Consider the following 450941-nt stretch of genomic DNA (forward strand, 5'->3'; position numbering starts at 1 on the left):
AGGGGGAGATAGAGGGGCAGGGACCCGGGACCCGACGCAAAGAGCCCAGGACTTGATCTTCCTCCAGGAAGAAGGAGGAAGTCTGGGAAATGTTTAGAGGTCGCTCCGAGTGGGACCGGCCCTGGGAGCAGGAGCAAATCTAGAAGGGAGACACGTGCACACAGACACGCGAGACAGGCGCACCCCTGCTGAGTCGGGGGTAGGGGCGCTGGGCCCCCAGCACCAGGCAGGAACGTCTGCGTTGGCATCCCCGCAGGCCGGGGAGGGTGCAGGCCACACGACCACAGAGTCCACAGTTCCGCGGTGAAGTGGACTTGCGAGCCGGGAGCGCAGTTCTCCGCAGAGCGGCCTCTGTGCTCAGGCGCCGGCTGCAGCCGCGACGCTCCTGCGCCCCCTGCTGTCCCATCCCGGCGGCGCAGCCCGGCCCGATTTGCCGTCCGCGGCGGGGGTGGGGTCGCGGGAGTCAGAGGCGGAAGGGGTCAGCTGGGCCAGCTCCCTGCCTGGACCAACCCGCTTCCTAACCTCCCTTTGCGATGAGGTCGGCTGGGGCGGTGGGACGTGTCTGGACTGGAGAGTGCTCTTGAGTCTCTGCTGGCCTTTGCCAGCTAGCTCCTTACTGCATGACCTTGGTCAGATCCCCACCTCGGGTTCCGGGCTTCAGTTTTCCCCTTTCCTTCACCAGAACGCCAGGAGAGTGGACCCCACAGCGGTGTGAAGGCGGTCGGAGTTCCCTGACAGCCCTCGCTGTGGTCTGACTCCAATCCTTGCCACTGCACTGCGGTCCCCTCTCCCTGCAGCTCCCCCTTACCCGCTACCCCCAAACCCCAGCCCTCTCGGAGGGTGACTCAGGGAGCCCCCAGCTTCCCAGCTTCCCAGCTCCCCACCGCACTGGGCTGATTCATCTGGGCCCTTTCTCCCTGGGGAACAACTTCCTCAAGGTTGAGTCATTGAACCCAGCCCTGGACACAGTCCAGGCACCTGGCACACGGGCTGGGCAGAGTCCTGGCTGTGCCACCAGCTCAGGGGGAGAGCCTCCATGCCAAGAACTGTCCCGCCTTTCTTTCTGAGGTCCCACTCAGGACCTGTGTCTCCCCTGCCTGCATACCTTCAGTGACCCCCAACCATCAGCGCAATAAAGCCCAAGCCCTCAGCCGGACCGGCAAACTCTCTGGAACTTCGCCCCAACTTATTTTCCCAGTTTTGACTTTCTCACTGCTGTTCCTTAAATGTATGCTTCTTGCTCTCCTCAGATGGATGATGGGCTCATTCTCACCTCCAGGCCTTTTCCCAGCCGCCCCAGCCCCGATGCCCTCCAGATGCTTTCAGCCTGCTTATCTTTCAGGAGCCAGAAGCCCGCCTCCTCCAGGAGGCCTTCCCTGGGTGCTTCGTCCTTTGGGTCCCCCTCCTGCTTCTTTCCTAGGAATCACGTCTGGGAGCCGGGGGTGGGGGGAAATGGGAACATCTCTGTCACCAAACGATCCAGGACAAATCAGTGTATTTTACTGCATCTCCAGACTGGGGGCAATTAGTCCTGCTTATCGATGCTGTAGAAAACAGCATGGGCTTTCCTTCTCTTTTTTGCTCTGGAGAGTCCAGGCAGGACACAGGGATGGGGGGCAGGGGGGTCTCTTACAGCCACGGGCCAGAGCTCTTTGTTCTTCGGGAGAGGACATCTCAGACCCCCTAGTCAAGAGCCAACCCTGGCCTGGCACAGCTCCCTTCTCTTGGGCTTTGGCATTTGCGGGGCACTTCCTCTGTGCCTCACAGTTCATCTGCTCAGCAACAGTACAAGGTAGGATCTATTCATTCGCCACATTTTACAGATAAGGAAAACTGAGGCCCAGAGACGAAGTAACTTGCCTACAGGCACACAGCTCGTAAGTAGAAGGGCCAGAATTCAAACCCAGGCCATCTGGCTCCAACCTGTGCTTTCAACTGATCCCCCGGCTCTTGAGGAAAGGCATGGGCGAAAGCCCCGTTTCCCACCTCTCCTTGTGTCCCCAAGGATGCAGTCAGGGTCACACAGCCTCGGTCCCTGAGCGCCCTGTCCATCTCTGCCATGAGGAAACCCACTTGGGGGTGGCTGGCCCAGCCCCCCCACCTCCGCCACGTCTTTTCATCTCCCCACACCAAGCTGCCCCGTGGCCCAGCTAACTCAGACTGGGTGTTTCAGGAAAAGGTGACTCAGCTGAGAGTCTGTCAACCTGGGTACCGGGCCACTCGACCTCGGGCCCTGTCCCTTGTTCCCAATACTGACGCCTCTGCGAGCCACTTCCTCACCCGGGACTAGTGGCAGATCTGCTTGCTCGTCATCCCTCTGCTTAAGAGCATGGCATCAGCAGACCCTCCAATAGGCCTCAAATCTGCTCCTGTCCCCTCCACCCGGTGGCCTGCTTCCGAGAGCCTGCGTGTGTCGCTGACGCGCACCTGTCCAGTGGCCTCTGACCATGGCCGGACTCCCAGAAGCCCAGGTCTGGACATGCAGGGTGACCTCAGGCAAGGCTCTGGCCTTGCGAAGCTTGGCCTGGTTCTCTCTGAGGACTCAGGCAGCTCAGGGGGAGAGAGGCGGGATCCAGGCCAGCCTGGCCAGGCAGAAGGCAGCTCTCCGGGGCAGGCAGGCCTGTCCGGGCATGTCAGGCCCACGGACTGTGAACAAGGGCCAGAGCCCAACATGGGGGCGGGGGGGGGAGCAGCTCCCAGGAGGCAAGCGTGTGACTTGAGGCAGAGCCCACAGACTAGAGAGGGCTCTACCGTCCGAGGGGCCCTGCCCGGGGACAATCCAAGAAGCATCCTGGAGGAAGCTGACATCTCCGCGGCTTCTGCGTGTAGCTGGAGCCTGTGCTCAGTGCTTCAGCCCCGCCAGAGACGGCGCAGTGCGAGGTCCTTAGGTAGCCCTGGGGTGGGCGGGTGTGTAAGGCCCGCACAGGGTCTGTGAGCGTGGCGTGGGCAAAAGCAGGCGAGAGATGAGTACACATTGGTAAGTTTATATCTTTGTAAGGAGGTGTGGTGTTCCTGGGGCAGAGCTAGCCTGGTGCGTGTGTACTGATGTGTGTGTATCTACAAGAATGTGTGTGTGTGTGTGTGTGTGCAGACAGGCATGGGTGCACAGGTATGTGTGCGCACAGGTATCCAAGCATGGCTCATAGATGCATTCATGGGCATGTGTCTGTGCAAATGCATGCGTCTGCTTGCCCTCAAATTCACCTCACGTCCCAGGTCAGCTCTGCGTCAGCTGGCGGTGGCCCTGGATGCAGGGGTGGCCCTTATTGCAGGCAGGGGCTGGGGACAAGGTTGAGGTGGGCTCTGAGTGGAGGGGACCTCCTCGCAGGGCCCCGGCTGCAGCTCTGAGTGGGAGAGAGCCCAGGCTGAGGGACTTCAGGCCCAGGGGATGGGGGTGCGGGGGGTGCGGGGGCTCAGACATCACCCTGTGATTTGGTGCACATTCGCCCCGTGCGCAGCAGCGGGCCAGCTCCATGACCCGAGAGAGGGAGGGGCACCTGGAAGCTTCCACTCAGAACTAGTCTAGGACCTGCCGGTCACCGCAGACCTAAGGTCCAGGGAACACGGGCCTCGGCACATCCTGGTATCTGCTCCTATCGTTTGCACACCCTAGAGCCTCTGCCACACGAGGCCGCCCAGGCCCCACACGATCATACACACACTCACTGTCTTTCCACAGATCCTCATCACACTCCCATCACACCTACACACACTCCCGTGCACAGACACACATCCCTGTATACACGCTCACACGGCTCCTACACACGGCACCCTGGTGGGCACCCCGGCCGTCTGCCCCCTTCGGGGACCACTGCACCTCCTTCCCCCCGGGCTCATACCTGCTGGGGTGCCCTTTTCTTCACTCAGGTCTGACCCTGCCTCGCCCACACCCCACTCATTCCCCACGGATAAGGTTGGAGTCTGGTCCTGGCTTTCATGGCCCTTAACTCATCCTCCACCGTCCTTTCTTCTGCCACGCCCACATCCTGCCTTCTGGCCACACCCCCTCACCCCTCACCCCTCCATCCAGCCCTTCCCGGCACTCCTGAACTTTTTTTTTTTTTTTTGGTCTTTTAAGGGCCGCACCCACAGCCTATGGAGGTTCCCAGGCTAGGGGTTGAATTAGAGCTAAAACTGCCAGCCTACACCAGAGCCACAGCAACACTAGATCCGAGCCTCATCTGCGACCTACACCACAGCTCACGGCAACGCAGGATCCTTAACCCACTGAGCAAGGCCAGGGATCAAACCTGTGTCCTCATGGATATGAGTCAGGTTCTTAACCTGCTGAGCCACGACGGCAACTCCCCTTCGGCACTTGTGCCAGGCACTGTCGGCTCCAGGGTACAGGACTCTTTTTCTGTTTTGCTCATTGCTGTGACCCCAGGACCTAGAACAAGGCTTGACCCATGGGAATTGCTCAAAAACACATCTATGGACTGTAGGACTCAGGACGTTTCTCCCAGCCTGGTCTGCCCCTCATGCAGGACTTGCGAAATGGTGTTTGTTTCCTGGGGCACCTCCCCCATCGGTGCCCATGCTCAGCCGCGAAGAAACCGGGTCTGATTCAGCTCTGCGTGTCCATGACCAGCACGGGCCGGGCACACAGAGCAGGAATGGAGGATGGATGGGGCGGGGGAGGCAGGGCCCAGGGCAAGGTGACCTGCTTAAGGAGGCAAGGGGATATCTGCCAGGGACAGCCACTGGGGCCAGTCACACCAAGCCCCGCTTTCCTGGAGAAGCAGCTTCCTGACCACCTTCGCCCACCTTTCTGAAGTCACCCTGACTGGCAGTCCAGCTTGCCCGCTCCTGGGAATGGGGAGCTCCTTTTCTTAGCAGCCAACCCCTTCCTGTGTGGGTGGCTCTGCGGGATGCTGACTCCTCCCACAGCCGCTGACTCCTCCCACAGCCGCTGACTCCTCCCACAGCACCTTCCTGTCAAATCCTGCTCATCCTGAGCCATGATTCCCATGGAAACCAGACCGGGAAGGAAGAGGAGCAAAAGGAGAGGCAGATCCCAGCTTTCTCAACGGCTCCACCAACCTTTCCAGCTTTGGACAGAGGTGGGAAAAAGAGCTCTTGGCTCTCAGCCTGTCCCAGGCTACCACAGGCAGGTGGGTTCAAGGTGCGCCCGCTTCCCCAGCCCCAACCATGATGCCCAGGAACCAGGGGCAGTGCAGGGAGAGTGCGGCGCTGAGTAACTCTTCGGCAGACCCCACCTCCTCACCGATCCGGCTCCTTCTCTCACCCCCCAGCCCCACCCAGCCCACTCCCATCTGCGGGGCCCGGAGGGTCCCACGAAGATGCTTCCTCCTGAGCCCTGTGGGGTGGGCCGAGGCCAACAGGTCTTCAGCCAAAGGTGGCTGCCCAAGTCCCACCCAGCCCCACCTGGACAGCTGCAGCCCACGAGCTGCCCAGCTTTCCCTCACCAGCCATTCCTGGGCTGGCCCTGCTCCAGAGGTGCCTCGGGCTGCCATCGGTCCCTGAGCCCACGCCGAGGCTGCTCAGAGCTGAGCCCGTGAGGATGCCAGGGCACAAGGAGTTCTAAGCAGCAGGGAGCCAAGGCCCTGTGCTCCAAAAACGCCCTGTGAGCTCAGTCACTGTCACAGAGGGAGCCCCAGTCCGTGGCTTGCGGATTCCAAGAACTCCCAGAGCTTTTGTGATCTAAGAAAATCAGACCCTCTATTATAACAGCCCATTATTAGAAGAGTCTGCGCTTTGCACAGTCTGTGAATGTGAGAGCCTGGAGTCCTGAGAAGGTAGGAACCCAGGATTCTAACACTCTATGACTCTAACCGCCTGAAATGCCAGGATTCCAGCGCCAGGGTTTGCATAGGCCCCCTGGGCCCGGTGGTCTGTGGACCGCGTCTCTGAATTCTCCGTGAGGAGGGGGCCCAGCGAGCCTCTGCACACACCAGGGGCCTTCCAGCCTGCACCTTCCCCTCACACCACTGTCCCTGCCTAGGCTCCCAGCACCCTCCTCTCTGCTAATTAAACCTGAGACTGTTCTAAAGGGGCAGGGAGCACAATGGCATCAGGGGCTACCTTCGAAGTGCCAGCCCCCGCTCCCACCCTGGGCAATTCTCTCATTTAATCCTCATGACATTATAAGCCCAAGTTTACAGTGGATAAAACTGAGGTCCCGGGACCTGAGGTCATTTGTTTAAATGACACAGCTAGAAATAGCAGAACCCCTCGCAACCCCAAGCCTCCCAGAAGCAGGTGGACTCCTCAGAAGAGCCCAGGGAGAGGGCAGGTGTCGCTCCGCAGCTCCAGGGTCACACTGGAGCAGCTCCCCGCCCCCTGCCGGGGCCCCCCAAGCTCTGGAAGGCCGAGACCACGGTCCCTCTTCTCACACCTCTCTAAGCTGGAGGCAGCCCAGAGTCGGCCACGTCACCTGTCCTGATTGATCGAAAGGCGCTCGATCTGCAAAGACTCCATGTAGGACCGGGAGTCGCGGCGTTTTGTTTCTAGGCACCCGTCGCTATGGAAGCCAGGTGCTGCCAGCCCATGGCCTAGCGACGAGGCCTGCATGCGTCGCATCGTGGGGCGGAGGGCAACTGTCAGGGGCTTCCGAGGCAGGCGGCAGGAGAGAGGGAGGGTGGACCACCCCGTTCTCCAGCGTGTTGGGCTGGACGCGGGGCTGGGATTGAAAGGGGAGGAGGGGAGGCAGAGGGAGCGGGACCAGCCAGGCCCCGAGAGACACAGACCCCGAGACAAGGGCAGAGAGAGACTTGCAGAGACAGACAAAGGGACAGAGATCGTGAAAGGCAGAGACACCATCTGAGAGATGGAGAGGTGGGAGGGTGGGAGGGCCGAGACTCAGACCACAGAGTCAGACAACAGGCAGGGAGGGACTGACTCCCAGACCGGCCCAGCTCCTGGGGGGCCGGGGCGTGCCAGAGAGCAGGAGGAAGCCGCCTGGCAATGACAGAGATGGATGGAAGTATGACAGGCGGAGATAAGCCCAAGGCAGGAGGCACTACAGAGCCAGAAAATAAAGGAAGAGAGAACTAGGGATAGAGGGGTGGCGGGTGGGGGGGGGGGGGCAGGCGGACGGTAGGCAGCGCAGACAGCGGCTGGGGCCAGACGGTGGCACTATGAGGACAAGGGTACCGAGATCACAGGGGTCCTGGGCTGGCCCCTCCGTCTGGGCCTGCCCACCCATGGCATGGGTGTTGCCAGCCTTGTACCACCATCCCAACACCCAGCCTGTCCCCTAGAGAGAGGGGGACAGAATCTAGACAGAGGCATCTGGGCACAGACCCCCAGCAAAGCGGCTGGTCAGAGAGGTTCCATGTCGCTTACCGCCCCCCCACCCCCGAGACACAGGTTTTTCCCAAGCTCCTACAGCGGGGCAGCGTCTGGAACACTGAGCAGCCTGGCCCTTGGGGCAGGGAAGTAGCAGGCCCTTGACGGGTGACATCGCATTTAATCCTCTCTGTAACCTGTTACAGATGAGAAGACAGAGGTGCCTGAAAGGGACTTGCCCTATAACACCACCGGCCAGCAGGTGCCAGAACCAGGACTTGAACCCAGGTCTCCTGGGGCCAGTGCACGTTGGAGGGCCTGGTGGAGGCCCCTCTGTTGGAGTGGAGGCAGCTGCTCCAGGACCTGAACAGGCGACCCAGACCTGTTCCCAGAAGGAAGGTGGGAGGGTCCTGCTCTGGCCACCACTCCTCCAACACAGCTGTCCCCCTCCACGTGTCAGAAGGATGACATGGCTTGGCTAGACCCTGTCACCTGTCAGATACTAATCTCTCTCTCAGGGATAATTGTTCCTGCAATTATTAAATTATTAACAGTGTCAGCGGCACCTGCCAGTCACTCTGGGAGCTCGTGTGCCCTCAGAGGCACCTCGTCCACCCCCACCACCCTCACCCTCTCCAGACTCCCGACGGAGGAACGGCACAGACTACGCACCCACCGAACACCCCGAGGCAGGAAGCACGTTGCGAGTGTTATCTCATTAAACCGTCCACAGAGGTCTCTGAAGGCTCCCCGCCTCCTGCAGCACCTGCACCCTCTGTGCCTGCCTGCCCCCCTCCTAGCAGCCCTCCCCCCAGGGTCAGCCTCTGGGGCAGGGTAGCTACACAGCAGTGGGTGCGTACAGGTGTCTAGAGCTGGCAGTTTGGGTGGGGGGACCTGCAGGGGCGGGGGGGGGGGCAGAGAGCAGAGGAAAGTTGTAGGGTCAGCAGGCTGAAGGTGAGAGGGAGGGGACGGGAGAGTGGGGGAGGGGCGGGTAGGGGACCACAGGCAGGGGACGCCAGCTTCACTGCACAGGCACACGGCCCTCAGGCTGAACCTGGGCTGCAGCCCGAAGATCGCCCCTTGGTGCCCCAGTCCCCTGGGCCCAAGTTCCAGGAAGGCAGTGTGGCAGAGATGATCAATGGACAGCCTCCCAGCCTCCCCTTCCTCCTGCCTAGAGGCTGCCTCCTCCACGCAGCCTCCCCGGCTGATCAGTGTCACTGTCACGGTGAGAGTCTGGGGCAGCCTGTGGACAATAAACAGTGACTCCTTATCTCTTCCTCAGCCCAGTCCTCTCCCTGCCCCTCAGGAACCCGGGCCAGGTTGACCGGCCGTGCAAGGCCCAGCGTGGAGGCTGCTGTTCGTTCACACATGTGTACATGTTCTCGTGTGTATGTGTGTGTGTGTGCGTGTGTGTGTGTGTGCGTGCATGCATAAGGAAGTCAGTAGACCTGAGGATTTGCACAAAAGTGAGCCATACAACCTGGGTTCAAATCCCAGCTCCTCTATTTTCTGGGTATGTGACCCCGTGCACGTTCCCTAGCCTCTCTGAGCCTCAGTTTCCTTATCTGTACAGCGGGATTACCAACAGCATCCAACTAACAGAATGAATGAGATTGCGTATGCAGAGCTCTGGCGCAGGGCTTGGTGTACAGAGTTTTTTGATACATGAAAGGTTTTAGTATTGTGAGTGCATGCGTGTGCATGTGTGTGTGTGCATGTGTGTGCATGCGTAGGTTCCCTTGGAAGCTCTGGAGGGGTTTCTGGTGCTCTGGCAAGGGGGTGTGAGCTGCTCCACAAACTCTGGCTCCCCCAGGCTGCAGCCACACTCTCAGTTCAGAAAAGGGGGACCTGCCCGAATCCCACCTGTGCTGGGTGAAGCTGTGTGGGAGAGATGGATGGCTTGGCGGCCACCAGGCAGGACTGGTGATTAGGAGGCTAACAGCCCAGCATCCGGGAAAGAATGGGAGAGAGGCTGAGCCATGGGGCCATCCATCAAAGCTGGCAGGCCCAGCAACACTGCACAGCGGGCTGGAGAGAAGCAGAGGACCGCGTGGAGGTGGGGAGGGGAGGCGAGCTGGAGGCCAGGCAGCCAGGCCCAGCCTAGGGCCAACCTGCTTTCATCCCTCTCACTTTGGGACCACGATGTCTTCATCAGAACCATGGGCCTAAATGCCTCCCTCTGTTCAGGTAAGTTCCCGCCTCAGCAAGCTCAATCAGGCGCCAGGGCCAGGAAGACAGAGGGGTCCTTACCGCCTATACCCGTTCCCAACTCAGCCAAAGATCTCTGAGGGTGCAGAGCAGGGGGTATTGCACTGGGTCGGGGCTGGGAGCCCAGAGACCCAAGTTTGGTTTTGGCCAGGGATCAGATCCAGCAAGTGATCCTTAACCTACTGTGCCAGGCTGGGGATCGAACCTGCATCCTGGCACTGCAGAGATACCACCGATCCCACAGCAGCACAGCGGGAACTCCCCCAAAGACCCAAGTTAGAAGCCATTTCTGACCTGAATCCTTCCCTGAATACCCTCCCCCATGTCCCCTCCCCCACACAACCAATCCATCCCAGGCTGGAAAGGCCATAGGCACAGCCCTTTCTTATGCAAATTTCATTCCAACGGAGGGCAAAGTCACCCAAGGTCCCTCCCTACCCTCTGGAGGCCGCGGTTACCTGGACAAATTCTGGCCAGTGAGTCTGGGGCGCGAGGCCTTAGCTGGAGTCTAATGGGACCCCAGCAGAGTCCACAGTCTCAGGCTGTCTCTGAAGACCTCCTTGGGTTTAATCAAGTCACTTTCCTTTGCTGAGTCTCAGTTTTCCCATCCCTAAAATTAAACAAGCAGCAACGACGCAATTCTTTGGGAGCTCCCCTTCCTGTGGGACAAACTGCAGGCTTCTCACTGGGTCTAGCCCCTCCCTGCCCTTCCCAGCTCTGCTCCTCCTGGTTCCCCACCGTGGAGCCCCCACGCAGGCTGTTCTGGACTTTTGGCAAATCCCTCGCCCATCTTCGCATTCCGCCTCTGGACTCATGCCTCGTGGGTCCAGTTCACCTCTGGACCCCTGCCTCTCTTCTGGAGAAATCTCCTCCTCGCTCAACGGAGCCAAAGGCATCACCTGCTCTGCAAAGCCATTTGCACAGCTCCTCTGCAACCTGGACCAGGAGGTGTCTATATCCCCATCTCATTCTGAGATCCTACGTGAGGGCCAGGCTGGGCTGGGGAGGGTGGGCTGCTCGGGGTCTGCCCCAGAGGTAGGGCTTAGAGACACTGGATGGAGGGAGGGCGGAAGGAAAGAAAAGAAAGAGGAGAAGAAAGGAAAGAGGGAGAGAAACAACGGTCCCCAAGGTCCCCTCGGAGCTAACAATCAGAATGAACCCCAGCCCGCCACGGACGGAGCCCCACGCCCGGTCCTGCCCATCCCCCACTCCCCTTTGGCCCCTGTCACACACACCAGCACAAAAGCCCAGAGCCGAAGGGGTCTCTGGCCTCTGCCGCCGCCACACTCTGACTGGAAGCTAAGAACGTGCCCGGTCGTCATAGCGATGCTGCCACGCTGTCATCACTAATTCATCGCCTGAGCCCTGGGAGGTCAGCGAGGTGTGAGAAGAACTGGACAGAACTGGTCAGAGAGGCTGCTGGGGGCAGGGGTTTTGGGGCTGTGGCCCTGGGGGAGGGTCAGGGGTTAAACCACCACCCCAGGTCCAGCTGTGGCCTTCCCTCAGGCTTCTGATGCCCTGGTAGGAAGCAGGAGCCCAGACTCGCCCCCACTGCGGCCTGTGCACCCACTGTGTGTCCATCTCAGCCCCGCCGGGGGGGGGGGAGGGCAGGGTCAGCGAAGGCCAGGACAGGAAGCCCAAGCCCACTAACGGGGGTCGCGGCTGTCCATGGTTCTGATCCCTCCCACGCCTTCCCTGCGAGTCGGGCTTGTTTCCATGGGAGGGTTCCTGTTCCTCAGCCTGGGCAGAGAAAGGCCAGACTCCACCTGCGATGCCCCCTGTGCTCCTCTCACCTGGTTCCTTTACTCGCAAAACCTCGAAACACGGAACCCAATGGAGCCGGGGAATGGAAATGAGACTAAAATATATTCACTCAACTAGCAGTTACTGAACAGCGACTCTGAGTGGCCCTGTGGATGGAGCTTGGGTGGCAATAGCAAGCCAAGCAGACCTAACTCCCGCCCTTTTGGAGATCTGGGTCCTGTAAAGTCGGGGCCGTGGTCTGCTTTAGGTGTCAGATGAACCCACCTGCTCCTTACAACATATATGAGGGTGGATATTATTAGGTCCAGTTTACAGTAAAGGAGACTGGCGCTTAGGGCGATAAAGGAACTGCCTAAGGCCTCACAGCTGGCACCAGTCTGATCCCAAGTCTTGGTCTTGTTCCCTTCCTGGGCAGAGAGACCACAGACACAGTCCCTGCCCTCAAAGAGTTCATAGTCTAGTTTATCTGTCCAGGTCCCCAGGAATCGTCACTAGGAGATGTGCCTTGAATCTGATCTGAACCCCTCCTGCAGCAGCTCTGTCTCAGCCCCTCTCTGCTGGGACCTCAGCGGCCGAGGATCAGCTTTCATCTGGGTGCCTGCTGACACCTGGGGTGTTCCCAGGCCTCTCTCCACCCCCACCTTGCACGGAGGCCTCCCGCCACAGGAGGGAGTGAGGTATGTGCTCTAAAAATACCTTAATCCCTCCCTGCTCGCGCTCTAATTAAGCTGAGTGAGTCACTACTTTAAGTAATTTATTGCTAGTTACATAATTGCTTTAATATTTGGTTCCCAAACCGGGGAACAAAAGAGCCCCTCTTCCTTTGGGGGAACTGCTGGTCCCCAGAGGGGTTTATGGCCCCTGGCTGGGGACATAAGAAGCAGAGCCATGTTGAGCCAGAGCCCCAGCTCCGTCTGGACCAACACGTGGCCATTTCCACCTGGACCCCGGGGCACACCTGACCTGAGGCCAGTGGGTCTGGGGGACAGCAACGGTCTTCCTCTGTTGCCACTTTGGCAATTTCTGAGGCCAGCACTCCCAGCAGACCCAGCCCTCGGACCCTGAGCCTACTCTCCGGAGCCTCCAGCCTGAGCCTCCCTTTCCTTCCCTGGCCTCATTGCCTCTGCCAGTCCACAGCAGTCAAAGCTCAGAGAGGGCAAGCCGTTCCTTGGTGTCACCCAGCATGTCAGAGGCAGCGCCCCCTATGTTCCTCAGCTCGAGGAAAACCCAGCACCTGTCACAGCCCTGTAAGAAGTCACCCACCCCCACAATGCAGAGGGCACAGGTGAAACTTGAGGGGATGATAAAAAAAATATTCTTTTCTCGATTGAAATGGTGGCTAGATGACTGTATAGATTTATCAGAATTCACCAAATCATACACCTTGAATTGGTGATTTTATTGTACGTAAATTATACCTCAATAAAATGGGTGTAAAAAATAAAAATAAAATTTGGGTGTTCCCTTGCAGCACCATGGGTTAAAGATCTGATGTTTTGCAGAGGCTCAGGTCACCGCTGTGGCGCAGGTTCCATCCCCGGCCCAGTAACTTCCACATGCCACAGGCACGGCCAAAAAAAATAAATAAATAAAATTTGTAGGTAAAAATAAAAATGCAAAAAGTCACCCTCCCCCACCTGCCCACTTTCTGGACCCTCAGGGCACAAGAGTCGGGCAGAATGAGCAGCCCTGCAGAAACTGAGGCGGGAGGCGCCAAGAACCAGCTAGAGAGAGCACATAGTAGGTGCTCACACCTCGGATGTCGGTTTCCCTCAGCTCCAATTAGCAAGGGATCACTGGACACCTCCTGGGTGCACTGGCCTCGACCTCAGTAGTGCTCCCCCTGCTCTCACGCCCCCGCAGCGCAGCCGCAGCCGCAGCCCCGGGATGAAGCCGAACTGCGGCGCCACGCGCACCCCAGGCTTTGTCGCAGTTAATTCTCCCCGCAGCCCAGTGAGGCGGGCTCTGTTCTTCTTGCTCCCTTTCACAGAGGAGGGGACAAAGGTGGCAGAGCTCACACAGGCCCCGCAGCCAAGGAGTCGGGGAGCCGAGAGCGGAACGTGGAGGCGGCCCCCAAGGCTTGGGCTCATGATCGCGGGCATCTTCCACCTCCCTTCCCCACACCAAGTGGCACAGGTTAGGAAGCCGCGCAAGGAGGGCGTGCCTCTGACCCCAGGCCTTCAATCACGAGGTTCTCCCTAGGCAAATAGGGGCAGAACACATGCACGCGCGCACGCACGGGCACACACACTCACGCACACGCACGCACAGGAGGGCCAGTGATCCCGGAGAGGTGGCGCGAGGCCGAGCTGGCCTGGGGAAGGAGGCAACAGACCCGGCAGAAACCCAGAGGAAATCAGACCGGGTCTGAAAACCTGAGGCAGAGGGCATCCAGCGAAATGCCGGCTCAGGCCCCGAGGAGCCAGCGCCCTCACTGCTAGTCCTGACCCATTCCCCTCACAATCTGTCTCTGCCTTGTTTCTGGCCCCCAGTGCCCACTCAGAACCACCTCACTGGGCACAGGCAAAAAGCCCGCAGCCCCCAACCCGTGAAGAAAACCATGGAGGATGCCATATGGCCTCTGAGCTTGGGGAGTGTGGAAGGGCTGCCAAGACCTGAAGAATGACAGCAGTTAGCCAGGGAGGGGAGGGGGCATCGGGGAAGGGCGTTCCAGGCAAAAGGAACAGCATGTGCAGGAGCTCAGAGGAGAGGTGGAGAAGCGAAGACAGCTGGATCTGCCTACCTGAGGGTATTCTGTGTTGAGTGTGGGTGTTTCTCGGTGGGTGCCATCCAGCCCGTGCTGAATCTGACGAGTCGTACATCTGCATTAGAGCCCTGGGTCATTCGCAAGGGCGCCGCGGGTCACTCTGTTTCTTTGGTGTTTAGGTCAATTTTTTTTTTACTAGGGACACATCTGCAGCATATGGAGGTTCCCAGGAGAGGGTTCGAATTGGAGTTACAGCTGCCGGCCTACACCACAGCCACAGCCTCTCCGGATCCGAGCCACGTCTGCGACCTATACCACAGCTCATGGCCATGCCGGGTCCCTGACCCACTGAGCGAGGCCAGGGCTCGAACCTGCATCCTCATGGATCCTAGTCGGATTCGTTTCTGCTGTGCCACGACGGGAACTCTCTCCTAGGCCAGTTTTTAAATTCATCCTGTGTCTGTTTCTTGGTGTCTGTCGATGTCCGCTGACCCCTCCACGTCTGTGGGTCTCCCCATGTCTGTGGGCTGCGGTCTGCTTCTTGGTGTGTTGGCTTCTGGGTCTGTTTTTCTCTTTTTGTGGGTTTGTCTCCCCGTTTGTGGAGCTGTGTGTTTGTGGCCGGGCATTTCGTCCTGGAGCAGAGGCCTCAGGCCGGGGCGGGCGCGAGAGCACCTGATGATGGTCAAGCACTTAGTGGGGCGGGGGTTGCCCTGCAGATACTAATTACCGCTGATCATGAGTCAGCGGCCTGAGGCCCAGCAGAGGCTGGAAGTGAGTCCCCGCTGGCACAGGGCACTCGGATGAGCTGGCGGGGCCGAGGCCCCAGCCACCCCCAGCTCACTGATTCATCTCCCAGGAAGGCCCAAGGCCCAGGCTCTAAACGGCCAGGAGGACGGAGCTCGAACTCCAAGAGGAGGACTTCTGTTGGACTTGGCAGTGGACAGGCCATACTTGTCCTTAAGAGAGGAAGCAGCAGTGACACAGCTTTGCTCTTGGGGACCACGGTCTGAGGGGGTGGCTTGTGGGTGCCATAGATGGGTGCTCGGGGGCGGGAGGGGGAGTAGACTCCCGAGGCAGAATGAGGCAGGGACGAATGCCCTTGGAGAGGGACCTAGAGTCGTCACACATCCCTGCAGAGGTGGGCAGACACCGGAATTCAGGCCACAGCTCGGGCAGGTGGGCTGAGGGCTGGGGACGTCCACGCAACTCGCACGTCTTCAGCCGCCCCTGAAGCAACCTTCTGGCCTCTCATTTGGGTCTCCACGGCAACCTCCTCGCTGACCCCTCTAACTCACCCTCCGCTGGAGCTCCCTAAACCCCAATGTGACCATGGCCTGAGCAACATTCTTCAGCAGCCCCCAGGCTGCCCAGCCAGGGAGCAGGGCGGTCACAGCAGGAAGTAGCTCCAGCCCAGCAGCAGGTGACAAGGTGCACCACCAGGCCTCAGTGGACGTGACAAAGTGGGTGTTCAGAGGCCGGGCCTGGCTTCTGGCTCCAGCTCTGAGGCCTATCGGCTGTGTGACCTAGAGCAAGTGGGCACCCTCTCTGGACTTCAGTTTCCCATCCTCTCTTTGTCCCTCCAAACCTCCACCCTTTCCGGCCGTGCTCTGTGCCCCAGCTTTGCCAGCTTCCCTGGCCCCCAGCTTCCAATCCGGTTCTGCCAGTGAGGACAGGAGAGCAGAGTGAGAAGTCAGGTGGCTCAGGACACCTGTACCCTCACCTACCCCACCTCCCCCCCGACAGCCTCTGTAGGGCAGCCCTCATCCAGGAGCCTGGCTTGGATCTGAAGCCCTCTCCTTGCCCCTTGGGCCTCCTGGATGCCAGTCCTAATTACCTCCACATGCCCTGCTGCTTCCTTTAATCCTGCCCCACCTCCGTAATTGATTCACCAAACTGCCTTCAATTAAACCACTTGTGTCATCTGTTTCCCCACTGCAAAAAAACCGGCTAGCTCCTTGAAGGGCAGTGAAATGATTAAAGGAAGGGACTTTAAACACACCCTGGGCCCCCAGGTTCTGCATCCATGGGGTCAACCAACCACGGATTGGACATACTTACAAAAAAAAAAAATTTTCCAGAAAGTTCCAAAAAGCAAAACTTGAACTTGCCCCTTGCAGGCAACCATGTACATAGCATTCGTATTGTATTTAAACTACTTACATGGCATTTACATTACCTTAGGTATCATAAATAATCTAGAGATGATTTAATGCCTACAGGAGGAGGTACACAGGTTATACGCAAATATTGTGCCATTTTCTATAAGAGACTTGAGCATTATCCTAGGAGTCTGGTATCCACAGAGGGTCCTGGAATCGCTCTCCCACCAGGATACTGAAGGACAACGGTATTCGGGGCTCTCTGGAAACGTTAGTTCTGTCCGTCTAGCCCCCAAACCCCACCCCCCTTAAAGTTTTAAGATCGCTCTGGCTTTGCTTTGTTTCATGTGCTTTTTAGGGCAGCACATGTGGCCTATGGAAGTTCCCAGGCTAGGGGTCGAATCCGAGCTACTGCTGCCAGCCAACACCACAGCCACAGCAACGCGGGATCCGAGCCTCGTCTCCAGCCTACCACAGCTCATGGCAAGGCTGGATCCTTTAACCCACTGAGCAAGGCCAGGGATTGAACCTGCGTCCTCAGGGTTTGTAACCACTGAGCCACAACGGGAACTCCAAGACAGCTCTGGTTTTGGAAGGATGCGATACTGGGCTGCCTGCTTCTCTCCTCTGCTCTCCTCCTGCCCAGCCTCCAGGAAGCCTCTGCCTCTGCCCCACCCAGAGCCACCATCTGAGCCTTCAGCCAGGGGCCTCCCAACCCTAGATCTCCCAGGACTGCACCTGCTGTTGGCTCCCTCCCACCAGTGTCCTCACACCTAGCCCCCTGCCTCCAACCCCAAATCTCCAGGAAGACACATTTCTGTCTAGATCCCCCAAGGAAGGGGAGCTCTCCCTGCTTCCAGCTGGACAATCTAACATCTCACCTTTGGCTGCCCAGGCCACCAGGGGAGGCGCCCTGGGGCTCGAGCCCCCCCATACTGCGTGGGCGGGGGCATAGCCTCCCCTCCACCGGCAGCTAAAGCTTGCGGGAACTTCAGGGAGTTTGCTGGGGCAGGAGTCGCATCCGCTGCCACGGCCACCTCTAACCACGCCCCTGCTCATGCCCTCCCACCGCAGGGACAGGAAGCCCCTCCCTCCTTCCCTTTGGAACTGCCCCGCCCCCTCACCCTGAGCCAAGCTGGGCCTCCAGGAGCCCCCCCACCCAAATCCCAGCGCTACCCCAGTATTAAGAGCCCTAGGAGAGGCTGCAGGGAAAGCCTTGACTGGCAGAACAGGAGAACGTAAACAAGCATCGACTACAAAGATGAGGCATGGAGGCTTCTAGAAGAGGCCCCTCCCCTGTTCCCACCCCACTGCTGGACAAGCGACAGACTTCCCCGATTCCCGATCCTGGAGGAGGCTCACAGCAGGCGTAAGCTCTGGCAGGAACTTCAAAGTCCGCCTCTGAGGCCTGGGAGGAGTGGAGACGCCAGGGTGCAGGACGCGGCCTCAGGCCACAGACTTGGATCCCACTCTGAGCTCCCCGCCTGCTCTAGAGGCTGGAGGAAGGGAGGGAGGACGTCCAGGCCAGACACACCTCTCTCTGCTCCAAGCCCTGCCATCCGGCCGCCCCGATCCTGCTGTGTAGCCTTGGGTTAATCACTCCCTCTCTCTGGGCTTCAGTATTTGCATCTATATAACAAGAAGACTGGGCTGGGAGTCCCTGAACCTCTCTAGTGGGGTACAGGTGTGGCCATGAAGAGTTCCCAGGGAGAACGGAAGCTAGGCATCTCTCCATCTCTCAGCCATGTCAAGCATCTCAACCTGATGGCCCAGGATCCCGGCAATTCCCACCCGAGCCTAAACACAAAGATAACCTATACCTTCTGGGTCCACCAACCAGGAGCGGGCCAGAGTCTCCTGGGGGAAGCCCAGCCCCGCACAGGACAGCAGCTTCAGCCTGAGTCCACGTACATCTTTTCACTCTCTTCAGGCAGGTGGGACCCAGGAAAGAAAGTGCTGAGTAGCCAGACCTCGGGCGTGGCCTTGCCTTCGCACATGCCCCCTCCCCACGCGCTCCTGCTGGGACAGGGACACCCACGTACACAGACAGACGGATCCACTCACAGCTTTGCAGAAGGATGTGCACAGCACTCCACACACAGAAGCCGCACATACACACAGGTGACCAGGCACCAATAAACTGGCACGAGAATGGACAGTCACGTGTTCACATCTGTGACTATGTCCACACTTTCATACAAACATTGACTCACACCCTCTCAGTCCCATTTACACACTTGTCCGACTGACTGGACGTTCGCATTCCCACACATGCAGCCTCAGACACCAAGAAACCAACCAATCTCACCCCCATCTCCGTGTCAAGGAAAGCACGATCCAGTAGAAATCCAGACGCCGACTAAATACTAAATACATCAGTCTAAGTACTTTCCAGAGCTAAGCCCGCCCCAGAACCGAGAGGAAAGAATTTCTTATCTTCAGGCTTAACCTCTCCAGTGTGTCTGTCCCTGCCGGGTGGGGTCTCGCCTCTCCCTTTAGCCTTTCTCCCTTTGCCATTGCAGCAAGGCGCTCCCGCCTGCAGCCCAGCAAGAGGAGAACGGTGGGCGGCCCTCCCCGCACCTTCACCTCTGCTCCTCCTCCTCCAGCCTCCGCAAACCTAAGATCCGGGCTGGAATGGACCGTGTGCGACAGCGACCCCTGCTGGAGGCAGGTGGCGTTACAGCACAGCTTTATGGCGGTCCCCAGGCCGAGGTGGAGCGGCGCAGGGAGGAAGGGAGAGGGAGAAGAGGAAGGCGGAGAGGACCAAGAAGAGGTTGAGAAGTGCGGCGGCGGAGGAGGAGCAAGATTCTGGCAGCACCAAGAATAGAGTTCAGGAGTTCCCATTGCAGTGCAGCAGAAAGGAATCTGACTAGGAACCATGAGGTTGTGGGTTCAATCCCTGGCCTCGCTCAGTGGGTTAAGGATCTGGCGTTGCCGTGAGCTGTGGTGTAGGTGGCAGACGCGGCTCAGATCCCGTGTTGCTGTGGCTGTGGTGTAGGCCGGCAGCTACGGCTCCAATCAGACCCCTAGTCTGGGAACCTCCATATGCTGCGGATGCGGCCCTGAAAGACCAACAAACAAAATAAAACAAAGCAAAACCAAATGGAGTTCAGAAGCCTCAAGCTGTCTTGGGTTTCTTCTCTCCGATCCAGTCAGCCCAGGCTGCAAGATCAATCCCCCCAAAGCCCAACTCGAATCACACTCTGCCTCTGCTCAAAACCCTTGGGCCACAGCAGGAAGGCCAAGCTCAGCCTGGAGTCAGATTTCTGGGGCTGGTCAGTCCACCTCTTAGCCTCACGTGCCAAGGAGCCCAGCCCTCGCTGTCTGTCCTTTGAGCCAGGGCTCGTTCGCCTGCTCCTCTGCTGAGATGTCTAGTTGTCCATAGCTTGCCTGTCCTTCGAGGTCTGCCCTTGCCATCTGGGACAAAACCCCATGGAAAGGGTAGGAGCTTTGGGGGCAGATGGACCGGGGCTCCACGTATGGCCTGAGCACCTCTGGGCAAGTTATTTCCCCGATCAGATCCTCTATCTCTTCATCCAGAAGACAGCAATCTCTTGGGTGTGTGGTGAGGATTAAATGAGATCAGAGATGTGGAAGCAGTGCTCTGGAAGCTGTCAACTTCTGTGTGAATGTGTGAAGAGTCATAATTACGGCTTAATCCTTTTATCCCTGCACCCACCTGCACCCACCAACACATGGGAGGGGGTGAGCGATGCCCAAGGGAAGGGACGGAGGCTGCCTCCCCAGGGCCTGCCCCGGGCAGCCCTCGGCAGGCAGCAGGGTGAGGATTTGGCTCCACGGAGGGAGCACAAAGTGTACTCACTGCAAATTCACAACTACAACTCCCAGAATGACTCACAGGCGGCCATGGGCGTGGCCACAGGCTGAAGCCCTCAGCTGGTCCCTTCCTCCATCGCGTTCCCTGGGGATTCGGCTCAGCCGAGACCAGACGGAGACCGGCAGCCTAGGGAGGTGGTCCCAAGTCTCTGAGACCCCGTGTCCCCTCCCACGGAGCCCCCACCCTTCTCACCAGTCCCACCACCACGGTTCTGTCTGAGTCCGCCTTGTCTCTCCCACACGATGACAGCTTCTGGGCACACTAGCTCTGGTCTCTCCCGCTCTGGCCCCCCACTGAATCTTTCTAAAAGAGTAGGTGAGTGTGGGTGGCTCATGATGGCAGCAGCGAACCTTTATGAGCACCTGCTGCATGCCTGGCACTCAGCACTCTCCTTCCAGATACTTCCCAGTCATCGTGCCAGAAAAGTATTATTATTCCCGCTCCACTATTCACATGGGGTCCAGAGAAATTGAGTTGCCCAGGACCACTCAGCTACAGAGCAAAGTTGCTGAAACTGAACTTACATCTGTCTGCCACCTTCTCTATTCTGCGTTCAGAGCCTTCTCTACACCCAGAGTAGCCATCCACAGAGTGAGAGCCTAGCAGCCCCAGGGTTCTCATATCCCAGCAACTATTCGGTTGGGAAGTCCTCCCAGTTGTCTGACTTAAATCCTTTCAGCTGCACCAAGCCCCGGTTGCCTCCTCTTTTTCAGGGAAGGCAGTGAGGAGGGTGACTTCGGGGACTTAAAAGAAGTGGGTCACCTCCCTGGAGATGTGGCCTTTCCCAGAGAGGGGCAGCTGAACAATGGGAGATAAACGTGTTGAAAACATCCCTGTTACTAAATATATCTTCCCGAGAGGATGAGGGTGCCGACAGGGAGCCCATGGCCCCCACCCTGGAGGCCGCAATCTTGTGGCTCAGACAAGCCAGAGTGCTCAGAGCAGCAGACAAGGCAGCTCCGGCTGGGGCTGGCCGTCCGGGGGCTGGGGCAGAGGCGGGTGGGAGGCCAGTCTGGAAGCGGGTGACTCTCCTCCAGCCAAAGCTGCCAAGCCCAAGCTGGCCTATTTGCATATTACTTTGCATTCATTTGCATGCCACTTTCTGGAAGGGGCCCATCTTCTTCGGCCGCTGCTTCTCCCTTATTCCCAGGGTCTCTGTTTGTTCCCTGAACACCCCACTCTCCGGCCAGGAGGAGACCCTCAGCAGGCCCTGCTGGGGGCACTGGGAGAGACCAAGAAGGAGCACCAGGCATGCCACCTGTCAAGGCTTCCCTCTCCTTGCTCCTCTCCCGCCTGTCTCTGTCCCGTCCTTCCTCTGCCCTTGAACTTCATGCTTGGCCACCCGGAACCCCTGGGCTCCTCACTGAACAAAGCCGTGCTGCGCTCACCTCAAGGCCTTTGTGGTCCCTCTTCCTGGCCAGTCTTTACCGGGGCTTCCCTCTGAGCAGCGAGCACTGGCTGTCCCTGTCCCCACAGGATGGCCCTGCTTGCTGGGTGGCAATCCATTGAATGGCTGCTGAAGGGAGGACGGAACCCTGATCCCCCCCCTGCTGAGCCCCTCCAGTCCCCTCTCCCTGGATGGCATCCATCACCTGCAGGAGGGAGGGCTCAAGGGTGCCCCGGCCTTCTACTCCCCCTCATGCCCAGAGCCCGCTCTTGTGAAGCCAGATTCCACAGCCCCTCTGCGCTGCTGGAAGTTCTCCTCGCTGTCTATCCTCTCTCCCTATCTCCTTAATCCGGCCGTGCCCGCTGCTGCTTCTTTTCTTTCTTTCTTTTTCTTTTTTTTTGCTTTTCAGGGCCGCACCTGCAGCATGTGGAAGTTCCCAGGCGCTAGGGGTCAAATCGGAGCTGCAGCTGCCGGCCTACACCACAGCCATAACGCCAGATCCAAAGCCGTATCTGTGACCTACACCACAGCTCACGGCAACGCCGGATCCCTGACCCACTGAATGAGGCCAGGGATCAAACCTGCAACCCCATGGATGCCTGCTTCTTTATCATCACTTTGCTGAGGGCTCAGGGACAGCCCCATGTGACTTTACCACCTGTAGTTGGAGTAAAGGCTGCTCTCTCTCCCCATGCTCTGTGCAGAGGGTGTTCAGGTGTCCACAGAACCTCCTGGACCACTATGTCCCAGCCTGGCCCCACTTAGGCAGAAGGATGGTGACTCAGGGTGAAGAAATGACACCAGGCTGGGCAGCCTGGGGTGGCCCAGCCCTACCAGGGAAGGGCTGCCCAAGAGGGATGGGATGAGAATCCCGTTCCTGGGGCCTGGAAGCAGGGCCGGGGAGGCCCGCGGGCAAGCTGAAGAGAGGAAAGAAGCAACTGCTAGAAAGAAGGTGGTCCAGATGCTATCATGTCCCCTCCCCCTCAGAGGCTGCCCTGAGCCTGGGTACCCAGCCCTGTGCTGGGAGTCGGGTGGGGGAGGACAGGCCGATGGCTCTTGCCTTTGAGGAACTGCTTGGCTGGCTGGGTAAGAAGCTTGCACACAGGGACATGCAGGGGGAGGCAGGGGGAGGGCTGAGCCAGGACTGCATTTTTTTTTTTTTTTTGGCTGAATTGGCAGCATGTGGAAGTTCCCAGGCCAGGAATTGAACCTGCACCACAGCAGCGACCCAAGCCACTGCAGTGGCAACACCAGATCCTTAACCGGCTGTGCCCCAGGAGAATTCCTGGGGCTGCGTGACTGATCCTGTGCTGTCAGGGAGAGGGACTTCAGGGCAGGTCTTGGGCTCAGAGGGAGAGGGGAATCAAGGAGGGCTTCCTAGTGGAGGCTTCCTATTCAGAAGCCCTTCCCCAGCTCCCTAATTCTACAAGGACAAGTTCAAGCCCTTTACCAGCCCCTGAGCCTGGGGCTTGAGACCCTACAGAATGTGGTCGCTTCCGCCCCTCTTCCTCTTCTCAACTTCCTGCTCGCTCCTGCCACCAACCCAGACTCTTTCTGTCCTGTGCACACACACTGCATTTTCGCACGTCTCCCCACATCTACAGGCCGTTTCCGGTGCCCCTTCCCTGCCCGGGCAACTCCTGGCCATCCTTCAAGATCCAGCTCGAATGTCTCCCTCAGCAGCCCTGGCTTGGTGGGGGGCCCCCTTGAATCCCACAGTTCCCCTCTGCCCAGCCCTGTTCACTGCGGGGCTGTCGATTCTCCTTCTGCCTCCCTCATCAGACTGGGCGCTCCCTGAGGGCAAGGGCTGGGGCCGAGTCCTCTCCGTGTGCTCAGAGGCCAGCCCAGGGGGCACCAAGCAGGCCCTGGGGGACCTCTGTTGCGTAAAGGATGGAATAAATGAATGGCTGGGTGCTAGAACAAAGCTTGCTGAGCAGGCAGATTGCAGAGGCTGAAGCGGCAGAAGCCTGAGGTGTGCAGGCCGGACCGACAGCAGCCCGGCGGAGGGGAGACTCCCAGGCCATTAAGACTGAAGAGGGGTATTATCGGAGTTCTGCCTCCCCCATTTGGCTAGATCCCAGCCAAGCCATCAGGACTCCCCAGGGACCAGAGGCTGGCGTGGGAAGCAGGAAGAGTGGCAGGGGGAGCTGGGAGTTGCAGGAGCTACAGGCAGTTAACCCTCACGGAGCCTGCCCAGCTCAGGCAGCAAGAGGTCCCGCACAGGCCCGAGGGGGAAGGGGACTGAGGCTCAGATCTGGTGAAGAGCTTCAGCCCCAGCCTCACAGCCAGAGGGGTGACAAAGCCACAGCCTTGGTTTCCCTGTCTGGGAAGAGATGGCTCCCGATCTCCGACCCCCTGCACCTGGGCCGGAGACCCTCCAGGGGTCCCTCCACCACCTGCCCTGCCTTCCAAGAGTTTTAGCTTTCAGACATCCGGACCGTCTGATGTCTCAGCACCGCACCCCCAGCTCCAGTCCCAGCCCGAGCCACCTCCGTGCTCTCTTCATAAAGGCCCCGGTCTCCTCTGGCCCTTGGCCCACTTGGGCCCGGGCCTCACTGATGTCCCCCTCCCTTGGTCTGGCCTCCACACTAGCCCCCGGGCCCCCGCCCCTCCCTTCCAGTTCAACCTTGACAGTACCATTGAGGCAACTGTCTAAATCTCACATCTGATTATGTCTCCGCATTGAGCAAAACCTTCCCGAACTCTCCGGGGCCCTCGGGATAAAGCCCAAGAGGCCTGGAGGTCAAGTCCTGCCAGATGTGGTTCCCACTTAGCCCTCCAGCCTCCTCACAGCTCCAGGCACGTGCCAGTCCCAACCCAGGGCCTTTGCTTATGCTGCGCCCCCCTCCCCCCGCCCACCTGTTAGCTGGATCCTGGTCTTTGCTGCTTAATTCTTTTCAAGCTATTTTATGCTAGGAAGCTTGGGAGGCCCCAGAACAGAGCCAGCATTGCCGATTTCTTTTGTGCATCTCCCCACAGGGTGCAGGATGAATTGGCATGGGCTCATGGAGGTGGGCACACACTTAGCCACCCCCACCCTGCCTCTGTGGGCCACAGTATCCCAGCTGGGTCCTCGACCACCAGGGGAAGGAAACCGCCACCCACACGCACTCAGATGAACACGCGCCTACAGACACACACACACACCAGCCACACAAGCGCCAAGATACATACTCATGCACACCAGCACCGTGACCACACACCCATAACACTGGCGCTAACACAGACACCCACGTGGGACACACACACTCCTTCACACAAACGCTCGTGTAGACTCTCAGAGTCCCACCACGAGGCTCACACACCCTAATAAGCTGCTTGCACATCCAACCACCAAGGACCCCAGAAGTCTACACCTCACACGTGCACGCACACACATACACACCCTCTCACAGCCTGGCACAGACCTGTGTCGCCACCGACTTGGAGATGTATGTCACTCAGCTGCCACCTTAGCAGCCCTCAGACAATGGAAAGGCACCTCCACAGACCCCTCCACTCACTGCACAAGCAGCCTCCTGCACACGGGTGCTCACGAGCCTGGTGCACAGGGGACCCCATTCCAACCAATCCTATTCCCAGCTCTCTCTGGGACAGAGGCTCTGGGGACAAAGTTGCCTAAATCGGAGTCTCTGAATCCCAATCCCCAGTCCATGAAGGGCAGTTGCCCCAGACCCTTTCCTGCTCCAAGTCCACTCTTATTCATAATTCATGCCCTCTCTCCCTCTCTCCCTCTCTCTCTCACACACACACCCCCAGGGCCCTGGACATCATCCCTCTCCAGGGTCCTGAATCTATCAGACTCCAGAGCGTCTTGGAACACTGCCTGCACCCTCCCAAGCCACCTCCCTCCCCCCTTAACTCCCCCTCCCCAGCCCCGAAGGGATGGTTTAGGTTTATTACCAACGCCTCCCCAGGCACCAGCATCTTCAGTGGGACCCCAGCCCCAACACGCCTTAGGTGATGTCAGCACCCCCACCAGACACAGAGACCCCCCCCCCCCATACTACAGCCCAGTAACCAGGCGCCTAGGAGCAGAATTGATCCTCCCACGTGGCTCAGCTCCACACTAACCCCAGCTCCTCGGAGGGACTCCCGGGGGACCCTGTCCACGGCACCTCCTGCAGCTACTCACCCAGACCCCAACCCCTCGATAGTACTCACGGCTCAGCCGGTCTCGCTGCCGGGTACTGCTGGCTCCTGCAGAGGATGGAGTGGCCGCATGCCTGCCCCATCGCTCCTCATCATCTGCCTCCCCAGCCAGACTAAAGTGGCACCTCGCCCTGTCCACCCTGCCCGGGGTTCCAGGCAGGGCGCCTGGCCCAGCAGGCACGGGGACCCGAGCAGCGGCCTGTCCTCGACTCAGTCTGGACTTAACACCCCAATCAATCCACCAGCTCTGCAACCCCGGCTGCTCCCGCTTCTCCCGCTACCAATGCCTCTGCCGCTAGGCTGGCTCTGGGAGGAGGCTGGAGCAGGTCTGATAATGCAGAAGGGGGAGGGAGGAGGGAGGAGGAACAGAGAGGCCCAGACAGAGAGGGAGGGGTGGGGAGAGACTCTGGCTGGGAGAGAGCAAAAGACTCACACACAGAGGGAGAGACTAGAGGGAGAAACAGACAGAGACAGGAAGGGAGAGAAACGCACAAGGAGAGGAGAGAGGGATCAGGGCCCCGCAGAGATCGAGATGGAAATACAAAGAGATCAGAGAGGCGCAGGGAACCACACACAGAGGAACAAAGACAGGAAAGAAAAAGGAGGAAAAAAAGCAAAGATGGAAATGGAGGGGGTGAGGGAGAGGAAGAGAGGAACAGTCGGAGGAGCCCAGACGGTGTGAGGATGGGGGGCTTTGAGGGGTTTGCAAGGCTCTTGGGCTGGAGGGGACCTGGGGATGAGGGGCAGGTGGGCAGAACCCAGACCCTCAGAGAGGCGCTCAGGGAAGGGGACCCTGTGCCCCGCTCAAGCACGGAGGGGCCAGGCCTCCCAGCAGATCTAGCTCCTCTGGGCCCCCTTACCGGGGTCTGTATCATGAGCCAGGGCGGAGCCCCAGCATGGAGCTGGGCATGCATGAGGCTCTGGGGGGGGGGTGTCAAAGTCTCATCACGGGGCTCTGCTTAGCAGGACACTGCAGGAGCTGATGCTTGAGCACGGACTTCTGCTAGGCGATGTGGGCGCCCAGGTCACTGCACGCCCCACGAGGCTTCACGGTTCACAGGCTATCAGCTTGGAGGAGTGCCTGCGGCACCTCTGCCCTGTCCCTAAGGGCAGATGGGCTCCTGACCCCAATGAATAGGGGCGTTTTAGGCAAAGAGACAGGTAGGAAGCTCTTTCAACAGAGCTCCTGTTGGACAGAGACAAAGCTCCACACTTTGAGGCAGGAGATGAGGGTTCAAGTCTTGGTTCCACCACTAACTTATTCATTCATTCATTCACAAACACCTAGCACTGGCCAACGTCATCAGATATGACTCGGACTGTTCCTTGCCTCGGAGAAGCAACCGGGCATGGGTGGGGGGGACTTGCTGTGTGACAAAGGGAAGCGGGGGTCTTTGGTGCCCAAGGGAGCCCCTGATCCAGGGGAGCATTTCCAGAAGAGAGGATGTCAGCTGGGCTTTCAAAGGCGAGGAGGACCCAGGACAAAGGGGGTGATTCCAGGCTAGGGGAGCTAGCGGACCCCTCACCAGGAACCCCACCTCTCGGAGCTGTCAGGGGAGTAAGCCCTGCCACACACACCAAGCTCTAGGCAAAAGCCCATGAGAAAAGCCCACGAGGTCAAGTGGACACCTGGCCTGCGCATGGGCACAGGGTGCAGGATGGGCAGGAAACCGGGCTCGGGCAGGAGGCCTGCCACGTTGAGTGCTAGAGGAAGCAGTTGTTGGCGAAGCGTTAGCAAAGAAAACGTGAGGGAGACTTTTGCTCCCCACTGTGGCCCCAGAAGGTAGAATTTTAGATCTTTGGAAGCTCTGGGCAAACTGTTTCCTCAGCCTGAACCAGCCCAGGGACCCGGGGGCTCCAAAAGCCAGTCTGGGTCTCTCATAGCTCCCCTCATGCCCTAAGGAGCCTGGGGTGAGTCAGAGGAGGTCAAAGGAGGGTGCCTTCTGGGCGGGGAGGCCTCACGTGGCCCTCAGCCCCCTGTCTGCTCTCCTGTCTGGAGAGGGTCAGGGGGCCTCGGCTTCAGAAGCCTCCTGGGAACACGTGCAGCAAGTCAGGTGGCCGGGAGGGTGGTGTCCCCATCCCACCGGCCCAGCAGCTTCCACCGCTGTCCCAGAAGTAAGGGGTCTGCAGGAAGGAGGTGCAAGATGCGAGAATCTGTGAATTTCAGGACTTAGGGCCAGGCAGGTGGGAGTTCAAATCCCAGCTGCCATGTGCCCAGGGGAAGTTATTTAACCTCTCTGAACTTCGATTTAGTCTTCTTATCCGCAAAATGAGGTTGCAAACTCTAAGCTCAAAGAGTTGTGAGGTTTGGGGACCATCTGTCAAGTTTCCAGTAAAGAGCGTACCCCTCCCCTCCCCTCCCCTCCAGGGGTGGAATTGATGTGGCTGAGAAACAACCCTGAATGCTGGGGTAGGGGCTCCTACCGGGCACTGCCGGGTGAGCGGAGGTGCGGGGGGGCGGGGGGAGGCCTGAGGCTTCCCACGCCTGCTCTTCCCTCCTCCACCTCGAACCAGCCTGCAAGAGCAGCCGGGGCAGGAACTAAAGGCCCCGTGCGGTTGCAGCGAAGCTCCGCCCACCGCGGGCCCCGCCCCCCGGCCGCTCTCCAGGGTGCTGATCAGCGCCGGCCACGGTCGCACTCCCCGGCCTGAGGCCCCGCAGGCGTCAGCAGACACTGCTTTTTGCGAGTTGGGGATCTGGAGGAAGATGGGAGAAAGCAGGATGCTCCTGGGCGGGCCAAGCGGCTGCTCGAGGCGATGGGAGGATGCGGCCTCGGCGACCCAGCCTCGGCCCTGCACCCACAGCCTCGCGAGGACTGCAGGCTCCACAGGCTCCAGCTACCTCCTGGTCGCAAGAGAAGGCGGCTTCTTTCGGTGCCCTCCCCGCTGTTTCCCTCCTGCCTTCCCAGCTGCCCCTCCTCTGTCTTGCTCACTGGTTCTTGCTATTTTCACCCCCTCAACAGAGGTGCTCCTCACTGGAGCACCGGACCGGTCTCCCCTCATTCTCTACTCCCCGCCCCCCACGCCTTCCCCCCAACACACCGGCTCTGAGCGCCCCCCCCCCCCCCCGTGGTCTCCCTGCAGCTCCAGATGTCCAGTTCGGGCGGCCTCCTGAACAGGTTCTCTGGAAACATCCCACAGGACCCTCACACTCACATACCCAACATTCAGCACATCTTTCGTCTCCACAAAAGCATCAGCAAACATCCCATCCCTGGTCTGAAAAGTGCAAAGTTGCTTCGCCTCTTTGCTCCCCTTCCCTTCCTGTGTCGAATCTGTCACGAAGGCCTGTCAATTGGCCCTCTGTAATTTCCTCACCTCTGCCCACTCTCTCCTCGCCCCAATTTACTGCCCCTCTTCTGGCCATTCTCCAGGCCCTACCCCAACTCGACCCCTTTATTCCAACTCCATCTTGCACCCAGCACTGATTTTCTCAGACATCTAGCTGGTCGTGTAACTCCTCCTCGAGGCCTCTACACGGCTCCCAGGACTCTCAGGGTCAAGGCCAAGCTCCCCGGCCTGGCACGAGGTCTCTCGTGGTTGACCCTGGCCGACCACTCCGTCCTCAGCTCCAGGTGGAGCAGGTGGTCCCTGCGCACATGGCCAGCCTCGCCTCCTCGACTTGGTACAGTCTGTCCCTCCCCAGGCTGCTTCCGTCTCCGCTTCCTTTCTCTGCCCATCGCAAATCCGGGCCCCCGTCTCCCTGGGCCAGTTCATCACACACCTGCCCCTGCGCACGGGGAACAAGGTAGGCGGGGCGGGAGTGCCGCTGGATTCTGGGTGGACCAGGCCTTGCTGCCTCTCCCCCTGTGACTTGCCACCTGTCCCCCCATCCCATCCCCATGCTCAAGTTCATCCCCTTTTTCCTGCCAGATCACATCCTCCTCAAGAACAGGCCAGAGTCCTATTCCCCTCAGACCCAGGCCGCAGCCTCACCAGGTACAGGTGAGAGGTGCTGACGGAGGGGTGGAAGGAGACACGGTGAGCGGGGCAGAGGGTGCCCTTCGGAGCCCAGCCCAGAACACACAGGGACAAGTCCTCGCTAAGAGGCTGCCGGTGGTGTGGGGGCCTCTCTTCTGCTCCGTGGGAGTTTGCCTCCCCTCCAGGGAAGACTGAGGCTGCGGAGCTTGAGACAGCCCTCCCTCCCCAGGGGAAGGCCGGTAATTGGCGGAACATGGATTTCACGGAGGCTTGGCCTGAAAAGCCCCGAGTGACTCCCTCTGGCTGGGTGCCAGGATGTCTGCATCTGGGTCCCTGCGACAAGAGCCCAGGAGGGAGTGGGGGGCCTCTGAGGGAAACATCTCACAGGGCTTCTCCACCTCCTCCTCAGCCAAAGCTGCCACCTGTGGCTCCAAGGACGATGGCCAGAGGAGCGCCATGTCCTTGGCAAGGGCCTGGCCTAGTCCCCTTCATCTCCGTACTAAGCACAGGCCCCACCACAACGGCGGTGACAAGGCCTTTGCTGACAAAGGAACAAAAGGCCACCATGGCCTCCAGAACGGCTCCTTCTACACCTCAGGGAGGTGGCCTTGGGGACACAGAACTGGGGGCTGACCTCAGGTGGGGAGAGCAAGCTTCCCACTCGTGCGGAACAAGGGGACGAGGCGCTGGAAGAGGCAACAGGTTCAGGGAGGGGAACAGGTGAAAAGGGGCAGAAAGAGGCCCAGGTCACACAGTGAATTAAGGGCAGGGCTGGGCTTAGGACCAAGGCCTCCTGGTCACCGTGCCACGGGACTGGCTCCTCCTGTAACCTCCCTCCTGCTCCTCTCCTCTGGCTGCACCAAGGGCTGGGCGGGAAGGCTGGGGATGTAGCTTGTGACCCTGGGAAGGGACCCCCTAAATGTGTCTAGGTCAGAGCAGAAGCGACCCGGTGTTCATACTCTGGGGAAGGTTTCACTCCCTCAGGGCCCTGGCCCAGCTCCCTCGTCTCCACCACCTCCAATCCAGCACACCCAGATCCTCCTGCCTGGAGGCCCTGAACCACCCACTCAGCCCTAATCCACCTCTTCCCCCTTAGCTTCTTGCACCTGAGGGGTGGGGGGAAGGGGGTGACTCAGTGGGATAAAGGCAGCTGCTATATTTGAATGATTACATAAGCTAGGAGGGAGCAGCTGCAACGTGACTCCACCAGGGTCCAGAGAGAAGCCGAGTCTGGGTCCAGGAGGCAGGGTCCCCTCCCTCGTCCCCAGGCTCCACTTTGGGTCTAGACAGGACTCTAAAAGGCCCCGGGGACTGCCAGCTGGTTCCTGCCTTGCTGGATGGCAGGGGAGGCCTTCCCCAGGGCGAACCGTGCTAGGAAGGCTCTGCGGCCCCTCCATCCCTTAGACAATCCGCCTCCTGTCTTCTAGATGTCCTGCAGCCTGATCTACACCGGGCCCCAGGAACATGCTCCAGGACAGACAGAACTGGAAACACAACTTGTCAGTGGTTTGGGAAAGAGTGCCTGCTGGGGAGGGCCCCGGGCACGACGCCGTGGCTGGCCCGCACCAGCCAGGGAGGACCTGTTCCGGTCCCAGCTCTCCCCCCTCACCAGGCATCTGACATGGGTAAGCCTGCGCCTCGGTGTCTTCACCTAGAAACTGAGAACAGAAAGCATCTTCCTCACAGGCTTTGCTCTAAGGACTAAAGGCCGTGACACGTGCAGAGCCTTAGGCCAGGAGGAGGTGCGGGTGCTTCCTAAGGGCCTATCAGCAGCCGCACTTCATCCTCGTTGCGGCCACCCCTAAGGACTGGCAGAGTCCCAGGCGGCTGGAGGGCAGCTGGGCCGACCCCCTTCGCCCCGTGACCACTGAGCTGGGTGGGAGCGGGGAGCAGTGAACAGAGGCCTCAGAGTCAAGCTTGTCTGGAAGTGCTGGGTCCCCTGGGCAAGCCTCTGCCCCCTCTCCGGTGCTCAGTCCACTTAATGAGCCCTCAGGGTCCCCCAGCTCTGGAGTGCATTTGCCAGAAGGTGTCCCCCCACTGGGACCAGGGACTTGTGGCCCTGGACCCTGCAGTGCAAGTGGAGCTGGTCGGGATGGGGTGATCTGGGGGTGGCGTGAGCTGGAGGTGGGCATGGCAGCCAGTGCCGGGCACCAGCACAAGGCCACCTCCTCCGGCCTCTTGGCAGCTCCTCCTAGGGAGCTCTGGGGGCCCCAGAGGAGGCTGTGCCCACCTGGGCTGTGTTGCCATGACACTGGTCTCCATGGTGTTAGGCACACAGCGCTCCCCTCATCTGGGAGGCGGGACTGGAACCACAGGAGCTGAGGAGGCTCAGGCCCTCTGGCCCCCCGGCTCGTCCCTCTGCCTCCATCAGCATCTGTCAGGTCTCCGGGCAGGGAGGAAGGACAGCTTCCAACTCGGAGGGTCCAAAGAGTGGCACCGGAGGACCCCGGGTGACTGAGGTGGAGGGAGAGGCACAGGAACACAGAGAGGAGCGGGGGCGCCGCTGGGGAGACGCAGGAGAGGAAGGGCGGGTGCTGGGGAAGGACCCACGGGAAGAGCTTCCAGGCTGACAAGTGGTGGGAGGCACCGTCCCGCCCATCTCTCAGGTCGCAGGGTTTTGAGGGGGGTGGTGGTGGGAGGACAGAGGGGAGGAGGCGGGGGAGGAGTTGGAAGGAGGACAATTTTCCTAGAGAGCTTTGCGTGGGGGCGCTCAGCCACGTGCTGTGTGCATGTGCGCCTATGCGTGTGTGTGTGTGTGTGTGGAAGTTCAGGAGGAGGTGTGCAGGCGCCACGTGTGTGTGTGCAGGGCACAAGTGTGTGTGGCATGTGTGTGCCTGTGCCTCTGTGTCTCCAGGGTGATAAATACAGCAGTAGGAGCCGTAACCAGGGCAGAAAAAATACGGAAATTTCCACAGGCTGAGAGTGGCCCAGGAGAGGGGGACACACTAGGATTGAGCCAGCCTGGGTTCACCAGGGTCCCTGACATCCAGCCCAGGACTGGATGCAAGTGACCAGGGCGCGCGTGTGCGCGCGAGTGTGCACACACACACACCCCCTAAGTGCACACAGGACATACGATGGAAGAGCAATCCAGAAGAGCTTCCTGAAGGAGGTGTCACATTGGAGGGGAGATGGGGAGGTTCATGCCAGCTGTACTTAGACGTATATGCCAGCCTGCCAGCCAGTCACCCCCAGATCAAAGTCTGGGTCTCTCAGAGCTGGCTGCGGAGACCCCAACACCAGAGGCATATGGGGCACTGGCCCTGGAACGACCGTGGGGCAGGAAGCTCCAGCCACAAGAGGGTGTTCACCTCGGGGCCACACTGCTTGCCTGTGGCTCTGACCAAGCAGGACCCTGGGGGCCTTCCCAGTGCGGGCCCCCGCCTCGTCCTCTGCTTTAGTTCGCGCTGAAGTCCCTGCCGGCAGGGTCAGCCGCGCATTGCCCGAGACCATTTACAAACATGCCCCCCCCCCGCCACCAAATGGAAGATGGCAACTCTGCCACGACCACGGGCCTCTCGGAACCTAAGGACCGACAGGGTTAACTCCTGGGGCGCCGCCCCGTCCCCTTGCCATCAACCCCCCAGAGACTGTACCGCGGGACCCTGGGCACCCCAATCTGCCCCTACCCTAGTGTGTTCCCCTCTCCCGGGCCACCCTCAGCCTGCGCGCTCACTCAGCTGCCACCCCTCCCTCATCTGGCTTTTACAGATGCTTTAGGATTTGGGTGCAGGGAATTCGGGTTGGGGGCAGGGGTCCCGCGGGTAACCCTTTCTCCGCCCCCAGCTCCAATGTCTGGGTCTGTGTGGCCTCTCTGTGCGTCGGACGCACGGATTTGCACTAACACCCGATGGTGTCCTTCTCAACCCCGTGTGCACGGTCCTCCAAGGCTCACCTCCTCCCGGGAGCCGCTCCTGGACAATCCCCCACCAGACGGGCTCCTCCTTCCCCGACGCTGAGTGAGCACACAGTAGGGGTTTAAGACACGCTTCCTGAGTGAAAACAGATGGGGCTCTGGAGGCCGCCACGGCTCCCAGGCACGTCTGGGGGGGGGGGGGTGCTACTGAGGACAGCGCTGGGCGCTTCCCGCTCACTAGCTCATCTCACCCTCCCAACTGCAGCTACTGCTACTGTCACCAAAGGACTCAAAAGAACACTGAAGATCAGAGACCTCGGGAACTCGGCCACAGCTACAGGCTACACGGAGTGTCAGCAGCCGCCTGGCTGGCATCCACACCCATGCTTGCCCAAAACAACCTGCGCGGGGAGGGGGCTTGGCAGCCACGCGAACACAGGGTCAGGAAACAAGGCCTCGGCTCCACTCCCTGGGCTCAAGGAGAAACGGGAGGAGGACGTGGGGCCCACCCTCCTCTCCCCTGCCCCATCGACTTCTCATGGAGCCCAGGGGTCTCCCGAGGCCCAGAGGCCCTGGCTGGAGGGCTGCCGAGGAGTCTACAGGGTGGGCAGGAGGAGCAGGAGACAGACATCCCACCCCGCCTCCCGGCCCAGCCCCCGCTGCCCCCAGCCAGCCTCCTCTCCACCCACAGAGCCTTTGACCCCGAGCTCTGACAGCCTTCGCCCCTAGGGCTCCCCCGGGTCCCCTGCCATTAGGCCCAGCCCTGGGGGGAACCCTTGAAGCCCTGTCTACCTCCCCCAACACTTCAGCCTGTTCTCATCCCAACCTGCACCCCTCCTTACCAAGGGCGCCTGGCGAGGCTTCCAGTCTTCAGGGCCAGCTCAGGGGCACCTCCTCCTCCAGGAAGGCTCCCCCCCTCCAAGAGCTGCTCCCCACACCTGCGCAGGGCCAGCTCCAGGCTCCTCATCCACCACGCTCAACCCAACCTCAAATAATATGTGAACAAACCACCCAAGGTCTCAAGAGGCCCTGCATCTAGAAATTCTCAGAACCAAGATCAGCAGAGCCCCCTGCCACGATCCACGCGTTGCTGACGTCACTGCCGTGATTCACTATGGTTGAGGCTCCAAAGGCTCCTGCTGGGATGTCCTCCCCGCTCCCCAGGAAAAGCACTCTAAGCTGTCATTAACTCTTGATGGTTCAGACCCCTCCTCAGGGACAAACGGGGCCACGTATAAGAAGAGACAACGGACATGGAATCAGGAAGGGAGTAGAGAAGGAGAAACACCCCCACCCAAAGTGGGGCAGTGGAAATGGACTTTGACCCTGACTCAGGAAAGCTGTGTGACCTCAGGCAAGTCGCTTCCCTTCTCTGGGCCTAACTTTCTTCCTCTGCTAGGAGACAGTGCATGGAGCACACAGACACTAACCTGCAATGGCCTTTCCTCCCTCCTCTGGGCTCTCAGAGCCCAGGAGTCCAAAGCGCTTCCCGCACTGCGCTGCCTTCCACCATATCACCAGGCTTGGGGTCAAAGGCAGGGCCAGGTCCCACCTCACACGCCCAGAGAGCAACCTCAGGGCCAGGACGCCACAATGGGGCCCTCAGAACCTGTTCTAGGACCAGCAATGTTGTCTGTGGCTGCCCCCTGGTGGCCTGATGCAGTCACTGCAGCCCGTCCCTGAGCTGGGGCAAGCGACCCCTGGCAGCCTAGAGCCTCCACTCTCACCCATCCTCTCTGGGCCTTGGCAGTCACCTCAGACCCAGGGAAGAATTCCAGCCCCTGAGCACTCAGACAAGGGTCTTGTGGTGGCTGCTGGAGGTGGAATGATCAGCCTGGCCTGGAGCAGCCCACCCAGGGCAGGACAAAGGTGGGACACTCAAGGGGCTCAGTCCCAGCCTGTGAGGCCAGCCGGAGAGCCCACTCCAGCCTGGCACCTACCTCCCTGGCGGGGACAAGGAACCCAGAGCCCAGGCCCCCAAGAGCTGTGCCAACACCCGGGCGTCCCCACTGAGCTGGATCAACCAACCGGAGGTCAGAAGCCATGGGGCCCATCCCCCGCCCCCCTGGCTAAGGCCGGGAGGGGAGCCCCTGGAGAGAGGCTGGGGATGAGGCTCCAGGCAGAGGCAGGAACGCGGTGTCTGGCACCTTCCCAGGGAATCCCAAATCCATCTCCGCGCAGCTCGTCATCTCCCCCACATGCCAGGGCCTCTTCTTGGAGGAGGTGGCCGTGTGAGGAGAGGCAGGGCCCACCTCTGATGGGCGCGCACAGGGGCCAAGGGTAACCTGCGGTCCTTCTCCCCAGTTCAACAAAGCTCCCTGGACTCTGTGACCTCGTGTCTCGAGAGGGGCTGATGATGGCTACCCGGGGTCACTCACAGGCCACCCAGCCCTGGCTCAGAATCAGACTGCAGCAGGGAGAGGGCCCTGTCCCAGCTGGGGTCTGTCCTGGCCAGAGTCAGGACCAGAAGCACAGTGAGGGTGGCGTGGAGCCAGGCCGGGGTTCTGCCTACGCCAGGGCGGAAGCGGGGGGCACAGGGCCCTCACCTCTGGGCCTCCTGTCCCCTTCTTATCCTGGGACATCTGAAACCCCAACCAAGCACAGGGCTCAGGCCCAGGGGATAAAATATACAGGTATATTTATATTATCAAAAGGTCCCCAAAGTGGGGAAGGGGCACCGGGCAGCCTGGGCCCTCCCGGTAAAGCCCAGACCAGAAAGGGGCCTGAAGGCCCCCCAGTCCAGTTCTCGGCCAAGAGCTCCCGTCCCACCCCAGCTGAGCGATCCTTCAGAGCACCCACACTTGGCTGTTCTGGAGTTTGTGGCAAAGGGGTGGGCTCCCTTCCAGCGGGGGCCCCGGGGCCTCAAGCTCTGAAAGGATGGCATTTGTCCAGAGTTCTGACCCCCTGACCTCAGGGTAGGTGACCCTGGCGGGCGGCGGGGGGTAGGGGTGCAGGTCAGGCCAGCAGGGCTGAGCTCCCACCTGCTGGGAAGAGGTTAAGGGACTCCTTGGCAGGCAGACCCTGCTGCCTGCCCCCCACGTCCCGGCCAGGGAATCCCATGCCCAGTCAGGATGTGGGGTGCAGGGTTGCAGCTTCCTCATGCATCCCCTGCTGGCTCACACCAGGCATGCAGGGCATGAGGGTGTCTGCCCGGAAGGCTTCGTGGTGGTGGCGGCGGCGGTGGTGGTGGTGGTGGCAGCGGCGACAGAGTCCCACCTGTGCTCAGACGTTTCGGAGGAGCTGCGGGAAGGCACAGAAGCCCAGATCCCATGAGCACTTGGCGAAGACCCCTGGGGAGCAGGGGCTAGGGAGCAGGAGAGAGGGGCACCCCTGACCCAGGCGAACCGAAGGGGTCTAACGGGACGCTCGCTGAGGATGGAGGGATGGGGCGGGGGGGCGGGGAGCCTGTCCCGGGACGCAGAGCCACTCACGGAAAGGGGGTCGGCGGCAAAGGCGGCCACACTCCGGCGCATCTCGTTCTCACTGCCGCGCAGCGGGATCAGTGATACACTGCCCAGCCGGACCTCGGGCACCGCCCGGGACACGCGAGAGGGCTCCGAGGGCCACACCAGGCCGTCGTGCTGCGGAGCAGGGGAGAAGGGGGCGCTGGGGCCTGGGCTCGGCTTCCGCTGGCCCAGACGTGCGGCTCCAGATCCACCCACCCTTCCCAGAAACGCCTCCGGCCGGGGTCCAAGGTGACACCCTCAGCTTTGATCCCCCACACAAGCCAGCCAGCTGTGTTCCTCAACAGCTCTCATCTCCGGCCACAAACACACCAATCCCAGGCCCTGCGCCAAGCAGGCGGTTCCAGGGGACCAAGTCTGCCTTCTCTGGCCAGGAACCCAGAGACTACAGGACTACAGCATCCTCTGCCCAGTTTCCCTCCAGACCCCGAGTCCCAGGAAGCTCGGGCCGAAAAGAACTCAGCCCAGGGCCCTCGTACAGTTTTACCTCCCTTCTCCCTAAACAATTCTGAGCTCTCATCTTAAAACAAAACCTCTGCTCAGAGTCCAACCCAGGCCTCTGGCCCTGCTCTGGCTTCAAGTCCTCCCCAGCGCGTTCCCACTGCCCCCAGCACGCAGCCCTGCACACCGCTCTCGCTTCGCTCAAAACTCTCCTGTAAAACTGCCGACGAGGTCAAAGTCAGCTTTCTTCGTGGCCTTCAAGATGGAGATTCTGCTCCCAACTCCCCCTCCGGCGCCAGCTTCCAGCACGGCCTGGCTTCTTCTCCCTCCTGGCCTCTCGGCTGTGTGTGAACCCGGCCCTCTGCCTGGAGGCCGCCCCTCTCCCGCTGGTCTCCAAAGACTCGGCTTCCACCAAACCCTCTCCCTGCCACCCTCCCACCCCACCCACCACCTCCGCGAGGCAGGGCCCTGGCTTCCTGCTGCCAGCACTGGGCTCCGAAGGCCCTCTGTGTGTCTGGCATGCCTGGCTCGGGGCTCGGCCAGAGCAGGTACCAGAAAAGGTTTACAAGAGAATAAGCAAATACAATAATTAAGAACAACTCAAAATCCTGAAGCAACTGGGGGCCTGACTAGGGAACAAACACGGCCATTCTTGGTGATGGAGGCTTCCCCGGACCCACCCCACACCCTGCAGCCCGCGCCTGGTACCTGCATGAAGAGGAAGGTGGCGAACCACTCCCGGAGCTCCATCTGCGTCTCGCAGCACAGGTACCTGCGGGGGGGCGGGGGGGGGGGCACAGGTCTGGACGCCGCCAGGGTCCAGCTGAGTGGGGACACCCTGCCCGGCTCCCCAGCCCACAGCCGCGGGGCAGAGCACAGATCGGGACAGGGAGGGGACCCAGTCAGGGGGGCCGTGCGCCCATCTCTCCTGGGCCTGGGGCTCCTGCTCACCACTGTTGTTTCTCGTGTTTCTCTGTCTCATGTACCACGGTGAAGCCCCAGCTGCAGAGAACGGGCAGGTGGAGTTACTTGACAGCCTGCAGAGGCCTCAGAGCCCAGAAGCCTGGCCCGGAGCCAGGGCAGAGTTCAGGGCCTTCTGCAGGCACAGCACATCCCAGCCGCTGCCAGTCTCCCAGGCCCTTGGCGCCCCCACCCCCCAGCCCCGACCCACCCCAGGCTGCCCTAGTGCCCCAGGGACAAGCGGCATGGGCGGGGGAGGCAGTGTCAGGAACCCAAGTCCAGTGACTGCAATTAGCCACACTAATAGTGGCCAAGCCTCACTCTTCAATGTTTAGAACACACAACCCTGTCGACTACACTGCAATTAAAAAAAGAAGAAACACGCACAGAGCCAGCCTGTGGAACAGGCACGGCACTGTCTTCCCCATCCTGCGGATGTGGGACGTGCGGCCCAGAAAGGTCCCAGAGTTAGTCAGTGACTAAGTGGATTTCCATCCAGGCCAGTCGTGCTCAAATATGAGCAAGCCTCAGAGTTCCCTGGGTGGCCTGGGACAGCACACCCTCCCCCGAACCCTCGATTCAGCAGGTCTGGGGCAGCGCCCGAGAACCTGGGTTGCTAAGCCCTTCCAGGTGATGCGGATGCTGTGGTCTGGGAGACACCACGGAACCGACCGGTCAAGGTCACAGCCCTCAGCCGTGCCGCCTCCACCAGCTCCGAGCTCCGCAGGCCCATCTCCTCGCCCCTGCTCACCAGGTGGGTGGCCGGAGTTTCTTCTTCACCCCCAGGTAGACTTTGAGACTCCGGACGGGCCACTCCTTCTCAGGCCGGTGACTCTGGGTGGGGGCGGGCAGAGGGAGCGGGTTCAGTCAGGGGGGCCCTGGGGCAGGTCTCCCCTGCGGGTGGCTCTCTCCCCACCCCCTCTGCAGCCCAGCCCAGCGGCCCTCCTCCAGGAAGCCTTCCTGTCAAAGCCCCCCCTCCCCGCGGCAGCGTCAGACAGTCAACCCCCGGTCCCCGAGGCAGCTGACGTCCCGAACAGTGATTCCAGGCCCTCGCTGCTGCCCTGCCCTTGAGAGCTGACTCAGGGCACCGGCTGGTCCAGACCGTCTGTGGCGGGACAGGTCTGCGCACTGCACGTCGTCCTCGGACCCCAAACTGCACAGGCGTGTGCGAGCTGAGAGCCCCGGTTGGCGGCGCGAGGCTATTTATCTCAGGCTGTTTCCTCCTCGCCCCTCCCTGCCTCGCGGAGGCTCCAGGGTTGACTGTGTGAACAGAAGGCTTGTGGGGTGAGCAGTTACTGGCTCTTTGGTTCCACAAAGTGAAGGCCAATGACTGAGGCTGAAGCAGGACGGCCAGTCGGTAGACCACAGGAAGAACTTCCCGATGGTCCAGGCCGGAGAGCGAGACCGATGTGCTGGGGAGGGCACCAGGTCACTGACGTGTTCACCGCTGGTCCCCGCCTCTGCATATGGGTCTGGGCTTGGAAGGAGCAGGCTGGCTCAGAGGCAGGGGGATGGGAGCAACGACTTCCAGGGAAGAGGCTGGTTGGAGGTCAAGCTAATGAGCCTTCCTCCTGCTCTGGGAGCCATTTGCTCAAAGCCCTGCCCCCACCAGGCACTCCTGGTGCCAGAGGGGCACCAGGGTGGATGGCGGGGGAGGGGGATTCACTTGCAACCGAAACTGGGGGTCAAAGATTGAGCCACCTCCACTCTGTTCCCCACCATTGCTCCCAGCCACCCCCAGGCATGGCTCTCAGCAGGGACGAAGAGGGGACCAGGGGACCAGGGGACGTGGAGGAGAGATGGACTTTCGGGAATCGGTGGCCCTCCCTGTGAGGTCGAAGAAGGATGGGCCGCCAAGGGATCAGTGGAGACCTCAGTGCTGTCACGGGGGGTGTGGTTTGTAGGGGGCTTACTGGGACCCCCCACCCTGCTTTCTCCCCTAATGACCCAGCCCGTGATGGGGGAGCCCCACGTCTCCTGCACATAGCACCTGATCTGACAATGGCCAAGTGCCCCAAACGGCCAGGAACAAGCTGGGCTTCAGGCACAGGATGATCAGGGCTGCAGGCAGGGAGGAAACTGGATGGTGGTTTGGGAGAGGAGGCTGATATGGGGGAATGCGGAGTGGGGAGAAGACGACAAAGAAGACGCCTACATGCAGTCAGGGCAGATGCAAGGCTGAGCGCACCGGAGAAATCAGACTGCGGGCTGGAAGAAACTCGGCAGCGGGACTGGGGAGACTTGAAAAAGAGGCCATAAAAGTCAGGCCGCAGGCCTGGAGAACATCCAGCACTGGGCGGGAGAGGAGGAAAGATGTGGGGGAAACGGCTACAGGTGGGGAAGGAATCAGGCTGAAGGAATGAAAATCAGGCTGCAGGCTAGGAAGAAATCAGGCTGCGGGCATGAGGGGAAGAGAACTGAAGCAAGGCGTAAAGGGAATCCAGCGTGGGCAGAGCCGGGGGGCTGCAGTCGGGGTGTGGAGAGGACGCGGGAATTAACGGGGTCAACCAGGTTGTGGCTCCTTGTGGATCCGGAAAAATAACACGTGCCTCGGCTTCCTTGGGTGCCAGTGTGCCTGGCACACGTGCTGCAGGCATGTGACCTGAGCATGGCCGAGGCAGGAGGCCGGGGAGCTGGCGGGGCAAGGGGAGCACCATCCAGTGTCCCTTCAGTTCTGATCAGACAGCTCGTGTTTCCAGCAGCTCTGAGGCATGAGCTCACTGGCAGAGAACCAAGCTCAGTTCCTGATGCTCAAAGACCTTTGCTGGAACCAAGAGCTTTCTAGAGCGTGCCTTTCCCAGGTGCCTCAGGACTCCTAACAATGGGAGGCCCCAGCAGGGGGCTTGGGTGACCCTCAGCTGTCAGAACTGTCCCAGTTTCAAGTCTTCTTTCCCACTGCTCCATAAGCCAACAAATGCCATGACTACTAGCCACGACACACCTTCCTGGGGCTCCTGCGAGACCAAGAGCAGCCGCCCAGCCCTGGAGAGCACGGCGCAGCCCTGCGCTGATCAGCCTTCGCTGCCGAGGCCTTCATTCCCTGATTCCCACCTCAAGGAATAAAAAGCTGGAGCTGTGAGGCTAACGTCCTCGGGGTCTGAATCCCAGGCTACCTCCCGGATGGCCCTGGGCCCTCCCGAGGCCCGCGCTCTCACCTGCGGCCTGGAGCAATGCCCCTTCTCACAGCACCACCGCACCACCTGGGCTGGATAAACACTAGCTCGGCCCCCCTTTTTAGCTCTCGTGGCATCTCCTCCTCCACACGAAAGGACCAAGGCTGCTTCTCCCGGTGCCTCAGCCCCGCTCCCACCTCTCTGCCCACACTGACCTTCTTATTCTGCTCCACTGGGCTAAGTAGCCCTAGCAGAAAGGGGCCAAGGAAGTAATATCCCAGGACCAAGGGGGGCTGCCTGGAGGAGGGGACAGGCCCAGAAGTAAGGACGTGATCACAGGAAGTGGCAGAAGAGAGAAGAGGAGGCACTGCCCACGAGGGTCAGCAGGAGCACAGGCTGCATGAATAGAGGTAAGATGTGCAGAGAGAGGGAGGTGAGGGTTCTGCTCTGCTCCCTCCATGTCAGCCAGACCTGTCCAGATGGCCTGGGGAGACCGAACGGGTAGGAAGGGCTGGAGACACTAGTGGGGGCCAGTGTGGGAGCCCAGGCTCAACCCCTGGGCTTGGAGACCTGTTTCTGCGGCCTGTCTCTGCAGAACACCTGTACTCTGGCTTCCAAGGCAGCGCTGGGACCCGCAGGGGTATCATGGGAGGCAGGTCTCCGCGGGTCCCTAGCAAGGCCTTTCTCCCAGGCAAGAGCATCATTCCAGGGATAGGGCAGCCCCCAGGGAGGAGACAGTGAGCTCCCCTCCCCAGCGGTGTGCGAACAAAGACCAGAGAGCAGCTAGGGAGGCTGAGAGGCTGAGCGGGAACTCCTAGCACAGATGGGGAACGTGCCACTCGCCTGCCGTGGCCTCGCTCCGGCATTTCAGGAAAAGGGCAGTAGCAAGGCATTCTGACAGCCCTAGAAGCAGTGGCAGGAGATGAAGACCAGAGCTCTAATTTGAGCCCAGGAGCCTCCACTAACTGGCTCCACGGCCTCGCACTGAGTCCTCTGGAAAAGCCTCGAGCATCACACCGATGGGGGCCCCTACCTTGGGGGAAGGACTCTGGGGCAGGGTTGGGGATGGAGAGCAGGAGCCTAAGCCACAAGCCCCAGGGTGGAGGCCAGTGCTGATGGCAAGAGGCCAGGAAGCCATGCCTGGAGATGGCCAGAAGCTCTGGCTGGGTCCCCACACTCCCGCCAGGCTCACTCGGCCCCCAGGCGGTGTAAGGCAGCTGGCAGCTGGCCCACAGCTACTCACGGTCTCAGGGGCCCCGCTCCACGGCCTCTGGCTCTGTTTGATAGAGGATCAGGGTTAAGGAAGAAGCAGGCCCAGTTCAGAGCTAGAACAGCGTGTGGGGTGCACGATGGCACGTGGCATGTGTGCGCGAGAGACTAAGCGAGGGCAGTGGGGGAGGTGCTGGGAAGGACACGGAGTCCGGTCTGGGAGGACGCCTGGCATGTGGTCGGAGTGGGCCGAGGGGCATGGCCTATGTAACGACAATGCATGCGTGGGCCACGCCTTGGGGCTGTCACCATGTGCCATGTTCTTGTGGATGCTGTGGACCGGGCACAGGTGAGACAGAAGCACACACATCGGGTACCTGGATACAGTGGCATCCAGGTACCAGGACCTACTGGGGGGGGCTCCAGGCCAAAGCGGAGTGAGCCCCCAGAGCCACAGCAGGAAGGTCCGAGGGTCCAGAGCTCTCTCCCAGTGCAGAGCCATCCCAAGACCCCGTGCCAGGGACGCTCCCATGAGGCCTGGGGGGATGCTTGAGCGTGGCTGCCCGTCACGGGGCAGGACCCAGGGATCACGTACCCGGACCTCCTTGTAGAGCCGCAGGCAGCTGCTGTTGAGGATGAAGTAGCGATCGTGGAAGCCGCCTGAGGGCAGGCCTAGGCCCAGGAGGCTGCGGTCCTCGCGGAACTTCATCATGCCGTGCTTGGTCTCGCCCACGTGGCTGGCTGGGGGAGGAGAGGGGTGGGCACAGGCTGCACTACCCCTGCCCACAGACTGACACCCAGGGCGGGGTCCCAGGACACTGCTCCACCCTCTGAAGAGGCCTGCCCGCCCGGTGCCCTCTGCCTGAGCTGCTCCTGCCCAGCGCCACCAGGTCCCCTGTGCCCGCTCCAGATGGAGGGACCCCACCAGCCTGCCCAGCCCTGTGGGGGGGATCGCACCTACCCAGGTAGAGCAGCATGGCCTCCATGGACTGGTGCTTCTTCACCACCAGGTAGCTGTCTGTGCCCAGCCCGTGCAGGATGGGCAGCACCTTCTCCGCAAAGTGCAGGGGGCGCTCTGGGGAGAGGTCACACCTGCTGTCAGTCACCAGGACCACATGGCCTGAGGCCACTGAGGGCTGGCCCAAGGGCACCCCTCATCTAGTGCCCAGTGGCACCGCCTGCTCCCTCTGCCTCCAAGAGGACGTCACATCACGGCCGCGACCGCCCCCACGCCCAAGCTTCAGGCCTCACACATCGGCCAGGACCAACCTGCTCTGACCCAACACGTCCAAAACCAAGCCCATGAGCTTCCCTGGGGGCCTCAGGGAGAAGAGCACCCCTGCCAGGCCGGGGGGGCGGAAACAAGCCCTCCTCCCTCTCACGTGTCCAATCTCTGCTTCTGTCGTCTCCCTGCAGCCACCTGGGCCCTGAGATCCTCTTTGTCTTGAGCCAACCCTGCGGCCCAGCCGCAGCCTGCCGCGGGGCGCTCACCCCTCCACGGGTCTCTCCAGCAGCAGCGAGCCTTTCCAACTCCCAAGCACTAACCCTTCAGCGGCCGCCTCTGCCTCTGTCTCCAGCTCCCCCAACCCCGGGCCAAACCCTCACTGCCCTCAGCTCAAGCTCCTTGAAAGGAGGGTGTCCTTGGCCACCGCAGGGCTTTTGCCCATGTTGTTCCCACCGCGCGGCAGGACTTTCCCCGCCGCTTCACCAGGCAACTGCTACTGGTCCTGGACCTTCTAGTCCGAGGACTCCAAGCCAGAGACCCCGTTACAAGCTCGAGCAGCGCCGTGGTGGCCCTGTCCCTCGCGGCAGGTAACCTGGCTGGAGTTGAGCGTTTATCAGCGAGATCACGGGGTCGGCGTCTTGACTGCACCCGGCACCAAGCCCCGCGAGGGCAGGGACTGTGTGTCCGGCTCCCCAGCTCAGGGCCTGGCACTCTACGAATGACAGTCAAACAAATGAACGGACACCTCCCAGCCCCCACTGCCACTGCCCTTCATCCTAAAATGTCTCTATCACTCCCTTGGGCACCGCAACACCATCACAACCACCCTACCTACACCACCACCCACCCACTCCTCTTGCAAGCTCATCATCACCCACAGCCCCCTTCGCCTCCAGCGCCGGCACCCACAATCCCGTTATCACCGGCATCACCCCCCCGGCAAGCAACACCATCCTCACGGACACCCAGAAAGCGTCAGGGCCGACCCCATCTACCCCCTCACAGTCCTTCCCGTTAGCCACATTACAGCTGCCACCTAAAAGCCCTGCCAGCACGCTGTCATCACCATCACTGAGGTCAGTGTGACAGCAACATCCGTCACTCCAAACCCCCCTTACCACCACTGTGGCCACACTGTGGTGTAGAGGCAGACAGACAGGCCGCCCTTCCCTGCACCAAGCCTGCTGGTCACCCACCTGCCTCCTCCCTCTCATTGACCTCGAAGCAGGTCCAGTAGTCCTTCTCCCTGATGCCCACATTCCTGCGATCCAAGATCTCCAGTGTGAGCTCCTCAGCTGTCATGGATGCTGGGATCTGTGGAGATGGAGGAAGAGGACATCAGCCTACCCCACGCTGGCCCGGCTGTGCCACAACCTTGCCCTGTGACCCAGGGGCTGTGCCCACCCCTCTCGGGGTCTGCTGGCATCCTGGGACGACGCGGGATGTCTCTGAGCAGCACTGATGAGCTGGGTGGGGAGATGAGAGACAGGCCAAGGCACCGGCCTGATTCAGGTCCCACACTGGGACTCCCCTTGGGACAAGAGCCAAGCTCCCCGGTTGTCATCTGAGCCTGTGCGCAGCCCAGCTGGGTTCTCCTGGCCCCTGGGCTTCTAGATCCCCAACCCCCACCTTGACATGTTGCTCTGCCTCCGCCTTCTTCTCTTCCAGGTACACCGTGCAAATGAAGTCACCAGCGTGCTGTGGGGAGAAAGGGCTTAGCAAGAGGCCTGGGGGCGCGGGCGCAGGCCCAGGCAGCTGGTCTGAGTCCCCTACCCCAGGCCCTGTCCTGTACCTGGGTCCCACTGGCCGTGCCAGCCACACGCATCTTCACGATGGCAGTGATCTCGTCCCGCTGCTTCCTTAGCTCCTCCTCGTCCACCTGGGGAGGGGAAGGGACAGGGACAGACGGTCACTGCCACCCAGGAGGCTCAGCGCTGCCCTCCACCGCCCGCGGCCGGGGACGCACACTGAACACCACCACGTAGCGGCTGATGAGGTCTTCCACCACACGGCCAGCCTTGTAGTCCTGCCCGTCTGTCTGGAAGAGCGTGGGCCCGAACACAATAGCCAGGTTGTGCGTGTTCATCTGGTTCGTGTCGGAGAAGCACTGGACACTGGACAGGGAAGGACGGGAGCCCAGAGTGAGGACTCCAGCCCTGAACTCCCCCTGTCCCGCCCTGTTCCTGACGGGCCCACGAATGGCCTTGGAGTGAAGCCAAGGTAGGTCCTGGTGAGAGAGGACCGCTAACTAAGGGAAGAGGGGACAGTCTTTTTGGCCACATCCTGGGGCCTGGGGAGAAGCAGGGCTGGGAAGCTGAGCGAGCTGGCCTCTGGCTGCGACCTCCTCTATTCTCTCAGCCTCCAGCAGGGAGCTGGGGGACAAAGCATCCCAGGCCAGGGCACTCATAAGTCAGCACTCGGTTCCCAGCCTGCTGGGTCCCAGGGGAGAGCAGTCACCAGGGTGGGAGTAGAACAGCGCCCCCGGCCAGTGCTGCCGCTCCTCACCAGTACAGGTGGCTGATCAGGGCCTTCACGGTGGCCCGGTTGACTGGGGGCAGGCGCGCCAGCAGCTCTCGGTACCTGGCGATCTTCTCCTCCTCATCCTCAATCTCTGGTTGCGGGGGAGATAGAACAGGTCAGGAACCCTCTGTAACCGCCTCCCTGTCCCACCCCTCTGCCTATCATCCTAGGTGACAGCGCCCCCTGCCCCTCCAGGTCAAATCGGGCTGGGTAACAGCAGAGACAAAGAATGCTCCAACTCCAAGGGACCCGGGGCTCTGTCTAGAGTGACAATGGGCATGAAAAGAGGTGACGGAAGGGGCTGGAGCCCAGCGCTGGGGCACGCCCAGTCCACGTGCACGACGGGGAGGCGAGGGGAACCGAGCTCGGCGTAGACAAGGCAGCAGCACCGGCCGGGGGCTCAGGCTGGGTCCCGGCCGCAGGGGCCCACCTGAGGCCTCCAGCCAGGAGAGGCGCTGGACTCGAGTGAAGAGCCCATCAGGCAGGTCTCGCAGGAAGCGCTTGAGCGCGGAGGAGACGTCGTCCACGTGCTGCTCGCCCTCCTTGAGGCGCACAGATCGAGCGTCCTGCCGCAGGCTCTCCAGCAGCCGCTGCGTCTTCGAGGTCTGCCCGCACTTGCGGTAGATGCCCTCGGAAGTCAGGCCTGGAGAGGGGCGGGGCTGAGCCGGGCTGGGGGCGGGGCCAAAAGTGAGGGGCTGAGGGCATTGGTCAAGGGCGGGCCTCGCGAGGCTCTGAGCTCCTGGGAGGGCGAGGTTAAGGGGTCTCTGGGCGGGGCGGGGCGGGGCCTTGCCAGGGGGGCGGGGCTCACCGCACTGGGTGATGTAGTCCACACAGCGGTACACAATCACCGGGATATCCGAGTCTCCGAGTTGCTGTTCCGACAGCGTGTCCCCTGAGCTGGCTGCTGCTTTCTGGATGGCGCCCAGCCAGCCTGTGAAGTCCAGCCGCCGCTCTCCCTGGATGTACAGCGTCCTGGGCGGGAGACGGCCCGTCACTTGGGAGCCTACCCCTGCCCCGGCCGTCCCAGCCCGACAGCCACAGGCTTCTCTGAGCCCCTCAGGGAGGCCAGGGCTCACCTCCTTCGCTCCACCAGCACCAGCACCTGGTTCTCGCTGTCCCCTTGGACGGCTGTGGAGGAGCAAAGCTGAGGTGAGGCTTTGCTGATGGTCCCCAACTGCCCCCCTCCTGAGGCGATCTGGGCCCACACACCCCTGGGACCCAGCCGCCGACTCATGGAGTGGCTGAGATGCACCCCAAGGACAGGGGAGGACATGAGAGGGCAGGCTGGCTCGAGTTCAGGCTTCTGGGGAGGGGCTGGGGACCCGGGGGGGGCCCAGGAGAGGGTGCCCTGGAGGTTGGGGGCCCAGGTCCGGGTCCACGCACAAAGCTCCTGCAGTTTCCGAAGTTGCAGTGGCTCCTCACAGGGCCCCTCTGGGAAGACAGCGTGGAGCTCAGAGCCAGTGAGGGAGAACCAGCCTTCCTGGGCCCGTTGCAGGCTCAGGCCAGCTTTGTAGGGTAGGCGCCCAAGCCTCTCGAAATCCCGGGCCAGCAGATCCTCAGCCAGGGGAGGCACGAACGCCTGGTGGGGAGGTGGCCGGGGAGACTGCGTCAGCCAAGGGCACTGATCACAGGATGCCCAGCTCTTTGGCTAGTGGGCATGTACCCATTTCCCACCCAGCTACCTACCCTCTCCCCTACCCTGGGCAGAACCAGCACAGTGAACTAATTCAGGTATCAGGCCCCACTTGATACCCACTCAGCTATGCCTGGCTCTGGCACACCTTCCCACACACCATTAGGGATGTCTCTCCTCTGGAGCCCCCTGGCACCACAGCATCCTTGCGCTGTTGTAGCACCAATTACAGTTTTTGCTCTTTGGACCCCATCTGTCTGTCTACCAGCACGGGAGACACTGAGGAGCTGGGACCAAACTGCTTCGTCTGGGTCCCCAGGGCTCTGTGGACTGACCATCAGGAGGCTCACGGGTGAGGATCAGTGAACAAGAGGCTAAGAATCAGGGGCTCTCATGCGCAGGAACCCTAGACAGCGCCTGCTTAGCCGCTGGGCAGAGGTCTCTCCTCTGCAGCCTCCCCGCCTCCTTCCTCCGGGACAAGTTCACTCCCCTGGAGGCAGCACTGTCCATCCTGGGATGGCTCTGCCGTTTATTATTAAACATGTATTGAGACAGGAGCCCTGACGCCCCGCCCCCCCCCCCCCCCGGCCAGGGGGCTGCAGACCACGCTGGGCCCTTGCCCTGTGTCTGCTCCTTCCATGCAGCCCCCATTCCATGAGGTAGGAGGGCTGGGGTACACGGGATTGGCCAGGCCCGCCTACCCTTGGTCCTGTCAGACTCCTCCCACGCCTGCCCGCTCACCAGGGCCCACCTTAGCAATGCACTTGACCCATTCACGAGCCAGCTCCGCGTTCTCCAGCCCAAACAGGTACAGCCGCTCTCCCTCCGTGTACACCTCGAAGGTGTGCTCAAAACTGTAGACACGCAGGTCGGGGTTCAGGCCCAGCCCTGGCCCACCCCCACCTCACTGCCCTCGTGACTGCCCTGCCCCTGGCCCCCAAGAGGTGGGGGCAAAGTCTTTGGCTAGGAACTCAGGTGACCTGGTCCAGCCCATGCACAGCCCCAGCTTGCTGTGCGACCCTGGGGAGGGCCTGTCTCTCTCTGGGCCTATTTCCCCGTCTCCCCAGTGGCGGGCTGGACCTTCCATCAGTAACAGTCTACAATGCTGCCCAGGGGTGCTCACCCATGGGTGTCGGGAGGGGGCACTGCCAGACACACAATCTCGCTGGCCCGGATCTCCCCGTTGGGAGTCACTGCCCGCTCATTCTCATAGTAGCTCAGGACCCCGTCGCTAAGGACACACCAGCGTCGGCTGAACTCTGGGGAGAAGGTGGGCAAGGGAACCATGAGGGAGCCCTCCACCCTCATCTGAACTTGACCTCTGCATCCTCCCCGGGCCCCCGCTCCCACCTGACCCATGTCCCTTCATCCTAACTCACAAGCTCCCCCAAATCCGTCCTCCTCCCTGTAGCCCCAGGAGCCGGTCCAGCCCACCCCCCACTGGAACTGCCGCAGCCGCCCCCGCCCGCCCCTCCAGCTGCCTCTGGACACCTAGACACATGCACGGCCCCTGCTCTTGCTGTCCCGTTCCCTTCGCCCACACTCTCCGTCCTTCAAGGGCAGCCCCCCTGTGCCCCCGCCCCTGCCAGCAGGACCCACTGCTCTCTGCTCTACTTTCTCCTATAACGGCTCTGAGGAGACTGACCCCATAAAGGAACAGAAACGGGCACGTGGATCAGGAAAGCAGGAGAAAGAACACACTGAAAAGGCCATGCAGGCTCGCCTGGTTCACAGCACTGAGCATCGCTTTGGCTCAGAGCTTCCTGGCTCCCAGGGCAAAAAGGATGACTCAGGCAGTTATATAAATGACATTACTGGGCAGAGGGAGGCAGACTCGAGGCAGTGCCCCAGGGGCACCGAGGTGGCGAACAGCACAGAGTTCCAAAGAAATCTGTTTGGGGGCCGGAGGGCTTCATCCAGCGGTGCTGAGGGATGCAGTGAGCAACGGCCTCGACAGCGCTCTCACAGCAGACTCCGTCGCATCCTGTCTACAGGGATACGACATCTGCCCTGGAGGGCAGTGTGGCCCAGAGCCTGCCTCTCAGGCTGGGCTCCCTCTAGGAGCGCCAGCCTGGCCTCCGGCACTCCTCGTCCTGCAGACATGCGCAAGGGCCCACTGCGTGCCAGGCATGGTTCCAGGTGCTGGCGGCTACAGTGGTGGCCAAGAGAAGCTAATATTCTAGTGGGGCACAGAGAATCAAGAACTAGGCCCACAAGCCGTCCAGCTGCTGTCAGATAAGAAGTGTGACAGCAGAGAGAAAGGAGGGAAAGGACTGCTGCTTCGGCTGGGGATGAGGTCTCTGAGGAGTGACATTTAAACAGAGAGAAGAGGAGTTCCCGTCGTGGCGCAGTGGTTAACGAATCCGACTAGGAACCATGAGGTTGCAGGTTCGGTCCCTGCCCTTGCTCAGTGGGTTAACGATCCGGCGTTGCCGTAAGCTGTGGTGTAGGTTGCGGACGCGGCTTGGATCCCGCGTTGCTGTGGCTCTGGCGTAGGCCGGTGGCTACAGCTCCGATTCGACCCCTAGCCTGGGAACCTCCATATGCTGCGGGAGTGGCCCAAGAAATAGCAACAACAACAACAACAACAACAACAAAAAAGACAAAAGACAAAAAAAATAATAATAATAAACAGAGAGAAGAAAGGGACTAACCATGCGCATGTGTGGGGAAAAGCGTTTGGGGCACAGGGAACAGCAAGTGCAAAGGGCTTGGCAGGAGGAATACGCATGTGCGAGAAAGAGGAAGGCGGCCAGTCAAGCTGGAGCAGAGTGAGCGAGGGGACAGGAGGCAGAGAGGTGACAGGGCCAGATGTGGTGCTGCAGATTGCGCTGCTCAGAGACGAGCAAACAGCAGGCCGAGGTGAGAGAAGGATGGAGATTTAGGCTTAGTCCTCAAGCTTCCTAAGCATCCACAGCCTCCCAGGACTGCACACCCAGCACAGGGCCCACAGCTGGCACGTGCTCGCCGAAGCCTTCCTTGGCCTAAAGGAAACTCTGCCAGTGACCTGCTCTCCAGTGCCATGCCCCACTCCTGCCCCAATCAGCCCACTTATTAAGCACCTACTGTGTACCCGAGACCACAGCCAGGAAGCCCAGCAGGGTGACTCTGCCACAGGGCACCTGGCACCCTCGTGGGTCCCCCAGCCTGGCCAGCTCTGGCTTCTTTGGCCCTGCCGCCAGGCCAGAACGCCATGGCCAGGGCAGGGTCCGGCCTGGCACCCACCTTCCCGGGCCCGGCGGTCCTGCAGCGGCTTGCCAGCTGAAGCGGTCTTGTAGAGGAAGCCACTGTGGCTCACGGTTGGCAGGACAACTGAGTAGTGCTTTTCCAGGGGTTTCATTGAATCCAGCCGAGGTACCTCTTTGGGGGGAAGGAGAAAGAGTGGCTGGTCACACTCGCCATCCAAGGGTGTCCTCCTCACCCTCCCCAGGGTGGGTATTTAAGCTGGCAATCAAGTCATCAGCCCCCGCTCCCCAGCCCAGCTCCCTGACTAGCACCCTGGGGTCTTACTGCCACATTCAGGACTTTGTCTAGGCCCTTCTCCACCTTGCCCCACTTGCACAAATTCCATCCCACTCACAAGGCCCGGCTCCAGGACCTCTCCGTCCAGGGAGCTTCCCTGACTCCCCAGCCCGGCTCTTCCTGTGGGAGGCACGGGGCCAGCACACGAGAATGAGGGGGGCCTCGAGCAAACCCACTAACCATCCCCAGAGGGAGCTTGTCTCAGACAACACAAAGCCTAAGGAAGCGGCCTGGCTCCAGCCCTGCTCCCAGCGGCCCCAAAGTCCAGGCCAGCCGGGTGGTCTCCTGTGCCTGCCCAGCCACCTGGGCTCTCCCCAGCCCAGTCCCCGCCCCATCCGTGGCCCCGCGCCCAGAGCCCTGGCCGCCGAGCTCCACCCTGGGGCCTGGGAGGTGGCCGCAGTGGCCAGCGCTGGGCTGTGACCAGCGGTGCTCACCCCCACTGCCCCACCTCAAGCCTGGGAGCCAAATGGGACCCAACCCGTCTGTGACAGAGCCCCTTCCAGACAGGGCGGCAGACAGGGCGGTGGAGGTAGGTGCCCCGCATAAGGGGAGATGCGGCACCACCCCCAAAGCCACAGACACACTCTGCACTTGCACGAACCCCGAGGCTCTCGACACCCCCCGGTGCAAGGAAGCAGAGCCGCAGCAGCTCAGAGACGGACAGACGCTGGCACACGGACGCCGTCCTGAGGGCCCACCCCGCGGGTCAGGGAGGGAACCAGAAACACACAGAGAGACACACAGAGGGACACACACGAAGGGGAAGCCAGAGGCACAAAGGTACACTGACGTGCAAACCCGAAACACACCCAAAGTCACACACACGGTGGCACCAGGGTCCCTTGAGGAGCTGCAGTTACAGCTCGAGGGCAGTCAGTCAGACAGATGTCACAGGGTGACACGCAGGCCCTGGCACCCCGCGACCACCCTCCCCTCCAAAGAGCCAGACCCCGGCCGCAGGGCGGCCGCTCCAAGTACATGTGCAGCCACTCACCCGTGGTTCGGTTGTTCCGAAGGAATTCCATCTGCAGGGTCTGTCCCGCCTGCTCAGCCAGAGCCAGGGGCGTGGGGGCCCCAGGGTCCCCTGAGAAGCAGTTGACTGCAGCCCCACAGCCCAGGAGCGCCTGGGTCTCAGCCAGGTCTGAGGTGGTGACTGCGGCACACAGGGCCTGAGGGGCAGGGAGGGGGTCAGCCCGAGGGGGGGGGGGCTGGGGACGAAGGAGTTCCCAGGTGGGGGCCACCCGAGAGAGAGAAGAGGGAGGAAGAAGGACAGAGGAGGAGAGAGGGGCCGAGGGAGCGAGGGGCGGGGGCTGCCGCGGAGCCGTGCGGACAGCCCCGACGGCCAGCCAGCCGCCAAGCCCGGCTCCAGAGGACCTCGGCTCCCTCTGCCGTGTGCAAGGGCAGAGGGGGTGCTGCAGCTCATTCCTCCCACATCTGAATTCCTCACCGCCTGCCCAGCCCTCCCAGCCAATAGGAGCGGCCGCCCCTCCTGGCTGGCGGGCTAGACTGGGCTGGGCTGGGGGCTGGACGCCTGGGTTCTTGGGAGGTGGAGGCCTGGATCCCACTGGGCTTCTAGCTGGACTGAGCCTGACTGGGTGCGGCTGCTTGGGGGAAGGGCCGAAGGTCGACCAGAGGTCATAAGTGGCATGCCCCTGCCGTGGAGCAGGCCGCCTCCCACTCGGGCCAGCCTAGACTGGGGACAGAGCTTGGCTCCCAGCCGCTCAGGGCCTGGGGCCCATGGGGGCCTCATCTCGAGTGGGGTGTGGAAGGGGGTGGGCTGGAGCAGCCAGCTGTTTTTCATGAGCCTGACAGGAAATAGCATCCCCATCAAGTTCCCTCCTTTTGGCAGGATTCAGAAGAGCAGGACGGGGTGTGGAGACAGAGGAATCAAGAGGAGAGGGAGGCAGACAGATGCTGGGGACGTGGCTTAGGCCCAGGGGTCAGGCCTGGCTCCTCCTTGCTTTGTCCCAACTGTCCCCTGGCTTAGACAGGGCCCACAGGCCCACTCATTGCTCTGAGCCAGTGGGAAAGATGGGCTGAGACAGAGACGGGGGGGGGGGGGGGAGGGGGGGCGGCAGGAAGGAAAGGGGGGTTTCAAGGGGCCTCACAGGCCCAACGCCCTCACCTTGTCCAGTTCCTCCTGGTTGCCAAAAAGCGGGTGGTAGCGGCGGTACTTGCCCTCTCTGTATTTGGCCTCTAGGTGGCACCGCCGGGCACTGGGGCTGCTGCTGGGCTGCAGGGCCTCACTGGGGGGCACGTTGGCTGCCCAGAAGCGGTTCCCAGCAGCGTTGCCCAGCTGTAAGAAGAGCTGTGGGTGTGGGCAAGAGGTCAGAAGGGCAACCTATGGCCGGGGGCCCATGCCGGGCAAAATGCTGGTTTTGAGGTTGGCAGGCTGGGGGCACCTGGCCACTCTCCCACTGGAGAAGCTCAGGGACAGCCTGGCCTGCTGTGGCCCTGGAGCTCCCCGACCAGCTCTGGGCCTGAGCCCAGTTCCTCAGCTCAGCGACAGACAGGAGGCAGACAATCTGACAGGTGGAGGTCCCAGGCCTGCTGCCCGGTTGGGGCCTTGCTAGTTCCCCACCCAGCCCCACATCTGGACTCTGCATTCCTGAGACTATCACAGTTGGGGGGCTGGGGGCGGGGCTAGCCCACGGGGTGTGCAGGATTTGGAAAACATCTTCCGTCCCTGACATTCCCCCCTGGGCTCTGAGGCAGAGGGTGAGGGCACACGGACCCGGCATCGAGGGAACTAGTTGGTCCTTTCATTCTGCTGATCCCTGTTCGGCAGGCATTTCCCAGGCCCTCTACCTTGCCTGTTTGCCAGGTCGGGGGTGGGGTGCTGGGGTCAGCGCAGGGGACAAAGCGGAAACAGTGCCAGCTGCACGGACCCACCTGTGACTTTGGGCAAGTCCTTTTCTCCCCCTGGGCCTCAATGTCCTCATTGGCAACCTGGGGATTCTAACCCGAACTCACAGGGGATGTGATACCAAGTTGCTCTGGAGTCTGCAGCTTGGCGGGGGCTGTGTGGTAGGGCCCGGCCAGCCTCCTGATGCGGGTTCTCCCCTGTAACTCCTACACCCTGGGTGGTTGGTACTTGGGCAGCCCAAGTGCACAGGCACAAAGGGACATGTGTGAGTGCCCCCCAAAGAGACAAACTGATACGCCGGCGCACGTGAGCACAGGTAAAGTGACATAAACATGGCAGGTTTTGTAGGACGCAATCTGTGTGGCATATTCTTTTTCATCTGCTTTTTTTTGGGGGGGGGGCACGCCTGCAGAGTGAGGAAGTTCCTGGGCCAGGGACTGACCCCATGTGGCAGCAGCGACTCAAGCCGCTGCAGTGACAATGCCAAATCCTTAACTGGCTGTGCCACAAAAGAACCCCTCTTCTTCTTTTTTTTTTTTTTTTTGGCAACCCTTGAAAATTGTAAAAACATTCTTAGCTCAACGGCCAGTTTGCTGACTTTGCCAAAAATGGACTTTTCCACAATCCCACCCACTAGAGGATCCCGAGGGTCTAGCTCCAGGGCGCTGGGGTTGGTGAGGGGCAGCAGCGCAAGAGGCAGACCCCAAGTACAGCTGGCTCCCCACCTCGATGAGCACTTCCGTCCACACCTTCCTGTCCATCTTCAGGCTCCGCACCTTGGAGACGCCAGCGCCGAGGCCGCGGTGCGCGCCTGCAGGCAGAGGGCCAGGACGTGGGGTCATAAGGGTGCCCAGGGGGGCAGACAGGGAGAGACCACAGGCAGGACCCCGGGGCTGGGCCGGCAGCTCCAGAATCCAGGCACAGACCCTGCCCTGGGCACAAAACTGAGCCCTGGACTCATCACCTGGGCTCCTGCATCAGCTTCCCAGCAAGGTCCCTACAGCTCTGCCGGGCCCTCTGCAGGCCACTCGCCACACCGTCTGGCCGGAGTGACTGATCTCTTGAAGTACAAACCCCAGCTCTGGACCCTGTCAGGGCTCGGCAGAATGAGAGCCAGATTCCTTACCCGCTTCTCCTCCAGCCTCACCTCCTGCCTCTCCCCTCCCCCTTCCCCCATCCACTCGGAGGCCCGCGTGCCTCCCTCTTCTCAAGGGCCCGCTGGTTCCTGCCTCAGGGCCTTTGCACGAGCTGCTCTTTCTGCCCAGACGGGCTCCCCAGGGTTGGCTCCGTCCTGACCTTCAGATCTCAGCTGACCTGTCACATGCTCAGAGAGGGCTTCTCCGAAAACACATTCTCTACCTGGCCCTTGTCATGAGCGGACACTTCGACTGGTTTGGGCATGTGTTTTCTGCCTCTCCCCACTAGAATGTAAGCTGCCCAAGGGCAGGAATGTCGACGGTTTCAGGGTCTAGTCTTGGCTCCTAGAACAAAGCCTGGCACGTGGCGAGCACAGACTAAACCCCAGTGAAATGAAAGGGGGGATGGGGAGCTGGGGCTGGAAGGCTGCAGACTTGCTCAGCTCCAGATCCCGCAAAGGACCCTGCAGCAGGGAGGGCCTGGAGCTGCCTGGCTCTGGCTTCGGCCAGAGTCTGAAGCCCAAATCTGACAGCGTCCCTCCCAACTCTGCCTCCCACGCCCCTCCGATGAATCACCAGCGCCTCCCTCTGCGTGCAAAGCCCTGCCTGACCTGGCCTCCTTGCGCTCCCTGAGGTGACAGAGGCGCTGGACGCCCACAGGCCTGAGTTCAAATCCAGACTCACTTACTTACCAGGTGACCCTGAGGAGCCATTTTCCCTCTCTGTGCCTCGGGGTCCCGACTCGTGACAAATTGAACCCCTGCCTTGCAGGTTACTCATGGTGGGAAACGCTTGGTGCCCAGGCACAGCTTCATAAACGATGCTGTTACTGCCTTTCCCCCGTCCCTGCAGGCAGCCAGGCGGCCCATCTTCCAGCACCCCGGCCCCGCGCCCACGCACCTGCGCAGCGCTTGCAGATGACGACGCAGAGGTTGATGGAGGCCCAGTCGGGCTGGGCCGCCTCGCAGTCAGCACAGAATCTGTTGGGGGCCACGGCCCAGATGCGCTCAGCCACCTCTGAGGTAGACAGGGCCTCCGCAATGGCTCCCTGCATGGCCTCCAGCCACTGCTCCTTCTCCAGCTCTGAGTCGGCCGAGAAGCTGGGGACACAGGAGTGGGATGGGGGACTGGTGGGCAAGGGCTCAGGGGGACTTGGGAGCAGCAAGGGGGGTGGGCCACAGCATGGAAGAGAGAAGAACCAGGCAGGTGAGCTCATGGGCAGAAGAGGGAGGCGCCCAGGGTCTGTGGGGAGGGTGGGCATGGTCTAAGGTGAGGACACCCCAATCCTGAGAGACGTGGGAATGGGGGGGGGTCTGGGAGGGGGCAGAAGAGACTCTGTGCCCACCAGGGAGTAGATAAGGTTGCTGGAAAGCAATGATACCTGAGCTAAGACTTGAGAGATGAGCAAGGCTTAGCCTTGTGAAGCGCGAGAAGGGTGTTCTACTAGACAGAGGGAACAGCATGTGCAAAAGGACAGGATGGCACACAGGGCATTCCAGGGCCTGCAGGAGGGATGGGTGTACAGGCAGAAAAGAAGCTGGGAGACAGAGAGGGGCAAGCTTGTGTCAGGCAGAGGAGGGCGAAGTGCACCCAGAGGACAACAGAGAAGCAGCAGAGGGTTTCAGGGGGGTGGAGTGGGGGTACAGAGATGTTATCCCCCCGGGTCTTTCCTTCCCTGCTGCCACCAAGTCGTATAAGCGCATTCAAGATTCAGCTCCAGGAGTTCCCACTGTGGCGCAGCAGAAATGAATCCAACTAGCATCCATGAGGAGGCAGGTTTGATCCCTGCCTCCCTCAGTGGGTTAAGGATCCAGCGTTGCCATGAGCTGTGGTGTAGTTTGCAGATGCTGCTTGGATCCTGCATTGCTGTGGCTGTGGTGTAGGCAGAAGAGCCATAGCTCTGATTCGACCCATAGCCTAGGAACTTCCATATGCCGCAGGTTCGGCCCTAGAAAGCAGGGGCGCGGGGGAAGGATTCAGATCCACCCATAACCCACTGCCATGGCCAAGGAAGGCACTGCTGCTGGAGACATAAAGGATGTTGATACTGCTTTCCGGGAGGTGCTGAAGAATATGCCCTCTGGCACGAAGGCCTAGCATTTATGCCACACCTGCCGAGGCCTTAGCCAAGCGCTATGCCTCTGTGCGCTTGCATCCACATACGTCAGGCTGGTGGACACCAAATCAACCTAATTAAAACTGATGACCACGAGGAACTAGGGAATTGGGCAGGTATCTGTAAAACCTACAAGGAAGGGAAACTCCAAGGAGTTCCCATTGTGGCTCAGCAGGTTAAGAACCTGACTAGTTTCCATGAGAATGCAGGTCTGATCCCTGGCCTTGCTCAGTGGCTGAAGGATCCAGCATTGCCACAAGCTGTGGCACAGGCCACAGATGTGGCTCAGATCTAACACTGCTGTGGCTGTGGTGCAGGCCGGCAGCTGTAGCTCTGATCTGACCCCTAGCCTGGGAACCTCCATTTGCCACAGGTGCGGCCCTAAAAAGCAAAAAAAAAAAAAAGAAAAAGAAAAAAAAAATCAAGTTCCACACATTAGATATGTGCAGTTAATTACCTCCCAAATATACCACAATAAAACTGTTAAAAAATAATTTTTTTTTTTTGGTCTTTTTAGGGCCACACCTGTGGCATATGGAAGTTCCCAGACTAGGGGTCAAAGCAGAGCTACAGCTGTCGGCCTACACCACAGCTCACGGCAACGCCAGATCCTTGCCCCACTGAGTGAGGCCAGGGATCGAATCCACGACCTCATGGTTCCTAGTTGGATTCGTTTCCACTGTGCCACGAGGGGAACTCCCAAAAAAATAAAAATAATTTTAAAAAAAGAAGGAAAATTCCAGAAAGTGGTTGGTCGAGGTTGGGTGGCAGTTAAAAGACGGCAAAGAATCTTAAGCCAGAGACGTCCGTCAAAGATTACTTCAGGCGTTCCCGTCATGGCGCAGCGGAAACCAATCCGACTAGTATCCATGAGGACACCGGTTCGATCCCTGGCCTTGCTCAGTGGGTTAAGGATCCGGTGTTGCCTTGAGCTGTGGTGTAGGCCGGCAGCTGCAGCTCCGATTGGACCCTTAGACTGGGAACCTCCATATGCCACGGGTGCGACCCTAAAAAGACAAACACACACACGCACACAGACACACACACACAAACATTACTTTGAATGCAAGAAATAACAAATAAAATCTTGGCTTTCAACGAAAAGGAAAAAAAAGCCTCCTCTGGTGATCACAGAGAGCCAAAGAGTGAGGAGGCAGGCGCCAGGCCAGAGGCCCCACAAGTGAGGGGCCAGACAGAGGTGAGTGATGGAGGCAAGACGGGGAGAGGCGCGTGTGTGATGGGCTTGCACGGGGGTGGCGAGGTCTCTGGGGGGAGATGGGGCCTGGGAGGCACAGCGAGCGGGGGGGAAACGGCCGCAGAGCTGTTCGGCGTACGGGTTGAGAGCTCAGGGGGAGACCCCGCTGGAAGCGGCACTCTGCGCAAAGGACCAGGAGGTGATGGTGGGGGGTGACGAGGCCACCCCGTCAGATGACAGCTCTACAGAGACCGCCGGGATCTGACGCACAGACAGCAACGTGAGGCACAGAGAGGCCAAGAGACTTGCCCGGCGCACCAGGCATCAGTGACCCGGTGATGGACTCCCAGTGTTACGGACTGAATCGTGTCCCCCCAAAAAGTCATAGGTTGAAGCCCCCAAGCCTAGCGCGAGTGCACTTGGAAAGGCAGCTATTAGGGAGGGAACTGAGGTTAAGTGACATCCTAAGGCCAGGGACCCAAGACGGGCTGGTTTTTCTTTCTTTCTTTCTTTCTTTTTTTTTTGAAGTTTTATTTATTTATTTACTTTCATTTATTTTTTTTTTTTTATGGTTTCTTTATAAAGAAAGGAAAGGACACCACAGCTTGCTCTCTGCACCTGCACAGGCATGTGAGGACACGGTGAGGAGGCGGCCGTCTACAAGCCAGGAAGAGAGGCCTCATCTGAACGAAGCTCGACGGCCCGACCTTGGACTTGCAGCCCTCAGAGCCGTGAGAAATAAACCTGTTGTTTAAGACCCCGAGTCTGTGGCATTCGGTCAGGGCAGACGAGCCGACTGATACACCCGATTTGAACCCAGGCATGGCACAGGGCTCAGAGGTGGCGGCCGAAGGCCTGGGAGTGGACAAGTCTGTCCAGGGAGGGGACAGAGGACAGAGGACACCAAGATGGCAGAGTCTTGAGGCTCAGGGTGGAGTACCCAGGACGCGCAGGAGACCGGGGGTGAAGAGAAGCCTTTGATCTCCAGCGACTCTGAGTGGCAGACAAGCACCTGGGAGGTAGCAGGGTGGGCAGCAGGGTTCAGCAGGGCAAGCGGGTAGTGCCAAAAGGCCGTGTGGGAGCAGCGTGGCCGGGAAGGAAGGACAGTGGTGGAAGGGGCAGCTTCCCACGCAAGCAAGAAGGAGAAGCTTGGAGGGAGGGAGGGCGCCGTTAGCCGGGGAGGGGCTCACCTGAAGATGCGGTAGGGGGTGGTGAGGTCGAAGCTGCGCCGGTCCGCTGCCTCCTTCACGTTGCCCACACTCATGTCGATGAAAGTGATGCCGATGCCCAGGTGGTACTCCTGGCAGGTGGGTGAGAGGGATGAGGCCAAGGCCTGGGGGGTGGAGCTCAAGGCCCGAGGAGGGAGATGGTACTTTAGGGATTAGAAAGTGCCCAGGGGAGTTCCCGTCGTGGCGCAGTGGTTAACGAATCCGACTAGGAACCATGAGGTTGCGGGTTCGGTCCCTGCCCTTGCTCAGTGGGTTAGCGATCCGGTGTTGCCGTGAGCTGTGGTGTAGGTTGCAGACGCGGCTCGGATCCTGCATTGCTGTGGCTCTGGCGTAGGCTGGCAGCTACAGCTCCGATTAGACCCCTAGCCTGGGAACCTCCATATGCCGTGGGAGCGGCCCAAGACAGACAAAAAAAAAAAAAAAGAAAGTGCCCAGGAAGGAGATAAGGCAGGGCTCAGGAATCTGGCGTGGCTACATGGACCTCAGATGAGAGGCTATGCAGCAGTAAATAGGGGTGACAGGAGCCAGGTGGTGACAAGAGGCTAATGCCTAGGGACCAGGCAGGAGAGGGGATCAGAACTAGAGGCAGGAATGGGGGCAGGCAAAGGGCTGGGTCGGGGAAGGGGGGAAGAGAAAGGGCGGGGCTGCGGGACCAGGTGGGCAGCGAGTGGAGTGCAAGGATCAGATGGGCAGAGGAGAGGTTTAGCGGCCTGCTCAACCAGTCACACCTCCAGGTTCTTGTAAAGCTGCACTTTGTCCCCAACCACGGCCACATAGAGTTTATTCTTGAAGCCACGTAGCTCCAGGCTGCCCGCGCGGTCAGGGGGCTCTGAGCCTCCAACACCCAATGGATAAGCACTGGACAGTCGGGCCCGGGCACGCTGCTCGGCCACCGCCTGCTGCAGAGCCTGTATCCACTCCTTCCGCTCGGCTGTGGGCAAAGGGCAAAGGGAGAAGCTGGAGCTCAGCCTGGCAGGGAGCCTCCTAAGGGTTCCCCGTGCCACCTCCTCAGGCAACACCTCCACCAGAAAACCCGCCCGGACCAGCCCGCCCTTCTCGGACTCTCCAAGTTCTCTGACTTGGACAAGATCAGGCTGCAATCCCAGCTGGGCCTCCGGGCAGGGCAGGGCACCGGGCCTGTCTGAGCCTGCTTCCCCCGTAAGCAGGGACGCGTGCTTCTGCGAACTCCCTGGCGTCTCAAGCCCAGAGCCAGTCGGCGGGGGGGAGGGGGGGGCCTCCCGCCTCTCTGGGCCGATGGGGGGAGCAAAGGGGCCCCGGCCCTCCTCCCCAACTCCTCAGGCCGAACGCCAGCCTTCTCCCCACCGTCACTCTCTGCCCGGAAGGCGAAGGTCCGGTTGTTGGTGATCACTTCGAACTTCTGGTCCCCAATGGCAGCCACTCGGGAGATGCAGGCCACGGGGACAAAGCGCTTCGAGTAGGCATCCTGGATGAGAGAGGGGAGCCGTGCTGTGGGGCTGGGGCCCATCTCCCGGTGTCAGTGACAGCCTCTACGCTGACCAAGGCCCCGGCTGGCCTGCGGGCCTGGAGGACACAGTTCGAGGAGTCGGATGGGACGGGTGGGGACTCATCTAGGCAGGGACTTCGCCTGGGTCCCGTGTCGGGGTTGCGAACACGGGCCTCACCTTGTTGCTATCGAAGTACTGCAGGTAACTGGCGTCCAGCCTCACCCATCGCTTCTGATAGATGTAAGATCTGGAGAGGCAGAAGGACCACAGAGCACAGGCCTGGGGATTAGGGAGAGGGGCTGGGCCACCCTAGTCCCCTCTGGCAGCCACACGCAAAGTTAGGAACAGCCGAGCCCCAGAAAGGATCCCAAATGGCCCCCGAGATGACCGACTTCACCTGCAACAAGAGCGACTGAAATCAGACGCCAAGCAGGAGGTCCCAGTTTTACAGGCAATAGAATCCCCCACACGGGTCAGGTGGGGACGATGGGAGCTGCAGACTGCCTGGAGGGAGAGCTGCTCCAATAACCTCGTGCCCTCTGGCCGCCTCCCGCGGTACCAGCATGCTAGAGCCCGCCCCGCGCAGAGCACCCAACAGGCCTCGCTCACCCCTGCGGGGGGTTCTTGTCCAGCCAGCCAGCCTTGATGACTGGTGGGACGGGGCTGGGGTCCTGGCTCACGGGCGGCCCGTCCATGGGGGGAGGCGGGAGCTCAGGGGTCAGGAGGCTGCCGGACAGGGCTGAGCTCAGGCTGCTGGTGTGCCATCCACCACTGCGGGGAGACGAGAGGGAGTGCGGCGGCCGGGAGACGGAGCGGCTGGGCCGGGCGTCGGGGGGAGGGTGGCCGCGGGAGGACCCCCGAGGGGGTGGACACTCACTTGGGGACGCCCTCATAGGCGTGGTCGTCCTCGTCTTCATCCCCGGGATCGTCCCCGGACAGTTCCTCCCCCTCGCTCAGCAGACTGGCCACACGCACGGCCCGTGGGACTTGGCTCGCTGGGCGCTCCTCCTGCCCCCCCAGACCCGCTCAGTGTCAGGCTCCCCTTCAAGGCCCAGATCACACACACACACACACACACACACACACACACACCCCGAGGGGCTGCCACACCCCCGCTGTTTGCTCTGTCCCGGACCCCCACTTATGCTTCCTCACGGTCCCTTTGCCGGCAGGCTGCACAGGGACCCGGGGAGACGGGGTCACACGGACAGAGAAAATCAGGGCAGGCACGGGCCCAGGTCAGAGACAAAGTCAGAAAGATGAAGGGACCCAGAAAGACGCGTGACACTCAGAGAGAGGGTGACGTGGGGCCACAGAAAGTGAAACAGAAACAGACGGACAAACACGCCAAGTCAGATGTGCTTCGAACACCAAGGGAGAGAGCACCCAGATGCAGCTGAGACCGGAGCTGCAGCCCAGATCAGAGCCCCCAGCACCCCCGGGGCCCTGGGTGGCAAGACGGTGAGGAGGAGCAGACGCCCCGGGGACCGGGATGCCCGCTCGCTAACCGGGGGTCCCCAGGACACAAAAGGCAGCTGGGCGGCCCGCCCTCCACGCCCGACAGGCATACGGCCCAAACCCACTGCCTGCCCCACCTTCTTGGTCATCACGGCAGCTGGGGCCCCCGGCCCCTCCTCAGGGACCTCATCGTAGTCAGAGTCGTCTGGGGAAAGAGAGGGTGGGGGAGACTCAGAGGCGAGGAAGCCGGCCTCCCCCCACCAGACTAAGACACACGCCCACCCCCACCCTGGCCTGGCTTTCAAAAACAGCACAAGAGACAGGAAGTGCTATTTATACTCCCAGGCCCTCGCAGGACAGCACTAGGGGGCGGCCAAGGCTGGGCCGGGCCACCACAGGAAGGCCTGACTAGGCAGCAAGCTTGGGGGGCGCGGGTCAGGGCAGGGACTGTGTTTAAAAAGCTAAAGAGAGCAACAAGAATCCAGACTCGAGAAGGGAGTTCCCGTCGTGGTGCAGCGGACACGAATCCGACTGGTAACCATGAGGTTGCGGGTTCGATCCCTGGCCTCACTCAGTGGATCCTGTGTTGCTGTGGCTGTGGCGTAGGTTGGCAGCTGCAGCTCCAATTGGACCCCCTGCCTGGGAACCTCCACATGCTGTGGGTGCGGCCCTAAAAAGCAACAACAAAAAAAAGAAAGAAAGAAAGAAAAACAATCAAGACTCAAGAAAAGCAGACAGGAGTTCCCATTGTGGTGCAGCGGAAACGAATCTGATTAGGAACCATGAGGTTGCAGGTTCATTTCCTGGCTTTGCTCAGTGGGTTAAGGATCCTGCATTGCTGTGGCTGTGGTGTAAGCCGGCAGCAACAGCTCCGATTAGACCCCAGCCTGAGAACCTCCATATGCTGCGAATGTAGCTTTAACCCGACAAAAAAAGAAAAAGAAAAAGAAAAAGAAAAAAAAAGAAAAGAAAAGAAAGAAAATTGGACAATCCAAGGAATGGAAACCCCCCCCAACCCTGGAAAACAGTCCCGGACTTTAAGCCACAGCAACTCAGGAAGTCAGCCCTCTGCCTGCACCTGCCCGCCAGGAGCTCAGATGGGAGGATGCTGAGGATGAAGGGGAGGATGCTCACCTGTCCGTGGCCACACTGGGTGGGTGGGTGGCAGGACCCTTGCATCCTAGCAGACCCCTCCAGCCTGATCCCAGGCCACCCACCCAGATCCCTAGGCTTTGCTACGGCACTCACCAAACTCTGGGAGCGGGCGCAGAGGCTTTGGGGGGATCGCTGGGGGGCTGGGAGGTGGAGTCGGGGGCTGGGGAGGTCCCCGGGGGAAGACGGCCGGAGGCTCCTCAGGCCCTGGCTGGGGAGGCGAGGATGCTGGAGGTGACAGCAACTCCTTCTCCTTGGTGGGGAGGCTGGGAACAGACCAAAAGTTGGACATCAGGCTCAGGTCAGCTGAGTCACTGGGCCAGTGACACTGTGTGGCAGAGCCAAGACTCAAACCCCCCAGCTCACCTGAGCTGCAGCAAAGCTCCTTGGTCCCAGAGCCTCAGATAGCTCTCGTCCACACTGCCCACCTTGCCTCACCCCCTGCCTCTGACCCTCCGAGCTCCCCAAAGCCTAAAGGAAGTCGGTTTTACGAGCAGGCCCTGCCCTGCTGGACAGGGTCCGGACAGAGCTCAAGCTTTAGCACATGTACCCACGGGGTGTCCACTCGAAGAGGGATGAGACCAGGCTGGGGTGGGGGCGGCCTGCGAACGGCTGGGGTGGGACTGAAACGGGCATGGAGGCCAAGGGCACAGACCAGAGCCTCGGAAACCAAGGCCCCGGGGTGTGGGGCTCTGCCTCGAGACCATCTTCTCTCTCGTCTCGGATGCCAACCCTCCCCGGTGCCCTCAGACCCCTCAAACTGGCCTGAACCCACCACACACCTCATCTCTGCCCTCCCTTCCCCGGGAAGCTGTCCCAGACCCCGGGGCCAGGCTCCGCGCCCTCTGGGCTCCCACAGCCACCGTGCTCCTGGCCGACTGTCTTGGCATAAAGCGCACCGCTCCCTGCAGGCTGAGCGTCTCCCAGAGGACCTGGCTGTCGGGCCCTTGAGTCTGAATCTTGCCTCAGTCTTCATTCCCGTGTGTCCCCGGGTGAGAACCCAGCCTCTCTGAGCCCCAGGTTCCCCTTCTGTAACAGAGGGACTATGAAAACGCTGTGGCAGGGTGGTCAGAGGCTAACCAAGACAGGGCGTGCCACGTGCCACACGCAGGAGGCAGAGACCACCAGCTGGAGCAAGAGCCTGAGCCCCAGAGGCCTGGCCCTGGCCACTGTCTCTGCCCACGTCCGACAGGGCCAAGGAGCATCATGAGAGCGGGTCGGGGGGCAACTTTCCGCACGGATTATTTCAGCCTTGTCTACTGCCCAGGGGCTCCTGGCAGTGACTTGAGAGGGCACCTCCCACACTGGCCAGGAAGACGGGGGACGCCCCAGGGCGCCGGGCCTCTGCTCCTGCTCTTGGCTCCTCCAGGAACACCCCACTCCCTGGTCTCCCACAAGACGTCACCTTGTCCTTTAATGTCTTACTCGAGGGCCGCTTCTCTGAGGGTCCTGACCCCTCCTCCTGCTCCCCCAGGCCCTGCCCATGTCATCCTCTGTGAAAACGCCAGATGAATGAGGAACTCCCGTCGTGGCGCAGCGGAAATGAATCTAACTAGGATCCATGAGGAGTCGGGTTCGATCCCTGGCCTCGCTCAGTGGGTTAAGGATCCAGCGTTGCCGTGAGCTGTGGTGTAGGCCGGCGGCTACAGCTCCGATTGGACCCCTAGCCTGGGAACCTCCATGTGCTGCGGGTGCAGCCATAAAAAGACAAAAAAAACAAAAACAAAAACAAAACAAAACAAAAAAACAAAAAAAAACAAAAACACCCAAGAAAGCCTTCAGTTGGCGTTCCTGTCGTAGCTCAGTGGTTAAGGAATCCGACTAGGAACCACAAGGTTCCAGGTTCGATCCCTGGCCTTGCTCAGTGGGTTAAGGATCTACTGTTGCCATGAGTTGTGGTGTAGGTCGCAGACGTGGCTCGGATCCTGTGTTGCTGTGGCTGTGGTATAGGCCAGCAGCTACAGCTCCGATTAGACCCCTAGCCTGGGAAACTCCATATGCCGAGGGAGCGGCCCTAGAAAAGGCAAAAGGACAAAAAAAAAAAAAAAAAAAGCCTTCAGCTGAATGAGTCCAAGGAACTTTTACTTCAGTATCTCCCTGCTTGGCTCCAGGTACTGTGCCAGTGTCTAAACCAGGCCCTGAACCCTGACTCCACAGGACAGGTGGCCGCTTCCACATCAGCCTGGACCCCATCCCTTCCTCTCCGTGGGTAAAGGATGAACAAACCTTGGCGTTCCGTCGTGGCTCACTGGGTTAAGAAGCCTGCGTTGTCGCTGCTGTGCCTCTGGTTACAGCTGTGGCGTGGGTTCAATCCCTGGCCTGGGAACTCCCGTACGCCCTAGGCACAGCCAAAATAAAAAAGAGTGAACGAAATCGTTTCCCCCAGGAACCTGCTCCAGGTAGTGTGCTGGTCCATCAGCCGCATTTCTAGGCAACACGGCCTTTGGCAAAAGGAGCCTGAGTGCAGAACTGCACCTGGCCTGGGAGAGAGTGTGAGCCGGGGAGGAGCCGGGCTCCCGGCAGCCCAGTGCGGAGCTCAGCCCGTGCAGGGACCTGCAACCGCACCGTGCAGCCATCACAGGACATACTGGTGCCTTGCGGCAAGAGGTCTCCAAGCCGGGGGGGGCCCCCAGGCTTGTCCGCTCTGAGTCTCAGGCGCCCAGCCCACAGAGAATGGCTCCGGGACAGCTGCGTGGACAGTGGCATCAACTGCTACGAGGACCCCACAGAGAAAGATCTGCTGCTGTCCTGGTGGCCAGCGGCTCCCTCTCTATGCTTCTCGGGGACTGGGAGGCCACATGGGCCTGTGGCAAGAGTTTAGCTAGACCTAAGAAGGCTCCCGTCCGGGCCCTGTCCCAGGCGGTCTCCAGACTTGACCCTGAGTCTCTTGAGGGCAGGAGCAGCCTGGCGCTTGACTCTCTGTGCCCACTGCCCAGTAAGGCCTGGCTGGGTCAGCAATGGAGCCTGTCAGAGGCGAGCAGACACAATAGGTGGGTGGGAGGTAAAGTGGGTGGGAGGACAGGTGGGTGGGTGGGTGGGTGGACAGGTTCGCCATCAGGGTGGGGAGGGAGGCACACGAAAGGCTGAGTGAGCACCCGCATGCCCAAGGGCACGACCTGGGGTATCAAGTACAAGGTCCTTGGAGACTCTGTGACAAGAACGCAGTCTATGACACGCAGCCTCCCAGACTCCAAGAGGAAGTGGCCCTTCCTCAGGGCTGGGCCTGTGATCAGCTGAGAGCAGAGCTCCAAGCTGTCGGGCCAGGACCAGTCAGAGTGGCTCAGGGGAGGCGGGGACAGGCCCTTCCAAAGCCAAGCTGGCCCGGCTCCGGCCTCCCCAGGACTGAGGGCCAGTGCCGAGGCGAAGGTGGTGGCAAGAGAGAAACTTCTCAGGGCACGCGGCATCGGCCCCCACCTCTGGACGCCAGCCCCCCACCCGCGCACCAGGCCTGGCTCCCCAGCACGTGGGTTCCCTAAGGCAAGGGCCACACCCTCCTTCCTCACCACCCAGCGTCCAGCAGGGATTAATGAATAAATGAAGACGTGGATTAATGAATTCTTTGTTGGTTTTTTTAGGGCTACACCTGCGGCATATGGAAGTTCCTGGGCCAGGGGTCAAACTGGAGCTGCAGCTGTCAGCTTACACCACAGCCATAGCCACGGCCACAGACATGTGGGATCTGAGCCACCTCTGCGACCTACCACACAGCTTGCAACAAGGCCAGATCCTTAACCCACTGAGCGAGGCCAGGGATTGAACCTGCAACCTCACAGAGACAACGTCGGGTCCTTAACCTGCTGAGCCACAACAGGACCTTCAGGATTAATTAATTCTTATTAATTACATGTGTGTGTGTTTTCCCAGCTGGCTTCTGAGCCCTTGCTATGGATTCATCCATCTACTCATCACAAGAACTCTGTAAGGTGTGGTTTACTGCCATACCCACTTTACAGATGAGCAAACCGAGGCAGCAACCCAAAGCAGTTTGTCCTTGATCCCACAGCTAGGATCTGCATCCGGGAAGTCCAGCACCACAGCTGCAAGCTCAACCACCAGAGGCAGACACGGTCACAGTGGGGATCTGAGGGCTTCTCTGAGGCCCCCTCCTCACACTGACCACCCAACTCAGCTAGGCAGCTCTAGAGTGGGTGTTGCGACCAAGAGGAAATACGGTCACAGCCCTGATGGCCATGTGACCACGGTAAGAAAGGAGAGGGGAACAGATGCTGAGGGCTTCTATCCCAGCAAGTCCCTCGCAGGAAAGAACTATGTGCCAAGAAGGCGGGAGCAAGAGCCCCCGCTGCCTGGCCCTGTGGACCTCCCAACTTCATTCCAGACACCTCCTCCAGGAAGCCTCCCAGCTGATCTCTCCCTGCCTACCCCTGGGGACCAGGGCCATGCTGAGTCAGGGCCGAGCCCGGGAAAGGAGAAGTGGTATCAGAAGTGCACAGATGAGGGAAAATCCCGGAAAGGAGCAGTGCCCACAGAGTGCCCCCTCCGCCCCCAGCCACAGTCTGGGCCACTCAGTGCCTGTACCCCTTAGAGCAGCCCCAGCTGTGATCCGCAGTTGAAGCCCATCTCTCCTATGCCCAGGTGGCACGCAGACCCATCCGCTCTCCCCACTCTGCCCATGGCGGGGCTGGGCACTCCTGGGCAGGGACCGGCCCAGCTGGCAAACACACAGCCAACCTTAGCCTGGGATGTGTGGGACGTGGGAGAGTCCCCAGCCAGAGCGGGTAAGAGCAGGGTGACCGTATAACTAATCATACAAACCAGAACATTTCTGAGCATTAACAGAGGCCCTACCGGAGTTCCCGTCATGGCGCAGTGGTTAACAAATCCGACTAGGAACCATGAGGTTGCGGGTTCGAACCCTGGCCTTGCTCAGTGGGTTAAGGATCCGGCGTTGCCGTGAGCTGTGGTGTAGGTCGCAGATGCGGCTTGGATCCCATGTTGCTGTGGCTCTGGCGTAGGCCGGCAGCTACAGCTCCGAATAGACCCCTAGCCTGGGAAGCCCCACATACCGCGAGAGCGGCCCAAGAAATGGCAAAAAGACAAAAAAAACAAAAAAACCCCAAAAAACCAGAAGCCCTATTAATAACTATGTCAGGGCAACAGGGGTAAACAGGGCCTGTCCTGGGCAAAATGAGATGCGTGGTCAATGCAGGTAAAGACAGAGCTTTGGAGCCAGGTGGACGTGGGCTTCCACCCCGGCTGGACCACTCGTCAGGCCGTGTCTTTAGAAAGTGGGTCACTTCACCCCTGAGCCTCAGTTCCCCTCCCATCTGCTCCTATGCTTTCTGATCATGCAGGAAAGAGAGCCACTGCCATGTGTCACTGGCACAATTTTCTCACCTTGGCTATGGCTGAAGGGGTCCAAGGCCCCACAAGCTGGGCCGGGAACCTGCTTCAAAGCCTCCTCCTCCAGGGTGGCCCCTGCCTCCCTCTTCATAGCTTTCTGTCTGCATCGACCACCGTAAGAGCAGATGGGCTGGGCTGCAGAGGGAGGCAGCCTGAATATCTCAGGCTGGCCTTGAACTCATCCCCCACTCACGCTCCAGCCAGCCTTGACTGAGCTGCATTCCATAAATGCATCCGTCTGGGCTTCGGCATATGCTGTTCCTTCCACCAGGAACACAGTTCCCTGTCTGGCCCCCTCCTACTCCTCCTTCCAAAGGTCCGAACGGAACATGTTCTCGCTCCACCCTGTGCTGCCCTCGGGCCCTAGGCCCTTCCGATCACTGGCCGTAGCTGTATCTGTCAATGTTTGTATCACTGAACTGCCCACAGAGAACCAAGGCTCCAAGCCCACACCCCATCCAGGGGTCAGGACGCTCCCCCTAAAGGGGCACACAACCTTGGAGGGACCCAGCCCCGTCCAGCCCAGACGTTCACCAGCAGGCAGGGGTGGGTGGAGGTCAGACTGTGATTTGCACACACCTGCCCCCAAACTCTCCCAGCTGCCCACTTCCTGGTCCCACGCCGGGCCGGGGCCTCGGCCCTGTGCCCCATGCTTCCTCCACCGCTGCCTCCGCCCTTCCTTCTCCATCACAAGAGCCAAGGGTCAGCTCCTCCTCCAGCACCTTCCCGGTTCTGTTCTATTTACTTCTGCTCAAGCCACAGCAGAGAAAGCCCTTCCTGGGGTATCCCTTGCTCAGATGCCTGTGGTGCCTGTGGTTTCTCTCTCAACTTCTGCAAACGCTGCGAGTCCCCTCGGGCCACTCCATCTCCAGGCCACCGACTCACCCAACACAGAGGGGGCTGTGGCGAGTGTGTATTTAATGAGTGAATGAGCACCACCCCACCCACTCACGGATCCCTGGGTCAGCAGCTCCCCAGCCCTTCATGGAGCAGCACCCGATGAACGCGGTGTCCACTCTCACAACCACGGCTTCACCCAGCGCTCCGCACCTCTCCCTGGAGCAACAGAGCTACCGGAGCATCAACTCCCCTGCGCTCAGGACACGCCTCCTCTTCCAGGAAGTCCCCTCAGCTGCTCCCTCCTCTAAACCCACAGAGCTGGGCGCCCTGCTGTGGTGGGCAGGAGAGGGCTGAGGGCCAGGGCTCCCATGGTAGCTCTTCATGCTTCCCAGGCCTGTGCTCACCCCTCAGGGAGCGCACGATGGTACGGGCCCCTCTCCCCCAAGCCGTGGCTGGTCTGGCAGCAGGAGAAGTGGGTGCCCACTGGGCCCTATGAAAAGATGAGCGGAGGGCAGAGGGCAGGGCCAGGACACAAATGGGACCTGGTTAGAGAAATCTCTGTCCCCAGTGGCCCAAGCACAGGGTTACTGAGTTCAGCAGGGATGAGAGCAACCGGGGGGAGGGGAGGCCAGCTCAGCCCCCCAGTGACACAGGCGCCACCCCCACATGACCAGAGCTGGAAGGAGGGGCAGAAAGATGCCCACTAAGTGTCAACCCACGGCAGGTCTCCCTACCACCTGGATGGGGCGAGGGCAAAGGGGCTCAGATTGGAGCTGCCCAGAGTCACGGCACCCTTGACCCTGGCCCTGGGGGAGGTCATGGAGGACTCCTCCGTGGGTGCGGCGAGCCAGACCCAAGATCAGCACCGCTTCCCGGAGGGCAGAGACTCTGCAGAGGAGCAGCCAGAGCAGCCCAGGGAACAGGCCCCGGGGCTCCCCCCAGACTAGGAGGGGGGCTTGGAGGGGGACAGAGGGAGACCCGGAGAGCCAGGGCAGATGGAGGGCAGAGGGAGGGGAGGAAAGGAAAGGGCAGGAGGAAAACCAGAAAACGGAGAGAGAGTGAAGGAAGAGAGAAAACTCTCAGTGTGAAAACGGGAGGGGCAGGGCCACCACAGAAGCCCGGGGTCAGCCTGCTGGGAAGGGAGGGGAGGGGAGGGGAGGACAGGACAGGAGAGGGACGGATGGATTCCTGCCCTCCCAGGCCTGCAAGAGGAGCCTCCCCCGGCTCCAGGCTGGCAGCCCAGCCCAGGGCAGCCCCTCGCTCACCTTCAGACGCCTGCTGGGTCCTGGGCCCGAGGGCCCCGGAGGCTCCGGCCAGCGGGCCCAGCGGGCACCCCGGAGTGCTGTGTGCCAGCCTGCGTCCGACCTGCGCCGGGCCCGCAGCCCCCGGGCCCGTGCCCTGCGGCGTCTGCGTCCGGCACGGCTCGGTGCGCCCGCGCCTTGGGTCAGGGTCTGAGGTCACTTGTCGGAGTGTGAGTTTCTGTGTGTCACTGCGGCCCGTCCGGGGGGTGGGGAGCGTGTGTACGTGTGCGCCTGTGTCCGCGTCCAGCTCGGCTCTCGTCCGGCTTCCTGCTCCCCGCCTCCCCCGCCCCTGCGGCCCGGCCAACACCAACACACACACACACACACACACACTTCCTGAAAACTGGGCGAGACGGAGACAAGCCACCCAGAATCCCCCGGGGCAACGCTTCCTCTCCGCCCCCAGCCCCCGCCCCGCTGCAGGCTACAGCGGGCGACGAGCCACCCCAGGGCATCCAGCAGGGCCTTATGGGGTGGACACCCCCCCCACATCGCCTCCCGCCACTAACAAGGAGGTGCGGGGAGGAGGGAGCCTCTCTGCAGGGAGCAGCTCTGCCTCGGCCACAAGTGAGCAGCTTTAGGAGGACCAGGGACGGGCTGGGCTGCGGGGCAGCCGAACGCACAGGTGGGAGGCCCTGCAGTGTGACTCCGGCTGGCAGTGCCCCCCGCCCCGGGCACACGCTCCCTCTTCCTGAGGTATCTCCAGGCACGCAGGTATCAGAGGAGGAAACAGGGGCCCAGAGCAGCCTCGCAGGGACTCCGCAGAGTGACCCGGAACCGAGGTTGGACGTGACCCTCTGTCACTCTCAGGGAGGCAGGCTGAGAGGGTTGCCAGCTATGCCGGAGTAGACGGCCCCCAGCCAGGGGGCAGAGTCTGAACGTGGGCGTCCCCCATGCAGGACTGTGTGACTCCGATCAAGTTTCTCAGCATCTCTGGACTTGGCAGCTCGTCCCCTATTAAATGACGGTGGGGGTGCAGACTCTTTGGGGGTGAAGTGGGGTCCTCCCAGGCCAGGCAGAATAACGAGCCGGGTTCTGAGAGCCTGGCCCAGCCAAGGCGGCGGGAGGGGACCCGATCCCTGTCATTTTCTGCCTACCTCCCTTGAAGGTCTCTCCCTCCCTGAGATGTCTAGAGCGACACAGGCTGGGAGGTGAGGAGGGGTCTGGGGTGTCCTGTGCCCTACTGCCCAGGGGGCAGCATGTGCCGAGGGCACTCTCCAGGTGCTAAGGCTGCACGGACAGCGCTGGCGCTCAGTACCTGGCAGGACAGAAGCCCACGCAGGCCTCATTGACTTAGTCACATTCTGAGTGCCGGTGTCACAGCGGGCACAGCCTCAGACGGCAGGGATTCAGCAGTAAACCAGACTGACAAGGATCTGGGCCCCAAGGGAGCTGACCTTCCAGAGCGCTCAGCCTCCGGGCAGCACACGCACACAGCACACTCACACACCAGCGCGTCCTCCGTATCCAAATGACACACAGGCCAATTCATGCACACACACTCACACGCACTCACACACATGCATGCACACACATGCACACACACGCACACACATACATGAACATATACTGACGTGCACACACACAAAAATGCATGCACGTGCTCACATGCACACACACATGTATACACTCACATGCACAGAACTCACATGCACTCACACCCATGTGTACATGTATTCTCACACATTCACACTAGTGCACACACTCACATGTGTGTATATACATGCACACACATACATACAATCACACATATACAACTCATGCACACGCATGCTCATACATTCACGCACTCATGCAATGCTCATATGCACACGCACTCACACATATACATGTATACACATGCACACGCACTCACACATATACATGTGTACACACTTGTGCACACGCAAGCACACGTGTGCGTGTACACACTCATGCACACACACACGAGTGCACACTCACACAATATACACGTGTGCGCACACATACATGCATGCACACGTGTGCACACACATACATGCATGCACACGCACACGCATGCACCCACACATATACATGCATGCACACGCTCATGAATATGCACGTTGCCATCCCCACAGCACCAGTACATATGGGCGTATGTGTGCACACAGGCCCCAAAAAGTTCACATACACTCCAGCAAGTCACCCACTGAAATCACAGAGATCCCTCCCCACATCACGTATCAGGAGTGTACACAGCCTGCCTTAAACCATGTGCAGAGGCGGAAACCCACGCTACTACCTGACGGATGCACACCTGCAGGTGCATACACACAAGCTAGCCAGTCACGTGGAGTCACTACCTCACAAGTACCAGGTGCACACACAGCAGATAATCCCAAATTCTGCCGGCAGCCCATTGATGGGCCAGAGCCAAGCAGAAACGCTCCCTCAGTCACTACACGAGCTGGTTTAAGAGGCCCTAAGATTGAGAGAAAGACCCCATCACTAGAGGGTGTGGGCGAGGACAGGAAGGTCATGTCAGGGGACCCCGCAAGGGGGGGCAGAAGCGGGCCAGGCTGAGCATCTTCCACTCTGACCACAGGGACTGGGGTCACAGAAGGGGCTGCGAGGGGACCGGGCAGCCAGCCAGGCTCCACCCTGGCCCCTACCCACCCAGCTTTCCCGAGTTAGATACATGAGGCTCTCTCTGCCCTTCATTTGTCTACTCTGGGCTTTAAAGGCTTGGCACACCCTGGGAGCTGGGATGCTGGGCCTGCAGAGCAATCCCAAAGGCCAGAGACCCCAGGAGACACAGGAGGCCACACGTGGCAGCTCACCTCCCACGTACCCTCGGAATGGCCCCAACTTGTGTGGAATAACTGCCTGCAGTTCTCTCAGCATGGAAGTAATTCTGGATCCTCTAAGCTACGAGGGGCCAGACTCCTGACCATGGGAGCCTGGCCCCCCCAGATGCTGGCTAAGTTCAGACTGAGGATCTGAGAGTGGGGCCTGGCACCCTGCGGTGTAGACAGGACACTTGCTCTGCCCGGAAGTTCTCCTAAACTCAGTTATTACTACAAGGAGGACACCTGATGGGGAAACAGGCCCAGAGGGGCAGCTCCTAATCACAGGTGCACAGCTAGCTGGGCCTGCCCGGGTACCCTGCCTCCTAAGCAGAAACCCAGGCCTCCACTCCTCAGCCGGGGGCTTTGCTTCCTGGGCCTTCAGGAGCTTCCTATGGATAGAGCCCTGCCTCCTGCCCTTGTTCACCCACTCCCAAACCAAGAGACAGGCAGGCGGACAGACAGACAGACCCCCCCCCACACACATCCTAACGACGGAGTTAAAGGAAAAAGAAATTACTCCTGCATGCAGAAGAGTGGCCACTAGAGGGTGCAATGGCACCAGGAAACTCCAATCTGGGCTACAAACCAGGCTCCCAGGGGACCCCAGCACAGCTTCTACCGGTGTGAACCCATGAAAGGCACAACAAACCCTCTTTACGCTTCTGTCAATCAAACCTCGAAACACCACAGTCCTGGCTTGGCCTTGAAGGACCCTTAATGCCCCTCTCTGGGTGGAGAAAACCTCCCAGACCCTCTGCACGGGGGCTCCCCGAGCATGTGCTTGGCTTGGATTAAGCCAGTGTTCACCTCCCTTCTCCGAGTCCTCGTTTCTCTGCTTGAAAACGGGACATAAATGCCCCCGAAGACTTGAGCAGGGATAGAACAAGATCATGTAAGCAAAGCACCCCTCACGGAGCCCAACAAAAACAAGGACCGGGAGCCCTCTGCACACACCCCTTCTTCCTCCAGGCAGTCTTCCCAGATTAGGCTGACGTGGCCTAAGAGCTGCAATAAAGCTCCATTACGCTTCTCAATACACACTCGGCCACAACTGGAGAGGTGTTCCCGAGCTGGGCACCCCATCAAATGCCAGAAAGGGAGGGCACAAGTGAGGGGTTCACATGGATCATGCTCAGAAGTAGGAAACTCCAGAAAACGAGGGGTGCCAGGAGCAGGCTCGGGAGACAGCAGTTCTGGGGACGAGGGAAGGCGAGTAGGATGTGGCCTGAGAAACGTCTCTAGGGCCAGGTGCCCTCTGGCGGGAGCCGCGTGAAAGGGAACGCACAAGCACAGGTGCCAGGCGCGGGGCAGTTGCTGCGTCCCCCCAGATGAGCTCTTCATTCTAGATGCTCCATTTCCGCCACGTGCTACCTCCCAACTCCAGAACGTACTCCCAGAATCTCACACTCGCCAGGCCCCAAACTGAACTGCAGACGTCCCCCCAAATGCCCTCTGTCCTGGGTCCCAGATCAGGGACGCCCCCACTGTCCACACGAGGCGGGAACCTGGATGTCACAGGCCTCCCAGTGCCCTCTCTGCTCATGCCCAGGCTGTCCCAGGTCCTGCCCTCCTAGGGCCAGCCTCTCATTCCATCCACCTACTTCTTTGCCGTCTCACCTGCACAGCCTGGGTGGCCCTCCCACGTGGCCCTGTGCCCTCTCTGCTCTCCCAGCCTCCTCACCCATCCATCTCGCCAGCAGCCAGTGCTCAGCCTGCACCTGCTCGCTCTCCTGAAAACCTCCCTGGCTGCCCACCTGGCCTTCACCGCAGGTCCCGGGAGCACCAGCCACAAGCCTCACCCTCGCTCACCCATCAGTTCAGCCACACTGTCTGCTCAGGGCACCATAGATCGGTGCTTTTCACCTCTGAGCTTTGCACATGCTGTTCCCTCTGCCAAGGAGCCTTCCTTACCCAGCGCCCAAGGCCACAAACTCCCTCTGGCCCTCGAGATCCTCTGCCCACATGCCTCCTGCCCTGCACGACATCCACTCACCTCACCAGCGGGCGGGGGGGCCCGGTGCGGGGGGGCACAGGGGGCACACTCTGCTCTGGCAAATGCCGCTTGGCGGGCAGCGGGGGCAGCACGGGGTCTGGAGCAGCTGCAGACAGGGTGGAGAAGCAGGCGGGCGGGAGGCAGCTCCTCCGGGGTGGGATGGGAGGCGCGGTGGGTAGCCCCTCATCCTCTCCAGCCGTGGGCAGGGGCTCCGGGGGAGCGGCGGGCACAGGCAGCGAGCGGAAGACGTGACGTTTCATGGGCACGGGCCGAGGGGCGGGGCGGGGTGCAGGGGCCGGGGGCGTGTGGGCACGGAGCAGGCCAGCCAGGATGCGGCGGCGGTGGCCAGGGAGCAGCACGCCCATGTCCACCAGGCGGGCATCGCTGAGGCCCTGGCACTCCGTGGCCCACACCAGTCCGTGCTGCTCGAAGAGCCTGGCGTACTGCTCCAGGTGCAGGGCCCGCAGCCACTCGGCCACCGACAGGGCCGCGTCCCCGGCCTCTGCCATGGCTCCTGCCAGCAGAGACCGGCCAGCAGGGCTCCACCCAGACCTGGAGTAGACAGATGGACACAGGTCAGAGGTCTGGTTGACCAGGTAGAGGTCCCCAATCCACAAGGCTCCAGGGCTCTCCCGGGCCGTGGGTAAGCTCTGAGTTTCGGCTTCCCCCACCCCCTGACCCCGGCTGCCAGGTACTGCCAGGTCTCAGCCCTCAGGCTTCTCCCACTGCCACCCCCCCCTGTGGGCTCCTAGCATCTAGCTCCTCTAGGAAGCCCTCCAAGACCACCCTAAGCCCCATCCACAGCTTCGGCCGCGGCCATGTCTGTACACGCAGCCTCTCCAGCCCTCTGTAAGCCCCAGGCCAGGTCCCAGTTCCTCCTGAGGTGCCTGTTCCCAGCAGAGGGTGAGGCCAAGCAGCTGTCCAGTGCAGGTGGGATCAAGGGACACCACTACTGGTCCCCCTGCAGGCCCCGTCTGTGGGGTGGGCCTTACCCCACCTCCACAACCCCAGAGGAAGCAGGATACTGCAGGAGGTGAGCCAGCCCAGCACCACGCAGCCTCCAGGGCCCTGGTTCTGGGAGAAAGCCCTCTCACCTCCGAGGAGGGACATGGCAGAACGTACAGGAAAAGCCATTTGTTCTTCTGAGGAGTTCCCTTCGTAGCTCATCAGAAATGAATCTGACTAGTATCCATTAGGACACAACTTTGATCCCTGGCCTCACTCAGTAGGTTAAGGATCCGGAGTTGCCGTGAGCTGTGGCGTAGGCCGGCAGGTGCAGCTCCGATTTGACCCCTAGCCTGGGAACTTCCATGTGCCACAGGTGCGGCCCTAAAAAGCAAAAAAGAAATTGTTCCTCTGAAATAGCCTTGCACCAGGCAATGGGGACTACTCAGCTCCCACACCAATGCTCAAGAACTACTGGCCTGGCAAGAATCAAGAAACAGATGATGCAACGTAGTGATTAACAGATCAAAAGGAAGTTATCTGTTCATCTCCACAGATACTAAACAGGAATACGAAACTCAATATCCAGCATACTTAAACAAAAATTTTAGTAAAATAGAAATAGACTGATACTTCCTTAACTGAAAACCAGCACCCTGCTGAATGGCACAGCTACAGAAAAACTTCTATCATCACCCACCATTATCACTCATACTGCTCCGCAAGTTCTAGACAACAAAAATAAACCATCGGTATACAAACTGGGAAAGAACAGATAAACTATCTACTATTTAACAAAAATATGAGTTTTCAGTTGGTAAACGCAAGAAGCTCAGCTGAGAAACTACTACAAACAATCAAAGAATTCAGTAGGATAGCTGGGTTCAAAATTAACATAATAGGAAGCTCCCGTCGTGGCACAGTGGTTAACAGACCCGACCAGGAACCACGAAGTTGTGGGTTCGATCCGTGGCCTTGCTCAGTGGGTTAAGGATCTGGCGTTGCCGTGAGCTGTGGCGTAGGTCGCAGACGCAGCTCGGATCCCGCGTTGCTGTGGCTGTGGTGTAGGCTGGCGGCTTTAGCTCTGATTCGACCCCTAGCCTGGGAACCTCCATGTGCTGCGGGCGTGGCCCTAAAAAGAAGAAAAAATAAATTAAAAAAATTAAAACTACCAAGAATAAACTGAATTAGATATGCACAGGATGTAAGGAGAGAAATGCGGAATGTTATTAAGGGGCAAAGAGAAGAGCTGGGCGGATAGAAAGACAAAATATGCTAGGTGGGGAACATGACGAAGATACTGATTCTAAGGTGCTTTGTGAGGAGGCGCTATCCTGCTCAGCACACACACAGAAACCTTTTGAGTTGGGGAGCTAGGTAAGCCGATGTGAACATTCATGCGGAAAGACCAACAAAGCGGGAAGAGCCAGGAAAATTCTGGAAATGGGGGGTAGGGGACAGGAAGGGTCAAGTGAGAATGAGACACCACATATGAACACAGAAAGCCGTGCCAATTAGGAGGGTAGGTGACCAGCCCTTGAGCAGACAGGCCAATTAAGCAGAACAGAGAGCGCAAAACAGACCTAAGTGCATTTAAGAATTTAGTGTTCGGCAGAAGTAACATCTCAAACTCGTGAGGAAAAGATAGATTTTTAATCACATCGCTGGGACAGCTGTGGTGCAATCTACAAAGCGGACACCTACACCTTCCAACAGGATAAATTACAGATGGAGCAAAAATCTCGTGATCATTAATAAAACCATGGAAGGATTTTAAACATCCTTGTCTCAGAGATGCAAAAGCCTTTTGGAAATGATACACATCCAGAAGGATAAAGGAAAGAGTAAAATACTCAGCTACCTACAAATCAAACATTCTTGCATGATTGAAAAAAAAGAAAAAAAAGGCACCATAGGCAAAGCCAAGAGATAACTGACCAACTAAACTAGGGGATGCTACTCATACCCCAAGCATAGGGCTAATTTTCCTCAAGCACCTGGAAATAAAAAACAGACCCCTAATCTAACAGAAAAAAGGGCAAACATGAACAGAGACATGCACAGAAAAAAAGCAGACAGGGTTCTCAGACACTTGAAAAGGAACTTCACCTCCCTACGGGTGGGGCCCTCCCCTCCCTGGGGGGCAGTGGCCCTGGGAAAGGCACGGCTGGGCTGCGACAGCTCTGGCTTTGAAAACCCCTGCGCTTCTGCACCCTTTGATCCAGCCACCCTCGGGCACTTGCCCTGCCCAACTGGCTCCCAACGATGTACAATAACAAAAAGGCTGGAAAGAACGCAAATATCCGTACACCAGGGAATGGCCAACACTGTAGTCATACAGGAGAACACCGAGCCACAAAAAATGAGGAAACTCCTGCCGAATTGCTGTGGGCTGACCTCCAAGGTGTGTTGCTATATGACTGAAGGAAAATGAGGAAACGCCGTTAAAAAAAGGAAACTCTTGGGGAGTTCCCGTCATGGCGCAGTGGTTAACAAATCCGACTAGGAATCATGAGGTTGCAGGTTCGATCCCTGGCCTTGCTCAGTGGGTTAAGGATCTGGCATTGCCCTGAGCTGTGGGGTAGGTCGCAGATGTGGCTCGGATCCCTCGTTGCTGTGGCTCTGGTGTAGGCCAGTGGCTGTAGCTCCGATTCGACCCCTAGCCTGGGAAGCTCCATATGCCGCGGGAGCAGCCCAAGAAATGGCAAAAAGACAAAAAAAAAAAAAAGGAAACTCTTTACATGTTGATGACAGATGAGCTCCCACATGCGTTAAGCGATTTTAAAAAGGTACAAAACAGGAGTTCCCATCGTGGTGCAGTGGTTAACGAATCCGACTAGGAACCATGACGTTGCGGGTTTGATCCCTGCCCTTGCTCAGTGGGTTAACAATCTGGCGTTGCCGTGAGCTGCGGTGTAGGTTGCAGACGCGGCTCGGATCCCTCGCTGCTGTGGCTCTGGCGTAGGCCAGCGGCTACAGCTCCAATTAGACCCCTAGCCTGGGAACCTCCATATGCCGCAGGAGCGGCCCAAGAAATGGCAAAAAGACAAAAAATAAATAAAATAAATAAAATAAAAATAAAAGTACAAAACAGTCTATAAAACATTCTGCTTTTTACATGGAAGCAAACAAACCCAAACGGGAAAGGACAGGTCAGTATGTGTCCACTGCTAAATGCATGATAGCGCTGAAAAGGTCCCCAGGAGGCAGGTGCCAAGCAAAACTGAGGGCTGAGGGGGCAGGAGGGGACAGGGCAGGGCTGGACTCCCTAAGTAAGGCCTGCATTCACCCCAATTCGGAAGCCCTCTTTCAGGAAAAGAATACACTAGTGTCTCACCTATTTTCCAGTGCATATAAATACTGAATCATTAGTACACCTGAAACCAATGTAATGTGATATGTCAATGACATCTCAATGCTTAAAATTGTTTAAATTAAAAAAAAATCTTACTTTTGTAAAAATTTACAAAGACACATGACCACGTAAAAAACAAACAGAACACATGACCAGGTGCACACACTGCCCAGGTCCCGCCTGGACTCCGACAGCCTCCTTGGAAACCCACCTCCAGGTACAGGTGAACTTTTCATGCTACAACTTTTTCTACCACCCAAAATGTGAACCATGTGAATTTTCCTGAAAGATTCCTGTAGTTCCTGTCATAGCACAGCGGAAACAAATCTGACTAGGAACCATGAGGTTGTGGGTTCGATCCCTGGCCTTGCTCAGTGGGTTAAGGATCCAGCTTTGCTGTGAGCTGTGGTGTAGGTCGCAGACGTGGCTCACATTCCGCGTTGCTGTGGCTCTGGTGGAGGCCAACAGCTACAGCTCCGACTTGACCCCTAGCCTGGGAACCTCCATATGTCGAGGGTGTGGCCCTAAAAAGACAAAAAGAGAAAATAAAATTACCCACAGATCGTCTCCACAGTTCATATTAAATGATATTAAAGATTTATTGTTGGGTGGGAAAGCCAGGTGCAGACCAGTGTTTTATTATTAAGCATCCGGAGTAGCGAAAACGAAAACGTAGATGTACACACACAGACACACACGCACACACACACACCGCGCGACACTCGGGTGCGCGGTGAGAAACTGGCTCTGGGCAGAAGACCCCCAGCAGGGAGGACAAGAGGGGGCGGGCGGCCTCTCACATTCTCTCCTCTGAACCTCTTTTCAATTTTGTTTATTAGAGTTGATTTACAATGTTCTGTCAATTTCTGCTGAACAGCCAGGCCACCCAGACATACACACACACTCGCCTGTCCTCACATTATCCTCCATCACGAGTGATTAGATAGAGTTCCCTGTGCTCTACAGCAGTGTATCTTTTTAATTTTACACTATTTTCAAAAAAAAATACAACTTAAAAGAGAACATGCTCATCTGGGAGTGAGAACGGACGGGAACTCGCCCTGCGGTGAGGACGTCAAGGAAGCTGGGACCCCCGCCAGCCGGCAGGTGCCTGCCCCCCCCCCCTCCTCCAGCCCCCCCCCAACCCCAGGCTCTTCGCCAGGTCAACGTCAGTTTTCAAAAGGGAAAATGGGACCTAAACGCTCACCTCCCTGAAGCCTCCTCCACCTCAGGGTCAGGGCTTAGCCTGCCCCGCCCCGCCCGCTCCGGCTTCCCTCCCGGCTTCCCTCCCTCCCGACTCACCGGCTGCCGGCTGCCGCGCACGGCGCTGCCCCGGGACGCGGGGGGGGGGGGGGTCCTCCCAGCGGCGGCTACTCGGAGCGGCTCCTCATCTCGGCCTGAGGTGGCAGCTGCAGGAGCAGAGGCGAAGGAGAAAGTCCATGAGGCCAGGCCGCAGGGAGCAGCCGGAGGCCCGGAGGGGAGGGCAGAAAGAGGAAGGGGGGGAGGGGAAGGGGACGGGGAGGGGAGGGGAGGGGGGAGGAGGGAGGAAAGGAAGGGAAGGGAGGGCCGGCCTAAAGAGGATGGGAGGAAAGGGGAGCGCGGCGGCCACGCTGGGGAAGGGGGCCCAGGACGCCCACCCCCTGGCCCTCCCCAGGCCCCGTGGCCAGGAAGCTCAACTGCCCCAAGGAGGGGGCGGGGAGGGGGCGGACGCAGCTCCACCAGGAAGGCAGAGCCTGTCAGCAAGGGCCGCGGGACCCTGGGGAGACCCAGGGGGACAGGGCCCTCTCTCCTAGGTAGAAAAGTGACAGGACACTGTAAACCAGCTCTGATGGAAAAAAATAAAAAGTCATTTAAAAAGTAAACAAAATAAAAAAAAATGTAATAGGACAATGTAAATAGTCTTCCCTAAAGCACTTAACTTATTTAGTTCTAAGTAAGCTTATGAGGGTCGTACTTCGCACTCTAAGATAGAGAAACCGAGCCCCAGAGAAGTTCAGTAATTTGCCCCAAGTCACAGAACTGGGAAGGGGCGATTTGAATACGGTCTAGACCTGGTTTGTCCCACACCGGCACCAGCAGCAGCCACACATGGCTACGGAACACTCCAGCATCTCTAGCCTGGGAACCTCCAAATGCCGCAGGTGCTCTATACAGCACACACTGGATTTTGAAGACTTAGTACCAAAAACAAGAATATAAAGTAGCTCGGTAAAATTTTCTACTTAGTACATAATGAAATCACAGTGTTTTGGACGTTTGGATTAAATACATTTTTAAAATTAATTTCACCTGGTCCTTATTAATGTGACTACGAGAAAATTTAAAATCACACTTGTGGCTCAAATTACATTTCTCCTGGACGGTGCAGCTCCAGACCCTTCAGCACTCTGCTCACTGCCTCTCGAAAGTGACAACCAGGCTGTGAGGGAGCAGGTGCTCCAGGCCTGGCCCTGTTGCGAGGATTCAACGTGATGAATGAAAGGTGCTTGAGGAAAACTAGCCCTATGCTTGGGGTATGAGTAGCATCCCCTAGCTTAGTTGGCCAGTTATCTCTTGGCTTGGATGAGGGTCCCTAGGGCGCTGCTGGAATGACCACGACTGGGAAACAGGAAACCACCTCTGTCCCTGAGAGGGGTTCAGTCCCCCCCCGCCCCCCGCCCGGGGCCTCTCTCAAGTTCCTATTCCTGCACTAGAACCATTAGAGCAAGGGCAGACTCAGGAGGTCTCCCTGACACCCCTCTAGGACAGTCTCACTCAGGGCTTTAGAAACATGAGCCAGACCTCAGACCTGAATCTGAGCCTTCCAGGAATCTCGGGCTAGAGGATATCAGATACCACCCGGCCGGTGAAAACAGCCCACTGGCCCTCACCAGGCTGGCAGTCAGGGAAGGCGCCCTGGAGGAGGCAGCTCATTGGAAAAAGAAGTTTGGAGCCATGCCCTGCTGAGCCACGCAGGCGAAGAAAACATCTAGCAACACTGAACCTCTTTATTTAAATTTTTTATTTTATTTTTTTGAGGGCCACACCTGCAGCATTTGGAGGTTCCCAGGCTAGGGGTGGAATCCGAGCTGTAGCTGCCAGCCTACACCACAGCCACAGCAACACAGAATCCGAGCCTCGTCTGTGACCTACACCACAGCTCATGGCAGTGCTGGATCCTTAACCCACTGAGCAAGGCCAGGGATCGAACCCATGCCCTCATGAATACAAGTCGGGTTCATTAACCAGTGAGCCATGATGGGAACGCCTCAATTTTTGATAGTTTGTTTATCTTGGATTTTTTTTTCATTAATTTTGATTTAAAAAAATATTTCCTGAAGTACCCAATGTGGCTCAGTGGGTTAAGAACCCAACATAGTGTCCACGAGGATGTGGGTTCAATCCCTGGCCTCCCTCAGTGGGTTAAGGATCCGGCATTGCTATGCGCTGTGGTGTAGGCGGCAGATGTGGCCATGGCTGTGGCCGTGGCTGGCAGCTGCAGTTTCAATTTGACCCCTAGCCTGGGAACTTCCATATGCCATAGATGCAGTTGTAAAAAGAAAAAAGAAAAAGAAAAAAAAAATCCTAAAAATATTCTTTCCCTCGATGACTAAGCTTGTGGTCGCCCTCTGCGCCCCTCCGAGTCTGATTAAGTCTGTATAAGCCAGTGCCTCCCCCGCTTGCTCCTTCCCAAGCCCGGTTTGGAGGCTTCAGCCCTTTGGCTGCTATGACACATCACTGAGCCTTCGCCCCCAGGGAAGCAGGGACCAGCAGAGGAGAGTGTCATCCTGTTGCGACAGAACGGCCACAAGGCCACAAGTTGGAGGTTCCCCGCCCCGCTACGGCAAAGGCTCAGCTGGGGCTTCCACCGGCTGCCCTGCCTCTCCTGTCTTGCTCCGGCGCGGCTCTGCTGGGCCAGCCATGGGCCCGACCCTGGTTCAAAGCCCTTCCACGGTCTCCAGCGTCCCCAGGTCCAGCTCCTCGGCCCATCCTTTGACCTGCTCCAGCCGTGCCGTTTGCACATGAAGAAACCAGCCCACAGGGAGGAAGTGACTTGCCCAAGCTGTCGGGACATGCCCCAAGCTCTGGTCACTGTTCACACCAGGTACCAGTTGGACACATGACAGTCCCCAAACTGCCTCCTGACAATGAATAAGTGACCCACATCCTCCCGCCTCCAGAGAGTCTGATTCCCAGCAGCCTCCTCCAGAAAGTCCTCACTGACTGCCACCCCCTCCGGTTCCTAGGCCTCCAAGGCGAAGCCATGCTCAGCGCTGCTTCTCTTCTGATCCTGGTTGTTCTAGGTTGTCCCATTCTTGGGGGTCCATCTCCATCCAACCTCCAAACTGGCCTGGTGTATCCCGAGTGTCTGTACCCCTTCTTGTCCCCCCCTGCCCTCCATAGCAGGGCCTAGGACCGGACTGGACTGGGCTCCCAAGGGCACTCAGTCCAGGCGTAAGCAATCTCTAGTCCTTGCCAGCCAGTCCTTCTTCAGGTCTGACCTGAGTCCCTCTTGCTGGAGCAAAGCTTTCGCCTTGCTGTCCTTTACCATTCCGACCCCGAAGGGCAGTTTAAATCTCATCACCCCTCCCTGTCCCAGCCCAGGCTCTCTGTCACACCACCCCTGCCCACGAATGACCAGGGACACCAATTCTGCGGGTCCAGCAGGAAGGTGGCCTGAGCTTTAGCTGAGGCTGGGCACACTCCCTACATTTCCTACAAACCCACCAGGGGCCCGGCCCCCGCCAGGCTTCCGCCTTCACCTGTGTGGTCCCCACCGCAGCCCTAGGCCTGGGATCTTTACCCTGTTCCCGGGAGGGCGCGGCAGGAGGAACTCGCCAGGTACTTGCTAGAGCCAACAGGGCCCTCGGAGGACGCGGCTGTCTGTCTGGCAGAGGAGTGAGGCTTCCGGAGGACACTCTCTCGAGCTGGGCCTTGAAGGATGAGCAGGATGTCACACTTCCAAGTAGAGGGAGCTAACTGAGCACGTGAGCCCCGGGGATGGGACAGGACCTAGAGATCGAGTTCCGTGGGCCAGGAACAGGGAAGGTGAAAGGACAGGCGTGACACCCAGGTGAGCTCAGCATCGGCCCTCCGGTGCCCACGTGGGTGTGAGCCACCTCTGCATCTGATTTGCATGAATGAGTCAGGCCTGGAAGGAGTAGCCCGGAAGGTCGCTGCCTCTGGAGAGTCCCCGCGGCCGGCCGGGCCCCTTCCCCCGCTGCAGCTGGAGCCCCTCTGCACAGAGCCCGGCTCTGCGCTCAAGGGAGGGCCCAGCGGCAGGGGAGCAGGAGGGAGGAGGGCAGGCCCAGGGCAGCAGCCCACCCCAGGCCGGCCGGCCGGGGACCCCAGAGACCAGACCTCAGCCCAGCTCTCAGAGCGCCCCACACAGCAACCAAGAGCAGTTCCGGGCCAGCTTCGGCCAGGCCGGGTCTCCTAACCACACCCCGGCGGCACCCCCAACGCACCCTCACACGGCCTCCAGGGACGCAGCCCCCGCCCCACCCAGCCAGCAGCCCCCAGCACACCCACGGCCTCGGGCCCACACTCGCTGCCAACAGCCTGACTGTGTAGGGCTGCCCACCAGCCCTGCCCCCTCGGCGCCCATCACCAGGTCATACCTGCGGGCAGGGCCACCCTGGTCCGGCGCCCGGCTGGAGGTTCTCTCAGGACTCTGTTGGCGCAATCAACACAGCTCGGGGACACTTCCCTTAGATATGAGGAACTGGGTGGGGGCTGGGCTCCCAGCACAGAGGGTGCAGAAGTGCCCCCCCCCCCGGCCCCCCCGCCAGAGATCAGCTCCCTCCAGCCCCGCCAGGCAGCGGACGAACCCCTGGACCAAGAAGCCCCTTTTCTGGTTCTCGGGGACTGGTGGCCATGGCATATGGAGGGAGGCCCACTGGGGTCTCCTGCCCTAATCCAGCCCCTGAGCTCTGCCCTGGCGCGTACCCAGGCTCCAGACTTCCACCCCATCCCACTGGGATGTGGCCTCTCCTCTGGAGTCCCAGGACTGGTGAGGGCTGACAAGGAGCAGACTTCAGGACAGTGAGGGCTGGGTCAGGGCCCCAGGGCTTGGGTGGGTTTCTTTGTCTGTTTTTGTTTCTTTTGTCTTTTTAGGGCCACACCTGTGGCACATGGAAGTTGCCAGGCTAGGGAGCTACAGCTGCCCGCCTACACCACAGTCACAGCCACAGCAAAGCGGGATCCGATCCACACCTGCAACCTACACCACACTCATGGCAACGCTGGATCCTTAACCCCCTGAGCAAGGCCAGGGATTGAACCCACATCCTCACAGATACTAACTGGGTTTGTTTCTGCTGCACCACAACGGGAACTCCCGGGCTTGGGTGTTTACAAGGTTGCCTCAGCCATCTGGTGGGGAGCTGGGCACCAGTGGCTCCAGGCCAGAACTCATTCCCCCGGGATGCCAGGCAAGTCCAGGGTCCAGTCCTGGCTCCATCACTTCTGGCCTGAAGCCCTCGGCAAGTCACGTGACATCCCGAGCCTCAGTTTCCCTGCCCAAAGCAGAGCTGTGACACATCACCATGTGTGTACAAGAAGCTACTCACATCTGCTCACACCTCTGCTGCTGAGACAGACACTTCCTGTTCTCAGCCCCAAGGCTTTGCTGGGCCTGTCCCCAGGGGCTCTTGGTGTTGGCCCCGTAGCCAGGCTCTAGCCTGGACCCCCCCTCAGCACCCTGGAATTCTCGGTTTCACAGATACCAATGACTCCCATGGCCCACCTCCAGCCATGTCCCCCTGCACGGCTCCAGCCAGATACCCACTGCCCCAGACCTCCTCCAGCCCACACTGGGTGCAGCCACGCAGTCTCCTGGGGAAAGCAGGGCTGCCACCAACCAGTTTGGGGCCACTGAGAAAATTAGAAAAAATGCCTCTTGGAGTTCCTGCTGTTAAAGGATCTGGTGTTGCCACAGCTGTGGCCTAGGTTGCAGCTGTGGCTCAGATTTAATCCCTGGCCTGGGAATTTCCATATGCTGTGGATGTGACCATTTAAAAAAAAAGAGGAGTTCCTGTTGTGGCACAGTGGTTAACGAATCTGATTAGGAACCACAAGGTTGCAGGTTCGAACCCGGTTAAGGATCCGGCATTGCCGTGAGCCGTGGTGTAGGTTGAAGACGCAGCTCAGATCCCACGTTGCTGTGGCTCTGGCGAAGGCTGGAGGCTACAGCTCCGATTAGACCCCTAGCTTGGGAACCTCCATGTGTCATGGGAGTGGCCCAAGAAAAAGCAAAAAGACTAAAGAAAGAAAGAAAAGAAAAGAAAAGAAAGAAATGGCTCTTACATCAGGAGCCCCGCAACAGGGCACGAAGCTCAGCAAAGAGGGGAGGTTGGGTTTCAGTGCTGTCTCCCAGCTCTCCCTGCCCCCAACCAGGTACCCTTGGGCAGTGCACAACACACACAACTGTACCCAGTGGGCCAGGTGAGAGGCAGGCTGTTTTAACAACCTCCCTAGGGCAGCACCCTCAGCATCAACCTAATAAAATGTAAAACTAGTTTTATCAATGATCAAGGGACATTAAAGACTAAGGGACAGTGGACATCCCTGACCTCAATTTCAGGCCCAGCCCTAACTCCCACCCCAAGCCTGAAAGACCATCACTTTCTGCAGCCTCCGTGCCGACACTGTTTGAAGGTTTTGGAGTTGCATGTCGCCTTCATAATCAGAAGGGAAAAATCACAAAGTATTTTAAGTCTCTTAGAATCAAGTCCCAGTTTGTCCCCCCGAACCATCACTATAAAGTCGCTTTATGATTTTAAACACAGCACACAGAGTCTGTGGTGAAGAAAAGGACGACTTCCTGGGCCGCTGGACAGCCGAGCCCCAGACTCACCCCCCCCCACTGTCTTCTCCTCCGCAGTCTCTCAATAACATCCCCCCAACCCCAGCCCAGGGATCCAGGGGCCAGTAACAGACTGGAGCCCATGGACTTCCACATGCGAGTTGACTGAGGTCCACGACCAACACGAGACTCCGGGTCCCCCAGTGGTTTGTCCCTTAGATGGCATCTGACCCCACCCTAGCCCTGCCGCTCACCCACGCCCCCCACCCCACCCACCTCACCCCAGAGCCCCTCAGGCCCAAGCCCCTCCCCACCCAGGAGAGGGTCGGATAGGAGGGAGGGTGGGTGTTAAGTGAGACTCACAAGAAACGGAGCCGAAAGTCACAAGGTTTGGTTTTCAGGTCCAAAAGTCTGTGACAGGCTAAGCCCCTAGGCCCTCCCAGGACCCCCACCCCTTCCCCCAACTGCCTCCCCAGCCCACCCTGCTAGACCCCTGGGCCCTCCTCCCAGCCTCCTGCCCTTTCCCCCACCCTCAGCCGAGAGCCCTCCACCTGCTCCTCTAACCCCCCTCCTGCGCCCCCAGCCCCGCAAAACCCAACCCCGCAGCCACCCTCCCTACCCCTCACCCCCCTTCACTCTTCGGGCTCCAGCTCACCTGGAAGGTGGCCCGGCCAGCCCCCTCTCACCACGAGCCCCTCAACCACAGACACCGCCTCCTGGGCTGGGGAAGCGCCAGGCAGCACCTCCTCCACCAGGACGACCCTCCCCCGTGACCACTGCCCCGTCGGGGGCGGGGCTCTTATCCTCGTCCAGGAGCCGAAACAGGACGGAGCCCGACCCAGCACGGGAGGCTGGGGCGCACAGGGCGGAATCCCCGGCAGCAGGCGAGGACAGGAACCGGGTCGTGCAAGACCCTCACCCCCCACCGGGGGGGGGGGGCTGAGGACAGCCCGAGCCCTGCGTGGGTCCCGCCTCTCGAGGCAGCCGGGCACCTGCCCACCGTTCCCCAAAACCAGCTGCCCCGGAGCACAGGGACCTGAGCCCGCCCTCCCCCGGGGCCGGTGGCCCCTGCGAGGGAGAAGCCAGAAGATGAGCGGGGGGGCCCCAGCGCCCCAGCGGCTGGCACCTGAAAGAGGAAGCTCCTGCGCCAAGATGACGACATGGGCGGGGCTGGTAGGGGCGAGATAACAGGTTAGCCCCTGGCCTCCAGCCTCCAGCTCCCGTGGAGCCTCTTGGACTCCATAATCAGACAGCAGAGGGGAAGCTCTCCCGCTCACTCACAGGGAACATTCCAACCCCTTATCTGATCCGAGCATCCCAGCTCAAAGCAACACAAGGTCATGGTTGCAGAGCACTTAACCATCTACCAGGTGCTGTGTGAAACAAGCATGGGGTTGTTTCATAGAGGCCTCATGACAATCTAGAAAAGGGAGGGTTTGGGCCCAACTTTACAGATGAGGAAAAAACTGAGCCTCAGAGAGGTGAAGTAATTTGCCTGAGATCACACAGAAGCCCCTCCTTCCACTTCATCGCCTCAGAAGGGACAGGGAGCCAGGGTCGGGGAGGTCAGGCGGGACAAGGACAGGGACAGGGAGGACGGGTGCCGGCCGAGAAGGGCCTGAAAGGCCGTGCTAAGACTCTCAATCTTGCTGTCGGGACGGTGGGAAGCAGCAGCAAAGGGCAGCAGGTGCTGAGGGAATGGAGCCCGGGGCCGCAGGCAGGCAGGCAGCCAGGGGTCCTCCTGCTGTGCGACCTGGGCATCCACCCAACTTCCGAGTCTCAGTTTCATCATCTGTACAAAGGGGTTTGGACGGCCCCACCTGGCAGGCTTGTGGGGAATGAATGTCTGCCTTCAAACCAGATCCCAACTCGGCTACTTCGCACACCCAGGGACTTCCCACCTCCCTCAGAGCCAAAGCCGAAGCCAGCGAAGGCCAGGCCTGTGTAGACTGTCTCTGTGGTGCTGGGATGTCAACTCACTCCAACCCACTGGGCGTGCTCCCTCTTCAGGGCTGGGAGCTCCCTCCACCAGACACCTGCAGGAGTCCCTCCCCGACTTTTTCAGCAGGTTACGAACCCAACCAGTATCCATGAGGACGAGGGTTTGGTCTCTGGCCTCACTCAGTGGGTTAAGAATCCGGCATTGCCCTGGCTGTGGTGTAGGCTGGCAGCTAAAGCTCTGACCCCTGGCCTGGGAACCTCCATGTGCTGCAGGTGCAGCCCTAAAAAGCCAAAAAAAAAAAAAAAAGGAGAGCCTTCCATGCCCACCACGCTGCCTAAAAACGCAACCTCGCCACCCTGTGTCATTTTTCACCACCGCCCCCCAGCCATTTCTCGTGGACAGTTTATAATTTATTTGTTCTCGGTCAGTCTCCTCAGCTGGGGGAAGGGGCGCCATCTCACTTGCGGCTCCTTCCCCAGTGGAGTGTCCGTCCACTGGGGACAGATAAGAAACATCTGCAGAAGCCTGGCTGCCCCGGGTCAGCAGCTCAGGACAGGGGCTGCCACCTGGCTTAGGGTCAGGGACGGCTGGGCAGGCAGGTGGCAAGGTTCAGCTCTGGGACTCCTTGGCCCCATCCGTGGCTGGGCTGCCCCTGCCGCTTCACCCTGCTGGGGGCCTCACTGCACGGGAGTCCTGACTCTCAGACCCCTAAAGCCTCCCCGCGGCAGGTCAGAAGCACCCCAGTCACCCAGGAGCTTCTACGACCAGCTCCCCTCTCCCCGGCCTGCCCATCCCTTCCACGGCTCCCCCTCCCCGCTACTCAGCGGGGGCTGGAAGGGCTGCACCCTCATCTCCGGGCTCATTCCCTCCACTCTCGCTGCTGGACGCTTGACCTCCAGGACTTTGCTCAGCTTGTTCCCTCTGCCTAGAAACGTCTTTCTCGACCTTACCCTTCAAGGTCAAGTGTCACCTGCTCCAGGCAGCAGTCTCGACGCCCATGGTCACAGCCTAGGTCATACCGGGATGTCACTATCTGTGACTGTGTCACATACACACATCTTCTCTCGCACGCCCCAGCCTTGGCTGGGTGTCCCCTGAAGTCAGGACTGAGGTCTGATTCCCCCGCCTCCCCAGCTACCAGCCAGACGTTGGCAGACAGTGAAAATAATCTACTGATAGAATGAAATCTCCTAATTTTTTCTTTTTTTGTTTTTCTAGGGCCGCACCCACAGCTTATGGACGTTTCCAGACTAGGGGTCCAATTGGAGCTGCAGCTGCCAGCCTACACCACAGCCATGGCCACGCAGGATCCAAGCTACTACATCTGTGACCTACGCTGCAGCTCATGGCAACGCCAGATCCTTAATCCACTGAGTGAGGCCAGGGATCAAACCCACATCCTCATGGATACTAGTTGGGTTCTTAAGCTGATGAGCCATAAGGGGAACTCCTGAGATCCCCCAATTTTATATGCAGAGAGCAAGGAGTGATCACTGCTCAAAGTGTGGCTAGAACCTGGCCTCCAGCCCCCCGCCCCGACCAGGCGCCTCCCATTCTGCTCACACCCGCCCTTCAAGTTCAAGGGTCACCTCCTGCCTGCCAGATCCCAGCTCTCCACAGCCCTGAGCACCTGCTCCTTAAGCATGTAGGAACCTCCTAATCCAAACCTCCCCACTTCCAGAAGGGGAAAGTGAGCCCCAGAAAGGGACAATGGCCTAACCAGGGCCACATAAGTCTGAGCACCCATCCCCTTCTAGCCTTTTCCTTGGAAGAGCTGGGAGGGGGAGGGGGGACCTCAGAGATGCTGGAATAAGCCGGTTTCCAGGTGCGCTATGCTGACCCTGCGCTGAGAAATGTGCGTTTTTCAGGCCACGTGCAGTAGGGGTGAGGGTTCTGGTTCATGTCCTGGAACAGAACCACTAGAACTGCCGGACCTTCCCTGGATCTTTGGCCTCCTGAGACTCAGTGTGCCCATCTTGAGAACTCGGAAGGACAGGGGATGGGGTTCCAGTCGTGGCACAGCAGCAAATGAACCTGACTAGTATCCATGAGGACGCGGGTTCGATCCCTGGCCTCGCTCAGTGGGTTAAGGATCCGGCATTGCCGAGAGCTGTGGTGTAGGTCACAGATGCGGCTTGGATCTGGTGTTGCTGTGGCTGTGGTATAGGCCAGCGGCTACAGCTCCGATTCAACTCCTAGCCCGGGAACCTCCATATGCCACGAGTTCAGCCCTAAAAAGACAAATTAATTAATTAACTAATTAATGAAGAAGGAGAGGGGAGGAGAGACGAGGAACAGCCCAGGGCGAGGGGGGAGGTGGGACTTTAGCAAGAGAGACCCCACCCCAAAGCTGTCCTGCTGTCACCTGGCAAAGCTCAGCCCCCAGCCCTGCCCTCAGGCAGGCCCTTCCTCCCCACCAGGCCAGGGCAGCCCCTGGGAACAAATTGTCACATCTTACTGCAGAGCCACACTCAAGTGGGTAAAAGCCTCCCCAGCTCACACATCAAGGGTGCAGCGCCAGCGCCTCCTACCCCAACCCCCTGGACAGCAAATGCTGCTCACACGCACACACAGGCAAAAGCGCGGGTTCTCCAAGGGTGGTCAGGGCCTAAGTGCACACGCGTGTGCAGCCAGAAACATGCACGATGCCCCCGAGGGACGAGGGCTGGCCCAGCCCGCAAGTCTGCCAGCAGGAGGGCTCCTCCCCCAGGGGAAGAAGCAGCGCCGGTCCCCATGGGGCAGCTCCCAGGCCCGTGCCATGGCCCTGTGAGGGCAGCTCCTGTGCCCACAGACCCACATGGGCACCGGATGGAGCTGGGGGGACCTCTGTGAGTTACTCGAAGGCCCTCAGCCTCAGCCCAGGCTCCCTGCCCCCCAAGGAGAGTCAGGGCCTCCCCCTGGGCTCCCGGCCTAGGTCTCTGGCCACCACCCCGTCAGGGTCCTTGAGCCTGGCTCTAATGCTCCAGGGCTGGACCTGGGCCTGCAGAGCCACAGGCCATGCGGCCCGGGGAGGACCTGGTTTGCCCAGCAAGGCGGCCCAGAGTTTGCTCTGTGACCCAGGCCGCCACCAGCCTCCCCGGGGCTCCTCCACATGTCAGTATCCAGGAGGCCGCCCCCGCCTCCCCCTCCCCACCCCCGCCTCCCCCTCCCCACCCAGATGCCAGGCTCTCCTGCTACCCACCCAGTCCTTTCCAGGACCCGGCTCTCAGATTCCTTAAAAGGTGTGTGTCAGCTGGTGTGTCAGCGGGGAGCGGTGGGTGCAAGGAACAGGTACAGCCTGGAAGCCAGCTGGGCCACTGTCCCCCAAGCAGCCCTGACAAACTCTCCAGGCCTTGTCTGTCTGGCCAGGGTGTGACACAGGACTCGGCCTCAACCCAGGACCCCCTCGGCCCAATTCCAGACTTGGCAGGCTCCTGGAACCTAGAATTTTGGAAATTTGGAAGCTGGGGACTGTTAGCACTAAAACCCTAGACTCCTTGATCCCCGCTGCCTAGAATCTCAGACTCCGCATCCTAAAATCTCACTGCCCAATGGGGGAGCAGGGGCAGGGGTTGCGGAGAAGTCCTCAGCCCCCACCACCCCGTGGCACCCTCACCTGCCCTGTGTGGCTGGTTCCCATCCTGATCTGTTCACACCTGGGGGCCTGGATGTGCCAGGAGCCACTGCCTCCTGCTCCCTCCATGAAGCTCCAGGGAAGCTGAGTCCCTGAGCAGCTCAAGGCCTCTCACTGAACCAGGGCCAGGCTCCCAACTCCAAGGCTGATTACAGGCAGCACCCTGGTCCCAGCAGGGGGCGGGGGGAGAAGAGGTGCCCAGAGGAGACCCAGGCCCCGGGAGAAAGGGAGGCTCAGCTACCGCTCCCCCGTCCTAGGCCCTGACACCCAGAAGGAGGCAGGACTCAGCCAGGCTTCCCCAGGAGCCCGGGGCAGCTGAGATTCCAGTGTGACCCCGCGGCTCCCTGCCTGGGAATGGGGACAGAGGAGGGGCTATGGGAGGTCCCCGTCCTCCTCTCTCGCCCCCCTGCCTTCACAAGCTTCTGTTCTCACGACAATAAGGACAATGAGGAGAAGGAAGATTCTGCCACATTTCTCGCTCCCGGGTGGAGCTGGGGGTGCTCTCTGACCCCTGGATCTGCCTCTGGGCCCCACTGGCCATGAACCTCGCACCCTCGACCACGAAGGTCAGCCCCTCAGCTCCGGGCCCACGCTCCCCAGGCATGTCCACTGGGTCCCCAACACCCAGCTGGACCAGACGGCAGCCACCCTGAGAGGAAGCAGGTCCTTGGTTTGGTCAGAGAGAAAGACGGATTCTGTGACAAGGCAGGTGGGCAGTGTCTGAAGGAAGCTCAGGCTTGCGAGCCAGGAGGCCCTGCCAGGCCCGACGGGGAGGAAGGGTAGGGGCCTCAGAGCCCCCACCTGGGGCTCAGGCCAAGTGCGGCTTCTTCTCAGCTGCAAGACTCCGTCAAGTCACTCAGCCTCTACTGCCCTCAGTCTGCCCATCTGTAAATGGGGTCTGGGAGATGCACGGTACTCAACAAAGCCTAGAGTGGACAGGACTGGACAAGAGCAGTGAGCAACCTCCAGGAGCCGCTCATCCCCGGGCTGGACCCCTGGGGGCTAGGAGCCAGTCTGGCTGCAAGCAGGATGCCTTTGCAGGCACCCCATCCCCATAGCGGGTCACCAGCAATGTCACCTACTCAGGTGGCCCTCTAGTCCCTGCCTGTCACCCCGACTGGGAGTTCCTAGGGTAAGACAGGATTTGGCTCTTGTCTGCCTGCAGTGACCCCCCAGGGCTCAAGGTTCTCCCCGTGAAGCTGTAGAAATCCAGACTCCCAGCTCTTCTAGATAACAACGGAGCTCAGGGCAATCACGTCACTTCTCTAGGCCTCGGTTTCTTCATCTGTGAAATGGGAACAGTCCCTACCCCACAGGATGACTGTTGAGGACGGAATGAACTTAGTACATAAAATGCTTAGCACAGTGCTTGGCGCACGGTAAGCCTCCAAGAAACAGCAGCTAATGCTGCTGTTGTTACTGTGAGATAATAACTCTGGGATTGAATTCCTCCCCATCGCCCCCAGTGACTCTGACTGTCCCAACAGTCTGGGACAGGTGTCCTGTCTATGGGGCAGAATTTGTTCTCCCTCCTGAGCTATGTTCCAAAGGATGAGACATTACTAGATGCAAACTCTTGCCTGTGGGGTGGATAAGCCCTGAGATCCTGCTGCACAGCCCGGGGAGCTCTATCTAGGCACGTGTGACGGGACAGGATGGAGGATAATGTGAGAAAAAGAATGTGTGTATCCACGCACGGCTGGGTCCCTCTGCTGTACAGAGAAAGTGACACGACACTGTACGCCGATAACGGAAAGCCTGACGATCATTAAAAACTAACTAAGCAAAACGGGAAAACACCCGCGAAGGCTGTTCCATAGGAGGGCCACGTGGAAGACGAACGATGCACTGTTCACCCCCCAGCACCCAGGCCACTGAACGGGGCCACCCCCAGAGCTGGCGGGAATGCGTGGGTCTGGGGGCCTGACGGGGCGGGGCTCGGTGGACGGGGGTCCTCTCCGACCGGCCGGAGGGTGTGGGTGTGCGGCAGGGGCAGGCCCCGGCTCTAGGGGCGTGCCCCTGCCAGGGACCCCTGAGGGCCTCCCCACCGTCTCCTGCCATTCAGACCCTTGGTTCAGACCCCCTTCCTGGAACACGCCACGCCGCTCCCTGCAGTGCGACAGAGGGACAGAGTGCAGCCGGACTGGGCACAGAGGAGGGGGTGACGGGGGCCACCCAGGGGACTGACTCCGCTCCAAAGGAAGGCCCGGGGCTGCCTGGCTGGGGTCACGCTCTGCTCAAGGCTGCCTCGGTCACCAAGGGGACAGCCCCTCACTGAGTGGGACCCTGGACTGAGCTCAAGGGATGACATCGGGCTGGAAATGAGGCCAAAGGAGGCACACAGACACCAGGTTCTGGCCCTGCTCTGATACTGATGTGCTGCGATCCCGGGCAAGTTACTTAACCTCTCTGTGCCTCGGTCTCCTTATCTGCAGAATGGTCCCGAACCTCCAGGCTCGCTGGGAGCGCGAGAGTGGCTGACCTGCGTGATCCTTGCGTCAGCCCCCACGGGGCTGCGTGCACGCTCGCCGGCATCGTCCCCACTCGCGCTGTTCCCTGGCTCTTTCTGCAGCCGTTCTATGTCCCCGAAGAGGGACCCTTGTCGCGTGGAATGATGTCAAGTTAAAAAGCAACAAACGTGCGGTGTCCAATCAAGGCCAGCTCCCTCTCTTTCCTCTCCTCTCCCCAGGGGGTCCCAGGCCAAGAGCCGAGTCAGTTCTAACCCCCACGGGGCCTTGCTGTGGGGTCCTGGTCTGATCTCTGGCCCCGGCCTCAGTCTCCCCACCTGTGAAAAAAGCTTCTGGGCCAAGCGGTCTCTGACGGGCCAAGGCCATGTGTGCTCCAGCCTCCTTCCCTCCCACCTCACGTCCTCCTCTTCCCTCCATTTCCAACTCGTGTCCTACTGCACCCCCTCCTGCTGCGACAGAACCCTTGGGAGCCTAAAGTGGGGTGGAGGGCACAGCTACTGGGCAAGGGGTACCAGCCTTCAAGGAGCCCAGGGCCCAGCCCAGGACCCCAAGGGTTAAGATGCAGAGTGAAGGGCGGAGGGGGGGAGCAGGGTCAGCGCTGGACAGACGGGCCTGCAGCCCAGGGCCTGCCTCCCCTCCCCCCAGCCTGGGAACAGAGGCCACTTGTTTGGGCATCAGCCGGCTGGCTTTGAGCTTGGCCAGAGGGAGAGGGCCCCCGGAGAGTGGAGGGGACTCCCCTCTCTCCAGCGAGCGTCGCAGGGCTTCGTACTAGGCTAGTCCACTGCTAGCCCCTAGGACTCTCAAAGACCCTGACCCCCTGAAGTGACCCCCTTTCCTTCTTTCAAACACACTGCCGGGGAAGGATTTAGATTCCCGAAAGGCCCAGTTCTTGCTCCAGCAGTCTCTCTTCGGAGCATGGGACCAGGGCTTATCACCAAACCCCACGGACTGGGAAACGGAGAAGTTTGGGGACTTGCAGAGTCACATAGTGTTTGGTGGCTGCACGGGACTGTCCCAGGTCCCAGTCACCCCTGTGGCTCTGCAGTCCCCTTCCCTACCAAGCTCCAAGGAGGCCCTTCCTCGCCACTACACAGGAACTGAAAGACTAGGCAGGAGGCAATAAGCAGCTCGCCTCCAAGTCCCAAAGGACACAGAAGGTTGGGGGAGGACAAGCACCCTGCACAAAGGGCTGAGGCTGGAGGTACGGCAGGGCTGGAGTCTGGGAGATGGTGGGGGGTGAGGCTGGGGCTGCTGCGGAGGCCTGAGCGCTCCAGTGAAGCCTGGAGGCAATCTGAGCCTTGGTGGCCTCTGCTCGCTTCCACCTCACAGTTGTTAGGAGCCTGGCCCAGCTCCAATGAGCAAGTGGCGAGTGGGGAGACAGGAGCCCCAGACCAGGGTCTGGATACTGCTCAACAAGCCTTGGGTCTGGGGGATTGGTTCTCTCTACATCCCACCCCTGCAACCCACTGCAGCCACCTGCCATGCCTCAGACACACCACCCAAGTTCCTGCTTCGCATAAGCTCTGCCCTCCTCTTGTGAATTACCACTTAACTGCCAAGGCCCACTGGAGTCATCGCCTCCTCCCTGAGCTTCCAAGGGCTGATTTCATCCCTGGGCCTGTCTACACCTGTTTTCTGACTCTTTGGGGCTCCTTTTACCCTGTAATGAGCTTTCTAGGCAGTCTCTGCTGGCCTGGACACTCTGCTCTCCCAGGACAGGTATCCTGGGTGCCTCTCTCTGGACCTCGTTGCCGGCTGAGGTCAAATCCCTGCGAACGTCCACAAATCTGTCCCACCCTGGAGCCCTCCCCCCACCAAGCCTGGATCAGGGAAGGCTCCGGGACAGGAGCTCTGGGGGTGGGAGATGCCTAAGCCAGATGCCCACCAAAACTCCCGAGCACTAACACACAGCCCTGGAGATCTGAGCGCAAACACCCACCCCATGCCTCCAGGCTGCACTCCAAGTCTGCTCTCTCCAGTCCCAATAACCCACTCCCTGTGTCTTGACCCCATTCAGTGAACACACACCTTCTTTTTCCAGCAACTGGGCCAGGTAGGAGCTCAGGGGAGGCCATGCCCCATTTACCGGTGGGGAGCTGAGGCGCAGAGACCGGAAGTACTCTGCTCAAGATCACTGAAGCCGCAGGTCCAGCGCATAAGGTCATACGACCGTGCAGATCTGTTAGGGTGCCCGCGGTCAACGAGGTGGGAGCCTGTATCTCACAGATAAGAAAACCTAGGCGCCCCGAGGGCTCCCGATTCTGGGAGCTAAGGGCTGGAAGCCCCTAGTTCCGACGGCTCGCCCTCCTCCCTGCGGTCTCTGGCCCGACCGCGCGTCCTCAGGAGGCGCCCCCATCCCCACCGCCAGTCAGAACAGACGACGTGACCGAGCGAGACGCCCGCGGAAGTAGGCGCCGAGCGCAGAGTGGCCGCGCCGCCTCGGCGTTCCCGTCTGCGGAATGGGGAAACTCCGCGGCCACACCTGGCCCAGGGTGGCGGGCGGGAGGCCCCCACCGCCGCACTGACCTGTTCTGAGCGAAGACTCCAGGGGGGGAACCCGGGGTCCCGGCGCCACCACCGACTCCCGGTGCCGTAGCCGAGTCTCGGCGGCAGGCCGGGCGCGCCCACCCCGCCGGGCGCTTCCGCCAGCCCCACGTGACGCCCCGGGGAGGGGAGGGCGGGGAAGGGGCAGGGCCCCGGGCGGCCACGCCCCCTCCCGGCCACGCCCGGACGCGCTCCCTGCGGACGCGCTCGGCTGTGCGTCTCATCTGTTTCTCTCGCGGCTCACTGGACCGTCCGTCTCCTGAGGCTCAGGTCTCCCTCCAGCGCCCCCGCCCGCTCAGGCTCCATCTCTTCCTGAGTCTCTCGGCCTCTTGCCATCCCTCTGCCGGTGACTCTGCCCCTGGTAAGGGGCGGTCGGAGGCTGGAAGATCAAGGTCCTGACCTCCTCCTCCAGGAAGTCCTTCCCGACTTCATTCTTTGAAGATATCCTACTTTTGCCCACATCTTTCAGAGGCAGGGTGGTCGGGGCGGTGCCAGTAGAGGGCCCAAGGATCCCTTGGTTAAAGGCTGCAGCCAGAGGTCCTGGCACTCAGGCACCCTCCCTGGCCTAGAGAATGGGAGGTTGGCACCCATCCTGCCAGCACACACACGGATGGAGCCTGGGGTTTGGCAGGCATTCCTGAGTCCTGGGTCCATGGCTAAGATTGGGAGTCATTAATTTGGGCACTTACTTACTACATGTCAAACCAAGCTGGGCAACTTATTCCTTTTATCTGGATATGCCTGAAGATAAAAATCATCACCTGGGTTTTGGCAATAAGGGTCTAGGAAGCTCCAGGCCTTGCCCGAAGTTACAAAGCCAGTACTGGGTACCCTGGCCAAGTCTTGGCGGGGTATAGAATCTCTTGCCCACTCCTACTGGACATTCGTCTTGCCCCTGTAGGAAAAGGTGGACCCCGAGCACCTCCTGACAAGGCAAAGGTAAGTCACTTCCCGGGAGAGGAGGGTGGGGCTGGATCTTGGGGAGAACTTCCAGCTCCAAGTCCCCATGGGGTACAAAACCACTGTAGAGGGTGGAGCACAGGGCCCTCCTCCCCACCTGATTGCAGGAATAACCTTCAGGCAGCAGAGGGCACTTGGGGCCACAGAGAGCAGGAAAACCCCAGACATCCCTCTAGACTCCAAAGCCTAGACAGCAGAGCAGCAGGTGGAACACAGGACAGGGGGCTGGCACCTAACCACTGGCAAAGGGCAGGAGGCCCCACCCTTTCTATTAACTCAGGCCTGAGGTCTTCTAAATGAGCTAAGGAGGGCTCAAATCACAGGGCCTGGTCCCTCCACTGGAGTCTGATGACACCTCAACCCTCAAACTCTCTCTAGAACATGCTGCACCAACCAAAGCTCTTAGGCCCACAGCCCTGTGGTCTGAGACTGAGGGGCCTCTCCCCCTCCTTCTGTCACAACTGAAGGACGTCAGACCCCGGTTCCATAGTGTGGACCGAGAGGGCGTTAGGCTGAAGGTCTTACAGGAGAACCCCACTCTCTGACCCTGGGCCTCTGGGCAGACCTGCCCCTTTACTCAAAGCAGAAAAGGCAGCCAGATAGCCTGGAGTGACTGGCAGAATGCACACTCGAGGTCAGGTGGATGGATGAGGAGTGAACCAATGAGTAGAGGCAAGGAGAACCAACACAGCACAGACAGGAGAGGGTGACAAGCACCACCCAGGCCACCTCCAGCTACATACGGGAGATGAGAGGTCCCTAAAGGAGCAAAGGCGAGTGATGAGTAGTAAAATGAATAAAAGGAACTGCAGAACAGCAGGGTCAAGGGCACCGGCCTTGAGCACGTGAGAAGCAGGCACGGCGATGAGCCGGCTGAGGCTGTGGGATCGTTTATTGGGGCCGTGTCCAGCCGGGCCGCAGCGCCAGCCTGGGCCCAAACCCAGCGTCCCCGGGAGGCGCGGGGGAGGGGGGGGAGAAAGCGCGGGAGGAATCCGCCGCCCCGGGCTTCGCCCCGTCGTGTCTCGGTCCCTGCCGTGGTGCCCCGCTCAGGTGAGCGATGTGTCGTCATCACTGCCCTCGCCGCCCGCGCCGCCCGCGCGCTCCTCTCGGCTCTCTGCCACGGCGCTCTCGTCGATGTTCTCCAGCGAGTCCGCGTGCTGCACCGACAACTCCGACAGCGCCAGGCTGGGCAACGGGCTCTGCTCCGGGTGCAGCCATGGCTTGAAGTGCGGCTGATGCTTCTGCTTCCACTCCGGGTACTTGACGCACGCCTTGTACATCTTCTTCATGGCCTGCGGACCCGCCGCACCGCCGAGTCAGGGGTGAGCTGGGCGCAAGGTTAAGTCTTCGCCGCGTCCCCTCCCGCGCTCTGCAGCCGCTCTGGCCCGGCCGCCCTGGAGCCTGACTCCGCCCCTCAGCCCTAGCCCCGCCCCCGGCTCCGTCCCCCGTCACGGAACCCTCTCCCCCAACCTCCGTACCCCAAAGGCCCAAGGCCACTCACCTTGGGAGCCAGGAACTGAGAAGATTTATTCACCACCCACTTGGGTAAGGAGCCTGTGAGGACAGGGACAGGGAGTAAGGAGAAAAGGGAAGAAGCCGCCTCAGGGACACAGCCCCCTCCCTCCAGCCTGGGGCTTCCAGAGGGACACCCCCTTCTCCAGGGAGGGGGAAGGGGAGCGAGGTGAGGCAAGTCCTGTAAGCCTTTCTCTCTTTTTTTTTTTTTTTTTTTTAAGAGCAGCACCCGCAGCCTATGGAGGTTCCCAGACTAAGGGTCTAATCAGAACTACAGCTACCGCCACAACCACAGCAACTCAGGATCCGAGCCGCATCTGCGACCTACACCACAGCTCTCGGCAACGCCGGATCCTTAACCTACTGAGCAAGGCCAGGAATCGAACCCGCAACCTCATGGTTCCTAGTCGGATTCGTTTCCACTGCACCACCACGGGAACTCCGCCTTTCTCGTCTTCACTCCCTCTTTCTACCTCAGGTTCGGGAGAACAAATCCTCTGTTATACCCCCAGCCCCAGCCCCAGCCCCAGCCCCAGCCCCAGCCCCAGGCTGCTCGGCCACCTCCCTCTGCTGAGCCCCTGAGGGCTGCATGGAAGAAAACCACAGGGTCCTAGGTGACCACAGGCAGCACAGGGGTTGAAATCCCCGCCAGTGGAGCTCCCGCCTGCCGCCTCCCCTCCACCCGCGCTGGCCTCCCCCTCGCACCTCTAACCCCCTTACCTTGAAGGGCCCTGATGCTCTCTCTTGCTCTGACTGTCCTTCCACAGCCCCCGGCCCAGGAAGCCCAGCTGCTGCATAGGCCTCTCACTTGAGCACCCTAGCCTGGCCTGACCTGGCATCAATGGTCCAGTTCTCCCCTGGTCTCACTGCCAAGTGTCCGCTCTGCCTCTGGCACCCAACACTCAGTGAGGCAGTGGGAAGCTCTGGGCCCGGGCCGGTGGCTCTTGGGGGTGCTGGGGGCCTGCCCACGCACAGATGCGCAGGCTCACCTCCTCTCATCCTCATCCATTCCCTCACTCACTCCACATTCACTCAGTGGTGCCCACCCTGGACCGGCCCAGGGACTGAGAGAGGAACTCACTGTCCGGGGGGGCCCAAGAGTGTGCCAGGGGGACCCAGGGGCAGGGAGCCAGCAACTCCTCTGGGTGTCAGGGGCAGAAGAGGTGACAGCTGAAGCAGCCCTGGAGGGAGGAGTGAGGGAGGAGGGGAAGGCTGCCTCGACAGGCGTGAGCTGCGGGGAGAGACTGGAAAACCCGGGGCCGGGGGCCGGACTGCACTCTGAGGGCAATGGAAAGTCGCAAAAGAATTTTAAGCAGAAGAGAGTCACAGGGAAATAAACTTTTTGGGAAAAATCCCTCTGGTAGCTGTGCGGCCAGACAACGTGGCTGAGTACAGAGAAAACAACAGATTCAGGAGATATTTAGGAGGAAGAATCATTGCGAACCAGCGATGAGATCGGGGAGCTGAGAAGAGGAGCCCCAGACACCCCCCAGGGTCTTGGCATGGGTGACCGGAGGGTGATGGAGGAGGAGATTTAGGAGGAAGGCTGAGTTAGCAACAGGGACAGTGAGTTCAGAGCTGGATACAGGGAGCCTCAGGTCCTAAGAGACATCTTGAGGGACACGGCCAGGAAGCCAGTGGCCACAGGGATCTGGATCTCAGCATAGAGGCCCATGGTCACCTGGTCACAGAAGCCTCGGGAGTGGCTGGGCCCTCCCAAGGGAAAGAGGACTGGGGCCTGGAAAACCCAAGCCTCCAGGAAGGGGGCCAATAAGTCAGAGGGGGAACAGCCAGTGAGTAGGGGGCAAGTCAGAGCAGGGAGGGGCCAGGAGTCCGGGAAGAGAGCTCTGCCAGCATCCGTGGAGGGCGACTACCACCGCGGCCCTTGCTTTTCAAACCATTGTAAAGCCTCAAACTTTGGTTCAAAGGATGTTTTGGGTGCAAATGCCCCCAAATGCAAAACACCTCCTAACAGAGACCCTTCTGGATCCCACTGGATCAGCAGATCAAGCCCCATCCCCTGAGGTAAAGGGAAGGACCCTGATGGGCTTCCAGGGCCAAGCCCTCACCTTTGGGGTCCACCTGGGCCAGGTAGGTGATGACGCAGCTCTTGGGCCCCGTGCTCTGGATGAGGTAGCCCGTCTGGATGGACACAGCTCGGACCAAGTCTTTCCGAGGCGGGTATTTCTGGGGATGGAAGGCACAGGGAGGTGAGACTCAGGTGTAGGAAAGGAGATGTCTTTGTGAGTACACCACGCACACACACACAGGCACACGCACACACACACACACCGCCTTGCCCTGCAGCCACCTGCACCTGCCTGTCCTGCCTGGCGCGGACATCAAGGGCGGGCTGGAGGACCCTGCCTCTCGCCTCTTGGTCCCCCCTTTCCCTCCAGCCCCCACCGGAGCACTGATGGCCCACACTGCGCTCCCCTCGTCTGCTTGAAAGCCCCCGCAGGGACACAGGAGCCATTCTTCTCACTGCACAGGAAGGAAGCTGAGGGCCTGCGGGCTTCAGGCCTGGCCTGAAGTCACGGAGAAGTCTTGGTAGCAGCCAGAGTCCACTCCTCGGGCTCGGTCCCTGGCCCTGCCCACCCAGCAGGGATGGTGGGGTGACTCACAGGATGTTTGACTGAGTAGTTCATGATGATGTAATCAGTGCCCATGGGGAGCCAGGAGCGGAGGGTGATGACGTCACGGTTCTTCAGGGGCTTTGGACACCTCCCTGTGGAGGGCGAGGGACAGTTCAGCCAGACCGCCGGCCTGCCAGCCTGCAAGGGCGGGCGTGACGGAGCCCAGGGACATAGGGATGCCCGGCTAACTGCCAGCTCCCCCGATCCAAACAGATACCTGCCCCCACCCCGCAGACCTAGTTTCTGGAACTGGGAAAGAACCCTCTGTGCTCCTAACTCCAGCCAGCCCTTCCTCACCTTGCTGGCCTGACCTGTGTGTAGACGTGAACATCGGTGTGTGAGCAGTGGTGTTACTGTGTGTACGTGAAATACGTGGCTGAGCACATGCCTCTGTGTGCCTGTGTGTTTGTGTGGAACGTGTGTACGTGAACTTGGGAATGCGTATGCCTTTGCGAGTCTACCTGCACGTGTGCCCAAATGTCTGGGAGCGGAGAGGGTGTCAGGGAGGGCGGCCCTACAGCTCTGCCCTGGGGCCTCTGAGCAGCCTGGCCCTGGGGGGGCCACAAGGAGGGGAGATGGGAGGCGGAGGCCGGCGCGGAGGCCCGGGTGCAGGTGGACGTGCTTGCGCCTGCTCACAGGAGTAATAGCCCACGTCAGCGTTGACTGTCAAGCGGGCAATGTCGAAAGTCTCAATGACGTTGCTGTCCCACTTCTTCCGGTATTCAATGTCGTGGAGGACGTCGTAGAGCGTCTCCGCTGGCACATCGCGACACTCCATCCGGCACTGCGGACAGACAGGCGGGTTGTCAGAGCCCTGCTCAGGGGGCAGGAGGGCAGACAGGCAGAGGGGGAGGAAGAGGAGGACCGGGAGGCACGGCTGCTTCTGAAGCCAGTGGAGGCTCGCCTCTGGTCATGGGTCCTGTCCGGGCCTCCCAGGGCCACCTGTCCCAGCAGACGGCCTCCAGAGACCATCTCCCCAGCTCAGCCCCTGCCGAACCGCCCCATTCCTCCCACTCTCCTCCTCTGGGAAGTCTTCCTGAACTACCCAGCCAGGCTTCTGGACTCCCATACACCGAGTCTCCTTATCTGTGCCCTCCAGGCCCCTGAATTTCAGGGGCAGAGGTTCACAGTTGATTCAGCACACAGGCTGGGATGAGTATATGGTAAATGAAGTGGAAGCATGAATGAACAACCAGATGCCTAAACGGATGATTTCCTTGTTTCTTTGCTCCATGGTACTTACCACCTGGCCGGACCATTTGTCCTCTCCACCGCCCCCCCGCCGCCATTCAACAAACATCTTTGGATTTCTTACTATTTACTAGCCTTGTTCTCAAACAGCTTTCCATCTAGGGGAGAAAAGAGCCTAGGAAACATTTTTTTTTGAAAAATTTAGCCCCCACAATAACTCTGTCCGACAAGAAATCCAAGGAGAAACTGAAGGCTCAGAGAGGTTAAGGAACTTGCCTAGGATCACCCAGCTGGTAAGAAGCAGAGCTGGGGTTTAACCTAGATCATATGTCCGGAAAGCAAGTAAAATAGAACCAGATTTGCACTCAGCTAGATGAAAGAGTCCGTATCTTTGTTCTGCGAATGTTTTCACCCGAGAGCCCAAACCCCGGGATCAAGTTCCCCTCAGCAAATGGACAAGTTTTTATTGTGTAATTTAAAAAAGTTTCCCAGAATTGGGTGTTCAGATGGTGCCAAGAGAACCACACACACCACTTTCTACTAAAAAGGAAATATGTGCAACTCTGTGAGGGGGGTTCCCGTCACCGTCCTCCCAAACTTGGGTTGGGCCTTGGCACCACTGGCGGTGATGAGAGGGCCCAGGAAGGACATGTCACACCACCTACTGGGCATGCTAGGCCCCAGTGAACTCGTCAAGCCCTAAATGTGCTTCGCTTTACAGAAAATGCAAAGGACAGAGGAACAAGTTAAGTGTCACCACAGTACAAGACGAAGCCAGATGGTGACAATCTTTTTTTTTTTTTTTTTTCCCCTCTCTTTAGGGCCCCACCCAGGGGTCCAATTGGAGCTGTAGCTGCCAGCCCATACCACAGCCACAGCAATATGGGATCCAAGACACGCCTGTGACCTACACCACAGCTCACGGCCACACTGGATCCTTAACCCACTGAGTGAGGCCAGGGAGGGAACCTGCACGTCCTCATGGATACTGGTCAGATTCATTTCCACTGAGCCCCGGCAGGAACTCCCTGAGGAGACATTCTGCAGGGCTACTGGTCAAGTCTCTTCTACTGGTCAGTGTCATAGGAAGGGGCTGGACTGGGCTAAACTGAAACGTACAGGACAAATAACCAGATAGAGAGTGTGGCCCCGAGTTGCATCCTGGCTTGGACACAATAGCTATAGTGACATATTTGGGACAAGTGGAGAAATGTGACTATGATCTGGGTATTAATTAAATGTGCTAAAAATTTACTGGAACACCATGATGGAGCCTGCTGCCTGAGGAAAAGCAGGTTACAGAATGGAATGCATGATGTCATCTCCTCCGGGGTCGGGGTGAGGAACACACGCTCGGAAAAAGCCCGGGAAGCGCGACAGCCAAGGTGTGAATGCCGACGATGCCTATCGACGACCATATGATGGCTGCTTTCCTTTTGCCGTCTGTATTTTTAATTATCTAAAATATATAGTACGTTTCTGCAATAACGAAAAGCATTTAAATAAAAGGATCCACAGAGACACTGAGACACGATCACCAGCTGCCAGGTACCAACCTACGCGCTTGCTGCACACTGCTGCGTTTTATTACTACAGCAACATATGAGCCCTGATGTATTAGTCCCATTTCATTTAAAAAATGGGAGTTCCCATCGTGGCTCAGTGGTTAACAAACCTGACTACTATCCATGAGGACGTGGGTTCGACCCCTGGCCTTGCTCAATGGGTTAAGGATCCAGCGTTGCCGTGAGCTGTGGTGCAGGTCACAGATGCGGCTTGGATCCTGCATGGCTGTGGCTCTGGCATAAGCTGGCAGCTGCAGCTCTGATGCAGCCTCTAGCCTGGGAACCTTCATATGCCACGGATGCGGCCCTAAAAAGACCAAAAAAAAAAAAACCCTGAAGTTTAAGGACAGCTCCAGCCTGCATACTCATAGCGGTCATCCTCCCTGTCCTGTTTGCTTTTCTGCTCCACAAGGGGGTATGACTGGACCCAGTCATTGAACCAGCTCCAGCTCTGTGTAGAGCACAGAAGAGTCAGAGAGAGAAATAAGGCCAGTCCTCCAGAGGCGTCCAGTTGAGGAAGGAGACCAACTTGGAAGTGGGGAGGCACCCACACTGCCCAGGAGGTCAGCTCTGGGGGGGTGGGGCAGGTGGGGGCCAGTCCTCCTGGAGAAGTTCCCTCGGGACAGCAGGCACGGGCAAGGGGCCCAGGCAGAGAGAACCATGTAGCCTGGAGGAAAAGCTGGAGGAGCTCCATCTGCTCCAGCCCCGAAGGCCGGACACTCGCCAGTCTGCTTCCAGGTCTTGGAGAAACGCGTGATTCCTGGGGCTGGGGCACCGTGTAGAGGAGCCCAGAACATCTTCCTGTGCCAGAAAGTAAGGATGGACAGACTCACAGAACGATAGAGACCTTGCCCAGCAGACACAGGAGCCAGAGTCAAGGGCTCCCGCTGGTTCCATGGCCATCGGGGCTCCATCCGGCTTTCCCAGAGGCCATCCCGGTTTAGCACAGAAAGTCCCCATCTGAGGAAACCCCTCAGCCCTGGGCAAATTAGGACAACTGGTCCCCTACCAGGGGCTAAAGCTGGGCCAACCCATGTATTAAAATAAATAATGGTAGTAATAGATGCTATTCCACAGAATAGGAAACCAAAGTATACACGTGTATGAATAAATTAAAAACTGAAGGTTTAATGAGGACTAGGGTATTTGCATAATTTCAAAATACCTTGGCATCAAGTCAGTAACTTCACACTACCTGGAGGATACGTCCTTTATCAAGTGATCAAAGTGAATGTCATCAGTGAGGGGACAGCTTACAACTGGATATTTATTGCCTGATAGGATGCAATGAAAAGAACACAGGCACCACTCATGTGACATTTCGTCAAAGACGCATGACCTAAATCTAATCATAAGGAATAAGAGTCCCCAAATGAAGGACTTTCCCGAATCTCTGGTCTCTAAGAATCAGGGTGATGAAAGTTAAGGAAAGATCCAGGAACTACATCAGACTGAAAGAGACCAATGAAACCTGCGTGCATGAAGGAACGAGGGGCGTAAACAAAGCAATGAGAGAGGTGGGAGGGGAAGGCAGCGGAGGCCAGATCTGGCATCACCAGGAGCATTCGGACAACCTGCCACGGACTAGCCATGAGGAGGGCCAGGTGCTGCACCTGACTTTCGACACATACGCTCACCTTTCACCCCAGCTTACGAGCTGGATCACTGCTGTGCTGCAAAATAGAAAGCTGAAGCTCAGGAGAGGAAACCACCTCCCCAAGTCATGCAGCCAGGAAGCAGCAGAGCTTCAAAACCAGAGCTTCCTATACTCAACCACCAAGAAGCATTCAAGTGCGGCGTCTGAGGAAACCAGAACGCCTCCAAAGCCAAGTTTGGAAGCCGGTTTGCCTTTGCAAGTCCTCAAATGTGTTATCCCAGACAGTGAGTGTATGGAGGGGAAGTGACCACAGAAGCAGGCTTTGTAGGTGAGACTCTCACCTGGGCACGCCTCTTCCTAGGGCGGGTCTCAGTGCCAGGCCTCACTGCACCCACGGCTGGGTACACACTGCCCAGACTGCCCTTCTCCCCCTGGGCTTCTGTGGCTTCAGGACCGCAGCCTCCCTCTGAGACAGCTGGCAGTGGGAGGGCCTTGCGCTGAGTTAAGCATAAACCCCGCCTGAGATTTTATCTTTAAGAGGGAGACTTCAAAGGCTTCCCAAGCTCCCGGCACCTCTTGGGGAGGAGGGCCAGCTGTGAGGCCTGGGGGAAGGTGAAAACCCGGGCTGTGGCAGTGCTGCTGCAGGGAAGAAAACTGAGTGGTGCCGGTGGCCAGTCCTGCCTGGCTGGGGCCCTGGCTCTGGGCCCAGCTCTTTCCGCAGCCCCCGGGAGGCAGCAGGGCTGCGCCAAGAGGGGTAAATTACATCCAGCATTGTTCCTGTGCACGGCAGCAGCCGCCACACGGGCAAGGTAATTCTAAGAGGCTTCTGGAGGGACGGGGCGGGGGCGGGGGGAGTCACCAGCGAGCACCTGGTGGGCGGGCTGTGGCCGGAACCCACAGCACGCTGGGTAAATCAGTCACTTTGTGAGCACCTAGGAGCCAGAGGCCAGGCCGCACCACGGCTGCTCAGCCAGGGAGCAAGCTATGCTTGGCTGCAAAACCCGAAAGGCCTGGTTTACAGCAGGAAGTCTGACATGCAGTCATTTTACAGCTGAGAAAACTGAGACCCAGAGGGAGCAGTGACACCAGAGAAATGAGACTGTGTCCCCTACACTGTACTCGTTCCAAACCCCATGACGTAGAGAACTGGGCTGCCCAGACCTCCGCGGGGCCCTGCATGGAGGGGACTAGACAGGCAAGGAAGGCCCTTAGGGAGATTCCTGCAGGCGCCTGAGTCCAGCAACCCCAGGTTGCAACCCCAGCTTCTCCCACAGGCACAGGTTTAACCCGCCCAAGTCCTGGTTTCTTCACGTAAAAAATGAAGCTAATAAAAGCACCTATGTCATGGTGACGCTATGATTAAATTAAATGAGATAATGTTGCCCCATGCCTGGCAAGTAGTACATACCCCCCAAACAGTGGCTGGCTGGTATTATTACTCAGCAGGCTCCCTCAGGGCCAGAACCAGGTCACGTGTGCATGCGCCCCCTTATAGTCTGAGTCCGAGGCACCACTCTTTCCTCCGTCCGTCCAGTCACCACTTTCTGGAATCTACCATGTGCCAGGCCTGCAACTGGGCAGCAGGGACTGGGAGGTGAAGCAGACCTGGGCCCTGCCCAAGGAGGCTCCACGGGGTGGATGGTGGGAGAGATGGGGGCACAAAATGAGAATGAGCTGGGGAGAGTGGGGGGGCGGGGGTGGGGGGCGGGAGGGTGGTAATGGGAGCTGTGGGATCAGCGGGCAACTGAGCCTGAAAGGAGCTGAGCTGCTACAGGGGACAGAGGGCATGTCGGGCAGAGAGACTGGTGGGTGCAAAGGCCTGGAGGCTTAAATAAATAAGTACAGGGCAGGGTCCAGTGCCCCAGCAGCGTCTCGCTCTACGGCCTCCCTCCCCTCCGCTGCTCTGTGCTTCTCTGGGGCACCTCCCCAGCGCTCAGCATTAGAGAAAGAGGAATCTCCACAGGAGGTGAGAAGAGGGGCTGCACCATCTCCCAGGATCCAGGGAGATGGCTGGCCTGAGACGGGAAAAGAAGTCAGGTCATGTCCACGGGCTGTTGTGTGGCCTGGAGGGCCAATGGCCAGGGCAGTAACAAGCAAACTGAGACACAGACAGAAGGATCCAAGTCTTGCCTATGCACCCCAAGACCTCACACAACAGCTCTCCCACACCCTTGCCTGTGGGATGTGCGGGGCACACGGATTACCTCAAAGCCCTGGAGACTCAGGAGACACTCTCTTTCACCACCACTGCTCAGGCAGCGCCGGGGAAACCGAGCCCCAGAGAGGGGTAAGGGGTCCCTTTGGGCTACAAAACATCCCTCAATCTGTGCTAACTTCTTTTTTTGGTTTGCCTTTTGTCTTGTTAGGGCTGCACCCATGGCATATGGAGGTTCCCAGGCTAGGGGTCAAATCAGAGCTGCAGCTACCAGCCTACACCACAGCCACAGCAACGCAGGATCCTTAACCCACTGGGCGAGGCCAGGGATCGAACCCACATCCCCATGGATCCTAGTGGGATTTGTTTCCGCTGTGCCACGACGGGAACTCCAGTGCTAACTTCTCACCATACTGCATTTTAGCAGTTTTGTTAACAGTTAAATAAATCACCCTTGCCCAGAAGAACCACAGTAAAAACAGACCAGGGATGAGGTACTAGCTGTGAAATCAATCAGAGCCCCGAACAACAGCTACAACCTCAAAAACCATGACCATGTGCTCCAAACTACTAATTCATCATCCCACAAAGGAGACAGCAGCACCTGGACCATAGACCCACAGGGGCTGAAATTTAGGTCAAACCACCGCTGCCAGCTGCCAAGGGCACCCAGACACCACCTGTGCAGACACTGTCTCTTACCTTCCCAACACCCTGATGGGTATCAGCACCCCCATTTTACAGATGCATAAAGTGAAGCCCAGAGAGGTACAATGATTGACTAAGGCCACATGGCTAACAGTGATGGATGGTCAGGCTAACAGAACCTGGGTGCGCCTGACCCCAAAGTGTCGGGACTTTCTGCCCCCCTCATTAAGGGGCAGGACTGGCCCAGCTAAAACACACACCAGACACACTGGCAACTGGAAATTGCCTTGGTTAATTGATGGTTATCACGCAGCACTCACTGGATTCAGGAGGGCCTGCTGACCCGGGAGGTGAAGCTCAGAGATCTTCCTGACTCCAACCTTGGGCCTCGCTGGGCTCAAAGGCAAGGCTGTGCTTTTCCAAAGCCCAGCACTGGAGCTCTGCACCTAAAAGCCCCCTCTGAGAAGCCTTGGGCCATCTCATTGCCACCAGGCTGGCTGGACCCCCTAGGCTCAGGCTCTCGGCAGTCCCAAGCTGTCAGGCCAGATAGGCCTCTGCCCTGCCACATCCTGTCTCTGCGGCCTTGTCCTGGGCAAAGGACTTCAGCTCCGAGTCCCAGTACCTTCATCTGTCAAACAGGGACAATCCTGGCTTCAGAGTGGAGCTGTGAGGATTAAATGAGACTTGTACATAAAGCTTCCGGCAGCAGCTGCCCTTTGTCCAGCCCCAGGCCCCAAAAGCTTTCCCTGATTGCTCAGGCCCTGCCAGGGGGGCCCTCTCCTGCCAATACCGAAGGGCAGGATATGCGGGGGCAAGGAACAAAGTTGAAACCCACAGAAATGCCCCAGCTCCTGCCACAGGGTGGCGGGACAGGGAGAGGAGGTGGCCCTCCCTCTTAGACCAGGGCCCTACACACGCCCACCCTCACGACCCACAGCCAGACACCGCCCTCCCCCTCAGTCCGGGCACTGCGAGATGCAGAGACTGCCCAGGGCACACGGTACAGGAGAGGCTCAGCTCCAGCGGCCCCTCTGCCCTGTCTGCTCCAGGTCCCCCCCCAGCACCCCCTGCTTGCTGGTTTCAGGCCCTCCACCGCCCCTCCCAAAGGCCCCAGAAGGCCAGCATCAAGCCAAGAGGCCCTTGCCTCTGAGTTTCTGGAGCCTCCAGAATGGAGACCCCTAATACCTTCCCCCATGTTCCCCCATGCAGATCTCAAGAGCAGCTCCAAGGTTACTGACCTGGATCAGGGGAAGCGGGGGGAAGGGGGGGGGGTGGGCATGCAGGAGGAGAAAGGTGGGATAAGTCCTGCTTTTCCAGGACCTCTCCCCTGGCTGGCGCCCTTGCTGTCCTGTCCTTTTACTTCAGCCTGGCTGTGCCCTGCCTGGGCAGCCTACCCTGTCCCTAAATTCTGCAGGTTGGTCTGGGAGGCTACTCCTCCACCCCGTGCCCCGCTTCATCAGGACACACTGCGATGCACCTTTTCATCTTGGCCCCTTGTTCATCTTGGTGTCGCCAGTGCCTGGCAGAGTTTAGTAAAGAACTGTTGCCAAAATGAAGGAGAGACAGGTGAGCCACCAAGAGGCCGTGCTCGGCCGTGGCTGGTGGCCTTCAGTGCTTTGTGGAGGTCAGAAGGAAGGGTGGTTGTGAAAACCTCCTGGATGGCACTCTCTCCCCAGGGCACTGGAGGCTGATGATTCTCCCATCATCCTCTCATAAAATGGGGTGTGAGGCGGGGAGGGGGCCAGAGACAGGTTCGGGGGAGATTCTGGGACTTGCTGTAAGATCTTCAATAGTTCTGATAAAGAAAAGGAAATTAAAGCTGTACTGAAATATCAATTTATACTTAGTAAATTTGCAAAAATAAATACTCTCTGCTTGTGAGGATATGATAAAACTATTAGCCAGTTAGTGACAGCAAAAACAAACTGGTTTCACTATTTTGAAAAGCAATTTGGCAAATATTTTTAAAATCTTAAAAACATATCTTTCAACTCAGTTCCTGAAAACCCAGGGCCAGAAATCTATACTCAAGGAAAAAAAAAATACAAAAATGAGAGGAAAAAAAAAGTCTTGTTACAATATTCACCACTCTGTTATTGCATCTGTAACTAGCAAAATACATTCGAGGACAACCTGGAACACCACAAAGAGCAGGACCTGGTTGGGTTAGAACGATACATCACCTTGAAGGCTGCCGCCCAGCGATAAAGGACTTTGGGCTCCCACGGCAGGTGCAGGGCCCCCCCAGAACCCAGAGCAGGACTGGCAGGGAGCAGCTGCAGGAAATGTTGGGGAATTAATAACTCTGTAGCAATATGAGAAATGTCTACAGATGCAATGTTGTATGAACAAAAGAGGACACAAACTTGTATCCGTGCCATGGTCTAAATTGTGTATAAATTATCCACACCCTTGAATGAGAGCTGGAAGGAACCAAGGAAAGGTTTTACTCAGGAATCGAGGCTCTGAGTGATTTGTTTATCATTTTGGAATTCCTGTTACTCTTCGTACAGTAGAGTTTATATAAGACAAAGAAATCAAACTGTGGTTTCCCCTAGGTTAAGAGTGTTGTCCAGAGCCCCCCCGTCCTCCTTTCCTGGACCTGGAAGTCTGGACTCAGCTGAGATGAGCTTGAGGCCACCCAGGCTGAGGCTGAGTTCCCTCGGAAATACTTCGTGTGGTCTGGACATGCTGCTGGGGGAGCTGGAGCGCTCACCCCTGGCCAGGGCACAGGCATAAAAAACCCTCGGGGGTCAGAGCAGGGACAGAGGGAACATAAGGACACAGGTACAGGGAGGGGTCCTACAGGATGAGTGGAAGAGCAGGCGGTACCCAGATGTCGGGAGGGAAGGGCGTCCTGGCAGAGGTGCTGGCCTGAGCCTGGGACTGGAAAGCCTGGACGGGCTGGGGGAAGGCGAGGGCTCCTGTGGTTCCAGAGGTAAGCGAGTGCACAGGATGGGAGCAGACGGAGCTGTCCCTTGGGTACCTCAGACTCTTCATGCATCCACCCACGGCAAACGTTACCAGGGCGCCAGCTCTGTGCCAGTCTCTGTGCTACGGTCCTTGCCAATTCCTCTCATTCCATCCTCTCAATTTCCTGGGAAGAGGGATTTCTGCCCATTTGTAAATGGTGGCCGAGAAGAGGAAATTAAGAACCATGGTGGAACCGGGTGACCAGCAGTCCACCCCTGAGGCTGTTGCCTAAGAACCAGGCTCTGCTCTGTCCCAGGCGGGCCAGTGCGTGGCCAGATAAGGACGCCCTGGGGGCTCCATGCGAGACACTGCGGCTGTTGGGGCAGCTCCTCCTGGAGAAGGGGGGGGCTGGAAGGACACAGAGAGCAGGTGGCTGTGGGCCCATCGCCGGGTCTCCTTCCCTGACCTTTGGGCTCAGAGTTTTCACCTGCCAAACGACTAGACCAGCCCTGTGGCCCTCCTCTCCACTGAGGAGAAGGGGACCCTCAACCCATCTTCTCTCCAAAGGTGGCCCCCGAGGCTGGTGCTGGGTGGACATACTGCCATGTCTCCCCCAGAGTCTGCTCAGCCGGCCAGGCTCTGCTGCTGCTCCTCCCCTGGGGCTGCGTGACTCGGCCTCTCCCGCCTCTGCCCCCGCCTCCTGCAGCCTCTCTGGACCCTGAGCCCACCCCTCAGGCCTCAGCTCTGCAGCTCTGACCTCTCAGAGGCTGACCTCCTGGTCCGGAGCTCCTGCCACTCTGCTCCAGCCCCAGGGGAGGCAGGGGAGCCAGACAGAGGGCGGAGAGCTGAGAAAGAGAGCAAAGAGCGGGTGGGCCTGCAGGAGGAGAAAGGGGGTCGGGGGTCGGGAAGGCCACGAACAAGCTGAGGCCCAGGGCTGACACACAGATCTGCTTCTGCGTTCCCAGGACTTTAGGGACTGCCAGTGGCCTGAGGCCCCCAAAACTCTCTAGGAAGCGCCAGACAGCATCTTTTTTTTTTTAATTTTTAAAATTTTTTTTATTTTTAGGGCCACACCTGTGACATACAGAAGTTCCCAGGCCAGGGACTGAATCTGAGTCACAGCCTCGACCTATGCTGCAGCAGCAGCAACACCAGATCCTCTAACCCACTGCAAGGGGCCAGGGATCGAATCTGCACTACCACGGCAACCCAAGTGCTACAGTCTCATTCTTAACCCACTGCACCCCAGTGGGAACTCCGAGACTGCATCTTCAACAGCCTCCTGGCATCACCCACTGGACGGCCCACAGGCTCCCACTCACCATGTCCATTACAGTGGTATAATCCACCCCCAAGGCCCACCCGGCTCCATGCCTCCTGTGCCTGGAGCCTGGGATTCCACTCAGCCATCACCTTCCCCCTTGCTCCTCTTTGCCAGCTCCAGGCAGGCCTCACTGTCATTGCTCGCAGGGCTGCAGCTTCCACATCATCCTGGGTGTCCTGGGTTCCAGGCCAATCTGTCACCTGCAGCAGGGAGCTTTCTAAAACCTAGTGATACTGAAACTGCCCAACTCGAAAGCCTCTGCTGCCTCTCTCTGCGTTCAGGATCAAATCCTAACTCCAAAACATCCTCCCTGGAGTTCCTACTGTGGCTCATGGGGTTAAGAATCTGACTGCAGCGACTTGGGTCACTGCGGAAGCAGAGGTTTCATCGCCAGCCTGTCACAGTGGGTTAAAGGATTTGGTGTTGCTGCAGCTGCAGCGTAGGTCACAGATGTGGCTCAGATTCAATCTCTGGCCCAGGAACATTCAGACGCCTGGGGTGTGGCCATAAAAAAGAAAAAACCCCAAATCCTCCCTACTCTGGTTCTGCCGCCAGCCCTTCCTCACCCTTAGTCCACTCACCCCAAGATCTTCTCAGCCTGCCACCTGACTCCCGCTGGGCTCCCAGTGTGTCCCACTCAAGACACGTTGTCCCCCACCATGCTGTCAGCCACTGGCCTCCCTCGGCCTGAGTCCACGTGAAGGGCTGTCACCACCTCCATCAGTCTCCCCTCCAGGCCTTAAGAGCAGGGCCTGGGCTGATCCATCGCCAGGTCACTGCTCCAGCACAGTGGCTGGCATAGAGGGTGGGAGGCATGAGAAAAGGTTCGTCCAACAAATAACCAGGACGGGGAAAAAAAGGAGGAAAAGGGACAAGTAGTGACAAACGGGCTGAGGCGGTAACCATCAGAGACAGGGCGGGAAAACACCCCCTGAGGAGACTCCGGGACCCAGGGACAGGCCCAGAGGCAAAGGCAGGGGCTGGAGGGAAGCAGAGGAGCCAGAGCTGAGCGCCAGGCAGGGGAGACAGCTGAGGAGACAGAATTGGATCAGAGACAACTCTGCTGCAGTGAGGGGGTGTGACTCACACGCAGAGTAATGCCAGACACAGAAACACACACAGAGTCTCACACTCAGAGGCACAGACACACAACCTTAGACACGTGTACACACACACACACACACACACACACACATTCAATACAGGACACCCAACCAAGGACCCAGACACACACACCCTCAGCCACAGTCCGGCTCCACACACAGAAGGCCCAAATGCAGACGGCCAGACGACTCCCATCCCAGCACCCCGTCCTCATGACACACAGCCACCGTCTGCTTCTGCCGTTTGCTCCTGTTTACTTCTCTCCCCTGGGGACGTAAACCCATGACAGCAGGGTTGCCACTCGGTCCCTGGATGCTCCTGGCATTAGGACGTGCACAAGAAATACATGTGGAACTAATGAAGGTTGGAGACACACAGGGGAACTCTATCCCCTCTGGCTGTCAGGCCTCTGCCTTGAGACCCATCACTTCCCTGGCCCTGTACCAGGTCCCAGGCAACCTGGAAGGGTCCAGAAACAGAGAGAGGGGCGTCTAAGAGGTGGGAGAGAGGGCTCCCTGGAAACCAAGGCTGGACGCGGCTTGTGACAGGAAGCTCAAATGATGGGAGTAAATGGCTCCGGCGATGCTGAGAAGACCAAAGGCAGTATTTACCCCTCTGCCCAGGGCCCAGGAGGAGGGGCACCTGCCATAAACGAGCAGGCGCTCTTCACCTGCTTTAGGACAAAAGGATTCTAGAGAGAGGCCAGAGGTAGCAAGTGGCTGCCTACAGGGAGCCGGGCTGGGAGGCAGGGAGGCGACGGTTATGCCGAAGCCCCAGAGAACAGCTCCAGCTGCCCTGTGCCCCCTGCCCAGGCTCTCCTTGACAACAGGGGGAAAGTCTGTACTTGATATGGGTCCCGCCACTAAGCTCTGGGCCGGCTACTTTCTTCCACTACCTGGGTGTCTGCAGCTCCAGGGGTCCTGGAGCATGGAGGCCAAACCAAGCCAGGCCTGCAGGGATAAAAAGAGGCCCAGGGAGGGAGACATCTCAAGCCCCATGCCTGGCTGAGCTCCTTCCTCCCGCTTGTGGGGGGGCGGGACTTTCACCTGCCCGGGTCAAAGGTAAGGGCGCAGGGCCGAAATAGAGTTTCTATCGCATCCATCTCACGGCCACTGACCCCTCAGGGACAGCTGGAGAGGTCCCAGATCCCTAAAGAGCGCACGGCCTCTGGGGTCATGAGGCCCAGAGCCGTGGTTCCAGGTGGCCCAGCCAGGCATGGAGACGCAGCGAAGAAAGGAAACCCATCTGTCTCCAGGACCGCCTCCTTCCTCCCATCTCCTGAAACTTTAAAGACTCTCGGCTGGAAACTGAGCTGGGGCTCGTTAAAGTTTCAAAGCCAGAGCCTGGGGAGCTGGTCATGGAGGCACAGAGCCAGGCTGGGGGCTGAGAGCTCTGCCAGCCTCAGCATGGACCCTGACGGGAGGCACCCTCCCCACCCCACCGGTTTCTCAGCCCCGGGCACCGCGCATCCCCGCCGTCCTACACCCCTGCCTGCACCCGAGCTTGTGCGCCTCACAGAGTCACGCTGAAACCAGCATCTGCCCCCTTATGCCTCCTAAATCTCTCTGGAGCAATCTCTTGCTCCATTCCCCACGGGCCCTGCCTTAGCACAGGCCTTGGCATGTCTGTCCAGACACACACAGCAGCATCTTCCTCCTACCGCTCACCCTGTCTAAAACCCTTCCCTGCAGTTCCCTGGTGGCTCAGTGGGTTACGGATCTGGGGTTGTCACTGCAGTGGCTCTGGTGGCTGCTGTAGTATGGGTTCAGTCCCTGGCCCAGGAACTTCTGCATGCCACGGGCAAGGCCAAAAACGAAAACAAAAATAAATAAAAATAAAACCCTCCCCTGGTATCTTAGGACCTCTAGGCCCCAAAGCCTAGGACCTTGGTCTAGCTGTCTAAACACCACCAGCCCTCGAGTTCCAAGGCAGATCCTTAACCCACTGAGCTGGGCCAGGGATCGAATCTATGCCACCACAGATCCCGGAGCACTGCGGTCAGGTTCTTCACCTGCTGAGACACAGTGGGAACTCCTGGGTTTTCTAAAGAAGTCTATTTGTTTGTTTGTTGATTGATTTTGGTCACACTTGGCTTGAGTTTGACTGCCCTCTTTGTCCCTTAGCTCTGGCCCAGGGCCCGCAGAGAGGTGGCGATGAGATAAATGAATGAAGCGCCCTCGGAGAGGGTGGGGAGGGCGGCACTGCTATTCAAAGGTGCTGATAAGGAAGCTGAGGTGGGGCAGCAACTGCCCCAAGGCCACACACCGGGACCCTGGCCCTCTACTCTCCCCTAAGGCCTCGGGCCAGGCCAGGCACCTGGGAAGCTGTCCCTAAAGCCTTCGGCCACCTCTGACCTTCCTTGTCTCTGAGCTCCGTCCCCTGAAGGTCCAGACCCTGGCCGCCCGGGGCTCTGCTCTCTGGGAGCCTGTCCCCTAGGACAGCTCTGGAGTGCTTCCCCTACCCGCCCCAGACCCAGCCAGGGCTAGAGGCAGCCCGGGGTTCTCCGGGCATCGGCCTGAGTTCAGAAACCCCATCTAGGGACCTCTCGGATGGCAGAGACTGGCAAGGTCTTGGCTCTCCGTCCTTACTCTGTGTCCAGCAGTACAGACGCTCTTCCCACGGCCTAAGGCCAGGACAGCCTCCGCAAACCACCTGCCCAGAAACTGCCTGTAGAGATGGGGAAACTGAGCCCCAGAGAGGGCAGAGGCCCAGCCTGCACCTACCTTCATGGAAAACAAACCCCTAAAACCCATTAACTCCTGCCTCTGCCACCACCGATGAGACTGATGTTGAAAGGTGCCGTGACCTCCAGGTCACACAGAAAGGACTGGCTCTTGCTTAGCTTAGCTGGGTCCCCTCCAGGATGCCTTTCCACAGTGACACAGCACGGGGAGACCATGGCAGGAGAGAGGGGTAGGTTCTGAGCCACGGGCTCCGGGGAAGGGAAGGGCCCCGTGATGCTAACAGGCAGGCCCAGGGAGCGAGGAGATGCTGGCCTTGGAGTCTCAGGGGCCCGAGTTCTGATCCTGCCTCCTTCCAGTGCTCTGACTGCACAGGGAATTCCTGCCCTGAACCTCAGCCTCCACAGCTGTTCAGTGGCATTGCTAAGACCCAGCCACATGGGAAGATACGAAGTATCTTCTGGCCCGGCGACTGTCCCCATCTTCCCAAATGGCCTTTCGGGTCCCACAGACTGTGAAGAGTGAGACGTGCCCTTGGAGATGCCTAAGATGATCCCAAGTTTCCCAGGGCGGGAATGAGGTGCTGAGAAGGACAGACCTGGGTACTGGCCTGAGAGCTGGGAACCCAGGAGACTGGGGTGTGGAAACAGGTGGACAGCGAGACAGGTCAGGGAGGGTCACCGACGCCTTCCCCAAAGGGGAAGAAGAGGACCCACAGGACAGGAAGTCAGAGGAGATAGGTCCCCCTGCTGCCCAGCTTCCTGTAGCAAGAGGAACCGCTGGCTCTCAGCCGCCCTCCCCCAGGAGACCCTGCAGCCCTGCTCCAGCCGCCAAGCCCCTCAAGGCCCCTGCCCACCAGGCCACCTCCTGCCCCACCGCGTGCAGGGGTCAGCGGGTCACCTGGGATTGCCAGTCTTCTCTCCACCAGGGTCTAGACACCGCTGAGGACAGGGACCGCGTCTCCTCTTCTGCCTCAAGTGGCTGGGCTTGCAGTAGCATCGAGAGCCCGAGCACAAGAGCTTCCAGGGCAGGGCCGGGCAGGCTGTGTCATCTCCCACTTTCTGTCCCCCTGGGCTGCAACCTTCTCCAAGGGCCCAGCCCAGGCATTGAGCTCAGAGGTTCCTGGAGTCAGGTAAGCCCCAAGGCACAGAAGGAGAAAGCCCTGAGAGGGCAGGGATGTGCCCACGGTCACACACAGCAAGAGAATACCACGGCCAGGACTAGAACCCAGCCTCTTCCCCAGCTGGGCCTGCTGGAGCAGGCGCAGACCCCTGGTTTCCCATTCCTCTCCTGCTACAGGGGCCTGCGGGAAGCCTGGCCTGGGCGCTGAGAGACTTGAATTCAGGTTTCAAGCTGCCCTCTGCCTTGGACCCAGGATCCACGTTCAGCATCTGCCTTTGGGACAAGGCCTAACCTTTCAAGAGGCAGTGTCTGCCTCCTCTCCAGGGCCCAGAGCACAGCGAGGCTCAGGAACAGCCCAGGCGGGAGGCCAGGAGGGAGGGAAAGGGTAGAGGTGGCCTCCAGCAGCCACATCCCTTTGTCTTGGCTCCAAATGCTGGGCCAGAGCCACAGTGGCTGCCAGGAACCTCTGGCCCAGGGGCAGAGGGACTGTAAGTCACGGGGGTGGGGGGAAGCCATCAGGTAGACAGGTAGGCAGAGCCCCTCCCCCACCCCGGATCATGCCACAGACGTGCCCAGGGGGAGGCTGGCCTTCCCTCCCAGCTCAGGGGGGAGGGCCAGAACAGGCTGGGGGAGGGGAAAGCTCAACAAGCACCTGTGGTTGAGTCCCAGCCTCCTGGAGTGACCCAGTCATCCCTGGGGACTCTGGCTTCAGACCTGCCATGTGACAGTGGCCAGGCACTCCCCTTTCGGGCCTTGGCTTTCTCACTCATCGAACAAGAATGGGATGATGAGAACACCACGTCTTTCAAAAAGTTATCGATGGGGTCAAATGCCAGAATGTTGGCTAAGACGTATGCGCAAGCAGAGAAGGGCAGAGAGGCTCTGGAGCCAGGCTGGCCTGGGTTCCACTCCTGCCAAAGCTGCTGTGTGACCTTAGGCAAGTGACATCACCTCTCTCAGCCTCAGTTTCTCCATCTGCAGCGTGAAGACAAGCCTACTGCTGCCCAGGACTGGGCTGAGGGTAAGCCAGACGGTGGAGAGACACGCTTGGCTCAGGGCAGGGGCTCTTTTCAGAGACGGGATTCCTGGACTCTTGAGACTGGGGAGCGTGGAGACCTCTGCCTGTCCCCCAGAGCTCCACCTGGCCGTGCTGAGGGCATCAGAGATCGCGGGTGCCCGTAACCAAGGCCCCAGCCTCCTCCCTAGGCCCCAGCTCCGCTCAGCCCACGTCCTCTGCCCCCTCCCCTGTAGGGGACACAACACTTGGTACGGAGGCTAGAGAGCTGGGTGCCAAGTCCAGCTCTGCAGGGACTAGGCCGTGTGACTCTGGGTTGGCCCCTGCTCCTCTCCGGACCTCGGAGTCCATGCTTGCACCCCAGCAGCAGGACAGCATGAAGCTGGGATTGCAAAGGCACCTGCAGCCTCCGCTCAGTCTGAGAGGGAAGGTCAGGGTCCTGGCTCCCAAGGGAGGTGCGTGGCCTGGCCACAGCCCACAATGCCCCGGTTCTTCCAAGACCCTTTGCTCCCCAGGAAGCCCCCCTGAGAAATCTGATCTGGCCACAAGGGGCCCTGAGAGCCCGCCAACTCCAGTCCTGGACTGGGCCAGGTTTAGTCATTAACCAAGCCAGATGGAGGCGGCAGCTCTGCCCTGTTGACACAGAGGGCGGGAGTACGGGGCTCCGTTCAGGCCTTCCTCTTCCCTTCCTCCGGGAGAGCCAGCTCCGTGGGGACCATACCCTGCCCCAGTCCCCTGCACAGCCCAACCTTGAGCCTCCCAGGTCACAGTCAGGAAAACGACCTTGTTTCCACAACAACCTCGCTCACCCTTCCTTCGATTTGTTCCTTCCTTCCTTCCTTCCATCCTTCTTTCGACCAACATCCCTGCTCTGCCTTGGTAGGAGGCTGGGGATGCCGAGGAGGATAGGACCGTCCCTGTCCTCAGAGAGCACCAAGCTGGGACACACCAGCTGCCCTTCCCTTCCCTGCTGTGCAGGCTCGGATACAGGTCAGGCCCCTGGGAGGGCCCCTGGCCCAGGATGCTCAGGTCTGGGCAGGAAGTCCCAGAAGGGGAAACACACAGGGACACCAGGAGAGAGGGAGCGAGTCGGACAGCCAGGGTGCAGAAGAGAATCACAGAGGGAGAAGGGAAGGCAGACAGGGTGAGCCAGAAGGCCACGGGGGGACAGATGGACTAAACTCTAAATGACTAAGACAAGGTGAGGCAGAAAAGCACAAGGTCAGAGAGGGAAGGTCAGACATCTCCAGTCCTGGTATGAGGCCACGATGCCAGAGCTAAGGCCAAGGCCAAGAGCAGGTCCCAGGCAGGAGGGGCCGGGGGGGGCAGGAGTGCCCTCAGGGTCCAGTGCCCTGCCACCCCCACCTGCTCCTCAGGAACACACTCGTCTGCGGCTTGGAGAAGGACAGCAGGAGGGAGAGGCAAGGGGAAAGGGACAGTCTACTGCCAGGGGCCCACCGAAGGGAGAGCGGCCCCCTCGAAAAGTGGCGCTCTGAGCACTGCCAGATGTAGGGTGTAGGTGGCAGCTACTGAGGCTTCCAATCAGTCTTCACCAGTCTGTCCCCATCCAGTCTCCCAGGGGAGGTGGCTCATGGGGTCCCAAGCCCTAAGGCAGCCCCGTCACGGCAAAGAGAAGAAACCATGGGGCTGATGGCGCGAGGAGGGCTGAGAGTCTGCCTCTTCCTGCACCTGGTGGCCCACCCCCGCCCCCTGCCCACGCCGGCCTGGCCCTGCTTTCAGGCCCTGCCAGCCAGGATCCTGAATCCCCGCAAGAGAGACTCAGAGAAGAGCCAGGGAGGGAGGGGGGAGAGCAGGGGGTTGGACAGTAAGGGACCAGGTCCCTGGCGTTCAAGGTGCGCAGAATGGGGAAAGAAGCCCAGCCCAGGAATCCGGGAGAGAAGGGCTTAGGCTCCCACTCGGGATGACTCAAGTCAGGACCTGGAGGGCTCCCAAGGGCGCAGGGCTCCCTGAGGGAGACCACCCTCCAAAGCGGGGCCTGGCAGCAGCCCACCTCCCCAGAGTAGGTAGACGCCATGCAGAAGCCGGGCGCTGGCGGGGTGGACCGCAGTGCGCCACACCCCCTTCTCCGGGCTTCAGCCCGGCCGTCGGTGAGTTGGGGGGCTTGCTCAGCAAATGCGCCTCCTCCTGCTTTCTGGCGGGAGACTCAGGTGCACGACCAGGTGTCTGCGTCCCTGCCCCTGTGGCAGGACCAGGAGGCTCCGGTCACAGGAAGCCAGGGAGCCGGGCGCCCTGCACGTGCAGCGCGGCAACCCTACCTTGATCTTGTGCAGGGTGCGATCCATCTCCATAGCCTGCACCCACACAGACACGCCGGCCTTGCTGTAGGTCAGGTTCCAACCGGCCTCGGCCTCACATTCGGACCGGAAGCTGCGGAAGTCCTGGTCGTCGGGCACCTGGACGCTGTCGCGGCCCAGGACCGGCCGAGGCCCCTGGGGCTCTGTTGAGGCAGCTGACTTCTCCATGGGGAGGCCCAGGGCCCTCGTCCTCGTCCAGCTCTCCTGGGTGCTCCGCAGAGGCTCTGACAACGTCGACGCGGCTGCAGATGCTGACGCCACCTTCCAGGGACCTGCAAGACCGGTTTGGGAACCGGAGTCGGCGCGCTGGGGGCGCGGGTGCGGCTGTCCGGGGTCCCGGCGGGTAGAGAGTTCAGGATAGGGTTTGGCCCCCTGGTGAGCGCGCGGCGGCGGCGGGCGCCGGCCAGTAGGCGCCCCCGCCCGCCCCTAAGGAGAGACCCCAGCCCTCTGCGTCCCGGATGCGGGGGGCCCGTCGGGACCTGCGGGAGGTGACGGACCGTCCGGCGGGGTCCGTGCGGCGCTCGCCGGACCGGTTCAACTAACTCGGCAGCGGCGCCGGCGCGGGAAGCGCGCGTGGCCCGCGGTGGGGGCGGGGTGGGGCGCCCGCCCGCCCGGCCGGCCCGCTCACCTGTGCCCGCTGCTCCGCCGGGGCCGCCGGGGCCGGGGTGCGAGCGCCTCCGTCGCCGCCGCCGCTGCCCTGGCCACCGGGGCCGCGCGGGGGCTCTGGGGGGAGGAGCAGTGGGTCCCGCCGCCCGCCCCGCCCCGCCCCGCGCCCCCCTCCTTGCCTCCCCCCGAGCTAGGCTGGGGGCTCCGGGGGCTCCGCTCGCCGGGGCTCGGGATTTTCCAGGCTGCGGAGGTACCGCTGACGGTGCTCGGAGCCCCGCCCCGCCCCGCCCCGCCGGGTCCTAGCGCCCGCCCCCGCCCGCCCCAAAAGGGGACCTGGCCGGGAGGGACGAGTCCCCCGGCGGGGGCTGGGGAGCGGCCAAGACCGAGTGGGCTCCGAGAGGAGTGGCGGGGAGGTGCTAGAAGAGGGATTCTGGAAGTTAATCGTGAACCCCTTCTCTCCACCCTCCTCCCATATTCACAGGTACACACCGCTGCAACAGCCTACTTACACACCAGCGCGCAGTCCCCAGAACCACTCAGAGGACGCCCCCGCGAGGCACCCCAGAGACCCAAAGATGGGCACACTCCACCCACCACAATCAAAAGCAACTCAGAGATGCCCACAGCTTGCATCCCGCGCCAAGCACGAGCCTCAAGGTTCCCAGGCTGCCCAGACCTGGCCAAAGCCCCCACTCCCATCTCACTCCCAGCTGAGAGCTTCAACCAGGCTCTCCTCGCGACTCTGGCCCTGGACCCCCACCACCCCTTCTGAACACCCACGCGCGGGTCCGCACACTTCCCATGGATTCGACTAGGCTCTCAAGAGCTTGTAGCTCCAGAACTCGGGGGCTCCCCTGTCCCTCCCCAGGCAGAGCTGGCCAGAGCGCCATAGCCACAGGGGAGGAATGGCCACCAGCGCTCCAGCCACCCTTTCCAGCCTTTCCAGCCTTTCCAGCCTGGAGGCTGCTGCCTGCCCCCCTGGGTCCTAGTGCCTGCTCTCTATCTCCAGCTGCTCTGTGTGAACTGAGGCCAGTAGGAGCATGGCAATGGGCCGAAGGCTGAGCACTCACTGACTCTAGTGACTGGCCCTTGACCACAGAAGGCTGGTGAGGGCCCGGGGGGAGCTCCCCTGGATGGGCCGCTAACAGGGCGCAATAAGTGCCCACCAGTTGCCCAAGGCCACGTGGTGAGCACGTGGCCATCCTGCCCAGAACCCAGGTCTCTGCCGGCACCCGCTCCAGGGCCCCTTTCTCCGCTCTGGCTGCCCACCTCTCTGGGTCTCAGTTTCCCATCTGTAGACTGTTATTATTATCGCAGTGTGTAACCTCCTTGCCTCACCATCCTAGAGCCCTGGGATAGAAGAGCTTTTCTTAAAGGCGCTAGAGAAAGAAAAGGACTTGGCACGGTGAGTTCCCAAATAGACGTGTCTCTTCCCAAAATGCTCAGGGCTCTGAGACGGCTGTGAATGAGGCCCAAATGAAAAGTGGAGGGGTGAGCAGGGAGCTATGATGGCGAGTGACCCCAAGGGGCCTTCCGGGAGGTAATGAGTTGCAGGGCCCCATGAGGCTTCTGGGGTGAGCTTGGCTGTCCGGGGTGAGGGGCACAGTGTGAGATAATCACCCTCAGCCCTTGGAACCCACACTCCTGAGGTGTGTGGAAGCGGGTGGCAGGGGGACAAGCTCTGAGTTCTGCTAAGTACCTCCCTGCCTCCACCTCAACCCTAGCGATTCACAGCTCCGCCCCTGGCTTCAGTGCTTTTATCTGGACAGCCTCACACTGAAGCTGGGTGGGGGGGCGGGGGGGGGAGACTCGAAGAGGGGGGCACAGAGCTTGATTTGTGAGCCACAGCCTCTGGGATCTGCCACGATGAGGCAGAGAGAGAGGAGCACTGGCCTGTGGCTGCTGCCTTCTTAGGTCCCAATGACACACGCAGGCTGGTCACCTGGTCCAGGGTGGGAAAGATAAGGCTGGGGTGACAGCAGGAGACAGCAGTGAGGGGAGGCTGACAGGACCTCCCTGCCCCTAGAGCAATGCCATTCTGAGGGAGATATGCAAGCCCAAGGAGGTACAGATGACGGCAGAACTCAAACTTTCACTCAGATCCAAATATAGATGAACCAAGAATGAATCTTTTGGGTCTTGGATCAGAAAAGGTGGGCGACCCGGTACCCATGGGCTCAGATGGCCAGGCCCTAGGCTCAAGCCTGCCTGGGTGATTAGGCCAGGCTATAACTGGAGCAGCCTTCCTCATCCTGCTCATCATTAACTCGCCCTTGCAGGCCCCCCACCCCCACCCCCTCCCAGGAATTTAGTATCTCTGGCTGCAGGGTTTGTGACAGCCTCCCAAACATGCCTGGATCAAAGCAGGCTCCCATCCCATCTCAAAACGCCCCTGAGCGGCAAAGAAAAGGCTAGGAGGGCTGGGATCGGGCCCTGGGAGAGGAGCGTGGAGGGGAGCCCTAAACCTTGGCCATCCCTGCTTCCCACAGCCTGGAAGTGCTGAACCCTATGGACCTGGGTTCAAATCCTGCCTATGCTATTTCCTAAATGGGTGACCAAGGGCAGGCGACATGTCCTCTCTGAGCCCCAGTTTATCTATGATAATCATACCTACTCTCTGAGAATTACTGCAATGAAACGACTAGTACAATGTGTCGGTGTGGCCCTGAGCAAGTGAGTAACCACGAGTATAACCAAAGGGGAAAGGGTAGAAGGAACAAATATGCTGTCCAAGACCGGCATATGGTTCCAACCAAAAGCGTTAAGGCGACATCGTGATAAGACGGTTGTTAAGATTCTCATGAAAGTGTCAACAGTGGGAGAGGCCGGCAAGCACGACCCCGCACTGCCCCCTGTAGCCCCTACCCCAGACACAGGGCCCCTCCGTGGGAAGCGGATTGGGCCAGCTGGCTCTCCGGGCCTTAGCCCTGGAATGACGGCCCCCCGCCTGCCCACCCCAAGCCCAGGCAGGAGTCAGAGTAGGTAGGGAAGGCAGGAGCGTGTACCAGCAAGAGAAGGTGCTTCGCAGACTGAGAGGCATCATGAGAATGTGAAGACTCATTAGCCAGGGCGCTGAGCGAGTGCTGGGCTTGCACGTGCCCCTCAGAGAGTGAGAGAGAGAGAGAGAGAGGGAGAGAGAGAGAGAGAGAGAGAGAGAGAGCCGATGAGGTGGGGAGGTGAGGGGTGGCGGCGGCGGGGATGCCCCGAATCAACACAAGTCAGACCCATCTGGGGACCTCTGGCATCTTAGGACGCCTGGAAGGGGGGAAGGGGGTCATTTAGAGAGACTCACAGCAGACTTTGCTCAGTGCCCTGGCCGCGCCACCCGACTGTTAGAACAGAGCAGGGCACCTGCCTGGAGCCATCTGTCACCTGGTCCCTAACACTCCCCTCAATTCCCCTCACTGAGTCCCTGTCAGAACGAAAGTCCCCCAAACTAACATCACCCGGCCCAAGCCCCTAACTGTAGCGATGGAGAAGCAAAGGCCCAGGCGGCAGGGACAGCGCAGCGCTAAGACCCCGGGTCTCCCAGCTCCTGACCCCAGGCTCTGTCCCTGGTCCCCATTAGATGCCACCTAGTTCACTCTCAGGGTGAGGGGGTGACGCTGGGGCAGCCACTGCCCTCTTTGGGCTTCAAGATTCGTCCTCCACCCAAGGGCCCCGCCCTGCACAGTGTCCTGGCCAATGAGGGGCCGCCAGGTCCTGCCCTGCGCCCGATGCTCCCGCCTGCTCACCCTCTAGTCAGACGGACGGAGGGCTGCCTCCATCGCCCCCCTGGGATGAGGAGAAGGCCCCCTCCCCCGGCCCTTCACCCCACCCCCCTCTCCTGGGGGTAACCGGCCTTCTTCCGTTGGGTGGAGAAAGTTCCCAGGTCGCCTAGGATCCAAGGCAGTGGCCTGGGAGCACTGTTCTAGAAGGTTGGGCAATGATCTGTGTGAGGTCACCGGGAGGCAGCAGAGGAGAGAGGAGATTCCAGAGGCGCCTCTGGGAGGGCCCAGGTCCGAGCACTCGGAGGCCCCCAGCCCTGGCCTGGCCTTGCCAGGGACGTGTCCTTTACAGTTAGATAGGCAACAGGCTCGGCGCCCAGTCCCAACTAGAGCCGGATCCAAGTGTTTGCCCAGGGTGGGTCCCCTACCCCTGCTGGGCCTCACTGGGCAAACAGCCCCAGCACGGCCTTGAGGGAGTGGCAGGAGCCTGAGGGAGTCACAGAGAAACACAGAGTCACCCCCGTCCCTTCTCCCCCCGGGGGACACTGTGACAGCCACGTACCATCACACCGACGGTCTGTGACAGTCCCACACAGCCACACGCCGCCGCAGTCTCGTGCAGGAAGCCCGACGCAGGTGCGCTGGCTTGGGTGCACCAGGTCCCCCAGGCAGAGTTGCCAGACAAAACACAGGACACCCTATGGAATCTGATTTTCAGATACGCAAAAAATCATGTTCAGTACACACGTCCCAAGGTCTGGCCACCTTACACCCGAGGCACTGCCACACCCACATCACAAAGCCCCTAAGAGCTACACCAGTCCCCACACAGACCTCAGTCCCTCACCTACCCTGGGACTGCACAGGCAGCCCTGAGTCACCGCTGCTGCACACACATGCACGCACGTGTGCACACACACAGACGCACACACACGCACGTGATGTCCTGCTCATCTTCCCGGTGCAGAGGCCCTGGGCCAGACCTGAGCCTGCCATCCTCACTCTGTAGAGTATGTACAACAGCCTTAGGTGGAAGGCCATGCAGGGACCTCGGCCCCATTTGACAGATGAGAACGCAAGGCCCAGCCAGAACCCGAACCTGTCCCTGGCATCCCCACGTGTGGTGCCCCGGCAAAGGCAGAAGGGCTGAGAGGGAAATCATGTCACACCTGGACCAGCCTGTGTCCCCAGGCAGCTCTGAGCTTCTCAGGCTGGCCTGAGAGGAGTCCCTCCCTTCAGGAAGAATAGCCTAGGGGTTGGCGGGGGGGTGCATCCTCTGCCCGCTCCATCCAAAGAGTGATCCTACGTGCTCCCCAGAAGTTCCTCTAGTCCCACGACGTGAAACTGTCTTGTGAGGGCACTCAAGGCACAGCTTTGAGATGAAAAAATAAGAAGAAACCAAAAACAGCAAGTTGTGTGGCTTCCCGAAAAGAGGCCGTTGTCCCAGGGCTGGAGTTCTTGCCAGACAACCTCGTCCTCTCCAGAGACACCCAAAGACCCCTCCATCCCCACGGCCACCCGCCGAGCACAGAGTGGCAGGGAGGGCCTGGGGTCAGGCAGACTGATCAGGAGCTTCTTACAGGAAACTCCAGGGCATTTGGAAGGTTACATTGACCCAGCAATCAGACTGGGTTCCTGCAGGCAGTGGTGCCCAACAGACCCCATCCGCAGGAGGGGGACCTGCTTGCAGAGGGGGTGCCGGCCATCTGGGCTCGGGGCTCTCCCAAAGCGGGAGTCTCCACCGTCCACCCTGGGCCCTGCCAATCTTGGCCAAGGCCCTGCCCCTCTCTCGCTGTTTTCCTGTCAAGGCCGAGGTGTTGAAGATGCTTTTCCACCGGGCTGGGGCAGCGGGCAGGCTCTGTAAACTGTCAGATCCTGCAGGCGGTGGCACCCAGGGCTCTAGGGACGGGAGGATGGGGAAGGAAGGACAGGAGAGGTGGCAGGATGGAGAGGGGAATGGCCACCTCTGCAGTCCAGCCTGTGGCTGAGAGTGCGCGCCAGGGAGCCAGGCTGTCTGGTTTAGGACCTCTGACTGTGTGATCTAGACCAAGTTACTCACCCTCTCTGTCCCAGTTTTCTAGAACGACAAGGCTAGTAGGATTTGCATCTGCCTTAGGGACGGAGTGAATCTGTGCACACGTAGAGCTTAGCGCCGCACCTGGCAAGCAATGAGTGTCCAATAAATGCCACGGCTGCTATCGGTTCTTATCGCCTGAGCCGCCTTTCCCCAGGTCTGGCAGTTGTCCCCAAGGCATGGCCTCTTTCCTGTCTCTGCTCCTCAGCCTGGAGACAGTGCGCGCCCCCCCCCCCGCCCCCCCCGCCGGCTTCTGACCCGGAGGCAAAGAAACAGTCTGGGTTCGCCTGGAGCCAGGAGGGCTGGGAATAAAGCAGAGGTGGTGCTTTGACAGCCTGTCTCCCTGCCTCGCCCTCCCTCCCAAAAAGAGCTACAAAGGCCCAGATGGGTCCCCTCTGGGAGGCCTGCACTCAATGGCTGGAGCTCCTCGCACCCACTGGGCCCCCTCCTCGGGGTCTGACAACTGGATGCCAGGCCAGCAGCAGGACCTGGGGAGCCTGGCTCTGCCCAGCCGTGGGCAGGTCAGCACCAAGAAACCCACCGTCCAGGGGCTGGTTTTCAGGTCCTTGTGGAGGGCTGAGGTCGGGAAGGCTCACCACGGGTTCCGTCAGTGAGTGGAGGCTCTGCCCTGGGTCAGGGCTCATTCTGGGGTCAAAATTCTTCCCTGGAACAGGCCAGCTTCCATGGGGCACAGCTATGCCGGGGACGCCTGCCAACGCTGCCCCTGCCCTGAGGCCCTGGTGCCCCAGGTCAGTGGGTATCTCCTCAGCGTTCCCTGGAGGTGGCTGCCTCCTTCAGCATCTTCTAAATTTAGGGCTTGGGCTCCGTGACTCATTCCAGAATCTGCTCTGCTTCCCTCCTCCAGGAGTGTGCTCCCACAGTATTTTTATCCTCTGCTTCCTCAGACTGACGAGGAAGGCCCTAGAACCTGGAGCAGACACACACACACCAAGGAGAGCTCCCGCCCACTTGCCCCAGGTCAGCTCCGGGCTTCTCTCTGACCAGGCCCATACTCCCCCTCCCCTACCTGTCCACACACCCTCCCCGACCCTGCCATCTGCAGCCACAACCCACCCAGGTGGCTGCACTGAGGCTGGCTCCACACAGGCTGTGGTGGCAGTGGGGAAGGAGGGACGAGCCAAGCCCTGCTCCCTCCAAGGCAGCAGCTGGGCAGAGCCCTGGCCCAACATCAGGGCACTTGAGTTCTGGCCCAGATTCATTCCCCCCTTACTGTGGGTGCGTTCTTGGCTTCTCTGAGCGTCTCTTTCTCCCTCTATAAATAAGGGGTTTAGAGCTCCTGTTGTGGTGCAGGGGAAACAACTCTGACTAGTATCTACAAGGATTCAGGTTTGATCCCTGGCCTCGCCCAGCGGGTCAGGGATCTGGCTTTGCCAGGAGCTGTGGTGTAGGTCACAGAGGTGGCTTGGATCTGGTGCTGCTGTGGCTGTGGTGTAAGCTGGCAGCTGCAGCTTCGATTCGAACCCTAGCCTGGGAACTTCATATGCCGCAGGTGTGGCCATAAAAAGAAAGAAGTGAAAAAAAAAGGGGGGGAGTTGAATTAGAGAGGCCTAGACCAGAGCTGAAATTACCACTGGGCCAGACCCCGCCCTCAAAGAGGGTGGGCTGGGGGCAGGGTATGTGATGCCAGGCTGTGTCTTCCACCCAGGCTCCTCTCTGCCCCTGACTCCTGCTCTGTTCAGGGGACACACAACTCAAGGCCCTGCTGTCGGTCTTTTCAAACTTCTGTCCTGCTGGGAGGAAGGGTCGTGCATAAACCTACATCCTGGTGGGGGCTGGCGAGAGCCCAGGGTCTGGTTCTGATCTCACTGTCCAGGGCTGTACTAAGCAGCTTTGGGAAAGAATCACCTTAACTCTGGGCCTCGGGTGTGCGGAAACGCATCTCGTGCGTGAAGAGGTGTACATGCTCCCCGCTGGGTCCCCCAGTCCAGAGGGGGAAATGGGGATGTGAGTGCCCCCCTCAACTTCCAGAAATGCAGGCTCCCCAGGCACACAGTGGAGGGATCTGGCAGAGGGACAGACCTGGGGCTGCGGCATCTCCGGCCCTGCCTGGCTCTGGGAGAGCCCGGTCTGCAGCTAGCCTCCACCTGTGTTCACAAGGAACAACAGTGGCTGATGTTTCCCAAGCACGTAGCCCATGCCTGGTGCTGCTCCATGCACCGAGCGGTTCTTAAGGCGTAGTTATACCTCGAGACAGCCCTGGAGTTCATGCATCTGGGGCCAAACACACGCCCAGTCTTGGCTGCCTCAGAAGTCTCACTGGTAAGGTCAGTGTTAGGCTTGCAACAGGGGTATAAACATTACCCCAGTTTTGATCACTGTACAACTGTAAATGTAATAAATGCATTGAGTAATTAAAAAAAAAGAAAAAGTAAATTAGAAAATGAAAAAAAATTACCCTAGTTTATTGGCCACCTTTGGATATGTCCTGTGGGCCTTCTGAAACTAGCAGGAACCTCCACCTGTCGGCCCCACTGCCTCCCAAACACACTCCCAAGGAGTTGACTAGTTTTGTTACCGTATTAGAATGGGAATATTTATACAGTAGCTCTTCAGTCTTGAGACTTTAGTAATTTTCATTCCAAAAAATGCCTGGTGTGATGCTTTACAATCCATAAAGTAAGGTTTAAAGGCACAAAGTCATGGACCCTGTCATAGCAGTTGACTGTGCATTGAAATATCTTCCTAGGATTTTTTAAAAATTACAATAGAAAAATAAGCTGTTGTAACACGTAAGGTCATGACAATGTATGTGTTTATATTTGTAATCAGATTTCTATGAACTTGTATTTGTGCACAGGATTCTCAGTGGGCTTATATACTGCGACGTTTATATTCAAGATTGAGATGTGGATTATGCTTAATAGTAAAAGCTGAAGTGAGACCATTTACTTTGTCTAAAATGCTGCACTGTGCATGTTTGGAAATGTAAATTAATTTGCTATATATAATATCTTGAGTTTGTTTATACCTCTAAGTTTTGACACTGAAGATAAATGAGCTTTAAACACATTCAAAACGTTTTTCTCAGGGAAATCAGCTGCTGGGCTAAATCTGTATAAAGGTGCTTTTTATTTTCTGGAGTTATACCACCCCCATTCTACAGACAATGAGGCTCCCAGTGGGGTAGTGACTCGCCAAGGGTCACAGCATTAAGTCACTGAAAGAGCTGATTATCCTGACTGCAATCCTGGCTTCTGTTTGTACCCTAAGGTATAAAGAGAGTATACAGTAGACAATAAATGTTTGATGAAGGGAGTTCCTGCTGTGGCGCAGCAAAAATGAATCTGACTAGCATCCATGAGGATGTGGGTTCGATCCCTGGCCTTGCTCAGTGGGTTAAGGATCCGGTGTTGCTGTGAGCTATGGTGTAGGTCACAGATGCGGCTTGGATCCTACGTTGCTGTGGCTGTGGTGTAGGCTGGCAGCTGTAGCTCCAACTGATTCGACCCCTAGACTGGGAATCTCCATATGCTGCAGGTGTGGCCCTAAAAAAAAAAAAGTTGGATGGAGATGCTTGATCACTGCCATGTGATGGGAAGATCCCTGTCCTAGTCCCGTTCTATCCCAACTCCTTGTATGTCCTGAAGAGAGTCCTGTCCTCCTTCAGCCCCTGTTCCTCCTGCTGGAAACAGAGATGATTTGCGAGGACCCCGAGTATTAGCACTTGGAGGTGGGGAGGAGCTCGAGCTTCCGTTTGTACAGACACCTGCCTTTCATGGCTTGCCTGAGAAGGTCCCATCTGCAACCAGACCTTTGGGTCTCCCAGCCCCTCCCACACCTATGTCCACAATCTCTAAGAGCACCCCAGAGAGCTCCCACAGAGAGATAAAAGTTCGCTTCCCTGTGGGCAGCTGCCTGATTGGCAGGGGAGGGGGGGAGGGTGTGCCCGTGGTGCCACCTGACAGCTCCACCTGCTGAGGAAGTGGCTCCTACAGCCCCTCAGCTCCGTGGGCATCATTTCCTCCTCTCATCACCCAGGCCAGCCCAGCTACCACCTCCCGCCGTCCCTCGAGTCGCCTGAGCCCCCATTCCTCCCAGACTCACAAGTGGAGCCCAGCACCTTACCCCTCTCTCCGTTCAGGTCTGTCCCCTTGATATCACTCCTCACGTCACACACTTGGACTCCCTCCCTGAGCTGGGCTGCTCCTCTGAGAAACAGAGTCTGTTCAGCTTCAGGATCTTTCTCCACGATTCTCCAGCTCCTCGATTCTCCAGCTCCTCCTTAGTTCCCTGCCTTTGGTGGTCATCTCAACAGAGCAGGACCTTCCTCCACGAGGCCCAGGTTGGGTGGGAGAAGGACTGGGAGTAGAGACGCCCCAACCCTGAGTACAGTCCGTCTTTTTAGGCCTTTATCCAACAAAGACACTCATCCTTGGGGTGCAAGGAAGGGCTCAGGCCCAGAGGCAGGAAGGATGGGCTTTAGCCTTTGCTCACAGACTGCTGAGACCCGTGGCAAGCTCCTGCCCCTCTTGGGGCTCTCGGTTTTACAATCTGTAGAATCCAGAAGAGGCTCCTCAATCTGCAGTCACCCGATTATAATAATCTGTTGCCTTTATAGGTTGCTCGGGAATTTAGTTTCACTCCTGGATTTCATCTGATCCTTCCAACAACCTGTTTCCACTTACGACTAAGAAGGCTTAGGTCCTCAGGGGAACAAAACTACCCAAGGTCACACAGCAAGTCAAGGTAGAGAACCCTGAACCGTTTGGGGCGGTCCCTCTCACTTTGTTCGGACTCTGGCTGTGTGACTTCCTCTGACCCGTTGCCCCACTGGTAAAACGACCGCTCTAAGGAGCAAACTAGGAGGCAATGATGGGCTATGCTTTGCAAACCTTAAGAGAAAAGACAGCGGAAAGATAACCCGACAGGTACTTTCCTATTTATTGCTGTTGTCTTTGCTCAGGCGCCCCCACGCGGCCATCCCGAGGCGCCCCGTTTGCGCAGGCGCTCTTTGGTGTTTACGGAGGCCTCGAGGCCCAGCTTCTGCGCGTGCGCGTCTCCTAGGGGCCTCCCAGCGGTCCTGCAGCTGCTAGCTAGCGGCCGGTTGCGGCCGTCATGTCCCCCAGGTGGCCGTTCTGTCACTACAGCTCCCTTGGGCCTTGTCGGCTCCTCTTCGGTTGAAGCGTCTCCACAACTCCGCGGAGCGGAGGCCTAAGGAGTGGCAGGGAGAGGCACAGCGCGGCCACCCCTGAACTCTGGCCCGTCAGTCACGACTGCACTGCACTTGGGGACCGACTCTGGCGGCCGAGGGATTCAGAGCGGCACGGAACGGCCCACGCACTGCCTCATGGGAGCCTGAGTTCGCGGCTAGACCCTTTCTGGGGTTGGACCGTTGTTAAGACTACATTTCCCAGAAGTCCAAGGCCCAGAGTCGCGGAAGGGCCCGAGGCATGTTGGGAGATGGAGTTCGGGGACAGTAGTAGTGAGCTTGTGTAGGCAGGTAAACGCCGTAGAGCAGTGGAACCTAGCGCTCTGAGCCTGGGCTGTGGGTTCGAAGGATGCATGAGTTACTCGGTAGGTGTCGTAGGAAGAGAGCAGCGCTGTTAGGGCTGAATTTTAGAAAGAATACTGCTCACTATCTGTCTGCATCTCCCGCACGGCTTTAACCCCCATCACTCTCTGGGGACAGAGCTCCCGGAGGTCACTGTAGCCAGAGACTCAGTTCTCTTACTGTTGTTCAAAAGAACTGTGATGATGGAAATATTCTATATCTGCACAGGCCAGTACGGTAGCGACTAGTCTGAGGCTACTGGATATTTGATATGAGGCTGACACGGAAGAAGAAACACTTTTAATTGAATTTATTCTAAAAATATTTTAAATCCAATTAATTGTTTTCAGTCAAATTTAAATAGCCTGGCTATTTAAATGGCTAGCATATTCCTCAGTGGCACAGTATACTAGGCCTCCCAGTGTTCAATACCAACAATCACCTTCCTGCTCTGTGAAACCTAAAACTTTGGTTTTCCTCCTACTACCAACTAAAAAAGTATACAGCGTAAAAGTTGAGAACTATCTTTGACTTGCAGCCTGAGGACTGTAGCCAAGGATGGCAGCTTCTCAGGTAGCTCTGAGGGGCTGTTCCTAAGTGGTAAGAGAGGAGTCAGGAGTTTTTCCTGAAAAAAACAAACAAACAAACAAAAACCCCTGTAGTCGAACATCCGAAGAATACTGCTAATCACATGCAAGAAACCAGACAACTCAAGTTAACTGTTTTAGTGCCTTTCTTGGTAGGGAAAGATGCAAGAGATTGGGCTCTCTGAAATTCTTACTTTGGTATGCATCTTAACTATCTAGGGCGAGAGAATCCCGTTTTTCTCCATCCTGGATTCCCCTCAGGGTGCACCAGTGGGGGAGCAGCTTGATGGCTGGAAACATTCTTTGCTTACTGACTTGGCAGGCAACTTTTTTTGGTCCACACTGCCTACTCACTACACTTAGTCTTTGCAGATTCCTTCTTCATTATGTGTCCCTTGAAAACCTAAAAACTAGTTTGGACTGTAAAAAAATCTCTGTAGTATTCCTTAGGTTGGAATAACAGACACAACTAAAGCCAGCTGCAAAATTCATAAGAAATAATATTTTCCCAAGGACATGCTGCAGCTACAAAATGTCACAACAATCCCGCCTTCGGGCGATGACTTCTTTCTTACGCACTGAGCAACTTCGCTTTTTAAAATTACAGACCAGCAGAAACTTTGCTGTTTGAAATTATATAAGGAAGAATGAAACTCTTGCCTGGAGGAGCTAAATCACTAAGAGGACAGGATTTACAATCCAGGTGCAGAGATTCAGATAAAGGATTTCTGGGCATACAATCCACATATGTCTTTTTTTCATTTTTGGCCACCCTCAGGCATGTGGAGTTCCTGGGCCAGGGATCAGATCCGAGCCACCGTTGCAACCTATGCTGCAGCTGTGGCAGTGCCGGATCCTTTAACCCACTGTGCTGGGCCAGGGATCTGAACCGGTGTCTTGGTGCTGCAGCAACACCACCCATCCCTTTATGCCATAGCGGGAACTCCCAATGTTGGCTACTTTACAAACAGCTTTATTTTGCTTTGAGCCATCAAATTACTGCTTCATCTGAATGTCACCGAATCCTACTCTCTCTCACATCCTTTAAGAGATCTCACTCCTTTCCTTTGTTTTTGGTAGGACGTCCCACGCTGCTTCTGGTGCGTTGTCTTCCTCATGGCAGTGGGTCAATAAACCTGACCTTGTTGGACTACGGATTTGGCCCTGGTGGTCTGGGGCGGATAGGATCGGGCCATCCTGAAATACTGGCATCCACCGGGTTCTTCACAGGGCCCCTCGTCACTCTGCACATGCTCTTGGGATGACCTCTGTCGCTTCCATCCGGCTGGCGGCTCGGGCCTTCCTCTGGCCCCTGGGGTAACTACTTCTGGTTGATGCCGCTTCCTTAAACTCAGTGTGTTTAACACGGAACCTTTCGTTTCCCCCAAATACTCTTCACTGTTCTAAGTAAGAACCAGGCACTGATCACTTTGACCATGAGATGGGTGGGTACACGCCTCACCTGGGTCAGGTACCTCTTCACTCCCTGTCCTCAAACTGCATCTCTCTGCATCAGCTGCTTTTCACATAGGTCAGCAGCCTAAAACCTTAGAAAACTGAGAGGAAGGGGGGACTGCAGGTGCAAAGGGTCTGAATTACTCCACCCATTTGGAAGCTTCCGTACCGGCTGGGGCCTCAAGGAGGAGGTGAGCTCTTCCCTTGAAGCTCTTCCAGTTGTGTCCCTACTGATCCAGTCCCTAGTCCCTACTAGCGCCTCAGGAATTTCGCAGCCACCTGTTCTCACTGAGCCTGGTGGTTTTGCGGAGGAGGGGCGAGGGGTGACCTGTCTGCTGCCTGGAGGGACGGTGAGAACTGTGGGAGGAAGCTTCCTCTTGGGCTGTGCTTGGCTTTCTCTTGGGCACAACTAAAACCGAACACACTTCCTCATCTTCGGGATTTCACTTGCTTGGGAAGAACCCTCCTGCCACTTCACCCCACTCCACCTCTGCCACACCTCATCTACCAAAGAAGTTTGTATTCCTCTTATTAAAATAACTTTTTTTTTTTTTTTTTGGCCACACCTGTGGCATGCGGAAGTTCCCGGGCCGGGTAGCGAACTCTCACCATGGCCATGACCCGTGCCACAGCAGTGGCAACGTGGAATCTGTAACCCATGGAACCACCAGGGAACTCCCACATAACTTTGACCCGACTTCTCAGAAACTGAAAAGGGGTCATCTTTCCTGCAAAGCCCCGTTTATATTCACCTCTATCAAATAATGCCCAAACCACAAGTTTCTCTCCTTGGTGGGTAGAGTTGCAGCTCACCCCATGCCAAAAGCTGTTTTCCCTTTAAAGCATTAGTCAACAGTGCGTGCATGGGATGTGTAGGGAAGCCTGGGGGGCAGGGGGTGTCCGGGGACCCCCATTAGCTACAGATGAATTCACTTCTCTCAAACCCCCGAGTGTTCTGACCATTTCATGCTGTTAAACTGTTTAAGTTCTATATTATTTAATTTGTAATCTTTGGTGGGTCATTTATTCTAGACATAACTATTTAAGGAGAAGCATAAAAAGAAACCTGTAAATTTGTCTCAGGGTGACTGCTGCCGCATTCTTCCGTGTGTCCGATGGAAATTCATTCACAGCACATCCGACTGTCACTAAGACGGCAAAGCCAGAGCTAGAAAAAAGACAGAAAGGAGACGTGATGATCCCTCCATTTGGGATAAGGTCAGCCGGCCCTCCCAGGCGTCATTTGTGAAAACTACTTGCAAACAGCAGTCTGAACCCTTAACCTCATCATTTAGAAACAGAACATAAACTTTCGAAACAAACAAACAAAATAAACCTGTTGGAGTTCGAGAAGGCTTGGGAAGTATTTTGGACGTAGATTTCCGATGTTAGGACGCACAGATCCGGCTCCTCCTCAGGACTGCATGGAGCGCCATCTTGTGGACGTACCACACATGTAACCCTTCGTTCTGTCCCACACGAGTGTAACTGCTGGGCCAAGGGTGTGTGTGTGTCTCTGTTTGTGTAACATGGCCAAGGTGTCCTCCCAGGAGGTTAGACCTGTTCACACTCCCACCAGCAGGGAGGATGGCTCCATTTCCCCACACCTCACCAACTCTAAGTATGAATACGTTTCTTAATTTTTGCTAATCTGATGAGTGAAACATGACTTCTCATTTGTACTTTAACTTACATTTCACTAGTTATGCTAGGGTGTTTTTTTTGTTTTTTTGTCTTTTTGTCTTCTTAGGGCCGCATCCACGGCATATGGAAGTTCTCAGGCTAGGGGTTGAACTGGAGCTGTAGCCACCGGCCTACACCACAGCCACAGCAACCTGGGATCTGAACCTCGTCTGGTGTCTGTGACCGACACCACAGCTCATGGCAATGCTGGATCCTTAACCCACTGAGAGAGGCTAGGGATTGAACACGTATCCTCACAGACATTGTCAGGTTCTTATCCCACTGAATCACAACAGGAATGCCTCATTGCCCGTTTTTATATTGGGTATTCTTTTTTTTTTTTTTTGTCTTTTTGCCATTTCTTGGGCCGCTCCTGCGGCATATGGAGGTTCCCAGGCTAGGGTCTAATCGGAGCTGTAGCTGCCAGCCTACGCCAAAGCCAGAGCAACGCGGGATCCGAGCTGAGTCTGCGACCTACACCACAGCCCACGGCAGTGCTGGATCGTTAATCCACTGAGCAAGGCCAGGGATCGAACCCGCAACCTCATGGTTCCTAGTCGGATTCGTTAACCACTGTGCCATGACGGGAACTCCTCCTATATTGGGTATTCTGTTCTTGGGTTGACTTGTGGAAGTTTTTTCATGTCTTCTGGCTTTTACCAATTTGTTATATATATTGCAAGTATTTTCTCCTCATTTACTCTCTCTCTCTTTTCTTCGTATAGAGTGTCTTCGTTTTTTGAGAAAATATATGTAACATGAAAATTACCATTTTAACCATTTTTTTTGGCCACACCCTCGCCACGCAGTTCTTGGGCTAGGGATCGAACCCACACCACAGCAGTGACAAATGCTGGATTCTTAACCCACTGAGCCACCAGGAAACTCCCATTTTAAAGTGTACAGTAATTCAGTGGCATTACTTACCTTCACAGAGTTGTACAAGCATCACCACTGTTTCTAAAAGTATTTCATCAGCTCAAACAGAAATTCTGTTAAACATTAAGTAATAACATTAAGTAAGAACTTCCCCACAGCCCCAGTAACCTCTAATCTATATTCTGTCTCCATGAACTCAACTATTCTAGGTATTTTACATAAGTGGAATCATAAAATATTTGTCCTTTCGTGTCTGACTTATTTCACGTAGTGTAAGTTTTCAAGGTTCATAGAGGTCGTAGCATGTTTCAGAACGTCAGTCCTTTTTAGGGCTGATTCATGTTTCACTGAATGTATAAACTACATTTTGTTTATCTGTTTATCTGCTGATGGACGTGAGTCCTGTCCATCTTTTGTCTATTGTGAATAATGTTACTACAAACACGGGTTTAGAAATACCTCTTTGAGGCCTGGCCTTCAGTACACCGAGGCGTGGGATTGCTGGATCGTTTGGTTGGTTCTGTTTAACCTCTTGAGAAACCATCAAACTTATCCACCAGTGAGAAAAGAGAACCGTCCCACATTGTTGGTGGGAACGTAAGCTGGTGCAGGCACTATGGAAAAAAGGACGGAGATTCCTCAAAAGGCTAAAACTAACGTTGCCATACGATCCAGCAATCCCACTCCTGGGCGTATATGCAGACAAGACTCTAATTCAAAAAGATACATGTGGGAGTTCCCCTGGTGGCTCAGCTGGTTAAGAAACTAACTAGTACCCATCAGGATGCGGGTTCAATCCCTGGTTGCTCAGTGGGTTAAGGATCTGATGTTGCTGCAAGCTGCAGCATAGCTGCAGATGTGGCTTGGATCTAGTGTGGCTGTGGTGTAGGCCAGCAGCTGCAGCTCTGATTTGACCCCTAGCCTGGGAACTTCCATATGCCACACCTGTGGCCCTAAAAAAAGGGAAAAAAAAGATACATGCACCCAAATGTTCACAGCAGTACTAGTCATAGTAGCCAAGTCATGGAAACAATCTAAATATCCAGATGAATGGATAATGAAGATGCGATACATAGAATAGAATAGAATACTACTCAGCCACAAAAAAGAATGAAAAATGTTGCAGCAACATGACGGACCTATAGATTATCACACTAGGGGAAGTAAGTCAGAAAGACAGAGACAATACCATATGATATCACTTATATGTGGAATCTAAACTATGATGCAAATGGATTTATCTATGAAACAGAAATGGATTCACAGGCATAGAGAACAGCTTTGTGGTTGCCAAGGGGGAAGGGGGTGGAGGGATGGAGTGGGAGCTTGGGGTTAGGATGCAAACTATTGTGTATAGAATGGATAACAACAAGGCCCTCCCATATAGCAATGGGAACTATATTCGATATCCTGTGGTAACCCATAATGGAAAAGAATAGTACAAAAGAATGTATATATAAAATAACACACACACACACACACACACACACATTTATATATATTCCCACCAGCAGTGCCCTATGTTTCCAATTTCTTCGCATCCTTGCCAGTGTTTGTTATTTTCCATTAAAACAATGTTTTAAATTATAGCTATTCTAGGAGTTCCCATTGTAGCTCAGTGACTAACGAATCTGACTAGGAACCATGAGGTTGCGGGTTCGATCCCAGGCCTTGCTCAGTGGGTTGGGGATCCAGCATTGCTGTGAGCTGTGGTGTAGGTCACAGACGTGGCTCGGATCCCACATTGCTGTGGCTCTGGTGTAGGCTGGCAGCTGCAGCTCTGATTGGACCCCTAGCCTGGGAACCTCCTTATGCCGCAGGTGCAGCCCTAGAAGAGGCAAAAATACAAAAAAAAAGAAGAAAAAAAAAGAAATTTAGCCATTCTACTAGGCAAAAGGTGGTTTCTCATAGTTTTGATTTGCATTTCTTTAATGAGTAATAATGAGTAATAACACTGAGCACCTTTTCATGTGTTTACTGGCCTTTTGTGTATCTTTGGAGAAATGTCTATTCAAATCCTTTGCTCATTTTTTGAATTGTTGAATTATTTTTGTTGTTGTTGAGCTTTAGGAGTTCTTTACGTACTCTGGACAGTGGATCCTTATCAGATATATACCTGCAAATATTTTCTCCTATTCTATAGGTGTCTTCTCTCTTTCTTTCTTTGTCTTTTTGCCTTTTCTAGGGCCACTCCCGAAGCACATGGAGGTTCCCAGGCTAGGGGTCTAATCGGAGGTGTAGCTGCCTGCCCACGCCAGAGCCACAGCAATGCCAGATCCGAGCCATGTCTGTGACCTACACCACAGCTCATGGCAACGCGGGATCCTTAACCCACTGAGCGAGGACAGGGATCGAACCTGCAACCTCACGGTTCCTAGTGGGATTCGTTAACCACTGAGCCACAACGGGAACTCCTCTTCTCACTTTCTTGATCGTCTTTTTTTTTTTTTTTAATCTTTTTAGGGTTGCACCTGTGGCATATGGAGGTTCCCAGGGTAGGGATCGAATCTGAGCTGTAGCCACTAGCCTACGAAACAGCCACAGCAACGCCAGATCCGCACCTCATCTGCAACCTACACCACAGCTCACGCAACACTGGATCCTCGACCAACTGAGCGAGGCTGATAAACCTGCATCCTCATGGATTCTAGTGGGATTTATTTCCAAGGAGCCACAGCGGGAGCGCCTCGACCATCTCCTTTGATGCACAAAAGCTTTTTTTCCCCTTTGTTGCTTGTGCTTTTGGTATCATATTCATGAAATCATAGTCATGAAGATTTCTCCCAATTCAAAGATTTTTTTTTTTTTCTTTTTAGGGCTGCACCTGTGGCACATGGAGGTTCCCAGGCTAGGGGTCGAATCAGAGCTGCAGCTGCCGGCCTACACCACAGCCACAGCAACGCGGGATCTGAGCCACATCTGCCCTGGCCCTGAGCCTCCATGGGTACCATTTGCTTCTCTTCGGCACACTAGTTAATGTTAACACCCACCACCCACCACCCACTCCCTGAATAGACACGCCAGGCTGGGGCTGGGGCTAAGATCTCAGGTTTAACTCTGTGCAGGTGCAGCAAAGTTTTCCTGGAGGAAGTGACCCATGAGTAGAAGCCAGGCCCACTAGAGGGAAAGGTGTTCCAAACAGCAGGCGTAGGGCGCCCAAAGGAAATGAGGGTCAAAGACAATGGCACAGGGGGAGAAAGCCCAATTCACTGTGGTTTCAAAGCAGAGCAGAGTACCCTCTCCTGTGGTGTCACTGGCATTGATAGCTTTTCAAGACCTGTAGCCCGCCCTCTCCACATTTCAACAGACCTGTCACCTCCATGGCCTGCATGGCCTCAGTGAGTCCCTCCTTTCATTCGTCACACCAGCCTGTCTGCAGAGCTCTGGACAGTTCCCTGCAAACTCATGATTCACTGTCAAGTGCACCTGCAAGAGATGCTGCTGCTGCTCCAGGGGCTGCCCAATAGGGTACAGAACAATCAGCAGAACTCGGTCAGGATATTGCGTTGGTGGCCAGCTCAGCCATCCTCTCCTGTGCAGTCTCAAGCAAGCCTCTTCCCCACTCTGAGCCAGGGGCTTCTTAGATGAAATCAGCTGCATGCCTTTACTCTCAGGGGCCTGAATTTTCTGCATGAACTGGACCCTTAAACCTTGCTCCACACAAGGACGGTTCTTTCTCCCGTCCTTCCAGGCCCGAATCTGCTGGAACGTCTTATGCCCTTGAACCTCTGCACTTGTTCTCTCCACTGCCTGGATTTTGCTTCTTTCTCCTCCTGGCCAGTTCCTACAGCATCCCTCACCACCTGACTCGAGGCCATCACCTCCGAAAAGCAGGGCCTCCTTTCTTCAGTCCTTCTTTTTCCGTGGTTTCTCATCTCGCTGTCACATATTGCCTGCCTTGTGTCTGTGTCGCCTCCCCTCACAGGTCTCGAGGGCAGGGTCCTGGAGTGAGGGGGGAGGCTGAACTCAGTTTCAAGCGCCGCCTGGTCCAGAGCGTCTGTTACCTTAGCGTTCGGTCTGGGCGCCTTGGGGTTAAAACACGGAGGCCTCGGAGGCGGCGCCTGCGGAGCGTGCCAACAGGAGAGGGGGAGCCGCCCGGAGGCTCCGACCTCGTCCCCGCTCACCGCCCCCGACAGCTTACAGGAGCCCCCACTCAGGTGCGACTTTTGTGGGGTCCGAGGGTCTAGACCCTGGGGGCGGCTTCCCCCACGTTTTCCTTCCGTTCTCCCCCCAAAACGCTCTTGGTACAACCCGGGGATTCCCCGCCAGCCGCGTGACGTCACGGAGTCCCCGCCGGGCCCCGCCCCGCCCGGCCGCGCCCACCTCCGCGAAAGCAGCGCGCCGGGCAGGCGGCAGCGGGCGGCCATGGCGGGGCCCAGCGACCCCGGCGCCCCTGTCGCCTGCTGGAAACGCCACATCGTGCGGCAGCTTCGACTCCGGGACCGCACGCAGAAGGCCCTCTTCCTGGAGCTGGTGCCGGCCTGTGAGTGCTGGTGCCTGGGGGGCCCCGATGACCGTCGGGGGCGCGGGGAGAGGGTTTGGCTGCTTCGGCTTTGACCCTGGCGTATCATCTTTTCGTCTCCGAAGCTTGAGCCTTCTAGAGCCCCTGTTACGCCCCATCTCCGACTAGCCGGTGTTCTTGCCCGTTACGAACCCGGGTCTGCTTAGAGCCCCTTGCCGGATGGAGCTCGGGCTCTTCCTTGCGCCTGGGGGCCCGGCTCTGCCTCTCACCAACTGGGCTTCCTAGGAACGGGTTCGTCAGCGAGTGTTGGTTTGTTACGGTCGCTTAGACGTCCCCTTCCTGGGCAGTCCCCAGGGTAGAGCCTGATCAGTCCATTTGGTCCCCATAAGCACAGCGAAAGATCACAGGACTGTCCAGAGCAGTTACTTCTAAACTCTACAGAGGAAGTTCAGAGTCCGAAGCTTTGCCACTGAGAGGCTCAGGTTTTTGGAGCATCTCTCTGTCCTCTCTGGCCTGAGGGAGAAGCAGGGGGCGCCAGGCTTTGGAGGGCCGTGGCTGAGCCTGGGGAAGTCAGACTCTCAGAGCCGTTTCTGGGAAGCTGGTCAGGGAAGGGTATGCAGTTCAAGTCGGGATGAAGAGCTGTACATCTGGGTGCAGTGCCTCTGGTCGGCTGAGATTCTGTGTCAGGGGTTGAAAGTCTAACCACAGTCCCTCCCGCTCCATCACTGGTCCTAACCTTGGCTGCTACTTAACCGTCTCCTCCAACCCCCACAACTGAATCTGCTGCTTCGTCCTGGGTGATTTCTTTGCAACCTTCTGGCCATCAGTCCTCTGCCTTCAGGGATGAGGCCAGCCCCATGCCTCTAGGCAGCCTCACTTCTCCGTGGCTCTGAGGGACAGTGGAACCTTCCAGTTACCCTCACCCCCTGGGGTGGCAGATGTGTGGAATTGGAGAGATGCTGGAGGGCTGAACACAGACTCGCAGTTGGTTCTGTCTTCTCCGGTTTGGGGCAGGTCATAGCCCTAAGCCTCAGGTTTCTCACCAGTAAACTGGACGGACTAGCATCTCGTTTGGATTTGCTGGGCAGGAGTGGGGGTTGCGGTGGGGTTTTGTGTGAGAACAAGTCCAGTGCCCCCGGAGAGAGCGAGGAGCTGCGGAGCTAGGCCTGGGCTTATCCACCGCCCTAACCTGGAACCGGCTGAGAAAGAGGAAGTGCCCACGAGTGGGGGTGGAGGGTTGTGTTCCAGGCTTCGTAGCAGAAACTACCAAACTTGAGAACTTGCTTTTCTGGCCTGGGGGGAACGTTACACCAGCCCTGGGGAAATCAGGATTTTTTTTTGATCTGGAAAGTCTGAGCCTCCGGAGGGGAAGTAACTTGCCGAAGGCCACAGGCTGGTGGAGCTCAGTTTGTCTCATTGCTCTCTGGGCCCAGGCCCGGCTCTGGGGGAGGCAGGATCCATCCCCGGCTCCTTCCCTCACTCAGGCCCTGCTTTGCCATCTCCCTTCCCAGCCGTGGTGGTCCTTCTCTGCTTCTCTGTCCTGGGGGAAGCAGGTCTTCTCCTGGGAGGGCCTGGGGGCTATGCTCTTAGGAGGGAGTGCGAGGGCTGGAGATTCTGGCAGAGCTACACCAACTCCCCTCGGGATCCCTGGGCTCCTGCAGCCCTCGCAGCCAGAGGCAGCTTGCACACCTGGAGTCTGCTGGAAAGGGTCTATCTCTGCTCCAGGCTCACCCCCTTGCACCCCTAGATAACCGTCTCCTAGAGAAGGCTGAGCTGCTGGCCCGGTTCTCAGAGACACTGCCGCCAGAGCCAAACAGTGTCACTCCAGCTACCCACCAGGGCCCCTGGTAAGTGTGTGTGTGTGACAGGGGGTGGTGGTCACAATGGGCTTCCTGTGCCTGGCCCTGCTGCCACTGCCTTGGCTGGGCTCATTCTCTCCCTGGTACCTCGATGGCCCCTGACCGATGCCCAGGGGAGGGGCAGTCGTTCCCCAGGGCAGCTCCTTGTCCTCCACTTCTCAGCCGTCTCTCTGCGTCTGTCCAGTGGCCTCCCCTCCCACTCCTGTGCGCCTCACCTGCCGCCTACAGAGAGGGCAGGACGCTGTCTGCTCCGCAGGTGGACGGAGGATGAGGACCGGGATGGGCTGGGTCTCGGTCTCGGGGTGGGCGTCCTTCCTGAGGAGAGTTCTGGCCCGGGAACTCAAGGCCTGAGGAGACCGCAGAGCAGGGGAGTCGCGGGCAGCTCGTTTCTGGAGACTTGCTCTTTTCTCTGCTGACTGTCTGGCTCCCACCTTCCTCGGGAGAAAGGTCACGGCTTTGCTTTCAAACTCCTGCGCATCCTCTGGGCGGGTGGAGGGTGGAATGAACGGCACTCTGTGATTGGTTGGCAGGGAGGAGGAGGAGGCGGGGCCTGACTCAGACCAAGTCCCATCACCGGCAGCTCTGAGGGTGAAGTGGCAGGAGGAGGAGGAGGGGCTCCGGCTGGAGTGCGGAGAGGTAGGCTGGGCAGGGCTCTGAGAGGATGGGCTGGGGCAGGACGTTGGGGCTGGGAGATGTGGTCCAAGGGAGCCAGTAAGTGAGGGGCATCCCCTTGGGGGTTAGAGCGCCCCCTGGCCTGGCCCTGGCAGCTCAGGATGACGTGCCCCTGGAGGCAGTGAGGTGAGAGCCCGGGGAGGAGTGCGAGGTGTGCAGGGACCAGGCAGCCTCGGTCCCCCTCTGGACGGTCCAGCCTGCTCTGCTCACCACCTGCCCCGCAGCCTCCGGGCCCAGCACCAGTTGATGCTCCTCCGCATTCGCAGACCAGCATCAGATGGCCCGCCTCCGCGGTGGGGGGCTGCCGCTGCCCACACCGCTGGATGTGGTGTCTCTTGGCTTCTGTTTCCGCACATCCCTTGGTTTTCCTTTCACTTCTGTAGCTGTTGCTTCCGCTCTGCCTTCTCTGGTTCCTTTCCCTCCTCTTTATCCCTCTCCCTTCAGATGTGGCTGTTCTTTGGGGTGAGGGACCCCCGTGGCCTCGGAGACCTTGGGTTTTCTAACTCCCAGACCCGTCGCCGGCTCAGCCTTCTCTTAGGAGCTCCGGACGCTCAGTTCCTCTTTGGACCTCACATCTAAAATCCCCTCCCCGGAATCATGTGGCCAGCACCACACTGAGCTGACGCCCTGAGGGCACTGGGCTGAGTAGTACTCCCATAACTTTAGGTTCCGGAAGAAACTGAGGCTCAGAGAGGTGGAGCCCGGATTTGAACTCCCTCCTGCATGAATCCACCTTCCATGATCTCCATTCTTGCAACAAATATTTACTGGCAGTCAGTCGCTGCGGTCAAGGCACAGGCATTACAGCTGTAGAGAAACCGCGGCCCCATGAGCTTCTGGTCCCTGGAGGAGGCCAGTGGGCCAGCAGACACCTGCCTGGTTGCTACACACGCCAGGTCACCTGCTCACCCAGTGCGGGGATGGGGCTGTGAAGCCGGTGAGCTCCTCTCCCGCAGCCCCTGTTGTGGTTGCAGCTTGACATGTGAGGTGGTTCTCAAGCATCCGAGCCCCGCTCTGGGCTGTGAGCGCCCCAGGCCGGGGGTGCCTCTGGCTCACCTCCGCTGTGTCCCTGGGGCCCGTCCCCACAGCTCAGCCTACTGACTTTGTAGACTAGCTGATAAATAAGGTGGATTGTTCCTCCCGGCCTTGGGAGTCACCAGGCTGGAAACTCAGAGGCCCTCTGACTCCTCCCAGCCCTCCATACTGAGCTAGGCACCAGCTCATGGATCCTGTCTCCGGACCCATCCACTTTTGCTTCTCGTGCCCTGTCTGGCCTGGTCCAGGTTACGCTCATCCGTCCCTGCGTGATTCCCCATCTGGCACCCCATCCATTCTCCATTCAGCACCCGGAGTGATAGATTTTAGTAATAAAAATGATCTTCATTTAGAAAGACAAGCAACACACACATATATGCTTGTTGTGAACATTCCAGGAGAACAGAAGCCCATAGAACGAAAAAGTAAAAGCCCCTGTCGCCACCCGCTCCATTATCAGCCTGGTCCATATTGTCCAGAGCGTCTCAGCCTGACTCCAGGGGAGTCCTCTAGCCTCTTTTGCATGTCCTGCCACTCTCTTGTCCCTGAGCTCCTGGTTCCCCGGGTCTGTGACACTCCTGCACACCCCTGGGTACTTCCCGAACCCCTCACCCCCAGCACTCCCTCCCCCCTCGTCACTTCCGCAGACACACACCTGTCACTTCCTTCTGGCTATGCCAAGGCATGGGAGGGCCTTTCTCTTTGACTCTTAGTACTATTTCATATATCACAACAAGCATGTTTTATTACTGTTTTAACTTTTTTTTTTTTTTTTTTTTTGGCTGTGCCTGAGGCATGTGGAAGTTCCTGGGCCAGAGATCCAACCCAAGCCACAGCAGCAACCCAAGCTGCTGCAGTGACAATGCTGGATCCTTAGCCTGCTGTGCCACAAGGGAACTCCTTAACTCTGTTTTTTTTTTTTTTGTCTTTTTGCCTTTTCTAGGGCTGCTCCTGTGGCATATGGAGGTTCCCAGGCTAGGGGTCCAATCGGAGCTGCAGCTGCCAGCCTACACCATGCGGGATCCAAGCCACGTCTGCAACCTACACCACAGCTCATGGCAATGCCAGATCCTTAACCCACTGAGCGAGGCCAGGGATCGAACCCACAACCTCATGGTTCCTAGTTGGATTCGTTTCCACTGTGCCACTATGGGAACTCCTATTATTTGAATTTTAAAAAGCATCGCAAAAATTAAATACCAAAACATCAGTGAAAGTCTCTGGCAGATGACGAAGTGGAGGTGGTGTTCAGTGTTTAATGGTGGGAGGAATTATGAATGTGATGAGCTGGGCCAGCTATGAAAGGAGACTGCCCAGAACACATAGGTTCCCGCCCCAGGCCCACCCACGTGGCATCGGTGCAGGTGGACTCCACACTTGCTCCTCCCCCTGACCCTCCCAGGCCCACGTGAGGAAGAACACAGGGACAGGACAGCAGCCAAAGCCCCCAGTCTTGGTTACTTCCTGTTCCTCTTGCTACACTTGTGGGAACTGCTTTGCTTAGCATCTCTCTCTCCCAGCGACTCCTCAGCTCTGTGGTTCCCAGCTCTTGGCTCTTTGTTGGACCGTTCAGTGAGGCCGGGACTAGGGGCAGCTCCAGTATTCAGTCTGGGCCCTGTGCGGCCAACACGCCATTCCTGTTCTTAGCCCATGTGCCTATGCTCAGGGCTCCTTGTTGCCTGCTCTCTGGGATCTATGCTTCCGTAGGCCAGGGCTTGGAGGGGTGGGAACCGAGCACACATCCCTCGAACTCCGCCTGTAGACCAGCCCCTTAACTTGGAGCACGATGCTGGGTGGCCAGGGCTCAGGCATCAGTTCTGCCACTTTAGCTGTGTCACTTTAGGCAAGGCATTTAACCTCTCTGGGTCAATGTCCTTGGCTGTGAAACGGGGGAGAATGGCACTCCCTACTGGTTTAAACGAGTGAATACATGTAGAGTGCTCGGACCAAATCTGACACATCTGTGTGCTCTATAAACCAGCGCCATTGCTATTATTCATTTTTTTTGGCCGGGCTCACTGCCTGTGAAAGTTCCTAGGCCAGGGATTGAACCTGTGCCAGAGCAGAAACCCAAGCCACTGAGATGACAACACTGGGTCCTTAACTCACTGTGCCACAAGGGAACTCAAGGATTGCCATTATTTACAATGCCCTTCCTGGAGTTCCTGTTGTGGCCCAGTGGAAACGAATCCGACTAGGAACCATGAGGTTGCGGGTTCGATCCCCAGCCTCACTCAGTGGGTCAAGGATCCGGCATTGCCAGTGAGCTGTGGTGTAGGTCGCAGACACAGCTTGTATCCTGTGTTGCTGTGGCTGTGGCTAGGCGGGCAGCTGTAGCTCCAATTGGACCCCTAGCCTGGGAATCTCCATAGGCGGCAGGTGCGGCCCTAAAAAGACAAAACAAAACAAAAACAAAAACAAACCCCCAAACTCTTCCTTATAGAAATAATGTGTTAGCCTATGAAGTAAGCACTACCATTCCCATTGGACACGTGAGGAAACAGGACAGGTTCAGAGAGGTTAAATGACCACCCCAGGTCGCAGAAAATGAGTGGTGCTGCCAGGACTGAAACTCGGGTTAGGCACCAGAGCCTAAGGCCCTGCTCAGATTCCCGAGTCAGCAGCGCCTTCCCGCGCCTGGTGCTGCACCTGTCCGCCTAAGCTTTCTCTTGAGGAAGGGGGCATGTGGGAGAGGGGCTGGAGGCCCTGCCCAGAGGCGCCCTCACCCACCTGTGGGGCCCCTCCGCCGCCGCAGATGGCCTACCAGGTGGTGGTGAAGAGCGCGGCCCTGGGCGCCCTGGACTCGCAGCTGGAGGAGCGGCAGAGCAGGTGAGACGCGGGCGGGACCTCGCGCCCCTCGGGGAGGCTCGGGCCATCGCTGCGGGGGGGCAGGGGGGACGGGAGTCACCCGGAGGGTCTCTAGGAGGGCCCGAGGGCTTTCCCCACGTCCCCACACCTCCCCCGGGCCTGCGGTTGATCGCAGAGGCCGGGGACAGCAGGACTCCGAGGGCGGAAGGCTGGGCTGGAGTCGTGGCTTAGGCGCCCGGCTGGTCGCGTGGCCAGGGGCAAGTCTGTCCCGGCTCCGAGGCCGGTTCTTCTAAGGCGGGGACGGAGGTCCTCTCTGTCCCCCAGGCTGGCGGCTCTAGAGGCTCGCGTGGCACAGCTGCAGGAGGCGCGGGCGAAGAAGGCGCGGCAGGTGGACGCGCGGCGCGCGCTGAACGCGGCGCAGCAGGCGGCCTATGAGGCGCTGCGCGCGCACGCCGGGCGCCAGGAGGCGGCGCTGCGCAGGCTCCAGGAGGAGGCGCGCGACCTGCTCGAGCGGCTGGTGCAGCGCAAGGCGCGCGCCGCCGCCGAGCGCAATCTGCGCAACGAGCGTCGCGAGAGGTGAGCGCGCTGGGCGCGCCCCTCGGGGAGCTGAGCGGTCGCGCGCCTCGTGCGGAAGGGGCCGAGCCCCGCCTTTGGGGGCCCCGAGCCCCACGCTCAGGAGGCTTCTCTACCCCAGGGCCAAGCAGGCGCGGGTGTCCCTGGAGCTGAAGAAGGCAGCCAAGCGGACAGTGAGCATCAGCGAGTAAGAGTGGGGCTGCGCCGGGACCTGCCTGCCGGGCCTGCGTCGCTGGTTCGGACCCGCATGCCCTGGAGCGCTCTGCTCTGGGACCGCCACAGTCCTACCCTTCTCCCACCTGCACGTGGCCGCCGGTGCACCTCACCGCACGTGTGCACGGCCGCGGGGCCGACGCCCCCACGTAGACCTAGGCCAGGACACGTGCACACACGTGTGGTCGTAGGAGCCAGCATGCGCGCCTGGCACATGCGCACCCACGCGGACCCCCTCATCACTGTGTCTGCACATCCTCACCAGTAGGGCGCAGGGCCGCTGAGGGGCTGGCTTGGTCTCTTGGCTATTCTGAGCTTGATTCTCTCTCCCAGGAGCCCAGACGCACTGGACGATGGGATCACAGAGGAAGCAGAACCTCCGGCCCTGGCTGCGGAGCCCAAGTCCCTGGAGAGTGAGGCTACTGAGAAGTGGAGGAGGCCATTCAGGTGAGGGCTCTCCCAGAGTCTTGCTCGAAGGCCTTGGGCCAGCTCTTGGGTTTAGGGGGAGCTTGAGGAGAGACTGGTGTACAGCTGAGACCACCCCCCACCCCAGGACAGACCTGAATTCCAGGGCCTGGAGACACTTGGGGTCATTGCCACCCCAGGGACCCAGTCCCTATCCTTACTCCTTTTCCTCCTTCCCAGGACCAGAGCTCTGGGGGCGGGATGGCAGGCTGGTGAAAGGGTGTGACCAAGAGGGGACTTGTGGGCAAGGCCCAGGGCTCAGCTGTCCCAGGCATGTGTGGGGACTCCAGAGTACACGTGTGCAAGCTTAGGCGAGCATACCTGCATGTGTCTGAAGCTTGTGTACACGTGAGCTGTCATGGGTGGGACCTGATCGGGGCTTCAGTCCTTGGGTGCTCCTCCGTGCGATCTCCCTGTGGCATGGAGACTGCCCCCTGCCGCCCCGGCCCTATTCCCCAGTCTGAAGGCTCTCCTTCAGCCCTTCTTTGCAGGTTGCTGGTGTCCTGGCCTCAGGGTAGTGAAGGAACCCAGAGGAGGGCATGAGACGCTGGTGGGCCAGGTCATCCTGGGACACATGCTCTCCTGGGCATTTTTGAGGTCTCTCAGCGGGTGTAGGTTTCCCCACCCCCTTGTCCCCAGGCTTGTGCTATCTCATCCCGGGACACCTCCCCAGAGGCCCCAGTTCAGCCTCCCCTGAACTTTTGTCGAGGGGCCCTTAGGTGGTGAGGCAGTTCTTAACGACCATGGTGGGAACTTTGGGACACTTCCTTCCAAATCCCTCCCTGCCTGCACCATCCTGGGGCCCTGGCTCATCCTGCTCTCCTGGCCTTAGAGGGGCCAAGTTCTCGTCCCGGCTCAAGAGTGTATCGGGACGCGTGACTGCTGTCTGCGCACCTGCCCCTTAGCACCTCTCTCTTGGTTCCGTCCAGGTCTGCCTCTGCCACCTCCCTGACGGTGTTCCGCTGTGTGGATGTGGTGAAGGGGCTCCTGGAGTAAGTGTGTATGCACGTGTGTGAAGGTGTCAGGCCTCTTGGATGCGTGTGTCAGGCTCCTGAAGCCTGGGCTTGCTCTGTGTACGTGCCCAGTCTGTCTCCCGTGCGTTGCCCTGCAGTCTGGGTATGAGTCTCTTCTGAGCCCAGAAGCAGGGGCTGCGTCCATGGCCTCATTCCCAGTCCCTGCCTGGCTGTGCTCCAAGCTCTGCCCCTCACCCAAGGTCCTCACAGGGGACCAAGATCTCCAGCCTGAAGCTGCCCAGGAACTGCCACTCCTTTGGGCAACTGAGGCTCAGAAATGGCAGGAATTCATTTGAGGTCACAGTGCTGCGCAGTGGCCAAGCCGGGACTGAGCCCCAGCTCCAAGGCCTCTGTGTACCCACCACCCTGCCCTCCCTCTGCGCCCGTCTCCACACTGACCCCTGGGGTCGGAGGCTGGTGGGACCGGGCTCGCTGCACCTCCAGGCCACATGCTGCGTCGCTGCGTCTGCTTCCTGCTGTTGCTGCCCGGCAGAGCTTGGGGCGCGTGAGTCAGGAGGCCTCGCTGAGAGCCCTTCTGACCCCTCCCCAGTTTCAAGAAGAGGAGGGGCCACTCGATCGGGGGCGCCCCCGAGCAGCGATACCAGAGCATCCCCGTGTGCCTGGCCGCCCGACTGCCCACCAGAGCTCAGGACGTGCTGGTGAGGACAGCGGGCCGAGGGTGGGGGCGCAGGCCCCAGGAGTGGCCCAGGGCGGCCGGGGCAGCAGGCCGGGTGGCTGGGCAGGAGCAGGCGTCTCCCCACATGACGCCTCCTCTCCCGGGAGCCCCTTGGCATTTCATGGAGGGAGAGGCAGCAGGCCAGGTCGGGGGATGGGGAGCAGGGGGGAGCCTCCTGCAGGGGTCCCCTCAGCGGTGACAGCCCTGGCAGGGCCAAGTTGGAAAGTCAGCCTTTGGACAGACCCTGTGCCCGGATGTGTGCATGAGAGCTGCGAGCACGCGCGAGGGGGCGTGTGTGGTGGGAGCAGGGCCACCCACCTCCCTTTTCCCTACAGGAAGCCCACCTCTCTGAGGTCAATGCTGTTCATTTTGGCCCCAGCAGCAGCGTCCTGGCCACCGGAGGGGCGGACCGCCTCATCCTCCTCTGGAATGTCGTGGGAGGTGGGTCCCTGCGCGCAGGCCAGCCCCGTGCCTTCTCTCCAGCCTCACCCTCGGCGTGCTCCGTGGTGGGTGCGGGCCTGGGGCCTTGCGTCTTCTCACCTGGAACATTCTGGGGGCAGTGGCCAGATGACCCCTGGCAAGAATTCTGGGCCTGCTGCTTCTGAGAAGGGCAGAGCCCCCCTCCTGGGGTCGAGGCCTGCAGGGAGGGGAGGGTTAAGCTCAGATGGTCCCTTTGGGGCGGTGGGTTGGGCCCTCGAGCAGGTCCCTGGGGTCTGCCAGGCCAGGCCACCTAATGTCACTTAGCTCTCAGGACTCAGTTTGAAGGCAAGTGTGAGCTATCTACCCTGTGTCCTGCAGAGAGGCATGTACTAGGGAGTGATAGCTGGCTGCTGGAGGCTTCCTGGAGGAGGCGAGTCTCCAGCTGGCCTAGCCCTGGCTCGCTGTGTGACCAAGGGACGGGCCCTTCTCGCTGGTCCTCTTCAGCCGCCTGCAGCCCTTGTGGGGCCCCCTGCTGGCAGCTTGGGAAGGTGCAGCCTCCTGCAGGACCCTTGCCTGGAACAGACCCAGCAGTTCTGTCCTCTGCACTGGGAGAGACTCATTTTTCTGCTCACAGCTTCTCTGTTTCATGAGATTAGTGACTTCATTTCACCTGTTCCTTCTCTTGGTCCCCTTAGGTCGCCTGAAGGCTAAGCAGACCCTGGAAGGAGCTGGCGGCAGCATCACCAGTGTGGACTTTGACCCTTCGGTGAGGAGACCTGGGTGGCAGGTGCCGGCGGGGGCTCTGGGACCTGAGGGAACATCACGCGGAGCCTAGAGCCCGGCTCTCGGGCTCCCTGGGCTTCCTCTCTCCCCTGCCCCGCCCGGGTGACCGGGGCGGTGGGGGCTGCGAGGCCTCAGGCCGAGGTCCAGGACGTCTCCTTTCTCCTTCCACCTCCTCAGGGCTCCCAGGTACTGGCAGCTACTTACAATAAGGCCGCCCAGCTCTGGAAGGTGGGGGAGGCACAGTCCAAGGTGAGGCCTGACTGAGGAGGCAGCCTGGGGGTCAGGGGTCATGCCTTGGGCCTGGAGGGGGTTGTTCTGTGGTCTTGGCTACACCCTTGATCCATATCTGGGATGGGGGGCAGGAGACGCTCTCCGGACACACAGATAAGGTGACGGCTGCCAAATTCAAGCTGACAAGGCACCAGGCGGTGACTGGGAGCCGGGACCGGACTGTGAAGGAGTGGGACCTCGGCCGCGCCTACTGTGAGGCCCCGCCCTGCCCCCTCCCCCACCTGCTAGGACCCCCCCCCCAGGCCAGGCCATGAGGAACCTCAGCCTGCTGTGGAAGTGGCTCCAAGACTTACAGCCGTCCGGGATGAAACCTCCCACGGCCTGTCTTCTATCCCCCATCAGCGATGCTTTCCCTGGCTTCTCGGGGAACTCAGGCTTTGGGCTGGGAGGCAGGGGATCTGGTTCCAGGTCTGGGAGGACACCATCTCTCTGGGCCTTCTGGGCTGGGCTGGCTCCTGATAACTCTTCTCTGAGGTGGGGGCTCTGCTCTTTGGTCCCCAGGCTCCAGGACCATCAGTGTCGTGTCCTACTGTAACGACGTGGTGTGTGGGGACCACATCATCATAAGCGGCCACAATGACCAGAAGATCCGGTTCTGGGACAGCAGGTGATAGGTGCAGGCTGTGGGCGGCGGAGGTGGGGACAGGGCTCCTTCGTTCTCGTCCTCTTTCTGGCCATGGAGGGTACCTTGGGGAGGTGAGGCTCTGGTGGCCTTTGTGCTGGACTCGGCCTCTTGAAGGCTCAGCTGCCTCTGAGACCTGTGCCTCCTTCTCACTGACCCTTGGTCCAAGCACTGGCTCTGCCAGGGTCTTGCCCACCAAGGGGGAGAAGTCCCTTTTGGCTCTGTAGTCACTGCTTTTTAGTCAAAAGGAACACAAGCTTTAGCTGGTTTTTGGACTTTGGGCTCGGATGGATTGTGGCTGCCGGTGCTGGGCCTGCCCGAGGCGTCTCCGTCCTCATCTGCAGAGACTGCCTTTGGAAGCCTTGGCTCTGCCTTTCACGCGTTTAAAGACAGACTTCCATTGCTCTCCTTTCCTCGTGTTAGTGACCCACCTGTTTCAGGGCTCTGGCTTCGAGTCACAGGTGACCCGAGTTCCTGCGGGCGGGGCCGGCTGCAGGGGGAGGTCTGTCACCAGCCGCGGCCTCAGCCTGGTCGGCGGGGTCTGCTTCTCATCCTCATCGCTGCCCCTCTTCCTCAGGGGGCCCCGCTGCACCCAGGTCATCCCCGTGCAGGGCCGGGTCACCTCCCTGAGCCTCAGCCACGACCAGCTGCATCTGCTTAGCTGCTCCCGAGATGACACCCTCAAAGTCATCGACCTGCGCGTCAGCAACATCCGCCAGGTGTTCAGGTACCTCCTCGTGCCCGCTGCCCCTGGGCCCTTAGCTGGGGCAGCGGGGGCCTGGGCCCACCGAGGTGCCCAAGCCCTTGTTGGAGGCGGGACGCTCTTTAAGTTCCTGGCTCCGCCTCCATTCTGACGTGACCCTGTCTCTCCTCAGGGCTGATGGCTTCAAGTGTGGTTCCGACTGGACCAAAGCTGTGTTCAGGTGTGTCTGCGCGCGTGCCAGGCCCATGTCTGCGTCTGCGGCTCGTGTCCACAGTCCTCCCCTCTGACCTCTTTCTTGCTCTGCTGTGGCGGCTGCAGCCCAGACAGAAGCTATGCACTGGCAGGCTCCTGGGATGGAGCCCTTTACATCTGGGACGTGGACACTGGGAAGCTGGAGAGCAGCCTCCGGGGACCCCACTGGTGAGCACAGCCGCCGCCTGCCCACCCAGCCCAGGCCGGCTAGGCCGACCCCCGTCCGGACATGCTGGCATCCTGGAGTCCCAGCTCTTGCCCCAGACCTCCAGCCCCGGGCCCTTCTCAGGTCACAAGGTGTCTTCCCACGGGCCCCAGGGTCCAGCCTTGGGTGAGGAGACGGCTCAGAGGGGGCCTCACACTAGCCAGGTCCAGACATGAGGGGCAGAGCGCGGCTGCAGGCCCAGTTCTGACACCCCCTGGCGCCTGCCTCTCCCTCCCCTCAGTGCTGCTGTCAACGCCGTGGCCTGGTGCTACTCCGGGAGCCACGTGGCGAGCGTGGACCAGGCCAGGAAGCTTGTGCTCTGGCACTAGTGCCACGTCCGCCCAGCCTGAGCCGGCCCTCTAGTCGAAGCCTGAAGCCAGGGGACAGCTTCCCACCACCCGAGAGGCTCCAGGGCCAGGCGGGGATGGGGGTGAGGGCTAGGGGCACTTGATAGGTAAGAAGGCCTGGCGGGACCTGGTCTGTTTGTTTAAAAAGTGTGGGTTGGCAGGGCGGGTTTGGATTACGGTATTGTTTCATTTTTTAACTCTGTCTCACTTTCTCGGGCATAGTGGAAAAAAAATTACATCTAAACCGGTGTCTGTTTTGCCTCATTGCAGCATTCAGGGGACAGAGAGGCTTGGGGCTGGGGGCTCAAGGAGGGCCAGGCTTGCCTCCCTGTCCTCCCCCCGCTCGGAGTGGGCGGGAGCCCTCCCGGCCTCCGTGCTGCCCCCGTCTAGCAGGAGACAGCATGAGGAACGGCTCTGGGGCAGCCAAGGGCAGTGAGCCATGCACGTTTCACCCGGGGTCCAAGCTGGTCCTTGGGCCTCCGCTTGCGGCATGCAGGGTGGACTGAGGCTGAGGAGGGGCCCTGGGGCAAGGATCCTGACGACCCAGAGCCATGTCAGGTACGCGGTGCAGCAGGCCTGCCTTTAGACCGGGCCGTGTTCTTGCCCCAGAGCCCAAGCCTGGAGTGTGTGGGGATGCTCTGTGCGTGTCGGGGGCAGCCGGGCTGGGCCTGAGGCTTCCCTCACATTGGCATCAGACTGAGTCCACACAGGAAGCTTCCAGAGTAGATGGCAGGCCGACGGGTGGGGCCTCGTTTCCTTCCTCAGCCTGGGGCGTGGAGGAGGGTGGCAGGCACTGGAGGAGGCATCTGCCCCTGAGTGCTAAGGGCTGGACCCCTGTTCCCCTGAGATTCAAAGCCTTTGCTCTGGAACTCTCAGCCTCTTTTGGGGCCGGCGGGGGGGGGGGGGGGGAGCTGCACTCATGGCATGCGCAAGTTCCCAGGCTGGGGTCGAACTCGCACCACAGCAGCAACCTGAGCTGTTCCAGTGACGACACCGGATCCTTAACCTGCCGAGCCACAGGAGAGCTCCTCGGCCTCCTTTACTGCCTTACCAGTTCTCCCCTGGGCATCTGCCAGTCCCAGGGTTGTGGAAACCATTTCCAGGATGGGCAGGCGAGCTAAGAGCCTGGACTGCAGCTAGACTGTCTGGGTTTGAATCTCTGCTCTGCTGTGTAGTAGCTGAATGATTTTGAGCAAGTTACTTAATGTCTGTGGGCCTTAGTTTACTCCTCTGTGAAATGGGATAGTAATAGCATCCACCTCAAAGGTGGTTGTAAGGCCTCAGGGCATGGTATTTGTAAAGTTCCTGGCACATGTCAAAGGCTGGGTAAGTGTTGGCAAAATACCCAAAGCTACACTCTGCTGGTCGCAGCTCACTCACTGCTCCTGGCCCAGCTGGCCCCTGAGCTCTAGGTGACATAGCCAGCTGCCTCTGGGCACCATCTCTCCCGGATGTAAGCTCCCCTTCTCCTCACATCCCTCATCTTCTCGGGAACCAAAGCTGGGGCCTGTTGTGTCTAACTCTCTTTCCATTCCTGCTGTCACTGTAGGCCACCTTCTAGACCTGCTGTCTCCCCACCTGTCCCCTCCTCGCATGGTCGGAGTAACTGCTAACATTTCATGGTCACATGGTCATACATCCAACTCTTTGTCCTCCACTGCCTGCAGGGGAGCTCCTTGCCCTTGGGACGTGGCCCTGCTGGTCTCCGCTCCTTTACTTCCTTGCTGCTCTGAGTGTGTCTTGCACATGCTTTTCTCATTTTCTCTCTGCCTGGAATGTTCTTCCCTCCCAGTCCTAATTCAGAGTTTGTCCTGCAGGATCCCCCCTCTGAGAGCCTTTCCCCGCCTTCTCGGCTGGCTGGGGGTCTCTACCAGCCCTGAGCCCCCCATCTGCTTCCCTCCATTTCGGCCAGGGGGCTCCTGGAAGAGGCCGGGGTGGGGGCAGAGTACTCCCTGGGATCAGGCCTCAGAGCCACAGACAAGGCCTCAGGAAGGGTCTAAGTGGCTCGGTTCTCTTACTTGAGGACTCACTTAGGTCTGAGTTCCTGTCTTGGCTTAGCAGTTAACCAATCTGACTAGTATCCATGAGGATGTGGGTTTCAGCCTTGCCGTGAGCTGTGACGTGGGTCGCAGACGTGGCTCAGATCCCACGTTGCTGTGGCTGTGGTGTAGGCTGGTAGCTACAGCTCCGATTTGACCCCTAGCCTGGGACCCACCCTCCATATGCTAAGGGTGCGGACCCCAAAAGACAAAAAGACAAACAAAAAGTCTAACAGGTGACTCTAGGAGTCTAAGACCCCCCCCCCTTTTTTTGGCCACACCTGTGGCATATGGAAATTCCTGGTCCAGGGATTGAATCTGGTCTACACCACAGCTATGGCAACACAGGATCCTTAACCTGCTGAGCCACAGCAGGAACTCTGCAAGATTTAGACTCCAGAGAGTCCGGCCCTCAGCCCCTGGCTCCCGGCAGCCACCAGAAGCCAGCAGCTGCCTAAGCCTGCAGCCTTTTTCCAGCCTCCTGGGATTCGTGGCTGGAAAGACCACTGCATCTAGGAGCCACCGTTATGGAGCTGTCAGAGCCTGTGGTCTGTGCTTTCCAAGGAGCCTCTTGTTCCTCCAGACCAGCCTGTGAGGCAGGCTCTTCACAGGTGAGACAGTGGGGCTCACAGAAGCAAGTGTTAGGAGATCACACCTGGCACAGCTGGATTTCGACTGTTACACTTTTTAAAAAACAATCAGAGAATCTGCGCCCCACCTAGGCAGAGCTGCAGGGCACCCCCCTGTGCTCCTGCAGTGTGCCCACTACTTCCACCACGAGGTGGGTGATTCTAGCTTTTTGTCCAAACTGGATCCCTCCCTGTGTCTCTTCCATTCTGGCCCTGGGCACCCAGGCCTGGGCCTGCAGCCTTAGTGGTCTTTGAGCTGCCGGACACGCAGGCCCCCGGAGAGGAATGTGCATCCCGGGAGGCCCGTACTGGCCCCACTGTCTGGGGACTGCAGTGCAGACTGCTTAGGGAACGCAGCAAAGGAGCTCGGGCAGTGATCCAACTGGCTCCGGGGACAGTGACCCCTCAGCTCCCCTTAAGCCTTCCCTTCTTCAGGCTGACAGCACACCCTTGCCTCACCTCAGGGAGCACAGGCACATCCTAACTTCCTGGGAGAGGTGCTTCCCGGAGGAGCGAATCTGGAAGGCCAAGAGGGAAGGAGGCTCAGAGGGGGGCTGGCTGGGAAGGCTGTTCCTCTGGTCTTTGCAGTCCCTGGCAGGAAAGGGATGCGTGGAGAACCTGTGCTGAAACTGCTCTGGGCTTTCAGCGCCCTCTCCTCGGCTGTTCGGTACTCAGGGGATGCCTGGCTGAGCTGTTCCTGAATGTCAAAACTGTCACCCTTGCTGTGCGCACGGACAGAGGGCCACAGAGGGGCCAGGGCCCTGTGTGGAGCTGGGATAAGAATTCAGGCTCATAGATCCCTATTTTCTAACAATTGGACTCAGGTTCTGCAGAGGGGCTGGCCTGGTCTTCTGGAGGCCAGGTTGCAGGTTCTGCTCCCAGCTGTCTTCCTGGGAGGACCTGGGCAAATCGCAGTGGATGGAGTTCCCATCCACGAGACTGCACTGTAGCTCTGGGCTTCACCGAAGGTGGCTGGGCTCTTCCCCTCGGCTGTTGTGCAGGCATGGATACCACCTCTGCCTGCCTGGGACTTGGGAGGGAGAAAGAACAGAGGCTCCTCTTCTGGGCTCTTCCTGCCTCTCGGTCACTGCCCTGTCCTGGGAGATGCACCTTGGCCTGCACCTGCTGTTCTTGAACTGCCCCCGCCAGATGTGAGCCCCTGGCTGCAGGGATGGAAACTGGGTTGTTTGTGTCTCGAGCAGAACGTGGCCTGGGGGCAAGTAAGTTAGTTGGCTGGGCAAAAGGCGGTTGACTAGAGATGGTCCTGGCCCTTCAGAGGTTCTCTGGAGGACTCCTGATGGCACAGGGTGGACCTCCTGTGAGATGTGACACCGGGTCTGGGTACAGGCTGTTTTCTTTCTAGAGATGCACAGCTCCTCTGTACATTATCTTATTTGATCCTCCTGGGTCTTAGGAAGTTTGTATTGTCTTCTTACCCCCACTTTACAGATGAGAAACACAAGGCTCAGAAGGGTGAAGGAACAAGCCAAAGGTCACAGCCAGCTGAGGCAGCCCAAGGACTTGGAGGCAGGACTTTTGACCACGCTCTTCCCCTGCCCCTTTCAGGAGCAAGTGGGTGGCAAGACGCACACTTAGCATCTAGTGTGGAAGGGGTGTGAGCCCTGTTTGTGAGTTCACTCCTGTTGTTTTAGGATAACATCCAGGAAAACATCCCTAGACCAGAGCTCTCTGAAACAGATATGGTAGAAGCACCGCATTTGTCTTTCTGGCAGTGGGGCAGAGAAAAACGGTCCAGGAACATGATGCTCGTAGGCATTCATGGGCTTCTTGGCAGTTCAAGCAGTAACAGCAAACATGCAGAGCACCTAGGAGGAAACTTAACACCAGTTGTGTCACAGTGCAGGATTTTGGGACAAATTACAACTCTCCCTTCTAAAATTTCTGTAATTGAGCTATACTTTTGTCATGAAAAACAACTTCATAATGGGCAATTAAATGCAAAGACTCAGCCAGATTTTGTCATGAGGCCACTCAGAGAGGGATAAGAAATAACTGGCCTCACAACCAGCAGCTTTGGCTGGTGTCCTCAGGCAGTGAGTGAATAGTGCAGCCACGGGGGTTGTGACCCAGAGCAGGCTTTGCTTTGTCCCAGCAGAAAGTCCAGGGGCTCGAATTTTCTTGTCAACTTCCAGCCCTCCTGGGAGGTCTCGGTGTTAATAAGTCTGTTCTCAAACATTGTGACTTTTTTGTGTTATGTTCTCACTCTGCGTAGAGAAACTGGGTTAACTGAGAGTATCAGTCGGATGAGTCCCTGGAAATCATCTCACTCTTCTTCTTTTAAAGCTGGGGCTGTGGCAGCCCCGCAGAAAGGCTGTCCATCGAGGGGGGCCAGGGCCAGGGCCGGGGCCATCTCCTCCTTGCTTCTGCCTGCCTGGTGGGTGAGAGAGCAGGGAGCAGCTGCTGGGCTCTGGATCCGGCTTGGCTGCCCTACCTCAGGCCTGTGCTGAAAGACGCCCAGATACAGTGATTGATACAGGGGTGCGACAGTTCATTCAAAAAAAGACTTCAAATCATCCTCGGAGAATGTGGAAAACGTAGGCCTCTGGTGCCAACGGGAGTGTCAGATGTGAGCAGCTTTCTTCAGCAGGGAAGGCAGAAGACGGAAATGATACTGCAGGCGCACCGACAGCCCTTTCCGGATTTAGGGTAAAGCCCTTTCACTCCCGTTCCTTCCCTTGGGCCTTGTGAAAAGCCTGCGTGGCTGAGAGGCTGCAAGAAGAGCAAGACGTGCTGCAGCGGAGGCTGCAGAAGGTGGGGGAGGCGACGGGGAGGCACGTCTGTGGTGGCCACTCTGGGCGGCACACTCCACACGTCTTCTTGGAGCCACAGCCTTCCCGTCAGGTTTCGGGGGACGTGGAAGCTGGGGACCACAGCTGTCAAGTGGGAGCCAGGGTTTAACGCAGACCTTCTGATGCCACAGCCCGTGTTGTCGTCTTCTCTGCTGTTGGTGGGAGGGTCAACGGATAGAATCGTTTTTGAGGCCAGTGTGGCAGCATCTAATAAAATTAAATACACATGTACCTTTTTGACTCTCAAATTTAGGAATGTACTCAACATTTTCACTGGAATAAATTTATAAAGAATTAGGTACCGAGGTGTTAATTCCAGCCTTCTAGTAGCAGATGGATGGATACAACCTAAACATCCATCACTATAGGAATGTTTAAATATGATCTATCCGAACAATGGAATACAGTGCAGCCTTCAAAAAGGAAGAGGTAAACCTAAATGTATCATATAATCTCAATTATATAAAACGGCAGTGTGTGCACATGAGTTTTATGCACAGACAGCGTCTGGAAGAACACATGTGGCACAGGCCCAGTTCTAGAAGGAGAAAAGCTGTGAGCTTGCTCCTCAAACAGGCGGAGCTCTGGTCCTCACTGGGCCAGCTGGCAACCGGGGGGCTCAGCTTTTCACCTGCAGTACTCTACCCATCCCTGGCACCAGTAAAATCTCCTTCTCTCGACTCCTCAGAATGGAGATTGAGGAAAGGACAGAGGCGTCCAGGGTGCCCACTTGCTAGAAGCCAGCAGTCACATCCTCCTGGGGCACTCAGTGGCCCTCCTGTTGCCCTTCCAGCTGCAGAATCGAGCTCTTTCCTCAGCGCACTCTGCTCTCCCTTCCAGCACATCGCACAGTACAGGCCTCAGCTGTGCACCTTTTTCCTTCACTGGGAAAGAACCTTGAAAGCCAAGACCACAACTTGTTTGTTTTTCTCCCGAGCACCCAGGGCATCAGAGCTGGCAGGTGGGTGGCACGAGGGGCTGTGCGTCTCATGGCCGGGGGAATTTATTCTTCCCACTCTGTATCTGTCGCAGGGTTGAAAGGAGGGCCCGGGAATGCCTTTATAAGGAGGATTGCCAACTTAAAGAGCCTGTTTACCCAAATCTTTTTAGAAGAAAACTTAGAAAACTTAATTCCATTTTTTATTATCCAACATTTTGTACATAATAAATACAAAGTTTTTACAGCCACTGTAAAGAAAGCACATCGGCACAGAGATGCTCCCTCTGAGCCCAGCCCTGTGACTCTGGATTACATGTCCTGGAGGGAGGGGTGCTTTTTAAAAAGGAGGCATATTTTTACAACTTTGTATTTTTCTTTTAAATAAAATTAGCAGCTCTTCCAAAAAATATTTTAAAATATAACCAAAGATTTCAAATAACCCTCGGAGAATGTGGAAAACCCAGGTTCGAGGACAACTTTGCTAGCTAAAGAGAGAATACAAGACTGGGTAGCAGGAGTGGCCCGACCTGAGCACTATGAAGATTTTTAAAGTGCTCTAAAGGCTTTTTAACTTGTCAACGAACTTTAAAATCTTAAAAAAAAGCCACTCTTTCAGTTTCTTTTTTAAACTTAAGAATAAGTTTGATAAACACAAAAAGACCTCAAATAGATCAACAGGTTAAGAAATGCAAAAAACTGAAACAAAAATCCTCAAATCACAGAGAAGATTATCGCTGAATATTGTCACTGATCAAATGAGTAACCGAAAATTTCCTCAGCTATGACCTTACTTTTGGTCAAAAATCCCATGGGGACATTTGGCGAGCATTTCAAGTGTTTAAAGATTCTTAGGAGGGATGGAATTTTCAAAGCGTTAAGACAACTTTTGGATTAAATTCTGCAAATCTGATTTCTTTAAAAAAAAAGAAAGAAAGAAAGAAAAAAGACAAAGCAACTGGCAAACATCCCTTAGTCCCTCAGCAGGGCGCTCCCACCTTCCCTGGGAGGGGAGGGCCACCAGGGGCTCACACCGGGATGCCTGGGCACGGGGCGCCGGGTCGCCTGCCCGCCCATCCGCCCGCAGGGAAGGCGGCTCCTGGGTCGCTTGTCCTCGTGGGTGGGCACCTGTGCAGGGTGTGTGACGCTCACGTTCTTCGGCACAGGAAGCTGGTTTCCTCCATGAGCCTCAGGTTCTTCCTCTCAGGGAAAGGTCAGGTCGGTGGACCTGGGAAGCTGCATTTTATGCGGTGGGTGGCCGCTGGTCTGGGCCAGCTGACTGGCTTGGGAAGAAAATAATGCTACGGGCCTCCCGAGCAGAGAAGCTCAACAAGGCGAGTGTGTGTCCCCAGTTTATCTAGACATTCAGGTTCTGAGGATACTGGTCAGAAGAGTATATGCTGCAAAAATTAAGATGAAAAATACCCAAATAGAAACAGAACATTAAATCGGCTCGTTTCAAGATCTGGAAGCTCCATTTCTACTTTAGCCGCAGCCTCCTTTCTATTTACCTATGTGATGGAAGAGATTTGGCTACCAGTCCAGCCCTCCGTGTTAGCTCCACTAATACTAGATGAACGGCATAAACATCCAGACAAAGGACACTGTTACGGTTTTGAATCGGTTAGTTGTGGGAGAGGTGCGCGTTAATGCAACGGCGCTAAGCGCAGGGCAGTCCACTTCTTTGCAGCAGGTCTCACGTTCTTAGTCTGAGGACTAACTGGGGGAGGAGCCAGCCTCTCCTGAAACCCCTCCTTTTGCTTCCTTATGCCGCCAACACGGTCTGATTAAACTCAACCAGACGAGCAAAAGCCACTTGAAGAAAGGTGAGAATCTTTGCCACATCCTTGTGGCCACAGTAATATACTGTACGAGAGTACACGGTCAGTATCTCTGTGACTGGGCCCTGAATGAGGCCTGGTCTCGAGTCTCATATAAAAACAGGCCACTGTTAGGCACGAGGGCTGCCCCCTCTCTGCCTCTAGGGCCTGCTAAGATTTGTGCTGTGGTCGGAGAGATGACATAGAAAATGACAACCAAGAAAGGCACAACATATTCAAAACGTGGGAGGAGTCCACCAGGCCACCCAGTCACGTATGATCCTTGTCTTTGCTCTGTTCACGTCGTCATCATGCAAAGGTGCCTGACAAGTAAGACTGGCCCGACCCCGAGCCTGGCCTGGACTGCAGCAGGACGGCCGGGCAAACCCGCCATCACACCAGCGTGACTTCCACGTCCTCGATCCTCTCTGCCGGCCTTCGGTGGTTCTGCGTGGGCGGAGGGGGAGCTGCCCGGACCTGAGCAGGAAACCATCACACGACTGTCAGTCAGCTTCCCGACTCAGTGCCCGGAGCAGCCAAACCCCAACCCATCATTCATCCCAGGACACGGGCACCCCAGGGCTCCCAGAAACGCTCTGCGCATGTGCTTTCAACTTAACGTTCATGCTTTCTCACCCTGAGGAGGACCTATTGTTCTGGATGACAGGCAAAACTCCTGACTCAGGTTCTTGCTTGGAGAACCAGAAAACTTCCAACGTATCTTGGAAGGAGAGTTGCAAGAGAGAAGATGAGAGAGGCAGGCTGGGGGTAAGCTGTGGAGGCCTCATTAAGCTTTATTCTGTAGGCAGAGAGGAGGTGTGGGCGGATTTTAAACAGCAGTATCAGATGTGTGAAAAGAAGACTCAGATGAGTGTGGAGCCAAGAGCAAAGGTGGGCAACAGTCCAGGTGAGAAGACCCTTCTGGAGGCTCCTGAGATGGTCTGAATGAGAGCCGGCGCGGGCCTGCACTAGGGTCCCGGCAGCCGTGGGGGAAAAGAGGGTGAAGACCTTGACAGCCGGCTCTGGGGCAGGCTCTGCGATGACTCTGTGCAGGAGGCAGGGCCAGGGAGGTGTCCCAAGTGATGCCGGAGCACCAGCAGGATGGGGTACCACCCGCCTAGACAGGAGAAAGAGGACGTGTGGGAGGGAAGATAGCTAACTCATTTTTTCTGCGTTGCGGGGTTCAGCACAGAGACACTGAGACGTCCACAGGTCTGAAGCTGAGCAAGGAGCCCAAAGCCTTGGAGTAGCTGAGGTTGCTCGGAGAGTGGATTTAATGACTTTAAGAGAAGCGGCCTGTGGACAGAACCCTGAGAAGCCCCAAAAGAGATGAACAGAGGCAGAGAAGCCTGCAAAGGGCCACGAAAAGGAACGGCCGGGAAGTAGAAAGTGTGGTGGAACACACGGGTCCCTTCTCGCCGGCTCTGCCCCACCCCCGGTCCCTACCCCCGCCCCCTCCTGCTTAGACCACTGCCCAGCCTCCTAACAGCTGCCCATGTCCAGTCTGTCACCTGACCTTCATTCTCCACTTAGATGCCACAGACGTGTTTTAAAGATGCAAAACTGGTCACACCACTGCCTTACAATCTTACAACCGCTTCCTATCACCTTTAGGGTAAAGGAGTGAGTCCTCCACAAGGCACTTGATTCTGCTGAATGAACAAAGCGTGGTCGGGAGTGGTCAAATGCTGACAAGGGGCCTCTAGGAAAAGAAAACGGCAAATATGCGCCAGACGGGCAGGCCCAAGTGAGGCCTGGGGAGCTGTTTCACACTGAGATGACGGGCGCGTCCAGGGCAGCGCACCGAGGGCCAGTCGGGGTGGCCGTTTGTAAGAGGAGACAATCTCTGAGGCAGACGCTCTCCGACCTCAGAATGGCATTATTTCATCTCAGTGTCCCTCAGAGGGCAAAGAGAGGTTTGGAAAATAGGTTCTTGGTAAATGGCTGCTGAAAAAAAAATGCTTCTGTTTCACAATCACATCTTTTTTTCCCCCCATGGCATGAGGAAGTTCCCAGGCCAGGGAGGGAATCCCAGCCGCAGCAGGAGCTCAGGCCCCAGCAGTCCCAGCTGCCAGGCGACTGGGGAACTTCACAGTCAGACCGGTTCAGTGCTTCGAGAACTTATTATAATGTAAATGCACTTTCACAGCCATTAGCTCACCGACCTCACCACGGCTCAGCGGAAAAGCACCAGTGTGGGCTGGACCTTCCAGGATGTGTTCCTTTCCACAGGCTTCCTTTTAAACTTTAAAAAAACATTTTTTTTTTTTTTTGTCTTCTTGCCTTTCTAGGGCCACGCCTGTGGCAAATGGAGGTTCCCAGGCTAGGGATCTAATCAGAACTACAGCCACAGCAATGCCAGATCCGAGCCGTGTCTGCGACCTACATACACCATAGCTCACAGCAACGCCAGATCCCAACCCACTGAGCAAGGCCAGGGATTGAACCCGAAACCTCATGGTTCCCAGTCGGATTTGTTAACCACTGAGCCACGATGCAAACGCCCTCTTTTAAACTTCTGAACTTCCCGAATCCACCTCGCCCTGGCACGGAGGGGATCAGGAACAACGCAGGGGTCACAGGGAAACACTCATTTCCAACGTTCAATTTGGAAGCACCAGCCGCGCTGTCACCCTGCCAGATGAGAGACTTACAGGTCGCAGTTTGCCATATGAGGTCTCAGGCGTCTGCCTGGATGCCTGCGAAAATCCTGGCGATTCGGCATGGAAGCTGTTTTCTGAGGAAAGAAGCTCAATTTATTAGTGTGGTGGAGCAATAAAAGTGCTAATGCAGATCTACTGGCTTTTGAGGTGAACGCGTGCATTTCTGAATACAAGTGCACTGGGATCTGTGCCCAGGGGACCCCTTACCATTTGCTGAGGGAGAGCGGGGGAGGTACTGGGAGCTCCTCTTATCTGGGCTGGGGTAGGGGCTGCCGGGAGGCTGGTCATACAGCGGCAGTGGAGGCAGGGAGCCCGGCGGCTTGGGGGAAGGAGAGATCTGCGGAGAGGGGAGAGACGTTACAAAGCGCCCACCTCGGGAAGGCGAGACCAGCTGGCTTCTCTGGCTCCTCCTGGCAAAGCAGAGCTCTGGAGTGACGTTATCATCATCTCCTTTCCCGGTCAGCCTCATCAGAAGCAAAAGAGCCTAGAAAAACCACCCCAACCCCCAGTTTCGTGCTGCATTTAACTTTTTCCTTCCACAGATCTCATTATACGACTAATTTGAGTGTATTTATTTATTTATTTTTCTTTTCTTTTTTGGCTGCATCCTTGGTGTATGGAAGTTCCTGGGCCAGGGGTCGAACCCGAGCTGGAGCTGTGACCTGTGCCACAGCTGCAGCAATGCCGGATGCTTTAACCCATGCGCCAGGCCAGGGCGCCTCTACAGAGACAAAGCAGATCCTTAGCCCACTTCGACACAGCAGAAACTCCTAGTTTATCTTTTTTTTTTTAGGGCTGCACCCGTGGCATATGGAGGTTCCTGGGCTAGGGGTCAAATCAGAGCTTTAGCCACTGACCTACGTCACAGCCATAGCAACACCAGATCTGAGCTGCATCTGTGATCTATGCCACAGCTCATGGCAGTGCCTGATCCTTAACCCCCTGAGCGAGGCCAGGGATCAAACCTGTGTCCTCATGGATGCTAGTAAGATTTGTTTTCGCTGAGCCACGATGGGAACTCCTCTTAGTTTACCTTAAACAATTATCAAGTTCAGACCATTCTCTAGAGCTCTAGTGAAAACACACCAAATCAGTCAATTCAGTGAAGAACAAAAAGGGCAAGTTGTATTTTTTGAGGATAACTGGCTGAGTGTGACTTTCCCCGGTTTTGTCAATGTCGCGCGACGTGGTCCCAACGCCACAGAAGCAAGAAGAAGATGTGCTCCTTACGGTCCTGGACCGGCAGGCCTGCTGTGATAGATCCGAATCAGGAGTCTCTCATGAAGACAAGTGGTGCTACGATGAGCTAAGCCCAGGGCCACAAGCGTGTACGGGGCTCTGGAAGGCTCTTTAGTTCTCTGAAAAGGACTAGGCTGGCCTGGGCAGAGAGGCTCTGACAGTGAGCGAGAAAAAGACAGGCTAATATTTTTACTGCATAAACTAACAAGAGAGACAGTCAATTTCCTCTTTGGTTCCCTTCTTTTCACGGAACCATTCTTTTGTATGTCACACACAGTTCAGTAGTTTGGTTCCCTGACTCAGAGGACAGACTGTGGAGAAGTGAGGAGTGATAAAGCCATTACCTGGGAGTCTAACTGGTGAGTTTCTGCTTCCCAAATTCAATTTTGAAAAAAAAGCCAGGCGACTAAGGGATGGAGCGGTAGGGTGAGGCTGAAACTAAGGCCTGCTTTGGGGTGCGTGAGTGGACTCCTTGGGAGTCATTTTCTTTAAATATCTTTTTTGTTTGTTCATTTGTTGTCACACCCCGGGCATGTGCAAGTTCCCCAGGCCAGAGATCAAACCTTTACCCCAGCTGTAGCCAGAGCCACAGCAGCGACAAGGCTGGATCCTTAACTTGCTGAGCACAAGGGAACTCCTAAACATCCTTTAATTCCGCCTCCTCCCCCTTTTGTGCACCTGAATCTCTCTCATCCAGGGAGCGTCACCATTTTCTGAGGCTGAAAGTTCTTCCACCAGCACCGATGGGAAAACTCCAATCCGCCCACTGAATTCGCCTTCCCAGAAGCCATCATCGTCCTGGTTTTCTTTGTTCAAGATGCGAATGATCGCTCCCTCAGGAAACGATAATTCATCGTCTGTCTGGCCCTCGTAGTCATAAAGTGCTTTCACGAAACAGACTAGGTTGCAAGAGAGAAAACAGCCGTAAGGGCCCCGACAGCCAGGTTACTTCTGCAGCCACCCCCTGCTCACGGGACAGCGAAAAGCGCCTTGCACAGAGTAAGAGTAAAGCGCTCAGTTTGTCCTCACTGAAGACCAACTTCAGGGCTCTGCTGTACAAGGTAAGGGTGACCAAATAAACAGATGCGAGAAAAGGAGTGAAGCTGTGCTTCTTAAGCTACTGAAGGCTGACTCCAGGGTCATAGAGTTTAGGTCATGTGCGACCACATAAAGAGGGCCTTCTTTCCGACTTTACCACTGGCATCTCCGTTGAGGCTGCCGGAAACGAGTTCGGCCTCCGTGGAATTGCTGGACGTGTGGGAGCGGCTGTCCAGGGCGGCCAGGGACTGCAGCATGCTCAGCAGACTGCTGGAGGTGGGGAACTGGAGGTACTTCTCCGGCACGTAACCCACTTGGCCAACTTTGTTTCGAGCCTGAGTGGAAGACATGTGACAAAACAGGTTTGCATACACAATGTGGACCGGGCACAACACGAAGCAAAACAAACTCCTAAAAATGTCACAAGAAGGGGCGATATGAGCAAAGGAATATACCTTTACCCAGTCTTCCATATCTCCATCTTCAATCACTTCTAACACCTCATGCTCCTCAATGGTCAACTCATCTGGTTGAGAAGCCTGCAGTGTAGGATGGTCATGGACAAAATTAAAAAGGTTAGATAAAGAGCAGATGTGGACTGATCGTAACGAAAACGGGGGGTCAAAATACTGAAATGACTTTGAAAAACGTACTGAACATAAAAATCTGAGTGTTGTAAAACTATCATAATGAGGTGAAGTTTTACTTTAAAAAGCTGAACAAAATAAAGCCACAACAAAAACTGGAGAAACGGAATCCTCAAGAGGCACTCAGGATCAGTGAACACGGCCCTCTGCCGGAAGCAGGGGACTGGGGTGCCCGCTCCAGCGTACGTTTCGACTGGCAGTTATTCAACTTCCTGATGCCTCCATTTCTTCGAAATGACAACCCTGCCATTCTCAGGAGGATGGGAGAGTTGGTGTGGGATGAGTAAGCACAGAACCACGATGACCTGGGAGGCTCAGGCGGAGGAGAAAGCACCGGCTCAGAAGTGCCGCAGGGCGACCGTGGAGCTGCATGCTGGGAAAACGCAAAGAGCCATGTGCATGGACAGAATGACGGCTTGAGCAGCGCCTAGAACTGGTCTGGAAGCACCGTAAAACAGTGGCTAAGAAAGCTGGAGGAAGAGGAATGAGCGAGATGGGTCCAAGTTTGGATTCACTATGCGGCGACTAACTGCGGAGACCGGGCTGATCTACCTGGGTACCTTCACACCAACTGCCGAGGTTGCTTTTTTGTTTTTAAATTCCTTACCACAGGAGTCCACTAGCACTAGCCACCCAAGGACTACCCTTGAGGCTAGAGAATCTGAGAGCAGACTCTCAGGAGCTCCGCAGAGGGGCTGGAGAGTGGCTTTGCTTCCTAAAGAAACTTGTCTCTCAAGTATTACAGGGAGGGGCTTGAAGACATCTTCTGGCTCAGTGAAAAGTCTTTACTTTTTAAAATTTTATTGGAGACACTGTTGACTTACAATGTTGTTAGTTTCTTAAAGAACAGTCTTAAAAGCTTTCCCCAAATCCCAAGATCAGTTAAAACTATCACTTAAGACCAAATGGTTTTTCAGATCTCACAGTCTCAAAGTATAAAATATATCCAAGTTACACAACAAAAATAAGGCAAGAGTCGCTTCCCATTTCATCAGACCCAGATTCTGGACACTGCCATAACAGCTGCTTGAGACAGAAAAATAGTACTGGAAATGGGTGACCAATCACCAAAATACTCCAGGACTAGAATTTTAAGTAGATTACCTCTGATCTCAAAATACGAGGAAAAAGCTCCCTGATTCTTGACAGCTTTTCCAGCTATCAAGAATTTCTTTGCTAAGCTGAAACCACACTGTGCCTTGAACATACCAGCAAAAGGCACCTACACAACCGAGATGTTTTTCCTAATTTTCTGGCAAAACTCAAAAAGTCATCCGCACGCCCAGACCTCAGTGTGTGAGAGCTCGAAGCAGGACGGCTAAGAACGGCTTTAAATACGCTGCTGCCCTTGTGAGAAAGTCACCGGGGTCCATGCAAGTTGTCCGACGCCGCTACGTACGCAGACACGAGCATGGCCATGCCATCCCCAAGCAGTTTCCAATTCTTCCACTTGACAAAGTCAGGTCCTCTGCCTGGCACTCAAGACTCTGTGGTCTCTGGATGCTTTGGACAAGCAAACTCTTCCCCAGTCTGAACACAGCACAGTCTTTCTTGCCTCTCTGCTTTTATCAGGCTGTTCGTTTATTTTCAGCAGGCTCTGCTCCCGCTTTCCCATTTGGCGACTGGATTTAGATCACTCTGGGTTCAGGTTTAGCTTTAGTCTGTTTCTACAGGCAGGTGGTCATAAGGCCTTTCAGAGTCTCAGCTTTCTTTTTTACTCCTATTACAAAAGAAGCTCTAGGAGGGCAGACATTTTTGTCTGTGCTGATCAATGCTACACCCATGAGCCTAGAAAAGAGCACAGCATGGCATACAGAAGGTGCTCACACAGTATTTGCTGAATTAATAGGTTGGCTGATGAGATCTTCCTTATAGGGTTATTGAAGGGATTAGAAAAAACATATAATACCACAGGCACATAGGACTCCATAAATGGCAGCTATTATTATTACTCATGACTTGATGCCCAGCTCATATGTTTTCCAAGACCACCCGCAATGAGCTGGCGCTTTTTCCTCCCTCTGTTCTCATACGGCTTTGGGCATCCCTCTAACACTGACCACCATGGCACTCCAGTCAGGTGTTTGCACTTGTGGGCCTCCTACTAAATGACTGACTTAAGGCGCACTAGCCCCAACTGAAGACAGCAAGTGGTCCGTGAATGGCTATTAAATACACATACGGTCTCACACTATTTCATGAGGTTCTATCCCCAGTGAGAGTGTAACTCCAGAACCAGCCGAGCCCTCCCTTCCCACCACCATCTCTCTACCTCCCCTGTTTCTTTTAAAACAATACACTTTTTCTTGATTATAAAAGTAATACTGAACATTCACGGTAGAAAAGTTAGAAGCGTGTACAATTGAGACCTGAAGGTAATACAATTTGGTATCTTTGTTTTTTGTTGTTGTTTTGTTTTTTGGCTGCCTCTTGGCAAATAGAGCTTCCAGGCTAGGGATCAGATCCAATCTGCAGTTGCAAACTATGCTGCAGCTGTGACCACACGAGATCCTTTAACCCACTGGGCTGGGCAGGGGATCAAATCTGTGTCCTAGTGCCACAGAGATGCCACCAGACACGCCGTAACAGGAACTCTGGTATCTCACATTTTAACATATCATTTCTCCTTAGGTAAAAAACTCTTACTAATGTAATTTTCAATTACCTTCGTAATATTTTCGTTATGGTTACATTCTATGAATGGTTAATTTAATTATTTCCTTATTGGATTTCCAACTCTGAGCTATTATAAAGTAGTACTAAGATGAAAAACATTTTGTATTCAGAATGTTTTTTCTATACTGTAGGTTGCTTTCTTGGGACATATGCTAACTGGGTCAAAGGCATAAGCGTTTTTAAGGCTTCTGAATCTAATCCTTAAGCTTAGCTTTTCTTTGCTCTCAGATTATCCGAGGCCTTCTCTGTGGTCTGGAGTAGGGGAATCACGACTGGGCTGACAGTGAGTCCCGCTCCTCTTTACCCTCTCTGGAACAGCTACACCACCATCAGGGGTACCTTCCTTCTGTTTCTTCTTTTTTCTTTTTTTTCAGGGCCACCCCTGCAGCAGATGAAAGTTTCCAGGCTAGGGTCAAATCAGAGCTGCAGCTGCAGGCCTATGCTACAGCCACAGCAAGGCCAGATCCAAGTCACACCTGTGACCTACGCCACAGCTTGTGGCAACAACCGACCCTCGACCCGGTGATCAAGGTCAGCGTTGAACCTCCATCCTCATGGATACTAGTCAGTTTCTTAACCCATGACGCCACAACGGAAACTCCAAGGCTGCCTTCTTTGCAAGCCCAGTGGGACTTTAGGGTATCCAGTGGCTTCTCTCAGCCAGAATAAAAGCCAAGCCTGGGTCTGATCTATGCTACTGACATCTTTACTTCCAGCTGCTCTATTCCTCCCTCACACCTGATGCTCACACATCACTGCTTAGTGTTGCCTGAACACCCGCTTACGTCACCAGACTCTGTCTCTGTGTTTGCTGCTTGCTTTGAGGGCTCTTTCCTTCCACACCCTATCACTGTAACCAGGGCGATCTTATTCATGACCTCAATGAAATGCACCTCGTCTACAAAATTCCTCTCAATCATCACAGGAAGAATTACCAGTTTTACCTCTACTATAAGTGTTTTCAATTATATTCTATTTTTCAGTTTAACATTTATTCCCTACAGACTATCCATTTCTGGGGGGCAGGGGTGATGAAATATTCACTCCTACGTCCCCCAAACTTATCACATACCAGGTACTCAATAAATGTTCAATGATTAACTGATTAAAATGATTTTTATAATCTGTTTTACCATTAGGCCATGCCCAGGATATGCCAACAAAGGGCGTATTAGATGAATGTGAGCTGGTTTATAATCACTCAGATACTGAAGACCCTCTCCATTTAAAAGACCTTAAGGAGTTCTTGTCATGGCTCAGTGGAAACGAATCTGACTAGCATCCATGAGGACGTGGGTTCGATCCCTGGCCTCGTTCAGTAGGTTAAGGATCCAGCGTTGCCGTGAGCTGTGGTGTAGGTTGCAGACACTGCTCAGATCTGGCGTTGCTGCGGCTGTGATGTAGGCCAGCAGCTGTAGCTCTGACCTGACCCCTAGCCTGGGAACTTCCATATACCTAAAAAAAAAAAAAAAAACCCCAAAACAAACCTTAAATAGCTTACATTAGGAAAAAAAAAAAAAAAAAAGCCCTTCTAGAAAAGAGGAAGTATTATTAACTCAAATAATGAAAGGATGTTTAAAAGAAGTCTGGTAATGACTGATATTGAGGAGTAAATAGGGCCAGGTTTTGGCTCTCCAGGGCTGGTGGTGGTGGGAGTGAGACGGTCCCAGGTACGATTGTTTTAGGTTCTCTCCAGACCCCTCCTCTGTTGTTGTCCCTTAAGCAAACATGGCATTAACACGGCAGCCAGGAGAGATTCATTTGTTCATGCTTTCCTCATATCATTTATTCATTCCACAATTATTTCCTGAGGCCCCACTATGTGCCAGGCACTATCCCAGGTGCTGAAGACACAAAGACAAGGTTTGTACCTTCATGGACTTTTAGTGGTGAGTCAGACAAAGAAACATGAAAACAAATTGATTTAAGTCTGGCTGATGAGTAGTGCCACACATAAATGAGGGCAAAGGGCAACAGGGCAGAATAGTGACTGGGGTATATGTAGCGGGTCAGGGAGACCGAAGGAGGCACGACTTGTGCTGAGCCTACACGGACAGGGGTGGGCAGCCAATCAAGATGTGGGAAAGGACAGTTCAAGGCAGGGGAGCAGGAAGTGCCAAGCTGTCGCGTCAGCCAGCAGCACGGTGCTGCTGAAGGCTGACAGGCCAGGCGGCCAGAGTGGCTAATGCACAGTGAGAGGGTTGGGTAGGGGTGGGGTGGGCTGGTCTGAAATGAAGCCAGGCCAGATCAATAAGGACATTACAGACCCTAGTTTGTTTTTCCCTTATAAAGGGTTTTTCTATGTGGGACGGAAAGCTTATAAAGGGTTTCACAGAGGAAGACAATAATTTCCTATGTGTGTTAAAGACAATTCTGGCTGCAGCTTGGAGGGTGGACTATTGGTAGACAAGGGTGGAGAGGGGTACCAATGATTAGCTTTTTTTTTCTTTTTCTTTTACAGTAATCGAAGGAATGGCCTCTACCAAGCTGGGAAATGTGAACAGACTCAGGACTTGTTTGGAGGTGGACAAGTAGCCACAGGACTGGCTACTGAACGGGATGATGGGAGTGAAGGAAAGAGAGGAACTGGGGAAATGAACCTCAATGTACTTGGAGCAAAAGGTTAATGGGAGAGCAGGGCAGGGGGGAGAGTGAAGAACTATTTTACCAAATCAGGTTTGAAAGCTCAGGAATTTATTTATCCAGGTCCCTGCTTAATACGGAAACAAGAGGTTAAGATTAAGATGAGGATGGAAATCCTATAAAACTGGATTGTGGTGATCATTGTGCAACGATAAATGTAATAAATTCATTGAGTCATAAAAAAAAAGATTAAGATTAGGAAAGGCAAAGTTTAAGAAAACTGCTCTGTAAATTTTCTTGTAATGCCAATGTTGAGCATCACCCTAACGGAGGGTCTTGGGCCAAGCGGGCAACGGGTAAGGGTAAGAGCTCTGCTGACGGAAAATGTACTAGATGCCAGGCACGGTGCTACATGCTTTGCTATAAAAGTGTTCTCTCATTTAGTCTTCAAACCGGCCTTTTAATAATATCCCCATCACACAGATAAGAAAACTGAGGCTCACAGAGACCAAAATACCCGTGTGGTCATGGAGCTCCTGAGTGGCAGAGACGGCATTTTCTCTGAGGCCGTCTGACGTTATAGTCCGGACTTGTGCCCATCATATTATGTTGTCTCTAATGTGAACTGAACGCCAATTTTAGGTGAAGCACAGTACAAGAGGCTGGGTAGATAGAGTTACCTGTATCGTCAGAGCTGTTACAATTTAAGATGAGAAATATGTTGGAGAAATACAAACCTTGTAAGAATAAACAACTTTGCAGGTGAGTGGATAATTTCTTAAGGTGCCAGAAGGGCTGGAACTGCTGTCATCAAAAACATCCATATTGTCTTCAAACTCTTCTCCTTCTTCTTTTTCAGTATCTGTATTAAGCTGGGGAAAAAATCAGAAGCCAATGGTTAGCTTGCTTACTTGAAGAAAATGGATGAAAGCAGGAAAAACACTTAAAACCTGACTGTTTCAAAATGTTAATTTACTTATTCAACTACACCGAGAGAATATCTGTTCTCACTTGTAACTTTTTATTTTTGGCTGCCCCCAGAGCATGTGGAAGTTCTGGGGCCAGGGATCAAACCCTGAGAACCTGAGCCACTGCAGTGACAATGCCAGATTCTTAACCTGCTGTGCCACAAGAGAACTTCCTCACTTGCATTGTCATGTTAGGAAAAGACAGAGTCTTTTTTCCTTTTTAAAACCAAAGTTGCTGTGGCTGTGGCATAGGCCGGCAGCAACAGCTCTAATTAGACCCCTAGCCTGGGAACCTCCATATGCCGCAGGAGTGGCCCTAGAAAAGGCAAAAAGACAAAACAAAACAAAACAAAAAAACAAAAAACCCCCCAAAAAACCAGGAGTCAGTTGCATACTGACTAGTGAAGGCCTCTTACTGTTTTAATCTGATTACATTAGGAAATAGTGGAGTTCCCTTCGTGGCTCAGTGGTCAATGAATCCAACTAGGAACCATGAGGTTGCAGGTTCGATCCTTGGCCTCACTCGGTGGGTTAAGGATCTGGCGTTGCCGTGAGCTGTGGTGTAGGTTGCAGACGTGGCTCGGATCCCGCGTTGTTGCTGTGGCTGTGGTGTAGGCCAGTGGCTGCAGCTCCAATTCAACCCCTAGCCTGGGAACCTCCACATGCCGTGGGAGTGGCCCAAGAAATGGCAAAAAGACAAAAAAATAAAAATAAACTGAGGTCTCTTAAAAAAAAAAGGAAATAGTAAAAAGATTTCTAGGGAGTTTCCTGGTGGCCTAGTGGCTGAGGATCCGGCATTGTCACTGCTGGGGTTTGCTATCACTGCTGTGGCTCAGGCTTGATCCCTCATCCCTCACCTGGGAACTTTTGCATGATGTAGGTATAGGAAAGAAAAAAAAAAGATTTCTAAATGTTACGAAGGATGTGGCAAACAGACTTTCATCTATGGCTGGTAGAAATGTAAACTGATACATCCTTGAAAAAGAACAAACACATGCCTACTGAAACTAAAAACTAAACACAATACTCGATCTTGCAATTCACTTTTGTGAATTTATTATGGAGAAACAAAAGCACCAGGGTGTAAGATTACATATTCTAGGATGTTTACTGCAACACTGCTTATAGTGGAAAAAGCCTGGACACAACCTATATGTTCACCAGTAGAGGAATGCTGGAATAAACTATGATGTGCTCATATTGCAGATAAACCCTATTAAACATGGGTTAGGGGAGCCTCTGCTGTGGTGCAGTGGGATCAGCAGCATCTTGGGAGCGCTGGGACACAGTTTAGAACCTCAGCCCAGCACAGTGGATTAAGGATCCAGTGTTGCCACAGCTGCAGCTTAGGTAGCAACTGAGGCAAGGACCTGATCCCTGGCCCAGGAATTCTATATGCTGTGGGGTGGCCGAAAAAGAAAAAAAAAATGAGTTAGGGAATAGAAAGCCCAGAAATAAATCTGTGCATATATGGTTACATGATTTTTGACAAGGGTCCCAAGACATTCAGTGGGGAAGGGATCGGCTTTTCAGCAAATGGTATTAGGAAAACCGGATATCCACATGTAAAAGTGTGAAGTTGGACTGTTATCTTACAAAAATTAGCTCAAATGGATCGAAGACCTAAACCTAAAAGCTAAAGCTATAAAACTTTAAGAAGAAAACAAAGAGGAAAAGCTTCATGATACCGTATTTGGCAGTGATTTCTTGAATATGACACCAAAAGAACAGGCAACAAAAGAAAAAAAATAGATGAAACTGAACTACATCAAATCTAAAACTATTGTGTATTAAAGGATAACAGTAAAAAGGCAACCCAGAAGCTTCCTTGTGGTTCAGTGGGTTGAAGACCTGGCACTGTCGCTGATGCAGCTTAGGTCACTGCTGTGTTGCAGGCTTGATCCCTGGTCAGGAACTTGTTCATGCTGTGAATGTGGCCAAAATTAAAATAAAATAAAAAAGCAACCCACAGAAGGGGAGAAAATAGTTGCGAATCCTACATCTGACAAGAGATTAACATCCAGAATATACAAAGAACACCTAAAACTCAACAACTAAATCCAAATCAAAACTGGACAAAAGATTTGAAAAGATGTTTCTCTGAGGATATACAAGCAGCCAATAAGCACATGAAAAGACGCTTAACTTCACTCAACACTGGAGAAATGCAAATCAAAACCACGAGCTACCATTTCACGCCCATTAGGATGGCTATCATAAAAAAACTCCAAAAAAACCAGGAAATAAGTGCTGGCAAGGATGTGGACAAACTGGAACACTTGTTCACTGCTAGGAGTGTAAAATGGTGTAAGCTGCTTCAGACAATGCTGGTTCCTCAAAAAAGTTTAACACAGAATTGTTGGAGCTCCTGTCGTGGCGCAGTGGTTAGCGAATCCGACTAGGAACCATGAGGTGGCGGGTTCGGTCCCTGCCCTTGCTCAGTGGGTTAACGATCCGGCGTTGCCGTGAGCTGTGGTGTAGGTTGCAGACGCGGCTCGGATCCCGAGTTGCTGTGGCTGTGGTGTAGGCCGGCAGCTACAGCTCCGATTAGACCCCTAGCCTGGGAACCTCCATATGCCATGGGAGCGGCCCAAAGAGATAGCAAAAAAAAAAGACCAAAAAAAAAAAAGAATTGCCACATAATTCAGCAATTTCACATCTATTTTTTCAATTCTTTTCAATTTTAATTTCTGGTCTATTCTTTCAATCCTTCTTCCCCAAAGAATTTGAAAGCAGGGACACAAACAGTTATTTGGATACAAATGCTCATAGCAGCATTATTCGCAACAGCCAAAAGGCAGTGCAACCCAAGCACCCACTGAGATGAAAGGGTGAACACAATGTGGTAGCTACACCCAAGAGGCTACCACGCAGCCTTCACGCGGAGGGGCATTCGGATACACACGGGCACGTGGATGAACCTCGAGGACGGCAACGTTAAGTGATTAAATGAGCCAGTCGCAAAAAAGATAAACACTGGATGATTCGACGTGTATGAAGTATGTAGAATAGCCAAGTTTAAAAAGACAGAAAATAGAAGGTTGGTTGCCAGGGATTTGGGGGTTGGAGGAACGGGTTATTGCTTAAGCGGTGTACGGTCTCACTTTTGCAAGATGAACAGAGTTCTGGAGATGGACGACGGCTCTGCTTATACGAAAATGAGGATGTACTTAATGCCACCAAACTTCTTATTTCCAAATGGTTTAGGGAATTCCTTTTGTGGCTTAGTGGTAACAAAGCCAACTAATATCCATGAGGAGCAGGTTCGAACCCTGGCCTCGCTCGGTGGATTAAGGATCCAGCGTAACCGTGGGTGTGGTGTAGGTCGCAGATGTGGCTGGGATCCCTAGTTGCTGTGGCTGTGGTATAGGCTGGTGGCTACAGCTCCAATCTGACCCCTAGCCTGGCAACCTCCATATACCGCAGGTTCAACCCTACAAAGACCAAAAAAAAGGTTTAAATAGTAAATTTTATGTTTATTTATTTTAAGCCACAGAAAGGGGTATAGCTCCTTTTGAAATATAACAAAGAAAGAATTTAACCCAGTTTCAATGTATATTACCCATCATAACTAAAGGCACACACTGATTAAAACACTACTGAATGTAAAAAATGTATTTACCTTGAGTATTTTCTTAACATATAAATGACATGAAACAGTATCATACCACACCATAAAATATCATATAAAATAATACTTAGGAGTTCCCTTCATGGCTCAGTGATCAACGAACCCAACTAGGATCCATGAGGATGCGTGTTCCATCTCTACCCTGGCTCAGTGTATTGGGAATCCAGCGTTGTGATGAGCTGTGGTGTAGGTCGCAGACTCGGCTCGGTTCTGGCGTTGCTGAGGCTGTGGTGTAGGCCGGTGGCTATAGCTCTGATTAGACCCCTAGCCTGGGAACATCCATATGCTGCAGGTGTGGCCCTAAAAAGACAAAAAATAAATAAATATAAAATAAAATAATATTTATATGAGCATAAATATCTGACAGAGGAAGGCCAAGTAAGAAGAATAAAAACTTGAAAATGGGGAGTTCCAGTCATGGCTCAGTGGTGAGTGAACCTGACTAGGAACCATGAGGACACAGGTTCGATCCTTGGCCTGGATCAGTGGGTTAAGGATCCGCCGTGGCTGTGAGCTGTGGTGTAGGTCGCAGACTCGGCTTGCATCCAGCACTGTTGTGGCTGTGGTGTAGGCTGGCGGCTTCAGTTCCGATTCGACCCCTCGCCTGGGAACAACCTCCATATGCCACAGGTGTGGCCCTAGAAAGACCAAAAAAAAAAAGACTGGTAAATGGAGGACATTGATTTTTTATATACCTCTTTACTATGAACTATTTGAATAGGCGTGTTTTACTTTTTAAACTAAAAATCCAATAAAGAAATAATGTAGGCCCAAAGGTTTTTGTTTCTAACTACATATATACACTTAACTGGCTACTTTTCCCTGTGTTCACACATACAGAGGCACTAGTGTTTCCACATTAGGGATGCAAGAAACGGACAGTCAGAACTGGGCCTCAGAGTATAAAAACGAATGAAAATATCAAATACCTACTGTATGCTGACCACCACGCTAGGCTCTCAGATACATGGGAAATGAGCCCAACGAAGTGCTGGGTGCACAGAGGGCCCTGTGAATACCGGAGGGGTGAAAGGAGAAGCAGAGCAGAGATGATGTCCTGGGATTCCATGAGTCAAAGAGCACAGGCTGCCTATGCTGTCAAGTTATGCTTTTTACCGAACTAATGTGATTTCTCTTGAGTAATTATCACTAATGTTTTAAAACTGACTCTCTTTGGAGTTCCCATTGTGGCTCAGCAGAAACAAATCTGACTAGGATCCATGAGGATGCAGGTTTGATCCCTGGCCTCGCTCAGGGGGTTAAGGATCCAGCGTTGCTGTGAGCTGTGGTATAGGCTGCAGACATGGCTCGGATCCCGCGTTGCTGTGGCTCTGGCGTAGGCCAGTGGCTGCAGCTCTGATTTGACCCCTAGCCTGGGAACCTCCATATGCCGCAGGTGCAGCCCTAAAGAGAGAAGAACCAAAAAACCCCTCTCTCCAACTGCTATTTCCCTAATAAAATTCTAAAGAATTGGGGGTAGGAGAGGGTTCCTTAAGAATAAGTACATATTACCTGTCACACTTATTGCCTCCATTTCAAAGCCTTGTAATATTCTCTTGTAACTATTACTGAAAATCCTCCACAGCTGAGTAAGGCAGTCCTGTGCTTTATCTCACAAACAATGCACGTGTGGTCAGTCTGATCAATGACAAATAGACTCAAATCTTGACTTTTCAATTCATCTTAGGCTTATGATTCTATTACTTCTAACAGGGCATCATATAAAAGATTAGTTTCATATGCAGAAAATTACCATAAAACACTTTAAATATACTTGGAAGACATTGTTTTATATTCTAGTAAAGGTTATAGACATTAAAAAAAACAACCCATGGCCACTATGAAAAACAAAACATCCATACATCTGTAAAAACTAAAATGAAAGCCACTGCGGACAGAGCAAGTTTCCAAAAACACAGTATAAAGCATGTTAATATGTACTGTGCTCTGGCACTGGGAAGGAATCTGAAACTTCTGATCCTGGCAAAGCTGTCTAGCACTAAACATTCCTTTCTTTCCCCTTTAATTATTTTTTTGCTTCTTAGGGCCACACTCATGGCATGTGGAGGTTCCCAGGCTAAGGGTCTAATCAGAGCTGTAGCTGCTGGCCCACACCACAGACACAGTAAGGCCAGTTCTGAGCCAAATCTTCAACCTACACCACAGCACACGGCCACGCCAGGTCCTTAACCCCCTGAGTGGGGCCAGGGATCGAACCTTTGTCTGCACGGATGCTAGTTAGATTCGTTTCTGCCGAGCCGCGACGGGAACTCTGACCCAGCATTGCTAAAATCACATTTTTCCTGTTTCTTAACAACCTGCTCACCGATCCTGTGTCTCTCCTGTCACCTGACAGAACTTTAATCAAAACCATTCTTTCTAGGTGTACTAGTATTTTTCCTTTCGCAGCTGTTGTAAACTGCTTCCTCCTACTGCAAGGGCAAATGAGAAGACCCTCTCTGGTTGGTTTCAGCAGCTGACCTCTGGTGCTCAGCAAAGTTACCTCCGAGGAGCTCCACCAGCTCCATGGCCCTTGGATCTGACAGACTCGGATTTGAAGGAAACGGCTGACTAAGTCGCTTACTTTCTGTGTGAATTATTTAACTTCTCGACTTCAATTGCCTTGTCTCTATAATGAAGACAATGACTTCTTAACAAGGTTATCATAAGGATTAAGTGAGGTAATATATTTAAACCCTTAACACATGCTGGTACATGGGGGTACTTAATATATCATTGTTGTTTTTATGAGGAAAGGAGAATCTAGATATAAAAATCGGCTGCTGTCCAGCCCAGAGGAGGGCGGCTCCCTGCAGCTGGTAGCTGATCCTCTGAACTCTGTCCAGACAGCGAAGAGAGCACAGTGAGTATCATTCCCAGTACCACACAAGCGTATCACAAAAGATGATGCTGAGTATACCCACGACATGGATTTCCGTTTCCAGGCAAGACGGGACATCAGGACCAGATTTAAACCCCTTCCAGAAACAACTGAAAAACTGTTCAAGATATGTGAAGGAACAGTTTTCAAGAGAGTGGACACTGTGCGATGAAAGTCAGTGATCTCTGGGGGATGGGAAACAAACAATTTCCCCAGTTAGAGTCTGAAGAACTCCAGTCTGAGGCCTGGGGGGAAGAAGCCTCAGCGTTAACCTACATCTCTGCTCCCTCCTGACCGAGTGGAAAAGGTCCTAAGGCGCAGGGCATCGGGCGGAGAACTCGGAGAAGCAGTAAGGCCATGGAAGACTCGTACAGCTCTATAAACCCACTTGACCTGACATTTATGGAACCGAACACCTAACAAGAGCAAATTGTGTATTCTTTTCAAGTATACATGGAGCATTTACCAAGATACACCGCATACCGAGTCACAAAACAAGTCTCACTAAATTTAAAGTGATTCGAGTTTGTTATCTGAACACAATGGAAATGAATTAGAAGTCATTAATAGAAAGGTAACTGTAAAATCCCCAAATATTTGGAAACACAATAACTTGTCTAAAAAACCCGTGAATCAAAGAAGAAATTAAAAGGTCAACTAGAAAATATTTAAAACTGAATGGAAATAATGACACAATGGATCCAAAGTTGTCTGGTAGGAGTTCCTGTCCTGGCTCAGCAGGTTATGAACCCGACTAGTATCCAGGAGGATATGGGTTCGATCCCTGGCCTCCTCAGTGGGTAAAGGATCCAGTGTTGCTGTGAGCCGCAGTGTAAGTCGCAGATGTGACCTGGATCCTGCGTTTCGATGGCTGTGGCTGTGGCATAAGTTGGCAGCTGCAGCTCCTTTTCCACCCCTAGCTTGGGAACTTCCATACGCCATGGGGTGCAGCCCTCAAAAGCAAAACAAACAAACAAAACAAAAAACAAAAACCCCCCTAGGCTGTGTGGTGGAGCTTAAGCAACATGTAGAGGGAAATGTTTAGTATCGAATGCCTTTAATTAGAAAAGAAGGAAAGTTTCACATCAGTAGCCTTAGCTTCCACCTTAAAAAAGTTAGAAGGAGTTCCCATTGTGGCACAGTGGTTAACAAATCTGACTAGGAACCATGAGGTGTGGGTTCGATCCCTGGCCTTGGTCAGTGGGTTAACTATCCGGCATTGCCGTGAGCTGTGGTGTAGGTTGCAGATGTGGCTCGGATCCCAGGTTGCTGTGGCTGTGGTGTAGGCCAGCGGCTACAGCTCCCATTAGACCCCTAGCTTGGGAACCTCCATATGCGGTGGGAGCAGCCTTAGAAAAGGCAAAAAGACAAAAAGACAAAAAAAAAAATTTACCAAAGAGCAAATTAAATCCAAATTAATCAGAAGAAAGAAAATAATAAAAACCAGAGTAGAAATCAACAAAAGAAAAAATGGAAAAACAACAGGAAAAAAAGTCAATGACATCAAGGGCTGTTTGTTTTTTTTTTTTTTTTTGTGAAGATCTATCAAACTGATAAACCTCTAGCAGGATGATCAGGAAAAAAAGAGGAGACACAAATAACCAATACCAGGAATAAAAGAAGTGAGGTCACTGGAGATTCTTCACAAAATCAAATAATAAATAATAACAATAAATATTATGAGCTATTTTCTGCCAATAAATCTGGCAACTTAAATGGAATTGACAAATTCCTTGAAAGACATGAACGGCTCAGATCCCAAGTTGCTGTGGCTCCGGTGTAGGCCAGCAGCTACAGTCCCAATTCAACCCCTAGCCTGTGAACCTCCACATGCCATGGGTGTGGCCCTAGAAAAGACAAAAAACAAAAACAAAAACAAACAAAAAAACAACCCAGATAAAAAACATTATAAGAAAACTATAAAGTCTCTGCCATAGATATATAAAAATGCTTATTAAAATAACAAATCAATTCTAACTGATATAAAAAAGGCTGACATATCATAATCCAAGTGGAATTCACCAGGAATGCAAAGCTGGCTTAATATTTGAAAAATCATCAATGCACTTCACCATATTAACAAACTAAAAAAGAAAGAAATCATTTGACAAGATTCGACATCCATTCATATCAGCAAACTGAATGAAGAGAGGAAACTGCCTCGACATGGTAAAGGGCATCTACAAAAACCCTCCTATAAGAGCACACTTCATGGCGAGAGACTGAGTGCCTTCTCCCTCGGTGTAGGAACAGGGCAAGAAGATTTGTTGGCTCTCACCACTTCTCTTCCAGCACTGCACTGGAGAACGCAGTTGTCACTTTACAGGGAAAAAGGAAGCATGGGAGGAAATGAAAGGCATCTGAGGGAGTTGGCATCGTGGCTCAGTGCTAACAAACCCAACTAGGATCCAAGAGGATGCAGGTTCGATCCCTGGCCTTGCTCAGTGGGTTAAGCATCTGGTGTTGCTGTGAGCTGTGGTCACAGAGGTGGCTCGGATCCCGAGTTGCTGTGGCTGCGGCATAGGCCAGCAGCTGTAGCTCCAACTGGACCCCCAGCCTGGGAACTTCTATGTGCCGCAGGTGCAGCCCTAAAAAGCAAACAGCAACAAAACAAAACAAAAACAAGAGTGTGGGCATTTTGAGTGTGGAGTTTAGTCCATTAAAAAGACCACTGGCCATCTGCAAAAACTGTCAATATGAAAGTAATTGAAGATTTTTGCAGGTGTATTCCATTATTTTCTACAGTTTACATTTATTTTATTATGAAAAATCCACTGTTTCTTTTCTTTAGGATTTACCTTAAGCCAAGAGATTTTTGTGTTATTTAAAAAAAAAAAAAAAAGCCATTGGATACAAGGCATCATTAAGGCAGACGGGAACCAAGCTAGCATGGTAAAGGTTTAAAATCTTTGATCTTGTCCTTCAAACATACACTCAGCATGGTCTTCCTAATGAGTAGGGTTAGGATTTATTTCTACACAACTCTACAAAATGCTCATATTCCTGGGGAGGCTCCACAACAGTACTTGGGGGAATTGGCTGAAGACAAGTAAGTTATGTAAACACTGTCAGCTAGAGGCTGAGATTCTAGGGGACAAAAAGAACAGAAGGAAAAAAAATAACACAATCTCAAACAAAGGATCTCTAACCTAGTAATTCTACCTCTAAGAAACTATGTTACCAAAAAAATCCTCAGTATGGAAAAAAATATGTGCACTAATGTTTTCTTTTTTCTTCTTTTCTTTATGGCACACCTGTGCTATATGAAGTTCCTGGGCTAGGGGTTGCATCAGAGCTGCAGCTGCAGGCCTACAGCACAGCCACAGCCGCACTGATCCAAGCTGTCTGTGACCCATGCCACAGCTTGCTGCAAGGCTGGATTCCTTGCCCACGGAGGGAGGACAGGGATTGGACCCACATCCTCATGGAGACAACAGTCGGGTCCTTAACCCACTGGGCCACAATGGGAACTCCACAAATGTTTTAAAGGCTATTATTTAGACTATCTGGAGGCAACCTAAATTCAACCTAAAGAGAACAGTTAAGTAAACACATCCCTGATGGAATATTATACAGACACAAAAAGGGCGATTATGAAGATCATCCAGCAACATGGAATGTCAGGTGAAAAATACAAAATTAACTTTACTATGATAAATATGTTTTAAAAAGGAATAGTAGAAAGAGGAAGGAATTCAAGTAGCTAACAGTGGTGTTACAAGGATGGAGCTTTTGGTTATATTCTTCTCTACTGTACTGACTAATTTTTTTTTTTTTTTGTCTTTATGCCATTTCTTGGACCGCTCCCGCGGCACATGGAGATTCCCAGGCTAGGGGTCAAATTGGAGCTGTAGCCACCGGCCTACGCCAGAGCCACAGCAACGCGGGATCTGAGCCACGTCTGCAACCTACACCACAGCTCACAGCAACACCGGATCCTTAACCCACTGACCAAGACCAGGGATCGAACCCACAACTTCGTGGTTCCTAGTCAGATTCGTTAACCACTGTGCCACCACGGGAACTCCTGACTAATTTTTTTAATGTAGTTACAAACCTAAGATAATTTCAAAATTAGGTTATAAGCTTGGCCTGGATTTTTAAGTAAGAAAAGGCAAGGGAATAAGAGAAGGGAGGGATGAGTGACAGAAGGGTGACTGGGTCGCTGGCAGCAATTCAATCACAGGCAGCTGTATGTAGGCTCTGGTTAACCATCAAGGGAATAATTATATCAGTAGAATTCTCTCCTTTGAAAAATACTGCTCTAGTCTGTGATTTGTTTTCTTCCTAACCCTGCATTACATACCACAGCAAAATACAGAAGGCAGCGTTAATACTCAAGTAAATATAGTTCCTTCCTTTTTCCATAAAGTAAACAGACCGTGTATGTTAAAAAGGCAGTCTATATACCTTATCTTCTATAGGGCATTTCATTTTTTTGCTTTTTTTTTTTTTTAGGGCCACACCCCGGGGCGTATGGAGGTTCCCAGGCTAGGAGTCCAATCGGCGCTACAGCTGCCGGCCTACACCAACAGCCACAGCAACACAGGATCCAAGTCGAGGCTGTGGCCCACACCACAGCTCACAGCAACGCCAGGTCCTTAACCCACTGAGCAAGGCCAGGGATCGAACCTGCAACCTCATGGTTCCTAGTCAGATTTCTTTCTGCTGTGCCACAACGGGAACTCCTATAGGGCACTTTATAGACTAGTCATCTCTAATACAAGTATGGACCATGTTTTCCAGATGGAAGGGGATTCTAAACTCGATGACTAATGCTTCTGTTGGCATCTATAATGGAGGAGATACTTTGGCCCCCGGAATGTTCATTTCTCATCCATGCTCCTCGCCAGCTAACTGTCAGGGTGAAGAGACACATCCTTCTAAATTATTTCTGGGCTGTCACTTCAAATCAGGTTAAATAAATATTGGGACTTCATTAAACTACTTTGCGCCTACATCTTTTCCTTCTTTCTCTCTCTCCTTCCTTCCTTTCATTTTGCTTTTCTTAGGGCTGCACCCCTGGCAGCTCACAGCAATGCCAGATCCTTGACCCACTAAGCAAGGCCAGGGATTGAACCCACATCCTCATGGATACAAGTCAGATTTATTTCTGCTGCGCCACAATGGGAACTCCCCTTTTTCTTATTTATATTGCTAGTAGAACTGCCACAAAATATACCCCTTAGCCAAAAGTGGGAAGACACAAGCTCTGTACGAGTGACTAGAGGGAAGAAAGCGTGGAATAGGATTGCAAAATGCTCCTTTCACGAAGGATAGGACATGTCTCTAGATGAGCTGATGAGCTGTTTGGGACAGTTGTCAAAAACACCCAATGCATTCCAATAAATTAAGCCAGACACTATACTAGGGGCATTTCCTGCATTTCCTTCTTTCACACTCAGAAGTCTTAATCTCCTGTTAAAATTCCTCAAGGACTATTTCAAATGACATTTCTTTCATGGGGCAAACCTCCTTTCTATTTTCCCAGCTGGTATAGGCATACTTTGGCGAGACTGTGGGTTTGGTTCCATATCACTGCAACAAAGAGATGACTGCAATAAAGTGAGTCACACAAACGTATGGCTTCCCAGTGCACATAGAAGTTAGGTTTACACTATGCCGTAGTACGCATGCAATAGCACTATGTCTAAAAAATGGACATACCTTAAGAAATGCGTTATTGCCAAATATTGCTCACCGTCATCTGAGTCTTCGGTGAGTCATAATCTTTCTGCTGGCAAAAGGGTCTTGCCTCGATGCTGATGGCTGCTGACCTATCAGGGTGGTGGCTGCTAAAGGCTGGGGTGGCTGTGGCAATTACTTAAAATAAGGCAACAATTATGTTTGCTGCATTGATTCAATCTTCCTCACACGAATGATCGCTCCTTAACTGGCAACGCTATTTGATAGCCTACTATCCACAGCAGGACTTCCTTTCAAACTGGAGGCGAAGCTCTCGAACCCTGTCACTGCTTGATCATCTACGTTTATGCAACATTCTAGATCTTTTGTTGTTACAACAATCTTCACAACATCTTCACCAGGAGTAGATTCCATCTAAAGAAACCACTTTCTTTTCTCCTCATAAGAGGCAACTCTTAATCCATTAAAAGTTTTATCATGAGATTAGAGCAATTCAGTCCCATCTTCAGGCTCTAATTCTGGTTTTGGTTCTCTTGCTATTTCCACCACATCTATAGTGACTTTTCCCACTGAATTCTTGAATCCTTCAGAGTCACCCATGAGGGCTGGAATCAATTTCTTCCTGAGTTCTGTTCATGTTGATACTTTGACCTCTTCCCATGAATCATGAATGTTCTAAACGACATCTAGAATGGTGAATCCCTTCCAAAAGGTTTTTAATTTACTTTGCCTAGATCCATCAGAGGAGTTAGCTACAGATTTACGAAATGTATTTCTTTTCTTTTCTTTTCTTTTCTTTTTGTTTTTGGTCTTTTTGCCTTTTCTAGGGGTTCCAGCCTAGGGGTCTAATCAGAGCTGTAAGCCACCTGCAGCATATAGAGGTTCCCAGCCTAGGGGTCTAATCAGAGCTGTAAGCCACCGGCCTGCCCCACAGCCACAGCAACTCGAGATCCGATCTGAGTTTGCGATCCACACCACCGCTCATGGCAACACTGGATCCTTAACCCACTGAGCAAGGCCAGGGATCGAACCTGAAACCTCATGGTTCCTAGTCGGGTTCATTAACCACTGCGCCATGACGGGAACTCCTGAAATGTATTTCTTAAATCCTAAGACCTGAATATCGAAATTACTCCTTGATCCATGGGCTACAGAATGGATGCTGTGTTAGCAGGCATGAAAACAACATGAATTTCGGTGTGCCTCTCCATCAGAGTTTATGGGTGACCAGAAGAAGCACTGTCAATGAGCAGTCACATTTCGCATGAAATATTTTTTTGTCTGAGGAGGAGATCTTAACAGTGGGTTTAAACTGTTCAGAAAACCATTTGTCAATAGATGTGCTGTCATCCAGGCTTTGTTGTTCCACTTATAGAGCACAGACTGAACAGATTTAGCATAATTTGTTTATGTGCCATGCAAAAGTTCCCAGGCCAGGGACTGAACCTGTGCCACAGCAGTGACCCAAGCCACAGCACTGACAATACCAGATCCCTAACCACTGAGCTACCAGGGAACTCTAGATCTAGCATAATTCTTAAGAGCCCTAGGATTTTTAGAATGGTAAATGAGCACCGGCTTCTAATTAAAGTCACCAGCTTCATTAGCCCCTAACAAGAGAGGCAGACTGTCCTTTGAAGACTAGAAGCAAGGCACTGATTTTTCTTGAGCTATGACATCCCCAGATGGCATCTTTTTTCAAGATAAGGCTGTTGTGTCCACAATGAAAATCTATTGTTTGGTGCTGCCACCTGCCTGAACAACCTCAGCTAGAGCTTCTGGATAATGTGCTGCAGCTTTTGCATCAGCACCTGCTGCTTCGCCTGCACTTCTATGTTACAGAGATAATTTATTTCCCTCCATCTCATGAACGACCCTCTGCGCGTGTCAATCTTTTCTTCTGCAGCTTCCTCACCTCTCTCAGCCTTGACAGAGGTGAAGAGAGTTAGGGCCTTGCTCTGGATGAGGCCTTGGTTTAAGGGAATCTTGTAGCTGGTTTGATCTTCTGTTCAAACCACTAAAACCTCCTCCCAGCCAGCATATGGCTGCCTTGCTTTCGCACCACCCACGTGTTCACTGCGGCAGCTTTAACTCCCCCCAGAGCTTTTCCTTTGCTTTCACAGCATAGCCAACTGTTTGGGTCAAGAGGTCTCCCGGCCTGTCTCGGCTCTCAACATGCCTTCCTCACGAAGGGTAATCATTTCTAGCTCTTGATTTAAATCGAGACATGAGCAGCTCTTCCTTTCACCTGATCACTTTGTAGGTTATTGACTGGACTGATTTCAGTACTGTTGCTTCTCAGGGAACAGAGAGGCCAGAGGAGAGGAGGAGAGAGACAAGAACGGCTGTCATTTATCAAATAAATTTGTTGTCTTATAATGCGTATAATTCATGGTGCCAAAATGGGTGCACTAGTAACATTACAGATCACCGTAACAAATACAATATAATAATGAAAAAGCTTAAGAATCACCAAAATGTGACAGAGAGACATGAAGGGATAAGCAAATGCTGTTGGAAGACCAGGGCTGATAGACTTGTTCAATGGGAGGGTTGCCACAAACCTTCGATGTGTAAAACATGCGCTTATCTGTGAAGTGTAATACGGTGAGGTGCAACGGAATGAGGTATAGTAAGCTTTCCTGATAGCACCCACAAAATCGTGAGATTCTGGAGCTGGAGGGGATCTTAAATCTCTGAAACCCAAAGAGAAGTGACTTTTTGCAAGGTGTGCCGATGAGTGAGAAGTTGGCAATTTTGAGTTTGCTACATAATAGCTCAGTCCTTCTGCCATGTATCATTAAGATCCATAAAGGTCTTTCTGCTCTACCACCTGTATCCTTTGAGGAGAACGACCAAGTCTTATTCATCTCCTTGCCCAGGAAGAAGGTGCATAGATGATGGGTGCCTGCCCAGTTGATTTAGTTAGAAAAGGTGGCAGTTCCTGTCGTGGTGCAGCAGAAATGAATCTGACTAGTATCCATGAGGATGCAGGTTCGATCCCCGACCTTGCTCTGTGGGTTAAGGATCCAGCGTTGCCATGAGCTGTGGTGTAGCTCACAGCTGCGGCTCTGATCTGGCGTTGCTGTGGCTGTGGCATAGGCCGGCGGCTATAGCTCTGATTCAACCCCTAGCCCAGCAACTTCTATATGCTGCAGGTATGGCCCTAAAAAGCCAAAAGAAAAAAAAGAAAAGGTGCCAGTCTGAGGAAAACCGAAGCTTTGATTGGTTGCCAATAGTACTGCGGCAGAAGCCAAAAGCAAGAACATGCCTGGAATTTGCTGCTGTTTTAAGTTCTGTTCAACAGAATAACCTGAAGTAGATGACAACTGTGACTTTTAAAAGACACAACAGGGAGTTCCCATTGTGGCTCAGTGGTTAACGAACCCAACTAGTAATCATGAGGTTGCAAGTTCGATCCCTGGCCTCGCTCATTGGGTTAAGGATCCTGAATTGCCATGGGCTGCGCTGCAGGTTGCAGACGCGGCTTGGATCCAGCATTGCTGTGGTTGTGGTGTAGGCTGGCGGCTATAGCTCGATTAGACCCCTAGCCTGGGAACCTCCATACGCCCCGGGTGCGGCCCTAAAAAGACAACAACAAAAACAACAGAACAAAACAAAACAAAAAAACATAAAAGACACAACAGGAAGAGACAGTGCATGGCACAGAGCAGCTCTGTGGTACTGGAAACAGGGCAAGTTCTTTTAATCCGAAGTCAAGTGGGTGATAGATATGTGCTTATTCTCCCCAGCTGGATTACCACTAATAGTAAAATAAAAATAAACCTTCAATAGATTGTTTTTCCTTAAAATGCATACCCACATACAATTCTTTTTATAGGTGCAAGTATATTCTCATTAGAAAATCAGAATGCTATGTGAAAAACCCGACAAAACTTCCAAAAATGTTCTTAAGCTTAGGTCCATTTCTCTAGCAAGGATTCCTTTCCTCCGAAGGGCACTAGCCCTGAAGACGTACTGGGGATACAGTGGAAAGTTGGGAGATTAGCGTTGTAGCTTTTAGTTGGCTGCTCATCCACCTCTCTGTCTATCCATTCATCCACTTGTCCTTCAACATTTACTGAGTACCTACCATGTGCCAGGCAGAGCCACGAGCCAGACAGACATGGAAACCACACCTCAGAGAGGCAGGCAGACAAGAAATGAAAGCAAGCAAGTGAAGCAGACAGGCACAGATTGTAATGAACGCCAAAGGAAATGAACTGGATGGGACCGTAGTGAGTGGGGAGACAGCGGCAGAAGATACTTGACTCTGACCCGCGGGGCATTAAATATCCACTTCTGCGATATCAGGCAGATCACTGAACTTTTCTGATGCTCAGATCTCCAGGATAAAAAACTAAGGTCGAACTGCATGGCATCAGAGCGCAAAAGGTCCCGGACTGGAAGTAAGAAAACTCAAGCTTGAGTTCTGGCCTTGTTTATAAAACTACAGCTGCAGCACTGAATTCCTGATGAAAGAGACGGTGAGCAGAGGGTGGCAGCGCTGGTGAGCTCAACAGTCTGAGCGCTCCCCTCCCTTCTCCAAGACCGTTTACAGCGGCCTGGATGTTTATTTTCATTTACACCGGAGAGGACTTCTGAGAACCTGGGAAACATGCGATTAACACTTTCATTCTGCTACTTTCAGACAAGAAGCACATCTACTTGCTGAGTGGGCTAACGATAAACCTAACAGTGAAAATATACTCTTAATTGCACCTTTTTTTAAAGTGCTATTTTTTTTTTTTGGTCTTTTGAGGGCCACACCTGCAGCATATGGAGGTTCCCAGGCCAGGGGTCTAATCGGAGCTGTAGCTGCCGGCCTACACCACAGTCACAGCAATGCCAGACCCGAGCCGCATCTGCGACCTACACCACAGCTCATGGCAACACCGGATCCTTAACCCACTGAGCAAGGCCAGGGATCGAACCTGCAACCTCATGGTTTCTAGTGGGATTCATTTCTGCTGCACCATAGTGGGAACTCCAAAAAAAGCACTATTTTTTTTCTTCTCTCTTTCCTCTGATAAGTTTAATTCAATCGGTGATAGATTAAAGAAAAACAACAACAACAACAACCCCCAAACCACCAGCAAAACCATTATTTTGTCTTTAAAAGTTTGGATATTATCAATTTGGCTATAAAGTCAAAGAACAGCACCCTTCAATGAAAGCACCCTTCAGCCCACCACATCCAAGAAAGGGAATCATACTGAATGTAAGGCTCCATTACTGGTCCCTGCGGGAAGGCGGGCCCATCGCTCGTTTTCCAGTTCCTCCATCACTTGGTTCATGGCACTCTTCAGCCACGTGTCCACAGAAACGCCAATCTGCTTGAGCAAGTCCAGCCGGGCTTCAGCTTTCAACTTAATTATCTAAGAAAACAGAGACAATGGTCAGAAATCAAAACATTTTGTTTCAAACCAACTGTTTGTAAATGAGTGACCTAGTAATTAGAACAAGCTTGATGTTCACTAGTAATTCTTCCTTGGCATAGATGTTAATTTTTCATTTGCAGAGAGGGGAGAGGGGGAGAGGAAAGGGGAGCCAAGGACAGGAATCAGAGCCTACTGACAACAGCAAAGGGCACATGGGCACTTTGACAAGATACATCAAATATAACTTATGAAACGGAAGATTTTTTCTTCTTTTTTTGGTCTTTTTAGGGCACATGGAAGTTCCCAGACTAGGGGCTGAATCAGAGCTGCAGCTGCCGGCCTACGCCACAGCCACAGCAACACGGGATGCCAGCCAAGTCTGGGACCTATGCCACAGCCCACGGCAACACCAGATCATCAACCCACTGAGTGAGGTCAGGGATCGAACCTGCGTCCTCATGGATGCAAGTCGGGTTTGTTACCACTGAGCCACAATGGGAACTCCAGGAAGATGTTCATGTCCCATAAACTTTGCTTTTTTTTTTTTGCTCTTAACAAGACTATGCCTCAGAGTATCCTAAAATTTAGCATTTTCTTTTTCTTCTTTTTCTTTTAGGAACTATGAAAGTTCCCAGGATAGGGATGGAATCAGAGCTGCAGCTGCCAGCCTATGTCACAACCATGGCAACTTGGGATCCAAGCCACATCTTTAACCTGTGCTGCAGCTTTCGGCAACACTGGATCCTTAACCCACTGGGCAAGTCCAGGGATGGAGCCTGCATCGTTATGGATGCTTAACCTGCTGAGCCACAACGGGAACTCCCGTAATCATTTTCAAGCATACAACCCAGTGCTCTTGGATATCACAGAGACCTTTCTACGAGGTAATTATAGCACTTTTGGCTTGGAGGCACGCCATTTGGTAGACAGACTTGTAAAAATCTTATTCTTCCAATAATTTTTTGGATAACTTTATTGAGGTAAAGTGCACACACCACACAACTCACCCATTGAAAGTGCTATTGGATTATAGCATCTTCACAGATATGTACAACTATCAGTACAATTTCAGAACATTTTCATCGCCAGCAAAACCCTATATACTTTAGCTACTGCTCCCCTATCCCTTAAATCCTGTAGCCTCTGGAACCACTAATCTCTTTTCTTTCTCTAAAGATTTGCCTATTCTGAACATTTAATTTAAACAGAACCATACATTATATGGTCTTTTGTGTCTGGCTTCTTTCGCTTAGCATGTTTTCCAGGTTCATCTATGCTATAACGTGTATCAGTACTTCACTTCTTTTTATGGGTACTGTATGGATATACCATGTTTTGTTTGTCCATTTGTCAGTTGCTGGGTTGCTTCAACTTTTCAGCTAATATGAATAATGTTGCTAGGAACAGTAGCGTGCGAGTTTCCTTGTGGACAATGTTTTCATTTTTCACGGGTATACACCTAGGACTGGAATTGATCAGTCATAAAGCAATGGTATATTTAACCATTTCAGAAAATGTCAGACTGTTTTGCAAAGCAGCTGCCTCATGTGAAAATCACACTAGCAGGGTATGAGGGTTACTATTTTTTCACATCCTGGGAAGCACTTGTTAATGTCTGCCCTTTTTAATTCTAGCTGGCCTAGTGGGTGTGAAGAGGCATCTCACTGTGGTTTTGCTTTGGGTTTTTCTTTTTTTCTTTTTTAGCCACACCATGGGCATATGGAAGTTCCCCAGCCAGGAATGGAATCTGAGCAGCAGGTGTGTTTTTGATTTGTATTTCCCTGATAACCACAGATGTTAAGTATCCTTACATGCTTGATCATTTGTATATCTTCTTTGGAGAAATGGCTATTTAGAATCTTGATCCATTTTTAAATTGGATTGTCTTTTTATTGTTTTTTATTTTGTCTTTTCTTTTGGCCATGCTCATGGAATGCAGAAGTTTCTGAGGCCAGGAATCAAACCCAAGTCACAGCAGTAACCTGAGCCATAGCAGTGACAAGGCCAAGTCCTTAACTGCTAGGCCACTAGGGAATTCCTGCCTCTGTCCTTTTATTGTAAGAATTTTGACACATTCTAGATAAAAGTTCCTTATTGGATACATGATTTAAAGATTTTTTTTTCTCTATTCTGTGGGTTATCTTTCACTTTTTTTTTTTCTCTTTTTAGGGCCACACCTACAGCATATGGAGGTTCCCAAGCTAGGGGTCAAATCGGAGCTGTAGCTGCCAGCCTATGCCACAGCCACAGCCAAAGCAGGATCTGAGCCCCATCTGCGAACTCTGCGACCTACACCACAGCTCACGGCAACGCCGGATCCTTAACCCACTGAGCAAGGCCAGGGATAGAACCTGTGCCCTCATGGGTGCTAGTCTGATTCGTTTCTGTTGAGCCATGATGGGAACTCCTGTCTTTCACTTCTTGATAGTGTCTTGTGAAGCGTAAAAGTTTAAAACTTTTTCTTTTTGGCCATGCCTGCAGTATGGGGAAGTTCCCAGGCCAGAGACAACCTGTGCCACAGTAGTGACAACACCAGATCCTTGCCCTGTTGCGCCACAAAGGAACTCCTTAAATTTTTGATTAAGTCCAATTCATCTAATTTTTGTTGTTGTTGCTTGAGCTTTTGGTGTCATAGGTAAAAAATGAATCCAAGGTCACAAAGATTTATCCCTATGGTTTTATCTAAGAGTTTTATAGTTTTAGTTGTTATACCTGGGTGCTAGGTCATTTTGAGTTAAGCTAATTTTTGCATATGGCATGAGGCAGCAGTCCAGCTTCATTCTTCTGCATGTAGATACCAATTTGTCTCAGCATCATTCTAGCATGCATTTTAAACTAGTATAAGCAATGACATTTTTTTTTTAAAAGAGTGTACCAATAAACTCTTTCTTGGAAATTATAAATGTAATCCATTCAACTGTTGAAGCAGAGAAACAAAAGAGAGAAAGACACACACGTCAATGTATTCTATTTTTTCAATGCCAAGTAATCTAGTTTTCATAAGATTTATTTTTGTCAGTATTTTACCAAACAACTGAGGGACAGAGTATTTGCAAACTTAGATTTTCAGACTGCAGTTCCAGAATAAACACTGCTAGCTTTACTTTAGAGTTCCAACTGTTTATATTTTAAAACTATTTAAAAGCAGAATTTTCCAGTGTTTTCAAATGAATTTTGATGATCTGCCAATTGATTAAAATTCTGCAGAGCATAGCTCTCTGAAACTTGATGGCATTCCAGATAATTGCTTGATCACATCATTTTTAGAACTTGTAAAGAGACAGAGCTTTTAAAAATGATGTTTTAAAAAGCCAGGTCTTCTAGGATACATAAACTTGGCATATTAATACTGTCAATTAACCAATTTTAATGTAAAATTGAACATAAGTATATGTAAGTGTCAAGCCATAGCTGAGTTTAAAAAGCTTTTTGAGGCGAGTTTCCTCACAGTCTAGTGGTTAGGATTCAGCATTTTCACTGCTATGGTCGGGTTCAATCCCTGGTCTGGGAACTGAGATCCCACATCAAGCCACTGCATGCCATGGCCAAAAAAAGAAAGAAAGAAAGAAAGGAAGGAAAGAAATCTTTTGACAAAGAAAATCATATGGGCATGTCCAGGATTATTGCCTTTTTAGGTTTAGCCAAAGATTTGGGTGGTTATTTGCAACCAAATTTGAGAACTTACTGACATCCAAGCTCAGGCCAGTAAGACCAGCTCTCTGCTTGAGTTTTAGTAGTAAAACCCCTCACAAAGAGCTATAAAATGTAAACGTCACCAAGATCGTCCCATTCTTTAAGGAGTCTAGTCCTTTCTAGTTCTTACATGCTTTGGGTCATTTTCTAGTTCTATAAAGTGGGTATTTTAAATATCTGTATCCCAGAGTAATAACTGCAATCTAAAAGGGGACAGAAGCTGCTCCCCTTATTACCAGAAGCAGAGACCTTGTGAGGTACAGCCTAATTCAAAGAAATCTTAGATTTTACTATTAATATTTGTATTGTTATTTTGAAACTCTTTAATGTACGCTGTAGTTTAAAGCAAATAAAATTTTATGATAATATTGGGAACTAAATTTTCTTTCTTTCTTTCTTTCTTTTCTTTTTTTTTGGTCTTTTTGCCTTTTCTAGGGCCACACCCACAGCATGTGGAGGTGGAGGTTCCCAGGCTGGGGGTCGAATCGGAGCTGCAGCCACTGGCCTATGCCACAGCCACAGCAACGCGGGATCCAAGCCGCGTCTGCAACCTACACCACAGCTCACGGCAACGCTGGATCCTTAACCCACTGAGCGAGGCCAGGAATCCAACCGGCAACCTCATAGTTCCTAGTCAGATTCATTAACCACTGTGCCACGATGGGAGCTCCAAGGGAACTAAATTTTCAACAGAGAAAAAAGAAATATAAAATCAAAGAAGTTTAATAAAAAATCTTTCTAATTTTAAATTTTAATTGGAAATATCAATATGAACTTATGATTTAAAAAAAATTAAAAAATGCCTAGCTCTAACAAAGAAAGGGCCAAGAAATAAATGACAACTCTAACAATAAGCACCTTTATAGCCTTGACTTTGGTGTCTAAATATTATTCTATATTAAAAGAAATCAGAGCATCTTGTAGAAAAGGCTAATTCTGGAGTTCCCATTGTGGCACAGTGGAAACAAATTCAACTAGGAACCATGAGGTTGCAGGTTGGATCCCTGGCCTCACTCAGTGGGTTAAGGACCCGGCGTTGCTGTGAGCTGTGGTGTAGGCCGGCAGCTACAGCTCCAATTTGACTGCTAACCTGGGAACTTCTATGTGCAGCACGTACAGCCCCTAAAAAGACAAAAGAAAGAAAGAAAGAAAGAAAGAAAGAAAGAAAGAAAGAAAGAAAGAAAGAAAGAAAGAAAGAAAGAAAGAAAGAAAGAAAGGAAGGAAGGAAGGAAGGAAGGAAGGAAGGAAGGAAGGAGGAAGTCGAAGGAAGGGACGTGAAGAGAAACGAAAGAAAAGAAAGAAAAGAAAAGAAAAGAAAAGAAAAGAAAAGAAAAGAAAAGAAAAGGCTAATTCTAAGTTAGGGCAGGGAAAATACAAGGTGAGCCTAAAATGGCTTGTTGTGCTAGAAAGCAAAAAAAATGCTCAAAGACAAAAAAATGGGAATAATGCCAAAAGGACACCGAAATCAGCTTAAATGGACTTGCACTGGCCAAGTTTGGACAATATGGGGCTTAAAGGACAACTGTAATCCTGAAAATGCATTAAATGAGTAAGAATCCATAATAAATTGAGAATACATGAAATGGGACTCCATGAGGAGACTTAACGAATAAATACTGGAGAAAGAACATCTACCGTGGAACTGTGAACTAAAAAATTCCCAGAGACTGTACAGAGCTGAAAGGTGCTGCAGTATATCCAGCCAGAGTTGAGAGACCAGAACCCTTGCTGGATATTCACAGCATAAGAAGAAACTGCAGAAAGGAAATGTATTAGTAATAGAGCTAAATCAGACTTACTAAACCAACCCAAACAAAGTGTAAAAAACAAACCTTGGGGGAGTTCCCGTCATGGCTGAGTGGTTAACGAATCTGACTAGGAACCATGAGGTTGAGGGTTCGATCTCTGCCCTTGCTCAGTGGGTTAAGGATCTGGCGTTGCTGTGAGCTGTGGTGTAGGCTGCAGAGGCAGCTTGGATCCCGCATTGCTGTGGCTCTGGCATAGGCCGGTGGCTACAGCTCCAATTAGAACCCTAGCCTGGGAACCTCCATATGCCACAGGAAGAGGCCCTAGAAAAGGCAAAAAGACAAACAAAAATAAAAACAAAAACGAAAAAAACAAACCTCAAACAGATCAAAAGGATCTGCAGATCAAACTGAGTTGACGGCCCAGACAAAACTCTACAGTCTTTAAAAGAAGAAAAAAGGAGTTCCCGTCACGGCGCAGTGGTTAACGAATCCGACTAGGAACCATGAGGTTGCGGGTTCGGTCCCTGCCCTTGCTCAGTGGGTTAACGATCCGGCGTTGCCGTGAGCTGTGGTGTAGGTCGCAGACGCGGCTCGGATCCCGCGTTGCTGTGGCTCTGGTGTAGGCCGGTGGCTGCAGCTCTGATTAGACCCCTAGCCTGGGAACCTCCATATGCCGAGGGAGTGGCCCAAGAAATAGCAACAACAACAACAACAACAAAAAAAAAAAAAAAAAGAAGAAGAAGAAAAAGAATCCAGACACTTCGTAGCCAGTCAAGGTTTCCAATGTTCAGTATCAACAGAAAGAGAGCCAGAGTTCTCTTGCGGCGCAGCAGGTCGGGGATCTGGCATCGTCACTGCTGTGGCTTGCATTGCTGCTGTGGCTCAGGTTTGATCCCTGGCCCAGGAACTTCCACAAGCTGAGAGTGTGGCCAAAAAAAAAAAAAAGAGAGAGAGAGAGAGAGAGAGAGAGAGAGAGAGAGAGAGAGCCAGAAATCATAGATACCATGAAATGAGTAGAGAAGGACTTTAAAGTCACTACTATAAATATACTTAAGGATTTTGGAGTTCCCGTCATGGTGTGGCAGAAACAAACCTGACTAGGAACCATGAGGTTGTGGGTTCGATCCCTGGCCTCGCCTAGTGGGTTAAGGATCTGGCATTGCCGTGAGCTGTGGTGTGGGTCACAGACTCGACTCGGATCCTGTGTTGCTATGGTTCTGGTGTAGGCTGGCAGCTGTAGTTCCGATTTGACCCCTAGCTTGGGAACCCTCATGTGTAGCAGGTGCAGCCCTAAAAAAATATATATATATATTTATATATTTAATGATTTAAAGGACAACATGAATAAATAGGAATGACCTGGAAGATAAAAAGAACCAAATAAAACTTCTAGAGCTGAAAATGTAATATCTCAAATCAAAACTTACAGGATAGCTTTATGAGCAGGTTATATACACCACAGAAGAAAAGATCGGCGAACGCGAACACACAGTAACTCATCAAACTGAGATCATTTCAAAAAGTAAGGCTGGATCAAAGTGTGAGGGACGTGCAGGACACTATCAAGTGACCTCATATTGATGTTGTTGAAGTCATATCACAGAAAGCAGATCAGTTGTTGCTTGGTCACGAAAGAACTTTTTGGGGTGATAAAATATTTTATATCTTGATTGTGGCAAAAGACATTTAGAGGTATGCATTTGTCAAAGCACATCAAAGTGTTTACCTGAAATGCTTACATTTTATATATATTATACCTTAAGTTGACTTTCAAAATTCCATGACATCATAATTACACTTAAGAAAGGGAGAAAAATATCCATTTTAGTAGTCACTGGAGGTGATTACTACTTACCAAGTGCAATGGAAAAAAAAAAAAAAGAACCTTGACTGGAAAGATTTGGTATCGCCACCTCAATTAAGTGACTATTCTTAGCAGCAATAATGAGACAACTTGATAAAAACATACCGTGATGAAAAGCGAAGCATCATCTAGAAAGTATTTTTGTCTAAAATATAGACTATAACCAGGCCTTTAAACTCTACTTCCATTTTATAAAACAGAAATAAACACATAAAGTTGATACTGTACAATATTAACAGCTGAATTTAGCATATTGGAAAATATGTTCTTTTTTCATCTTTTTTGTATGTTTGAAATTTTTCACAATAAAAATTGAAGAGAGTGATTAGTTAAGAGAGCTACTGACATACTAATATAAGAATACAGTGAAACCCTACTATAATAGATCTGGAGGTAGTGTAAATTTGGATATAAAATGGCTGGAAATTTTGTTTCTATAGCAGGGTCACCCTTAGCATTTCATTAACCTTGTGGTAACGAGGCCTCATATTTTATGCAACTTAAGTTTTAGACTTCTCTCTCTCTCTCTTTTTTTCGGCTGTGCCCATGGCATGTGGAAGTTCCCAGGCCCAGGGATCGAAACTGTGCTGATGCAGTGACAACGCTGGATCCTCAACCCACTGCAACTCCTAGGGAGTTCCCATTGTGGCTCAGTCGGTTACAAAGCCAACTAATATCCACGAGGATGCGGGACAGATACCTGGCCTCACTCGGTAAGTTAAGGATCTGGCGTTGCTATGAGTTGTGGCATAGGTCGCAGATGCAGCTTGGATCCAACGTTGTTGTGGCTGTGGTATAAGCCAGCAGCTGCAGCTCTGATTCAACCCCCATCCTGGGAACTTCCACATGCTACAAGTGTGGCCCTAAAAACAAACCAACCAAACAAACTCCTAGACTTCTCTTACAGCAATATGGCAAGGGTTTTAACCATTTTTGAGTTATCAAGTATGAGGGTGTCATTATAATGCTGAATTCCTCTGTACAAGAGAAACTTATGAGATGACAATTTTTAAAAATGGCATCTTTAAAATGTGTTTATATAGACAATAAGTGATTTTATTTTTGGTTTTGTTAATTCATTGGATACCATGTACTTTGGCTTTCAAATGAACATTCAATTCAGATCATAGAACACAATTAATATCTTGAAGAAATAATCACACATAGTTCCTCCTACAGACCTTACACCCAACATGTCATTAAAAATTTCTGGGTGTCTCTGACTTCTTACATTAATATCCTTCTCTTTGTGTTAAAAATTTCACCGTTAAAAAAAGAGAAAATTGCCTTCAATCCAAATAAAGGTGTAATTCAAACATATAAAAATAATTATCTCCTGAAGCATAAGTCATGTACAGCTTCCAAAAAGGGCATTTAAAACTCTTGGTTTCTTGGCAAGCTGCTCTGAAAATAGGTATGGTGGAGTTCCCGTCGTGGCGCAGTGGTTAACGAATCCGACTAGGAACCATGAGGTTGCGGGTTTGGTCCCTGCCCTTGCTCAGTGGGTTAACGATCCAGCGTTGCCGTGAGCTGTGGTGTAGGTTGCAGACGCGGCTTGGATCCCGCGTTGCTGTGGCTCTGCCATAGGCTGGTGGCTGCAGCTCCGATTCGACCCCTAGCCTGGGAACCTCCATATGCCGCGGGAGTGGCCCAAGAAATAGCAAAAAAAAAAAAAAAAAAAAAGACAAAAATAGGTATGGTATGTCAGATCAAGAATGTGGGTGTATCTATATGACAAAAGGAATTTCAAAAAATTCAAATACCTAAATACCAGGTTAAGAAAACAGTTATTAAAATTTAGTTTAAGCAGCGATTGTTTCATCTCAATTCTTAAATTAGTCAGAGGCTGCAAACAGTAACCCAGCTAGTATAAATATTCTTATGATAATCACAGACGTCATAACAACAGTTTGCTCACGGCTCTATGTCTAGTATATTCATCAGCATCTGGCACACAGCAGGCACTCGTTAAGTGTTTGTTAAACTAATTGATTACTGAGTCTGTCCCCAAATTAATCAGCCAACAATTAATTTCTATAGAGCCCCTATTACACCATTCTCTGGAAATCGAGTACTATTCCTGTTCTTTGGAAAAGCACAGGCCATTTACATTTTCAATTTCTTATGACTGGAAAAAGGTCTTTAACCTATTATTGAGTGCCACAAAGGTTTCTATTCTAATTAGCAACAATGGGCACACAATACAGAAGAGACTGGATAAAGCAGAATAATCAACAAGGGAGGGTGATATTCATGTTGTTTAAAAACCTAACATCCAAGGATACAATGGAATTTTAACTAGTTTTCTCCTTTTTGCATAAGTATTAATAATAAAGTAAAAAACTACTGAATGGAGAGAAAAAATCCAATGCAAATGACAGGAAGAAAAAGGGAATCTATTGAAACCATCACTGTCAATTCCTCCGAAGGCTCCTGTCGATCCCAAAATTTCATTAATGATAATCTCATAGTTGCATCTAATTTTAGCTGGGTTATTTTTTCTAACTGATAAGTGGAAATCAAGTGAAAGATCATTCTAAGATAGCGAGCAGCAGGATTAACTACCTATATTTCACAGATTTTCAAAACTGAGGTAATGCATCTGGCATCACGGTTTTTGGCATATTCCACATTTTTGGTAAGGAAATTATCTGCGAGTGTAGACTTTAACAGTAGCATGAGGAGAGATGCAACATCCTGTTGTTGAACCTTCATATTTTTAGCTTTAAGCTAACAAACACAGGGCAGGTTTAGCACATGCATGGAAATAACAGGTCATTCAGCCTAAATGCAGACTTTGTGTGACTGACAGCCACTGCTGCTACGACCGGAGGGCACGGGGGAGGCAGGGCGCCAGACAGTGACACGACGGATGGAGTCTGGAAATGGAAAATATACAAGAGAACACACCTTCGGAAAGCTTCTGAGACCTGCCCTGTGTTCCAGCAGGGCTCTGAAACTGGCTTCACCCAGCTTTTGGAGAAACAAACAGGGAAAGCTCTTCTACACAAGCCAGAGTTTCTCTAACTAGGCAAGCGCCTGCCAACAGTGCCTGGCCAGCAACTTAGGGTAGCGGTTTAGCCATGTCCCTGAATTCAGTGAGGAAGGTGGCTATTTATCGTTCACCCTGCTCTCTTCACTTCAGAGGCCGTGGATCATGTGCTGGGAATGGGCTGGGCTTACCGGGGCTTCTCTAGTCCAGGCAGCCGGCATGTCTTTTTGGTTCAGGTTACGTCCATGGCGCTGTGTCAAAATCGTGCTCACATCCCGTTTTCTGCCCATGCTGCCTCTTCCCTCAGCACCCCCGCCTCCGTGCCCCACCCCCAATCACTGAAATACTTCCTCAAAACTTAGAGGGATCTGAGGGGGGATTTGAAAATCACTCGTTGAATGCTCAACCCAATGCAAGAATTCCTTGTTCAGAATCTTCTCGCACACGCGGAATGCGGCACTGTATCCAGGGCAGCTTATTCTGTCCCTGGGCAGATCTGACTGTTAGCAAGTATTTCCCAGCAGCAAGCTCAAATCTGCCTCCTTCCCACCTTCTGTTGGTTCAGCTTCTGCCTCTTGAGGTTGTGTGGCACAAGTCTGGGCTATCCCTTTTTCATCTGTCAAAACCCATCTGAAGCCCTATCTCTTCGTGCCACCTGCCCTAACAACCCCCCACCCCCACGGTGATTTCTGAGCCCTCTGGGGTCCTTAGGTATTAAGGACCCTCGTGTGGACCACTCCCTGGCACTTAGGCTTCACAGTCTTCGTTATCTGGGGCATTATTTAAGCCTTCCTAACAAGAACATGTGCTGAGGGCCGGACAGTCTCAGTCCTTTTTAAATGTCTACGTCCACACCTGCACTATGCTGCACTGGGCAGACAGCTAAATACAAGGACGCACAGGTCCTCCATAAACTGGTCCTGACCACACGAGCTTCCTTACTTTCCGCTACATTTCCTGGCCAAAATTCGCTAATCAAACCCAACTGCCAAACTATATCCTGTACCTTCACTCTTCGCAAATACCCTTTCTTTCCATTTCAACCTTGCCCCTCTAGGTCAGGGAACATTAGCCTAGGGTACATGAACTTCTGAACACTGTACATGAAATGCACACCTTTTTTTCATACAATCCGCAAAGGGCTCCACGACTCTCCCAAGATTAAAATTCACTGTTGAAACTTCTTTTGGCCTTGCCTGCTTAACCAACTCTTCTCTACTCTTAAAAGGTCAGCTTATGCCCCTGGACCCAGTGAACCTTTCATATGGGGGGAGATTTTTTCTAGGCACTGGTTTATGTATATCAATTCCTATACCACTACCCCAACTGATTTATTAGCTATGTTGTGAAAACTTTTCAATCAGTATCTTTATTGTGACTTAATTCTTTTGTTAGTTAAGGTTTCATGACTGAAAACGGGTCACAGCAGGTTCACGGTTGTGTGCACTACCTTGTGTGAAGCGGGCTCAAAACTATTACTTTGGACACAGACGGGAAACCACCCTTCAAGTGAATCCATGTATAGAAACGGAGTTCTAAAGATCCACATTACAGCTCCGACACTGTCAGAGCTGGCGAAATGCCCAAACTAGCCGCCACCTTACCTCTGCTTTACGAATATTCTCTCTAGCTTCATCTATTTTCTGTTCCAACTCTGTTCGGCTTTGTTCTGACGCGGCAACTCCATGACATTCCAGATCATCTAGAATCTATTCAAGAAAATAGGAAAAGGATGACTTTACTTTTCTCTTTGTTTTCTTAAGTGACTAGAATATTTAGATAATTTAAAAGACTTTAGTGACAAGTAACCATTTCTTCAATATTTAATGGTATTCATTGATTTATCTGATAATTAAAAAAACCTCTGAAATACAGACCTTACAGAAAGTTGCAAAAGTGGTACAGAATCCCTTTACTCAGCGTCCCCCAGTGGTAACAACTTAGCTAACTATACTTCAATATAAAACCCAGGATGTCAACATTGGCACAATCTATAAACTGTATTTGAACTGCCTGTTTTAATATGCACACCTTCAGTTTTTAAAAATTACATGAATATAAAGCTTTCTTCCTTCCTTTCCTTCCTTCCCTCCCTCCTTTTTCTTTTTACGGCCATACCTGCAGCATATGGAAGTTCCAGGCCTAGGGGTCAAATGGGAACCGCAGCTGCAGGTCTATGCCACAGCCACACCAGATTCAAGCCGCATCTGCAATCTACAGCACAGCTTGCAGCAATGCCGGGTCTTTAGCTCACTAAGGGAGGCCAGGGATCGAACCGCATCCTCATGGAGACTATATCAGGTTCTTTTTTTTTTTGTCTTTTTGCCATTTCTTTGGGCCACTCCCTTGGCATATAGAGGTTCCCAGGCTAGGAGTCAAATCGGAGCTGTAGCCACCGGCCTACGCCAGAGCCACAGCAACGTGGGATCCGAGCCACGTCTGCAACCTACACCACAGCTCACGGCAACGCCGGATCGTTAACCCACTGAGCAAGGGCAGGGACCGAACCCGCAACCTCATGGTTCCTAGTTGGATTCGTTAACCACTGCGCCACAACGGGAACTCCTATATCGGGTTCTTAATCCACTGAGCTGCAATGGGAACTCCATAAAGTTCAATTAATACAACAATGATTAGGACTTTCCGTCGTGGCTGAGTGGTTAACGAATCCGACTAGGAACCATGAGGTTTTGGGTTCGATCCCTGGCCTTGCTCAGTGGGTTAACGATCCAGTGTTGCTGTGAGCTGTGGTGTGGGTCGCAGACACAGCTTGGATCCCGCGTTGCTGTGGCTCTGGTGTAGGCCGGCAGCTACAGGTTTGATTAGACCCCTAGCCTGGGAACCTCCATAAGCTGTGGGAGCGACCCTAGAAAAGGCAAAAAGACAAAAGAAAACAACAACAACAACAACAACGATTAATACAAAATGGCAAGTCTGTTGTGTCTGTACACCCCACCGTGTGCTCCTTGCCTCAAGATAACCACGGTCCCATTGATTTATGTGTATTTCATAAAAACACTTACTATGTATTTCCCTACATACTTTGCACAGTTTTGCTTTAAAAACAATGAAATGAGGTCTATCAACCCTTGAATGTGTCTAGGAAACTTTTTAGTGTTTGTACAGACAGACTGACTCCATTCTCAAATTCAGTGGTTCAGCTGGACCACAGCTTATTCACTCTTACTCTACCGCCAACCCGAGCTTTTAAATTTCTCGCTATTATGAATAGTATTGCACAAACAACCTAGTCAGTGACTCTGGGAACACATAGGGGAATATTTATTTACGCTAAAAACGCAGAAGTGGAAATTGTATATTTGAACAGACATTGTCAAGCTGCTTGCAAAAAGCCGTACCTACCCTCCTTGGAGGCGTGTGTAAGAGCATGTGCTTCTCTGCACTTCACCAATGCGCGATGGCGCCACTCTTCGCGATTTTATAAAGATTATCTCATTGTTTCAACTTTCGTGTCTTTGTAATGGGATAGCATTTCATCTGTTGCTGGTCATCTGCAGTTCTCTTTCTATAAATGGACAATTCATATCCTCTATCCATTTCTCTAATTTTTGTCTTTTTGTTATTAAATATATTTTCTTCTAGATATTAGTCCTTTTTCTGTTGTCACAAATACTTCCTCCCATTTCATTTCCTCTTAACTTTAAAAAGTTCTTTAGTTTTTATAGAAGTTTTTGTTTTTTATGTGCTCACATTTATTGATCATTTAACTTTATGGGTTCTGGGTTTTACTTAAAAAGGCACTAGTGATAAAGTAAAAATATTCTAAAATTTTTCAGTTTTCAATAACCTAGCACTTAGTTCTTTAATTCTGTTGAAATTTACCTTTTTATGGCAGAAGGGAGAAATCTAACTTTGTACTTCTTCCTAAATGAACAGACAATTGCTCTGCCAGTTACTGAATAAATCCTTTCCCCAAAGATTCGCAATGCCATTGACATGCTTTTTATTATGAAAAATTTCAAGTGTTCTCAAAAGTAAAGAGACAAGCATGATGAACTATTTTTAAATTTAATTTTTATTTCATATTGGATATACTTAACTTACAATGTTGTGTTAGTTCCAAGTGTAGAGCAAAGTGAACTATTATATGTACCAGATATGGAGATTCAAGTTAACAAGACTTCCACATTTGCTTTGCCTATTCTTTATTCTTCATTGCTAAAATATTTCATTTTATATTTCATTTCATTTAAATTTTTTGTCACACCTGTGGCATATGGAAGTTCCCAGGCTAGGGGTCAAATCAGAGCTGCAGCTGCTGGCCTATGATACAGCCACAGCAACTTGGGATCCAAGCCACGTCTGCAACCACCATAGCTCATGAAGAGGCTGGATCCTTAACCCACTGAGTGAGGACAGGGATTGAACCTGCATCCTCATGGATACTATTTGGGTTCATAACCTGCTGAGACACAATGGGAACTCCAGCTAAAGCATTTTAAATCAAACTCCAGATAGCATGTCATTTTATTCGTACATGTTTTAGTAAAAGTCTCTAAAAATAGAAAGTTAAAAAAAAATACAGAAACAATATTATTATTAGACCTAACAATAATTCCTTGGTAGCCTTAATATACTGCTCATTATTAAAATTCCCTGTCTGCCTGAATATGAATTTTCATGGTTGGTTGGTTGGAATCAGTATCTAAAGGTCCACACACAGAGATAATTTTCTTTGATGTTATCTGTTGACTCTTGTATGATACTACAGTTTTAATTACTACAGTCCTCACTGCATGTTTCAGTATGTCTTCACACACAAACATCTTGTTGTTCTTGGCTATTTTTGTACATTAAAAAAATTCAGACACATTTTAAGACCAGACTGTGAAGTTCCTTTAAAAGCATCTTTTAAGTTTCGTTGGGATTTCATTGAAATTACAAATAAATTTAATAAAAGTCCACCTTTTTTTTTGTCTTTTTTGTTTTTTTAGGGCCACACCCATGGCATATGGAGGTTCCCAGGTGAGGGGTCTAATTGGAGCTGTAGCTGCCGGCCTACCCCACAGCCACAGCAATGTGGGATCTGAGCTGCGTCTGTGACCTACACCACAGCTCACGGCAACGCCGGATCCTTAACCCACTGAGCAAGGCCAGGGATTGAACCAGCAACCTCATGGTTCCTAGTCAGATTCATTTCCGATGTGCCATGACGGGAACTCCAAAGTCCACGTTTTTAAAAATGAAAGATGCATAGTATATATTATCACTTATATGTGGAATCTAAAATATAAAATAAACTGGTGAATATAACAAAAATGAAACAGACTCACAGATATAAACTAGAGGTCACCAGTGGGGAGAGAGAACTGCGTAGGGCAAAAAGGGGATGAAGGATTAAGAGGTACAAAGTTATGTGTGAAATAAAAAAGCTAAAAGAATATACTGTACAGCACAGGGAATACAGTCAATATTTTATAATAAGTATAATCTTTAAAAATTGTGAATCGCCATGTTGCACACCGGAAACTTATATAATGCTGTAAATCAGCTACACGTCAGTTAACAAAAGTGATTGAAAAATTTTTTAAAAATCCACAGTATTTGCATCTCTCCAATTAGTCATGTCATTCTTTGGTTAAAAAGAAAACAACTCTTCTCATGGGTCACGACATTCACTGGTTGATTCACCAGTATTTTACTGCTGTGGTGAATAATTTTTTCCCAATTATATGTTAGAATTTACTACTATTTTTAGCTAAGAGGAAAACTAATGTTTTTATAGTCTCATATCTATTCACTTTACTGAATGCTTACCACATCTAATAGTTTGACAGCTGGGTCTTTTATGTTTTTGGAGGTACACAACCACCTCATAATAACATAAATACATAATACAGATATTATTTTCCAAATATTTAAACACCTTATTTTTCTTTCATTAAGAACACTGACGAAATAGTGGTGATGGGTACTATTTTCTTATTTTATCACCATAATAGGAAGACTGGCCTCTAAAAATCTTCATACCTTCATACTCGAACTGAGTACATGTGAAATATAATTTACTGATACAGCAGAGTTACGGACCTTAACACAGATCATCCTGGATTACCCGAGTGAGTCTAATCCAATCCCATGACCCCTTAGAAGCAGAGAACTTTCTCTAGTGGGAGTGAGATGAGAGACGGGCCGAAGGGCAAGTCAGAGGGAGTCCATGCATGTGAAGGTCACAAGGCCCTGCTGCTGGCTCCGAGCTGCAGGAGCCTCCGAAAGGACCACGGACAGTGGCCTCTAGGAGCCAAGGGTAGCCCCCAGCTGGTACGTTATCTATCGCTCCTACAGTTACAGGGAACTAGATTCTTTTTTTTTTTTTTTTTGGCCGTATCTGTGGCTTGTGGAAGTTCCTGGGTCAGGATTAAAGCTACGCCACAGCAACAATGCCAACTGCTGCAGTGACAATGCCGTATCCTTAACCTGCTACACCACAAGAGAACTCCTGGGTCTAGACTCTGATGACAACTTGAATGAGCTTGGAGGTGGTTCTCCCCTAGAGGCCAGCCCAGGGGACCCCTTGATTTCCGCCTTGTTAGAGCCAGAGCAAAAACCCAGCCCAACCCATCCAGACTTCTAACCTATAGCAGTGTGAGAGGATAAATCTGTATTGTTTTGAGCCACTAAGTCTGCTGTAATTTGTTATGGCAGCTATAGAAAAGGAATAAAACCATCAAATACAATGTGGCTGTAAGCTTCAGGAAGATATCCTGGTCAGAGTGAAAAGGTCTTTATTCAGCTGGCTGAGACTTTTGTCTTACTTTTTAATCACTAAGGCATACTAAATTTTATCAAGTGCTGGCAACTCTGATAATAAGCACGGAATGTTTCCTCTTTATTCTGTAAATGCAGTTTATTATACTGATCTATTTTCTAATGTTGACTCATCCTTGCAACCTCATTAGTCATTACCTAAAGCCCAGGGGCTGGATTCATTTTTATTAAATTTTATTAAGCATTTTTATAAATTTGTCACATCTTTGTTAAAAATCAATTGTGTGTGCCTATTTCTAGACTCTTTGTTCCATTTGTCTGTCTATTTTTCAGACTCTCACCATTGAGTGTCACTGCACTTTAACAAATTAAACATGATGTACTTTGGCGTGAGATCTTCTTTGTTTTACCTACCTGGGGTTGGTTGAGCTCCTTGGATCTGTGGGTTTATAGTTTTTAATAAATGTGGACAATTTTCAGCTATAATTTTTTGGGGGGTCTTTTTAGGGCTGCACCTGTGGCATATGGAAGTTCCAGGCTAGAGGTCAAATCAGAGCTGTAGCAGCCAGCCTATGCCACAGCCACAGCAATGCCAGATCTGAGCTGCATCTGCGACCTACACCACAGCTCATGGCAATGCCAGATCCTTAACCTGCTGAGCGAGGCCAGGGATTGAACCCGTGTCCTCATAGATACTAGCTGGATTCGTTACCACTGAGCCACAATGGGAACTCAGCTATAATTAAAAAAATTTTTTTTTCTGACTCTTTCATTTTATTGCTTCAACTTTATCTCACTAGATTAAAGCCTATCACAGGTCACACTAATAAAGACCTGGAAAAGTTGTTGAAATCTGTCTCTATTTCCTAGTAGAAAAACATGCCTTGAAAAAAGGCAAGAGGGAATAAATTTATTTTTAATATCTGAACATATTACTTTTTTTCTATAGCCACATTTTAAAAATTTTTATTTTTATTAGAGTATGAACATTTACTTTCAAATATAGTTAGTCATTTAAGCAATGAGGTCCTGCTGTACAGCAGGGGAACTATATTCAGTCACTTGTGATGGAACATGATAGAAGATAATATGAGAAAAAGAGTGTATATACATGTATAACTGGGTCAATTTGCTGTATGGCAGAAATCGACAGAACACTGTAAATTAATTATAATAAAAAATTAAAACAAAACAAAATAGTCAGGCATTCTAGCGGAAAAAATCTTATTGTGTGCTTTATATTTTGAAATATAAAGCTGCAGTAATTATCTCATGACTACTCATTAGATGTATGGTAGACATAACTTATCTCTCTAGTTCACAAATTCTTTGACTGAGATAAACTGTATTAGAGGAACTATCCCCAAAGCCTTGCCAGCCCTCGAATCTGATTTTGATGACGAGATCTTGAACTTCAAGCTGCTGTCTGCTGCTGAGCTTTGGGGGGCTGAGAGTGAAGAGGAATGTTGTATTTTGCATGCAAGAGGCGAATGAACTGTCTCGGCCAGAGGCCAGACTGTAGCAGATTGTGTTTTTCAAAAATAGCTACTATAATATTTCCCATCCTCTGTGTTCTTCTAGAACCCTGCTACTTCTTAGCAAGTTTATGCTCTCTCTCCTTGAAGCTGGACAGGCCTTTGTGCCTGCCTCAATTAATAAAAACATAACACAATCAGTATCATGATTATTTCTGAGGCTAGATCAGAAAACATGCTGTAGCTCCTACCTGACTCATCTTGGGACTCTCACCCTCGCAGCCCGTGTTACAAGCTGCCACGTAAGAAGTAGAGTGAGTCTAAAGCTGCCGTGTTGGAGAAACCGTATGGAGATACAGAGATGCATGAGGAGCTCTAGCTAGGCTAGCTCCCAATTGTTCACGGCTTCCTGGTCCACACCAATATTTCAGTGGCGAAGTCTGTGAGATAACTACTCCGCAGTAGCAGCCAACCACTATATGACTGTAATCATACGAGAGACCCCCCCCCACTCCAACCTCTCAGTGACAACTGCCAAGTTGAGCCCATCCAAGCTCCAGAGTACTAAGAGACAATTTAAAAGACGCTCTTCTTGTGTGTGGCATTAAGTTTGAGGTGGTTTGTTACGCAGCATTGGATAAGTGGAACACTAAATTTGAGATGAAAAGGTGAAAAGATGTCAAAGTAGGCCAGAGGATACACGTATACACAGAAGGAAGGCCCAACGTTGGAGATGCTAATTTACGATTTGTTGGTAAGTGAAACCACGCAGTGGTAAAGAATGCCTATAGTGAGAATAAAAAATAAGAAGAGAAGATGTCCTAGTATAGAGATCTAAGGAATTTAAATATTTAAATGTAAGATGAAGAAAGAAGAACCTTTAAAAGAATCTAGGGGAGTTCCTGTCATGGCGCAGCAGAAACGAATCCGACTAGGAACCATGAGGTTGTGGGTTGGATCCCTGGCCTTGCTCAGTGGGTTAAGGATCTGGCATCGTTATGAGCTGTAGTGTAGGTCACAGATGTGGCTCGGATCCCGAGCTGCTGTGGCTACAGCTCCGATCAGACCCCAGGCAAAAGACAGAAGACCAAAAAAAAAAAAAAAAGTATCTGGGAATGTTAGAGAAGAAAAGGAAAACCACGACAATGTTTAAGTCATGGATGACATGACCAGGGAACTGTCAATTGTGATGCAACTGCCAAGAGGTTAATAAGTAAGATAAGAAATCAAAGTGTCCACTTTAGATTTAGTTAACAGAGACACCGTCAGTGATACTGGCACGTGTGGCCTCTACGAATTGGTGCAGGGGAGGGAAGAAGAAAAAGCCCAAATGTAACAGGCTAAAAAGTACATGGTAAGTTAGGAAACATAGATACTAAACACGAACAATTCTTTTAAGAAGTTGGATATGAAGGTAAAGAAAAAGAACAAAGTTATAAATAAATGGAAAATAGGAAAAATTTACTATGGCTAAAAAAATTTCTTTGTGCTTAAAGTTTAGTCTTGAAGATAACATTTTCACAGACCCTATAACTGTGTCTTCCAAAAGTCTGTCTTGGAGATGAAATGCCTAGTTCAACATATGCACGTCTCTTCCACTGCCCAAAAGATTCCAATACACTGTCACGAGTCGTGGGCAATTCTATGGCAAACGTATAAATTACTGTGTTGCTGCTAGAAGGCTCAAGGAATTTGCAAGCTTAGTGGATGGCTGAGAACTTACATCTGAGTGTTGAGAAATTATGGAGAAAACACACATCAGATATTTTCCACATCAATACAATTCAACTCCTTAAACTAGTTTGACATTTGGCTTAAGCCAGATGTAGCCTGATTCTCTAGGACACTTACCCGTTGCTGGTGAACAATATTTTTGTGCTCTCGTGCCACACGGGTGGCCCATTTCCGAGCCTCCTTGTTTAGACTGTGCTCCTCGGTGGTCCCAGTTTCCGATTCCAACTGTCGGCTCTATGACACAAGGGAGAACAGGGAGAGAAGTACTGTTACGCTCACTGAAATCACTACCATTCTGCAGGCGGACCAGAGGGCCTTCACTGAATCAGCACTCAAAACACGAGGCATGCTCCACCTCCGTGGGAAGCAATGTCTCAGATCACAGAAGATGAGCAGACGACAGAGACAGTATGAATGCCATAAAGGACCACAATATTTTGTCTTACGTTTCTGAATGCGTCATCTCTAATACTGTAGATTGGTCCATTTGGGGTATAAAGAAAGCTAGCTAAGCTAAGCAAAGCAGAAAAAAGTACTCATGCCCATTTACTATGATACAAAATAGTTACATAGATAAAATGGAAACAACTCAATAGTTGCAATGGGATTAAAGAAAGTATCACTGGATAGAAGTGAAAAGGACAGAACAAAACAATATAATAACAATAACAACCTATCCACTCTCAAAAATACTGGGTTTAATTTAGGTATAGGTCCATCACCAACTTCCACCAAACCTCAAACTAGCTTTTGTCCTTCCTCTGGGCTTTAACGTCATATGAAAGACAGGGGTGCCAGGTCCAATGATCACTAAGGTTTCTTCTTGCCCTGAAATGCTATGACCATATTTCGCAACGAACAAACTACAAAATCTAAATAAGCAATCGTATTAGTTAAACCCTACTAGGCAAGGTACTGTGGAAAGTGTTTATATAACTTTTATGACAATTTTATGAGATGTCATCCATTTTAGAGAAAAGGAAACAGAAGCTCAGAGATGCTAAATAAAATTTCCAGTGTCTATCAGTTACAATTTTTTTTTTTTTGGTCTTCTTGCCATTTCTTGGGCCGCTCCCGCGGCATATGGAGTTTCCCAGGCTAGGGGTCTAATTGGAGCTGTAGCCACCAGCCTACGCCAGAGCCACAGTAACGTGAGATCCGAGCAGCGTCTGCAACCTACACCACAGCTCACGGCAACGCCGGATCGTTAATCCACTGAGCAAGGCCAGGGACAGAACCCACAACCTTGTGGTCCCTAGTCAGATTTGTTAACCACTGCACCACGATGGGAACTCCTCAGTTACAATTATTAAATGTTACAACTTTGATTACACAAGTCTGATTCCAGAATTAGAGCTCTCAACCACTAAACTATTTTTACTTTCTCTATACTCTTGAGAACCCATGAAAAACAATCTTGATTGAAATAACAAGGAGAGAAAGTAATTTCTTAAATATGAATTAACCAAACAGGATTTTAATACAAACGAAGGAACATTTTAGAGTGGTGTCAACTAAAAATTGGCACTTGCCACCTGCCTCTACAAGGATTAAATCACAAGCTGCCATGACTGCTGCCTTCAACACCCTCGGAAAGAAGTTCAGGGTGGAGATCAGGAGTGAGGCATGCTGTGCTCTGGGAAAGCTCCAACAATCTTCTGCAAAAAAAATGTGTGCCTGTCCGCAAGTCCTCCGCTTCCCTAAAACCATGTATAACACCGATCTTCCCCTCCCTCGCTGCAGCAGTTTCTCAGAGCTATCTGAAAGCTGCTGCTTGGGCTATAGGCCTCAGTTTGCTCCAAATAAAACTTAACTCACAACTCTCATATTGTGCTTTTTTTTTTTCAGTTGATAGTGGGAAGTTCTTTAAAAACTGACTTTTTTTTTGGCAAGGTCATATAGCTCAAAATTGATAAAGCAAACAGAATTTTATAAATTGGATCAAAGGAGATCCCACTGTGGCTCAGCAGTTAATGAACCCGACTAGCATCCATGAAGACGCAGGTTCAATCCCTGGCCTCGCTCAGCAGGTTAAGGATCTGGCGTTGCCACGAGCTGCGGTGTAGGTCACAGACATGGCTCGGATCTGGCGTTGCTGTGGCTGTAGCACAGGCTGGCAGCTGTGGCTCAGATTCGACCCCTAGCCTGGGGTCACCTCACTAGTTCTGGTCACGCAAGGAGACACACAGAGATGTGAGTAGGGCAGAGGGGTGCTGAGCAGTGCAAGTCACATACTTACAAGAGGAATAAGAATGGGCACTAACTGTTAGCTACTGGCTACTCTTTATTCCATATAGGTTGCCTTTAGGCTTAAAAACTGGTGAGAGGTTAATGAGCCCTGCTTTGTGGAATAAAATAGAGCAGAAGTTCCAAAGGACCTTCAGTGATCAACTCACTAAGAGAGTTGGGAGCTGAGGGCCATGACTGCAAAAGGGTGATACAATTTCATAATCTTGCTAATGTCTCCTGGATTTGACATTTTAGTATTTCCTGTAGTAATGAGTGGCACAATCTAAAAAAAAATACGTTTGTCTTGTGGATAGAAAAAAAAGGCGGTCGACGTTTATTTTCTAGCTAGTATGTGCCAGGCACTGAATTAAATTTAATTTTCAAACCCAGTAACGTAGTCATTTTACACATGAGGAAGCTGAATCCAAGAGGTTAAACATATATAGAGATATAAATAAAATAAACACAGCACAAAGCGCAGCTAGGATTTGACTCCAAAGTCCGCGACTTCTCATTGTACAACACCTGTATGCGTCTCTAATATAAGCATGACCTACATGAGAACTGAATGACCCTTCAGCATAGAGATCCTGGTACATGTACTTATGAATTCTCTCTCAAAGACTATCTTTTTTTGGGGGAGGGAATTTTAGGGTACATCCTATATCCTCCTCAGAACAAACCTGCTTTAAAAACTTTCATTTCAGTGAAGAAAGGTAAACTTTACTATTTCTAGAAAGATTTTTGACTTTCTAGTATCATAGGAGAAATGGTATTTGAAGATACATAGAAAGGATACTTGAGAAACTGGCATCTCTATATGGAAATAGAGACAAGGAAATCTTTCAGTATTAACCAGGAGTCAGCTACTAAGTTACTAAATCAGACAAAACTTGCCATTGATCACTTGCCACTTGTCACCATCTTATGATTAATACTAAGATTACTAACTTAATTCTATGGCTTTACATGATAGACGATTGTATGCAAAAGCATTTTGCCCAGTTCCTTTTGGTCATTCTAAAACATAACTCAAAATAATCATGTATTAAAATAAAATGAAAAGGAATTTTAGAGTTCTGGCTATGGCACAGTGGGGTAAGGATCCAGAGTTGTCTCTGTGGTGGCATGGGTTCTCTTCCCAGCCTGGCACAGTGAGTTACAGATCCAGTGTTGCTGCAGCTGTGGTCCAGGTTGCAGCTGCAGCTCAGATTTGATTCCTAGCCCAGGAACTTACATACGCCCTGGGTGTGGCCATAAAATTTAAAAAAAAAAGAAAAAGAAAAAGAAAAGGAGTACTGTTGTGGCTCATCGGGTTATGAACCTGACTAGTATCCACAAGGAGGCAGGTTCGATCCCTGGCATCGCTCAGTGGGTTAAGGATCTGGCATGGCCACGAGGGGTGGTGTATGTCACAGATGCGGCTTGGATCTGGCGTTGCTGTGGCTGTGGTGTAGGCTGGCAGCTGTAGCTCTGAATCAACCCCTGGCCTGGGAACCTCCACATGTCACAAGTGTGGCCCTAAAAAGCAAAAAATTTAAAAAATTTTAAAAACCCCACTATGCAATACTATTTCATATGCACTAGGTTCGCTATAATCAAGGAGACAGACAGACAAGTTTGGCAATTTATTTGAAAAGTTAAACATAAATTTACCATATGACTCAGCAACTAAGAGTAATAAAAACCACATTCATACAAAGACTTGCCCACAAATGTTAAGGGCAGCATTACTGATAACAGCCAAAAGTAACAACCTAAAATGTCATCAACTGATGAACAGATACAAAAATGTGTATTTATAGAGTGGAATACTATTTAGCAATAAAAAGGAACAAACTACGGATACATTCCATGACACAGATGAACCTCAAAAACCTGTTAAGTGAAAGACATAAGAGATAACAGACCACATATTGTATGATTCAATTTATATGAAATATGTAGGAAATGCAAATAGAGAAATAAAATAGATTAGAGGTTGCCTGGGCAGGGGAGGGGACTAGGGATTAAAAGTGAATGGAGGGAGTTCCCGCCGTAGTGCAACGGAAACAAATCCAGTTAGTATCCATGAAGATGCAGGTTTGATCACTGGCCTCACTCAGTAGGTCAGGGGTCTGGCATTGCCGTGTGCTGTGATGTAGGTTGCAGATGCAGCTCGGATCCCGAGGTGCTGTGGCTGTGGTGTAGGGCAGCAGCTATAGTTCTAATTCAACCCCTAGCCTGGAAACTTCCATATGCTGCAGGTGCGGCTCTTAAAAAAAAAAAAAAAAAAGTGAATGGACATGAGGGATCTCACTGGGGTCATGAAAATGTTCTAAAACTTATGTGTGATGCTGGTTGTACAATTTGGTAAATTCACTAAAAAATCTGTGAATAATTACTTGACATGAGTGAATTATATGATTCGTAAACATGTCTCAACAAATTTGTAAAAAAAATTATACTGCATCAGGATGCATTCATTGTACCCAACAATGGACACCAAGAGCATTCTGTCACACACAGCACCTGCCTCCTTATAGTTTTATCATCTGCACTTGTTGGTGAGCTCACCTAGTCCGGGTCTAAACATGCAGCGGCTGTCCTCAGCATGTACCTGAGCCATGGGCACCCAGAGGCAGGAGGGACTTTGTGTCTGTTGAACTGAAATGTGCTCCAAAATAGGAACAAGAGCAATTCCAGAAACACAATAGAAGATAACGGCAATTAATCTTTCCTAAATGCCCTACATTCACCCAGCTGGAGGAGTGAGGTAGTGGGCACTGACCGGCAGGAGGAGTGAGTGAGCTGGTGGGCACTGACCGGTGCTCTCCGCTCCATGACAGGCTTAGTGCTTCCAAATCCAAGGGGAAACCAGAAAAGTGAGCCAACAATGGCCCCATTCTCATATGAAAGAGTACTACTAGTCCATTAACAATTATTTGGGATTTTATTCTTTGTGGACAGTAAGAATACTTAATCTACAACAAAATTTAAGAGTACATACAAAAATATTTTACGGGTAAAAACATTTTCAAAATGAGTACTGTTGGAGGTCCCGTGGTGGCGCAGTGGTTAACGAGTCCAACGAGGAACCATGAGGTTGCGGGTTCGATCCCTGGCCTTGCTCAGTGGGTTAAGGATCTGGAGTTGCCGTGAGCTGTGGTGTAGGTCACAGACTCGGCTTGGATCCCGTGTTGCTGTGGCTCTGGCGTAGGCCAACGGCCATGGCTCTGATTCGACCCCTAGCCTGGGAACCTCCATATGCCGAGGGAAGCGGCTCTAGAAAAGCCAAAACTATCAAAAAAAAAAAAAAAAGAGAGAGAGTACTATAAAGACTTTTTCAATGGCTGACAATTTGGAATGATTTTCATATATGTGCAAGCATTTTTTTTTCCTGTTATGAAAAAACTAATTGCTCCCCAAGTACTGACCATTTCTTCTCAGAAAACAGAGTAGCATGTGGAAAGAACATTAAATTGCAATCAGGACATTAATGTGTCATTAATTCACTGTATGATTCTGGACAAGACCCTTTTCCCCACTAGGCTTCAGTTTCCCCTTTAATAACAGCAAGATTAGCTCTAAGGTTCTTCCCAACACTGTTGAGGAAAATTAAGAGGCTTCAGATAAGACGACAAATGAGAAGCTCAATCTTTTCACTATGAACAGGAAAAGAAAGCCCTACTTTATAAGAGAAACAGGAAGCCCCGGCTTCTGCATTCAGTGAGCTCTCACACACTCGTTTGTACCTTTGGTCCCAGGAGCAGGTCCCACCCTCCATTAACATGCACCCCCCACCCCATCCCCCCACCCTTGCCCCACACCCCGTATACCTCAGCTATGGTCATTCTCAGAGCACTGACAGGGGAGAGCTCAATATCCACCAGTTGGGCAGCTTTTAAACTCTGCCCAGTAAAGAGTGCACAGGGACAGAAAACAGCACAGAGTTAGAATTTGAAGGCAAATGGGGACATACAGCTAAGAACATTTAGCACCGCGTCTGGAAACAAAGAAAGATGGAGGGTTGTCATTGGGCTTTGGACAAGAGAGATGAGAGCCACTCTTATTCTGATTTTTCTGAGGAAAAGAGGCAAAGATAAAATCATCTCTAATTAGTCGCAATGTAAGTCAAGCGTGGTATCCTCAGGACAAGGTCAGTAAGTCATTCAGCAAAAGCTGATAAATAAAAAAAAGGCACGACTCTAAAGGGCAAGGGCTAATCATCCAGAGGGAAATACATTTCTTCCCACAGCTACAAGCAGGGCCACTTAAGATTCAGCAGGAGAAGTAATGACGACGTCTCCGGCAAAGGCTTCTATTAAGCCGACCCCACTGAGCGCTGACAGCATCCACTCCCCCGGCTTAGAGTCCGGGCGGACCAACAGACCTCAGCCATAGAGCCCGACTCCCCTCTCGGGCTACCGACACTGAAGGAAGGAGCTTTCTCACCTTGCAGAAATTAAAAACCCTTTAAAAAGTGTTACTAAATTAGTATTCCTGTTTTTTTAATTCAAAAACGGCTATCATTTTTCATAGAGTAAACTCAGGTATAAAAATGTATGATGAGTGTCTGCTTTTACAAACCTGCCAATTTGGCATGTGTGTTAACACTTTAACATTCTAAGAAATCTGAAGGGAATTAAGGATTTAACGTTCTAAGAAATCTGAAAGGAAAAGGGCCTATAATTGCTTAATAAAACCAATAAAAATATTTGTATACACATATTCATTATTATATTTATTAGTTCTATTCTGGTTAAAACTTAACCACTGGTTTCTTTGGAAGGGTATACTGTGAAGAATTTCATAAATAGAAAGCATAATTTACATTTGAACCGAAAAAAAGTGTTCCTGAATATTTTTTTCTTCTCCTCTCAGTTTGGTTTTCAGATTTCCTGTAACTTGTTTTTTAAGTTAACCCTAATAAGTAGAAAATTGAAAAAAAAAAAAAGGAGTTCTCATTGTGGCACAGCAGAAACGAATCCGACTAGTATCCATGAGGATATGGGTTTAATCCCTGGCCTCAATCAGTCGGTCGGGGATCTGGTGTTGCAGTGGGCTGTGGCGTAGGTCGAAGCTGCAGATCCAACTTGAGCCCTAGCCTGAGAACCTCCAGATGCTGCAGGTGCAGCCCTAAAAAGGAAAAAAAAGAAAGAAAGAAAGAAAAAAACCACGTTGTTAGCATAAAGATACTGTGTGTGTTAGTCACATTCTAGAAAAAAAGAAATGTCAGTTTTTCTGCATTCTCACAATTCTGTTGTAAAACTAATGAGATGCAGTCAGTCTTTTCTGTCTGTCAATCCCAAGGATAGCAGATACGTAAGCACACACATAGTTTAAAAACAAAGGAAATGAAAATCTGGAAATTCCTTACAGTGTCACTGTCACAAGGCTGGAACTGGAAGGGCTGGGGTTTGTGGAATACAGCATTCTCTCGTAAGAACAGCTGAAGATTATAGTCTCGTACCACCTAGAGAGAACATACAGCATCTTTAAGTCTTTGATAAGTTAAAATGTTCAAGAATTCCATTTTAAAGTTTAAGGTTTCTTCTGCTGTTTTCCAAAAAGGAGAAACTATCCAGCACTATGTAGCCAAAAAGAAATGATAATGACAGGATTTTTTTATTTTTTATCTTTTTCTTCATTTTAGGTAATAGTTGTTATCCTTGTGTCCTATTTTCCCAAGAATCTAAATTTGGAAAGTACTAGTTTAGAAACCAGCCCAGATTTGAGGACTAGACAATATGCACTATTTTTAAGACAGCAAAAAGATAGCTATTCCACAAAATGTTATTCTTTTGGGGGGGGGGGGCGGAATGCAAATAGGGAAGCACAGCGGTCTCTTACCTCTCTCCCAGCCCTGAGGTTGTGTAGTCCCCTCAAAGTTCATTTTATGGAGATTTCCATCTACTTGGAAACTGCCAGATAACCTTATCCATAGAACAAAACAGTATTTTTCTATACTTCTTGTCTCCCTTTTAAGGAGGTTTATAGTCTAATTACCAGCTTAACACATAGCAAGACAGACTAGGAAAGGAATTTATAAAGGGAAATTCTGATGCACAGAAAGACTGCCTCTGAAAAGCATTTGTTGCACTCCATACCCTGGGAAAGAGTGGGAACAGAAAGCTTTGTGCAGAAGCCCATTTTCTACTTCGCTACACTGCTTACTCTTTCCTCTTTTATTTTCAGCCTCTTACAGCTCCTTAGCACTTCTGCCCAGAGGATGGGCAGAAGAAGGAAAAAAAGCTTCAAGCAGCTCTGTGGCTATACCTCAGCAGTCCTGGGAAAAGGGTTCACTGAGGAGGTGGAGAAGGGAGGAGGTTTGTTTTGCATTTCATCTCCCAACACATTCCAGTTCTCCATCGCTCCCCTGGCCCCCACCGGACAGCCATTCACTGAGACAGCTCCCCAGGCATGACGTGAAATGCCGCGGGGGGGGGGGATTATATCCACGAACAGATACCAATAAACAAAGTTAATACCTTCAAGGAATTTATAATCTAGAAACTGGGAGAAACAAATTCTACAATTAAAATACAGTACGAGAGAATGTGGTATTTAATCCAGACTCAAGGGCAGGTGAGGGGGAGAAGGAGTGAGGCAGTGTGGTCAGGAGGGCCGGCGGGATGAGCACCTTCTCAAAGGGAAGCTGTTTTCTTTTCTTTTCCTGGGTTCCCGTGGGAAGCTAGAATAGCTGTGCAAGCTCGTGACACAGCCCGCAGAGCCTCACCAGTCACCCCAGAAAAGAGCCAAGAGGATCATCCTCCCAGCTGCAGCTGGGAGCCTCTCAAGCACTACAAACTTACCTTCCTGCCTTTGGTTCTTTTCTTTCTCTCTTAAATTTTAACTTTTCGTTACAGAATGTTTCAAGGAGAGAGGAGTATAATGTATCCCTGTATATCCTGTCACCCAACTTCCAAAAATACCAATCTTGTTTTGTCTGTAAACCCACCCACTTCTTCCACCCCTAATTACATGGCCACGGGCACGCGCCCGCACACACACAGTCTTTTTAGGGCTGCACTTGCAGCTATGGAAGTTCCCAGGCTGGGGGTCGAATCAGAGCTGTAGCCGGCAGCCTATACCACAGCCACAGCAAGGCGGGATCCAAGCCACGTCTGTGACCTACACCACAGGTCACAGAAACGCCGGATCCTCAACCCACTAAATGAGGTCAGGGATCGAACCTGCATCCTCATGGATACTAGCTGGGTTCATCTCTGCTGAACCACAACGGGAACTCCCATCCTCAATTATATGGAAGCAAGTCCCAGACAAATCGTTTCATCCATAAATAATTCAGTCTAAATAATGTCTAAAAGACAAAGACTCTTAAAACATATCCATGTTAAAATTGACAATAAACGTATAAAATAATGAAAAAGTGTTCAAATTTGTTTCACATTTTCAAGGGTTTTTCAAATCAGGAATCACAGTGAGGTCCCCATGGCGCAAAGGGACGCTGCTGTTTACATTTCTTTTCATATACAGGACTTCCCCTCACCTCCCCCAGCCCCCCTGCAATTTATTTGAAGCAAGTGAATTTTCGTTCTGTAGCGTTTCCCATCGCCTGAATTTTGCTGACTGCATTCCTGTGGTGTTCTGTTTCTCGTGTGTCCTGTAAGGTGACGCTTGACTGCGTCAGGTTCAGGTTTTTCTTCTGACTTCCTGGCAAGGTGGCGTTGAACTCCCTGAGGAGGCCTTCACTCTCCCGCCTCTTCTGACAGTCACGGCTGTGGGGTGCTGAATGGTGGCCCCCAGAAGATATGTCCATGTATACATGGTTATGTGGCGGGGCCTGCTATAAGACCTAAGTTTTTTTTTTTTTTTTTTTTTTTTTTTGCAAACGACTTTTCAACAATCAGAAGCAATTTTTACCACCTTGGGGGAACATGCGCCCCTCGGAGAGGGCACCTCCTCTGCAGATAACCACCCCACTCGCCGCATTTTACCACACGCCTATTTTTTCCTTTTAACAGCTGTTACATACAAGGTATCGCAAAATGATCCTGTTTTCTTAGATATTTTCAAACTGTGTAAATGGTGTCTTAGTGTGTGTATATTTTTGCAGCTTGCGTTTTTGCTCAACATTATATTTGTGAATCTTAGTCAAATTAACCTATGTGCCTACAGACATTTCAGGTTTTTTGCTATCTGGGCTTCCATTATTCATCTTACTGTCAGTGGACAGCTGGGTTATTTCCAGCTTTTTCTACTCTTATAAAGGAAGCTGCTATGAACATCCTTTCAAAAGTCTCTTGGTACACATGTGCTAGAGTTTCTCTAAGATATAGTCCAAGGAGTGGAACTGCTGGGCCACTAGCTAAATGCATCTTTAAATTGACTAGATAATGTCAAATGTTTTTAAACTGGATGTGTCAATCTGTACCCCTCAGGGCAGCGTATAAATTTCTCTTATTCCATATTCTCACCAACAATCCTGTTTTTGTCAGTCTCATAAGCGTAAAATAGAGCCTCATGGTGATTTTAATTTCCAACTCCTAGATTAAGAGTGAGTATAAACATCTGTATTAGTTCCTAGGGCTGCTGTAACAAAGTACCACAGATGAGGTAGCTTGAACAACATAAATTTGTTTCCTCACAGTTCTGGAGGCTAGAAGTCCAAGCTCAAGGTGTTGGCAGGGTTGCTTTCCTCGGAGGACCTCTCTCCGTGCCTTGTAGATGCCATCTTCTCCTGGTGTCTTGATCTGGTTTTCCCTCTGTGCCTGTTTGTGTTCTAATCTCCTCTTATAAGGACACCAGTCATGTTGGAACAGAACCCACCCATGTGACTTGACTTGACTTTAATGACTTTCCAAAGGCCAAAACAGTCACATTCTGAGATACCAGGGGTTAGGTCTTCAACATAACGAATTTTAGGGGGACACCACTCAACCTAGAAAAGCATCTTTTTCTTTCTTTTTTTTTTTTTGTCTTTTTGTCATTTCTTGGGCCACTCCCGCGGCAATATGGAGGTTCCCAGGCTAGGGGTCGAATTGGAGCTGCAGCTACCGGCCTACACCACAGCCACAGCCACATCAGATCTGAGCCACGTCTGCGACCTACACCACAGCTCATGGCAACGTCTGATTCTTAACCCACCGAGCAAGGCCAGCAATTGAACCTGCAACCTTATGGTTCCTAGTCGGATTTGTTAACCACTGAGCCACGACAGGAACTCCATAAAAAAGCATCTTTTTATATGGTAACAGGTATTTATATTTTTTATTCTTTGGGACACATGTTGTATGATGTGTCAGCAATTCATCCCTTTTCATGAATGAATAATATTCCATTGTATAGATATACCATATTTTATTTATCTAATCACCAGTTGATGGTCATTTAGGTCAATTATTGGCTAGAAAGAATAATACAGCTACGAACATTTACGTACAATTTTTTTTTTTTTGGTCTTTTTGCCTTTTCTAGGGCCGCTCCTGCAGCATATGGAAGTTCCCAGGCTAGGGGTCTAATTGGAGCTGTAGCCGCTGGCCTACACCAGAGCCACAGCAACTCGGGATCCGAGCCACGTCTGCAACCTACACCACAGCTCATGGCAATGCCGGATCCTTAACCTACTGAGTAAGGCCAGGGATCGAACCTGCAACCTCATGGTTCCTAGTCAGATTAGTTAACCACTGCGCCACGACGGGAACTCCCACAAATTTTTATTCAAATACTTGCTTTCAATTATTTTAACATGAAAGTGCCAAGTCATATGGTAACTCTGGGTTTTACTTTCTGAGGAACTACCGAACCATTTTCCCGAGTGGCTGCACCATTTCATATTCCTACCAACAATGAGTGAAGGTTCTAATTTCTCCACATTCCTGCCAGCACTTGCTATTTTGTGTGTGTTTGTTTAATTATTAAAGCCATCCCAGTAGGTGGGAAGTGGTACTTCATCATGGTTTTGATTGCATTTCTCTAATAACTAATGGTGTTGATCTTTTCATGTGCTTATTTGGCCATTTGTATGTTTTCCTTGGAGCAATGTTACTTTAGTCCTTTGCCCATTTTAAAAAATAATTTTTTTTTTTTTTTTGGCCATGCCTGTGGCATGTGGCAGTTCCCAGGCTAGGGACCGAACCCGCGCCCATGGGTGTGACCCAAGCCACTGCAGCGACACCACTGGATCATTAAGGGCCTGTGCCACAAGAAAACTCCTAGAGTTATATATATATATATATTCTGAATGTTAAATTATCAAACACATGACTTAGAATATTTTTTCCTATTCTACGGGCTGTCTTTATCACATTCTTGACGTTCTTTGATGCACAACAGCTTTTCCTTTCTTCTTCTTTTTCTTTTTTTTTTTTTGCTTTTTAGGGCCATATTTTCGGCATATGAAGTTCCCATATGTATTTCCATATATCTCTGTGCATCCCCCAAGCAACATGGGATCTTTGACCCACTGAGTGAGGCCAGGATTCAAACCCAAGTCCTCATGGATACTAGTCAGGTTCGTTTCTGCTGAGCCAGAATGAGAACTACAATGCGCAAAAGCTTTTAATTTGATGAAGTTCAGGTGTCTATCTTTTCTTTTGCTGCTTTTGCTTTGATGTTAAATCTAAGGATACACTGCTGAATCCGAGGTCATAAAGATTTACCTTTACGTTGTCTTCTATAGTTTTAGGTTGTTGATCCATTTTGAGTTAATTATCATACATGGAATGAGGAGGGGATTTAACTTTATTCTTTGGCATGCGGTTATCCTGCTGTCTTAGCACCTCTTGTTGAAGTACTGTTCTTTCTCCATCAAACGGCCTTGCCAACCTTGTTGAAATCAACTGGCCCTAAGTGTTTGAGTTTGTTTCCTAACTCTTAATTCTTACTGGTCTGTATGTCTATCCTTATGCTAGTACCATACTATTTTGACTACTGTAACTTTAGAATAAGTCTCGAAATTGGGAAGTGTGAGTCCTCCAACTTTGCTTTTTCTTTTCAATGTTTCAGGACATATCAGTTTGAGGACTAGCTTTTCCATTTCTGAAAAAAATGCCATTGGAATTTTGATAGGAATTGCACTGAATCTATGGATTGCCTTGGGGAATATTGAAATATAAGTGATTTGAAATCTTCTAATCCATAAACATTATTTCTATTCATTTAGATCTTCTTTAATTTCAGCAACATTTTGTAGTTTTCAATGTACAAGTTTGCTTGTTTGTTTTTTCTGCTGCACCAGTGGCATACAGAAGTTCCTGAGCTAGCGATCAAACCTGTGCCAGAGCTACAACCAGAGCCACAGCAGTGACAATGCCAAATCCTTAACCCACTGAACCATGCGGGAACTTCCTCATGTACAAGTTTTTTTGGCCTTTTTAGGGCTGTACTCATGGCATATGGAGGTCCCCAAGCTAGGGGTCGAATTGGAACTATAGCTTCTGGCCTAGGCACAGCCACAGCAATGCCAGATCCGAGCTGTGTCTGTGACCAACACCGCAGCTCACGGCAATGTTGGATCCTTAACCCACTGAGCAAGGACAGGGATTGTCCTCATGGATCCTAGTCAGATTCGTTTCTGCTGAGCCATGATGGGAACTCCCCAAATGTACAAGTTTTTCAATCTTTTGGTTAAACTCATTTCTAGGTATTTCAAATGCTATTGCAATTAGAATTATTTTAATTTTCTTTCAGGTCATTCATTGATGGAGTATAGAAACACAACTGATTTTTTGTGTTTGATTTTGTACCTGCAACTTTTGCTAAATTCATTTACTAGCTCTAGTATTTCTGTGGATTCTACAGGCTTTTCTATGTATAATCCTGTAATGTACAAATACAGGTAATTTTACTTCTTTCCAATTTGGTGCCTTCTATTTGTATTTCTTGCCTAATTGCTCTGACCAGGACTTCCAGTACAATGGTGAATAGGAGTGGTGAAAGTGGACATCCTTGTCTTGTTCCTAGTTTTAGGTGGGAAACTCTTTCAGTCTTTCACTACTGAGTATGCTATGTGATGCAGGTTTCTAAAAAATGCCCTTTATCATGTTAAGAAAGTTCTCTTCTGTTTCAAATTTGCTGAGTATCTTTATCATCAAGACTGTTGAATTCTGTCAAATACTTTTCCTATGTTTTTTGAGATGATCATGTGGTTTTTCGTCATTTTGTAAGTTTACATTTTTGCTTAGTCTTCAAGGTATTGAGAATGACAATACTGGACAATTTAATTTCCAAGGAAATATGGAAATTGTTACTTCTGAATTGTTAATATAACTATGTTATTAGTTGGTAGGAATTTCCTTATGCAGACAGAAAGCAAGCACACATAAACAAATCCAAGGCCAGCAGCACTACCTTTAGAATTATTATGCTAGAGAAAATATCTATGACAACATCTGCTTCAGTTACATATACAAGCATTTCATAAAATATTAAGGAGAAAAGCAAGCTTCCAAAGTAATTAAAATTAAACAAAAGTTCCTATGTGCAGCTGTTTCCCTTTAGAGGATGAGAGACATAGCACCATCAAGTTTACAATGTGTCAGTATGGATTACCCCCAACATATCTTTGAGAACTTGTGCAGTTACAATTTAGATATCTACATGGAAAAAATGAACCCACTCCTGAAAGATGAACTAGTAATGATGTCGAATAAAAACCAAAAGAGTTTCAAGCTTCTTTCTGGCTTGAACTCTAGGTTGTTTTCAACAGTATAATAAGAGCAGAATAACAAGCTCTTTGTAACAGAAAAGCATATGGCATAAAACCACAGGTGAGAGCTCTTATGGTACTTGGAACAAAAGGGCACATCTCCTGGTTACATCATTCTTGCAAAAATTTTATTACTACCACTTTAAACATAAGGGCATCTCATTTATTCCTCATCCCTGGGTAGCTAGATACTCAAAGGAGTGAAAGTAGAAGAAAAGAAAAACTTATCTCTTCAATGTGTCTAAATCGGTTTATTCATTTTTAATTCTTTTTCTATGAAAATAACATAAGCTAAAGAGATAATAACTACTCAGCCACAAAAAAGTACAAAATAATGCCATTTGCAGCAACAAGGATGGAACTAGAGACTCTCATATTAAGTGAAGTAAGTCAGAAAGACAAAGTCAAATACCATACGATATCACTTATATCTGGAACCTAGTATATGGCACAAACGAACCTATTTATCGAAAAGAAGCAACTTACGGACTTGGAGAACAGACTCCTGGTTGCCGAGGGGGAGGGGGAGGGCGTGGGAGGCACTGGGAGTTTGGGGTTAGTAGACGCAAACTACTGCATTTGGAGGGGATCAGCAATGCGGTCCTGCTGTGTAGCACAGGGAACTCTATCTCGTCACTTGTGGTGGAACAGGAAGGGGATGATGTGAAAAAAAGAAAATATGCGTGTGTGACTGGGTCACTTTGCTGTACAGTAGAAACCGACAATACTGTAAATCAACTATAATGGAAAAATAAAAACCTTATAAAAAAGAGATAATAAAGACAGTAGCAGAGCATGGAAAATATTATACGTGAGTGTGTGTCCTCAAGGTAATAAGCCACTTAAACTTCCTGAGTCTGTTTTCTGCTCTATAAAATGAGCATGATAATACCAACCTCAGAGGATGTGCTAAAAACTCATAGAAAATTAAGTGCTCTATAAAACATTAGCAAAATTTTAATATTATATATTTACCTGTTTTAGAAACTGAAGGTAGTGAATCCAAACTTCACATTCTTAGAAAAAGAGATTTCAAAGAATTTTGTTTGAGGACAATTTCTCTCGTAAAAATAAAAACGAAAAATGTCACCCCACTACGTACTCCCCCCCATTGACTGAATGGAAACTGGAGAAACTCACGGGTTATTGAGGGGAGGAAATGTAGAAACAAACTAACAAACAAGTGTACGTATGTATGTGTACACATATATATGTATACACACACATACATATATCTGCAGTTAAAGTTGAAAGAGAAATTTTTTAGCCTCAAATAGATATATCTGAAAACAAGAAAGACTGAAAATACAGAACCTCATAGAAAAAAAAGCCTGAAAAAGAGTAAGAACATAAACTGTATTAAGGTAGAAAGGAATACTGTACATAAAAGCAGAAATTAAGGAAATAGAAAACAACATTGTGAGGTGGAAAAAAATAGCTCTTGAAAAAAGATTTATAATAAAATAGATTGCTAAGTCTGATCAAAATGAGAGGAAGCACAAACAATATTAGAAATCAAAACGGAAACAACTATAGCAGCAAATGAGTTTATATTCAAATTTATACCATCAAATTTGATAAATGAGATGGACAATTTGTCGAGGAAAGCGGAAGCTACCAAAATGTACTAAAAAAGAAACACAAAACTGAATGGGCCAATACATATAAACAATCTGATCACTTGTCAAAAATCAACCTCTCCATAAAAGGAACAAAACCAAGATGTTTTTATAGACTTTCCCCCCTGATGTTCTCTTATGGGAAATATCAAGTATACACACATTTAAAAAGAATTGTAGGAGTTCCTGTTGTGGCTCAGCAGTTAACGAACCCGACTAGAATCCATGAGGATGCAGGTTCGATCCCTGGCCTCACTCAGTGGGTTAAGGATCTGGTGTTGCCTTGAGCTGTAGTGTAGGCCAGCAGCTATAGCTCCAATTCGAACCCTAGCCTGGGAACCTCCATACGCCATGAGTATGGCCCTAAAAAGCAAAATAAATAAATAAATAAAAATGAAAAGAACTGTACAGGAGTTCCCACTGTGGCTCAGCTGTAGTGAAGCCTACTAGTATCCATGAGGACATGGGATCAATCTCTGGCCTTGCTCAGTGGGTTAAGGATCCGGCGTTGCCATGAGCTGTGGTGTAGGTCGCAAATGCAGCTCAGATCTGGCATGGCTGTGGCTGTGGCGTAGGCTGGCAGCTGTAGCTCCAATTCTACCCCTAGCCTGGGAACCTCCACATACCGCAGCGGTGTCCCTAAAAAGACAAAAATAAATAAGCAAATAAATACAATAAAAAGAATTGTACAGAAACACCCATATAACTATCACCCAGATTCTTAAAGTTTTTCTACATTTTCTTTCACATAACTATCCATCCATCCTCCTATTCTTCTTTCCATACATTAATCCTTTTATATCTTTTATGGGATCCTGGGGGGTAAAAATAAAAGAATATAAAAACATGACAGGATTTCAAAGCACTAGACTTGTGATCTTTGCATTTCCATATCAATTTAACATTTTAAAAGATTTTTTTGTCTTTTTAGGGCCGCACCTGTGGCATATAAAGGTTCCCAGGCTGCTAGGTCAAATCATAGCTGTAGCTGCTGGCCTACTCCACAGCCACAGCAACACCAGATCCTTAACCCACTGAGCGAGGCCAGGGATTGAACTCTACTGGTATCCTCAAGGATACCAGTAGAGTTCGTTAACCATTGAGCCATGACGGGAACTCCTTAAACGTTTTTCTTTTTCTTTTTCTTTTTCTTTTGTCTTTTGTCTTTGTTGTTGTTGTTGCTATTTCTTGGGCCGCTCCCGCGGCACATGGAGGTTCCCAGGCTAGGGGTTGAATCGGAGCTGCAGCCACCGGCCTACGCCACAGCCACAGCAACGTGGGATCCAAGCTGCGTCTGCAACCTACACCACAGCTCACGGCAACGCCGGATCATTAACCCACTGAGCAAGGGCAGGGACTGAACTCGCAACCTCATGGTTCCTAGTCGGATTCGTTAACCACTGCGCCACGACGGGAACTTCCTTAAACGTTTTTCTAAAGACAGCACTGGAGCTGTGGTACACTGAAAACAAGTGTGACCACAAAGGGAAGTTCAGGAAGAAGAGTCTATGTCCTTCTCTACCTGTCTTTGGACACTGTCTTATGAGACGGATACCCTGATTCCTTTCCAAACAATTTTCTAAGCTATTACTAGTTCCCGTTCCCCCTGACAAAAGAGAACTGAATTGGATCTCATAAAAAGGCAGTTATAAAATGAGTATTTAGATTTTTTTTCCTTTTTTTTTTTTTTGGCCACCCTGTGGCATATGGAGTTCCCAGGCCAGGGATCAGATTCGTGCCGCAGTTATGACCCAAGCTGCAGCTGCAGCTGCAGCAAAGCTGGTTCCTTTAACCCACTGTGTGGGGCCGGATAGCGAACCCATGTCCCAGCACCTCCAAAATGCCACCAATTCCACTGTGCCACAGCAGAAAACTCCCTCTAAAATGAATATATTTTAATAAATATATTCATTCCATCAGGAAACTGACTATGCACTTAATTTATTGGAAAAAAATAAGATTTACTAATAACAGGAACAATTCATCTTCCAAAGGGCAGTTTTTCTACTGTAAAAATTTAATCTGTGAGATCCTGGAGAAAATCAACTTCATTTATTTTCTATGTACACTGTGACATGCCAGCCAAGCGGATGGATCTCAATGGTTTTGAATGAAAAGATTACTATTAAAGAATGACAGCATACAGAAGGCAAAGTTAATTCTTTAAAACAAGATACAGCATTAATTTCTTTATCAATGATACAATTATAAAATTCTAATTTATAATTTCCCTTTCGTGCCACTTTATTTTTCTCACACTGACAAATGACCTTGTTGTTTTATGAATTGAGCGTGTTCAAAATTCATTTGAGTGTAAAATAAAATCCTTTAAACCATTCTTTTCAAGAGCAAAATATATGGCAATGGACTGATATCCTGAGCTAGCCTGTATTGTCACCTCCCTTTTCTATGCTCTTCAGGGAGAACAAAACACCCTTTAACTTTGTTGGAAGGAATACTGTTTCCAGGAAATTTGTCTTTAATGCATTCTTCTAATGTCACTGATAACTTCATTTTGTATGCAAACACATTTTAGATTCTAATATGGATAACATCACAGATTGCACTAAAGGTAACTTGCCTTGCTGGAGGTTTCTAATAAAAACTGGAATGTGTTCTGCACAGCTTGGCATGTCTCTAGCTCGGTCCGGCTGAAGGCTATTAAATAATCCTTGAGGTGGTCATACACATTTCCATCAAGAGCCTATAAAAGAGGAGTAAACAAAATAAAACAAATATGAGAAGGCTTAACACACAATGCTTACTGTCTAAAAGGTTAAGTTCGGCCTAAAATCTATTCATAAAAAATTAATGAAAGATTGGCGTTCTAGTGGGAAACTCCAGCGGAACGAATCCGACTAGTAACCATGAGGTTGTTGGTTCAATTCCTGGCTTCGCTCAGTGGGTTGGGGATCCGGCGTTGTCTTGAGCTGTGGTGTAGGTCACAGATGCGGCTCAGATCCCAAGTTGCTGTGGCCGTGGTGTAGGCTGGCAGCTGCAGCTCCAATCTGACCCCTAGCCTGGGAACCTCCATATGCCTCGGGTGCAGCCACCAAAAAGCAAAAAAAAAAAGTAACTCAGAAATCCTGTTTTGGGGAAGAAACACCAGTGTAATATCTACAAAGAGTTTCATTTTATTTGACTTTATTTCTTTTTAGGGCCACATTTGTAGCATGTGGAAGTTCAGCTAGAGGTTGGATCTGAGCTGCAGCCTAAGCCACAGTCATAGCAACACTGGATCTGAGCCTCATCTGCAACCTACGATGCTGGATTCTTAATGCACTGAGCAAGGCTGGGGATCGAACCTGCATTCTCATGGATACCAGTTGAGTTCTTAACCCGCTGAGCCACATGGGAACTCCTACAAAGAGTTTTAAACATTCTTATTTAAGCATTTAGAACAGGAATTTGTGAAATTGAAAAAAAAAAAAAAAAGAGGAAACCACTAAACATTTGAGAAATGATTAAATTAGGATATCCGGAGTAACTAATATACATAGCCACCAAAATAAAAACTGGAAACTGTGTAGACGGAAAAGTTATATTGAAGAATTTTAGGTAAAAAGTAGAATAAATTCACATATTATGTAACCAGGACAGACTAGCATCAACCACGGGAACAGAGTCATAATAATCATCATAACAACAGTAACGATACAGGTTCTGGGGTCCTGCCAACCAACAGAGGGCTTCTTAGAAATTGAGGCAAAATTCACACACCATAGATGTCACCATTTTAAGTTATTTTAAAATGTACAAATCAGTGGCTTTTAGTACACACACAGTGTTGTGCAACCATCACTGCTGTCTAATTCCAGGGCATCTGCATTGCCCCCGAAAGAAATCCCGCACCCATTAGGGGGTCGATCCCATTCTTATCTTTCTCCCAGCCCCTGGCAGCTACAAATCTGCTTTTGAACTCTACGAATCTGCCTATTCTGGACCTTTCATATAAATGGGATCATATGACATGTACCTTCTGTGCCTGCCCCTGTCATCTAGCATGTTTTCAAGCCCCACCACTGTGTTCGTACTTCATCTCATTTTATGGCTGAACAACATTCCATTGTGGATATGCCACATTTTATTTGCTCATTAGCTGGTGGACATCTGAGTTGTTTCCACTTTTTTGGCTATTACGGAGAGTGCTCTGTGAACATTTGTGCACAAATTTTTGTTTCCATACCTGTTTCCAGTTCTCCTGGGTACATATCTAGCAGTGGAATTGCTAGAGCCAATGGTAATTCTATGTTTAGCTATTTGAGAAACTGACAGTCTGTTTTCCACAGTGGCTGCACCATTTTACACCCTCACTACCCATGAAGGAAGTTTCCAATTTCTCCACACCTTCATCAACACTTACTATTTTCCTTTTAAAAAAAAAATTATTCAAGTTGTCCTAGTGGCATTTCATTGTGGTTTTGATTTGCATTTCTCTAATGACTAACGCTGTTAAGTGTCTTTTCATGTGTTTATTGTATTTGTATATTTTCTTTGAAGAAATGCCTTTTCAAGTCCTACATACATTTTTTAAATTTTAAATTTTTAAAATTTATTATATTTTTAAAATTATTTCCCCAATATATTTTTTTAAAACTGTACAGTATGGTGGCCCAGGTACACATACATGTATACATTCTTTTTTCTCACATTATCATGCTCCATCATAAGTGACTAGACATAGTTCCTAGTCTATGGAACTAGGATCTCACTGCCAATCCATTCCAAAGGCAAGAGTTTGCATCTATTAACCCCAAGCTCCCATTCCACCCCACTCCCTCCCCCTTGGCAACCACAAGTCTATCCTCCAAGTCCATGATTTTCTCTTCTGTGGAAAGGTTCATTTGTGCTATATGTTAGATTCCAGATATAAGTGAAATCATATGGTATTTGTCTTTGTCTTTCTGACTTACCTCGCTCAGTATGAGAGTCTCTAGTTCCATCCACACTGCTGCAAATGGCATTATTTTGTTCTTTTTTATGGCTGAGTAGTATTCCACTGTGTATATATACCACATCTTCCTAATCCAATCATCTGCCAATGGACATCTGGGTTGTTTCCATGTCTTGGTTATTGTGAATAGAGCTGCAATGAACATGCGGTTGCATGTGTCTTTTTTAAGCAAAGTTTTGTCTGGATATATGCCCAAGAGTGGGATTGCTGGGTCATATGGTAGTTCTACTACATACACTTTTAAGTTGGGTTGTTTGTCTTTTGGTTGTTGAGTTTTAAGCGTTCCTCCTATATTTGGATACTATTTATATATTTGGGTACTTATTAAAAACACACACATATTCTTTTTCTCACATTATCCTCCATCATGTTGCATCACAAGTGACTAGCTATAGTTCCCAGTGCTATACAGCAGGATCTCATTGCTTATCCATTCCAAATGCAATAGTCTGCGTCTATTAACCCCAAATTCCCAGTCCATCCCGCCCTTCCCCTCCCCCTTGGCAACCACAAGTCTGCTCTTCAAGTCCATGATTTTCTTTTCTGTGGCAAGGTTCATTTGTGCAATATATTAGATGCCAGATGTAAGTGGTATCATATGGCATTTGTCTTTGTCTTTCTGACTTACTTCACTTAGTATGAGAGTCTCTGGTTCCATCCATGTTGCTGCAAATGGCATTATTTTGTTCTTTTTTATGGCTGAGTAGTATTCCATTATACATATATACCACATTTACTTAATTCATTCCTCTGTCAATGGACATTTAGGTTGTTTCCATCTTGGCTATTGTGAACAGTGCTGCAATGAACATAGGGGTACATGTATCTTTTTCAAGGAAAGTTTTGTCCCGATACATGCCCAAGAGTGGGATTGTTGGGTGATATGGTAGATCTATATTTAGTTTTCTGAGGTACCTCCATACTCTTTTCCATAGTGGTTGTACCAATTTACATTCCCAGCAACAGTGCAGGATGGTTCCCTTTTCTCCACATCCTCTCCAGCATTTGTTATTTGTGGACTTGTTACTGATGGCCATTCTGTCTAGTGTGAGATGGTAGCTCATTGCAGTTTTGATTTGCATTTCTCTGATAATTAGTGATGTTGAGCATTTTTTCCTGTGCCTGTTGGCCATCTGTATACTTTCTGTGGCCTTCTATTCAGGTCTTTTGCCCATTTTTCAATTGGGTTGTTAGTTTTTTTGTTGTTGAATTGTATAAGTTGTTTGTATATTTTAGAGATTAAGCCCTTGTCAGCTGCATCATTTGAAACTATTTTTTCCCGTTCCGTTGTTTTTACTTATTTGTTATGGTTTCCTTTGCTGTGAAAAAAAGCTTGTCAGTTTGATTAGGTCCCATTGGTTTAGTTTTGCTTGTTGCCTTGGGAAACTGACCTAAGAGAACATTTGTATGGCTGATGTCAGAGAACGTTTTGCCCATGTTCTCTTCTAGAAGTTTGATGGTGTCTTGTCTTACATTTAAGTCTTTAAGCCATTTTGAGTTTATTTTTCTGCATGGTGTGAGGGTGTGATCCAGTTTCACTGATTTACATGCGGCTGTCCAGTTTTCCCAGCACCATGTGCTGAAAAGACTTCTTCCCATTTTATACTCTTACCTCCTTTGTCAAAGATTAATTGACTGTTGGTCTCTGGGTTTATTTCTGGGTTCTATATTCTGTTCTATTGGTTTGCATATCTGTTTTGATACCAGTACCACACTGCCTTGATTACTGTACCTTTATAATATTGTCTAAAGTCTGGGAGAGTTATGCTTCCTGCTTGGTTTTTGTTCCTCAGGATTGCTTTGGTAATTCTGAGTCTTTTATGGTTCTATATAAATTTTTGGATTGTTCATTCTAGTTCTGTGAAAAATGTCATGGGTAATTTGAAAGCAACCGCACTGCATCTGTAGATTGCTTTGGGTAATATGGCCATCTTTAAGATATTAATTCTTCCAAACCAGGAGCATGGAATATCTTTCCATTTCTTTGAATCTTCTTTAATTTCCTTGATTAATGTTTTATAGTTCTCAGCATATAAGTCTTTCATCTCCTTGGTCAGGTTTCTTCCCAGGTATTTAATTTTTTGGGGTGCAATTTCAAAAGGTATTGTGTTTTTATATTCCTTTTCTAATATTTCATTGTTAGTATACAGAAATGCGACTGATTTCTGAATGTTAATCTTATATCCTGCTACTCTGCTGAATTTGTTGATCAGTTCAAATAGCTTTTGTGTGGAGTGCTTAGGGTTTTCTATATCTAGAATCATGTCATCTGCATACAGTGACAATTTTACCTCTTCTCTTCCAATTTGAATACCTTTTATTTCTTTTGTCTGATTGCTGTGGCTAGGACTTTAATACTGTGCTGAATACAAGTGGTGAGAGTGGGCATCCTTGTTTTGTCCCAGACTTTAGCAGGAAGGCTTTTAGCTTTTCTCCATTGAGTATTATATTTGCTGTGGGTTTGTCGTAAATGGCTTTTATTATGTTATGTTCCCTCTATACCCATTTTGATAAGAGTTTCTTTTTATCATGAATGGATGTTGGACTTTTGTCAAATGCTTTTTCTGCATCTATTGAGATGATCATGTGGTTTTTGACTTTTCTTTTGTTAATGTGATGTATGACGTTGACTGATTTGCATATGTTGAACCATCCTTGTGAACCTGGGATGAATCCCACTTGGTCATGGTGTATGATCTTTTTGATATGTTGTTGGATTCGGTTGGCTGAAATTGAATTGAGAATTTTTGCATCTATATTCATCAAAGATATTGGTCTATTGTTTTCTTTTTTGGTAGTATCCTTGTCTGCTTTAGGTATTAGGGTGATGGTAGCTTCATAGAATGTCTTTGGGAGTGTTCCTTCTTCTTTAACCATTTGGAAAAGTTTAAGGAGGATGGGTATAAGTTCTTTGTATGTTCCATAGAATTTGCCTGTGAAGTCATCTCGTCCTGGACTTTTGTTTGTAGGGAGTGTTTTTATTACATATTCAATTTCATTTCTAGTGATCAGTTTGTTTGACTGATCTATTTCTTCTTGATTCACTTTTGGTGGGCTGTATGTCTCTAGAATGTTGTCCATTTCTTCTAGGTTGTCAAATTTGTTGGCATGTAATTGTTCAGAGTATTCTCTTATGGTTTTTTTTTTTTTATTTCTGCAGTATCTGTTGAGATTTCCCCTTTTTCATTTATTTTATTTGTTTTTTCTCTCCTTATCTTGGTGAGTCTGGCCAGAGCTTTGTCAATTTTGTTTACCCTTTCAAAGAACCAGCTCTTGGTTTTATTGTTTTTTTCCTATTGTTTTTTGAATCTCTATTTTATTGACTTCCTCTCTGATCTTTTATGATTTCCTTCCTTCTGCTGACTTTAAGGCTTTTTGTTGTTGTTGTTGTTGTTGTTGTTTTTGTCTTTTTGCTATTTCTTTGGGCCGCTCCGGAGGCATATGGAGGTTCCCAGGCTAGGGGTCGAATCGGAGCTGTAGCCCCCGGCCTATGCCAGAGCCACAGCAGTGCAGGATCCAAGCTGCGTCTGCAACCTACACCACAGCTCACGGCAACGCTGAGCAGGGGCAGAGACTGAACCCGCAACCTCATGGTTCCTAGTCGGATTCGTTAACCACTGTGCCACGACGGGAACTCCAGGTTTTTTTTTGTTGTTGTTCTTCTTCTTCTTTTTCTAATTCTTTTAGGTGGTAGGTTAAGTTGTTGATTTCAGATTTTTCTTTTTTGAGGAAGGCCTGTATTGCTATGAACTTCCCTCTAAGAACTGCTTTTATGGCATCCCATACTTTTTTTTGTCTTTTTAGGGCCGCACCTACAGCATATGGAGGTTCCCAGGCTAGAGGTTGATTCAGAGCTACAGCTGCCCCCTACGCCATAGCCACAGCAAGGCCAGATCCGAGCCATGTCTACAACCTACACCACAGCTCAGGGTGATGCCAGATCCTTATCCCACTGAGCGAGGCCAGGGGTCAAACCCTGTCCTCATGGATGTTAGTATGGCTTGTTAACCACTGAGCCACAGCGGGAACTCCGACATCCCATAGATTTTGAATGGCTGTGTTTCATTATCAATTGTCTCGAGGTATTTTTTAATTTCCCTCTTGAGTTCCTTGTTGACCCACTGGTTTTTTAGTAGCATGTTGTTTAGTCTCTATGTAGTCAGTTTTTTCTCATTTCTTTTCCTGCAGTTGATTTCTACTTTCATGCCTTGTGGCCAGAGAAAACACTTGAAATAATTTCTATCCTCTTACATTTGTTGAGGTGAGTTTTGTGCCCCAGTATCTGATCAATCCTTGAGAATCTTCCATGTGCACTTGAAAAAAATATATATTCAGATTTCTTTGGTTGTAATGTCCTGAAAATGTCGATTAAGTCTAACTTTTCTATTGTGTCATTTAGGATCTCTGTTGCCGTACTGATTTTCTGTCTAGAGGATCTGTCCATTGATGTAAGTGGGGTGTTAAAGTCTCCTACTATTATTGTATTCCCATCAATTTCACGTTTAATGGAGTTCCCGTTGTGGAGCAATGGTTAACGAATCCGACTAGGAACCATGAAGTTGTGGGTTCGGTCCCTGGCCTTGCTCAGTGGGTTAAGGATCCGGCTGAGCTGTGGTGTAGGTTGCAGATGCAGCTCAGATCCCGTATTGCTGTGGCTCTGGAGTAGGCCAGCAGCTACAGCTCCAATTAGACCCCTAGCCTGGGAAGCTCCGTATTCCGGGGGAGCGGACCTAGAAATGGCAAAAAGACAAAAAAAAATTTTTTTTCACGTTTTATGTCTGTTAGGTATGTGTTGTATGTATCTGGATGCTCCTAAACTTTTACTATAAAATAGACTTTAAAAAAATCCCACAAATTCTGTCCTCAAAGCATTGAGTAATAAATCTTCACGTTCTATAGTTTTTTTACCACTAGATGGCACCCTCAAGCACTGCGAATATAGGCAGTGCAAGTTCAGCTCCATGAGGTTATGTAACATCCTCAGAGACACTGCCAGGGTCAAGTCTGAATAAAAATTCCTTCCTTAGCACATGCTTTTCATGAACTGTTAAAAAAAAAAGAATATATAACTACTTGGTAGATGAGATTTTTGCCTTAGAAATGCTCTTGGTAGATGGCCATAACCCTGCGTTTGTAGGAAATCCCTGCAGCTTTTTGCATCACAAGCTTGCAACCTGAGAGTTTCTAAGTCAGTAGGTTGGGGGTGGGGCAGGAGAATTTGCATTTTCTAATAACTTGCTGCTGGTCTGGGGACCACACTTGGGGAACCACTGGACTAAACAGTCATGTTAGCTGACGAGGCTGAATGTTTCTATGGACTTGGATCGGTGACTCTGTAGAAGCCCAATGGCCAGAGGCAGAGTCCTCCTGAACAGGGTTGGCACCAACAGAGCAAGTAGGCAGACCGGCATCTGTTTTCAACTGAGAACCATGCTCTACTTCGGAATTAAAAGGGTAGTGTGGAGAAGAACTTGAGCTCTGAAACAAGGTGGACGTGGGTGAGAATCCCAGAACTTGTACCTCATCACTTTGGTGGTTTTCTCTTCTGTAATTAGGGAGACCGGGAATCCACATACTCCATGGAACACTGTGATGACCGACTCATGCAACAGAAGTGGCACGAGGTCAGTCTCTCTCCTTTTTTTTTGCCTTGCGTAAAAACCTTCAATGGATTGGCTGTATATTGGTTAGTGTTAAAGTGGGGTAATGAGTACATGGTGTATTTTTACTTTGGTGCATATGGGAAATTTTCCATAAAAAAGTAAAACGCGAACCTGAATATCAGATTAGAAAGAACAAGCGATGCTATAACAAAAAACATTTTTAAGCTCCCACTGTATATTTTGAAAAGTCAAAATTCTTTGGCTGGTATCCAAGGTCCTTTACAGTCTAGTCCCAAACTACCTCTCTCATCACTGGTACGTCTTAGCACCATCTCTCATCACTGTTGCCTGCACTGTACTCATATCCCAATCACCACCAACCACAAGGAGGTTTGGTTTGTTTTTTTTTTTTTGGTCTTTTTAGGGCTGCACCTGTGGCATGTGGAGGTTCCCAAGCTAGGGGTGGAATCGGAGCTACAGCTGCCAGTCTACACCACAGCCACAGCAACACCAGATCCAAGCATGCCTGTGCCCTACACCACAGCTCACGGCAATGCCAGATCCTTAACCCACTGAACGAGGCCAGGGATCAAACCTGCGTCCTCATGGATACCAGTCAGATTCATCTCCGCTGAGCTATGACGGGAACTCCTGAGTCATTTTTGAGAATGACATTTACTATCAGGTTTCCAACTAAGTTGTTCTCTTGGCTTGAAATGTCTTTTCTCCCTTCTCTCCCACTCAAATAGTAATAACGATGGCTAACACAAGCATCCAACACTTACTAATGGTTTACTGTGTTCCAAACGTTTTACAAAACTGACTCTTCCTTAGTGTTTCCACAATCTTCTGTATGTTGTATGGGTATTGTTGCAAGTCATGGATTAAGTTTTATTTAGGCACCGTGCCTGGCAGATAGCAGATGCTCAAAAATATTTATGGAATAAATGAACAAATGCTTTACCCTAGTTCAATATAGCAACAAAAATGCACTGAATTAGTTAGCTTACAGGCAAGCTCTTCCCACCAGAGTCTAGGTAAGAGAAAATGTACCATCAGTCCTCATGTACCAAATAGAGGAAAGGCTTCTCTTGGCTTTAGCAACCTAAATGAGGCTCAATGAATTTACAAGGGGGGGCAAGTGATTGAGAGCCTCTTCCAGCAGACAGAGATTAATCTTAAAATATTTCTTTCATCCTATTCACACATTAAGAATTTCCAAATTTTACTTAGCACTTTATAGGGTTGCAGTATTCATTAACCTGCCCATGGAGCAATTTTTCTGGTTGACAGGAATAAGAAAGCTGGAGGCCTTCTGGCCTAGGCATATTATTGCTAGTGTTTATAAAGAGAATGCAAGAGGTATGAAAATTAAGAAATGGCTGGAATTCAAAGCATAGGAAGTAGATGATTAACCTGATTGCCTCCAGTCCCCTGCCTCAAATTAACTGCAACTGTTTGAACCAATGATGGTGCTTAGAGATGAAGTTCAAAGTAATTCTGTGTAGTATAGCCCAATGTGGTTTGAGATTAGAAGGTAGATTGCACATACGGATTTTGATAAAAAGCCGATAATTAGAAAAGAAGTAGTTCCCTAAAACAGAATGAAGTACCAAAGAGAGCTTGAAAACGCTTTCCGCAAACTCTTCCATCACAGTACTTAGCAACTATCTCACTCGTCTTTTTGTCTTTTAGAGACACCTTCAGCATATGGAGGTTCCCAGGCTAGGGGTTGAATTGGAGCTGTAGCCACCGGCCTACACCACAGCCACAGCAATGCCAGATCCAAGCCACATCTGCAACCTACACCACAGCTCATGGAAATGCTAGATCCTTAACCCACTGAGCAGGGCCAGTGATTGAACCCGCAACCTCATGGTTCCTAGTCAGATTTGTTAACCACTGGGCCACGACCGGAACACCATTAACTATCTCATTTGGATTACTGCTGCAATGTCCTGCTGCTCTGCAAACAGCTGTCCCTCCCACCAACCCATCTCCACACTGCAGATAGGAGGTTTCTAATGTGCATATTGAAACCATTTGTATAAGTATCTGATTTCTCCAAGAGGCCATTGGTTCCTTGAGAGCAGCAGCACTGGCTTCTGTATACAGCCTCCTTTAACTTCAGCAGAGAAATCCTATAATAAATAATTATTGAGATGAACTGAACTGAGAAGAGTGGAAGCTACAAAAGCAAGCCTCAATTATAGGAGAGGGAAGGCACTGGAAAAATATTTGGAGACTGAAGTAGAGAACCAGGCATTTATTTTAATTGGGTCAGCTTTACTCTGATGGAAAAATAACATGTAATTATTCAGACTGACTTGTATTTTGACTGGACACGGTTTTCATTCTCTGACTTTCACACCTACGTATGAGACTTTCTTTTACGCTAAACCATTCTCCTCTCCCATGCTCTTCTTGTACTCCTGGCTCAGGGTGCAATGCTGCTGTCCACTCATCTACCTCGGTCATTCAGTTGGGAATAAACGTCTGCTTTCCCTTCTGCCTTTCTCTCAACATCGAGCTAATTACTAAATCCTGTTGATTCCATTTCTTAAATGTATCAAGCCTAACCTCTCCTAATCTCCACAGCTGCTTCCCTCCAGCCATCCTGCTTCATCCGGGTTGTGGCAGCTATCTCCTGCTGCCTTGTATCCAGCTGTCCCTCTTGCCAACCCCTTTCTACATTGCAGCCATGTTTCACTTGACGGTTCAACAGTGTCCACTTCCCACCTGCAGCATTTAAACTGAAGTAGGAACAAAACAAAACGCCTTCGTGGCTTCCTGACCGCATGATCTGGTAATGGCTCACCTCTCTGCTTCTTCCTCTTACTGCTCCCGTTCCCCTCCCCATTCCACTTCCCTCCAATGCACAGCTTTTGGTTCCTCCAATATTCCTCTCTTGCCTCTCAGTTTTCACAAAGGCTTTAAGACTTCTCTCTACCCCTCCCCCTTGGCTTGGCTAACTCTCACTAAGATCTTCACTTCATCATTATCTTGCACAGCCCTCTTTTTGCTTCATAACTTTTATTTATTTATTTATTTATTTTGTCTTTTTAGGGCTGCACCCTAAAGGAACCACTGTAAGGAGGTTCCCAGGCTAGGGGTCAAATCGGAGCTGATGCTGCTGGCCTACGCCAGAGCCACAGCAACGCCAGATCCTTAACCCACTGAGCGAGGCCAGGGATCGAACCCACAACCTCATGGTTCCTAGTTGGATGTGTTAACCACTGAGCCATGATGGGAACTCCTATTTCTCATAAATTTAAAGTAAGGTTAAAAACTTTTTAAAGCTTACAATAAGTGATAAAAGTGTCACAACTACCACAGTTTGACAAGAACATGTCTGGTGAAGATGCATCTGAGCCCTTCTAGAATTTATCTGAACAAGGCACAAGAATGGTTTGTAAGTACACTTGTTTGTTCAAATTCAAATGGGCATATATGCACAAACTTTAATCCCTAAAGAGATTTCAGTGCAGAGCCATAAATTTCATAATCAAGGAGTCATTAGGATTCACATACATGCTCAGAAATGGCAGGAGAAGCATTCTTTCAAAGTTTATACAAATATGAATTAATCTGGCAGTACAGGCTCCTTGGTGGTGTCCACTATGCAAAAATTTAGTTGGAAACTCATCCCAATGTACCTCTTAAACACAGCCAAACTTTATTTTTGATTATTTGGTACTAACTGCTAGGGGAAGAAGTCTCTAATACCTAAATTGAGGAACCTTGGAGCCTTTGATCAGCATGTTTTAACGGTCTAGTGGTGTTTATGAAAGAAATTGAATTTGAATGCCTTTATGCATCCAAGTTCTTTTTAGTTCCCTGTAAACCACATACTCTCTTAACTCTTACTTCTGTCCTCTTTACTCATTTGATCAACTTGATCTCTAATATTAGTTGGCTTTGGAACCCAAACTCATAGTAGAGAATACTCAAAATAGTAAAGAAAAACTGGGATATCCTAAAGAAAAATTCAGAAGCTTAGAATTGTAGGGTGTTCCACTAAACGTTTACAGGAAAGTATAAATTCCCAGAATTTGTTTGAAGAGGAAAATTATGATGAGTTAGGAGTTAGGAGAAAGAAAATGTGTCATTTTTCTAAGCATGTGATGCAATTTCCCCTCAAGTAAAAACTTTAAACAGTGGCCTCCTTATTTAGATCCAGGAAGGGCAGAGATTCTGCAGTCATGGAGTTATGCTGAAATCTCTTGAGTTTCCTTAATGCAGCCTAGAAAAAGCAAGCTCTTCTTTTTCGGGGAGCAGTAGGCCTTCTACAATAGTCTTTAGTAAAAGTCAAAGATGTAAATATCAAGGTGACGATAAATACGAGCCATCTTAAAATTAAATCATGAAACTTACAGTTTTCTTTTGCTGGTAAAAGAAAACATGATTGCCTGCTTGCCTTTGTTTATCTTTTGAGAAGACTAAGCTGTGCTTAACCAGGATGCAAAAAGAAAGCAGATTTCTACACATTTAAAGAGATCAAAGCAAGTACTGGGCTGTATTTGTGTCACTGTGAAGTATCTCAACACATGGCTGAATTTGTCAACTGATATAAAGGAAGATTAGAAACATATCACCTAATTTTATACTTGGTTATTTTATTTAAAAGCACTGAGCTGGAGTTTCTGTTGTGGTTCAGTGGTTAATGAACCCAACTAGTATCCATGAGGATATGGGTTCAATCCCTAGCCTCGCTCAGTGAGTTAAGGATCTCGCATTGCTGTGAGCTGCGGTGTAGGTCGCAGATTCGGCTTGGATCCTGCGTTGCTATGGCTGTGGTATACGCCGGTGGCTACAGCCTGGGAACCTCCGTATGCGGTGGGTTTGGCTCTTAAAAGACAAAAACAAAAAACCAAAAAAACAGCACCAAGCCACTTCAGTTTTATGAAAGAGGAAACAAAGTTTCTGTCGGTGAATTACAAAGCCAAGAAAGGAAAATTCAAAACTGCTTTTCTATAAAAGTCTGAGTCATCCTCTTGAGCTACTTACTAGCATGTATCATCCAGTTGTGAAGCTACTAAAATCATCTCAATATCTAGGTTGCAACTCCAAAGCAGCATGTTCCAACAGAGGCCTTGGGCCACATACACCTGCATTCAATTCCCACTTCCTAGCAATGTAACTGTCTTGAGGAAACACTGAACTGTCTTGAGCTTTTAAACCCCTGATCTGACAGAGTCAAGAGAGTACGTTCCTTACCAAAGATGATTATTAAAGAAATAAAGCTTATCTTGATCTACAATGATAGTTACACGGGTGTGTTCATTCACTCTGTGAAAGTCCTGGAGCTATGCATGAATTGTGCCTTTTAAAATACACATTATGCTTCAATTAAACATCTATTTAAAAGCAAAGGAAAAAAAAAGTAATAAAGCTTAAACATTTCTATGTTCTACTCAAGAATTTCACCTATTTCCCTTATGGGACCTATAACAAAGGATTGTGGTGACAGACCTGGTTTTGAGTCTTGATTCTATTATGTACTTAAGCAATAAGACCTCCCTAAGACTCAGTTTCCCCATTTATAGAAAGATGGTAATAGTATCTCATCATAAGGTCTCTAAAACAGTGTACCATTTAAATTTCCTTGTTTCTTTCGGAGTCATTTCATAGTGGTTGCCTGAGGATTATAATTAACATCTTCATTTAAAGCAAACTGGTCTGGATTAATCCAAGCTTAATTTCAACAGAACAGAAAAACTATGTTTCTACACAGCTCTATTCTCCCTCTTCTGTGCTATTATTGTCATAGAGATATATCTTTATACATTATAAGCCCATCAATGTTTTATAATTATTGCCTTATGCATTATCTTTCTTAAACAAATTTTAAAAATTTTATGGCCACACCTGCAGCATATGGAAGTTCCTGGGCCAGGGACTGAATCTGAGCTGCAGCTGAGACCCATGCCACAGCTGCAGCAATACTGGATTCTCAACCTACTGCTCCCAGCCAGCGATTGAACCCACACCTCCATAGCAAACCAAGGTGCTGCAGGCAGATTCTTAATCTACTGTGCCAAAGCAGGAACTCCTATGCATTGTCTTTTATTTTATTTTATTTCTGCTTTTTAGGGCCCCATGTGTGGCATATGGAAGTTCCCAGGCTAAAGGGTTGAATTGGAGCTACAGTTGCCGGCCTATGCCATAGCCGCAGCAACACCAGATCTGAGCCTTGTCTGCGACCCACACCACAGCTCATGGCAATGCTAGATCTTTAATCTACTGAGTGAGGCCAAGGACTGAACCTGCATCCTCATGGATAATAGGTTTGCTACTGCTGAGTCACAATGGAAACTCTTGCATCATCTTTAAAATTACACTTAAATTATCTACTCCTTTCTTAGACACGTCTGATGTTTAAGTTCATGATATTTTCAAATTTTAATACAGTGGTCAACTATATTTTCGGGGGCATACAGTTATTCAGAATATCAAAGCTCTCAAGAATATAGTCAATTAAAAAATAAATTGGCTTTTATAAACACATGTCCATACTGAAGTTAATTACAGCAACAACCTCTGCTGTGCTCAGCAGTATTTGAAACACAGAAAAAGTATTAACTCAGGACATTCAAGGAGGAAGGAAGAAGGTCACGAAAGACAGGATCCATTTCTCAGCAGCAACAACAATAATTCTGCTTCTAAAAAGTTCTAAACTAAACATTTTTGCACCCACTTAGTAAGACTGTAGTTGTAATAGACTGTGCCTTAACCATCTTTTTAAGTAATGGATTTAAAATTATAAGACAAAAAATAAGTTTCTACTTTGTTATTCTAAAGCTTAGTGGTACCTACAAGTATAACTTGGCTTTCTTTAAAGAGTTATAGAGGTTTATTCAGATTTTAAATGCTGCCTGTTTGGTAAAAACATTTTGGTTTCTCTCTGTGAGATTTTGATATCTTAGAGAAAACTACCTGGTTTATAGGAAATCTATGAAGACAGTGAATGACTCTTGTCACAAGCAAGAAGGAAAGTTCCAGGGAGCTTCTTCAACAGTGTCTGTGGACTGTGGCCTCAGTCTCCTCTGCTGAGAGCTCCCGATGGCAATTTGCTTGGTATAAATGTGGAGGTTCCAACTCTATTAATGCACCATCACTATCTTTAGCATTAACTGTCCTGTCCTTGTATTTTATTTGTCTTTTTAGGGCCACACCTGCAGCATATGGAGGTTCCCAGGCTAGGGGTCGAATCGGAGCTGTAGCCACTGGCCGACACCACAGCCACGCAGGATCCCAGCCGCGTCTGTGACCTACACCACAGCTCACAGCAATGCCGGATCCTTAACCCACTGAGTGAGGCCAGGGATCAAACCCGCAACCTCACGGTTCCTAATCGGATTCGTTTCCACTGCGCCATGTCGGGAACTTCTACCCTATCCTTTTAATGATCCATCTTTTCTTCAACTTTTAACTGTTCAGAAGAGTTGTAACAGCACAAAATGAAAATGTTCAACTTATCAGTAAGCCAAAAATTAAAATAATATCAAGAATATTACATTTATTCAAACTGTCGCAATTATAGGTATAGTTATTTAATTTTAAAACACAGTTTTGATAAGGATTCAGGAAATAGGTACTTTTGTACCCTGTTTTTAGGAATTTAAATTAATATAATATTTCTGAAAGGTAATCAGTCTATATGGAAAATGTTAACAAATCTTTGTTTTTGATCAGGGAATGTATTTTTAAAAAGTTACCTCAGGGAAATTATCAAAGAGGTATACAAAGATTTGTATAAAAGAATCTTCACTACAGATTTATAAAAATAGACGAAAAGGGGCAAGAAAATCTATGGCATATTAATATAATCAAATACTACATGGCCATTAAAACCACATTTTCGGGTAATATTTAAAGTCAGAAATATTTCAAAATGTATTTCATGTGAAAAAAGTCCTCGTGAAAACAAAATGACACCAATTTTGATGTATATGCAACATATGCATAGAAAAAATTAGAGGGATATGCCGAAATGAAATCAAGAGTGATGTTGGTTTACTGCTTCATAGTCGAGCTGGAGTTGTTTACCTGGCTACGCCCATAGCATGTGGAAGTTGACAACACCAGATCTTTAACCAGCTGAGCCACCAGGCAACTCCCATTCATTTTACTTTTATCATAGCCATCCTAGTAGGTATGAAGTGGTATCTTGTGATTTTCATTAGCATTTCCTTAATGCCTAATGATTCTGAACATATTTTCATGTGCTTATTGGCCATTCGTATATATCTGTGGAAACGTCCATTCAAATTATCTTCTCGCTTTCTAACTGGGCTGTTTGCCTTTTGTTGTTGAGTTGCAACAGTTTGTTATACATTTTTGATACTTAAATTCTATCAGATATATTAGTTATAAGTATTCTCTCCACTTCTATAAATTGTCTTCTTGCTTTCTTGACAGAGTCCTTTGATGCACAAAAGTTTTAATTTTGATGAATTCTAATTTCTTTTCTTTTTTTTTTTTTTTTTTGCTTTTTAGGATGGCACCCACAGTATATAGAAGTTCCCAGGCTAGGGGTCAGATCAGAGCTACAGCTGCCGGCCTACACGGCCTACACCACAGCCACAGAAACAAGGGATCTGAGCTGTGTCTGTGACCTACCCCTCAGCTCACAGCAACACTGGCTCCCCAAACCACTGAGCAAGGCCAGGGATCAAAGCCGCATCTTCATGGATATTACTTGGGTTTGTTTCTACTGCACCACAATAGGAATTCCCCCTAATTTATTTCCCATTTCGTTGTTTGTGCTTTTGGTGTCCCATCCACTTCAGCATCCACTGCCAAATCCAAGGTCATGAAGATCTGTCCTCATGTTTCCTTCTAAGAGTTGTAGTTTTTAGTTCTTGCATTTAGGTCTTCGATCCATTCTGAGTTAATTTTTGTACATGGTGAAAAGTAAGGCTCCAATGTCTTCCTTCTGTATGTGTATATACAGGTGTCCCAGTACCATTTGTTGCAAAGACTACTGTAGAAAATGAACTGACCGTATACATATGGGCATATTTCTGGACTCTCGATTCTACTCCACTCATCCGTGTGTCTATACTTAACGTCAGTACCACACCACTTTGATTTTAGAGTAAATTTTGAGAACAGAAAGTGAGTCCTGTAACTTTGTTGTTCTTTCTCAAGATTATTTTCACTGTTAAAGAGCTCTTACAACACCCCAAAGATTTCAGGATTAACTTCCCAATTTCTACATAACATGCAGTTGGAAATCTGAGAGAGGCCGCACTGAACCTGCAGGACAATTTGGGGAGTACTACTATCTAAACAATACTAAGCCTTCTAATTCATGAACATGGGACGTCGTTCCAATTATTTTGGTCTCTAATTTCTTCAACAAAATTGTGTACTCTTCAGTGTACAAATCCTATACCTCCTTGGTTAATAGACAGAATGGATTCTCCCTCAGAACCTCCAGAAGGAACTAACCCTGCTAACACCTTGATTTTAGACTCTTGGCTTTCAGAGTTGTGAGAGAGTAAATTTTTATCATTTTAAGCCGCCATATTTGTGGTAATTTGTTACAGCAGCCCTAGGAAATGAATAGAGTCAGCCTACCTAAAAGCCTGTCAATTTTGTTGACCTTTCCAAGAAATCAACTTCTCTTTTTTTCTGATTCTCACTATTGTTTTTCTACTTCTGACTTCATTTATCTCTACTCTGTTTATTATCTCCTTCCTTCTCTTCTGCTTTGGGTTTAGTTTCCTCTCATTTTTCTATTTCCTAGTTTCTAAGAGGGAAGGCTTAGTTAGACATTCGAGATCTTTCTTCTTTTTTAATGTATGTGTTTATAGCTATTACAGCTCTGGGAATCAAACAAAAGCAAACAATAAATTGAAAAACTGCTGACCTCTGGGTAAGAAGAGTGGCATTCTTGCCTGGGGCCGTTCCCAGCTCTGTTCAGTTAGGTAATAGTTTTACCAAGGAAAGGCTGGTGGTGAAAATCAGCAAGTTCAATGCCAGGGAGACTAACCTAATTTGGAGCAGAGGTTTAAAAAAACTCATGTCCAGTGCATCAGGAAAGACGACAGCTCTGCTAATCTTGAGACTGAGGTCCCCGTTGGGATGAGCCCCTGATCAGCAGATTAGCCAAAAATTTAACACAAAGTCCTGGAAATCAAAGAGCCATAAACTCTCCATGAATCCCTGGCTGACAGGGAGTCTCTTTACACATGCAGATGAGACCTTAGAGGGCACAAGCAAGGTAAGTTGGCCTGAACTCTGAACTTACTCCCCAAGGACCACAGATCCAGCCAAAGGGTGAAAGCCTTACTGGTTTGAGATGTTTCAGCACAATTTCTGACCAATCACAGACTGATTGCCAAGCTATGCAGACACAGGGATGAATCACAGAAATCCAAGCATAAAAATAAGAATAAAAAAAGAAACCGAGCGGAGATCTCAGTGGCAGCATTCTGCAGAACAGACAGATTCTGCAGAATTAGTCTGGGCAAGCAAAGACCCAACCAACTAACCAACTTGACAAAAACAGGAACAAAAACAAACCCCCAGAGGGGCAAAAAAAAAAAAAAAAAAGAATCCAGATACTCCACAATTATAATTTCAAATGCCTAGTTTTAACAGAAAGTTATGAGACATGCAAAGAAACATTAAAATGTTAACCCACACTCAGAGAAAAAAAGGAGGAAGTAAAAATTGCCTGAGTGGGTCAAGATATTTGATTTTGTAGACACAGACCTTAAAACAAGTTTTATAAAAATGTTCAAAGAATTAAAAGGAAAATACAGCAGGGACTCAAGTAAGGAATCTCCACAGCTAAGAATCTATGCATGAGAAAGAAAAGCATTTGTTCACATAAAGACTTGTATATGAATATTCACAGCTAAATTACTAAAAATAGTAAAAAACCTAGAAAAAATCCAAAAGTCTATCAACTGGTGAGTTGATAAACAAAAATGTGGCGTTTCCACATAGTGGAGAATTATCAAAAATTTTAAAAAATGAACTGCTGATAAATGGTACAATGTTGATCAACTTATCAGCAATCTCAAAAACATGCTAAGTGAAAGAAGCCAGACATAAAAAACTACGCATTGTATGATTCCATTTATGTAAAATGTCCAGAAAAAGCAATATATAGAGACAGAAAAGCAGACTGGTGGTTGTCTGGGGCTGTGAGTGTGAGCTGGCATTAGCTACTAATAGGTATGAAGGAACTTTCAGAAGTGATAGAAATTTTCTAAAATGAAATTGTGAATTTTATAAATTTTCTGAGAATAAATGAATTGTGTACTTACAATGGATGAATTTTATGGCATGAAAATTATCTTAGTAAAGCTGTTTAGAAACTGTCACTAGATTAATATAATGGACAGTACCGTTTATACGCATTATGAACAAATAAGTAAGGAATGTAAACAAAAAACATCCAAGAGAGCAACAAAAACTCTAAAATGGGAAAAATGATGTTCTACACCATTAGGAAGAAAACGAGAAACATTAACCGAAGGATAAAAGAACCCCCCCCCCAAAAATACAGTTATCCATTACTTTTTGAAAGTTTGCTTTATGCTGCTTCACTTTTCCAAAAACACTTGCATTAGTACACGTTTTTTTGCTAACTGAAAGAAATCTGAGGAGGATTTTTACCTTAACAAAAAAATTAAAAAGACAAAAAGCAAAACAGCATTTGGTGTTTTTTTGCAGTGAGCTGTTTAGAGGGAGCACGTACACACATACACTAAGCTGCAAGAGGGGTCCGCCAAGTCCTTCTTCGGAAACTACACCCAGCATCTCAGCACCAGGCTGCCATAGCTTTGAATCGTGCTGTGAGCAGCTGTGCTTTATCTTAAATTATTCTGTGCATCTGTTAGCAACTCGTGTCCTAAGGTAACTGCCTCTTCACTTTGTGCCATTCTAGCTTATGTAAAGTTTCATAGGAATGCTCTACTTTTCAATGAGGGAAACATGTATTGAGATGAGAAGACTCAGGGTTAAAAGACATCATCCAAGTAACCTATAAATTCGGTGTAGTCCCAATTAAAGTACCTCAGAGTTCCCGCCATGCTCAGCGGAAACGAATGTGACTAGCATCCTTGAAGACACGGATTCAATCCCTGGCCTTGCTCAGTGGGTTAAAGATCCAGTGTTGCCCTGAGCTGTGGTGTAGGTTACAGATGCAGCTCAGATCCTGTGTTGCTATGACTTAGGCCGGCAGCTGCAGCTCTGATTTGACCCCTAGCCTGGGAACCTCCATGTGCCATGGGTGTGGCCCTAAAAAGCAAAAACAAATCAAAGCAAAACAGAGAGAAAGATCATTACAAAGCAATGCAATTACAAAGGACAGTGTGATAATGGACAGGGATAGAAAAAAGATCAAGGAAAACAATACAAAACCAAGAAATACATCTGTATGTATAAGGTATACAAGAGAAGGCAGTCTAAATCAGACTATTCAATAAATGATGTTGGAACAAGTGGCAGAGGAAAAAATGAAATCTCTATCTAAAACCATACATGCAAGTAGATCATAAGAGATTAAAAACTAATTCTGTAAAACAAAATTTTAGAACATTTAGAAGAAAATAGAGATTAACAGCCATATGATTTCCAGGTAGGGGCATAAAAATACCAACAATGACAGAAAGGAATAATTTTTGATTACATAAAAATTAAAATCTTCTGATGATAAATATAAAAGAACAAGCATCAGACTTTGTTATTTTTAATCTATAATAAGCAATTAGCATCCAAAATAAAAAATTCCTACAATAGAAGAATGAAAGACTATGAGCAAGCAATTCACAGGAGAAAAAATAGGAATGATGAAAATGCTTATTTACTAGTAATTAGGGAAATCCAAACAAAATATACCATTTAAAACCCATCATGTAATAACCTATAAGGGAAAAGTTTCCTATAGGTATAAATAAATGAACTGCTGTGCTATACGTCTGAAACTAACACAACATTGTAAATCAACTACACTTTAAAAAAAAGCTGGGACATCATGTGGCAAACACCTAGGATTTTTAGTCATTGAACTAAGAAGAGAATAAAGGACACCAATAAATCCTTAAAAAAAAAAAAAACAACAAGCCATCAATTGGCAAAAATTAAAATGACTGCAATATCATGCACCCAAGAGGATGTGGGAAAAGGAGAACACCTACTTACTGCTGGAGAGAGAACACACTGGTACAACCCTTTGGCCACGCTAGATGAGATATACACTCTATGATCTGTAATTTCAGCTCCAGGTGCAGACTCGTGTGTATATGAAAATATGTACAAAAATGTTCAAGGGAGCACTGTTTTGATAGTAAAATATTAGAAATCACTCAAATATCTTTCAATAGCGTAATACATAAATCAAATGCAGTTTATAAAATGGCATTTAGCATAGAAATTAAAAGGAATGAGAGTTATATATATATATATATTGGGTACATTTCAAAAGCACAATATGTTAATTAAAATATTAAGTTGCAGAACAAATACAGGACAATGTCACTGCATACAATTTCTTTAAAAGCACACAAGAATATTATAAATTTTTTATGGATATATATTATGGGAATTTTTTTAAGAGTGTTAAAATTTTAGTATTTACTAGCTTTAGTAATGGACATGTGAACACTTATAATAGTAGTTTTTAATTTTTCTATATGTTTGAAATATTTGATAATGTTTTTAAAGTTGAAGAAATGAGGAATTTGCTATGGACCGGAACCCCAAGATGCCTGATAGTCTGAGAAGGAGAGCATTACGGAGAGGCTGCCTCAGGACAAGGGCAGCCTACAGCAGTAAGGCATGTGGTGGTATATACGGTGGTATGGGAGAGCACAGATAGTCAGGAAGGCTCACACCTTGGGTGAGGACTTAGAATTCTGTAGAAACTAAATCTAGCCTATGGCTAATTCGGAGCCTTTGGAAAAAAAATCTCTTCTTCATTTTCCCTAACTTTACTACTTATTAAGGTTTCTACCTTGGATTATGGGAAAGAACTAAGTAGAGGTGAAATTCACACACCTTTGTTAGCTATTAATATTGCAATGAAAGGAGAGGAAATTGAAGAGAATTACTGATTATAAACCGGAAATGTATTAATTCCTCTTTTCATTTACACTAATAATTAATTTTGACTTATAATTTGGGGCAGCTATCATCTTAGCTTTACTATCATCATTTAACATATACACTAATTATACACATTGAACCTGGGGATACTTTATTGTTCTCATCAATGGAAAATAGGTAAACTGCTACAGAGTAATAGTTACCTATTACTTAGCATTAAACAGTTACAAATATAAATTATATTAAAATATATACTATAAAAATACCCATAATAAAATAAACAATATGTAAGTAACATACACAGTTAAGTTCAAACCCAGTGGGCAGAAATAACTACAGAGTGGTCTAAAATTTGCTTCTAAGGGAAGCATTACAGCTTCGTCACTCCTGTGGGGTAGATGGGTCACATAAAACACAATGTCAGACAAGCCAAGAAACAGCAACCAGAAACTGACATGGAATTTGCACTTACACAATGTATAAAGAGCAGCTGGAACAGAGGGAACAGAATTCTATGGGGTTGGAGGAATACATGGAAGTCATTTTTGTTTTTGTCTTTTTAGGGCCACATCTGTGGCATATGGAGGTTCCCAGGATGGAAGTCAATTTTGTGCAAAAATCGTAGATAATCTCACTATCTAGAGAAAATCACTTCTAAATATTTTGATGATTCACTTTATCTATCTACCTACCTACCTACCTACCTATCTATATACCTGGATATGTGAACATATACTTAAAAAAGAGACTCTGAAGATATATTTAAGACTGTATCTTGTATATTACTGATGATCTATTTATTCAGCTAATACAGTGTTATTTTTCATATCACTAAACAATCTTCTATAACATAATTTAAAAATGAATTATAGGAGTTCCCATCGTGGCGCAGCAGAAACAAATCTGACTAGGAACCATGAGGTTGCGGGTTTGACCCCTGGCCTCACTCAGTGGGTTAAGGATCCGGCATTGCCTTGAGCTGTGGTGTAGGTTGCAGATGCAGCTTGGATCCAGTGTTGCTGTGGCTGTGGTGTAGGCTGGCAGCTGTAACTCCGATTGGACCCCTAGCCTGGGAACCTCCATATGCTGAGGATGCAGCCTTAAAAAAAGACCAAAAAAAAAAAAGAATTATAGCATATCATCTTTTAGAGATATCATAATTATTGTTTATATTTTATATATTTAATTTATATAATATACATATTGATGCTATGTAAAATATAACATTCTATTTATTATTAAATATGTATTTAAGTTCTTTGAATTACTTCACATTATTGAATGTTTTATTTTTAAATATTTGTTGCTTCTGATTTTGCATCTCATTGTAATCTCATGTATGAAGACAAATATTTTCACAGATATTTATTTATATACTTAGAATAAATTCCTAGGATGTAACTGCTAAGGCAAAGAAGGAAAAATACATGTATTTTTTTTCTTTCAAGAGTTTTATAGTTCTAGCTCTTACATTTACGTCTTGATTCACTTTGAATTAAATCTTAGACATGGTGTGAGCTAGAGATCCAACTTCATTCCTTTGTGTGTGTCTACTCGATTGTCCCAGGATCATTTGTTGAAAGACTATTCTTTTCCTTCATTAAAAGGTCTTGGCATCCTCCTCAAAGTCAAACGCTATAGGTGTACTGTCACTGGGTTTTTATATCTTTTTTCCCCAACTATATTGAGGTGTAATTAACACAGGACATTGTGTAAGTTTAACATGTGTCATATGCTGATCTGACACATATTACAAAATGATCACCACTGTAACATTAGCTAACAATTCCATCCTGTTACATAATTACCATTTTTTTGGGGGGGGGTGTTAAGAAGATTTAAGATCTATTCTTTTAGCAACTTCCAAGTATACAATATTAATAGCTATAATCACCATTGGTACCTTAGATCACCAGAACTTGATTCATCTTTCAACTGGAAGTTTGTATCCTTGGACCAGTAGGCCCCATTTCTGTCACCTTCCAGGTCATGGCTAACTACCATTCTACTGTTTCTACAGGTGTGGCTTTTTTAGATTCCACATATAAGTGATATCGTTCAGTAAATGTCTTTCTCTCTCTGACCGATTTTATTTAGCATAATGCCCTCGAGGTTCATCCAGGCTGTCACAAATGGTAGGGTTTCCTTGATTCTCATGGTTGAATAATAGTAATATATGTACACAATGGGATATATACACACAATGGAACAGTGCTAGAGTGAACATCGGGGTACAGGTACCCTTTTGAGATTCTTTGGGGTTGCTCAATCATATAGTATGTCTAGTTTTAATTTTGTTTGAGGAACCTCCATCCTGCTTTCCACAGTGGCTGTACTAACTTACAGCCCCATCAACAGTTCACAAGGGCCCCCTTTCTTCCACATCCTCGCCCACACTTGTTTCCTCCTGTCCTATTGATGACAGCCATCCTAATGGGTACGGGATAATCTCACTGTGGTTTTGATTTTATTTGCACTTCCCTGATGATTAGTGATGTTGAACACATTTTCGTGTACCTGCCGGCCATCTTTATATCTTCTCTGGAAAGACGTCTACTCAGTTCCTCTGCAATTTTTTTTTTTTTTAACGACTGCACCTGCAGCATGAGGTAGTTCCCAGGCTAAGGGCTGAAGTGGAACTGGAACTGAGGCCTGTATCACAGACATTGATCCAAACCACACCTGCAACCTATGCTGCAGAATGTGGCTACAGCAGATCCTGTCTAACCCAGTGGGCAAGGCCAGGGATCAAATCCACACCCTCCCAGAAACTATGTTGGGTCCTTAACCTGCTAAGCCACAATGGGAACTCTATCCCCTGCCATTTTTTAACTGAGGCTTTTTTTTTTTTTAAGGTTTTGTCTTTAGTTTTTGCTATTGAATTGCATGATTTCTTATATATTTTGGATGTTAACCCCTTATCAGATATATGATTTGCAAATATTTTCTCTCATTCCATAGGCAGCCTTTTCATTTTGCTGATGGTTTCTTCAATGTACAGAGGCCTTTTAGTTTTGGGTAGTCCTATTTACTTGTCTTCGCTTTTGTTGCTTGTATTTCTGGTGTCATATCTAAAAAAATCACTGCCAAGACTAATGTGAAACAGCTTTTCCCTGGTGTTTTCTTCTAGGAGCTGTATGATTTCAAGTCTATGTTTAAGCCTTTAATACATTTTTAGTTAATTTTTGTGGGTGGAAAAAGGTAGCGGTTGAATTTTGTTTTTCTGCATTTAATTATTCAGTTTTCCCAGCACTATTTATTGAAGGGACTATCCTTTTTCCCCACTGAGTGTTTTTGGCTCCCTTGTCAAATATTAGTTGGCCTTATACCTAAGAGTGTATTCCTCTTCCTTAAAACTGAATTTGTAGCTTTTCCTATTTCTTCTGGGATGTTTTCATTTTTCTTATTGATTTATAAGAGCTCTTAAACTCCTAAGTTATCATCTACCTTATCAGATATTTAGAAGCAGTCCAGACAGTGGTTGTGGTGGACACTATTCATTGTCCGCTAAAATTTGTTCTCCCTTTCTCCCATGCTGTTAGGTTTGGCCATGTGAGCCAAGACAATATGAGCAGAGGTAACATATAGCACTTTCCAGACTAAATCTTAAGAGCATGATATGTCTTTGCCATGCTCTCGTTCCTCTACCCTTTGGCTAGAATGCAAATAAGTCCAATGACCCAAGTGTGGCCAAGCAGGTGATTTGAGAAAGTGGAAGAGTCATCCTGCTACCTGGATACTTGAATAATTTCATGAGGTAGCACCTATCTATCTACTCTGAGCTATTGGATGAGAAATAATTAACATCTATCTTATTTGAGCCTTTATATTTTGGGTTTCTCTATTTTTGCTCTTTAGCTTTTATCTTAACACAGGATTAGCCTCTTGTGGTGGGATGTTGCTGCAACAGCAACAAAAAACCCAATATGGGTGGCATCTGCTAAGCGGTAGTATAGCAAGCAGTGGGGAAACACATGTGCAGATTGGGAAGGTGGTATTACTTGTTATACTATGGCGAAACATCAGGTGATACTGTTGCCTGAGATAACATGGACAGCAGACCAGGGTTATAAATTGTTTAGTTTTAGGGCAGAGTTTCTAATCTCAGCATTTTGACTTATATGTAAAGCACTTACTATAAGACTTGGCACTTAGCTCAATAAATGGTAGTAGCTACTGTTGTTATTATGGCTGTATTACACATTCAAAAATTTGGGGATTGTCATGTGTGTATGTAAGACTGGGTCACTTTGTTGTACAGCAGAAATTATTGCAACCTTGTAAATTAACTATACTTCAATAAAACTTTAAAAAATTTGGGACTGTCAAATCTCTCACCATATTCACATATAGCATCTACCTCTGCTTTGCTAGAGTACCTAACAATCACCTTCTCGCACTAATATCAGATAAATCTTCATCCATGTTTTTCTCCATTGCATGTATTTTTAACAAATCTAAAATTTGGCCTGGTATGATATAGGGATAAAATTTTTTCTTTTTCTAGAAAGCCTCAACATCACTATCTTTATAACCTTTAGTTTTCCACTGATTTAAAGTCTACCTTTTCAGAGTTTGTTAATGATTTCTTAATCTCTAACTGAGATCAATCATGCTTACTGGGAAAATGAGGCTAGAGTTCAGTAAAGCAGATAAAGTTCTTTTGCCATAGAGTTTAGGGAAAATTCTAAACAACAAGAATATTATAAAAATATATATATATATATATATATATATTTTTTTTTTTTTTTTGTCTTTTTGCCATTTCTTGGGCCGCTCCTGCGGCATATGGAGGTTCCCAGGCTAGGGGTCGAATCAGAGCTGGAGCCGCCAGCCTACGCCAGAGCCACAGCAACAGGATCCGAGCCGCGTCTGCGAACTACACCACAGCTCACGGCAACGCCGGAAAGGTAACCCACTGAGCAAGAGCAGGGATCGAACCCGCAACCTCATGGTTCCTAGTCGGATTCGTTAACCACTGAGCCACGATGGGAACTCCAAAAAATATATTCTTTCTTTTACTTAAAAGATAACTTTCTGAACAATACGCTGTTGGTACTCTCAACAGACATACTTTAAAGCATTTTTACTTTTGGCAAGAACCAAAAAAAAAAAAAAAATCCCTAAATATAGTATGTCTGCTCATCTTACCAATGAAGACAAAGTTAGGGAGGAAGAGTGCCCGTGAGTTTAATGCTTGGAAATTCCCTACATACTTTCGTTTATATTGGTTTTGCTTGACCACTCAAGTGAAGAAACTCTCTTCTCTATTTTAATGCCAGAGACATATGTAAGGTTTTAAGGGAAAACACTAATATTAGCCTTTAGCATTTTTAGCACAAAAACAAATATTGCATGTATTTTTTTCATTTACTTGTAATCACCAACTTATTTTGTAAGAAAACCTGGTGAGATACATAAGAGTTTATTACTATAGCTAAAACAGGTTATGTTGATTAGTGGAGGCTCACAGAAGGTGGAAAGAGAAAGGCATGCTTAGAGAACATCTACGAAGTGTCAACCACTTCCACACATTTACAACTCACGAAAAGGATACTGTCAGTCCTGTTTTCATAGAGAAGGAAACAGGATCTCACAGGTTAAGACATGTAAGGCAAAGAAAGCCTCCTCCTAGAGGAAGGCTTCATGATAGAAGTATCTGCTTTTTCTTAATGTCAATGGTTTCCTCTCAGTATTGTACAGCAAGTATGCTTCAATACCCACCCCCTACAAAAAAAATGTTCACCCTCTCCAGAGCCTCAGGCTACCCACAAGCAAAAAGAACTACTCCTCTTCTGGCTCAAGATACTTCAAATTTCAAAAAAATTGTTCCTGGAGGTAGAAAGAATAAAAGGAACTTATGAGATTACTATATTCCAATAGAAAATAAAATTGGAGTTCCCGTCGTGGCGCAGTGGTTAACGAATCCGACTAGGAACCATGAGGTTGCGCGTTCGATCCGTGGCCTTGCTCAGTGGGTTAAGGATCTGGCGTTGCCTTGAGCTGTGATGTAGGTTGCAGACGCGGCTCGGATCCCGCATTGCTGTGGCTCTGGCATAGGCCGGTGGCTACAGCTCTGATTCGACCCCTGGCCTGGGAACCTCCATATGCCGCAGGAGTGGCCCTAGAAAAGGCAGAAAGACAAAAACAAACAAACAAACAAACAAAACAAAACAAAAATAAAATAAAATAAATATGGCATTAAATACTAAGAAAAATAAAATACGCCAGAAAAAAAATGAGATGCCTGACAGTCTTGGATCAGAAAGAATGGTTTCACTTCAGGCAGAAGGACATTCTTTGAGAAATGGTCTTGAGAAGGTCTGCCAAGCATCAGAAATGAAGGTAACAAGTTAAAGTCCAGACCTTAGAATCTTGTAACTGGTGACAAGCCCACCTCTTACCAGTTCCATTAAAAGGCTGTTTTTCAAAATACCCCTAATCTCTAATTCTGTTTTCTAAATGATTTACATTTTGAAAGCGAACTGCCTCTCTTAAGGTAGGGTCATTTGAGGTTTATCAGCTTATTTGAATATAATTCTCCCTGTAAAACAAGTAAAACATCTATCTAATTTAGAGCTATATAAAACAGATATCACTAATATGTCACCCAAATCATTTTTGCCCCAAATAATTTATTAAATATAAATACACAATAAATCATTCAACAAATATTTATCAAGAGTCTACTACTTGTCAAATACCATATAATACCAATTATATCTGGAACCTAATACATGGCACAAGAGCCTGTCTACAGAAAAGGAACAAACTCATGGTTATGGAGAACAGACTTGTGGTTGCCAAGGGGGATGGAGAGGGAGAGGGAGGCACTGGGAGTTTGGGGTTAGTAGACGCAAACTATTGCATCTGGAGTGGATCAGCAACGAGATCCTGCTGTACAGCACAGGGAACTCTATCTCGTCACCTGTGATGGAACATGGTGGAGGATAATGTGAGAAAAAGAATGTGTGTGTGTGTATATATATGTATAAAACTGGGTCACTGTACTGTATAGCAGAAATTGACAGAAAAATGTAAATCAACTATAAATAACTCTGGCCCTAAAAAGGAAAAACAAACAAACAAAAAAGAAGTGCCTGGGGAGAGTGAGGAGAGGGAAGGTTTTACACAGAGAGAACATGTGCGAATACCCTCACATAAGAAAGTCTGGTACTAGTGAGGAAATGAAAAAGAGTCACTTTTTTTTTGGGGGGGGGGTCATGGAATATGAAAGTTCCCAGACTAGGGGTCGAATCTGAGCTGTAGCTACCAGCCTACACCACAGCCACAGCAACACCAGATCCAAGCTGTGTCTGTGATCTGCATCGCAGCTCACAGCAACACGGGATCCTTAACCCACTGAGCAAGGCTAGGGATCGAACTGCATCCTCACGGACACTTGTCGGGTTTGCTACCACTGAGCTACCATGGGAACTCCAAAGAGTGTCACCGAGTGAAGTGGGGAGAGATATCAAATGAGGATAAAGAGGCAGAGTCAAAACGTGAAATAACCCAAACGTCCATCAGCCGATGAATGGATAAACAAGATGTAGCATATCTATGTAATGGAGTATTGTTCAGCCACAGAAAGAATGAAACGTTGACATACGCTACAAAACACGTTCGAACCTTCAAAACACTATACTAAGTGAGAGAAGCCGGACCCAAGTGGCCACCTATTGCATGATTTCCATTTCTATGAAATATCAGAACAAGCAAGTCCACAGAAACAGAAAGCAGATCAGTGATTGCCAGGAGCTGGTGGATAGGGAAACTAGGCAGTGACTGCTAATGGGGTACAGGGCTTTTTCTTATGGTGAGGAAAATTTTCTAGAATTAGACAGTGGAGTGGTGGCTGTAAATTCTTGTGAATATACTAAATTCCACTGAACTGTACACTTTTTTTTTTTTTTTCTTTTCTGGCCACAACTACAGCATAGAGAAGTTCCTGGGCCAGAGATTGAATCTGAATCACAGCTGCAACCTATACCGAAGCCACAGTGATACCAGATCCTTGACTCACTGTCCCAGACCAGGGGTCAAACCCACGTCACTGCGGAGTCAATGCTAGATCCTTAACCCGCTGTGCCACAGTGGGAACTCTGAATTGCATACTTTAAAATGGTCAATTTTATGGTATGTACATTATACCTGAATTTCAAAAAATGAAGTTGGCACAAGAACAGAGCACACAGGGCCTTCTAAATTACCTTGACTTTTCTCCTATTCCCTCTGGAGGAATAAGAAACCACTAAAGTTTCTAGGTAGGGTGTGTGGCAGATGCCCACAAATTACTTCTTGAACAAATAAAAACACTTGACATGTAACACAATACCCTTTGTAACATGGAAAATTCTCTGTCTTTTGATTGAAATTGTTACCTATAATTCTGCTTCCTAGAAGACACCTTCGGGTGAACCTGAAGCTTTTGTTCAGAAAGAGGCACTCTTCTCCAGGGGGTCATCTTCTCAGATATACTGAGAAGATAAATATACCAAATATACTGAGACAATAAATTTCAATTTCCTAAATAAGGCTCTATTCAGATCCAAATGACACTGCTTAGGAGATCCCGTTGTGGCGCAGCAGAAACGAATCTGACTAGGAACCATGAGGTTGCCGGTTTGATCTCTGGCCACGCTCAGCCGGTTATGGATCCGGTGTTGCTGTGAGCTGTGGTGTAGGTCACAGGCGAGACTCGGATCTGGCACTGCTGTGGTGTAGACTGGCAGCAACAGCTCTGATTAGACTCCTAGCCTGGGAACCTCCATAGGCTGTGGGTGCGGCCCTAAAAAGACGAAAGACAAAAAATAAATAAATAAATAAATCAAAAATGATGGTGTTGAGCTGGAATTCCACAAAGTGGCCAAGCCTTGCTCCTGTTCTTGGCGGTTGTAAAGGCCATGAACTACTCCATGAACAGAAGGCCTGCCTGGAGAAGTCAAGATGCTTCTGACCAATCACCTTCACTCCAGCGGTCCAGCTGTTTTCTACGTGCTGGAGCTTCATTCTCCGACCAATGCTTCTCCTTGGTGTTTTACTGGTTTTATAACAGTCATGTTAAAATATATTGATACAAATTGATAAATAAAACAAAACAAAAACCAAGAACAGCTAGTGTTCCCTTCAAATATTGATGGGTAATAATGCTAAGGCCTCATCCAAGGATTCATCTTATATGAAAAACATCATTTTTATCACATACACAGGTATGTATCTATACAGATAGAGATATATACACACTCTACCTTTTACCAGCTTCCTTTAAGACCATTTCCAAATAGTACACCTGGAATATCATTTAGCCTCACTCTCACTTGTTAAAGTTAATACCTCAATGCTCTGGTGCAGAATATTAAATTCAATAGTAATGGTCTACTTATCCCCTTTGCAACCTGAGGAGAGAAATACACTGCATCCTCGTGATTATTATCTTCATCGACAGACTTACTCCTTCTTGGATCATGTTAGAATCATTTCATTTATTTGGCTTTGAGTTATCTGTCTCTGGAATAAAATCATATTAATGAATTATGCAGAAAAGGTGACTGGCATTTAGGTTTTATCACCTTGACTGGTCAATTAACTTTGAAAAATGTGTCTGAGAGAGAGAGAGAAAAAAAAAAAACAAAAACAGGAAGAGAGACAGAAAGAAAGAGAAAAATACTAGTCTTTCCTTTAAAAATTTTAAGGATAGAGTATTTAATCACTTTTTTAAAAAAATTTCTTCCTCTGTGCTTTGTACAAGGCAGGAATTCAGGAAAAATTCTCTTCCTTTTAAAGAAACCATAGAATACAAAAAGCATCACTGAATAAAAAACATTAAAAGATTTTTTTAGGAGTTCCCGTGGTGGCACAGTGGTTAACGAATCCGACTAGGAACCATGAGGTTGCGGGTTCGGTCCCTGCCCTTGCTCAGTGGGTTAAGGATCTGGCGTTGCCGTGAGCTGTGGTGTAGGTTGCAGACGCGGCTCGGACCCTGCGTTGCTGTGGCTCTGGCGTAGGCCGGTGGCTACAGCTCCGATTTGACCCCTAGCCTGGGAACCTCCATATGCCGCGGGAGCGGCCCAAAGAAATAGCAAAAAGACAAAAAAAAAAAAAAAACTAAAAGATTTTTTAAAAAACCTGAATCTTAGAATCAAGGAAATATGGAATGTGTCAACTGATTAATTTAAGAAAACAAAATGACCCAACATATATTTAAATCAGATATTATAAGGTCATGTCTGAAAATGGATTTCAGTAAACTCCACCACATGCTATTTGTGATAAAGAAATACAATTTTTAGGTTAAAACACTTTCCTGAATGGAACTGAAAAACCTACACATTGGCCACATTAGGTAAAACATCACCATATGCACACAGGTGAGGCCTGACCTTCATCACAGGAATAGGTACTATGCTCAAAAAAACTGCTCAAAATAGTGGCCAGGGACTATTTTAAACCCTTTATGGGTCATATCATTCGCAAATATTTTCTCCTATTCAGTAGGCTGTTTTTTCATTTTGTCCCTGGTTTCCTTTGCTGTGCAAAAAAGCTTTCAAGTTTAATTAGGTGCCATCTTATTCATTTATATGTAACGATTGTTTTTTCCTTTATAGCTGGTTTACAGTGATCTGTCAATTTTCTACTGTAAAGCATGGTGACCCAGTTACACATACATGTATACATTCTTTTTTCTCACATTATCATGTTCCATCATAAGTGACTAGACATAGTTCCCTGTGCTACACAGCAGGATCTCATCGCTAATTCATTCCAAAAGCAAGAGTCTGCATCTATTAACCCCAAGCTCCCAGTCCATCCCACTGCTCCCCGCTCCTCCTTGGAAACCACAAGTCTATTCTCCAAGTCCCTGATTTTCTTTTCTGTGGGAAGGTACTTTTGTGCCATATATTAGATTCTAGTTATAAGTGGTATCATATGGTATTTGTCTTTGTCTTTCTGACTTACTGTATCACTCAGTTTGAGAGTCTCTAGTTCCCCATGTTGCTGGAAATGGCATTATTTTTTACTTTTTTACGGCTGAGTAGTATTCCATTGTATAAATATACCACATCTTCCTAATCCAATCATCTGCAGATGGACATTTGGGTTGTTTCCATGTCTTGGCTATTGTGAAAAGTGCTGCAATGAACATGCGGGTGCATGTGTCTTTTTCAAGGAAAGTTTGTCTGGATATATGCCAAGAGTGTTTTATCTTGATTTTGTTTCTTTCCCTTAGGAGATAGATCCCAAAAAAAATCACTAGAATTTATGTTAAAGAGGACTTTGCCAATGCTCTCTTCTCGGAGTTTCATGGTTTCAGGTCTTACATTTAGGTTTTTAATCTACATTGAGTTTATTTTTGTATAGGGTGTGAGAAAATGTTCTAATTTCATTCTTTTACATGCAGCTACCAGGTTTTCCCAACACCATTTATTGAAGAGATTATCTTTTATCCATTGTATATTCTTACCTCCTTTGTTGTAGATTAATCAACCATAAGTGCATAGGTTTATTTCTGGGCTCTCTGTTCTGTTCCATTGATCTGTGTCTGTTTTTGTACCAGCGCCATGCTGTTTTGATTACTAGAGCTTTACAGAATAGTATGAAGTGAGGCTGTGTGATATTTCCAGCTTTGTTCTTTTTTCTCAAGACTGCTCTGGTCCCTAATTTACTGTTGACTCGCAAGCCCAAGACATCTATTAAGCTCTCAAGCCAGAATGTTCAATTACCTGTTGGTCCTGTCCACTGGCAGGTGTTAGCAGTAGATTGTCATGATCCGATATACATTATTAAAAGACTACTTTGAAAAATTTTAGCTTGAAGATCATTAGGTAAAGCTTAGAATTCTACAAAAAGTCCTGTCTTAGAACAGCTGTTTTCAAATTATATTTCGAGGAACCCTAGTCTTCAGCATAATGCCTCGGAACCAAGGGAAAGAAGTAGAGGGTGACGTATGCAGGTATGGAAAATGGGGCCCACAAAAGAGAAAGAGGCTCACAAGCTTTAATTAAACAGCTTCCCTTTTATCTGCTTTATATAAGAGGATTCCATGTAGGAGTTTGTAGCAGGTGTTAAACTGCTAAACTAAAACTATTTTTAAATCATCGTTTTAGAAGTTTGGTAAAGGAGTTCCCACTATGGCGCAGTGGGTTAACTGCTATGGCTTGGGTTGCTGCAGAGGCATGGGCTCAATCTCTGGCACAGCACAGTGGGTTAAAGGACTTGGAATTGCCACAGCTGCAGCACAGGTCGCAGCTGTGGCTCAGATTCAATCCCTGGCCTGGGAACTTTCGTATGCTACAGATGTGGTCATTAAAAAAAAAAGGAGAGGTTTGGTAAAAATGGGCAAGAAGTATCCTAATTTTCTCTTTTTGTGTCACGGAGAGCCAACCATAATATAAACAATAGAGCAGAGGAAAGGATCTTTCACCTCATATTCCACATGCCCTTTAGGGACTGCTCCCGAGAAAACTACAACCTTCCTGTTTCTGGCTCATTGCCTGCATGAATCATGCCCAGTTCATCTCTGTATCGAACACCATGCCTGTAACCTATTACACTCGAATACTCTCTGAGTTTAACACGACACACAATGTTAAAACTTGTAATAAAAAGTGCTGTAACACCATCTGGCCCTCTTTGGTAAATCTGCCAATACACACCGCTCCTAGGTATATTCCCTTAAGAAATTCTTGCACAAGTACACCAGGAGACACATTAAAAAAAAAGAATGTTGATAGCAGCATTGTTTATAAGAGTGAAACAAAGACAACTAAGATTACAATTAAGAAAATGGAAAAGTAATTTATGACATATAGATAATGAAATACTAAATGGTAAAATGGTGATTAATAAAGTCATTAAAAATCCATTATTGAGTGAGTCCCTGTTGTGGTGCAGCGGAAATGAATCCAACTAGGAATCATGAGGTTGTGGGTTCGATCCCTGGCCTTGCCCAGGGGGTTGGGGATCCAGTGTTGCCGTGAGCTGTGGTGTAGGTCACAGACACAGCTCAGATCTGTTGTTGCTGTGAGCTGTGGTGGAGGCCGGCAGCTACAGCTCTGATTGGACCCCTAGCCTGGAAACCTCCATATGCCCTGGTGTGGCCCTAAAAAGACAAAAAACAAAAAAACCCCAAAAAAGCTGTATAATGGAATCACTTTGCTGACACCAGAAACTGACACAACATTGTGAATTAATTATACTTCAATAAAAATTTTTAAAAAAGAAAAAGGGTCCTAGTATTAAGCTTTTCAAAACGTCTTTCATTAGATAAAAATTTGTCCCCTTTTCTACCATGATGCACTGTATTTCATCCTTCCTCATCCTAACCACTAGGAAAATATTCACAAGCTTTAAAAAGTCAGTTTATATATTACACAAGAATATGCTACAAAAAAGGAACATTTGAGGAACAAACTACCCTTACTCTCCAACAGTCAGCTCAACTGCCTTTTATAGATTTGATGAAATCAGTTAACCAGTTTCCATGGCCTAGCAATAGTTGTGTTGTTTTAGTTCAGAGTTCAAAAGAATCTGCCTGATAACATACCTTCACAGAATAATATATTTAGCATCTCCTCTAATCAGCACTGGCATGAGCAATACAAATTATTCCTTGGGGAATGTGTCTAAATATTTTTACTTAGATACTGACATGATCTTACTCTTTAGAATAATTAAAATGGGAGAACTTGCAATTTTCAATTGTTACTTTTATTCTACAAGTCTCAGAATTTATGACATTCACAGTCTGCTACTGCTTATTATACTACATTTTACTATCAAAAAGATTGGAATGGGAGTTCCCACTGTAGCAAAATGGGATCAGCAGCGTCTCTGGAGCACTGGGATGCAGGTTCAATCCCTGGCATGGCACAGTGGGTTAAGGATCCAACACTGCTTCATCTGCGGCACAGGTCGCAACTGTGGCTTGGATCTCATCACCAGCCAGAACTCCACATGTCACAGGGTGCACACCCCCCCAAAAAGGGGGGAAAAGCCACACACACACACACACACACACACACACACACACACACAGTTGGAATGGTATTTAGAAAAGAACACAGAATGAAATCTAGGAAAGAACACAGGCTTTGAAGTTATGAGACCTTGATGTAAGCCCTGAGTTTTATACAACTGAACCTCACTGAGCCTCCACTATCTGACCCGTAAAACAGGGATAATGATAATTACTTTGAAAGACGTTAAGAAAACTCAATGGAATGATGTACTCTAAGGTACGGAGACTGAGTACTTAGCAACGTTAGACATCTAAACAGGGGCTGTGGGTCTCTTCTACAGTCTCCTCCTCTTTACCCTTAAAACACAAGATTTATATAAAATAGAATAAGAGGATTTATTCAATAGGACAATATATGACATGTATACCAAGCTTAAAAATTAACAAAAATACTTTTCATTATCTCATTTGTTCCTCACAGAAGCCAAAGGAGATAAGATAGTGCAGGTTCAGCCCATGTTTAAGAGAAGAGGAAATAAATGCAATAAGTTGGTGCCATATAAAGAGCTAACGGCACTAGCTCTGACAGCAGCAAGACCTGCCAGAGTTGAATTCAGGTTTTGCCATAATTCCCTTGCTTGTAAAATGGGAATGATTCGATCTAAGAGGATTAAAGTGAGACTGACTTTTTTGTTCATTCATTTATTCTTCAATAAGCACGAATTTACAAATATTTAGCATGTATAAGGAATCATATACTGTACTAGGTTGCAAAGATGAAGTCTCAAGCGATACAGACACACTCATTGCCCTCGTGGAATGTACAGTTAAGTGGGAGATAAGGCATTTATCACATAATCACACTGATACGGGTAAAACTACAACCGTGTTAAGGGTTTCAAAGATGAGATAAACCATCTGAGATAAACCATCTGAGACCAGCAGATGGGGCAGAAGATGTAAGTGGGTTAGGAGATCATGGAAGTCTTCAGCAAATAACACAAGAAAAGAGATCTGAGAAAATGACACAGGCAGCAGAAAGGGAAATTTGACAAGGTCAAAAGGAGAAATATAAGGATACTGACATTAGTTTCCCCTACAAATGGTCCACCAGAACACTCTAGAGTGAAGCTCAAAGCTGACAAGTCCTACCCTCAGGCTAAAAGACAAACTATGCAGGGAAAAGAAAACTTTAAAATACATTCTGTTGTTGAGACCACAAGAATTAAAGAGACAAGACAAAGCACCTGTTATAAGAAAAGAACATCTGAGGAACAAAAGAATATTAAAAGCATGCTGAAAAAATTTTAAACTTAATAGAAGAGTTGAACTATAAAGCTGAAAAAGTCTCCCAGAAAGCAGAGCCTAACAACCAAGGACAATAACAGAAAAAAAAAACTAAAGGACTAGACTAGGAGTTCCAAAATCTTAATAACAGAGGTTCCAGAAAGAGAAAACAAAAGGGAAGAATTAATCTAAGAATCAAAAGACACACTAAGAATATTTAAGTTTCTAGGAAGAAAAAACACTGGATCAGATACGCAGAATGATCTGGGGGTTCTTAATACCTACACAGGGAACAACAAGGAGAATTGTCTTCAACATTTGATCAAAAACAGTTTGCAACCTTTTATTCTATACCCAAGTACAAGTACAGGATAATGACATCTTCATAAACACAGTATCTCAAAAAACCTATCTCCTATGCCCACTCCCTCAAGAAAGAATTGGAAAGAAGAGTTCCTGTTGTGGCTCAGCGGTAATGAACACGACTAGTATCCACGAAGATGAGGTCCCTGGCCTTGCTCAGGGGGTTAAGGATCTGGAGTTGCCATGAGCTGTGGTGCAGACGCGGCTCAGATCTGGTGTTGCTGTGGCTGTGGCACAGGTCAGCAGCTGCAGCTCTGATTCGACCCCTAGCCTGGGAACCTCCATATGCCGTAAGGATGCAGTCTTAAAAAGCAAAAAAAAAAGGACTGGAAGATGTGTTCCACCCAAGAACTGAGTAAACCAAGAAAAAAGATGTGATACAGACAGTGGGAGGTCCAACACAGGAGAGAGGGAAGGGTGTCAGAATAAAGGTTTTACATGAGACACAGAGGGCAATTCATCCAGATTAGAGGAATGCAACACAAAAAACAAACATAATATGGGCTGTCATCACTAACATCCCATCAATTGTTGATCTAAGAATAGATCCCAGTGTTGGGATTTCATTTCATTTATAGGATACCTGTTATTTAAATAATGAACTACAACAGGATAAAGAGGAAAATGAAGGATAATATGCTTCAAGATTATGCCAGGGTACTATCAAATCATCAAAAGAGAAAGCTGTTATTACTATTAATCATGGTCCTGTGGCAGTGATTTCATTGTTCTCATTTGTAATCATTTCTATATATTTCTCTCTTCAACTAGATTGTGCTTTGAGGATAAGAAGTGTGTCTTGGAGTTCCCGTCGTGGCGCAGTGTTAACGAATCCGACTAGGAAACATGAGGTTGCAGGTTCGGTCCCTGCCCTTGCTCAGTGGGTCAAGGATCTGGCGTTGCCGTGAGCTGCGGTGTAGGTTGCAGACACGGCTCGGATCCCATGTTGCTGTGGCTCTAGCGTAGGCTGGTGACTACAGCTCCGATTCAACCCCTAGCCTGGGAACCTCCATAGGCCACAGGAGTGGCCCAAAAAATGGCAAAAAAAGACAAAAAAAAAAGTTCTAGTTAGGGTATTACAACCTTAAAAAAAATCCAGAAAACAGACCTCACCAAAAGAGGCACTAAAGGCCACTGTCACCTCAATGACAGAAATTTACTACACAGGCAAGATCATGATTGATGGGAATTTTCCAGTACTGCAGGTTACATAATTAGCACTGGGGAGAAAACGAATTAACACACAAAACATGAAAATTGAAAATACATTTTCTTAAGAAATACTTTTAATACATTTTCTCTATTTTTTTATCATTTCAATACCCTATGTTTCACGAAACAAGTAATCTGAAGCATAAGCTACCCAAGGATGATCAAATACCTAGGTGCATGAGTGTTTCAAAATAAGTTCAAGGACATATAATCTGAGAGCTGGCTAGACCCATGAACCTCCTCTTGTTTCTGGCAAGGGGCAGACTCCCCCCAATAATACTGTACCTTTCCTGGTTTATGAAAGACCACAGGGTTTTAGGTAAGACATCTTTTTTGGCTATGGATTGAGTTTAAAAAACAAAGATTTTACTTTTGTTGCTGCTTAAACAAATATAACGTGCATTTTAAAGTACTCAAAGGAGAAAATATATAATTAACAATTTTGATTTCATAGCAGACAGTATATGGAGAATTAAAAATGTAAAGTCTGCTCTATTAAAAACTTCTTTTTCTTTTTTTTTGTCTTTTTGCCATTTCTTGGGCCACTCCTGCGGCATATGGAGGTTCCCAGGCTAGGGGTTGAATCGGAGCTGCAGCTGCCAGCCTACGCCAGAGCCACAGCAACGCAGGATCCGAGCCGCGTCTGCGACCTACACCACAGCTCACGGCAACGCCGGAACCTTGACCCACTGAGCAAGGGGAGGGACCGAACCCGCAACCTCATGGTTCCTAGTCGGATTCGTTAACCACTGCGCCACGATGGGAACTCCTAAAAACTTCTTTAATACATGCGTTGTTTGAGTATATGTACAATATATGACAGAAATATACATTCCCTAGAGAAACCATGTTACAATGTGAGGCCAAGTCTCCACTTGGTTCTTGTATGTCTGAAGCACCACATAACACTGAATAAGATACGAAAACACCTAAACCTCTATGTCCAACATCTTACGGAGAAATGTATGCAAAGTTCTGGTCTGGGATGTCCCAACAATCCCTCGTCTCTCTCACTGCCTGTTTCTAACCAGTAGAAGTCAGACAGGAAAACGCCAGGAAAGGGGGGATTTCAGACAGTAAACAGAAAGGAAATGAAAACTTTTGCAATAGGTTACTTCTTAGTTTAGTTTTACTCTCTCTCTCCAGTCTTCCTTCAAGGTCCCAGCAGGTGACCTGTCTCTACTTTCCAGGAAAGAACTTGTAGTTTCTAGACAGAGCTGATCTCTTTCCCGATTCACTGCAGGAAAGACAGAGTGCGCACTCCTGCTGCGTCCCCACTCTCATCACCTCTGATTCATAAAGCAGCCGGTTTGGTGAAAGCAGTGTATGTGACAGTCAGTAAGAATGATGCCAGGGCAGTGGCGGGGCGCGGCGGGTGAAGATAAAGAAGAGAGAAACATCCATCGAATGTCTGGGTCCTTGAGACGATGGGAAAGAAGGCGATACGACTGGAAGCAGAACCTGTCCACCAGCAGGGAGGGCGAACCCGGCAGCGGGTGAGAACACCTTCTTCTCCTCTACCCTTTGTCCTTTACTTGGGGGAACTCTGAAGATACACAGAGAGGTACCAACGGGACAGACCAAGATGGAACGCAGGCACATGAGAAACTAACCCAATCTACATCTCAGAGTGACATCCAGGGTAGAGACGCTGTCATGTAGCTACTAGTTATGTTTTCTCCTGTTTTACCCACAGGCAGAATCATTAAATGTACAAGTTTACCAATCCATTAAGGATGAAATGAGAAAAATTTTTAAATATAAGCTTTTAAAAATAATCCTATATTAACAACCACTATACAGTAAATATCTGCCACTGACTAGGGAATAATTAATTTTTTTTACTACAATTTGCCACCCGCCCCCGCCCCGCCCCAATCCATGGCATATGGAAGTTCCTGGGCTGGGGATCGAATCCAAGTTGTAGCTGCAACCGACACCACAGCTGCAGCAACACCAGATCCTTAAGCCACTGTCACAGTGGGAACTCCTGATTTAAGAGAGTTTTAAACATTTTCTTATCCTAAAATTAATTCAGAATTACCTGAAACAGAGGATACCTAAACAAGAGCAAGTATATTCCAACAAAATGCAAAGTAGCCTAGCTTCTGTTCTACAGACTCAATCCCATACATGCAACAGTCAACTCATCTGTTGTTCTGTTCTTTGACGATACAAAATTACCACAGATGTCGATGCTGTATTACCTTCATAATGTTAACTAAGTCTGTCTGATAGTAGCGATCCTGGTGTGCATTTGCTGCTGCCAGTGTAAGAAGATAATCATTCCTCGCGTGGGTAGCTTTGGAATTACACTCAGATCGCCGGGCTTTTAACTAAAACATAGTAAAAGAGAAAAAGTCAGTGCAAAATGATACTGCACTGAAAAACATGAGGATGCTACTCTCAGCTGGCTCCCCAACCACAGTAAAGACGACCATGTGGAGAAAACATGAACATAACAATTCGTCGATATTATTGAAGAATTAAATAAACAGTGACGAAACGTTCATGTGGTAAGAGTGTTTTCAACTGTTATCTACACTTGACATATTTCCAAAGTTTTTGAGAGAGCTTAGAAACATTTTGTTCATTTTATTCTGATGGGAAAATAAAGGTTCTCAAATTAAGTCAAGTCCCTTATCTTCAAAGACCTGGGTAAATCTGCTGCAGTTAGAAAATATTAAAAAAAACAAAAACAAACAAACTCCCCTCCTGTGCCAAGAGAAATGCATGCTGGTTGGGAGTCTGTCAGTCAAAGGTGGGTCGCTAAGCGTATTCATCATGTATTCTCCAGCTGAGGCTCCCACAGGAAAAGCTCCCTTACATCTGACCCAGAACATTTGCTCAGAGGTATAAACCTGAGTAAAACGGATTCTGCAGAGCTTTCTAAAGTCTCCTGGACTACGTTTGAAAGAGAAGAGGCCTCCTCAGCAGGCTAGGTACAGAAACCTATCTCTAAAGCAATCTGGAGAAGAAGGCGGTACCCAACATGCTGATATCTGGGGGAAAAACCCTCACGAACTGGGGAAAAATTTCTTCCCTAATGACTTTAAAATGCTCCTCTAAATGGAAAACGCTCTCTAGATGGAAATAAGTGAACTGCACGGACAAAAGACCCAATTCTTTTAGTAGCTAAGGTTTCTTGATTATGATAGTTTTCAAAAACTCACCTTTACACTTGCCTTCTGTAAACTGATTCTTGATTGAAAAAGACTAAGTTTAGATCTATAATAAAAATACAAAAGTGTGTTTAATAGAATCATCAAATCACATCATAATAAAATGATTAAATATCATAATTACTGAATTTTTTTAAAAGCAACCTTTTCCTGTGACATGATTCTAAAAGAGAACTTAAACAGAAAACTAAGAGTAATGACTATTTTCCTTTATTTTATTACAGGGAGAATATTATAGTGAAACAGAAAATAATGGGATTAATTTTTTAAAATATCCTGAATGATGGAGTTCCCGTTGTGGCTCAGTGGTTAACGAATCTGACTAGGAATCATGAGATTGCGGGTTCGATTCCTGGCCTTGCTCAGTGGGTTAAGAATCCAGCCTTGCTATAAGCTGTGGTGTGGGTTGCAGACGCGGCTCGGATCCCTCATTGCTGTGGCTCTGGTGTAGGCTGGTAGCTACAGCTCCAATTGGATCCCTAGCCTGGGAACCTCCATATGCTGCAGGAGTGGCCCTGGAAAAGGCAAAAAGACAAAAAGACAAAAAAATAAAAATAAATAAAATAAAATAAAATATCCTGAATGAAAAAAAAAATGCTAATTTGACAAATCCAGTATGCTAGTATCTCCTAATAAACCAGAGTCATTCAACAATAGATTATTCCTACTATCATACAATTACACACTAATTCCTACAAGGCAGTGTAAAGAAGCCCATGGATAACCAAGCTATTGAGGCAAAGACAGCAGGCTTTCAGGCCCAGATGCAATAGGCTGTAACAATGCAAGGAATGTAATTTACAGTATAATGTTGACTAGGCTCTACAAAGGCCTTAATTCCAATATTTTCACCATTAAAAGTTCTTCTTTTAAGTGTTTCAGTGCCTTCCTGTGTGCGCCCTCCACTCTCAACACAGTATTCTGAACATAGTGTAAAGCTCTTAGACCCCGCCCTTTATGATTTTGTTCTATTTAACCTTCTCTCACTCTGCTGTCCTTATTTCCCTCAATCCCTCTCAACTTGCAAGGAGAAACATAATCTATCAAACGGGATTAAAAATATGTTGGTTTTGGAGTTCCCGTCGTGGCGCAGTGGTTAACGAATCCGACTAGGAACCATGAGGTTGCAGGTTCAATCCCTGGCCTTGCTCAGTGGGTTAAGGATCCGGCATTGCCCTGAGCTGTGGTGTAGGTTGCAGATGCGGCTCGGATCCCGCATTGCTGTGGCTCTGGCGTAGGCTGGCAGCTACAGCTCCAATTGGACCCCTAGCCTGGGAACCTCCATATGCCTCCGGAGCGGCCCAAGAAATGGCAAAAAGACAAAAAAACACAAACAAACAAACAAAAAAACCCCAAAATGTTGGTTTTGCCCGAACAACTAGAGATAACCATAAGGAGAAAGTCAATAGACAAAAGCTAAGGAATAACCAGCACTTCCACGACCAGAGATTTCTGAAGCTGCAGTGTTTGTCTTGACTGCAGTGTCATGGTGATTGCCATGGAAGAAGTCAATGCTGGAAGCTAGGCAATAATAAGAAGTAAATTTGCAGACCATTTGGGATTGGAAGACAGAGCAAGCCAGTCTCTGAAGAACAAATGTGAGGAGGATAGAAAAAGCAGTAGCCTCTGATCTTTCTAGCAAGAGAGAAACATTCAAGGATGTATAAATATGCATTTTGGTCATTATCTAAATAGTCTGAATTGCACCTCAATTTTCCATTATAAGCATTTAAGTTTCTGGATTCTGCTTCATTTGCTAGTCCTCATATAAACATTATGTAGTAATAAAGAAAATACCAGTAATAGATAAAATAATAAAGGTCCTGTCTTCAAAGATTATGAGCTAGAACAAATAAAACATACAGTGAACTATACATACTGAATATATACTCCTTTTCCTCACCTACTTTCCAAATGTTACTGGTCCTTAGGGTTCCAAACTCAACTTCTCATCTCATTATATATACAATTTCACCTCTTTAACTGTCATCTGTTAGGCAACTGCCTCCCCCACCCCCCACCACCAAAGCAAGATGTTCAGGACTCTGATCTGAGAGTCAGATACGTAACTCCCTACCAAACACAGTCACCACGAGGTCCCACAGGTTTTTCAGAACCTACATATCCTTCCCTTCAAACTGTTTCCTTCCTTCTCTGCTCTCTCCTAGTGCACACATCTCCCTCCCTGTCAAATCATCTATCAAAACTGTAAGTCCAATTTCCCTTTCCCTTTCCTCATCTTCTCATCTCTACTCAGAAAAACCATTCTTCAAAACTGTGTCCAAACACCACTTCTTCTACCGGTTTCCTTTTTCATTAGACAAAACCTAATTTATTTTCTATGCTCATATAACTGTTTTCATGTAGCTACTAAAATAAACTATTAGGGGAGTTACTGTAGGCACCTAATTTCTGTGCGCCTACTGTGAATAAACACATCTTAAACTTCCCTTAGAACACATTTGTTTTTAATTCTAGGCTTTAAACTTCTTGAGGGCAAAACTTATCCTACTCACCTCTCTTTCCATAGTGCCTAACATAGATAATCAATAAACAGTGAACGAATGAAGATAAAGAGGTATTTCTTACTTCGCTGTAGATTAATTTTCCAGAAAAGTTACACATAGAACTGAAATGTCTCATTTGCTGTATCCTCTTTGAATTTGGGCCATATTAGAAGACAGTTTCTTGAGATGAGCCATCTATGAATTAGTTCCTGTCAGGTCCACATTTTTCAGAAACAGCCCTACAACTGCCCTCATTTTCACCCTGTGGGCCTGGCTAAAGTAGGTATTTACATATGCCTTATAAATCTGTCAATTCTCTGTTCTAGAATCCCTGACAGTTTTAAAAACAAGTTCCTAAAACCCACCGTGACAGGATATTTCTAATGGCAAGCACCTAATCTAAAAACTTCAGGACTTACTGGGAAGATGGGTTACTGATTCTATCAAAGTACAGAAAGGATTTGTATGCTTACAAAAACAAAATAATAAAGATAATAAGCTAAGTTAGGGAAATAGTAAATGTTTTCCAGTAACATTAAGTACTTTATGAGTATTCAATTACTATCCTTTGGTACCAAATAAATTTTCCAGGAGCTCCTAAAATTTCACAAGATGCTTAGGAGATTGCTTAATTTCCTGCAGAGATATATATATATACGTTAGAAAGAAACCGTTAACTCCTTCCTAATCTATACCAGTCTCATACCCTTTCTGGTTTCATGATTAGGAGCTCAAGCTCCTGCATTTTCCATCAGTGAGCTCAATGAACGGAATCTCGCTTTTCCTCACAGACGTCTGCAGAGTCCCTTCTATAACACAAGTTTGTTTTTTCTTGAAAAATTTTAATCCTTCCTTAAGTTGTCACTGCAAAAACTTCTATTTCTAGCTTTATATTTGTTATGAACTTCTGGTTCCTTCTTTTCCTAATTATTCTCAAAATAAAGGACTTGTAATTCACATATATTGAAAGCAAAATTCACACACAGTTGCCAAAGCATCCACTGGAAAAAGCATATATGTTAAGATTTCACATAAGAGAAATTCTTGGTTTCTATACTGAGGTCAGTGCTCTTATTCACTTGATGTGTCTATGGTCCTTCGAGGGCATACTGAGAATCAAGGATTTTCAACTATAATTGATTTAGTTTAGCATAAGAAAAACGAGGCTCTAAAACCTTGATATTCAGACACCACAGCAACTTTAGACTTCTGCTAAGCTTCCAATACAAGGTTCATTTTTTTTCTTTTTTCCTTTTCAAAATTCAATTTAATGTGAAAACTTAGTGATCAAATATTTCCATTTTGCTTATATTAAATAAAAATCAACAATATAAAAGAAAAATTTGAGCTAAAGTATGTAATACTTATAGGTCAGATGAAACCAATATAACCTAAGAATGAATCTATGCCTTGTATTAACAGAAAACAAAGTATTGGCAAACACAACATTATTTGCATAATCATTTTTTCAGATATGCTAAAACACATACTTTGCCTCGATGTCAGCTTTCTCTCGTACTGCATGAGCCATCTGTTCGGTCTCAAAGTACTTCTTTTTGCCTTTAGCTAAATCTTTCACTGTCTCTTGTAATTCAGTCTGGATCTTTGTCAACTGGTCCACACACTGAAAAATACAAAGAGCAATTATTATGATTTTTGTCTTCGGGCTCACAGAAAATGAGCGTGTCCTAAGGTCTATGCCCTCGGGATGGAAACCCAGGAGAAGAATCAGCACTTTTAGTATCCTTCAAATTGCACATTAAAATCCAGTGAACAGCTGGTACTCCTACCGCAAGTAGTGAATGGAATAGTGCCACAGTTTGCTGAAACAACTTTGCTTCGAGAAATAACCTCTGAGTGCTGCTGACTGACATTAAGATAAGGCATAGGAACAACCGTGCAAATGCTCGTACTGCAGGAGGTATCACAGCAATAAAGAAAAAAGATTACACCAATTCTGCACTTCTTGAGAATCGTAATAAAGTCTCTATATGTTTGGGGAACTGATGGTACAATGGCTCTCTAGGAAAGGAGGAGTGAAATCTGAGAAGACCAACATGGTAAGCCCAAGACGAAGGAGAGAAGCAATAAACCTGGGTACCACATAACAATTATTACTCAAAACTATCCCCAACTCAACTCTTTGGAGACACATACGGATTCTAGGAGAGAGGACAGACCCAATAACTCAAAGAAAAATTTAATCAATAAATCTTTATAACACACTGAGGTCAAAGTAACACTGCTTTGGGACCCTTCTGGATATCCAAAGAGGAATTCGCACCCCTGGTCTGAAACAAACCACTGAGAAGTTTCAGCACCGTGAGGCCAATTCAGGGTGACCCCCAATGAAAAACTTCTGAGCCTGGAACAGCACTGTTCGTGCTCCGTGGAACTGACAAAACTCAGCCAAGCAGGAGGAGACACTGTGAAGGACTCCTGAGCCAGACAAGCATGTAGAGTAGAACAGGGACATCAGAAGAGCAAAGGAAAAAACAGACAAACTCAGACATGTGACAGAGAGGCTAGAGGGTCTCTGAAATTGTTACGTGTTAAGACAGGGACTTCCTTACAGGAAATGACATCTGGAAGGGTCCCATGAGTGCATTTATTGAGCACTTGAGTAAGTGTCAGCCTGTGACTAAGGCTAAAACAAAGCAAACAGAAAAGCACCTCTTTCTCTCCTTCACGAAAACTGGACCTTTAACTTTCCAGGTCTGTGTTTCAACAGAAACCGGATGAAAACACAATGTCAACTGGGTTACTGAGCAATACTACTTACAAATACGAGTTTACCTGATAGGTAAATTGCATCAACTTAGAAGAAACTAAAAATGAACTATAAATATCTGATGGAGAAGCCTTGGCTTTGGGCTTCTATGAGGATGGGGATTCCTGTATCTGAACATGTCTCTTGCAGAGACCTTGGAAGCTCTGTCTATAGAATTGTAATAAAAGATTTTCCTCTTCTTCTGGCCCTGTGGCTACCCCTGCACATGTGAACCTCATTCCTTCATCCCAGACTAGTCGCCTTGGGACCAAACAGAATAGTTTTGATTAGCTATGTAGACTGACGCATCAACTGGTGGGAGAATTCATTCTAATGCTGGATGCCACCTTGCTGGGGAACTGTGCTCCCCGTCCTAATGTCCTTCTAAGGAAACCTCATGGCAGGTGCTGCCTATGATAATCATGAGTCTGAATGCTTAGTTATGGTTAAGAAGATTCCCTGTGGGTGTTGTAGAAGCACTATGTTCAGCACGTTATAGGTATTACCTCATCACATTTAGTCCTTGAAACAACTCTGTGATAGAAGTATTCATATTAGTCCCATTTTTTTTTGTCTTTTGTCTTTTTTGTCGTTGTTGTTGTTGCTATTTCTTGGGCTGCTCCCGCGGCATATGGAGGTTCCCAGGCTAGGGGTCGAATCGGAGCTGCAGCCACCGGCCTACACCAGAGCCACAGCAACGCGGGATCCGAGCCACGTCTGCAAACTACACCACAGCTCACGGCAACGCCGGATCGTTAACCCACTGAGCAAGGCCAGGGACTGAACCCGCAACCTCATGGTTCCTAGTCGGATTCGTTAACCACTGCGCCACGACGGGAACTCCTCATATTAGTCCCATTTTAAGACGAAGAAACAGACTTAAAGAGGTTAAATAACTTGCTAAAGTCATAAAGTAAGGAAAGGACCATATAATGTACCATGAAACCCATTATAGTGTGTACCCTAGTTTTGTGATAACCATGTTTTTAAGGTTTCATGAAGTTATTTTATCTTAAAATAGTAATCTTTTAAAAGAATTGGGTTCTTCTTCAAAGGAAAATACCGGCACATAGCAAAATATCAAAAATATTTATTAGGAGTTCCCGTTGTGGCTCAGGGGTTAACGAACCCTACTAGCAACCATGAAGATGCGGTTCGATCCCTGGCCTTGCTCAGTGGGTTAAGGATCCGGCGTTGCCATGAGCTGTGGTGTAGGTTGTAGACATGGCTTGGATCCCGCGTTGCTGTGGCTGTGGTATAGGCTGCGGCTACAGCTCTGATTAGACCCCTAGCCTGGGAACCTCCATATGCTGCAGGTGCAGCCCCTAAAAAGAAAGACAAAAGCCAAAAAAAACCAAAAAAAACCCCCAAAAAAACCAAAAAAAAAAAAACCTCCAATAAATAAAAGTCATCAAACTTGATTTGCAAAGGAACAGGATTTCCTTCCAACTTTTAACATAAATTGCTTCTGTAGGAATACAATTTCTGAGGCAGATTAAGTTATACATTTAAGATAATACCTGTGTTAAGAAAATCCTTGATGTGATACATGCCCCACTCTTTCCCAAGAGTTATCAGCACTAAGCTGTCAGAGAAAGGAGTGTTTAAGGTTACTTAGGGCTAAAGGATCATACAGAAAGATGATCAATTTGGATATCTCTCCTAATGAAGAAATTAAAAGTACGGTCCATAAGTATGACACAGATGCCAGGATAGATAGATTTGCTAAGAACTTGACAGGGATAAAAACAAAAGTAACTTGGACGAGTACATCAAAGCCCTACAAACTAGGAGGTTCTCTAACCCAGCAGTCGTGTCCCGGAAATTCATCCTAAGAAAATAATTTTTTTAAAAAGTTAACCTGGGAGTTCCCGTCGTGGCGCAGTGGTTAACGAATCTGACTAGGAACCATGAGGTTGCGGGTTCGGTCCCTGCCCCTGCTCAGTGGGTTAATGATCTGGTGTTGCCGTGAGCTGTGGTGTAGGTTGCAGACGCGGCTCGGATCCCGCGTTGCTGTGGCTCTGGTGTAGGCCAGTGGCTACAGCTCTGATTCGACCCCTAGCCTGGGAACCTCCATATGCTGCGGGAGCGGCCCAAGAAAGAGCAAAAAATAAAAATAAAAAAATAATAATAATAAAATAAAAATAAATAAATAAATAAAAAGTTAACCTGTATTATTACCCTAGTGGTACTATTTACAGTAGCTAAGATATGGAAGCAATTCAACAGATGAATGAATAAAGAAGATGTGATATATACAAACAAAAAAGGAACGAAAATTTGGCATTTGCAACATAAATGGACAAAGAGGGTATTATGCTTGGTGAAGTAAGTCAGACAAATACTGTATATTAACATTTATATGTGGAATACAAAATATAAAACTAGTGAATACAACAAAAAAGAAACAGACAGGGACCTACAGAATGGGAGAAAATCTTTGTAAATGACGCAACAGACAAGAGCCTAATCTCTAAAATACATAAACAACTCATAGGATTCAACGATTAAAAAAAAAAAAAAAACTCAACTGAAAAATGGGCAGAAGACCTAAAAAGATATTTCTCTGAAGAAAACTTATGGATGGTCAACAGGGACATGAAAAAATGCCCAATATCACTAATTATTAGAGAAATGCAAATCAAAACTACAATAAGGTACCACCTCACACCAGTCAGAATGGCCATCATTAAGAGGTCAACAAATAACAAACGCTGGAGAGGGTGTGGGATTGGGACAAATCCTGGACAAAACTTTCATTAAATAAGATACACACACCCTCATGTTCATGGCAGCACTATTCACAATAGCCAAGACATGGAAACAACATAAATGTCCACTGACAGATGAATGGATAAGAAGTGGTGTATACACCATGCCCCAAAATAAAATCAAAATGGCTTAAAGACTTAAATATAAGACAAGACACCATAAAACTCCTAGAGGAGAACACAGGCAAAACATTCTCTCACATCAACTGTACAACCATTTTCTTAGTCAGTCTCCCAAAGCAATAGAAATAAAAACAAAAATAAACCAGTGGGACCGAATCAAACTTACAAGCTTTTGCACAGCAAAGGAAACCATTAAAACAAAAGAAAACAAAACAAAAAGACAACCTACGGAATGGGAGAAAATAGTTGCAAACCATGCAACCCACAAGAGCTTAATCTGCAAAATACACAAACAACTCAGAGAACTCAACAGCAAAAAAAACCAAACAACCAAACTGAAAATGGACAGAAGACCTGAACAGACATTTCTCCAAAGAAGATATACAGATGGCCAGCATGCACAGGAAAAAATGCTCAACATCACTGATTATTAGAAAAATGCAAATCAAAACTACTGTGAGGTACGACTTTACACCAGTCAGAATGGCCATCATTAATAAGTCCACAAATAACAAATGCTGGAGAGGGTGTGGAGAAAAGGGAACTCTCCTACACTGTTGGTGGGAATGTAAATTGGTACAACCACTATGGAAACAGTATGGAAATACCTTAGAAAACTAAATATAGAACTATTATACAATCCAGCAGTCCCACTTCTGGGCATATATCCAGACAAAACTTTCATTCAAAAAGATACATGCACCCCTATGTTGACTGCAGCACTATTCACAATAGCCAAGACATGGAAATAACCTAAATGTCCACCGACAGATGAATGAATGAAGATATGGCACATATACACAACAGAATACTAATCAGCCATCAAAAAGAACAAAGCAATGCCATTTACAGCAACATGGATGGAACTAGAGATTCTCATACTAAGTGAACTAAGTCAGAAAGAGAAAAAGAAATACCCTATGATATCACTTATATCTGGAATCTAAAATACATAAACAACTCATACAATTATAAACAAACCTATCTACAGAAAATAAACAAATTCATGGACATGGAGAACTGATTTGAGGTTGCCAAGGAGGAGGAGGAGGGAGTGGGATGGACTGGGAGTTGGGGTTAATAGATGCAAACTATTGCAACTGGAGTGATAAGCAATGAGATCCTGCTGTACAGCACAAGGAACTATATCTAAGCACTTGTGATGGAACATGACAGAGGATAATGTGAGAAAAAGAATGTGTGCGTGTGTGTACAACTGGGACACTTTGCTGTATAGTAGAAATTGACAGAACATTGTAAGTCAACTATAATAAAGCAATTTTTTAAAATGTCGTGAATATATACAATGGAATACTACTCAGCCATAAAAAAGGAACAAATAATGCTATTTGCAGCAACATGGACAGAATCAGAGATTCTCATACTAAGTGAATTAAGTCAGAAAGAGAAAGACAAATACCATACGGTATCACTTATATGTGAAATCTAAAATATGGCAGAGATGATCTTACCTACAAAACAGAAACAGATCATGGACATAAAGAGAAGACTTGTGGTTGCCAGTGGGAGGGGGCAAGGAGTGGGAGGTACAGGCAGTTTGGGGTTGGTGGATGCAAACTGTTACATTTGGAATGGATGTACAGCACAGGGAACTGTGTGTAATTGTGTCACTTTGCTGTATAACAGATTAAAGAAACATTGTAAATCAACTATAATTTTAAAAAATTTGGGAACTAAAAATACACAAAGATCCCAAAAGATAAGTTTTAAAAGCAGATTAGAAATAGCAGAAGAGCATGGCAGCACTCTTTATAATAGCCAAGACATTAAAATAACCTGAGTGGCCATCTACAGACAATTGGGTTAAGAAGGTGTGTGTGTGTTTAATGGAATATTATTCAGCCATAAAAAGAATGAAATATTGCCATTTGCAGCAACATGAATGGACTTAAGAGAATAACATATTATGTGAAATAAACCAAAGACATATCACTTATATCTGGAATCTAAAAAATAATACAAATGAATCTATATACAAAACAGAAACAGATTTGCAGACATAGAAAACAAATTTACGGTTACCAAGGGAAAAGGGAAGGGAAGAGGGAGACATAGGAATATGGGCTTAGCAGATACAAACTACTGAACACAACACTGATAAGCAACAAGGATTCACCGTATAACACACAGAATTATATTAAATATTTTGTAATAACCTATAATGGAAAATAATCTGAAAACATATATATATATATAACTGAATCACTCTCTGTATACTGAAATTAACACAATATTGTAAATCAACTCTACTCAATAACCAACTAAATAAATAACATTTTAAAAAATTAAAAAAAAAGAAATCGGAGAACAGAGTGTTAATTAACTGCAACATATCAGTGGAAAATACTCAGACTGAAGTGCAGAAAAAGTTCAAAAGACATGGACAGAGCGAAAAGGTCTAACAGAACAGAAGTCATAATGGGGAGCTAAATGAAATCATACTATTAAAATATTTTTATATTGTTCATAAGGTGGTAAAATACTAAGTCACAGTAGACTCCAATAAGTAAATTTAGAGTAATTTACAGTAGTAAAAGTACCAATTCAAGGTAAATAGTAGTAACTCAAGGAGGCATACTGGAAGCTCTGAGGTAATTATTAAAAGAATATTCAAGATTGTAAAATTAAAAAGCTAATAGTGGAGGAAAATTGATAATAAAAAGTATAAGATTGCTCAATGTCACTAATCATCAGGGAAACTGCAAATCAAAACCACAATGAGATATTACCTCATACCTGCTGGATGGTTATTAACAAACAAAAAACAAATGACAACAAGGACTGGCAAGGTTCTGAGGAAACGGGAACCCTTGTGCAGGTTCTGTGTTGGTCAGAATACAAAACTGTGCAGCTGTTACGGAAAATACGATGGTGGTTCCTCAAAAAATTAAAAATAGAACCGCCATGTGATCCAGCAATTGCACTTCTAGGTATTTATCCAAAAGAAGTAAAACCAAGATCTCAAAGAGATATTAGCTCTCTCGTGTTCACCGCAGCTCTATTCACAAAAGTCAAAATGTGGATCAATGTGTGAATCGATTAAAAATGTGGTATATACATACAACAGAATATTAATCAGGCTTAAAAAAGAAGGAAATCTTAGAACATGCAACAACACAGATGAACCCAGAGGACATTGTGCTAAGTGAAATAAGCCAGTCACAGAAGGACATATACTGCATGATTCCACTGACAAGAAATATCTAAAGTATTCAAACTTACAGAATCAAAGTATAGAACTGTGGTTGGCAGGGACTGCAAAAAGAGGAAAGAGAGCATTGCTAATCAGCAGGTATAAAATTTCAGGTATGCAAAATGAGTGACTTCTAGAGACTGGCAGTACAACATTGTACCTGGAGGTAACAATACCGCAGAGTACACTTCAAAAATCTCTTCAGAGGGAGGAGTTTCCATCATAGCTCAGTGGAAACGAATGTGACTAGTACCCATGAAGACGCAGGTTCAATCTCTAGCCTTGCTCAGTGGGTTAAGGATCTGGCATTGCCATGAGCTGAGGTGTAGGTTGCAGACATGGCTCGGACCCTGCGTTGCTGTGCCTATGGCACAGGCTGGCAGCTGTAGCTCCAATTTCACCCCTAACCTGGGAACCTCCATATGCCACAGGTGTGGCCCTAAAGAGACAAAAAAAAAAGTTAAGAGGGAAGATCTCATGTTAAGTGTTCTTATCACTTAAAAAAAAAAATTCATCTGAAGTAAGGTAAAAAATAGGCAGGGTGTACTATAATGAGCTACCACCTCACATCAGTCAGAATGGCCGTCACTAAGAAGTCCACAGTAACAAGCGCTGGAGAGGGTGTGGAGAAAAGGGAACCCTCCTTCACTGCTGGTGGGATGTAAACTGGTACAACCACTATGGAAAACAGTATGGAGGTACCTCAGAAAACTCAATACGGAACAACGATAGGATCCAGCAATCCCACTCCTGGGCATATATCCGGACAAAACTTTCCTTGAAAAAGATACATGCACCCATATGTTCACTGCAGCACTATTCCCAATAGCACAAGACGTGGAAACAACCTAAATATCCATCGACAGGTGAATGGATTAAGAAGATGTGGTACATAAATACAATGGGAAGAAAGACTGAGTTCTAACACCATGTTTTCAGTACCTGGCTCCATCCCTGCCTGGATTCCATCCACGCTGAAAATGTTAGTTATACAAGATAATACATTCTCTTCTTGGCTTAATTCAGTCTGAAGTAAGTTTCTGCCATTTCAGAGTCCTGACAGGTATGCTCAATATGTTCTCAGCATTTAAAAATTGTTTAGAGGAGTTCCCGTCATGGCGCAGTGGTTAACGAATCCGACTAGGAACCATGAGGTTGCGGGTTCGATCCCTGCCCTTGCTTAGCGGGTTAACGATCCGGCGTTGCCGTGAGCTGTGGTGTAGGTTGCAGACGTGGCTCGGATTCCGCGTTGCTGTGGCTCTGGCGTAGTCCGGTGGCTGCAGCTCCGATTCGACCCCTAGCCTGGGAACCTCCATATGCCGCGGGAGCGGCCCAAGAAATGGCAAAAAGACAAAAAAAATAAATAAATAAAAATTGTTTAGATAAAACACAAACACCATTATTTGTAGCTATAATATAAAACAAGTTAATTCACAGTTGGGAGGACTTGGCAAATCTCACCAAACATCCTTTGCCTAGGAATGCTGGTTAAATGAAGGTCAGAGAAGAGCACAAATAGTTAACTCTCTCGAAGTATTCTTGATATTGAGAAAGGTAGAACTTTCCAATTAGACTTGGTGAATGCACTGGCTATTTGAAACATCATATTTTCTCCTAGTTAGGAAGTTACACTGGTATTAATTCTCTACTCCTGTCTGCCACCCTCTCCCTGCATGCATGGATGGAGGGAGACACACACACACACACACACACACACACACACACACACTATATTTTCTTCCAACTTGAAGGTAATGTCTGGTCAGTGGTCACATAGTGTATTCACCATGTTTCTTTTGAAAGAGGTAATTTTGAGCAAAGATAAAACAAAGGTGTTCTAATACAAATATGTTAAAATGCAATAATATGACATCAGTGCTTGGAAAAGATTAAAATTTTATATACACACAATATAATTTGATATATTGATTTCATGCTACTAAAATCATCTTTGGCAAATGAGCAAGATTAGTATTTTTACTTTTGATTTGTAAAAAAGTAATGAAAATCCAAATGACAATTAGAATCAAAACACTAGATGGTTTATGAAATAGTATTTCCTTAAATAATTACCTTAATATTTTTTAAACTATTACTACTTCCATAAGAAAAAATTAATTACTTATTAGGTATCATGATAATCTCTACTTCTGGTAACTATTTCCCAAAATGACCCAATTTAATTACCTACTTTTAACAGCAAGCTTTTCATAAAAAACACATTAAATGATTTTTTCTATGAATTTTCAAATTCTGTATAATCAAAAAACACCTATTTAAAAACTTTTATGTAACCTATATAATTAAACTTCAGAGTATACTATTTTTGGTAATAAGTTTACTATATGGTCAAAATGTGTTAAACTCCTTTAAATTATTATGTAAAATGGGTCAAGTTGAAACTAAGACAAATCTTTTCCAGACTTAGTGGGGTTAATAGCATTTTAAGTATTTTAACATACACCAAACTATACCAATATTGTGAAACTAAGTGTAACTATTTGCTTGAGTTAAGGGGAAAAGTGATAGTTTTAAGAGGTGTTTACTGGGCTTTCAGAATGTCCACAGATTCAAATTACTCACCTTTGTCAGTTAATAAAATACAGTAGGTACAGGAAACATGTTGAAATGAAAAAGTCGTAGTAACATGTTGAAATAAGAAAATCCATGTTGAAATCAGAAACATCTGAACCATAAAGAAAAGCTCAAAGTGCTAAATGCAATTTAACATAATCTTGCAGATTATATATGTAGCAGTGAGATATTAAAATGCATAAGGAAAAGAATAGAAACAATACCCTTTTTAGTTGCTGTTCTTTTAAGCTTCTCACTGTCCTTGCAGGCTCAGAAATGAAGTTTTTATAGTTTTCACATATATTGATCCGAGACTGGGCTACCTGCATTGTTCCCTCGAGAAAAGATTTCCAAACAGGATACATGCTCCTAAATTCAAAGAAGGAAAGAAAAGTATTAGGCAGAGAAGAGGAAGAAAAAGTTATCTAATCTTTTGCTCACTGGCTAGCACTAATGAACAGAATGAATGTTTTCCTTATAGATGAAAGTATAATTACATTGGTTTATAAGTAGTCATATTTTTAGCATATATAACAAGTAGAAACACGGCATATGCTCTCTTCCTCTCTAGCTCGTCAACGAGTTGTTTTGATTCATTAGCTACTCTTGATACTGGAATAAAGCAATACAAGGATCACAATTCTAGATAAAGCCAATGCTATAGATATTGGTCAAAAATTCAGACTGTCCAGGCCTTTTGCTGTTCCAGGATCATCACCATGAGTATTAATTTCATTATTTCATTAAGGTATTTTCCTGGTTTTCTAGATGAGGTAACTGAGGCGAAGAGATATTTAGAGGATCACTCTAGATCACACAAGAATGTGGCAATACTTAGCATCAGATGAAGGTTGGGTACCTTTTAAGTATATTTCTTTCAACTATATCATATTGCCCTCTTACATAAAGTAATGTGGCTGGGGAGAAAAATCATGAACAGTTGCTTATGTCCTTGAGAAGTCTATCTGTCAGAAAAAAGAAGTCTGTGGTATCATTGCTCTACATCTGTTTCTCTGTTGTTGTAAGACTGCTTAGCCAGCATCACACTGTGGCTTGGAGTCATTCCAAGTAAGTCCCGTCACCTTTGCTTGACAAATGTGCTCTCAGCAATCTTTTGGCATAGTCGAAGAAATATTTATCCTTTGCTTTCTGTAACCAGTTCCTTTTCAAATCCTCTCTTCTGCTTTGCTAACTGCCTCCGTCAGGTGTTTTTTTTTTTTTTTTTTGAGTGCAATTGGTTTAAAATATTGTGTTAGTTTCAGCTGTACAGCAAAATGAATCAGATAATCTCCCCTTTTTCACATTCTTTTCCCATATAGGACACCACAGAGCATTGAGTGGATTTCCCTGTGCTATACAGTGGGTTCCTGCTACTGAGCTTTTTATATATAGGAGTGTGTATATACCAACCCCAACCTCCTAATTTATCCCTCCCCTCAACAGTTCCCCTTTGGCAACCATAAGTTTGGTTTCAAAATCTTTCAGTCTGTTTCTCTTTTGTGAATAACTTCTTTTGCATTATTTTTACTAGATTCCACATATTAGAGATCTCATATGATATCTGCCTTTGACTTCCCTTAGTATGATCATCTCTGGGTCCATCTATGTTGCTGCAAATGGCATTCTTTTTTTGGCTGAGTAATAGTCCATAGTACAGACGTAGCACATCTTTATCCAATCCTCTGGATGAACATTCAGGTTACTTCCATGTCTCAGCTACTGTGAACAGAGGTGCATGTATCTTTTCAAATTATGGTTCTCTCTGAATACATGCCCATCAGTAGGGTTGCTGGATCATATAGTAGTTCTACGTTTAGTTTTTTAAGGTACCTCCATACAGTCTGCACCTCCAACAGTACAGGAGGGTGCCCTTTTCTCCACACCCTCTCCAGCATTTATTGTTTGTAGATCTTTTGAGGATGGCCATTCAAACTGGTATGAGGTGATATCTCATGGTAGTTTTGACTTGCATTTCTCTAATAATTAGTGATGCTGAGCATCTTTTCATGTGCTTTTTGGGCATCTGTCTGTTCTCTTTGGAGAAATGTCTATCTCGATCTTCTAACCATTTTTGGATTGGTTTGTTTGCTGTTGTTGTTTTTCATAGAAAGCTGAATGAGATTATCTATTTTGGAGATCAATCCCTTGTCACTTTGTTTGCAAAGATTTTTTCCGATTCTGTGAGTTGTTTTTTCAGTTTTTTTGTATGGTTTCCTCTGCTGCACAAAAGCTTATAAGCCTAATAAGGTCCCATTTGTTTATTTTTGCTTTTATTTTTATTCCTCTGGAAGGTGGAGCCAAAAAAATATTGCTATGATTCATGTCAAAGAGTGTTCTACTTATGTTTTCCTCTAAGAGTTTTCTATTATCCAGCCTTACTTTTGGATCTTTAATCCATTTTGAGTTTATATTTGTGCACAGGATAAGAGAATGTTCTGTCATTCTTTTACGTGTAGCCGTTCAGTTTTCCCAGCACGCACCACTTATTGAAGACGCCTTAGTCAGTTCTAATATGCTCCTATACTAGCTATAAATACATTTTATAACTTACCATAACAATGAATGGGACTTTAAAAAAAGAGAGAGATACTTGAGCCGATAGATTATAATATTTATTTCCTAAGATCTCCCTTCTTGTATCACGTGAATTTCCTACCTTAGCAAGGTATGGGACCATGTGGTATGTGAAATGCTAGCAGTGGGTCAGTGGAGGACAATGTGAAAATAAGAAAAGGGAGAACTGTCTGGTCCCTATCATACTTGGAACTAAAAAAAACCTTGAAACCGTATTTTTCAACCAAGGAAATGAACAGTATGTGTAATGGATTGGTAGTTTGTGTAATACACTAAATGATTCTGTTCAGATGGAAACAGTTACTTCTTTAAACAGAGGTATACTACCTTCCCTTTGGAAAAAAATTCTGTGTATTGTGCCAGCAAAAAACTGTCAGCATAAAAGCAGTGATGGAGTTAAGAACAGTAAAATGAATATGAGATTATAAATGTTAACTAAATCTATTGTGATCATTTCACAATATATATAAATCAAACCATCATGCTGTACACCTTAAGCTTATACAGTGATGTCAGTTATTTTTTAATGAAACTGGGGAAAAAAGAACAGCAAAATTAAAGTATACCACAGCTTTACTGCATGACTACCAACAGAACTGAGAATGTAAACGCGCTAAGCAGTCCAAATAATTTATTTTCTCAGAGAATGCACTGAGAGAAAAATCCAGTACTCTGCTTTTTATAACTACTAATTTATACTTAAAATACATTTTAAAATCATAATGAAAATAAGAAAGAGCAGCTCCTGCTGTGGCACAACGTGACTGGTGGCATCTTGGGAGTGCTGGGACGAGGGTTCTATCCCTGGCTCGGCACAGTGGCTTAAGGACCCAGTGTTGCTGCAGCTTCAGCTTAGGCAGCGACTGTGGCTTGGATGTGATCCCTGGCCTGGGAACTGCATATGCTGTGGGGCAGCCAAAAATGAAAAAAAAAAAAATGAGAAAGAACCACTGTGAATTGTAATCTAAAGAAAGGAAGAAAAGAAGCGGACTAAGGAAGGAAGGACCCCTTCACCCATGCTCTCCCCTTCGGGAGCAGCCTCTTCCTTCTACCCCCTCACCTCGCTGACTGCTGCTCACCCTTCCAATCTCAGCCTCAACACAACCTCCCTACAGGGATTCTCAGAGTCACCGCCAAGGTAATGCCAGACTCACTCAAGTCCTTCTCTGTTATGTGTTCACCTGGCTCTAGCACTTTTCCTTCAATTAGCAATATTTTAATGTAATTCTTAGTTAATGTTTGTCCTTCTCACTATGGTAAAAATTTCATGAAGGCCAAGTGTACGTCTTTCTCACTACTGTACTCTTAGGGCTTAGCTCACAGCCTAACATTTAGAAAGGTTGTAATAAGTATGCGTTGAATGAAAAAAATAAACGAATAGATGCGTGTATACATTATGAGGACTTCACAAGAAAAAAGAAATATCTGGAATTATATATCTAGTCACTTATGATGGAGCATGATGATGTGAGAAAAAAGAATGTGTACATGTATGTGTAACTGGGTCAACTTGCTATACAGCAGAAAATTGACAGACACTGTAAACCAGCTATAATGGAAAAAATAAAAATCATTACATATATAAAAAGAGAAACATCCTTTCATTACAGTGTTTAAAAAGAGATCTTTAGAGATTAGCATACAAATAGCAGTCAAACATGGGAGTTCCCGTTGTGGCTCCGCGGAAACACATCTGACTAGCATCCATGAGGATGCAGGTTCAATCCCTGGCCTTGCTTAGTGGGTTAAGGATCTGGCGTTGCTGTGAGCTGCGATGTGGGTCACAAACATAGCTCAGAGGCTCGGATCTGGTGTTGCTGTGGCTGTGGTATAGGCCAGCGGCTACAGCTCCGACTCGACCCCTGGCCTGGGAACCTCCATATGCTGCAGGTGCGGCCCTAAAAGTAAAAAATAAAAAAAAATTAAAAATTAAAAAAAAAAAGCAGTCAAACACAACCTCAACAATGAGACAGGGTGAAATGCACGAAAATTCAGTTACCAGTCAGTCAGAAGTCTTGGGTTCAAGTTCTAGCTTAACCAATATAATCATACATAGCACACCTCATTATACTTTCATTTCCTCAATGGGTAAATGGAAAAACAGCAAAAATACCAGTACTATGTAACTTATAGGGCTGTTTCAACAATTAAAGGCAAATAATGTGGACAGTCTTGCCACACAGATTCTTTTAAATGATTAAACTAATAGCTGTAGAACTATAGAAGAAACAGAAGTATCTCTTGTTAAGAAAATAGTGGTAGTTCCAGAGGTAGTGGTGTTTCTCATTCCAAATGGGGAAAAATAATAATGGGTTGTAGAAAGATTTAAAAATTTTTTTAATCTCATTAGGCTCCATATATATAATTTTGAAGCATACGGAAAGGTATCGAGCATGGATGGTATTTTGTTATTCTGCTCAGGTCAGGAAATGAGGCTTGAAATCATAAAAGGAAGGAAGGAAATTTTTTTAAGAACCTATCACATGCTAGGCACTCTGTCATGTATTTTACATCTATCGTATCATTTAATCCTCATGGCAACTTTGTCAAATAGGCATTATCCCCATTTTGCAGGGAAAAGTAAGGCCTTGTTTGTGACACTGTTGGATTGTGAAATTTTCCCATGGCTAGTCACCAGGAAATATCACGTCGACGGTCATAACCCATATTTTGCCATTATTATTAACTACCCCTCTGTTTTAAATACCAATTTAATCATCTAATCTCTGACCAACAGCTCTTATTTCCACTCACTCCCTTTAGGATTGGGCTCTCACCCGTCAGAGCCGACAGTCCACTTGGTCCTACCTCCTTTCCAGGGTCCCTCACTCCCTCTCACCATATCCCCTTACAGCTCCTTACTCAGTCTCGATGTCATGGTCTACGATAAGCCCTCTCTTATGTGCACCCCAGTACCTCTGCCCCCCATCCTTCCATCACTGTGATCTACAAATTCTGACTCTGGTAAATCGAAATTTCTGTTTATACCATACCAATGTCTGTGCAACAGAACCCTGCTGGAGAAGACAATAATCATGCGACCTGGTCTCACTTTAAACTGATGTCAAATAAATGCCAGTAACCCCTCAGTGCTACCCCGCAATCCTACTATATTCCCTTCATCCACTTACTTGCTTCCTCTTGTAGATAATTATTTCCTACCTTTCCCTCCCACCTCAAAGCTCTGACAGGAGTACACGCTCAGCTGACAGTGAGGTTCTAAGACAAGGCTCACCTGCTCCTTCCCCATCCACCTACCTTCCTGCCCCTGAACCCATACACTCCGTCATCCCTCCTTTTACGCCGATGGATTATCTGTGCTCTCAAGGCCAATCCTTCACATTTATACTTCACTAGATAACGACTAACTCAAGACTAGCCATCCATGTTCCTGCAGCTGTAGTGTAGGTCAAAGTTCCAGCTCGGATTCAGTCCCTGGCCGGGGAACTTCCAGATGCTTCAGGGGTGGCCAAAGAAGAAAAAAAAAAGAACAGCCACCTGGTAACTGTGCTTTCTCCTACAATATCAACTTTTCCCTCTCAACTGGATCATTCTCATGAGCATATAAATACACTGTAATATCTCCCATCTTTTTTTTTTTTTTGTCTTTTTGCTATGTCTTTGGGCCGCTCCCGCGGCATATGGACGTTCCCAGGCTAGGGGTCGAATCGGAGCTGTAGCCAATGGCCTACGCCAGAGCCACAGCAACGCAGGATCCGAGCCGCGTCTGCAACCTACAGCACAGCTCACGGCAACGCCGGATCGTTAACCCACTGAGCAAGGGCAGGGACCGAACCCGCAACCTTATGGTTCCTAGTCGGATTCGTTAACCACTGCGCCACGACAAGAACTCCTCTCCCATCTTTAAAAAGAAAAAAAAGGTCCATAAACCCTCTATTTCACTAGAGCCATCACCCCAACGTCTGCTCCCTTTAACAGTAAAACTCCTTGAAAGAACTGTCTAAAACCACTACTTCCTCTTCTCTTCCTGGTTCCTCTTGATTCACTTCTTTAATAGCCACCATTCTGAAATTACCTGTCGTAGTCACGGAAGACCTCCATGGAGCTCATCTCCATAGTCCACACGAGTGCTGGGCCTCTTACAAATTCAATCAGCAGGACTGACCTAGTGTGTCCTTCCTGAAATGCTTTCTTCACTTGGCATCCAGGACGTCGCTCTTTCTTGGTCTACTTTTATCTCACTAGCCACAGTTTAGTCTCCTTTGCTATTTCCTGTCTGTCTCATTGCCCCACAAAGGCTGGAGGGTCCCACGGCTAGCTCTTCTCTTCTGTAACTATGCACGCACTCTTCACATAAGCTCATGCAGCCTCATGGCCTAAAAACTGTCAATGTGCTATTTCTGAATTTTAAATTCAGACATTTCCTTTAAGCCCTCAGATGCCTGTTTAACATATCCAACTTAGATATTTCGTAGGTATCTTAAAACTAACATGTCCAAAACCAAGGTCTTGATTTCCCTAAAATCTGCTGTGTTAAATCGATTCCACCTCATGGACAACTACTAAAACCATCTAGTCATTCACACCAAAACCCACAGAGTCCTCACTGCTTCCTCCTTTGTCTCTCACATTCCACATCTGATATACCAAGAAATTCTGCTCACTACACTTAAAAAATATAATGGAATCTGATGTCTACCTCTTCCACTGCTACTACCCTGGTTTCAGCCACCATTATCTTGTACCTGGATTACTATCATAGCCTAGACAACCTCTGATTCTGTTCCTGTTTCCCTAGAGTCTATGCTCTACACAGTATAGCCACTGCAGTGTCAACCAACCACTTTTTGATAGTCTGTCTTCTTCTTACTATGCTTACTGTCCTTATACCAACTGACACAATGTTTAATTATTCATATGCTTATTATCTTGGCTTCTTTCACTGGCATATAGGCTCCATGCAGCAGAAGCTTTGTTTTATTCATTCTTGCATCTTCAGCACCCAGAAGAGAGTCTGGCATAGCAGGCACTAAATACACATTTACCAGAGGAAGAAGAGGAAGGAATGACGGAGACTAGATTCAAATCCGGATCTCTCTGACTCCCAAAGATCTGCTCTTCTGCTGACATAAGACTGCTTTTGGTCCCAGTAATAATAGTAAAGAATTTGTTAGAAGAGTTTCTTCATTCCAGTGAAAGTGTACCAGGCTTTGTGCATACTAAGTTCTTTCTGTATGTCTTATACAATTTATGCCTTGTATCTCTTGCAATATTATCTTTTTTGTTAAAATGATTCATCTTCTAAGTTAAAATATATGTATTTTACCACTTCATATTCTACTCTAACTGAAAAATAAAACTTGCCATAATAATTAAGTTATAATTAGTAAAATTCAAAAATATTCATCCATATACCACCTAAAAGCATGCTATGAACAACGTCTCATATGACTATTACATTGGAAAACAGAGAAAACCTCATCAGAAAATCTTTTTATTTATTTATTTGTCTTTTGTCCTTTTACAGCCACACCCACGGCACATGGAAGTTCCCAGGCTAGAGGATGAATCAGAACTGTAGCTGCCAGCCTACATTGGAGCCACTGCAACGCCAGATTCGAGCCACATCTGCGACCTACACCACAGCTAACGGCAACACCTGATCCTTGACCCATTGAGCAAGTATCCATGGATACTCAGCCACGACAGGAACTCCAGGAAGAATTTTTATTTAGAAACAAACCAAAAACTGTATTTTGACTGTGGTGGTCGTCACAGGAATGTACACATGTGATGAAACCACCAGAGAACTTAACACGCATACACATACCTACACACAAATAGTGCACGTAACACTGGTGGAATGCATCAACATCAACTTTCTAATTTTTATATTATACTATAATTATGCAAGATATTACCACTGGGGGGACTGGTATAACACTCTCTGTATTATTTCTTAAAACTGTATGTCAGGAGTTCCCACTGCGACACAGTGAAAACAAATCTGACTAGTATTCATGAGGATGCAGGTTTGATTTCTGGCCTCACTCAGTGGGTTGGGGATCCGGCGTTGCCAGGAGCTGTGGTGTAGGTCGCAGATGCAGCTCGGATCTGACGTTGCTGTGGCTGTGGCTTAGGCCAGCGGCTATAGCTCCAATTTGATCCCTAGCCTGGGAACCTCTAAAAAGACTAAAAATGAAAAAGAAATGATAAGAGATTAAATTCCTGCAATTCTGTCCACTCTGAATTAGTATGCTAAACTTGTCATTCCTCTTATGGAAATTCTTGGATGCTTCTGTTATCTTGTGAATAAAAAAATAAACTCTCTGACATGCAAAAGCCTTCCTGACGCCTTAATCTATATATCCTCCAGGTCCACCGTTCCTCTCACCCTTCACTCATACACCAGCCATATGGACATGCTCATTGTTACCCAAAGTCATTCTTCTCAAGCCTCCCTGCCTTGAAGGTGTTACTTCTGCTTAGAATTCCTTTTTATTATTATTTTTTTTTCTGTCTTTTTAGGGCTGTACCCAAGGTATATGGAAGTTCCCAGGCTAGGGGTCGAATCAGAGCTGTAGCTGCCGGCCTACACCACAGCCACAGCAATGCATGATTCGAGCTGCATTCGAGACCTACACCACAGCTCACGGCAATGCCGGAACCTTAACCCACTGAGCGAGGCCAGGGATCGAACCTGTGTCCTCATGGATACTAGTGGAGTTCGTTAACCACTGAGCCACGACAGGAACTCCTGTACATCTTTTAAGACTCAGCTCTAGAAGCTTAGTCTTCTATAGGCCCAATGTACCTCTACTACTGCCAAATATCACCACTGTTTATAGCGTCTATCTCTTGTAAGCTCCTTAAGGACAGGCACCGTATCTTTTATTCTCTTTAATCCTGAAATCAACTTTAACAACTATTTCACATCTATCTCAGGAATAAAGAATGAATGAGTAGGGGAGTTCCCATAAGGGCTCAGTGGTAAGAAACCCAACTAGTATCCATGAGGACACGGGATCAATCCCTGGCTTTGCTCAATGGGTTAAGGATCTGGTGTTGCCGTGAGCTGCGGTGTAGGTCACAGACACAGCATGGATCCTGAGTTGCTATGGCTGTGGTGTAGGCCGGCAGCTACAGCTCCAATTTGATCCCTAGCCTGGGAACTTTCTTATGTTGCAGGTGTATCCCTTTAAAAAAAAAAAAAAAAAAAAAACCTGAAGAATGAATGAGTAAACTAATTAGTGTTTAAATAGCTGTGTGGCCCTGAGTAAGGCATATGACGTGAGGGTCAGTTCCCTAGTATATAAAAAGAGGAAAACTGTATGTACCACACAGAGTTGCTTTGATAATGATGGGAGGTAGGTTAAAGTTCCTATCATAGTATCTGGTATACAGGAAACATTTAGTAAAATCTGGCTTAACATACTTTAAAAAATTAGGTTGAATAAGCCAGCCTGGGAGCAGAGTCTTTTTATCCTTATTTCTTTGGTAACCTCATTTGCATTTCAAGCAAACCTATCGCTAAGCTGGAGTCCTTCTTTAGCCTTCGGCAAGCACCTCTTCCTTGGCCAGGGTTTCCTCATGCCAGCAACACTGAACATGTTTACTCTCACGTCAAGGTCTTGCTCTGCTTGTCTCTTTTGCCTAGAATTTCATCTCCTCTCTCTTTCCCCCTTAGCTAAACTTTGTAGATGCTGAAAAGTCCACAAGAAAATCCTTTTTTATTATCCTGTTCTGCTTCCTTATTCTGTATTGCAACTACAGATATTTTACAGGTATCGTGCAGCTTTCCAAGTTACTAGTCAGTCCTGCAACTGCAAAGACTATTAGGGTTTCTCGTGTGCCTTCTGTTTTCCAGCCTGTGGAAGAAAATACCCGATGATGTGAGTCTTCACTGACCATCCAGCAACTTGATTCCATATTCAGACTCCAAGCCACACACTTCACTACTGAGCTGTCAATCACCCGGGATCCTCCGCTACTGTTTCATGGGCATTAATTAGTCTTTTTTTTTTCTGTCTTACAAATTTTTTTTTCCTTCTGGCATTAATTAGTCTTAACTTCCATCAGACTGCAAGCTCTGAAGTCTTGTCTTTGACTTCTAGTTCCCTCAACACTAAGAACAGTCTTGAGCACAAAAATGAATAAATACTTCCAAATTAACCTCAAAAAAGATATCAAATTTGAAACAAAACCACAAATACTTTAAAGATGCATATGGAGATACAATTTATACTCCACTGTCATCTACTTTCTTTAAAATTTGTATATGAGATACTGATTAGTCAATTTCTGGATACCCTGTTTAATCTTTTCCCCTAGGCTCACAGAATCCTCTCTTTCCAAATTTAGAATTTGTTCCAGAAGTAAAGAATGGATGATCATGACAGAACATTACAATCTTGTTTCATTACTGTTGTAATAATGTGTCTCATCTACAGGTCACAGAGAAAACAATTTGTGTTCCATTGTTATCTACCTTCTTTAAATTCCTTACATGGTGGAATTAATTAAACAAAATATAATATTGGCTTAAGACATGAAAATGATCTATTTTACATAGATTATATATTCTGTGGAACATTAACAGTTTCATCACTTTTGTCTTAAAACATAGCAGAAGCAATTTTTTTAAAAAACTGGAGTCTATATTATCTATATGTGACATGGCTCTAAGTAAAACCAGTTTTTAAAAAAATGGGCAAGAACTACTTATTAGTTACCTGTAATCACTCCGATCATCAGTTTTTATTCCGGGCCAATCTCTCTTCAGATACTGACTAGCCAACTTCTGGATACCCTGTTAAAATACATATATATATATGCAATATAAATACATAGCTTAATATAACATAACATAAGCTATAAGTATTGTGCCATAAAAGAAGCTCTTCTCCTCAAAATACACTACTTAGCAATCCCATCTTTCCACATGTAAGTTTAATTCAGAACTAAAGAGCCGATGATAAACGGCAGAACACTATAACCCATTTCATTACTGTCAAAGTCTTCTCTTGTGTAAAGATGAGAAAATTGAAACTTAACTGACATGCTTTTCACTTCACCAAATTATGTGACCAGCCATAAAAACAAGCTGCCTCTGGTACAGCACAGGAACTCTGGTGTGCACCTCCTCAGCTCTGATTACTCCGCTTGACATCTTAATTTCCCACTATTCCTCTGCTGTGCCGCATATGGCATTTCTCAATCCCGGCAGTCAGACTCAGATACCAGGAAAAACAACAACACATTCAATCTGGAGCACAGAGATAAACACTGGCTTGTAAAATTAATGAACTTTGGTGCTATTCCACACTAGTAATTTTCAAGATAGATTTCAAGGTTTGTTTTTTTTTCATTTTAAATAATACCATGGCACAAGTCACTTAATATGGAAAAAATTAGTTTCACAAAGAAATACTGACTTATTGTTATCCATGCAAAATGAACCTGGACAAAACAGAATATTTATCTGCAATAGGTAAGTAGGTATCAGGATTTCCACAGAGAACACTATTTTATTGGCAAGAGAGATTAAACTATTCACTCAGGATAGAACACATTACTTTTAGAAGGAAGCATACATGGTCCCCTAACACTATAACAGGGCCCATGTAATGGACCAAAAATTGTTAACTTCAGCTCACGGTCATGGAGAGCAGACTTGTGGTTATGGGGGCAGGCGGGGCAGGAGGAAGTGGGATGGATGGGGAATTTGGGGTTGGTAGATGCTAACTATTACATTTAGAATGGATAAGCAATGAAGTCCTACTGTACAGGACAGGGAACTCTATCTCCAATCTCTTGAGGTAACACATGATGGAAGACAGTACAAGAAAAAGAATGGGTATATATGTACGGCTGGGTCCCTATGCTGTATAGCAGAAATTGATACAACACTGTAAATCAACTATACTCTAAAAAAAAAAAAAAAAGAAATTGTTAACTTTAGGGTATTCACCTGTATATATGCAACTTTAAAAAGAATAAAATGCTGAGATGAAGAGAACAATCTCATTAATTGCTTGTCTGTGTTAAGCAGAGGTTCCCCAAGCACAGTCAACCCTGCACTCTACATAGTACCTTTCTACTAAGGTCTCCTCCCAAATCAATTTGGCTTAATTAAATGTACTGCTGAATGCTTCTGCTTACCATTATTTCAATGAGCCCCAAGGGTAGCAGGAACTATAGAGAAGCTCCTATGAATCTCAAGTTCCTTCTGACCTTGGCAGTAGTTTGGTTTCACTATTTTCAGGTCCTATGTGTTCTGAGAACTGACATACAACTGCATATCCACAATATTTCCACTGACATACCTTGTACTTTGGGGAATACAATTACTAAGTCTTCCCCGAATATGCAGGATTTTTTTCACGTCTGTAACTTCTTTATTCTGTTTCTTATTTGTATGAAATACCTTCCCACCACTCCTATTCCTACCTGCTGAATTCTTGCTGCCCCTCCTTTAAGCTGATTTTTAAATTTCCTAACACAAAATGTTCAAAGCTACATAAAGAAAAATGAGCAAAGTTTCACTGCCTATGTGTTTGGTTTCATTTCATTAAAGTAGAATAGTTTATCATTCTTTCTGCATTTAACAGCTTGAATGCCTTTTTAAAGAACTACCCCTCTTGAACTCTTTGGGAATCCTGAGGTGCAGTACTTAGAAGAAAGGCAAGATAAATACTTGATTGTCTAGTTTTGGTCCAAAAGTGCACAACGAATTTTTAAAGTAACATTATGAACTCACATATTCTGAGTAATGGATGTGTTCCAATCTACTGCAGTCACAATTCTCTCAAGGCTCTAAATGCTACATCTATGGTCAGTGGGAGTTCCTACAGGTTAGCTCCCATATAATGACCCCAAGGGACTTTAATAATTTTTTTGTTTTCTTTTACAGTTCCTATTCCACATCTGCAGTAAGCTAGTTTTCCAAGGAGTTCTGATTACTTTCAGGGAGAAAACATGTTTAGAAACTACAACCTAGGCACTTTCTTACCCTTTTGGTCTTATGTTGTGTCTTGCAGCATAAGCAGGTTCCCAGGCTAGGGGTCTAGTCAGAGCTGTAGCCACTGCCTATGCCACAGGCACAGCAACGCGGGATCCGAGCCACATCTGCAACCTACACCACAGCTCATGGCAATGCCAGATCCTTAACCCACTGAGTGAGGCCAGGGATCGAATTCGCAACCTCATCGTTCCTAGTCAGATTTGTTAACCACTGTGCCACGACGGGAACTCCTCTAAGAGGCCTTTCTAATCACTATATACAAAGCAGCTCACCCTCTACTCGGTTACTCGGTCTCACACCACGCTACTTATTCATAATCTTGCTACTGTCTGGTTTCATGTTTTGTCTACTTATTCACTATAAACTGGATCAGGTAGGGATCTTGTGCTGTTGTTGTTTTCATCACTACTTCCTCAGGCTAGAGCAAAGAGCCTCAGATTTCACTGATACCGATAATGTTCACTGACTGCATGAGTAAATGCCATCCACATTATTCCACTTCTAATGTACAATACTCAAACTCCTTCTGTGTTTTTCCATGCTGAGTTAAAAATGTTTAGATCAAAATTTCTCTGGTTCCCAATTTTCATATACTCAGAGGGGAAAAAAGATACCTGAGTTCTAAGATTATGAACAGGTGGTTTTATATAATAAACAATTTCCTTGGTAAAAATTAGAGTCAAATTTGACCATCTTCACCACTGAAAGGGAACACATGTGTGGATACTCCAAAGTAATAAAAAAAAAACCTTCATTCCATAACTTGAAGGTACTACATACGAATTTTGTGGAGGTTCATATAAGTCAAGATCCCTAAATTCGAAAACCTCATACGAAGATGGGAATAAGAAGTATGTGTCATAAAGTGCGAGCCAACACATGGGTTACTGCCAAGTAAGTGCCGACATGTGATATAAGCAGCTAGAAGAGGAAAGGATAATCTGCTATTTTCTTAACAAATTACATCTAAATAATATGACAGTGACTTTTTCAGTTTAATTACTGCTAAAGTGACTGCAGACACTTCATACAAAACATGGGATAAGTTGTGAGCCTCGGATTATAAGAAGGACTAAGAGGGCAAAATGACAGTACTGTAAATGTACATAAAACAACTGAACTTATTAACAAGTATTTCAATGCATTTATTTCTTTTAATTCTGTTAGGTCTCGTTGTAACCACAGAGAAATTGGACACTTAGATTGTACATGATTTACTTAAAATCACATCACTAGTAAGTCTGAATTATAATGCCTAGTTATCATTCTAAATCTTTGCCCCCCAAAATCATCTCAAAGTAGATTTTATGTAATTCTTTGTTAAAAATTCTGAAATTACTTCACCTTATCGTTTTTGTGCATAAGTTACGACAGCAATTTCAAGAGCCCTAAACCACAATGTCGAACTGTATCAAACTGAATGGAGCCCTTCAGAGATGAGATGAGGGATTCATGAAATAGACAAACAGTGAGATCCTCAGATGAAAGACTTGATTCAAGTTAGTTCACAGAGACAGGAATCAGCTGTGTGCTCCATGCAGCTGTTCAAGACCTAATCTGTAAGGCCGCTCAAGAACTACTCCACAGCCATCATAGCAAAGGCCCTAAATAACATTTCGGGCTCTGAAAGTATTCTCTTCTTAACTGACTTACCTTCCACATTACGTCTAAAGCCACATCTTAGTAATAAAAGGTTCATTTGTATAGAAAATAAAACCTACCCCAATTAAGTGGCTAAGGAAGACAGACCTGCGGTGGGCAATTTTTTTGAAAAGAGTTACCAAAAAAAAAAAAAAAAAAAGAATCGCTTCCCCAACCTACAACATTATTCTCTCTAAAACTGGTGTACTAGACACATAATACTTATTTATATTTACCTGAGTGTTACTAATATATAATGCTGTTTTGATTTCCGATACAGCAGTGGTTTCCGTAAAAATGTGCAGTCAATATACTCTCCGGAACATCCAATAACATCCCGTTCCGACTTTTTAAAAAGCCGCCAGTGTCTGATGTAAGACTTGTTTGTTTTACCTCTCAATAACACTTGCAATATTCCTCTAACAAGTAAAGCAACACAAAGAAAGGCACTGTTCAGTGGACACTGGGAAATGGACTGATGGCTTAACCTTCTGCCCGTTTACCACAGAAGTCTGAACAGAAGCATGCTCCATAGCTCTCATACAGGTTATTCTGTATCTATTTCTTCCCTCAACATATAGAGAAACTAGCATTTCAATTTTATGATGAGTCTGACATCAGATGGTACTTCAAAATTCGAAATTATAGGAAATCATGTTACTTATATACTATCTGCTTTTGTGATGAAATTCCCAATATTATGTAAATGATTTTTTAAAAATTAACAAGTCCACTACATAAGTGTATGTCTCAAACTGATGTAAATTATCCAACTATTATAAATTATACAATGTCTTTGCTATTCTTAAATTAATAGTAATAAATAATTTCGTCCCAATCCTCAAGGAAAGTGCTTAAGGAAATATTTTGAAAATATCTGTTGATGTTTTGTGTGGCATATAATTGAGGTTAAGGTAAAAAAAAATGATCTATATATTATTTTAAATTACATCACCACCTTTACATACTTTTCTATTCGTTTCATGATAAAATGAGGTATTAACTTTACAATATATATTAAAAATGTATTCACATATGTTTAGACTTTTCCTTTTATCAAAAATAAACATTAATTTTGTTTAAATGTAACTATGTAAGAAAAAACAAATTCTAAACATTTCTAAAAATTCAAAAACATTTTAAATGACCTATTTGATTTGAGGACCAAAAAAAATTAAAAAAAGAGATGAAATTTAACACCCACTCATGATAAAAACTCTTATGAAACTAGAAGATGGGAAGCTTCCTTAGCCTAATAAAGGGGAAATACAAAAAAACCTATGGTTGATATACTTGTAATGGAAAGTAAGTGCTTTGCCCCTAAGAGTGGGACTCAGCAAGAATGGCCTCTCTCACCAGTCCTTTTCCACACTGGATTTGTGGTCCTGCCTCAGACAATAAGGCAAGAAAAAAGAAAAAGAAAAAAAAAAAAAAAAAAGGAGGTCCAGTTGTGGTTCAGCGGAAAGGAATCCTACTAGGAACCATGAGGTTGTGGGTTCGATCTCTGGCCTCACTCAGTGGGTTAAGGAACCGGCATTGCCGTAAGCTGTGGTGTAGGTCACAGATGCGGCTCGCATCTGGCGTTGCTGTGGCTGTGGCTGTGGCTGGCGGCTACAGCTCCGATTAGACCCCTAGCCTGGGAACCTCCATATGTCAAGGGTATGGCCCTAAAAGGACATACATACATACATACATACATAAATAACATACAGGTTGGACAGGAAGAAATTGCTTTTATTCACAGATGACATGACTGTCTATGTAGAAAACCCCAAAGAAACTAGAAAACCAACAAAGAACAAAAACCTTGTGGAACTAATACTTAAGTTTAGTAAGGTTGCCAGATCCATGGTCAACATATAAAACTCAACTCTTTTTCTATACACCTGTAATGACTGCTGGAATTTGCAATTAAAAAAAAAAATTAGGATAGCATTGGGGGTGGGAGGAAATGAAGTACTCAGGAATAAATCTAACAAAACATGTGTAAGAACTTACGTGGATAACTCCAAAACACTGACTGAAAAAAAAACAAAAATCAGACAATGGAGAGGCATTCCATGATAATGGATTAGAAGAGTTCATACTGTAAGACGTCAATTCTTATCTATACATTCACTGCAATCCAAATCCAAATACCAGAAAGCTTTTTTGTATACATCAACAGACTGATTTTAAAACGTATATGGAAACGTAAAGGTACTAGAATAACCAAGACAGTCCTGAAATATGAGAACAAAGTGAAAAGACTCTTATTACTATAGTTCAAGGCTAATGACTATACTATACAATGTTACAGTGTGTTATTGGCAAAAGAATGGACACATAGATCAATGGAACAGAAAAGAGCCCAGAAATACAACCACACAAATACAGTAAATTAATTTTTCACAAAAACACAAAGGCAATTAGATGGAGAAAGGATATCAACAAATGGTGCTGGAACAACTGGAAAACCATAAGCAAAAAAAAAAAAAAAAAGAGAGAGAGCAAGAGAGAGAAGAAAAAAACCACTAATGTTTATCTCATAACTTACACAAAAATTAACTCAAATGGTTCATACACCTAAATGTGAAGCGCAAAATTCTATAACATGTAGGAGCACATAAGAGAAAATCCCTTTGACTTTTGGCAAAGAGTTTTTGCATACAACATGAAAAGGAAGATACATGAAGGAAAAAAATGATAAATTGGAGTTTTTTAGACTTCTAAAACTCTTCCCTTTGGGAAACATACTGTTAAGAGAATGAAAAAAACAAAAGCTGCAGACTAGGAAAAATATATGCAAATCACATATCTAATAAAAGACTTGTATCCAGAATATAATCAGAACTTTTAAACTCAACATTAAGGAAAAAACCAATCCAATTTTTCTTGTAGATTTTTTTTTTTGCATTTTTACCTTTTTTTTTCTATTGTACAGCATGGTGACCCAGTTACACATACATGTATACATCTTTTTTCTCACATTATCGTGCTCCATCATAAGTGACTAGACATAGTTCCCTGTGCTACACAGCAGGGTCTCATTGCTAATCCATTCCAAAAGCAAGAGTCTGCATCTATTAACCCCAAGCTCCCCATCCATCCCACTTCCTCTCCTGCCCCCTTAGCAACCACAAGTCTATTCTCCTAGTCCATGATTTTCTTTTCTGTGGAAAGGTTCTTTTGTGCTATATATTAGATTCCAGTTACAAGTGATATCATATGGTATTTGTCGTTGTCTTTCTGACTCATTTCACTCAGTATGAGAGTCTCTAGTTCCATCCATGTTGCTGCAAATGGCATTATTTTGTTCTTTTTTATGGCTGAGTAGTATTCCATTGGGATATATACCATATCTTCCTAATCCAGTCATCTGTCGATGGACATTTAGGTTGTTTCCATGTCTTGGCTATTGTGAATAGTGCTGCAATGAAGATGCGGGTGCCTGGGTCTTTTTCAAGGAAAGTTTTGTCCGGATATATGCCCAAGAGTGGGACTGCTGGGTCATATGGTAGTACTACGTATAGTTTTCTAAGGTACATCCATACTGTTCTCCATAGTGGTTGTACAAGCTTACATTCCCACTAACAGTGCAGGAGGATTTCCTTTTCTCCACACCCCTCCAGCATTTGTTACTTGTGGACTTATTAATGATGTCATTCTGACTGGTGTGAGGTGGTATCTCAGCGTAGTTTTGATTTGCATTGCTCTAATAATCCGTGACGTTGAGCATTGTTTCAAGTACTTGTTGGCCATCTGTATCTTCCTTGGAGAAATGTCTATTCGGGTCTTTTGCCCATTTTTCAATTGGGTTGTTGGCTTTTTTGCTGTGGAGTTGTGTAAGCCATTTGTACATTTTAGAGATTAAGCCCTTGTCAGTTGCAACATTTAAAACAATTTTCTCACATTCTCTAAGTTGTCTTTTTGGTTTCCTTTGCTGTGCAAAAGCTTGTCAGTTTGACTAGGTCCCTTGATTTATTTTTGCTTTATTTCTGTTGCTTTGGGAGACTGACCTGAGAAAATATTTGTAAGGTTGATATCAGAGAATGTTTTGTCTATGTCTTCTTCCAGGAGATTGATAGTATCTCGTCTTATATTTAAGTCATTTTTTTTTTTTTCCCGCCATTTCTTGGGCTGCTCCCACAGCACATGGAGGTTCCCAGGCTAGGGGTCTAATCGGAGCTACAGCTGCAGGCCTACGCCAGAGCCACAGCAATGAGGGATCCGAGCCGCGTCTGTGACCTACACACAGTTCATGGCAACGCCGAATTGTTAACCCACTGAGCAAGGGCAGGGATCAAAACCCGCAACCTCGTGGTTCCTAGTCGGATTCATTAACCACTGCGCCAGGATGGGAACTCCTTGAGTTTATTTTCATGCATGGAATGAGGGTGTGTTCTAGTTTCATTGATTTGCATGCAGCTGTCCAGGTTTCCCAGAAATACTTGCTGAAAAGACTTTTTCCCATTTTAAGTTCTTGCCACCTTTGTCAAAGATTAATTGACCGTAGGTGTCTGGGTTTATTTCTAGGTTCTCTATTCTGTTCCATTGGTCTATATGTATGTTTTGGTACCAGGACCACACTGTCTTGATGACCGTAGTTTTGTAATATTGCCTAAAGTCTGGGAGAGTTATGCCTCCTGCTCGGTTTTTGTTCCTCAGGATTGCTTTGGCAATTCTGGGTCTTTTGTGGTTCCATATACACTTTTGGATTGTTTGCTCTAGTTCTGTGAAAAATGTCATGGGTAATTTGATAGGGATTGCATTGAATCTGTAGATTGCTTTGCGTAGTATGACCATTTTTACAATATTAATTTTTCCAACCCTGAAGCATGGAATATCTTTCCATTTCTTTACATCTTCTTTAATTTCCTTGATTAATGTTTTATAGTTCTCAGCATATAAGTCTTTCACCTCCTTGGTGAGGTGTATACCCAGGTATCAGATTTAATGGGGTGTAATTTTAAAAGGTATTGTATTTTTGCATTTCTTTTCTAACATTTCATTGTTAGTATACAGAAATGCAACTGATTTCTGAAGGTTAATCTTATATTCTGCTACTTTGCTGAATTTGTTAATCAGTTCAAGCAGTTTTTGCAACCCAATTTTTTTTTTGTCTTTTTGTTGTTGTTGTTGTTGTTGTTGTTGCTATTTCTTGGGCCGCTCCCGCGGCATATAGAGGTTCCCAGGCTAGGGGTCCAATTGGAGCTGTTGCAGACGGCCTACGCCAGAGCCACAGCAACTCGGGATCCGAGCCGCGTCTGCAACCTACACCACAGCTCACGGCAACGCCGGATCGTTAACCCACTGAGCAAGGGCAGGGACCAAACCCGCAACCTCATGGTTCCTAGTCGGATTCGTTAACCACTGCGCCACAACAGGAACTCCGCAACCCAATTTTTAAAATGAGCAAAAGATCTAAATAGATACTTCATCAAGAAGATGCAAGGATGGCAAGTGAGCATATGAAGAATGTTGAACATAAGTTCTCCTCATGAAAATTCAGGGTAAAACAACGAGATATACACTACATACCTATTATTGTACTCAAATCCAAAAACAAACGAACAAACCCTATACTATCAAATGTCAGTGAGAATGCAGAGCCACAAGAGACTTCTTTGTTGGTGGAAACGTAAAAGGGTACAACCACCCTGGAACAAAGTTCAGAAATTTCTTATAAAACTAAACAGAGACTTCTCACGTGACTCAGCAATAACACTCCTAGGTATTAAGCCAACTGATGTGAAAACTTATGTCCACAAAAAACACTTCACACTAATGTTTCTACCAGCTCTCTTCATGAAAGTGGAAGCGGCCAAGATAATCCTTCCTAGGTTAAACAAACTATGGTACATCATTACAATGGAGTACCATTCAGTAATAAAAACTATTAACTTACACAACAACTTGGATAAATCATAAGTGCATTTTGCTAAGAGAAAAGCCAAATCAAAAAGTTACACACCTTGGGAAATCAAAGAAAATATACATGCTTTGGTCTCTCCTCCTGGTTCCTGACACAGAGCTCATAAAACTCTTGTAAATAGAGGTGTTAGGAGAAGCTCTTCTTCTAACATTTATTCTTTGACCCTGATTCACGGCAGAGAGTTCCTAAGTCCTACTAATTTTCCTGGGTGATAGCAGTATCTTTTGTTTTAAAGAGGTAACTCTTGGTAGGCTCCTGGATGAAGGCTGGTTATCTGAAAGACCAAGCCACATCCTTGGAATTTCCAGCCCCATTTCCTAAGCTCCAGAGAGGTGAAGGGGGGGGGGGGTGGTAGAGCATTTGATTGCAGAGAGGAGAACGGGATTAGACATGGTCTTAATAATCAATCATACCCACAAGATGAAGCCTCCATAAAACCCCCAATAATATGGGGTTCAGAGAGCTCCCAGGTTGGTGAACACATGGAGGTGGTGAGAGAGTGGTACGCCCAGAAAAGGCATGGACGCCCCATGCCCCTTCTCACATACCTTGCCTCTGCGCATCTTCCATCGGCTGTTTGAGTTAGATCCCCACTCAGAACACTACTGCAGGAGAGAATTCTGGGAAGACGGCAAAATGGAAAGTACCAGAATTCTGATTCCCAACACAGCCTACACATCCAAAGGGCAGAATCTGTCTCAGAGAACCATTTTGGAGCTCCAAAGTCTTTTGAAAGGTTATAACTTCCAGAGAAAGGCTTGGATGTTAAATGAAGCTAATTTCAGCAAGTTTCTGCACTTAGCTCTGCAGTAGTTACCACCACCACCCCTTCCCCCCATCTCCCGGGCCAGTGGCAGGCAGCCATGCACTCATCCCTGTAGCAGCCAGCATGCAACGTTGCAGGGGACAGGGTAGACAATAAGGGCCCTGTCCTCCACATGTCAGGGATCTATGCTCTGATCAATGACTGCTGCTTCTGCTCAAGGAGGTGGGGATACAAAGGTGCAGAGACACAGAGGTAGACAGCCACCATGGAGCCCCTGCTCCTCTCTGAAGAGAAGTGACAGAGCCTAAGGAACCTCTGGGATACTATTAAGTGGACCAATATTAACACTGTGGGAGTCCTAGAAGGGGAAGAGAGAAAGGGACAGAGACACTATATGAAGAAATAATGGTCAAAAACTTCTCCAATCTGACAAAAGAAAAGAATATAAACAGCTAAGAAGTGCAACAAATTCTAAGGATGAACTCAGAGACCCACACTGAGACGCACTGCAATCAATCTGTCAAAAGCTGACAACAAAAAGAGTATCTTGAAAGAAGCAAGAGAGAAGCCAACAGCCACATACAAGGCATATTCGATGAGAAAATAAGCAGATTTTTCAACAAGAATTTGGGAGGGCAGAAAACAGTGGATCCAAATAGCCAAAGTGCTAAAAGAAAATAAAACCTGTCAATCAAAAATACTATATGCAGCAAAACTGTCCTTTAAAAAGGAGGGCGATATTAAAATATCCTTAGATAAATAAAAGCTGAAGGAGTTCCTGGCCATTTGACCTGCCCTGTAAGAAATGTTCAAGGGAGTCCTTAAGGTGAAATGAAAGGACGCTAGATAGTAACTAATGCAGTATAAAGAAATAAAGATCTCACTGAAGGTAAATACATAGGCAATTATAAAAGCTAGTATTACTGTAATAGTGGTTTGTAACTCTACTTTTTGTTCTCATCGTGATTTCTTTTAAAAATTGTTAGTCTAGGAGTTCCTGTCGTGGCTCAGTAGTTAATGAACCTGGCTAGGAACCATGAAGTTGCAGGTTCAATCTCTTCCCTTGTTCAGTGCGTTAAGAATCTGGCGTTGGAGTTCCCATCACGGCACAGTGGAAACGAATCTGACTAGGAACCATGAGGTTGCGGGTTCGATCCCTGGCCTCGCTCAGTGGGTTGAGGATACAGTGTTGCCGGATATAGGTCGCAGACGAGGCTCGGATCTGGTGTTGCTGTGGCTGTGGTGTAGGTTGGCAACTGTAGCTCCAATTCGACCCCTAGCCTGGGAACCTCCATATGCTGTGGGTGAGGCCTCAAAAAGCAAAAATAAATACATAAATAAATAAATAAATAAAAAATAAAAATTGGTTAAAAAAAAAAAAAAGAATCTGGCATTCCTGTGAGCTGTGGTGTAGGTCACAGATGTGGCTCAGATCCTGCGTTGCTACAGCTGTGGTGTAGGCTGGCAGCTATAGCTCCGATTTTACCCCTAGCCTGGGAACCTCTATGTGCTGCGGGTGAGGTCCTAAAAAGACAAAAAGACCAAAATAAAATAAAAGTAGGAGTTCCCGTCGTGGCGCAGTGGTTAACGAATCCAACTAGGAACCATGAGGTTGCAGGTTCGATCCCTGCCCTTGCTCAGCGGGTTAAGGATCCGGCGTTGCCGTGAGCTGTGGTGTAGGTTGCAGACACGGCTTGGATCCCGAGTTGCTGTGGCTCCGGCGTAGGCCAGCAGCTACAGCTCTGATTGGACCCCTAGCCTGGGAACCTCCATATGCCGAGGGAGCGGCCCAAGAAATGGCAAAAAGACAAAAAAAAAAAAGTAAAAAAAAGTTGCTAATCTAAAAGCTAGTGTTACTGTAACTTTGGTTTGTAACTCCACATATTGATTTTTACATATTTTGAGATTAACATATCAAAAAACAAATTTTAGTTTATGTTTTTGGACATATATAGATATAATTTTGTCACATCAATAAACAAAAAGGAAAGAGATGAAGCCATAAAGAGCAGTTTTTGTAATGTTTCAAGTTAATATGGTGGAAGTTCAAAGTCGACTTTTACAACTTTAGAATATTAAACATAACCACAAAATGGAGTTCCCATCATGGCTCAACAGTAATGAACCCGTGACGATGTGGTTTGGATCCCTGGCCTTGCTCAGTGGGTTAAGGATCCAGTGTTGCTGTGAGCTGTGGAGTAGGTCACAGATGTGACCTGCTGTGGCACAGGCCAGCAGCTACAGCTCTGATTCGACCCCTAGCCTGGAAACTTTATTTTTTTCTTTTCTTTTCCTTTTTTTTTTTTTGGTCTTTTTGTCTCTTTAGGGCTGCACCGGCAGCATGTGGTGGTTCCCAGGCTAGGGGTCAAATTGGAGCTGTAGCCTCGTTCTATGCCAGAGCCACAGCCATAACAACACACCATCTGAGCCACGTCTGCGACCTATACCACAGCTCATGGCAACGCTGGATCCTTAACCCACTGAGCAAGGCCAGGGATCGAATCTGTGTCCCCATGGATGCTAATAATGTTCATTAACTTCTGACCAACGATGGGAACTCCAAGCCTGGGAACTTTCATATGCTGTGGGTATGGCCCTAAAAAGACAATCAATCAATCAATCAAATATAACCACAAAGAAAATATCTATAGAATATACACAAAAGGAAATAAGAAAATGAAAACATTTCAGTACAAAAACTCAACTAAACACAAAAGAGACAATAATGCAAAATGACACAAGTTTTTATCAGCAGTTACTTTCAATGTAAATGGATTAAATTCTCCAATCAAAAGACAGAGAGATTGGCAGAATAGATTTAAAAACATGATCCAACCAAATGCTATCTACAAGAGACTCTTTAGACCCAAAGACCACTACAGTGGTCTTCTGACAGAGACAGATGATGAGAGTTTGAAGTGAGGCGGGAACATCGTGATACAGAGAACCAGACTAATTATAAAGATCCTTAGCAGGGAAAACTGACATGACTGGTAACGATCTAGACACGGAAAAGCTAACAAGCAAGGAGACAACAAAGATGACCCTTTGGATTTTGGCCCTTATGCAAATGGACAGATGAGGGAATCTCCCCCAGGAATGAATACACTGGTGGGCTATTTAATTAGAGAAAGGGTTGTTGGATTACAATACAAATGCTATTAGGTTTTTGCAGAAGTATAAGAAAAGAGAAGCCACTATCTCTCCTAAAGTGAGAGAGAGCGGGAAAACCTATGTAAACTTAAGTACATTGGAACTGGATCTGAAAGAGAAAATAGGAATTTGACCAACTGAGAAGGGAAGAGGGCACACCCCTGGTTTGGCATAAATTAGATGAAAAAACTGGTGATGTAAAAAATAATAGGAAAAATGTGGGAGAGAGGTTGGTGGGGTAAATTTTTACTTCTAAGCAACCAACTTATTCTTTGAAGTTTACATTTAAATTTATATAATGAATTCTTCTTTAGTGCCCAGGAAACAACTACTCTCAAAGAATTTTTCAATGAGGTTACTCTCTTTAAAAAGACTCCTCAGGAGTTTCCATTGCGGCACAGCATAAACGAACCCGACTAGGAACCGTGAGGTTGCAGGTTCAATCCCTGACCTCGCTCAGTGGGTTAAGACATTGCCGTGAGTGAGTTGTGGTGTAGGTCGTCGACATAGCTCGGATCCTGCATTGCTGTGGCTGTGGTGTAGGCCAGAAGCTGTAGCTTCAATTTGATCCCTAGCCTGGGAACCTCCATATGCTGCAAGTGAGGCCCTAAAAAAAGGCAAAAAAAAAAGACTCTCCCGTGCCTTTCTTTTATTTGATTCACAATAAAAGTACTCTTATGATATTACTATCATTGTGCTTAAAATAAAATCATAAAAACATTTAAAAAGATGTTTCCTTGGGAAGTTATAGTTCTAATAACTGGGATGTATCATCTTAAGTTAATTACTGTGCTTACACAAAACTCAAAGAGAATTTCCTTTAATATACATAAGAGATATAAAAGTTATCTGCCTGAAATATGCACGATTCTCCACTGAATGCGGCTATTATGACAACTTAATAAGTATGTGCATAAAATCCTACTGGACTTAAACAGAGAGGACGTTAAATATCTGGCTTACATAATTCTGTTGCCAATATGAGTGTATAACTTGGAAGTTTCTTTAGTAAAAGGTAACTTTCCTTTAGGAGGCACCTGTTGTTAAATATTCAGTTCACTTGCCATTTCGTCTCCTCTGGACAGTCTTGTTTATTCCCAGAGAGCTCCTCCATTTATTCCCAAAGCAATGCATATGCAAAGCTTTAACCAAGAGAAAACCTACCAACTAAAAGGGTAGCTTACTTCTACTATTTCAATAGTTCTTACTTCATTTCCATTTTTCAGGAGATAGTGTAACCAAGGAATGATGGTTACACCGTATGAATGTCCCCCCCCCACCGCCATTTTGCGAATTTTTCTTCCCAAATTGGTGGAAGCTGTTAGTAAGAAAAGCAAGAGTTTTCACTAATATTATTAAAGACGTTAATATTATTTGTTGTCAAAAAATAAATTTGGGGATTTATCTTATAATAGTTAAAACATTATCAACTAGAAGACATAAATGATGACTTACATATTTTTAGAGCAAAATTTACTAATTGTGGCTCATTTAGAGTATTAAAGAGGAGTTCCTGCTGTGGTGCAGGTGGTTGAGAATCTGACTGCAGTGGCTGGGGTCACTGCAGAGGTGCAGGTTCCACCCTGGACCTAGTGCAGTGGGTTAAAAAGGATCAGGAGTTGCCACAGCTGCAGCTTGGATTCAATCCCTGGTCCAGGCACTTCCATTTGCCATGGGTATAGCAACCAAAAATAAAGGGAAAAAAAAAGATATTAAAGACTCGCTAGACATCATTTAACGTATTTTTTTTTTCATTTTTTAAAATTAAAGTTACATTTCAAGGCCTGGATTATCTGTAAGCCTCTGACATGAAGGGTTTTATTGGGGGGAAAAACAAACTAGTTGCCATTGTTTTTATTTTTTAAATTTTTTTTGCTATTGTTTTTAAACAATAAGAAAAGTTAGATCAGTCAGCATGATAGAACTGTGTACTTGATCTCAAAGACAGCTGTAAAAGCAGTTCCTTCTTCAAGCAGAAACTGGAATGTATCAAATCAGCAAGCAAATACTTTCAGGAGATGGATCCTTGGTTATCTTAAAACAGAAGGGGACAATCCAGAAGAAACAGACAAAATGTGACTGGACATTTAAAGGCCAGTGGGAGCCACGCTTCCTCATTTCTCTTCTTGGACAGAAAACTAGCATTTGAGTTCTTACCTTGCACACTCAACTAACGCCTAAAGCCACCACCCCACGCAGTAGATGAACAGAAGCTTTAAAAGGCTAGGTCATTTGTGTAAGATCACCTTGAAGCCTAGGTTCAAAACCCTGTCTTCTTTCAAAGTTTAAACAATTTCTGACCACTCAATTCATTCTGATGTAACCGTCTACTATCTCAAATCACTATATATTTTGGCTAAAGGGTGTCTATAAGTTCTTTAAAGGACAGGGCTATAAAAACAGTTCAGTCTTTGCTCAGGAAATAACTGCTGAACTGAATTACCCATTTTGGTGAATAAATGAACAAAGGCATTTTGAAATCAATACCTGTTCTTCATTTTTAGGGCAATTTTTAGGTTTACAGAGAAACTGGGGCAGAGAGTACAAAGTTCCCATATACTCTCTCATCTCAGGGACTGCCCTAATGTCTTGCATTAGTATGATACATTTGTTACAACAGATGAAACAATACACTGACACATTATCGACTAGGTCCACAGCTTACACTAGGGCTCAGTGTTTGTGCTGTACAGCTCTTTGAGCTCTGACAAATGTACAACGTTATGAATCTGCCATTGTATTATCATCGTAATAATTTCACTGCCTTAAAACTTCTCTGTGCTCCCTCAATCTTCCTCCCTCCCAAACCCTGGTAAACAAGGATCTTTTTATCATCTCCACAGCTCTGCCTTTTCCAGAATGTCATACATTTGGAACACTGAGTACTGCAGTCTTTGCAGACTGGCTTCTTCCACACTGCTTTTAAGGGTTCTCTATATACCTTTTAGTGGCTTGATAGCTTAGTCCCTTTCATCACTGATAACTATTCCATTGTCTAGATATACCACAATTTGTTCATACATTTATCTACTGAAGGACATCTTATCTCTACAAATTTGGACAATTAGGAACAAAGCTGCTATAGATATCCATGTACAAGTTTTTGTGTGAACTTCGGTTCTGAACACATCTGGGCAAATATTAAGATGTGCAACTTCTTGATTGTGTAAGATTGTGCTTAGCTTCCAAAAATAGCTGTACCATTTTCCATTCCTACTAGCAATGGGAATCCACTGCTCTACATCCTAGCCAGCGTTCAGTAGCGGGGTTTTGTTTTTTTTTTAAGCTTCTCCCTCTCTTTTTTTTTCCCCCCTTGCCTTTTTTTTTAGGGCCACACCTGAGGCATATGGAGGTTCCCAGGCCAGGGGTCAAATCAGAGCTACAGCTGCCAGCCTATGCCACAGCCGCAACAACATGGGACCCAAGCCACGTCTGTGACCTACACCACAGCTCACAGCAATGCCATATCCTTAACCTACTGAGCAAGGCCAGGGATCAAACCCACAACCTCAGGGTTCTGAGTTGGATTGGTTTCCGCTGTGCCACAATGGGAACTCCTGGTGGTGTGTTTTTGGTTTTAACCAAACCCGTGTACAGTGGTATCGCCCTGGCAGCTCCCTAGGGACAGATGATGTTGAGCATCTTTCATATGCTGATTTGCTCTCTGTATACTTTCCTTGTCAAAGCATCTGCTCAGGTCTTTGACTTACTTTCTAATTAGTCATTTGCTTATTATTGAGTTTTAAGATTTATTTGTATAATTTGGATTCAAGTCCTTTATCAGATACATGATTTGCAGGTATTTTCTCCCAACCTTTTTTTTTTTTTCTTCAAAGGCTGCACCCACAGCGTATGAAGGTTCCCAGGCTAGGGGTCGAATTGGAGCTGCAGCTGCCATGCAGAGTCACAGCCACAGCAACGCCAGATCTGAGTCATGTCTGCAACCTACACCACAGCTCACGGAAAGACCAGATCCTTAACCTAGGGAGCGAGGCCAGGGATTGAACCCGTGTCCTCAAGGATACTAGTCAGGTTCGTTACCACTGAGCCACAACGTAAACTCCCTCTCCCAGGGTTTTCATTCTCTAAACAGTGTCTTTCTCAAAGAAGGAGTTTTTAATTTAAAAACTCTAATAAGGAGTTTACAGTCTTTAGGAATCAGATTAGTGAAAAAGGAAAAAACTAAGGCTCCAAAGTTAGTTCTGACAATGAATTAAGTATGAAAATACACACAGATGGTGTTTCACTCTAAAGCAGTGAACTGACTATGAAAATTACATAGAATCTAATTTTGTGAATAATAAAGAACTCTGAACTGAATTCTTCATAAAATGAGAAAATTTTAGGCCAATCATTGTTTCATAATTTAGCTGTTTTGAAAGTTTCAGGGAGTTCCTGTTGAGGCACAGCAGAAGCAAATCTAACTAGGAACCATGAGGTTGCGGGTTGGATCCTTGGCCTCACTCAGTGAAGAAAAAAAGAAAGAAACTTTCGGTCACTATCATGTTCTCTTAAAATATGGATAATCTGTAATATCTCATTTCTACATAAATTATTTTCATTCCTAATGCTTCTTTTTTTTTTTTTTTTTTGCTTTTTAGGGCCACACCCGTGGCATACAGAGGTACCCAGGCTAGGAGTTGAATTGGAGCTGTAGCCGCAGGCCTACACCACAGCCACAGCAACACTGGATCCAAGCCGTGTCTGTGACCTACACCACAGCTCATGGCAACGCCAGATCCTTAACCCACTGAGCAAGGCCAGGGATCGAACCCGCGACCTCAAGGTTCCTAGTCAGGTTCGTTGACTGCTGAGCCACAACAGGAACTCCTCATTCCTAATGCTTCTAACAATACCAGTAAAGAGAATAACTTTCACAAATTCAGTTCAATAAATCTTTGTTACAAAGTAACATGTTCTCTTCTTTTTCTCCAATGGTCCTTTATCAAGAGATGGATTTTTTTAAAGTTATGTACAAAGTGCTATGTGGTAACGGAGAGAAAACCACTGAGATCTGAGAAGGGTACAAATCGATTTAGGGCAAGTTTCACAGAGTTATGCCTGAGCTCAGCCTTGAAGGAAGAAGTATAAAGGTCTTCCTGGTGACCAAGGAGAAGGGAAAAGATGTGTATAAACAAATGTGTGAAGGATAAAAGTAGGAAGGAGCTGGTGAGTCAGATAACACTGGGTTCCATTATGCTCTAGTAATACAATGCTAGAGAAGTTGTCTCTCTTAACAGTTAAATTTTTTTTATCTGTAAAATGGCAGTAAACTCACGACTTAGAGGGCATGTAAAGTGTAGGTTAGGCTGTTGTAATACGAATTCACTAAGTGTGAAATTACCCACTGATAGTTAAAGAGAGAGCAATAATCGATTTTTTTTTTTTTTAATGGCTGTACCTGTGGCATATGGAAGTCCCTGGCACCTGGGAGTTCCCGGGCCAGGAGTTAAATCCGAACAGTAGCTGTGAACTATTCCGCAGCTGAGATAAATACTGGATCTTTTAACCCACCGCACCAGGCTGGGGATCAAACCCATGCCTCCACAGTGACCCAAGCCACTGCAGATTCTTAACCCACTATGCCACCGTAGGAACTCCAATAATCAAATTTTATTTCAGAATGATGATCATGGTGTTAATGTAGAAGATTCACTATAGGAGTTCCCGTTGTAGTGCAGCAGTAATGAATCTGACTAGTACCTATGAGGACGCAGGTTCGATCCCTGGCCTTGCTCAATGGGTTAAGGATCTGGCATTGCTGTGAGCTTTGGTGTAGGCTGCAGACTTGGCTCAGATCTGGTGTTGCTGGCCTTGCCCAATGGGTTAAGAATCTAGCGTTGCTGTGGTTGTGGTGTAGGCTGTCATCTGCAGCTCTGATTCGGCCCCTAGCTGGGAACCTCCATATGCTGTAGGTGTGGCCCTGAAAAGACAAAAAAAAAAGAAAATTCATTATAAAGAGACAGAAGAAGCAGGCGGTCCAACTAGGAAGTTGCTGTATATTCTAAACAGAGGAGACAGGAAAAGATGCTCCAAAGTAAAACTGCAACTGAGAACTAATCAGATGTTGAAAGGGGATAAACCGAAATCAACACTGATTGAATACCATTAAGGATTTCCTGTTTAATGCTGAGTATAAATTTCAAAATCTAAAAGCTAGGCTATCCATTATCAAAATCCACTATCAGAGTTGCCATCGTGGCTCAGTGGCTAATGAACCCAACTAGGAACCATGAGATTGCGGGTTCGATCCTGGCCTTGCTCAGTGCGTTAAGGATCTGGCGTTGCTGTGAGCTGTGGTGTAGGTTGCAGAAGTGGCTCAGATCTGGCATTGCTGTGGCTCTGGCATAGGCCAGCGGCAACAGCTCCGACTGGACCCCTAGCCTGGGAACCTCCATATGCTGCGGGTGAGGCTCTAAAAAAAGGACAAAAGAAAAAAAAAAAAAAAAGAAAATCCACTATCGAAAAAACAGAAAATAACAAGTGTGGATGAGGATGTGGAGAAACTGGAATCCTTGTGCACTGGAGATGGGAGTGTAAAATGGTACAGCCACCCTGAAAGACGCTATGGAGGTTCCTTAAGAAATTAAGCTTAGAATTACCATATGGTCCAGCAATTCCAATTCTGGATATAGATTCAAAAGAATTGGAGTTCCCATCGTGACTCAGTGGTTAATGAATCTGACTAGGAACCATGAGGTTGCGGGTTCCATCCCTGGCCTTGCTCAGTGGGTTAAAGATTCGGCGTTGCCGTGAGCTGTGGTGTGGGTTGCAGATGTGGCTCAGATCCTGTGTTGCTGTGGCTGTGGTGTAGGCTGGCAGCTACAGCTCCGATTAGACCCCTAGCCTGGGAACCTCCACATGCCACAGGAGTGGCCCTAGAAATGGGAAAAAAAAAAAAAAAAGAATTGATAAGAAGGACTCAAATGGATTATTTATGCACCATATTCACCGTAGCATTATTCACAACAGTTAAGTAGAAGCAATCCAGCACCCATCAATGTATAAACAAAATGTGGTATATACATAACAATGGAATATTATTCACCCTTTAAAAAGGAAGGAAATTTTGACACTTGCTACATCATGTATGAACTCTGAGGACATTATGCTAAATAGAAAGACAAATAGTGTGTGATTCTGCTTTTATGAAATCAGATTCACACAGACAGAAAATAAAATGGTGGTTTTCAGGGGCGGGAGGGAGGGGTAGATTGACATTTGTTGTTTAATGGATATAGAGCTGTAGTTTTATAAGACGAAAGAAATCTGGAGAATGCACAGTGTGAATACAATTAACACTAATGTCCTGTATACTTAAAAACGGTTAAAATGAATTTCACTGTATTTTAACACAATGAAAAATAACCATAAAGAAAAAATTTTAATCTAAAAACATCATACACAAACTAAGAGTCTGTGGCTTTCTTTCCATAAAGCATGAGTTCAGTCTTTCACACAATTTCATGTATGGCATGTACGAAAAAGTCTCCTGCAACATAGTTGCCTCCTCCAGTCAAGGACAGCAACACATTTCTCTCCCCCATACACGCCCCCCAACACACAGAAGTTCTTTTGGTAGCTACATATTAGAATTTATATTGTCATAGACTGCGTGTTGGTGTGAGTGTGTGTATGTGTAATCACAACGAATAACTTGGCAAAAGGCAAGATGTTTATTGGAAGATTTACACTTTTGCTAAGGAATAATTTCTAAGAGTATGTGTACGTAAAAAGTCCTGTCTTGTTCTCTAAAAGCTGGCACAATAGAGATTACCGTCAATGAAAAAAAGCAAGGCTTTTCTTTTGTTATGGTGAGTAGTATTCCACTGCATATATGTACCACATCTTCTTAAGCCATTCATCTGTCAACTAGAGATTATGGTACTAAGTGAAGTAAGCCAGAAAGAGAAAGACAAATACCGTATGATAGATAGCACGTATATATGGAATCTAAAATATGGCACAAATGAGCCCATCTACAAAACAGAAATAGATTCATAGACATAGAGAACAGATTTGTGGTTGTCAAGGGGGAGGGGGACGAGAGTGGGCTTATTTAGATGCATACTCTTGCATTTAGAAAGGATAAGCAAGGAGGGCCCACTGTATATCACAGGGGATAGCCAGTCTCTTGGGACAGACCATGATGGAAGATAATATAAGACAAGGAATATACATATATATAAATATATAAAAATACATACGCACACATATATATATGTATGTATGACTGGGTCACTTTGCTGTACAGCAGAAATTAGCACAACACTGTAAATCAAAAGTACTTTAATTTTACAAAATTAGATGAAAATTTTAAAAAGACTCGAAACTGGAGTTCCTGTCGTGGCGCAGTGGTTAACGAATCCGAGTAGGAACCATGAGGTTGTGGCTTCGGTCCCTGGCCTTGCTCAGTGGGTTAAAGGACCCGGCGTTGCCGTGAGCTGTGGTGTAGGTTGCACACGTGGCTCGGATCCCACGTTGCTGTGGCTTTGGCATAGGCTGGTGGCTACAGCTCTGATTAGACCCCTAGCCTGGGAAACTCCATATGCTGCAGGAGCAGCCCAAGAAATGGCAAAAAGACAAAAATAAATAAATAAATAAATAAATAAATAAATAATAAATAAAAAGACTCGAAACTATCCCAAAAGAATTTACTAAACTCAATTTAACATACATAAACAGGGAGTTTCCTGGTGGCTCAGCAGTTTAAGGGTGTGGCATTTCCATTGCTGCAGCTTGGGTTGCCTCTGTGGCATGTGTTCAATTCCTGCCCCAGGAACTCCTGCATGCTGCAGGCATGGCAAAAAAAAAAAAACAAAACCCATACATAAAACATATACAAATGATGAGTGTATGCTTTTTACACTAACCAGGAGATGCAGATGTGAAGGATTATGTCTCAAGGGCCCTGAACACAAAGTAGCAGACAAGAGCGCATCATGCAGTCTCGTTCATACATCTCTCAATCAGAAGTAACCTGAAACAGGAGAGCTAGAAGATGCTATTAACTGACTAGTCTTTTACTTTGTCCCAACTTTGGGAAAAGATAACTTCTGGAAGATAGTTACTTCACCTTATCTGTATCTCTTCCACTTTGTTTTTCATTCCCTAAATATTGTCTTAATGACCTTAACATTTTAAAGTCAGTGGTCAATCCTGCAATCTGTTTAGGAACCTTACTCGATATACAAATTAATCCATATAATGAACAACAAAAAAGAAATTAATAGTACTAACATTCATTCAGGGTATTATACATCAAGACAATAGGAAGCCACCATTTTTATGACTTTTTAAAAGTTTCATTGAAGTATAATTCATTTGCAAGGTTGTGATCATTTTTGCTGTACAACAAAGTGACCCAGTCATATACACACACACATCCATCCATTCTCTCTCAGATTCTTTTCCACGCAGATTATCAAAGTATACGGGGTAGAGTTCTCTGTGCTCTACAGCAGGTCCCCCATGGCCACTCGTTCCATATACCTCAGTGTGCACCTGGCACTCCCAAACCCCCGTCCATCCTTCCTAGCCCCACCTGTCCCCTTTGGTAACTGTAAGTTTTTCAAAGTCTGTGAGTGTGCTTCTGTTCTGCAAAAAAAAGTTCATTTGTATCCTTTTTTTTTTTTTAGAGTCCACATTAAGTGATATCAAAGCCACCATTTTTAAGCAGAGGTGACATGATTAAAAAGTGTTTTAGGTATTCTCATTGTGGCTCAGCAGTAACAAACTCGACTAGTATCCATGAGATGCAGGTTAGATCCCTGGCCTTGCTCAGTGGGCTAAGGATCTGGTGTTGCCACGAGCTGTGGTGTAGCTGCAGATGCGGCTCAGATCCTGTATTGCCATGGCTGTGGTGTAAGCCAATAGCTACTGCTCTGATTCAACCCTTAGCCTGGGAACTTCCATATGCCGCAGGTGCGGGCCTAAAAAGAGAGGGGAAGAAAAACTGTTTTAGCAATTTTCCTAGCTACAGTGTGAAAAAAAATGGATTAAAGAGTAGTTTAGACCAAAGTCAGAGTGATCAGCAGGAGGCTGCGACTCCAGTTCTGTTCAAGGATAACAGACATAGTACAGAGGCAAAAGCTACGGGAGAGGTTTTAAGGAAAGAATTCTAGAATTATGAACTGAAGAGACAGAAATGAGTGATCTCTAGGGTTTCTACTTCTAAATATACTCTGCTCCCACACGTTTTACCGGTATTGGTTAGAGTACAAATATAGAGGAGTTACAGGGACCCACACAAGACATCTTTCACAAGAGCTTTTTTCCAGCTTGTGAAGCAATTACAAGCACACCCACACTCCCAACCTAGAATAAGACTGCGTAAATAGTCAAATTAATGAGTGCTATACAAGTTTACATTATAGTTACTGGCAACAGTAAAAAGATCAGGACTTCAAAGCCAACATTTCAGTTTGAGAACTGCCTTTGCCATAGTTCTGTGTATGCTTAGGTAAGTCACAAACTTGAGTGGATGTTCCCCACTCTGGCGAAAAACTAGCATATTCATCTAACAATATGATTGTTGGGTTAAATATGATGATGAACAATGCTTACGGATACAGAATCATCCAATAATGTTAGTAGTTTCAAGAAATTTTATCCGAAATAATGGAAACTTAGGAGACAATTTTCACATTAGCAGCAAATGGTATTTTTAGTCGTTTTTTCCTTCTACCGTACTTGGTAAGGGTACATAGCATGGAGAGATGAAGCTTACTTTGACTGGGTTTTTCTTTACTGAGTAAAGAATTTGCTGAAGTTTGGGATATTATGTTTTATTGATGTGGCTCCTAACTTGAGATATTTTCATAAAAGTGGGAACTTTGATCTTCATTTTATTATTACAAGCTCAGCTTCTGGTACCTGATTATAACATCAGTAAAAGTTTCTGGTGAATAATCATTTGTGTTGTACATTTCGACAGCTAGAACCTACTTCAATGGGGAAGAGTAATATTTACACCTTGAGTACTTCCAGAATTGAATTAGTTTCTAGTTTCATGTTTGAAGTAGGTATAAAAGCACTTGGTCTTAAAAGGCTTTTTTAAAATTCACCTTGAGCATACCTATAAATGCAGTTAAAGAAAACTTTAGAGGGGAAAAAAGCACCTCAAAAAACCCTATATATTTGTTATTAATATTAAAACTATCTCATAAGTTTCCATTATTTCTATGTGTAATGGTCACATGATAAAATTTTCTGAAACTGGTAACATTACTGAATGACTCTTATCATAAGCAATGTTCATCATCATATTCACCCACATAGTCATACTGTTCGATGAGTACATATGCTAGTTTCGAACTGGAGGGGCGAACCCACCAAATACTATTAGTTTGGTGATTTATCTAAGGATATGCCCAACTAACGCTTGGTAAGGGCAGTACTCAAACTTAGAGTATTTTACTCATGAGCATCAAATAAACTGTGACACAGAACTTCTGTAGTAGCAAAAGAATAAATCAGAGAAAGACAAAAAATCAAAACAACAAAGACTGCCAATCTGTCAATCAATAACAACTGAAAATCCTCTGGGTGCAAAGCGTCACCAGAATTTTTAAAGCGAATTTAAATGGGTCACTCCACAGGGCAGCTAAATGTACTAGAAAATAAATGTGACCTATTGAATTCGAGACTCTAGAGATGGGGCTGAGATACTGATGATTTAGCAAACTTCACAGGTGATTCTAATGTGCAACCACTATTGAGAGTCATCAGAATACTGGTTAGGAGCACAGACATATAAGTTTGGGCTTAATCCCTGGACCCTGGCAAGTTATTTAAGTTGTCTTTACCCTGTATCTCCTCGTCTCAATAATAAAGGTAATAACAGCACCTACTTTAAATGGATACTGATGTAATTAAAGAGTCAGTGCTCATAAGGCACTGGACCCAATGCCTGGCATACCCCATGTGCTCAATGCCTGTATTCATTAAACAAATACTTACTGAGCATCTACCACCACAGGCCAAGTGGTATTTTAAGTACTGAACACTGTTGAAAGGTTACTGTTCTTATTAGTGTTGTTGCTATTAAAATGAGAATGATAAAATATTTAAGCCTTTTACCTTCAAGATGAAGAAACTAAAGACTAAGAATGGACCAGCTTGGCCAGTACTCAAAGGGAACTAGTAACAGAACTGGGATCAAAACATGGGTCTTCTGGAGTTCCCGTCGGGGCTCAGCAGAAATGAATCTACCTAGGAACCATGAGGTTATGGGTTTGATCCCTGGCCTCACACAGTGGGTTAAGGATCTGGCATTGCCGTGAATTGTGGTGCAGGCTGGCTCCAATTCGCCCCCTAGCCTGGGAACCTCCATATACCGTAGGTGCGGCCTAAAAAGCAAAAAAAAAAAAAAAAAAGGCGGGGGGGGGGGGGGGGGGGGGGCTCCTGATGTCCAGGCTTCCCAACGGAGCCGATATTGGGCACATTTAGAAAGGTAGAAAATAACACAATACGCACTACTCAAGTGTTAGAGCTAAGATGATAATTTTGAAATGTGTCAAAGGCAGGAAATGACAAAGAAATCATAGGAAACAGAAAAAGCCAAAAGAAGCAAGCGGGTTTCATAGTCATTATTCTAGAACAATATTATACCATGTTACATATGGTCTTTGGAGTCAAACGAACTTGGGTTCGAAGCCCTGCTCTACCATTCACAAATTATGACACGTAAGTCCACTCATTAACCACTCTGAGCTTTGGCTTTCTCAACTGTCAAATGCACATGACAATGGAACCTAAATCTAACGATTAGATCAATGCCTAGCACAGACAAGCACGGAGGGCACTCGTGATAACTGTATGCATTTCTACCCTAGAAGAAGTCTTACAGTCCAGGTGTACTGTGTTCATTCACAATTATTTTTTACTTCTGCATTTTTGATCCCAGCCTTTCACTGTGAAAAAAAATATCCCTTCTCTATACCACTCAATATTCTTGCCTTCTCTAGATGTTCCAATCTCAATTCTCACTACTTTCTACAAACTTAGGGCCCTTACTGATTACAGCAGGCTTACGGTAATTAATCATAAACTGAATAAAGTTCTAGTGATAGTATATATTTTGTAACCTCTTATGTGTACCTATCTTACTCTGTCAATTCGTTTTTAGGTTCTGAATAAAGATGTTCTAATTTCCTCGTAACTCTACAAAAGCTAACAAACTTGCTATGCACAGAGCTTATCAACAAAATAGCAGATGACTTTATTTTGAAAAAGAGGGCAGTTCTCTAGGATATACAGACTGCATTCTTCATCCCATCCCTGATTAATCCTACACTTCAGGGGGGTAAAATTAATTTGTTATTTTTTATGTGAAAGAGCCATACTCCAAACAAAAAGAATCACCAAGTCAAATGTTTTTCCACATACAATTTTGCTAGATGCAAAAATAATTTTCTAGCCAAAATATTAAATGCCCTCTCTAAGAAAATCTTTATATACAAAAAACAGTTTTACTGAAGAATAGTCGATTTACAATGCTGTGATCATTTCTGCTGTACAACCAAGTGATTCAGGTATACATGTACACACATCCATGCTGTTTCAGATTCTTTTCCCACGCAGATTATCACAGAATAGTGGGTAGAGGTCTCCACGCTATAGAGCAGGTCCTCACTAGCCAATCATTCCATGTACCTCAGTGTGCACATGCCAATCCCAAACCCCCAGTCCATCCCCCTGCCCGCACCCGTCCCCTTTGGTAACCATTCCTCTTTCAGTCTGTGAATCTGTTTCTGTTCTGCAAATAAGCTCATCTCTATCCTTTTTTTAGATTCTACAAATAAGTGGTGTCATGTGATGTTTGTCTCTCACTCTTTCTCCTTGATGCACTTTTCTCACTTGGCTCCCAGGACACCATGCTCTCTAGGTTTTCTGCCTCCCTGGTTGGGAACAGTTCCTTCTTAGTCTCCTTTCACTTCTTTCTACTTTCTCCTCAACCTTTTTTTTTTTCTAATATATATATATATATATAATTAAAAATTTTTTTTTCATTATAGCTGGTTTACAGTGTTCTGTCAATTTTCTGCTATACAGCATGGTGACCCAGTGACACGTACATGTATAGATTCTTTTTTCTCACATTCTCATGCTCCATCATAAGTGACTAGACAATAGTTCCCAGTGCTCACAGCAGGATCTCATCGCTTACCACTAAGAAATTCTGATGACTGATCTCAAAGACTGAGAATCAGTCATCAAGATTTATCTAGTTGAGGGAGTTCCTGTCACAGCTCAGCGGTCACAAACACAGCTAGTATCCATGAGGATGCAGATTTGATTCCTAACCTTGCTCAGTGGCTTAAGGATCTGGTGTTCCATGAGCTGTGGTGAAGGTCGCAGATGTGGCTTGGATCCCACATTGCTGTGGCTGTGGCATAGCCGGCAGCTGCAGCTCTGATTCGACCCCTAGCTAGGGAACTTTCATTTGCCATGGGTGTGGCCATAAAAAAAAAATAAAGATTTACCTAGTTGAACTTTCTTAGATCTCTAAGTAACAGGGCTAATATGCAACAGAGATCATGACATGACTCTCACTCCAGTGTTCTTTTTCTAGGGCATATATATATATATTTTTTTTTTTTTTTTGAGGGGGTGGCGCTTGGCTTCTCTAATCATCACCTACCTAGCCTAGCATTTACAACTTTCTATCAAATGGTATCAATGTAGCATAAGCATATCTCCTCACTTCTCTCCAATATTACTTAAGTCTTTACAACAATTCCAGAAACACTGCTTATTTTTATCTGCAATTGCTGTCATGCTGTAATACCCTTCTATTCAAATTATATCCTTTCTTCAGTTTAGTTCAAGACCACCTCACTGGGAGGGAGCAATTCCATTAGCTTAGACTTGATCTCCAGACTTCTCACGAATAGGTCTTAGTTTCCTAACAGAGTCTGACTTTCTACATGGCAAAGGCTATGCCTTTATACCAAGTACTGAGCCATACTTATAAAATAAATGTTCAATAGCCAATAAATATTTATTAAGAAAATATTTACTCCATGCCATACCGTACTGGACACTGGAAAGAACAGACATGATTCTCATGTGGTTTCAGCTCTCAAAAAGCTCAATGTGTATAGATCTTCAAATGGAAAAAAATATATAAAGGGAAGGCAGAAGTTTGATAAGTATGTTACAGGGAAGGTTCCATTTGTTAATTTAAAAACAGAAGAAAAACACCGGCTGAGAGAAGGAGCCAGTGTTAAAAGAGGGATTGAAAACCAGGAGAAAATTGGTAAGATTTATACAAATGAAATCAACACAGCTGGAAAGAGTTAGAGTCAAGATGAAACAGAAGAAAAGTTTGTTAGAAAGATGAACATTCTTTCAAACAGGGAAGGTAAGATAACAAGTATCTAGGTAAACTTAAAAAGAGAGTAAGGTTACAAAATTTAAGTAATTTACTTTTTTTAATTAGCATAAGATACTTTGAAATGAACTAATACAACTTAAGAATACGGACCTACAAACTTTGTTTTCTTTTCTTCTCTTTAGGGCCACATCTTTGGCATAAGGAAGTTGCCAGGCTAGGGTTTAAATCTGAGCTGCAGCTGCAGGTCTATGCCACAGCCACAACAATGCCAGATCTGAGGTGTATCTGTGATCTACACTGCAGCTCACAGCAATGCCAGATGATTAAACCACTGATCGAGCCCAGGGATCAAACCCACATCCTCATGGATATTAGCTGAGTTCTTAACCTGCTGAGCCACAACGGGAACTCCTACAAACTTTTTGACTGCACAACCCATCAGTAAAAATATATGTGTATATTTAGTTTTAAATCACCCAGGTGCTTTGTATTTATACATTATATAGATTATAAAACAAAAACACAACTTTAAAGAGATGAGATAAATATGCAATAATTAACTTTTCTAACATCTTTCCAATTTGATAGGTTCATAAGATCTCAGCTTCAGTTTCGTCATCTATAAAATTAGGTAGGTGAATACATATCTCAGTAGGTTAATGAATAAACTGCAGCAAATCCAAACAATGGAATATTATTCACCACTAAAAAGAGATGACCTATCAAGTCAAGAAAATACATGGAGGAACTTTATATGGATATTAACAAGGAAAAAAGCCCATCTGAAAAGCTACATAACATGTGATTCCAATTATGTGACATTCTGGAAAAGATAAAACTATGGAGATGGTAAAAAGATCAGGGGTTGCCAGGGCTTAGGGAGGAAGGAAGGGAGAAGAGGTAGGACACAGATGGTCTTTAGGGCACTGCAACTATTCTGTGGGAGTTCCTGCTGTGGCACAGCAGGTTAAGAATCTGACTGCAGCAGCTCAGGTCCCCTGTTTGATTGGCATTGCTGCAGCTGTGGCACAGGTTGCAGCTGCAGCTCAGATGCAATTCCTGGCCTGGGAACTTTCATATGCTGCAGGTGCAGCCATTAAAAAAAAAAAAGAAAGAAAGAAAAAGAAAAAATGAAACTATTCTGTGATACCATGATCCTGGATACACGTCATTATACATTTGTCAAAATCCACAGTACGTACGACATGAAGAGTTCACCCTAATGTAAACTCTGGGTGATGATGAAGTGTCTGTCAATGGAGGGTCACTGGCTGTCACAAATGAACCACTCTGCGATGGGATATTAATAGTGGGAGAGCCTGCACAGGGGCAGAGGGTATATGGGTACTTTGAACTTTCTGCTCAAAATTACTATGAATCTAAAACTGATAAAAATTAAAATCCATTAAAAAATAAGAATATCATCTATCTCAAAAAACACATTATTGCAATAATCAAAAGAAAGAGCACATGAAAAGTACCTGATGTGTATACCACAGGTACTCAATAACGTCTCCTTAGCTCTATTCAAACTTTTATTCATTCAATAAATGTTCCATGAGAACTAAGAGAAGTGACTACTGTCACAGCCACATAAATTTTGACCTCAAATAACTCCGGCAAGTAATTTTTTAAAATACTTAACTAGGAGTTCCCATCATGGTGCAGTGGCTAATGAATCCGACTAGGAACCATGAGGTTGCGGGTTCGATCCCTGACCTTGCTCAGTGGGTTAAGGCTCTGGTATTGCCATGGGCTGTGGTGTAGGCTGCAGACGAGCCTCGGATCCCACGTTGCTGTGGCTCTGGCATAGGCTGGTGGAGACAGCTCTGATTCGACCCCTAGCCTGGGACCCTCCATATGCCGTGGGAAGCAGCCCTAGAAAAGGCAAAAAGACAAAAAATAAATAAATAAAATAAAATACTTAACTAATTCACCGATTACTTATTTAATATTGAGACTTTTCTTACATAGTACGATTATATGGTCAATCAATTACAAGTTAATTCTAACATGAAAATTCAATTCAGTTGGTCATTATATACAAGAAATATCAACATTATGACATAAGTAAGCTTAAAAAGAGAAAAACAAAAATTTCCCATCACAGGCTGAATATAGAGGATTAATAAAATTAGTTAACATAGCAATGTGTGCACTATTAGGACAAAAACTTCCTAAATGAGTCATCAGGTTAATTATCAAGAAAAATGAAGTAGGACTGGTTAGCATGTCAAGACCTTAGATATTTCTTCCCTTTTTGCTGACTTTATACATTTAATTAATTATTCCGCATAAGTGAAATGGACTCCTAGAAAACATTAGACAATATTTAATTTATAATTTATAGAAAGATGAATACAAATCATTTTGAGGTTTCTTTTTAAATTCTCACATCACTAATTAATATTCATGAGGATAATTTCACAAAAGCAGTTACAAAGCTATGCCAGAGAGGGCATAGAAATATATAGTTGTGCCAGTGGAAGAGGCAGAAAATTCCTCTCTCCCCTAAACAGAAGATTTAAGTTCAACACAAACATCTCCTAAATGATAGTTTCAGAATGTTTTAATCAAATTATTCATTGCTCAGAAATAACACTATGAAGAAACAGATAAGCATGTTGCACAAAGGCCGAGTTCATTTGTTCTGGACAGGTGGCCAGTCTGCGGCTCTGTGTCAGCAGCCCAAACCCACCCACAATAGCCCTAAAGACGATTATGCAAATGCCAGCCAACCCAGCTACTTTCCCAGGAACAGGAGAAGGGCTCCTAGTAGAAGCTGTAATTGTTTGGCAGTCATGTGGAAAAACAAGCAGGTTTTTTTTTCCCCCTGGAGGCAAAGTGCTTTCATTAAGGGCACCACTACAATATGCGTGAGATATAAACACACACGTACACACACAAACACACATAATGAAAAGACATGGAAGAAACTTAAGTGCATATTACTAAGTGAAAGAAGCTGATCTGAAAGGGCTACATCCTGTATGTACTGGGGAGGGGGGCGATCAGGAAGGCTGTGTATGCGTGCTCGTGTTTGATGTGTATTTCTCCAATGGCATACACAGCTTATTTCATCCTCTTCCACAAGCTCTCCTTACTGAGTAGCTCTGCCTTCTTATCAATATCAGGTCTCCTCTGTTGGTTACACTTCCCTTGTCAATAAGGTATCTACAGAAATTAAATTTTTTTTTTTTTTTAGAAATTAACTTTTGAATATTGCATCACATAAGCATGAAATAAACATTGTTTGGCAAAGCTGGAGTAAGAACTATTTTTACTTGATATACATGAAACATTTGTCTTTTTTCATCCAGGGGCATAATGAAACAGGCTGAAGATAGAAATTCATCAGATTTAAAGTACAACACCGATAGGAGACGTTGTTCCCTAGCATTTATTAATTAATGCTATCAAAATTTGGAGAGATTGCTTTTTATTTTAAATAATCAGTATCCTTGGTTTCTTTCTTTTTTCAGATTCCTTAGTTTCTAAATATAAGTTTTAAAGTTACCTGCTCTACTTGGGGTTAATAGATACAAACTATTGCCTTTGGAATGGATTAGCAGTGAGATCCTGCTGTGTAGCACTGGGAACTATGTCTAATCACTTATGATGGAGCATGATAATGTGCGAAAATAGAATGTGTACATGTATGTGTAACTGGGTCACCATGCTGTACAGTAGGGAAAAAAATATATTGGGGAAATAATTATTAAAAATAATAGTAATAATTTTTTTAAGTTACCTGCTCTAAAGTCAACTATAACCCAATAAAGTTACCTGTTTTGACACCTGATTTATAATTCTCTCTGGAATTAAAGTTATTTCAAATATTATTACTGTCGAATTTTTTATTCTACAGGATTCAAAAAGAGTATTTTTTCTTTCTCTTACCTCTCTTACCCTACTCACTCCTCAAATCCCTCCTCTGTAAGACAAGGGGACATTACCTGCTTTATTGAGTGAAAGGTCTAAGATATTACTACTTTCTCTATCTACATGGAACTCAACAGTTTCTAGAACCCATATTATGCTAGACAATGTGATCAAGTTCTTCTGTCCTAAATTCATTTAAGGGAGCATTTTGCTCAAATGTTTGGAAATGGAGATTATGATATTCTTCAAAGAATATGGATGTTAAATAATTTACATCTATAATATGAACTCTAATTCTGCCAATAAAACTGAGATCTTTAAGTATTCACTTGAGGAAAATATCAATGACAAAAGCACAATTAAATATAAAAGGTATAGAATACATTTAAGTATGACCTACTTTTTATAAATAAAAACCTTACATATTAATTGAGCACACATAAAAGGAAAAGATTCATGCCAAACACAGGATAGTGAATTTTAAAAGAAACAAAGAAAATTTCACTTTCTGTACCTTTGTTCTATTTGAATCATTAAAACCATGGATAATTTTTAAATTAAAAAGATTCCTATGAAACAGACACTCAAAACATCTGATACATGCCCAGATAACTGGAAAGAAAAGTTGTTAGCTTCACAGCTTTTACTGTATCTTATTCAAGGTTCTAAGAAAAGAATATGATCATTCAGAACATTAAATGGCATGATACATGCTTGAATTTATACTCTGAATAAATGTAACTAGAAGAAGAAAACAGAGCATAAGCAATCTTCTTATACTCTACCTTGGATTCCTATCTTCAAGTTTTGTTTTTTTTTTCTTTTTAGGGCCGTATTTGCAGTATAAGAAGCTCCCAGGCTAGGGGTCGAATCAGAGCTGGAGCTGCAGTTGCCGGCCTACACCACAGCCACAGCAATGCTAGATCTTAGCCACATCTGCAACCTATGCTGCAGCTTGCAGCAACACCAGAACCTTAGCCCACTGAGCAAGGCCAGGGATTGAACCTACATCCTCATGGATACTAGTTGGGTTCCTAACCTGCTGAGCTGTGATGGGAACTCCCAAAATACCAACTATTGACTGTAACTATTCACTACCAAAGATAAAGCAAAAAGTCCTGAAATAAAGTATTAAGCCATGATGTAACGTAAAACAAATCTATAAGGCTGTTGAATAATTTCTAGTGGCAAATATTTACATTCTTTCTTCCATAGACAGAAACAGAATTCTGTTATTTTCACTTGGCATCGATGTGATGCCAACAAGTATTTTCTAGGACTATGATTATCAAAATGCCATAAAAAGCACTGACTATTTTAATAATGTACAAAAGCACTGCGCCCATCAGAATTCACTCTAAGTATTTGCTAAATGACTATATACAGTATATACAGAGTCAGTAACTCTGGCCTCTCATTTCAGCCTAGCAGCAACCATGAGTTATTTACTAAGCCCACTCTGTACTGGTTTCTGTAACCTATTCAGAGTGATCATGTTAAAAAATGGTAGTGTCACAATGAGAACTCCAATGGTCTCACTCTGTTATTTCTCTACATCCTACACATAATCTGTGAAAACATGAGCTATTTCCAAAAGGGCAGGAAGTAGAAAAAAATCACAGGAGATGAGGAGGAACAGGAAAACAGGATAGAAGGAAGTAGACAACCTAACAATGGTAGCAAGTCAACTGCAAAGAAGTAAAGGAGTGACCTAGAGCATCTGAGGCATGGCTAGAGCAGCAGGATATATCTGTGCAGCCTGTAGTAATTCCTCTCCTTAAAGAGGATCTCCTACCTCAGGCCATGGACATGCATCTCAGCACATGTGAGACCCAACATTTACCTCTGATCTCCTTTCACTCAGGATTCATGGCGGTCTAGTACTGTACCAGGCTCTTACTTACCGGCAACAGACATTTCAGAGATGATTCTTTACACACAGAATGGCTTGGCTAACTGTTATGGGTCAGCTATTACTGAATTAACACTGCATAAAAAACAACTCCAAATATGCCAGGGGTGTATAACATTAAATGCTAATTTCTTACTCATAAGTTCAGGCTAGCTGGAGTATTTCTGCTTCAGGTTTGTGAGTCAAGTTCCGTTTTCCTTCACTTATCTTTCATTCTAGGATCCAATCTGAAGGGTCAATAATTAGCTAGGGCAAGTTTTTCTTGTGGGAAATGGAAGAAGTACAAAAAGCTGAAAGAAACTTGTTGGGCTTCTTAAAGCCTTCTCAGAAATGGCCTATTGTCACTTCCATTGATGCTATTGTCTCAAGTAAACCGTATGACCAAGTCCAAAGTCGGTGAGTCAGGGATGAATATTTCCTCCCAAAGGAAAGGCTGGGACAGGACTATTTGCTGAGAAATGATTCAATTTACCATAAATTCTAAGAGAAATTCCCACAAAAATTTTACTTGTGTTCAATAATGAACATACAAATATAGCAAGGTGACAATCAAGTAAGACACTACTATCAAATTCTCACATGAAGAAGAGCTAAGAGAAACAAAAGATATGTGAATGACAAAAGAAAGATGCACCGAGTTCCCCTCGTGGCTCCATGGTTAATGAACCTGACTAGTGTCTATGAAGACGTGGGTTCGATCCCTGGCCTTGATCAGTGGGTTAAGGATCCAGTGGTGCCATGAGCTGTGCCGTGGGCTGTGGTGTAGGTCGCAGACACGGCTCGGATCCTTCGCTGCTGGAGCTGTGCAAAGGGTGGCAGCTACAGCTCTGAATGGACCCCTAGCCTGGGAACCTCCATATGCTGCAAGTTCAGCCTTAAAAAGACCAAAAAAAAAAAAAAAAAAAAAAACCACAGAATAAAGATGCAAAACCTTTTCAATATAACTGCTACAGTGAGCTATCTCAATACACCGGAATCTCACAGAAGTAAAAATTCTGTTGTGGGTTCAGAAGAGGATGGAGCAGAACTGATTTAATGTAGTAAGAGACGTAAGAGACTTAGCGGCTTTAAGTGTAAGCTCCATAAAAGCCACTAATGTAATATTGCTACCTAAAAGGATAATGCATCTTAGCCCATGTTAATAGTAATAGCATCAAGGAGTGACCAGGACATAAGAAACGTATAGTAAAACAGAAATAAAGAAAGAAATAAAAGTAGAGCAGAAACAATCTGCTCTACTCTGAGCCAGTCACACCTATGGAATTATTAAAATGGGTTCAGACATTAAATCAACGTCTGAGGAATAATGACGGGAAACAAGATAAGTAAAAGATTTAATACTGAGTCACATGGGTCATTCAAGTGTGAAATGAATGAACTACAGAGTTTTAGGGGAGTAACCTTCATGGCTCAGCGATTAACAAACCCGACTAGGATGCAGGTTCGATCCCTGGCCTTGCTCAGCGGGTTAAGGATCTGGCATTGCCATGAGCTGTGGTGTAGATCACAGACATGGCTCGGATGCCAGGTGGCTGTGGCTGTGGCTGTGGCTGTGGCATAGGCGGGCAGCTGTAGCTACGATTCAACCCCTAGCCTGGGAACTTCCACATGCTGTGGGTGCGGCCCTAAAAAAAAAAAGCAAAAAAAAAAAATTTTTTTTTTTTGGAGTTCCCGTTCTTTCTGAGTGGCTAGCGAATCCAACTAGGAACCATGAGGTTGCGGGTTCGATCCCTGCCCTTGCTCAGTGGGTTAACGATCCGGCGTTGCCGTGAGCTGTGGTGTAGGTTGCAGATGCAGCTCGGATCCACTGTTGCTGTGGCTCTGGCGTAGGCCGGTGGCTACAGCTCCAATTAGACCCCTAGCCTGGGAACCTCCATATGCTGTGGGAGCAGCCCTAAAAATGGCCAAAAAAAAAAAAATAGGACTGGAAAGGAAGACTGGGAGTGGGGTACAGATGTGCAGAAAGAGATGAGAACATGAGAACAAACATAAAAATTGTCTTCAAATTCCTAAAAGACTGTCATGTACCCAAGAAGATTACTTGAAAGGGAAGATTTTTGCTCAATATAAATAAGAACTTTCTAACTAGAAGATGAATGCCTTGAATGATAATAAAATTACTATCACTGAATTTAAAATGAAATTGCAAGACCTATATGTCAGTGGCTGCAATTATTTTCTGTAAAGTGCCAGAGAGTAAATATTTTTAGCTTTGCAGGCCATATGGTCCCTGTGTCAACCACTCAACTCTGCCAGTGCAGCAAGAAAGAAGCCAGAGATTAACATTAGCAAATGTGCATGACTATGGTCCATAAAAACTTAAATTACAAAAAAAGGCATCAAGCTAGATGGTTGTGCTTTGCCGATTCCTTTATGTATTAAAAAGAGAGAATGAGGGAGTTCCCGTCATGGCTCAGTAGTTAAAGAATCCGACTAGTGACCATGAGGTTGCAGGTTTGATCCCTGGCCTCGCTCAGTGGGTTAAGGATCTAGTGTTGCCCTGAGCTTGGTGTAGGTCGCAGATGCGGCTTGGATCTGGCACTGCTGTGGCTGTGATGTAGGCCAGAAGCTGTAGCTCTGATTTGACCCCTAGCCTGAGAACCTCCAAATGCCACAGGTGCGGTTCTAAAAAGAAAAAGACCAAAAAAAAAAAAAAAAGAGAGAGCGAGAGAGACAGAATAATATAAAGAGACTTCGAACACACAAGCTGCACATCACTTCCAGCTCCAAGGCTCTATAAAATGTCACTAAAACAATTCAATGATATACAGAAATAGGTGGGGAAAAAATGGACATTTTTATATTTATCAAGATAGATATAGATACAGATGTATTAGATATATAGATATGTGTACATTTATAAATCAAACACAGAAAGAAGACTGCTATAAACATATATGGAATAGGTTACCCTCGTTAAAATAGATCTGAGAGACAGCTGCTAGTCATATAGGGATCTTAAACAGGTGTCTATTATGATAGGACATTGGGATAGTTGTAAAATGGACATAGGAACCCAGGCACAAACATGATTTTTCATATCAAGTTTAAAAAAAAACAAAAACATTTATTCGACCACTTTCCTTATACAAGCCTTTCCACATCTACACAGATAAAGGGAACATTTGCAAACTGCTTGCTTAAAAGTTATTTCAAATTATTTTATATTTGTTGGGTATTATGTCTCCATAAAAAGACATGGCAAGAGGAGTTTCCTGGTGGCCTACCAGTTAAGTTCAGTGTTGTCATTGCTATGGCTCAGGTTACAATTGGATTCCTGCCCCAGGAACTTCTGCATGCCACAGGCACAGCCAAAAAAAAAAAAAAAAAGATATGGGAAGAAATTTGCCCCACTGTATCTCAACCAAAGTAAAAGAAAGTTGTAACTAGGTTTCACTTAAGGCCTAGAATTTCTACCCTAGGAAAAATAAACTCGGAACATCCCCCAATGGCCCTCTAGTAACCCTTAGATAAAAACAAAGGTCCACCAACTGTTTGTTACTTGTTCACAATAAGTACAGAAATTTAATGTACACACTGAGGTACTTTTACAGTAATTTGACATTGGCTAGTTTGTCAACTATAATGCAAGATAAAACAATCTGAGAAAATGAAATCATTTACTTCCACAATTTATCGTTTTATAATCATTTACATTTTCAAGCCTTTAATTTACAACTTCATATTTTTAGTTGGGAAAATATATAGGTATTTTTAACCTCCATTTTGCAGGTAATGTAACACTTAACTGGCTTTTTGGTAAAGAAGATAATACCTTCTCTGAATGAGGCAGGCATTGTAAATCAAATAACAATGGAAGTGATTCTAAAAACAAGAAACACTTGCTGCAGAGAGTGTCAAGGATCTGGCACTGTCACTGCAGCAGCTTGGGTCCTGGCTATGGCACGGGTTCAATCCCTGGTCAGGAGAACTTCCATATGCCATAGGCATGGCCAAAAAAAAAAGCAAACAAACAAGGAAGACCAAAGAGTTCATACTAATTTTACTTGAAAATATAATTAAAAGTGAAGTGCTAAAACCACAACTTATCATTTGCAGCGATGGACTGGCTATGAAACAATAAAGCCATCAAAACCTAAGTAGCATTTATATAGAAAATATAAAGAAATAAGTTTAAAACAAAAAAAATAATTTCAAAATAAAGAATAGTGAATTAGAAAGCCAACAGGAGTTCCCGTCGTGGCGCAGTGGTTAACAAATCCGACTAGGAACCATGAGCTTGCGGGTTCGGTCCCTGCCCTTGCTCAGTGGGTTAACGATCCGGCGTTGCCGTGAGCTGTGGTGTAGGTTGCAGATGCGGCTCGGATCCACTGTTGCTGTGGCTCTGGCGTAGGCCGGTGGCTACAGCTCCAATTAGACCCCTAGCCTGGGAACCTCCATATGCCGCAGGAGCGGCCCAAGAAATAGCAACAACAACAACAACAAAAAGACAAAAGACAAAAAAAAAAAAGCCAACAGAAGCAGATGTTTCTCCTCTTGCTCTATAACATTAGTGTTTTCTAGGCTTCTTACAGAGTAGTTCTTCAGGACACTAAAACCAAAAACATCATTTTTATCAACATGAAAGAAAAACGCCATCAAAGATGTTTGCTTGAAAACATTCAGTGAGTCTGCAATAAAGAACCAATTTCTAATGATACCGTAATTCAATGCATTCAGGAAATGACTAGTGATATGGGAAAATAATTCACAGAACACACAAACCTAGCAAAGTGTCTTTTATTAAACCTTCATAAATGCAAAGATAAAATGGCAATTCCATTTGAATATGATGTTATGAAGGAAGGATTTTTTTCAGCTTTATCGCCAAACATAACTAACTTCAAGTTGCATAGATTTATGACAGGTTACCTAGTCAACAAATGTGACTTGGAGTTTAAATTTTGTGTTACAGTATGTTCTGATGATGCAACTGTCATAACTGGAAAATATCCAGACAGTTCTCTAGATTAAGGAGTTTACTTCAGAGCATAAATCAATGCACTGCTTCCTTCATTGAGAAATTCTTGCTACGATTTTTTTTTAATGTCACAAGTTCCATAATATGCTTAGTGATATAGTAAAATTGTGGATTACTTAAAGGCTAATGTATATATTAGGGAGTTATCTTCACTGATAGGTAACATGGAAACTGATCATATACTACGGTTACTACATGCTGAGGTTCCATGGTTACCAAGGGAAAATGTTTTGCCAAAATGAGTAATGAGGAGTTCCTGCTGTGGCACAGTGGGTTAATGATCTGGCCTGTCTCTATGGCGTTGCCAGTTCAATCCCCAGCCAGGCACAGTGGGTTAAGGATCCAGCGCTGCCACAGCTGTGGCACGGTGGCAGATACAGCTTGGATTTGATTCCGGGCCTGGTATTTCCATAGGCCCCAAGTGTGACCACACACACACAAAAAAAGGGGCAATGAAATGAACTCTCAGTGCTTATATGAGATAAAAAATGTTTGGCTAAGTTGTAAAGATGTAAAATAGCCAGATTTATTTGTCTTATATATTTGGTATTTTTAATGATCTTCATATTTCCATGTAAGGAACGCACAGAAATGTTCCCCAATGGCCAATAAGATCAAAGGAAAAAAGGAAGCTAATAGAATGAATGATCAAAGTCCCTACAGATACTTATGACATGTTCCATATTTAATAATTTTCAGTGAACTAGGTAATATCAATACTATACATGTGTGGAAAGATTATCACTACACACATGACAAATTTGATGAGATATTTCAGTCTTTTTTCCCCATCAAAAGAAAATCCACAGACAGAAAATTTATGAATCCAGAATCCATTTCTTCAACTGAGAGGGAATTTAAATTTAAGCATAACTCTAAAGGATAAATTGTTGGAACTGACTACTAATGAAAGATTGAAAAATGTATTCTGAAAATTCAAAATCACTTGCTTCATCTTAGAGAAAAGTTAGAAATCAATATCCTGGGTTTGCTGAAATTTCTTTTAAATCTATCCTCCAATTCTTATCGACATACTTCTGAGAGTTTGGTTTTCACTACTCGGAATGTTGCTAAAACAGAGGAACCGTTTAGTTCACTCAGCTTTTTGTTTAGAATTGCGGAATAACAAAATAAGTTGTAACTATAATAGCAATTCTATACTAAGAGGCTAGAAAATACAAACAGCAACATTTACAAGTGTTTCTTCTCTTTTTCCTTATGTATGGCTGTTCTATTTATTGAAATGTAATTTATCTGTTTAAAAATTTAAGCTTATATTTTGCCTTTTTAGATTTCATTTTCCTAGCAATTCATTTTTACTGTACTTTACAAGCACATGAATTATTAGGAAAGATGTCCTCACAACAGAGAGTTCAAGAGACAATTCTACGGCTCAGGCTGGCAAATTACAGCCTGTAATCTGTTTTCTTCTGAAGAAAACTTATAATGCAATCATGTTACTGTTTACCAACTGTCTATGGCTACTTTCACTTTACAGCAGCAAAGCTGAGCAACTGTTGCAGAGATTGCATGGCCCTCAAAGCCTAAAATATTTACTCTCTGGTACTTTGCAGAAAAAAAAAAAAAATTGCCAACACTTGTTCTAAATGGTTGAACATAACTGCTGGAAAGCCTCCTCTACTTTCTTGACCCAATCACTCAATTAGCAAAGACATTACTGAAGCTCAGGACCATTAAGATGATTATAAACATTTCTACCTACAGATAGTGGGATGCGTTTAGAAACTATTTAGGAATCATTACTGCTAGAGACTAAAGGGCATGAAAACCCCTCCACATGGTCTCTGTCTCTTGGTATCCTAAAATTCTAATTTATCTGACTGAAAGGAATCAAAATCTAATCCAGGTAGGGCAACAGACACTAAATCTGGAAGACCTAAAAGAATCTTCAAGCCAGACAAATAAGAGTGCCAACTATAGGAGTGTGTGTGTGTGTGTGTGTGAAGCAAAGAGAAAAAGGACTTTCTCCTGCTATAATTTTTATCTAACTATACTTTCAAAAAATGATACCCTGAATAGATTTCAAGAAACAACAATGAAAACAGTATAAAAGATCATTTTAGTTTAATATATTCTGTATTTTATTTGCTACTTGGAATCCAATCTTAAATAACAAGATGATCTACAATGGTTATTTAATCCAATGTCCAAGGTTCAATTATTTTAAAATAATAATTTTTTTTTCTAAAAAGTTATGCCCAGAGTAGGTCATTATATTCTTTTATATGCTGGAGATGCAAAATCTAAAAAATAGAAGGATATCCTGTTATTCTGAGAACAATGCCTCACCATTACACACCTCTTGAATAATTTCCTATTATGACTTTTTGAATTCTATTATAATATACATCACATATATAAGGAATCCAAATTCTTGAAAGTTGCTGGAAAATATAGTTAGGATTTATTTTTAAACTTTCAACCTTAGAACAAGAGTGTCCAGAATATTTTAAGCATTAGTATCAAAGAGTCAATATATCAACAAATATTTGAGTTCTCCCTTTCAAGACGTTATGAGCCACAAGAAATCATGATACATAACTCTTGGCTACAAACAGTTCATAACCTAGTTGAGGTCTTCTACATGGTTAAAAAGTAAGCAATGCTTTTAATGTCGAATGGTATGGGAGAACTTGTCTTCAAAACTCATACTCTCAAGTATTGGAAACTGTAGGGTAAAAATGGTACAATTACATAATCTAAAAGTACTTCAAAAAATTGACCTACATAACTACAAAATATCTTTTTTTTAAAAGTCCAAACCAGAGTTCCTGCTGTGGCTCAGCACAATCCAACCAGCATCCATAAGGATATGGGTTCAATCCCCTGGCTTCACTCAGCAGGTTAAGGATCCAGAGTTGCTGTGAGCTATGGTGTAGATCGCAGATGCAGCGTGGGTCTTGTGTTGTTGTGGCTGTGGCTGTGGTTGGCAGCTGCAGCTCCGATTTGACCCCTAGCCCAGGAACCTCCATATGCCGCAGGTGCGGCCCTAAAAAGAAAAAAAAAAATTCAACCCCCCCCCAAAAAAATCTGATTTTGAGCATTAATAATGAGAAGGCTTAGTAACAGAATCAACTTCAGTGGGTTCAGTCGAAAATCAAAATAAAGCATATAAATTAAAAATAAAAAGGACTAAAAACAAAGTATACTTGAAGTATTTAGAGGGGAAAGATACTGATGTCTGCAGTTTACTTTGAAACTCACCAAAAATAAAATGGAATACTGAATGGAAGAACAATCAACATATGGATACACATGTGATAAAGCAAGTATACTATCTGTTAATGGTAGGATGTAGGTGGTTGGTATATGGGCGTTAAGTGTTGTATTCTTTCAACTTTGCTATGTTTGGATGCACTGATAATAAAAGGCAGTAAAACAAAGCATATCAACATTTTAATTTAACATCCTTTCAGTATGTCATCAGTTGAAAAACTGAGTGACTACAATATACCTGACTACGAAGAAAAGCTTTGGAATGAGCCTAATTTTATTTGCAAGTACAGATTAAATGAAGTTAAGAGCAAACAAAGGATAATGGAAAATTAAACAGAAGAAGGTGTAGGGGGCAGGGGTCTCATTAATTTTGCACTGATCATTTTTAAGAAGTCAGAGAAAATATTTTAAAAATCAGAGAAGGAACTCAGGTACTGGCATCCAGGCTTTCAGAATCCTCAGAATTCCAGAACTGCTGCAAACCTAAAAATCACCTAAAAATCAATATTCTCTCAAAAACATATTTGGTAGCAAAGAAGCAGCTGCTCTCTTCCTGAAACCTGGGACAGATTTAAAATGTGCTCTAGGAGTTCTCACTGTGGTGCAGTGGGTTAAGAGTCTACAGAGACAACAGAGGCTTGGGTCACTGAGGAGGCATGGGTTCGATCCCCAGCTGGCACAGTAGGTTAAAGGATACAGCTGTAGCTCAAATTCCATCCCTGGCTGGAGAACTTCCACATGCCACAGGTGCAGCCATAAAAATTTTTAAAAATGCTCTAAAACAGTTTCCCATTTTTGTTTTCAGTACAGTTCTAATTTCACTGCACTACAACTGGATTCTTAGCCTCTACATGCAAGGACAATGCCTTATCTTAGACTCTCCAGCCACTTACCCTGCTATGAAGTGTCTATCCATGAGAAAGCACACTCTAATAAGAAATAAAGACAAACGACCCCCCTACATGATGGTATTATTATCATCATCTTCATCACCACCACCACCACCATCATCCTGTTTTATGGTTGGTAAACTAAGGCACAGAGTGGTTAAGTAAACCACCCCAGGTTACAGAGCTAAGAAGTGGAAATCTGGGATTCAAACCATATTCTTTTTTTTTCCTTCTCCGTCTTTTGCGTGCGTGTGTGCGTGTGTGTGTGTGTGTGTGTGTGTGTGTGTGTCTGCACCCATAGCATGTGAAAGTTCCTGGGCCAGGGACAGAATCCGAGCCACAGCTGTGGCAACACCAGATCCTTAACCCACTGCACTGGGCTGAGAGATCGAGCTGGTGCCACCACAGTGGAAACTCCTCAAACCATATTTTCAAACATCGGGCTATACTCTCCACTTAGAAATTTCTTATAGAGACCCATTTTTAGCAAACAGTCAAGATTTCTAATTCACAAAATCTAAAAATATTGAAAACGGGCACTAGTGTTTAAGAACTGAGCCAACAAGGACAAAGGAGACCTTAGTTTAATAACTGGCATACCTATTGCAACAGTAGCTGATAGTGAATGCCTCATCCACAGTCTTCACTCACCATCCACTACTAGCATGTACTGCTTCCCTCTGCTCACAATCTTGCTGAATATAACCGTGATCTGGAAACTACTTCATTTCGCTTTATACTACACTCATTTACATATTTATCCTACTTGTGTATAAAACCTTTGAGGATAAGAATCAACTTTTATTTATCTTTGTAGCTACCCTGAAAAACCACTTGCTCATATTATTTAATAAGTCCTCAAGCTCCAATGTTTAAGTCACTAAAAAAATTATTTGAACTAGTAACTGTTCATTAAAATAACAATTAATAATAAATACAGTCCATTAAAGTGAATATTCCTTTAATCAATATTTAGTTTTCGGAGTTCCTGTCGTGGCTCAGTGGTTAACGAACCCAACTAGGAACCATGAGGTTGCGGGTTCGATCCCTGGCCTTGCTCAGTGGGTTAAGGATCTGGTGTTGCTGTGAGCTGTGGTGCAGGTCACAGACGTGGCTCGGATCCCACGTTGCTATGGCTGTGGTGTAGGCTGGCGGCCACAGCTTCGATTAGACCCCTAGCCTGGGAACCTCCATATACCATGGGAGTAGCCCAAGAAACAGCAAAAAAAAAAAAATTTAGTTTGCATTTATTAGTATGTAAAGACTAAGTATAATTCTGCTAAATTTTATATAGGCATATACAATACCTAAAAAATTGAAGAAAGGTAAACTTCATTAAATGGATTAAAAGTTTAATCCTAATATGAGAAATAAAGTTTTTGCAAACTGTTTTTAATTTTATTTTTAAAAAAATTTTATTAAAATATAATTGATTACAATACTCCTTCAATTTCTGCTGTACAGTAAAGTGACCCAGCCAGGAGTTCCCATTGTGGCGCAGCAGAAACGAATCCGACTAGGAACCATGAGGTTGCGGGTTTGATCCCTGGCCTTGCTCAGTGGGTTAAGGATCCAGTGTTGCTGTGAACTGTGGCGTAGGCCAGCAGCTGTAGCTCTGATTGGACCCCTAGCCTGGGAACCTCCATATGCCATGGGTGCAGCCCTAAAAAGACCAAAAAAAAAAAAAAAAAGTGACCCAGCCATACATATATATATTTTTTTTCATACTATCTTCCATCATGTTCTAACCCAAGAACTGTGTACTATAAACAGTTCCCTGTGCTGTAAACATCATTAAATGATTTCTGAGAATATAAGTAGTAACACACTACATGAGCTACTTGTGGCTCTCAATTATTGGTCAAAAGACATGCTTCTATTTCCTTCTAGCAATACCACTTTCTCGGCTTAAGAATAACATTTTATTGATTCCTACTCTGAATCATAATTTCCAACAAAGCAGATCTGCAAAAAGCATCTTCATTTCATGTAGCGAATGTAACTTAAGCATTTACGATGTGCCAGATGTTGTACTAAGAGCTAGAAATAAATTACAAGGGAAATATAATCCTGTTTTCAAAGACTCTTTAGGTGGATAAGGGAGGTATCAGTGTAATCATGGAATGTTTCCTGAAGAGTGTTATGGCTGCCTTTTTTTAAGTAAAAGCCATTACATTAGACCACCTTCTCCTTTCTCAGAAAATCCATGAAGCAAACCAACTTAGAGAATTAGAAAGAGTAACAATTTAGACTACTGTTGGTTTATAAAATTAAATTTCTCATTTTTTCCCCATACATCACATTAAAAGGTTGGATGGAGTTTCACCCAATTTGAAAACTGTTTGAGACCAGCTGATTTAAAATGTAGGCTACGATGCGCATCCAAAATTCCCTCTGGCAGGTGGTAGGGAGTACCTCAACGAGAAGACAGGCTGATGACAGGCAGCACAACTCATGCTCAGATACAACAAACAAGGCACCTATGTGATTGCTGATTGTAAATGACATAACATACACAATACAAAGATAGATAAAAAGTGATTGCAGATATGAATCCTAAATTCAAACTCACCTGAACCAATGATTTAAAGCACAGAACCTTCTCTCAAATGGGCAACAGTACGAAGCAGTACTCTACTGAGGAGCATTTGATATGCATTTATTTAATGGATAATGACTCTCCTATGCAAAGCCAGGCAAGCTAGTTTCATTTGTTTATGAATCTATCTCTCCATTAGACTAAGACTTACTCAAAGTGTTTCAGTATTTATTCAGCAATGTCATAACCCCCTCAAAAACATCTATAATCAAACATGAGCATAAACTCATCACGTTCAGAACTATTTCATCTATTTCCACAGAAGAAAGATAAAAGGTTTGATTTTATCTACGACCAGTCGTCATGATGGGATAGATGACACCCTATCAATTACATGAGTCTTTATTGACAGTCACTCCATTTGGGGGTTTCTTAAAAAAATTGCTCACTAACCATTTGTTCTGAATGCTCTATTTAAAGCTATTAGTAAACAATAATGAATATTCTAATCATTCTGATTCTCTAGACATAATTCTAAAGTTCTTGGAACTCCTATGAGAAGTACCTAGTATTTCTGGGTTTCAGCTACTCAGTGATCCCAGAGGAACAGAATGATATAATTTGGTTCTAAACTCTGGCCTCTAGATGAGAATGAGAAATGCAAACAAATACTAAAAGTACACAGAACTCAGAGCTTTTGGAAAAGGCTGGCACATTTAAGAAGCCAACTTTTTTTTTTTTTTTTTTGGCTATGCCCTAGCATTTGGAAGTTTCTGGGCTAGGGATCAAACCCACACCACAATAGTGACCCGAGCCACAGCAGTGGCTGTGACAACGCTGGATCCTTAACCTGCTGTGCAACAAGGGAACTCTCAAGAGGCCACTGTTTTTTTGTCTAGATTATACAACTAAACTGTGAGTTAGAGAAGAAAATCTGTAAATACCAGCTACTGCTACCAATAAAAACTGACTTCTCTAAGTACATGGAGAAACAGGAAAGAAAATATAGGCTTTTAGTCAGAAACCAACATTCAGATTATGTGAGGGTTGCCCTTTCTGAGCCCTGTGTCTTCATTCTAAAAGCAGATATAATAGCCAGTGTCTTAGTGTTTAGTGTAGGAATCTAAATAATGATGTCTAGCAATACTTGGTGCTCTAAAACTTAGGGTTATCATGAACAGGAGGAGAAGATCCTCTTTTCAGTCACATTTATACATGTAGCCACAACAAGAAGGCTCAAATAATATCTGAATAAGAAAATTACAGCTGGTTACTATATAAGTTTCTCAGGGCTCCTGTAACAAAGCACTGAAGTCCCACAAACTGGGTGGCTTAAACCAACAGAAATTTATTCTTCCATAATTCTGGTGGCTAGAAGTATCAGCAGGGTGGTTCCTTTTGGAAGCTCTGAAGGAGAATTCAATCCATGCCTATCTATTAGTTTTAAATCAGAGCTTTCCAAATAATATATTGCACCTCCCAGAGCAATACACGGCATGGAAATCTCTCAGCCTCTGAGTAAGCTAAGAGGGACATGAAGTACCGAACCTTTAGAACTTCCAACTCTGCATCCTTTAAAGGTTTTGCAACATTTTTTCTAATATCATAAAACCAGTTAGGCTTATGCCATAGCAACTTGGTATTAACTTGATCTGAGGTTAGAAGTTCCCTGGTGGTCCTGCAGGTTAAGGATCTGGCATTATCACTGCTGTGGCTTGGGTCACAGCTGTAGTGCAGGTTTGATCTCTGGCCTGGGAACTTCCACATGCTGTGAGTGTGGCCAAAAAAAAGAGAAAAGAGTTCCCATCACGGCGCAGTGGAAATGAATCTGACTAGGAACCATGAGGTTGCAGGTTCGATCTCTGGCCTCGCTCAGTGGATTAAAAATCCAGCATTGATGTGAGCTATGGCATGGGTCACAGATGCAGCTTGGATCTGATGTTGCTGTGGCTGGGGTGTAAGCTGGCAGCTACAGCTCCAATTAGACGCCTACCCTAGGAATCTCCATATGCCTCCCAGGTGCAGCCCTAAAAAGCAAAAAATAAAAATTTAAAAAAAAAGAAAGAGAGAGAGAGAGAGACCTAGGTTATCACTGTGCAGAGGACTCTGAAAATCAGGCATTATATGTATACACTACGCACACCAATATTCAGTTGAAAATGGGCAAGCTCAGACGTAACATCTCAGTGTAACACTGGCATGACTGAATGTCGTCACAATTTGTCCATGAATCCCCTAAAATCAAACTGACTAGAGTCTCCTTTTTTTTTTAATTTTAAGCTCTCACTTTTATCTCCTTAACATATATGAAATATTCTTATTTTACATTCTGTATCTGATCATTCCAATACCCTGCAGGCTTTGTGGGTCTGATTCTAAGCTTTGTTTTTGGCAGCTTTCAATCATGATGTTTCAATCCCTGTGCTGTGTGATCGTTCACGCTGAGTTCATATTCCTGGAATTTTACAGGAGGGAATCCTTGGAGGCCTCAATGGAAGGTAAATGCCTCCAGAGATCATTTTGGTCTGTTTTTTGATGGCTATCTCAGAGTACCAAAAACTCTGGACTGTTATAAACTAGATAATGGTTAGGGAAAGTTCTAGACCACAAAAACTGTGAGTATTCAAGGTGCAAACTTGATTAAGGCCACCTGGCAGTAATAACTTCTCAGCGAAGATGTAGCCCCCTCTCCAGCCCAAGGACTTAAGTTAGGCAAGTGGTCTTGCAGTCCCCCGAGAAGGGTCCACCTTGACACCAACTGGGTACAGGCTCTTGATTTGAAGACTACCAGTGCAAAACATGATAAAAAGTTATATATATAACTCACATACATAAGGATGCCCACTCTTGCCATTTCTAGTCAACAGACTGCTGGAAGTATCAGCAATCAGATGAGAAAAAAATAAATAAAAGGCATTCAAATTGTAAAGGAAAAAGTAAAATTTTCTGTTTAAAAATATATGATCCCCTATATAGAAAACCCTAAAGACTATTAAAAAACCTAAATTTAATAGAGTTGCAGTACACAAAATCAATACATAAAAATCAGTTGTTTCTTGACAACAATCTATCCAAAAAGGACATCAAGAATACAATTCCGTTTATGATAACATCAAAAAGAATAAAATATTTAGAAATAAATTTAACCAAGGAGGTAAATGATCAGTACACTGAAAACTATAAAATACTGAGGAAAGTAAAGATACAAATTAATGGAAAAAAATCCCATATTCATGAATTAAAAGAATTAACATTGTTGAAATGTCTTTACTACCCCAAATGACACACAGAGTCAACGTAATCCCTGTCAAAATTCCAATGGCAATTGTCACAGAAATACAAGAATAATCCTAAACTTCATATGGAATCAAAAAGATCCCAACGAGCCAAAGCAATCTTGAAAAAGAAGAATTAAGCTGGGAGTTCTGGTCTTGACAGCACAAGCCATCTGTTCTTCCACAGCCCTAGCAATAAACCTTTCTCTGCTCCAAAAAAAAAAAAAAAAAAAAAAGGAAGAAGAAGAAGTAGACAAAGAACTAAGACGAAGGCACCACAACTCCTGGTTTCAAAATATATTACAAAGCTATAGTATTCAATACAGTATGGTACTAACATTAAAAAGACACACAGGGAGTTCCCGTCGTGGCGCAGTGGTTAACGAATCCGACTAGGAACCATGAGGTTGCGGGTTCAATCCCTGCCCTTGCTCAGTGGGTTAACGATCCAGCGTTGCCGTGAGCTGTGGTATAGGTTGCAGACGCAGCTCAGATCCCGTGTTGCTGTGGCTCTGGCATAGGCTGGTGGCTACAGCTCCAATTTGACCCCTAGCCTGGGAACATCCATATGCCGCGGGAGCAGCCCAAGAAATGCCAAAAAAGACAAAAAATAAATAAATAAAAAGAAAAATAAAATAAATAAAATAAAAAGACACACAGACCACAAACAGAGAGCAGATTTCAGGTGCTCTCTCAACACACACACACAAAGGTAACTGAGGAAACCGATATATTAATTAGCTTGATTGCAGTAACCATCGTGCCTTTACCATGTATAGGTACATCAAAATATAATGCTGTACCCCTTAAGGACATGAGATTTTACTTATTTTTTATCTTTTCTGCCTTTTTTTTTTTTGTCTTTTTGCCATTTTCTTGGGCCACTCCCATGGCATATGGAGGTTCCCAGGCTAGGGTCAAATCAGAGATGTAGCTGCCGGCCTATACCAGAGCCACAGCAACATGGGATCCGAGCCATGTCTGCAACCTACACCAAAGCTCACGGCAACACCAGATCCTTAACCCACTGAGCAAGGCCAGGGATTGAACCCGCAACCTCATGGTTCCTAGTCAGATTTGTTAACCACTGAGCCACAATGGGAACTCCAATGCAATTTTATTTTTAAAAATAATAAACTCCATAAGAGAAAAGGAAATTTCACACTATAAAGTTATCCTTTTTAAAAATTAATTTCTAGGGTTCTCTTCTAACATTAGCAAGTTATAGGGCAGGCTACAGAAAATATCGTCAGGTGACAGCAAGCTACCAACACTTCCCTTCAATGGGTGCATCAACTACAAACATTTTTAGATTTTTCCCATCTCTAAAAATGAGGCATGCTCACCACTCTCCACTTTTTTTTTTTTTGGTCTTTTTGCCTTCTCTAGGGCCGCTCCTGTGGTAAATGGAGGTTCCCAGGCTAGGGGTCGAATCAGAGCTGTAGCCGCCAGCCTACCCCAGAGCCATAGCAACGCGGGATCCAAGCCGCGTCTGCAACCTACACCACAGCTCATGGCAACACCGGACCCTTAACCCACTGAACAAGGCCAGGGATCGAACCTGCAACCTCATGGTTCCTAGCCGAATTCATTAACCACTGAGCCACAACAGGAACTCCCACCACTCTCCACTTTAATTTTACTGCCTACTAGCTTCAGTTTGCCGAAGGTCAACCAATATTTTCCCTCCTCTTTCTATGGTAAGAGGAGAAATAAAGCTAGCTTTTAGTCTATGATAATTCAAGCATTATGTATCCTACTACAAAAGGAAGTCCTGAGAAGCTAACCAACTAATGACGAATTTTACTAAATTTTTTCTGTATCTGTGTGTTTTTTAATTGTCAACACTTTCAAAATTCTGGAAATCTAATAGCACTGATTCTCCCTCCAAAACAAGGAAAACCCACAGTTAAAGAATTGACAACAGGTTTACCAAACTCTCAGGTAATTCTTGACTGACAAAAGAAATCTTAATAAATTAGCCACTTGCAGCAAAACTTTGTTTATATTCACAAAACTAACCTAAAATCAACAGTATCTTATTTACACAGTCATCAGTACCTTCTCAAGTATCCCTATATTACAAACAAAGCAAACTGCATATTGCCTAGGACACCTGCTATCCTTACTAAAAGGCTATTTTTAAAAACAAGGTGGAGCATACCCTGCTCTAATACCACTTGAAGCCTCCTTCTAACCTCTGTCTGTATTATTGAAGGAGCAAATTCCTTTATGATTAATTCACTAAATCATTGAAAATGTAACCACCTGTTTAAAGTTAAATCTCAAGGAAAATAACACCTGTACAAGGAAGAATTTTAAACAATTGTCTAAGTGTACTAAATTTAATGGATTCGAGAAGTTGAGGCATTTTTCATGTCTTAATTTGTGCATAAGTCTTACTATTGTCTGTCACTAGTAAATTGAAACATAATAGCTCAAGATCTGATAATGTATCTTGAGACAATCTTATCTTTCTAATACCAAGAGTGTGGAAAAACACCCAAGATAGAAATGTTTTGTTTTTCCTATGCTCCTATTCAGAGGCAATGAAGAAATACCAGTCAGAAGGTTTTCCAGAAGGAGTTTCCATTGCTGCTTACTGGGTTAAGAAACTGACAGTATCCATGAGGATGCAGGTTCAATTCCTGGCCTCAATAGTTAAGGATCCAGCATTGTCACAAGCTGAGGCACAGGTCACAGATGTGGCTTGGATATGGTGTTGCTGTGGCGTAAGTTGGCAGCTGCAGCTCTGATTCGACCCTAGCCTGGGAACTTCCATATGTCACAGGTGTGCCAACACACACAAAAGAAAGAAAGAAAGTTTTCCAGGAGAAATGATCAACAATATACCACACAATGCCAGAGCCAAAGGGAGTTATAAATCCTAAGACTTTAAGTGAAGATCATAAAGTGAAGATCATACAGTAAATTCATGCTATGATGCAATGCTCGCCCACCCCACTTAAAAAGTATGTAAATGAGAAATTTAAAAATTAAAAAAAAAAAAACAGTAAGACAAAAATGGGCATCAAAATGAAGTAACCATCTCCCTAGACCAGAAAGCAAAGCTATGATCAGGGTTGAAGTCAGAAACACATTAGACTCTAGGTGTTAAAAAAAGGGAATGAGGGAATTTTCTTGTGGTGTAGGGGGTTAAGAATCCAGTATTGTCACTGGAGTGGCTCAGGTCACTCCTGTGACACAGGTTCAATCCCTGGCCCAGGAACTTCCATGTGCCATGGGCAGGACCAAAAAAAAAAAAAAAAAAAAGGCACAGCAGAGATGGCTGGGTATTGTTTTTTGCTTAGAAATCAGTACGATATGCTTATCTATTCCATGACAAAACAGGTATTGCTTAGTAAATAGTCTGTTTTGCACATTTAAAAAAAAAAAAGGCAATAGAAGGAGGATTGTAGGAAGATAGTGGCGTAGGAAGCACCATGAATCAGTCTCCCTAACCTATACAACAATCTCTCTGGCAGAAGCCATCTGTTTTCAATATTTGGGAACTCTGGAGACTGTTGAAGCCTTGCAATTTCCACAGGAAGACATCAATGTGTAAACTGCAGGTTAACCTTCAGTTAACTGCAGTTCTTAGCACAGCAGCAACCCACCCTCTCCTCCTGGCACATGGCAGGCAGCCTGTGCACATGTTATTGAAGCACCTTGCACATAACTTGCAAGAACCAGGGTGCGCAAAAAAGACACTGTACTCAAAACATCAGTGATCTCTATTTTGACTGCTGATTGCTACTCCTGATGACAGATATACAAAGAGGCAGAGAGTCACTCTTGTTCAAGCATCTACCCATCTGCTGAAAGCACCTCCACTTCCATATGAAGTGACTTCTAGGACTGGCACCTTTTTCCTCCTGTCGTTTTTCACTTTCTCCCTTTAAGGAGTCAGACCTTAAAGATTAGAAAATTCAAAAACAACTACATATATAAGGAAAATTAGAAAATGATTATGCATGCACAGAGAAAAGCTTAGGAAAAAACCTGAGGCCTTAAGTTTACATCTCAGACCAATCTTTGGCACGGAGACATCCTACATTAAACAAACTAAAAATCCCAGCAAACCCCCGAGGAAGGAGGAAAATCTGATTTGTAGATTTACTGCATTATCAGATTCAAATGTCTGGTGTTCAACAACAACAACAAATCACAGGGCATACAAAGCAACTAAAAAGCATGGTTCATGAAAAGAAAAAAAATAAAAAAATCAACTCACACTGTCCCTGGAAAAGAACTTATGGCAGAGAAACTTCACAAAGACTTTACAACAACTACCTTAAAGATGCTCAAAGAATTTTTTAAAATGTAGAGAAAGTCAAGAAAATAATGTGTGGAGTTCCTGCTGTGGTGCAGCAGAAAGGAATCCGACTAGTATCCATGAGGATGTGAGTTTGATCCCTAGCCTCACTCAGTGGGTCAGGGATCTGGCGTTGCCATGAACTGTGGTGTAGGTCACAGAAGTGGCTCAGATCTGACGTTGCTGTAGCTGTGGTGTAGGCCAGCAGCTGTAGCTCCCATTCAACCCCTAGCCTGGGAACCTCCATATGCCACAGGTGCAGCCCTAAGAAGCAAAAAAATAAAAGTAAATAAAAAAAAATCTGTGAACAAGATGGAAATATCGATAAATAGAAATCTGAAAATAAATTACACAAATTTTAGAGCTGAAAAGTATAGTAACTGCAATGACAGTTCACTGAAGGTATTCAATGGCAAATTTGGGCAAGCAGAAGAAAGAATCGGTGAGCTTGAAGACAAGTCAATGAAAATTGTCAAGTCTGAGGAAGGGAAAGAACAAAGAGTGAAGAAAAGTGAACAGAGCCTAAGGAAACTATGATACTATCAAGTGGACCAATTAGGCATTGTGAAGATCCCAGAAAGAGAAGAGAGAAAGGGGCACAAAAAATATTCAAAGAAATAGTGCCTTACAAAAGAAATAAAAGCAAAATAAACAAATGGGACCTAATCAAACTTCAAAGCACAGCAAAAGGAACCATCAACAAAAAGAAAAGATAATCTACTGAGAGAAAATATTTTCAAATGATGCAACCAACGAGGGCATTCTCCAAAATATATAAGTAGCTCACATAATGCTGTACCAAGGAAACAAACAATCCAAGAGTTCTCTTATGACACAGTGGGTTATGATCTGGAATTGTCACTGTAGCAGCTTCGCTTGCTGCCATGGTGCAGGTTTGATCCCGAGCCTGGGAAGTTCACATGTCTCGGGTGTGGCCAAAAAAAAAAAAAAGAAAGAAAACAAATAATTCAATTTAAAAATGGGCAGAAGACTTGAATAGAAATTTTTCCAAAGAAGATATACAGATATCTAACAGACACATGAAAAGATCCTCAACATTGCTAATGATTAGAGAAATTCAAATCCACAATGAATCAAATGGATCAAATCAAAACCTCATACCTGTCAGAATGGCTATCATCGAAAAGTCTACAAATAACAAATACTGGAAAGAATGTGGAGAAAAGGGAACCCTCATACACTATCAGTGGGAATGTAAACTGATGCAGCCTCCATGGAAAATAGTACAGAGTTTCCTTAAAAAATTAAATATAAAAAACATAACTATTATATGATCTAGCAACTCCATTAATTCAAAAAAATACATACACTCTAATGTAAATAGCAGTGCTATTTACAACAGCAACCCAAAGGCCCATCAACAGACAACTAGGTTAAGAGGATGTGGTATAACCCACAAACACACACAATGGCACAATGGAATATTATTCAGCCATAAAAAATGAAATACTGCCATTTGTAGCACTGTTGACATATCTAGAGAATATTATGCTTAGTGAAATAAGTCAGCTAGCAGTAAACAAATATTATGTGTAATCACTTATGTGTGGAGTCTAAAAAATAATACAAATGAATGTATATGCAAATAGAAACAGACTCACAGATACAGAAAACAAACTTAATAGTTACCGAAAGGAAGCTGGAAGTAGGGAGGAACAAATTAAGGACACGGGATTAACATATACAAACTACTATACATAAAATATACAAGTAACAAAGACTTACTGTATAGCACAGGGTATTATACCCACTATCTTATAATAACCTACAATAGACTATAATCTGCAAAAAAGCTGGATCACTATGCTGTATGTATACCTGAAACTTAACACTATATTGTAAATCAATTATTCTTCAATAAAATATAAATTTTAAAAAGTATATTCTTCATATAATTCCTCAATTATACGTGTAAGCAGAGACAAATAAGTCCTTAAAGTAAAACAAATAACAACATAATAAAACTAAATATAACAAAGTTTTTTTAAAAAAAGACAAAACCAGCAAATCTGCATACCCAAGAATACTACCATTTACTCATATCCTCCACTACTTCTTTTAATAGTTTTTAAAACTTCAAAAATTAAACTATATACATGAAATATTTTGAGAAAAAAAACTTGTCTGCTTTTCTCCCAAAATGTGTTTCTAACCATTGCAACAACCTAAGGAGCTCAAAAATAAAACAATTTTAAAACATAAGCATCAACATGAACATAGAAAATAACCCTCAACTTTCTCTTAAGATAGTCATCCTTACAGCTCCACAGGATGAGACCGGCAGAGGAAAAGCTCCAAGTATTTACTGCACCATTTTCAAAATTTTACCAATGCTTCGTTAACAGGAATGGCCAGAAAGCTAACTCTACACAGTTAATTAAGTGACATTTAAAGCTTTTAGGCCGATGCTATTTTCCAAAAATGAACTCTGCCACACACACACACAAAACTAACGTCTTGGGTAGCCTGCCAAACTCTTCACAAATTTATTTCTTAAAAGATAAAAACAGCGAAATCTTGAGGTGCGACTGTCCGCTACCCCAGCCTTTCTGACAGAGTGTGCGTGTTTGCTCTGGGTTTGTCCTCAGGCAAGGAGCCGCCCCTAAAGTCCACAATCTTTTCCTGCTTTCTCTCCAGCCACAGTAACCTTCTGTATCCTTCCTTCACCAACAGCCTTCTGCCAAAGACTTCAGGAAGTATATTAATACACAGAACTTGCCCTTAGCAATTTCTGTTTGAGTATTGCAAGTGATTTTTTTTTTTAACCAATACCTCAGTGGTTAGCTAACTGCAGTCAAAAGCCAGACTTATTTTACCCTAATACTTAATGTTGTTTACTGACTTCTGCATTTTCAGAGATTCATTTCTTCTGTTTGTATAAATAGATATGCAAAATATCTATTATTTCTGGAGAATTATGAAGTGAATTTCACAAATCATGCTTAAAAATAAAACAGTAATATTCTTGTAGGAAATTACAAGTAGCAAGAAACCTGAAAAGGTTCAGGGCTCAAATCCATTCATGTGTAAATAAGGATATACAGTATTATTTTCTTTCTTTCTTCTAATATTTCCCTAAGTTTTAGTTTGCATGTACTTGAGGTACTATTTTTCAAGTTGTTGTTATATGATCAATCCCAATTAAATTCTTTTCCTTTATGGTATTTTTCTATTAGGATGGCTCACCTATAGGATCTCTAAATCTCATAAATAATACTCGACCTTTCTGGCTAATCAACTCTTTGAATAGAGGATTACAACATATACCACGAGTAATAAGTCTACAAAGGTCATTCTTTTCAATTGATTATAATGCTAAACAAGCGGCTTTGAAGAGAGAGAGAGTTAACATATCTAACTGGAAGATAACTTGAAACCATAGAACATAAGCTCTGTAAGTGCTAGGACATTTTTTTCCTTCTTTTTTGGGCAGTGCTATATCCACAGTATCTAGAAGAGGGTTCAATAAATACTTTCTTAAAACATGAAAATTGGCATTTTTTTAAATTTTTTAATTTTCCCACTGTACAACAAGGGGGTCAGGTTATCCTTACATGTATACATTACAATTACATTTTTTCCCCCACCCTTTGTTCTGTTGCAAAAAATTGGCATTTTTTAAACTACTTTTAAAATAGTACTTTACAAAAAAAAAATTAAATGTAGTAAATTTTTCTAGAGCATAGATTCCCATTCACCTTATGGTCTAAGGAAACATCAACATTCACACAATAAACCCTTGACAGAGATCAAGTAAAATATTAAAAGATATTTACATATTAACATTAAAAATTAAAAAAGAAACCAATACATAACTACCTTTTTTTTTTCTTAATGGTCACAGCCACGGCATATGGAAGTTCCTGAGCCAGGGATTAAATCTGAGCTGCAGTTGCAGCCTACCCCAATAGCTTCAGGAATGCTGGCTCCTTTAACCCATAGTGGCAGGCAGGGGATCGAATCCTCAAGTCCACAGTGACCCGAGCTGTGGCAGTCAGACTCTTAACCTACTGTGCCACAGCAGGAACTCCCACAACTACCATTTTATTTATTTATTTATTTATTTATTTATTTTTGCTATTTCTTGGGCCGCTCCTGCGGCATATGGAGGTTCCCAGGCTAGGGGTCGAATCGGAGCCGTGGCCGCCAGCCTACGCCAGAGCCACAGCAACGCAGGATCCGAGCTGCATCTGCAACCTACACCACAGCTCACGGCAACGCCGGATCGTTAACCCACTGAGCAAGGGCAGGGATCGAACCCGCAACCTCATGGTTCCTAGTCGGATTCGTCAACCACTGCGCCACGACGGGAACTCCAACACAACTACCATTTTAAAGACTGTCTTAAAATTGGTAAAATTGATAGAGGAAATTAAAAATTCAAAGCAGTTATTCTCAGGCTGTGGTTCCATTTCTTTTTTGTTTTGTTTTGTTTTTGTCTTTTTGCCATTTCTTGGGCCGCTCCAGCAGCATACGGAGGTTCCCAGGCTAGAGGTCCAATTGAAGCTGTAGCCACCAGCCTACGCCAGAGCCATAGCAACGCGGGATCCGAGCCGCATCTGCAACCTACACCACAGCTCATGGCAATGCCGGATCCTTAACCCACTGAGCAAAGCCAGGGATCAAACCCGAGTCCTCATGAATACTAGTCAGGTTTGTTAACCACTGAGCCAGGACGGGAACTCCTCCACTTCTTTTTAAGGTATTTAAATAGTCTTGACCATTTAGATAATGTATCAATGTCAAATAACAGCCAAAACTATGGAACTCCCAACTAAGGAAGCTTATATTAGTGTCATTACCAAACATTACCCATTGGACAGCTGGTAACATAAATGATTCACATACTTTCAATTTAACGATTAGCAGACTATCTAAAGGAAATTCCCATAACAATGACAAGTGCTCTAATTTTCAGATGATTTTAAAATGTGTATAAATGTAACAGTTAAGAATACATAGGTGAGGGAGTTCCCACTGTGGCTCAGCGGGTTATGAACCCAACTACTATCCGTGAGGATGCAAATCCAACCTCTGGCCTTGCTCAGTGGGTTAAGGATCCAGTGCTATCGTGAGCTGAGGTGTAGGTTGCAAATACAGCTTGGCAGCTGTAGCTCTGATTCCACCCCTAGGCTGGGAACTTCCATATGCCACGGGTACAGCCCTAAAAAGAAAAAAAAGCAAGTTTTTAGCATAAAGATACTGGGTATGTTAGTCACAGTCTAGAAAAAAATAAATGTCCCATCAACAGGTGAATAGATAAACAGTATATCCATAAAATGGAAAACTACTCAGCAATAAAAAGAAATCAGCTGATGATACACACAATATAAACTGTAAAATAAGTATTCTAAATGAAAGAAGTCAGATTCAAAAAAGGACATGTTGTACGATATAAGAATTACATTAAAATTCTAAAAAATGGAAATTACTCTACAGTGATAGAAAGTAGATTAACAGTTGCCTGAGGATGCAGCAGCAAGGGGCGGGGGTGGGGTGGGGAGGAACCAAGGACAAGTGAGTGGAAAGAGAAGAGAGAAGTATAATGGGATCAATTCCCATGAGGAAAACTTTTAAAGGCTAGAGACAGTTCATTATCTCGACTCTGATGATGGTTTCACAGGTATATACTAAGTCAAAACTTATCAAACTCTAAGTTGAGCAGTTTACTGTGTGTCAATTATGTCTCAATAAGGCTGTTAAAAAATGTGAGCATGAGGGTGACGGAGTGGGAGGAACGGAGAGATTTCTACAGTGGTGTTACTGTTCTGCTGCTTGACCTGCTTACGAATTATATGGGTGTGCTCACTTTGTAAACTCAGGGAGCTGTACACTTACGATCTGCACACTTTTCTGTATGCATGGTAACCACGGTGTAAACCTTAATTTTTTAAGCTTATTAATAAAAAAGAAAATCACATACTACCCACTCATCAAAACATTGCTCTTTTTAATTTTAGAGAGTAGCAAGTGTTGGCAAAGACGTAGAACAATCGGAACTCTCACGCATTGCTGTTGAGAGTATAAACGGGTACAATCACTTTGGGAAACTGCTCTATTAAAGTGGAACATACATATAAACCCAATGACCCAACAGTCTATTCCTACACATGTAACTAAGAGAAATGCATCCATATGTCCATCAAAAGACTTGTATAAAACTTTTACTTAGAAACATTAGTCAAAAATCATCCAAAATTGGAGGCAACTCAAATTTTAATCATCAGTATACTGAAAAACAAAATGGGATACATTCATTAGGGGATACTATGTAGTTATAAAAAAGAAGGAGCTACTCCCACATGCAACAACATGTATGAAGCTCAAAAACTAAATGAAAGAAATCAGACATGGAAGAAGATACCATGATACCATCTGAATTCAAAAACAGTTAGGAATCCAAAGGTAACAACAATTCTGATAGAAGTCAGTATACTGGATGGTATGAGTACTGACTGCTTCCAGGGCCCTGGTAATGTTCTCTATCTTAATCCAGGTAGCAGCTATGTGACCACAGCTTCATAAAAATGTATCGAGACATATGCAAAATTTATCACCTTACTGTATATACGTTATATTTAAATTTTAAAATTTCACTCCCCCAAATTTCAACTCTATAATGAGCCAGACAAGGAAAGAAAAAGAAATAATTTAAATAGTGCCTCTCTCTTATCTGACCACACCCCGTCACCAATGAAGGTATGATTCCTCTGATAAGGAAAACAAATAATACACTTGACATAATCAGTGCATACAAGCAAAATCCATGGAAAGAATGTGTTGATTATCTTAGGGGGCTGTCTACTATTGACAAGAAGTAAAAACACTGTTTAGGCAACCAAAGAACAGGGTAGAGAGAGCTTTGTCTATATCCTCCAGAAACAAATTGAAAAATCAATTGGGAAAACATTGAAAAAAATCATCTAAAAGGTAAATATGAGAAATAAGAAGAAGGGTTAGCAAACTGGATCTCCACAAATAGGCTTGACCATCCCAAGCAGAGAGACACAGGAACACTCTAATTTATGAATATGATTACTCTATGAAATTTTGAAATATCCATCATTAGGTATCTTACACCATTTACATACATTATATAGAACTGTATAAACAAAACCAGGTATAATTTACTTGACAGACATTTAAAGAAATTTTTCATGAGTTCCCATCGTGGCGCAGTGGAAACAAATCCAACTAGTATCCATTAGGATGCAGGTTCAATCCCTGACCTCGCTCAGTGGGTCAGGGATCCAGCATTGCCAGGAGCTGTGGTGTAGGTCATAGCCACAGCTCAGCTCGGATCGATGTTGCTGTGGGTATGGTGTAGGCCAGGGGCTGTAGCTCTGATTGGACCCCTAGCCTGGGAACTTTAATATGCCATAGATGTGGCCAAAAAAAGAAAAATTTGACTGCTCTGTAAAATATAATTCCACTGTATTGTGTTATACACATAAGTATATTTATCTACACATATATAACATATATATATGTGGAGGGGTGTTTAATAGAAGAGAAAGAAATCTAAATAGATCATTTAGATTTAGAAAAGTAGCAAAGGCACTAACATAGTGCCAAACTATACTGGAAAGAGTAGGCTGGAAAGGAATGTCTTAAGAAGCTAATTTCTCATTTAATATAAGTAGCAATCAAGCAATAATGTGTAAAGTTGATAAATCAAGAATCAGTTACAAGCACGTTATTTAAAGATATGGAAAAGATCACCAAAAGATCAGCTTTCTCTGAGGAAAGAGTCTGAGACTGCCACAGAGGACTGCTACTTTTCATAAAAGTTAATGTACTATTTCATATTTTAATCATGAGGCCATCCTTTTTGATTATTAAAACTTTCAAATATGTTACAGAAGAATGTATCATAGAAAAATTTTCACTTTGTATTAAATTTTAAAAGCAGATCATATACCTTGATCCCAATGGAAACAATTCCTATAAAGGGAATGTATGAAAACAAGTCAATAATGGGCACAATGACTGTCCCTATTTTACAGGTTGAGAAAAGGAAACCAGATAGCATATGTAAAATTATCAGCAAACTGCCTGGTATAATGTAAGCATTCAATCAACATTAGCTATCATTACTAATATTTATTATACATGCCAAGAATTAAAAGTTCAGCACTCATGTTAGAACTGATGCTATTCATTATGCAAAGCACCTGATATATAATAAGCACCTAACAACTACTGCCTGAATTAATGGATTACCAAGTCTATCTGGCTGTCAAGGAATAGATAATTCTCCTCTAAGACTATTAAATAAGATAAAGACAGTTACCTAGTAAACTGCAATGAATTTAAAATAAAACCGAAATCGAAACCTAACAAAACACAAAAAAAATCATGCCCAAATTTTATTATTTATAATAAGAAAAACAATAACAGAGGCAGCATCAATTACAATGATAACAGTGGTTATCACGCAAAGCATTTCCTGGATGTAATACTCAATTTCAGAATTCTACACCATATGGAAAGTAACTGCTTATAAGGGCCAAAATTTCTAAATTATGCTAAACTGTTTTTGTTTAAGGAAAGGTAGTTATTAGTTCTCACATATTAGCAAAATGAAATATCAGCATAATTCTTCCTTGGCACATTTAGCTATCTGAGAGAAAACAAGTTTCTAATTAAAATAGAAGAAATACTTAGATTTCCCTATCAACAGCACCATACCATCCACTGAAAGCATATCATTCTCTATCAACAGGGACCAAATGAGAAATAAATGCCTGATTGAACAATAATAATAATTTACCTTTCAGAAAAGTGCAGAGAATGAGATATATAAGGGAGAATGAATATATGTACTTGTAAACTGTATTTGCTACTATCTATACTTAATACTGTAAATATCATCCTCTCCCAGAAGGTTCACGACCTTCTTTGTAGCCAGAGGCAACTTAGCTCTTCACAGGATTCAAATGGAGTAAAAGGAGGATCAAAGGGAGGGAGCTAAATACAAGAAAAGGAGGCGAAAGGGATACCAACACTTCTTTCCAACCATTGTAACTGCCCTGAAGCCAAAGAAGAGATGTGCTAAGAGACATTTCCAAGCTTACCTGTGCATACTCTCTTTCAATAGCAGCCTTCTTCTGACTGAATGTCCTAAAAACACAAATAAAAATTCATTAACAAAAGTATAGCAATAATTGCATGTAAAGTTATCAACACAGCCTCAAATACCGCTTGGTAAGTAAGCTGTGTTGAGGGCAGGCACTACGTCATCCATCTTCTAGGCTAGACTACTGCTGACGCCAGACTCTGAGGTGAGGGCAACCTGCATTCAAAGCCCAGCTCCACCACTTACTAGCTAGATGACCCTGGTCAAGTCACTTGACATCTCTGTGCCTCAGATTCCTCCTTGGTAAAATGGGTATAGTAACAGTATCTACCTCACAGGGTTACTGTAATATTTAGCTAACTAAAACATATAAAGTGCTCAAAATAGTGTCCAGCACAGAGTATTTTATATACATATATATATATATATGTTAGCTACTGTTATCAGAATGGCTAGTACATAGTAGGTAGTAATAACGTTTATTGAAATCTAATAATCAACATAGAGGGAACTACAGAATATAAGGTGAAAATCAAATTTCTATCAGCTTCTCAACATGAAAAACAGTCAAATCACTTCCTTCATTCTAGGCTTTTACAAGAGTCACAAAACAAAGTATAAGGATGCTACATGAGCACCCTTTCCACACATGTCTATTTTATAGATTCTACAAGAAGCACTTCTCACATTTTAACATTTATGATCTTGTTATTCATCTTTTAAATGATTGGCAGTATTTTCTTCTATCTTAACCGTACATGAGATAACAGTGTTCCTTATAAACCACAGGTAAGGCAGAGTCAATGAAATATAACATTAACAATTTACCTTGAACAGTCTGAGTTTAAAGAGTCTTCTATGAGATGTCAGGTTATCTATGCTCTTAAAAGCACTTCATTATGACAGAGATGTCAGAATAAAAAGAAAAAAACATAAACAAAAGAGCTAGAATAGAAAAAATGCGAGCGTTCCCTGGTGGCCTACAAGTTAAATATCTGGCATTGTCACTGCTGTGGCTTGGGTTCAATCCCTGGCCCAGGAACTTCCACATGCCAAGGGGGCAGCCAAAAGGAAAAAAAAAAAGGAAAAAGAGGAGTTCCCGTCATGGCGCAGTGGTTAACGAATCCGACTAGGAACCATGAGGTTGCGGGTTCGGTCCCTGCCCTTGCTCAGTGGGTTAACGATCCGGCATTGCCGTGAGCTGTGGTGTAGGTTGCAGATTCGGCTCGGATCCCGCGTTGCTGTGGCTCTGGCGTAGGCCGGTGGCTACAGCTCCGATTCAACCCCTAGCCTGGGAACCTCCATATACCGCGGGAGCGGCCCAAGAAATAGCAACAACAACAACAAAAAAGACAAAAGACAAAAAAAAAAAGGAAAAAAAGCAATAAACCAAGTGTCACCATTTTAATAATTATTTAAGTTTACCAACATGATTATTCATTTACTTTTATATATACCTAAGAAATAAAACTATTTAAGATCTTAGCACATTTGGTTTGCGCAAATAGCTATATTTAGCTTTAAAAAGGAAGGAAATTCTGACCTATGCTACAACATGAATGAACTCTGAGGACATCATGCTGAGTGAAACGACAGTTGTCACAAGAAGACAAATACTCTACGATTCCATTTTTATAAGGTACTTAGAGCAGTCGAAATCATGTAGACAGAAAGTAGAGTGGTGTTTGGCAGGGCCGCGGGGAGGGGATCAGAGAAGTTAATAATTAAGAGGCATAGAGTTTCAGTTTTACAAGATGAAAAGAGTTCTGAAGACGGATGGTGGTAGCAGCACAACAATGTGAGTGTACGCAACACCACTAAACTGCACCCTTAAAAATGGTTAACACAGTAAATTTTGTTATATATTAATTTTACAATTAAAAGAAAAAAGTTAATAAGCAATATTAATTTTACCACAATTAAAAGAAAAAAGTTAATAAGCAAGACCCTTTCCTTATGGGGTATGGTGTACTCTAAAGCTTTTAACACAGCCCTCCAAAATACAATTAAAATACAATTAGTCTACTCTCCTTAAGAGATAACATAAACTATGTTATATGCACATATACATAAAAACGCTGTATATATGCATTTGAATATTGTATTATTTCTATGTATTTAGCATGTGTGTATGTACATATATGCATGTGTGTTCGAGCATGTGTGAGCATATGCATACATATAAAATAGCAATGTAAGTTTTGGCGGTGGGATTATAGCCTTTCGCTTTCTTCTTTTGCTTTCTATATCTTCCAATGTTTTAGTTAGAACATATATTATGTTTGAAAAAATAAAGCCCTTATTTTAAATAAATACATGCACTCATGAACATATGTACACACCCATATTGTTTTACTAAAACTGGATTGGGAAATTATTATGACTACTGCTACTAAATATGCTATCTCCCAGGCAAATGAGATTAATGAATGCGTTTATACTTTCACCATTAAAAAAAATTTGAAAACCTACCTGTCTTTTGAAGGAGGTGGTATTTATAATATTTTATAAAAGATAAAAGTAAATATATAAGCCACTTATTTAGTACGCTTTTTTTAGGCTTAAATATATCTCATCTTGAAATAAGAATGTTCAAGTCAAGTCTGCAAGAAAAGAGAAACTAATTTTTTTACCCTGAACATGCATATCAACTAATTTTAAAATTCTCAGTGGAATGTTAGTTATTTTTAAACAATTACATGTCTTTTTTTCCTCTTCTAAAGAAAGAAAACAAATACAAGATGACAACTACTAAAAATTTTCATCATCAATATTAGGAAATCTATTTCTTATAAATCACATCAAGAGAACAAAACAAAAAAATCTTCTGATAATCTCCATTTAAGATGCAAAGGCACATGTCAAAATTTAACATCAGTTTACCATAAAACTTCTTTTAAAATATTAATGGGTGCTATGATTAAATAGATGGACAAGAACTAGTGTTGGCAAGAATGTTAAGAAATGAGAACTCTCATGCAGTGCTTATGGGAATGCAACATGGTGCAGCTACTTTGGAAAACAGCCTGAGAGATCCTCCAAAGGTTAAATCCAGAGTTACCATATGACCCAGTAGTTCTATTCCTAGATATATACCCCAAGAAAACCTAAAACATAAGTCTACACAAAAACCTTTAAATGAAATATTCATAGAAGCATTACTCATCATAGCCAAAAAGTGAAAACAACCCAAACGCCCATCAACTGATGAATGGATAAACAAGCTGTGGTACATTCATCCCATAAAAAGGAATGAAGAACTGACAAATGCTACAATACGGATGAACCTTGGAAACACCATGCTAAGAGAAAGAAGCCAGACATAAAAGCCCACATATGATATGACTCCATTTATCCGATGTCCAGAATAGGCAAGTCCATAGAGACAGAAGGTAGATTAGCAGTTGCCAAGGGCTGAGGAGCTTAAAGATAAGTTTGCTATTATTCCAAAAGTATTTTTCTTTTACCTAGGTAGGTTGATTACAAAGTTTAAATAGAAAAATGAACATTTAAGAACTGTTATAAATATTCTGAAAAAGAATATTGTTAAAAATTATCAGTTTCCGTTGTGGCTCAGTGGGTTAAGGATCCCATATTGTCTCTGTGAGGATGTGGGATTGATCCCTGGCCTCGCTCAGTGGGTTAAGGATATGGCGTTGCCATAAGCTGTGCTGTTAAGTTGCACCTCGGATCTGGTATTACCGTGGCTGTGGTGTAGGCCCCAGCTGTGGCTCTGATTTGCCCCCTAGCCCGGAAACTTCCATATGCCAAAGGTGTGGCCATTAAAAAAAAAAAATTATCATCTACCCTCACCAGACAGGAAAAATTAACTTCAAAAGCAACAGTAATTGAAACAGCTTGGTAACAAAATGAGTACAAAGAGATAATGTAACATAGGTCAGAAATACACCCAAATACACATAAGAATTTAGTAACTGAAAAAGATGACATTTTGATTCAAAAAGGAAAAGATGGATTTAGTAAATTACAACTTCATAGGAAGATGCAATGTTTAGTCAATTTAAAAGTACAGAATAATACATATAGTATACTATTTTATCATATAAAAGTATTCACATGTATATACTGAATTATGGTAACTATAATACTTCTCAGTTACAATAGCCCCTCAAATATAAAACTGTTTCATGCAGGAGTTTCCGTCATGGCTCAGTGGTTAACAAATCCGACTAGGAACCATGAGGTTGCGGTTCGATCCCTGGCCTTGCTCAGTGGGTTAAAGATCTGGCGTTGCCATGAGCTGTGGTGTGGGCTGCAGATGCGGCTCAGATCCCGCATTGCTGTGGCTCTGGTGGAGGCCCGTGGCTACAGCTGCGATTAGACTCCTAGCCTGGGAACCTCCATATGCCACGGAAGCGGCCCTAGAAATGGCAAAACAAAACAAAACAAAAAAACCCTGTTCCATGTAAAAATGCCTACTGAGGTCCCTGCAGGTACTGTGATAGAATTCCCTAAAATAATTAACATGAAACTGGTCTAGAATGGCTCCTTAGGAAGAAAGGAATTGGTAATAGTGCTAAAAGACCTTTTACTGCTTTCTTCCTGTATTATTTGAAGTTATACCATTTATACATGTATACCTATTTTTACCGAGGTGAAATTTATATAACATACAACTAAGCATTTTACAATTCAATACCATTTAGTGCATTTACAATGTGGGCAACCACTACCTCTACCTTCAAAACTTTTTCATCACTCCAGGGGAATACTTCGTACTCATTAAGTAAGCAATCATTCTCCATTTCCCACTCCCTTTACCCCTGGCAATAACTACATTAATTTTCTGTCTCTATAGACTTGCCTATTCTGGACATTTTTTTTTTCTTCTTATTTACGGCCACACCTGTGGCATATACAAGTTCCCAGGCTAGGGGATGAATTGGAGCTGCAGCCTACGCTACAGCCACAGCAAAGCTGGATCTGATCCACATCTGCGACCTATGCCACAGCTTACAGCAATGTCAGATCCTTAACCCACTAAGCAAGACCAAGGATCGAACCCACATCTTCATGGACACTATGTCAGGTTCTTAACCCACTGAGCCACAATGGGAACTCCCGGATATTTCACATAAAAGGAATCATATGACATGTGATCTTTTGTGTCTGGCTTCTTTCATTTAGCAAGTTTTCAAGGTTCATCCAAGTTGTAGAATGTATCAAATCTTCATTTCTTTTTATGGCTGAATATTTCATGCACAGATATACTACAATTCATCCATTCATCCATTGATGGACACTGGAGTTATTTCCACATCTTCACTAGTACGAATAATGCTGCTACAAACATTCCTTTATGAATTTCTTTGTAGGGATAGATTTTAAGTTCTTTTGAATATATACTTAAGAGTGGAATTGCTGGGAGTTCTCGCTGTGGCTTAGTGGAAACGAAAGCAACTAGTACTGGTTCAACCTCTGGCCTTGCTCAGTGGGTTAAGGATCTGGCATTGCCACGAGCTGCAGTGTAGGTTGCAAACGCCACCCGGATCCCCGATGCAGTGGCTGTGGTGTAGGCCAGAAGCTGCAGCTCCAATTCAATCCCTAGCCTGGGAGCTTCCATATACTAAGGGTGCGGCCCTAAAAAATTAAAAAGAGTAGAATTAGAATTGCTGGGTCATATGATAATTCTAGGTTTAACTTTTCAAAGAGCTGTCAAACTATTTTCCATAACAGCTGTACCATTTACATCCCCACTGCTTATTTTTAAAATTTAATAGTTAAATGAAGCAAACTAACCTTTCAAAATAAATTACATTACATTCAGAAAAATCCTATATATGGCTACTAAAAAGAATGTGATAACTGTATATACTGGTATGAAAAGATAGCCATAATTAATCCGCACAGGAAACACTGACTGGCTGGCTGTCATGGGGAATACGCTGTTTAGGTACTGATGATACAGAAGGGCATAAGCCAAACATCAAGTTGGACTAACAGTAAATTAATCATTACACAGAAAATATTTAATGATATACGGGATAATTATAAGAATTATACAAATGGGGCTACTGACTATCCAAACTTGTCTGTTAGTGTGGCTTCACCTCCATAAACTCTTCCATTCACAGCCTAGGCTTCAAAGGACCGGTAGGTTCATGCCTTCACACTTGAGCAGATGTGGTCCTTTTGCAATTCCCTTTCCCCATTACCTGGCCTAAATCTCTCATCCTTCAAAACAGCTTTAAGCACCATCTTCCTGGAAGTCCACTTGTGATCAGACACCCTCTCTGAGGTTCTCCATCATCTTGTAACACAGCACCCGCTTCAAATACAGGAACTGTGCACTGACTATGGAGCTCCCTGAGAGCAATGAGTGTGCTTTGTATTTATATGCGGAGTGCAGTGCCTGAACACTGTAGTAGTTCAATAAATGTTTACTGAATGAATAAAAGAATAAACAAAAAACATAATCAGGTTTCACGATCTCCATAAACTTCAGTTAAACAGCTCCGTAGGTTAGTTCCCATGATGGGCAGAACCAAGATCACACTCTATATCCATTTGAACCACTTAAGTTCTGTGACCTTGGTCACAGATTTTATCAGTTAACACAATCATTTTGTGAGCTTTAAAAACCGGGGGAGGGGAGTTCCCATTGTGGCTCAGCGGTAAGGAACCCAGCTAGTATCCATGAGGATGAGGTTCAATGCCTGACCTCAATCAGTGGGTTAAAGATCCAGTGTTGCAGCGATACATGGTGTAGGCTGCAAAGGCGGCTCGGATTGGCATTGCTGTGGCTGTGGTGTAGGCTGGCAGCTGCAGCTCCAGTTGGACCCCTAGCATGGGAACTTCCCTGTGCCGTGCCGCAGGTGCAGCCCTAAAAAGACAAAACAAAAACAAAGGAGATATAATAAGAGTGTGCAATAAAGGTTTAGTCTTGCCTAAAGAGAGGTCCGACCTTTGCCCTTGGCTTAGAAGGTAATCTCTAAACCTTTAGAATGTCCTGTCTGATAAAAGTGCTTTTGTTTATCTGAGACCCTTAGGCCATACCAGTGAGAAAATGCTAACCATGTGATTTACTGGGGGGGGGGGAATTGAAATCAGCTCAATTTCTTTTTTCTTTTTTTTGAAAATTTTCTCTTTGTTTTGTTTGGGTGGGTGGGTGAGTGGGTTTTTTGGCCCCTCCAACAGCATGCAAACGTTCCTAGGTCAGGGAATGAACCCAAGCCACAGCAGTGAACCCAAGTCAGGCAGTGACAATGTCCAATCCTTAACCACTAGGCTGCCAGGGAACTCCCTCAGCTCAGTCTCTAAAGTAGCAGGAGGGTAGGGTCAGCCACATGGGCAGTCAACCATATCTAAGAGACCAAACACACCTCTTCCCTTGGCTAATTTTACAATATACCCTTTTGCTACAATAAACCATAACTCTGAGTAAACCTTCAGTGAGTTCTGTGAATCTTTCCAACAAATTATCAAGTGTGAGGGTCATCAATTTAAAAATATTTAAACTGGATTAAATTTCATAATTATAAATGGTGGATGTGATATTTTCACTTAGCTAACAAATACTTTTCTAATATTTACTGTGTGCCAAATCTGTCCTAAGTACTTTGCAAATACGTACTCACTTAATCCTCACAATAATCCCATGAGGTGAATATTCTTTTATTTCCTACTTGACAGGAAACTGAATCACAGTTAAGAACATTAACTTGCCTGAGGTTACCTAATTATTAAGAAATAAAAACAGGAGTTCCCGTCGTGGCACAGTGGTTAACGAATCCGACTAGGAACCATGAGGTTGCGGGTTCGGTCCCTGCCCTTGCTCAGTGGGTTAACGATCCGGCATTGCCGTGAGCTGTGGTGTAGGTTGCAGATGCGGCTCGGATCCCGCATTGCTGTGGCTCTGGCGTAGGCCGGTGGCTACAGCTCCGATTCGACCTCTAGCCTGGGAACCTCCATATACCGCGGGAGCGGCCCAAGAAATAGCAACAACAACAACAATAACAACAACAACAAAAAAGACAAAAAAGAAAAAAGAAATAAAAACACCTTCTACTTTTCATTCTATGGCTATAGCATTTGTGGGTCTTGGCATCATCTGTTTATACCTTTAGCTAATGAATCCCTTGAGAGGAGAGTCCATGTCTCATTCACTTTTATATCCCCAGTACATATTTAGCAGAACACCTGAAATTCTGCAACTCAGAAGATATTCAATGAATGTTACTGGTGAATTAATATTAAAACACACACACACACACACACACACACACACACACACACGAGAAAAATGGAGTCCCCATCATGGCACAGCGGAAACAAATCCAACTAAGAACCATGAAGTTGTGGGTTCGATCCCTGGCCTTGCTCAGTGGGTTAAGGATCCCATGTTACCATGAGCTGTGGTGTAGGCTGCAGACTTGGCTTGGATCTGGTGTTGCTGTGGCTGTGGTGTAGGCCAGCAGCTGTAGCTCCAATTAGACCCCTAGCCTGGGAACCTCCATATGCTGAGGGTTCAGCCCTAAAAAGCAAAAAAAAAAAAAAAAAAAAGGATATATGTATTTTTTTTATTAGGAGCCAAATAACTTCCTCTCTGCCAGACTTGTATGACTTCAGTTGTTCATTCTATTTACCTGTTAAAAAAATTTTTTTTGGTATTCTCATGTCATCATTCTAATGCTAATGTCTATTTATGGTAATAATACCTCTAAAAACCACTACTGTATTCCAGAACAAACCTGTAAAGCTTTCTTTATGAAAGAGTTGTCAACGTACTGGTAATACAAGCACTAGTTCCCTTACCCCAGTTTGCCGTCCATGCTAACAAACTATTTCTTATATCCTGATATTAGTTAGGTTTAAACAATATCACTTGTAAAATAAGAGGTCAGCTAACTCAAAGTAGTAAAAATGTGGTGGTCATCTTATAGTTCATTTTTTTGTTTGTTTGTTTTTGTTTTTGTTTTGTTTGTTTTTGTTTTTGTCTTTTGTCATTTCAGGGCCACACCCATGGCATATGGAAGTTCCCAGGCTACAGCTGCCAGCCTACACCACAGCCACAGCAATGCTAGATCCCAGACACGTCTACAGCCTACACCACAGCTCACGGCAACACTGGATCCTTAATCCACTGAGCAAGGCCAGGGATCGAACCTGCAACCTCATGGCTCCTAGTCAGATTCGTTTCCGCTGTGACACGAAGGGAACTCCCTGTTGCTGAGTTTTACTCCACTCTAAGAACATATTACCATTTGTGAATCTATTATCCCACTGGCAGACAGTGGGACTGTCTCCTAGTTTTGGCTATTTGTGAAGAAAAGTGCTATAAACATTTTTGTCAAGTGTTTTTGTGGACATTCGTTATCATTTCTCATGGTAAATGCTTAGTATTAAAATTATTTTGTCAAGGAGTTCGCTGGTGGCTCAGTGGGTTAAGGATCTGGCATTGTCACTGCTGTGGCACAGGCTGCTCCTGTAGCATAGGTTTGGTCCCTGGCCTAGGACCTTCCATGTCCCATAGGCATGGCCAGAAAAAAAAAAAGAATTAGTGTGTCAACATAGATGTACGTTTAGTGATATAAAAAATACCAAATTTTTTTCCAAAGTGGTTATACCATTTCGTATTCCCATGAACAACATGTTAGAGTTTCATTGCTGTATAGCCTCACTGATATTAATAATCAGACTGTTTATTTTTATTATATATCTTTATAGTTATTAATATCCATCAGAAATTACCCCAAAACAACAAAAAGATAAAAAACATAAACGTAAACATGATCTCCAGTAAAACTAGGCAACATATGAAATTTAAGTGGAAGAAAGGGCAGAGCAGAGATAATTAAACTGGAGGAAAAGGGTAAATATAAGGCATGAGCTCCACAACTCCAAGAGGCTGTGGGTACATTTCTTCAACTGCACTTCCTGAGGTATAAAATTTAAACCACAAATGCAAGAACAGAAACAGGGGACATAGGCTGGTGCAGGAAGGTTTGCTGTTCATAGCCTGAAGAAATAGAGGAGAAAGTACTAAATTAGAATCACACAGGAGTTCCCATCATGGCTCAGTGGTAACGAACCCAACTAGTATCCATGAGAATATGGGTTTGATCCCTGGCCTCGCTCAGTGGGTCAGGGATCCAGCGTTGCTGTGAGCTGTGGTGTAGGTCACAGACGGCTCAGATCCCGCATTGCTGTGGCTGTGGTGTAGGCTGGCAGCCACAGGTCTGACTGGACCCCTAATCTGGGAACCTCCATATGCCTCAGCTGCACCCCTAAAAAGACAACAACAAAAAAATAATCATAAACAATCTACGGTGGCAGAAATTAGCCTGCTGGTGTGGCCAAAAAAAAAAAAAAAAAAAAACCAAAATGATAGTGAGGCAGCCCACACTATGAAGAAACTTGCCACATCCAATCTTCTCTAGCTGAGGAGAAATAAAATAAATTCATACACTCAATCCTGGTCAAAAAGAAAATTACTATAAATTTGGAAGACAGCAGCTACCCTGAGATAACTACTTTTGATATCCTAAAAAGTAGTACAGGAAAAACCTTCTTCATTCAAAAATAACCCCAAAGCGGGGAGTTCCCGTCGTGGCACAGTGGTTAACGAATCCGACTAGGAACCATGAGGTTGCGGGTTCGGTCCCTGCCCTTGCTCAGTGGGTTAACGATCCGGCGTTGCCGTGAGCTGTGGTGTAGGTTGCAGATGCGGCTCGGATCCCGAGTTACTGTGGCTCTGGCGTAGGCCGGTGGCTACAGCTCCGATTCAACCCCTAGCCGGGGAACCTCCATATGCCGCGGGAGCGGCCCAAGAAATAGCAACACCAACAACAACAACAAAAAAAAGACAAAAGACAAAAAAAAACAAAAAACAAAAATAACCCCAAAGGAAGTGAGACTAGATCTATACAAATATAAAATTTTAAAAAAGGAGAAAAAACAGAACAGGAAAAGCAGACCAGCCAAGGGACACTCATGAGAAAAACATTGTCATGGAGCAGATGAATTTTTAAAACTTAAAAAGAAATACACAAACAAACAAAACCCTAATGAAGCAAATACCACTTCCAGCTAGAATTACAGAATGTCAAAGTCACAAGAGAACAGCAGTGTTGCAAGTGGGCATTCTGTCTTGTTCCTTTAGGAAGAAAGCTTTTAGTCTTTCACCATTGAGAATAAAGTCACTTGAGAGTTTTTCATAAGTGCCCTTTATCATGTTAAGCAGGTTTCCTTCAATTCCTAGTTTACCAAGTGTTTTTATCATGAAATGGTACAATTCATTCTTTGATTTTCTTATGTTGAACTTCTGCATTCCTAAAATGAATAACACTTTGTCATAGGCCATGAGCCCTTTACTATGTTGCTAGACTCTGTTCGATAATATTGTGTTCATAAAGGATATTGATCTGCAGTTTCCCATGGGTATTTTTGTTTGACTTTGGTTACCAAGGTAATGAAGATGTCACAGGATGTTAGAAGTATTCCTTCATCTTCAGTTTTGTTGAAGAATCTGAAAAGGACTAATATTAGTTCTTCCTTAACCATACAGTAAAATTCAACCATGAATTTTAGTCCTACACTTGTCTTTTTGATGGTAATTCAATCTCTCTACCTGTTCAAGATCCATTGAGCATTTCCATGTCTTCTCGAAACAGTTTGGGTGTGTGTGTGTGTGTGTGTGTGTGTGTGTGTGTGTGTTTAGGGCCACACTTGAGGCATTTGGAAGTTCCCGGGCTAAAATTCAACCATGAAGTTTTGTCCTACACTTGTCTTTTTGATGGTAATTCAATCTCTCTACCTGTTCAAGATCCACTGAGCATTTCCATGTCTTCTCGAAACAGTTTAGGGGTGTGTGTGTGTGTGTGTGTGTGTGTGTGTGTTTAGGGCCACACTTGAAGCATTTGGAAGTTCCCGGGCTAGGCGTCAAATCCAATCTACAGCCACTGGCCTATACCACAGCCACAGCAACTCAGATCCAAGCCACATCTGCAACCTACACCACAGCTCACAGCAACACCAGATCCTTAACCCACTGAGTGAAGCCAGGAATCGAACCTGCAACCTCATGGTTCCTAGTAGGATTCATTTCTGCTGTGCCATGATGGGAATTCCTGTTTCTTCACTTTTTTTTTTTTTGTCTCTTTGTCTTTTTTGTTGTTGGTGGTGGTGGTGGTGGTGTTGCTATTTCTTGGGCCGCTCCCGCGGCATATGGAGGTTCCCAGGCTAGGGGTTGAATCGGAGCTGTAGCCACCGGCCTACACCAGAGCCACAGCAATGCGGGATCCGAGCCGTGTCTGCAACCTACACCACAGCTCACGGCAACGCCGGATCGTTAACCCGCTGAGCAAGGGCAGGGACTGAACCCGCAACCTCATGGTTCCTAGTCGGATTCGTTAACCACTGTGCCACGACGGGAACTCACCTGTTTCTTCACTTTTAAGGTAAGTGTTTAGAGCTATAAATTTCCCCAAGTAGTTTAACTGCATACTGTAAGTTTAGCATATGCTGTGTTTTTGTTTTCCTTCCTTTCAAAGTATTTTCCAATTTCCCTAGTGATTTCTTTTAACCCACTCATTGTTTAAGAGCATACTGTTTAATTTCCACAAATTTACAAATGTTCCAGTTTTCCTTCTATAGATTTCTATAGCTTCATTCCATTGTGGTCAGAGAAGATAGTCTGTATAATTTTGATATTTCTAACGTATTAATAATTCTTTATGGTCTATCCTGTGCACACTGGAGAAAACGTTTATTTTGCTTTGGTGTGTGGAGTGTTCTGTATTCCCTTGTGAGATCTAGTTGGTTTATAGCATTTTTCTTTTCTTTTTAATGGCCACACCCGCAGCTTACGGAAGTTCTTGGGCCATGGACTGAATCCAAGCCCAGCTGTGACCTACACCACAGTTGAGGCAACACTGGATAGTTTAACCCACTGTACTGGGCCAGGGATCAAACCCTTCACAGTGATCTGACCTGTTGCAGGAACTCCCTATAATATTCAATAGGGTAGAACTGATAATCCAGAAACTAACCCAAATATCTATGGCCAACTAATTTCAACAAGGATGCCAAGATCATTCAAAGGGGATGAGTAGTCTCCTCAACAAATGGTGCTAGGACAACTGGATTTCCACACACAAAAGAAAGAATTTGGACCTCTATCCCACTCCAAACATAAACTTTAATCAAAATGGATCAAAGACTTAAAATGTAATAGCTAAAACTATAAAACTCTTAAAAGAAAGCATGGGAGAAAATCTTCTTGACCCTGAATTTAGCAACAGGCTCTTAATGGAACACCAAAAGCACAATCAACAAAAGAAAAAAATAGGTAAAGTCATTTTCATCAAAGTAAAAGGAAGTTTGTACATCAAAGGGCCTTATCAAGAATATGAAAAGAGGAGTTCCCGTTGTGGCGCAGTGGTTGACGAATCCGACTAGGAACCATGAGGTTGCGGGTTCGGTCCCTGCCCTTGCTCAGTGGGTTAACGATCCGGCGTTGCCGTGAGCTGTGGTGTAGGTTGCAGACACGGCTCAGATCCCGAGTTGCTGAGGCTCTGGCGTAGGCCGGTGGCTACAGCTCCGATTCAACCCCTAGCCTGGGAACCTCCATATGCCGCGGGAGCGGCCCAAGAAATAGCAACAACAACAACAACAATAACAACAACAAAAGAAAAAAAAAAGAATATGAAAAGAAAACAGATCAGAAAAATATTTGCAAATCATATCTGATAATAGTATAATATCCAGAATATATATCAAGAACTCTTACAAATCTATAACAAAGAGACAAGCAGTCCATTTAAAAATGGGCTAGGAGTTCCCGTCGTGGCGCAGTGGTTAACGAATCCGACTAGGAACCATGAGGTTGTGGGTTCGGTCCCTGCCCTTGCTCAGTGGGTTAACGATCCGGCATTGCCGTGAGCTGTGGTGTAGGTTGCAGACGCGGCTCGGATCCCACGTTGCTGTGGCTCTGGCGTAGGCCGGTGGCTACAGCTCTGATTCGACCCCTAGCCTGGGAACCTCCATATGCCGCGGGAGCGGCCCAAGAAATAGCAACAACAACAACAACAACAACAACAACAACAAAAAGACCAAAAAAAAAATTGGGCTAAAGTAATTTTGCTGTTTGGGGAGACACTGCTTTGGAAATATCCCTGGTGTTCTCCTTACTAGCTAAGTGTAATCAATTCTTCCTTCTCTTAAAAAAAAAAAAAAAAAAGGGCAAAAGTACTAAATAGACATTTGTCCAAAGAAGATATACAAATGGCCAGTAAACATATGAAGGACATTTAATATCATGAGTTGTTAGGGACATGAAAATCAAAACCACAATGAGATAATACTGCCAACTGCCAGCCCATCAGAATGGCCATAACACAAAAACAAAATGGAAAAGAACATTGACCAAGACGTAGAAAAACAAGAACCCTTATACACTGCTGATAAGAATGGAAAATGGTGTATGCCTACTGCGCAAAACAGCACCATACTTCCTCAAAAAGCTAAACATAAAATCACTATATAATGCAACAACGCCACTCCTTAGTATACACTCAAATGAACTGAAAAAAGATGTTACAAAACAAAACAAAAGCTTAAAGACAAAAGTTCATGGTAACAACATTCATAAGCGCCAAAAAGCGGAAAAAGCCCAATTGTCCATCAATAGATCAGTGGATAAACAAAATGTGGTATATCCATAAAATGAAATATTATTCAACCATAGAAAGTAATAAATACGGATACATATTACAACATGGGTGAACCTCAAAAATACTATGCCAAGTGAAAGAAGCCAGTGACAAAAGACCCCTGTATTAATACAGTTTCCAAAGAAACAGAACCAATGTGATGCACAGATGTATAAAAAGACATTTATTTTAAGGAAGTGGCTCATGGAATTATAGATATGTCAAGTCTAAAATTTGCAGGGTGGGATAACAGGCTGAAGAACCAGAGAAAAGCTGATTTAAGGTGAGGGCCATCAGACCTGGGGAGAAAACAACTCTGCAGTTCAAGTCCAGAGGCTGCCTGATGCAGAATCCCCTCTTACTCAAGGGACAGCCTTTTGTTCTGGTCAGGTCTTTGACTGATTGGACAAGGCCTGTGACATTATGGTGAACAATCCACTTGACTCAAAGTCTACTGATTTAAAAGCTAATCGGACACAAAAACACCCTCAGAGAAACATCCAAAAATAATGTTTGGCACAAATCTGGGTACCATGGCCCAGCCCAAGTGACATATAAAATTAACCTTTACAGCCTCATACTATAGGATTCCATTTATATGAAATGTCCAGAGTAGTCAAATCTATAGAAACAGCAGATTAATCACGCCAGAGACTTAGGGGAGGGGGTGAAATGGTGAGTGACTGCATAATTATTTGCTTTTGGAGATGAATTAACATGTTCTATAATTAGATGTACAACACTGTAAATGTGCTTTAAGCCACTGATCTGTACATTTTAAAATGGTTAAAATGGTAAACTTTATGTTAATTTTACTTCAATTTTATTTTTAAAAAAACAACTTATTAATGTTTCCTGTGAATACATGTGGGCACAAAAGTGAGAGTGTCACATTTAAATTATCAGGTGCCACTGAATAGAACCAGCAGGTACGTCAATAAGCCTTAAAAACAGATGTTAGAGTGAAGGGTGGGGGAATGGGCTGGGGGTTTGGGTTTGGGATGGGAATGCTATAAAATTGGGTTGTGATGATCGTTGTACAACTATAAATGTAATAAAAGTTATTGAGTTAAAAAAAAAAAACAGATGCTGGGGTGGGAGAGGGACGGACTAGGGGTTTGGGGGCAGCAGGTACAGACTATTGCATATGGAAAGGATAACTGACGAAGTTCTACCATACAGCACAGGGAACCATATACTGTACCATATGGCACAACATCACAAATCAAAGATATTTCAATTAAAAAAAAAAAAAGATGCTACAGGTGAACCCTAGAATTCCTAGGAGCTACAGAAGCAGTATGCAAAGAGCCAGAAAAAACAGATGGCTGTTATGGATCAAAGACATGGGATATCCATAGGAAGTGCAAAAAACCCAAAGACATGCTCCAAAAATTTGGCAATCTAAATGAAATGGACAGATTACTTGAAGGAGACAAGCAAAAAATACAAAAGATGAGAAGCCATAAAACGATCTGAAAAGTGGGAGTTCCTGTCGTGGCGCAGGGGTTAACGGATCCGACTAGGAACCATGAGGTTGCGGGTTCGATCCCTGGCCTTGCTCAGTGGGTTAAGAATCCGGCGTTGCCGTGAGCTGTGGTGTGGGTTGCAGACGCGGCTCGGATCCCGAGTTGCTGTGGCTCTGGTGTAGGCTGGTGGCTACAGCTCCGATTCGACCCCTAGCCTGGGAACCTCCATATGATGCGGGAGCAGCTCAAAAAAAGGCAAAAAGACAAAAAAAAAGAAAAGAAAAAAAACCATCTGAAAAGTGAAATTTGTAATTAAACACTTATCCCTCAGGAAAAAACAAAAATAAAACTCCAGGCTCAGATGGCTTTACTGGTTAATTCTATCAAACATTCAAGGAAGAAAGAACACTACCATACAAAAACTTCCAGAAAGCAGAAAAAGAGAACACTTGACAACTTATTTTATGTGGTCAATTATCACCACTACCCCACAACTTGAAAAAAACATCCCCAGACAGCAACTACCAAAAACGCTCTACAGCCAATATCCCTCATAAACATAGATGCAAAGCCCTTAACCAAATACTAGGAAATCAAATCCAGCATTACAAGAAAAGGATAAATCATAATGATCAAATGGGGTTTATCTGAGAAATGCAAGCATGGTTCAACATTGAAAAATTAATCAATATAACTCACCTTAGAATACAGGAGGAAAGCCACGTGATCATATCCACAGATGCAGAAAAATCTGATAAAAATCTAATATCGTGAATTTAACCAAGGAGGTGAAAGATCTGAACACTGAAAACTTAAGACATTCATGAAAAAACTAAAGAAAAAACAAATAAATGGAAATACAGCATAGGTCACAGCTGCAGCTTGGATTCAATCCCTGGCCCAAGAACTTCCATATGCCACATGGGAGGCCATAGGGGGAAAAAAAAAAGGACAGATACATAAAGTATAAATTCCTGTCAAATGAAGAAAAACACACTTTTCAAGAAAAATAAATGCCCTCCAAGAGAAAATGGGCTTGCTGGAGTTCCTGTTATGCTCAGCAGATTAAGAACCCAACTAGCATCCATGAGGATGCAGGTTCAATTCCTGGCCTCACTCAGTGGGTCAAGGATCCAGCGTTGATGCAAGCTGCAGCAAAGGTAGCAAATGTGGCTCGGATCTGGTGTTGCCATGGCTGTAGCACAGGCCGGCAGCTGCAGCTCTGATTTGACCCCTAGCCTGGGAACTTCCACATGCACAAGTGCAGCCCTAAAAAGACCAAAAAAAAAAAAAAAAGAAGAAAAGAAAAAAGGGGCTTGTTAACATGAGCATTATTTGTGTGTTTTTTTCTTTTCTTTTTAGAGTCACACAGGCAGCACACGGAGGTTCCCAGGCTAGGGGCTGCATTGGAGCTGCAGCTGCCAGCCTATAGCACAGCCACAGCAACGCCAGACCCAAGCTGCATCTACGACCTACGCTGCAGTTCACGGCAACGCTGGATCCCTGACCCACTGAGCAAGGCCAGGGATAGAACCTGCATCCTCATGGATACTAGTCTGATAGGTTTCTGCTGCACCACAACAGGAACTCCTTCATGTCATTTTAAATGTATGTAAATTTATTTTAGATAGTCATAAAATCTAGTTATAACAAGCCACATTTACTTGACACACTACTCCTCTAAGAATCCCAAGAATCAAGCAAATCCTCCCCCAGAGGCTTGTCAAAGCCTTTAAATTTTTGAATAGCACTCCTACGTCTTTACTTTTGCAGTACCTGAAACAAGGTGCCTAAGGTCCTAGTAAATATTACTGCTACAACAAAAATGCAAAAAAATGTTCTCCACTATGAAAACCTTTAAACAGCCCAGGGACTAAACAATCACACTCTCCACTGTGCACAGAACTCACTGAATGCACTGGTGGCTAACAGTGCAATTCCAGTCCAGCTCACTGGGCACTTTTTATATCTGGTACAATTGAGTAACATACAACATGTTACCACCTAACTGCTTCTCCTAATCAGAAAAGACAGCACAAACTTACTAACATAAGGAGAGCTACAGTACTAAATGGTGAAATATCAAAATATACACCATAGCTGCAGTGCATTTCCACAGAATACATTAACTTAGAAGCAGCCTAGCAATGGACTGAGCTGCAGACACCATCATGTGGAAACAATAATAATACCCCTGTTAGTGAAACACTCCAAGGTGGAGAAAGTGCTCTCCCATCTCACGCTATCTGCTCTTCACAACAATCCCATGAAGTAAGAAGAAAAGGTGACTTCCATTCCACAAACAAGGAAAGTACAGATGACGGCAACTAAAGACACACCAAAATTGCTAATACACGTGCCACAGCAGTAACCTGAGCCACAGCAGTGACAATACCAGATCCTTAGCCTGCTGAGCCATCAGATAAAAAGAAAACTCCTCTAAGACTTTTCACAATAAACAACATGTTCTAAAAATTGGTGATAAAGATGAAGCTAAAGATAAAGAGAATACACAATTTTAAGATTTCCCTGGACCTGGAGGAGAGGGGTGTGGAGGAGAAGGACATTAAAAGTAAAATGAGGGAGTTCCCGTCGTGGCTCAGTGGTTAACGAATCCGACTAAGAACCATGAGGTTGCAGGTTCGATCCCTGGCCTCGATCAGTGGGTTAAGGATCCGGCGTTGCCGTGAGCGGTAGTGTAGGTCACAGACTCGGCTCGGATCCCTTGTTGCTGTGGCTCTGGTGTAGGCCGGCGGCTACAGCTCCGATTAGACCCCTAGCCTGGGAACCTCCATATGCCACAAGAGTGGCCCTAGAAAAGGCACAAAAACAAAACAAAACAAAAAAAGTAAAATAAAGCAAGAATGTCTTCCAGTTACTCTTAAATCAGTATTCTCCTTATTAAAGAATCTTTAAACTCAATGGCAGAAATAGCTATAGGAAATTACAAGATATCCACAGAATGATAAAACTGGTGGCCAGAATACAATTCCAATCACAACATTGTATAACACTTTAACACTTTGATGAAGATGGGAGGAGAATCACATTCTACAGAGTTACTAAATATATTTATTTACAAATACATATTGTGGAAAATTATAAAAATTTACCACTGGATACCCAAGACTCTGAACTTCTAATGGTGTAATTCACATCTCTATTACTACTTAAAGGTGATCTGTAATAGTTCCTTAAAATTAAAACTCTTTATATTTGAATATACACCTGATTTAAGTCTGAGAAGCTCACTTTGAGAAATATTTGCTCTATAAATGCTATGTAAACTGATTAAGCAAAGATGGAAATTAGACTGAAGCTTACTCATCTGGTATCTCCAGATAGTGCTCTTAAAAATATAAGAAAGCTACATACATTTAACAGTGATCATCTCTGCATGACTGAACTGCAGGATACTTTTAATTATCTACAAACATTTTTAACATAAAAGTACAACTAAAAATATAAACATTCATGCAGTTATCACAAATGTAAAATTTGCATCTTATTTGCTTCAGATGTATTTTAGAGAACTATAACTACATAGATACACTGAAGTCTACCAGTTCTATTTACTCTCCCTCCTTCTCAGAGGCGAGCAAAATCACATCCTCCACTCAAGTTCAAATATACAGGTACCTGTCAATAGCTCATAATATTTTGTCATTCTGCAATTTGGCTTTCCCAGGGAATATTAAGATCTACCCAAGAAATAGATTTCTTTCCTTTTAATTGCTGCACTATATTTCACCATATATTTATATCACTATTCATACGACATTCAACCCCCATCAAAGCACTTCAAGTTGCTAACAACTTTTTGCTATGAAATAACAATGACATGTTGAGTCTTATTATGTAAAACTAAAATCCACAAATTTAATATATACAATATGTGAGTTCTGACAAACATATACACCTATATAATCCAAATGCACAAAAAGACATATACAGAATGAGAGCATCATGCCAGAAAGTTCCTTCATACCCCCTCGTAATCAATTCCCTCCCTTAACCTGCAGAGGAACCCACTGTACTGATTTCATTTCCACCACTAATTAGCTTTGCCTGTTCTAGACTTAATACAGATGGAATCATGCAACATGTACTCTTTCGTATCTGGTTTCTTTGACTCAGCAGGTTTCCACATTGCTGTGTATGTCCATAATTCACTCCTTTTTATTTTTTTGCTTTTTAGGGCCGCACTCACAGCATGCGGAAGTTCCCCAGGCTTAGGGGTCGAATCGGAGCTGCAGCTGCTAGCCCACACCACAGTCATAGCAATACCAGATCAGAGCTGCATCTGCGACCTATACCACAGCTCACAGCAACGCCGGATCCTTAACCCATTGAGGAAGGCCAGGGAACATTTGAACCCACGTCCTCATGGATAGTAGTCGGGTTCGTTACCACTGAGCCACGATGGGAATTCCCCACTGCTTTTTATTACTGAGTAGTATCCACAGAGGCTTTTCCCTTTGGGGTGGTATTTATCTCTTTATTATTAATTCTATTTTTACTGCATTGTGATCAGAGGATGTGATGATAATTGTAATAATGACCATGTTAAACATTCACTGAGCCTTAACCACGTGCAAGGCACTGCTCTAAACGCTAATCCTCTAAGCAGCTCAGAGGTGTACTCTGTTATTACCACCATTTTACAGATGAGAACACTAAAGCAAAGAAGTTAGCTAACTCATCCAGGTCACAGAGCTAGGATGGAACCAGAGTTTGGCCCCAGAGTCCTCTCATAATCATGTACTACATAAAATTTTCTCATGGAATTTGTGGAGACCTCCTTGACGAACTAATTATTACGTAACCTATTTTTGAGTTTGAAAAGCATATATTCTCCATATTACAGAATCTATATGCACATTACTAATTAAGCTTAATTATGGAATTTAAATCTTCTATAAACTTTTAAAATTCATTTGATGTTAAAATCTCCCACTATGATTACAAATTTGTCAATTTCTCCTAATTTTATAATTTGTGCTTTTTTTTTTTGGTCTTTTTTTGCTATTTCTTTGGGCCGCTCCTGCGGCATATGGAGGTTCCCAGGCTAGGGGTCGAATTGGAGCTGTAGTCCCCGGCCTACGCCAGAGCCACAGCAACACGGTATCCGAGCCTCGTCTACAACCTACACCATAGCTCACGGCAATGCCGGATCGTTAACCCACTGAGCAAGGGCAGGGACTGAACCCGCAACCTCATGGTTCCTAGTTGGATTCGTTAACCACTGCGCCACGACGGGAACTCCCAATTTGTGCTTTTTTATGTTATTAAGTGAATAAATCTGCACGCTTATTAGGTATCCCAGGTGAATTATTCCACTTTAAGTATTTTTATCCCTATTACTGATTAGACTTCAATTCTACTTTATTTAATAATGGAATATCATTTTTCTTTTTTAAAGTATTTTCTAGAATTTTTCATAGCTTTATTTTCAATTCTCGGCATCATAGGTTTTTTACATGGGTCCCATGTGTGTGTTCTAAGCAAGACTTTTAAGTTTTAAAAAAAAGCAAAATTTAAAAATAAAAAAAAAGCAGGAGCTCCTGCTGTGGGGCAGTGGGGTAAGGATCCGGCACTATCTTTGCAGTGGTGAGGGTTAAATCCTCAACCCAGTCCAGTGGGTTAAGAATCTGGCATTTCCACAGCCAGGACAGCACAGTTTGCAGCTGTGGCTCAGATTCAATCCCTGGCCTGGGAGCTTTTGCATGGGTGTAGAAAAAAAAACTGAGGAAAGTCTTTACGATAAACGAGCAAACAGCCTAAAATATAAAAACTCCTACAAAACTCCTAACATTCAAATAGCAAATTAGGCTAAGGACATAGTATGGTCTGAATGTTTAGACCCTCCTAAAATTCGTGTATCAGAATTAATGCCCAATATAATGGCATTAGTCAGTGTGCCTTAGGGAGATGCTTAAGTCATGAGGGTGGACTCCTCATGAATGGAATTAGTGCCCATAAAAAGAGGCTCCAAAGACATGCTGAGCCCTCAGCCTCATGAGGACACCACATGAAGATGTCAGCTTGAACCTGGAAAAGGGCCCTCACCAGAGAACACAACCTTATTGGTATCTTCCTCCTGAACCTCCCAGCATCTGGGACTGCAAGCAATAAATTTCTGTTGTTTACAGTTACCCAACCAGTAGTATTTTGTTACAGTAGCTCAAATGGAGGAAGACAGGACAGATGATTAACAAAAAATGTTAAGTAATGTAAAACAGTCCAATATGGGAGTTCCCGTCATGGCTCAGCAGTTAACAAATCTGACTAGGCACCATGAGGTTGTAGGTTCGATCCCTGGCCTCGATCAGTGGGTTAAGGATCCAGGGTTGCTGTGAGCGGTAGTGTAGGTCGAAGATGCGGCTCGGATCCCACGTTGCTGTGGCTGTGGTGTAGGCCGGTGGCTACAGCTCCGATTAGACCCCTAGCCTGGGAACCTCCATATGCCTCCAGTGTGGCCCTAGAAAAGACAAAAAAAAAAAAAGTCCAACATGAAGAAAAAAACCTGATCTTGCTAATAACCAAAGAAATCTAGATTCACAAGACTATTCTGCCTAGGCGTTCCCCTGTGGCACAGTGGGTTAAGGATCCGGCATGGGCACTGCAGTGGCTTGGGTCACTGCTGTGGTGCCAGTTCATTCTCTGGCTGGAGACTTCCACATGCTGCAGGCAAGGCCAAAAAAAATAAGACTACTCTATGTAACAAAATGACCAATATTAGAAAAACAATAATACATGCTGTTTCCACATCTGAAAATAAGTGTATCTACACAGACCAGGGGTGAGGGTGGGGAGTAGGCGATATGGCAACAAGTAAAAACAGCCATTTAAACAGGATATACTGTTTGACTCATCAATTTTAATTCTACCAATTTATCCTAAAAAGATAGTTATATAAATATACAAGGATGTGAATAAGGACATCAACCACCATGCTACACTAAAAATTAGGTACAATGGGAGTTCCTGCTGTGGCACAGTGGTTTAACAAGCCAACTGCAGTGGTCTGGTCGCTGCAAAGGTGCAAGTTCAATCCCCAGCCCGGTGCATGAATTAAAGAATCCAGCATTGCCACAGGTGTGGCAGAGTCAGCAGCTGTGGCTCAGATTCAATCCCTGGCCTGGGAATTTCATGGGTACGGCCATAAACAATAAAATAAAACTTGAGCTAAACAATTTAAAAATCTACATTTTAAACAGTATGGGGGTACCTCAGAAAACTAAATATAGAACTACCGTATGACCCAGCAATCCTACTCTTGGACATGTATCTGGACAAAACTTTCATTGAGAAAGATACATGCACTCGTATGTTCACTGCATAGCCAAGACCTGGAAACAACCTAAATGTCCATCGTCAGATGAATGGATTAAGAAGATGTGGTATATTTACACCATGGAATACTACTCAGCCATAAAAAAGAACAAAATTATGCCACTGGCAGCAACATGGATGAAACTAGAGACCATCATACTAAGTGAAGTAAGTTAGAGAAAAAGAATTATCACATGATATCACTTATATCTGGAATCTAATATATGGCACCAATGAACCTTTCCACAGAAAAGAAACTCACAGACTTAGAGAACAGACTTGTGGTTGCCAAGGAGGAGGGGGAGGGAGTGGGAAGGACTGGGAATTTGGGGTTAATAGATGCAAACTATTGCATTTGGAGTGGATAAGCAATGAGATCCTGCTGTACAGCACCGGGAACTATATCTAGTCACTTGTGATGGAACATGATGGAGGATAATGCAAGAAAAAGAATGTGTGTGACATATGAATGGGTCACTTTGCTGAATAGCAGAAACTGACAGAACAATGCAAATCAACAAGAATAGAAAAAACAAAAACCTTAAAAATTTTTAAAAACTTAAAAAATCTATATTTTAAAACTTATCAAATATTGAATTGGCCCACAATGTCTCACTCAATAACAAATATTTCTTTAGCATCTATGTACCAGGTTGTGTATATACAAAGATAAAAGACATAGTTTCACTCTCAATCAGTTCACAGGCTGGAGAGGAAAACATACCAAAAAACAAATAAACAAACAAACAAAAAAATACAGAAGACTAACATACAATGTGAAGAATGCTATAGCCGTGCATGAAAGACACAGGATGTTCCGGGAGCACACAGGCCAAGGAAAAAACCACAAGCTCAAGTAAGCTAATTTGACGCCTCAAGCCAATTCTGTTGTTGTTCAAGTCTGTTTAGAAAAGAGGCAGAATGCTGGCTGCTGAAAAGATGAGGGGCCGTCAATAAGGGCCATGAGCTGCACAGCTCCGCCCTCTTCCCTATGCCGGCAATTTAGCTCTGGAGCCAAACTTGCATTTCCTACTACGCAAACTTATTCCGAGACTTAATTTTACTCAATCTTCTTGAAAGGCAGTTAGATATACATCCCTTGGATTCTCCTCTCTCCCTCTCTCTCTCACACACACATACCCCCCACACCAAAAAGATTATCCAATTTTGCTTATTTCTTTCATATTTACCCCAGAAAGGAGTTCTGGTAAATGCAATTTTCTCCCTTATATATTTCAAGAACTGTTTGTTACATCACACTTAGCTGGATAGTCCATTATTTCAACTTCATACAGAGGAAGGACATCTAAAAAGTAATGAGTGGGGGGGGGGTTACAGAAAACACTTCCCAGATTAAAGCAGTCTAAACAGAGAACTTTAATAAAATTTTTAAAAATTAAAAATTGTGTGGAGTTCCCATTATGGCTCAGCAGGTTAGGAACCTGACTGGTATCCACTAGGATGAGGGTTCGATCCCTGGCCTTGCTCAGTGGGTTAAGGATCCCTCGTTGCTGTGGCTGTGATGTAGGCCAGCAGCTGCAGCTCTGATTCGATCCTCAGCCTGGGAACTTCCATATGCCACAAGTGCAGCCCTAAAAAGCAAAATAAATTAATTAATAAATAAAAATTAAAAACTGTGATCTTGGACAAATTAGTGGATCTCTCTGGGCTTAGGTTCTCTCACCTATGTGATATGAATAATAATACCTACCTCGTGAGTTGCTGAGATTTAAATGAAATAAACATTTAATCATTTTATAAACAGAAAAGCAAGCTGTAAAGCTTAAAACAATGAAGTCTTAACAAAGTAATGGGAGTTCCTGTCGTGGCGCAGTGGTTAACGAATTCAACTAGGAACCATGAGGTTGCGGGTTCGGTCCCTGCCCTTGCTCAGTGGGTTAACGATCCGGCATTGCTGTGAGCTGTGGTGTAGGTCGCAGACGCGGCTCGGATCCCGCGTTGCTGTGGCTCTGGCGTAGGCCGGTGGCTACAGCTCCGATTCGACCTCTAGCCTGGGAACCTCCATATGCCGCGGGAGCGGCCCAAGAAATAGCAACAACAACAACAAAAAGACAAGAGACAAAAACAAAAACAAAAAACAAAGTACTAATAATTTTTAAGGGCAAAAAAATGTATATATCCTTAGATATTGTGTATATATGTGAGTGTGTGTACAAAAATACTTACTGTAGCATTATCTAAAATAAAATTTTAGGGAGTTCCCTTTGTGGCTCAGTGGGTTAAGAACCCAACTAGTATCCATGAGGATGAGGGTTCGATCCCTGGCCTCACTCAGCGGGTTAAGGATCCGGAGTTGCCACAAGCTGTGTCACAGATGCAGCCCAGATCTGATGCTGCTGCGGCCGTGATGTAGGCCTGCAGCTTCAGCTCCACTTCAACCCCTACCCTAGGAACTTTCATATGCCACAGGTGTGGCCCTAAAAAGAAAATAAAGAAATGAATAAATAAATAAAGGTATTTAGGACTATTAATAAATATGTCTGGTGCCACACTTGAGATATTTTCTGTAAGAAAGCAATGTTTGTTAAAAATTATTACTGGTATTTATGTTCAATCTACAAAATGCTAATGTAAAGGACAGTTCATAATTGTATATTTCCTAGTTTTCACTAGAAATTAAGGTTTTAAGAGTTGAGGATTCTAATTTAAGTATGCAGTCAGAGCTACTAGAAATAATAAAGAAAATACTTCAGTATAATAGTAGCAAAGTAGGATTTGTGCTTTCAGTAAAAGAAAGTATGAGGGGTGGAACTGCATTTTGTTCAGGGAAAAGAAAGCAATGCTGTCCTAGAGCTGGTTGTTTCTGGAGGGAAAAAATACAGGACAAACTAATGTGGATACAGAAAGCGATGGAAGGTTTGTGGAAAAGGAACCCTAAGAAAGAGTTTTGTGTAAGGTCAGGATTGGCTATATTTAGAATAAATTTAGTCGAGTAAATGAATTTGGAAAATAAGCTGGTACAAAATGCAAATTTAGTTTTTTTCTGTTAAGAGGAAAAGTTGTATTAAAATGTTAAGCTGCTTTTGATAGATTTTAAGTTTCTTTACCTTTTAAGTGATCTGCTCCCTACCTGCCTTGGAACTCTTTTCTTGTCACTTTAAGTGAATAAGCACTGTTTCATAGTGACCTATGATCCTATTTGACCAAATGTTTTAAAACCTTTTTGATATCTTTTATGAACTTCCCAAATCAAATTCTAATGAAGTTCCTTTGACCTCTAGCTAACTTTGGGATGCTTCAAAGGGCCCCTGAAACATCCCAAAGAGAGATGTTAAACTAATTAGGTTAAACTGCATGGGAAGTATTATCAAATGAGTAATAAATCTTCTTAGGTTATAGTGTATGGGTAAATGTTATTGATACGGATATTCTAGAAATTATATGGAATTCCTAAAAATCTGGTATGGCCTAGTAACATATTATCAGTCTAGTTCTAGCTATTATATTAAAATGTCATATGTTACAGCAGTAACCAAGTTTCTTTGTCAGTTGCATTGTAATTAGGTCTCTAACCGTGTCTTCTTAAGTCTTTTGTCATTTATGAACAGTTACTGCTTTACTCAGACGCCTCTGCAAAAACGCTTCCTTTTCAAGAAGATTCACAGCAAGGATTTTTTTTTTTTAAACAAGCACAGGTTTCTCATAGCTTTCAGATCACACTGCTGACCTGGGTAAGAAATAAAGAATTGCAATGGAAAACTTGATGGTTTCATAAAACTGTTAGCAAAAAGATTAGTTACATAGGACTGAGTGAACTGGTAAATACAGTTATAATTTTATGATTTCTGTCTGAAACATTACTAGCTTTTTTTTTTTTTTGGCTGCACCCACAGAACGTGGAATTTACCAGGCCAAAGGTCAAACCCACACCACAGTTGCGACCTGTGCCACAGCTGCAGCTACACCAGATCCTTAGAAAGGCCTTTTTAAAAATTTAATCTGGAGTTCCCATCGTGGCGCAGTGGTTAACGAATCCAACTAGGAACCATGAGGTTGCGGGTTCGGTCCCTGCCCTTGCTCAGTGGGTTCACGATCCGGCATTGCCGTGGGCTGTGGTGTAGGTTGCAGACGCGGCTCGGATCCCGCGTTGCTGTGGCTCTGGCGTAGGCCGGTGGCTACAGCTCCGATTGGACCCCTAGCCTGGGAACCTCCATATGCCGCGGGAGCGGCCCAAAGAAATAACAAAAAGACAAAAAAAAAAAATTTAATCTGAGATTCCTTATAAAAAGTTCCAGCAAAACCAATTTTTAAAAAACCCATAGGATCAATTATACCTATATAGATCACCAGAGCAAGTTTACTGAAACCACATTTATTCTAGCAAAAAAATTAGTCTTAATCTGGCTATATATGCTAGAGATTAATTTTAGAAAGAAAAGATTATGTTTCAGTGGATATCAAATTCTAATTTTAATTGAAGTCTGTATTTACTCAAATCCCAGACACTCCTTGCTGTTATGTTTTATTACTGTAAAGTTTAAATGAATTATTAAAACGATACTCTAGGAGTTCTTTTGTGGTACAGTGAGTTAAAGATCTGGCATTGTCACTGCCGCAGCCTGGGTCGCTGCTGCGGTTGTGGGTACGATCATACCATCCCTGGCCCTGGCCCTGGAACTTTCATACACCAAGGGTGCGGCCAAAAAAAAAAAAAAAAGATGCACTCTTGTTTCTGAAGCTTATCTAAGTAATCTATCCTTGGATGAAGATCAAATGCCCCGTGAGCCACAGCCACAGGATCATGCGTCCTGGAAAAGACATAACTTAAAGGACTATCTGCAACCCAAGTGGAAGGACCTTTATTAAGTACTCTTAGGTCGCTCATGCACAACAAAACTGAAGGGGACTGACTCTTACATTAATATTTCCACTGGACTGGCCTATAGACGGACTATTAACCTTAAAATCACCTAAAAACAATGCTCAAACAGAGGGGAAGCTACCAGACCGGGATGAGAAGACAACCATATCCGAGGTAGACAGGAGACCCAAGATGCCAGACCAGGCTTGAACACCAATTACTCTGATAACCACTCAAGCCTTTGTTTATGATGTGAAACTGTATTTCACAATCTTATGTAGGGATAAAGTTGACTAATTGTTAGGTTTATGGTCAATGACCTGTATACAGTACTTTTCAGTTACCTTGGCAGATTTCTGCACTGCAAAGCTCTAACTGGATAGCCCTTAGGAAGTTTTTTGTTGTTGTTGTTGTTGTTTTTTGTCTTTTTAGGACCGCACCTGCAGCATATGGAGGTTCCCAGGCTAGGGGTCAAATCGGAGCTACAGCTGCAGGCCTACGCCAGAACCAGAGCAAAGCTAGATCCGAGCCGCATGTGCGACCTACACCACAGCTCATGGCAATGCCGGATCCTTAACCCACTGAGTGAGGCCAGGGATCAAACCCACAACCTCATCATTCCTAGTCAGATTCATTTCTGCTGTGCCACTCCAAGAAGTTTATTTTAGAGGAAAGAACTCTGTTCAGGCCACTACTGAGGTTACTAAGTGAGATCCCCTCACCTGGCCACTTAATAATGCCTGCTCTGACCCTGGCCATAAATAAGAATCCCCTTCTAGGGTCACTCAAGCACAATCAGAACAAGCAAAAGTTCAGCCAAAGAATATAAGCTTCCTCAGTTGTGGGAGGGATTTATTTATATGGTTAACACCAGGTTATCACCGTCATTTAAGTTTAAGGCTCTCCTTATGTTGGGAACAGTTAAAACATACTAAGGACAATCAGCCTAATAACACTGGGAAATGGGGCTGAGTGCCTTATGAACGACGCCAAAATACAATCTTCTCTAAGGATAAGGACTGGTATAGAACAGGCTAAGTCAAATGATTTGGGGGAACACTAGGCTGTACCTAAGGGAAGTTCTTGGCTTAAATTCCTCCTGATGATCTTACTTACACTACTAGCTATATTACACTTCGCCTGTTTTACAAAGTTGTTGTTACTTGCATTACCTAATGTGTGACGGAGACTCTGGGAAAAGGATGACTAGGAGACGCAAAGCAGTTGGCCAGACACATAGTTCCACATGAGGTCAAGGACTGTAACAGTGTCACTCTAGATATGGGAAGAAGCAACAAGAGGGAGTCACTTCCTGGACCACAGCAGGTGGTATGACAGGCAGTCCAGGGACTTTCGGAGAGTGTTAATAGGGCCTCGTCCAGTGATGTCCAGTGATAGCGTACTGAGTGGCCTATCAACGAGATCCTTGCCTGACCTAGGAATGAGCATGTCTAATACCATGAGACAAAACGGTCAGGAAATACCTGCCAAGCCATGGTCAAATTTATGACCATGAGAGGGCTCTGCCAACTAAAAAATGTCACTTCCATCTGCCTCTACAAGGATTAGGTCACCAGCCACTACCGTCGCTGACCTTGGACATAGCCTGAAAGGGCGTTCAGGGCAGAGAAGAGGAAGAAGGGAAAGACTGGAAGAACGGGCCTGCAGATGGTTAGGCATTTTCAGGGGATTTGATGAGCTCAACTTCTTGCATCTTCTCAAATCTAGAAAAGAACTAAAATCTTGAACTGAGACATCTGCACCTCATGACTAGCAGTAACCTTCTCGGGACTAGCGGTGACCTCCTGGGGACCAGCAGTACCATTCTCCCCAAATGCGTGCTTGATGGCACAGATCCTCCTTCACCCAAATCACATATATACTGCCCGCCCCCGTTTGCCTCTTCAGAACAGTTCCTCAGAGCTACGTGAGAGGCCATCTCCCAGATTATAGTCCTCGTATTGCCCCAAATAAAACCTAACTCACAACTCGCACACGGTGCATTTTTCTTCAGTTGACAGGGATAAAGCCAGAGAACCTGCACTTCTAACAAGTTCCCAGTTGGTACTGATACTATTAGTCTAGGGAACATACTTTAAGAATCAGAGAATTATAAAACTACTCATCCTTCCTTGTTCCACCAAAAACAAACAAAAAAATTAAATCTATCTATCGATATATATATATATATAAAATGATACAGGGAGTTCCCATTGTGGCTCAGTGGTAACGAACCCAACTAGTGACCATGAGGATGAGGGTTCAATCCCTGGCCTCACTCATTGGGTTAAGGATCCAGTGTTGCGTGAGCTGTGGTGTAAGTCACAGATGCAGCTTGGATCCTGCGTTGCTGTGGCTGTGGTGTCTAGACCAGCAGCTGCAACTTGAATTCGACCCCTAGCCTAGGAATCTCCATATCCACAGGGGTGGCCCTTAAAAAAAAAATTTAGGAGTTCCCGTCGTGGCGCAGTGGTTAACGAATCCGACTAGGAACCATGAGGTTGCGGGTTCGGTCCCTGCCCTTGCTCAGTGGGTTCATGTTCCAGCGTTGCTGTGAGCTATGGTGTAGGTTGCAGACACGGCTCGGATCCCGAGTTGCTGTGGCTCTGGCGTAGGCCGGTGGCTACGGCTCCGATTCAACCCCTAGCCTGGGAACCTCCATATGCCGCGGGAGCGGCCCAAGAAATAGCAACAACAACAGCAATAACAGGCAAAAAGACAAAAGACCAAAAAAAAAAAAAAAATTTATACAGGAGTTCCCACTGTGGTGCAAGAGGACCAGAGGGGTCTCTGGAGCCCTGGGACAAGGTTTGATCCCCAGCCCAGCACAGTGGGCTAAGGATCCGGCATTGCCAGCTCAGATCTGATCCCTGGCCAGGGAATGCCATACACTGCAAGATGGCCAAAAAAGGAAAAAAAAAAAAATGATATAAAAGAACTCATTTATAAAATAAAAACAAACTCCCAGATTTCAAAATCAAACTTATGGTTACTGAAAGGAAAACTGTGGAGGGGGAAGGATAAATTGAGAGGATGGGATTAACACAGACGCCCTAACATGTATAAAACAGAGAACTAACAAGGACCTACTCTACAGCACAGGGAGGGCTCCTCAATGTTCTGTAATAACCTACATGTGACAAGAATGGATATATGTATGTGGACAACCAATCCACTTCACTGCACACCTACAACTAGCACAACATTGTCAACTATACTCTAATAATTATTTTTTAAATTTTAATATATAGCTTTCAGAATTATACACACATAAGAGAAGAGAGAAGAACAGTACAAGGCAGGCCACCACTTTCTGACTTGTCCATCAAGGCTGTGTTAGAAGTAAAATAAACTTGAAAAGTTACCCATTACTTCACTGATGTTTTCAATCCCCAAATAATCTATTCAGATATTCAAGGTTGATTATCCAATTGATAATTTTACACATCTTAGAAATCTACCTCTCCTATAGTATCTCTTAGCCAAGACAGCGTTTCCTGGAATGCCTAAGGTCAGGGAGAAATCTGGAATGAATACTAGACAACCATGATAACTCCTCAAGTTCCCATTGTGGCTCAGCAATAATGAACCTGACTAGTATCCATGAGATGCAGGTTCAATCCCTGGCCCCCACTCAGAGGGTTAAGGATCTGGCATTGTGGTGAGCTATGGTATGGGTCACAGACGCAGCTAGGATCCCATATTCCCATACTGCTGTGGCTGTGGTGAGGTCAGCAGCTGCAGCTCCAATTTGACCGCTAGCCTGAGAACTTGCATATGCTGCAGGTACAGCCCTAAAAAGACAAAAAAAAAAAAAAAAAGAATACACACACACACACACACACACATATTCCCCACCTAAACATGCATTTTCAAGTAAAAAAAAAAAATTACCTTCCATTAAGGTTTATCAATATTAACCAAGCTACCAAAATCATTTTGTCAAGAGATTCACAATCAAGTTCATCTTTGAATACCATGACTCTAAATGTTTTCATTTATGGTATATTATGTTTAAAACTCAATTTAAGATACCAAGTTTCCTCTGCCAGGAAAAGAGTTAGAGACATCCATTAGTCAGATAATCTTTTATTAAAGTGCAATGCACATTCTTTTGAGACAATGGCAGAGAACACATATTAAACATTTTAATCAAATGAAAATTTTTGCTATTTCTTTAGGATACAAATAAAAGCGAACATAAATTTTTACTACATTATTTGTCTTTAAACATCATTAGTGCAAGATACATCTTATTCCTCATCCTTTAATTACACTGTACATTTAAAAGTACATCATAAATCTTTCACAGGCTTCTATCTGGAAGAGTTACTCACGTAAAATTAAACACTGAGGTCTTTTTCCTTGCTTTCTCCTTCCTTAAAAAGCTACTGACGTATAAAACATAGGAGGTTTGAAGACTTAATTTTAATACCTATGTAGTAATATATCAAGACTAAACCTAAATTAATGTCAAAAGACACTACATTAACAAAATAGACCACTGTAAAAGCCATTTTCAAAATTTTAACAGAGCTTTACGATTTCTATTATTCTTCTATGTTTTTATAAGCTAATGAAACTTTGAAAATGTAATTATTTTCCTGAAAGTAAATGTACAATTATTCTTTTCTCCTCAGAAAAATATGTCCTCAAGCACAGAGCTGTACAAAAGGAAACAATGTAACTGGCTAACAGCCCCTTATTTTCTACGTAAGTATTTCAATAACTTTTGTAAACCACTAGTCTCAAACATGTAAAGAAGTAATTTTTTATTAAAGTGAGTTTACTAATATAAAGTATGATGCGATTATACACATTTCTACCATCCAGAATGAGCTGATTCTAAACTATTTGTGGAGTATATTTCATTTTGGGAACACTGCCAATAAGTTAAAAGTAAGTATAATTAGGTAGCCAGAAAAAAAAATTTTGCACGGCAAGACTTTAGCTCCATTGAGAAACGGCACCCTTCACTCCATGACCATAAAACTGCCTGGTCTTAACTTACTAAAAAAAAAAATCAACAACAGATAAGGCATTTTTGACTATGGAAATACCTCAAAATATAACGAAAAGCCAAGATATAATTATTGGAAGACAAGCGATCCCTAAAAGTCCAGTTTTCCACAAAATCCTTCAACAATTTCAGATCTGAGAAAAACATGCAACCCCAGACACGGTATCTCCTTTCACTCCTGTGCTAGTCAGCCAGACTGAAAGATCCGAGAGGCTCTAAATCTTACACCTCTTCTTTGCTATCTAAGTGGTGGTTCTTGAAAAACAAAATACACCACAGAAACAATATTCTGTGGTATTTTTAATATTTTAATATTAAATATTTTACATGATGATTACGATGTGAAACTTCTGAATAAAGTTAACTAAAATTTAAGCCTGGACAGAAATCTAATATGTCTAATATGTTTGCTTGTCTGCGGACAAAACAATTCCACAACACAGAAAGGAACACAGTAGTACTCAGAGCCTATTTCCCCAACTCTAAATGACAACCAGCTTGAGACCAGTCATTTTATGTTTTGTTTGTTTGTTTGTTTTGTCTTTTTGCCATTTCTAGGGCTGCTCCTGCGGCATATGGAGGTTCCCAGGCGAGGGGTCTACCTGGAGCTGTAGCCGCAGACCTAAACCACAGCCACAGCAACACCAGATCCAAGCCGCGTCTGCAACCTACACCACAGCTCACGGCAATGCCAGATCCTTAACCCACTGAGCAAGGCCAGGGATCGAACCCACAACCTCATGGTTCCTAGTCGGATTCGTTAACCAATGAGCTATGACAGGAACTCTGAGACCAGTCATTTTATAAAGAGAAGTTTGTGAAGCAAGTATTCTTAATACTTGGGAGAAGTTCCTGTGCGGTGCAACGGGTTAAGGACCTGGAGTTGCCACAACTGTGATGCAGGCTGCAACTGCAGCGTGGGTTCCATCTCTGGCACAGGAACTTCCACATGGCCCTAGGTGCAGCCAAAAACAAACAAATATTTGGAATACTTGGTATATATTTGAAATAAACCTTAAAGTCTATTTAATGATGAAAACAACTTCACTAAAAACTAATTAAAAACCCAAAATGACATTTTAGCACCAACTACTATAAACTCTTACGGTGTTATCTTTAACAGATACGCAATAAAATTTTACCAATACTGAATCATTTGCTTTTAGTTTTGAGAGTAGATAATATTCACGTAGTTCCAAATTCAAAACTTACCCAAAAAGGTATATAATAAAAAGTCTCTGCCTCTCGCCCCCTTCACCAGCCACCAACAGGGGGAAAACAAATAACACTAAAATATAATCATGGAATATACATTCTCAATCGTTTCCTGTGGGACCACAGGCATGGTAACACTTATACCACCAGAAATAACATTATTTTCTTTTTGAAATGGGATTATTTCAAAGTTCACAAAACAGAAAACATCTGGATGACAAGACACTCACACATGAATGCCAAAAGGGAGATCAAACGGAGTGTTAAAACATGACCAAGGAATACTGTGAGGAAACAATAAAATGAAAGAAAAATATCGGCTCCAGTTCTATTAAGTTCGCCCTGACCAACACATGACAGGAAATCTGCAGCAATGGAACAAAGGACAGAGTTACAAGTCTCAGTGCCTAGTTCCCAAATTAGTCACTGGAGCGTCAACAGCGCAGACTACCTCATGCTTATGCCTCAGACCTTTCCTGAAGACTGGCACCCTTTGTGGGATTCAAAGGAACATCTGAAGAATTTACAAAGAAAAACATCAACTGAGCACCCCAGGTCTTCTCAGGTACAAGGCTTCATACCTTCTGCTGTTAAGACTGAACCGCAGAGCCCCAATTACTAAGAGGCAAGATATTCAGCTAGTTTGCTGAGGAATTCTAGCTTTTACGTGTCCTTCCCCGCTTTCAGTCTGGCCACCTTAGTGCTTATTAATGCTCTCACCTGAGACGCCAAAGGAGCTCAGCAAAAGCGCAACTCCTGAAAGGCCCTTGGACCACCATTTCCCCAACTATCAGACCACCACGAGCGGCCTGGCACTTAACCGCTGCTGTATCCTGAAGTGGAAAATCCTCACGGCCACCGGCCTGTTGGCCCATTACCGATGATGAATACAAAAACCTACTCCTGAACTCGAAAGGAGTCGACAGGAGGGGATACAAAAGGTTTCCAAGGAGTCTCTTATTCCCAATCGCTTAGGACAACTGCAACTCCAGCTATATCCTTCACAATCCGACGTCAGCACAGTTTTTACTTTTAGGGGCAACACTAGGTGTAAGTTAGAAATGAGTCCCTGTGGCAAACGGGGCAAACAGGGGGAGAAAAGCCATATTCCTGCCACCTATTTCTTGCTGGCAAAGACCTCCTCTCCAAGAATGTAATCCCATTCTCAGCCTCCTCTGCAGCGAGGCTACAGGGGTACATAAAACAAACTCAGCCACTGAGATATATGGGAAGGTCTTTGGGGATAATTTCTGGTAGAAATTTTCTTCCCTGGTGGAATGAAAGGAAGGGAGGGAGGGAGGGAAAATCTGCATGAGGAGAAACAGTGCTTCCCTTCTCTTTTTCCACCTAATGCTGCTGTATGAGAAAAGCACGCTGAGAATCGCAGAAGCCATCCAATCACGAGGAGAATCATTATCAACACACAAACAGATGGAAGGTACCTAGGACTGCTGAGCTTAAAGGAAATTCTTTAGCACTACGTGAACAGTTTATCTCTGAGGTTCATTACATTTTTTAACTTACAGGTTAACTCTTTAGGGGGTGAGTAAGTCAAGGACCACATTCTGAATTGAAACTCTCAATTACTTAACAAAATTATAGCCCAGGAGTTCCCATTGTGGCTCAGCAGAAACGAATCTAGATACCCACAAGGATGCAGGTTCGATCCCTGGCCTCGCTCTGTGGGTTAAGGATCCAGCATTGCCACAAGCTGTGGTGTCGGTCACAAGTTCAGCTCAGATCCCCTGTTGCTGTGGCTCTGGTGTAGGCCAGTGGCTACAGCTCCGATTAGACCCCTAGCCTGGAAACCTCCATATGCTACGGGTGCGGCCCTAAAAGGACAAAAAAAAAGGGAGTTCCCGTCATGGCACAGTGGAAACAATCCAACTGGGAACCATGAGGTTGCAGGTTTGGTCCCTGCCCTTGCTCAGTGCGTTAACGATCCGGCATTGCCACGAGCTGTGGTGTAGGTCGCAGACTTGCCTCAGATTTGGCGTTGCTGTGGCTCTGGCATAGGCCAGCAGCAACAGCTCCGATTAGACCACTAGCCTGGGAACCTCCGTATGCCATGAGTGTGGCCCTAAAAAGACAAAAGACAAAAAAAAAAAAATACAGCCCACATTCATTTATGGAGTATTATATTCCACACACTATGCAAGAGAGCTTTTTGTGTGCGTTACTTAAATTATCAAAATTACTCCACAAGTTATTATAATTATGATCATTTTACAGATGAGAAACATGAGGCTCAGAAAAGTGGGTCTTTTTGGTCTTTTGGTATTTTTAGGGCCTCACCCGCAGCATATGGAAGTTCCCAGGCTAGGGGTTGAATCAGAGCTGTAGCTGCTGGCCTGCACCACAGCCACAGCAACTTGGGATCCAAGCTGCGTCTTCGACCTGCACCACAGCTCATGGCAACGCCCGATCCTTAACCCCTTGAGTGAGGCCAGGGATTGAACCCACAACCTCATGGTTCCTACTCAGATTCATTTCTGCTGCGCCACAACAGAAACTCCCTAAACTTCATTAGATTTTTAGCATGTATTACTCATGCATAATTTTTAAGACATAGATGAAATTAATTGGTCATAAAGTGGTCACATTCAGGCTTGAACTCTTCTGAACCTTTTTTTTTTGGCCACACCTAGGGCATGGATAAGTTTCTGGGCCAGGAATCGAACCCAAACCACAGCAGTGACAATGATGAATCCTTAACCGCCAGGCCACCAAGGAACTCCCCTGAATCATTTTTTTTAATCAGTCGTTGATACCCATGTTTTTCCACACAATATCATCTTTTGTGCCATCAAAAGCCTGGGCAATCCAAGATGTGTATTCAAACCATTATCTCTGGATTTTCTTCTAAGCTTGCCAACAGCTACTCTGTAAGGCCTGTGCATGAAGAGATGATGACAACTGCCTCACGACCAAAAGCAATTCTAAGATGTATCTGAATTTCAGAAATGTAAGAATGTAAAAAAAAAAAAAATGTACTTCTTAGAGTTAACAAAATACAATAACTTATCTTGTAACTTTGTATAAGACAATATCTCGTGGCTACTGATGGTGAGCACCTACCATACGTGGTATTTCACCTATTTCATCTAACTTTCACAGAAAAGCAAGGAGGCATTAACCTTATTTTCCATACGTGAAATATGAGGCTCAGAGAATCTCAGTAACTTGTCCTTGCTTACCCAGCTAATAGGTGGCAGAGCTGGGTTTCAAACTCTGGTCTGTCTTCAAAGTCCTTATTCTTTTCATTACTTCAGTGGTTCTCAAAATTTAGTGCACATAAGGATCATCTCAAGTGATTCTTCCAGAGTGGGAAAAATATTGCAAATATTGCATATATTTGCAAATCATATGGTGGATAAGATATAAAAAGACTTCTTCTTACAACTCAGTAAGAAAAAGATAAATAATCCAATTAAAAATGGGAAAAGGATTTGAACAGACATTTCTCCAAAGATATACAACTGGCCAAATAAGCACATGAAAAAATGTTCAACATCATAAGCTCTTAGGGAAATGCAAATCAAAGTCACAATATGACTTTGATACCACGTCACAATCATTAGAATGGCTATAATCAAAAGACAAGTTCCCATTGTGGCTCAGTGGGTTAAGAACCCAACACAGTGTCCATGAGAATGTGGGTTCGACCCCTGGCCTTGCTCAGTGGGTTAAGGATCCAGCCTCGCAGTAAAGGTTGCAGATGCGGCTCAGATCCAGCATTGTCACGGCTGTGGCACAGGTCTACAGCTGCAGCTCCGATTCGCCCCCCTCACCTGGGAACTTCCACAGGCCGCATGTAACAAGCATTGGTAAAAATGTGTAGAAACTGGGACCTTCACATATTAAAGCTAGCAGGAATATAGAGTGGTAACAGCCACTTTGGAAAACGGTTTGAAAGTTCCTCAGAAAGTTAAACACAAAGCTACCATACGACCCAGTGGTACCTAATGGTACCAGGTATATACATACCCAAGGTAAATGGAGACGTAAGTCCTAAGTCCATGAAAAACTTGTTCAAAGGTGCATTATTCATAATAGCAAAAAGTCTATCAACTAATGAATGGATCAATAAAATGTGGTAACCCATAGAATGGAATGTTTTTCTGCCATAAAAAGGAATGAGGCACTAATGCTATAACATGGATGAGCCCTAAAAACATTAGGCTAAGTAAAAGCCAGTCACCAAAGAACACATATTGTAGGATTCCATTTATACAGATTTCATTTCCATAAATAGAGAAAGTAACTGCTTAAGGCTGAAGAAGGTGATGGGAAGTGACTGCTAATAGGGAAATTGCCTTGTAGGAGGGTCAAAAAGGTTCTAAAATTAGGAGCTCCTGTCGTGGCCCAGTAAAAACAAATCCGACTAGGAACCATGAAGTTGAGGGTTCAATCCCTGGCCTCACTCAGTGCGTTAAGGATCTAGCATTGCTGTGAGCTGTGATGTAGGTCGAAGACATGCTCAGATCTGATGTGGCTGTGGCTGTGGTGTAGGTCGGCAGCTACAGCTCTGATGTGACCCCTAGCCTGGGAACCTCCATATGCTGTGGGTGCAGCCCTAAAAAGAAAAAAAACAAAAACAAAACACTTACATGGATTAATTGTATGGTAAGTGAATTATATCTCAATAAATCTGTTTTAAAAACCCTCTAGACCAGGTAAGTTCTAAGTTTCCTTTCTAGACAGTCTCCAAGACTAATCGAAAATTGAAAAATCATAGAGCTCTGAAGAAAGTCTCAGCGCTTCCATCAACAGACTTCAGAATCCAATCCCCAGTGACTCCCTTGAACCTACAGTTTAGAGAAGGTTAACAGAGCAACTCCTCACTTGAGGTCACTAGCTCTTCAGACATCTACAAAGAATGGACAGGTGCTTCTGGAGCCTGTGTTGATTTTCTAGAACATTCTGTGAGAAACCACACATAGACTCGGCCTTCTCTAATGTAAAGTTTAAGTATCTTTGCCTTTGGCTGGACTCATGTTACTCGTTTTAAAATCCTGACTCAAAACTGACTGACAGCTAACTCAATATGTGAAAAGTAAAAAATAAGAAAACAGGAGTTCCCGTCATGGCGCAGTGGTTAACGAATCCGACTAGGAACCATGAGGTTGCGGGTTCGATCCCTGTCCTTGCTCAGTGTGTTAAGGATCCGGCGTTGCCGTAAGCTGTGGTGTAGGTTGCAGACGCGGCTTGGATCCCGTGTTGCTGTGGCTCTGGCGTAGGCCAGTGGCTACACCTCCGATTCGACCCCTAGCCAGGGAACCTCCATATACTGCGAGAGCGGCCCAAAGAAATAGCAAAAAGACAAAAAATAAATAAATAAATAAAAAATAAAAAAAATAAAATTAAAAAAAAAATAAGAAAACAAATTATTAAGTTAAAATGTACTTTTTAATAGGCAAAATGTTTCCAGAAATGGGAGCCATAATGAGTTCCTTGGTTAAAAGCTTGGGAAATACAGATATAGAGGAAAGTACACCCGTTTAGAAATGAGCAGAAATAACCTAGAGCCCACCTCAATACAATTCACTTCAAACCCACTGTGCCTCGGTTTCCATTTTCATCTACTCAACAAATGTCACAGTATCCAGCTGCCTAAAATTCTATGATTTTTCAATATTATTTAACGATCTTCTAAAAATGTCTACTAAGAAAGTAGTTCTCATATCATGGGTCCCTACAAAGAACTTTCTTTACTAACTCTAGTTAGCACATCATAAGAATAAAAAATAAATATAATACATTAATAAATGAGATATAGGCTACAGTAGTTATATAGTACTTATAAGTGGCCTCAGAAAGCAGAGAGAGAATTAAAAAACAATGCACTGAAAAAAAGCTAAGTGTGCTTGTCTCCTGCTGACAGCAAAAGTCCACAGGAAACACTTCAGTATTAAACCTCCCCAAAGCATGGAATGTCCCTGATTAACAACAAATGAGGGATCTTTCCCTCTCATACTTTACTCCCAACACACCAGCTGCCACATGCATCCGTGGAACAAATGAACTGAAGAAAGGGAGGAGAGCGAAGGAAAAAAACTCTATCATAATTGGTCTCCTTTCAAAAGTCCAGAAGAAGAGACGGGGGAAGGGGAGTGGGAACGAGCTATAACCCAGTATAAAATTTTCCCATTTACAGCTTAATGTGTTGTGGTCTTTAAAAAAATTTTTAAAAATAAAAAAAAAAGACTTTTTTTAAAAGTCACAAAACTCTTCTATATCTATTTACTTCTTTATATGAAGAATAAAAAGCTATCTGCACTTTTTGGGGTGAACTCGCACTAATTTTTTTTGTCTTTTGTCTTTTCAAGGCCACACCCGACATATATGGAGGTTCCCAGGCTAGGGGGTCCCATCAGAGCTGTAGCCTCCAGCCTACACCACAGCCACAGCAACTCGAGATCCGAGCCACGTCTGTGACCTGCACCACAGCTCACGGCAACGCTGGATCCTTAACCAACTAAGTGAGGCAGGGGATCGAACCCACAACCTCATGGTTCCTAGTCGGATTCTTTAACCACTGAGCCACGATGGGAAGTCCACCATAGTAATTTAAATTGAGTGTTAACACTGGTGGTAGGGGTGCATCAGTGAGAAGGAGAGCTGTTGCCAGGATTTCAAGGAGGAAGGGGGAGAGCCCCAAAAAAGGAAAAGCAGGCAAGATCCTTCATAATATAATACATATAAAAATCCAAGTTTAGAGATTTCTAATGAATTTTTAAAAGGTCATTCTACTTGCTTAGACAGACCAGAAAAGCCAGGCTACTTCCTCCTCAAACAATTAATACCAAGAGTAGGCAATTTCCAACTTCCAATTCAATATTACCATGGGGGCAGGGAGCATATCAGAAATGTAATCTAAGGAGGTAAGAGAGTATTCTGCTCACAATCATATACGAATCAAGGGGTTCATCCCATTTATTTAACGCAAAGAACACACTGACTTCTTTAAAATAATAGAGAATCCATTAATCCTTGGAGCACCAACAATTTCTACATCAAAGCCACAGTACATTTTATTTATTTTTATTTTTTTGTCTTTTTGCTATTTCTTGGGCCGCTCCCGCGGCATATGGAGGTTCCCAGGCTAGGGGTCAAATCGGAGCTGTAGCCACCGGCCTACGCCAGAGCCACAGCAACGCGGGATCCGAGCCGCGTCTGCAACCTACACCACAGCTCACAGCCGCGCCGGGTTGTTAACCCACTGAGCAAGGGCAGGGACTGAACCCGCAACCTCATGGTTCCAAGTCGCATTCGTTAACCACTGCGCAATGACAGGAACTCCAAAGCCACAGTACATTTTAAAGTGCCTACATGAATCTAAGTAAAACACAAGCTCAACAGACATCACTACAGCCCCCTACAGAGCTTATAAAATATCTCACCTAAAAACAAATAAGCTGCATTTAAATATAACCAGTTACATTCATCTAACAATTCTGCCAGCTTAAACAAAGGACACAAAGACACAAAAACATAAGATTTAGCCTCTTGGAGTTCCCATCGTGGAGCAGTGGTTAACGAATCCGACTAGAAACCATGAGGTTGCAGGTTCAATCCCTGGCCTTGCTCAGTGGGTTAAGGATCCGGTGTTGCCATGAGCTGTGGTGTAGGTTGCTGACGCGTTTCCGATTCTGCATTGCTGTGGCTCTGACATAGGCCAGCGGCTACAGCTCCGACTAGACCCCTAGCCTGGGAACCTCCATATGCCGAAGGAGCAGCCCAAGAAATGGCAAAAAGACAAAAACAAAACAAAACAAACAAACAAAAAAAGATTTAGCCTCTGACTTCAAGGAGTTCACTTGAAGGGGGAAGCCAGATGTGCAAAATCAAAACTCTCTTGAGATCACGCAGAAGGTCAAACTTGCAAACTTAGCGGTAACCAGAATTTGCCAGGTGAAAACTGAGAGGAAGGGTACCAAGAGGCAAAGAGAAACGTACAAACAAGGACATGAATGTTGAGAGCACAATTAGAGAACCGGGAGTCCTGCGTGGCCAGGGCGGGGAGTAAAGAGGAAGGGGGCACGAGCACGGAACGGCAGCAACACGCTAGGAAATGGAGCCTGCAGCTAGGCTCCAAGAGGCCGTATATGCGATGGTAAAGTGTTTGGTCTTTATCCCGAGGAGCACAGAGAACCTGGTATGTAATAAACAATGTTATTAGAAAGCCAACTGGTGACAATGCCAAAGGCATTTAAAAGGAGAGACTGGGAGGTGGCAGATGTGAGAACACTACTGCAATAATCAGGATATCACTGCAACAATGCAAGTGAAATGAGATGAAGTCAGAAATAATACAAACACCACAGACAAGAGCAGCAGTAAGAATAACAACTTAGCAGTGACTGTGTGTCCATATATTTGACCATAAGCCAAGGTACAAGCAAGAGGGGACAGAGAGAAAAGATTGCAAACAAGAAGTCTTTAGGATAAAATCAACAGGACTCAATGACCACTGGCCATCCAGACCCCACAAAGGATCTTACGCACTAATTCTGCTTCTGAAACTTTATTACTTTCTTCATCTAGAGATTTCTACTAAAAATGCTTTCGTTCATTTAATAGATGTTAAAAACTTAATTTTTAACCATATGAAAACCTTCAGGTATCTTGCCAGGAATTACTGAGGTCTAAAAATGTCCTTGTGGCCATAAGAAAAACCAAAAAAACAAATACAGAATTAATTTTCAGTCAGAAAACAATGACCTTGGTATATTCGAGTTTGGATGAGTCTAAATTTATGTGCCTTAGTTAGAGACCCTGAAAAGACAGGCAAAGAGTAGAAAGAGTCATAAATAGTACCTAAATTAAATACGGAAGAGGAAAAAAGGAACACTTTACATTAAAATCTTTGGGCTATAAACAATTCAGCTATCCAAACACATAATTTTATAACAACATATAGGAAACACTTTTCTAAAACCAACATGAGGTTGTGCTCCACAGGAAAAACGTAATTGATGAGATTTACATACCCAATTCCAATTTAACAAATGTATTAATAAAGGGAAATAAGAATTGCAGCTACTGTTTCACATGCAAATCATCTTCCATCCGTCACAAAAATAGGTTTGCTGAACGATCAGTTTGTGTATAGGAGTATAAAACAGTGGTGTTTCTTTCAATAAAATGAGGCATGATGCCCTTTATAAAGAATGATACTGATTTTCACAATGCTGGCAAAATGTCTTATCTTTTAAATTCAAAGTTATCTTGACATGGATATAGGTACTCTTAATGATAAAACATCAAAAACACATTTGTCACTAAATTTACTGTTCAAAGACAAAATTATATTTGTCATGTTCTAATAAACTGTGCTGGTAGATAACCAACTGAGGTTGACTGGCTCACCCCCAGATATTAACCATTAACCAGGTGTCGGTTTAAAAATATGTGTGAAATCTCTAAGGTCAATAAATGTTACGATTCAGTAGAAAGATGATCTAAATAAGAATTTCTACTTCAGTAACCGTACTCTGACAAATTTGTAAGACTCTTGTTTTCTCATAGCAGTATGTGTAAGTTATGGGTTTTGCCACTAATGGAAAAAAAGTTTGTATTGTGTTAGTTCCAGTTATAATTTCTAGCTGAGTCAAAGCTCCAACGGCCTTAAAGCAGGAAATTCAAAAGGAAATTCCATCTTCAGTTCCTGGGGCTTGGGAACTCAAAGGTTCTTTTAAACAGAGATATAGAAGTTCTCAAACTATTTACTATAACCTTACCTCATATCTTCAAGCAAATCACATTCTGCTTGATGTTTGGCTTGAAGTTTTGTCATCTGCTCAACTTGAATGTTTTTCAGTTCTTGTGTAACTTTCACCTAAAACATATCATATACTTATGAGGCCTTACTGAAACTTTAACAACAAAAACAAAAAATCTCTTAAGGAAAATACTTAATACTCGTCAGAATATATAACTCTTGCTTGCTTCTCCCCTGAGGACCATAAATCCATTATGAGCCATCTAATTTTGTTTATGGCAGGTACTTAATGAAAAAACTACCCAAAAAACCTGAAGCTGAGGCTAAATGAAAGTATATGAGTATAAAAATTACAGATTAATGAGGTGCAAAATAAGCTGCCAGTCATTTCATTTTATGCACAAAGCTCAATATACAGTTAGGTCTTAGAGTTTTAAGAGTCTGTCATCTATTTTCTCCAAAAAGGATTCAGACATTAACCACCAGGAGAAGTGAGCAGAGTGTGGGTGGGAGAAGGGGCCATACGAATACCTCATATCTAATGATGGAAATTTTCACAATCATGAAATTATATCCTGAATCAACTATGTAAATGATTCCATAATGGCTTCAGAAAGCACACTCTCCGGATGATGCCCCGGACTCGCTGACAGCACATCAAATCGCAATCTCTTTTCTCACAAAGGAGAAAGCAAAAGTGACCTTCCAGCATATGCCGTGCTTTTCAGCCACCCCGGCAAGCCGGTCCCCATGGCGTTTTCACTTCAAACAGCTAGAACAGCACATGCAAGCCGGCCAGCGCCTCGCCAGCCAGCCAGGCCCGGATCCAGGTTACAGGGGGCCTGGAACCCCCACCGCCAGCTCGGGGCTACGGGAGGGGTGAGAGGACGTGTGTGAAAGGAACAGACTCCCTTCACTGGAAAACCCAGGTTGAGAATGAGAAAGAAGACGCAGCAGACACGAGTGAGTTCGGCATTCAGCAAATGTTTGCCCACAAGGGGAGGAGAGAACAGCCTCCTCCACCCAGAGCCCGGAGGAGACACTCAGTAACCTGCAGGATTAAAAGACAAGGACGCCGCCTCAGTCCCTGGGAAAACTGGGCAAGAGGGCAGTGAAAGAGTTCTGGAAGGGCAAAACGGAGGAGCTGCTGACACCCGTCACTCCCACCCCGAGCCCAGATCGCGGTGCCCACGCCACGCTCGGCCCGGTTCTCGCTCTCCCGGGGGCAGAACCACCACCTTCCTCGCACCCGAGTCGGAGGGGCGGGGCAGGAATAGGGAAAAGAAAGGCAGGCCGGTCCATGCTTCATTGCTTGTTCTACCCTGGGGTCGGGTGACCACTGCAACTTCTTCTCGGTCGCCCCGTGGGAAAAGTGGGCCAAACCTTAAGGCTAGGCTGGAAACAAATTCCCTGTAAATCTGGAAACCGGCAAGGGTGGAGACAGGCGGGCGGAGGGCTTAAACCTGGTGCAGACTAAACAATCACACAAGCACCAGGCTCCGCAAAGCTGCAGGGGCTCCCCCACCTCCCCTCGGCGCAGCCCCGAGAAAACACTTTGCAGAGAGCAGCACTGCCATGCGCGCTCACACACACACACCCAAATGCACAACCGAAACTCCAGGGCAATGTCGAGAAGGGGGTCTCCGGCGCGGTCGAGGGGACCAGCCCGGGTCGCCCCTCCGTCGCGCCCCCCGCCAGGAGCCGGCGGCAACTCAGTGACAAGCCCGAGACGACAGCGGTCACAGCCCCTGGCGCAAAGGGGGAGGGGGCGCGGCGGTGGCCCCAGCCGCGTTCCCTGCGCCCATCCCCTCCCAACCGTCAAAGACCCCCAGCTGCATCCTCACCTTCCTCGGCGGCGGCTGCATGATGCTGAAGGGACATCAATCCTCCTCCGGCGGCGGCGTTGGCGAGGCAGGGAGAAGGAGAGCCGAGAGGAGGGGGCGGCCCCGAGAGCCGGCGTGAGCGGTAAGCAGCGCCTGAGAACCAGCACTCGGCCCGGAGGGAGCAAGGCCGGCGGACGGCAGGAGGACCCGGGTCGCGGGCAGAGTGTAAAGAGAAAGAGGAGGAGCGCCGGGAAGGCCTGGGCTCCGGCGGCCCGGGGGGTGTGTGAGGCGAGGAGGCGGGGACCGCGAGGGGGCGGGGGCCCGGGAGCGGGGGCGCAGGGTCTCCCAGCTCGCGAGCAGCTCGCGACGAGCGGCCGCGTCGTCCGGTTCCCGGCCGCCGAGGCTCCCCGCCCGCCGCCCGCTCCGCGGCTCCTCGGACGCGGCCCCCCTGCCGCTACTCAGGCGGCCCGGCCCTCGCTGGGCCCAACGCCCCCGCCCGGCCGGGGGAGGTGGAAGGCGGCGCCGCGCTCTCCGCTTCGCTTCTTCCACTCAGGCCGCGGGAATTTCCGGCCCCAGCGCGCGACGCAGCGCCCCACTCCGGCGGCGGAAGGGACAGCTCAGGCCGGAGCTGGATTCTAGGGGCCGGGCCAGGCTGAGAGGAGCGAGCGTGGCCGCGGCGCGGGGCTCCGGATCGCGGGCCGAGGGACGGGGGAGAGCTAACGGATCCATCGGCGACTCAGAGGGGTAGAAACGCGACCGCAGCCCGAGGGCCCCCCCCGTTCTCTCCGAGAATGGCACGTTCCAGACGCCTCCTGGCCCCCCTCCCCCACTCCGCGAGCCGGCCGGGGGCTTCCCGCGCGCTTTCCCGCCCGCCCGCCGCGGCGCGCCTGCGGTCGGGGGCGCGCACGTGGGCAGGCGAGGGCTCTGCGCCGACGCACGCGCGTAAGGCGCCCGTGCCTCCTGCGGGCGGCTGAGACCTGCTGAGCCCGAGACAGAGAGAAAGAGCGAGAGTGTGTGTTGCTGTGGGGAGCGGGCAGCATGTCTGTATGTCTGTGGCAGTAGGAGAGTCCCGTTCTTTGCTTCATCTCGGCGCTGCAACACCCCCCCTCCCTTCCAGCGGGATAAGCCTGGCCGGCCAAGGCACCAAGGGGCGGGCGCAGACAAGTCCTTTCGCGGCTGCTGCGGGTGCCTGGTTTGGGCGGGAGCGGGGACGTCTAGTTGCCCTGCGGAGAAAAAATTGCCTCTGCTGCAGGGCCTCTAAGTCATGAGCACAGACTCTGCGCTAGAAGACCGCGAGGTCGTTAGAGCCAGGACCTCCATTTGAGGCCGGAGGAATGGAGACTCTCTGAAGGTTACACAACAGGACTAGACTGGGTGGGTAACTAAGCGTTGCATGGGTTATAAAACAGGTGCAGATGATAACCATGAGGAAGAGTAGAGGAGGTGGCAGGATCAGTGCAGGAAGCCCTCGAATGGGAGTCAGGATGCCAGTTCGATCTGCCTGCCCCTGATTGGCTGGGCGAGCTCAGGCTCCCTCATCTGCCAGTGAGGACGCTCATCCAGGCAGCTCCCTCCATCCCACCTTACTCCTCCATCCAGACCATCAGAGGTTAGGACTCTCAGTCTCCCTTGATGTCCTTAGAGGAATGAAAACACCTCTTCCGGAGCCTCTAGGTCTGGGTGAAGGGCGAATCAGAGCACCCCAGTTTTATCAGAAGTTGGGGTCTCAAACACCTGTTCTCAGAAGAGTAGTCAGGCAAAAGAGGAAAGTGAGTGAAGCCCTAGAAAGACCCGAGGAACTTGCCCAAAGCCACTTGGCTAGGAGTTGGGAAGATGTAAACCTAGATTGTTGGCATTGTTGGCCTAGATTCTTGTACAGGAAGGTGATAGAATTAGAGATACGCTAATAATTAGAGTCAGGTTAATCTAGGGCTGGGTAGGAGTTGGGAGACCAGACTTGCTGTTTCTGGTTTCCTCGAGGCCATTCAAAAGTGAGACCTTCCCCGGAGCCCTCAGTTACTATCGGGCAAGGCCTGGGGCAAGAGAACAGGTGGTGGAGGCCCAGCTCCCTGACAGCTGTGGGGCCAGCAGCTAGAGCCCAAGCTGGGCTCTAGTCTCAGCTCCACCATCAACTTAATATGAGGCCTTGACCTAGTCAGTTCACCTCTTTCAGCCTTCATTTCCTCACTTGTAAGAAGGGGAAATAGTGCCAGCTTCACAGGCGTTTTGTATTAATTAGAACTTCTCCTACCACAGGGCCTTAAATGCTCGCTGATACATCATTTATTCAAAAAATATTTGTCAGGGTCCTGCTTTGTGCCAAGCCTTGGGCCAGGCACTGGGGATACAGAGGCCTTCACCATGACTGAATTCCAAACTAGTCCATGAATGGTCTAGTGGGGGAAGGGTAACAGTGCTTTCCAAACCACAGGCACTGTCCTGCACACAAAAGGGGCTGAACAAAGATTTGCTGAATCCTAGTCCTGGGTGCAATAGTCTGGCCTAGAAATTATGCCCCCTTCACCTCCCTTCTCTGGAAGTGAGCCCTGGGCATATCAAGGTGCTAGATGTTAAGAGACTTGGAAATCAGCTTCTATCCGGATCTGCTGCGCCTTCTCTGGGCCTCAGTCCCCACCTGCAGAGTAAGATAAGTGAATGAGCCTGGAACTTTCCAGAGCTGAAGTCAAACCCTGGGGCTTTTTGTTGTTGTTGTTGTCTTTTTGCTTTTCTAGGGCCGCTTCCTGCAGCATATGGAGGTTCCCAGGCTAGGGGTCTAATCAGAGCTGTAGCCAAAGGCCTACACCACAGCCACAGCAACACAGAATCCGAGCCGCGTCTGCAACCTACACCGCAGCTCCCGGCAACGCCAGATCCTTAACCCACTGATCGAGGCCAGGGATCAAACCCACAACCTCATGGTTCCTAGTCGTATTCGTTAACCACTGCGCCACAACGGGAACTCCCCTGGGGCTTTATTTTAGGGAATTAGGAGAGTACCCTACAGTTGACTTACCTTTACTCTGAAACCAGCAATGGCACTGTGTTTCTGGAATGATTTCCTTTAGAGGGGTTATTGAAAAGCCAAGAGGCAACACCAAATGGGCCTACTTGCCTGCCAACTGCTTTCTCAAAAACGTGGTTTCTTTTAAAATCTGTTTACTGTTGACCAAGTGCTTTTTTCCAAACCCCAAACTTTTATGTTACTTTTCTGAGCTAATCTTGACTATAATCCTATAAGAGAGCATTATTTCCTTTGTTTTCCAAGTGAGGAGCCAGAGGTTCAGTGGAGATTAGGGATGAATTTGGGACTAGAACCCAATTCTCCTATTTGCATCTGTGAGAACTGTTTAAAGGAATGGGAAGCGTTCACCTAAGGCAAAAAGCAGACTTGGGAGAATACAATCCATATGTTCCCAACTCCACAGGGATGGAGAAGAGGGTTGCTGTGACACGTAAACCTGACTTAAAACACCCCCTTGACCCAGGCCGGGGACTCCCAGAGCCTTACAGGCAAGCACTGTGTTACCAGTAAGATCTCTTGAGATTCTCTGGGGGAAAGGCCACAGAGCTTTCCTGTGGCCACCGAGCAGCATTCACTGTGGCCCCAGAGACAGAACTGGAACAGACCTCAGCTGCCTCTAAGGGAGGAGGTTTTCCAGGCAGAGCCACCCCACCCCTGCAGCTGTGCAAGCAGGCGCTGGCTCCCATCCATCAGGGAGGCCAGAGATGAGATTCTCACCCACCCTGGGCAGGAGTGAATGACAGCTGCCATTTCTTTTGCCCCTTCCAAGTTTCAAGCATTGACCTAAGGGTGTTCTTTACCTTGTTTCTAACCCTCACGACAACCCCTAATGCTGCATATGACCCATTTCAGATTTCACAAACTGAGGCTCAGACGTGAAATGCCCCACCCAAGGTCACACCGCTAGGTCAGGAGAGCCAGGCCTGGCCCCTGGCTCCCTCTGGCTCTGAAGCTGTACTCTCCCTCCAGCATGAGGGCGGCTGGGCAGTCTCTCAGAAGGAACGTGATTCTAAGTTTAAGTTGGAGCCAGGATTAAAAATTGGCCTGGAACAGATAGACGAGTGGGCACTGGAAGATGAGCTCTTCCAACATTCCACGGGGCTCCTGGGAGAACCCTCTGGAATGCAAAGTATGCGGCCGCCCTTGAGCACGGCTAGCATGCGAATAGCACCCCACCCGGGTCCAGAGTGGGTGTCCATGACCCACTGGCACTCCATCCAAGGTGGCCAGCATCCCACCTGCCCATCCTGCACCAAGGCCCCCTTACCCTCCCACAGCCTCCTCCACTCCGTCTCTGTCATCATCCCCCACTTACATTGTCACAGGCTGCTCAGGGATAGCAGGTGCTCACTCTCCCCTGCCTGAGCTCCACGGAGCCGACCTGGGGTGCGGCTGCAGACAATGCAGTCTGTGCCCCCCCAGTTCGCCTTCCTTCTGCCCTAGTCACCGTCCACCCCCACAGCACCTCCATCCCACGCCCACGTGCACTGGCCTTTGCTCTGGCCTGGGGAGATGCCTCAGCACAGCGCGCTGGTCAGCCTGGGGTAAGAAGGCACCTGTCTCTCCCACGAGTCAGTTCTGCAGACAGAGGATCACAGCCCCTGGAAGATCAGCAGCCGCAGGAAGAGGGCAGAGGCTCTCCCTAGGACCCAGAGTGAGTTCAGGGCAGAATAAGACCTTGGATTCAATCCAGCATCACTCAACAAGTCCCTTATTCTGGGCTCAGCTTTTTGTTTTTTGGGTTTTTTAAAATTCATGTTTGGTTCGTTTGCTTTGCTTTTCAGGGCTGCCTCCTTGGCATATGAAGGTTCTCAGGCTAGGGATCAAATCGGAGCTGCAGCTGCTGGCCTACACCACAGCCACAGCCACAGTCACACCAGATCCTTAACCCACGGAGCAAGGCCAGGGATTGAACTCACAACCTCATGGATATTAGATTCGTTTCCACTGAGCCACAGCGGGAGCTCCTGGGATCAGTTTTAAGCAGGACTTTGGAGTGAGACCCAGGCCCTGTACTCCAGCAGCTCCCAACCTCAACAAGGGAACCAAAGGTCACATCAGTGAGTCCAGGACACGAGGGTCAGCCCGTGAAAGTCACAGGGACCCAGATTGCCCCAGATGGTAACAGGACTGGAAGGCCAGCGGTGAGTCCCTGAGAGGCAGGCACTGGGGCGAGGAATTACCCTGCCAGCTGGTGGCCCTGTCGGGAAGTGTTCCAGCTTGGGGTGGGAGTGAGGGACGTTCCCGGGGCTACAGTAGCAGCTCACAACCATATGATTTTGACATCAGGAGACAGGAAACCAAGGTTCTCACCGCATCTTTGTCAGGCCGAGTGTGACCTTTGGCACATGGCAGATTCTTTCCTATGTTCCTCCGGGGGGGCGGGGGGCATAGGTTAAATGCAATTACAGGGACATGGTCTGTAAAGGGCTGGGGAGCTCTGTAAGCGAGTGACTCCCCAACCCTGGGATACAGCAGGAAAGGCCCAGTGACCCCCATGTGGGACACTGACAAGGGCCTCCCTCTTGGAGCTGCACTGTGATCACAACTCCGGAACGCCAGGACCCAAAGGTGAAACAGATTTGGGTAGAGGGGTGACATCACAGGGATTTGGGGTCAGGCAAGCCTGCGTTACATGTGATTCCTCCTCTCGCTGGGTTTGGGTTCTTGACCAAGTCTTGAAACCTCTTTTAACTGAGTTCCCTTGTGCACAGAAGGGGAATAATGACTCTGCAGAGTCAGGATGCGAAGGAAGTGGGAACGTCTCTCTAAAGTCCTGCCGTCGGACTGGCCCCACCATCACGGGGCCACTCTGCCTGCAGGTGTTTTCAATTTCCCTTCATCTTATTCTGGGTTTGTTTGCAAATGAAAAGAATAAAAATGCACTGGAAATCAACTATAATAAAAAAACCAAACAAACATTTTTTAAGTAAAAATAAAACACAAAAAGAGGAATTCCCAGGGGAGGAGGTTGAGCCCAGTTACCGTCCTGGTTTTGTCCTGACTCACCACGAGGACCTGGGAAGTCCCTGCCCTCCCTCGGCCTCGTCTCAAACACCCAGGCTTCCTCCAGGGAGTTTTTGCAGAGCCCAGCCTGGGGGTACTCGCCCAGCTGAGCTGGGGGATGGCCGTCAGGTCGGGACCAGGGGAGGGGGATGGCGTTGTGGGGGAGGGACGGCACGATGGGGAGGTGACAGCTCTGTAAGCCGCGTGTGCGCTGACCTGTGGAGGGGGAGACCCTGCTCAGCTTAGAAAGCCTGCTGCTGCTTTTCCCAAAGCCTGCCCAGTTCATGCCAAAACAAAGCATGCTTGTCTGCTTCCTGCCGGAGGGCACCAGGCCAAAATGAGTGTCCTGGAGGGCTGGCAGATGCCCTGGCGTCCTGCCTCCTCCCTGGGCACCCGCCCTTCCCAGGCAGTGACACATCCATGCACACGCCAGTGTCCTGGGGTCCAGGCGAGGTTGGCGAGGTGTGTGGAGAGGAGCTTCCCCAGGACCTTGACTCCCCCCTCTGGTCTCCAGCCCTCTGAAAGGGACACCTCCAACACCTAAACCCGCCTGTCATCCCAGGCCAGCCTTGGGCTCAAGATGGCATCTGACTCTCACCATGCTGCTGTGGGCAGAGCAGGTGGCATCAGCATGCTAGGAGCTGCTGTCAGTTGCTATGGGAGGGAATTCCCTGGCTCAGGAAAGCTTTTCCAGCAGAAGGGAGCAGGTGGTGAGTCTCCCCGAAGAGGCAGATGCTGCCAACACCATAGGCAGAGCCAATCCTGGGTAAGAAGCATCAAATCCACCACCCCCTTCTTTCTGAGGCTCGTCTAGCCTGGGTGCGGTAATAATAGCTTACACTTTATAATAGCTACCATGTGTCAGCACCTCACATAAGTAATCAATTTCACTCTCACAACCGCTTTGAAGTCGGGAATATTCTTAGCCCCATTTTACCCAAAGATCCCATAGCCAATAAGCAAAGTGAGGTTTGTACCCAATTAATCAGGCTCCAGGGTCTGAGCTGTTAACTGTTCTGCCAACCTGCCACCAGAAGATGGTATTTCCCCTTAAACCGTGTTCCACATTTGGATGTGGCAAGATGCTTGCCCTCGTACCCTACAATCCAAGCATTTTCCCAGACTTGCCCGAGCTGAGCATCGCCTAGAGGTGCTTATTTAAAACACAGTACCTTCATCCTCTGCTCTGAGGATCCAGCAGTCTTCATGTGGGAAGAAACACAGTGTCTGAGATGTGGAAATGGCCCATAAATATTTGCTAACTGAATGGACTCCCTGCCAACTGAATGGACTCCCCGCCTTCGCTGAGCCTCTGCTCATCAACAACACGGAGCTAGTTGCAGTTCCCCACGCTGCCCCAGCTCCAAGTGTGGCTGTGTGTCCAGCGGATGAGTGTATCTGCACAAGCTTTGCTTGCGTGTGAGGAGTTGTTTATAAGCGCTCCCCCTCCGCTCCCACTGATGGCTGCACTGGTGACAGCTAACATTTCTCACGTGCCTCTGGGGTACCAGGCTCAGCTCCAAGAGCTTTGTCGCTGCTGATGCATTGATTCCCGCAACACCAATTCTCCTGACTTTAAGGATGGGGAAACTGAGGCTCAGAGACGCTAAGTAACTTCCCACGGCCACACCGTTACAAGTAGGATTTGAACTCAGGTGATCCTACTCCAGCATCCAGAGAGTCACCCCTCTGTCGTAGCTTCTGAAGTCACCCAGCCCCTCCTCTTGGGAACTGGGCTGCCAAAGTTTAATTGAGCAAATGATTAGTGCAGCGATAGAGGGAATACTAAGTGAACAGGAGCTCTCACACTGGATGGAGAGACAAGCTCTAGAATCGCTTCACTGGTGTTGGAGCCTGAGTAAGAAATTGCAAAGCGCAGAAGCAAAGTGCTGCGGTCATTCCTGGTGGGGAAGGCTGCCTCTGTCTAAAAGAGGGCCCTGGGAGGCTGCTGCCTGGGAAGTGGGCCCAGCTGCATGGGAGGCGGCCACTCCCAGGAGAGGAACAGTGAGGGGGGCCAGATGGGGCCTGAGCCATGTTTGGGAACAAACAGCCTGAGTAGTGAATCCTGGGAAATGAGCCTACAAAGGTGAACTGTGGCCTTCAGTGTCCCGCTTGGATATTTGCTCCAAATTTGAAAAGTGATAGCCATTTGTGGTGTTTATCACACTCCGTAAAGGCATGTGCATTGCCAGTCCCGACCTTCCGTCAGTGCTCCCCCGCGCTAGAGGGCTCTGGGAGGAGGTCTTGTTGTCTCTCTGTCCCCAGCACCTAAGGACAAGGCGTCCCGGCTGGATGGATTTGAAGGCCTGAAGACCCAGAGGTTGCCCCACAGTGGCACGTTAAGCGTGGGTGGCCCGGCCTCAGAATAGGAGACCCAGGACAGCCCCTGAAAGCCATTGTCTGTCACTCACACGCTGCACTGAGCTTGGGACCTCACTGCTGCTCCTCCCGGGGGTGGGGGGGGGAGGCCTGTGAGTGTGCAGACCACAAAGGGGAGGCTGGGGGCGGCTAGAGCCCCAGGCACCTTGGGTCGGGTCACACCAGCTCGGGGCCTTTCCTCCTACCCGCTAGGCACACAGCTTGGGGTCTCAGTTAAGGGCACGGGTCAAGTTCGAGATCTGACGAAGCGGTTTGCAGCCTGGCTCGGCGGCTTCCTAGCTCTGTGCTCCTGAGCGCCTCCTCTGCCTCCTGCATGTGTCCCACTGGCCTGTGACCCTGGCTCTCACGCTCTCTGTGCCTCGGGCACTGTGCCTGTTGGGATGTTACCCTGGAGAGGCTCGTGGCTCCATCATTCTCTAGGGTACCCCACGGTGCTGTCCAGGCGGCAGCGATCTGAGTGTGAAGGTGAAGCTTGGTGTCCTCTCTCTGCGGGGGTCAGAAACCCCTTCTCCAGCCGGCTCTGACCACAGAGAAAGGACTGGATCAAGGCCACAGAGGCATCGTTCCACCTGCCTGACCCTTTTTCAGGCATGTCTGGGGATGGCTGTTCTCCACGTGCACCCCAACCTTACCCTCAGCCCTGCCACGGTGCCCCAGGAAGCTGATCCCTGTGGCTGCATCCCAAGGCCCCCTTGCCAACGGGCTTCTGCTTGGGCTTGGACAAGGACAAATGGCAGGAGACTGGACGACAGGAAGAGAGGTCAGGCTACTTCTCCCTCTGCTCCCTCGCTGCTTTGGCGCCTCCCCCACTCTCCCCTCTGTCCCGCTCCAGCCAGGCAGGCAGCCGCCCCCTCACTAGGTCCAGGAGTGTGACTCCTGCCCCTCCTTCAGCCCTCCTCTCTGGCTGGGTGCCTCACCGTCTTCTGTTTGTTCCCTTAATCTGCCCGCACCCCCACACGACCGTCCCTTCAATATGTCTCTTCATTAGAGACTCCCCTCACTAGTCTCTTCAATGCTTCCTGCTGGCCTCCTGACTGCAGCACCTCCAGCATGATGCTAAGTGAGATAAATCCGAGAAAGAAAAATAGGATATCACTTATACATGGAATCTTAAAAAAAAAATACAACTAGCAAATGTAACAACAACAACAGAAAAAACCAGACTCACTGATATAGAGAAGAAACTGGCAGTTACCAGCAGGAGAGGGAGATGGAGGAGCAATATAGGGACATGGAGGGAAGAGATTCAAACCCTGATGTGTAAAACAAGCTATAAAGATATATTGTACAACACGGGGTATGGCCAGCATTCTATAATAAGCGTAAGTGGAGGAGTTCCCTGGCAGCTCAGCAGGTTAAGGATCTGGCATTGTCACTCCTGTGGTTCTGGTTACAGCTGTGGCATGAGTCCATTCCCTGACTTGGGAACTTCCGCATGCCATAGGCAAGGGGAAAAATCCTTTAAAAATTGCGAATCATCATATCGTACACATGCAATACATAAAATTGTACCTCAGGGTTCCCATTGTGGCTCAGTGGTAATGAACCTGACTAGTAGCCATGAGGATGAAGATTCAATCCCTGGCCTCACTTGGTGAGTTTAATATCCGGCACTACCATGAGCTGTGGTGTAAGCTGCAGATGTGGTTCGGATCCCATGGTGCTGTGGCTGTCGTGGAGGCTGGCAGCTGCAGCCCAGTTTCAACCCCTGGCCTGGGAACATCCATATGCTGCAGGTGCGGCCCTAAAAAGCAAAAAAACAAAAAATTCAAAACATTGTACATCAATTATACTTCAACGTAAAAAAATTGAATACAAAAAAATATATAGAGGACTCTTCACCTAGATGTGCCTGTTTGGCTCTCTCAGGTTGAGACCAAAGACTCAACCAGCCTGGCCCGTGAACAGTCTCCCATGCACCTGCTCTAGGCAGATGGGTGCCACTTGGCTTCTTTGAGGGCCCCAGGGTCTGCTTCTGACTTAACTGTCACACCTAAAAGCACTTCTGTGGGCAGAGTCAGAGGAGACAGGGCCACCTGCAGCCAGGTAACAGGGACAGGAGGGCTGAACCAAGACCACCAAATAAGACGTGCCTCGAGACAGAGCACGGCCATGGCACCGCGCAGGCAGGGAAGGCGGCAGGGCTGTGGGAAGTCAGGAACCTGCTTTGCCCAGAGAAGGCTCGCTAGAGGCCAGGCAGGGCCTGGTCCGGAATCCTAGGGTCCTGGAAAGGCAGGGAGGAGAGGCTCATCTCAGGAGAGAGCTGAGCAAAGGCTTGGCAGAGGAAGCGGGATCCCTGAGGGGCAGGGGCTTGGTGGGCCACACAGAGGTCCGTGGCAGGTGCCTCTTGGCCTCCGGGGACACGGCGCCCGAGGCCGCACTAGCCTGGCGCAGGGCTTCCGCCCGAGGCCAGGCCTCCCACGTTCCACACAAGCTCTCCCACCTCCCTCTGGACTGAGCTGTCTGTCACCCCAACCCTTTCACTTCCTTACTGACGGCACCTGCCCAGACCGCAGCCCTGGCAAGGCCCCGTTTTCTGTTCTCATTTCCTCTACACCTCTGTGGGCTCCTAACAAAGTTTCAATTTCTCAAAAAAAAAAAGTTTCAATTTCTCAACAGGGGTTGGGCCCCACACTGACCTAGGTGCCTTCAGTCTTGCAATCTTGTCGCTGCCTCTGTGCCATGATTCCCGCCTCTCCCCCTGCCCAGCTCCGCCCTGTGCTCTGCCCTCCTGAATAGCTCGGCCAAGCCATTTGACTCGCTGTTTTGACCCAGGCGCTCCTCTGCTCGAGACCCTTCTATGGCTCCCTCTGCCCTGCCCATGGAGCACGGGCTTCTTAATGTGACATTCTAGGCCTTTCTCTGCCCAGCTCCTGCCAGCCCACCCAGCGCGTCTCTTCAGTGTATTTGTTCCCCAAAGAACACACACATGCGCTGTGTTGGAACTTGTCGGGTTCTTCCAGCATCTTCACCCTTCTGAACCTGCCGTTCCCTCTACCTTCAGCCTTTGCCCCCTTCTCTGCCTGATAGACTCATATTCATCCTTCAAACCCCAGCTCAAAACTCCAGCTTCTGGAAAACCTTTCAGAATGAATCCCCCTGCCTCGGGGTCTCCATAGCCTTGTTCAGACCTTGATGACAACACTAAGCCCAAGCCCACTAGGCTTCGATGGTGTTGTGTCTTTTTTTGAACCCCCCCTTCCGTTTCAGTCTCTGGCCCCGCTGGACCGCTTCTTAGCTATGTGACCTTGGGCAAGTCACTGGAACTTCCTCTGAGCCCCAGGCTGGATTAGATGCTCTCTGTTGACAGTTTTTCAGCACCCACATGCACATCAATAATCGTGATGAACTGTAATTATCTCCCACTAGGCTGTGAATAAGCTCCCTCTTCTGCAGGGGCCTCCCCCTTCCCCTCCCCCGGCCCCTCCCTGGGCCCTGGCCCGCGTGGGCCAGGGCTCTGGACCAGAGAGCAGGCCTACACCAGGCCTCACCTGTTGCTGTCCCATGGGCTTTCAGGGTGGAAGCTGCCAGATGCCCAGACAGTTTTACTTCCCTCCTGGCTGCAGAGCACCGAGAGCAACTGTCAGCCTTCAAGCACTTCCGTCTCGCTCAGAGCCAGGCTTCCTTTTCACCCCTTCCGTAGGCAGCAAGCCGACCGTGGCCGCAGGCTCTGTGCCAGCTCCTGGGGAGTTTTGTTTCTTCTTGGAAGCCAAACTCAGACCGCTTGGGAGGTGGACTCCCCCTAAGCACGGTCTCCCCCCTTGGGGGTTTGCGGCGGGAAAGCCTGATTACCCAAAACACTCGGAGGTTGGAGTCTTGACCTCATTTGACCTGTCCAGCTATAGAGTGAAAGGTTTCATATGAAGAAACTCCTGCAGACTCATAAACCCTCAGAGCCCCTGATGGAGCCTGTTCCTTTTACAGATGGGGAGCCCAAGGTCCAGAAAAGGACTTTCCCAGAGCGGAAGCAGCCATGTACCCAGGGGCTTTTATTTTTAAGGGAGGGCTGACCTGAACTAAATGGTCCCATCTGTGTTGCTTTTAAGTGCTTTTGCCTGCGTATTGTTGTCTTGTTTTTCTTTCTCCCTTCTGTTGTCTCATCAGGTACTGTTTCTCTCTGCTGCCTTGGTGATTGCCTGCTGCCTGCCTGCCTGCCTGCCTGCCTGTCTGCCTGCAGCAGCAGCATCCTCACACCCCAATTAACCTCTACGCCGTCTGCAATCATCGCCAAAGGTGTAAAACTAGTGTGTAAAATGTGAGTAAATAGGCCCAGATCAAGTGTTTGAGGAACATCTTTGGGACATCCAGGGCCCTCTAATGCCTAGGGTGCAGTTTCTGTGGCCTTCCCTCCAAAGAGAGGAAGATCTAGCCGCAAAAATGGGGTCGAGAATATATCCTCACGGTTCTTTATCAGGCCTCACCAGCTCACACTAAGCCTACATGTGCCTGAAGGCTGCCTCTGGTAGGAAGACGACAGCTTGGTAGCTTCATATTCTCCAAGGCTGAGAGGGCCATGAAAGGGGAGGCAATTCAACCCCAAGTCGGATTCCGAAATCACGGCTTCCATCTATTTTTTTCTCTCCCCAACCTGTTTTGAATTCACACCAGAGCTGGTGCTGGGTATATGAGCGCCAACGGGGTCTCGCCTTCAGGAAACTCACCAGGGGGTGAGGAGAGAGGCGCAGAAAGCATCCGCATAAAGCGCATAAAGCATCTTCGACAGGGACCTCCCCTTCCCCTCCCCCAGCCCCTCCCTGCCCCCTGGCGTGTCCTGTGCGCAGGTGACCAGCTGTCTTGGGGAAACACATGCTTCCCAGTGACCTTCAAGGATGAATTCACCAATAGAGTGAGAGGAGGGCTCTGAGGAGCTCGCTCTATTCCCACCCGGTGCCCGAGGTCAAGGAGGCCCCGCCGACGTCAGGCTCCCCGACTTCTGCACAACCTTTTGTCTTTTCCCAGGCTTGGTTCACTCCCTTTTTGGCCAATGAGCTTCTCATGCCCTTCACCTTGGAGGACCCTGCACTGGGCCCTGGGGCTTTCTGGCCTTGGGGGGGGCCCCCAGCCTGGTGGGGGATGGGCTCATGGGGAGCTGATGACCCCACAGTGCGGAGGGGGCATGAGGGAGGGAAGGGCAGACCTGGAGAGCCGGCCAAGGCACCTGAGCCATCCCAGGAGGTCAAGGAAGACTTCCTGTAGATGCGCACCCTCCAATCTGCCACGGGGAACCACTTCCAAGTCTCCGCACATTCTTCTAAGGTAGGCCTGATGATCCCCACTATAGAGATGATAAAACTGAGACCCGGAAGAGGTCAATGCCTCACCCAAGGTCACACGGGTAGTACATGGGGGGTGAGGTGGGTGTGTTCACTCCTGGGCACCCAGCTGCAGAGTCAGAAGTGGCCCCGCTAGAAGGGCTGGTCCAGGGGACTGGGGCCAAAGGTAGGATATTAGAGGTACAGAGGGAAGGGTAGAAGCTGGGAGTCTGGTGGTACCAGCTAGATATGCCCTCTCCCCACACACCGTGGAGCGAAGGAGACAGGTATGTTCTCCAGGCCATCAGGTCATGGCATTTGGACACCGTCTCATCCAGCCTCATTAGACGGAGGCTCTGAAGGTCCTGTGGCTCAGCGGTAATGAGCCCGAATAGTATCCATGCGGATGTGGGTTCGATCCCTGGCCTCACTCAGTGGGTTAAGGATCTGGCGTTGGCGTGAGCTGTGGTGTGGGTCGCAGACGTGGCTCAGATCCTGCACTGTTGTGGCTGCGGTCTAGGCCAGCAGCTACAGCTCCGATGTGACCCCTAGGCTGGGAACCTCCATATGCCACAGGTGCAGCCCTGAAAAGCCATAAACAAACAAACAAATAAACAAACCGAGGCTCATCCAGAGCAATGGATGAGGACACACAATCTCACAGGGACAAGCCCTGGACTGGAGCCCAGAGGTTCTGAGCACAGCCCTGGCTGCCACTACATCGGTTACCCCAGGCTGCAGGTACTGACATGTGCTCCAGATTGGACACTTCAAGGACCACGGGGCTCACAGGCATCCTCCCCACTGCTGCTGTCAGGAGCTCACAGCTGGATTGGGAAACACAGATCCAACTTATGGACCTGGGCTCCCGGCAGTATGTGGGACGTGGGGCCACAGCAGGCATGGGCAGAGTGCCGGGGAGTGGCACGGGATGACCTTAGTGTCACAAGGAGCCTGGGCAAGTCCTTGGGCCTCAGTTCCCTTGTCTGATCCCGGAGGGACTGGAGTCCGCCGTCTCTGAGGTCTCTCGTTCAGGAAGCCAGGCCTCTACCCCCGCTTGCCTTTTAAGGTGGGAGGTGGGGCTGGGCCAAGTGTCTCGTGGGCTGGGTGGTGGGAGGCAGAGGAAGTGGCTTGAGTCAGCCCAGTTGCCCGTGTCAGGTCTGACCCATCACCAGCAGGGAAATCACAGACCCAGTGCTCAGACGTCTGGGAGCCGCTGGGCAGTTGAAGTATTTTTAGAAAGCTACAGGCAGACATGCCCGGAATCCTGGGCGTTCCAAGCCAAAGAAGCTGGGAGGCCGGCAGAGGCTGACCTAAAAGAGGTGGCCCCAGGCCTGGCTCTTACTTGGCCAGGGTCAGCAGCCTCCTCTTCCCCGGAGGCCAGGGCAGAGGCCAGGGCTCAGGCCAATGGCGCTCAGCTGTGGTTCCCCGATTCGCTGCCTCCTGGGTGGTCGGGGGCAGAGCTGTTGCAGGGCCTCCGGGAGAGGCTGCGTGTCGGCAGCGTTTGGCTCCATTGAGCCCTTCAGCTAGTTCTTTCTAGCTAGTCTAGCTGGATGGACGCTTTCTCTGGTCCAGACGAGCTGCTGGGACCCTGAGGATACAGAATGGAAAGGAGGCAACTCTGAAGCGGCTCAGATGCATTGGGGTGACGGGGGCTGGAAGGGATGGGAACACAGACAGTGATAACATCTTGAGATCACGTTGGGGGCCGCTCCGAGGGGGCCTGTCCATTTCCCAGGGCTGCCCCCAAGGACCAGACGGTTATCTATGGACAAAAAGGGAAGCTGCCAGCCAGGGGCAGACTCTGGATTGTAACCAAAGGATGCTCATCGGTTCTCTCTAGAGCCACGCCTTTTCCTCTTGCATCATTTCTGAAAGACGATGTCTCAGAATTCAAGGGTAAGGTGATCTTTTTAGCTGGACCTATTAAGTACCAGAAAAACTGCCCAGTTTGCATGGCAGCTCTAACAAACGAGCACCCTCGCCCCTTCCCCATCCCACCCCACCCCTCCCCTCCGCTTCGTTGTACAATGGATGCCCCCGAGCTGCTAGCTTCCATTTTTGTCCATAGATGATGTGGCAGGCCTGGGAAATGGACAGGCCCCCTGGGAGCAGGAGACACAGCCAGTCCTCAGCAAGGCTTAAGGAAGGACTCGGACTTCTGTCTGGAACCTGGAGTTTCCCATGTGATCAAAACCCCAAGAGGGACACTCTCAGGGCTGGAGAGCAGGAGTCCAGCCCCACACCGTGCCCCAGTACAAGGAACTCGGCAGTGCAGGCCCGTCCGCCCCCTCCCCAGCCTGTTCCTCAAACTGAGTTTCTAGCTTTAGTCATCAGTGTCTGCCAATTCTATACCTACACTTAAAAATGTACCTTCAGGAGTTCCCGTTGTGGTGCAGTGGTTAATGGATCTGACTAGGAACCATGAGGTTGCGGGTTCGATCCCTGGCCTTGCTCAGTGGGCCGATGATACAGCATTGCCGTGAGCTGTGGTGTAGGTTGCAGACACGGCTTGGATCTGATGTTGTTGTGGCTCTGGCGTAGGGCGGCAGCTGTAACTCCAATTAGACCCCTAGCCTGGGAACCTCCATGTGCCACAGGAGTGGCCCTAGAAAAGACAAAAAAAAAAAAATTGTTGTACCTTCAGAGTTCCCATTGCAGCTCAGCAGTAATGAACCCAACTAGTATCCATGAGGCCTCAGGGTCCAGTGTTGCCACGAGCTGTTCTCTTCCTGTTTATTATTTTATAGTATTTGCCATCCTAATGAGTTTGAGGGAGTGTCTCCGTGTGGGTGGCCTGCTCCTTTTATCAGAGGAGAAGTCACCAGCCAAAGACCACCTGAGCCTCTGAACATCTGAGCGAGGGGCTGGCACTGGCCGACTGGAGCCGAGGGTCTGGTGGGGTGTGTGTGCGAGGGGGGCCCACATGTGAGGGTTCTTTCTCTGGGTCTTCCCTGCCCTGCCCTGCCCTGCCCCACCCAGAGGTCCCTAAGTCTTCCTGAGGAGCTGGTGGCACAGTATAAAATGTCCCCAGTTCATGGCGCCTTCCCTTCTAGCACTAAGTGGAGGAGGCCAAGGGCAGCAGCAGCAGGAACCCTTTCCACCTCTGTCCTTGGGGGAGGACTTGGCCCGCTCCCTCGGAGGAGGAGGAGGCCCTCTCTGTTTTGGCATTCCCTTGAGGGTATCAGACGTAAACAGACCCGGGCAGAACCGAAGAGAACGACAAAGACTGCCTCTCCCAAGATCCAGGCGGATGCAGCGCTGGGGAGGAAGGCAACACGTTCGCAGGGGACAAAGGAGCTTCCCGGGTACAGGTGGAGGAAGGCCCGGCTCCTTCCCTTGTGAGGTTCAAAACTCCTCAACTCTCTTCCCAACATAGCTATTCCCACTAGGCTCCACTGGTCAGTGGGGAAGGACCCTGGGTCCCCAAGGGGGACCAAAGGCATGGGAAAAGGAGGGCCTTGTGCTGGTGTCCATGCTCAACCCTGTGGCTCTGGACACTCCTCCTGGAGAAAACTGCCTGAGCTCAGGAGTGTGAACGGAGCTGGGCCCTGGGAGTCGGGTGTCTGGGACAGCTGGGGTACTGAGCCGGGGCTGGAGCAAGGTTTTGTGCTCAGCATTGACTTTGTTTGAAATGAACCCTGAGGGTTGTGAGCAACTCCATGAGGTGGGAAAAAAAGGCTCCAGCGGGGCGGATTGGACTTCCCATTAGTAAGATCTTGGGGGGGGGCAATTAATGGGGCAGGGGGAATTCAACACTAACTCGTACCCTAAGCCGATGGAGTCAGCATACCAGGTACACGGAGTTCTCGGCTTCTCGACTACACTGCTTTCCAGAAGTGGGGCAGGGTGAGGGGACCAGACGAGGGCATCATCTCTTTCTGCACCCAGGCCAGCTCCAGACAACCCTGGGGCTGGGGAGAAGGCCTCCGAGCCTCTTTCTGCACTTCGATTCCCTGCGAATCCTTCTCAGGTGCCCTGCAAGACCTCCCCGGGGGACGCATCATCCTCAAGGCTCCACCTTGCCCCTGTCACCCAGGTCTACAGCCCAGATGGGGCTTGGGTGCTCAGGTTGACCCCTGGTCCCTTTATCGAAATTTATTCAGCCTGTGCCCAGTGTCCCTCAGAAGGGACACTGAGTTCCAGTGACAGACCAAAGTGTCCTAAGGAGTTGATGGCACGCATTGGATCATCTAGCCAATGGAGCTTCCCACGCAATCCCTTCCCTGATTCCAAACACAGTTTACCTGGGAGCCAGCTTACTTCAAAGGGCAAGATCTGTACCGTAGGCTGTTGGAATGTTGCTTTGTCACACAAAGAAGGTGTGATTCGATGGGTGGAACTTTCGGCACCTTGAGAGGATATTTGGGAAGGTATCTTCTTGCCAAATAGGCACCCTCTGCTAACTCACGGCTGCATTTTCTGTCTACACATGACAGAGACCAGATGAGGCCCAGCCTTGGCTGTGACCTTCGGTTCCCCTGGCCAAGATGCTAAATTCAGAACTCCCAGCAGTCCTTAAGCAGGTAAGACCAGTCACCCTGGGCATGCGCCTGGGCAACCAAATTTGCCTGCAACGAAATCCTAAGTGCATGAAAGGAATCTTTCACCTGCAATGTTTTCCACACCCAGCACACAAATGACAATATTTCTTCTAGCCTACACCGGGAGGAAGAAGAAAGACAGCAGGATAAAGGGCATGATGAGAGAATATAGCAGGAACCAAGAAACGGAGTCCTAGCAGCCATCAAAACTTCATTCACCCAGGCTGCTCATCTCTGCCCTCTATTTGCTAATTCATTCTTTTTTTTTTTTTTTTTTGTCTTTTTAGGGCTGCACCCGCGACATATGGAGGTTCCCAGGCTAGGGTCAAATCGGAGCTTTAGCTGCTGGCCACAGCCACAGCCACAGCCACACCAGATCCAAGCCGTGTCTTCAACCTACACCACAGCTCATGGCAACCCCGGATCCTTAACCCACTGAGCGATGCCAGGGATCAAACCTGCGTCCTCATGGATGCTAGTCAGATTCGTTTCCACTGAGCCACAACGGGAACTCCTGCTAATTCATTCTTGCAACCGACCAATCAGTCTTCATTCAATTAATCAATGAATGAGCCAATCATCGTCCAAAGGTCCGGTGTTTATTGGAGCAGCCAGTTAATTTCATTGACTCACGTTCTTGCCTTCAGTGGACAAAGTGCTAAGCAGTCATTTAGTCTCCATTCATTCCAACTCAGTATTCCAAATGGCAAAGCTCAGGCCTGAACCATTCCTCAAAGGGGATCTAGTTCAGCCGATGTAATCCCGTAGGAATCCCCTCCACTGCAACCTTGCCATGTCGTCACCCAGACTAGACTAAGTTCCTCTAACAGTCTTCATAGGCTGCCTGGACTGTAGCAGGACACCTTTGGCTGCAAGAAGATATTTCTCAGCCCCCTTGTAATGTTCATATTTGCTTCTGACGCTGCCTTCCAGGGCACCTGGAGCAACCCAGCTCCCGTGCAGGACCCCAGTCCCTCGGTAGCAGCAGCTGGTCACGCTGCCTCTGGGCCCCTTCCCTCCCTCACTGGCCCTCGTGGGTGATGCTCCCTCTTTGCTCCAATCGCTCTCCCGGTTAGGCAGGCTTCACTCAGCCCAGGGCTCTCTCCTGATTGGGGGGTGGGAATCAGGGAGCACATTCCAGGTGTGATGTGACCAGCTTGGAAGAGAGGGGGCAGTCACTTACAGTTCTAAACAGACCAAGCCTCAGCGTGTTTGTCCTGCTTGCCATTCTGTGAAGGGGTCTCCCTCATCCTGTTCCACGCGCCCCCCGCCCCCACGACTTCCCTGAGCTACTGGCGAGCATCCCAGGGGCTGCTGGTTTACACACTTGCTGGAGACTACAGGGATGGCCTGGCCCAGAGCTCTCCCCAAGTGGGGGCAGCAGAGGTTGGGTGGGCAGCCATCCCTCCTCCTCCTCTTGAGGGAGGCGCTAAGCCACTAGACGCAGGAGATGAGGCAAGAAGATAAAGAGAAGGGCCTGAGTCATTCAGGCCATGAGGAAACAGAGACTGGTGAAGGAAGCCATCCGTTACCTCACTCATGGCGTGGGAACAGGTGACAGAAGCCAACTGACCAAGTTAAGCAGCAAAATAATTTCTTTTTTTTTTTTTTTGGCTTTTTAGGGCCGCACCTGCAGCATATGGAGGTTCCCAGGCTAGGGGTCGAATCAGAGCTACAGCTGCCAGCCTACACCACAGCCACAGCAATGTAGGATCCAAGCCGTGTCTGCAACCTACATCACAGCTCGTACCCACGCCGGATCCTTAACCCATTGAGCAAGGCCAAGGATCGAACCTGCAACCTCACGGTTCCTAGTCGGATTCGTTTCCACTGTGCCATGACGGGAACTACAAGAAGCAAAATAATTTCTAGAAAGGACCTCAGGTAACTTGCAGAAACCGATCTTCAGTTATAGGGTATTTAGTATTTTGAATTCTAAAGAATTCAAACACATGGCAGGAAAAAATAAATATTTGTTCCAGAAAATTGTAAACTTATCTTCGCCCCTGCTTTCTCAAGAAGACATATAGGCAGGTAGCTGAGGGTTTCTGGTTTCCTGGGAACAAAGTCTTAGGGCGGAGGCCTTGCTACGCTAGATCACAGCCTTACAGCCTGAGGACGAAGAGAAGCCCAGGGCTAACTCTGCAAAAAAAGGAGGGGGGGATAGAGGAGACCCCGGAGAAGACAGAGGCTTGGGATCGCTTGAGGGGAGAGAGGGCTGTTTGCTGTAACCCTCCTTCCATCTCTAGAGAGAAATCCTCAGTAGGATGTCCGTTTCTCACGGCAGCCTTGCGGCCCAGTTTTGCTTTGGGTTAATTGAGGGAAGCACTGAGCCTTGCTCCTTGGTGAAGGGAGTGAGTGGAGGCGGTGAAAGGCTGACACACCTGCACTGTATTTTCGGACCCTGCCTGGGCTTTGGATGGGCCATTCAAATCTCAAGTGAATCTGGGTTTCCATCGTTACTCTAAATAAAAAGCCAAACATACAGCATTGCACCTACAGTAAACCAATGCACTACATTTTGTTAAGAGAGTAAGTCTCATGTTGAATGTTCCTACCGGCCTAAAAAATTTAACAACCGAACATGCCCCTCCCCACCCCAGTGCTGCAAAAGTGCCAGGGCAGAGGCTGATTCAGCCCAAGGAAAGATGACCCTGGGATATTACCTCAACACCAGAGGGAAGTTGTGACTGTGAGGTCAGCATGCTGGCCTGATCAAGAATGGACTTTTCAGAAAGTGTATTAGTCAGGATCCTTTGGGTTGCAAATCATGGAAATTCATCTCTCACATGTTAATCAAAACAAACAAACAACACCTAAAAACGTAAAAGGGGAAGGTGGAATTACTGGCTCACATAAATGTGAAAGGCAGGAGTAGTGCTAGCTTCAGGAATGGCTAGATCCAGGCACACAAGTCAAGTTGCCAGGTGTTTATCGCCATCTCACCACTCTGTCCTTTTTTGTATGGGCTTCTCTCCCAGTTTATGTCCCTCATGGAAGGGCAAGATGGCCCCCCAAAGTACCATCCCAATATCACCCCTGCTGGAAAGAGCTGACTTTCCCAACCGTTCTGAGGAAAGTATCAGGATTGAGTCTCATGGAACTGGCTGGGTTATTTCCCCAACCATGGAGTTAGGAAAATGGGGTGAGCCACACAGGAACTTCTTGAACTGAGAGCACAGGCAGGAAAAATCTCTTAAAGGGAGTCAAGGTATTTCTGATACCAGGAATGGGAAAACAGCAGTCCGTGACAAATGGAGACCCGCATCCTATGAAGTGAGCTCAGGAGACAGATATAAAAACAACAACAACAAACTTCCTTGAGTCACCCCGGGCTGGAAATTGGTGTTTAGTCCAGGCTTGAAGGACACATGACTTATTAAGAAACCAGAGTGTCTCCAGGAAGGGGTGAGGCAGACTGGGGCAGATACCCTTGGCTGATTTGGGTCCCCACGCCTCCCCTTCTAGCCTTAGCTTCAGAGACAGGATTTCCTGGAGCGGGAGCTGTCGCTGTAGAGCTGGCTACCAGACAAGCTCTGAAACCTTGGTCAAGGTCACATGCTGCCAGACAAGAGGGACGTTTGCAGGGACTGCGGCCCCAGGGACAAGAGAGGAGAATGCTGGATTGTGGTTAGAGCTTCCCAGTGCATCGTTAGAGGAGGATGGTTGGAGAGAGGGGGGAAACGGAGCCACAGTTTAGAGGTTTTAGGCTCTGGCAGCAGGAACCAAACGCGGATTCGAAGCTGCCCATCAGGGCCTCCATCTCTGCACGAGAATGACCAGTGCTGCTTGAAGGCATAGGCAGTGAAAAGGGAGGTGGCGGGATTCCTCTGTCTCTGAGACAGCAGAGAGGAGAGAAGGGCTCCCCACACACAGTAGAACAGTAGATAAAAGAGATCTGTGCTGTGAGCCATGAGCCGTAGGACAAGATGTGCTTGATCACAGCTTGGAGAATCTGGCCCTGCGGGAGCAGAGAGATAACCGTGGGTACAAGGGACACAGTCAGTTTCCCCCGTCGCGCTGCCGCAAAGCACTGGAATGGCAGCCAGCTTACAAATGTATTAAAGCAAAAGTGCATTTTCAGAGAGAGAGAACGCACATGAGCACAGGTTAAAAAAGAGGGCCTGGGAGGTCCCATCGTGGCACAGCAGCAAATGAACCCGACTAGTATCCATGAGGACGCTGGTTCGATCCCTGGCCTCACTCAGTGGGTTAAGGATCCGGCATTGTGAGCTGTGGTATAGGTCACAGACGTGCTAGGATCTGGCATTGCTGTGGCTGTGGTGTAGACCTGGGAACCTCCATATGCTGTGGGTGCAGCCCCAAAAAGACAGGAAAAAAAAAAAAAGAAGCGGGCCCAACTCCCTCTGCCATCGTCTTTATACCCCACAGTGCAGAGCTGAGTGGAGACCCAGTTTGATCCTCTGCGCAGAGGGAGCAGGTCGTACCGAGGCTGGGTGAGGATGGGGCCACATCCTTCTCCAGCAGGGAGCCCGCAGCCGGGAGGGCCGAGTCGGGGAGGGGCAGGACAGTGACACGGGGCCAGAGGCTTGGGGGGTTCATCTTGCAGCGGACTTGAAGCGCGAGGGAATCCTCACTGACAAAGGCAGAAATGCTCAGGACGCTGGAGCCCCCAGGCTGGACATCTCCTCTCCTTGAGCTTTCCTCACCCTGCTCCGCCCCAGGAGGCTGACAAGCCAGGACTTCATTAACCGGAGTTGGGTGCGTCTGCCTTCAGGCTGGGCTTGGCCCGTGGAGGGAGGGGGAGGGGAGGTCAGGGTGGCTCTTCTCTTGGCTTCCTTCTTATGGCGGTGCCTTGGGCTGGCTCTGTCCCTCGGCTAAAGGTCATGCTCCTCTCCAAGAGGCTGACTCCACAAGACTTTTTTTCTTTCTTTCTTTTTCTTGTTCTTTTTTTTTTCTTTTGCTCCTTTTGTAGGGCTGCACCTGCTGCATAAGGAGGTTCCCAGGCTAGGGGTCAGATTGGAGCTACAGCTGCCGGCCTGCACCACAGCCATAGCAATGTGGGATCCGAGCAGCATCTGAAACCTACACCACAGCTGTGGCAACACCGGATCTTTAGCCCACTGAGCAAGGCCAGGGATCAAACCCGCAACCTCATGGTTCCTAGTTGGGTTCTTAACCTGTTGAGCCAGGATGGGAACTCCCATGACCTTTCTTGTTCCAGGTCCTGGGAACTGCTTCTCAGCCCCTTTAGCCATTCAGGCCTAGAGGTGGGGACAGCTCTGCTGCCAGCTCCACGTTAGTGCACTTGAAGTCACCCTGTGCTTTGTAATTAGGCGCCGTATAAACAAACCGCCTGCCACTTTCAGGTGAGTGGTACCATCTGTGTCTTGTTGGGACTCTGAATGATGCTGTCCCTGAAATTCTCCCTGTTAGCTAAGTGGGAGGAGGAGGGGGTGAGCGGGACCATCCTTAGAGGATAAGAAAGAATAGCCGAGTTCTGGCTGGAGGAGCCAGTGCCAACGAGGGAGGCAGAAAGGATGCACCTGGCCTCCTGAGTCTGTCTTCCTGGCAGGAGACATGGGCTGGCACGAGCAGGAGGCCAGCTGCTAACAGAAAGTTCTGCAGAGTCGGCCGGAAGCTCAAGCTAAAGCCCGGAGCAGCTTCTCTTCCACCGAGGCGTGTCTGGTACCCGCGAGCACTGGCACTTGCTGGTTCCTAACTGGTCCCCGGACTTGCTAATCAGATTAAAGGGCAAACTACTGAATGCCGAGGACTCATGAATTTGAAATCCTGTGGCGTTTATTTTCCTGTGATCAGGAAAGGCACCTTGCGGTAGAGGTACCTCCGAGGAAACTCAGTAAATGCATCATTTTTTTCCCTTTACAGGAGATGGGGAGCTTGGCGCCGAGGCAGGAGGGGGTCTACCTTGTGCTACGGACTAGGGGTGTCAGAGATCTGGAGACCGGGTTTGTCTCTAAAGTGAGAGAGCGGATCGGGCCTGAAAATCCCACCAGCTCTCCTGGGCTCTTTCAGTGCTAATGCTTCCACATTTCAAGCCACCATGGTTCCACATCTCCCCTAGTTCTCTCTCTTCCCCAGCAAAGCTGAGTATGTGTGGGAGGCAGAGGAAGTAGGGCCAAATGGGGCATCCAGGAGGCTCCCTCGAAGAGACTGGGGGCCTGTTTTGAGGGAAACGGGCTTCTCCCCCTGGATGCTCTCTGAGCGGGGACTCTGCAGGCTCATCCTGGTGCTGCAGCTGAAATCAAGTGTGGTGAGAAAGTGGGGCTGTGGGCAGGGGGGACCTATGAGACTGGGGCTGTTTGTGAACACAGAGAGTGGATTAGAGAGTTCTAAAGACAGGCGGCTCATGGAAGGGCCTACATCAGCAAGCTTGTCAGGATCAAGATATTGGGGGGCCCGGGAGGAACATGGGGCACCCCTCCCAGTTCCTCATACTTGCCATGGCTCCATGTGAAAGAGCGTGAGGTTGAGAGGAGGCACAGAAGGCCAGCCAGCAGCCACAAGGAGTAGGGTCCCCCATTTGGGGGAGGGGCTGGGGACAGACCCATGGTAGGGACAAAGGAAGGCCAGGCAGCCCCTGTCCGTGGAAGTCCTTGGCAATGAGGGGCCAAGGGAGAGCTGAGTGACACCCAGGAAGTCACGGGTGTTCCCTCTGTGGACATCACCATATCACAGAGGCCACCAAGGGCAAAAAGAACCGGAGCAAGGTCAGGGACAGGTCTCTGAAGCAGAATGAAGCCGGCGGGGGGTGGGGGGGGCGGCAAGAGAGCTCACAGGCCTTCTCTCCACCCCAGGAGTTAGTGATGAGAAAAGAGAGCAGAGCATGCCCCTGGCCTATCACGGTCCCCAGCCACCAAGCCTCTCTAGTCACATTCTAGCCTGGGTGGGGTAGAGGGTTGCTGTGAATTGGGTAAGAGGTTGAGGTTTTTGCTTTGTTTTGTTTTGTTTTTTGTCTTTTTTTTTTTTATTTTTTGCTTTTTCCAGGGCCACTTCCCGAAGCATATGGAGGTTCCCAGGCTAGGGGTCGAATTGGAGCTGTAGCCACGGGCCTATGCCAGAGCCACAGCAACACGGGATCCAAGCTGCATCTGCAACCACAGCTCATGGCAACGCCTGATCCTTAACCCACTGAGCAAGGGCAGGGATCGAACCTGCAACCTCATGGTTCCTAGTTGAATTCGTTAACCACTGCGCCACAACGGGAACTCCGAGATTGAAGTTTTAAACTGGACGGGTCTAGGTTTAAATAACTGAATGAGGAGTTCTCGTTGTGGTTTGGTGGGTTAAGAACCCAACCAGTATCCATGAGGATGTGGGTTTGATCCCTGGCCTTGCTCAGTGGGTGAATGACCCAGTGTTGCTGTGGCTGTGGTGTAGGCCGGCAGCTGCAGCTTTGATTCACCCCATGGCCCGGAAACTTCCATATGCTGCAGATGTGGCCCTAAAAGAAAAGACCAGAAGGTTATTAAAACTGCCCGTGGTGTTAAAAAAGAGGAAAGAGGAAAGGGAATGATGAGGAAGATTAAAAAGACCCAGAATTTCTTCATGCAACTACCTCAACAGGTTGAACCAAACTCCTCAGCAACCAGGTGTGCTAAGAAAATGACCACTGGCCTCCCATCTCCATAGTGAGGCATCCCTCCCACCTGAGCCGAAGAGAGCGCCTGCCAAAGAGCCTGAGCTTCACCTTGACTGGGCCGCCTTGGCTGACAAGCCTCTCTTGAACCCATCCCTGGACCAAAGAGGTGGCAGGTACTGATTGTTCGAGCTCAGGTCATATTTCTACCCCTGGAGGTGGCCTCCCTGGGACCACAGCATTCCCAGAAGGGAGGTGGGAACTGCAGGGAAGAAGGAAGGAAGGATGAATTGGGGGAAATTTCGCGTTGGGGAAACTTTTGGCATAAAGTTTCTGTCCCAGGAAGAGAGTGGAACCAAAACAGAAATGTACAGGAGTTTTATAATTCCCAGAATAACAGCCATTGACACGCTTAAAGATGACGCTAACGGGAGGGTTGGAGCAGCAGGGCAGAGTTAAATATCCCGGCAGTAAGGAAAAGGAGGCCCTGTTCCCCGGTGGCCCAGTGAAGGACTCAGCATTGTCACCGCTGTGGCTGCTGTGGCTCAGTACAGGAACTTGCGCAGGCCGTGGGTGCAGCCAAAACAAACAAACGAGAAAAGATTTTTAAAAAGAAAGAACGAAACAGGCGGCCCGGAGAGCTCTGAGATGAGTGAGAGCTCCTGGGGGCGTTCAGGGGCCCGAGGGCTGGGAGGGGCCTCTGGATGAAGGGAGGGCAGGAAGGGGAGCTTCGGGGACAAAAGGCACGTCTGAAGGGGATTTTCCAAAGTGAAAGGGTGAAAATGAAAGTGAAGGAAGCCAAGAGCAGAACCCTCGCCCCTGTTTTCCCGTGTGAAATCAGCAGTTACAGGGTCAGTCTCTTCGGTTGTGGGCATGACGACCGAATGCAAGGTGGCAGCCAGGACTGGATCCTGGGACAAAAGTGGGACATGGCTGCAGACGCCGGTGAGGTCCAGTTACAGCCTCGAGTGTAGTTCATAGCCACTGTTGGAGGTCCCCCCCCCAAAAAAAAGAGAAAGAGACAAAAAATAGTAATTAATGTCAATTTCTTTGTCGTGACAGTGTGTCTGTCCCTTAGAATGTACGATGTTAGCGAAGGAAACCGGGTAACGGGTGTAGGAGACCTCTCCGTACGTTTTTGCAACTTTTCCATAAATCTACAGTTATTCTCAGATAAAGTTTATTTATGTATGTATTTGTTCATTTATTTGTCTCTTTAGGGCCACACCCGTGGCCCATAGACGTTCCCAGGATAGGGGATCGAATTAGAGCTGTAGCTGTCGGCCTCCGCCACAGCCACACAACACGGGATCCGAGCCACGTCTGTGACCTACACCACAGCTCACGGCACCGACGGATCCCTGACCCACCAGCGAGGCCAGGGATCGAACCCACGTCCTCATGGATACTCATCAGGTTCGTTGACCACTGAGCCATGACGGGAACGCCTAAAGTGTATTTTTAAAAGAGTCCCTTTCTCATGGCATAGATTCACATTTACTGTGTGGAGGGGCACTGCTTCTGGCATTTCACATATAAGTAAACTCTAGGTATTGTGGTGTCCCTGGCACCGTGTGGGGCGGTAGAGAGAGGAAGGAGCCAAGTGCCAGCCGTAACTCCTCCAGGATCCTGTGGCCTGGGTGTGAGAGGATGAGCTGGAGTCGTGGCGCACTTGGCAGCGGGCCAGGGCACACAACTTGTGCCTGGAAAAGATCAGCATACCTGGAGATGTTATAAAGGCCTGCCCTCTCCCCTCGGCCGCCCACACCCCCAGGCCCCTCCTCCCTGGGTCTGGGAGGTGGGCTGTGCCATCAGTGGGTTAGTTGAGTTTTTCCATAGGGCCGAGAACCCCAGCCTAGGTGCCTTTGCCTCTGTGGGGCAGGTTGGCTACGTCTTCCCTCCTGCCCCGTGTGTGGACAAGTGAGATGACTGTGCTGGGTTCTGACCTGACTAATTTCATTTAATCCTTCTATCAACCTGGAAGGGTAGCAATCACTGTCTCCATTTTACAGATGGGGAAACGGAGGCTGCAGAGCCTGGTATTTGCTTTCCCTCAGAGCAACCTCTTGAGACGAATAAGACAAACAGCACCAGTAACTCTGGGGTCAGTTGAGCTGATAAGCAGAAAAAAAAAACAAAAAACTGGAAGAACATGGAGAGGAAAGGTCACTTCTGTGTCCCACAGTCAGCAGACTTTGGAGCCAAGAAGTTTTCCAGGGAGAAGGGGACAAAGAGAACATTCGAGATGAGGAAATAGTGAGACACCTGGCACCGAGCTGGAACACCTGGAAATCCGGCAGTGCACGGGCGGGGTGCCTGGGTGGGTTGGAGCCCAGGATCCAGGCAGGGAGTGGGCTGAGACCAAAGCAGAGAGGGCTGGGACCCCAAAGCACACTTTACACCCGGCTGCGCAGGCTCTGCTGCCTTTCGGGATCTGCCCTGAGGCTGCCGTCAGCGGTGCATCCATCATTCGTGGCTCAGGACCCCCCCGCCCCCAAAACTCTGGTTCTATCAGAAGCCTCTGCTAAGGCCTCTATGGGTCAGTGCTGGGAGGACTCAAAACGGAGCCTAGACGGAAGAAGCAGTTTCGTATCTATCTTGTGCCAAGCCCTACAATGGGCGGTGGGGACCGGGACACTCAGTCCCTTTCCCTAGAGCGTTTGAGTCGGGGAGTATCCCGACTGCCATGCGCCATGTGGTCAGCTAGTCCCTGAGAATCAGGGGTCAGGACCGTGGAGGCCCAGGGGGGACCCCCAGCCTCTGGGGGGAAGGGGCGGGATTCCCAGCCAGACCTCACCAACCTGGTGGCAGGGTAGCCAGCACGATCAGCAGTGCCAGGGGAAGGAGAACCCAGGTTCTATTCTGGCTGCCTCTCCAGGAGGAAGTCAGATCCAGGAGGTGGAGGGCCCAACAGGGTGAGCCAGGCCTCCACCCCTGGGCGGCCCCCTTCCTCCGGGAGGGTGTTCTGGGCATGGCCCCATGGTGACGCTGGACCGGAGCTGGGCTCCCAGCCGACGTGCTGGCCTCTCGCTGTTTCCGGTGACCTCTAGAGCCCCACGTTGGGTGTGATGCAGGCAACCTGCGTGTGCCAGCTGTCTGGAATGGGACCAGCCCAGCGACGGCCTCCCCCCTCACGTGGTCAGGCTTGTGACACCGAAGTGCAGGCCTCTTTCGGGTGCTCTGGTTACTTCTCCAAGGACATGCAAAGTATAAAGTCCTCTGGGCCCACAGCCCAGCCCGAAACACGCGCTTCTGCGGCGCTCCAGGGAAAGGGTGGTGAGGAGGCAGCTGCCATGCTCACGGGCTCAGAAGTGCAGCCGTCACGAGGGGACTTTTCTGCAAGCAAGCATTCTTTCCATTCTTGTGAGATGAGTGGGGAGGGGCTGAAATAGACCCCCCATTTCGGCATCGAAGGGCCTAGACAGACCCAGAGGCTCATGGGACACTGAACACTGAGAAGGGAGCAGTGGGGCAGCGGGGCGGGAGCCCAGCGGCTCTCAGTGTCCTCGACAAGATGCAGAAGAGATGGTGAAGCTGGATACAGGGCGGACTCTGCCACAGAGAACGAGAGACCTGAGCTCACAGCCGGAGGTGGGGAAGCCGAAGGGCATGGCTGCCTGACTGGGGATCCCTGCATCCTGGACCATCGGCGCCAAAGAGACGACAGAGCCCGTGACATCCAATTCACTACACTAAGGGGGACCAAGATCCAGAGGGGCAGAGGGCGTGTCCTAGGTCCCCTGGTGTGTCAGGGCAGGGGCCAGCCTCCCAGGCCAGCGCGTTTCCCACCCACACTCAGGAAAGTCAAACCCAGCAGGCAGCGCTCTACTGGCGTTGGAGACAGGGAAGGGCCCCGAGAGAGAGGGTTGGGTGCCCCAACCTATTTCTCAGATAAGGAGCTAGGGTCCAAGACAGCCAGGGACTTGCCTGAGGTCAAGCAAACAACAAAACCCACCCCCCAGACCCAGGGATCCCGACCTCTCAGTCCAGGGCCGGGAGGCACCAGTGTCTCCCAAGGAGAGAGAGGGTGAGGAGAAAGAAGCCCCTGTTTGCTGAGCATCTGTTACGTACATGTCTTCTTTCTTTTCCTTTTTTTTTTGCCTTTTTTCTAGGGCCGCTCCTGCGGCATACGGAGGTTCCCAGGCTAGGGGTCGAATCAGAGCTGTAGCTGCCAGCCTTTGCCAGAGCCACACCAACGCAGGATCTGAGCTGTGTCTGCAACCTACACCACAGCTCACGGCAACGCCGGATCGTTAACCCACTGAGCAAGGCCAGGGATCGAACCCGCAACCTCATGGTTCCTAATCGGATTCGTTAACCACTGGGCCACGACGGGAACTCCTGTCCACGTCTTCTTTCACCCGCAACCTTGGAAGCAGACATCCTTGACCATGTGTAACACATTAGAGAACCAAGGTTCAGAGGCAAAGCCACTTATCCAAGGCCACACAGCTGGTAGACAGCAGTGCAGAAACGCAAGCCCAGGTCTGTTTACTTTCAAGGCTGTGCTTGTGTCCTTACTCAGGCTACACTGGGTTTGGGACCCAGGGCTGACAATGCAAGGAAATGGGGGAGGGGGAAGCCAGGGGCCACCTCCAGGCACTGCCCGGGCTCCCAGCTTGCTGGTTGTTCCAGTGACAAGAATCAACAGAAATGACCTTGGGACAGCAGGATTCTACCTCCCGCTGACTGGTTTTCGTTGTTGTTTAAAGGTATACTGATCCATACCCTGAAACAAAGCCACACAAAACAAACAGAGCGGAGGGCATGGCTTCTGGTGTTGCTGAGATAATACCAAGTGGCTTCAGGCCAAGGCCTCAGAAGCCCAGATTCTTAGGTTGATTCAGGAACTTAGACTCTCTCAAAGGCCCACCGTGGAGGGGGCTCCCAAGCTTTCAGCCCACCCCACCAGGAGAGGAATCCTCTCCACAAACTTTCCAACTGGGCTTATCCAACCTGGCTCTCACACTCTCACCGCCTAAGTGTAAAAGCAGCTCCTTCTGCTGTGAGACTGTCTTTCTCACTCTGCACCGAGACCAGCTTCCTAGGGTATCCAAGTCTTCTTTAGGGCCCAAAGTCAGCTGCCTTATGGCCCCAAGTGGCCCTATTAAGTTAAGAGGACAGTGATGCTACATCTTCTCTGTTCTGGGTCTAAAATCACCTGGGCAGGAGTATCAGTGCTGAAGCTATTCCTGAGAAATGGGCACAAAGCTACATAGAAGAGAGGGTTGGTCTCCTCCCACATTTTAGGCTTTATGCCTTTGCTAATGCATCCACACTTCAAATCTACCTTTGTGATGGTCACGTCTCACTGTGTTCCTCTCATCTCAGACCTCAAGCTTTTATAAATTTGATCCAAGTACAAGGTCTTGTTAAAATTTCCACCTTGGAGTTCCCATTCCGACTCAGCAGAAATTAATCTGCCTAGCATCCATAAGGATGCAGGTTTTTTCCCTGGCCTTGCTCAGTTGGTTAAGGATCCAGCATTGCTGTGAGCTGTGGTGTAGGTGGCAGATGTGGCTTGCATCTGCTGTGGCTGTGGCTGTGGCGTAGGCTTGGAGCCACAGCTCCGATTCGACCCCTAGCCCGGGAACCTCCATATGCCGTGGGTGCGGCCCTAAAAAGCAAACAAAACAAAACAAAAAAACCCCAAACCAATTCACAGTGGTTCATACCGTTCACATAGAGCCCCTTCACTCCACCCCCTTCACGCTCAGGGCGGGTTACCAGACCCCACAGGGATGGCTGGTGCAAAGGGTTCCCTGGGAGCCTGGTCAGGGCGGGGGGCCCAGCAACACCTGCTGAGATGACTGCAAGTATTGGGTGGGCAGGACACCCTCAAATGAGTGTTACCAACCCTCCTTCCCTCTCACTGGCAGGGGAGGCAACCAAAGCTCAGCCAGGACTAGAGCCGAGCTCTCCCAGGTGAGCTCCCTGGCCAGGGATCTTCACCAAACCTGCCCCAGGCTGGCTCCGCAGTCTGCCCTGAGCTACCTCACCTGGCCTGAGGAGGAAAAGAGCAGCCCTGCCCCCTTGGGAGATGGGCTGTTTCATTTTGGGTGAGGTCATTTGGGCAAGCAGATTCCAGGAGAGCTGATGGTGGAAATCCAGGCACAGGCAAGAAGCCTGTGGGCATCACGCTGTTGCTGGCCTGGGATCCTGGCCTCTGGGCCTAGGATGAGTTGTTTGGGAGCTGGGACTGGCTGTAGATCAGAAAGCAGGGCCCGCCCCGGCCCAGGGGCCAGGCCCATGGGTGGGTCCAAGCTAGACCTCCACACAAGGGTCCATTGTGGTGGCTCAGCCTGGCCCCGGGCTCTGCCAGCCCTTCCTGCTCCAGGAAAATCTTCCCGTCTGGCAGTTCCTGGAGCGGGCTGTCCTTGGCCAGGGCGCTGGCCCCACACCCAGGCCTCTCTGGCCCAGGGAATTCAGGACTCCCTCAGCTCAGAGCTCTTGCGCCCAGCCCCCGCTTCTCAGTCAGGGGTCCCTGTGGTTCAGGGGTTGGGCACAAGCCGGAGCAACACCCCAGCACCAGAACCCAGCACTCTGGCCATTTTTTCAGCTCTCCCTGCCCACGGGGCGGGAGGGGCTGTCTCAGCATTCAGCTGATGGTGGCAGAGCTGGGGTGAAATGACTGCATCTAGGTGGCCGCTTGCCCACCCTAGACCTCTCAGGAGATCTGGGCCCTCGTGTTTCAGCTGTGTGGCCTTGCAAGGATTGCTCTTCCCGATCTAGGCCTGACATCCCGAGCTTTTGAATCAGTATGGACACCCTGGATGGAGTGAGAAGCAACTCGGGGATTTGAGGGTCTGACAACCGGGCCCTGTCTCCGGGGGCTGAGCTGCACCGTGGCCAGAGGCTCTGGGCCAGAGGCGTCCCAGCTCATGCCTGGGCTGATAGCGCCACCTGGGGCCCAATCGGTGGGGCCTGAGTCCAGCCGGGGGATGCCACCGTCGGCCTTCACCTTGCGGGACCTCCGTGCCACCCAGGGCAGTGCTGGGATAAAGAAGGAATTCTGGCCCCAGACACGGAGGGAGAGGAGCCCCGCTGAGAGGGACCCCTGAGGATAAGGGCCTGCCATGACAGGGCAGGGAAGGGGCTCCGAGGCTGCAGCGCCGTGGCGGAGAGGAATGGTCAGCTCTCGTTGACTCTCCTCTGGGCCAGGTCCTGTGGACCCTGCAGGAGTCAGTTATGATCTAACGGAGTGGGAGGAGGAGGCGGTGGGGGCCTAGGGCCAGGCGTCTGGAGCTGGGTCTTAGACAAGAGAGGAGTGAGCCTTGTGAACAAAGGGCATCCCAGGCTTAGGGAACAGCCTCTGCGAAGGCACTGAGGAGTGCGTTTATTTAGCTTGAGGGTGAGGGAGAGCCAGGATGTGGGTCCAAAAGTTCACAGCCTCGGGCGCCTGTGGGCATCACAGCTTCCCCCCAGTTCCCTGCCCGCACCCCTAACCACCCTCCCCCACCCCCCCGACACACAGGGGGCTCGGGCACAGCCTTGCATCAGGAGAAGAATCTCCAGGCAGTTACTGAACTCTGGCCTCAGTTCCTCAGCTATAAAACGGGCATCAGCACTGTGCCTGCTTGGAGGAAATGTGCCGAGGAGTCGAGGAGACCCCGCGTAAGAGGTCACGCGTTAGCACATCGCTGACCTGGGTTGATGCCGGAAAGAGAGGCTCGACCCCATCCCCCACCCCTCTGGGGATGTCCCTTCCAGAAGGGGAAGCTGAGGGCTTCAGATCTCGGCCCTCTGGGCTGCTCAGCCCTCCAGCCTCGGGTCTATTTCTACCTCCCTGAGCCCAGCGGGGCAATTTGTTTATTGTGTTTATCTCCATTTTTTTTTTTAAAGGAAAATATTCAAAAACAAAGGGGAAAAGGGTACAATGAGCATCCCCACGCTCCCCTAGATTCAGTAATTAATGATGAGTTGCTTTGTTTGCCTCATTGCTTTCTCTTCTTTAAGAATCTGAACCATTTGAAAGTGAGTTGCAGATACAGTGACCCTAGAAGACACCCATAAATAAGCATGCAGCTCCTAAGATTAAGAACATTAAAAAAAAATTTTTTTCTGTTCTTTCTTTCTTTTTTTTGGTGGTTGTTTGTTTGTTTTTATGGCAGCACCTGCAGCATATGGAAGTTCCTGGGCCAGGGATCGAATCCAGGCCACAGCTGCAAACTGTACCACAGCTGTGGCAACTCTGGATCCTTTAATCCACTGCATCACAACGGGAACTTCTCTTTTGCCCATATTTTATTGGATGGGTTTTTTTTATTACTAAGTTTTCAGAGTTGTTTTCTTTCCAGATTATTTGTTTATTTATTCGTTTATTTTTGTCTTTTATAGTTGTTCTGGATGCAACTCCTTTTCTGGATAGTGACTTGCCATAGTTTCTCCCAGTCAATGGCTTTTCTTTCTTTTTTTCTTCTTTTTTCTTGCTTTTTAGGGCCACCCCTGTGGCATATGGAGGTTCCCAGGCTAGGGTCCAATTAGAGCTGTAGATACCAGCCTACACCACAGCCACAGCAATACCAGATCTGAGCCTTGTCTGCAACCTACACCACAGCTCATGGCAATGCTGGATCCTTAATCCATTGGGTGAAGCCAGGGATGGAACCCAAATCTTCACAGATGCTAGTCAGTCTCGTTACCACTGAGCCACGATGGAACTCCCAATGACTTCTCTTTTCATTCTCCTAATAGTGTCTTTCAAAGAGCAGAACTTCTTGGAGTTCCCACTGTGGCTCAGCAGGTTAAGAACCTGACATAGTGTCCTTGAGGATATGGGTTGGATCCCTGGCCTCGCTCCGTGAGTTAAGGATCCAGTGTTGCTGCAAGCTGTGGCACAGGTCACAGATGCAGCTCAGATCTGGTGTTGCTGTGGCTGTGGCGCAGGTCAGCACCTGCAGCTCCGATTAGACCCCTAGTCTGGGAACTTCCATGTGCCACAGATGAGGCCCTGAAAAGAAAACAGACAAAAACAAAGAGCAGAAACTCTCAATTTTGATGGAGTCCAATGTATCAAGATTTTTCACTTACAGATCATTTTCCGGTACTCCATGAAACTTTTGCCTAACTCAAGGCAGAAAGACTCTGTTTCTTTGGTGTTCCTCCCAATTTTGGGGTCACATTGTATGTATGGTTTTCTATGTTGCCTTTTCCCCCAAACACTTAATTTTTTTTAATCCTTGGAAAGCGTTTAAAGGGCAGCACCCTGTGCACCCCTGGACCGTCCATCTCTGGCGCTGCCATTGTTAACATTTTGCAGCGTCCCCCCAAGAAACATTTGGCAATACGTTGCAAAATTTTGTAACATTGACTTTTTGCAAAGTCTAGGCCAGAGGTCCTGGAAATGTTCTTTCAACATGGGCAACAGCCACGCCTGTCATTTACCATGGGGACAAAGGCAGCACTTGCCCCATGTGGAGGCTTGTGGGGGGAAAGCAGTATAAAGGGGAAAATGAAAGTGCCCCCTCCCTTTATTCCAACGCCAAGATCCCAGGGGGACCACCTGTCTGACAGGTGGGTGGGGAGGACACGCAGGGCTCAGGAGCAAACCCCTGATCCCCACTGCAGCCCTCGGTCCCGGGGGCCCCTTCCTGCAGAAGGCCTTCACCTGGCTCCCCCCAATCTCCCTGCGTGACCTTGAGCCCCTCTGCGCTAGCTGGTAAAAGCAGATGAGGTGACTGCTTGGCTCCCTCCCAGGAGACTATTTGTGTCTTTACCATTGTAACTTCAGCTATTGTCAAAAAGCTGGGTGCCCCTCCCTCCAATTTCCCATCCCCAGTTGGCCTGTCCTTTAAGCTTTGCCTCTTTCTGGGAACTCGGGATCCCAGCTGCTTTTGCCTGGGATGCAAGCCCCCTCCTCAACCTGTCTTCCCTCCTTCAAGGTCCAGCTAAGCGTCCCTCCCCCAGACTCCCCCGGCATCGTCCCATCCTCAGAGTCACCCTGCAGCTCTCTCTTTCCTTGCAGCTCATCCCACACTTGTGGTGGGGCCAGTTCTGGGCTCCACGCTCCTGTCTCACTCGATGCTCATGACAGCTCTCAAGGGAGGTTACCGTGGCCATTTCTGAGATCAGGAAAGTCATCCTTAGCAGACAGGGCAACAGCAGTCACCCTGAATGAGGGCAGAGCCAGGCTTGCCCAGGGCACCATCTCTGCCTATGGAGCCATTGGCCGTCTGCAAGCCCAGTGGTCTGTGTGCAGAGGCCCGGCCTATGACTGATATACTGGGATCTGTACTCCACCCATCTCCGTGCATCTAAATCTGACTCTTGCTTCAGAGTCCATCTAGCTGCAGATTGCCTCCTCCAGGAAGCTTTCCTTGATGCCTACTGAAAAGGATGTTCCTTTTCTGGACACCCCCCACCCTAAAATCAGTGGCCTGACTCTTGCCTCTTCTATCCCCACTCAGACCCTATCTCCAAGTACCGCAGCTCCTGCATAAGGCAATTAAGCAGATTCATTCAATACAATTTTTCATTTTTTAAAGTGGGTTGTTTTTTTTTTTGCTTCTTTTTTGGGGGGATGCATCCTCGGCATACGGAGGTTCCCAGGCTAGGGACTGAATCAGAACTGTAGCCGCCAGCCTACACCACAGCCACAGCCATGTGGGATGCAAGCTGTGTCTGTGACCTACCCCACAGCTCACGGCAACGCCGGATCCTTAACCCACTGAGCAAGGCCAGGGATTGAACCCGCAACCTCATGGGTCCTAGTTGGATTCGTTAACCGCTGTACCACGACGGGAACGCCAGGGTTTTTGAAGTATAGTTGATTTACAATGTTGTGACAATTTGTGCTATAAACAGTGATTCAGCTGTACATGGACACACACCCATTCTCTTTCACATTTTTAATATTTTATTTGATTTGCATTACCCCTCTTTCTAACATTTACTGATTTAAAAAAAAAAAACACAAAAAACTTCTTTTTTAATATTGGTTTCTTTCCCTCGCTATCAAAGCACGTTCAAATTGCCAAAAACTGGAGTTCCTGTCATGGCTCAGTGGAAACGAATCCGATGGGTATCCATGAGAACGCAGGTTCAATCCCTGCATTGGGTTAAGGATCCGGCGTTGCCATGAGCTGTGGTGTAGGTCCCAGATGCGGCTCGGCTCCTGCGGTGCTTCAGCTGTGGTGTAGGCCGGCAGCTACAGCTCTGATTAGACCCCTAGCCTGGGAACCTCCATATGCCGTGAATGCAGCCGTGAAAAGCAAGCAAGCAAACAAGCAAAAAAAAAAAAAAAAATTGCCAAAAACCTAGGAAAGAATAAAAATCACACAGAATTGTCCACAGGTAACCAAAGTAACATTCTGGTCGATGATTTTTTAGTCTGATTTCTGTAAACATATATGACGTATGGAGTTGAGATCATACTGTATAAACAATTCCAAATTCTGCCCTTAAAAAAAATCTAACATTACGCCAAGGATATTTTCCATGTCATTCAAAATTACATGGATCACACCCCCGAGGATAGTGAAAATATAAAAAAGACAGATAATAACAGATGTGGCAAGAATGCGGAGGCCTGTGACTATTGACACACTGCTAGGAGGCATGGAAAATGGCACAGGCTCTTGGAAAATAATCTGCCAGGGCCTCAGATAATTCAACACAGAGCAATTTCTCTCAAGAGAAATAAAAAATGTATATCCAAGAAAAAAAGGAGTTCCCATTGTGGCTCAGCAGGTTAAGGTCCTGATGTTGCCTCTGTAAGGATGTGGGTTCAATCCCTGACTTGGCTCAGTGGGTTAAGGATCCGTCCCGGCTGCAAGCTGCAGCGTAGTTAGCAGATGCAGCTCGGATCCGGTGTTGCTGTGGCTGTGAGATGGATCGCAGCTGCAGCCAATTCGACCCTCAGCTCAGGAACGTCCATAGGCTGCAGATGTGACTCTAAAAAGAAAAAAATATATACCCACACAAAAACTTGTGCATGAATGTTATTAGCAGCATTATTCATAACATCCCCAAGTGAAAAGAACTCGAACGTCCCAAATGTTTATTTATAAATGGATAAATAAAATGTGGGCTCTCATAAAAGGAAGGAAGTACCCATACACGGTACAATGTAGACGGACCTTGGAAGAATTACGCTACGTGAAAAAAGTCAAACATAGAGGACGGCATATTATATGATTCCATTTTCATTAAATTTCCAGACTAGGCAAATCTACAGGGACAGAAATTACACTTGTGGCCTGGGCTGGGGGCAGGTGGAGGCGTGGGAGCACATGACAAGTGTCGCCAAAGCAGATGGGGTCTTGTTGAGGGGTGATGAAAATGTTCCCAAACCCATTATGGTGACGGATGAAAAACATTGTGAATAAGCTAAAAACCATTGCATTGTATACTTTAAGGGGGTAAATTGTATGTTATGTGCATTAGAGATCAATAACGCTGTTATAATGAAAAACAAAAAGCGGAGTTCCCATCGTGGCGCAGTGGTTAACGAATCTGACTAGGAACCATGAGGTTGTGGGTTCGATCCCTGGCCTTGCTCAGTGGGTTAAGGATCGGGCGTTGCTGTGAGCTGTGGTGCACCTTGCAGACGCGGCTCGGATCCCGCGTTGCTGTGGCTCTGGCGTAGGCTGGCAGCTACAGCTCCGATTGGACTCCTAGCCTGGGAACCTCCATATGCCGTGTCCATTTGCAAGAAATGGCAAAAAGACAAAAAATAAACAAAAAAACAAAAGAGCTTCACAGCAGCATCTTTAATGTCTCTTAGACACTGTTTCTTTGCACAGCTGCATCATAATTTATTTAGATTTCTATTGTTAGACCTTTATGTTTTCTATTAATTCCTTTGTTTCAAAACATTTCAAACACACACACACATGAATTGAATGGTATAATGAACCCCTGTACCCATCACCCACTTCAGCAATTATCAACACAATTTTTGCTTTCCCAGACATGGATTTGGCAAACATTCTTGTGCATAAATCTTTGTCCACATTCCACATGGTTTCCTTCCATTTACACTGCATTCAATTCAGTTCAAACCACTTCCTCAAAGCCTCACAACGCCCTCTCAGCATTCCCCAGGGATGAGATGGATCAGAGCCTGCCTGGCTCCTGGGGGGCTCCCGGTCTCGTGCGGGAGGTAGATCCTGGATTGGAGTGACCAGTAGGGGCAGGGGCTGTTTAACTGGAGTGAGTTCTCGCCCTGTTTCCCAGGAAGGGTAGCCCTACACCCCGGAGTCACTCCACCCACGGAACCTGTTTCCCAAATCTCAGCCCAGCCCTGTCCTTCTTCCTTTCTGCCACAAGGAGGCGCCAGAGTCCCTCACAGCCCCATCTGGACGCTCCTATCAGGACTGTGGTAGGCACTTGAGCCTCTTTTCCTGGTGACCGCCCTCTTTTAGCCTTAGGATCCATCTGGACTCACCAGGGCTGTAATTCACTCTCTCACCTTTAGCCAGCTCTCATCAGCAGTGTGTCCTGGGCTCCATTCTCCAGCACCCACTTCTGGGTGCAGGGGACCCATCTGGGTGCCCCCCCCACTCTGGGTCTCAGGAGAGACTAATGCCTACCACGGCCATTTCCCACTTTTCCCAGAGACCTGGAGGAGGCAGCTTATTATTCCAGGGGCAACCGGGCAGCAAACGTGCTGGTAATGCACGGCTGGTGGGTGAGGGGTCTGCGGATGGATGCCTCGCCGCTGCCCATGCTGGGAGCCACCCAGGTGCAGGTGGTGTCCGAAACACCCTGGCTCTGGAGCAAGGTTAGGGTGTGGGTGGAGGAAGAGAAAATGAGTCACCAGGGACTCACAAAAGCCCGACCTAACAGATATCCGGCCCAGCCCAGAGGAGACGTGGCCCCCAGCAGGCCTGGTCTTAGGGGACCACAAGGATATGTCTGACATAGCTGAGGGCTGAGTCAAGGGACAGGGTGTTTGCTTTCCTGAGAGGGCTTCTCCTGGGTTGGGGAGGGCAGCTCTCCTGTCTCAGCCAGTGCAAGAGGCGTGGGCCAGGCTCCTCTAAGCTCTGTCTGGATACCTGCCTCTCTCGGGGCAGGGGTTCTCACCTCAATAGCACTGCCCTATTGGCTCTGCCCCTGCTTGTCTCTGGCCATCCCCAAAATGCTTCCTTTTAATCCAATGAGCTGGCTGCAACCAGCCAGGCCAGAAGCCGCTCCCCAGATTACCAAGTAGTTCAGTCATGGCAGTGGGTGGAAGTAGGGGGGTGCGGAGGAAAGACCAGCTCGCGTGTCCTCAGCACCCA

The 450941-nt window shown here is 48.3% G+C and overlaps 4 protein-coding genes and 1 long non-coding RNA gene across 16 annotated transcripts; 2 read left to right on the top strand and 3 right to left on the bottom strand.

Annotated features, from left to right (window-relative positions):
• The first annotated feature begins 2640 nt into the window (after window positions 1-2640).
• On the top strand, window positions 2641-7807 carry LOC125110701 (uncharacterized). 2 transcript variants are annotated; one of them, XR_007130693.1, is made up of 3 exons: window positions 2641-2977; window positions 4910-5114; window positions 7458-7807. It is a non-coding gene; the product is annotated as an uncharacterized LOC125110701 (long non-coding RNA). The 2 variants fall into 2 exon arrangements; XR_007130694.1 differs by having other exon boundaries at window positions 2642-2977; window positions 4929-5114.
• Window positions 7808-35801: 27994 nt separating this feature from the next.
• On the bottom strand, window positions 35802-98944 carry ARAP1 (ArfGAP with RhoGAP domain, ankyrin repeat and PH domain 1). 7 transcript variants are annotated; one of them, XM_047754144.1, is made up of 36 exons: window positions 98805-98939; window positions 85253-85382; window positions 81772-81878; window positions 76170-76721; window positions 63982-64151; window positions 62871-62938; window positions 62153-62283; window positions 61885-62046; window positions 61453-61522; window positions 61133-61253; window positions 60538-60740; window positions 59771-59880; window positions 56170-56369; window positions 54859-54944; window positions 53393-53575; window positions 52262-52436; window positions 50971-51105; window positions 48869-49004; window positions 48497-48599; window positions 47496-47691; window positions 47189-47240; window positions 46921-47084; window positions 46543-46755; window positions 46098-46203; window positions 45559-45706; window positions 45385-45471; window positions 45222-45290; window positions 44789-44906; window positions 43329-43442; window positions 42963-43108; window positions 42402-42434; window positions 38797-38879; window positions 38037-38087; window positions 37794-37857; window positions 36612-36761; window positions 35802-36420 (listed from the first exon to the last, which is right to left on the bottom strand). In XM_047754144.1, exons 4-36 carry the CDS (start codon window positions 76676-76678, stop codon window positions 36403-36405), a joined length of 4374 nt encoding a protein of 1457 aa, XP_047610100.1. In that variant the 5' UTR covers window positions 76679-76721; window positions 81772-81878; window positions 85253-85382; window positions 98805-98939; the 3' UTR covers window positions 35802-36402. The 7 variants fall into 7 exon arrangements, with proteins under 7 accessions (XP_047610100.1, XP_047610101.1, XP_047610103.1 ...); XM_047754145.1 differs by lacking the exon at window positions 98805-98939 and adding an exon at window positions 86070-86128; XM_047754147.1 differs by lacking the exon at window positions 85253-85382 and having other exon boundaries at window positions 98805-98944.
• A 1712-nt stretch (window positions 98945-100656) lies between these two features.
• STARD10 (StAR related lipid transfer domain containing 10) lies at window positions 100657-135229 on the bottom strand. Of its 3 annotated transcripts, XM_047754153.1 has the most exons (8): window positions 129043-129230; window positions 128436-128580; window positions 123522-123832; window positions 104567-104714; window positions 103919-104022; window positions 103364-103481; window positions 101284-101336; window positions 100657-101074 (listed from the first exon to the last, which is right to left on the bottom strand). In XM_047754153.1, the coding sequence occupies exons 3-8, from the start codon at window positions 123726-123728 to the stop codon at window positions 100829-100831; spliced, it is 876 nt and encodes a 291-aa protein (XP_047610109.1). In that variant the 5' UTR covers window positions 123729-123832; window positions 128436-128580; window positions 129043-129230; the 3' UTR covers window positions 100657-100828. The 3 variants fall into 3 exon arrangements, with proteins under 3 accessions (XP_047610109.1, XP_047610111.1, XP_047610112.1); XM_047754155.1 differs by lacking the exons at window positions 128436-128580; window positions 129043-129230 and adding an exon at window positions 134034-135229; XM_047754156.1 differs by lacking the exons at window positions 128436-128580; window positions 129043-129230 and adding an exon at window positions 124189-124324.
• A 9144-nt stretch (window positions 135230-144373) lies between these two features.
• Window positions 144374-157706, top strand: ATG16L2 (autophagy related 16 like 2). 2 transcript variants are annotated; one of them, XM_047754151.1, is made up of 18 exons: window positions 144374-144546; window positions 146273-146372; window positions 146915-147020; window positions 150847-150920; window positions 151224-151475; window positions 151594-151659; window positions 152019-152132; window positions 153080-153142; window positions 153714-153822; window positions 154175-154280; window positions 154955-155025; window positions 155220-155291; window positions 155405-155525; window positions 155835-155940; window positions 156533-156682; window positions 156831-156878; window positions 156977-157078; window positions 157357-157706. In XM_047754151.1, exons 1-18 carry the CDS (start codon window positions 144429-144431, stop codon window positions 157442-157444), a joined length of 1866 nt encoding a protein of 621 aa, XP_047610107.1. In that variant the 5' UTR covers window positions 144374-144428; the 3' UTR covers window positions 157445-157706. The 2 variants fall into 2 exon arrangements, with proteins under 2 accessions (XP_047610107.1, XP_047610108.1); XM_047754152.1 differs by lacking the exons at window positions 144374-144546; window positions 146915-147020.
• A 6361-nt stretch (window positions 157707-164067) lies between these two features.
• Window positions 164068-411398, bottom strand: FCHSD2 (FCH and double SH3 domains 2). Of its 2 annotated transcripts, none has more exons than XM_047752651.1 (20): window positions 410977-411398; window positions 409152-409249; window positions 364874-364919; window positions 301640-301716; window positions 290597-290741; window positions 280411-280544; window positions 276405-276459; window positions 275439-275567; window positions 234367-234489; window positions 222874-222969; window positions 215403-215519; window positions 206952-207056; window positions 194886-195047; window positions 177281-177415; window positions 171093-171176; window positions 170795-170972; window positions 170278-170498; window positions 168568-168697; window positions 168352-168434; window positions 164068-166174 (listed from the first exon to the last, which is right to left on the bottom strand). In XM_047752651.1, exons 1-20 carry the CDS (start codon window positions 410995-410997, stop codon window positions 166091-166093), a joined length of 2223 nt encoding a protein of 740 aa, XP_047608607.1. In that variant the 5' UTR covers window positions 410998-411398; the 3' UTR covers window positions 164068-166090. The 2 variants fall into 2 exon arrangements, with proteins under 2 accessions (XP_047608607.1, XP_047608608.1); XM_047752652.1 differs by lacking the exon at window positions 168568-168697 and adding an exon at window positions 168733-168844.
• Between the last annotated feature and the right edge of the window lie 39543 nt (window positions 411399-450941).

Source organism: Phacochoerus africanus, chromosome 11, assembly GCF_016906955.1.
Source record: "Phacochoerus africanus isolate WHEZ1 chromosome 11, ROS_Pafr_v1, whole genome shotgun sequence".
Lineage (NCBI taxonomy): Eukaryota > Metazoa > Chordata > Mammalia > Artiodactyla > Suidae > Phacochoerus > Phacochoerus africanus.

Excerpts from the sequence above, each read along its gene's own strand:
- STARD10 (XM_047754155.1), bottom strand. The coding sequence starts at position 123,728 with ATGGAGAAGTCAGCTGCCTCAACAGAGCCCCAGGGGCCTCGGCCGGTC. Across the intron at positions 104,023-104,566 it reads TGACGTGGGCTATTACTCCT|GGAGGTGTCCAAAGCCCCTG; the intron begins GTGAGCAGGCGC and ends CGCCCTCCACAG. Across the intron at positions 101,075-101,283 it reads CTCAGTTCCTGGCTCCCAAG|GCCATGAAGAAGATGTACAA; the intron begins GTGAGTGGCCTT and ends GCGGGTCCGCAG.
- FCHSD2 (XM_047752651.1), bottom strand. The coding sequence starts at position 410,997 with ATGCAGCCGCCGCCGAGGAAG. Across the intron at positions 290,742-301,639 it reads GATGATCGGAGTGATTACAG|GAGCATGTATCCTGTTTGGA; the intron begins GTAACTAATAAG and ends CTTTGAATTTAG. Across the intron at positions 207,057-215,402 it reads ATATTGTTCACCAGCAACGG|ATTCTAGATGATCTGGAATG; the intron begins GTAAGTGTCCTA and ends TTTCTTGAATAG.
- ATG16L2 (XM_047754151.1), top strand. The coding sequence starts at position 144,429 with ATGGCGGGGCCCAGCGACCCCGGCGCCCCTGTCGCCTGCTGGAAACGC. Across the intron at positions 155,292-155,404 it reads TGGGGGAGGCACAGTCCAAG|GAGACGCTCTCCGGACACAC; the intron begins GTGAGGCCTGAC and ends GATGGGGGGCAG. Across the intron at positions 157,079-157,356 it reads AGCCTCCGGGGACCCCACTG|TGCTGCTGTCAACGCCGTGG; the intron begins GTGAGCACAGCC and ends CCCTCCCCTCAG.
- ARAP1 (XM_047754147.1), bottom strand. The coding sequence starts at position 76,678 with ATGGCAGAGGCCGGGGACGCGGCCCTGTCGGTGGCCGAGTGGCTGCGG. Across the intron at positions 53,576-54,858 it reads GGACGGAAGTGCTCATCGAG|CTCTTCTTACAGCTGGGCAA; the intron begins GTGGGGAGCCAG and ends CCACACCCACAG. Across the intron at positions 42,435-42,962 it reads GGCTCTACAAGGAGGTCCGG|AGCCAGAGGCCGTGGAGCGG; the intron begins GTACGTGATCCC and ends TCTATCAAACAG.